This window comes from Rutilus rutilus (assembly GCF_951802725.1).
Source record: "Rutilus rutilus genome assembly, chromosome: 11".
In the NCBI taxonomy this organism is placed as follows: domain Eukaryota; kingdom Metazoa; phylum Chordata; class Actinopteri; order Cypriniformes; family Leuciscidae; genus Rutilus; species Rutilus rutilus.
In genome coordinates, this window is record NC_140216.1 from 40,182,018 (window position 1) to 40,681,167 (window position 499,150).

Sequence of the window (499,150 nt, forward strand, 5' to 3'; positions counted from 1 at the left end):
TTGTCCTCTTTCAGAGACGGGTATTTTCTTCTTGCTGTGTACATTCTTAATATTTTTCAATCTCGTAATATTGTGCAGAAGAGAGAGGTCTGCATCTGAATCGCGCTGAGAAATTAAACTTCTCTCTTCTGCAGAATATTTCGTTTTGAGATTAATGACGCGTGTCGCCCTAGCTGTCTCTAGACGCGTTTCCACCGCAGGAACTTTCCTCAGGAGCTAGGGAGTCAGTTTGGACTGGTAATCTGTGTGTTTATACTGTAGGAACTGCTGTCAATATTTCCCCTCCGAAAGTACCTGTTGCGAGGAAGTAGGGGAAAACCTAGAAGAAAGCAACAAAGCAACTTCAAGCGATGACAATACTTTCAGCCAAACAATGAGCTGCCAAATATCACGTGATTTCCTCATCGTTTCCCGTCGTGACTCGTGAGGTTCGGAAAGCAGGTTTCGAGCAGGCAAGATGTACTTTTTTGTTTTTTTAAGTTGTGTTTTTCCTTTCTTGCGTCACAGTAATGATTAATCTACAGATTATTTACTGCTGAAACACATCTTAAAGTTAGCCTTGTCAGAGTTTTTCAGTAAACAAGATAATCGTGTTTAAGTGTCAGGAGTTCCAGTCAGGACGAAAGAAACACTTGTTACTTCTGTCGCGCTGTTAATGTGGTGACTTTCTGTTGCAGAATTTATTAAAACATGTTTATGTCATATTATACCCACAGAATATGCCAAGAGTGAGGGTCAGAAAGACAAACAGAGGTCTGATTCAGCCAGACATTCATGAGAGGGCATTTCTGGACATAGGGCCTATCTGTCTTAGGGAGAAGATTTGTATATTCTTTAAATAGATTGTTCATTTTTATCCTACATTTACATTTATGTAGAATTACATTTATTTTTTCCACTGTCTGTAAACCTGCTGCAACATGTAAAAATCCCATAGGATCTTATTTTATCCTAATCATGTCATAAACAATCTCCCTCTAACCTTTTTATTATTATTACTATTTATTTATTTATTTATTATTTTTTTGGTGCCAGATTTTTATTAGCCAGCAGATATGATATTTTTTGTAAATATCTGAGTGGACGGTATGCCACCGAGATGGTGGGAAAGTACCGGCTCACCTCCTTCATTGAATGAAACAACACATTATCTGTTCGCAGACCTCAAGCCTCCAGCATGTCCCGTTCCACTGGCTTCAACAGAACAAATGTGTCCTCTTTTTATTTTTTAACAACCTGCATACAGTTCTTGCCTGCTACCCTTTTGACGCAAAGGACTTTTAGAATGTGGATGAAACAGGTAAAGTTTACAATTCATTAAAACTTAAAAAAAGTTACAATGATTCAGTGGTTTAAAACACAAGGGACAAATCTATTGTTATATCAAATTGAATAAACTATAGACTTTGATGATAAATACATACTGTAGCTTGTACAGATAAATACAGATTATAAAACTATGAGGTGAATAAATATGTAGTTATATAAAAACACTGTCATGCACACACACACTCACCTAGCTATAATAAAAACATACAAATAAACAAAAAAAATATTAATACAGATATAGAGATAATAAAACAATAATGCAAATAAATAACTATATACAAACACTAACAATACACACATCTAGGTATTAATGTTGTCAAAAGTACTGACTTCGGTACCACGTCGATACTGAAATATTACAAATGTGAGGCTTTGAGCGCTGTTGAGCGGAATCATAAACACCTCTGATTGGCCGTTGTGTTCATGAGTTTATCGGATATGTCTGTGATTGACTACAATGATTCAAAACACTTTCAAACGCTCCTGTGCATTGATCATTGTAGCCAATCACAGACATATCCGATAAACTCATGAACACAATGGCCAATCAGAGGTGTTTATGAGGCTCAACAGCACTCAAAGCCTCACATTTTTTAAATTTCAGTACTTTTGACAACACTACTAGGTATATAAACACTTACAAATGTTCATGAAAGCTCATCAAAGTTTATATTTCAATTTCAGGTACAACGACGGTCCAGGTGCCAGATAAAATGATCGCCACCAAGGGGAAGCGCCAGGTCGGTGCAGTGACCTCTGGGGAGACCTTTCGCACCGGTATTTAACTAGAACTATTTCCTAGAACTATTGGCGGAAGTTTCCGTATTTTGGTGCGTTCGCACCTCAGGAACTAGTAAAGATTTTAGTCCTAGGAACTCCTTTTGGAGGAACTAATTTACTCCTACTTCAGAGTCGATCTAAACCAGCACTCTATGAACTATCCGTGACGTTTGTAAGACTTGAGAAATTAGATAAATGGCAGGCAGTCTACTTGAGGCCCTGAGAGGACAAAGGACCTCTCTGGAAATTAACTTTTGAACTCCCCCTTGTGCACTATCGAGACGAAAGTCTCACCTCCGAGTAGGGCTGCACGATATTGGAAAAAAAATTACATTGCGATATTTTTTTCCCAACGATATATATCGCGATATTGCGAGCCATCAATCCAGGCTAAAGTCAATAATTACCATTCCATGTTATTAATAATTTCACAAATAAGCAAGCTTCATTACAAGTGACAAAAAGGCCACTTAATATTTTATTCCAGAAACATATTTCTCTCAGAATTCGGTGAACGTTCTACACAGGACCTAACGTTCTTCAGGTTCTAGGACCCGAAAAATTATGTTTTCTGTGCTGATTCAGTGACGCCTTCATGTAAACGGCACCTAGAACCAGCAAAAGTAATGATTAATAATATGTAAAATATTACAATGAGACATTTTAATTGTTTATTAATAAACAAGTGTTTTCTGTAAAGATGAAGTTGACAATACTGACTCGCGATCTTCGCAGCAGTGATCGGGTGAAATGCACTTTTCATACAGATTTTTTTTTTTTAATGGTTCTTCTGTAGATAATAGTTATATTTCTATTTTTTTATTATTATTGTTATTTTTAGGTGTGTGAGGCGAGTAGGCTACCTTTTATGCTGAGTTTCGGTTCATGGATGATAGCTTAATCTCCAGTTCAGGCGCTGGCTGCTAAATTTAATTTTTAGGCTATTTATTAAATCCAGGAAATTGGATAATGAAATACTGATTAAAATTAAGATACAATTCATACAAAACGAAATTCGTTTTAAAGAAAGGCTTTGTGCTTTCTGTTTGAGGTCTCTGTGAAAGTTTTAAAGCAGTCTCTTAGTGCCGCTTTCATAACGGTCGCGTGACGCGTCCGTAATGTCACGTAACATTGTTATATCCTCATAAATGCGAACACGAAACGACTTTTTTAAAAAAGATAACCATCCACAACTTAATAACACTCCGGCAAAGTAGCCTACCTCTTTTTGGTCAACATCCTCCTTTTTGTAGACGAAATAGGCTAGTCCCAAATAGCTGATTTTTACTTTTTTGCGGTGGATCCTCTTCGTCGCGCATTTCCAGTGAATGTTGGCTGTGAGCGGTGAGCGCGGCACAGCGAACCAATCACTGTGCAGGCACGCGGAACGCGTATGTCACCACAGCAAAAAGCCATACAACAAACTCGTGTTTAGCCTACTGTGTGCTACCCTGGTGCTACCGTTCTCTTACACTGCTACTAACGTTACCCTTCACATCGCATGTTCCGGCGATGTGACTATCGCTCATTCGCACATCGCGATGTCGATGTTAAAACAGAATATCGTTCAGCCCTACCTCCAAGTCATCCTAATCTACATCTCTTTCCCTCTTCCCTCACTCTCTCTATCTCTTATGCTCAGATCACCTGAATTCACCCAAGAAAATATAAAGTTTAATGTGAATGATTATCACAGAGTATTGTACATGTTTGGTATAATTTGAAATGTCTCAGTACGACTGGTACAAATGTCTCTTTTCCAAATAAGTAAAACAAAAGTTAATAAGGTTTTAAGAGTTTAGAGATAACTGGCACACAAAGGCTCAATCCCAATTCACCCCTTGCCCCTACCCCTTGGCCCTACTCCTCTGTTTTGCGTGTTCCTGTGAAGGGGTAGGGTTGTCTCAATTCTCTTTTGGTTGGAGGGGGAGGGGTAGGGGTAGGGGTAGGGGGAAGGGCCAGATAGCCCTTGAAACGAAGATTTTTCGGGACCACACTTCAAACGAAGGGGTATGAGAATTGTACCTGCATACACCGGCTACAGAGGCAACATGACTGCCAATGATCATTTTCTTTGTCACATTCAATCTTGTGTTCATATTTACGGTCATGTTCTTCAAAGAAACGGTTGTAAAAAAAAATGCTAAAGTTCGTTAACAATATGACGCGTGTAAAAAGCAAAAGTTTGAAACGAAGTGGACGCGCGAATGAGGCGAATTCGCATCCACCGCGCCACGCTAAATGCCTCATTTGCGCTGCAAGACCTCCAGACGCGAGTAAATACGTCTTACGGTGCGTGTCCACTGGCGTGGAGCGAGCGGAGCGGAGCGAGCGTTTTCAATTCATTCCTATGGAAGTCGAGCTTCACGCTCACGCAGTGCATTTTGGGATTGCCAGCAGACCGGAGAAAGCATTGAGAGCGACCGAGAGTGTCAAAAAGGTTGGGCAGTTCTCGATTTAAGCAAATATCAAGCGAAAAATGCATTCGGCATCCAATTGTTGTGAGGTTCGGGATGTGACGTCTGTCTTGAGAGTTTAAACATATGCAAATTGTGCCGGAGTTTATGGTGGATTTAGTGCGTAAATCATTTTGTTTACAAATTAGACGCTTTGCAGCTGTTATTTATGTTAAATGTTTCATTTTGGATGTGTTTATTGTGATTATATTAGCTGGGTTTATAAATAATATATTATTAATAAAATTTAAAGGATATCTTTGCTTGGTGCATTTGGAAACAAAGCTGGTCTATTTCTAAATGTAATCACATGCATCGCTGATGATTATACTGTGTGTGTGTTGTAAAAAACTTAGATTAAACACACTCGCAACAGACACACCCCAAAGCGGAGGCGTTATAGCGTTGCCAGCGGCACTGAGCAGAGTTTTGCCGCTGTAGTGGACGGTGCGGTAAACAACTTGATTTACGCACTAAATCCAGCATAAACTCAGTCACAATTTGCATATTTTTAAAATCTCAAGACAGACGTCACATCCCGAACCTCACAGCAATTGGCTGCCGACCGCGTTTTTCGCTTGATATTTGCATAAAGTGCCCAACCTTTTTAAACCAACCTTGTTGACAGTTGCTCTCAACGCTTTCTCCGGTCCGCTGGCAATCCCAAAATGCACTGCGCGAGCGTGAAGCTCGACTTCCATAGGAATGAATTGAAAACGCTCGCTCCGTGCCAGTGGACACGCACTGTTAACATAGAAATCACTCGCGCCAGACGCTCTATTCACGTTTGTTGTGAACGCAGCATTATGCGTCGAAGATATCGTCATCTCCGTTGTTTTCTGCGAACTTAAGAAGAAAAATGCAAAAAATAGCTCTAACTCACGCAAGACTACAGCTGACGACGGCATCTTGGAAGTTTGTGATAAACATTGGCGCATCTCCTGTGACGTAGGCGCTAGCAACGACGTATAATGAAACTGTGTAGTAGTGGTGTCCTAGCCTGGTAATACCAGACTCTGTTACTTCGCTTTGCTTCGTAGAGAGAGTCTGGAGTTCCGTAATAGAAAAAGGTTTTCTTTACCGCCTGGGGGCGCTAGTCTGAAGCATAAAATCATTGGTTTCCCGTAAGCCAATCACATAACGTTTGGTCATGACGTATGCTATGCGCCGTTTCAGCCGCATCGAATTTCCACTGTGTGATGCTAAAACTATACTAAAAACTAAACCATCGAGCTAAATATGGAGTGAACATGGCTGTGAACGACTTTTGCAGGTTATGTGAAGTAAATCTTGGCATCCACGGTACAATCAGTGCCTCTAAAACAATATTTGATAGTAGAGAGAATCAAGAAAATATTTGTAGCCAACTGTCAAAGTTAGGATTAGTTCTGTCAAACACAGCTCTTAGTTCTTCTCGAGTCTGTCGGAAATGCTGCAACTTAATTACAAGATTACAGCATGACATGACACACACAGAGAGAGAGATGTAAGCAGGCATAAATTAAACATACCTTCTTTCACGATAGATCTTAGTTCACCCATCTTGGAAAAACATTATCGGAAAGGGGAGTCACCTTTGGACGCAACACCGGCCTTTGGTCTCCCCAGTTTCTCGCTGACGATTGGTAATAGTTGATAAATTAAACTTTTCCCTAACCCTGTCGGGAGTAGGGCCTCAACATCACCTCCATTCAAAATGTTGAACAAACACTCTTCTTGTTCTGTCTTTAGTTTGCTAATGCCGGGAATATTCTCCACAACAGAGCGAATTGCATCCCGTGTCTCCATATCCGCGGTCATATCCTGAACTACAATCTAAACTAGGCGCTTAGCGTCTACGTCACAGCTCTTAGCCCGCCCTCTGTTCGTTGATTGGCCGGCTGTTTTCAGGCCGGAGGAAAACTGAGAGATAGGTCACGGTCTCAGACTGAGTACAGGAGCGAAATGAAATAGAGCGGAAGTACGAAGTCTGACGTAGTCAGGCTAGTGGTGTCCCATTTCTTAGGGGAATATTTTCACCCCTACGCCTTGACACTCTGTTTCAAGGGGCAAGGGTAAGGGGTAGGCGAAGGGTTAGGGGTAGACGAAGGGGTATAAAATAGAATTGGGATTGGGCCAAAGGAAGGTAGTCTCTAGACAAATGGTCTCATACCTCTTAACTCTGAATGCAAATATCCATTGTTAGCAGATGTTTCCATGTGAAAGAGGTTCTGTCTATATAATTGAATGCAGCAAAAGGTTCAGGGACTTTTTGTTACTCAAGTTGGCCCATGATGCTAAGAGTGACCAAAAACTGGTATGTCTGGCTTTGCCATTTCTTTATGCATGCTGCTACCATGTGGACAGAGGATGAGCAATAACACTGTGTCTTAACTACACGCGACGCTTGATAAAAGGTATCTTTTCCATGTTAATCAGAGTTTTTGTCCTAACTGGCGACACACGACGAATCTATTTTAGAAACGGTTTCTATTTTTCTGCGACGTCGCGCTGGAACAACAAACACAAAGTGTGGCAATGATAATCTCAGGTACTGTTTATGTGCTTTATTTAATGTTAAAAGCGTGTAATGTGACTTTGAATATCATTTAGTGCTCCAGCTTTGTTGCTGTAAAAGCAACAGTGGATAATTCACCTCAGATCTTGAAATTAAACAAATGGAAAGAACGTTCTTCAAACTGTGAACAAACAAGTGAATTGTTTGACAAAGATTGTTTTAGTAACTCAGTAGCCTATGTATTTGAATAATGTTAAAATGGTGTAATATTTGTGAATTTGATTATGTAGCCTACTTATCCACTTTTGCGAGTGCTGTCGGGATTTCTCTCTGGTGCCGTGAGACTCCGCCCACACACTGTTATGTTTGGCTGACTCCGCCCACACACTGTTCTGATTGGCTGTGGGTTTTGATTGATTTTTACTCATCTCTCAGTCGTGTCACGTCTAGTGTGGACAGTCAAATTATTTGTCGCTGGAATCTTATTGCATCGCGTCTGGTTAGGACACAGTGTAAGTGTCTGTAAATTTATAAAAATGTTGACAGCAATTTTTCTCACACTGAATGTTGCAGGTCAACGGCGATTCCCACGGACTCTCCGGTGAGAGCAGATCTGGAGGAGGAGCAACAGAAGAGGATCCAGAAGAATACTGGAAATAACAGTCATACTGTGTAGGAAATAAACATTAAATACAATTATGTGAATAAATTTGGAAGGTTTTGTGGAAATTAAACCAACCTGGGTTGGGAGAAATATAGATGGTTGTAAATGTGTACAGCAGCTGATTTTGTATATAAACTGCTTTGCTTGGAAAATTTCTTGATATTACAGTTGGTTAGTTTGCTAACTAAGCATATCTGATGCAAACCACGTCTGAGGAGAACTTTACATGGAAAGGCGTGTTGTATGATGCCATTTCCTATAAATGTTTTCGCAACCAGAAAAACGGAAAAAAGCAGCAGGTAGAAAAGCTATAAAGGAAGTGAGAACAGCATTTGTGGATCAAGTCTGTGTACTATTCACATCTGTTGAGACAAAATGGAAAAAATTATTTTCTTCTGTGTAATTTGGTTTGTAAATATGCAAACCTCTTCCAGTGGTAAATTATCAAACTTTAATTCTTTACATAATGTCATTATTTTAAACCTTTATAGTAATTATTATAAACATCTCCAGATTTATCAGTACGGGGATCTTCTGATGTGAGAGTTCGAATGGGAGAAAACATCATTCTGAACTGCAGCATGAGAAACAGAGATGAAGTCGCCTGGTATCATCTCAGATCTGAAGAGCTCGTTCTGCTGATTTCTGCTGAGAAGCACAAAACCGGGAGAAGACTTCTGATCAACTACAATCAAAACCGAACACGTATGAAAATAACAGCAGACAGTTGGGTCACTAGAGTCTCTTTAACTATTTCTGGAGTAACAGAATCAGATTCAGGACTTTATTTCTATGGAATAAAGTCTGACACTCCAGAGATGCACTTCAACAAACCCATCAGACTGGAGATTGAAGGTAACAGATTTCAGTTTTTCTCATCATTGGGAGTAAGATGAGCCACTCAAGGTTTGGGACATAGCTGTTTGTTATTGAGAGCAACACATGTGTAGAAGTAGTTTGTATCCTAAATACATACATATACACACACACACATAATATAAAATAATATATGTGTGTGTACTGTGTATGTTTATATGTATATACTGTACAAATACACACATTCATTGCACAACTCCATTATTTGAGTGAAAGTATAGACACTTCTGGTGAAATATATTATTATGTAATATATATTATGTATTACAAGTAATACAAGTTAAATTTGATGATCATTCATAATGTCTTAATATTAGGCTAATTCAAAAGCAAAACAAGTGAAAAAAAAAACTAGATATTAGGGAGTGATAAGCGTCCTCTGAGACTACCTACTGTTTACAATGGTAATTAATTGTTTTTTTTAAGTGTGTTTTCCTACATCTTGAAACTTTTAGTTCTATAAATGGGGATTTGATGGATAAAAAAAAAATTTTTGGTCACCACATTAAAAATAACATTTAAATATGATATGATGTAGTATTTGTAAGCGTTTGACTATTTCTGTCACAATACCATAGTTACTGTTAGGTAGTGTAACTACATTAAATCCATAGGGAATGTTGCTGATTTGTAGACTTAAAGCCTTCTATAACTTGTTCATTCATGGCTCAATGTCTCTCCTGGTTTCCACGTCAGTGATGTTTGATCTGATATCTGTGTTTATAATAGAGAACTCTGTATGTTTCTCATTGGATCTCGCAGCGACTTTATTAATTCTGTGGTTACATTTTACATTTACATTTAGTCATTTAGCAGACGCTTTTATCCAAAGCGACTTACAAATTAGGACTAAATTAAGCGAGTCATCGTGAAGAGGCAAAAACAGCGCAACAAGTGCTCAAGATACGAAGTTCAGGCATTATTCAGAGTAGCATAAGCCTGATAAGTGAGGTTTTAGAGGGAAAGGGACGTTTTTTTTTTTTTTTTTTAATGCGGTTAAGTGCTCACGGAAGAGATGGGTTTTCAGCCGTCCTTTGAATGATGTCAGGGATTCTGCGTTCCGGATGAGGGTGGAAAGAGCATCACCAGCAGGGAACTGTGAATGAGAATGTTCTGGAAAGTGATTTTGTGGCTTTCTGTGATGGAACCACGAGCTGTCGCTCGTTGACCGATTGTAGGCTCCTGGTAGGGATGTAGACTCGTAGGAGTGAGTGTGTGTGTGTGTGTGTGTGTGTGTGTGTGTGTGAGTGTGTGTGTGTGTGAGTGTGTGTGTGGACAGAGAGAGAGCAGAGGATCTGTAGACACTGTGATCTACAGCACATCGAGGATGAGTGTGTGTGTGTGTGTGTGTGTGAGTGAGGCTTCTGGTAGGGATGTAGACTCGTAGGAGTGGGTGAAAGTAGGAGGGAGCTGAGCCTGTGATAGATCTGTAAGCAAGCGTCAATGCCTTGAACTTGATGCGGGCAGCGCGTGGTAGCCAGTGCAGAGAGATGAACAGAGGAGTGACGTGGGCCCTCTTGGGCTCGTTGAAGACAAGACGAACTGCAGCATTCTGGATCATCTGTAGGGGTTTAGTTGCACATGATGGAAGTCCAGCCAGAAGAGCATTGCAGTAGTCAAGCCTAGAAATGACCAGGGCCTGGACGAGAAGTTGTGTTGCATGCTCAGTTAGGAAAGGCCTGATCTTCCTGATGCTGTGCAGTGCAAACCTGCATGATCGAGCTGTCTTTGAAATGTGATCTGTGAAGGGTTAAAGTCTACCATACGACTATCTTGAACTCATTTAATACCTGTTTAAAAGTTACAAAGCTCTTTTCAAAGTCACTATCATACTAGAAAAGAAAGGTTTCTACTGTGTTTATTTGACAAGATTCTAAAACATATACAGTGGTGTGAAAAAGTGTTTGCCCCCTTGGTAAATATGATCAAATATGGCTGTAAAAAATAAATCTGCATTTTTAATCCTTTTGATATTTTATTTAAAATATGTGCAAAAATCTAACCTTTCATTGAAGTGAAATAATTGAAAGTGGGGGGAAAAATTATGAAATAAATGTTTTTCTCCAAAACATGTTGGGAACAATTGTTTGCCCCCTTTTATTAAATACTTTTTGCAACTTCTTTTTTCCAAGATAACAGCTCTGAGTTTTCTCCTATAATGCCTGATGAGTTTGGAGAACACCTGACAAGAGATCAGAGACCATTCCTCCATACAGAATCTCTCCATCCTGTTCTCCGTTATCTGACCATAGAACCCCATCCCGTTTGAAGTTCCAGTAGTGTCAGTTACTTTTCAAATGTTCTATGGTCAGATGAAACAAAAACATTCGCTTTTTTGGCAGCAAACACTTAAGATGGGTTTGGTGCACACAGGGATAAAAAAAGTACCCCATGTGTAAAATGAAATACTCTGCTGTATCTTTAATGCTGTGGGCCTAATTTTCTACCATAGGTCCTGGACATCTTGTTCAGATACATGGCATCACGGATTCGATCAAATACCAACAGATAAAAAATCTAAACCTTACAGCCTGTGCTAGAAATCTTATAACGGAGCTTCGCGCCCTCCGTGCCACTTCCCGCCGAAACGGGTGTGGCCTAGCCTTATAAAAGGAGCTCGAAAAGGCTGATTCACTGATTTTTCAATGCCGAAGCGAACCAGAGTGAATCACATGCACGGTAGGGAACGCAGTACTCGTTCCCTCTTCTAGAGAGAACCGAGGTTACGTTAGTAACCGAGTACGTTCTCTTACGAGAGGTCTCTCGTACTGCGTTTGTAAAAACGCAATGGGGACCCATTGTAAGACGCCGTGCATGCAGGGATCAACACTACTAGAACTGGAAGCGAAGTCCAGGATACAGAGTGCACAATCACCATAGGGACTCACAGAGAGCCCGGGAGAGAGGATGGGGAATCCCTCTATCCATATATACAGTGAGGAAAATAAGTATTTGAACACCCTGCTATTTTGCAAGTTCTCCCACTTAGAAATCATGGAGGGGTCTGAAATTGTCATTGTAGGTGCATGTCCACTGTGAGAGACATAATCTAAAAAAAAAATCCAGAAATCACAATGTATGATTTTTTAACTATTTATTTGTATGATACAGCTGCAAATAAGTATTTGAACACCTGAGAAAATCAATGTTAATATTTGGTACAGTAGCCTTTGTTTGCAATTACAGAGGTCAAACGTTTCCTGTAGTTTTTCACCAGGTTTGCACACACTGCAGGAGGGATTTTGGCCCACTCCTCCACACAGATCTTCTCTAGATCAGTCAGGTTTCTGGGCTGTCGCTGAGAAACACGGAGTTTGAGCTCCCTCCAAAGATTCTCTATTGGGTTTAGGTCTGGAGACTGGCTAGGCCACGCCAGAACCTTGATATGCTTCTTACAGAGCCACTCCTTGGTTATCCTGGCTGTGTGCTTCGGGTCATTGTCATGTTGGAAGACCCAGCCTCGACCTATCTTCAATGCTCTAACTGAGGGAAGGAGGTTGTTCCCCAAAATCTCGCAAAACATGGCCCCGGTCATCCTCTCCTTAATACAGTGCAGTCGCCCTGTCCCATGTGCAGAAAAACACCCTCAAAGCATGATGCTACCACCCCCATGCTTCACAGTAGGGATGGTGTTCTTGGGATGGTACTCATCATTCTTCTTCCTCCAAACACGTTTAGTGGAATTATGACCAAAAAGTTCTATTTTGGTCTCATCTGACCACATGACTTTCTCCCATGACTCCTCTGGATCATCCAAATGGTCATTGGCAAACTTAAGACGGCCAAGACATTCCTTGACATGTGCTGGTTTAAGCAGGGGAACCTTCCGTGCCATGCATGATTTCAAACCATGACGTCTTAGTGTATTACCAACAGTAACCTTGGAAACGGTGGTCCCAGCTCTTTTCAGGTCATTGACCAGCTCCTCCCGTGTAGTTCTGGGCTGATTTCTCACCTTTCTTAGGATCATTGAGACCCCACGAGGTGAGATCTTGCATGGAGCCCCAGTCCGAGGGAGATTGACAGTCATGTTTAGCTTCTTCCATTTTCTAATGATTGCTCCAACAGTGGACCTTTTTTCACCAAGCTGCTTGGCAATTTCCCCGTAGCCCTTTCCAGCCTTGTGGAGGTGTACAATTTTGTCTCTAGTGTCTTTGGACAGCTCTTTGGTCTTGGCCATGTTAGTAGTTGGATTCTTACTGATTGTATGGGGTGGACAGGTGTCTTTATGCAGCTAACGACCTCAAACAGGTGCATCTAATTTAGGATAATAAATGGAGTGGAGGTGGACATTTTAAAGGCAGACTAACAGGTCTTTGAGGGTCAGAATTCTAGCTGATAGACAGGTGTTCAAATACTTATTTGCAGCTGTATCATACAAATAAATAGTTAAAAAATCATATATTGTGATTTCTGGATATTTTTTTTTAGATTATGTCTCTCACAGTGGACATGCACCTACGATGACAATTTCAGACCCCTCCATGATTTCCAAGTGGGAGAACTTGCAAAATAGCAGGGTGTTCAAATACTTATTTTCCTCACTGTAGCAGCGTCACAGACGCAATATATGACATCACATAGACAAGGCGGAGAGCCTGAACTAATGCGGAAATGTGGGTCTTACGCAATACTGCCCATTCAGTACAACAGTCGGCAGCGCGCAGCGCTTTCGATCTCAGCGTTTCCGGATCAGAGAGAACTGATTCGCTCAAACCGACAATAGCTTAGCCTGCAAGGCGGGAACCTCAAGGTTATAAAACCTTATAAATGTAGACGGCGAGGCCCAACCTGCCGCCATACATATGTCCTGTAAGGAAATCCCACTAGACCAAGCCCACGACGAGGCGACGCCTCTCGTGGAGTGCGCTCTAACACCCAATGGGCACTGTGAGCCCTTGGCGGTGTATGCCAGCGCTATGGCATCAACTATCCATCTGGATAGAGTCTGTTTCGAAACAGCCGCTCCCTTGGAACATCCACTGAACGAGACAAATAGCTGCTCAGTCTGTCTGAAAACAGACGAGCGAGACACATAAGCTCTTAGCGCTCTAACTGGGCAAAGAGAGCTTGCGTCCCCTTCCTCGCCCGACACCGGCAGGGCAGACAGGGAAATGACCTGAGCCCGAAACGGCGTGTTGAGGGATTTTGGGACGTAACCGTGCCTAGGTTTGAGTATGACTCTGGAGTCACTTGGCCCGAACTCTAAGCACGCCGCGCTCACCGAGAGCGCGTGCAGGTCACCCACGCGCTTCACTGAAGCGAGAGCCAGCAAAAACACTGTCTTGAAAGACAGATGCCTGAGGCTAATTGTTTGGGTAGGCTCGAAAGGATCACCTTTCATGGCTTCCAAAACAGTAGAAAGGTCCCACATAGGGACCGAGGGAGGTCTGGGAGGATTAAGCCTCCTAGCTCCCCTGAGGAAGCGGATGACTAAATCGTTTCTTCCCAACGACTGACCGAGCGTTGTCTTAGAGAACGGCGCGATAGCCGCCACATAGACTTTGAGCGTGGAAGGGGCTCTGCCCTTATCCAACAGCTCCTGTAGGAAGGAGAGAACCTCCGTCACCCCACAGTCGAAGGGTGAAAAACCCCGAGCTGTGCACCAGCTGGAGAACACCGACCACTTCGAGGCATAGAGCCGTCTGGTAGACGGAGCCCTAGCCTCAGTGATAGTATTTAGCACTCCCACTGAGAGGTCAGCGGGTACCCGTTGAGCGCCCACACGTGGAGGGACCACAACTCCGGGTGAGGATGCCAAATCGAACCCCTGGCCTGAGAGAGGAGGTCCCTCCTCAATGGCACTGGCCAAGGGGCAGTATCTGCTAACTGCATCAGAACTGGGAACCATGGTTGGTTCCTCCAGAACGGTGCTACAAGCAGTACTGAACATTTTGTTTCCCTGATCCGTTCTATCACCTGAGACAGGAGAGAGACGGGGGGAAAAGCGTAGAGCGGACAGCGCGGCCACGTGAGGGACAGCGCTCTTTCGCTCTTGGAAAAGAACACGGGGCAGTGAGCGTTTTCGTGAGACGCGAACAGGTCCACTTACGCTTTGCCAAATCTCTCCCACAACAGCTGGACTGTTTGCGGGTGTAGAGACCATTCGCCCGTCGGAATGTTGTTCCTGGACAGTCTGTCTGGTCCCAGGTTGTGTAGCCCGGGCACATGCACTGCTCTCAACAAGCGCAGGTTGCGCTGGGCCCATAACAGGAGGCGTTCTGCCAACCTGTATAGGTTCGGGACCTGAGACAGCCCTGGCGATTTATGTAGGACACCACAGACATATTGTCCGATTGGACTAAGACGTGGTGGCCCTCTATTAGGGGACGAAAACGCGACAGCGCATTTCCAGGCAGTTGATATGTAGGAGCTTCTCCCGTTCTGACCACTTGCCGAAGAACGGTCTGCCCTCGAGCAGCGCTCCCCATCCCGAGGTGGAGGCGTCCGTCTACACCACTTTCACTCTCGAGGAAATCCCCAGGCTTACACCTGATTAATACCAGTCGCTCGCTTTCCAAGGTTCCAGAGCTGCGACGCAGCTCTGATTGACCCTGAGACGAAGCTGACCGGACGTCCACGCTCTGCGCGGTACTCGCGCTTTCAACCAGAACTGCAGGGGGCACATACGGAGCAGACCCAGCTGAAGAACTGATGATGCTGAGGCCATAAGGCCGAGCATCCTTTGAAAACCCTTGAGCGGGACGATCGCGCCGCAGCGAAAAGGGCTCGCTGCACGCTGAATGCTCAGCACGCACTGTGAAGACAGCCGCGCTATCATAGACCGCGAGTCCAGAACTGTGCCCAGAAATGATATCGTTTGACTGGGGTTCAGACAGCTCTTCGCCCAATTGACTCTGAGACCAAGATTCTCGAGGTGATCGAGTAAAATGGTCCTGTGCTCCACGAGCTCTGATCGCGATTGAGCCAGAATCAGCCAGTCGTCCAAATAATTCAGCACTCGCATGCCTCGAAGCCTGAGGGGCGCGAGCGCTGCGTCCATGCACCTCGTAAATGTACGGGGTGCTAGGGACAAGCCGAACGGCAGGACTGTGTACTGGTATGCCTGTCCCTCGCAGGCGAATTTCAAAAAACACCTGTGACGTGACGCTATCTGTATTTGAAAATACGCGTCCTTCAGATCTATTGACATAAACCAGTCCCCTCGGCGAATATGCGCAAGGATTTTTCTGGTTGTGAGCATTTTGAAACTGCGTTTCGTCAATGCTTTGTTTAGCTGTCTTAGATCCAGTATGGGTCTGAAACCCCCGTCTTTTTTGGGAACCAGGAAGTATCTGCTGTACTGCCCCCCTTCGCTCTGAGCCTGAGATAAAGGCTCTATAGCCCCTTTGCTCATCAGTTCTGATATCTCGGTACGAAGTAGGTGTGCTACTTCTGAATTTACTTTCGTCTCGACGCGTGCTGTAAAGCGGCTAGGACGTCGATAGAACTGTAGCGAGTAGCCTTTCTTTATAATGTCTAGCACCCAATCCGAAACCCCTGGAAGCGCTGCCCATGCATCTGCGTGGTTGGCTAAGGGTTGGATGCGAAGCGCGCTCTGGTCGCTGGGCGACCGAAGCGCTTCGGTGTGCAGTAACATAGGTGTGATGCCCGTGACATTCGAGGCGTGGAGCGCACTGATTACAGCCGGCGGGACACTCGCCCTCGACCCCGCTATGGTGCTTAACCGATTGAGGGAGGGCTGAGCGAGTTCCGTAGGACTCATGAAGTCTGTGGGTAAATGTGGGCGCAGCGGGGCGGGCACATTTACTGCATTGAGCGCACTGTCTGTCTGAACAGAGCGAGCGCACACAGGTTTCGTTTTTACAGAAACCGCGCGACATGCATAACATGGTGTTTGAGCTATGTTGGGTGCGCGTTCGACCTGGGTCGAACTTATGAGCGCGAGCTCTGTGTGAAGGGCTGTGCTTGTGTGTAGGGATGGGCACTGGGAAGTGGGCATCAGCTCTACATTTATAGCACCATCGGCCGTGGCCGGGCTCATGATGTCTGTGGGTAAATGTGGGCGCAGCGGGGCAGGCACATTTACTGCATTGAGCGCGCTGTCTGTCTGAACAGAGTGAGCGCACACAGGTTTCGTTTTTACAGAAACCGTGCGACATGCATAACATAGTGTTTGTGGGCACTGGGCAGTGGGCACGTTTGCTATGTTTGGTGCGCGTTCGACCTGGGTCGAGTTTGAGAGCGCGAGCCCTGTGTGAAGGGCTGTGCTTGTGTGTAGGGATGGGCACTGTGAAGTGGGCATCGGCTCTACATTTATAGCACCATCGGCCGTGGCCGGGACACCAGAAAATACACTCTTCACAGGATTTATCTGGGTAGTCGTAAAAACGGCTTTTGTGTGCAGGCAAGCGGGCAGCTGTACGGGCTTGCGCATTGCAGAATAGGCTGAGACAGTCGCAGTTCCTGGAACTGAAACAGCGGTGCACTTTGGTGAGAGTACGGCCGCAGGGGGACTCAAACACCGGCGCTTTCCTAGGCATGCTAGGATGTCTTCGGGGCTTCCGGTTTCACCGTGACCTTCTGCCGCGGTCCACGCGGAGCGTCATTGCGATGAAGCAGCGGGAGGCGGTCGCTGTGGCTGAGAGCTCCGAGCGGTCGGTTTAGCACGACCCGACGCAGAGCCGGAGCGCTTCGGGAGGAAGTGCTTGAAGGCTTGAGACGCTTTCTGAGCCTCGGCGAATCTCTCCACAAACTCGTTGACGGAGGATCCAAAGAGGCCGGCAGAAGATAGCGGGGCGTCGAGGAACGCGGTGCATTCAGACTCGTACATCTCCGAGAGCGTCAGCCAAAGATGTCTCTCAGCTACAGTAGCAGAAGCCATGCACCGTCCAATGGCCTGTGCAGCAGACTTAGTAGCGCGAAGGGTGAGGTCCGAAGCGCTACGCAGGTCCGTGAGGCAGATAGCGTCAGGTCCCATCTCGTCCAACTTACGGAGGAGATCACCCTGAAAAATCTGCAGCGTGGCCATCGTATGTAGTGCAGACGCAGCCTGCTCAGCGGCGGAGAAAATACGCGCAAGCAGTGTTGACGTCGTGCGGCAGGCTTTGGATGGCAATACCGGTTTCGTCCGCCGTCCAGCAGAGGGTGGGCAAAGATGGGTTGCTATCGCCTGTTCCACCGGCGGAAGTGAGTGGTAGCCTCTGTTTTTAGCATCGTCCAGAGTGGAGAATGCTGGTGACACAGACGAACGGGTTCGTGCTGAGAGGGGAGCGCCCCAAGCTTTTGCAACTTCTTTATGAAGCTCAGGAAGAAATGGAGCGGGCTTGGACTCAGGCGAAGAGCGCTCACCAGGAAGGAAGCAACCATCCAGCCGGGTATGAGAAGGGAGTTCCGGAGCAGACCACTCGAGGCCGAGGCTCGCCGCGGCCAACGTGAGTACGCGCATCAGTTCCCTCTCGATGTTAGCTCTCTTGCCAGGTTTACGAGCAGGAGGCGCGAGATCCTCAGAGCTCGCCCAATCCTCGCTGCCCGAGGCTAGCAGAGAACACGTGTCATCCTCCCCCGATGCGGCTTTAGCATCATCTTCCTCGAATGAAGCGGCGGCAGACTGCGGCCGCTGTGCATCATGAAGTGATTCGGGCGAAGCCGGAGAAGCAGGCGGGCGAACCGGCGAGCTTGGTCGGGCTGGAGAAGACTCAGGGGCCCGCTGAGAGCGACACTTTTTACGGCGCGGCAGTGTAGCGGGAGGTGCAGGCTCGGAGAAAAATGCCAGGCGAGTCCTAAGAGTCACCATAGGCAATATCTCGCAGTGAGGGCAGCCGCCGTCGGCGAGCGCGAGCGCTGCGTGATCTTCACCCAGGCAGGAGACGCAGATGACATGGAGGTCTCCCTCGCTGAGTGAGGCTCGGCACGAGCCGCATGAAGGCATCTTTAGAAAGACGCTAGCTCTTTTAGTAGTGCGTGTCGCAGGGCGAACACACACACACACACACACACACACACACAAAGAACAGTAAGAAGGCTTTAAAGGATATATGCGCCGGATAGCGCAGCTGGAACGGCAGTCGAAGGCGGCATGGGCCAGCAGCTTCTGAGTGGCTCGTCCCGCTGAAGTGCTTTCTCAGACGGCGCGGCTTCTTCCGTGATCCAGCGATGCGAGAGCTTCGCTGAAGAGTTGAAAAATCAGTGAATCAGCCTTTTCGAGCTCCTTTTATAAGGCTAGGCCACACCCGTTTCGGCGGGAGGTGGCACAGAGGGCGCGAAGCGCCCTCATTGGTCTGACGTCACCTCAGACCTCGCTCGATAGGCTAATGCAGTTGCTGCAGAGCAGCCAATGAGCGAGTGAGCCGTCTCGCCTTTGGCTGTGTGCTGCTGCAACGCGCCTTACAACAATGCAAAATTATAGGATAATTTTTTGGCTTCAGTATTTCGTGGAAAAGAGTTTTTCCCCATTGCGTTTTTACAAACGCAGTACGAGAGACCTCTCGTAAGAGAACTCAGAGCTGTTATCTTGGAAAAAAAGAAGTTGCAAAAAGTATTTAATAAAAGGGGGCAAACAATTGTTCCCAACGTGTTTTGGAGAAAAATTTTTTTTTCATAATGTTATTTTCCCCCCACTTTCAATCATTTCACTTCAATGAAAGGTTAGATTTTTGCACATATTTTAAATAAAATATCAAAAGGATTAAAAATGCAGATTTATTTTTTACAGCCATATTTGATCATATTTACCAAGGGGGCAAACACTTTTTCACACCACTGTATCTGAAAGGACTTCAGGTAACATTATTAGCTGAATATATTTTTGCTTGTTAACTAATGTCATTGTCAAACTTTGCCATCAAATGATCAGTGTTCAAAAAATGCTGGGAAATCATTGAACTTCATGTTACCCTACATGTGCGATTACTGATAGGCTATCTGCAAAAAAAAAAAACAATAAAAAAACAATCACGTTTTAACAAGAAAAAAAAAATCATCCACTGACTTTCAAAGTTAATTGACTTTCAAAGAGTTAAAAGTATGATATTTGTCTATCAAATATAGAGAAGTTAAAGGGATAGTTCGCCCAAAAATGATATTTAAGCCATGATTTACTCACCCTCAAGCCGTTCGAGATGCATATGTCAATCATTTTTCAGACGAACACATTTTCAGTTATTTTAGAAAATGTCTTAGATCTTTCAGTGGTTATAATGTGAAGTTATGGGGTCCACTGCTTCAAGTCCCAAAAATGTGCATGCATCCTTCACAAAAGTAATCCATCCGGCTCCTGTACGGCGAGAAATCATTAAAAGTTTTCTGTCTTCTGTTAGAACGGTGTTGTGTTAGCGGCCGCTAAGTTAATACCTAATGATCTTTTCGACGGAAGTGAATCATTCAAAACTAACTTTAGCTGGACAATAACTTTATTCTAGAGCTGCTGTAAAGCCTAAACAATCTCTGTTACTGTAATCTCCTATTATCACTGTAAAGCTGCTTTGAAATCGTCCATATTGTTAAAAGCGCTGTATAAATGAAGGGGACTGGACTTGACTTGACTTGACTACAGGTGGAGCAGTTCTGGCAGGTCACGAAGGCCTTCTGAGGGTAATCCGTGCGGTTTTGTCGTAAAATTATATATATTTAAAACTTTATAAACGAAAATAACTGGCTTCCGGTAGCTGTCGACGCGCATTCATGGAGATGGATGCTGGCGTATGACGTAGGACGTAGCGTAGGAAGCGTCGTGACGTAGAACGAACGTAGAGTTTTGTTTTGCTCTGCTCTCTGGCTGCACTGTCACGTTCGTTCTACGTCACGACGCTTCCTACGCTACGTCCTACGTCATACGCCAGCATCCATATCTGTGAACGCGCGTCGACCGCGACCGGAAGCCAGTTATTTTTGTTTATAAAGTTTTAAATATGTATATTTTTACGACAAAAATATTTTCCAGCAGGATTTGCACCTGCCCACACTGCCAAAAGAACCAAAACCTGGTTCAATGACCATGGGATTACTGTGTAATTACTGTGTGATTTCATGTAATATTCTAATTTTCTGAGATTTTGATTTTGTGGTTTTCACAAGCAGTAAGCCATAATCATCAAAATTATAACAAATAAAGGCTTGAGATATCTCACTTTGCATGTAATGAGTCTATATAATAGACTTTCACTTTTTTAATGGAATTACTGAAATAAATCAACATTTTGATGATATTCTAATTTTATGACCAGCTTAAGAACACAAACCTTGAAACAGGGTCCAAGGTGCAAGCGTTGAGCAATTTATAAAAACTTTATCATCTCCGCGTAAACTTCAATAACGTGACTCAGTGAGAACGCTGACGGCGTGCACATGCGTATTACATGTTCAGTCTATAGGTATGCGTGTGGATAGTGTCAATATGTATTGTGGATAATTCACCCAAAATAAAAATTTCAGTGTGAGAAAAAATTCAAGTTTACAGAGTTTTAGTGTCAGTACTACATTAAACTACTATATATAATGTTGAATATAATGTATACAAATTTAATTGGTGAATATTTGTGGGTCCTGAATCTGAAAATTATAAATGTCTGTCACCAGTAAAAAGTGGCCGTCATTATCATAAATATATCTAGTCAAGCATATTCATCTAAAATAATTCAGTATTTTCATCTTTAGAATCATGAATATTGTTATTCTGGCGTCTTTATTGTCCTGAGCTTTGGGTTTTTCAGCACAAGTTCAAGAAAATTCATTTTCACACACAATGTAATATCAAATTAGCATTCTAATCAACAGAAAGTGTTTTGTAAACCTTTTTTATCAAATGTCTTGTAGTATCACAATAATATGGTATTGTGAGTTCAGTATCGTGATATGTATCATGAATCGTGACATGAGGGGATCGTTACACCCCTAATCATTTGTGAAAATTCAGTTATTTGTTTTGTGCACTAATAAACATCTGTTAAAAAACTTTAAGACTTTCAGAAACATTGTTTAAATAGATTTCTGTGTTTTTAATAAAGTGACATATATTTGTCTTTCTTAAACAGAACTGCCAAAAGAAGAGGACATCACAGGTAACATCTTGGCTGTTTAATTGATTATGTGTAAATCCAGCTCTACTTCTAACACTGTCTGTTGTATGAATGTGAGTAACTCTTGTGTCTCTGTAGATGGAGTGAGAGATAGAAAGAGTGAGAGAAATGAGATTTTCTCAATGTTTCGATTTTTGTTTTGCACCCTCAGATTCCAGTTGTTTCAAATAGATGTATCTTCTCAGCCAAATATTGTTCTATCCTAACAAACCATAAGTCAGTGGAAAGCTTATTTATTCAGCATTCAGATGATGTATAAATCTCAATTAAAAATAAATAAATTACCCATGTGACTGGTTTTGTGGTCCAGGGTCACAAATATATATACATATATATATATATATATATATATATATATATATATATATATATAAAGAAAAAAAGAGTTCATGTAGATTAAAGATTAAACTGGGAAGGGTCATAGCACTTGCATATTGTTGTCCTAATGTTAGTTTCACTGCTTCTGTTGTTCTCATTTGTAAGTCGCTTTGGATAAAAGCGTCTGCTAAATTAATAAATGTAAATATATAAATGCGCTAAATAAATGCCTCATTCATTCAGTCATTTGTGTAAATTCAGTCATTTGTTTCGTGCACTATAAACATCTGTTTATTGTTTATTTTTTTAAGACTTTCAGAAACATTATGTTAAAATAGATTTCTGTGTTTTTAATAAAGTGACATATATTTGTCTTTCTTAAACAGAACTGCCAAAAACAGTGGACGTCACAGGTAACATCTTGGTTGTTTAATTGATTTTTGTGGAAATCTGGATCACGTCACCAGTCTCGAGTCGCACGGCTATATCTGTGACAATATCCAACAATACATTATATGGGTCAAAATTGTAGATTTTTCTTTAATGCCAAAAATCAAAAATGCCAAAAAAACATCAAAAATGTTCCATGAAGATATTTAGTAAATTTCCTACCGTAAATATATAAAACATTTATTTTTGTGTGAATGCAGCAAAATCGCCAACATAAATGAACAACTTTAAAGGAGATTTTCTCAATGTTTAGATTTTTTTGCTCCCTCAGATTCCAGATTTACATATAGTTGTTTCTCGACCCAATATTGTCCTATCCTAACAAACCATACATCAATGGAAACTTATTTATTCAGCTTTCAGATGATGTATAAATCTCTCAATTAAAAAAAAAAAAAAAAAAAAACAGACCCATGTGTGGTTTTGTGGTCCAGGGTCACACATATATACAGGTGCTGGTCATATAATTAGAATATCATCAAAAAGTTGATTTATTTCAGTAATTCTGTTAAAAAAGTGAAACTTGTATATTATATAGACTCATTACATGCAAAGTGAGATATCTCAAGCCTTTATTTGTTATAATTTTGATGATTATGGCTTACAGCTTGTGAAAACCACAAAATCAAAATCTCAGAAAATTAGAATATTACATGAAATCACACAGTAATCACACAGTGATACCATGGTCATTGAACCAGGTTTTGGTTATTTTGGCAGTGTGGGCAGGTGCAAATCCTGCTGGAAAATGAAGGAAGCATGAAGTGCTCTGGACATGTCCTGGTAGACGGCTGCGTTGACTCTGGATTTAATAAAGCACAGTGGACCAAAGTCCTCTTTTCTGATGAGAGCAAATTTTGCATCTCATTTGGAAACCAAGGTCCCAGAGTCTGGAGGAAGAATGGAGAGGCACACAATCCAAGATGCTTGAAGTCCAGTGTGAAGTTTCCATAGTCTGTGTTGGTTTGGGGAGCCATGTCATCGGCTGGTGTTGGTCCACTGTGCTGTCCACTCAACGCAGCCGTCTACCAGGACATTTTCAGAGCACTTCATGCTTCCTTCAGCAGACAAGCTTTATGGAGATGCTTCCTTCATTTTCCAGCAGGATTTGCACCTGCCCACACTGCCAAAATAACCAAAACCTGGTTCAATGACCATGGTATCACTGTGTAATTACTGTGTGATTTCATGTAATATTCTAATTTTCTGAGATTTTGATTTTGTGGTTTTCACAAGCTGTAAGCCATAATCATCAAAATTATAACAAATAAACGCTTGAGATATCTCACTTTGCATGTAATGAGTCTATATAATATACAAGTTTCACTTTTTTAATGGAATTACTGAAATAAATCAACTTTTTGATGATATTCTAATTATATGACCAGCACCTGTATATATAAGAAAAAAGAGTGCATGTACTTTTTTGTAGATTAAAGATTAAACTGGGAATGACAATAGCACTTGCATATTGTTGTCCTAATGTTAGTTTCACTGCTTCTCTTGTTCTCATTTGTAAGTCACTTTGGATAAAAGCGTCTGCTAAATGAATAAATGTAAATGTAAATATGTAAATGCGCTATATAAATGCCTCATTCATTCATTCATTTGTGTAAATTCAGTTATTTGTTTTGTGCACTAATAAACATGTTTACATTTTTTTAAGACTTTCAGAAACATTGTTTAAACAGATTTCTGTGTTTTTAATAAAGTGACATATTTGTCTTTCTTAAACAGAACTGCCAAAAACAGTGGACATCACAGGTAACATCTTGGTTGTTTAATTGATTATGTGGAAATCCAGCTCTACTTCTAACACTGTCTGGTTGTGTATGAATGTGAGTAACTCTTCTGTCTCTGTAGATGGAGTGATGGTGACGGAGCGTGTGTTGATGTTCGCTGTTGTTGGACTGGCTGTGTGTGTGTTTCTTCTGACTATAGTCGTTGCAGGAGTGATCAGTTACCATTGTGGACAGCAGAAAGGGTGGAGAGATGCGAAACAAGAAGCTCTGATGAATCAAAAAAACCCTAACCCTTATTTGAAAATCTGAGCTTTGCACTGCCAGTAAAATCAGAGCATGGAAGGAAACACTCATTAAAACAGACAGCCGTGTTTCAGATGACTTCATCTGTTCACAAGATTTCACTATCAGTGTTGAAAATCTGAGATGTGTCAAATGTTGCCTTTTTCAGCAACAGTGAAAGCAATCATTAATAGTTGTGGTGATTTAAAAAAAATAATAATAATTTGTGGTTCATTTGTGTGTCAATGATATTTAGTTCAATATGAAAGCACTGCGTCACTGACTTTAATGCAATATTTATTCATTCAACATAAACAATATTCAAGCTTAGAGTTCAAGCAGTGTGCAGTTTTTACATGTACAGAATAAGCTCAAAAAAGATCAGCAGACTCTCTTGAAAATCATTAGACTGCATCTTTAGACATTATATGTTTATCTAGACTGATGAGCATTCATTTGCACACATAAGCTGAGTTTGAGAAAATAGAAATACAAACTGTTTTATGGCAAATAAATCTTGTTTAAAAATGTCAACAGAAATGTGTTTTGATCAAATAAACAGCTGTAAAACCAAGACATTTGATGTGTTTGTGCATTTTCTGTCAGGAAACGTTATCATTACTAATGCTAAACCTCCTTACACACGTTTAAAGACAATGTCAGATCTGCCATCACACTCTCAGAGACACAAAAAAGGTTAATCTTTTATTTGTTTACATTTATTCATTTAGCAGACGCTTTCCAAAGCGACTTACAAATGAGGTTTGTGGAGCATTCAACACCCAATTGGCTATGGTGATGATGTTTTAAAAGAATCTCAACCAGAAAAAATAGTTTGTTTGTTTTTAAAAGATTCTCAACCACAATTCATAAAAATAAACCTACCCATACTTGTTGAATTTGTCATTTTGGCTGTCAATATAGATATATATAGGCCAAGTAAATATAAAAAAAATATGTCCTTGGAAGGGCACAGAACTTCTCAATCAAAGTCAAGTCAAGTTTATTTATATAGCGCTTTTCAAAATACAGATTGTATCAAAGCAGCTTCACAGTATTAAATTAAAATAATACATCAATGTTTGTTTCTAGTGGAAAACGTCCACGTTTGGTAATGCTGATCAATAGTATTGTTGATTGATTGATTAATTAAATTAAATATCCCAAATATCCCCAACTGAGCAAGCCAAAGGCAACAGTGGCAAGGAACCGAAAAACTCCATCAGGTGACCTAATGGAGAAAAAAAAACCTTGGGAGAACCCAGGCTCAGTCGGGGGCCAGTTCTCCTCTGGCGTTTATGAACTAGAGGTCGGATTTAACTGTAAGATTAAAAGTATTATATAAATGCCTGGCTGAAGAGATGCGTCTTTAATCTAGTTTTAAACTGGAAGAGCGAGTCCGAGCAACGAACAGTATCAGGAAGGCTATTCCAGAGTTTTGGAGCTAAATGTGAAAATGCTCTCCCTCCTTTGGTTGATCTATGACCAAAAGCCTCGAATTTAGTGATCTTAAAGAGTGCAATGGATTATAGGGCGAAAGAAGATCCGTTAAATAGACTGGAGCTAAGCCGTTTAGGGCTTTATAAGTCAGTAGCAATACCTTATTATTAATACGGAACTTTATAGGTAACCAATGTAGTGATGATAAAACCGGTGTTATATGATCATATTTTCTTGATCTAGTAAGAACTCTAGCAGCTGCATTTTGGACTAACTGTAGCTTGTTTATTGAGGATGCAGGACAACCAGCTAATAAAGCATTACAGTAATCTAGTCTCGAGGTCATGAATGCATGAACTAACTTTTCTGCATCAGAAACAGATAGCATATTACGTAGCTTAGCAATGTTTCTAAGGTGGAAAAAGGCTGTTTTTGTAACATACGAAATATGATTTACAAAAGACAGGTTACAATCGAGTATAACACCCAGGTCTTTTACTGTAGAGGATAAAGTAATAGGACATCCTACGATGTCAAAGTTGTATTGTGAGAGGTTCTGTGGGCGTTTTTTTGAACCGATAAGTAGTACCTCTGTCTTGTCTGGATTTAATAAAAGAAAATTACGCGTCATCCAATCTTTTATATCTTTAACACACTAAGTAAATTTGGATACTTTAGCGTTTTCATCCGGCCGTGATGAAATATAGATGAGTGTCATCAGCATAACAATGGAAACTAATTCCATGTTTTCTTGTAATATTTCCAAGTGGCATCATATATATTGAGAATAACAGAGGGCCTAACACAGATCCCTGCGGCACTCCATAGTTTACTGGAGTTATAATCGATTATGACAAAATGGTAGCGGTCAGATAAGTATGATCTGAACCAGCTTAATGCTTGTCCTTGAACACCAGTATAATTTTGTAGTCGATCTAAGAGTATTGTATGATCTACAGTATCGAACGCAGCACTAAGATCAATAAAACTAGTATTGAGATACAGCCTTGGTCAGAAGCTAAGGTGAGTTAAGTAACACTATAAGTGATTTCTCTGATGATCAAAACATACTACTTATAGATGAGGTCTTATACTATCTTATACAGTGAGGTTTTTATTGCCCTGGGAGCCTTATGGCCTAAAACATAAAAGTGGGCTCTTCCTTGGTTCGATTGCTGTTCAGTGCACAGAGCATGCCTTCAAGGAACATCTCTAATGTTCATTTTCAACCACAACGTCCTATATAGCCTATGGGAAAATACATACAGTTCAGTTTGAATTTAGAGCTACATTCATGGAGCAAATCCTAACCCATTATGCAATATAGTAACCATTGTGTCACCAAACTTGGCTGTGACTACTGAGGTAAGAAAAGGGAAATATTACTACAGCAGGAAAGGCAAACAATAAACTACTATCAACAAATTGCACAAACTAAGTAGCTACAACATTTACTTTAGTTGGACCTTGCTTTGTATACATCAATACAATTGAAATAATTATCGCTTAATTTGACCAACATTTTAAAGCATTGAAACAACTGTTAAAGCAACTGAAGCTTAACATTTATGATAAAGTATGAAAGTTGTGTATATCAAAATTATTTTCAGTTGAGTGTAAAGCAACATTTAAAGCATGCAGCATGCAACTCCTTATGTTGTCTTGAGCTATCAGCCTATAATTTAAAAGCTATTTTAATAATATACAGACAACTTTGGGAGACAGAATAAATACACAAGAATATATTTCTAAATATTTATTTAAACATGCAATAATACACAAAAGCTTAATCTCAGTCATTCATCATGAGAAACCAAGAGTTTAGGACAAAATGCGGTCTGAGGCGCTCACGTTAAATATTTTTTGTTCCACTTGCTTGTATTGATCGCCCCGTCCACGCTATGGTCTCGTGAATATTCATGGTAGCTCCACCCATTGGACCCAAATATTTCAGGAACCGAATATATTGTAAAACCGGTGATGAGCCCAAAACATAAATCCGATCTGCTGATCCACAATGTAACAAAATGCCATGGTACTCTTGAATCGCTGACTGAGTTGTTTTGTCCCAGACGTGACTTGAAGATAATAAAGATAATAAGGTTGGAAAAACAAATTAAAATAGGAAACAAATTAAAATAGGACTTATTAAAACTAAATTAAAACAAGCTAATTTATTAAAACCCGGAGAGCAGCGGCAGACACAGGCCTACACGCACAGCGTACACTCTCCCGAAAGTCCTCGTTACATTATTAAAATTGCACCGTAATGTCACTCTTTACATTGTCATCTTCTGTCTGGTCTTGGCGCTGGCTATGCAGAACTGCGGATCATAGGCTACCACACAAGTCTTGAGACTAGTACAGTTATAGGCATCTAAAGATTTATATGCCCTCAGTTTCTCTTTACCCTCGGTTTCTCTATCAGGTCGGTGTAGACGTCAGGCCACTCAACCGGAGGAATCGTTAACGTTAATCCTGTCAGATCGTCCATCCATTGACTGAGCGTGTAGGCCTATGCCGGTGTCTAACCGAAAAGTGATGGTCTGCCGAAAATTTATTGCATTATTTATTGCAATAAGTAGAGGCTTCAATCATTTGTTGTAAGTAGAATACTGCATTTTATGGGTTGTTTTCGACATTTAAAGGTATTTTAACAGATAAAAAGGGCTGGATTGGTTGGTACACATGGTAAAATAATGCAGAGTCATAAGGATAATTGCAAAAGAGATCATTATGTTATACAGCTCAGAAGTCATGTTAGGCTACAGTCCGTTTTCCAAATACAAACACGTATTCCATCGGCAACAACAGGCTTCTGTTATTTCCTATAATCATGTAAATGTCATACCTGATTAAGCTATAAACTGCAAACACTTATTTGGCCACAATTGTTATTATTATGTTAAAAGAAACATTAAAGTATCACACAGACATACCTTTGCTATTACCACGGACATAAACTGATGGTTATTTGCACGTTATGTCTGTTTGATACAGCTGTAGACGTAAAGAGACTGGGCGCAATCAATTTTCGGCGGACGATCACTTTTCGCCACGACACCTGATCAGCCAATCTGGGATGTCCGTTAAAGGGATAGTTCACTTTGAAATTAAATTTTGGTATGTTTTAGCTTACCTCAAGGGCATCCAAGATGTAGGTGTCTTTTTTTTCCTCAGTAGTTTCAATTTTGATATTTTAGGTCAAACCGTTCTTGTCTGTCAGTCATATAATGCAGGTCTGCGGTCACTGTCTCAAAACAGCATGCACAAGTCCAAATTAAAACAATTCCCCGTTGTCCAAATGAAACAATTCCCCATCGTAAGTACACTTTGATGGCCTAAGACACGAAACGAGCGGTTTGTGTGAGAAAACGAACAGTATTTATATAGTTTTTGCCTCTTGAACAAAGCCGCGTCCAACTGATCTGACGGCGCGGGCGGGTATAGATATATACACTGATGTCGCCTTGGCTAATGAACTGCAATAGCGAAGGCGACATCTAGTGCTAGTGTTTCTATACCCGCACGCGGGCGGATATAGATATAGAAACACTAGATGTCGCCTTCGCTATTGCAGTTCATTAGCCAAGGCGACATCAGTGTATATATCTATACCCGCCCGCGCCGTCAGATCAGTTGGACGCGGCTTTGTTCAAGAGGCAAAAACTATATAAATACTGTTCGTTTTCTCACACAAACCGCTCGTTTCGTGTCTTAGGCCATCAAAGTGTACTTACGATGGGGAATTGTTTCATTTGGACAACGGGGAATTGTTTTAATTTGGACTTGTGCATGCTGTTTTGAGACAGTGACCGCAGACCTGCATTATATGACTGACAGACAAGAACGGTTTGACCTAAAATATCAAAATTGAAACTACTGAGGAAAAAAAGACACCTACATCTTGGATGCCCTTCAGGTAAGCTAAAACATACCAAAATTTAATTTCAAAGTGAACTATCCCTTTAAAATGATCTTTTGCAAATAACAATCGAGGTCCTGGACAGTGAGTGACCTTGCACATTAAGATAAAATCGGATTTTCTCCAGTCATTATTAAAAAACAAGCTAAGAAAACTTGCAAACTAACGTTAGTAAAGCGGCCAGAGGGATTGTTCTGCCTCCAGCTAAGCCCCGCCCACACAAAAACATCACCATGTTTACCAACTGAAAAAGGGGCGTGAGTGTCAAGCAGGAGCGTCGCGTGAGCAGTAGTGAAGCATTTGCATGTCTAGTGTGTTTTCACAAAAACTGGAGTAGGCTATGTCAGAAAAGAAAATGAAGACTCAAAAAATATTTAAAGAAAATGTACCCATTTAAACTGGTTTTTATTATTCAGTTTGGGTAAAAGTACATGGTGTTTTATAAAGAAAATAAATATTTGTGTGTGCTGTAAAGTGGTTAGAAAAAATGAAATCGGAACCGGCTAAAATCTGTATCGGCAGGTCAAACTCAATGAAAAATCGGAATCGGCTAAGAAAATTGTAAATTTGTGCATCTCTATAATCTTTCTGTTTGGCTGGTATCACACCATCACATAATCTGATGTTCATAGATGTTTTATTTATTTATTTCTACATTTGCCGTAGTATTGCCGATGGGTTCAATAACGCATCCTGCAAAAGGGGGGCCTTGGGCAGAACCTAGTGGTATTTGGGGGGCCTTGTCATGGAAAAGTTTGGGAACCCCTGGATTAGACTATTTTAGCATGACAGAAATATGACATGGGGGGTAAAAATGGTGCCAACCAACCGTGCTCTCCCCTATAAATGTGGAGGTGGTTACAGTAACACAGTTTGTAATTCTTCAAACCTGATCTCATGCTTTCATTATTATAAGTAATGAAATGTATAGGCTACGTAATGTTTTCACTGTCATATGACTATATTGGAGATGAATTGCTACAGTCTCGGTGAGTGTGAAAGTTTGCTAAACCCAGCAGTGATACAGATAGTGGACAATCAAAGAACGTGCCATGTGAACTCTGTGATTTTGAAGACTGAACACACAACTGCATTCAGAACTAGGCTATTATGTAAGTTTTCATATTTTTAAATACAACGCCAGCTTGTGAGTTTTTGTGTTCTTATATAGGCCTACCCCAATAGTTTTGTCTTGTTTTTGGGAAACTCAGTAGATACAATTATGACAATGATGTGGTTGTTTTTTTTTATAGTGGGGTTATTAATATAATTCTTAAAATGTTTTAGCATGATATTACTCCGAATGGTTGTTAGTAGGAAAAATAACTAACTTGTTGCTTGTGTAGCCTATTTATAAAATATAAATTTATAATGACCTGTCAATCATCTTGTCAAAGATAAAATCCTCCACATTTAATTTAATTTCCTACCGTATATCGAGAGAAATGCAGAATCTTGTTGATCTGCAGACACGTGTCTTTCATACACGAGTAGACTCCTCATATTATATAATGATGCATTTAAAAGTTAGTGGCCAAACGGATCTTTATAAAAGTCCAAATTGTTATAGCAGATTAAATATAACACGGATAACATTAAATCAATATTTTTCTATCAGGTTTAACTTTGATTATTCACTCAAACCTTTATCTAAACCGCTCACCGTCGCGCATATCCGCCATGTTTTGCATTTTTTTTAAACACTTGTTACTCGTGTTTGTATTTCCTTCTCTAAAGCGCATTGGGTTGTGGGCAATGTTAGCTGTTATAGTGAGCACGGATCCACACTTCGAAAATCCACCGAAATAGTAGATAATCGACTTCTGGTAGGCTACACTCCTTTCAACATAGATGCTTTGGGATACACTTATTTTAATCTCTCACACTGTTTAGGATGGATGGTATGGACATTGAGACGTCAGGGCTAGTCTCTCTTGGGCACTGTCGCCTATGACTGTCGCTCGCTTGCGGCGTTCGCTTCGTTTGTGTCCCGGTGTGGTGGTGGTGAAGTGCTGAGTCCCATCCCAGCTACACCCATTAGGTCCACAGAGGTGGAGCTGGACGTCATTGGGCTCTGGTATATTTTTAAAGGAATAATTTTGTGAAGGTAATGTTACGTGACTAACCCATGAATATTTCCTTACAGCAGGAATAACTAACTACTAACGTTAACATTACTGTTAGGAAATGTGTCGGGGCTGTTGTTGGTTGATTAACAGTGTTGATTTTTGTTTCCGAAAGCGGAGCAAACATGAATATTTATTAAATTTTTCAGACATGCGCGACTGCGTGTGCAACTGAGAAATGATTTGTTCACGTCAACAGAACGTTTGATGGATGGATTATTTCATAAAGATAACTAGCCTATAGTTTCAGCGTCGCGCTTATTTCTAGACTACAATTGTTTAGGCTACCTTGTAACTTTTTAAAATTATTATGCACGTTTTGTGCAGTTGTAAAAAAAAAAAATGCATGTTAGTTTTATTTAGTAGTGTCCTGTAGTGATGGGAGAAAAGAAGCTTTTCAAAGTTTCGAATCAATTGAACCAATTGGTTCGCAAAATGATTCACTGTTCGAATCCCCACACGCTGGCGACTCCTGCTGGTCAAACAGTGTAAATACAGCAAACTCAGACCAAACATGCAGAAAAACAGCTTACAAACACATAGCTCAGTAAAATATCAACATCAACTGCCATTAACTTATCATCTAATAAGATTAAATATCAAGTGTCTGTATAATATATGTTCTTCTATTAATGTTCAGGGCTTGTTTTGTTTGTTCCATGGCTCAGAGGTATGGAAGGCATTTTCTGCCAAATTTAAATAAATAAATTAAATGATTAAAATTAAAATTAAAACCAGTTTAACGATTTCATTACAGAAAACTGTACGCAAAATATGTGACAAAATTGAGAATGAAATGAAATGATTTCATTTGCACGGTGACAGTGCATCATCCCTGTCAAATTGAAAAATAAAATGCAATTGGTGATTTCACATTTCATTTTCACTACAGTCTCGAGGCAAGACTGCCGATATTAAAATGAAAAGCCAAACGTGAAAAAGAAACTACAAATACAGTTTTTACAAAGCTCTTTATTAATGCTCACGCAATAATAGTGACACAATTCAAATTCAAATGTAAATTTTCGTTTTCATTTTAATTCCTCTTTTATTTCATAGTTTTCATTTTCGTTTTCATTTTCAAAGACAACCTGCATGCAAATTCTATGTTAATGAGTGGGTGTGGCTTGGAACGGCGCTAGTGGCACACCTTCTGTAAAGCGAAGTCGTCGTCGTCGTCCCGATGTTCGACGCTGAAGCTGCACCTCTGCCCGCTGCAAGAAGCGTCGCCCCCAGAGGCTGCCGGTGTAATGTGCCGGAACCTTCCCTGCGAGCCTTGCCTTCCCCTTCTCCGCACTCCCTCCCGGATGCACAGATGCCGGCTGCCGCCCTCACTGTCGATGCCTCGGGAGATAAAGCGGACAAGGACGCCATTAATGACAGCTGTTCCCTCTTGGCTTCAGGAGGCGAGGATTGGTCTGGTTCCAACCCAGACCCCGCCCCTTCGCTCCAGGAGTCCAGTGGGTCTAGGGCCAGCGTGGAGGCTGAGCTTATTCGCCTCCTCACTAAGGCAGTCGGTCAACTCGGCCTCGAGTGGTCCCCGCCTCAAGAGCCTGCAACCAACAGGCTTGACGGGTGCTTTCTACCTGGCTGCCTCCAAGTGCCCGCATGAAGATCGGCTCCCTTCCTGCCAGAGCTCCACAACGAGTTTACTAAATCGTGGAATGCTCCATTCTCCGGGAGACTTCACTCCTCTATCTCCTCGACGCTCTCCCAAGTGGACGGCGCTAGTGAGAAAGGATACAAGTCCATTCCCCCCGTGTAAGAGGCGGTAGCAGCGCACCTCAGTCTGCCCTCCGCTGGATGGCGCACTAATGCTGCCCTCCCGTCTAAAGCCTGCCGGGCTACTTCAGCTTTCATTCGCCGCCCTGCACTCGATGGCCGTGCTCCAGATCCTTCAGGCCGATCTCCTCCGTGAATGGGACGAGAAAGGTGCGAATCAGTCCATCGTGACGGATTTAAAAAGCGCGACAGACCTCTCTCTTCGCACTACAAAATCCGTGGCCCAGGCCATTGGACGATGCATGGCCTTGCTCATCGTTACAGAGAGGCATCTCTGGCTGACACTCACGGACATGAGGGAAGCTGAGCGGGCTGTGTTTCTAAACGCCCCGCTCTCTCCGACCGGCCTCTTTGGCCCAGCCGTGAGTGGGATTGTGGACTGTTTCTCTGAGGTACAGAAGACCACTCAGGCCATGAAGCTCTTCTTACCTCGACGCTCGAGCTCTGCCGTGGACCGCTCTCAGAAGCAGCCGCCTGCCCCTTAGCTCTACTCAGCAGTCCTCTCAGCCTCCGCCTCTGCAACAACACCAAGGCGCTCGCCAGAGATCGTGGTCGTCAAGCCGCCGCAGGCCACCTCCCTCTCAGGGACCCTGGACTAGGATTGCGCTGACACCTGAGCCAGCGAAGTCCTCCTAGCATCAAGGAGGGAAAGGTGGTTGAATCCCGCTGCGGCCGGACCACCATCAAAACATCTCGCTCTGTCAGTTCCCTTAGAATAGGCAACTGCAGATGTGTATTTTGCAGTCAACGAGCGCATCGCGCAACGCGCTCACCTGCACACAAACGCCGTTTTTACGGCGACCCAGAGAAATCTCATAAAGAGCACAATATCTGGTTATCCAGCTCATGCCGATGGTGTTTTAAGTGTAGAAAATGTGCCCGCTTCCCAGTGTTCACCCCTACACATAAGCACGGTTCCCCCGGTGTCATTCACTCATGCAGAGCCCACTCTCATGAAGCTGGCATATGCCGCTCAAGTGTTAAATGTAGGATATGTGCCCATAAAACAGTGCCCACACCTACTCAATGCCCACTCTGTTACACCTCTATCCCAGGGAACAGAAAATATAAAGCCGGCACACACCGGCTATGTCGTAAGACCTGTGGCTGCCCGCGAGCACTCACGCTTACTGATAAACACACCACGCCCAGCGCTACACACGGGCCCCGGGTTTTTTCCCATGAAGTGTTCCCTGTCCAGGCTTACCGGGAAATTTCATTTAAAATGGCCAGCCGCCGTTTTCAGCGCGCCGCTGTATACAAGCACCGAGAGCGCGCTCACAGCGCCAATACCTCAGACTCAGGTTCACGAGCCCACACTGTGCGGCGATCGGGACTGAGAGACCATTCTTCCCCTAGCTACACACGCAGAAGCGTGGGAAGCTATTCCGGGAGTGTCAGAGTGGGTGCTAAATACAGTGAAGCAGGGCTATTTGCTGCAATTCGCTTGCCGCCCTCCGCGCTTTCGAGCCCGGACCGAGACGAAAGTAAATCAAGAAGTAGAACACCTACTTCGAGCAGAAATAGCAAAGCTGCTATGCAAAGGGGCTGTAGAACCAGTACCACTTTCTCAGAGCGAGTCAGGCTTCTACAGCCGCTTTTTCCTCATTCCAAAGAAGGATGGGGCTCTCAGACCCATCTTAGATCTGAGACACTTGAACAAAGCCCTCATGAGGCGACCGTTAAAAATGATTACGACCAGACAAATCCTCGCGCAAATTCCCCCAAGGGACTGGTTTATATCTCTCAATCTGAAAAACGCATATTTTCAGATCCAGATAATACCCCGTCACAGGCCATTCTTGAGATTCGCCTTCGACGGTCAGGTATATCAATACACCGTCCTCCCGTTTGGCCTGTCCCTAGCACCCCGTACATTTACGAAGTGCATGGTCGCAGCTTTCGCTCCCCTGAGAAGTCAGGGCATGCGAATATTGAATTACTTGGATTGGCTGATTCTAATTAATATCTCACAGAACGCTGCTTGGGTCTCACGGTCAACTGGACCAAGAGATTCTCATCTCTTTTCTGGGGATAGATCTGGACTCTGTGTCTATGACGGCCGGCCTGTCGACACAGCGCACGCCGCCGCATTTGACACTTGGCCGCTTCATTCCAGACAGGCAGCCTTGTCCCCCTGAAAACTTTTCAGAGAATGCTATGCTGCATGGCCTCAGCTGCAGCGGTGCTTCAGCTGGGTTTGCTACGTATGCGCCCGCTACAGAGCTGGCTGAGTGCACAAGTACCACACCGAGCTTGGGCTTTCGGCGGTCTGCATATCAGAGTGACTCAGAGCTGCGTCTCAGCTCTGGAGCCCTGGATAGCGGCCGAGTGGTACCAGTCGGGGGTGACGATGGGAGCTATCTCGTAGCGAAAGGTTATCTCTACAGACGCCTCCAACCTAGGTTGGGGCGCCCTTTTCGAGGGCAGACCGGTCTATGGCCAGTGGTCAGACCAGGAAAAGTGCCTTCACATAAACTGTCTGGAGATGATGGCGGTCGAGAACACGCTGAGGCACTTCCTCCCACACCTACGGGGCCACCACGTGCTGGTCCGCACGGACAATATGTCAGTGGTAGCCTACGTGAACCGCCAGGGCGGTGTCAGATCCAAAAATCTCAATGCTCTGGCGGAACGCCTCCTCGTTTGGACTCAGCACTCCCTGCTCTTGCTAAGAGCCGCACATGTGCCTGGATGCCTAAACAACGGTCCAGACAGACTGTCCAGGGACAATGCTCCCCTGGGAGAATGGTCCCTGCATCCTCAGGCAGTCCAGCTGCTGTGGCGCCATTTCGGCAAAGCGAAAGTCAACCTGTTTGCATCGAAAGACAACGCTCGTTGTCCACGGTTCTTTTCAAAGAACGAGGACGCGCTGGCCCAAGCGTGGCCCAGTTGCCCGCTGTACGCTTTTCCCCCAATCTCGCTGTTACCACAGGTAATCAGGAGAATCAGGGAGGCGGGCCATTCTGTGCTCCTGAGCCGCACAGAAATGACTTAACTGATTGTTTTATTCATCTCTGTTCAAAACTTAGGATGTTGCAAATCTGTGGATACCAATCAGACAACCGTGCTGCCATTTTGAATTTTGTCATTAATTGCAATATCTTTTAAACAATTTGACATATCTTCACAAAAATTGGTAGGGATAATCGACACCATGTCCTGAAGGTGCCTGAGAAGTTTAAACATAGCGCCACCTATTGCTCCAGAGATATACAGGTTTTTTTTTTATGGAAAAATTAGATATTCCGAGATATTCGTCTCCGAATGTGACCTTGCCTGTATTTGTTGCCATATGCTAGTTAGCTTAGCATGCCAATCAAATAGCATGCTAATCAGAGACTATTCTTTCTAATATAGCAAGAGGCTATAGATTTGAAAATTGATTAATCAAATTCAATATGTAGCAAACATTAAACCATGTGAATTGTGCAATGTTCAAAAGATTTCTTTTTAAAAAACTCCAAACAAGCCCCAAAAATAAAATAGCCATAAGGGCTGGCTGTTATATATATTTATTATTATTATTATTATTATTATTATTACTCACACAGACACGCGCACACACACACACTCTCTCTTTCTGACACACACACATGTCCATTGTGCTTTCATATGAGGGGAGAAATGAGGATAAAAAGATTATAGTTTGATGTTTATTATTGTATTTGTTTTAAAGTGGAATTATTTTAAATAAAATGAAAGTGAGTGTATAATGTAGTCTGTATCTGTCACTTACAAACCTTCTGTTTTCTCATCAGGATGAATCTTCTTCTTCTGCTGCTGTTATGCTTTATCATTTATAGTGGTCAGTCTCATTTTGGTATATGTGTTATTACCGGTAAGTGTAATATTTTTCAATTTTTTTATTTTATTTTTTCATTATTTGTATTATTCTGTTGTTGCCACTCATTGATTTGGTGGGTATTTGTGGATTGATGGTGTAAATTTCCCATCATATTACATCAATAACACACTGAGATCACTGGGTTTTTTCTGGTCATTGATTAATAAACGTTGTTCACTAAAACTGCTCTGACACATCTCTAGGTTTATACTGTCATCAACATTTGAAACATTTGTAATGTGCCACTTCTAGTATTTTTGGTTACTTTTTGCCTTTATTTATTTTATTTTTTAATACAGTTCACTAAAATAACTGTACTAGAATATTTAAGATCATATTGATTCAAGAAAATAGAGACAAACACCATCTATTTTTCTGTTTAATACTTTGTATTGAGTGAATATTGCTGTGTGTGTATTTGCAGGATCCTCCACTAAAGCTGTGTCAGGAATAAAGGGAGGAAACGTCACTCTATCATGTGGATCTGAGGACAGAGAGATTGTGGAGATCAGATTATACAGTGTTTCAGATATCATCCCTGTGTGTGAGAAGAGAAACTGCAGTGGTCGAGTGTTTAAAGAAGGATCATGTGACGTCGTCATCAAGGATCTGATCTACAGTGATGCTGGGAAATACTTTATATATGTTTATTACAATAATAATCAGACAGAAGTGGAGCGACAGATCCTGGAGTATCATCTTCATATTCGTGGTAAAGTCAAAACTGATCAAACCATCATCACGTGTTTCTGGATTTCCTCTAATAGTGTTAGTATTGTTGTGAATTTATTAGAATAGAAATCTTTAATTAATTATTTTTAATAATAACAGAAACAGTTTATATTGTCATTTATAAGGTTGTTCAGCTTTAAGAAAAGCCTACCCATAATGCAGTGTAGTGGGCGAGAGTGCACAGAAAGAAAAAAGAGAGAAAAGTAATGAGATCTGATTCAATGTGTGTGTCCGCTGTATCCATGTGTAATCCTGTTCATAAACCTTAGGAAACTGTTTTATTTTAATTCAAGTCGTCAGTGGTCATTACTGCTCGCTGAGAAGAAAACACACGACAGGAATTGCATGCAGGACTAGATACAGCACAAACAATGAATGGGACAAGTTTAATATTCAGATTGGATTGTTTTTTTCCAATGGCTGATTTTATCTAATTAATAAATGTTTACATCTGTTCCCTCAGTCCTATATGTGATTATGGCCTTGATTAAATGACACTAATAATAATGATTAAGGATAAAGTGTCTTTCTGTTTTTCCTCAGATGAGATCTCTGTGAAGAAAGGAGGGGATCTGAAGTTGGATGTTCTGTTTTACAATGCTGATAAAGTGGATATAAACTCTAGTGAAGGCTGGACAGAGGTGTGGAAGAGAGGTCACGGGGTCAACAGTGATCGACTGACTGATCGTGATGGAAATCTGACCATTAATGAGTTTACAGCCAATGACACTGGAACATACAGAGTTCTGGATTATGAAGGAGAAAGCTTGATCACAGTCTCAGTCACAGGTGAGAGAAGATCAGTGGATGAGGAGAAATATTATGTTTAATCAGTAAATTAATCCTAAACTGCACGACTAACCTTTCAATATTCTGTACAGAATCTGTTCTAGACTGGAAGGGAAATCTGATCGACACAGATGAAGACAAAATTGACGACACTAAACATCGAAGTGAGTAAAACATGAGACATGAGAGCTTTACAGGAGTTCTTAAACAGTGAATTTAATATATATATATATATATATATATATATATATATATATATATATATATAAAAAATATATATTTTCCCTTCACCTGTAGATCACTGGATGCTGCTGGTTGGACTGACTGTGTTTCTGGTTCTGGTGGTTCTGACTGCTTTCATAATATACAGACGTCGGCACAGAGATTCAGAGATTACTTGAGGGGGGTAGGGGACTGAGTTCAGGGATCAGAAGACGTTCTGCCAAGGGTCTGTGGATCGTGATGAAACTAGTACCATAGTTTTTGAGTTCAGTCTCTCGAGGTTTCTCGTTCAGTCATCATGGTTCACGATTATAGATTGGCGAGTACAGAAAATCCTAAAAACCGTAAACTTTCGTGAATTCTACACATCTAAGGATGGCGAAAACGACATCTCCCATCGTCCCACTCTCCTTCATAGCGTCATCAAGCTGCGTCTTTGTTATTGTTATGAAAATGTGATCGCTGGTGGCGAAAAAATTACATATTGTAGCTTTAAGAGCTGGAAAGACCATCTATTTTTTATTAGATCAGATAGCGTTTTAAGCTGTCATATGGTCATGTTATAATGTGCCCCTCACTTGTTACAGTGTAACCCACATGGGGCATGTTGTCACATTTCACTTCCATTCTTTTGGGGTATATCAAGATAAAAGTATACACTGTATTAATAAAACAAAACCACATAATTATACTAGACGTGTGAAAATGATGTGGGGAAAAATAAATACTCTGAATAAATTCTCTAGTAGATTTACACAAACTGAGAAAGTCAAAAAGCGTTAAGTTGTGCCCCGCTCTCCCCTACAGAAAGATAATACAAATATAATTTCACTCACCAAGCCTATCACTTGATGCAAATATCCACGAATTCTCTCCCTTTCAGTATTAAGCTGGCTACGTGTGTGATGTTTTAAAGGAACACTTCGACTTTTTGTGACTTTAGCTTATTCACCGTATCCCCCAGAGTTAGATAAGTCCATATAAACCGTGAAAGGAACGCTGGCGCACGTTGGCTGCCACTTCTCCGTCCGGCTTTTTTATGTTTTTATTTACTTTTAAACAGTAATAATTTTATTATTACAAGTTCACTTCATCCTCTTTGCCACCCTAGAACTGGAAAACACAACGGAATCGCAACTGAAAATGCATGAATGAATAATAACAAGAAGTGGATATTCTGTCCAGGAAATCTCTAGTAAGGCAAACACCAGAGCAAGCAACAAGAGCCCGATTCACCTGCGACCATCGACCAGATGAACAACACTCTGATCGCAAGGAAAAGGATATACATAACTTACTTGCTGGAATCGGACTGGAACTGGGCGCCCGGGCCCCGGCATCTGAGTGCAAGCTAGCGCCAGCTCTGCTCCACTGCTGACTTCCGTCCACTCAACAACCACCTCTGTCTGGACTGCATTAACTTCTTCCAAGAAACTGGACTACTTCGCCGTCCTCCACACAGAGGCTCTGGTCGTATGTTCAATTACAACTTTTCAACCCCAAGCTCTATCCCATCCATCTGGTCCAATTCGCGCACTGCAACTACCTCACAACGTCATCACAACAAACGGCACGTGCACCTATTTAATCTCTGCCCCCTTCCCTGGTCCTCTCAACCCATCACGAAGCAACGTCACCTGAAACTGGCTTTGCTCTATACCCGCTCACTCAACAATAAAAGTCTCATTTTAAATGAATTCATAACTGACAATAACCTGGATTTCCTCTGTATCACTGAAACTTGGCACAAACCTCTGGACTATTTCTCACTCAACGAAACCACACCCACAGGATATACTTACATGGACATACCTCGACCTGAGGAGCGGGGAGGTGGTTTCGCTGCAGTGTACAGAAAGCATATCAAAACATCCACCATCTCCATCCCTGCTGCTCAGTCCTTTGAACACATCACTTTCAAATTCTCTGGTCCCACTCCTCTGGTCACTGCCATAATCTACCGCCCTCCCAAACCAAATCCTTCCTTTCTCTCTGACTTTTCTGACTTTTTAACTCAGTTATCTGCCATCTCACCTTCTGTTCTGCTTCTGGGAGATTTCAACATTCACATCGACACTAACTGCAAATCTGCCACTGAATTCCTGGAACTGCTACAGTGCTTCAACTTCACCCAACATGTCAACTTTCCTACCCACAGCCGTGGTCACATCCTGAATCTGGTCTGTTCTACTGGTCTCACTATACCTCACCTCTCCAGCTTCAACCTCAACATCTCTGACCATCTGGCAATCACCATGAACATTGATCTCCCTATTTCGACCAAGAATCCATCTCCACTCCTGCCCTTTCAGCCTCTCTTGTCAGCAAATTATCCTCTTCCCCCCCACCGCTGACTGACAACCCCTCCGACCCCATCAACTACTACAATGAAACACTCTCCTCCTGTCTCGATCATCTGGCTCCCATCAAAACCAAAACTGTCTCATTCACTCACTATGCTCCCTGGTACACTCCTGATCTGCACAAAATGAAATCCCGTAAGCGTCAGCTTGAAAGACTCCTTAGGTTTAACTGTTTATCTACAAGCCTACACAGATTACCTTCAGCAGTATAAGGAAGCTCTTAACACTACCCGGTCCACTTACTACTCGCACCTCATACACTCTGGTTCCACCAACCCCAAGGCTCTCTTCTCCACAGTAAATACATTTCTCAAACCCAGTGACAATACCACCAACTCATTCACAACTGATAAATGCAACTCTTTTCTTTCATGCTTTCAGACCAAAATTGACCCTATTTACAACAACCTGTCCCACTCCATCATTTGTTCCTCCCCCCTTCACCTCTCAGTCCCTGTCTCAGTTCTCCCCTGTGTCGGCAGGGGAACTGTCCAAAATCGTAACAGGAATGAAAACATCTACATGTGTCCTGGACCCCATTCCATCCAACCTTATCAAGGACTGTCTACCTGCTATCTCCACACTCATCACAGAAATCATTAACTCCTCTCTCAGCTCTGGCTCAATCCCCCCTTTACTCAAACTGGCTGCTGTCACCCCCATCCTCAAAAAACCCGGACTCAACCCTGACATCATGTCAAACTTTTGGCCCATCTCCAATCTCCCCTTTCTGTCTAAGATACTGGAACGCACTGTCGCCAAACAATTTAAAACTCACCTCTGCTCAAATGACCTTTTTGAACCATTTCAATCTGGTTTCCGATCACAACACAGCACTGAAACAGCCCTCCTCAAAGTCACCAACGACATCCCTCTCTCTGCAGACGCTGCATGGTCACCTCACCATCCTCATCCTCCTTGATCTAACTGCAACTGCAAACAATAAGAGGATGTAATAATATTTTAAGCAATATTATATCTAATACGCAGAAATAAGATTCTAGTGTTGACAGATCTGAGTACTGATTAACCAATTCTTCAATTGAGCCGTAAATAAAACATAAGTGTCTAGATCTCTTATAGTTGTTGGAATAGTGTTCCATTCTTGTGCAGCTTTAACAGAAAAAGCAGATTGACTAAATTTACTTTGTCTAAGTGGTATGATACAGTCTTGCATTCTTCTCTCCCGCCTTGAATCTTCCCTCAGTATCACCGGCACTGCCCTCTCCTGGCTCCAATCTTATCTCACTGACAGACAACAATTCATCCACATCAACAACTGCACCTCCTCCACTGCTCCGCTGCCCCAAGGTGTCCCACAGGGTTTGGTGCTTGGTCCTCTCCTCTTTATACTATACCTGCTTCCCCTTGGCAATATCATTCGCCACCATGGTCTCAACTTTCACTGCTATGCCGATGATGTTCAGCTCTACATCTCCACTAAATCCATCGCCTCTGCCACCCACTCCACTATTACCAACTGCCTCACTGACATTAAATCCTGGATGCACACCAATTTCCTTCAACTCAACTGCGAAAAAACTCAACTGTCTCCATCCCTTCACAGTCGCAACCTCGGAGTCATCTTTGACAATAACCTCTCCTTTGAACACCACATAAAACAAATCACCAGAACTGCCTTCTTTCACCTCAAAAACATCGCCCAACTCCATCCATCACTCTCTTTCTCTGCTGCAGAAACCCTCATCCACGCCTTCATCACCTCCAGAATGGACTATTGCAACAGCATCCTGTACGGCATAACATCCAAAACCTTAAATAAACTCCAATAAATCCAGAACCCTGCTCTCGTCTGCTCACCCACACCCGCACCTGTGACCACATCACCCCTGTCCTCAGGAACCTCCACTGGCTCCGGGTCCCACAACGAATTCAATTCAAAATCCTTCTCCTCACACACAAAGCCCTCCATAACCAGGCCCCTTCCTACCTCAGTGACCTGCTCCAGCACCACAACCCATCTTGTAGCCTCCGCTCATCTGATGCCAACCTCCTGACTCTACCTCCCAGGACCAAACACCGAACCTGTGGTGACAGAGCCTTTTCTGTTGCTGCCCCCTCCCTCTGGAACTCTCTCCCCAAACAAATCTGTGACTGCACTGACCTTCCAACATTCAAATCACTGACAAAAACTCACCTTTTTAAAATTGCTTTTAATGTTTAGCTTAGTCCAGTGTGTTTTTTATTGCATTTATTTTATTTTATTTTTATTTTATTTTATTTGTAAATGGCTACAGCTAGCAAACTAATCCCAATAAGTGACAAAATAACGCCAAACTTTTTCCTATTTACATGTTGTGATTTGTATAGTCACAGTGTGTACAAATAACAAGGTCATATGAGACACAGCCATTTTTTAAACGTTTAAATACTGGGAACTATTTGCTCAGAAGGCGAAGCACTGCTACTTCTGCGGAGTGATTAGCGCAGCACCCGAGACGCCCCGTGGTGAGGAGCAGAGAGTTCGCTCAGAGTTGGAGTAATAGAGTCAGCAATTACTAGATAGTAAATGCAAAGTTTACAATCATGGGTGTTCGCTGTATTGTAAAGAGCTGCGACAATAAACAGGGGAGACCAGGTAATACCATGATGTTTCCTAGAATTCCAACCAAAAACACTGACCTGATGAATCAATGGCTACTTGCTCTGGATATTGATCCAAACACACCTGTATACATCATCAAGGACTATCGCGTTTGCTCAGAACATTTCACTGAGGATGACTATTTTGAAAAAATATGGAATTTGCCACACGGACCATGAAACGTGTGCTGAAGGATACGGCCATCTCATTGATAGTAAAGACAGGACAAAGTGGATCGGCTGCGGTAAGTGTTCCGTTATGTTTTTAGATGACTAGCCTACTGTTACAGTGCCATTAGCTAGATGTAATGTAACCTTAGTGACACTTTTACATGAATAGGGTGCTCACTACTATTACAGTTGTTCCCGGGCTTCATGTATCCCCTGTAATGTTAGTATTGTGTTGTCACAAACGCGCTCTATCGCCCCAGTAACAAATAAGCGGCGCTAAATGTAACTTTCAGGACTGTACCCTTCAACTTGCTAATGAATTGGATGGGGGGATGGGCAGTTTTCATTTTTGAGAAACAGTGACCTTGTTTGTGAAATAGTAGGCTACTCCCGTTCTGATTCTCCCCTCGACCTCAGTCTGTTCGGCATCTTGTCTATATCAGCTTCCAAAGTTTGTAACTCCTCGTCTGTATTCTGGCTCAAAACGATATGGTTCTGGATTTTGGTTTGATACCAAATAAAAATCCTCTGACAATTCCTCGAAGTCAGCCATGATCACGAATCACGTTCGCTACTAGCTAGTTAGTCACGTTGGTTTTGTTGACGGAACGACGCTTCTCGGGTGCTGCGCTAATCACTCCGCAGAAGTAGCAGTGCTTCGCCTTCTGAGAAAATAGTTCCCAGTATTTAAACGTTTAAAAAATGTCTGTGTCTCATATGACCTTGTTATTTGTGTCAGACAGAGTTACGGCACGCACGGAGATGAAAAGGGTATGTATGGACTTATCTAACTCTGGGGGATACGGTGAATAAGCTAAAGTCCCAAAAAGTCGAAGTGTTCCTTTAAGTTGCGTTGTACGCAAATAACGTAGTGCAGCGTTCTCAGCACGTACGTACTCAGTGTAATTGCCTATTGATTTGATTTGATTTGATTTATTTATGGATTGAAAGACATACATAATCCAAAGGATAACATGTAAAAGTGTAAACACTTATTTCCAACATGGTCCTTGGTGGTAAAACAATTCACACAAACAAAGACCTATTATAAGTCAAAGACAAAAACATTTACACAAATCATCCGGATTTCAACAACATCCTAAAAACAGGCAATCATAAATCACTCAGTGCTAGTTAAAAAGATCAGCTACTCTATTCCATAAAAGGGCCTTAACCTGGTATCTAAAAGTCCCTCTGGTATTTACCATTTTGAGGGAAATTGGCAAATTATTCCACAACATGATACCTGTATAAAAAAAAGAACTTCCAGCTGCATTGTTGACTCTGGGCACTTTACAAGAACGGATACTGGCCCTAGTATTATGGTAATGCTGTGTATGAACCATTTTTATATTGGACAGTAAATATTTGGGAGCAGAACCATTTATAACATTATACATATGATTCAGCTTTAACTGCTCCACTCTAACCTGTACTGGCAACAGACCTACTCTTTTAAAAGCATCTCTGCCAATATGAGTCCTAGGGGGTGCATTTAACAGATAGCGGATAACATTATTTTGCATCACTTGCAGTCTGTTTTTAAGTTTAACTGATAATCCACAGTACCAAGCTGAGCATGCATAATCGAAATGACATTGAATCAACGATACAACCAGTAATTTCTTGATAGAAAAATCTAAAAGCCTTGTTCTGCGATACAAAAATTTCAATTTACCTGCACACTTGGATAGTATTTTGTCAGCAATAGATGAACAGGTTAATGACTGGTCTAATGTTAACCCCAAGTATGTAACACTTTTCTGAGACACTATTTCAGTGCCATTACATTTGATCTTAAGCAATTTTATTTTAGACAACTTTTTTTTTGTTCCAAATAAAATGGACTCAGTTTTTCCCAGATGTATTGAAAGCCTGTTGTCTATAAGCCACTTTCTGACACTATTTAATTCGTTACCCAGAGTCTTCTCAATCTCGCTGATGTCATCCCCAGACTATTCACTAAGCTAAGTACTCCAGTTGAGCGATCATCGCTTGCACACATTCATGTGCAGTGTTTGTGCAAGATAAAGTTTGTGACAAAGTATGTTTTCCTTCTACGTGGTATATTGTTAATAACACAGATTGTCACACTGTATCCCAACTGCACTAAGTTAGACCATGTTTGTGGTGTAGTTGCTGTTTAGCGATCTTTCTAAGTGTAATTTGATCCTGCTTAACGAGTGGATTATCCCGCTAGCATCACTGCTCATATTGTTCATGTTTACTAGTTATTACCAGAGAATGTCTAATATGGCGAGAAGTTTCACTCTCAGTACACTTCCAGCTTCTGAACTGGTTGCAGTTCCTCTCTGATTCCACATGAGGGCACTCACAGGACGAGTTCAGAATGAATGGAGGTCTATGGCGCTATACCCCTCAAAATCCACTTTTCTCAGGATATAATTTTTTGTCTAGTAATTTGAATGTTGTATTCGAAAGAAAATGCAAAGAAATTACACATTGCTGGGTGTTAGATTTTTTAGAGTCACTTATTTGCTTTAAAAAGTCTTTTAAAGTGTCAATGACGTCATACACATGTACGACCAGAGATACTGCTTCACGGCAATCCTTCACTCACTCTGGTGTGTTCGCGCTCTGCACTTTCTTTTCACTCGAGGCATCGACAACACAGCTGACACAGGTAAACACACGTGCTAGAAGAGTTTTTGTTTTGTTTGTTTCTGGTCTCGCTTCGGATGACACGATGCCATCAAGAGGGATCTCTGGTCGTAATCAGTCCTTCACTGACCAATCAGCGTTCATTAGCAGAATGCTAGTGTGTTATGGGCAACAACAACTCAACCTGTAAGAAATCGAAAGGACATAAGTACTCATTCATTCAACTTTCGACCTATAACCCATGTTAAACTTGCAAAATCTACAATCAGATCTGAGATTTCTCAACGGCAATCGGGTAAAAGAGACAAATTTAGCCATCTAGCCCCATAGACTCCCATTCATTTTGCACTCATGGCGATCGCCCCCAGTGGAACTCTGGTGGTACTACAACCAAAATTCGGTACAACAGGGCTTAATAGGAAGTGGGCAGGCTCTCCGTAGACAGGCTCTGTTATTACCTTGAAATGCGGTTCTCCGTGGGATAATATCCTTCACTGGTTTTCATTTATTACTGCCTGTATTAATGAGACAGTCCAATTTCTAATCCATATTTTGGTGTTTTTGTCAATTTTGTCATGGTTTTGTCAACTATGCAGTTTGTTATTGCAGACTCATACTAATATATTTCATGTATCAATGCACTTTACAGAGATGTTTATATTTGAGTTTGCAAACTGTTAAGTTGTTGAATATATTTAGACAATGAGTATTTATTACTGTTATTTATTGTGCAATAAACGTCTAAACTCTATCTGATGACTCCGACTCCCTGACCAGAGTTCTACAGCGGTCAATAATATAATCCACCAGTTTTCAGTGGGGCAATCCCCAACAAGGCCTATAAACATTTAGATTAAATTATGCAATTCTCATTCATGGAGTTAAACATTTAAATTACATGAAATCATTACTGAGAAGACAGTAAACAAGAAGTGAAAACATTATAACCTTCTACAAATCCACGTGAGACACACACACACACACACACACACACACACACACACACACACACACACACTAAAAGCAATCCACAAATGCACAAAGCAATCCACACATGCTTATAAAGCTTATAAATCATGAATCAGGGTCTTCTAATAGTTTTAATTAGTTCAAATTAAAGGTAGGCTACCAACTTTGATGTCATTCACCTATCGGTCTGTGCAACGCCAGTTCAAGTCGAACAAGCCTTAAGTTATGACTTAATAAAATCTGAAAAAATCGCGTTGTAATCTAAACAAGCCGTTTGTTGTAGTTCTTGGAAAGGTGATTCTGTTAGATAAACATTTAATATTATTAACTAAATTTTTATGATCAAACAGCAACGTTGCAGACTAAAAGTTGAAAAAGTGAAAAAGCATAGGCCTAGAACCTCTTTAAGGCACTTACATTTAAATTATGAATATAATAGGTTGCGCTGCATTGAACTGTTTGTTGCAATGTGAGAGATTATTGTTGCAGTATAAAATATTCCCATTCCACTGTGTCTGGATTTCTTAAAGCAGGAAGGGTCACTGTAGTTTACATAGCCTACATGCTCCCACTGTTTTAAAGCACTGCACTGGGGCCTGTTTCAATAAGGAGGTTCAACCAACTCTGAGTTAAAACTTGAACTCTGAGTTGACTTACCCTGAGATGGGAAACTCTGAGTTTTTGGTTTCAGAACAGCTGAAATGAGTTAGTTCAATCAACTCTGAGTTGACCTACTCTGAGTTAACCGCGTGCACCACAACTATAAAAAGCCATTATCAATGGAGCACAGATATTATGAGTCACCATGGCAACAGCGCCAGACAACAAGAGGTCTGCATATTTCTCACCAGCAGAACTGGATGAGCTTCTGCAAGCATATGGAGAGTATGAACATTATTTCATTTATAAGTTATAAGTTTACATTTTAATTACTGTTATACGGTGATGGGTGTAATTAATTACCAAGTAATCTATATAGTGTAATTTAATTAAAGGGATTACTCTTAATTATTCTGTAATTTAAAATTAAATATGATGTAATTGTATTAGACTATAGAACAATTCTGTATAGGCTATTTAACATACATTTTTAAAAGGTATATTTTTAATGTAACCTTCTCCCTCTACACACTTTGGTCAATTCAAGAATAATTCATGCAAGTGGTTGAGGTTGACATGGCATTTAGTAATAAAATCCCATGTCATAAAATCTAAAGATAGTCATTATTACATTAATCTAATTACACAGTTGAAGATGTCATTTGTTGTTAGTAATACAAGTAACTTGCCCAACTGTTATAATATCAGAGGTAAAACTGGAAGAACAGTATGTTATTCAACCTAATTTTAATTGTCATGTAGGTGCAATCCTGCAGGCATTAAAAGAACATGGCAGCAGCTGGAAAATTAAATATAAAAACATAATTAATTCAAGTAAGGCTTGAGCATATCATGGGTGTAGGCTACCTGACTTTACAAACATTTGACATATTAAATAACTAAATAGCATCCAGTGTCTAGCAGTGCAGCAGCATTTTCGGCTGAGGTAATTTATTTTTTTATATTTCCATATATTTTACTTTGGGTTGGGTTTTTGTTGATCTCAATAGATTCTGGTGGTAATATCTGTCTTTTGGAGCCTCCTGTCCCAACAGAACCCCAGGCAGTCGTAAGTCGCCTACTCAATACACCAGAAATTATGACAAATAGTGTTATAAAGTGTCCTCAACCAAATGCTCATCACATGGGGATAAAGAGTTTCTGCTGCCACAGAGAGGCCTACAGAGGTAATGTTAATATTATGTGTCTACACATCAAACAATCTACACATTCAGATTTTTTCACATTTTATGTGGAGTAGCCTATAGAATTTAAGTTAAAATCTAAGTATAAACAGGTATTCTTATGTCTCCCCAGAGTGTGGAAGAACAGCAGGAGGACAGTCCATCAGCTTCTGGTGCACAGATGAACAGTTCAGTGATTTTCAGTAAATGCCACAGTTTAATTCTGTAGAATTTGTTTAGAACTACATTATGTAACTCTAATCTACTACTGTATTTTCAGCTGCCAGTTAAGGAGTTATATAGACTTCATTTTATTAAAAAACAACAACAACAAAAAAACAGCAGTAAAAATAGCAATCTTTTATTTATTAATAAAATATTAATTTTATTAATAAAAAGGTACTGAAAGAATGAATGAGGTGTTTAAACACTGCTTCCTCTTTGAAAAATGGGAGGAGACTGAAAGAAACTCTGGGTTTACCGAAGAAAACCTGCTCCCGACCAGGTTAGGTTCACAGAGTAAGTTACCATGGTAACTGACTCTGAGTATAAGGTATAAGTTACCTATCTTTCAGAAACGGGCTTGACTTACTCTGCTTTCTCAGGTTTGACATCCCATTCTGAAACAGAAAACCCAGAGTTTCCCTCATTTAAGGGTTAACATACTCAGAGTTTTCACTTAACCTCCTTTCTGAAACAGGCCCCTGGTCCCAGTTCAAAACACTTTAAGCACTACCCTCTCCCCAAGCACCAGTAATTCTGAAGAACACTTCTTACAATGTTCATTAAGCACATTAATTAAACCTGCATAAGCCTTGCCCACCTGGGCTACAATACATTGTTGCAGTAGGCTAGATTTACGATAATCGTGTGTGTGTGTGTGTGTGTGTGTGTGTGTGTTTGTGTACGCACCTGCATTTATTTACTTCCTCTATTCCTTAGGAATACAATTTTTTTACTAACAGGAAAAATGTCCACATCCACAATACAAAATGGTATGGAACAGATTGTTGTCATGTATTTAATATATTGATTCATTAATTAATTAATCTATCTATTCATTCATTTTTGCTTCTAAGATTAATGCGTTGGTCGGTTGTGAATCATTTTGCGACACAGAGCTTTCCCTCACTTTCACCAGAGGTCCTCGTCGAGCTCTGATTTTAAAAGCTTAGAGTAATGAACTATTTTCCTATAAAGCTTCACTTAGCCATCTCTAGGTAATTGAATGTGTGTTCTCTTTGCTCTTTGCTTGAAGTGAGGCGATCTGGACGGAGGATGCCAGAAGTATAACAAGGGGTGAGTATAGCAGACAGGTATTCAGTGCGTCATTGCGGTAAAGACGAGACCAGACAATGATGGGAAGTAGTGATGTTACATATGAGGCTAACGAAGCCTCACTTTCTTTCCAGTCACGTGAATGCTTCACTTTGCATGTCTGAATGTTTGAACCCAGACCACAACTCTACAGGTTTTTGTAAGTTTAAGTCTTTTTACTAACACTTATATATATAAGCCTATAGCCTATGCTTCATGATATATTCTGACATGTAAACAGCATAGAAACCATAAAATAATTAGACCACCGTTGCATCAAGCAACTCTGTTGGTATTTTTATAATTAGTATTATGCTAGGCTATTAATATAATTGTTACATTTAATTTATTGCCACACTTTGTTGTTTGTGAATTATATTATCAGAAAACTGAACATTTTGCATTGTCAGGCTTTTATTTGTACATAATGGATAAAACAACGGAGTTTATGGCTGTTATAAATTTGTCCTGCCACAAAATGGCGCTGTTTTAGACATTCCTGATGCTTCATATTTTTCCCGGGAACAATCATGGGGAAGCCTCAGTGCTTCATGAAGCTTCATTTGTTCATCCCTATACTGTATAGCGATATCTCACAAACACCAATGAAAGCTTATTTCTTGTCACAATTTAGCTGTAAATACATACTGTTCTTAAGGGCAGCATCTTCATTCAACGTCTTCATATGCATTTACTTAAAATTCAAGATTTTAAGTTGTATGTGTATATATATATATATATATATATATATATATATATATATATATATAGTGCTATGCATAAGTTTAGACACCCATGCTAAAGTTGACTAAAAAGGAATAAAAAATAATCTTTTGGAAATTGAACTTAATGCCTTAATTGGCAATTGGCATGGTTTTATTTCAGTTAGCCTAATAGCTGGTTTGATTTGCATTAAGAGATGATCTTATGGAAAGTACCCCATGCCGATCTCTAGGTATGCTTTGATCAGAACTCTGAACAACACATTTATCATTGAAGACATCTGTTAACATTTTTTATTAAATCAGCCTTTATGTGACAGAGAAGAGATTTACATTTACATTTTATTTAGAAATTTAGCATGTACATAATGCCCTTTAGATAAATATATAAAGTCTAAAGATTTAATCAGACACAATGTTAATTTTTTATCATGAGTCCTGCTGGTCTAATGATATTAAAGCATATGTTTGCTTGAATTAACTGTGATAAAGGACATTGGCATGTAAAAACTGCAGTTGCTCTAACTCGTAATGCTTTATCACTGAATCAATAAAGACAGTGGCAACAGCAGTGCTTTGATATTTAACTAAATGTTATTGGCAAGCACACACAAACCTGAATAATCACCACAACCATAAATTATTTTTATTTAAAGGGATAGTTGAAACTTAAGGGAGAGTTCACCCCAAATGAAAATTCTGTCATCATTTATTCACCCTCAAAACGAATACTAGGAAAATAAATAGTCAATGGGGTACATCAGCTGTCTAGTTACCAACATTCTTTAAAATATATTCTGTTGTGTTCAGCAGAAGAAAGAAACTCACACAGGTTTGGAACAACTTGAGGGTGAATAAATGATGACAGAATTTTCATTTGGGGTTAACTATCCCTTTTAGTAAAAAAAACCCCCTGAAAACTGGTAACATTAGCCACAATATCTCAGTTTCTCTGAAGTGAAAGAGGGATCTGGCCAGCTGGAAAAGCATCTGAGACACAGTTATCTATTTTAATTCATGTTACCCTACAGCAATGCTGATTTTACTGGTAGGGATTTATTGAGATAGATTGAGAAATAAAGCACAGAAATATGCCATTTAGGTGATTTTTGATGAATCAGAGCTCCATGTTTTGCTGCGGCCCATCCTTTCTGCCAGCCGTGATAGTTGGTTACGGTAGCTTGTGACATCAGAAAAAAGAAAAAAAAGGATTTCAAAGCCTGTGATTTCTTTGGTTCACTGCAGTTTTAAGGGGAAAATACTCAGCAATGGCACATGAATACAGTGTTTCCTCTAGGATTTTCTTCCTATGTCCACCCATGGGTGATTTCCACAGGCCACTCCCCCTTCAGCCTGGTGTTTAAACCTCCCCACCCAGCAATCACAGCACTTTCTGAGGAAATTAAAAATTAAAACAACCAACCATCTCCGTCAAAACAAATTGCGAAAGACATTTATTTACAAAGATTTAAACTGACACAGTAAGAAAAGCTATATTCATAAACTATGTAAAAAAAAATACCATTATAAATTAGGTTAGAGCATGATACAGCAGCAAAAGTAAAAAAAATAGATAAATAAAACATGAGTGCAAAATAGTTATAAGAGATCCTCTTATAAAACGTTTCCTTCGTGGCATCCCGAGGCCTGCAGTTCCAGCTTGGGATCTGGCTCTTGTTCAAGAAGGTTTATCTGTCACTCTCTTCCAGCCTCTTGATTCAGTCTCAGAAAAGTTTCTGACCCTCAAAACTGTGTTCCTTCTAGCCATCTCCTCACTAAAAAGAGCCGGAGATCTTCAGGCCCTATCAGTATCTCCTTCATGTCTTGAGTTTGCATCCGGGATGCAAAAGCAGCAATAACCATCGTTGTGATCATCGTTTTTATGATCGTTCTACACAGTCACGAACGAGTACTCCAATACTTGATCGTTCTTGCTCATCGCTACTTTGTAGGAATCTGGTTGCTTGTTCCTGTTCAGATGTTGACGAGTTATCTTGATAAATATAATCAGAGCCATCAGAGCCAACAGAGCCACAATCCAAACCCAAGCAGCTGGAAGGGGAAAGAAACTATTATTAAACGCTTTTACAAATGTTGTAACGGTCTCAGTGTCTCTGGTTTTACTTACAGTGTTGTTCGGTGTCATCAGTTCTGTGATCATCTGTGCTGTTCAGATCATTTCCCTCTGATCCTGTGCCAGATTCTGAAGAGGATATTGAAAGCTTAGTCACACAGTTTAGTCAAGTCAACTTTAATGAAACAGCGCTTTTTACAATACAGAATGTTTCAAAGCAGCTTTACCAGGATAACAGGAAAACAATGCAAAAAGGTTGTAGGAGTAGGATCAGAGTGTGTGTGTGTGTTTAAGTCTTGTTTTATTGTATTTTATGTTTGTATGTTGATTTATCGGTGCACATCATTATAGTTTTAATAATCTTGAATCAGAATAACTTCATCTTGCAGCATTTCTTCTCTAGTATTAATTAGTATTAATTTTCTGTTCAAATTATGAAAAATAAACCTCACCTGTCCGCTTTATATGTAATATTTCCAAACATCCATTGAATTTCTCTCACCTGTGACATTCACAGTGACCAGGACTCCTCCTGTTGAGTTCAGGACTCTGTAAATCCCAGCATCACTTGAGTTGAACTCTCTGATGACCAGGCGACCATTGCTGTCGTCCAGTCGATCATTCAGGAGACCTCGTCCTCTCCTCCACATCTCTGAGCAAACTGTGCCTTTACAGCGCTCAACTGCATCAGCTTCCAGGGGAAGATCATCAAACGTCAACTCTTCGCCTTTCCGTACTGTTACGTTAACTGAAGAGAAATGAAATGAGAGAATAGTTGCGACATGATTAAAAGAAGATATAACATGCATACAAAAATGAAAGCAACAAAAAGCCCAAATCAATATTTAAAATCAGTTCTGATCTCACCAAGGACATGGATTTCATAACGGCGGTAGGAAATTGGATGACTGTTGCCATAAGTAATTAAAGTGTATTTGCCAGCATCAGTGGTCTTCAGGTCTTTAATAATGAGGTCTCCTTGATCACTCTCATTCACCCGGCCCTTGAATTGTTCGTTCTGTTGACCACCATAAGCGACTTTGGATCCAAATATTAGGCGAATGGATACATTCTCTCCGATGATAAAATTAAAAGGCAGGGAAACACTTCCATCTTTTTGTCCGTGGAGAGTTAGAGAAGCAGCACCTAAAAACACTGTTGAATTACTATACAATATTGATACTGACGTGGTTTTTAATGTCCAATTTACAAATAATTTCTCTTTACATTACACACACTCACCAGACAAATGTAACACCAGCAAACTGAAGAGACACCTGATACAAATAAAATAAAAACGGTGGTTATATATGTGTAATGTTTGGGACTCGAAGTGAAAAGAAGTAAACAAAGTTGTCAACACTTTACTTTTTCACTTACTGCTGTATTGCAGTCTATGAACACTTACACAGACATAATGAAATGGTCCTCAAATATCACCTAAAGTAAAGAATATTTACAGTGCAGAACGCATAACTCAAAAAACAGAACAGCTTATTTAAAAGGTAAAAACACAGACCACAACAACTCTCAACTCCATTCCAACTCTACACCACATAAGATGAAGCTGCACACAGACTTCATTGGACCTTGTGTCTGTCTTCATTGTGCTGTATTTAAAATTAAGAGTGAACAAGATTTCCTTACTTTTTTTATTTTTTATTTTATTTGCCTCACTTTGTGAACCACTACTGAACAACTTCCCATTCCCATTACACATTAAGGCTTCTCTCACCACATGCACAAAAGTCTTACTGAACATCATCTTTGGTATTAAAAGTACTTTAGAAGTTATGCAGATAAATATGAACGGAGGTGGGAGCTTGTAATGTCACATGCTCCTTGACTTTTTAATTAAAACCAATTATAGTCACTCCAACAGAGGTTACCAGTAACTCATAGATCTCAGCTACAGATCAGGGCTGCGTTTCCCAAATCCTCCTTTACTCTGCGTCGTTCTTAAGTTACACCTTCAGCTGAACCTTATCATTACTACGTGTTTCCCGAAACGTTCCTAGTTAAGTACACCTTCTGTAAGTCATACGTTTGTTAGGTTGGTCTGGACCAATCTTAGCTTTATCTTATCACTGTTGTTTTACGGTGTGTACTTTACTCTTAACACCTTTTACCTATTTATTTATTATTCTCAGGTAAGGTAAAGAAAGTCAAATCTGACCTAAACCGTAAGCATTCAAAAGGTACTTACAATTTGGTCAGAAGACTCCCCTGTGGTATGTTCGCATTAAAAGTCTTCCAGCATCATAAATCTAAGTCTCAGTAGGCAGATTTTGTAATCAATTAAATTTATTTTAATTGGTTACTTTTCTTTTATAATAAACAAAAATATAAAGGCGAATAAAACTTCATCGTTTAAGTATAAAATACAATAATCACATCTTGAATCAAAGGTGTAGTAAGCTCTGGGCTTCTTACATTTACATTTACATTTATTCATTTAGCTGACGCTTTTATCCAAAGCGACTTACAATTGCTATATATGTCAGAGGTCGCACGCCTCTGGAGCAACTAGGGGTTAAGTGTCTTGCTCAGGGACACATTGGTGTCTCACAGTGGATTCGAACCCGGGTCTCTCACACCAAAGGCATGTGTCTTATCCATTGCGCCACACCACCCCTCTTCTTCTCTTCTGCTTGGGGTTTCTTGTCCTCAGCTCTGGGCTTCTAGGCGTCGGGGGCACACTCGCGTATCAGTATCCCCCGGGCAAATCAGTTCTTCAGTCTTTTATACTTCTGTTGTTTACAACAGGCGTTGGGTTGTCACTCCTCCAAAGTTTCCCAGATCCTTCTCCAGGCAGGTGCAAGCGGCCCACCTCTTCATGTCCTTGAACTACAGTAAACTCAGCTAAGATGGCTGAGTTTATTTAAAGTTCTAGGAGTCTAGCGCACACACATAATCGCACTTTTCTGCTCCTCTTAACATGGGTTGGCACAGTCACATATACATACATAACCAATTACTGTACATCTATGCCAAAACAATATAAGCCATCTTTTACAAACAAAATAAATAACAACATTGAATGCAATGCATTATATCCAATACATTGGCTAAATAGGTGTAACAAATAGGCATCTACAATAAACGAGGAGGCAGGTAATTGCATTTTCTTGATATTATACAACACTGTTGACCGTCTATAGGAATATAATTCTGAAGTTGTAATTCACCCTGTGTTCAATTATTCTAATTCAAGTGTTTTCATGCAAAGAATAACATTGTCATTACACTGATTGTTGATAGCTTTATAATGATATTATCCACAGGTACATCAGCTGGCAAACCATTAGCCAGTAAAGGCTTATGCGTCTATTTACAGTTTCATTTTATTCGCTTTGGTACTATTTTCACAAGTAACTAAGGCATACATTTTTAGTGCTAATATCACAACAGATCATCAAACGTGCACTTTATTTCAAACATCATGTTTTCAATTGTTTTAGTACAATACTCAAAATGAAAAGTATCCTTTTCACAACACAAAATAACTTTCATCTATATTAATGTTTCATTCACAGTGGCTGCCTTTCATAATGCCATTACTATCAAACTTTTGATTTGCATCTTTCTTGTTCAGTTTAATATATTTGTCTATTATTTAATCCAATTGATCTTAATGGTTAATCAATGAATCATTTGGTAGTAGGGTTGCCAACCGTTCCGTATAATACGGAATCGTCCCGTATTTGACACATAAAAGCCTTGTTCCGTATTGAACTGATACGGAACACTTTGTTCTGTATTTTTGAAAATCAATTCAGTGCAAATCCACGACAGACACATGTCAGACTATGAACGAAGACATTTGTAGGCTATGATAAGAAAAAAAAAACAGACGGTGCGGTATATATTAATTTGTCCCCCTGTTTGTCTATGATCAGCGTAGCGTTTTTAACATCATCAGAGAATGCCCTTTTAATTGGTCGTTTCAGTCATTGACTACGTTTACATGCAGCCAATATCCGGGTTATGGTCGGGTTAAGGTCACTATTTGGGTTTCTGAAACATTCGGAATAACCCGTTTACATGCGTGAGCAGAGAGAGTTACTCCTGTATACATGGAATTTGTAATCAGTTGGGAATATCCCGATGTAAACGGCGACGCACGGTTAGCGTCAGGACGTACGGACAACCTTAAGACGCAATATGCGTCATTTCCAATTCTTCTTCCTGTATCCAAAGACAATAACAACAGCAGCAGCACCCGGATAATGAATAGTTCGTGGCAGATAGCGATCGCCTTTGTTTGCGCTTTCCTCCTCGCTCCAAAAGTGTGGTGCTGTGCTGCGTCTCGCCATGTTAACCTCTACTTCTTGTTTACTTCCGGTATACTGCACGCGGGTTTCTGTATGCGCCGTCTCTACTCAAAAGACCAAGATTCCTTGCGAATAGAACATGCGCAGAACACAAATCAATGTTCCTTTTGATGGGGATATGCCGATACGCGTTTACATGACCAAATATTCGGGTTAGAAAAGGGGTACCCCAGGGGTAATATCCGGGTTTTTAAAAACCGGGATATGAGCATATCCGGGTTTTTGCCGGTGTTTACATGGCCGTGCGCGACCGGGTTATTGCTAATATCCCGGTTTTGAACGGGTTATTGGCTGCATGTAAACGTAGTCAGTGTGAGTCACGTATCGTAGCAACGATGACGACAAGTGACAACAGCGGGAAATGTAAAAATGACTACCTCCGAGCAGCCGGCGAAAAAGAAAAGAGCATAAAAATATACATACGGTGTTGTATTGCTTGAATGCAGTATTTGAGTGCAATATTTTATATTTTCTTTATTATCTGTTTTTTTATGTATTATTGTTTTGCACTGGAAAGAAAGTTAACTATAATGGAAGTATAATTATATAAAGATATTTGCACTACACTTCCTTAAAATGTTGTCTAATTAAATTAAACATATTATTTTTGCACTGAAAAGAACATTCTAGAAGTCTAATTCTATTGAATAAGTTTGCACAAGGCTACAGAAAACTGTTGTGTTTATTTTTCTTCAAATGCAGTCTAAGCTGATGAGTTTTGAATGTTATATGTTGTATTTGTTTAAGTTAAAAATAAAACGCATTATAAACTAAACAAATCCATGGTTCATTGTTGGCAAAATGATCATGATAGCCTTTATATTTCACATCTATGTGGTTCAGTCTTGTGCGTTATATTGATTAGGCCTACTTTGCTATTCTACAAATATATAGGTCTAATAAGTTGTATTATAATATGCTATAATGTATGAAATATATTTATCTAAATGTATCAATTAGTTTCCATAATATTCAACAGAAGTCATCATTTCAGGGGTTATTTTTCATAATTTTCTTCCAGGGGGGCATGCCATTATTGATAGTAATGGCATTATGAAAGGCAGGATCAGAATCAAAGCAAATAATTCTGTCTCTTTAATTAGCCTTTCGTCGAGCCCCGCCCCCCTTAGTTACTGTTGCTACGTCCGACAAACAAATGGTCAAACACGACCAGCGCGACAGATTGCCATGACGGGAAGAGGTATACCCGTGCGTGTCAGTGACCTTTTTTGGAGCAATACCTCCGCGATATCCTCCAGATCGAGGCAAAAGGGTATACAGTATGCAGTGGAGGGATATATTCAAAATATAAAAATACGCAATGAAGGAGACACGACTACTATCGAGGCTAATGCTTACCGGTCTCAAGCGAAATCTGAGAAACCCCATGACAATCGCAAAAAAATCTCGAATACCCACGCAATCGACATAAACACACTTGCAGACGGCATCTTGGTAGTTTGTGATCAACCAACATCCGTAGGCATCGTAGACCTCTTCTTCTGTCTTGATTTTCTCCAATTTGTTGCAGACAATCGCAGTTATCTGAGCTGTTAGCTATATTTTGCTCATTTTTATTAGCAAATTTGATTTTTATTTTTTTATCCCAGTTCAGCCCTGCTAATGTTATGTGCTTTGTTCTTGGGGAAGGGAAAAACTAACGTTAGAGTTGCCAAATGTCCCGTATTTTGGGCATAATTTATTTGTCATAATTAATAATGCATAATTTAAATCTCCCTTGTCCTGTTTTTTTTACTGCAAAGCTGATCTAACCACTGACTGATACAGCAGCAGTGCTGATCACGACACCTGTTATCATCCTATCAATAATAATAATATATAATATATTATGATATAATATATTATGATATAATATATCATTATTTAGGGACAAATCATTGTTTGATTTACCACTCCGAGCGGGACTTTCAATGTCAGCATTTTGATTTCGGCAAATCAGTTTAGGCGAATGCAAACAACGTGATTATTGATTCCAACAAAATATTCCGCAAAAAAACATGCAACCTACCTGAGGGAATAATACGCTGATTTACTGCTCAATAAATATTTCTGATTGTTCTCAATGTAGAAAACTGTTTTTTTTTTTTTTTTTTTTCAGGATTCTTTGATGAATAGAAAGTTTCAGAGTTTTCTGAAATGGAAAGCTTTTCTGTAAGCAATAAGGTACTCGAGGCAAGTGCTGTATCGTGAATAAGTAACGGCTGAAGGGCTTCGCGTCGTGCCTGCAACCCCTTCAGCCGTTACTTATTCAAGATACAGCACTTGCCTCGAGTACCTTATTGCTTTTATAAAACGGTTGCCACACAATACAAATATTAAAGCCAAAAAATGTATCTATGCAACTTTCATGAAGTAAAATAACTAAAAGCATTCCTTCCGCTGGAAAAAATAGTCCCTGACCGTGAACAGCAACAGAAGTTACATACATTATTTCGCCAATAGATGGCGGCAAAGTCTGTCTTATGAATGAGTCAGTCGGTAGAGAAGACTTTTATATTGAAAAGACTCAAACTTGTTTTCACGGAGAAGGAAGATGCAACTGACAGATGACAGGGAAACCCCCTTACTGTTAAAAGGACAAGATATGCAGCGGACATTCAAACGGAATATTTTATTATGAATATAGGACTGACCTGAAGGAAAGTGCAATGTCTACTGTGAATGCAGGTAACTTATGGGTAACTGTGAATACAGGTACACTCGCTTTTTCGATCTCTCACAATATAGTGTGGGGAATTGTGTTATTTTAGGAACGGTTCATATAGATTTTTGCAACTGGTGTTTTTTTACTTGCTAGGACCCCACTGAATACAAAACAACCTGTTTCCAAATTTTTTCTTCATTTTTAGTGCCAAAATTCAAGATTGCAGACAATATATGCAGAAAAATCACAGAAAATAAAATATATAATCTTTTCACTTCTTTAAAGGCTTTAAAATGATAAACTTTTTGATGAATGTATTCCTAATAAGGCAGAGAAGTGAGACACAAAATATTTATTGGATCATTTACCAAAAAATTGGGCGAAAAAAAAGTGGAAAAAATGAAAAAAAAAATCTGCATTTATGGGCCATCAACGGGTACCCGCTGATCTCCCAGCGGGAGTGCTAAACACAATTACACAGGCCAGAGCGCCCTCTACTAGACGGCTCTACACCTCCGAGTGGTCAGTGTTTTCCGGCTGGTGCTTGGTTCAAAACATAGATCCACAACGCTGTAGCGTTACGGAGATTCTCTCCTTCCTACAAGAGCTTTTGGACGAGGGCAGGTCCCCCTCCACGCTCAAAGTATACGTGGCGGCCATAGCAGCGTTTACTAAACCTATGCGTGGCCAGTCACTGGGAAGGAATGATCTCATCATCCGCTTCCTGAGAGGAGCTAGGAGACTAAACCCTCCCCGGCCCCTCTGGTTCCGGTCTGGGACCTCTCCATGGTCCTGGATGCCATGAAGGGCAAACCCTTTGAACCACTTCAGTCCGTGGATCTGCGGCATCTTTCGTTAAGACCGCTTTCCTCGTGGCTCTCGGCTCAGTTATGCGAGTGGGTAACCTTCACGCGCTCTCTGTGAGTGCTGCGTGCATTGAGTTTGGGCCCAATGACTCCAAAGTCATCCTCAAACCAAGACACGGTTATGTCCCCAAAGTGCTTTCCACTCCGTTCAGATCCAAGTCCTTTCACTGTCGGCTCTCCCAAGGTCTGATGGTGAGGGCGATGTGAATTTTTCTCTGCCCTGTCAGGGCATTGAGAATATACGTTGAACGGTCTGCTGCTTCAGGCAGTCAGAACAGCTCTTGTTTCTTTTGGTGGCCGTACTAAAGGGCTAGCCATGTCGAAACAGAGCCTGTCCAGGTGGATAGTGGACACTATCGCTCTAGCTTAATATGTCTGAGGGCCTTCAATGTCCTCTGGGCATCAGAGCTCATTCCACCAGAGGCATGGCCTCCTCGTGGGCCTGGTCCAGTGGAGTTTCACTCCAAGATATTTGTATGGTGGCAGGTTGGGCCTCTCCGTCTACATTTATGAGGTTTTACAACCTAGAAGTTCCAGCCTTACAGGCTAAGCTGTTGTCAGTCTAAACGAAATATCCACTGCTCTGCTCGACTCAGCGCCGCGCAGACTGTATATTATACTCGTGCTGCCAGCACGAGACTAAGACCAACAAATCAGGTTGACTTAGGTCCCTCCTGACTGTAATTCTACATTCACATCTGTCCCTCTGGCTCAGATGTCTACTGACTGACAAAAAAGTTATTAGATCATTCTATTATGCGGTTCAGGCCGACTGATGTCGATCCTGACTGCTATACTGTGCTAAGCACCCATCCCTTTAACTCTGGGATGGTTATGTTATATTCTTAGGCCCACATCCCGTTGGCCTAGATGTTACCCACTATCATGTGTACCCCGGGCACATGCTCTTGGGAATATATGTGTGGACGACACTAGCACGCACAGCGTTTTACATTGGGTACCCGTAGCGTAAGATAGCTTACACAACACGAGAGTACTCTCGTAAGAGAACGCACTCGGTTACTAACGTAACCTCGGTTCTCTCTAGATGAGGGAACGAGTGTTGCGTAACCCTGCCGTGCTTGTGCTACTTTCTGGTTTCGCTTCAGTATGAAAAACCAAAGAACATCCTATCAGGACTCAGCTTATATAGACATAGCCACGCCCATTCTGGCCTGACGTGACGTGCACGGGCTCATTGGTGCTTACGTCACGAGCAGTCCCTCGATAGGTTGCAGCAGTCGCTGCAGAGCAACCAATAGGCGCGCGAGCTATCTCGCCTAGGTCTGCTTATGCAGCAATGCGTTTTAAATTAATGCAAAATTAAGGATAATTTTTGGCTTCAGTATTCTCGAGAAAGCCAATAAATAGCATAATGGTGGTTACACCCATCATTGGTTGATAATCATGATAATTCATGTTACCCATGGTCATATTTATTACCCAAGTCAATCAGTTAATTAGAAAATGTATTTATATAATGATATACCTAACATATATCCATTTGAAATGTTTAAAAAGGCGATTATGTGCAATTTTTGGTGATATATCCGCCATCTTGGATTTTGGGCCTGTGCAGCCCGGGAAAAAATCGGAAACAGGTAGTTTTGCAAACTATAGGGCCTGAAGAAGTCAAAAAACATAATTTGCAAAAATCTATATGAAATGTTCCAAACACTTTATTTTGCTACATATGGCCCTGCACTAATACTCCACTAGCTTCAATGGACAATATCAATGAGATCGCACATGTGTTTAAGTTGCTAAGAGTGGTTGCTAGGGGTGTTGTAGTGATACATGGAACCATTGGGTGAAGCGGTCATAGCCGTGTTTTATCGTGAATAAAGAACAGCTATTGACCAATCAGAATCAAGGATTGAAACTAACCGTTTTATAAAACGTTATAAATGTCTATACTGTCACTTTTGATCAATTGAATGCATCCTTGCCTATTACTTTTCTTAATTTCTTAAAAAATCTTACTGACCCCAAATTACTTTTACCGTTTTTTTGTGGCAAGCTTTATGCGTGCGGTCGTGCACTAGAGTGCGGCTATATTACGTAAACGCTCATTATCCTGTAGGCTATATAGCCTATTTAAGTATTTCAATTAATATAAAGGGCCGATTTGTCCACTAATGGCTTAAATGAATAACTATAGTCAACTAGACAATGTTTTTTTTTTGTCGGAGGCAGCCCTTTCCACATATTTACAAACGCCCTGGGCGCACCGCTTCACCATCTTGCTTGGAGAATGTTTGTCGGACCTGCTCACATAGTAACGGTTGCTATGATGTGTGATCGGACAATGGCCGTTTTGGGGGAGGGGCCGGCGAGAGGTCAATTATGCATTTACTACATTTAACAACTCAAGCCTTCACTACACCAGTGTGCTCATCATTTACACACAGAATATGATCACAGAGTAAAAGGGACCCACCAGTGGAGCATCTTCCCTCTCTCCGTGGATGTGTCCTGGAGGAACGCTTTCTCTTTTTGTCCTTTCTTCTACCCTGACTGACTCGATAGCGTCGCCCTATGATAGACCCCACTTCTGTTCTTCTGCTCCAAATCCTGCATTCTGTGAATACAAACAAAAAATACAATAACATGGAGTAGTAAAAAAAATCAACAACATGATCATATAAGCCAGGGATGGGCAACTTCGGTCCTGGAGGGCCACTGTCCTACAGAGTTTAGCTTCAACCCTAATCAAACACACCTGAACAAGCTAATCAAGGTCCTCAGGATTACTAGAAAATTACAGGCAGGTGATTTTTTCAGGGTTGGAGCTAAACTCTGTAGGACAGTGGCCCTGCATGACCGAAGTTGCCCATCCCTGATATAAGCATTAGAATTTTCCTTCATCTTCGATCTTTTTAGTATTTACAAGTTCACACTTACATATAATTTGAAGGGATAAAGTTTAATGCGTATTTGGCGTGCTGTCCGGAGGGAGGGCTCCGAGCTCGGAGTTCGGCCCGAACCCAGAGTACTCCCCCCGTATGTAAGTGTTTAGGACTAGAAGCGTGGAGAAGGGGTGGTGGAGGGATGCTGCAAAAACTGTCAATGGAATGAGGTGAGACTGCTGAGTATATATACACCTCTTATCAATGATTGCTGAGTGCTCTCCACTTGTGTTAATTATCTGAACGTGCTCCTCCCGAACCTTGTTAATAAAAAATCATACTGTGAAAAAAATGCATTAGTCCTTGTTGACAATTGATCTAGATTGCCCTAAACATTTGTCATCTTGTGTCTGATAAGCTATATTGCGCAATTCTAATTATAATAGGGTTCATTCAATTCATTATTTTGTTGTAGTATGTAGTTTGGGCAGTCGGAAACAGAGTTTTCAGTTTTCCAATTGTGATTAAAATGTATTGCTCAATGTAAAAATAATATTATTATTATTGTAAGTAATATCATACAACCAAGATATTTCTTCATCCATGTGTTAATATCAAACATAAAGTTATGTCGTGCAGTGTCTTATGTGACAAAAAGTAAAAATGTTTTATTGTAAATTACTATTAAAAATTGGGGTAGGTTTCATGGGGCCCTTTAAAAGAAGAGTTTAATTGTGAACAAACAAGTTATGTCTACATTAATTCTCAAGGACTAACAAACATCTGGAGAGCATTTCATTCCCCATTGATTGCAAATTAATATTGTGATAAATATCTATATTGTATGAGAACTTTCTATTCATCAAATAATCCTGAAAAAAAGGTACACAACTGTTTTCAACATTGATAATAATAATAAATGTTTCTTGAGCACCAAATCATCATATTAGGATGATTTCTGAAGACTGGAGTAATGATGCTAAAAATTCAGCTTTGCCAACACAGAAATAAATTGCATTTTTTAAATATATTCAAATAGAAAAGGTATTTTAAATTGTAAAAATATTTAACAATATTACTGTTTATGCCAGTGGTGTAGTCTACGTGATACGCAGGTATACGCCGTATACCCACTAGAAAAGGCCAAGGATTTCCGTATACCCACTTAAAAAATCGTGAGGATACGTAACAACTTCGTTTTGTGTCAGAACTTTCACTTTCATTCAAAAATTCACCCCGTCAGTGTTTGTGAAGTGACACCGAATCGCGGAATCCAGTCACAAATGGAGCTTGCTAAGCAGAACATCACGGAATTTTGCTATTTTTGAATAAATAAATCAAAAGTAGGGCTGTACAATGAATCAAATCTCGATATGGACTAACGTCTGTGAATATTAAAGTTAAAAGAGACTGCAATTGTTCTACGCGTCTCTGGGAATGAGCGCTCAATGTGTGCTCCACTATACGCACACACACACACACACACACACACACACACACACACTGAAGCACGCGTGACTCACGCTCGTGGTTTTTTCAGCGTTTCACTGTATTGAGACATGATGTAGGATAGGATACACATGTGCACTTTCATCGCAGAGCTATATTACAGTATACCCACTACAAAAAACTAGACTACACCACTGGTTTATGCTGTATTTTGGATCAAATAATATTTTTTTCTGACGCGTTCGTGTAATTTACGAGAGCTTATTTCGTCCATTAGATCGATAATCTGTAAAACCCATATTTACTCACCCATAGACTCTCCACATTAAGAAATCAGGACAGAAGTGGTTGAAAGTGTACAAAAGAGACGGATTAAAAGATTAAAACACCAGGTGTAAACGGGAGTGTGTCCCTCGTTTACTCGTGCAGATCGACCAAAACGCATCTGAATACCAGATGTAATAAACAGGGTAGATGTCGATGCGTCCGATTGCTAAGGCACAAATACAGTAGGCTACTGTATGTGAAAAGTAGCCTAAAGACCAGAGTATTAGCATAGACAGTATTAGTATTAGTGGAGAATAAAATCTGATGCTCCTCTTCATTTCTTCACACTTCCTTTAATGCTCGTCTTCTACTTCCTACAAATTTTAGGTGTAGGCAGAGAATGTCTAATATAGCGAGAAGTTTCACTCTCAAAAACTTCCGGCTTCTGAACTGGCTGCAGTTCCACTCTGGCTCCACATGAGGGCGCTCACAGGACGAGTGCAGAATGAATGGAGGTCTATGGCGCTACAGCCATCAAAATCCACTCTTCTCAGGATATATTTTTTTTGTCTAGTAATTTGAATATTGTATTCGAAAGGAGATGCAAAGAAATTACACATTGCTGGGTGTTAGATTTTTTAGAGTCACTTATTTGCTTTAAAAAGTACGTCCAGAGATACTGCTATATGTCAATCCTTCAGTCACTCTGGTGCTTTCGCGCTCTGCACTTTCTTTTCTCTCGAGGCATCAACAACACAGCTGACACAGGTAAACACACAACACACAGCTGACACAGGTAAATACACGTGCTAGAAGAGTTTTTGTGATGGTTGTGCGTGAAAATCCCAGTAACTGAGCTGATTGTAAAATACTCAGACCGGCCCGCCTGGCACCAACAACCATGCCACGCTCAAAATTGCTTAAATCACCTTTCTTTCCCATTCTGACATTCAGTTTGGAGTTCAGGAGATTGTCTTGACCAGGACCACACCCCTAAATGCATTGAAGCAACTGCCATGTGATTGGTTGATTAGATAATTGCATTAATGAGAAATTTAACAGGTGTTCAATAATCCTTTAGGTGAGTGTATATGTATACATAGTATATTATTAGTGTTAGTAGCCTATATTGATTTCTGACCATGAGTAAAGTCCTTTTAGTGTCAGTGATAGTCAGTTTCTTATAACCCCATTTTTGTGGTATACTTGTATCATCATTATGCAGTCAGACAGGAAATCATTATTCTGCATTGCATGACAATGGTGTGAAAGTGTGGTGGAACTTAAGATCTGACATTGGCTTTAAACAGTGTTTGAACAGGTTTCGCTTTGGTAATGACTCGTTAAAGCATAATTTCTGTATACTGCTGTTTATTTGATCATAACTCTCAACAACACATTTATCATTGAAGATCGGTTGACATTTTTATTAAATCAAGGTTTATGTGACAGAAGAGATTTACATTTATATCTTATCTTGAAAACAGCTTATATGTATATTAATGCTCCCCTACATAAATATATGAAGTCTAAAGGTATAGTCAGACACAATGTTCATTTTTACCACAAGTCCTGCTTGTCTAATGATATTAAAGCTTTTGTTTGCTTGTATTATATAGAAGCCATTACAAGAACATTGGCTCATTATTGTCCAGCACAAATGAACCACACAAACCTGAATAATCACCACAACCATTAATGATTTCTTAAAGGGATAGTTCACCCCAAAATGCAAATTCTGTCATCATTTACTCACCCTCAAGCTGTTCCAAACCTGTATGAGTAAATGATGAAATTTAATGATCCCTTTAAGTTTCAATTGACTGAAAACTGGTAACATTAGCCACAATATCTCATTTTCTCTGAAGTGAAAGTAAGATCTGGCCAGCTGGAAAAGCATCTGAACCACAGTTATCTATTTTAATACGTGTTTCCCTACAGCAAAGCTGATTTTACTGGTAGGAATTAATTGAGATAGATTGTGAAATAAAGCACAGAAATCTGTCATTTAGGTGATTTTTGATGAATTGAGCTCCATGTTTCGCTGCGGCCCATCCTTTCTGCCAGCCGTGATAGTGAACGATTCATAAATAATAATGATAAATGTGTCATATAGCTGATTTGTAGCTCATTATAGAAGCACGTTTCGCTGCTTTCCATCCTTTCTGCTGTCCACGATGGTAAATGATTCCTCCGGCGACGACTGTGGCCAGAAAAAACACAAACATAGCCAGTCCAACACCGCCGAACATCAACACACTCTCCGTCACCGTCACCTCGTCTACAGAGACAGAAAAGCGTTTTGCAGAATGAAGACAGAAATTTCCGCCACTAAATTCCGAGTTACAGTTGTAATCAAAATTATTCAACCGCCATTGCAAATCAGGGTATTGGCAACATTAACAGACTTTCAGCTGTTTGTAATTAACAAATCAAACAAAAGTAATTGAAATAGCTCAAAACAACATTTGGTTTAAGCGGTTTCCACAAATTCAAAGGAAATGGCACTTTTAATGACTTCTGCAGTCTCAAAAGTATTCACTAATCAAGGGCTTCATTAGTTGCATCAGGTGTGCTTGAGCTAGAACACATGCAATATCTGAACTGGCGAGGTTTGTTGAGTGTCACGTTTGATTGCATGTTAGAAATATGGCAAAAGATTGGTCCAAAAAGTTGAGAGAAGATATAATCTGCCTTCACAAACAAGGAACAGGATAAAATAAGATAGCAAATGCACTAAATGTTCCTTGAGACACAGTTGGAAGCATAGTTTTCAAGTTCAGAGTTAAAGGAACAGTGTTTACACCTGGATGGGGCAGAAAAAGGAAGCTATCAACGATTTCTGAGAAGGCAGGTTCAGAACAACCCTTGAGTGACTGCAAAAGACCTGCAGCAAGACTTGATGGAAACAGGAACTGAGGTTTCAGTACTAAACGCATGCCAGAACTCCGAGACTACACCACTACTGACCCATAAGCACAATAAAAGTGCTCAAAATCATATAAATAAACCACAGAAGTTTTGGGATTCTGTTCTGTGGAGCGATTGAAACAAATCTGGAACTTTAAGGCCCTATGGATCAGTAGTATGTCTGGAGGAAGAAGAAGGAGAATATGCTGAAATGAACACTGTCTACAGTTAAACATGATGGGGCTTGTGGTGCTCTGCGGCTGATTTACATTCTCTATCACTGGAAACCTGCTGTGTGTGGAATGCAAGATGGATTCATTGAAGTATCAGGAAATCCTAGGAGAAAACATCATGCCGTCAGTGAGGAAGCTGAAGCTTGGGCCTTCCAACAGGACAACAAACCCAAGCATACCTCAAATTCCACCAAGGCTTACTTTCAGAAGAAGTCCTGGAAGATACAATGGCATCACAGTCTCCTGACTCGAACCCCATAGAAAATCTCTGGTGGGATTTAAAGAAGGCGCAAACCCACGAATATCACTGAACTGCAGGCCTTTGCTCACGAGGAACGGGCTCAGATTGCTCAGAAACGCTGCCAGAAGCTGCTGTCTGGTTACACTCGTTTGAAGGTCAGCGAAAGGCTGTTCTAATAAGTACTAAAGATCCATGAAAGGGTTGAATAATTTTGATTTCAAGTGTACATGCTTTGGCAAATCAGTCCTTTTTTTTGGTGTGTGTGTGTGAGAAAATCAAGAATAACATCCGCTCTTACCGATCTCCACATCCTCTGGCGGCTCTGTGACAGAATTATCTTTGTCCTCTCTGTCTGTCAGCTTGTCTGAAAATTATTTAATGTATTGATCACTGTATCAGTGCTACAATTTTCTACATGTCCTAATCATTTGTTAACAAACAAGTATTCATTACTTCAATGAGCTCATTGTTTTTACCTTAAATTATTACATTGTTTAATAATTTTTGGCCAACTGTGATTCTGAAATACATAACTTAGACAGATCACTGTAAATTGCAATATGGCATTTTCTGTAAAGCTGCTTTGAAACTGTGTGTATTGTGAAAAGTGCTATACAAATAAATGTGAATTGAAAGCAAAGAGAAGTTTTAAAAAAATAAATATTATTATAGTTTCAATATTACTATAACAGCAGCTCTTTCCTCAACAAGAATCATTCAAACACTGCACTTACACACTCCACTCTAATACTTAGTGAAAGAGGTTTGATCAGATCACTAGCAGCACTAGTACTTTATTAAATTAGCAGTAGACAAATATCTCAACATTGAAAGCATTATGAAGATTTGAGTGAGAATGAAAAATCACAGCACTAACCCTCAATCTCCAGTCTGATGGGTTTCTGGAAGTGCATCTCTGAAGACAACACAGATTTTGTTCCACAGAAATAAAGTCCTGAATCAGACTCTGTTACTCCATTAATAACTAGCATGACTGTAGTGATATCTATATCTGCATCAACTTTCAGACGACTTTTGTTGAGATTGTGCGTAACTAGAAGTTTTCTTCCGGCTGTATTGCTTGTTTTTGCAGATATTATTTGGGTTAGTTGTTGAGAATACTGATGAAACCAGGCGATCTCATATCTGTCGCTCATGTTGCAGTTCAGACTGATCCTGTCCTTCAGCTCGACTCTGAACAGAGTCACTTCATCTTCAGGAACAACTGGAGAAAATGATAAACCAATTCTCTGAAATAGTTTTGATACAAACAACTGTTGTATGTGAGGTTAAAATGGTGAGTTAAGTGCAAGATTAAAGAATATTCTTACCACTGGTAATTATTTGCAAATTCCAGGAAGAAAAAACACAGAACAAAATGAATTTCTCCATTTTGTATGTTGACCTGTGTCGATCAAACGTTTGGTTTCATAACAATGCAGAGACATAAACCACAAAGTGTTTCCACTTCCTTTCATAAATGAGTGCTGTGTTTTGTTACAGCTGTTTTTATCACGTATGCTTCAAACCTTTATGTGCAATACCATAATGAAAATACATATTTAATTAGATGTGGTCTGTGTGTGTTGTAGTCAAATATGAGAAACTATTTATCAGCTTCATCAAATCTAAATGATAAATGAGGCTCAACTCAAAGCTTCTTTCATATTTGGCAAATTTTATAAACCCTTAATATGAAATAAAAATGTAAACATACAAAACAAACATTTGTCACATCAATAGGGTTTTCATCACAGATTAAGTTATTATTACAGTACAATGACCTGATGCATAGTTCAGGTAAGAAAACAGCTTAACTTACACAAGTACCTTAAGTTAAATTTGTGCAGTAAATAAATTAATCAAATATATACATAGTTTTATTCAGAATAGTAAAGCTACAGCAGTGCAAAAAGTGATAGTGCAACATGAGCATATAGATATAAAAGACATAAAAATAGCTTTAGAAAAAAATAAATAACATGCTTTCACACTTGGTCCGAAACAATTTGACCCCCCGCCTCCGCTGGATTGTGTTTAGTGTATTCACATTTTTTGGGTCAGAAGTGTGATATGTTTGCATGAACACATAGACAGACGCTTCTCCTGCTGCTGGTAATGTTAACGCTGGAGACGGTGGCAGAATCTATAGCATTGCTTGCCTCGCTTTTGTACTTGGGATTTGAACCTTTGATTTGTTTCTAAGGCTCAACACAGAATGGCACAGAACTCGAGCTGCCGTGAAGGAGCTGCCACAATGACATCTAATTAAAAACGATGGAGAAATATAAAACTATTCATTTAAAGTTGTTGATATATAGCCTAATATATAAGGGTGTAACAGTATATTGTGTCACAATATATCACAATACAAAAATGCAACAATATGTATGGTGTATAGTTCACCCAAAATAAAAATTACTGTGTGAGAAAAAATGCCCGTTTTCAGAGTTTTAGTGTCAGAACAACATTAAACTAATATATATAGTGTTGAATATAATGTATAATAATGCAATGGGGGAATATTTGTGTGTCCTGATAATGCCAAATTCCATACGTGGACCATGTTTTTAATTTTTAAGCGGACTGGGGTTCGGTTCATCGAAACGAGCTGAACTCTGAGGTCAAATGAACAAGTGTGTTCACTGAAAGTGCTAGTGTGCAAGAGTTTACAGTAGACCTCACTAAGAAGAACACCACTTAATACTCTTCAGAAAAGTCGAGTAGTTCTGTAGCGAATCTTGTGCTGGTCTGAGGTCTGAAAATGGCATAGCATTATGGCACCATTCCTTTGGCAGGAATTTAAAAAACAAAAACAAAACAGCAGAAAATCATCAGGATCAGGAGTTTGTTGGAGAAGTTCCTATCAGCACCACCTGGGACTGAAAATAAACACAGGCAAAAAAAAAAAAAAACACATCTTTGAATGAATTCCTGCATAAATGTTGGGAGAAAACATTAAAAAAAAAACACAATTGTGTGTATCTCAAGAATTGAGCCTTCTTTAGTTTACTTACCCACAAGCCTCCCTTCTGTTGGTTTCTCTGTGTCAATCCTCCCTTCTGGTACTGTGTCACACACTGTGGAAAATTTAAGAGGGTGAGCCATACAATTATTCATTCAGAATGATAATAGAACTACATTTTTAAAATAACTTTAAAGGAATAGTTCACCCAAAAAAAAATGAAATTCTGTGAATATTCAATCCCAGTAAAGCTATTCCGGTTCTCACACGTCATGTGACTGTTTTAAAAATGTGACTGAATGTGATTTGAAAGCAATAACTGAGAGAAAGATTGTCAGTCAATATTGACCTTCTGTTCCTCACACAAAGCTATCATCATATGACTTTAGGCTAATGAGGATACAGCTCACCTGTTACATGGACTTTAATAATACATGGTGTTTTGTCCAATATTGGCATTTTAAAAAAATCGGCCTCCACTTTAATTGAATAGAAAAGTTGTTTAAGCTGCCCATTCTTACCAGGCTGTACACCCTTTTTGTCGTAGAGCAGCTTAGGTACTTGCGCATTATCATGAGTATATATTTGTAGTGAGTACGTTGTGTCCGTCTGGAAACAACCTGGCACTGAACAGTGTCCTCCATCATACAAACTGGAGAATGTTTTATCCAGAACTGGGTTTGAATGGTGTTCTACAAGAACATGAACGCTCTTGAGTTGCTTTAGCTCAGGTTCTCCATCACAAGACAGAGAACACCGGCAATCGCTGGATCTCTTCTGAAGAGCATACGGACCTGAGGATAGAAACAATGCAATATTAATATACATATGTTGATATTTCTTTTTCTTTTTATTAAGTAGTAAAACAAAAGTAAAAACATCACAGAAATAAAATACTCACCTGCAAAATAAACAATGATCAACAGCGCCGTGATTAGTCCAACTGCTGTGAATTACAAAAAGATTGATTATGTGGTTTATCAGAATACTTGTCAATTAAAGTACAGATCTGAAAAAGTGATCAGTTTTCCTAAAGCCGTGTTTACACCTGGTGTTAAGAGGCGTTTTGGTCGATCGGATCACAGGGTGTAAACAGGGTCTAAAACATTTTGAGCTTGTCCACTTTCAACCCCTTCCAGAGGGAGTTGAAAACGCATTCGACCGGATTGCTTTCGTAGTGTAAACGCTCATGCGGTCGAATGTGTTCAAACAGCCACAAAAGACCGTCTTCTCTCCGTCTACTGACCTAATGAGTAACATTATGGGAAGAGCTCTAGTCAGACGGGATATAAACTTTATCAGCTGAAGACCCAAGTTTGGTTTGAAGAGGAAAAAACGTACCAAGCACAATGTTCTCTCACCATTCCTGATTTCTAACACACACTCACAGCGTTCGGCTGATCTTGTGGCTGTCAGAGCAGAAACTAAAGCTGATGCTCTCTGTGTGTTTTTCCGTCGTCTCCCGTCACGTTTATATTTAAATTATGTTTTGTTCATTAGATCGAAAACCCATTCATTTACCCGCCCATAGACCCTCCTCTTGAATAAATCAGGACAGAAGTGGTTTGAAAGTGGACAAAAGAGATTAAAACACCAGGTGTAAACGGGAATGTGTCTCTCATCTACTTGTGATCTGATCGACCAAAACGCATCTGAATACCAGGAGTAAATAGAGCCTGAGAGCAAAAAACACTATACCTAATCATAGAGCTAACTCTAAACCCAGCACTTTTACATTTCTTATGCACCATTCACAAACTCCAACTTGTTATTGAGAAAGAATGAAAAAATCAGCTGGTTATAAACTTTTCTTCTGAATAGATTTTTTTTTTTTTTTTTTTTTTGCTCAAATTTGAAATAAATGAGACTGCAATTAAAGCCTCAGATGAGGGTTCATCAAATCCTCATGGATTCATCAAATTGAAGGTTTTAAAAATTGGATCCATCTTCAACCAATGCTCTCATTGCATTAATAATCCATGTATTTCTAAACTAATATTTATCTAAAAAGTAAACTGTAAGAAAAAAGTCTGTAGAAAAACAGATAATGTCCTGGCAGAGAATCACCAAATTTCTGATAAGTTTACAGAAATTTCCTTAATAATGCAATAATGCAATGCATGATTCAAAACACAGGTAGAACACCAGCGAAAAAATCTATATGGAAAATTCCTTCTTATTAACACAGAGTGTGCTGATAAAAAAACATATTATTCTGAGCAACAAAAAAAACAAAACAATGCTGACTCGCAGTTTGACTAGAATTTTGTTGGTTGCATCAGTTTTTGACATTTTGTTGCTAAATGGAAATAAACATATATAGGAACCGAACATACAACCTGGCTGTGATTTCAATATCTACATCTATATAAATATCTATACAAATAAATATGGACTTACATATTTTACAAGCTTTTGCAAATGTTGGCATGTTGACCGTGTAGCACGTATGTGAATAAGGAAACAAAAATTGTTCTTCCTCTGCTTAGTTCCTGTTTACTTCTTCTCTCTTAAGCCTTCATTACTGCCACCATATTGACTGGAGTGTGAAACACTGAAAGGATGAGGAAATAGGAGGTAAGAATAAACCACATAAAAATATTGCTTATAATTTATCCTTGCATACATGAAGTTCTTCAACCCTTCCATCAAAACCTATTTCTTTTTAGATGTTTTAATACTGATCTTTATACTTTTGTCTGTCCAGATTCACTAGTAAACTAAAGGTACACAGCTCTTCAGTAAATATGATTCGCCTAGTTTCATGTCATGACCTCTTAAAATACGGTGTGGTTCACTTATAACTGGCATTGTGAATATACAAATCTCGGTAGTTCCATTAATTTTCACATTTTCAATAAACAAATATGATGGCTATTATTGTATGGTCAGCTAATGACCCTTTTAGCTTGCTTTATTGTATTTTAAACATGCAGTTTTTACATTGATTTTATTTTATACGGTAATGTTGGATGGCTATAATTAATTACTAAAATTGAGGAAAAAATTCAATTTAAGAGAGACATCAGTATCATGATGTATATATATATATATATATATATATATATATAATAATGTTGAATGGCTATAATTAATGGTTTAAATTAAGAAAACAAGTTTCCACAAACTCAGGTAATCCAATAGCAGGAAGGCAACATAACAGCATGTATGTGATACACGAACAATACCGGACAACTGGGCTGCGTTCAGCCCCGACAAAACGTTGCACAATGTTTTTTAAACAGAAACGGTGATGCGTTGAACACACTGTTCTGATGACGCAAGAGTTGCAGCTATGGCAGCTGAGAAGGCCATTCTTTGTGTTCTTTGTGAAGAATTTTCAGAGCCTGATGAAGTCGGTATAAATATGTGTTTAATACTACAAAATATGCCCGGTGTTACAGTTACTGCATTTGCCGCCCAGAACAAAAGAGAACATCCCAATCGAGTGATGGGATTTGTGGAAACTGAAATGGAAGCACACATCTTACCTAATTCAGACTAAAACACATCTATTTAGCCTCACGTACTGACTTTATTTGTAGGTCATACTGTTTTAATACCCTGTATTTTCTTTCTCATTTTTAGGAAAAGCACTTAATTACCATTGTTTATTTCTATACCAATACACTTGCAATGAAGCTAAAAATATAAACAACTACATCATTATGTTGATTTCCTATATTTTTTTACAATAAAACTTTCGACAAACATGTCTTCTAATATCCTCAGTTGTTGCGTATACCGAGCTGCATCGAACACATTTGTACATTACTTTCCTTGAACCCATTGTGCGAGTTCACTTTAATACCGCGTGCTTTATATACATGTTGCTGCTGATTGGACTGCAGTTCTGACACACCCACCAAACAAGAGAAAACGTATCTCAAACCCCGTTGCACACCGGTGCACGCCGTTTCCAGGAAACATGACGTTCAACCCGGAAACCGTAGCAAAACGTTGTGCACCATTTTGAACTTGAACGTGCCCCTGAAGAAACTTAAATACATGGTGATGATAACAAAATAATGAACAGCTGTGATGATTAGTGTTTGTCTCCATGGTAACTGATGAATGGCGGGAAACTAGAACAACGGAACACATGTGACTAATGAAAACAAACAGAGAGTCCATGATAACTAAACAAACTGAACATAATGGTGACAACAATCGTCTCCCAAAAGAAAGAATTGACTCTGAACCGGCTTTACGAGTTGTTTTAGTGTTTTTGTTTCGCAAACAACTGGACCAGCCCTCCTCAAACACATCATTTTACTGACGACTGCTTCTCAAATCTCGGAGTTCAACGCAACCTGTAATTATGAATAATTATTGATGTATATATTTTCTACTGGGTGTTCAAAACTTAGTTTTCAGGCTTTTTCGGTTTTGGTAATGAACTTAAACCCTAACCTGGACACTCTTCTAACATCCAGCAACTCTGAATGTCTCACTGTGTCATTTTTATGATATTTTCCTGATTTTGTAACCTGTAACTGTGCTTACCCATGGCATTGTTTTTGTTCTTAGAAGTTATATAATGATTTAAAAAACTGGTACAGGAAACGTTTAAATGTTAAAAGTTTAAAACAAGACATTGCTTTGTAAATGACGTGGAAAGACTTTGTGGTCTCTGCATTGTGGTCAAATGATTAAATTTAAATGTTGACATGCTTTAAACTCTGAATACAGAAGCTGAATGAAGAATGAAACCTCTGCTGGGTTTTGTTTTCGCATCAGTCACGTGACCCGTGCGGCTCTAACAACTGATCAGAGATCAGATTTCACTACATCATCATGTCACATGATCATAGAGCTGTCAATGGAAACAGGCATTCCTTCAAAACAAAAGTCAGATTTAATATCCAGTAAAATCCAGTTCATATGCAATTAATTCAAAATGAACCCTACCATGCAATATTTTGTTAATCTTCTGCTCATTCAGCTTTGAAAGAATAACCAGTAGAGAACAATAATAACTAATAATTTACTCGTCATTAGTTGGAGGCACCAAACTAGTTTCTGGAAAACCTCCTGTGTGCCATTCTTTAGTTTTGTTTTTACTGAAATGCCACATCTCACTAATGCCACATCTCACTAAACCTGCTGTGGCTTATGAAGACACCCAGAACACTCCTGCTAAATATTTACAATGTAAGTTTTCATGTTTCTTTTTAAAATATAAATCCAGCTTGTGTGTTTTTATGTTATTAAATGAACAGTTGTTTCTTTTTGTGAAAAACTAAACCTGCTAATGATGCTAATGAGAAAATTAATTAACATATTAATGCAGAATATATCCATTACTGTGATTATGACCATTATTGTTGTTTGTGTTTTGGGACTTTTGTTTTGAAAGATAGTTTTGAGTATTACACGAGAATCAAGTCACACTCTCAGGACAAACAGTACAAAAGCTGTCAGTGCAGTGCATCCTTTCTACCTTATTATTATCCCTCTATTAATTATTAAAAGTGTATACCGCACCACTGACAGCTTTTGTACCTTTTTTTTCTGAGAATTATAGTTTGATGTTTCTTATTGGGCATTTTTATCATGTAACATCCTCACGTTAAATATTCAGAAGAAATGAAAGTGAAAGTGATTTTCTTTAATCTCAGGTAAGCATCTTATCTTATCTTTATGAATCTGTGACATCACAGCTCTTCTGTTTTTTCATCAGGTTTAAACTCTTCAATCTTCTGCTGCTGATGTGCCTTTTCAATTACAGCGGTCAGTATTCAGTCATTTCTGTTAATACATTTTAAACATTTTTGATTGATCATTCACTGTCTGTCACATGCCTGTCCTGTCTTGTAGCACATGTGAGCTGTGTCCCAATGTTGAAGGCTGCATCCTTCGAAGGACGCAGACTTCAAGGATGCAGCCTATGCGTCCTCTGAAGGACGCACCATGTAGCCTTCCTAGGATTTCCTAATTGTGCAACCAGGTGTTCCCGATCACTGCTCCTGGCGCCAAGCAACGGTGCGAGAGGACAGCTGCTATCCTGATCATTCATTTTGATAACTGAGTAAACAGCTATGGAGCCAGAATTGGCTATATTGTCATTTTTATGTTTTATCCGGCGCTGCCGGATCATGTATTTTCGGTTTAGCCCTGTTTGAATACAAAACCCAATTTAATATAAAAAGTCCAGTATTTCTCGCGCTCGTCATCTGCAGCTGTCACGGTCGCCAGGCGACAAGAACAATCCTCCGTAGGCTAGACCGGTCCGAACGCTTCAGATGCGCCCTTTGATATGGGACGCTGCTGTAGTTAGCAACAATTTGTTAATATTGTGACAATAAGCCTACATCTTGTTACTTTAATTTTCGGAACTGCATATTTCGTTAAGTATTCACTTACAAATGTGAAGTAACCTACTGAAGTACTTTTTTCCCTCACATCACAATATGATTACATTAAACTACACAAAAGTATATAATGTAACAACCAGATATTACTGTATATTGAAAATATACAGAAGTAAAATGCAACACAGCCTACGCAGTAATGCAGTAGTAGCCTAATATAAATGCAGTAGTTATTAAAAGTACTTTTTTCAGAAAGCCGTCGATTGAATCAGCCCTGCAAACCTGTTGGTAGACAACTTAGTGGATAGTGGAAATATGCACTTTAACACTCTGGAGACCATCCCAGATGGAGGCATTACCAGGGGCAGCCCATCCCGGTCCAGCAGCTCAGCTCAATAGAGTCTACATTTTTTTCTTATTTTATGTATTGTAAAATAAATGTTTATGTTGATTTTGATAAGTTTAACGTATTTTGTAAATAGTTGGAAAAAGTACTTTAATGTAGCCTAAAGAACAAATGATTTTCATTTACCAATTTTATTTGAAAAAATAAAAAGGTATAAAATTTGTTTCATGCAGAAAGTATTACTGTCATTACAAAAATAAACAATGTCCAGAACAATTCATTCTCTTTTATTTACACAATTAAAGTTGCATAAAAATAAATGTACATAATTTTTCTTTAAAAAAATAAAAGTGAAAAAAGTTAAACAAGAATATGTAGAAAATATATATATTTTTCAATCATTCTCTCAAGAAGAGAAAACAGTCTGTCCATCCTCTCCCTTCTTTCCTGTGCACTCCTCGCCTCTGCCTCCCTCTGTAGTTGCATTTCTTCTCTGATCAAGTCCAAAAAGTCGTCCTGTCTCGCCGCCTTTGTGCTGCTGCTGCTGCTGCCCCTGGCTCCTCCTCACCGTGGGCACCCACTGCTGAACTCGCCCCTGGTGTGTCCTCAGGGATTGAGGCGATGAGGACAGGGGGGTTGGTACAATGCCTCTGTCCCAACATCTCATCCATGAGGACAAACCAGGGCCAAGTTGCAGCAGTGGGTTTCCCACTCACACCCTCTCCTGTCCCAGGACACTTGCAATCCTAAAGGCAGAGCAAATGAACCATGGCTTGTTAACAACAACAGGACAATACATTTCAGCAAAGATGTGTGTATTACTTTTCTTTATATATATATATATATATATATATATATATATATATATATATATATATATATATATATATATATAGACCCATTTTTTCCTGAATTGTTCTAAAAAAGCAGAAAAGGGTACTTAACACAGAGGAGCAATCTTAAGTGCATTGTTAACACTGCAAAATATGACACATCAAGACATGCATACAAAATACTTAAGAAATCATATTTCTGTATACTAAAATTTGATTAAACCACATACCTTGCATGACAGCACTACAAAAACACATAAAAGTGAAACCCCATTGCCTTATCTACTGCTTTTCTTATTGTTTTGGGCTTTATTGGGTGAGTGATATTTCTTATAATACACAAGTGCAAATATTACAAAAAGATCGTTAAACTAATAACGTTATTACCACAAGTTTTGCCTAAAACTACCTGATAAATGAAGCCACGCAATGGTGACGAAGGAGTTAAGAAGAAGTTTATAAGAAAATTTAACTCTGGTTTCGCTAGCTATTTGAGTAAATGAAAACATAATACTTACATTTAAATGTGAATTTGCTGTCCACCACCTATTTCTAGTCTCGTCCGCCTTTAAAAATAAATAAATAAATGCTGTCTTCAACGGCACGCAATGACTTATGGGGTAGAATAGGCCGCTAAGTGTCCATTTATGTATCCTTCTTTTCACGGGGAAACGAAGGGTGCATTTGGCGTCGCTTTTGAATCAGGGAAGCCTTCGTCGCGGCGCGATGACGCAACCGGCCTTCGAATACGGCCTTTGAAGGATGGAGAATTGAATTGGGACAGCCTTCATGGAGCCGCGGTGACGCAATCGGCCTTCAAATGCGACCTTCCAAGGATGCAGCCTTTGAATTGGGACGTCCTTCGTCGCGCCGCGGTGACGCAATCGGCCTTCAAATACGGCCATCCGGCCTTCAAATACGGCCTTCGAAGGATGCAGCCTTCACTTTGGGACACAGCTGTGGTGTTTTGTGTTCCTGTCTCTGTCTTGATCCCAACCCTCCTTGTTATCTCATTATTGGTTTCATTTGCCCCACCTGTTGTTCCCTCATCACCTGCTTGATTTGTCCCTTTTATAAGTTCCTTTGTGTTTGCAGTCTGTGTTAGTGATGGCAAAATGAGGCTTCCTGAACCACTGAGACCTCGCAGTCCATTGCTTCAGCCAAAGGTTCATTACTCGAAGCTTCATTCAGCATTGCTCACTAGTGACACCTAGCTACTGTGCAAAGAAATAGCAGACAAATTAATTCATTCTGAACCAGTGTTCAGAGCCACGCCCCCCCTCCCTCCCTCCCTCTATAAATTTTTTTTTTTCTTTAATAAAAAATGTATATTTTATAAAATACTTTTAGAAATACAAATATTTATTTGTAATGTAAATATACAAATAATTATTTATATTTATTTGTATATTTTTATTTAAATGTATATTTTATAAAAATATTTTTATAAATACAAATATTTATTTATTTATTTTGTAGGCTACTCACTGTTGATGTCTGTAACCTTTCATTTGCAATAATAAAAAGACATGATCAGACATTTGTCCATTACTGTGTATATTATAAAATATGTATCTTTCTCTGTCTGAATTTACTTGTACAGAGTCACACACACAGTTTATTAATTATTCATAAATTGTTTGGATAGTGACAGTATGAACAACAACAGTGACACTGTGTTGAGTGCAGTGCTTATGTTTGAGGGAGTGTAATAAAGTCAATTTATTCATTTAGCAGATTATAGATAACAGATTATCAAAGTAAACTGCAACAGAATAGTCCGGAAGGAAGGATTACAATAGATTTTTTATTGAGAAACAGAATTATTTCAAGTGTGTTGGGGTTTAGACGATTCCTCTTCTTGGACAAAATCTCTCTAGCCTTGGAAAATATCCTTTCACAAGGAACAGGGGATGCAGGGGAACGTAAAAATGGCAGTGGTACAAATGAGGACACTGATGCTTCTGTTGAGCCCAGACAGGGAAGGATTCCCTCTTTCTTGCTTGTCCATTACCAGGAAAAAGAAGAGTCACAAAAAGCAAACACATCCAAAAAGGCAATCCAAATCAAAAAGCAGTCCAGTCCAGATGCAAAAATCCAGAGCAATCCAAATAATCTTATCTAATTAATATAACAAGACTATAATATAGCTAGGCCTACTATAATAATAATATAGGCTACTATAACTATTCTAACCTGATAATGTAATAATATACAGCCCTCACATATGACACAACAGTTATCATCTAACTCTCTGACTCTCTGACACTACTACAACTGCTTCTACTACTCCTGCAACACCCACAAGGAGGCGCGAGTTTCGAACCGCCTTTTATCCGGAAGCGACACTCAGACCGAACCGATGACGTATCCACACAAACCGAGGCCTCGTTTGTCATTAGTCACGTGATTTTCACGTTAACAACACAAGCCTCGAATCGCGGCTTCATCTGGCACGCCCACTTTTTCTCGACACACGCTCCGACGCCTCGGTTCAAATGTCCCATCACTAGTCTGTGTTGGATCGTTGTCTTGTATACGTCTCCTGTTTTCCCGTGACCCTTTGGTATGTTTGTTTTTGAAGTTGTTGTTTTGGTTTATATTATTTTTTTGTTTTACTTTGTTTCTTTTATTAAATAAATCATTATTCTTTTGCATTTGAGTCCTCACTTAGTTTTCACGTGACACTGTCAGGTACAGTTATTCTAGTTGATTGTTTCTCTGCTGAGTTCAGTTATTTGTTCAGGAATTCACTACATCTGCACTGACACATCTAATACAGCTTTATGCTACTGTCATCAACATTTGAAGTGTTAAAATGTGGCATAGCTACTATTGTTGGCGCATTAATACTTTCATTCATATATGAAGTGTATATACAGTAGTCAACATTTGAAGTGGTTCAAAACCTTTCATCAAAGTTATTACATGAATTTTTAACAATACCTGTGCTTCTCTCAGGACAACTTTTTTGATCCACTTCAAATTGTGTGTGTGTGTGTGGATATTAATAAATATTACTGTCTGTATTTGCAGGAACTGCTACTAAACTTGTGTCAGGAATAAAGGGAGGCAACGTCACCCTGTCGTGTGAATCTGAGGACAGAGACGTTGTTTATATTGATTTAAGCAGGTTAAAAAGCATCCTTTCTTGTCAGAATGAAGAATGTGAGAGTAAGAGTGAAAATGGACGAGTATTTAAAGAAGGATCATGTGACATGATCATCAAGGATCTGAGATTCAGTGACGCTGGGAAATACATTCTGAGAGTCCATTACACTAATGATCAGACAGAGCTGGAGCGACAAACACTGGAGTATCAACTCTGCATTCATGGTAAAGTCAAAACTATTCAAACCACCAGCATGTGCTTTCTGGTTTTCCTTTAATAATTTTGTTAGTATTGCACACAGGCCTGTAACCAGCAGACACGCTGAATGGGACACTAATATGATTAGTTAATCCAATATATGCTTCACAGTGCTGGATTTTTCAATTATTACATTTGGTCCCCAATCCTAAATCTCTCTCTCTCTCTCTCTCTCTCTCTCTCTCTCTCTCTCTCTCTCTCTCTCTCTCTCTCTCTCTCTCTCTATATATATATATATATATATATATATGCGCGTATGGCCTTGACTGATTGACACCATTATAATAATGATGAATGTCTCTGTTTCTCCTCAGATGAGATCTCTGTAAAGAAAGGTGAGGAGCTGAAGTTGGATGTTCTGTTGATCAATGCTGATAAAGTTGTGCACTGGGCCAAAAGAAGCACAGGGCGAAAGGAGGATTGGAGCAGAAGTCACGGGGTCAGGAGAGATCGAATGACTATTAGAGATAGAAACCTGATTATTAATAATTTTACAGTCACTGACACTGGAACATATGAGGTTCTGGACTCTGAAGGAGAAATCTTGATCATGATGACAGTCACAGGTGAGAGAAGATCAGTGGATGAGGAGAAATATTATGTTTAAAGCATTTGAACTGGTGAAGTTACATCATGATTTGAACATCAGATTGATGCTAAACTGAATGAGTAACCTTTCAATCTCCTCTACAGAATCTAGTACAGAATCAAAGGACGGATTCAACTACATAAATGATGACAAAACAAGAACATAGTAAGTAAAATAAGAGGCATTGAGAGCTTTACAAAATCGTAAAAAATTGAGTTAAAAAATAAATAAATGTGCTCTCTTCCCAGCTTCCCCACTTCCACCTGAAGCATATTGGATTTTCCCAGTTGAACTGTCTGTGCCCTTAATCGCTAACAGTGAAGTACTCAATTTCAAAGGACCACGAGAGTGATTCAAAAGCGTACAGCAACGTCTGCTCTCAGATGTAAATATTAACGATGACGGTGATTTCAAACCAATTCGAGCCCTGATTCAGACCCTGACAATGTTAACGAACCAGAGGATCGTGCTGAACAGATTTCACAGTTTCAGAGTGGTATTTTTTTTTTTTTTTTTTTTTTTTTTTATTATAGATATAATGTTATCCACCATTTAATCATATTTGCTGGAAAACTATGGTAATATAAAAAGTAATTGATCACAGAATCATGAATAATTTTCCAAAGGGGCGATGAACAGTCTTACAAAAGCACCAGTAAACACTACATCAATACTGGTATGTTAGTTAGCAGAGACAAAGCTTTTCATCATAGCTATCATAGCAACTGCATTAAAATTATAATTGGAACTCTTAATAAAAAACACAAATGCAAATAATAAGACATACTTCCAAGTTGTGATCCATAAACAGATTGTCCCGACAATGTGGGAATGGCTCCGTCTTTCAGGAGAAGCTTTTGTGCATATAGTAGTGATGTATGTCTCGAGACCGGTCTTGGTCTCGAGACCGGTCTCGAGACCACTTTTACGTGGTCTCGGTCTTGTCACGGCCTTGACGGTCTTTGGTCTCGGTCTTGTCTTGGTCTCGGACCTCTCGGTCTTGTCTAGGTCTCGCTGTCTCAGACCGACATAGTGGTCGGGGATTTAGCAATACAATAGGCTACTACAATATCCACGACGACACAACGTTCGATAATGCAACATTATTATCCGCAACGGAACGGATTGAAGCGCGCGTCCGAGTGAAGACAGTGCGGCGTGTGCGCCCAATATACGAGAAAACACTTTATCCGCGCCGCTGATCGCAGCGGCAACGAGCACTTTGATCACTTGATTTAAAAAAAAACATATCAGTGACATGATGGGTTTTAACTTCATTCAGGAGATTTTGGGTAACTGCACAACTGACAGATGACTTTGAGCGCACCGCCAACGGTGTGTGTGTGTGTGTGTGTGTGTGTAACCATAGCGACAAAACGACCAACTTTAGGATCCTGCACTTAAGCCTATAATTTCGTTTTTAAACATTTTATTATGTATTTAAAAGTTGCAGAATGGATTAATTTGGAGACTCCGAAATCAGCAGAGATAGGCAGGCATTTGCTTAGATGAATTTGTGTCTTTGATATCTCTCTCTCTCTCTCTCTCTGTGTGTGTGTGTGTGTGTGTGTGTGTGTGGGTGTTGTTTGATTATGTATTGTATTTAAGATGGTGTTAGACTAAATGGTCTTTTAAATATCATCTGCATATCTCCGTTGTGTTGACTAAACATTAGGCCTAATCCAAGTTTATAATTGCGTATCTTTAATTTGATGTTACGATTTCATCTACACATTAAGTATCATTTCAATTGGTTACATATTTCTCATTCTTTAGACCGTTGTTGGAGGAGCAAGATGGTGTTGGAGGTGTTTGATGTTTTGTCAGATGAACCAGTCAGTACCAGTCATGTCAGTCCTCAACAGTACACAAAAGTTAAGGGAGTCTCAATCCTCTAATAGTGCAGTAACAGCCGTCATGCAATTGCTACACATAGTTGATCTCACCCTGCAAAAACATTTACAGTGAGTTCACAGTCACACACATGACATGGTCTGTCTCTGTATTGTTCTGCCTGTGTAGTTGAAGTAATACCATCTAATATGTATTGAATGTAAACTGCGGCTGAACCCTAGTATGCTGCTGTTCTTGAATTCATATTGCTTAGCTTCAACACTAGTCTATTTTTTTTCCCTCCGGTCTCGACTTGGTCTTGGTCTCGACTTGGTCTTGGTCTTGACTTGGTCTGTCTTGGTCTTGGTCTTGTCTTGGTCTCGATACCCTCTGGTCTTGGTAGTGTCTTGGTCTCGGTTTAGGTGGTCTTGACTACAAGTCTAGCATATAGCCTGCATTAAACTCTCTTCTGGAAGCTGTTCTCCGTAAAATGTGCAGCGCACAGACAAATGTTACAGTTATAATGTTCAGGAACAGAGTTAAAAATAAATGTAACCTCTCAAAGTTCGTCAGCCTTTGGACAAACATTTTCCGGGGTGTAAAAAACAGCGACAATACTCTTCATCTTCTGTAATGCAGCTCAACCAGGCCTCGCCAACTTCATGTGTATTCTTTGGAGATTATTTAAATGAGGAACATTATGACTTCATAAGTCTGGAAAAAAATGCATTGTAGTCCAAACTAGTCATTTGTTGTAGTTCTTGAATAGTGAATGCTGTTAAATAAAATATCTCCCTTTGTAGTGAGCTTTGAGCTTAGTAAACTTGCAGATCTGTTTATGCTCAAACAGCAACATTACACACTAAAGAAAGTTGAAAAAGTGAAGAAGCATAATAGGTATACTAGCTGCTTTAAAAATATTTTTTTTGAGCAGCTAGTATTACCCCCTGGACTTTAGCTCGTGACAGTCCGTGCATTAATGCACTCCTAGATAGAAGATGGGGTGAAAAGGAAAATAAAATGTTGCCCTCTCAGCCAACATTGTTATACATGTTGTTTAGCATTGTTGCCTTGTCACATCACTTGATTTAATAAAATAAAATGTTGAGCTCATTTTAAAAAGCATAAAAGCTTTTTTTCTTAACAATAAGCTTTTGAATATTTATAATGTTTTAATAAAATGTTTTTTAAAGAATGATTTTGGTACAGATGAGGGTGCCATTGTGCAGCTGCATCTCCTGCAAACACCATTTTTGAGTTCCTGATTAAAACAATGTGTTTTGAGAAAAAAAAAGAAAAAAAAATTTAATATGTGTATATCTGTTGTAAAACACTAGTTTAGCGACATGTGAGATTCTTTCTATTTTCTGGTTTGTAGTTAGTTTATTCAGGGCGTCTTTGATGCTAAAGATCTTTTGTTTAATTTTGGGTTTTTGGTGAATGTTGATTTTAGTTAGATTAGAAATTGTTTTTGTTTATATAGAGTAAGATTGGTTTGTTTTGTTTCTTTCTTTGATTTGGCACGGTCTAGTTCTTTTCTCTCTTCCTCGTTCTATTGTGAACCTTTTCCTTGGTTAAGATTTGTATGTAAGTTGTACATTTATGTAAGTAAGTATCTTGTGGTATTCCTCTTTTCTTCTCGTATCTCACTGTAATAAATTATCACTTTACCTAAATTTGACTGGTTTGTGTGAGATTGTTTTCCACTACACGTTCAGTGTTTTGATGTTGCATTCCTTATTCTCCCTCGACGTGAGAGGTTTGTAACAGTTGGTTTAGTCAATCTTTAGAGTAAACTCAACTTAAATATTTAAGGTTAATTTTATTCATTCAGTTTGAATTTGGGTAACAAAGCTAACTAAGTTGTTAAACTCTTAACAACTATATCGTTGCTTAAATGGTTTAAGTTAATCAAACTCAGAGTAATAAAGTTACATAAGACTAAGCAAAACCTATTGGCACAAAATAATGACAGAACAGGAGGGTATTCTTAAGTATTTATCAAAATACAACATTCACTTCACAAAATGTTCAACTTAAAGCATAAAACAAAATCAGAATAGTTGACATGCGTGCTTCAGACGTGATCACACGGACACGTTCCCAAAGCATCATCGACGCAACGCGAGTTTCCTCGAAAGGGAACACATTATAGTGAGACGAAGAAATCGCTCAAACCTCCTCACATCGCAATAATTGCATAATTTCGTGGAAAATTAATAGAAATTATCTGAAATGTGACGTAAACATGATATTTAGTCAATTTTTCTTCATTTCATGATATATACGTTGCCAATCTCCATGCATGCTTCGACTCACAGACCTGTGACATATTGTGTGAAATCACCCAAATATTTCTTACGCAATCTACATACAAAGAAAAGTCACGCAAGAAATGCTTCTCGTCTTCAGTCACATAGGCATTCATAGTTAGATTACAATAATTACAGAATCTCTCTGTCAATTGAATATTACTCCATCTACCGGTTTCTATGGCTAAACAGTGCCCTGAGCATCTGAACAAGAACAAAGATCGTAGAATATAGTTGTTTTATGCATTCTTGTAATCACAAATAAATGGAAGCAGGTGCAACTGTGTTGTCTTTTTATATGAAATGAGTCATTGCAGGCTGTATATTTCATCAACTGTGTTTGTTTGGTGTGCTACCCGAAATCTATGCATTCACCACAGACTCTACACCAGCATCAACTCTTCTTCGTTTGGATCACCTTTGTGGATTATATTTTTTCCCCCTTTTTTCCCAACTTTTTCAACCATTTTTGTCTGAGTGAGTTATTCGCTACGACGAGACTGTGGTCGCGACTGAACTGACTTTGAACTGAATTTTTGTACACAGACTGTGCACTGATTGATCTTTGGATTACAGGTTCCTTATATTCATTACACCCACATTATCTATATTCCCATATTAACAGTTTGTGTTTCTGTGTGGACATTTTATGGACCAAGTTGATAGTGAAGGACTCTTTGGAGCTGTTTTTGGTGAATGTGGCGTATGCCTTCATTTGTATTTTGTATTTTTAATTGTAATTTTTTTATTGGTATGCATTTGTTTCGAACTGTTGTTTGGCAAATATACTTGGATGTGGTTCCCCCTTATTTTTTATGTTTCATTTTGTCTTTAATTTGAAGTGTTAAAAAAACAGAAAGCTGGAATTTTCCATCAATGGCGGGGAAAGAGTTAATAGAGAGTCATGAACAAAATATTACAATAGTAGATTACCACAAATTAAAGAGGTAAAAGTAATGGTATAAGTTATAGAATAGAACAGAGATAATAGAATTGAGACAAGAATTAATATAGTTAATTTGACAGATAAACCTCACATAGAAAGATCTAGTTAGTTATTTCTATCTCTCCATCCAGACATTAATGCTGTACCTCAGATAAGTTGATTTCACTGGTTTGTCCAGAACGGTCACTCTTCATGGACACACAGCTGGACTCTGAGTTTCATCTCTGACGGCTGAATCGACTTATAATAGAATACGGTAAATCATTCATATACAAGATTTAATGTGGAGTTGGCAATAGATTAAAGACAGCATATGGAATGTATATTCTGCAATTCTAAATGAAAATGAAAACATGATTAACCATTTTATTACAGAAAGTTGTCCATAGATTATGAATTCAAATTTAAAAAATAGATTTTCATTTTACATTTAAAAGTGGTGATGTATCATTGCTTTTAAATTTAAAAGAAATAAAAGGCAATAGATGATTTAATTGTCTACTATGTTACTAAAAATCAAAGGAATTTGAATATGTTTGGTGGGCTGAATTACTCAAATTAAAGGTGGGGTATGTGATTCTCTTTTTTGTCCATTTTTTCATAATCACTTGAAATCCTATTCCTAACCCACTTACAGCTACTGAGTTAGAAGCACTAAAATGAAAATTAAGCAATTTAATCATCTGTGGAATGGGCAGGACTCGAAAAACTCCAGCCAATCATTTCCAAGACCACCTAGAATCATTGGACAGTAAGTTCGTCAAACAAACGGTCGTACCATACCCCCCTCCCCCATCCATGTCCATGTTCTTCGAATGGGTGGAGTCAGGGCCAGCGTTGGAGGAAAGAAGGTAGGACCATTTGAGTTGTGTATTTTCAAAATCTGCCGGCCGTTTTGCAAATCCCATACCCTACCTTTAAATCATTAAATAAATATTATAAATGGAGATGTTTGTAGTAGAGCGTTTGCAGTATAAATGTCACTTCTGTAGAAACAAAAGTCAAGTCACCTTTATTTATATATTGCTTTTTACAATACAGATGTTTTCAAAGCAGCTTTACAGTGATAACTGTCACTGAACTAAACTGTTACAACTAAAATATTGCAACAAAGTTTGTTCCTGCTGTACAACAGATCTAGAAGAAAATAGTGTCATAGTCCAGCTTAAGTAAGTTCAGTATTGATTCGTTTCTATTAAAATAGAAAGTTATTACTTTAGTTCATTTATCTATACAGCCGCTCTGGAGAAAACGTGATGTCATCGTCCAGCTCAGTTCAGTTCTCATATAATGATGTCAATGCAGATCAATAATATTGTTGAATATTAAGTGTATCCAAACTAAGCTAGCCAGAGGCGACAGTGGCAGGAACTCAAACTCCATCAGTGACAGTCTGGCTCAGTCGCTCAGTTCTCCTCTGACCAACGAACAAACAGTGTATGATTATGATTCAGGCATTACAGGTCAGAGGTCAGATTGGATCTGAACATTCAGAATATGTATCCAGTTCATCTGGTTGAAGGTTTCCTGGTTTGACTTTGGATGAAGGATTGGATAATTCTGTAAGTTACACAAACACACGTGTGTGTGATGATCACTGTGGGTTTGTGTCTGTTGATTCAGTTGAATGTGATTGTGTCTGTAGAGGCTCTTTATTCTCCATCAGCTGATCCAGAGAAGGTCAGACTAACATCTAAAACCTGTGACTAAAACACAGACAGTCAAATGTGTGTGACATTATTTCATTATCCACTTTAGAACAACTAAAAGAAACTACTTAGATGATTAAGTGAGAGATTATAATATAATACTGAGATACACGATTGTTAAAGCTGTTTTTAAACATTCAAATTTTGATTTTGCTTCTAAGTCACCATGAATGATGACCCTTGACCCTTATCTATACACGATTGTTAAATCTTATCTATAACCCTGTCCTCTTTCTATGTCACTGGGTCAGTTTTATTTATGATAAAGAATCTAGTGATAAATATTTACCATTATCTTTTATTGCAATTGACATTGACAATGATAAAAGCAACATATTGAATTGTTTGAAATAAAAAGAAACTTGAAGATATTTGATTGTTGCTATAAACTATTATAAAAAAATAAATGAATTAAACTCTTATTAAACATGTTTATAGTGTATAATTCACCATCACAATGAAAGTAAACTAAGAAACTAAATTAACTTTAAATTAAAATATGAACAGTTTTAATCATCACTACTTACAGAAGCGTATCCAGTTTATAATGTGGATCGTCCTTCAGATCAGAGAGCAGCTTCACACCTGAGTGTCTTAGTTTATTTCCAATTAGATCCAGTTTTCTCAGGTGTGAGGGGTTTGATCTCAGAGCTGAAGTCAGAGCAGCACAGCCTTCATCTGTAACACCACAATCCCTCAACCTGTAGAGAACAATGACACTCTTCAGTCTCTCAGTTCAGGAAACACTGATATAAATGATAAGATATATATGAATTTCTCCTTTCTCCTCAACAGATATGTATTTGAAAGCAGTTGTCACATCTTCACATCATCCAATCATGCTTATACTGTAACTATCAAAAACATTCAAAAGTAAAATGACCTCAGAAGCTTTGGAAAGAATCCACTGAAGATTAAACACCCTTTTCAGTTACTTGATGGTAAACCTTTCTATGTATATATTATTTTTGTATATCATTGATTATTCACCACAGGAGAGAAAAAGACAACGTTGAGACTTTTATACAATCTTACCACAGTATCTCCAGTTTACAGTGAGGATCCTTCAGTAGTTTAGAAAGCTGCTTGACTCCAGAATCCCCTACTTTATTCAATGACAGACTCAGTTCTCTCAGGTGTGAGGGGTTTGATCTCAGAGCTGAAGTCAGAGCAGCACAACCTTCATCTGTAACACCACAACCCCTCAACCTGTAGAGAACAATGACACTCTTCAGTCTCTCAGTTCAGGATCTACAGCTCAGATCAGCAGGAACTTCACAATCAGACACTTAACCCCCTGAGATTGGCTATCGCGCCATCGCGATATGTTTGCTTTTTTTGCAAAAGAGACTCAAAATACTCTGTTGACTTTGATCTTGCATACAAGTTTCATACATCAATCGATCCTGTTAAGTGTGTATTTTTTGTGTATAATCACAATAAAAACAAAGTGTTGTGCTTTTTGCCAAATAAAGAACAATAAACATAATGCGAGTTCTGCCTTCTCTCTGTCAGTGAAGTCAATTTTGAAACACATCCGAAAATGAACTGCAACTGAGCGAATACTCAGTCAAACAGGCATACAGACACACAGGCATGAAGCTTGAATTCTCTTCTTTTAAATTAAGTAATTTATATAAAAAACAAATATTCTCAGTTTATGTAATATGTATGAAAAGAGAGAAATGTCAGTCGTTCTCATCTCAGCTCATTATGTTTTAATGTGACCCCGCCCACGGAAAGCGTGCGCTATTCAAACGCAAATGATCTGAGGCGATCCATGCAAATGTGTCAACGCCCACATCAGCTGGATAACACACACCGCGAGTAATCAGAGTCATGTACTTTACGACGCTCTGAGGAATAATACTATCTTAATAATAATCCAGGAAATTTTACATCAGAAGTGCTGGAAGTTTCATTTCGAGGAGCAACGGATCGAGCTGAGGAATAGGTCAGTTCTATATTTGCTTTGTTCTAATCGCAAGTGTCTGTACATGCAAAAAGACTGTTTAAATATGAATCGCGTTTCTGTGTGTGAATGAATGAACAGCTTTTACCAAACTATATTGCTATACTGAGATGAGTAAAAAACGACAAAAAAATCTGATAGATTGTAAAGTTTTTACTGTAAAATACTGCCACATCAACTAAGCTTATAATGTTGCCAATTTCTGCTCATATGTTAAATATATATATACTATGTTTTGTCAAAAATAAAGTCATCAACTAAGATGTTATTATAGTGTTTGTTCCAATGTAGGTTATATTCAAACTAATGAATCCTTAACTTTGAAATACGTATGATAAAACGAATACTCTAGTTTTTACAAAGAAAGATTACACTGGAAATATTGTTACAATTTTAATTGTTGTTGTAATTGTATAACCTTTTTAATAAAATAGCAATATATATATTAGTCAGGTCCGAATCTTCAAGATTGTGTAACCCTGTAGGCATTTTTGAGGAAAAGTTGTTATACCACATTTTTAGAAAGTTCAATGTCTCCTGAATAAGGATCCACCGTATAACATTGAAATAAGGGTCCCATTTTCTTGTAATTGTTATTGAAACAATAGGTGCATTATTCACAGCCGAAACACTACAGGTGGATAGGGTAAAATTTTTAAGTTATAGATATCACCATAAAACCTTTCCAGTTTTTCACTTACATAGAGACAGACATTTTTTGTATTACAAGTTTTCTGAAATGTCATGTTTACATATGCAAATGAGGCATACCAGTATATACAGTATATATATATATATATATATATATATATATATATATATATATATATATATATATAATTCGAGGGGCAGGCATACCAGTACGCGGTTCTCCCTTTCGGGCTAGCCCTGTCTCCTCGCGTCTTCACGAAGGTTGTCGAGGCAGCCCTTGTTCCTCTCGACGACTGGCTGATCCTAGCTCACTCTCGAGACAAGGTTTGCGAACACAGGGACCTAGTGCTCCGGCACCTAGCTTGTCTGGGCCTTCGGGTCAACTGGGAGAAGAGCAAACTCTGCTCCGTGCAGAGGATCTCTTTTCTCGGTATGGAAATCGACTCGGTCGCCATGTGCATGCAGCTTACGAGCGAGCGCGCAGTCACTGCTAACTTGTCTTCGTCAGTTCGAGGGCAAGAGTGCGGTTCCACTGAAACTATTTCAGAGGCTCCTGGGGCATATGGCATCCGCAGCCGCAGTAACGTCGCTCGGTTTGCTTCATATGAGACCGCTTAATGATCAAGTCCCGAGGTGGGCATGGCAACACGGCACGCTCCGAGTCCCAGTGACTTCGACCTGCCATCAGACCTTCACCCCGTGGACGAACCTCAGTTTTCTATGGGCTGGAGAGCCGATCTGTCTCGGTTTCGGCCTCTCGCTGGAGAATGGAGACTCCATTCCCAGTCGGTTCAGCTGATTTGGGATCAGTTCGGGGACGCACAGGTAGATCTGTTTAGATCTGTGCCGCCATTGCCACACATCATGATGCAGTTGATGTTGATGTCCATTGGAAAGCACGACCTGATCATCAGTTTCCTGAGAGGAGCGAGGAGACTGAATCCTCCTCGCCCTCCTCTCGTTCCCTCTTGGGACCTCTCAGTGGTTTTAACTGCTCTGCAGAGTGCTCCCTTTGAGCCTCTGCAATCAGTGGAGCTTAAGTTCCTGTCAATGAAGACAGTGCTCCTGGTTGCATTGTCCTCCATCAAGAGGGTAGGGGACCTGCAGGCATTTTCGGTTTGAAGAAGCGTGCCTGGAATTTGGACCGGCTAACTCTTAGGTGATCCTGAGACCCCGGCCTGGATATGTGCCCAAGGTTCCCACCACACCCTTTCGAGACCAGGTGGTGAACCTGCAAGCGCTGCCCTCGGAGAAGGCAGACCCAGCCTTGGCACTGCTCTGTCCAGTACGCACCCTCCATGCTTACGTAGACAGAACGCAGTGTTTCAGGACTTCAGACCAGCTCTTTGTCTGTCATGGTGGGAAGCTGAAGGGAAAGGCTCTCTCCAAGCAAAGGTTGTCTCACTGGATAGTGGACGCCATTGCTTTGGCTTACCAGCAGCAAGGTCGACCATGCCCCCTTGGTGTGACGGCCCACTCCACCCGGAGTGTGGCATCCTCTTGGGCTCTAGCGCATGGCGCCTCGCTAACAGAGATCGGTAGAGCTGCAGGCTGGGCAACACCTAACACGGCCTCTGGGCGACCCCCACGTGTGTAGTCCACTGTAGTCCTCTCTGAGCATGTGTCTTTCCCTCGGCAAGCCACCTTGCCACCCCTGGGTTTGAAATATTCCACCTGCGGCTGGACACCCCAGTGATTCTCAATATGCAGCCCCCTGGGGTCATGTGTATTCCAAGTTCCCCCCTTCGGGCTGGGCATAATTACATATTTCCACTGATATATGCTTCCCAGTGTACCTTGGTACCTTGGCATCTTGGCATAATTCCAGCAGCCATTAAAAACTGTCCCTTTCATGTTAATGTTGTTTTTTCATTGTTTACATGTTTAAATATTCTGAGAATGCATAGTTTAGTTATAATGTTTAATGTTTAAACTGCAATAAATGCATTAAAACGTTTTTTTTTTTTTTTGGGAGCCATTTTGTTTTTATTGTTTATGCCAAAACAGTGATGTTTACAACTTGTTATACGGCAGAAATGGATTCAGCACCTAAAAATCATATAGAAACAACACTTGAAGTATTTTTCCTCAAAAATGCCTACTGCATCTTATCTTTAAACTTTATTTCAGACCCAGAGGGATCCATAATACAATACAAAACACATACATAGTAATACACACACAAAAAGTAAAACAAGAAAGTGCAACAAATAAAATAAACCTTCTACAGTGTTCAGTGTCTAACATACAGACATGTACACCAATGGTTCCACAGTCTGGACGAAAATCTTACAGAACTTCGTCTAGGGTTAGCCAACACAGCAATTAGGTCATTTTTTGACTCAGACACCCTACCCATAAATCTATACATTAAGTTACGCAAGACTGCAGCACAGGTAGGTACCCCAGCACTAACAAACATATGGCTTGCACTGGAGTCTCTTGGAACTCTTAGCAGCCTCATGCTGTCATTATAAGCCACTGTGAGCTTTCTAATGCTACCTTGCTTATAACGGCACCACAGATAAGCAGTGTACAATGGTGTACAGTATGTTCTTATCCAGGGCTATTTATCTATTTTGGGACTCGACTATATATATATATATATGGGCCATTCTACAGAATTGGTGCAAAGTCAGAGTTGGAAACATCTTGAATTTTTTTTGTTTTTTCCCACAAATTTTGCATGTATGCAAATTGTATAATATCCAAGGTACGCTTTTCTAGTAATTGTGCAGTTAATTCTCATATTGTATTTTCAGAAAATGCTGGAATATTTTCCTTCTCCCCAAATTTGTCACTACCGAAACACAATATTAAATAATTTATTAAGAAGGCTTATAATGACCTATTAAGATTTTGTTTACATCTACCTTATAAATATATTGTTTTCTATTTTTAAAAAATATTTTTACTGGTGAAATCAATAAAGATTATAATTTTAATAATATTTTAAGTGTGATTTATGAGATTTGTTGTATTTTGAACCCAATCTTTCTTTGTAGAAGGCATAAAGTTTATCGTACTGATTTCAAAGTTAAGGATTCATTAGTTTGAATATGCATTGAACCAAACACTATCATAACATCTTAGTTGACAATTCAATATACTTTATTTTTGACAAAACATCCCATGTTACGGTAGTGACTGCACATTTTTGGTAGTGACAGTAATGTTTTGGTAGTGACCACAATAATTAGTTTGCCATGGCTGAATCAGACTGTCCACATTTTATGTTAATATAAATAAATAACTATGATGCACATATGCAGTCAGTACATATAGCAGACACACATCTGACAGTAAATATCTTATAAGAACACCTAGAGCTATTCTATACTTTGGGTCTTGGGGTGCAAGTGAGAAGAGGTATGCTCATAGATTTTTCTTCCCAAAAAAACAACAACTTACAATGTAGACTCAGAACCACTTTGTTTTATTTGCACATTTTCAACATTTTGTTTATGAGTCATTCAGATAAATCTCCAGAACCACTGAACTGTGTGTGTGTGTGTGTGTGTGTGTGTGTACATAAAACATTAATTTCAGAATAATTTTCCTCATTCAGATAAATCTCCAGAACCACTGAACTGTGTGTGTGTGTGTGTGTGTGTGTGTGTGTGTGTGTGTACTGGTGTCTGATCACCCTCACTGGAAGTACTAGGTGGTGTGGAAGCCCTGCAAAATGTCTCCACCTCTTTTTGTCTTTTCACCATCATCCTGTGTCTTTTCCTCCATGCTTTTCTGACATCTCTTTGCTCCCTGTCAGGTAATTCACTGATACTCTTCAACTTTCCTTCTTCCCTTCGTTTCTTATTTCTTTCTCTTTCTTTCCTTAAGTATTCCTCGTACTTCACTGGGTCTTCCCTCAACCTTTGTTTGTATTCTCTCTGTCTCTCTGTTGTAGTTTTTCTATTTTTTTTAGGCATGTTGGTGTTTTATGTCATTCTCCCTGTCAAGTTAATCATATAAATTAACATTACTGACAACAACCTTACACCTAAGCTAGTATCATGGACTGCAACCTTAAGTAATTGTAACCTCATTACATTACAGAATTTTAACAGAATATTGCATACTAAAACACTACTAAAACATACTACAGTAGTAATTATTTGCATAACTGTACTAAAATGTAGTTTATTCCTCCAAATAAAGGATTATGTGTTCCCTTTTGTCACTACCAAAACAATGTCACAACCGAAACTTCAAGAAAATGTTTCGGTTGTGACTGTTTTGGTAGTGACAATTTTAGATACTTTTGAGCCTAGCTCGAAGATGCTAATCAGCACATGGTTAGCAATCACTGGTCAGAACAGTTGAACACATATAACAACTAAATTTTATGGAATAACATCCCAAAAAAAATTCTCAATAGCAGAAAAAATTAGTTTGGTAGTGACATTCCTTAAAGTTACACACAGATTTTTAGACTTTAGAACACATTTACCTCAAAATGATGGGATCAATCTACTCACCATATAGCACATGAGAGAGAGGGACACAGGAATATTTCCTGATCAAAAATGTAGGAGTGTGGTTAAAATCAGTCTCAGCCAATGGACTACAACATTCACTGTTTTGGTAGTGACATGAAAATGCGGGACATGTTTTTTTTGATAAAGTTTCATGATTTAAAAATAAAATATAAAATAAATATTTTTTTTAACTTCATTTTTTTTAAAAAAACAAAAATATTTTTTTTTAAAACAAGAATGGAAAAATTTGCAAAATTTTTTTCAATATCATTTTCACAAGTTGAAATTTAGGGGTTAGGGTTTGGGACAGCCACCTCCTAATTGAAAGTAGCCCATAAATTATGATTTTATATATATAAAGCTTACTGATATCTTAAATATTATTGTGGGTTTCAATAGATAATTGAAGGATCTTAGTAAACATCTAAGATTTTAATAATTAAATGCTTTTCAAATGTGTTTTTTGGATGAGGGACAGCAGTTTGCACCAATTCTGTAGAATGGCCCATATATATATATATATATATATATATATATATATATATATATATATATATATACAAATATAGATGTAAACAAAATCTTAAAAGGTCAATAAACCTTCTCTTTAAATAATTTTTATTGTGTTTTATTAGTGACACATTTGGGTAGAGAATATATTCCAAATCTGAAAATACAGTATGAGAACAATTAACTGCACAATTACTAGAAATGTTTACCTTGGATATTCTACAATTTGCAAGCACAATTTGTGGAAAAAAACAACAACTGTGTTTCCAACTGTGAACAAATATATATATATATATATATTCTTTCTTGTGGCTCAGTGACAGACCTGAATGAAAGGCTCATTATGCGGGTTGTTGTCTTCTCAGTAGTGAACTACTCATTATTAATGATGGTGTAGGATTATTCACGCCTCTACGCATATTGCCTTTCCAAACAAAAAGTGTCTTACAAAATTTAAATCAATGTATTGTTTTATGTGAATGATTAGGCAGGATGATTTTGAGATCATTTTGAAGAAAAAACTCTCGGCGACAAAATGCATTATTCAGAAGTCTTGTGGACACATATTTAGTATGTGTTTTGTGGCCTTATTTCAGAAACTTACATTTTTAGTTTTTTCAATAACCATGCATAAACATTATTCTCTCAAAAATATAAACATGTACATACATGTTGCTCACATATTATGGTAGCCCTGTTTGTGCTAAATAGAGTGTAATTATACCTTTGCCATTAATATGTTTATAAGCAACTGAAAAAAGCACAAATGTCAGGGCATGTCAAAACATCTCAAGGACCCCAAAAACACCTTAGACCCCAGAGGGTTAATCCACGGCACCATTAACAGGTCCAGTCTAAGGTTCAGACCCGCATCTACAAACTACTTGAGCGGGATAGTTTCCTTATCATAAAAATTACAAGAATATTCAATAACACTTTATATAATAGTGTCCTTGTTACATATGTTACATGAACTTACCATAGTAGTAACAGTAAATTATGCATAATTACATGTAACTAATCCTCAACCAAATCCTACCCTAACCCTATAGTAAGCACATGTAGTTGCTTAATATTACTCAGTACTTAAATATATAATTACACTGTAGCAATGACACCTTAAAATAAAGTGTAACGGAATATTCATTTTTTTATGCAAGTACCCAAAAATTATCAACATATCTGTATATGAACACGGCTGTCACATCTTTACATAATCCAGTCATGTTTAATCTATCATTAAAAATGAAAATGAAAGCAACATTCCCATTAGTAATTTCACAATAGATTTTTTTTTTTTTTTTGTATGGCAATCATTATTTACCATTAAAATAGAGGACTATGTTGGGACATTTTATACAATCTTACCTCAGTATCTCCAGTTTACAGTGAGGATCCTGCAGTAGATCAGAAAGCTGCTTGACTCCTGAATCTCCTACTTTATTAAATGACAGATCCAGTTGTCTCAGGTGTGAGGGGTTTGATCTCAGAGCTGAGGTCAGAGCAGCACAATCTCCATCTGTAACACCACAATCCCTCAACCTGTAGAGAACAATGACACTCTTCAGTCTCTCAGTTCAGGAAACATCAGACCTGCCAACCTGTATGCATTTTGCGTAGCGGATACACATTTTGACTTCAAAGTACGATGGTACGATTTGTTACTCTATGCAAAAACCTGGTGACGCCTCTGCATGCATAGTCCTCAAATCAAGCAACAGCAAAAGAAGAAGAGTTCGACCAATCATAGCACTGGGTTCATTCCCCAAATAGCAAGCGGGGATGATTGACAGATGCGTAAGGCCTATCATTAAAAAGAGACTGAAAATCGACACCAATAAAGAATCCCGCTCGATCCCCCTTCCACTCCAGTGGCTGCCGTCTAACTGATTTCATAAATGAGGACAGTAGGCTACAGTTGTCACGGTACTTCTGACTCCTGAAGGTAAACGGCCTGTGCTCGATGTGGAAAGTTGAAATATTGTATTGAGTTAACTTAATCCTATGAATTCGATGATCATATGGATCGCATGGATTATCTTAAAATACTCCGTTATTCATGGTCACTCAGATAAGAGGAAGACATCATTCAGCCATGCAAATAATAAAATTCTCAAGTAATGCTGAACAATAAATCTTAATAAATTTGAAATCGCTATAGCTTAGTGATTATGAAAGTGCTGTGATTTGTGGATTACCGATGCGCGAGTCTGGAGAAACAGGCGTTTATTTATTCATTCTCAGTGTTGAGAAACGTAGCCTTCACGTGTTACGTTATTGTGTTAATAATAACTAAAGTACCTAATTAAGTTACATATTTATTTTGTATGAAAACTAGCGCGTTAGTTACTTGCGTTAAAAAGTACCGTTGTATCAGTGCTGCGCGAGCTCTCTCACAAACACGGACGCGCGCACACAGAGAAAGAAGATAACTGTAAAATGAAAATTGACGGGCTAAGTTTAAATTTTGTTCTTGCTTGTTTTTTTTTCTGTCAAAATGTCAGAAAGTATTTTGTATTATCGATCTGTGTTTTTAAAATTCGTTGATGACGGACGTTTTACTGTTAACACAGCCCTCGTTATAAGTCTGATTCGTCTAGAATAAGTGATTCGTTATGCTATTATTGGACTCCTGTCTATTCATTGTCAACTGTTTTCTATAAATATGTTTGTATTGGCTAACATTTATCCAGCTAATGCGTGTCCTGTTTAAAATGTGCAATGTTCAAACGCAAAGGCAGCATGTCACAAATAGAAGCCCTTTTCCCTGTGGTATTTAGTATCATATTTTGATATTGGAATAATAAATTAAGTAGCCTATCCTAATTGTGGATAGCCTAAATATTTTTACTGTTTTCTAGGGGTTTCTTAATTTTAGACTAGATGACTATGCAATGCAATATAATGCATGTGTGTCGCCGACCTCCTCCTCGCACAACCCCCCCCCGCGCGATGGTACGCAAAAAAAAAATTCAAGGTTGGCAGGTATGAAACACTGATATAAATGATGAGATATATATGAATTTCTCCTTTCTCCTCAACAAATTTGTGTTGAGAATAGTCGAAAGAATATAATGAAGATTGAACTTCCTTTTCAGTTACTTGATGGTAAACTTTTTTTGTATAAATTATTTTTGTATATCATTCATTATTCACCACAGGAGAGAAACAGACAATGTTGAGACTTTTATACAATCTTACCACAGTATCTCCAGTTTACAGTGAGGATCCTGCAGTAGATCAGAAAGCTGCTTGACTCCAGAATCTCCTACTTTATTCAATGACAGATCCAGTTGTCTCAGGTGTGAGGGGTTTGATCTCAGAGCTGAAGTCAGAGCAGCACAACCTTCATCTGTTACACCACAATCCCTCAACCTGTAGAGAACAATGACACTCTTCAGCTCTCAGTTCAGGAAACACTGATATAAATGATAAGATATATATGAATTTCTCCTTTCTCCTCAACAGATTTGCATATGAAAGCAGTTGTCACTTCTTCACGTCATCCAATCATGCTTATAACTATCAAAAACTATCAAAAGTAAAATGACCTCAGAAGCTTTGGAAAGAATATAATGAAGATTGAACTTCCTTTTCAGTTACTTGATGGTAAACTTTTTTGTATATATTACTTTTGTATATCATTCATTATTCACCACAGGAGAGAAACAGACGACGTTGAGACTTTTATACAATCTTACCACAGTATCTCCAGTTTACAGTGAGGATCCTGCAGTAGATCAGAAAGCTGCTTGACTCCTGAATCTCCTACTTTATTCTCAGACAGATGCAGTTCTCTCAGGTGTGAGGGGTTTGATCTCAGAGCTGAAGTCAGAGCAGCACAACCTTTATCTGTAACACCACAATCACTCAACCTGTAGAGAACAATGACACTCTTCAGTCTCTCAGTTCAGGAAACACTGATATAAATGAGTTTCTCCTATTACAGTATTGCTATGGTTAGAAATCACATGTTAAAATAATACATATGATCATGTTTTATCAGTGTAATGATTGTTGTCAGAGTGACTTACTGAACTGATCTGGATTCTTTAACCACAGACAGCAGCTTCTGAAGAACTTCAACTGCTGTATTTCGTGCTCCAATAAACTGTTTTAGCTCAAAAACATCCATCTGCTGCTCTGATGTCAGCAACACATAAACCACAGCTGACCACTGTGAGGAGGAGAGTTTGGTTTCTCCTATTTTTCCAGAATTCAGATAATGTTGGATCTCCTGCATCAGAGAATCATCACCCAGTTCATTCAGACAGTGGAAGAGATTGATGGATCTCTCTGGAGAGCGATTCTCCCAGATCTCCTGTTTGATCTTCTGAACTGTTTCCTCTTTGTTGTAGGAGCAGCTTCCAGTCTGTGTTAGTAGTTCTCGTACGAGAGTCTGATTGGACTCCAATGAGAGCCCCAGAAGGAAACGCAGGAAAAGGTCCAGATGTCCATTCTTACTCTGTAAAGCCTCATCCACAGCTCTCTGATGCAGCTCAGATAATGAGTGATATTTCTTCTGGTTTAATATTTTAGAAAAGAAACTTTGTATGGTTGTGTCAAACACTTTTCTGTTCTCATTTGTAAAGTAAATGTGTGCATATAGAGCTGCTAGATGTTCCTGGATGCTCAGATGAACAAAGCAGAAGACTTTCCCCTGATACAAGCCCAACTCCTCTCTGAAGATCTGAGTGCACAATCCTGAGTACACTGATGCTTCTGTCACATCAATGCCACACTCTCTCAGGTCTTCCTCATAGAAGATCAGGTTGCCTTTCACAAGCTGCTGGAAAGCCAGTTTCCCCAGTTTGAGAATCATGTCTTCATCTTTCACTTTCTTCTCATAGTCCTTCTCATGTTTGATGTTGGTCTGAATGATCAGGAAGTGTGTGTACATCTGAGTGAGAGTCTTGGGAATCTCTCCTCTCTCTGCTTCACTCAACATCTCCTCTAGAACAGCGGCTGAGATCCAGCAGAACACTGGGATGTGGCACATGATGTGGAGGCTCCTCGAGGACTTCAGGTGTGTGATGATTGTATTGGCCAGACTCTGATCACTGATTCTCTTCCTGAAGTATTCCTCCTTCTGTGGCTCATTGAAGCCTCGTACCTCTGTCACTCGATGGAAACACTCAGAGGGGACGAGATCCGCTGCTGCTGGTCTGGAGGTGATCCAGATGAGAGCAGAGGGAAGCAGATTCCCCTCAATGAGGTTCATCAGCAGCTCGTCCACTGAGGCTGATTCACATATATTACACAGTTTCACTTTGCTCTTAAAGTTCAGAGACAGACGACACTCATCCAGACCATCAAAGATGAACAACACTTTATATTCACCACTGGATATTTCCATTTCTTTAGTTTCAGGTAAAAAGACATGAAGAAGATCTGAAAGACTGAGTGTTTTGTCCTTCATCAAGTTGAGCTCTCTGAAAGGAAGGGGAAATATGAGCTGGACGTCCTGATTCTCTTTCCCTTCAGCCCAGTCCACAATGAACTTCTGCACAGAGACTGTTTTCCCAATGCCAGCGACTCCCTTTGTCAGCACAGTTCTGATAGGTTTGTCTTGTCCAGGTAAAGGTCTAAAGATGTCATTGCATTTGATTGGTGTGTCCTCTGTTGCTGCTCTCCTGGATTGTGTCTCAATCTGTCTCACCTCATGCTCATTATTGATCTCTCCATTTTCACTCTCTGTGATGTAGAGCTCTGTGTAGATCTCATTCAGGAGTGTTGGGTTTCCCTGCTTTGCTGTTCCTTCATGCAGACACTGAAACTTCTTCAGCAGATTTGATTTAAATCTGCTTTGGACCAGTGAAAGATTGACAGATTACAAGATAAAGAGATAAGTTTTAGTAAAATAACAACACTCTCTAATTAAATAATTAGACAATATCAAACAAGCAACAGTGTTGTTGGTCTATATATCAGTAAAACAGTTTTTTTGGCCATTTGCACAAGCCTCTAGGAATTGGATATTGATATAAATTTCATTATTTGATTCTGTTCTCAATTCAAATAAATCTGGAAATATTTGAGATACATGTACATTTTGTAGGGAAAAACCTCTCATCTAATGCAGTAAACTATACAGTTGACCTGCTTCACTTGGATCATTACTATAATATTAAATTAGCAACAGTATCCAAATTATTGAATTCAGACATAATAAATTAACATTCAATTTAATCTGAAGTCTTTGAAATACTTTGATAATTAACTCTTAATTATAATAAACAACAATAATTAACTCTTTTAAATAGAAAAGAAATGTGACCTGATTCATAATTTTCCCACTTTGTCACAAACACATTTTAGTTTGAGTTTCTTACTTTTCTATTTATTTTTAATTATTTTATCATATTACTATATTTTTAATTAACAATATAACTGAAGCAGACTTAAACATACATTAAATAATAAAAACATCCAAAATAGGCTATCTATCTATCTATCTATCTATCTATCTATCTATCTATCTATCTATCTATCTATCTATCTATCTATCTATCTATCTATCTATCTATCTATCTATCTATCTATCTATCAAATGTTGTACCTCAGATCTGTTGATATGTGTTTTCCTTTAAATGTTATTGGCTGCCCCACAGACGCATCACTCCGCATGGACACACAGCTGGACTCCGGTGGGTTTGATTTCTGTCTGTAACTTTGGCTTCAATAGAACAGACGATTTAAAAATAAAAGATATGACAGAATAGACAAGAATTCAGATTGCTAATTTTACATGTAGATAAACTTTATATAGACTATCTATCTATCTATCTATCTATCTATCTATCTATCTATCTATCTATCTATCTATCAAATGTTGTACTTCAGATCAGTTGATGTGTGTTTTCCTTTAAATGTTATTGGCCGCCCCATAGACGCGTCACTCCTCATGGACACACAGCTGGACTCCGGTGGGTTTGATTTCTGTCTGCAGCTTTGGCTTCAATAGAACAGACGATTTAAAAATAACAGAGATGACATCATAGACAAGAATTCATATTGCTAATTTTACATTTAGATAAACTTTATATAGACTATCTATATATCTATCTATCTATCTATCTATCTATCTATCTATCTATCTATCTATCTATCTATTTATCTATCAAATGTTGTACCTCAGATCTGTTGATGTGTGTTTTCCCTTAAATGTTATTGGATGCCCCATAGACGCGTCACTCCTCATGGACACAAAGCTGGACTCCGATGGGTTTGATTTCTGTCTGCAACTTTGGCTTCAAAAGAAAACAGACAAGAGTTAATTTTGGAATTTTTTTTTTTTTACATCCAGATGCAGAAAAGCTTCAGAAATGTTGAAGAGAGATTACAGTGAACAAGGATCATTTCACCTGTTTATTGACATAGATGTGTGCTCTTTTAATATGAAAGTGTATAAAGACCCTGTGTGAGACGAGACCCTCAGGGTACCAACTATATCTAGAGGCGGAAAATAACTAATTACAAATACAGTAACTTAACCAAGCTCAGCGCTTTTCAAAGTTCTCTGTCTGTCCGTCAAACATCAGGACTGAAGCTCTGGATCAGCTGTGAGAGGAGACCTGATCCTGTGCTCGACTCCTGCTATTGCAGTGCTTTATAATAGTGTGAGTCACTGAGTTATACATGCTTACACAATATCATCACCTATTCCTGTATTTTGATAATAAGTGGATATTTGCCAAATTATGCCATACATGCATTATTTGTGTGTGTCTGTGGTCTCTCTGTCTGTCTAAACAAAAATGTTGATGTGTGTTTTCCCTTAAATTTCATTGGCACTCTGATAGACGCGTCACTCTTCATGGACACACAGCTGGACTCCGGTGAGATTGATCTGTCACCCTTAAATTGACTTCAATACAAAAGAGATAATGAGATTTAACATGAAAATAAATCCCACATGAGAAGGTTGTCTATTAAGACAGTGTGTTGAAGAGTGATGAGACTGTCCAAGGATAATGTCATATATCCTCTAGCTGTCTACTGTATCTGTGTGTCTTCGGACAGTGTTTAAAGTCCCTGTCAACCGGAAGTTGCAAACGACTTTTCTCCAGTGCTGTGACGTATTTCCCAGTGAAAAGGAATATTGAACAGAGGGCAGGGTTTTACTCTAGTGCTCCTCCTCTCCATCTCTCGCTCATTACAGACTAACGGTTTGAGGGGAGTGGTTAAGCGTTTCTCAACCCAAGCCGTCAAGCATACGTCATCAGGGAAGGTCCTCCAATGCAGAGAGGAGGGGCATTTTCAGATTTTGATTAAAGATTACGAAGCCAAAACATTTTTTTTCGTGTTTTAACTTGCACGGATTAATTGTTCACCACAAGACTAGTAATATGCGCTAACAAAGTAAATAGGGTCCATTTTGATTTCAGTTGGACTTTAAAGACCCTGAGTGGCTCCAACTACTGTATATCCCGGCACCAGAATATGATAGAGACAACAGATCACGGAAAGACTTTAGAATTCTGATCCGTCATTAATGAATAACTACACAGGAACAAATGAGTAATGAACTATTAATATTCTAGTAACTATTAACTAGCAAGAAACTCTGATTAACGAATTAGTAAGTAATAGCGCTTAGTTGAATGTGGTAGTTCACTATTAGCTAATCAGTAACTACTATTTTTTTCCATACCTCACTGAAGACTAAGAACTACTATATACAGGTTCATAATTAATGTGAATAATGCATAATATATAATTAATTCTAAAGTGAATGTCATGATTACCCACTAGTAATGAATCAAGTGTCACTACATCGTTAAAAAGGAAATACTATTTATTTGGATCAGTATTCTAAAGTGAAAAACATGATAACTATCTAGTAATGACTGAAGTCACTTGTACGCTTTTGCACGTTTTTTTGTACGGTTTTGGATAGCAATAACTCAAGTGTTACTACATCCTTCTAAAGGAACTACTAATTATTTGGATCAGTATTCTCAAGTGAAGATCATGGGAACACACTAGTAATGACTAAATTATTACCAAATCCATCAGAAGGAATTACTATACAGAACCTTTTAAAAAAACCTCAAAAGTGTACAAGTGACTTCAGTCATTACTAGATAGTTTTCCACTTCAGAATACTGATCCAAATAAATAGTAGTTCCTTCTTAAGGATGTTTTATATGCTTACTATAATGTTAATAGTACGTTACTCATTTGTTCCTGTGTGATTATTCATTAATGACGGATCAGTATTCTAAAGTGTTACCCAGATCACTATACCAACCCTGGCAAACACACACAACACCTGGAGTTGTGTACAAGATTGAAGTACCTGAATCCTGGAGAAGAATCTCCATGTCTGAATGTGTGTGTGTCGTCCATGATTCATTCAGTCTTCATGGAGCTGCTCGAGTAAGAGATCAGAAACACTCATTCACACACACCCAAATACAATACATTACAAAATTATTTGCAACTTTGACAAGTTGCTTGATTATGTATGCTATGAAGAAAACAATAATAATAAAAAATAAAGTCTCATATTTCTACTCTCTTTCCATCATGACATTTCCCCCCACTATGTTATTGGTTAAAAAAAAAGCTGTGATGATGAATTGCAAGAATATGATAAACACTTTTTTTTAAATAAAATATTATATCTGGTGTGTTAGTATAAAACTCACAACCTGGTGGAAAAAATATGAAGAATTTACAGGACAATAAAATAATTTGAGAAAAGAAAAAAGAAAAAAGAAAAAGATCATTATACTTCTGGTTTATAAGTTGATTTGGGATCATGTAAATGAATGTTAAAATTACAACACTTGTTTAATGTTTAATTAAACAGTTTAAAATCATTAACAGAAGAAATTCAAACAATGTAAACTGATTTCCATGTTTGCTATTTCTAGAAACCCTCCTCATCTGATGTTATTCTGGTATTGAGGCAGGTTGTAACAGAACTCTTTATACTGGACATTAGTTTTCACAGACAGTTATAATCAAACTATATGTCCAACAAAGACAGTAAGGATTTGAATAATAAGATCAAGAACTTCATATTACATTAAGAACTTTAACTATGTTACTTTAAGTATTTCATGGTTGCTCAAGGTAATGGAAGGCTTTATGCGTCTCACCTGAAGACTCTCCTTGATCAGAATCAAAGGTTATAGACACAGATTCTCAAATCCCTGCATAAGCGACTGTAAACATCACGAGTTGATAAAAATGTGGAAGTTGGGAAATCTAGTATCACTTTCATTCTCCCAGTAAATCATGGTTGCCAGATCTGCTCGAACTCATATCATCCGTTTCATACACAGGTCAGTTGAGAAAGGCTAGTAATGCACCAGTTCAGACAATGTAAAAATGTAAAAACTTTCTTCTTTTTTTTTTCATACACAGTTCATACACATGAAATTGTGTCTGTTCGAATCGAAAAGCATAAGCTCTGCAATATCTGTCTTAAAATCAGCTCTTGTATCTCCTCTCTGTATGATTCACAGACTCTAGTTTTCATTCCAAAGTGCAAGAGAAATATTATTTATAATTCGGCCCGAGAGAACTTGTAAAATCGACGTTTACATATAAACTTGTGCATTTTTAAGCTCAAAATGTCAAACAAAACATTTTGTGTGCATGAGTTCTTATTCTTATTCAACATGATATTTGAAATAAAATCATTCTTTTTTTTTCTTCCCATTATGGATAAAAAAAATGAGAAAGGAATGGATGCAAAACTACATGGACCAAATGGAGATTGATGAATATTAGAGTAATGAAGGTATTATAAGTTTAAGATAATGTATTTTAATTAAAGAACGAATAAGATCTGCTCATACCAAGTCAAAACTTAAAGGTTATTAATAATAACATTACAATTACAAAATACCAAGACATTGTTTTATCTCAGTAGCAAATTGAGTTGCTATTTTTGACATGAATCTAGTTCTTACTGTAGTGATCTGATGGCAGATAAAGATGGTGATTTGAGGGATCAGTCGTTCTTATACAGTATATGAACTTGCGACACTTGCCACAATGCATATTTTCTATGACTTTTCACAATTATTTTTTTAAAAACCAGAATAGATGCTGCATGTTAGATGTACTTCAAGAGTATAAAGTATAATGTATAAATAAATGTAAATACATCAATCTTGTGGTTCAGATGATGAATCCAGTGTGTTTGTGGACATGAAGCAGTAATACTGAAGTCCAGCATCTGATCTCTAAAGAGCTTCATGGGTAAAGATGGTGCTAGATTACTGTTAAACAGCCTTCAGGTCTGAGATCAGAACTGTGCAAAATACACACATGCTTTCATTTAGATTTGGCACAGCAGGTTTGAGCTCATATCGGTCTCAGATGGTGATGGATTCATCATCTAGTGTCAAAGCTGCTCAGATCCTGGAGGAAATATTAGCAGAGCCCTTTTCTCCTCTTCTTTACTGGAAAGATCTGCAGATGAAAAATACACACATTTGTGTAGAAGTTCTTTTTTAAATTGCTAGCTCAAGAAAATAGTTGATCTAACATATCTAATATTTATCACATGGGATTGTAGTAATGGGAGTAATGGGAGAATATTTGTACTGTATTTTATTTTTTATTTTATTCTAAACTGTTTTATTTATTCTTATATCTTTTTATTATTTTAATTTCTTCTATGTAAAGCACTTTGAATTGCCACTGTGTATGAAATGTGCTATATAAATAACCTTGCCTTGCCTCACCTCTTTTCTCATGTGAAACTGTGAGTGTTCTGAACACGACATAGAGACAGTGCAGTCGAGCGATAGTGTCCCCCTGAACCATGTCATCCAGGCATATCGAGCCCCGGGACAAAACATCATCTACAGAAAGAGAAAACATCCCAACATCACTATCAGCATCAGAGAAGCTCAGAGCCGCAGTAGTCAGCTGATGACACATGGTGGCGCTGTTCTACAACAAAACACATCAGCATTAAAATCCACAGTGGAGGACAGAAACACTGGAGCTGACAGCCAGTCCAGCATTAAAGAAATATTATGTTTCACTCAGATATTTTTCAGCAGCTTCAACTCTGTTTCAGAGCTCATGTTTGCAGGAACAGACCAATGATGAACTGGGGTGTGTTTCCCGTACAACTGATGAACTGGGGTGTGTTTCCCGTACAACGACGTAACTCGCTGGTTCACTACCATAGTATGATGCATCGTTGAAGAAATCAACTAGCTTGTCACAACTGTTTCCCGAAACCGTATTGTTGCAAATTGGTCATTCAACCCATAGAGATGCCATGCCGATAATGCAGCCGTGAATGACAAACTCTTCCTGATTTCTCTTCCAGCTTTACTTCTTCTTATATCATTTGTGTTTGTCAACAACCTTTGTTACATTGCCGCCACCAACTCGACTGGAGTGTGAAGCACTGAAAGGATCAGGAAATAGATAGAAACAGCCCATAATATTACTTATAATGTCCCCATGCATAAGCAGTTAAACTTGTCTATCTAAACCTTTTTCTTTGAAATGTTTTAACACTAATCTATAATTTTGCCTGTCCAGATTCTCCAGAATCAGTTTTTAGTAAATTAAAGGTAGGTTATAGTTACACAGCTCTTCAGTTTTGTTCTAATTCATTTTTTTATATTATGTTTTATAGTGTAAAAGACCTTCTCAGCACAATCAAAATATATACATCTTCCTGTTGCAGAGTTTCTTATTGTCAATAAAGTATCATTTAATCCACAATGTCTTACATGATGACAAGTAATAAAAGTATTTTCATTCACATTTTTAACAGCTTTCAATACTGTTTTTGCATCAAGCAAATGTAATTTGTCCAATTTCATGTCATGACCTCTTTAACCCTTTCATGCATAGAGGTCAGTGATGCGCGGGTCAATGTATAAACAACCCGCACCCGACCAACGTTTTCAACTAACCCGCCCACAACTCGGACCGCAAAAAAAAAAGAAGACAATACTGTACCCGACCCGCTTCCTGACCCGCATTTTTTAAAAGTAGTAAATGCTCATCGTAGCGTCATTGGGCCATAGACGTAGGAAGTTATCAAATGTGTAAATAGCATCGCAAGAAGTACACATGACAAAGCCAGCACTTTGGTCATCATCTTTCATTATTTCGGCAAATGTCTCCCACACTTTGCTCTTTCTATTTGTGTATTTGCGGAGCTTCCACTCCCCAGTCTTCACCTTTTCTCTTGCTGCCTCCATCTTGTCTCTACCTGCAGACTGAGCTTGTGCGTCATCTTCACGACAGTTATTCAGCCAATAAATTGTAGGCCTATGTATTTCATAGAAAATTGTGTCTAGTAGGCCATTATATAAATTACAAAGGTTTAATTGGCTTCTTTATTTCAAACGACCCAACCGACCGCGACCTGAATATCATTAAAACATTTTTTGGATGACTCGTAACCGCGGGTAACCGCTCATTTTGGATCAACCCGCGCATCACTGATAGAGGTCACTACAGTGGACAGCTATTAAAAAAGCATTTTTTTGAATTTGCACGGGTTTTGTTTGCGTAGTTGCACATCAACCTCTTCAGTGGACCCTGGTGCATCATCCTATACACTGCAACCAATCCTGTCTTCACGAAAGTCACAGAGGGGGCCCTTGTTCCCATGAGAGAACAGGGCGTTCGCATTCTCAACTATCTCGATGACTGACTCATACTAGCACACTCTCGAGATCAGTTATGCGAACACAGGGACCTCATGCTCAGGCACCTCAGCCAGCTGGGTATTCAGGTCAACTAGGAAAAGAGCAAACTCACCTCCGTGCAGAGGATCTCTTTTCTCGGTATGAAGTTGGATTCGGTCGCACAGACAGCACGCCTCACAGAGCAACGCACTCAGTTGATGCTGAACTGCTTGAACACGTTCAAAGGCAGGAAGGCGGTCCCACTGAAATTCTTTCAGAGGCTCCTGGGGCATACGGCAGTGGCAGCAGCGGTAACTCCGCTCGGGCTCCTTCATATGAGACCGCTTCAGCACTGGCTTCACGGCCGAGTCCCGAGATGGGCGTGGCATCACGGGACTCACCGGGTGGCAATCACACCGGAGTGCCGCCAGACCTTCAGTCCATGGTCAGACCCCTCGTTCCTCCGGGCAGGAGTCCCTCTGGAACAGGTGTCCAGGCATGCTGTGGTATTCATAGATGCCACTGCCTGGGGTGCCACGTACAACGGGGTATGCAGTGTCAGGGGTGTGGACGGGCCCCCAACTGCATTGGCACATCAACTGCCTCGAGTTGCTTGCAGTACGTCTCGCTCTGAGCCGCTTAAAAAGGCCACTTCAGGGCACAGACGTGCTGGTCCGTACAGACAACACTGCGACCGTTGCGTACATCAACCGACAAGGTGGTCTACGCTCCCGTCGCATGTCACAACTCCTACGAGACGTGCGAACGCCCTGAAGTGGAACCTGTTTGTTGAGTGGTGTTCCTCTCACAGAGAGGACCCCCGAAGATGTTCGATAGGGTCAGTGCTCTCTTGCAGCAAGGGTTGGAGCGAAGGCTGTCTCCCTCCATCCTCAAAGTACATGCTGCCGCTATTTCAGCATATCATGACCACATAGATGGTAAAACAGTTGGAAAGCACGACCTGGTCGTCAGGTTCCTTAGGGGGGCGAGTAGATTGGCCTCTCTAGCGAGATTCCTATTCGCCGTTCACCATGACGTACGTCTCCGTTCCCTCCCTCAGGGAACGAGGGTTACCATATGTAACCGAGACGTTTGTGTTTCTGTGTGGACATTTTATGGACTAAGTTGATAGTGAAGGACTCTTTGGAGCTGTTTTTTGGTGATTGTGGCGTAGGCCTATTGTTGATTTCTGGTGTGGTTGTATTTTTCATAAAAAAAAAAAAAATTGGTATGCATTTGTTTTGAACTGTTGTTTGGCAAATATACTTGGATGTGGTTCCCCCTTATTTTTTTGTGTTTCATTTTGTCTTTAATTTGAAGTGTTACAACAGAAAGCTGGAAATTTCCATCAATGGCGGGGGAAAGAGTTAATATAGAGTCATGAACAAAATATTACAATAATAGATTACCACAAATTAAAGAGTTAAAAGTACTTATAGAATAGAACATGAATAATAGATAATAGAATTGAGACAAGCATTAATATAGTTAATTTGACAGATAAACCTCACATAGAAAGATCTAGTTAGTTCTTTCTATCTCTCTATCCAGACATTAATGCTGTACCTCATCTCTGACTGCTGAATCGACTTATAATAGAATACAGTTAATCATTCATATAGAAGATTTAATGTGGAGTTGGCAATAGATTAAAGACAGCATATGGAATTTATATTCTGCAACTGAAAATGAAAATATGATTAACCATTTTATTACTGAAAGGTGTCCATAGATTATGAATTCAAATTTAGAAAATAGATTTTCATTTAACATTTAAAAGTGGTGATGTATCATTGCTTTTAAATAAAAAAGAAAAGAAAAGACAATAGATGATTTAATTGTGAATGTTACTATAATCAAAGGCATTTGAATATGTTTGGTGGGCTGAATTACTCAAATTAAATCATTAAATAAATATTATATATGGAGATGTTTGTAGTAGAGCGTTTACAGTATAAATGTCTGTGGCGAGCACGACGAGGTCGAGGGCCGTGGGAGGACGGCGCGAGGCCGGTGGCGCGATTGATAATGAGCGACACGTGCGCGACGCACCGGTCTCGCATCTCTCACGGAGGAGCGGAAGCATAAAGGAGGAGCGACGACAGTGAAGAGCGAGAGAGGACAGGCCTGATTTTTAGTTCATGTTTTGTTTCTGTTTGTGTTGCCAGCAGTCGTCCGTGAGGGGCTGCTGGCTTTTACTTTTATTTTTGTATTTGTGTATTTATTTATTAAATACGTTTGAATGTCCGCCGGTTCCCGCCTCCTTCTTCCCATAACATCTGAACCTCGTTACACTGGTGCCGAAACCCGGGAAGAAGGAGGGACACGCTGTCGGAGAGCCCTCGCTGCTGGGGGGGATCGCGGTGCTGAGGAGGTCGGGCAGCACGAGGGAGCGATGGCCGCCGATTGCTGCCCGAGGCGATGGTGCTGGAGCGATGGAAGAACTGGGGGGACGGAGCTCGAGCTCGCTGCCGTGCTCCTGGGTCGAGGAGGGGTGGCTGCCGTCCGAGAGGGAGCGGAGGAGTCCCGTTTGCCGTGGGCCGGAGCCTGTTGCCGTCGGCCATGATGGGGGCGGAGCAGGGAACGGGAGACTCGCTGCCGGCTGCCCTCAACCGGAGGAGCCATCGCCGTCCGCCAGGAGGCGGAGGAGCGTCGAGCTGTTCCCCAACGGATGTCCAGTACCATCGCATGGCACCGCGAGTGACTCTCAGCTGGTTGAGGACCGAGCGGCAGTGTGTCCGGGAACCGGATCAAGAATTTTTTTTTATTTATTTATTTTTCCTCTCTCCCCTCTCTCGTCTCTGTCGCTCCTCGTGCTTCCGTCTCCTTTTCCCTCACCTCGTCTATCCATACCTCCAGCCCAGGTACCGCAGCCGCCGTGATCGGTCCCCCCGGGGAGGGGGGGAGGGGGAGTAAGCGCAGTCTCGTGGGTGCCCCCCGGCCTGCGAGGGGCGATGGGGGTATGTGGCGAGCACGACGAGGTCGAGGGCCGTGGGAGGACGGCGCGAGGCCGGTGGCGCGATTGATAATGAGCGACACGTGCGCGACGCACCGGTCTCGCATCTCTCACGGAGGAGCGGAAGCATAAAGGAGGAGCGACGACAGTGAAGAGCGAGAGAGGACAGGCCTGTGTTTTAGTTGATGTTTTGTTTTTGGTTTATGTTGCCAGCAGTCGTCCGTGAGGGGCTGCTGGCTTTTATTTTTATTTTGTATTTGTGTCATTTTATTCATTAAATATTGTTGAATGTTCGCCGGTTCCCGCCTCCTTCTTCCCGTAACAACATACCTCGTTACAATGTCACTTCTGTAAAAACAAAAGTCAAGTCACCTTTATTTATACAGCGCTTTTTACAATACAGATGTTTTCAAAGCAGCTTTACAGAGATAACAGGAAAATAATGCAACAAAGTTTGTTCCTGCTGTACAACAGATCTAGAAGAAAATAGTGTCATAGTCCAGCTTAAGTAAGTTCAGTGTTGATTAATTTCTGTTGTAAAAAAGTTATTAATTTGGTTAATTTATCTATATAGCCGCTCTGGAGAAAACCATGATGTCATCGTCCAGCTCATTTCAGTTCTTGTATAATGGTGACAATGCAGGCAGATCAATAATATTGTTGAATATTAAGTGTCTCCAACTAAGCAAGCCAGAGGCAACAGTGGCAGGAACTCAAACTCCATCAGTGACAGAATGGAGAAGAAAACCTTGGCAGAAACCAGACTCAGTCGCTCAGTTCTCCTCTGACCAACGAACGGACAGTGTATGATTATGATTCAGGCATTACAGGTCAGAGTCAGATTGGATCTGAACATTCAGAATATTTATCCAGTTCCATCTGGTTGAAGGTTTCCTTGTTTGACCTTGGATGAAGGATTGGATCATTCTGTAAAGTTACACACATATGTGTGTGTGATGATCACTGTGGGTTTGTGTCTGTTGATTCTGTTGAATGTGATTGTGTCTGTAGAGGCTCTTTATTCACCATCAGCTGATCCAGAGAAGGTCAGACTAACATCTAAAACCTGTAAGTAAAACACAGACAGTCAAATATGTGCGACATCATTGCATTATCCACTTTAGAACAACTAAAAGAAACTACTTAGATGATTAAGAGAGAGATTATAATATAATACTGAGATACACGATTGTTAAAGCTTATCTATAACCCTGTATGTCTGTCCTCTTTCTGTGTCACTGGGTCAGTTTTATTTATTTTAGAAACTAGTGATCAATATTTACCATTATCTTTTATTGCAATTGACATTCTCTCAAAATACATAATTTAGGGATAAAAAATACAATGATAAAAACAAAATATTGAATTGTTTGAAATAAAAGGAACTTGAAGATATTTGATTGTTGCTATACACTATATATATAAAAAAATGAATTAAACTCTTATTAAACATGTTTATAGTGAGTAATTCACCATCACAATGAAAGTAAACTAAGAAACTAAATTAACTTTCAATTAAAATATGAACAGTTTTAATCATCACTACTCACTCAAGCGTCTCCAGTTTATAATGTGGATCCTCCTTCAGATCAGAGAGCAGCTTGACTCCAAAATCTCCTACTTTATTCCTTGACAGATCCAGTTTTCTCAGGTGTGAGGGGTTTGATCTCAGAGCTGAAGTCAGAGCAGCACAACCTTCATCTGTAACACCACAATCCCATAACCTGTAGAGAACAATGACACTCTTCAGTCTCTCAGTTCAGAAAACACTGATATAAATGATATGATATATATGAATTTCTCCTTTCTGCTCAACAGATTTGTATATGAAAGCAGTTGTCACTTCTTCACATCATCCAATCATGCTTATAACTATCAAAAACTATCAAAAGTAAAATGACCTCAGAATTTTTGGAAAGAATCTTCTGAAGATTAAACATCCTTTTCAGTTACTTGATGGTAAACCTTTTTTGTATATATTATTTTTGTATATCATTCATTATTCACCACAGGAGAGAAACAGACAACGTTGAGACTTTTATAAAATCTTACCTGAGTATCTCCAGTTTACAGTGAAGATCCTGCAGTAGATCAGAAAGCTGCTTGACTCCTGAATCTCCTACTTTATTCCATGACAGATCCAGTTCTCTCAGGTGTGAGGGGTTTGATCTCAGAGCTGAAGTTAGAGCAGCACAAACTTCATCTGTAACACCACAATCACTCAACCTGTAGAGAACAATGACAATCTTCAGTCTCTCAGTTCAGGATCTACAGCTCAGATAAGCAGGAACTTCACAATCAGACACTTAATCCACGGCACCATTAACAGGTCCAGACTAAGGTTCAGACCCGCTTCTACAAACTGCTTGAGCGGGTTAGTTTCCATATCATAAAAATGACAAGAATATTCGATAACACTTTATTTAACAGCGTCCTTGTTACATATGTTACATAAACTTGCCATAGTAATAACAGTAAATTATGCATAATTACATGCAACTAACCCTCAACCAAATCCTAATCCTACACTAACCCTATAGTGAGTACATGTAGTTGCTTAATATTACTCAGTCCTTAAATATATAATTACACTGTAACAATGACACCTTAAAATAAAGTGTAACCGAATATTCATTTTTTAAGCAAGTACCCAAAAATCATCAACATATCTGTATATGAACACGGTTGTCACATCTTTACATCATCCAGTCATGTTTAATCTATCATTAATATTGTAAAATAATGTCAGACACATTGGAAAGAATCTAACGAAATTAAAAACAATATTCCCATTAGTAATTTCACAGTAGATTTATTATTATTATTTAAAAAAAAATTGTATGGCAATCATTATTTACCATTAAATAGAGGACTATGTTGGGACATTTTATACAATCTTATTCACCACAGGAGAGAAACAGACAACGTTGAGTCTTTTATAAAACTTACCACAGTATCTCCAGTTTACAGTGAGGATCCTGCAGTAGATCAGAAAGCTGCTTGACTCCAGAATCTCCTACTTTATTCCATGACAGATCCAGTTTTCTCAGGTGTGAGGGGTTTGATCTCAGAGCTGAAGTCAGAGCGGCACAACCTTCATCTGTAACACCACAATCCCACAACCTGTAGAGAACAATGACACTCTTTAGTTTCTTAGTTCAGGAAACACTGATATAAATGATAAGATATATGAATTTCTCCATTCTTCTCAACAGATTTGTATATGAAAGCAGTTGTCACCTCTTCACATAATCCAAGCATGCTTATAACTATTGTTGTGGAAAAAATGCAATTGTCCTGTTACAAGTATGCCTTTTTGTAAACTAGTTAACCTGTAAATAATAAAACTATATTTAATTAAAACTAAGAAGCTCATCTGCCAAAAGTCTTTGCTTTCTAATAAACTGAACTGAACAGACCATGAGGAAGTCTTCTGACCTATAGATTGTGAGTATGAAAATTCAGATGCTTATGATTTAGGACAGATTTGAGGTACTTTACCTAACCTGAGAATAATCAAAATAAGGTTAAAGGTGTCTAGAAATAGCACCATAAAACACTATCAAAAACTATCAAAAGTAAAATGACCTCAGAAGCTTTGGAAAGAATCTAATAAAGATTAAACATCCTTTTCAGTTACTTGATGGTAAACTTTTTTTGTATATTTTATTTTTGTATAGCATTCATTATTCACCACAGGAGAGAAAAAGACAACGTTGAGAGTATTAAATCATGTTTGATTCAAATTCAGAGCACTTATTTATTCTTACGGAGCCTGGTTGATTTAGTTTATCCCTATGTTAATTAATGTATTAATTATCAAACATGTGCTAACATGTAGTTAAGGCTTCTGTTATTCATGTATGAATCCTTATGACCTCTGTTGTAGATAATATTGCTCTTCATTGGTTCATTATTAGTTCATATATTCGCTAATCATGAGTTCATGTTGAAATAACTATTAATTCAGGTATTAGTATATAATTATTCATGTACTGTTATTGTAAAGGGTTACTTAAGATATATATATGAGTTTCTCCTATTACATTATTGCTTTGGTTAGAAAACACATGCTAAAATCATAAATATGATCCTGTTTTATCAGTGTAATGATTGTTGTCAGAGTGACTTACTGAACTGATCTGGATTCTTTAACCACAGGCAGCAGCTTCTGAAGAACTTCATCTGCTCTATTATTGGCTCCAATAAACTGTTTTAGATCAAAAACATCCATCTTCTGCTCTGATGTCAGCAACACATAAACCAGAGCTGACCACTGTGAAGAGGAGAGTTTGGTTCCTCTTATTTTTCCAGATGTCAGATAATCTTGGATCTCCTGCATCAGTGAATCATCACCCAGTTCATTCAGACAGTGGAACAGATTGATGGATCTCTCTGGAGAGCGATTCTCCCTGATCTTCTGTTTGATGTTCTGAACTGTTTCCTCTTTGTTGTAGGAGCAGCTTCCAGTCTGTGTCAGTAGTTCTCGTAAGAGAGTCCGATTGGACTCCAATGAGAGACCCAGAAGGAAACGCAGGAAAAGGTCCAGATGTCCATTCTTACTCGGTAAAGCCTCATCCACAGCTCTCTGATGCAGCTCAGATAATGAATGATATTTCTTCTGGTTTGGGATTTTAGTAAAGAAACTTTGTTTGGTTTTGTCAAACACATTTCTGTTCTCATTTGTAAAGTAAATGTGTGCATATACAGCTGCTAAATGTTCCTGGATGCTCAGATGAACAAAGCAGAAGACTTTCCCCTGATACAAGCCCAACTCCTCTCTGAAGATCTGAGTGCACAATCCCGAGTACACTGATGCTTCTGTCACATCAATGCCACACTCTCTCAGGTCTTCCTCATAGAAGATCAGGTTGCCTTTCACAAGCTGCCGATAAGCCAGTTTCCCCAGTTTGAGAATCATGTCTTCATCTTTTAGTCTCTTCTCATAGTCCTTCTCATGTTTGATGTTGGTCTGAATGAGCAGGAAGTGTGTGTACATCTGAGTGAGAGTCTTGGGAATCTCTCCTCTCTCTGCTTCACTCAACATCTCCTCTAGAACAGTGGCTGAGATCCAGCAGAACACTGGGATGTGGCACATGATGTGGAGGCTCCTCGAGGACTTCAGGTGTGTGATGATTGTATTGGCCAGACTCTGATCACTGATTCTCTTCCTGAAGTATTCCTCCTTCTGTGGCTCATTGAAGCCTCGTACCTCTGTCACGCGATGGACACACTGAGAGGGGACGAGATCCGCTGCTGCTGGTCTGGAGGTGATCCAGATGAGAGCAGAGGGAAGCAGATTCCCCTCAATGAGGTTCATCAGCAGCTCGTCCACTGAGGCTGATTCAGATATATCACACAGTTTCACTTTACTCTTAAAGTTCAGAGACAGACGACACTCATCCAGACCATCAAAGATGAACAACACTTTATATTCACCACTGGATATTTCCAAATCTTTTGTTTCAGGGAAAAAGACATGGAGAAGATCTGAAAGACTGAGTGTTTTGTCCTTCATCAAGTTGATCTCTCTGAAAGGAAGTGGAAATATGAGCTGGACGTCCTGATTCTCTTTCCCTTCAGCCCAGTCCACAATGAACTTCTGCACAGAGACTGTTTTTCCAATGCCAGCGACTCCCTTTGTCAGCACAGTTCTGATGGGTTTGTCTTGTCCAGGTAAAGGTCTAAAGATGTCATTGCATTTGATTGGCGTGTCCTCTGTTTCTGCTCTCCTGGATTGTGTCTCAATCTGTCTCACCTCATGCTCATTATTGATCTCTCCACTTTCACTCTCTGTGATGTAGAGCTCTGTGTAGATCTCATTCAGGAGTGTTGGGTTTCCCTGCTTTGCTGTTCCTTCATACAGACACTGAAACTTCTTCAGCAGATCTGATTTAAATGTGCTTTGGACCAGTTGAGAATCATGACTAAAAGAATAAATGATTAGATAACAACATAAAGTAGTAAAAGTGATAGTAAAATATCTTTATGACAGAAATGTTGTACCTCAGATTAGATGACATGTGTCTTCCCCTAAATGTTCCTTGTGTGTCCATAGACTGTTCACTTATTATAGACAAACATGGACAGAACAGAGACAATACAACAGAGTAGAGAAAACAGAAACAAGAATTCATATAGAGTCATTCTGTGTCGCCTCAACCAGAGGTACCTGGACAAACATAATTCTGAGTTATTTTCCTGGTGAAATAAATAATAAATGAAGAAGAAAGTAAATATTCATCCATGACATTGGCTGGGTTATTTTTTATTTTGTAGAGGGAGGTCAAAACTACACAGAGATTCGTAGATCATCTATTAGTAAAATGTCACTTCGATCCTTGTTGCATAATATGACATTGAGACTTTTAAGCACATTTCATGTTTTTATCTATCTTTCTATCTATCTATCTATCTATTTATCTATCTATCTATCTATCTATCTATCTATCTATCTATCTATCTATCTATCTATCTATCAAATGTTGTACCTCAGATCAGTTGATGTGTGTTTTCCCTCAAATTTCATTGGCTGATCCATAGACGCATCACTCTTCATGGACACACAGCTGGACTCCAGTGAGTTTGATCTGTCACCCTTAAACTGACTTAAATTAAACAAAGGTATTAAAATAGAGATAATACAATAGGGTAGTCAATAGAATATAGGGTAACACTTTTTAGTTACACGTTACTACATATAATTACTATAGTAATAACACTAAATTATGCTAAATTACAAGTAACTAATCCAAAACCAAACACTAACATTACTCTATAGTAAGTTGTCTTTAATATGATAAAGACAACATATGGAAGGCATATTTTGATAAGATTATACGAATGAAAATGAAAACCTAAATAACCATTTAATTATTGAAAAGAGTCCACAAGTTGTAATTGTAATGAATCATCAGAATCAGTCAGGTCCATTTGCAACAGGTTTATTTATAGAATAGTCGACAGGAAAAGGTCAGGCACGGGCAGAATAGACAGAGCAGGGCAGGCAAAGACGAGGTGATAGTCCAGGCAAGGGTTCAGAGGCAGGCAAAACAGAATCCAGATACAAGGCAGAGGGTCAATAGGCAGGCGGCAGGCAACGAGAAGATCAGATCAGATGGGGTCAAACACAGGTAGGCAGAAACAAGGGAGAAACGCTCAGAAATGTTCACAACAGCAAAACAAGACTTTGCACTGGTTGTAATGTGAGCGTGGTTTTTATGTGTGTATGGAACGAGATGCAGGTGTGTGAGTGATCATTGATGGCAGGTGGATGCGGGATTAGTCCAGGAATGATGTACTATGGGAGATGCAGTTCGTAAGGGAAAGTCAGTATTCGGGTGACGGCGCCCTCTGCGTCAGAGAGGGAGGTCATGGAGTCGGTGATCCTGACAGTAATATCATTCTATTTTATAAAGCCATTTAATTAATTTATTTTCTAATTCAGTACTTTGCACTGTTTTCATTTTGCATTCAGCAACATTTGGCAATACAAATGTAGAAATATTTGTCATGACAATAAAAGACCTTATAACTGAAAACTTAAAAGGTCAGATAGAGTAAATAAAGTAATGCTAATAATCAGACGATCTGAAAGAACATCTTAAAGTGCTGGAGACACAGACTCGAGTCAGAAGACTCACAGTCACTCATATTGTGACAGGCGAACACACACTTTACTGCTAGAACACGCTAAACATTCATCTATAAGACGAGCAGCTTCTCATCGTCTGTCAAAAACTGTAGTGAATGTGTTTAATTTGGAATAGCTCTGTCTGACCTTACGACAGCAGTTACTTAACCAACTGTCTGTCCGTCAAACATCAGGACTGAAGCTCTGGATCAGCTGTGAGAGGAGACCTGATCCTGTGCTCGACTCCTGCTATTGCAGCGCTTTATAATAGTGTGAGTCACTGAGTTATACATGCTTACACAATATCATCACCTATTTCTGTATTTTGATAGTAAGTGGATGTTTGCCAAATTATGCCATACATGCATTATTTGTGTGTGTGTCTGTGGTCTCTCTGTCTGTCTAAACAAAAATGTTGTACCTCAGATCAGTTGATGTGTGTTTTCCCTTAAAGTTTATTGGCTCCATCATAGACGCGTCACTCTTCATGGACACACAGCTGGACTCCGGTGAGATTGATCTGTCACCCTTAAACTGACTTTAATAGAATACAGATAATAGAGACAAGAATCAACTTGGCTGATTTAACATGAAAATAAATCCCACATGAGAAGGTTGTCTATTACAGTTTTTCTCCATTGGTTTGGCTCATTTCTTGAAACAGAAATGACATTCTCAAAACTCTAAGATCATTTGGCAAAACAGTCTTACAGTTCAGCACAACACTATAGCTCACTTGCAAAAGCCCATATCTCTCCCAAAACTGTTCACTCATGCTTCAAATCTAAATTCCTTTCCCATATAAAGAGTCAGTGCCACGAAAATGGCAGATATCCTTCTCAATTGCTTTGGCTCATTTCTTGAAACAGACCGGACGTTCTCAACACTCTTAGTGCTTTTGCCAAAATAATGTGGATGGTTCGGCACAACACCATGGCTTCGTCCCTTTGGCATTGTGTAAGCACTGCGAGTCAAAATGTTTAGATGTTTTGTCACTATGGCAGAGGACCATTGATATATCCCTCATGTCCACCTTTCAGTCTTAGCCCAGTCCTTCATTGACAATAGTTACTGTACTGTTTTTTGTCTAGCTAACAGAATACAATTGTGTATAAAACTGAAAAAAAAAAGAAATAGGATTTTAGAGTAAGAGTAGCCTCCAAGGTCTGACATCACACACTGCACTCATACTGCCAAGGAAATTGTAACCATTATCATTCACACACATAAAGTAACTTCCATACATCAGAGTAAAAAGAAAATGCATACAGCATAATATACTGTAATATAAACACACAAACAAAAAACAATGAAAATGATATGCAGCGCTGTAAATAAAGCTGGAGTTTCACAACTAACAGTTCTTCACTGGCCACTGTCCTCACCCTCCTGGCCATATCACACGCTGCTGTCTGTCTGGCCACAGATTCTCGTCCACATCACAGCGTATATTCTCCCTTGCGATGCAACGAGGGAAGAAACGGCATGCATGTCGCAACCATCCCCTACACTGATCTCCTGTAATATTCGCACACGCAGCGTCCATTGCATGGAGCAGGGACCTCTGATCTTGAGCCCGATGCTCATACACTCTCCACCTCCAAGCGGAGAAATATTCCTCAATAGGATTGAGGAAAGGAGAGTAAGGTGGTAGGAACACCATGACCATCCTTGGATGAGTAGTGAACCAGGCTCTGATGAGCGGGCCACGGTGGAAATTCACATTGTCCCATACAATGACATATTGTGGTAGGTGAGGCCCAACGAGACCTCTCTCATTTTCAGGGATAAAATCAATATGAAGGCGGTCCAAGAAGATGAGGAGCTTCTGTGTATTGTATGGGCCAAGACTGGGGATGTGAGGGGCCACACCATTCTCAGATATGGCAGCACACATAGTTATATTGCCCCCTCGCTGGCCTGGGACATCCACCGTGGCCCGGTGGCCAATAATATTATATGATATATATATATATATATATCATGTGATGACTTATACAATGAAATGACGCTGACACGTTTTGGAGCGAACAACCATTAGACTGGGAATCAACAATCAGTTTAGATCAACAAGATCTATACACTTGGAAATTGTGCTAAATGTAGGCTACCTGCTACATGTACGTAGACATTTGCAATTTGATGAAATGAATGAGAAATTCAATTCTGTTGTGAACAATTGCCAAGTGGTTTGGAGGTTTGTCCATGTTGTTTTGAGAATGTCATTTCTGTTTCAAGAAATGAGCCAAACCAATGGAGAAAAACTGTAAGACAGTGTGTTGAAGAGTGATGAGACTGTCCAAGGATAATGTCATATATCATCTAGCTGTCTACTGTATCTGTGTGTCTTTGGACAGTGTTTAAAGAACCTGAGTGGCTCCAACTACTGTATATCCCGGCACCAGAATATGATAGAGACAACAGATCACTATACCAACCCTGGCAAACACACACAACACCCTGTTATGTGCAGAAAATGAGTCTTCTATAACATTAAGATCATATGAAGATTGAAGTACCTGAATCCTGGAGAAGAATCTCCATGTCTGAATGTGTGTGTGTCGTCCATGATTCATTCAGTCTTCATGGATATGCTCGAGTAAGAGATCAGAAACACTCAAATACAATACATTACAAAATTATTTGCAACTTCCCAACATTATTTTCTCTCATGAATGATGTTAAAATGTTACAATGGGACTTGCAAGAATTTGATAAACACTTTTTATATACATATAAAATATTACATCTTGTGTATTAGTATAAAACTAACAACCTGGTGGAAAAAATATGAAGAATTTGCAGGACAATAAAATAACAAATTAATAAAAAAAGAGCATTATACTTCTAATTTAGGGATCATGTAAATGAATGTTAAAATGACAAAACTTGCAGGTTCACTAGTTTAATCCTTTTCAAAAGATTGTGCTGAATTTCCATTAGCAAATGTCACTTCCCCCGCTCATGTTAACATTTTAGCATCATTATATGTCTATAAGCAATAGAAATATCATGGCTGAGCAGACAATGTACTTATACTGAAGCCAGAAATGCTGCAATAAATGGAGTTATAAGCTCACAAACTGTTCAAGTGGCTATAGCATGCAATATTTGTTCAATATTTTTTAAAACTTATTTAATTTTCAAAAAGGTTTCCTTTTGTTTACATTTTCTTTAAATGTGTAATTAAACTGCTTAAATCATTCACAGAACAAATTCAAACAATGTAATCTGATGTCCATGTTTGCTCATGTGATGTTATTCTGGTATTGAGGCAGGTTGTAACAGAACTCTTTATACTGGACATTAATTTACACAGACAGTTATAATCAAACTATATGTCCAACAAAGACAGTAAGGATATGAATAACAAGATCAAGAACTTCATATTATGTTATGAACTTTAAATAGGCTATGTTACTTTAAGTATTTCTGGTTACTTCAGGTAATGCAGAAGTCACTTCAAGCGTCTCACCTTAAGACTTACCTTAATCAAAATCTAAGGTTATAGACACAGATTCTCAAAAAGTTCCTGACTTTCCATCAAGATCATGTAAATCCATAAACGACTGTAAATATCACTATTAGACACTTTAATGCTCTTTTTCCCCGATTCAAATAATATTAATTCCGAGAGTAAAATGGAGTCTGTAAAAATGTGGAAATACTTTCACTTTCATTCGGAAGCTTTGAGAGTGAGAACGGCTTGACTTTTAAAGGGAGCAAGAGGGGAACAACCGCGCCGTCAACATGCTGGGACAGGAGCTCTGCAATATCTGTCTTAAAATCAGCTCTTGTATCTCCTCTCTGTGTGACTCACAGACATGATTCTAGTTTACATTCCAAAGTACGGGAGAAATATTATTTATAATTTGGCCCAAGAAAACTTTGACATGTTTATGTAAACTTTTTTTTTTTTAAATGTGCATTTTTAAATGTTTAATAAAAGTGTAAAACATCAAACCAAAATGAGAAAATTCATATTTTATTTGCAGCATTTTCTATGTACAGTTCTAATGCTATTTTCTTATTCAATGTGACATTTAAAATACAATCATTCTTTTTTTCATTTTTCCCTTTATGGTTAAAAAAAGGAACGGATGCAAAACCACGTGGACCAAATGCAGATTGATGAATATTGGAGTGATGAAGGAATTATGAGTTTAAGATAATGCATCTTAATTAATGAACGAATAAGATCTGCTCATACCAAGTCAAAACTTAAATGTTATTAATAATAACATTTCAATTACAAAATACCAAGACATTGTTAAATCTCAGTAGCAAATTGAGTTGCTATTTTCATTCTTACTGTAGTTCTTACTGTAGTGATTTGATGACAGATAAAGATGGTGATTTGAGGATCAATCGTTCTTATATATGAACTTGTGACACTTGCCACAATTAATATTTTCTATAACTTTTCAAATTAAATTTTTTTTAAACCAAAATAGGTGTTGCATGTTAGATGTACATCAAGAGTATAATGTATAATGTATAAATAAATGTAAATGTTTTCCATCTTGTGGTTCTGATGATGAATCCAGTGTGTTTGTGGACATGAAGCAGTAATACTGTAGTCCAGCATCTGATCTCTAAAGAGCTTCATGGGTAAAGATGGCGCTAGATTACTGTTAAACAGCCTTCAGGTCTGAGATCAGAACTGTGCAAAATACACACATACTTTCATTTAGATTTAGCAGAGCAGGTTTGAGCTCATATCGGTCTCAGATGGTGATGGATTCATCATCTAGTGTCAAAGCTGCTCAGATCCTGGAGAAAATATTAGCGGAGCCCTTTTCTGCTCTTCTTTACTGGAAAGATCTGCAGATGAAAAACACACACATTTGTGTATAAGTCTTTTTTAATCACTGGATATAGTTTTCATGCTAACTCAAGAAAATAGTTGATCTAACATATCTAATATTTATCACATGGGATTGTAGTAATGGGAGTAATGGGAGAATATTTGTGTAAAGTGTGTAATATCTGTACTGTACTGTATTTTATTTTATTGTTTATTCTAAACTGTTTTAATTATTCTTATTTCTATTTATTATTTTAATTTCTTCTATGTAAAGCACATTGAATTGCCATTGTGTATGAAATGTGCTATATAAATAAACTTGCCTTGCCTCACCTCTTTTCTCATGTGAAACTGTGAGTGTTCTGAACACGACATAGAGACAGTGCAGTCGAGCGATAGTGTCCCCCTGAACCATGTCATCCAGGCATATCGAGCCCCGGGACAAAACATCATCTACAGAAAGAGAAAACATCCCAACATCACTATCAGCATCAGAGAAGCTCAGAGCCGCAGTAGTCAGCTGATGTCACATGGTGGCGCTGTTCTACAACAAAACACATCAGCATTAAAATACACAGTGGAGGACAGAAACACTGGAGCTGACGGCCAGTCCAGCATTAAAGAAATATTATGTTTCACTCAGATATTTTTCAGCAGCTTCAACTCTGTTTGAGAGCTCAAAATTGCAGGAACAGACCAATGATGAACTGGGGTGTGTTTCCCGTTCAACGACGTAACTCACTGGTTCACTACCATAGTATGAAGCATCGTTGAAAAAATCAACTAGCTAGTCACGACTGTTTCCCGAAACCGTATTGTCGCAAATTGGTCGTTCAACCCATAGAGGTGCCATGCCGATAATGCAGCCATGAATGACAAACTCTTCCTGCTTTACTTCTTCTTATATAATTTGTGTTTGTCAACAACCTTTGTTGCATTACCGCCACCGTCTCGACTGGAGTGTGAAGCACTGAAAGGATCAGGAAATAAATAGAAACAGCCCATAATATTACTTATAATGTCCCCATGCATACATAAAGCACTTCCACTTGTCTATCTAAACCTTTTTCTTTGAAATGTTTTAATACTAATCTATAATCTTGCCTGTCCAGATTCTCCAGAATCAGTTTTTAGTAAATTAAAGGTAGGCTATAGTTACACAGCTCTTCAGTTTTGTTCTAATTCATTTTTTATATTATGTTTTATAGTGTAAAAGACCTTCTCAGCACAAAATATATACATCTTCCTGTTGCAGAGTTTCCTATTGTCAATAAAGTATCATTTAAGCCACAATGTCTTACATGATGACAAGGAATAAAAGTATTTTCATTCATATTTTTTTAACAGCTTTAAAAAAAAAAAAATGTATAAAGCAAATGTACTTCGTCTAATTTTATGTCATGACCTCTTGAACCCTTTCATGCATAGAGGTCACTACAGTGGATAGCTATTAAAAAAGCATTTTCTGGAATTTGCACGGGTTTTGTTTGCGTAGTTGCACATCATCCTCTTCAGTGGACCCTGGTGCATCATCCTATACACTGCAACCAAGCAAGCCGTTGTGTGTCGATTTTTTCCCCCTCCAAACCAAGATGGCCAATGGTCAGTCAGAAATGCCAAGTTGCTCCGGAATATCCACCCATTCCTTCTATCCTAGGAGACTCTTGTAGGTAAAAAAAAAATATTGCAGCATCAAGCAATATCTAATGAGTCCTAACACAGTTAAACTTTACTTGATAGATCAAAAAGTAATCTGATTATGTAATGCACATTACTTGTAATTAATTATTTTACTCGTAACATAAAAAAGTAATCTGATTATGTAATGCACGTTACTTGTAATGCATTACTTTACTCGTAACATAAAAAAATCTGATTATGTAATGCACGTTACTTGTAATTACTTTACTTGTTAGATCAAAAAGTAATCTGATTTCGTAATGCATGCTACTTGTAATGTGTTTCTTTACTCGTAACATCAAAAAGTAATCTGATTATGTAATGCACGTTACTTGTAATGCATTACTTGTAACATCAAAAAAATAATCTGAATGGGTTATGCATGTTACTTGTAATGCGTTACCCCCAACACTGCTCATTTCAGATGAGATTGATATAAACGTATCGCTAGATTTTCTCAGAGGAGGGCTATGCTAGAAATGTGTGCTTCTTGAACATATTCAGAATTATCAGCTAATAAGGGTAAATTAACATACTCTGGTACACTGGAGGAGCATCTGAGTGGTTTCCACAGTTTGACAGGCTGTAGAAATGTCTGATGGAATCACGTCCTCATGTTCTGATATCAAGATACATGAAGTTCAACTTGTTTATCTTTTTAATAATGTATTTTGAAATGGAATTTGGTAATATTGTAGTTTTGTTACTTTTTGTGCTATTTATCTTAAAAATGTAGAAGCAGCACAATGTCTGGTGGACTTTACAGTCGTATTGTTATGTATTACATGTTTAGGATAAGTCTTTTTTATTACCTCACTGTGACTGTGAAGTTTCTGATTATCAGATATGTGTGAATGTGAGCAGTTATGTCTTATGAGGGCAGATATTGTCATTTTTGCACTGTTTGCGAATTGAAGGAATATGCAATTAAGCAGTAAGCACTGTAAAATTAATTTAATATTTACTATAAAGTATGCAGTTGTTCCATTCTATTGTCTGTATATTTAAATGTGTAACTTAAATAAATAAACCTTTCTTGCTTTAAAAGTTTTGAGAATCTTTCCTTTCATCACAGATGTTGTTAAAAGCCAAAAAGGTGCAGTGCTGTAAAACCCGATAAGTTACGGTAACTCAAACCATTTGAGGAAACTGATTGCCTTAAACCATTTAAGTTATATATATTTTTTTAACCATTTAAGAGTACTGTAAACTCATATACATTGAGTTAAATTCACTTATATTTTAGTGTTGATGTTACGTCCAATGTTATCATATGTCTGGGGTTGGTGTTTCTCAAATTTTTTCGCTTCATTCTTTGAGAACTTAGTAAATAGAGTATGATAATGCAATAATGTCGCACACATTTACTGTCTGTGTTTTACTTACAGGTTTTAGATGTTAGTCTGACCTTCTCTGAATCAGCTGATGGAGAATAAAGAGACACTACAGACACAATCACATTCAACAGAATCAACAGACACAAACCCACAGTGATCATCACACACGCATGTGTGTGTAACTTATGCTGGGTACACACCAAAAGATAATCGGGCTGATTTTGGGCCGATTTCCCCCCTTCCGACAATCCTAGCTATGTCCCGATTATCTTGATGGTTAACAGATTATCTTATCAGATTTTCCCTTGGTGTGAGGTGTGTTAAGAGTGTCCGAACCTGCTCGGAAGAACGTCGGAGCCGCTCCGATCGCGAATCGTAAATATTAAACATGTTTAATATTTACGATCAGAAATCCTGATGTGTGGGGGGAACCCCGAGGACAAACGCGCGCACGCTCTGGAGATTATCACGTGAAACAAAACAATATCCAATCAGAAAGCGAGATGATGGAAGACACGGTCATTCTCTCTCTCTCACACACACACACACACACACACACACACTTGCAGGAAGCTTAATGTTAAGATTTAGTATTCATAAGTATAAATTTCGAGGAAACAAGCCTTTGTTTTTCATTTTAAGTGCAGAAATTTTACAATACCTAAACACAATTGGGTTTGAAAAATAAGAAAGCTGCAAAGTGCGTTTCAATCTGTAAACATTTTCAAATTTTTGTTTAACTTTTAAGTTTGTCACTGTTTATGTATATGTCTTTTTATGTTTGTTTATCGGCTTTACTCTTTGTACCCCCCTGACTGTAATTGTAATTCTTCAATAATAATCAAGAAAAAAAAGAAAAAAAAAAAAAGAAAAAAAAAGAAGAAGCTGAGTGTTAAGGGATCAGTGAGGTTCTATAGAGGGATTAAATAACTTTTTCTAAAGAGACAATAAATCCAATAAAGAATAAATAAAGACAATAAAGAATGAATATATTTCTGTATAAAAGGTTATATATAATGGTAGGTAGCCTACAATGGTTTTTTCACGTGAATTTTCTGTGAAAATCATTCCAAACACTATCGCAATTTCTTCCTGCATGTTGTCCGTCATGCTTATTCTGAAGTCTCACGATATTTTGCGAGATTCCCTGTGTTCATATTCGAGACTCTGGTTGAAAATCTGTTTGTGTGTGGTGTGCTGTCTTTGTCACATCATGGCACACCACACACTATAGGAGCAAAACGCTTAAATCTAGGATTTTTTGTCCTCATGTTTGTGGTCTGTCACATTTTGAAAATCTTATAAGACGTAAAAAATCTTTTGGTGTGTACCCAGCATTACAGAATGATAAGAATGCCGTTTTTCTGTTCTGGTTGATAGACCTGTTATTAAACGGGGAAGATAAAAGAACAGGTGAGACTTGTAACGGTCACCAGCTGGAGTCCCCTTGAGAGCCACCAGAGGGCACTCCACAACAGACTATTGTCATTCCCTCACAAACTACATTTCCCATAACTCTCTGCCTGGACTCATCATCCCTGATTACATCCACCTGTGTCTCATTACCTTGTTTAACTCACCCTATTATAGCCTGGTTTTCACATTCATTCCCTGCGGAGTCTTGTACCATGTTCCTGGTTTTCCCGTTCCTGTCTCACCCTCTGGATTTGTTTGTTTGTTTGATTGGACTGCTTTACTGTGCTCTGACCTTTTGCCTGTCTTTTACTACGATTGTGGATTACCCTTTCATTAAAACACTGCATTTGGATCCTCAACCTTTGTGTCTCGGAGCAGTTCGTTACATGTGCCACACTGATTGGTCAATTGTGTATAGAACACTAGTTTAGCGACACGTGAGATTCTTTGTATTTTCTGGTTTGTAGTGTTATTTAGGGCAGTGGTGCCCAACCCTGCTCCTGCCGATCGACTGTCTTGCGAAGTTCATCTCCGAACCCTAATCAAACACACCTGCCTTTAATTTTCAACGATCCTGAAGACGTTAATTGGTTGCTTCAGGTGTGTTTGATTAGGGTTGGAAATAAACTGTAGCGACTGACCGAATCCTGATTGTTTTTCTCATGCTGAACAAATATGACCACATATATGTTCAAAGTGTGAAAGCCTTAAATGATGTGGCTTGGTGCCGCGATGTCTAACAAGTGTCTGCAAGCAGGCCGCTTGTTAAATTTTTTTTTACGACGCATCGATTAATCAACAAACAGGCCCCTGTTGTTATCAAACTATCACCGTGCTGCGCAAGAACAACTCCATACTGTGTCTAACGTTTGTTCTTTGTGAACTGAAGGCAAATTACAAAGACTCCATTCAGTGTCTAGGACTAACTGCTTCCCTCATCAATTTTATGACTCCTCAGGCTGATAAGTGAAGTTGCATACAAAACTACCTTTGTCTCTGAGACTGCCATTTTTAAATTAAACCCCCAACCCCTCACATGGTACGCGTACCACGGGATGCAACAGATACCTCACACACATACACACACACACAATCACGCACACACACACACACATGCAGAAACCCACTACACAAGAGACTTTTACCCATAACGTCACTTTTCGATGTACTACATATATCCCTCTTGTGTTAAGACGTGTTTATAAACCATAGGAAAGCATATATATGTCCTATTGTAACATTAATCGAACTGCAAATGCCTATACTAATGCATAATAATGTATCTTTGCATGGCTACAACGTCTATATTCTATTTTTGATACCTGTGTGATCCTCTCGACCTGATGGAGTTGAATTTCGATAACCAATTACAGTAATTTGTAGCATTTGACACATTTCATATGTCTTGAGCAAATCTTCTCAAATTCGATCTCACTCATGACTCATTCGAGTGGGCGTGTCTAACAGGACAAAGAAAAATCTTCCGCTCGGAATGCTCTAAGATGATTCGTCCTCCACGCAAAAGGAGGCGTACACGGGACACTGATAAAAGTCCGAACCTTCAGTTTCCAAACTCTCTCTCTTCTCCCTCCTTCGGAAAACTTTGGAAACCCAAGTCCGGACCGGCTTCAGCCTGATTCTCTTCTCTTTTATTTCTTTGTATGTTTTCTATAGTCTAGTTTCGTTTTCCTATTCGCCTCTGTTCATTCACGAGCTGAATGAACTTAGTCTGAATCATTCTCGGTAACGTTACGTTCAAATGAACCTTCAAATCTTCCCGCTACACAATTCCGGAAGAAACCAGGACACACAGCTCACCTCTAAAAGGGACACACAGATCCCTTTTTCTCAGCTCCACAAAAGAGTGCCTCAAACTGCAAGTATCTGACATATTTTAAAGCTGAGTCTAGGTGTCTCTCAAAAGGGTTCTTTGTTGGTAATAAGTTGCCAGTCTCTTCTTCAATTCTCTCTCATTCTCTCTCTCATCCTTTTCTGTCATTCTATCTTTATCTAAGTCTGATAATTTTATTCTCCCTCTCACTGTTATTCGTTATCTTGTATTGTTTAACTGTATTTTATGTACATAGACATATAATCTGTGTATTTTGTGTAGTTTGATGTATTCTTAGTTCATTTATTAAAACCCAATATATCTGCGATATTCTGTCTATATTTCCCACATTACGAGTCCCTGAAATGTTGGATCTAGCTACAAGCTTTACAATTTGATTACGGTTTTAGTAACCTAAATTTATAAGGACAGGAGAATAGTTTTCATGGCCAGAAAACTGATCTTCCTGGAATTATAAGAAGTGATAACTTTTATGAGAAGTTGATAAGTTAATCTTATGGTCGTTTGCTGGACAAACAACTGTTCGATAATTACATTAATTTCCAGAGAAGGATATCAGGATAATTGATCTGAAGAATGGAATATTGATATATTCAATTTATCTATTTTTCAGCTTCAATAATTTTTATGTAACTGTAATATGCAATATATATTAATCATATTCCTGATTAATTATTAAAATTCCCTGTATATCATTTGAGCTAATGCGTTTACGTTACAAAACTGTGTAGGACAGTCGATCGGCAGGAGCAGGGTTGGGCACCCCTGATTTAGGGTGTCTTCGATGCTGAAGATCTTTTCTTTTGTTTTAATTTTGGGTTTTTGGTGAATGTTGATTTTAGTTAGATTAGAAAATGTTTTTGTTTATATATAGTAAGATTGGTTTGTTTTGTTTCTTTCTTTGATTTGGCACGGTCTAGTTATTTTCTCTTTTCCTCGTTCTATTGTGAACCTTTTCCTTGGTTAAGATTTGTATGTAAGTTGTACATTTATGTAAATAAGTATCTTGGGGTATTCCTCTTTTCATCTCGTATCTCACTGTAATAAATTATCACTTTACCTACAAGTTTGTGTGAGATTGTTTTCCACTACATGTTCAGTGTTTTGATGTTGCATTCCTTATTCTCCCTAGACGTGAGAGGTTTGTAACAGTTGGTTTAGTCAATCTTTAGAGTAAACTCAACTTAGATATTTAAGGTTAATTTTATTCATTCAGTTTGAATTCGGGTAACAAAGCTAACTAATTCTTAACAACTATATCGTTGCTTAAATGGTTTGAGGAAACCAATTGCCTTAAATGGTTTAAGTTAATCAAACTCAGAGTAATAAAGTTACACAAGACTAAGCAAAACCTATTGGCACAAAATAATGACAGAACAGGAGGGTATTCTTAAGTATTTATCGAAATACAACATTCATTTCACAAAATATTCAACTTAAAGCATAAAACAAAATCAGAATAGTTGACATGCGTGCTTCAGACGCGATCACGCGGACGCGTTCCCAAAGCATCATCGACGCAACCCGAGTTTCCTCAAAAGGGAACACATTATAGTGAGACGAAGAGATCGCTCAAATCTCCTCACATCCCAAAAATTGCATAATTTCGTGGAAAATGAATAGAAATGTGACTTAAATATGATATTTTGTCAATTTTTCTTAATTCCATGATATATACGATGCCAATCTCCATGCATGCTTCGACTCACAGACCTGTGACACATCAATACAAACATCACCAACTAGTGTGAGATCACCCAAATATTTCGCAATTGCGCGTGGAAACAAGCGCGGAATTGAGAGGAGCGTTCGTTACCTTGCACGTAGAGAGCACTCTTAAGAGCTAAGATCGATCGTTATCGGGAGACTCAGCCCAGAGCGTTTTCCCAACGGCGGAGCTAATGTTAGTTGATAGATTACGAACACATCTTCCTTTTTTAGGAATGACTTAAGTGCAGTTCTTTGCTCTTTTCTCAAAGAAAAACTTAACTCTAAGTCCTCCAGAGTCATGGCCAAAGCCGATTTGAAAGACTGTTCTCCAGCAGCAGCCGCCATTCTTTGTTTTCAAGTAGCAGGGAACCATCGAAACTCTGTCGTCATTATGTTAAGCCCGCCCCGCCTACTCTATACACAATGTGATTGGCCTGACCCAATTTAGGTTTTTACAGCTCTAAAGTCAACGGAAAGCTGGAAATTTCCATCAATGGCGGGTGAAATAGTTAATAGAGAGTCATGAAAAAAAATATTACAATAATAGATTACCACAAATGAAAGAAGTAATAGAATAGAACAGAGATAATAGAATTGAGACAAGCATTAATATAGTTAATTTGACAGATAAACCTCACATTGAAAGATCTAGTTAGGTCTTTCTATCTCTCCATCCAGACATTAATGCTGTACCTCAGATCAGTTGATTTCACTGGTTTGTCCAGAATGGCCACTCTTCATGGACATACAGCTGGACTCTGAGTTTCATCTCTGACGGCTGAATCAACTTATAATAGAATACATTTAATCATTCATATACAAGATTTAATGGGGAGTTGGCTATAGATTAAAGACAGCATTTGGAATGTAAATTCTGCAACTGAAAATGAAAACATGATTAACCATTTTATTACTGAAAGGTGTCCATAGATTATGAATTCAAATTTAAAAAAATAGATTTTCATTAAACATTTAAAAGTGGTGATGCATCATTGCTTTTAAATAAAAAATAAATAAAAGACAATAGATGATTTAATTGTGAATGTTACTATAATCAAAGGCATTTGAATATGTTTGGTGGGCTGAATGAAATCATTAATTAAATATTATATATGGAGATGTTTGTAGTAGAGCGTTTGCAGTATACATGTCAAAACAAAACAAAACAAACAAAAGTCAAGTCACCTTTATTTATTTTTTTTTTTACAATACAGATGTTTTCAAAGCAGCTTTACAGAGATAAGAGGAAAATAAAGTTTGTTTCTGCTGTACAGCAGATCTAGAAGAAAATACTGTCATAGTCCAGCTTAAGTAAGTTCAGTGTTGATTCATTTCTGTTGTAAAAAACAGTTATTAATTTAGCTAATTTATTTATACAGCCACTCTGGAGAAAACGGTGATGTCATCGTCCAGCTCAGTTCAGTTCTCATATAATGGTGTCAATGCAGATCAATAATATTGTTGAATATTAAGTGTCTCCAACTAAGCAAGCCAGAGGCGACAGTGCAGGAACTCAAACTCCATCAGTGATAGAATGGAGAAGAAAACCTTGGCAGAAACCAGACTCAGTCACTCAGTTCTCCTTATGATTCAGGCATTACAGGTCAGAGGTCAGATTGGATCTGAACATTCAGAATATTTATCCAGTTCATCTGGTTGAAGGTTTCCTGGTTTGACTTTGGATGAAGGATTGGATCATTCTGTAAGTTACACAAATACACGTGTGTGTGTGATGATCACTGTGGGTTTGTGTCTGTTGATTCTGTTGAATGTGATTGTGTCTGTAGAGGCTCTTTATTCTCCATCAGCTGATCCAGAGAAGGTCAGACTAACATTTATAACCTGTAACTAAAACACAGTCAAATGTGTGCGACATTATTGCATTATCAACTTTAGAACAACTAAAATAAACTACTTAAATGATTAAGTGAGAGATTATAATATAATACTGTGATACACGATTGTTAAAGCTGTTTTTAAACATTCAGATTTTGATTTTAAGTCACCGTGAATGATGACCCTTGACCCTTATCTATAATCCTGTATGACTCTTTCTGTGTCATTGGCTCAGTTTTATTTATGATAAAGAAACTAGCGATAAATATTTACCATTATCTTTTATTGCAATTGACATTCTCTCAAAATACATAATTTAGCAATAAAAAGATAATAATAAAAGCAAAAAAAAAGAAACTTGAAGATATTTAATTGTTACTATAAACTATTATAAAATAAATAAATGAATCAAACTCTTATTAAACATGTATAAAATGTGTAATTCACCATCACAAGGAAAGTAAACTAAGAGGAAACTAAATTAACTTTCAATTAAAATATGAACAGTTCTCAATCATCACTACTCACTCAAGCGTCTCCAGTTTATAATGTGGATCCTCCTTCAGATCAGAGAGCAGCTTCACATCTGAGTCTCTTAGATTATTTCCATACAGATTCAGTTCTCTCAGGTGTGAGGGGTTTGATCTCAGAGCTGAAGTCAGAGCAGCACAGCCTTCATCTGTAACACCACAATTACTCAACCTGTAGAGAACAATGACACTCTTCAGTCTCTCAGTTCAGGATAACCAGCGATGATAACCCTAACCCTTTAATACTGTAAAATGATGTCAGACACATTGGAAAGAATGTGCTTGAAAATAAAAGTAACATTCCCATTAGTAAATTCACAATATTTTTTTTTGTATGGCATTCATTATTTACTGTACCTTTAAAATAGAGGAGTACATTTTATACAAACGTACCACAGTATTTCCAGTTTACAGTGAGGATCCTGCAGTAGATCAGAAAGCTGCTTGACTCCAGAATATCCTACTTTATTCCTTGACAGACTCAGTTCTCTCAGGTGTGAGGGGTTTGATCTGAGAGCTGAAGTCAGAGCAGCACAACCTTCATCTGTAACACCACAATCCCACAACCTGTAGAGAACAATGAAACTCTTCAGTCTCTCAGTTCAGGATCTACAGCTCAGATCAGCAGGAACTTCACAATCAAAAACTTAAGGTTCAGACCCACTGCTGGTATTTCAAAGAGGGGAAGCTAATTTTGGCCTACATCATAAAAATTGTCCATTTATTTATACGTAAATTCTACGTTCCTTTTCAAGAAAATGCTCTGTGACCCTGTCGTACCAACTAGGTGTTTAGAGTTAGCTATAATTGTATAAATGTAACAATATAATAAAGGTATAAATAATAATATAATAAAGTATAATAATACTACTACTAATAATATATTTTGTAATTATATTAATAATATTTTTTTAATTGTTACTAATAATAATATGACAAATATAATAAGTAATAATATAATAAAGGTATAAATGTATAATTGTGTGAAATGTATTATGAAAATTGGCTAGCAATTTCGACAAGCAAATACCAAGAAATAGGTTGCAGCAGTTTGTCTTTCAACTACACTTGCAAAATCCGCGATGGGACTGAGCTTGAATAGCTTCAGCATCAGCGACTTTTTATTGTATGAAATCGCTGTCAATCAAAAGGAGATGCAACCTTTAAACAAACCCTCCAATCATCACGCAGAAGCCCGGTGTCCAGGCCAGCCCACTCCCCATTCACTCCAGAGACGCTGAGCGTCCAGGGGCGGGACATAATCGCAGCATTTATCCAATGACCGTCTAGTTTCAAAGCACTGAATAAAACTGTTCAAAGCAGGCCCATTGAAGTCAATGGAAGCTGGTGTAAGGATGGACTTTTACTAAGACTGAATTCAAGAATTTGAACCTGCAATAAAACAAATTAAACCCACTAATCTTTAGAAGAGATCTATGGGACAGAGAGCACAACACAACTTCTCCAATCTCATCTCTTCCCCCCATGCTGAGTTCCTGACCCCTCACACTATCTTCTCCCCTCCAGGTCTCATTCAGTCATGCAAAACACACACACCTACTGTCTCCAGTTGTTTTATGAGAGGTCAAAATAAATACTTCTGGTGCGAATGGTAAAGAAGTTTAATTCCCGCAGCAGCAGAACAGTCAGAAAAAAGAAAACAATGCCTGTTCTTCTGATGTGGGAAGATGCCCCAATAAAGATAATAGATAACCATTTGTGTTTATCCCCCAAACTCAGGCGTGACCACTTTGGGCACGAGAAAGGGTCCAGCAAAAGCTGAATAAACAGTTGGGTGCTAGATGTTTATTGTTCTTTTGTTCCACTTGGGTATTTAAAGGGAATTGGCAAATCACTCAAGGAAGCATCTGTAAACAGAACTTCCCACACTGTTGCTGTGTGTCTCTATTGCCAGGTATGCTGACTCTTTGAAACTATTTTTGATATTGCATTTTGAATGATGTCTCTATTATATGCTGATCAGTTGTGTATTATGTATTCTTTTTAATTCTTTTTATTTGATGCTTAATTCTGCCTGGCAAAAATAAATGTTAACCTTGATTTATTCTGCATTCTTCTGAAATCATTCTTTCCAGTAGATTAAAAGTGTAGTCTGGTGTTTCCGCAAATCTTTGTCCAGGATAGATCAAACTGAAGGCACTTTGAATGGACCATGGGGCACATCTTAGGAAGACCTTCTGATTTCTGACTATTCCCTGACTTAACATGTTGTACTCTGCAACTATTATAAAAAATTACACCTATGGGTCTGTAGTGAGTGGCTGCGTAGGGTAAAATAATTGCACTGCATCCTCTGAATATTTCAGAACTGGCTAGTTTGTGATCGTGAGTGCACATTCGCGACGTGGCGTCTCAAAGTGACACTAGGTCCATAATGAACGAATATTTGAAATGATGAGATGCCCAGAATAATCTTTGGTCTAAATTAAATCACAACTAATCCGAGGATCAGCTGTTAAGATATATAAAAAAAAAAAAAAAAAAAAAACAGTCACTTAAATTTGGAGTCAGATTAAATTATTCATGGAGTCAGAGTTAAAATTGGAAATCAACTGTTTAATAAATTAAAATGATTTTTCCAGAAGCGCCCGAAAAGACATACACGCTGAATTCCCTTCGAACCAAGACACCGGACACCGTCTTTGGGCTGGTGATTGGAGCTTACACTGGGCTTCAACAGGGAAATGCACTGTGACGCTACGGGAATGTATGAGAAGGAAATCCCGTCAACCGACCTGCTGTATGTAGCTGATTCTGAATGAACTCGTCTTTGAGATGAACGTTTTCTAACGCATTTTTAGTCAATAAAATGTTAACACAATAGTATATATTTGACCATAAATTTTTTGACATTATAGGCGAAGCCGAGCTTCCCTTGCAGTCTTAAAGAAATCCCCACTGGTGTATGGTGACCAGTAAATGATACCAGCAGTTACGAGTCTACAGAAACTTGCTCACATAATAGCGAGTAGTGATTCTACAAGGGTTTGCAGCAACCTCGGTCTGGCGTCTGTGTGTATGGTGACCAGAAAATGGTACCAGCAGTTACGAGTCTACAGAAACTTGCTCACATAATAGCGAGTAGTGATTCTACACAGGTTTGCAGCAACAAACAAAACTGGTGAGAGTGTGCACAGCTATTAGTCATCCACACCGTTTAAATTGATTGTTACGGGGCATATAGCTTTAATTAATCTAGGCTGGTGTCCAAAGAAAAATTAGGATTGCCTTTCGTCTGTCACTAGCCACTGTTTTTCCTGGGTTTAATCAGTCTGTTTTACTTTTTATTTCTTTGGATGTGCATGTGTTTGTGTGGTTGTCTTGGGGATCTGCTACCACCGTTCTGTAATGATCTGGACTTAGGTGGGCCTAGGATGGAGTCCTGCTAGTGGTAGCTTGTTAATTTAAATGTTTTGTTTGTTTTGTTTTTTTGTTTTCTTTATCTGTTTGGCAATCATTATACTCCAATATACGGCCTATAGGCATTGTGCAATCTCCTTTGGGGACAGTGACTATTTTGCAATGTTCACTAGTGTGAAGTGTGAAATGCTGTGCTAGTGTATGTATGCACGGCCGATTTGGTTTGAAGTTTCTCTTGCAGTGTTGGAGTGTGTGTATGTGAACAGTATCTATTTATTCGACTTTATTCACTGTAGTCTAGGTATTGTTAGACTTATATCCTGTAACTCATTTACTATGAGACTTTTATTCACTGTGATTTATTTACTGTAGAATTGTTCACTGTTACCTACGGGGAACATTTGTCTGCTCTGATTGCCAATCAGTGCATTATTGTGTCTAGTGTTTAATAAAATGATATTTGAGTACATCAGTCCCATTTCTGTTCCTTAATTGGATACAACCTGCCTAAATAGTTTAAAGGGGAGCGCTGTTTGGGTTTTCTAGTTTAGATATTCAAATTGTGTGCGTAGGAGCGCCCCCTAGGGGTCACACGTGTTACATATGTTACATAAACTTACCATAGTGATAACAGTAAATTATGCATAATTACATGCAACTAACCCTCAACCAAATCCTAATCCTACCCTAACCCTATAAGTACATGTAGTTGCTTAATATTACTCAGTATTTAAATATATAATTACACTGTAACAATGACATCTTAAAATAAAGTGTAACTGAATATTCATTTTTTTATGCAAATACCCCAAAATCATCAACATATTATGAACACGGCTGTCACATCTTTACATCATCCAGTCATGTTTAATCTATCATTAATATCAGGGTTTCTCAAACTCTGTCCTGGAGGGCCACTGTCCTGCACAGTTTAGCTCCAACCCTGATCAAACAGGGCTGGACAGTGGCGCTCCAGGACCGAGTTTGAGAAACCCTGATTAATATTGTAAAATGATGTCAGACACATTGGAAAGAATCTAAAGAAAATAAAAGCAACATTCCCATTAGTAATTCCATAGTAGAATTTTTTTTTTTTTTTTTTTGTATGGCAGTCATTATTTACCATTAAAATAGAGGACTATGTTGGGACATTTTATACAATCTTACCTGAGTATCTCCAGTTTACAGTGAGGATCCTGCAGTAGATCAGAAAGCTGCTTGACTCCAGAATCTCCTACTTTATTCTCAGACAGATCCAGTTCTCTCAGGTGTGAGGGGTTTGATCTCAGAGCTGAAGTCAGAGCAGCACAACCTTCATCTGTAACACCACAATCACTCAACCTGTAGAGAACAATGACACTCTTCAGTCTCTCAGTTCAGGAAACACTGATATAAATGATAAGATTCACTAGATACCACATGTCCTAAACAAACAGTTTCCCAAATCAGGATTTTTCAAAGACAGTGGTCAACAGCATGTGGCAAATCACACTGGGTATAATTCTCCTTCTGCTACTTCCCCTTTTAAATCTACACATGGAGTGCTACTATGACCCCTAGTGTCTAGGATGAACATAGCCCCCAGAAAAAGATAGCCTGCCTTGTAACAGGCTGTGACTGTACTTTTTTTTAATGAAAATACTTTTCATATTATATTCAGAATTTGGTATAAAAAACATACAAAACAATGGTGGGCAGTTCTTATCTTTATGTTTAATAAGCACATTGCATTATCTTCGTGAAAAATGTAACCTTCAATTTACACTTTAAGGCCATTTCGCGACTTCAGTCTATATATTGTTTAGTTTATGTTGTTTAAAAGGATATCATATAGACCAGTGGTTCTCAAACTTTTTAGAGTGACATGCTTAAGGCTTTTAACATCTTTTTGCGTACCTCCTCTCTGCAGTCACACCTTTTTCAGTAAGGGACAATATTTTTTAGGGCTGGGAGAAAAAAATCGATATCGTATCGGCACCCAAATATCGTGCTAATATTGAATCCGGAGATAGGTGTATCGTCCCAGCTCTAATATTTTTCCAGTGCATTTTCTACCTTTACAGATACCTTTAGAAAATAAATAATGCTTTAGATAAATACAAATTTCAATAGAGAAATATGCAATGATGGTAAAAACAAAGTGATGCTTTTACATTTTAAATTAAAACTGCCAGTAGGTGGTGGCAAGTCCCATGTGCATACTATCCGCCCTATCTGCCCTAAATAGTATTGACAATTACTAATGTCACATACTATTTAGGATGGATAGTATGTACATTGGGACGCAGGCACTGTCTTTATGAGTGAGTCATCGAGTCATTCATTCATTCAGTAACAAAGTAAGTGACTGTAATTATGAATAAATCATTGAATCATTGATTCAAAGCCACGGATTGGTTCACCAACACTGCTGCGGATTTCGGAGCTATTATTTTGTTGCAAAAAATACTGACAATACTGTGTTTAAAATGAACATCACTTAATATTGACTGCACATCATATTTTTGACATTATTGATACTGCTTTCAATCGTAATGCAATAGAAACAAACACAAAAAAACCTGCCTAGTGCCTACCTACAGCACTGACGGTGGACTTGCGGTCAGGAATAGAGCAGCTGCGGACGAATGTTTTTTTTTTTTTTTTTGAGCGCTGCTGACCTATTCTTTCACGCGCACACACAATATGACATCACACTCTGCGCATATGTTTTACAACATAATTTAACATATAAATAGTCCTAACACATTTTTGGACCTTTAACCCATTAATGGACCCATTAACACCTGAACGCCCCCCTTTGGAACGTCCAATTTCCAGTTTTTGTGCGGCACATCTGTTTCCTCGCTTCCCTGGGCTAACTAACGATATCAATCGCGAAGGATTATACAGAGTTGACAGAAAAATGTTACACATGCCGTAGCAGATGAATACAACTAAGAACTAAAGCTCCGCCTCACCCAGTACCGGACCTGGTTGAAAACACTCATGCATCTAGCTGGCAGAGTGCTAAAACCGCCCTAAACACGGTCGAGCTGGACTAATTTATCTATGGAGGTATTTTGTCATGTCAGATGTATTAATAATGCCATCAGAATGCAACCAAAGCAAGATAGCAATAAGTAGATGGCTATAAATAATTGTAAATCATACAAAATAAATGCCATGATCATGCCATGATGACTAGATTTTATACAGGGGTTACTATAATGATTTTGTTTCTCCTTGGAATTTTTATTGAGACTTCGTAGCCCAGCCACTTTTCTGGTATCGGGTGGTCTTCTGTAGGTCTTGTGTTCACGAGGTTTCTTATAGAATTGGCTGATCGATTGCTGATCTATTGCTCCTGTCTGCCTCGCTGCCTGCTGTGAGTGTGTTTGCCTCGGTGCTGTAAGCTCCATCTTAGCCTCGTATTTCCTTGTTTTGAACCATCATTTACTACAATTTCTAGTTGTTTATACTACTACTAAATACAGCTTACCCAACATCTCAGATTAACCTGACATCGCTAGCTTCCGTTACTACTAGCACAACACGCTAGTAATTCGCTAGCCTGTTAACTCGCCACCTGTGCGCTCAGCTATTTTTATTTATTTATTTTTCTCTCGCTTGCCCGTGCCTTTAAGTTCATAAAAAGCTCAGGTGAGTAAGAATCACTCAACAAACACGGTGAGTAATGTCTTGTCCTGTTATTGTCACCTGCACTTCATGTCACATGTTTAGCATAGCCTTCTCTGTTGGCAATATAGGATTTATATGTGATAAATGCAAGGAGACAGTTAGGCTGACAGAGAAGATTTCAGAACTAGAAACACGCATCCAAACTTTAATTGAGGATAGTAAGAGTGCTAGAGCTTCAGATACTATTTTGGATGCGCCTAGCATAGTGAACTCTTTACATGATGTGGTTCCAGCTGAAGTAGAGCCCATGCAGCCGGGCAAATGGGTGACAGTGAGGGATCGCTCTAGTCGCGGATCAAAAAAACACTCTTCCGTTCCGATTACCATAACAAATCGATTTGCCCCGCTCAGTGAAACACCCACTGAGAGTTCTGTTGATTGTGCCCTAGTTATTGGCGATTCTATTACACGGAAGTGAAAATAGAGACACCAACCACCATAGTCACATGTTTGCCGGGAGCCAGACTGCCTGACATCAAAGCAAATTTAGAAGTGCTGGCTAATGCTAATCATAAATTCTCTAAGATCATTATTCACGTCGGCACTAATGATGTTCGACTCCGGCAGTCGGAGATCACCAAAATTAATATTAAAGAGGTGTGTGAACTCGCAAGTACGATGTCAGGCACTGTAATTTGCTCTGGCCCCCTTCCTGTTCGCAGGAGTGATGAGATAGTCAGTAGATTGTGTTCTCTTAACGGTTGGCTGTCTAAGTGGTGTCCGCAAAATAATATAGAATTTATAGACAATTGGAAAAGTTTTTGGGGCAAACCTGACCTGTTGAAAAGAGATGGTATTCATCCCTCCTGGGATGGTGCTGCTCTTATCTCTAGTAATATGGCACATAGTCTTAGAGCTCAAACATGACAATCTGGGGCTCAGGTCAGGAAGCAGACAGACTGGCTTAACCGACCGTCTGCTAGCGGCACCGAGGTCAGATAAATCCCATCAGATAGAGCCTCTTTCACCTAGCTATCATCATATAGAGACTGTGTCTGTTCCCCGAATTTGGAAATCCAAAAAACGTTTTAACCCATCTATGGTTAAAAATTTAATTGATGTTCAACAAATAAAAAACAGCTATAATACAGATGAGCAAATGCTAAAGCTTGGGTTGCTGAATATTCGATCGCTTACTTCAAAAGCACTCATTGTTAATGATATGATTTCAGATAATAATATAGATGTGCTGTGTTTGACAGAAACCTGGCTAAAACCAAACGATTACATTACTTTAAATGAGTCCACCCCGCAAGATTACTGTTATAAACATGAGCCTTGTCTGAAACGCAAAGGGGGAGGAGTTGCTGTAATTTATAGTAATATTTTCAAAACCACTAAGAAATCAAGTTTTAAATATAATTCTTTTGAAGTGTTAGTACTTAATGTAAAAATATATAGTATAAATCAGGGCCGGAGTGGGGCCACTTTTCAGCCCGGGAGTTTCAGGCCCAAGACCGGCCCACTTTTTCCATGGTGGAATTCCAAATTAGCACTTTTTCTAAATTGGATAAATGAAGCAACAGTTCAGCTCTTACTGTTGTGTAGTTTGTATTAATACCATGGGTTAACATATAATGTAAACGTTAAATAATAATTCACTTAGACTTTATAAGAAGCAATTGCGACTTTTGCACACAATTCTGACTTTATATTTCACAATTCTGACTTTATAACGCGACTTTATATCACAATTCTGACTCTATATCTTGCAGTTGTGACTTTATAAGCAACTGCAACTTTATTTCACGCAGTTCTGACTTTATTTCTTGCAATTCTGACTTTATAAGAAGCAATTGCGACTTTATTTCACACAATTCTGACTTTATATCTCGCAATTCTGACTTTATAACACACAATTGCGACTTTATTTCACACAATTCTGACTATATATCTTGCAGTTCTGACTTTATAAGCAATTGCGACTTTATTTCACGCAGTTCTGACTTTATATCTTGCAATTCTGACTTTATAAGCAGCAATTGCGACTATTTCACGCAGTTCTGACTTTATATCTTGCAATTCTGACTTTATAAGCAGCAATTGCGACTATTTCACACAATTCTGAATTTATATCTCGCAATTCTGACTTTATAACACACAATTGCGACTTTATATCACGCAATTCTGACTTTATATCTCGCAATTCTGACTTTATAACACGCAATTGCGACTTTATTTCACGCAATTTTGACTTCATATGTCGCAATTCTGAGAAATAAAGTCACAATTCCGAGGTGTAAACTCGCAATTGTGAGATAAAAAGTTGCAATTATCTTTTAAAATGTTTTATTCTGTGGCGAAAACAAAGCTTCCAAACCTCCTGGCCTCTTCCTCCCATCCATCCTCCCTGACGCGTTACTGCAGGGCCGGCCCAGCTATCGGTAGGCCCCGGCGGTGCCGCGGTAGCCTACCTGAGAAAACGTTTTGGAAAAGACGGACTACGGACCCAACCAACTCTATGGGGAGGGGAGAACTCCCTCACATGGTACAACCCATGCAGAGGCTGCGCACTGCGGTGTCAGAATGCGAAACGTGTGTAGCCTATGTAACTAACGTGACATTGAAATGTGAAAAAAAAAAAAAAAAAAAAAAAAAATCCTCGACCGGCCCAAAAGTGAAGCGGCCCACCGGGAATTCGCCCGATTCTCCCGATTACCCACTCCGGGCCTGGTATAAATGATAAATCACGCTTGAGATTTATGCTGGCTACTGTATACAGGCCACCAGGGCACCATAAAGATTTCATCAAAGAATTTGCGGACTTTCTATCAGAATTAATTGTAGGGTAAATGCCTCTGGGTTAATGCGAATTAGCTCAAGGATATAGGGAATTTTAGAAATATTAATAATCATAACTCATGGTCATAATTCATAAATCGCATATGCATTTACTTTATCAATTATAGGAAATGTAACTGGTCTTGTCATCCGTTATTCGTCCAGTGAATAAATGTAAGACTATCACAGTTAAGAAGAAGTATTCCTGTTTACAAAACTCCAAGAAAGTTTATCTTCTGGCCACGAAGATAAAGCCTTTTTGGGTTTATAAATTAAAACTACTCAAGGTAGTCTATAGCCTAACATAGAGCCTGTAGCTTTATAGATCTTTTCAATTTCATTGACTTCATAAAAAGCGGGTTTTCAAACACAGAGACAGTTAAAAGTATAAATGGGTTTATTAATAAAATGGCACACGCTAGAGATTATAAGCTACAAATATAAACGTACGTAAAATGCAAACAATAAAACAAACAAACATTTAAACAAACATGACGTGATCGGAATGAATGAAAGAAAGAAAGAAAGAAAGAAAGAAAGAAAGAAAGAAAGAAAGAAATATAGAGATAAGAGATAGAGGGTAACTTAATTCACAGACCTAAAAGCTAGACACCAGGAATCAGCTGGTAGAGAGATCAAAAGATACTTGCAAGTCTGTTCTCTGTTCAGGTGAGGCTGAGACAGCATCTTCCGGTGTCGCGGGAAGCTTGAACGGCTCACTGAATTTAACGTTACCGAGAAAATTCAGATCGTTTCCCTTTTGGAGGGGAAAGGCACGTATGAGCTTAGTTGCAAAGACCGGCAGCTTCTACATGACGCGAGGGCATGCGTCCCCGAGGCCAAAGCAAGGCCTGTCCCGCTGGTTCCGCTGGGAGGAGGAGAGCTGCACGTGGAGGTCAGAGCGATCGAAGAGAGAAGAGAGCCATCGATGAGAGAAGAGAGAGAGGAAACTGAAGGTTTGGACTTTTATCAGTGTCCCAGGTACCGTCCCCTTCTTCGTGGGGGACGAATCAGATGTCGAGATTTTTCCTGGCGGGAAGATCCCTTTGTTTGTCTGAAACAGTCTCCTGGCTCGGGTTACAGTGTCGATTGACTTAAACCTTTCGGTTCCAGAAATATGAAGTGTGTAAACAATATATATTACTGCATTCTGCTATTGGAATTTGACTCTGTTAGATTGAGAGAATTTCAGAGATATCAAACGCATCACATGAAGGTTGTAGAAATGCAACGTTACAGGAGATATCCAGAATTACACACATTTAAAGTTGTGATTACCACATGACAAAATCATAGACACCCCAATATGACATGGTCATAACAAAAGGCACCTCAGAAATATATCAACATTTTGGTAATGTCTTATGTGGGAAAGTCAATGAAAAATCTGTGTGTGTGTGGTGCGTTTGGGATGTGACTCGCTTGGAATGTTTGCCTTTTCCTGGGTCGTAAAGTTTTATGGTCTGGGGTAGGGTTACAAACCATGATTCTATTTGAGACCCTAAATTGGGAGAAACATCCTTTCGATAAACACTTACAATTCAAAACTACACGCTAGAAAACCAAACCTCTATTATTAGGTAAAACTAATCACACATGCATATAGGAATGTACATACATTAGAAAATAAAATAAAAGTTATTTCTGTTATTCTTAGTTATGCACAAAGGGTGTTTGTATGTGTGTGTGGAATGTCACGAGGCTGTAAAGTCGGGGGATACGAGTCACATGGGTGTACCAGCCAAACTGGCGCTGGCAAATTGGTCCTCGTGGGGCAATTATTAACCAGCAAGGACAAAGACGATGTGTTTTGCCATCACATGATCTACTTAATGCGAAAAGCAGATGTCATTGTTGCTACATAATATTGACTGCAGATAAAGTACTAATTGTTGGTGATTTTAATATACACATAGATAATGAAAAAGATGCATTGGGATTGGCATTTAAAGACATTGTAAACTCTATTGGAGTTAGACAACACGTGTCAGGACCTACTCGTTGTCGTAATCATACTCTAGATCTAATATTATCACATGGAATAGATGTTGATGCCGTTGAAATTCTGTAGCAGAGCGATGACATCTCAGATCATTATCTAGTCTCGTGTAAATTACATTTAGCCAAGGCTGCAAAGCCGACTCCGTGTTTCAAATATGTTAGACCTATCACTTCTGCCACTAAAGATTGCTTTATCAATAATCTTCCTGATCAGTTTCATCATCTCAGCATCCCAGATGGCTTAGAAGAACTCGATATTGCAACATATACTTTTAACTCTCTCTTTTCCAGCACTTTAGACACAGTTGCTCCGTTGTGCTTAAAGAAGATTAAAGAAAATAGTCCAACGCCGTGGTACAACGAGCACACTCGGGCCCTTAAGAGAGCAGCCAGAAAAATGGAGCGAAACTGGAAGAAAACAAAACTAGAGGTATTTCGCATTTCGTGGAAAGAGAGCTCGATTGCTTACAGAGAGGCCTTAAAAGCTGCTAGATCTGCTTATTTTTCAAACCTATTAGAAGAAAATAAACATAATCCTAGGTATTTATTTGAAACGGTGGCTAAACTAACGAAAAAGAAAGCTTCAACCCCAGAAGTTTCCAAGCAACACAGCAGTAATGACTTTATGAACTTCTTCACTTATAAGATTGATAATATCAGGGAGAAAATTATAACTATGCAACCGTCTACTACAGTATCGCATCAGGCAGTGCATTGTAGTCTCCCTGAGGAAAAATTTGATTCGTTCGTTATTATAGAAGAGGAAGAATTTACTATACTCATTAAATCATCTAAATCTACAACATGTATGTTAGACCCTATACCGACTAAGCTACTGAAAGAGATGCTTCCAGAGGTCATAGATCCTCTTCTTAATATCATTAATTCATCTTTGTCTCTAGGATACGTACCAAAAACCTTTAAGCTGGCTTTGATTAAACCGCTTGTTAAAAAAAACGCAACTTGATCCTACAGAATTAGTCAATTACAGGCCGATCTCGAATCTACCTTTTCTGTCAAAGATATTAGAAAAAGCAGTGTCTTCACAACTGTGTTCCTTTCTTGAAAGAAATTATATCTGCAAAGATTTCCAGTCAGGATTTAGACCGTACCATAGTACCGAGACTGCTCTCGTTAGAGTCACAAATGATTTGCTCTTATCATCCGATCGTGGTTGTGTCTCGCTATTAGTGTTACTCGATCTTAGTGCTGCATTTGACACTATCGACCACAACATTCTTTTAAATAGACTCGAAAATTATGTTGGCATTAGTGGAATTGCACTAGCATGGTTATATCATACTTATCTGACCGTTATCAGTTTGTAGCAGTAAATTAAGAGATGTCTTATCGATCACAAGTTCAGTATGGCGTACCACAAGGCTCAGTACTAGGACCGCTGCTGTTCACTCTGTACATGCTACCATTAGGAGATATCATTAGGAAGCATGGCATTAGCTTTCACTGTTATGCCGACGATATTCAGCTGTATATTTCTTCAAAACCTAACGAAACTTACCAATTCACAAAATTAACGGAATGCATTGCTGATATAAAAAATTGGATGACTAGTAATTTCCTACTACTTAATTCTGAAAAAACAGAGATTCTAATTATTGGACAAAAAACTTCCTCACGTAATAACCTAGAATACTGTCTAACACTTGATGGCTGCTCTGTTAAGTCTTCGTTGTCGGTTAGGAACCTGGGTGTGCTCTTTGATACCAATCTTTCATTTGAAAGTCACGTGTCTAGTATCTGTAAAACCGCATTTTTCCATCTTAAAAATATATCTAGATTACGCCATATGCTCTCATTGACAAATGCGGAACAATTAGTTCATGCGTTAATGACCTCAAGGCTAGATTATTGTAATGCTCTACTGGGTGGTTGTCCTGCACGCTTAATAAACTACAGCTAGTTCAAAACGCAGCAGCTCGAGTTCTTACCAGAACTAAGAAGTATGACCATATTAGCACAGTTCTGTCAACACTGCACTGGCTGCCTATTAAACATCGCATCAATTTTAAAATATTGCTGATTACTTACAAAGCACTAAATGGTTTAGCTCCGCAGTACTTGAGCGAGGTCTTAACGCATTATAGTCCTTCACGTCTATTGCGATCTCAAAATTCTGGCCAGTTGATAATACCTAGAATATCAAAATCGACTGCTGGCGGCAGATCCTTCTCCTATTTAGCACCAAAACTTTGGATAATGGAATTGATAAAATAAAATAAAATTCTGTATCAAAAATTATAAGGAAACGCCAGTACTTTGTTTAGGCTTGGTTTGTAGGGAATTCCAAACCTGCGCACATATATTCAAATGCACATAACTACAGAACCAATTCTTAATGCGCATGTGACTGCCATCAGCGTTTCTCACTGGTTCGCGTTTAAAGTCTGTGTAGAGAGAATGGTGTCATCTTAGCGGCCCCAAATTTAATAACAAATGATCGTTGCGACGGAAGCGAATCAATCAAAACTAACTTTAGCTGGAAAATAACTTTATTAAAGAACCGCTATAAAGCCAAAACAATCTCTGTTACCTTAAATTATACGTTTATCTCTGTAAAGCTGCTTTAAAACAATCTACATTGTTAAAAGCGCTTTATAAATGAAGATGACTTGACTTGACTTGACTTGACTTCACGAAATGAAAAGAACAAACATACGGTCGTTTCGGTGGTTTCTTCAAATGTAAAGCTTTTAACCACAGGCGAAGGGAGGCCGGCGAGACACTGGCTGCGTGGCGTGTCCGTTTTTATTTCAACTCCCATGTTAACAGGTTAGAGCTTGCACACTGCCTGCGTGACACGCGCGTCTCAGGTGCGGCTCGATCCACGCGGAAAACACATGCATGCTAGAAATAGAATCGATGCCTATTTTTCACACGACGCAAGCGTTTTGGAAGCGTTTCCAGGCAAAATAGAATAGGAAAATATGTTTGTATGTCATTTTGACATGAATACATATTAATAAATGACATTTTGATGTTTGAAAGTTTAGGTTTTGACATGAATGCAGATAGCCTATAAATGTAATTAAATATTTTTTTTTTTCGATTTTCAAATATTGCACCTGTCAGTACAGAACGAAAAATTCTGTAGCCTATTTTGCCATCAATACTGCCGACGTTGTCTTTGCTGCTATATATTTATGTTTAACATTAAGTATAGGCCTTCCACAACTCTCTCCCCATATGTAGAATATATCACCAATGAGGCTTATCATATGTCACCTAGCAGCAGCAGCACCGCATCAGACACGTTTCTGGTGTGCAAAGACCTTTTTTTTTTTTACAGTCTATGGCAAAGACATAGAAAACGCCACGCAACAGAAACGGCACGCAGCCAGTGTGTCGCTGGCCTCATTCTTCGGCGGGGGGTAAAGGTCGTAGGGCGCCTGATGATTAAAATGTCAATGATTTTGATGATTAAAACACTCCTGCTCCAAGTAGATCTTTCTTTTGTACCCGTTATTATGATAACCTCTAACTGCACAAACAATCCCGGTCTTCCTCGAAGCCATACCGATGAGTTAGTTGTTACGAACACTTGTTTGATTAACCGCTACGGTGAAAAGTGAGTTAGCTCGCCAGTGACCGGAAGTGCCTGACCGGAAGTCTCGCACAAAATACCGTCAACTGGCTGCGTCCATATTTCCGTAAAAAATAAGGTGAATAATGTCACAACAATTGAAAGTTCGCAAAGACCCGCCCCCTTTAGTTACTGTTGCTATGTCCAACAAGCCACACCGCTCTCACGCCACATCATGTTCTCACGCAGTGAAAAATACATGGCGGAGCAGACAACACACTGACAACGCACTGACAGACAGGACAGACCAGGCTACTTTTGATGTAAAACACAAAGTCTCACCCTTCAAATTTGGTCATTTTTGAAAGAAATTTAAACAATAAATACTGTTTAATGTGTCTGACAGATCGCTCTAGCCTCAGTTAAAGCTGCTCGTGAACCGATCATCTCTTCCTTCTAGTTAATTTATAGCATCAAATAAACACGAATGAACATCAGAAAGATGTTGTTTTAACCACGGAAAGATGTCAGTACACGCCATTATTCGAGTTCAAATCCGCTTTGTCGGACAAAAATGGAGGATGGCGGATTATGATTGGTCAGATCACCTGTCAATCAAATTCCCTGCGAAAGGTCAATTCCCCACGGTAGAGAAAATGACTGAAATTTCACTACATCTTTTTATGAGTAACAATTAATCTTAGTTTGGTGTTTATTTTTCATGGACTCTCAGGATTCATTGAAATAAAAACAAGATAACTTGCCTGAATTAGGTCCTGAATTAAACAGCCATTCACCATGCAGTTGATGATGTCCAGTTTGCCGCTTTGTTCACGGTCATTTCACGATCAATTCACGGTCGATGCTGCGTTCATCTCTCTCTCTCTCTCTCTCTCTCTCTCTCTCTCTCTCTCTCTCTCTCTCAAAACAAAACATTTTACACAATTTACACAGATTTTACGGATTTATGCAGTTTACACGGGTCATCCAACTGAATTGGAATTGGAATTTTATTTTCTTGGGCGGGCCGCCCATGTAAACCTTATGAATGGGATACCCTGTATATTATTTTTGTAGAGAAACAAGCAACGTTGAGACTTAAATAATTAAATGAGTATTAAATCATGTTTAATTCAAATTCAGAGTACTTATTTATTCTTACGGAGCCTGGTTGATTTAATTTACCCCTATATGTTAATTAATGTATTAATAATCAAACATGTACTAACATGTTGTTAAGGCTTCTGTTATTCATGTGTGAATCCTTATTACTCTCTATTACTCTCTATAGCTCTACATTGGTTTATGATTAGTTCATATCTTCGCAAATCATGAGTTCATGTTGAAATAACTATTAATTCAGAGATTAGTACATGATTACAATAATATACTGTTATTGTAAAGGGTTACCTGAGATATATATGAATTTCTCATTTTACAGTATTGCTTTGGTACGGGAAACTTGTGCTAAACTCATAAATATGATCATGTTTTATCAGTGTAATGATTGTTGTCAGAGTGACTTACTGAACTGATCTGGATTCTTTAAACACAGGCATCAGCTTCTGAAGAACTTCATCTGCTGTATTTCGTGGTCCAATAAACTGTTTTAGATCAAAAACATCCATCTTCTGCTCTGATGTCAGCAACACATAAACCAGAGCTGACCACTGCGAAGAGGAAAGTTTGTTTTTTCTTATTTCTCCAGATTTCAGATAACGTTGGATCTCCTGCATCAGTGAATCATCACCCAGTTCATTCAGACAGTGGAACAGATTGATGGATCTCTCTGGAGAGCGATTCTCCCAGATCTCCTGTTTGATGTACTGAAGTGTTTCCTCTTTGTTGTAGGAGCAGCTTCCAGTCTGTGTCAGTAGTTCTCGTAAGAGAGCCTGATTGGACTCCAATGAAAGACCCAGAAGGAAACGCAGGAAAAGGTCCAGATGTCCATTCTTACTCTGTAAAGCCTCATCCACAGCTTTCTGATGCAGCTCAGATAATGAAGGATATTTCATCTGGTTTAAGATTTTAGAAAATAAACTTTGTTTGGTTTTGTCAAACACATTTCTGTTCTCATTTGTAAAGTGAATGTGTGCATATAGAGCTGCTAGATGTTCCTGGATGCTCAGATGAACAAAGCAGAAGACTTTCCCCTGATACAAGCCCAACTCCTCTCTGAAGATCTGAGTGCACAATCCTGAGTACACTGATGCTTCTGTCACATCAATGCCACACTCGCTCAGGTCTTCCTCATAGAAGATCAGGTTGCCTTTCACAAGCTGCTGGAAAGCCAGTTTCCCCAGTTTGAGAATCATGTCTTCATCTTTCACTCTCTTCTCATAGTCCTTCTCATGTTTGATGTTGGTCTGAATGATCAGGAAGTGTGTGTACATCTGAGTGAGAGTCTTGGGAATCTCTCCTCTCTCTGCTTCACTCAACATCTCCTCTAGAACAGTGGCTGAGATCCAGCAGAACACTGGGATGTGGCACATGATGTGGAGGCTCCTCGAGGACTTCAGGTGTGTGATGATTGTATTGGCCAGACTCTGATCACTGATTCTCTTCCTGAAGTATTCCTCCTTCTGTGGCTCATGGAAGCCTCGTACCTCTGTCACTCGATGGACACACTCAGAGGGGACGAGATCCACTGCTGCTGGTCTGGAGGTGATCCAGATGAGAGCAGATGGAAGCAGATTCCCCTCAATGAGGTTCATCAGCAGCTCGTCCACTGAGGCTGATTCAGATATATCACACAGTTTCACTTCACTCTTAAAGTTCAGAGACAGACGACACTCATCCAGACCGTCAAAGATGAACAACACTTTATATTCATCACTGGATATTTCCATTTCTGTTGTTTCAGGGAAAAAGACATGAAGAAGATCTGAAAGACTGAGTGTTTTGTCCTTCATCAAGTTGATCTCTCTGAAAGGAAGTGGAAATATGAGCTGGACGTCCTGATTCTCTTTCCCTTCAGCCCAGTCCACAATGAACTTATGCACAGAGACTGTTTTCCCAATGCCAGCGACTCCCTTTGTCAGCACAGTTCTGATGGGTTTGTCTTGTCCAGGTAAAGGTCTAAAGATGTCACTGCATTTGATTGGTGTGTCCTCTGTTGCTGCTCTCCTGGATTGTGTCTCAATCTGTCTCACCTCATGCTCATAATTGATCTCTCCACTTTCACTCTCTGTGATGTAGAGCTCTGTGTAGATCTCATTCAGGAGTGTTGGGTTTCCCTGCTTTGCTGTTCCTTCATACAGACACTGAAACTTCTTCAGCAGATCTGATTTAAATGTGCTTTGGACAAGCTGAGAATCACGACTAAGAGAATAAATGATTAGATAACAACATAAAGTAGTAAAAGTGATAGTAAAATATATTTTTGACAGAAATGTTGTACCTCAGATTAGATGACATGTGTCTTCCCCTAAATGTTCCTCGAGTGTCCATAGACTGTTCACTTATTATAGACAAACATGGACAGAACAGAGACAATACAACAGAGTCAAGAAAACAGAGACAAGAATTTATATAGAGTCATTTTGTGTTGCCTCAACCAGAGGTCCCTGGACAAACATGTTAATTTTGAGTTATTTTCCTGGTGAAATAAATAATAAATGAAGAAGAAACTAAATATTCATCCATGACATTGGCTGGGTTAAGGCTGAATCCCAATTCTCTGTCTTACCCCTTCCCCTTACCCCTTCCCCTTAGTTTTGCACGTTCACGTGAGAGTAAGGGCTATCCCAATTCTCATTTTGATCAAGGGGTAGGGCTAAGGGGAAGGGGTAGATACCCCTTAAAACCAAGAATTTTCGCGAGCTTACTTGAAACCAAGGGGTACCCAGAATGCACTGCGCAACCGGCAACAAAGGCGGGCATACCATCAAGAAAGTCTCATTTTCGGCTTAAATGATTGATTGAAAAATTATGACAGTCGTGTTTTGTACTCTACACAGTCATGTACATATATATTTGCAACCATGTTGTTAACTGAAACGTTTTTAAACGTTTTTAAAAATCGCTGGTCTGCTACGCTAGGCTATGCTAACGATACATTGCTGGTTTGCACAATCAGTCCCGCATTTCTCTGACTAATGTCCGGGATTCGGCTTTTGTTTTCTACAGTCGCCTTTCATTATGTGTAACGTTTCATTATTTGATACTGACACGTATGTGCCAGCTTTGCAGGTCATGTATTCAGCTTCAAACGGATCCCGACTGATACGAAAACACAGGAATTTAAGCAATGCTAAAACGCACATAAACCGATCACTTGTTTAGCGTTCATGTACGTTAAACACTACATTCAGATTCACCGATTTGAATGAATTCAGTCCGGTTGAAACAACACTCTGTGCATAATGAATAGCGACGGCAGAAAGCAAAAGCCGAATCCCGGACATTTTGGGTGATCCCGAAATCCAGGCGACATGTCCAGGAAAAAGATACGTGCTTTACATATTGTAACGCGTTGTGTTAGGAGGGAAACAAAATAAGGATAGCTCGCAGCTGAAGTATTAGGCCAGACAGACTCACGCAGGCGATTATTCACTCACAATTTATTGACAAATCAAACTCCTGCAACTGTCTGCCACACGCTCCACCTTGACTTCCACAGTGTAACTCAATAAAACAAAGCAAGAATAATGAGCATCAACACAGAAATGACCCACATACATGGGGTTGTTCGAGTCGCACGGCACAATACCATTACAGCCCGTTCAACAGAGAGCGCGCAGCTATTAAAGGGGCCATACTTATTTCCACTCGTTACAATATACTGTCCTGTATCACACAGGGACGCCGGAGTATGATGTATGATGACGTAACCAAGTGGCGTCTCATTTCATAGGGGTATGTTTTCAACCCTAGCGCTTACCACTCGGTTTCGAGGGACAAGGGCTAGGGGTAAGACGAAGGGGTAGGGGTAGGGGAAGGGGTAAGACAGAGAATTGGGATTCAGCCTAACTCAAGAAGTCTTAAAGATATCTTAAAATCCTTTTAGGTTTCTGTTCTTAAAAAAAAAAAAATTGTTTTGGCATCTTCCCTTTTAAGGCTCTATATGGTTCAATCCCAGAGATCTATCAAATGTTGTACCTCAGATCAGTTGATGTGTGTTTCCCCTCAAATTTCATTGGCTGATCCATAGACGCGTCACTCTTCATGGACACACAGCTGGACTCCGGTGAATTTGATCTGTCACCCTTAAACTGACTTAAATTAAACAAAGGTATTAAAATAGAGATAATACAATAGGGTAGTCAATAGAATATAGGGTAACACTTTTTAGTTACACATTACTATATGCAATTACTATAGTAATAACACTAAATTATGCTAAATTACAAGTAACTAATCCAAAACCAAACACAAACATTACTCTATAGTAAGTTGTCTTTAATATGATAAAGACAACGTATGGAAGGCATATTTTGATAAGATTATACGAATGAAAATGAAAACCTAAATAATCATTTAATTATTGAAAAGGGTCCACAAGTTGTAATTGTAATGAATCATCAGAATCAGTCAGGTCCATTTGCAACAGGTTTATTTATAGAATAGTCGACAGGAAAAGGTCAGGCACGGGTAGAATAGACAGAGCAGGGCAGGCAAAGACGAGGTGATAGTCCAGGCAAGGGTTCAGAGGCAGGCAAAACAGAATCCAGATACAAGGCAGAGGGTCAATAGGCAGGCGGCAGGCAACGAGAAGATCAGATCAGATGGTAACAAGCGCCACTTTAATTTACAGCCCGCAGGAGTTACACTTACCCTGTAACTACACAGAACAAGGGGGTAACAAGCGCCACTTTAATTTACAGCCCGCAGGAGTTACACTTACCCTGTAACTACACAGAACAAGGGGGTAACAAGCGCCACTTTAATTTACAGCCCGCAGGAGTTACACTTACCCTGTAACTACACAGAACAAGGGGGTAACAAGCGCCACTTTAATTTACAGCCCGCGGGAGTTACACTTACCCTGTAACTACACAGAACAAGGGGGTAACAAGCGCCACTTTAATTTACAGCCCGCGGGAGTTACACTTACCCTGTAACTACACAGAACAAGGGGGTAACAAGCGCCACTTTAATTTACAGCCCGCAGGAGTTACACTTACCCTGTAACTACACAGAACAAGGGGGTAACAAGCGCCACTTTAATTTACAGCCCGCAGGAGTTACACTTACCCTGTAACTACACAGAACAAGGGGGTAACAAGCGCCACTTTAATTTACAGCCCGCAGGAGTTACACTTACCCTGTAACTACACAGAACAAGGGGGTAACAAGCTCCACTTTAATTTACAGCCCGGAGGAGTTACACTTACCCTGTAACTACACAGAACAAGGGGGTAACAAGCGCCACTTTAATTTACAGCCCGCGGGAGTTACACTTACCCTGTAACTACACAGAACAAGGGGGTAACAAGCGCCACTTTAATTTACAGCCCGCAGGAGTTACACTTACCCTGTAACTACACAGAACAAGGGGGTAACAAGCGGCACTTTAATTTACAGCCCACAGGAGTTACACTTACCCTGTAACTACACAGAACAAGGGGGTAACAAGCGGCACTTTAATTTACAGCCCGTAGGAGTTACACTTACCCTGTAACTACACAGAACAAGGGGGTAACAAGCTCCACTTTAATTTACAGCCCACAGGAGTTACACTTACCCTGTAACTACACAGAACAAGGGGGTAACAAGCGGCACTTTAATTTACAGCCCGCAGGAGTTACACTTACCCTGTAACTACACAGAACAAGGGGGTAACAAGCGCCACTTTAATTTACAGCCCGCAGGAGTTACACTTACCCTGTAACTACACAGAACAAGGGGGTAACAAGCGCCACTTTAATTTACAGCCCACAGGAGTTACACTTACCCTGTAACTACACAGAACAAGGGGGTAACAAGCTCCACTTTAATTTACAGCCCGCAGGAGTTACACTTACCCTGTAACTACACAGAACAAGGGGGTAACAAGCGCCACTTTAATTTACAGCCCACAGGAGTTACACTTACCCTGTAACTACACAGAACAAGGGGGTAACAAGCTCCACTTTAATTTACAGCCCGCAGGAGTTACACTTACCCTGTAACTACACAGAACAAGGGGGTAACAAGCGCCACTTTAATTTACAGCCCGCAGGAGTTACACTTACCCTGTAACTACACAGAACAAGGGGGTAACAAGCTCCACTTTAATTTACAGCCCGCAGGAGTTACACTTACCCTGTAACTACACAGAACAAGGGGGTAACAAGCGCCACTTTAATTTACAGCCCGCAGGAGTTACACTTACCCTGTAACTACACAGAACAAGGGGGTAACAAGCTCCACTTTAATTTACAGCCCACAGGAGTTACACTTACCCTGTAAATTCACAGTTGAAACGGGTAACAAACACTACTTACTATGTAACAATACGAAACAACACTATTTGCACAGTAATTACAGAGAAAGGTAGGCTACTCTTATAAAAAAAATATATATAATTTAATTACACAGTATATTTGCCCTGACATTTAAGTGTCATTGCAATACAATGTGATAAGGTAAGTACTACATGGTACGTTCTAAATTAAAGTCATAGCAGAAATTTTTTTTTTAGGGCTAAACGTTAAGTAGTTTAGTAAGAAAAGCCAATAAATAGCATTGCCAATGTTTTTCGAAATCAGCTGTTTATAAAATTGTTTCAGATTAAATTTTGATCATACTGTGCTTACATACAGCCATATATATATATATATATATATATATATTAATTTACAACCCACAGATGTCAAAATTACCCTGTAACTACATTGCTCAAGAACATATTTTTCCAGAAATGTGATAAAAACTTTTATATACAACAGACGTACAATTTTCGCCTGGAATATATTAACAGAATAAGTACCTGTTAGTTTTAAAATAATTACATTATAAAAAATTTGCTTGTATATCTGGTTGTACCCCTTTATTACCCAAAACTTAACATATTGTTCCCTTATACCTACACGGAGGTACACTATAATTACAGAAACGTACACCGTAATTTCGGTTTACTTACGAAGTTCTTTGCAGGTTGTATATCTGCTTGTTACCCCTTTATTACCCAAAACTTAACGTATTGTTCCCTTATACCTACACAGAAGTACACTATAATTACAGAAACGTACACCGTAATTTCGGTTTACTTACGCAGTTGTTTGCGGGTCGTAATATAAAGTGTTACCGAAGGTTGTCTATTAAGACAGTATGTTGTAGAGTGATGAGACTGTCCAAGGATAATGTCATATATCATCTAGCTGTCTACTGTATCTGTGTGTCTCTGGACAGTGTTTAAAGAACCTGAGTGGCTCCAACCACTGTATATCCCACACCAGAATATGATAGAGACAACAGATCACTATACCAACCCTGGCAAACACACACAACACCCTGTTATGTGCAGAAAATGAATCTTCTATAACATTAAGATCATCAGAAGATTGAAGTACCTGAATCCTGGAGAAGAATCTCCATGTCTGAATGTGTGTGTGTCGTCCATGATTCATCCAGTCTTCATGAAGCTGCTCGGGTAAGAGATCAGAAACACTCATTCACACACACTCAAATACAATACATTACAAAATTATTTGCACATTTCCAATGTTATTTTTAAACCATCTTGATTATGTTTATTATGAAGAAATTTATAAATAACACTGTTATTTTCTCTCATGAATGATGTTAAAATATTACAATGGGACTTGCAAGAATTTGATGGAGAGACATATAAAATATTACATCTTGTGTACTAGTATAAAAATAACAACCTGGTGGAAAAAAATATGAAGAATTTGCAGGACAATAAAATAACAAATTAATTAAAAAAGAGCATTATGCTTCTGATTTAGGGATCATGTAAATGAATGTTAAAATGACAAAACTTGCAGGTTCACTAGTTTAATCCTTTTCAAAAGATTGTGCTGAATTTCAATTGGCAAATGTCACTTCCCCCATCCATGTTAACATTTTAGCATCATTATATGTCTATAAGCAATAGAAATATCATGGCTGAGCGGACAATGTACATCTACTGAAGCCAGAAATGCTGCAATAAATGGAGTTATAAGCTCACAAACTGTTCAAGTGGCCATAGCGAGCAATATTTGTTCAATATCTTTTTTTTTAAACTTATTTAATTTTCAAAAAGGTTTCCTTTTGTTTACATTTTCTTTAAATGCTTAATTAAACTGCTTAAATCATTCACAGAATAAATTCAAACAATGTAATCTGATGTCCATGTTTGCTCATCTGATGTTATTCTGGTATTGAGGCAGGTTGTAACAGAACTCTTTATACTGGACATTAATTTACATAGACAGTTATAATCAAACTATATGTCCAACAAAGACAGTAAGGATATGAATAACAAGATCAAGAACTTCATATTATGTTATGAACTGTAAGTACTGTATGTTACTTTAAGTATTTCTGGTTACTTCAGGTAATGCAGAAGTCACTTCAAGCGTCTCACCTGAAGACTTACCTTAATCAAAATCTAAGGTTATAGACACAGATTCTCAAAAAGTTCCTGACTTTCCATCAAGATCATGTAAATCCCTGCATAAGCAACTGTAAATATCACTATTATACACTTTAATGCTCTTTAAAAAAAATAAATAAATTTAACAACTCTCATATTAATTCCGAGAGTAAAATGGAGTCTGTAAAATGTGGAAATATTTTCACTTTCATTCGTACGCTTTGAGAGTGAGAACGGCTTGACTTTTAAAGGGAGCAAGAGGGGAACAACCGCGCCCTCAACATGTTGGGACAGGAGCTCTGCAATATCTGTCTTAAAATCAGCTCTTGTATCTCCTCTCTGTTCTGCCCAAGAAAACTTTGACATGTTTATATGTAAACTTTTTTTTTTTTTTTTAAATGTGCATTTTTAAATGTTTAATAAAAGTGCAAAACATCAAACCAAAGTTAGAAAATTCATATTTTATTTTCAGCATTTTCTATGTACAGTTCTAATGCTAATGTTCTTTTTCAATGTGACATTTAAAATACAATCATTCTTTATTTAATCTTTCCCTTTATGGTTAAAAAAAGGAACGGACGCAAAACCACATGGACCAAATGGAGATTGATGAATATATGAAGGCATTATGAGTTTAAGATAATGCATCTTAATTAATGAACGAATAAGATCTGGTCATACCAAGTCAAAACTTAAATGTTATTAATAATAACATTTCAATTACAAAATACCAAGACATTGTTAAATCTCAGTAGCAAATTGAGTTGCTATTTTCATTCTTACTGTAGTTCTTACTGTAGTGATTTGATGACAGATAAAGATGGTGATTTGAGGATCAATCGTTCTTATATATGAACTTGTGACACTTGCCACAATTAATATTTTCTATAACTTTTCACATTTTATTTTTTTTAAACCAAAATAGGTGTTGCATGTTAGATGTACATCAAGAGTATAATGTATAATGTATAAATAAATGTAAATGTTTTCCATCTTGTAGTTATGATGGTGAATCCAGTGTGTTTGTGTAATACTGTAGTCCAGCATCTGATCTCTAAAGAGCTTCATGGGTAAAGATGGCGCTAGATTACTGTTAAACAGCCTTCAGGTCTGAGATCAGAACTGTGCAAAATACACGCATGCTTTCATTTAGATTTGGCACAGCAGGTTTTAGCTCATATCGGTCTCAGATGGTGATGGATTCATCATCTAGTGTCAAAGCTGCTCAGATCCTGGAGAAAATATTAGCGGAGCCCTTTTCTGCTCTTCTTTACTGGAAAGATCTGCAGATGAAAAACACACACATTTGTGCAAGTCTTTTTTAATCACTGGATATAGTTTTCATGCTAGCTCAAGAAAATAGTTTATCTATCATATCTAATATTAATCACATGAGATTGTAGTAATGGGAGAATATTTGTGTAAAGTGTGTAATATCTGTACTGTACTGTATTTTATTTTATTTTTTATTCTAAACTGTTTTAATTATTCTTATTTCTTTTTATTATTTTAATTTCTTCTTTGTAAAGCACTTTGAATTGCCACTGTGTATGAAATGTGCTATATAAATAACCTTGCCTTGCCTCGCCTCTTTTCTCATGTGAAACTGTGAGGTGTTCTGAACACGACATAGAGACAGTGCAGTCGAGCGATAGTGTCCCCCTGAACCATGTCATCCAGGCATATCGAGCCCCGGGACAAAACATCATCTACAGAAAGAGAAAATATCCCAACATCACTATCAGCATCAGAGAAGCTCAGAGCCGCAGTAGTCAGCTGATGTCACATGGTGGCGCTGTTCTACAACAAAACACATCAGCATTAAAATACACAGAGGAGGACAGAAACACTGGAGCTGACAGCCAGTACAGCATTAAAGAAATATTATGTTTCACTCAGATATTTTTCAGCAGCTTCAACTCTGTTTGAGAGCTCAAGATTGCAGGAACAGGCCAATGATGAACTGGGCTGTGTTTCCCGTACAACGACGTAACTCGCTGGTTCACTACCATAGTATGATGCATCGTTGAAGAAATCAACTAGCTAGTCACGACTGTTTCCCGAAACCGTATTGTCGCAAATTGGTCGTTCAACCCATAGAGGTGCCATGCCGATAATGCAGCCGTGAATGACAAACTCTTCCTGCTTTACTTCTTCTTATATAATATGTGGTTGTCAACAACCTTTGTTGCATTACCGCCACCATCTCGACTGGAGTGTGAAGCACTGAAAGGATCAGGAAATAGATAGAAACAGCCCATAATATTACTTATAATGTCCCCATGCATACATAAAGCACTTCCACTTGTCTATCTAAACATTTTTCTTTGAAATGTTTTAACACTAATCTATAATTTTGCCTGTCCAGATTCTCCAGAATCAGTTTTTAGTAAATTAAAGGTAGGCTATAGTTACACAGCTCTTCAGCTTTGTTCTAATTCATTTTTTATATTGTGTTTTATAGTGTAAAAGACCTTCTCATCACAATCAAAGTATATACATCTTCCTGTTGCAGAGTTTCCTATTGTCAATAAAGTATAATTTAAGCCACAAAGTCTTACATGATGACAAGTAATAAAAGTGTTTTCATTCACATTTTTTACAGTTTTCAATACTGTTTTTGCATCAAGCAAATGTAATTAGTCTAATTTCATGTCATGACCTCTTTAACCCTTTCATGCAAAGAGGTCACTACAGTGGGCATCATCCTATACACTGCAACCAAGCAAGCCGTTGTGTGTCGATTTTTTCCCCCTCCAAACCAAGATGGCCAATGGTCAGTCAGAAATGCCAAGTTGCTCCGGAATATCCACCCATTCCTTCTATCCTAGGCAGGGGCGTAGTTTGTGGGGGGGTTGGGGGGAGATACCCCCCCCCCCCTCCAATATTTAAATCTATGCATTACAACCCCCCCAATATTTATACCATGATCACAATATCAGGAGGCATACCCAAACTTCAACCCCCCCCCAATGTTCAAATCAAATCTACACCCTTGATCCTAGGAGACTCTTGTAGGTAAAAAAAATTTATTGCAGCATCAAGCAATATCTAATGAGTCCTAACACATTAAACTTTGCTTGTGAGATCAAAAAGTAATCTGATTATGTAATGCACATTACTTGTAATTAATTACTTTACTTGTTAGATCAAAAAGTAAGCTGATTTCGTAATGCATGTTACTTGTAATGTGTTTCTTTACTCGTAACATCAAAAAGTAAGCTGATTTCGTAATGCATATTACTTGTAATGCATTACTTTACTCGTAACATTAAAAATAATCTGATTACGTAATGCATGTTACTTGTAACACATTACTTTACTTGTAACATCAAAAAAGTAATCTGAATGCGTTATGCATGTTACTTGTAATGCGTTACCCCCAAAACTGCTCTGCGTTTTTTTTTTTTATAAAAAAATATTTTTTTCTGTATGCCATTTTTGGCTTTCGGGCGCACGTACACTTTTAGTATGGTTCCTACACACAGTTTTAAAAATGAGACCCCAGGCCTTTGCTCACGAGGAACGAGCTCAGATTCCTCAGAAACGCTGCCAGAAGCTGCTGTCTGGTTATACATCTCGTTTGCAGCAGGTCAGAACAGCGAAAGGCTGAACTAAGTACTAAAGATCCATGAAGGGGTTGAATAATTTTGATTTCAAGTGTACATGCTTTGGCAAATCAGTCCTTTTTTTTTTTTAGAGTCATGAGAAAATCAAGAATAACATCCGCTCTTACCGATCTCCACATCCTCTGGCGGCTCTGTGACAGAATTATCTTTGTCCTCTCTGTCTGTCAGCTTGTCTGAAAATGATTTAATGTATTGATCACTGTATCAATGCTACAATTTTCTATATGTCATAATCATTTGTTAACAAACAAGTATTCATTACTTCAATGAGCTCATTGTTTTTACCTTAAATTATTACATTGTTTAACAATTTTTGGCCAACTGTGATTCTGAAATACATAACTTAGACAGATCACTGTAAATTGCAATATGGCATTTTCTGTAAAGCTGCTTTGACACTGTGTGTATTGTGAAAAGTGCTATACAAATAAATGTGAATTGAAAGCAAAGAGAAGTTAATCAAAAAATAAATATTATTATAGTTTCAATATTACTATAACAGCAGCTCTTTCCTCAACAAGAATCATTCAAACACTGCACTTACACACTCCACTCTAATACTTAGTGAATGAGGTTTGATCAGATCACTAGCAGCACTGGTACTAAATTAAATTAGCAGTAGACAAATATCTCAACATTGAAAGCATTATGAAGATTTGAGTGAGAATGAAAAATCACAGCACTAACCCTCAATCTCCAGTCTGATGGGTTTCTGGAAGCGCATCTCTGAAGACAACACAGATTTTGTTCCACAGAAATAAAGTCCTGAATCTGACTCTGTTACTCCATTAATAACTAGCGTGACTGTAGTGATCTCTATATCTGCATCAACTTTCAGACGACTTTTGTTGAGATTGTGCGTAACTAGAAGTTTTCTTCCGGCTGCATGGCTTGTTTTTGCAGATATTATTTGGGTTAGTTGTTGAGAATACTGATGAAACCAGGCGATCTCATATCTGTGGGTCATGTTGCAGTTCAGACTGATTCTGTCCTTCAGCTCGACTCTGAACAGAGTCACTTCATCTTCAGGAACATCTGGAAAAAATGATAAACCAATTATCTGAAATAGTTTTGATACAAACAACTGTTGTATGTGAGGTTAAAATGGTGAGTTAAGTGCAAGATTAAAGGATATTCTTACCACTGGTAATTATTTGCAAATTCCAGGAAGAAAAAACACAGAACAAAATGAATTTCTCCATTTTGTATGTTGACCTGTGTCGATCAAACGTTTGGTTTCATAACAATGCAGAGACTTAAACCACACAGTGTTTCCACTTCCTTTCATAAATGAGTGCTGTGTTTTGTTACAGCTTTTATCACGTATGCTTCAAACTTTTATGTGCAATACCATAATGAAAATACATATTTTATTGGATGAGGTGTGTGTGTGTGTGTAGTCAAATATGAGAAACTATTTATCAGCTTCATCAAATCTAAATGATAAATGAGGCTCAACTCAAAGCTTCTTTCATATTTGGCAAATTTTATAAACCCTTAATTTGAAATCAAAATTTAAACATACAAAACAAACATTTGTCACATCAATAGGGTTTTCATCACAGATTAAGTTATTATTACAGTACAATGACCTGATGCATAGTTAAAGCAAGAAAACAACTTAACTTACACAAGTACCTTAAGTTAAATTTGTGCAGTAAATGAATTATTCAAATATATACATAGTTTTATTCAGAATAGTAAAGCTACAGCAGTGCAAAAAGTGAATGTGCAACATGAGCAGATATAAAAGACATAAAAATAGCTTTAGACAAAACATACAGTTGCTTTCACACTTGGTCCGAAACAGTTTGATCCCCCCTGCCTCCGCTGGATTGTGTTTAGTGTATTCACATTTTTGGGGTCAGAAGTGTGATATATTTGCATGAACACATAGACAGACGCTTCTCCTGCTGCTAATGTTAATGCTGGAGACGGTGGCAGAATCTATAGCATTGCTTGCCCCGCTTTTGTACTTGGGATTTGAACCTTTTATTTGTTTCTAAGCCTCAACACAGAATGGCACTTGCATCTCGAGCTGCCGTGAAGGAGCTGCCACAATGACATCTAATTAAAAACGATGGAGAAATATAAAACTATTCATTTAAAGTTGTTGATATATAATATATAGGGGTGTAACAATATACTGTGTCACGATATATCGCAATACAAAAATGCAACAATATGTATTGTGGATAGTGACAATATGTATAGTGTATATTCACCCAAAATAAAAATTACTGTGTGAGAAAAAATTTAAGTTTACCGAGTTTTAGTGTCAATACTACATTAAACTACTATATATAGTGTTGAATATAATGTATAATAATGAAATGCGGGAATATTTGTGTGTCCTGATAATGCCATTTGTCTGATGTTACCAGTAAAAAGTGGCTTACTTTATTTTAAATATATCTAGTCAGTGAAAGAGTTCATATTCATCTAAAATAATTCAGTATTTTCATCTTCAGAATCATGAATATTGTTATTCTGGTGTCTCTATTGTCCTGTGCTTTGGGTTTGCAGCACAAGTCCAAGGCTGTTCATTTACACAATGTAATATCAAATTTAGCATTTTAATCAATAGTACATTTTTTGTTAACCTTTTATCATATGTCTTAGAGTATCGCAATAATAATATATCGTGAGTTCAGTATAGTGATAGCCTATGTATCAAATCGTGACGTGAGGGTATTGTTACACCCCTAATAATATATATAATATTTATTGCTATATCCAATTTTGAATGTGTTCAGAATATCAGCAGGAAATCATACCGGAGTTGACATGATCCATACGTGGACCATGTTTTTAATTTTTAAGCGGACTGGTGTTCGGTTCATCAAAACGAGCTGGATTCTGAGGTCAAATGAACCAGTGTGTGTGCACTGAAAGTGTTAGTGTGCAAGAGTTTAGACCTCACTAAGAAGAACACTACTCCAGTTAACACTCTTCAGAAAAGTCCAGTAGTGAGTTCTGTAGTGAATCTTGTGCTGGTCTGAGGTCTGAAATGAGGTCTAAAAAAGGCACCATTTCTTTGGCAGGAATTTAAAAAACAAAAACAAAACAGCAGAAAATCATCAGGATCAGGAGTTTGTTGGAGAAGTTCCTATCAGCACCACCTGGGATTGAAATAAACACAGGCAGAAAAAAAAAACATCTTTGCATGAATTCCCGGATCAAATTCCTGCTTATTTCTCAATGTTAGGAAAAAACATTTATATTTAATAAATAAAACTTATGTGTGTAGCTTAAGAATCGAGGCTTCGTTAGTTTACTTACTCCTCAGGTTTTTCTCTGTACACTCTGTGGAAAATTTGAAAGGGTGAGCCATACAATTATTAATTCAGTATGATAATAGAAATACATTTTTTAAATAACTTTAAAGGAATAGTTCACCAACAAAAAAAAACTTTAAGTATTCAATCTCAGTCAAGCTTTTCAAAATGACTGGTTCTCGCACATCATGCGACTGTTTTAAAAATGTGCATTTTTTAAAATATTGGATATATTAAAAACATTTTTAAATACCGTCCCTCTTTTTCTGTGTCATAGAAGAAACAAATATGACTTTACTGGAATGGGGATAGGAGGCAAATTGTTTTTGATTGAACTAATTCTTTAAAAAAAATAAAATTATGACCTTACCAGGCTTTGAATTTTTATTTTCGTAGAGTTGCTCAGGCACTGGATTATTTTCATCAGCATATATTCTTAATGCGAACTGTGTGCCCTGTAAACATTTCAGCACGACCACAGAACAGCGTCCGTCTTCTTTCAATAAACTAGAGACCTCATATACTTCATCATGAACTTCCTCTGACTGATGTTCTACACGAACATGAACACTCTTGAGTTGCTTCAGGTGCTCCAGTGCTCCATCACAAGACAGAGAACACTGGCAATCACTGGATCTCTTCTGTAGAGGAGCAGCACCTGAGGATAGAAACAATAATATATTAATATATGTTTTCTTTAAAAAAAAATCCTGACATTAAAAACATTGCAGGAATATAGTTCAAGTTAGTACTCACTTACAAATATAAGAATCTTCGGCACCAAGAACACCATTATTGTCACAAAAAATAGTCCACCTGATGTGAAATACAAAATGTCTGATTATATGATAGTTCATTTCTACTTGTCCAATAAAAAATGTTATGCTTTTGATATTTCTTTCCTTTAGTGTTATAGCTGTTATAGTTATAAGCACAAAGTCCATGCGATTTTATATATAATTAAATCAAATCCTGATATAATATACATTTTTATAATGAACCAAGCATAATTGCAACTGAGCTTCACTGTCAGGGTTCAGTCAGCATTTTCATTTATGGAAAACAACATAACTTTTTTTTTTTTTTTATATAAAAAAAAAAAAAAAAAAAAAAAACCCAAATAAAAATATCAACTATTATTTATGATGTAACTTAATCCATAACGAACTGTAATAATTATTGCAATGTCTTCAAATCTAATTATATAGTTTTAAATTATAATCCGAAGGAGAAACATACATTATCAACACATTTACTGTAGCTATTTCAGAATGTTACGAATATTAGACCTGTAAGTCCTGCATCAATTCGGTCTTCCACATATTTTGTAGCTTATTGGCAAATTAATTTAAAACATAATCAGTGGATACCACAATGCTGGCATCTTATCTCTGCGTTTGACAGCGCATTTTGCAAATCAGAGGCTGTTCTTTCAGTAAATCGTGCAGCAACTGAGATTAGCATGCTAACTGAGAACGTGCTAACTGAGATTTAGCATGTGCGGATTTGGTCGATCTGCAAAAGTAATTTCCACAAAAAGCTTATTGCAAGCTTATTAAAGCATAATTATTAGAGGTAACTCCAAGCCAGTTTACCTTTATTATATTCCTTATTCACCATTTATATTTTGTAATTTCAAACATCAACAAGAAATCTGGCTGATTATAAACTTTCTTCTGCATAGATTTTTTTTGTTGTTGTTGTTGAAATAAATTAAATTGCAATTAAACCCTTTAGAAATTTAAAAATTTAAAATAATGCTGACTCACTCAGTACCATTTGTTATTTGACTTTGTAATGTTTGTTGGTTTGCAAGTTACATTTTGTTGCTACACAGATAAAACACGTATTCCACTTAGGAACCGAATACACAAACTGAGTAAATAAAGACTTACATATTAAATTCTTTCTGCGAAGTGCCATGCTGATAATGCAGCCGTGAATGACAAACTCTTCCTGCTTTACTTCTTCTTATATCATTTGTGCTTATCAACAACCTTTGTTGCATCACCGCCACCGTCTCGACTGGAGTGTGAAGCACTGAAAGGATCAGGAAATAAATAGAAACAACCCATAATATTACTTATTATGTTCCCATGCATAAGCACTTAAAACCCCTTCTCAGTCACCCCCAATTTTGGCAAGTGCTGCATACATGAAATGCCCAAAATAAAAAGGTTACTGCTCATAAGTAATTCTGAATAGAAACATAACACACTTACATTTAGAAAGCCAACACTTGAGAGTTTATAGTTCAAGACTCAAAATTAACCAGACTGTTATTAATATTGAGATATATAAGCTCAAACATATTTTGAACTAAAATAATCTGGGATCACCAGTGATCCCTGACTGGTAAGGGGTTTTAAACTTGTCTATCTAAACCTGTTTCTTTGAAATGTTTTAATACTAATCTATAATTTTGCCTGTCCAGATTCTCGTGAATATTTTTTTTAGTAAACTAAAGGTAGGCTATAGTTACACAGCACTTCAGCTTTATTTCACAGCTAATTCATTTTTATATTATGTTTTATAGTGTAAAAGACCTTCTCAGCACAATCAAAATATATACATCTTCCTGTTGCAGAGTTTCCTATTGTCAATTTTCCTATTGCCTATTGTCAACTTTGTCAATAAAGTATAATTTAAGCCACAAGCTATTACATGATGACAATAATAAAAGGTTATTTGTAATTTGTCTAGTTTCATGTCATGACCTCTTTACGGTGTGGTTCACTTATAACTTGCATTGTGAATGCAAAACTCGCTAGGTTAATTTATTTCACATTGTCAAATCGAAAAATATGATGGGTTGTAGTTGATGGTAATTTTAGGGTCAGCTAATGACCCTTTAACTTGTGTTTGTTTGCTTTATTGTATTTTTAAAAAGGTGCAGTGATTTAAATTACTCTTGAAATGTTTAAATGAGATCATATTATTTACTAACAGTTCGTAAATGAATATAATGAGCATTTAATGTCATATACTGTATCTTTATACAAAATAAACATTCAATAAATCATAATGAAAAATGTCATCCATGGCACAGTTTTAACATGAACTAAAATATTGATTGAAATATCTGATGCCTTCATGCATCCTTTTTTATCAACTCTTGTATGTGGGTAAGTTTAATAAAAAACGCAATATTTTAAAGTGCCCCTATTGTGTTTTTTCAAATATTTCCTTTCATGCAGTGTGTAATATAGATGTTTGTGAATGTAAACGTTCGGCAAAGTTGTAAAGTTGAAAGTGCACGAGTGTCACGATCAGGTTCAGATGAAGATGATGAAAAAGGTGCAAACAAGTTTCTTTAATAAATCAAACTCCAATTAGGTTATCCAATAGCAGGAATGCAATGTAACAGAATGTTATACACGAACAATACCAGGGGCCTGTTTCAGAAAGGAGGTTCAACCAACTCTGAGTTAAAACTTGAATGCCAGATAACTGAAAAGTGCAAATTGCACAAGGAGGAACTTAAATACATGGTGATGATGACAAAATAACGAACAGCTGTGATGATTAGTGTTTGTGTCCATGGTAACTGATGAATGGCGGGAAACTAGAACAAAAGATGAAAACAAACAGAGTCCATGATAACTAAACAAACTGAACATATTGGTGACAACGATCAATAAAGTTATCGTCTCCCAAAAGAAAGAATTGACTCTGAACCGGCTTTACGAGTTGTTTTTGTTTCGAATCCCACTGCGTTACCGTTCTACATCACCAGAAACACATTTGCATAATGTCCGCCTATGTTGTACGTTGTCTGTCCACAAACAACTGGACCAGCCCTCAAACACATCATTTTACTGACGACTGCTTCAAAACTCGGAGTTCAACGAGTTGATGTATATATTTTCTACCGGGTGTTCAAAACGTAGTTTTCAGGGTGCTAAAGCCCTGCTTTTTCGGTTTTGGTAATGAACTTAAACCCTAACCTGGACACTCTTCTTACATCCAGCAACTCTGAATGTCTCACTGTGTCATTTTTATGATATTTTCCTGATTTTGTAACCTGTAACTGTGCTTACCCATGGCATTGGTTTTGTTCTTAGCAATTATATAATGATTTAAAAAACTGGCACAGGAAACAGGAAGATAACAACAAGAAAACTAAAAGTTTAAAACAAGACATTGCTTTGTAAATGACGTGGAAAGACTTTGTGGTCTCTGCATTGTGGTCAAATGATTAAATTTAAATGTTGACATGCTTTAAACTCTGAATACAGAAGCTGAATGAAGAATGAAACCTCTGCTGGGTTTTGTTTTTGCATCAGTCACGTGACCCGTGCGGCTCTAACAACTGATCAGAGATCAGATTTCACTACATCATCATGTCACATGATCATAGAGCTGTCAATGGAAACAGACATTCCTTCAAAACAAAAGTCAGATTTAATATCCAGTTAAATATTCAGTTCATATGCAATTAATTCAAAATGACCAGTCACTGAATACCATGCAATATTTTGTTAATCTTCTGCTCAATCTGCTTATAACCAGTAGAGAACAATAATAACCAATGATGTATTAATCATTAGTGGGAGGCACCAAACTAGTGTCTGGACAACCACCTGTGTGCCATTCTTTAGTTTTGTTTTTACTGAAATGCCACATCTTACTAATGCCACATCTCACTAAACCTGCTGTGGCTTATGAAGACACCCAGAACACTCCTGCTAAATATTTACAATGTAAGTTTTCATGTTTCTTTTTAAAATATAAATTCAGCTTGTGTGTTTATATGTTATTAAATGAACAGTTGTTTCTTTTTTGTGGAAAACTAAACCTGCTAATGGTGCTAATAAGAAAATCCATCAACATCTTAATGCAGAATATATCCATTACTGTGATTATGACCATTATTGTTGTTTGTGTTTTGGGACTTTAGTTTTGAAAGATAGTTTTGAGTATTACAGGAGAATCAAGTCACACTCTCAGGACAAACGGTACAAAAGCTGTCAGTGCAGTGTATCCTTTCTACCTTATTTACCCTCTATTAATTATTGTACCGCACATCTGACAGCTTTTGTACCTTTTTTTCTGAGAATTATAGTTTGATGTTTTTCATTGGGCATTTTTATCATGTAACATCCTCATGTTAAATATTTAGAAGAAATGAAAGTGAAAGTGATTTTTAATCTCAGGAAAGCATCTTATCTTATCTTTATGAATCTGTGACGTCACAGCTCTTCTGTTTTCTCATCAGGTTTAAACTCTTCAATCTTCTGCTGCTGATGTGCCTTTGCAATTACAGCGGTCAGTATTCAGTCGTTTCTGTTAATACATTTTAACTATTTTTGATTGATCATTCACTGTCAGGTAAAGTTATTCTAGTTGATTGTTTCTCTGCTGAGTTCAGTTATTTGTTCAGGAATTCACTACATCTGCGCTGACACATCTAACACAGCTTTATGCTATTGTCATCAACATTTGAAGTGTTAAAATGTGGCACAGCTACTATTGTTGGCTCATTAATACTTTCATTCATATATGCAGTGTATGTACAGTAGTCAACATTTGAAGTGGATCAAAACCTTTCATTAAAGTTATTAAAGTTAATACATGAATTTTAAACAATACCTGTTCTTGTCTTAGGACAACTTTGATTAACTTTTTTGATCCATTTCAAATATTGACTACTGTGTATGTATATGTAAGGGATAATGTAGAGCGAGGCGGTTGTTATAGCGAATACTACCCCGACAGGCTGATCAGGACCCCAACGCAAAGCGGAGCTTGAATCAGCCTGTCGGGGTTGTATTCGCTAACAACCGCCTCGCTCTACATTATCCTGCTTATTACATGGCTACCTACCAAATAAATCAATAATTTGACACAAAATATTGATTTAATAGGAGTTTATTGATTTAAAAACAATTGTACTGCTTCCGCTGAAGAAAATAGTCCGTTCCGTCTCTATGATTAGAATCCTGCGTCCATAGCAACGCTCTGTTTATCATGGCACACCATAAACACACCGTTTATACTTAGCAGCGGTCTGATATCAAGAAATAACACACCACATTCTACATTAGAATTCAACCAAGCCATGTAATATATATATATATATATACAGTATATATATATATATATATATATATATATATATATATATATATACACAGTATTAGTATTGATACTTTATTTAATAAATATTACTGTCTGTATTTGCAGGAACCGCCACTATTCTTGTGTCAGGAAAAAAGGGAGGCAACGTCACCCTGTCGTGTGAATCTGAGGACAGAGACATTGTTTATATTGATTTAAGCAGGTTAAAAAGCATCATTTCTTGTCAGAATGAAAAATGTGTGAGTAAGAGTGAAAATGGACGAGTATTTAAAGAAGGATCATGTAACATGATCATCAAGGATCTGAGATTCAGTGACGCTGGGAAATACTTTCTGAGAGTCCATTACACTAATGATCAGACAGAGCTGGAGCGACAAACCCTGGAGTATCAACTCTGCATTCATGGTAAAGTCAAAACTGATCAATCCATCAGCATGTGCTTTCTGGTTTTCCTTTAATAATTGTGTTAGTATTGCACACAGGCCTGTAACCAGCAGACACGCTGAATGGGACACTAATATTCAGATTAGTTAATCCAATATATGCTTCACAGTGGTGGATTTTTAAATTATTACATTCGGTCCCCAATCCTAAATATTAATGTATGCGTATGGCCTTGACCGATTGACACATTTATAATAATGATTAATGTCTCTGTTTCTCCTCAGATGAGATCTCTGTAAAGAAAGGTGAGGAGCTGAAGTTGGATGTTCTGTTGATCAACGCTGATAAAGTTGTGCACTGGGCCAAAAGAAGCACAGGGCGAAAGGAGGATTGGAGCAGAAGCCACGGGGTCAGGAGAGATCGAATGACTATTAGAGACAGAAACCTGATTATTAATAATTTTACAGTCACTGACACTGGAACATATGAGGTTCTGGACTCTGAAGGAGAAATATTGATCATGGTGACAGTCACAGGTGAGAGAAGATCAGTGGATGAGCAGAAATATAATGTTTAAAGCATTTAAACAGGTGAAGTTACATCATGATTTGAACGACGATTGATGCTAAACTGAATGACTAACCTTTTTTAATCTCTTCTCCAGAATCTAGTACAGAATCAAAGGACGGATTGGACTACATAAATGATGACAAAACAAGAACATAGTAAGTAAAATAAGAGGCATTGAGAGCTTCACAAAATCGTTAAACATTGAGTTCAAAGATAAATAAATGTGCTCTCTTCCCAGCTTCCCCACTTCCACCTGAAGCATATTGGAAATAAATGTAACCTCTCTAAGTTTGTAAGCCTTTGGACAAACGTTTTCCGGGGTGTAAAAAACAACAATAATACTTCATCTTCTCTAATGCAGCTCAACCAGGCCTCGCCAACTTGTTTGGGTGGGGATTATTTAAATAAGGAACATTATGACTTCATAAGATCCGGAAAAAAACATGCTGTAGTCCAAACGAGCCATTTGTTGTAGTTCTTGAAAAGTGGATTCTGTTACATAAAATATCTCCCTTTGTAGTGGAGCTTTGTAACCTTGCAGATCTGTTTACTCAAACAGCAACATTACACACTAAAGAAAGTTGAAAAAGTAAAAAAGCATAATAGGTATACTAGCTGCTTTTAAAAATATTATTTTTGAGCAGCTAGTATTACCCCCTGGGCTTCAGCTCGTGGCCGTCCGTGCATTAATGCTCTCCTAGATAGAAGATGGGGTGAAAAGGAAAATAACATTTTGCCCTCTCAGCCAACATTGTTATACATGTTGTTTAGCATTCTTGCCTTGTCACATCACTTGATTTAATAAAATAAAATTTTGAGCTCATTTTAAAAAGCATAAAAGCTTTTTTTCTTAACAATAAGCTTTTGACTATTTATAATCTTTTAATAAAAGAACATTTTTAAAGAATGATTTTTGCACAATGGCTCTGCACAGAAGAGGGCGCCATTGTGTCGCTGCATATCCTGCAAACAACACATTTTTGAGTACCTGATTAAAACAATGTGTACTGAGAAAAAAAAAAACACTATACATTTTTAAAGGAACTGGTTACTTTATAAATGCAATAACCATTTTTGGATACATTAATATTTTTTAATTATGTATTTTGAAATGGAATTTGGTAAAATTGTAGTTTTGTTACTTTTTGTGCTATTTATCGTAAAAATTTTGAAGCAGCACAATGTCTGGTGGACTTTACAGTCGTATTGTTATGCCAAATGAATTATAACGTGTTTAGGATAAGTCTTTTTTATTACCTCACCGTGACTGTGAAGTTGCTGATTATCAGATATGTGTGAATGTGAGCAGTTATGTCTTATGAGGGCAGATATGGTAATTTTTGCACTGTTTGTGAATTGAAGGAATATGCAATTAAGCAGTAAGTTAAATTAAATTGATTTAATATTTACTATAAAGTATGCAGTTGTTCCATTCTATTGTCTGTATATTTAAATGTGTAACTTAATAAATAACCTTTCCTGCTTTAAAAGTTTTGAGAATCTTTCCTTTCATCACAGATGTTGTTAAAAGCCAAAAAGGTGCAGCACTGTAAAACCCGATAAGTTACGGTAACTCAAACCATTTGAGGAAACTGATTGCCTTAAACCATTTTAATTTTTTTTTTAACCATTTAAGAGTACTGTAAACTCATATACATTGAGTTAAATTCACTTATATTTTCGTGTTGATGTTACATCCAATGTTATCATATGTCTGGGGTTGTTGTTTCTCTAATTTTTCCCCTTCATTCTTTGAGAACTTAGTAAATAGAGTATGATAATGCAATAATGTCGCACACATTTGACTGTCTGTGTTTTACTTACAGGTTCTAGATGTTAGCCTGACCTTCTCTGGATCAGCTGATGGTGAATAAAGAGCCGTAGTGGCAATGGTAGAGACAATCACATTCAACAGAATCAACAGACACAAACCCACAGTGATCATCACACACACGTGTGTGTGTAACTTACAGAATGATAAGAATGTCATTTTTCTGTTCTAGTTGATAGACCTGTTATTAAACAGGGAAGAGAAAAGAACAGATGAGACTTGTAACGGTCACCAGCTGGAGTGCCCTTGAGAGCCACCGGAGGGCACTCCACAACAGACTATTGTCATTCCCTCACAAACTACATTTCCCATAACTCTCTGCCTGGACTCATCATCCCTGATTGCATCCACCTGTGTCTCATTGTTTAACTCGCCCTATTATAGCCTGGTTTTCACATTCATTCCCGGCGAAGTCTTGTGCGTGTAACACTGCATTCCTGAGCATTTCCACTGTTTTCCATGTTCCTGGTTTTCCCGTTCCTGTCTCACCCTCTGGTAGTGATGGTGAAATGAAGCTTTGTGAAGCACTGGGGCTTTCCCCCTCGAATGTATCGTAAAATGGTTCATTACTCAAAGCTTTTCAACACGTTGCACACTAACGACATCTTGTGGTCAAAAGGTGGAAAAGCTGCCTATCTGTCCCAGCAGACCTCCCCCCCTCCTCCCCAAAATCACTTTGTGCTTTGTAAACCACAAAGCAATACAATAAATTATCATAATTCATGTGTTAGTGTTGATGTAGTTCTTATACAATGTATGAACAAACTACTGTATGAATTAATTTATGAAAAAATACTAATAATTGGGACTAATTCACTTGTACAGAAACAGTTCTTATGAATCTGCTTTGATCTAGAAAAGCAGCCTTATTCACATTAACTTTAGCCTCAGTCCTAATCCTATGAGTTCATAGGCAAGGCTCATGTAGGCATATATAATCAAAATAAAAGAGAATTGTGTTGAATGGTGAAGTGCTTGTGAACTGGGGAGCTGACATCTTATTTTGTGGGTAATTTAATAAATTAAAGTTTTTTTTTATTAAGGAACAGGACTTAAACAGTGTGAGGGCTAAGTCTATTTCTTTTTTTATTTACTTCTACCGAAGGGCATGACACTCGAAACCTGCTCAGGGTTCGCACTATTTTTGAATATGAATATGAAGCAGTCACTTGACTGTGTGTGGAAACGAAGCTTCGGACGTCACAGATCACGTGGTTATAGCAAAACAAATCAAGCTCCGATTCAGTGCTTCAATGTGTGATGTTTTTTTTTTTTTTTTTGATACAAGCTTCGAAGCCTCGGTGCTGAACGTCACATCACTATGGATTATCCTTTCATTAAAACACTGCATTTGGATCCTCAACCTTCGTGTCTCGGAGCAGTTCGTTACATCACGTGATATACATGTGCCACACTGATTTGTCAATTGTGTATAAACACTAGTTTAGCGACGTGAGATTCTTTGTATTTTCTGGTTTGTAGTAAGAGTAGGGCAAGGCAAGGCAAGGCAAGTTTATTTATATAGCACATTTCATACACAATGGCAATTCAAAGTGCTTTACATAGAAGAAATTAAAAAAAATAAAAGAAATAAGAATAATTAAAACAGTTTAGAAAAATAAAATAAAATACAGTACAAACAGTCGGACGAACAGTGGCACAGTGCTCATTCAGTAAATGCATAGCTAAACAGAAGTGTTTTGAGTCTGGATTTGAAAGTGACTACAGTAGGAGCACATCTGATCTCCTCTGGAAGCTGGTTCCAGCTGCGGCTGGCATAATAGCTAAAAGCGGACTCACCATGCTTAGATTGAACCCTTGGTATTTCTAGCTGATATGATCCTAGTGATCTGAGTGATCTGTTGGGTTTATATTCAGTGAGCATATCTGCAATGTATTGAGGTCCTAGGCCATTGAATGATTTATATACCAGTAATAATACTTTAAAATCAATCCTAAATCTAACTGGGAGCCAGTGGAAAGACCTGAGGACTGGTGTGATATGTTCATATTTTCTGGTTCTGCTCAGAATCTGTGAAACAAAGATTGTGAAATTTTTCATCCCAATGAAAAAGTTGTCTCTGACTCCAGAAAAGATTGAAATTGTCAATGAAGTTTACTCCTTTTATATTGCAGTTTTTTTGCAGCTATGTATTTAGCCCAAGCAACCGTGAAAACCTGTTTGTTCCTCTTGCTGGGAGAGGTCCACTGATGAATGTTTGAATGTTTGAAAGTCTTTTAAGTGTTTCAAAAAGTTCATTGAAATCCTTCTTAAGGAGTTCTGACTGCTCTTTATGAATATCATTCTTCCCCACATGTATGATGAGTCGATTTGCAGTCTTATGTTTCATCAGAATGTTCTGAAGTTCCCTGTTTGGGAAGAGTAGTTTATTTAGGGCGTCTTCGATGCTGAAGATCTTTTCTTTTGTTTTAATTTAGTTTTTTTTGGTGAATGTTGATTTTAGTTAGATTAGAAATTGTGGTAACACTTTATAATAATGGTCCGTCATTAATAAGTAACTATGCAGGAAGTAATGAAGGACTAATGAGTAGTTCTACATTAACACCTCAGCTACTACTATTAACTAATATGGAAACAATATTAACTAATCAGTAAGTAATATCGAATTTAGGACTAAGATAGTTCCTTATTAGGTAATCAATAATTACTGAATGAGATTGGCATCATTAAGAACTAATAAGTAATTATGACAACTTATAAAGAATTACTAATTAATTACTAATCACAACATTATCGTGTCTGAGACGTTAGCAATTTTTTTTTTTTTACCTTCAACGTGGTCAAAATTCATCACTACTTACTCAAGTGTTACCTAGTCCCTCTTCAAGGACTTCTTGTGATCTGGACCATTATTTTAAAGTGAAAAACATGTTTTTCACTTTAAAATAATGGTCCAGATCACTAGAAGTTCCTGTATAGTGACTAGGTAACACTTGATAAATAGTGATGTATTTTATGAATATTTTCATAGTAAAAATGATGACTGAACGTCTCAGACACACGATAATGTTCTTTATAATTTGTCAGTTATGTTCTTTATAATTTGTCAGTTAGTTAATAGTTATTAATGAAGCTAATCTCATTAAGTTATTATTGATTACCTAATAAGGAATAATCTCCTAAATTTTATATTACTTACTGATTAGTTAAGCTTGTTTCTTTATTAGTTAATAGTAGTAGTTGAAGTGTTAATGTAGAACTACTCATTAGTCCTTCATTACTTCCTGCATAGTTACTTATTATTGACGGACCATTATTATAAAGTGTTACCAAAATTGTTTTTGTTTATATATAGTAAGATTGGTTTGTTTTGTTTCTTTCTTTGATTTGGCACGGTCTAGTTCTTTTCTCTTTTCCTTGTTCTATTGTGAACCTTTTCCTTGGTTAAGATTTTTATGTAAGTTGTACATTATGTAAGTAAGTATCTTGGGGTATTCCTCTTTTCATCTCGTATCTCACTGTAATAAATGATCACTTTACCTAAATTTGACTGGTTTGTGTGAGATTGTTTTCCACTACGCGTTCAGTGTTTTGATGTTGTATTCCTTATTCTCCCTCGACGTAAGAGGTTTGTAACAGTTGGTTTAGTCAATCTTTAGAGTAAACTCAACTTAAATATTTAAGGTTAATTTTATTCATTCAGTTTGAATTCGGGTAACAAAGCTAACTAAGTCTTAACAACTATATCTTGCTTAAATGGTTTGAGGAAACCGATTGCCTTAAATGGTTTAAGTTAATCAAACTCGGAGTAATAAAGTTACATAAGACTAAGCAAAACCTATTGGCACAAAATAATGACAGAACAGGAGGGTATTCTTAAGTATTTATCGAAATACAACATTCACTTCACAAAATATTGAACTTAAAGCATAAAACAAAATCAGAATATTTGACATGCGTGCTTCAGACGCGATCACGCGGTGGCATTCCCAAAGCATCATCAACGCAATGCGAGTTTACTCTTAAAGGGAACACATTATAGTGAGATGAAGAGATCGCTCAAACCTCCTCACATCGCAATAATTGCATAATTTCATGGAAAATGAATAGAAATGCTCTGAAATGTGACGTAAACATGATATTTTGTAAATTTTTCTTCATTCCATGATATGTACGATGCCAATCTCCATGCATGCTTCGACTCACAGACCTGTGACACATCAATACAAACATCACTAACTAGAGTGAGATCACCCAAATATTTCTTACACTAAACAGTGCCCTGAGCATCTGAACAAGAACAAAGATCGTAGAATATAGTTGTTTTATTCATTCTTGTAATCACAAATAAATGGAAGCAGGCGCAACTGTGTTGCATCTTTATGTGAAATGAGTCATTGTAGGCCATATATTTCATCAAATGTGTTTGTTTGGTGTGCTACCCGAAATCTATGCATTCACCACAGACTTTACACCAGCATCAACTCTTCTTCGTTTGTGTTACATCGTTAAACGATGAGCGTGCACGGCTTGAGTGATGACACTGACACGAGCATTTTCACATGGCAGCTTTTACTGACTCGTTCACTATACAGGTGACACACACACTCCGTTTTTCTGCGCATGAGCAATACAACAGGGAACCAGTATGGAGTGTCGTAAGGACAAAACATACAACTCTTAGAATGCAATACACAACATACTCCTCCACTTTTACTTTTAACGTCAACCTCAACAAAATAAATGCTTATGACATCATACATACGGTTGTCTTTAGTTTAGGAACATCATTTTTTAATTTTTTTATAAACACTTTATAAAACCGTTTTAACACTAGGGAAAGAGGGTAGACTGCCTCATTTCCCTGGCTGAATCTTGGGGATTATTCTGCCCCAACATCATGGGTTAGCCACTAAACTAGAGGTCTAATATCTGTGGTAGTTTTCGCACTCTAGTCGGATAACGATGAAGAACAGGCCCAGGTGGTGTTTCTAGTAGAGTGTCTGTAACAGTCACTGGAGAAGATGTATTCTCAGAGGAAACGCTTACCCAAGGTTCACTTGAAAATGATGTGGGTAAGATTTCTGGTACCATATCCCGACCAGAGTTGATGTGAGATGTGTGTTGTTGTTGTGTCTCCAAATCACATGGATCATCACTGGAGATTGTCGAGGACAACAACTGGTCAACATGTCTCCTCCATGTCAGATTTTCCTTTGTTTCAACGATGTACGAAACGGGGCCGGTTTGTGCAAGAACGGTTGCGGATACCCATTTTGCTCCTTTTCCATAATTACGAGCAAGTACGCTGTCACCTCTGTTTAAACTCCTGAACTTTGCTTTGGATCGCCTCTCCACTTGCATTCGCTGTTGTGACAATACAACCTGTTTGGTTCCTGTTGGTCTCAGAAGATCCAGTCTGCTGCGTAATTGTCGTTTCAGCAATGCTATAGCTGGGGAGACTTTTGTGGCTGCATGAGGTGTGTTTCTATAAGACAATAGAAATGTGTTCAGTCTTTGGTTTAGGGAGCCCTTACCCTGAGATGTCTTTAAAGCCTTCTTCAAGGTCTGAACGAATAAGGAGCAGACCTGATGTGCTGAATTCCATTTACGCTCAGAAAGGACTGGAACTCTTCAGACACCAGCTGGGGGCCATTATCACTTACAAGCTGTTGTGGTATTCCCAAACTGACTGAAAACAGTTCTAAGCTCCTCAATGGTTTTCTCAGAGGATGTGTTATGCATGACTGCAACCTCAGGCCATTTGCTGTGAGCGTCCACAATCACTAGAAACATGTGGTTCTCCAGTGGTCCTGCGAAGTCTATATGTATTCTTTGCCATGGCACCTCTGGAAAATCCCATGGATGTAAAGGGGCTGTCTGTGGCATGTTCCTTACACTCTGGCACTCTGAACAACCATTTGCTTCCTCTTCAATTTATGAATCTAAGCCAGGCCACCAGAAGTAGCTGCGTGCCATCTCTTTCATCCTCACTATTCCCAAATGACCAGCGTGAAGTTCTTTCAGCAAAAGGCTCCTCAGGGGCGGGGGTATAATGACAGGATAACCCCAAAGTAAGCAACCAGACTGAACTGTCAACTCATTCCGTCGAATCAGATAAGGTTTGAATTTGTCTTCAGTCTTTCTTCTTCCTCCATGAGATATCAAGGCCAGAACTTCTGACAAAACTGGGTCAGTTCTCGTGAATCTTTTCACTTGGGCAGCAGTTACAGGAGCACTTTGCACTTCTTTGAAGTAAAAGATGTCGACTTGAGGGCATTCTGGTTTTGTGTCTGGCAGAGGCAGCCTGGACAGTCCATCTGCGTTGCAATGCTGCTCAGACCTCCTGTATTTGATGTCCTATTGATAAGCCGACAGCAACAGAGCCCAACGCTGCATGCGATTCGCTGCCAGAGAGGGAATGCCAGTTTGGGGACCAAAGATAGAGGTAAGTGGTCTGTGGTCTGTGAGCAGGGTAAATCTGCGTCCAAACAGGTACTGGTGAAATTTCTTTACACCAAATACGATTGCTAAAGCTTCTCGCTCAATTTGAGCGTAATTACTCTCTGCTGAGTTCAGAGTCCTTGATGCAAAGGTGATTATCCTTTCTTCACCGGATGGCATTACATGTGAAAGTATCGCACCAACACCGTACGGTGAAGCATCACATGCCAACTGTATCGTTAGTGCAGGGTTGTAATGTGTGAGGACCTCCGATTGTGTTAATGTGCATTTCACATCCCTGAATGCCTTCTCACATTTGTCAGACCATTTCCATTGTTTGGACTTGTTTAACAGTTCATGTAGTGGACGAAGTCTACTGGAAAGGTTTGGCATGAACTTTGCATAGTATGTTAACAATCCTAGGAATGTTCGCAGCTGGCTTACGTTATTTGGAGATGGCGCATCCACAATAGCTTTTAACTTTGATGGTGCTTTGTGAATACCAGCGCTGTCAATTACGTGTCCTAGATACTCGATGGTGGGCTGGAAGAAGTCACATTTGTCTTTCTTCACCCGAAGGCCATACTCTTTTAGTCTTTGTAGTGTTGCATTCAGGTTCCCGAGATGATCCTCATCATCTTTTCCTGTGAATAACAGATCATGGAAATAACATTGTACTCCATTCAATCCGCTCAGAATCTGGTCCATGGCACGCTGGAACAACGCTGGAGCCGAAGTTATGCCGAAAGGAAGCCTCTGATATCTGTACAGGCCCTTGTGTGTCACGATGGTCAGCAGCTCTTGGGAAGCAGGACTGACCTGCATTTGGAGGTAAGCTTGACATAAGTCTATCTTGCTGAATTTCTGTCCGCCTGCTAATCCAGCAAAAAGATCTTCAATTAGTGGCAAGGAGTATTGTTCTACAGTTAAAACTGGATTGACAGTAACCTTGAAATCGCCACAAATTCTGACTGATCCATCCGTCTTCAATACGGGAACAATTGGTGTGGCCCACTCGCTTACACTCCTTTTCTTCAGTGTGCCAGTTTCCTCCAGACGGTCTAGTTCAGTTTCTACCTTAGGCTTTGTCGCGTAAGGAACGGGGCAAGCTTTTAAGCACTTAGGATTATTATCAGCCTTAATGGCCAGCTTTACAGTGATGTCTTTCATGTTTCCCAATTCATCTCCAAACACCTCTGCATGCTTCCTCAGGATGTGCTGTAGGCTGGTAGACTCTTTCGCCACTAAATGTACTTCCTGCCACTTTAGCTTTATTTTCTCTAGCCATGATCAGCCCATTAGAGCTGTGTGGCTACTGCCTTTTACAATATACAGTGGTAAGTTTATCTTCTGTTTGTTTAGCTCTACAGTCACATCCACGACTCCCGAAAGAGGAACAAGCTCACCTGTGCATGTTTTCAAGGTCAGCTTCGCTTCCTTGAGACAGAGGTATGGACACTTCTCTTGGTAAGTTGACTTCGCCATGAGCGATACAGCGGCTCCTGTGTCCACTTGCATGGGAACAGCCTTTCCATCTAGCAGTGGCGTCACCCAGTAGCCATCAGAATTTGTAGAACACAGACATTACATTTGAATATTCCTTTTCATCAGATTCATCCTCTTGTTGTTTCCCTGTATATTCCACCTGATTTATGTTTGTCTTTTTGAATTTTCTGACATAGCTTTTCTTAAACTCCACAGGTTTAGCTGGATTTACTTTCTCATTTTGCTTTTTGTTTTGGCATACATGCTCAATATGCCCTTTTTTTCACAGTTTCTGCCGTCTTTGTCTTTGAACCAGCATTCCTGTGCCAGATTACCACTCTTTCCACAGCAGTGACATGCTTTCTTACCATCATGTTTCATTCTTTCACTGTACACTTTGTGGACTTGACTGGATGTGCTTAACTCTTGTGCATCTTTTGCAGCCATTTCCATGGATACACTGATTTCCATAGCTCACTCTAGAGTTAGATTACTTTCGCATAGGAGTTGCTTTTGAATGGTCTCACTACGCAATCCGCACACGAATCTGTCTCGTATAGTCACTCAGTGTTGTGCCGAACTCACAGTGTTCTGACAGACTCTTCAGTACAGCAACAAATTGTGCGACCGATTCTCCCTCTAACTGATTGCGTTTATGAAAGCGGAATCTTTCAGTGATGATGAGGAGTTTTGGTGCATAATGTTCCTGGAGCATTGTTACAATGTCCTTGAATGAGCTATTACCAGGCTTATTAGGCTGGACCAGGCTACGCAGTAGATTATGTCTTACTGCCCATTACACTGAGAAAAGTTGGTACTAGAACCTCATCTTTTATCCCCTTAGCTTTGACAAAATAATCAAACCGCTCTGTATACGAGCTTCACTGCTCGACAGTTTCGTCATATGGTCTGATTTGCCCCACAAGACCCACCATTTTGGTCTGTTTGTCAGTGTACTTTACCACTCACTCTTCTTTTGTAGCTGTCTCTTTTCCCTCCCGTGCCGTTTTGCGTTGTCTTCGTGATGTGCAGCTATCGTTTTCTTTTTCTGATTGCGCAATTTTCCCCACGCTATGAGCTTTGCACTGAGGCACATGCGTTTTGTCTGTTAGCTTCCGATGACGGACGGCGCCGCGGTTAACGAGCCGATGTCATCTGAATAGCACGTACTTTTACAAGTATCGCGGAGAGAGAAGAGAGTGTTTATCCTCATCGCCAGTTTTGTTACATCGTTAAACGATGAGCGTGCACTGCTTGAGTGATGACACTGACACGAGCATTTTCACATGGCAGCTTTTACTGACTCGTTCACTATACAGGTGACACACACACTCCATTGTTCTGCGCATGAGCAATACAACAGGGAACCAGTACGGAGTGTTGAAAGGACAAAACATGCAATTCTTAGAATGTGATACACAACAGTTTGGATCACCCTTGTGAATTATATTTTTTCCCCCTTTTGTTCAACTTTTTCAACTATTTTTGTCTGAGTTATTCGCTACGACGAGACTGTGGTTGCAACTGAACTGACTTTGAACTGAATTTTTTTTGTACAGACTGTGCACTGATTGATCTTTGGATTACAAGTTCCTTATATTCATTACACCCACATTATATATATTCCCATATTATCAGTTTGTGTTTCTGTGTGGACATTTTATGGACTAAGTTGATAGTGAAGGACTCTTTGGAGCTGTTGTTTGGTGATTGTAGCGTAGGCCTATTGTTGATTTCTGGTGTGGTTGTATTTTTCATTTAAAAAAAAATTGGTATGCATTTGTTTTGAACTGTTGTTTGGCAAATATAATTGGATGTGGTTCCCACTTAGTTTTTGTGTTTCATTTTGTCTTTAATCTGAAGTGTTACAACGGAAAGGTGGAAATTTCCATCGATGGTGGGGAGAGTCATGAACAAAATACTACAATAATAGATTACCACAAATAAAAGTTGTTGGTATGAGTAATAGAATAGAACAGAGATAATAGAATTGAGACAAGCATTAAAATAATTAATTTGACGGATAAAACTCACATAGAAAGATTTTTTCCATCCAGACATTAATGATGTACCTCAGATCAGTTGATTTCACTGGTTTGTCCAGAATGGTCACTCCTCATGGACACACAGCTGTGAGTTTCATCTCTGACTGCTAAATCGACTTATAATAGAATACAGTTAATCATTCATATAGAAGATTTAACCCTCAGACGGTCCTCGGTCATTTCTGACCGAAATATTTTCTGTTTTGAATTTCTAAAAATCACAGCTTCATCGGAATGTTATGAAACTTGGTGACTTTTATGGCATTAGGTATGTGAATACAAAAAAAAATTGAGGTCATGATCCGAGCATGCTAAGTGGTCGTAAAAAAAATAGTGACGATTTTGGTCTTCGGTCAAAAATGACCGACCCATAGGAAATGAATGGGAAATTGACCAAAAAAAAAAATTTATCCGAAATTTTGTGTGTACAATCTACAAATCGGCCTCAATCCTAAAAAAAAGTACACCGCTGTAAAGGGGTGACACTCTACAACATCAAGAGTACAAAAAAGACACACCCACCCACACACACACACATACACACACTTTTATACACATAAACACCAATAAATTTTGATTACAAAAAATCTGTTTTGAATTTTTAAAAATCACAGCTTCATTGGAATGTTACGAAACTTGGTGACTTGTTTGGCATTAGGTATGTGCACACACAAAAAAATTGAGGTCATGATTCGAGCATGCTAAGTGGTTGTAAAAAAAATAGTCACACTTGTGGTCTTCGGTCAAAAATGACCCCCATAGAAAATGAATGGGAAATTGAAAAAAATAAATAAAAATAAATAAAAAAAATTAATATTATTTTACAAAAAGTGTTATAATTGAATGAATTGCATTTTTTGTTACAAATTCTGTACAAAAAAAAGTAAATGTGTCCATAAACAGCTGGGGAATTCACATGCCTCTCCATAGAGAACTGTAGATGCCATCTAGTGGTTACACCATGCTTCTACGCTTTCTCTCCATACTCTCACCTGCTTCAAACATTTTTTTTTTGAAGGCCTAGACCAGGGGTGCCCAATCCTGCTCCTGGCGATCGACTGTCCTGCACAGTTCATCTCCAACCCTAATCAAACACACCTGCCTTTAATTTTCAAGTGATCCTGACGTGCTCTGAAGACCTTAATTGGTTGCTTCAGGTGTGTTTGATTAGGGTTGGAGATGAACTGTGCAGGACAGTCGATCGCCAGGAGCAGGATTGGGCACCCCTGGCCTAGACTCTATATTAAACTAAAATACTGTATAATTAAAAAATATATATATACATATATTTATATAAATCTTTTAGTTATTTTCAATGGCAAAAATAGACCATAAATATTGCATAAATATTAATAAATTCAATAAAATTATCTCAAAATACAAAATTAAAAAGAATAAATATTATAGAACAAAAATAAATTGCATTGGTTTTACTGGGATGGAGGAAGTTTCATTTTTAGGCCTCCGGTCACTTCTGACCGGGAAGGCCCAGGATGTGACTCCGAAACGAAGACCGTCTGAGGGTTAAAGTAGAGTTGGCAATAGATTAAAGACAGAATGTATATTCTCTAATTCTAAATGAAAACGAAAACATGATTAACCATTTTATTAGTGAAAGGTGTCCATAGATTATGAATTCAAATTTAAAAAATAGATTTTCATTAAACATTTAAAAGTGGCGATTTATCATTGCTTTTAAATAGAAAAGAAATAAAAGACGATAGATGATGAATGTGAATGTAACTATAATCAAAGGCATTTGAATATGTTCTGTGGGCTGAATTACTCAAATTAAGTCATTAAATAAATATTATACATGGAGATGTAGTAGAGCGTTTGCAGTATAAATGTCACTTCTGTAGAAACAAAAGTCAAGTCACCTTTATTTATATAGCGCTTTTTACAATACAGATGTTTTCAAAGCAGATTTACTGTGATTACAGGAAAATAATGCAACAAAGTTTGTTTCGGCTGTACAGCAGATCTAGAAGAAAATAGTCTCATAGTCCAGCTTAAGTAAGTTCAGTGTTGATTCATTTCTGTTGTAAAAAAGTTAGTACTTTAGTTCATTTATCTATACAGCCGCTCTGGAGAAAACCGTGATGTCATCGTCCAGCTCAGTTCAGTTCTCATATAATGGTGTCAATGCAGATCAATAATATTGTTGAATATTAAGTGTCTCCAACTAAGCAAGCCAGAGGTGACAGTGGCAGGAACTCAAACTCCATCAGAGACAGAATGGAGAAGAAAACCTTGGCAGAAACCAGACTCAGTCGCTGAGTTATCCTCTGACCAACGAACAAACAGTGTATGATTATGATTCAGGCATTACAGGTCAGAGGTCAGATTGGATCTGAACATTCAGAATATTTATCCAGTTCCATCTCGTTGAAGGTTTCCTTGTTTGACTTGGATGAAGGTGTGTGTGATGATCACTGTGGGTTTGTGTCTGTTGATTCTGTTGAATGTGATTGTGTCTGTAGTGGCTCTTTATTCTCCATCAGCTGATCCAGAGAAGGTCAGAGACTAACATCTTAACCTGTAACTAAAACACAGACAATCAAATGTGTGAGACATTATTGCATTGTCAACTTTAGAACAACTAAAAGAAACTACTTAGATGATTAAGTGAGAGATCATAATATAATACTGTGATACACGATAGTTAAAGCTGTTTTTAAACATTCAGATTTTGCTTTTGTTTCTAAGTCACCATGAATGATGACCCTTGACCCTTATTTATAATCATGTATGAAGGTCCTCTTTCTGTCACTGGGTCAGTTTTATTTATGATAAAGAAACTAGTGATAAATATTTACCATTATATTTTATTGCAATTGAAATTCTCTCAAAATACATCATTTAGGAATAGAAAGACAACGATAAAAGCAAAATATTAAATTGTTTGAAATAAAATGAAACTTGAAGATATTTAATTGTTGCTATAAACTATTATAAAAATAAATAAATGAATCAAACTCTTATTAAACATGTTTATAGTGTGTAATTCACCATCACAAGGAAAGTAAACTAAGAAGAAACAAAAATAACTTTCAATTAAAATATGAACAGTTTTAATCATCACTACTCACTCAAGCGTCTCCAGTTTATAATGAGGATCCTCCTTCAGATCAGAGAGCAGCTTCACATCTGAGTCGCTTAGATTATTCCATGACAGATTCAGTTCTCTCAGGTGTGAGGGGTTTGATCTCAGAGCTGAAGTCAGAGCAGCACAACCTTCATCTGTAACACCACAATACTTCAACCTGTAGAGAACAATGACACTCTTCAGTCTCTCAGTTCAGAGACCCGCTTCTACAAACTGCTTGAGTTAACTGGTTAGTTTCCATTTGATAAAAATTGCAAGAATATAAATTTTTTAGGCAAGTACCCAAAAATCATCAACATATCTGTATATTAACACAGCTGTCACATCTTTACATCATCCAGTCATGTTTAATCTATCATTAATATTGTAAACTGATGTCAGACACATTGGAAAAAATCTAATGAAAATAAAAGTAAAAGCAACATTCCCATTAGTAATTTCAGTTTTTTTTTTTTTTTTTTTTTAAATGGCAATCATTATTTACCATTAAAATAGAGGACTATATTGGGACATTTTATACAATCTTACCACAGTTTCTCCAGTTTACAGTGAGGATCCTTCAGTAGATCAGAAAGCTGCTTGACTCCTGAATCTCCTACTTTATTCCATGACAGATCCAGTTTTCTCAGGTGTGAGGGGTTTGATCTCAGAGTTGAAGTTAGAGCAGCACAACCTTCATCTGTAACACCACAATCACACAACCTGTAGAGAACAATGACACTCTTCAGTCTCTCAGTTCAGGATCTACAGCTCAGATAAGCAGAACTTCACAATCAGAGACTTAATCTACGGCACCATTAACAGGTCCAGTCTAAGGTTCAGACCCGCTTCTACAAACTGTTTGAGCGGGTTAATTTCCATTTGATAAAAATTGCAAGAATATTCGATAACACTATTTAACAGTGTCCTTGTTACATATGTTACATAAACTTACCATAGTAATAACAGTAAATTATGCATAATTACATGCAACTAACCCTCAACCAAATCATAATCCTACTCTAACCCTATAGTAAGTGCATGTAGTTGTTTAATATAACTCAGTACTTAAATATATAACTACACTGTAACAATGACACCTTAAAATAATGTGTAACCGAACATTATTATTTTTTTATTCAAGTACCCCCCAAAAAATCAACATATCTGTATATGAACCCGGTTGTCACATCTTTACATCATCAAGTCATGTTTAATCTGTCATTAATATTGTAAAATAACGTCAGGCACATTGGAGAGAATGTAATGAAAATAAAATCAACATTCCCATTTGTCAGGGTGTGGTGCATGCAGAAAAAGGCGAAGAGGCACAGAGCTCCAATTCAAACGTTTTATTACAATAATACAATGCTTAACAGAGGCAGGCAGGAAGGAACACACATACTCTAAATACAACTTACAACGGATGATGAACAAGGCAAAACACAGGGCTTAAATACATGGGGAAACAATCTTATTCACCACAGTAGAGAGACAACGTTGAGACTTTTATAAAATCTTACCACAGTATCTCCAGTTTACAATGAGGATCCTGCAGTATATCAGAAAGCTGCTTGACTCCTGAATTTCCAGCTTTATTCCTTGACAGATCCAGTTGTCTCAGGTGTGAGGGGTTTGATGTCAGAGCTGAAGTCAGAGCAACATAACCTTCATCTGTAACACCACAATCCCTCAACCTGTAGAGAACAATGACACTCTTCAGTCTCTCAGTTCAGAAAACACTGATATAAATAAGATATATATGAATTTCTCCTTTCTCTTCAATAGATTTGTATATGAAAGCAGTTGTTAACTCTTCACATCATCCAATCATGCTTATGTAACCCCTCTCACCCGGGCCCTTCACACCCCGCTCTGTGCGGGTCTCGGGTCTCCGGCATGAGAGTCAGGCGCTCTAACAAGGAGGCTAAAGACTGCAGCCCCTAGCGTCTGTCGCTAGAGCGCCTACTGAGATCAGAGGAGTGAGGTTTACTCGCACAGCAACTACTAGCTGGCATCCGTTACACTTATAACTATTGTTGTGGAAAATATGCAATTGTCCTTTTACAAGTAGGCCTTTTTGTATACTAGTTAACCTGTAAATAATAAAAATATATTTAATTGAAACTAAGCTCGCCTACCAAAAGTCTTTGATTTCTAAAAAACTGAACAGACCATGAAGAAGTCTTCTGACCTATAGATTGTGAGTATGAAAATTCAGATGCTTATGATTTTGTCAGGGTTCTGTCACTTCTGTCTAGATCATTTCTTGGTTTTGTGACAGAGCTCTGACACTCCTGTTTTTGTCCCGTCTTTGTCTGAGCGTGCGGTTTCGAGCGTGCTTGAGCAGTGCACTCATTTGTCTACGTGACTTGTTACATGTGCGGAGCGTGATGTTTGGATCCCGGCACGTCGGTCTAGTTTGGTTTCGGTTCTGTGTCGGGATTCAGACATCCATGCATCCAGGATAAGCCTTTGCTCATTCTCGTGTGCTCCGTCTTGTCACATGAGCGTACGGTTTCGAGTTTGCTCGGACCGTACACTCTTCTGTCCACGTATGTTGTTGTGTCCTGTGTAGCATACGGTTTGTGTTTACATCGGCCGTGTGCTTTCATGCCATGTTTTGTCTTGTGCTGTATAGCACGCAGCTTGTGTTTATCACTAGCTGTGTGCTTTCATGTTGTTATGTTTTGTGTGAACACGTGGCATATGAGTGTTCTCATTAGCTGCGTGTTCATGTCTCATTTTGTGTGAGCACATGGCTGGTGATTTATTTTAATGGCCATGTGCTTGTGTTTTTGTCATGTTTGTTGTAAGCACATGGCTTTTCATGTACAGTGAGGAAAATAAGTATTTGAACACCCTGCTATTTTGCAAGTTCTCCCACTTGGAAATCATGGAGGGGTCTGAAATTGTCATCGTAGGTGCATGTCCACTGTGAGAGACATAATCTAAAAAAAAAAAAAATCCAGAAATCACAATATATGGTTTTTAACTATTTATTTGTATGATACAGCTGCAAATAAGTATTTGAACACCTGTCTATCAGCTAGAATTCTGACCCTCAAAGACCTGTTAGTCTGCCTTTAAAATGTCCACCTCCACTCCATTTATTATCCTAAATTAGATGCACCTGTTTGAGGTCGTTAGCTGCATAAAGACACCTGTCCACCCCATACAATCAGTAAGAATCCAACTACTAACATGGCCAAGACTAAAGAGCTGTCCAAAGACACTAGAGACAAAATTGTACACCTCCACAAGGCTGGAAAGGGCTACGGGGAAATTGCCAAGCAGCTTGGTGAAAAAAGGTGCACTGTTGGAGCAATCATTAGAAAATGGAAGAAGCTAAACATGACTGTCAATCTCCCTCGGACTGGGGCTCCATGCAAGATCTCACCTTGTGGGGTCTCAATGATCCTAAGAAAGGTGAGAAATCAGCCCAGAACTACACGGGAGGAGCTGGTCAATGACCTGAAAAGAGCTGGGACCACCGTTTCCAAGGTTACTGTTGGTAATACACTAAGACGTCATGGTTTGAAATCATGCATGGCACGGAAGGTTCCCCTGCTTAAACCAGCACATGTCAAGGCCCATCTTAAGTTTGCCAATGACCATTTGGATGATCCAGAGGAGTCATGGGAGAAAGTCATGTGGTCAGATGAGACCAAAATATAACTTTTTGGTCATAATTCCACTAAACGTGTTTGGCGGAAGAAGAATGATGAGTACCGTCCCAAGAACACCATCCCTACTGTGAAACATGGGGGTGGTAGCATCATGCTTTGGGGGTATTTTTCTGCACATGGGACAGGGCGACTGCACTGTATTAAGGAGAGGATGACCGGGGCCATGTATTGCGAGATTTTGGGGAACAACCTCCTTCCCTCAGTTAGAGCATTGAAGATGGGTCGAGGCTGGGTCTTCCAACATGACAATGACCCAAAGCACACAGCCAGGATAACCAAGGAGTGGCTCTGTAAGAAGCATATCAAGGTTCTGGCGTGGCCTAGCCAGTCTCCAGACCTAAACCCAATAGAGAATCTTTGGAGGGAGCTCAAACTCCGTGTTTCTCAGTGACAGCCCAGAAACCTGACTGATCTAGAGAAGATCTGTGTGGAGGAGTGGGCCAAAATCCCTCCTGCAGTGTGTGCAAACCTGGTGAAAAACTACAGGAAACGTTTGACCTCTGTAATTGCAAACAAAGGCTACTGTACCAAATATTAACATTGATTTTCTCAGGTGTTCAAATACTTATTTGCAGCTGTATCATACAAATAAATAGTTAAAAAATCATACATAGTGATTTCTGTTTTTTTCTTTTTAGATTATGTCTCTCACAGTGGACATGCACCTACGATGACAATTTCAGACCCCTCCATGATTTCTAAGTGGGAGAACTTGCAAAATAGCAGGGTGTTCAAATACTTATTTTCCTCACTGTATGTTTCCTTGTGCCATGTGCTCTCCTGTCGATTGTCTATCCCCACCCATCTTGTTACCTTATTATTAATTAATTTGCTCCACCTGTCCTCCCTTGGTGCCTGCCTTGTTTGCTCTCCTTATTTATTCTCCCTGTGTTTGCAGTCCTGTGCTGGTTTTTTTGTCGTATGATTGTGTGATCCTCCTGTACTCAAGTCAAGTCAAGTCTTCCCGCTCGGGGTAGTTTTTGTTTGCATTTGCTTTATTTTTACTTTTAATAAAAGCCCTATTCTTCTGTTCTGCCGCTCCTCCGATCTGGAATGCCCTCCCCGACCATCTGAGGCCACATCAAACTATTGAGACTTTTAAAACAGGGCTAAAAACATTTCTTTTTAGGAGAACTTATGACTTTTAACTACTATGTCCATTTGTATTGATGTTTTTACCATCCTTTTATGATCTTAACGGTAGCACTTTGAGATTTGCTCCAAATGTAAAGTGCATTACAAATATAATCTATTATTATTATTATTATTATTATTATTCCGCGATTGAGTCCTCGCCTCATCTCCTCAACCCCAAAACCTTAACAGATTTAGGACAGATTTTACGCACTTTAACCTGAGAATAATCAAAATAAGGTTAAAGGTGTCTAGAAAAACTCACCATAAAACATTATCAAAAACTATCAAAAGTAAAATGACCTCAGAAGCTTTGGAAAGACTCTAATTAAGATTAAACATCCTTTTCAGTTACTTGATGGTAAATCTTTTTTGTATATATTATTTTTGTATATCCTTGATTATTCACCAGAGGAGAAAAACAGACGACGTTGAGACGTTTATAAAATCTTACTTGAGTATCTCCAGTTTACAGAGAGGATCCTGCAGTAGATCAGAAAGCTGCTTGACTCCAGAATCTCCAACTTTATTCTCAGTCAGATCCAGTTCTCTCAGGTGTGAGGGGTTTGATCTCAGAGCTGAAGTCAGAGCAGCACAACCTTCATCTGTAACACCACAATCCCTCAACCTGTAGAGAACAATGACACTCTTCAGTCTCTCAGTTCAGGAAAGACTGATATAAATAAGATATATATGAATTTCTCCTTTCTCTTCAACAGATTTGTATATGAAAGCAGTTGTTAACTCTTCACATCATCCAATCATGCTTATAACTATTGTTGTGGAAAATATGCAATTGTAAACTACCTGTAAATAATAAAAATATACTTAATTGAAACTAAAGCTCGCCTACCAAAAGTCTTTGATTTATAAAAAAAACTGAACTGAACAGACCACAAAGAAGTCTTCTGACCTATAGATTGTGAGTATGCAAATTCAGATACTTATGATTTTGTCAGGGTTCTGTCACTTCTGTCTAGTTAATTTCTTGGTTTTGTGACAGAGCTCTGACACTCCTGTTTTTGTCCCGTCTTTGTCTGAGTGTGCGGTTTCGAGCGTGCTTTAGCTGTGCACTCACTTGTCTATGCGACTTGTTACATGTGCGGAGCGTGATGTTTGGATCCCGGCACGTCGGTCTAGTTTGATTTAGATTCTGTGTCGGGATTCAGACATCCATGCTCCGCGTCTTTTTTTTTTGGGAGCGCACAGGATAAGCCATCGCTCGTTCTCGTGTGCTCCGTCTTGTCACGTGAGCGTGCGGTTTCGAGTTCGCTCAGACCATACGCTCTTCTGTCCACGTGTGTTGTTGTGTCCTGTGTAGCACGCGGTTCGTGTTTACATCGGCCGCGTGCTTTCATGCCATGTTTTGTCTTGTGCTGTGTAGCTTCGCAGCTTGTGTTTATAAACGTTACAAAACCTTAACAGATTTAGGACAGATTTTACATACTTTAACCTGAGAATAATCAAAAATAAGGTTAAAGGTGTCTAGAAAAACTCACCATAAAACACAATCAAAAGTAAAATGACCTCAGAAGCTTTGTAAAGAATATAATGAAGATTAAACATCCTTTTGGTACCATCCTTGATGGTAAACCTTTTTTGTATATATTATTTTTGTATATCCTTGATTATTCACCACAGGAGAAAAACAGACGACGTTGAGACTTTTATAAAATCTTACTCGAGTATCTCCAGTTTACAGTGAGAATCCTGCAGTAGATCAGAAAGCTGCTCGACTCCAGAATCTCCTACTGTATTCCCTGACAGATCCAGTTCTCTCAGGTGTGATGGGTTTGATCTCAGAGCTGAAGTCAGAGCAGAACAACCTTCATCTGTAACACCACAATCCCACAACCTGTAGAGAACAATGACACTCTTCAGTCTCTCAGTTCAGGAAACACTGATATAGATAAGATATATATGAATTTCTCCTCAACAGACTTGTATATGAAAGCAGTTGTCACGTCTTCACATAATCCAATTATGCTTATAACTATTGTTGTGAAAAATGCAATTGTCCTGTTACAAGGATGCCTTTTTGTAAACTAGTTAACCTGTAAATAACAGAACTATATTTAATTGAAACTAAGAAGCTCGCCTGCTAAAAGTTTTTGATTTCTAAAGACACTGAACTGAACAGACCACGAAGAAGTCTTCTGACCTATAGATTGTGAGTATGCAAATTCAGATGCTTATGATTTAGGAAAGATTTGACATACTTTACCTAACCTGTGAATAATCAAAATAAGGTTAAAGGTGTCTAGAAATACGCACCATAAAACACTATCAAAAACTATCAAAAGTATAATGACCTCAGAAGAATCTAATGAAGATTAACATCCTTTTCAGTTACTTGATGATAAACATTATTTTTGTATATCATTCATTATTCACCACAGGAGAGAAACAGACAACATTGAGAGTATTAAATCACATTTGATTCAAATTCAGATTACTTATTTATTCTTACGGAGCCTGGTTGGTTTAGTTTACCCCTATATGTTAATTAATGCATTAATTATTAAACATGTACTAACATGTAGTTAAGGCTTCTGTTATTCATGTATGAATCCTTATGACTGCTGTCGTAGTTAAGTATAGCTCTACAATGGTTCATGATTAGTTCATATCTTCGCTAATCATGAGTTCATGTTGAAATAACTATTAATACAGGTATTAATATATGATTATTCATGTACTGTTATTGTAAAGGGTTACCTAAGATATATTTGAGTTTCTCCTATTACAGTATTGCTTTTGTACAAAAGCACATTCCAAAAATAATAAATATGATCAAGTTTTATCAGTGTAAGGATGTTATCAGAGTGACTTACTGAACTGATCTGGATTCTTTAACCACAGGCAGCAGCTTCTGAAGAACTTCATCTGCTGTATTTTGTGCTCCAATAAACTGTTTTAGATTAAAAACATCCATATTCTGCTCTGATGTCAGCAACACATAAACCAGAGCTGACCACTGTGAAGAGGAGAGTTTGGTTCCTCCTATTTCTCCAGATTTCAGATAATCTTGGATCTCCTGCATCAGAGAATCATCACCCAGTTCATTCAGACAGTGGAACAGATTGATGGATCTCTCTGGAGAGCGATTCGCCCCGATTATCTGTTTGATGTTCTGAACTGTTTCCTCTTTGTTGTAGGAGAATCTTCCAGTCTGTGTCAGTAGTTCTCGTAAGAGAGTCTGATTGGACTCAAATGAGAGACCCAGAAGGAAACGCAGGAAAAGGTCCAGATGTCCATTCTTACTCTGTAAAGCCTCATCCACAGCTCTCTGATGCAGATCAGATAATGAATGGTATTTCTTCTGGTTTATGATTTTAGAAAATAAACCTTGTTTGGTTTTGTCAAACACATTTCTGTTCTTATATGTAAAGTGAATGTGTGCATATAGAGCTGCTAGATGTTCCTGGATGCTCAGATGAACAAAGCAGAAGACTTTCCCCTGATACAAGCCCAACTCCTCTCTGAAGATCTGAGTGCACAATCCTGAGTACACTGATGCTTCTGTCACATCAATGCCACACTCTCTCAGGTCCTCCTCATAGAAGATCAGGTTGCCTTTCACAAGCTGTCGATAAGCCAGTTTCCCCAGTTTGAGAATCATGTCTTCGTCTTTCACTCTCTTCTTATAGTCCTTATCATGTTTGATGTTGGTCTGAATGATCATGAAGTGTGTGTACATCTGAGTGAGAGTCTTGGGAATCTCTCCTCTCTCTGCTTCACTCAACATCTCCTCTAGAACAGTGGCTGAGATCCAGCAGAACACTGGGATGTGGCACATGATGTGGAGGCTCCTCGAGGACTTCAGGTGTGTGATAATTGTATTGGCCAGACTCTGATCACTGATTCTCTTCCTGAAGTATTCCTCCTTCTGTGGCTCATTGAAGCCTCGTACCTCTGTCACTCGATGGACACACTCAGACGGGACGAGATCCGCTGCTGCTGGTCTGGAGGTGATCCAGATGAGAGCAGAGGGAAGCAGATTCCCCTCAATGAGGTTCATTAGCAGCTCGTCCACTGAGGCTGATTCAGATATATTACACAGTTTCACTTTGCTCTTAAAGTTCAGAGACAGACGACACTCATCTAGACCATCAAAGATGAACAACACTTTATATTCAGCACTGGATATTTCTATTTCTTTTGTTTCAGGGAAAAACACATGAAGAAGATCTGAAAGACTGAGTGTGTTGTCCTTCATCAAGTTGATCTCTCTGAAAGGAAGTGGAAATATGAGCTGGACGTCCTGATTCTCTTTCCCTTCAGCCCAGTCCACAATGAACTTCTGCACAGAGACTGTTTTTCCAATGCCAGCGACTCCCTTTGTCAGCACAGTTCTGATGGGTTTGTCTTGTCCAGGTAAAGGTCTAAAGATGTCATTGCATTTGATTGGTGTGTCCTCTGTTTCTGCTCTCCTGGATTGTGTCTCAATCTGTCTCACCTCATGCTCATTATTGATCTCTCCACTTTCACTCTCTGTGATGTAGAGCTCTGTGTAGATCTCATTCAGGAGAATTGGGTTTCCCTGCTTTGCTGTTCCTTCATACAGACACTGAAACTTCTTCAGCAGATTTGATTTAAATGTGCTTTGGACCAGTTGAGAATCATGACTAAAAGAATAAATGATTTGATTAAAACATTGAAGAAGTAAAAGTGATAGTAAAATATTTTTATGTGTAGACAGAAATGTTGTACCTCGGATTAGATGACATGTGTCTTCCCCTAAATGTTCCTCGAGTGTCCATAGACTGTTCACTAATTATGGACAACCACGGACAGAACAGAGACAATACAACAGAGTCGAGAAAACAGAGACAAGAGTTCATATTAGGGATGGGACGAGTACTGATTTCACTATAAACCAGGATAAAATGCACTGACGTTTGGTAATATCATTTCAAATTTAACCCTCTGGGGACCAAGGTGTTTTTGGAGCCCTTGAGATGTTCTGACATGCCTTGAAATTTGTGCTTTTTTCAGTTATTTATAAACATGTTAATGGCAAAGGTGTAAAATCACTCTATATAGCACAAACAGGGCTACCAAAATATGCGGGCAACGTGTATGTAGATGTTTGTATTTTTAAGAGAATAATGTTTATGCGTGGTTATTGGAAAAAATTAAAATGAAAGTGGCTGAATTAAGACCACAAAACACATATTAAATATGTGTCCACAAGACTTTTGTCTAATTGATGTTGTACCTTTGAGTACTGGCTTCAAAATTTTGTGAAAATAGTCTTGCTTTATTGTTAACAAAAAAAAATACATTGATTTAAATGGTGTAAAACAGGTTTTGCTTGGAAAGCCAATATGCGAGGGGGGCGTGAAGGAGTAGTTTACACCTGGGTTGTCCCACCCACTCTGCATAATGACTCTGAATAGTCATTCATTCAGGTGTGACACTGACTGAGCCACAATGCAAGGACAATGTATTTAGAAGAATACTTATATTGACCATTTAAGATTTCGCTTACATCTATCTTGTAAATATGTTTAGCTATTTTACTAAAAATGTTACAATTACAACAATAATTACAATTTCAACAATATTTCAAGTGTACTCTTTCTTTGTAAAAAAAAAAAAGAAAGAAAAAAAAGATTATAGGCCTACATTTTATCATATGTATTCATTAGTTTGAATATAGCCAACATTGGAACATCTAACATCTTAGTCTATGACTTTATTTTTGACAAAAATAGTGTGACTAACGCCTGACTAACGTTGTTTTATTGAAATATCAGGGCATATAAATGTTAATTTACGTTGCTTATACAAATACATTTTATTTCAACATATTCCAGTCGATTTTTACTCATCTCAGTAGGCTATGGCAAAGCAGTTTATTCTTTCACACACAGACACGCGATTCATATTTAGGCTAAACACTCTTTACAAATATGTACCCTTCATTCATCTCACAGAAACGCGAGTCATATTATAGAAATGCGATTCATCTTTTTGCGGTTTATAGGCCTACACTAACGTTATTCCATAACGTTATTCCACACTTGAGAAAAGAAAACAGCCTACCTCACTCCTCAGCGCGATCTGCTGCTCATATCAGGAAATATTTCTCCTCATCAGCACTGTGGAAACTTTTCTCCATAAAGGCTATAATGTCTCACTCACGCTTTGTTTACAGCTGATGTGGGGGCGTTTCACAGACTGAAATGGTTCTCAGAATTTGCGTTTGAATAGCGCGCGCTCTCCGGGGAGTGGTCAAATTACTGTGAATCATCTCGTAATGAGCTCGACTGGAGTCGCTCTCTTTGTATACAGATTACAGAAACTAAGAATATTTGTTTTTTATATAAATGACTTCATTTAAAAGATGCGATCTCAAGCTTTATGCCCGTGGGTCTGTTTGCCTGTTTGACTGAATTTTCGCGGAGTTATAGATCATTTCGAACGCGTTTCAAACGGGAGTTTACTGACAGAGAGAAGGCAGAAATCGCATCATCTTAATTTTTCTTTATTTGTCAAAAAGCAAAACACTTTATTTTTATTGTGAGTATACAGAAAAGAAATAGAAACTGAACAGGATCGATTGATGTATTACACGAAAATGAAAGATCAAAATTAACAGAGCATTTAGTGTTTATTTTCATTGCTAAAAAAAAAAAATGAGCAAAACACGCGGGCGCGTTTTTGGTCCCCAGAGGGTTAACTATCATTAAAACCGTGTTTGATTATCACGATTTTAATAACTCGCTGTAATTCCTGTCCGGCCAGCAACAGTCTGATGCAGGCGCAGCATGCAATATATCTTTATTCGAGAAGGGATGGTGGCATAAGGCAATGACCGTTGCTTGGGAGATTTTTCAGCCTTTTTAGAGGACCAAATCTGAGGTGTGGTCATATTTTGGCTTTTACAAAAGTCCTGAGGGAAACTTAAATTGAGGATGGTCACTCTGTCTGCAGAACATGCACAAAAAAGTCGCTGCAATAGAAACACTTCAAATCTGTAGAGTCGTCTTGTGTGACCATCACCCACTGTTGTATAGCGAACGCAGGGCAAGTTAACTTTGACCTCAATACCAAAACTACGTCTGGGAAATAATTGGGCACAAAATATTGTTTTAAGTTGAAATATTTTCATCTTACTCTCACTTGAAATAAACGTGAAGCTTCCGCAAAGAAAAGTTTGCAGCAAGTGGCTTTGAGCCAAAAACTAACAAGTTCAAACAAGACTATTAAGAGTGACATTCAATGGATAATAATGTATATTCATTGTACACTTATTACACCGTTTTTATTTTTTTTAACCACATAATTACGGGGACTTGCGTGTTTAAAATTTATTTTGTACAGTCTACAAAACAATCGTCCAGACAAGATGATAACAACATTATCAAACTCTGTAAACAATAAATCAACTCTGATTTCATTTTCAGTACAATCAAAAATGGAGACGCAAGACGGCAAGTTGTTGAATGAAATGAGAAACGTCAGTTGTGATACATGGATGTGCGCTGTCTGTGTTATGCGTTGCTATTGACGACGGTCATTATAAGGAAGGATATGCCACAGAATAGAATCTTGTTTTAAAAAGTGCATGTTTAAAAATAATCCTGCTTGTTTTATTTGTTGTTTGTTGATTTTCAAATATAAAATGTTTTGAAATGTTTGAAATATGCATCATCAGCATATTTTGTCTGAAGAGCAGTCCTGGGACATCATCAGCACGGCAATGCAGCACAGCATCTCCTTCCGCTTTTTCAGAGAACAGGGTTACAGTCAAGTAACCCGGAACGTTCCCTTTCAAAAGCTACAATCGATGCTGCGCTGCTTAGCGCATTGGGAACGAGAATATCCACGCCGCCGTGCTTGACGGTGTCTGGACTCCTTACGGTTGTGTAGGTGTGCCCACAAGAACGCAAGAAAGCCCTAGACATAAGCTTGTGACGTTGACTCAAGGACGTGAGAGCCCGGAGTGGCATGAACATCCAAGCTATAAAATCTTCTGAATGTGTGCGGAGAGGACCAACCTACCGCATCACAAACAAATTGCAAGGGGGCACCTTTTGCCAAGGCAGCAGAGGAGGCGACCCCTCTGGTGTAGTGAGCCCTTAGACCTGTTGGTGAAGCTTGGCCACACGCCTCATAGGCAAGAGAAATAGCATCCCTGACCCAATGTGACATGGTCTGTTTGGTGGCGGCAGCACACCTGATTCAACTCATCAGCTCATTATCACATGGGTTAATGAGCTGATGAGTTGAATCAGGTGTGTTTGATTAGGGAGACAAAGAAAACGTGCAGTGTTGGGGGTCCTCCAGGAGCAGGGTTGAGAACCACTGCCTTAGGCAGGTAGTCAGGATGAGGATGCAAAATCACTTTCACCATTCCTGGGGCAAAGTCTAAGCAGGATGGTGATATTGATAGAGCCTGCATATCCCAGATTCTTTTTAGAGAGGTTATAGCCATAATAAAAAACATCTTTAGGGTCAGAAGTTTTTCAGAAGCTGACTCTAGAGGTTCAAAGGGAGTCTCAACCAGACCCTCGAGGACTATAGCTAAGTCCCATGAAGGGATCTTGGTTCTTACGGGAGGCCTCAGTCGTCTGGCCCCATGAATGAAGCGAGTGAGCAGAGGATGTCTCCCGAGTGGCACCCCGTCAACCAAGGTGTGGCAAGTTGAAAGAGCAGCCACATCAAACTTGAGAGTAGCGGGGCATGTGCCTGTTAATTTCTCCTGCAGGAATTCCAGAACTGAAGCAATCTGACAGTTGACCGGATCTGCATGATTTATGACATACCACCTTTCAAAGACACCCCATTTGTTGCCATAACTCTTTCTAGTGGAGGAGGCCCTAGCACTTAGAATGGTCTCAATAATGGCAGGCGAAAGCCCAGTGTCCCTCAGTTGGTACCCATCAGGGGCAAAACATGAAGGTTCCACAGGTTGGGCCTGGGATGGACTATTGTGCCCTCCGCCTGGGACAGAAGGTCCCTCCTCTCTGGAATTTCCCATGGCGAGCCGTCGAGGAGAGATATTATCTCCGAGAACCATACTCTGTTTGGCCAACAGTATCGCTATCAATAAGAGGCAAGACCCTTGTTGGCGAACTCTGGCTAGAACTCTCGGGAGCAGAGATACTGGAGGAAATACATACAGGCACATTCTGAGCCATGTGTGCGCCATCGCATCCAGACCTAGGGGGGCTGGGTGACTCAGAGATAAGTAGAGGGGACATTGCGCTGTCTGTTGGGAGGCGAAAAGGTCCACCTCCGCTTCGTAAAATCTGGTCCAGATCTGTTTTACTACTTCTGGGTGGACTTTCCATTCCCCCATCTGTAGTTTCTGTCTGGACAGTAAATCCACTCCCACATTCAGATACCCCGGAATGTAAACTGCCCTGAGTGACAGGAACTTTTCTTGGGCCCAGAGAAAAATCTGCCTCGCTATTCTTTTCAGATTGCGTGAGTGCAGACCTCTCTGGTGATTTTTGTAAGAGACTGCCGCTGTGTTGTCCACCTGCACTCGGACATGAAAGCCTCTCAACTGGGGAGAAAGTATTTCAGGGCCAGAAATACAGCAATCAACTCGAGGCAGTTGATGTGCCAATCGAGCTGATGACCCGATTCCCCTTGAGCTGGACGACCACTTAAGACCGCTCCCCAGCCCATCGGGGAGGCGTCTGTTGTTAGCAATCTGCGACGACAAGGCGCCCCTAGAGTGGGATTCAAGGAGAGGAACCGGGGTCTGAGCCACAGAGATAGTGTACTAAGCCCTCAACTAGTGTTGTCACGATACCAAAATTATTGTTTCGATACCGATACCAAGTCAAGTATTGCGATTTCGATACTTTTTCAATACTTTTCCTGAAAAGGGAAAAACACTCTCAAATATCATTGCTGTGCTTTATTTTAAAACCGGGACAACATTCTAATCATATAACACACTAATAAATGAACATATGAACAGCAGATATTAAACATTTGAACAAAATATGAAATATCAAAATATAAAAAATAAATTAGAGCAATGACATTCAAGGTAAAATATATATATATATATATATATATATATATATATAAATTTAGCAGCATTATCTCAGTTATCATAAGAAACATAAGAGTTACCAGTAGCCTAATAACTTCATCTTGATTCTGAACTTTGAATAAAAATATTAACAGCGATTATATTAAACAATGATTAATATTGGTAACATATGATCATTGGTGGTGATATATTTGACATATGAAGAGAGAGTTGTGGAAGGCCTATAGGCTACTTCATGTTAAACATAAATATATAGCAGCAAAGACAACGTCGGCAGTGTTGACGGCAAAATAGGCTACAGAATATTTTGTTCTGTATTGAGAGGTGCAATATTTGAAAATCGATAATATATTTTTTATTACATTTATATTGTATTTATGTCAAAACCTATACTTTCAAACATCAAAATGTCATTTATTAATATGTATTCGTGTCAAAATGACATAGTAACATCTTTTCCTATTCTATTTTGCCTAGAAACGCTTCCAACACGCTTGCTTCCAATCCCTTTGAGGATTGGCCCTTGGATGAAATCCCCTGGCTTTTAGCCACAACTGAAACGGTCTCATGTGCAACAGCCCCAAAGGAATTACCGTGGATGCTGAGGCCATGAAACCTAACATTCTTTGGTACTGATGAACAGTGCGATCTTGGCCTAGCCTGACTTTGCTCATGGTTAGCCGAATGGTCTCGATTAGAGCGGGAGACAATTGTGCCCGCATTGTGATTGAATCCCAAACGATCCCGAGATAAGTCATTCTCTGGGCAGGAGAAAGAACACTTTTCTTGGTGTTGAGTCTCAACCCTAGAGAAACTAGATGAGCTAGATGATAGAACAACCCGAAATTGGTATGCTTTGCCCCCGAAAGCGAACCTAAGGAACTTCCTGTGTTGTGGCAATATTTCTATGTGAAAATATGCGTCCTTCAGATCGATCGTGACAAACCAATCGTGATGATGAATTTGTGACAGTACTTGCATCGCCTCCGGTCTCACGGAAGTGGAGACCACGCCGTTGAAACGCGGAGGACAATGAATAAATTGGATTCTGAATCCTGTATGTACTGTGCTTAATACCCATGCCAGACTCTCTGAGAGTGGTATCAATTTTGATACTTCCTTTTGAGGGGATGTTAGATGTTCCTTGTCCTGGATGATAGCAGGAAGCAACGGAACATCTAACAATTCGCTGGAAACCGCAAAGCATCAGAGGTGACGGGGATGGAGAGGTTTCGTGGAGGTAACGAGAAGGGCCGGTCAGATGAAATACATGCCCCGTCCCTCGGGGGGCTACCCCCACCAGAATGGGCGCCAGACCATCAAGACTTCAGGTCTGGCTTGGGAGGTTGCTGAGCTTGACGAGCCTGTCTCCAGTTTTTACTAGGGGGAGCATGGCTCCTCCTCATGTTTCTTAACCTCCCTGAACTTGGTGTTGACCGAGTCGCCAAACAGGCCAGAGGGAGAAACCGGGGAGTCCAGTAGAAAGACACGGTCCTTATCCTTTATCCCCGTGAGGTTGAGCCTGACCTGCAGCTCGGTAAGCTTTACCCATGAGCGAAGATGTTATTCTACACGGCTTCAAGGGGAGGGTAGGTTTTTTAAGCGAAGATGCAGACCCAGGGGAGAGATAGCTTGTGAGCGTCTCTTCAACCTGGGGCATCTCCGCATACCCTCGCGCCTTCCCACCCACTATAGTCGAAAAAGTCGACGTCGAGGGCACAAAGTTAGACAGCTCTTAATGGAGGTCATCGAAGAAGGAGAGAGACTGATGTTGAGGTCTCTCCCCCCTGCCACTGGACAAAAACCTATCCTCAAGCTTACTGCGTTTGGGGGTCTCTTGTTCGCGAGGCCAGTCAAGCTGCAATCTGGCCACCGCAAGAGTAACCACCTCGAGTAGTTCCTCGACAGATTGCGCAAGGAACGCTCAGAGGTTGGCTGCTCGAAGTCCGTAGACCCAAGAGAGTCATTATCGTCTCCTGCGTGAGCCGAAGAAGCACCGGGGTGCGCTTTGCGATCACGCGAGGGAAAGTGTGAATCTGGTGAACAAGCAAGCGAAAGGGACGGACCCGTCTCTTGCTCGTCAACCAAATCCATTCGGGAGCCCCGCGATGATAATGCGGGTGTGGACTGAAAGTAGCCAAGACGAGTAGGAATCATTTTAACTGTGAACTGTTCACAATGCTCACACTCTCCCGACTCCAATGCAGCGGCCGCATGCTCCTCCCCCAAACACAAAGCAGTAAGCGTGTGTATCCAGTTCTGACATAGGACGAGAACATGGAGGGACACAGCACTTAGCTTGCTGACTCATTTCTCTTTTTGACTTTTTGAAACTCTTTTAAGATCGTTAAGAGATGAGAAAGAGACAATCTGCACACTGACAGGTATAAAGCTAAATAACTCCTAACCAAGATCTGTAGCAGAGAAAGAAAATAGATGCTTGCACACCAACACAGAGAGATCTCTGAAGACAAAAGACCTGACAATGCACCTGTGGCTCATCTAATTATAGCCTTGTGTCGCGGGTGCACGCCGATGACGTCACTGACCGAGACTATATTACTTCTATATTTACACACTATATTCACAGCAGGTCACGATTAAAGACGTTTTCAATGCACTAAGCAGCGCAGCATCGATTGTAGCTTTTGAAAGGGAACTCTGTATTTTAGCACAAGTATATTTTGCAGCTGAAAATTAGTATTAAAAAATTAAATAATTTAATTAGATGGACGATGATCAGAAACGTTTAACTTGAGTGTTTAAGTTGTAAGGGGGAATTAATAAAATGGTCAGAAATGGCCCTGTCTGTATTTAATGTTTTAATCATTTAATTGAAGTGTTCGTCTGTTGTCTGTGTGAAGACACAAGAGATCGTTCTGACACTGATAACAGCGGCAACACACACTCGGCATGAGATCAAAAACACCACATTCCAGCACTAGAATGAAATTAACACAAACTAACGAAATGAATACTCTTGCTAGTCAACTGGAGATGTTTTGTTTGTATTAGGTACATCCGTGCTGCGAGATGTTTCAAAAAGTGAAATATCGACCCTGGCAAAGAGTGGTGGGCACATGGGCACATGCCCACATGTCCAACTCGCAAATTACGCTTATGTTTGTTGCATTATATGCCAAACGGTGACAGTTTAAAATTGGGACTCTGAAGCAGTGTATTTAAGTTTTTTTATCTCTGTAACTCAAGAAGTTCTAAAGATATCCTTTTAGATTTCAGTTCTTAGCAATATTTTCTTTTGATATATTTTTTATATTTTTTCAGGGCCTATGTGGTTCAATTCAATAAATTTTTCTTGTTTTCTTATATTACAATAAATGCATAGAACAAACCTGTCTGAGAGCCAAATTTTTTTTATTTTTCCAAGGTTTGCATGCATGTAACTCGAGAAGATCTATCTATCTATAAAATGTTGTACATCAGATCAGATGATGTGTGTTTTCCCTCGAATTTCTCTGGCCGATCCATAGACTCGTCACTCTTCATGGACACACAGCTGGGGCCTGTTTCAGAAAGGAGGTTCAACCAACTCTGAGTTAAAACTTGAACTCTGAGTTGACTTACCCTGAGATGGGAAACTAGTTTTTCGGTTACAGAACAGCTGAAATTAGTTAGTTCAATCAACTCTGAGTTGACTGACTCTGAGTTAAGTGAGTGCACAACAACTATAAAAAGCCATTATCAATGGAGCGCAGATATTATGAGTCACCATGGCAACAGCGCCAGCCAAAAAGAGGTCTGCATATGCAACGTGATCTCATGAGAATACGTGTGTATTTTTACGTAAAGTGTGAGCTTCTGCAAGCATACGGAGAGTACGAACACATTATTATTTTTTAAATATCGGCTGCAGCAGCAAAGGACAGAGATTTAGCTAGGGAGAAAATAGTTGCTCGAGTCAGTGCGTAAGTTTAAGTTTTAAGTTTTAATTACTGTTATACAGTGATGGGTGTAATTAATTACCAAGTAATCTAAATACTGTAATTTAATTAAAGAGATTACTCTTAATTCTTCTGTAATTTAAAGTAAAATCTGATATAATTGCATTAGAATATAGAACAATTCTGTATATTTAACAAACATTTTTAAAGGGCATATTTGTAATGTAACCTTCTCCCTCTACACACTTTGGTCAATTCAAGAATAATTCATGCAATTGTATATTGTTTATTTGAAAGCATTAAAAGTGCAGTTTCTTGTCTCTCCTTGTATTGTTCAAGTGGTTGAGGTTGATATGGGATTTAGTAATAAGTAGACCAATACTTTCTAAAGATAATCATTATTACATTAATCTAATTACACTGTTGAAGATGTCATTTGTGGTTAGTAATACAAGTAACTTACCCAACTGTTATAATATCTGAGGTGAAACTGGAAGAACAGTGTGTTATTCAACCTAGTTTTAATTTTCATGTAGGTGCAATCCTGCAGGTATTAAAAGAACATGGCAGCAGCTGAAAATTAAATATAAAAACAATTCAATCAAGTAAGGCTTGAGCATATCATGGGTGTAGGCTACCTGACTTTACAAACATTTGACATACTAAATAACTAAAGCATCCAGTGCCTAGTAGTGCAGTAGCATTTTTGGCTAAGGGGATTCCTGGAGGGACTTCAGAGCCAGTCACTCCCGAATATCCAAGGGCTATATATATATATATATATATATATATATATTTTTTTTTTTTTTTTATTAAAAGGATTTCTATATTTTATCCACTCAATAGTCTACAATATAATAGTCATGTAAACGTAGCGTAATTATAATAATAAAACATAGTGGGATATTCAGTGATATTGGCTGTGCAATATCGACTTTTGTGATTGGCCGATACCGGCAGACTGGAGCCAATGGAAATGCTTCTCCTTCGGTGCGCGTCTTATTCCTCTGAGAACTTCAAAGCAGACCGCTTGAGGTAAATTATCTGGAATGATTAGTATATTAATTGATTTACGATGCCTAGTATGTGAGAGTGTTATGTCTGTAGCGTTAATGATCCGTTCTGAGCTCATGGTTAGCATAAAGGTGCTTGCTGGTGATGCTGAGTGTTTTTTATGCGTGTCATGTTATCCTTTATTTATTAACTGTTATGAGTTTATTTTGCACCGATTCTTTTCTTTTCTTTTCTTTTTTTAATTGAAATTTTCAAAATTTCAGAGTTTGATATCAAGTTCTTGACAATTCTTTTACACATTTTCACATTTGGTAAGTATAACTTGAAACAACAATAATTTGAAAAAAGAAAAGAAACAAACAAAAGATAAAGGGCATCACAAACATTAAATTAATTTAGCAGTGATACAGATCTTTGGGCTTTTTGATTTTTTAAAAACTTTACAGACTCAAAATACATTTTTAAAGGCAGCTTTAAAATGAGCAAAGTTGGGTTTTGAGTTACTCCATTTAGTTTGATGAATATGAAATTTTCCTAATAATAGAAACAAATCGATAACATAAATTTTTCTTTTAGAAAAGTCAAGTTCATTTGAATGAAGCAAGACAGATGACAAATTTAAGACTAGATTGCATTTCATTTTAACACTTAGAAATTGAGACATCTCATACCAAAAGGTTTAAGAACAGGGACATTAAAAAAATAAGTGCACAATAGACTCTCTTTCACAATTACAAAAACAGCAGTTGTAATCAATATCCAGATGAAACCATTCTAATGTGTCTTTCACAGGATATATTCTGTGAGCAATTTTATTTTTTTTGCACCGATTCACTGATAGTGTGAGGATGTATGACGTCACGAGTATGTACTAGTTGAGTGAAGTTGGATGTACATACATCTAATGAATGAAATTGGAGTGTTTAATCATTGACAAAGCTTAAAAAAAAGGTGTTTTGACTGTTGAGTATGGGGCGAAAAGAGCAGGAGAGACGGAAGAGAAAGCAGGCAACAGCTCATTGTCGCAGAATATTGAACATATGTTAAAAAAAACCTGGCAAATGGGTGAGGTTGTTATATTTACAACATAACCTATAACATTTGATAGCTAACAGCCGTCAACCCCACTGGAGCAGAAGGTAGCTGAGGTTGTTCCTGTTATACAGTGAATTTTCTATCTAAGGTCTATAAACCACAAAATGATGCTAGGCTAAACTGCTTCTAATCATACATATAAATCATGTGAAACTATGGTTATTTTTTTGTTATTAATATCTTTTTTTTTTTTTTTTTTTTTTTTATGTACCTTCTTTGTCTTCCAAAAAGTATGAAGCCAAAAAGGTCCAATTTTTGAAAAAAAGAACCCCCCCTTTAAATAGGCTGCCTACGGACCTGCATAGTTATTTTTTATATAGGCTATTTTTCATATTTCCATTTATTTTACTTTGGGTAGGGTTTTTTGTTTTTTGTTGGTCTTTTGGAGCCTCCTGTCCAAACAGAACCCCAGGCAGTTGTAAGTGGCCTACTCAATACACCAGAAATTGTGATAAATAGTGCTATAAAGTAGTGATCGACCGATGTATCGGTTTACCGATATTTTTACCGATATTTAAGCATTTTCCCATAATCGGGTATCGGTTTTGTAATATCGGATTCGCCGATAAACGGCGCCATCTTGTGGCCGTTTTGAGAATTCCGCCATTGCAGCCCGTGTCTGAGGAGATCAGTCAACAACAACTCTGTGCACAGGTAAAACATATGTTCTGCTTGCTTTGCTTTAATTTTTCAACTTTATTTAACATAACAGACATGCAGAAATGAGATTTGAGACATGAATGCCTGATATAGCCTAGTTTATTTATGCAGCTTGGTTCTAAAAAATTGAGACGAACTCATGGAGTCACTAGCGTAATCCGTCATGTCCTGCCCCAATAAAGACGTAACTTTACATGAATTAAATAAAACAGACATGAATGAGTGCATGTTGAAAATAAAAGCACTGAATTTAATTCTCTATCAGTTGTATTTGCTCACCATTAGTCTCGAGAAAAAAGTTCGTTCATATTGCTGAGCACTCACTGGGTTGATGATCAGGATGCTCACGGCCACTGAATGAAACTTTTGACAAGATTATCTTGTTTAAACATCCTAGATTATATTATTTACTACATAGCAATTATTTCGCTAATAACGTTACACATCTAAATATACCGCTTTGTGGAAATTAATTATTTATTATCTCCACGCGCGATCGCGGTTGAGTTCTGTGTAAAATAAATGCATAGATAAACAGCACTTTGTCAGTTGGCATTTGCCATTTCATGATCTAGATCATGAAATGTCAACTGACAAAGTGCTGTTTATATAGTCTCGAAAAAAAAAAGTTTGTTCATATTGCTGCGCACTCACTGGGTTGATGACCAGGAATGCTCAAGCACGGCTACTGCATGAAACTTTTGACAAGATTATCTCGTTTAAACAACCTAAATTATATTATCATTTACTGCATAACCATTATTTCGCTAATACAAATCTAAATAAATACCGCTCTGTGGAAATTAATTATTTATTATCTCCACGCGCGATCGCGGTTGAGTAAGTTATATAGTTCTGTGTAAACGCATAGATAAACAGCACTTTGTCAGAAAGGATTTCATGATCTAGACCGACAAAAACATTATTAATAATTAATAACATACTAGTTAGAAAAAAGCAAATATGCTGTTTTGTTTGTTACTTTCCTGATAATGTTATATTCCAGCTAATATTATTCAGTGAATTAATATTACCCAGTGAATTATTCCTCACTCTTTAAACCTATTAAATGGCACATATAAACCTTCTAAAACTGTTTAAAATGAATTACATTTCAATACAAAATACAATACAAAAAATACCTCCAACATGTGGAACCACTTAAAGATACATCACTCAACTATCTTTGAATATAATTATGTTAGAATAATTTTTGTGCTTTATTTTTTACCTCATCAAAGCTTTTATTTTTAAACAAAGACACTTAGTAACAATGCACTTTATTTTTTGGACTCAGACCCCTCTATTTATTTGTGTATAAATATAAAGTTTTTTATGTATGCAAGGAGGGAGTGATTGTTATAAATAAAATTGTTTGTTCAGTTCATTTGTGTTGTAATAATTGTGTCAAAAACAGAAGTATAACAGTAAATAAATATCGGTTCTGCATATCGGTAATCGGCACATAAACATGCAAATAATCGGTATCGGTATCGGTTATAAAAAATCAATATCGGTCGATCACTACTATAAAGTGTACTCAACCAAATGCTCATCTTCACAGGACGATGGGGATAAAGAGTTTCTGCTGCCACAGAGAGGCCTACAGAGGTAATGTTAATATTATGTGTCTACACATCAAACAATCAACACATTCAGATTTTTTCACATTTTTATGTGGAGTAGCCTATAGAATATAAGTTTAAATCTAAGTATAAACGGGTATTCTTATCTCTCCCCCCGCCCCCAGAGTGTGGAAGAACAGCAGGAGGACGGTCCATCAACTTCTGTTGCACAGATGAACACAGTTCAGTGATTTCCAGTAAATGCCACAGTTTAATTCTGTAGAATTTGTTTAGAACTGCATTATGTAACTCTAATCTACTAGTGTTTTTCAGCTGCCAGTTAATGAGTTATATAGACTTCATCGTATAAAAAAAAAAAAAAAAACAGCAGTAAAAACAGCAATGAATACATTTACTGAAAGAATGAATGAGGTGTTTAAACACCGCTTCCTCTTTAAAAAAGGGGAGGAGACTGAAAGAAACTCTGGGTTTACCGAAGAAAACCTGCTCCCGACCAGGTTAGGTTCACAGAGTAAGTTACCATGGTAACTGACTCTGAGTATAAGTTACCTCTCTTTCAGAAACTGGCTTGACTTACCCAGCTTTCTCAGGTTTGACATACCTCCCATTCTGAAACAGAAAACCCAGGACCCTGGACTCCGGTGAGATTGATCGGTCACCCTTAAACTGACTTTAATAGAATAGAAACAAAAGAACAAAGACAAGAATTCTTAATTATATTATGTAGATAAACCTCACATAGAGAATCAATCCATCCATCTTTTACCATTGCTTTTTAATCTGTTGTTGTGTTTGTGTTTCCCAATAAGTGATGTAGTTGTGTTTAGTTTGGTTGAGTTTGTCAGTATTGTTCTGGTCCAGATTATCAGTGTTTTGTGGGTCAGTAGATGTTAGTGAAACATCAGGACTGAAGCTCTGGATCAGCTGTGAGAGGAGACCTGATCCTGTGCTCGACTCCTGCTATTGCAGCGCTTTATAATAGTGTGAGTCACTGAGTTATACATGCTTACACAATATCATCACCTATTTCTGTATTTTGATAAGTGGATATTTGCCAAATGATGCCATACATGCATTATTTGTGTGTGTCTGTGGTCTCTCTGTCTGTCTAAACAAAAATGTTGTACCTCAAATCAGTTGATGTGTGTTTTCCCTCAAATCTCAATGGCTCTATCATAGACTGGTCACTCTTCATGGATACACAGCTGGACTCCGGAGAGATTGATCTGTCACCCTCACTTTGACTTTAATACAACAACAGAATAGAAATAGAGTTATTCTCTACCAGAACCAATATGGTTGATTTTACATGAAAATAAATTCCACATGAGAATGTTGCCTTTTAACTCTTTCCCCGCCAGCTTTTTTTTTTTTTAAGTTACCAGCCACCTCCAGCGATTTAGACCATTTTCACAACATTGTCATGGACCCCAGAATATTTTTTTGTATGAATATCTGAACATGCAATATATCAGAAGAAAGAACAGACCCTCCCCTTTAAAACAAAACAAAACAAACAAAAAAACAGTTTTATTCTAGCTTCATACATTCTTTTATCCACACCTAAGTAACATTAGGCAGTTTTTATTTATATGCTGTTTAATGTTGATGATGATCGCGCAATTTTGCATAAGCATATGATTACATATGAGATTGCTTGTTTTTTCACCTTTGTCGCATGTGGTTTGATCAGGAGATTTAAAGGTGCTGTAAGTGATGCGACGCGTTTTTTAGGCCAAAACATTTTTTGTCACATACAGCAAACATCTCCTCACTATCCGCTAGCTGCCTGTCCCCTGAACACACTGTAAAAAAGCGCGGTCTCTCTAGACACCACAGGCTCCACAAACGGCAACAAAAACAAACTGGGCTCACCCGCACCATGAAACATAATAAACAGTGTTTCAGCCAATAACCGACAAGAAGTATTGAAGGGCGGGGTTTGGGTGGTTAGTGCGCGTGCACGTGAAGGGGGTGTGTGGAGGAGAGAGAAGCATGAAGAGGGAAGTTTGAATTATGGCCGACACACGACCAAAGAGACGACGTTCCGATGAACAAATTGCAAAGAAGAGGGACAAGGATAAGGAACAAGGATAAGGAACGCGTGAAGTCCCGAATTTACATCGGAAAAACCTTCGAAAGGTGGCGAGAACTCCGCCGGCAGAACGGCTTCCAATCCGACATAGTTGCTCTGTTTTTGCAGAACAGGTAAATCCATTTTTCTTTCTAAATTGACGTTCATGTTCACCAAACCAACACAAGGTCAGCGTTCAGCAGTCAGCGTTAACTTTGGTGAATACAACATGTATGTTTCTAGCAGCGATTAATCTCTATTGTAAATGATCAAGCAAATTCACAGTATAGGGCGACAATGTGTGTGAACGATTGTTTTCATCCACTGTTTGACGTGTTTGAATGTTCATTTATAGGCTATTGACAACTTTGACAAAATTTGTTTACGCCGCCGCCGTTGTTTATGCTCACTCGACACTGGGAAACGCGAAGCTAACGTTATCTTGCTATTATTGTGTCCTTGTATGGGAGCTATAGTTATAACCTCAGGTGGCGAAACGATTAAAGTAATGTTTCTCTTTTTCTGCATTCTGTTCTGCAATATATAAAAGCATTTATCTAACTTGGCAACATTACACATTGAATGAAGTATCAGTAAAACTTAACTTTGTTTGTAGTGACTATTTTGACTTTCCTTTATGTCGGAAGGGAGGGGAGGAGGGAGGGTCTAGCTAGCTTCCGTTTTGTTTGACAACAATTCGAATGTCAACAAGAAGTAACGTCTCCCGGGATCGCTTACAGCACCTTTAATACTCTTACAGGAGATGTGTAATAGCACCCCCTACCATATAACCGTATAACAGTGAAAACACGGAAAGCTGGAAAATTCTGTCAATGGCGGTTAAAGAGTTAAAAGGGACTTATAAAGCAAAACTCACCTTTACATGGTGTTTGAACATAAATGCGTGTCGGCAGTGTGTGTACACACAGAGGAGGACTTACCATTAGGCAAAGGGAAGGACTGCTTTGAGCCCCCAAAAGTCAGGCGCCCCTAAAAATGATTTTTATATACAAGATGCGTATTAATACTGTTATAACCTGTTGAAATGAGAGTACCGTAACTGTACTGGGGTGAAAATTATGATATGGCAAGTGTAAGGCCATGTCCACACTAATACGTTTTCGTTTGAAAACGTACATTTTTCTCTCCGTTTTGGCCTTTCGTCCACACTGAGACAGTGTTTTTATTAATGAAAACTAAGCTTTTTTTGAAAACGCACTCCAAAGCGGATACATTTGAAAACGCCGTTTTCGGGTTGTAGTGTGGACTGTGAAGCCGGTGGCATTTAAAAACGATGACGTAAATTTTGTCATGTGACGCATATTGTACCAATAGATATTCATGTTTATACCTGTATTGTGCCTGTTATGTGCTATTCACTTTCACACTGTTGCTAAAAATATGCTAAAAACAGTCCTGCAAAGATGACAGAATTTACTCACATTTGCTGTCCTGCGGCAATATATGAGAGCAGTCGCGTTTTAGACCAAACATATGGTGACTGCGTGCGACCTGGACAGGTGAATTTAGCGTTTTCAGGCGTTTTTCAAAAGCTTCTCATCCACACTGAAACGTCCGAAAACACTAGTGTGGATGGAGAACATTTATAAACGAAAACGGCGTTTTCAAATGTATCCGGATTAATGTAGATGTAGTCTAAGCCACACCACACTGCTCAGACAGTTCCATGTGTCATAGCCTACTGTTGCTATTTCAGGGTATAAAACAAGAATAAAAGCCATTATAATGTACATGAAGATGTAGAAAGATTGGACACCGCTGCGCATCAGCAAGCATCATAACAGAGAAAGGAACCTCAAGGATTATCCAGGTAAATGTGTGCAATTGTATAGGGCCCCATTCCTATATTTTACCTAAATCCGCCCCTGTGTACACAACCACCCTATAATGGTAAAAATCCATCCACTCCTCTTTTTTGAATCTCCATAAATCATAATCTGTGTCTCAGAAAAGGCCATTTGCAGATGCTACTTTTTGTAATGTCACAAAATGCCTAGGCCCCGCCCACTAATGCTGATAGACCCCGCCCTCAGTGACCTGAAAACAGTCCGCCATTTTCTACGTGCTGGAGCAGCTGTAGTGATTAGAAAAATGTCCCAGTTCCCTACTAAGAAAGCCAGGTGTGTGGTGTTGGATGTAAGAGTGAGCATCAGACTCTTCATTTACTCCTGGCAACTGAGCCACTGAAGACACAGTGGATTCATTTTGATTATGATGGGAATCTGCCCCTCAAGTTACCTAAAATCATTAATGTCTGCACTAACCATATTACACAAAAAGTTTTTTTCTTAAATTTTTGAGGGCCTATGTGGTTCAATTCAATAAATGTATCTTGTTTTCCTCTATTAAAATAAATGCATAGAAAAAACCTGTCTGAGAGCCAAACAATTATCTTTTCCAAAGTTTGCATGCATGTAACTCGAGAATTTCTATCTATGAAATGTTGTACCTCAGATCAGTTGATGTGTGTTTTCCCTTAAAGTTATTTGGATGCCCCATAGACCGGTCACTCCTCATGGACACACAGCTGGGCTCCGGTGAGTTTGAGTTCTGTCTGCAACTTTGGCTACAATAGAACAGACGATTTAAAAATAACAGATATGACAGAATAGACAAGAATTCATATTGCTAATTTTACATGTACATAAACTTAATAGACTATCTATCTATCCATCTAGCCATCTACAATATCTATCAAATGTTGTACCTCAGATCAGTTGATGTGTGTTTTCCTTTAAAGTTCATTGGCTGTATCATAGACCCGTCACTCTTCATGGACACACAGCTGGGCTCCGGTGAGATTGATCTGTCACCCTTAAACTGACTTTAACAGAATAGAGACAAGAATCAACTTGGCTGATTTAACATGAAAATAAATCCCACATGAGAAGGTTGTCTAAGACAGTGTGTTGAAGAGTGATGAGACTGTCCAAGGATAATGTCATATATCATCTAGCTGTCTACTGTATCTGTGTGTCTTTGGACAGTGTTTAAAGACCCTGAGTGTCTCCAACTACTGTATATCCCGCACTAGAATATGATAGAGACAACAGATCACTATACCAACCCTGGCAAACACACACAACACCCTGTTATGTGCAGAAAATGAGTTTTCTATAACATTAAGATCATATGAAGATTGAAGTACCTGAATCCTGGAGAAGAATCTCCATGTCTGAATGTGTGTGTGTCGTCCATGATTCATTCAGTCTTCATGGAGCTGCTCGAGTAAGAGATCAGACACACTCATTCACACACACTCAAATACAATACATTTCATTTGACATTTTCTTCAATGTGTTTATGGAGACAAAACTAATCAGATTTATGATTTATAATCATTAATTATTAGACACTATCAACATTTCATTCCTGGTTTAATGTGATTTTCAATCTTGTTAATGAATGTTCAGAACTGGTATCATCTGAATCAGCAGATTCTCTTCTTCAGTCAGATCTGTAACGTTTGCTCCAGTATTTCATCTGTGTGTGTTTAAAACAGAAATATCTCGGCTGAACAGACTGGGAAGTTTGTAACACTAGAGTTTAATGTTCTTCCACTGAAGTCTCAACTATTGTACAAATGGGACAGTTTACTGTAAACCCACATTTAATACATCTGTGAAACTGACTAACCAACACAGATATTTGTTTAAGATCTTTTCCAACTGTAGCAAAACGTGGCTCGTCTAATAGCGACTACGCCACCCGGAATTACCAGCAGGGCCGGATTAACCATTAGGGCAACTGGTCACTTGCCCAGGGGCACAAGACATCGAGGGGCCCTGACAGGGGAGGAGCTCAGTCAGATCCAGGTAAATAAAAATGTAACAATTTTCGTTTAACAACATTTACGTTAAACAATTAAACGTCAAAAACAATTAAAACTCTCTCGTAATAATATTAATAAGAACATGCTAATTCGTCTCTTCAGTTACGTCACGCCAGCGCCCAGTTGGCTAGTAATTTTCTTTTTCGCGCAATATTCGGATTTTAACTAGCAGCGCCCTTGTTATGTTATTACAAAAATGGCTGAACCGCAATCTATGATGCATTTGATAAAGAAAAACGTCTTGACAAAGATGACTGGACGCCGTAACAACTTGACAGTTTTGTTGTTTGAAAAGAAAACTAACAGATAGGCTAAGTTTATGACGATGTGAACATTCAATTCAAAACCCAGACGGACATTTGTTCTATGTAATCTAGCAAAGATATCAATAGTAAGATTAGTTTTAACATTATGTGACCATTGTATATCGACATGAAATATTCATTCAAAATCATTTGTGCATTAATGCTGCATAATTGTGAGAATGCTTTGACGCGTTTCCACAGCGCACGATGCTTACGGGAACGTCTGCCAATTACACCAACTAATGAAACATGGAAACTGGTGAATAGAATGAGAATCATACCTGCATTACTTTTATTTTGTGTAATTTACATCGTAACGGCGTTGCATGCTCGTAGTTTCTTTTGCACTTGATCAGTGAGGTGATACAGCGCGCGCCGCCACATTTGCGCGTGCAATTGAGTGTGCGGTACGAGAACAGGATAACGCGCCCGCAATATTCGCGACCGATTGGTCCACTCAGATATGATTATCCCACCCTCTACTACTTGGCTTCCCAGCCCACCTCTGGGTTTCTATAAATGTGGCAACTGTGCGCAATGCTCTAATTCGACCAATGCGAAAGACTTTTCACATCCCCGCACTGGTAAGAAATATTCTATTTCTTCATTCATCAACTGTAACAGTACTCCCGTAGTATACCTTCTAAAGTGTCCCTGTGGACTGGTGTACATAGGTCAAACAAAACGTCAACTTAAACTAAGGATAGCTGAACACAAAACAGCAATTCGTACCCAGAACTTAACATATGCCATGGCGAGGCACTATAAGCAGGCTAATCATGGTTCCCCTGCATCATTGAAGTTTTGGGGAATCGAGAAAATCACACCCCCACCCAGAGGTGGTGATATTATCAATAAACTTCTATGCAGGGAAGCGTTCTGGATACATACACTTAACACTCGAGAACCTTTAGGTCTAAATGAAGAATTGAGTTTAACATGCTTTCTCTAAACACTTAAGCATATTAAAATACAGTACCTAAGATGAATATACTTTTATTCCCATTGTATTGTGAACTTTATTTTTATTTTTATTTTATTTTTTATCTGTATGTGGGTACTTGGCCTATGTGTGAGTGTGACACCTTGGTTTAGAGGGGTGTATTTTTGGGTGACCAACGCCCCCTTTATCACACCTGTTGATGATCTTTATTAATGGCTTTATTGCTCATTCTCTCCAAGGACTCTGATGAAGATGTAACTTTACATCGAAACGTTAGTCATTTATTGTTATGCACCTTAAATAAATAAATATTTTTAATTAGTAGACATCTGTGCTGCACCGGCGATTCCTTTTGACTACTCTATAGGTACTCAAGATTAGCATGAGATTGACTGAAACTGAGTGTTTCACCCCCCCTTTAAAAATGGCCAGATTTTCATCCTAGGTCTTAAATTTCAATTTAGTCAGGTCTAAAAAAGTGTTTACCCTCGTTCATTTCCAGAAACGCTGGCCGCAGAAAGTTATTACAAAGTAGCAAAAAAGTATGGAGTTGTAGCCTACAAAGCGGAGCGCTAGATCAGGGGTCTCCAACGCGTCGCTCGCGTGCTACCAATTGCTCGTGGCTTGATATGAGCTAGCTCGCCAGAGGCCGTTCACATATCGCGTCTTTTGCGCACTCAAGTTTGTTCAAATGTAGGTGCGCGGTAAGCGCGCTCATAATTGAAGCGACGCGCACATTTTTTTACCAGGCGCAACGAGATGAAAAAAATCTAAACTTTTCAGAATGCCGCAGGTTATGTGACAGGAACCAACCAATCACCCCTTTCCATAACAACATTGAAAGCTCAGTCAACATGAAGGATGGGGGTGCACCCAAACACTACTAATAAATATAAGCTATAATGTGTAAATGTCAGTAATTTATCTTTTTTGACTCATTCTTTTTATAAAAAAATATTTAAAGGCTGAAATATGAGGTTTATCTTTGTATAAAAACCTTTTTTGTCAAAACTTTATTTGAACTATACATGTTAGTAGATAAAACCTGGCCATCATTTTTAATTGTATTTTAATGTTTACGTAAACAAAAAGTGCATATTGATGCTAATCAATTTGTTATATGCTGTTTTTCGACATAAAACTTGTTGAATTGACTTCATTCTGTAGTATTAGTACTTTTTGAACAGGATTCTGTGATAACCGTGATAATTTTGTTCACTTTAATCATCTCATCATTTCCTCTCTAGTTATGATCAATTATGATCAACTAAACCAACAATCAACAATAATTGTGTTTTTACAGTATAATATGCAAAAGTAAAATTTTCTATTAAAAAATATCTACCTCTCCCTCTAGATAGATAGATAGATAGATAGATACTTTAATGATCCCGAGGTAACTATCTATCTAACTTGGATAATGCGTCGTGTAGGTCTTAAATTTTAATCTTTATGGTCTTAAAATGTCTTAAAAAGGTCTTAAATTTGACTTACTGAAACCTGCAGAAACCCTGAATGTTTACTTTGTTAATAAATAAAGCTCTTTAAACATATCCATTGGTCTGTCGTTCTTTAATATTGTGTAGTTATAAACTCTTTAGACTGTTAATGATTAGTGCTTTTTTTAAAAAAGTTTGTGGGTAAGAATCGTGTAAAAAAAAAATCCCTTATTTTGGGGATGGATTCCGGGAAATCTCCCTTATTTTCCATGTTCAATGTTGACAGCTATGCCCGGAAATCATAAAAAAAAAAAAAAAAAAACCTTTTAGGCCCACTCGAGCCTAAAACAGATCGCCTGAGCAGCAGACGAGATGGGATCACAGCAGTAATTAGAAAGTTCTGATTCCCCAAAGCAGCAAACGTGGCTCAAAGAGCGAGAGTTGCTGACAGCAAGTTGTTAAGGGCTGCTTAACCTTGTTTTAACGCGAGCAGAGAGAAACACAAATATTTATAAACAATCTAATTAAAACCAATTACAGATTAAAACGAAAAACCATAGACAATGTACTCACCCTGATTTAATATCGGCGCGCACACACACACGTAATCACAGGCACACAGAAGTCATACGATGAGTCCTTTAGCGAGTCAATCAACAACAGCTGACCTGACGCGACTATTAGGAGGTGCCCCTCCGATGGAAGCCTCAAAGGCACGCCACACTAAAGCGCATTGTAGATCACTCAAACAAACAAACTTCCCGAAAGGTTACAACAGTAAGTTACCACATTAAACTTACCTAAATGTGGATGTCACCCCAAAAACACGCACAGCCTCGATGGCCTAGTGTCACACTAAACAAATAAAGAAATAATGCAACAAAATCAAAACAACCAGCTGCACAGCTGAAACACAAACATCTGCAGTCTCTTGGAATGAAGAAAAGGGACGGGCTTTCCACAATGACGCATCCCAGGAGGGCCCAGTGGCCAACAGCGGTTCGAAAATACACGGTCTAGCCAGCCGCCCCAAAAAAAAAAAAAAAAACCGTGTGCGCCTATTACTATGAATACGGTCATTTCAGTAGCGGCAGAGAGAGCACGCGCTCGAGTTGCCCAGATCTATCTATCTATCTATCTATCTATCTATCTATCTATCTATCTATCTATCTATCTATCTATCTATCTATCTATCTATCTATCTACCTATCTATTTTCTTTTCTTTTTATCTATTTTCTTTTATTTCTTTTTTCTATCTATCTATTTTATTTTAATAATTTTTTCTATCTATTTTCTTTTATTTCTTTTTTCTATATCTTTCTATCTATTTTCTTTTCTTTCATTTTCTATCTATTTTCTTTTCTTTCTTTTTTCTATCTATCTTTCTATCTATTTTCTTTTCTTTCTTTTTTTCTATCTATCTATCTATTTTCTTTTCTTTCTTTCTTTTTTCTATCTATCTATTTTCTTTTCTTTTCTTTATTTTTATATCTTTCTTTCTTTCTATCTATTTTCTTTTCTTTCTTTTTTCTATCTTTCTTTCTTTCTTTCTTTCTTTCTTTCTATTTTCTTTATTTTTTTCTATCTATATATTTTCTTTTCATTTCTTTATTTTTTCTATCTTTCTTTCTTTCTATCTATTTTCTTTTCTTTATTTTTTCTATCTATTTTCTTTTCTTTATTTTTTCTATCTTTCTGTCTTTCTATCTATTTTCTTTATTTTTTCTATCTATCTTTCTAGCATTTTCTTTTCTTTATTTTTTCTATCTATTTTCTTTTCATTTCTTTATTTTTTCTATCTTTCTTTTCTATCTATCTATTTTCTTTTCTTTATTTTTTCTATCTATTTTCTTTTCTTTATTTTTTCTATCTTTCTTTCTTTCTATCTATATTATTTTCTTTATTTTTTCTATCTATCTTTCTTTCTTTCTATCTACACTGCTCAAAAAAATTAAAGGAACACTTTGAAAACACATCAGATCTCAATGGGGAAAAATATCATGCTGGATATCTATACTAATATGGACTGGGTAATGTGTTATGAACGAAAGGATGCCACATCGTTTAATGGAAATGAAAATGATCAACCTACAGAGGATTGAATTCAAAGACACCCCAGAAATCTAAGTGAAAAAATGATGCAGCAGGGTTGTCAATTTTGCTGAAATTTCATTGCAGCAACTCAAAATGGTACTCAGTAGTTTGTATGGCCCCCACGTGCTTGTATGCATGCCTGACAACGTCGGGGCATGCTCCTAATGAGACGACGGATGGTGTCCTGGGGTATTTCCTCCCAGATCTGGACCAGCGCATCACTGAGCTCCTGGACAGTCTGAGGTGCAACCAGGTGATGTCAGATGTACCGAAACACAATGTCCCAGAGGTGTTCTATTGGATGTAGGTCAGGTGAGCGTGGTGGCCCTTCAATGGTATCATTCCTTCATCCTCCAGGAACTGCCTGCATGCTCTCGCCACATGAGGCCGGGCATTGTTGTGCACCAGGAGGAACCCAGGACCCACTGCACCAGCATAGGGTCTGACAATGGATCCAAGGATTTCATCCCGATACCTAATGGCAGTCAGGGTGCCATTGTCTAGCCTGCAGAGGTCTGTGCGTCCCTCCATGGATATGCCTCCCCGGACCATCACTGACCCACCACCAAACCGGTCATGCTGAACGATGTTACAGGCAGCATAACATTCTCCACGGCTTCTCCAGACCCTTTCCTGTTTGTCACGTGCTCAGTGTGAACCTGCTCTCATTTGTGAAAACCACAGGGCACCAGTGGCAGACCTGCCAATTCTGGTGTTCAATGGGAAATGCCAATCGAGCTCCCTGGTGCTGGGCAGTGAGCACGGGGCCCACTAGAGGACGTCGGGCCCTCAGGCCACCCTCATGAAGTCTGTTTCTGATTGTTTGGTCAGAGACATTCACACCAGTGGCCTGCTGGAGGTCATTTTGTAGGGTTTGGCAGTGCTCATCATGTTCCTCCTCGCACAAAGGAGCAGATACTGGTCCTGCTGATGGGTTAAGGACCTTCTACGGCCCTGTCCAGCTCTCCTAGAGTAGCTGTCTGTCTTCCTGGAATCTCCTCCATGCTCGTGAGACTGTGCTGGGAGACACAGCAAACCTTCTGGCAATGGCACGTATTGATGAGCCATCCTGAAGGAGCTGGACTGCCTGCGCAACCTCTGTAGGGTCCAGGTATCACCTCATGCTACCAGTAGTGACACTGACCCTAGCCAAATGCAAAACTGGTGAAAAACAGTCCGAAAAGATGAGTAGGGAAAAAATGTCAGTGGCCTCCACCTGTAAAACCATTCCTGTTTTGGGGGTTGTCTCACTGTTGCCCATCTAGTGCACCTGCTGTTAATGTCATTAACACTAAAGGAGCTGAAACTGATTACCAACCCCCTCTGTTACTTAACTGACCAGATCAATATCCCAGGAGTTTAACTGACTTGATGCTATTCTCTGATTAAAAAGTGTTCCCTTTATTTTTTTGAGCAGTGTATTTTCTTTTCTTTATTTTTTCTATCTATCTATCTATCTATCTATCTATCTATCTATCTATCTATCTATCTATCTATCTATCTATCTATCTATCTATCTATCTATCTATCTATCTATCTATCTATCTATCTATCTAAGACAATATAGCAAGATGCCCTGTGTTGAGATTTTTTGTATATAACTCTGTTATCCTTTTATTTACACGCGTGTACACTTTGATAGTTGTCTATTTCTTTAACTTATGTTTTGTTTTTTTTCTTTACAGGTAACACCTCAAGACATTTTGTATGTAGAGGTTTACAGCATAATTATTTGCAAAAAGCAGATAAAATAAAGTATACACTCTTTCTAAATGCCTCTTTTCATTTTTTACAGCATTAAAATGACAGTTTCTCTTGAATTCAATGTCCCATACAGTATACACACCTCATCTGTGTCACGATCACTGTCACTGTCACTGTCAATGTCATTGTCATCTGTTAGTCTCCTTTTGCACTACAGTTCCCAGCATCCTCCTTGTCCCACACCTGCAAGTCTTTCATCATTACCCGCACCTGCCAGTCATCATCGTTATCGTCATTGACTTCTTTATCTTCTGTGTATTTAGTTCCTGCTTGTTTTCAGTTCATTGTCGGTGGTTGTTCGTGTTAAATCACACTGTTTCGCACCTAGTTTACTATTGTTGTTAGAAATAAAGTTTCTTCTTATTTTGTTACCCGCTGCCTTCATCGTCCTCTTTGAGAACCCAGCATGACAATCTGAAACAATTTTAGTGCAGTATTTTGTAGATATATCACATTTTACTACTTTAGTTGCCTATTAAGTCCCCATTTCTAATAAGTAGAAAAAAGTAAATGCCAGTTCTCATAAGGGACGTCCCATACAGTATGCACACCTCATATCAAACCATTTTACTGCATTTTGGAGATATATGCCATTATTCTACTTTAAACACCTATAAAGACCTCATTTCTAATAAGTAGAAAAAAACAACGGTCAAGTTTAACACAGGATGTCCCATACAGTATACACACCTCATATCAAACCATTTTACTGTAGTGTTTTGGAGATATGTCACATGATTCTACTTTAAAGACCTATAAAGACCTCATTTCTAATAAGTAGAAAAAAACAATGGTCAAGTTTAACACAGGACGTCCCATACAGCATACAAACCTCATATCAAACCATTTTACAGCGTTTTGGAGATATGTCATATTAAGTGACTTCAGAGGCCTATAAAGACCTCATTTCTAATAAGTAGAAAAAAACAATGTTCAGGTTTAACACAGGACGTCCCATACAGTATACAAACCTCATATCAAACCATTTTACTGTAGCGTTTTGGAGATATGTCACATTAAGTGACTTCAGAGGCCTATAAAGACCCCATTTCTAATAAGTAGAAAAAAACAATGTTCAGGTTTAACACAGGACGTCCCATACAGTATACAAACCTCATATCAAACCATTTTACTGTAGCGTTTTGGAGATATGTCACATTAAGTGACTTCAGAGGCCTATAAAGACCTCATTTCTAATAAGTAGAAAAAAACAATGTTCAGGTTTAACACTGGACGTCCCATACAGTATACAAACCTCATATCAAACCATTTTACTGTAGCATTTTGGAGATATGTCACATGATTCTACTTTAAAGAGCTATAAAGACCTCATTTCTAATAAGTAAAAAAAAAAAAATGGTCAGGTTTAACACAGGACGTCCCATACAGCATACAAACCTCATATCAAACCATTTTACTGTAGCGTTTTGGAGATATGTCACATTAAGTGACTTCAGAGGCCTATAAAGACCTCATTTCTAATAAGTAGAAAAAAACAATGTTCAGGTTTAACACAGGACGTCCCATACAGTATACAAACCTCATATCAAACCATTTTACTGTAGCGTTTTGGAGATATGTCACATGATTCTACTTTAAAGAGCTATAAAGACCACATTTCTAATAAGTAGAAAAAAATAATGTTCAGGTTTAACACAGGACGTCCCATACAGTATACAAACCTCATATCAAACCATTTTACTGTAGCATTTTGGAGATATGTCACATGACTCTACTTTAAAGACCTATAAAGACCTCATTTCTAATAAGTAGAAAAAAATAATGGTCAGGTTTAACACAGGACGTCCCATACAGTATACAAAACTCATATCAAACCATTTTACTGTAGCGTTTTGGAGATATGTCACATGATTCTACTTTAAAGAGCTATAAAGACCTCATTTCTAATAAGTAGAAAAAAATAATGGGCAGGTTTAACACAGGACGTCCCATACAGTATACAAAACTCATATCAAACCATTTTACTGTAGCGTTTTGGAGATATGTCACATGATTCTACTTTAAAGAGCTATAAAGACCACATTTCTAATAAGTAGAAAAAAATAATGTTCAGGTTTAACACAGGACGTCCCATACAGCATACAAACCTCATATCAAACCATTTTACTGTAGCGTTTTGGAGATATGTCACATGATTCTACTTTAAAGACCTATAAAGACCTAATTTCTAATAAGTAGAAAAAAATAATGGTTGAAAAAATATTTTTGGAAAAACATGTAGGTGAATTTTGGTGAGGGTGGGTGCATTGCATTAGATTCCCATCTTTTAGTCTTTAAAACAGCATCATGAGGTGACAAAAAGAGCGGTAAGTTGGTAACCTTTTTATATAATTAATTGATGCTTTAACTGCAGCTACTTTGATAGATATTTCTTCATTAACTATTGTTTTAATGTTGCCATTGTTTACAATAAATATTTCATTATTGTACATTTCAGAAGATACTGTTTTAAACAGTTTGGGAAGGTACGTAACATTTTCATCATAGGCTATTCGGTAGTTATATTACTATTTGACATTTGAATTGGCAATAAATATTTTTTTATTTATTAAAAAAAATTAGGAATTAAAACATTTTTTGTTTACTTTTCTCTACACAGAGTCGCAAAATTACGCTCACTTTGCAAGACATACAGAACGTTATACACGGCTGTGCTATGGAAGAAAGTGCGTATCATTCTGATGGCACCTGGGCAACAATTTGCACGTCTCTGCAGGTTTCCAAATTCATTATCAAACAGGATACGACTAAGGAACAATTTTTTTTGCACACTTGAATTTAATATTGTTACCAAAATATAAATGATAATGTAATTTGTCAACAATAACAAAAATGTTGTAAATAAAAATTGTTATAAATAAAAAATAAAATAATTGTTTGTCTCTGGTTGAACTTGCCCATTGTATAAGGAGCCTCCTGAAGGCAGTGCAGATAAGAGAGATGTGTTGGAGGCAGAGTCTCCGACCCCCAAGGTTGTTGTTGTAATGCAGAGTTATATTATATTATATTATATTATATTATATTATATTATATTATATTATATTATATTATACTACTTAAATTCTACTTAAAAGTTTTCTGTGCATGTCGGGTGTTGTGCCCTAATAACTTTTGATGTTTTTTGTGTTTCCTCTGTATATCTAAGCCTTCTACCCTGCAGTCCTTTCATAACTCTGGAAAGCAACAGAGAGTCTGAGAGCAGAGATGTGCTGGAGGCAGAGTCTCTGTCGCCCAAGGTTGTTGCTTTGTTAAATGCACCTAAAATTGTAGATTCAGTCCATTTTCAGCAAATAATTGTCCCTATGTTTTTCCTTGTTGTTTCTTTTTTGGTTTTAATATTTTTATAATTTTAGGTTTATTATTTTCAGACATCAAAATTGTAGCATTTTGATGTGTGAGACTTAAGAACACAATATGACAATGCAATTCCTTTAACATTGGTCGATCGCACACTGTTGTGGTCCAACAATGTTTACTCATTTCTATTCACTGTGCATCTAAGTGTTCTCCTCTGGGAAGTCAACAATGTTTACTCATTTCTATCCACTGTGCATAAGTGTTCTCCTCTGGGAAGTCAACAATGTTTACTCATTTCTATCCACTGTGCATCTAAGTGTTCTCCTCTGGGAAGTTCTGATGCTGCACTTGACACCAACATTGACTATGAGGCCAAGGACCTTGTGGAGGTTGAGTCTTCTTCATCCAAGGTAAAGCCTTTTTTAAGCAACTCATCAACTTTGATATGCAGGGAGTTTTCACCTGGTGAATAAGAATGTTGTCATTTGTGTGATCATTTAAAACTTAACCTTTTAACCATCCAGAAGTATACTCTGGCCAGCCAAGTACCATCTAAAAGCAACACAAATAGTAAAATCATAGAACTTGTTAGAAGCTACACATCACAGAATAAGCTTTGCAATAATGGCCAATTTAATGTACTGTGATGATGCTTTTCCACAGTTATGAACACCAGAAATCTTATAAAATAAAGTTTTTTATATTTTCATTTTTAAAATCTGTAATTCACATTTAAAACGCTTTACTTTGTGTTATATTACCTTGGCTATTAATTACCTGAAAAAGATAAGAAATGAATGCTGCAGTAAGGGTGTTTGTAATATAGGGCTTAAGGGTGTGATGGCAAATTTGACATCTTTCTTTCTTCTGACCAAGGTAATCAATCTCTCTTTGTATTTTTTTCCTCCGTTGGAAAGTATTGGAAAGCTGTCGGATATTTTTTTATTTTGCTATTATAGCAAATGCAAAAACATTAATTATATTTGCTATGTTTTTAGCAAACTGTAGAATTCAAGTCTGAACTTGTCCTGATAACGAAAACAGTTCTGAAAGAAACACACACAGAATCAGTTGTTCTTTAAACAACATAAAACACTATAAAAAGTGTTTTATCTCTCATAAAGACACTTAATTCCATGTAATAACACTAAAACCACAAAACAAAAAGCATTACTAAATATATTTATTGAAAGTATGAAGTGTGTTTTTGTAATTTGAAAACACCCAAAAAATGTGGTTCATGTACTAACATACTGTTATGGGTGTGAGAGATAGAGGACCAAAAAGCAAGATTCACAATAATACAGTCTTTAATGAAAATGAGAAGCGAATCACTGAATCAATAAGGAACAAAAATCTTCTCAGGATTCTCGGGTAACAGTCAAACAGAAAACTTCGCTCGTAGAAATAGAACATAAACTACAGGTAGCAAATAACTTATTGCTGGAACTCTTGATGCGCAGCAATGCGTTAGGCGAAGTTGGGGTCCCAGTGGAGACTGCAGTGAGAGGCGAAGCCCACAGAGAGAGAGTACCGTAGACTGGACACCGCGTCTGGGCAGGAACTCAGTGTCTGAATTAGCAGGGCAGAGTTCAGTGAGCGTGTAAGAGAAAGGGTAAATATTCCGGCTCGAGGAGAGGCTTCCACATGAATCACACAGGACAGGACAGGACAGGACAGGACAGGACAGGACAGGACAGGACAGGACTCGATTCGATTCGATTCGACAGGAGAGATAAGAGAAGCGACATCTGCATTGATGGCTTGGAATAAACTGACAAAGAAACAGAGAAAGAGAGGGTTAGAAATAGTAGGAAGCATCAGGGGAAAAGGAGAAACAGGTGAGGGGATAGAGCGGTTAAGGTAAATGGGAACAGCTGAAACTGATGAGGCTAAAGTGATGGTGTAGTGAATGAGAGTGAAGTGTGGCCACAAGAGGGAGACAGAGAAGAGAGGAACCCGGATCATGACACATACAACTAAATCAACATGATTTAATGATGTTTACCAAAAAAAGTTACAATTTTAACTATGTTCTACATCAATATGAAGTTCCTTCATTCGTAGGACTTGCTGGAAAACAGTATTTACACTGAACTACAGTTAATATATTTAACAACTTTTTTCTTTCATTTAGCTCACTGAGAGACAAGATTCCAGCCAAGCATCACAATCATCTTCTGAAAATAGTGGTCCAGATAGCCTCTTTTTTCGGAATAAGCTGCCGACAGGCCCATGTTTTTTTTTTTGGACACTAAGGAGTGGAGCGACCTGAGAAAACGACCCGGTTGGACACGAGTTTAAAGATCTGCAGTGGACAAATATAATCTCAAAAGGAGTACAATCTGTCCATCCAGACTGCAGCATTGCTTTTAAAAGGCACACCGTGAAGAATAAAATGTCCAAAAGAAACGGGCCTTTATTTAATTGCCTGGGATACTACACATTTTCAGATTGCCCAGTTTGTGTAGAGGTCACTGTGAGGGAGGAGAGTACGCTCAAGGCCTGGGTGACCTTTCAGGGAGAGGAGGTCTGTCACAGTATGGAAGAATTAAAAAGAAGAAAGACATTTTTGGAAAACAACTTGAATCAGTGCTTCCAAGGGCCTTACATTTGCAGTGTCTGGACAAAATCCAACCTGAAGTCTTTGAATCAGGATGCAGAGACCAGGCACCTACAGCTGCAGTCCTCAAAAACATAGCCTACATGACACGAAAGAAATGCAGAGGGCATGACAACGAAATACTAAATCTTCTCAAAATGGTGGAGGACAAAACAGATGAAGACAATGAAGTTCTCCAAAAGGTGCTCTTGCACCCCAAAGGAGTCATGTTGTGGTCCAAAAACACAATCAGACTGTTCCATCAACGATGCAGGGATGATATTGTGTATATTGACGCCACAGGAAGCATTGTGCAAAAAGCACGAGGGAAATCAGCACCTTTTTATGTGTAAAAAATTATGCATGTTACAACATAGCTACAATTACTTCCGCCTGTGTATTGAAGGTCTGTAATGTTACTTTACGTTACAAAGAGAACCAAAAACTCTAAGACAATTTTAACATATTAAATGTACGCATGACAATTTATCAACTTTTGTTTTCTTCTGAGAGGTATTCATGGTTTTTGTCTGTAATACATGTTAAACTTACATTTATTGTGTTTGTCAGTTCCCCCAAACACTACAGGCTGTCCATGCATCTTTTTGGCCTCCTGACAAGTGCTGCCACACTGATGGAAATGGATGACATCATTAAAAGCATGGCAGTCGTGTTCTCAAGTCCTCAGTGTGGTGACAACGTGGAAAAACACTTCCAAAACCTTCAGAACAGGTTGCAAACAATTGGCTTTTATGAAAGCAGTGACCATGCAGAAAATGCAGAAAATGACTTTGAGGTTTGTCTGATTTGTGCAGAGTACAGCTGTATGTTTCTGGTTAACTTTAATGTAGTTATAACATACTTATATCATGGTGTATGATGCTAGCTTGACGCTGCAATTATGTTAGGGCACTGTTGCTAATTTGAGTGACACAGCATGAAGTGTCATGTAGCATCGGCTTTAAGTGATGACATATGGGCCTCAAAAATCGTCACTCATGATTTCAAATCGCATCAAGTACTGATACAGTATATCTTTCCCTCCTTTTATGGAACCACACTTAATAATCCAGATGTTTGTTTACTTAAATACAAACTTAAAGTATCTGTTCATTTGCAGATCACCATGGGACCCACAACATTTCAAAGTAATTTTGCGGAAATAGTGGCAAACGCACCTGTAGATGAAAAGGGGGAGCCAAATGAGTATCATTCACCAATGCCTAACCTTGTCAAATATTTCCTACCTCAGGCAGTTTTGTGGTCTGGTCTCATGCTGGGTAAGTGACAACTTATTTTTGAGGATTGCTTGGGGTGAGGTTGTGGGGTTTGAACAATGGCAAATATTTGACATTGTTACAGCCATAACTTTAAAATAAATATCATCTTAAATCGACATATAATTACCTCATTGTAGTGAAATAAAATATGATATGGCATAATTTGATCCATTAATTTGTTTTCACTGTGGTAAATATGTTGTGGGTATTCATCATAATACAATTTAAGGTCTAAATTAGTTACTTTAATATACAGTGAGGAAAATAAGTATTTGAACACCCTGCTATTTTGCAAGTTCTCCCACTTAGAAATCATGGAGGGGTCTGAAATTGTCATCGTAGGTGCATGTCCACTGTGAGAGACGTAATCTAAAAAAAAAATCCAGAAATCACAATGTATGATTTTTTAACTATTTATTTGTATGATACAGCTGCAAATAAGTATTTGAACACCTGAGAAAATCAATGTTAATATTTGGTACAGTAGCCTTTGTTTGCAATTACAGAGGTCAAACGTTTCCTGTAGTTTTTCACCAGGTTTGCACACACTGCAGGAGGGATTTTGGCCCACTCCTCCACACAGATCTTCTCTAGATCAGTCAGGTTTCTGGGCTGTCGCTGAGAAACACGGAGTTTGAGCTCCCTCCAAAGATTCTCTATTGGGTTTAGGTCTGGAGACTGGCTAGGCCACGCCGGAACCTTGATATGCTTCTTACAGAGCCACTCCTTGGTTATCCTGGCTGTGTGCTTCGGGTCATTGTCATGTTGGAAGACCCAGCCTCGACCCATCTTCAATGCTCCAACTGAGGGAAGGAGGTTGTTCCCCAAAATCTCGCAATACATGGCCCCGGTCATCCTCTCCTTAATACAGTGCAGTCGCCTTGTCCCATGTGCAGAAAAACACCCCCAAAGCATGATGCTACCACCCCCATGCTTCACAGTAGGGATGGTGTTCTTGGGATGGTACTCATCATTCTTCTTCCTCCAAACACGTTTAATGGAATTATGACCAAAAAGTTCTATTTTGGTCTCATCTGACCACATGACTTTCTCCCATGACTCCTCTGGATCATCCAAATGGTCATTGGCAAACTTAAGACGGGCCTTGACATGTGCTGGTTTAAGCAGGGGAACCATCTGTGCCATGCATGATTTCAAACCATGATGTCTTAGTGTATTTACCAACAGTAACCTTGGAAACGGTGGTCCCAGCTCTTTTCAGGTCATTGACCAGCTCCTTCCGTGTAGTTCTGGGCTGATTTCTCACCTTTCTTAGGATCATTGAGACCCCACGAGGTGAGATCTTGCATGGAGCCCCAGTCCGAGGGAGATTGACAGTCATGTTTAGCTTCTTCCATTTTCTAATGATTGCTCCAACAGTGGACTTTTTTTCACCAAGCTGCTTGGCAATTTCCCCGTAGCCCTTTCCAGCCTTGTGGAGGTGTACAATTTTGTCTCTAGTGTCTTTGGACAGCTCTTTGGTCTTGGCCATGTTAGTAGTTGGATTCTTACTGATTGTATGGGGTGGACAGGTGTCTTTATGCAGCTAACGACCTCAAACAGGTGCATCTAATTTAGGATAATAAATGGAGTGGAGGTGGACATTTTAAAGGCAGACTAACAGGTCTTTGAGGGTCAGAATTCTAGCTGATAGACAGGTGTTCAAATACTTATTTGCAGCTGTATCATACAAATAAATAGTTAAAAAATCATATATTGTGATTTCTGGATTTTTTTTTTTAGATTATGTCTCTCACAGTGGACATGCACCTACGATGAAAATTTCAGACCCCTCCATGATTTCCAAGTGGGAGAACTTGCAAAATAGCAGGGTGTTCAAATACTTATTTTCCTCACTGTAGGTGATCTTGGCTGCCATGGAAAAGGACCAGCCTACAAACATTTGTCCAAGATTTTTATGCGTTGCAATCAGTCAGGCACACAGGTACATGTTTGATAATATCTTACACAGTGAATACATATCTTGTCCAAAATGACGTGCATAATATGTGCACTCTCAGTAATTATTTTATCCAATAATGTAGAACTACACTGAGGACAACAAGACACAGGGTATAATGGAGAAAAGCCAATGGGATCTGAAAAAAATTCGATTCCAGAGACGTCGTCTCACAAGGCTTGATGACTTTGTGCAGATTTATCAAAAGACTCATTTGCTCTCTTAATGGAGTTCTCTGACTCAAATGCAAGAGAAAAGTACGTTTATTGAAATTTGTACCTTAAGTATAAGTACTTACCTGCACTTACTTATTTCTTAAGTAATCCTTCCAATGAATCTGCTTTATTTAAGACATACAGGATAAATGTTGAACGCTGGAGAGAAAGGAAGCCTTCCAAGAAAGGCATCTATGTGTCGCCAATAAAGAAGGGTTTCCCATTCAAGACAACCAAAGTGGTATTGGAGTATCATATAAAATATTATCACACTTCATTGTTCCTTACAATTTTAAATAAAAACATGGCTACTGTTTATATTATACGTTATAACATTTAAAATGTATTCCTATTTATTTAATAATATTCCGAATCCAGATTTGAAATATAAATGCACTAATAAATTAATGATTTTTGAAGCCACAAATCAAATTTTAGTGTATGTGATGTGAGAAATATATCTTCCTGTATGTGATGTGAATGGTTTAGGCTCCAGTCAAAGGACGCAAAACGGGTTTGGAGGGACCGGAGACAGTGTCAGACACCAGCTCGACTGGACCTAAGTCAGATAAGGTATGACTTCAATGTCATACTGAAGGTCATGGTGTAAAGAGTTTTTCCAGTGTATCCAGTGAGCTAAATCTTCCGGTATGTGATGTGAATGGTTTAGGCTCCAGTCAAAGGACGCAAAACGGGTTTGGAGGGACCGAAGACAGTGTCAGACACCAGCTCGACTGGACCCAAGTCAGATAAGGTTTGACTTCAATGTCATACTGAAGGTCATGGTGTAAAGAGTTTTTACAGTGTATCCAGTGAGCTAAATCTTCCTGTTTGTGATGTGAATGGTTTAGGCTCCAGTCAAAGGATGCAAAACGGGTTTGGAGGGACCGGAGACAGTGGCAGACACCAGCTCGACTGGACCCAAGTCAGATAAGGTATGACTTCAATGAGAATTAACACTTTTTTAAGGTGAATAATTGATCTATCTATCTATCTATCTATCTATCTATCTATCTATCTATCTATCTATCTATCTATCTATCTATCTATCTATCTATCTATCTATCACACTTTGAAAAAACACATATCTGTTCCACAGGAACCTTTAAGGAGCACTGACATCCCAAAAAAACCAGGGAGTACAACAACGTCTGTAAATAAGAACTATGGACCATGCTGGCAAGGAGCAGACCCCTCACAAAAAAAATCAGCAGCAAGACTACAAAGGCCTCCACAGGTCCCAAAACGTAGCAAAATGACTGCTGTTCTTCATCCGTACCACTGGCTTAGCTGTGATGAGATAGATTTCGCATCATACTTGCAAGTGAGTACCCTCACATTCATGGCTTTCAGTCAAGTGTTTTATTTTGTGTTTTACATAATGGAGGGATTGTGGGTACTCCAAGCAGCCCATTTGTACAAATTTTACACACTGGGGACAACCATTGGGTAACTGCTAGCAACCTGTTTTGCCGGAACAATCATGTTTGCATTTATGATAGTCTTTCGACAGTGCTGAACAACAAAGACAAACAAATGTTGTCATGGTTACTTAGGCCAAAGGAAGACCAATTTATGGTTATTTATCCTGCTGTCCAACATCAGTCGAATTGTAGTAACTGTGGTCTGTTTGCAATTGCTTTTGCATTTGCATTGTGCTGCAACCTGAGGCCAGAAAACTGCAAGTTCCACGAGGGCCGGTTGAGGACAGAACTTCTAACTTCCTTCAGGAAAGGCCAAATCCATTTTAAAACAGAGCCAAGAGTTGGTGCTGCAAATTCAGGACAAACACATGTGAATGTGTACTGCATATGCAGGACTGCACACTGCAGTGAAGTAATGGTTGAATGTTCTTTGTGCAAGGGGTGGTATCATCCTAACTGTGTGAAGATACCGCAAACTGCCATTACTGGGGATGATGACTGGAAATGCCACAATTGTACTGGCTAAATCAAAACAAAGAAATTACTTTTTTTTTTATTCAATTTAGGAAGTTAAATTCATGCATTCAGCCCCGACAAAACGTTGCACAACGTTTTTTAAACAGAAACGGCGTTAAACACACTGTTCTGATGACGCAAGAGTTGCAACTATGGCAGCTGAGAAGGCCATTCTTTGTGTTCTTTATGAAGAATTTTTGGAGCCTGATGAAGTCGGTATAAATATTAGGCTAATGTTTACAGTTTTTCTCGATTGCTTAAACACTATAACCAGGCTTTTGAACTAAAATTTCAAAACCATAACGCCATTTATCAAAAAGCACACCCATTTCACTAAACTATAAACACTATTCCCTGTTTTGACACATGAGTCAGATTTGTTGAACTGTCACTGCAAAACTCTACACACAAATCCCTTCATTTCTCATTGCTTAGACCATGTTGTCATTTAGAAAGCACTAGCATTCAATATTGTTCACTCAAGTCAGCACAGCTTCAGCTCAGTTAGCACACAAATACCCAGGTGGAAACACTAAGAGTCAAAATTTAACACACATCAACCAGATCCTTCAATAGATATATAAAAGGGCCCAAATCAGTTTATTGTGTTTTGGAACAATGGATCCAGAAAGACATGAAGGAAGAGGGATAAGAATGAGGAGGAGGAAGGGCAAGGACAAGAAGACAAGCCGTCTCAGATGAAATTCAAGCCACTCTAGTTGCCCATGTCTTTGTCAATGGTATGACTATGAGGGAGGCTGGCCTACGAGTAAGGCCAAATTTGAGTCGCTTTACCGTCGCCTCGAGAACCTTCAGGGAGGTGTGGTGGAAAACAAAATTCTATCACTGAATAAGAGACAAACATTTCCAATAGTCTTTGATGAGGTTTATTTTCTTGCAAGAAAAGGCCAGCAGTCGTACAGTCACACAGAGCGGCTGCAGAGTGTGACAGTGAAGGCATCCTTTCTCCTTTATAGTCTTGACTCCCAGAATGTTATCTTTCTAGGCAAATTATGGTATTTCAACTAGGGATGGGGCCGATCCGATCCAGTATCGGTATCGGGACCCGATACCAGCGTAATTCACGTATCGGATTTTCCCGATCCAACCTGCTGAAATATCCGATATCCATGAGTCATGTCTGCGCTCGCTTTAACGTCTGCTGAAATGACTCCAAAGTCCAAAAGTGATTCCGCCGGCGAGTCTGCTAGCTGGCTGCAAACTGAGGAATGGATTTCCTGAACGGAGGCGCGGCTCAATGAGACACAGAGTTATGAGACACGCTCCCGCTCAGGAAATCCATTCCACGTGTTGCGGCTAGCAACAACGTCCGCTGTGTGGAAATACTTCACACTGGAAACACCGCAGAGCAAGACAGCAAAATGCAATGTTTGCAAAGCTGTAATTCAGAGCCCTTTAAAGCTCCCTCGCGTCGTACAACACAACGAACGCAATCAAACATTTAAAAAAGCACCACGTTACTGTGCGTTCACACCAAACGCGAATAGCGCGTCAAATTCGCGTCTACCGCGTCTCGATGGACGCTTGAATATTTTGAATCCATTCGCGCGACCAGAGAAAAACTTACGTGCGTAAAAACCAAAAGTTTGAAGCGAAATCGACGCGCGTCTGAGGCGAAATTCGCTTGTCTGTTTGCACGATGCTGATGCTGATCGAGCATTCATCGAGAGAGTTACCGCATCGGAGCGAGGATCACCCTTCAGATAGTGTGTGTGTAAGATGTTTACACTTGCACTTTTCTTATATTTCAAGACGCAAGTATTTGACATTTTGGGAATGTAATAAATATTGACATGACAATCAATTTGAAACCCTTACAGTTGCATATTTGTTTTCAGAATGGGATTTTTTTCTGTTAACAGGATTTCCTGTTTTTCTGACTTCCTTTTCTGACCTTATACTTACCTCAAGTTGCCTTTTGGGACATACATGCATACATACGTACATAACATATCATTCATACTTGCCTGTTGAGAGAAGTTTATTTCAGCATCATATAAAATAAACAATAATGATAATAATAATATTAAATCAAACACAGCTCTGGTATCGGAATAGTATCGGTATCGGCCGATATCCAAATTCAGGTATCGGGATCGGATCGGAAGTGAAAAAATGTGGATCGGTGCATCCTGGCGCGGATTAATGCACAGGCTTGCCTAGGCTGCAGCCTAGGGGCCCCACGTGTGCAGGGGGCCTCGGATTGGCCAGACAATTTTTTTTATATATTTACTTAAGCGCGAACCAGGCAGGGAACGGCGCCAGGATTCCAGTTTGGATGGGCCAGACCAATTGTGAACGTTAAATTAAAAATGTTATCCAATCATTGTTTAACCTAATAAAAATTACTAATATACTGTTAAATTATCTGTGAGTATACATAATAGCTTGATGCTCTTTAAATATTTTGTTGCATTGTAAAAAAGTTCGGTGCATAGGACGGACCTATCCGCGATCGCTCTCCATGGTTCTGACCAAAGAAGAGCGCTTTGAATCTCCATTACGCATCATACCTGGGCTGCGTTTCCTGATAATGTTGTCTCTTAGCGCGCTACGAAGACTCTTAACTTAACTAAAGGTATACAACCACTAAAGGTACACCATTGCTAGGCGTCTTCAGGGCTTTCATCCACTCGCGAGGCAGAGGCGCTGGTGCCCTCCTAGCAACGGCGCTTGCCGCGCTAGCACCCTGGGGTGGCAGAGACGAAGATGTGCTAGGTGATGTGGATCTAAGCTCTCCTTCATCTCCTGGTTGCAGCGATGACTCCGAGACTGTAGGTGCGCGTTTAAGGTAGCCTATACCTAAACAACGACTGTTGCAACAGGGGTGAGGGCTGGGTTGGAAAATATGTGACGTCATTGTTTTTTAATTTAATTAATGTTGATTATGAAAGTACGGAAGAGTATTAGGGCCAAGCAATAATAAAAAAATAAAACCATCTCGAGATTAAAGTCTTTATAATGCAAGATTAAAGTCGTTAAATTTCGAGAAAAAAGTCGAAATACAATCTTGAGAATAAACTCATTACATTTCGAGAATAAAGTCGTTGTGTTTCGAGAAAAAAAGTCGAAATGAAATGTAGAGAATAACGCATTCGACCAGAGTTCATTGCATACGAGGCTGAATCCAGTTACTTATTCGTTTGTTAGGCTACTTATTGACGCGCGGACCTCCCTTTAAATGACGTGACGCTTCCTTAAGCACCCTGTGTGTATGGCATTGCTCGCACCAAGCTCTGTTAGAAATGAATGAAGAAATTCTGCATTTCTCAGCCATATGTAAGGGCGCGTTAAATCCGACTAAAGGGAGTAATAGAGCATATTGATCTAGTGGAAACCGAAATATTGGCACAAATTTCTGTAGGCTACCGTTTTTTTTTTTATTTTTTTTTTTTATGGACCGTTAAAGTTTTAAATGGGACAAACAAATTCAGAGTCGCCTTATTGCGCCATCATCCCTATAGTTGTGCATTTTCTAGGCCGCATCAGAGGGTGCGTTAAAGTGGACATTATCCCATTATAGAAGAGCTGTTGTCTAACGAAATCCAAATTTTAAGCAGTCTTTACTGTGGAATTATTGTTTTATGAAGCTTTGAACTTGACACATTACACAATGCGCAAAGAGCAGTCTTGCATTTTCTGCATAATTCATGGCGCTGTTTCTCACCCGCCTATAGGGTGCATTAAAGTGGACATTATTCCATGAAAGTACAGCTCCTCCTCTAGCCGACCTAGACGGCTTTGTTACTGAAAGAAAGTCTAAAATATAGCTTGACTAAGTGATCCAACTCTTCCATGTCCTCTATCAGTAGGCTATGCAATGAACACTGATCGAATGCGTTATTCTCTACATTTCATTTCGACTTTTTTTCTCGAAACACAACCACTTTATTCTCGAAATTTAATGAGTTTATTCTCAAGATTGTATTTCGAGTTTTTTTTCTCTCGAAATTTAAAGATTTTTTTTTCGAAACACAACGACTTTATTCTCGACATTTAATGAGTTTATTCTAAAGATTGTATTTCGACTTTTTTTCTCGAAATTTAACGAGTTTAATCTCGCATTATGACTTTAATCTCGAGATGGTTTTATTTTTTTATTATTGCTTGGCCCTAATCCTCTTCTGTATGAAAGTGAGCATGCAGCATGAGAGAGATATGATACATCATGAGATGCCCAATATGTCTGGAGACATGGGTAAAACATTTTGACCACTTCATTAAGTTTTGTTTTGTAGTCTCTTTTTTAAAAGATTTTCGTTTTGTATAAATTGTATCTTAATTTTGATCAATGTTTTATCATCCAATTGCCTGTATTTAATAAATAAGAAGCAAATATATAACAGACAATGTAATAAGGCGCCGACACACGATCACTTGCATTGCACGTGAACTGGAGGGCGCCGAAACTCAGCTTGTGCCTCACAGATTTGAGAAATATAGGCTATCTATTATAGAAAGCTTGAAATGTCTACTTTTAAACAAAAATATTCAAAACAATTAGGCTACTCTCTGAATATGTAATCCATATGAAATGTGCCTTTCTCTCTGGCGTTCATGGCGAGACCGCATCGTCAACTTCATCTTTGCAGCGACACAGAAAACACCAGTTTATTAATAAATAATTAAATGTCTCCTTGCTATTTTAGACACATTCATAATCATTACTTTTACCGGTTCTTTGTGGCAAGCTTTATGCATGCGGTTGTGCGCTTGAGTGCAGCTATATATTAGGCCTACGTAAACGCTCATTATAGCCTAAGTAATTAAATTAATATAAAGGGGCGAATTTTCCACGAAGGCTTAAATGAACAACTTCTAGTCGACTAGAAAAAAATTTAGTCTGAGGCAGCCCTTATTCCACATATTTTCGAACCAGTCTCAGGCCATTCTGGGTTGAGCGAGCGACCCTGCGGAATGAGCGAGCGGAGCGGGATATTCAGAAATGCGCTCTCCGCTCAAGAGCTCTGATCGGAACAAACCCGAACCTCACTGTCTGCCGAACTTGCGCAGAAACATCAAAATAGACATAACCAGCTTTTTAAAATTGTTTTTAAAACTAAATATTTACACTATTTTAGCACAAATTATGAGCTTTTGTCGATTTTTATAATTTCTGCCAAAATTAGAATATAGCCTATTTAAAGTTTTTTTTTTTTTGAAGGAAATTTTTGGATGGGCCTGTTGAAAAGTGGGTGGGCCTAAGCCCGTCAGGCCCACCCATAACGCCGTGCCTGGCGCAAACAAAAAACCTCTAACAATTACACCTCTGTTTATTATGTTAGTTTTGGTTGTACTGCCAGTGTTTCTTGATCATAATTAAATGGTTGATTCTAAGCACTGGGCCTTGTTTGTATTTGTGGTTTGTTTGTAATGTTAAATTTTTCATTTTACCTACGTGGTGTGGTGGTAATTGTCTTACTGTTGTGGTCCACCACTTGAAGGAATGTAAAGAAAACACTGTAGTGTTGGCTGTCTCAATGTGTGTGTATGCCAGTTCACTGTAGTTGCGTATGGCCATGTATGGCACTAAATACATTTTTAGTGGGGGGGCCTCACACAAAGAGCAGCCTAGGGGCCCCTGACCACCTTAATCCGCCCCTGGGTGCATCCCTAATTTCAACCATATGTGGAACATTCTTAGACGTGTCAGTCATATTGTATCCTTGAGTGGAGGCCCTCCTGTCACGACCAACACTCTTTACCATTCCAATAAAATTCGAATTCCATATTAGAATATGGTTTGTGTGTGCTCTTTTACTGTCATATGATGGTCACACACATCTTACTGTAAGTAAATGTATAAAAAAAAAATTAGAGGAGAGAGTAAAAAAAAAAAAAAGAGTAAAACAGTAAAAAAAAAAAAATTGTGTGTATGTGTGTTTTCTGTGTATGAATAAAAATGTGCCAATGTATCCACTGGTTGTGTCTTTTGTGTTCATCATGTGAAAAGGTTTGTGATGGGGGAACCACAAGCAACATAACTTACCAGTTTTGGAAATGTTGTTTTGAATTTATTGCACCAGTGTGCTAGACTATGTTGTAGTGTGTGTGATTCTGAGGGCTTGTGTGTCCTGTTTGAGGGCAAAGTTTGGTTTTTCAGCAAGAGTGAATGGTTTTGAGTGTAGAGCTTCATTTTGACCTGAAAATAGGATGTTTGGGGAATTGGGTGAGACTTTATGGATTTGTGTTTATAGTTTTGAGAATACGAGGCATAGTTTCAAGAAATGTGTTTAAGCAATCGAGAAAAACTGTAATACTACAAAATATGCCGATGTTACAGTTACTGAACTTGTCGCCCAGAACAAAAGAGAACATCCCAATCGAGTGAAGGGATTGCTGAAACTGAAATGGAAGCACACATCTTACCTAATTCAGACTAAAACACATCTATTTAGCCTCACATACTGACTTTATTTGTAGTTCATACTGTTTTAATACCCTGTATTTTCTTTCTCATTTTTAGGAAAAGCACTTAATTACCATTGTTTATTTCTATACCAAATGTCATACACTTGCAATGAAGCTAAAAATATAAACAACTACATCATTATGTTGATATCCTATATTTTTACAATAAAACTTACAACAAACATGTCTTCTAATATCCTCAGTTGTTGCGTATACCGAGCTGCATCGAACACATTTGTAAATTACTTTCCTTGAACCCATTGTGCGAGTTCACTTTAATACCGCATGCTTTATATACATGTTGCTGCTGATTGGACTGCAGTTCTGACACACCCACCAAACAAGAGAAAACGTATCTCAAACCCCGTAGCACACCGGTGCACGCCGTTTCCAGGAAACATGACGCTCAACCCGGAAACCGTAGCAAAACGTTGTGCACCGTTTTGAACTTGAACTTGCCCCTGCTGATACAGATTTTAGCCGATTCTGATTTCATTTTTTCTAACCACTTTACAGCACACACAAATATTTATTTTCTTTAGTCTATATATTTTTTTTTATAAAACACCACTTTTACCCAAACTGATTAATAAAAACAAGTTTAAATGGGTAAATTTTCTATAAATATTTTTGAGTCTTCATTTTCTTTTCTGACTTAGCCTACTCCAGTTCTTGTTAAAACACACTATACATGCAAATGATGTGCATCTTAGGTACTTTTTGTGTGATATTTATTTTGTCCATCAAAAGTGTGCTTTCACTTTAATTGAGCGTGAGCAGCGCAGCAAAAATAGACTCGGCGTCGAAACCCTCCGTTTCACTACTGCACGCGACACTCCTGCTTGACGCTCACGCGCTGCTCCTGCTCGCGGTGTGAATGCACTCAAGACGCGTGTATGGCGAGTGCATATAGCGCCATTTCTAAGACTAATCTGCACATTTTTGAGCTAAAGCCCTGAGGGACGTTGTTTTGTGTATCGCTGTCATGACGACAGCACAGAGTTTTTTTTTATGAATGGGAGCGGCTGACGTGCATAATTCATATTAAAGGTATGGACTCATTTTTTCATTTCATAACTCCTGACACATATTAAGACATAACTGTCACTATGAGTTTCTCAGAATACAACAGTGGTCAAATACTGAAACTTGAGTCTCATATCCTTTTAATGATGTATAGTTTGTCATGTCAGGGTATAACATTAAATCTGATAGTAACTTTGAACTAAATAAATAAAAAAACGCTTCAGTGCGTGGGCGCATTGGCAACGGTTAACAGGTTAAGTAAAAAATCGGAACACTTATTAATTCTGAAAGGAGAAGCTTATAGGCCTACCAACAAACCTGACACATTTTTTTAGAAATGGCAAAAAATACATTCGTCTTATATTTTTCAAATATTTATAACACAAAAATTCATAGGGCATTATCTGTTATATCGATATTTTGTGTTATTCAGCACTTAGATGGAAATGTGCTTAGTTAAACCAATACGACCTGGATTCTTTTCCTTGTTTAATAACTCCTTATGAGCATAAAAATTGGATTAAATGATCCGTGCTGAATTGGTCTGGTCTGACTCAGTTCATCATTGATTGGGAGAGAACGACACACGACATCACAATGTCTCCTAAGCGATTGAGGTGTGTTGTTGATGGATGTAAGAATGAACATAGCAGTCTTCATTTACTCCCGTTGTTACTCAAGGATGGATCTGTACTGTTTGTGATCAAGCTTACACTCTCCGGAGCAACAGGCCTAACGTGACTGGACACGGAAGAAATGAAAGTGCGAGCGCGCTCTTTATGACAGCTCTTCGAGTCATTTTACAGATATAAGGTTTAACAGTTTATTTAGCACCCACTGAAAAGGTGTGTATATTTGTTTACTGTTAGTTGTAATCAGTGTTTTGTGCACTTCGCTGTGTATGTTGTTGATAATGAAAGGGAGAGAGAGAGAGAGTTTATGGATAAGACTTTAATGCGCACTTCTTATACTATGTTTATTCAGCTCTTACAGAGATTCTCTGGAGTAAAACTAACGCTCATCTTTTGTGTGATGTACAATAAACTTCACTGAACTCGTCAGTATATTTTGGTCATAAATTCGGACGGGTTTTGCTACAGCAGGCTTGTATTAGTGGATAAAAGCAGATGACAAATAAGTTATAACCATAATTAAACTGAACTATACCTGTTCTATGTCCATACAGCATATATTCTCTGGCTCTGTGGGCATTAATGTCCGACTCCGAGTCGAAATGAACACCGCAACTGAGAGTTTCTGTTCTGATATTATCAGATGAGATTGTCCTGGCTCTGTAGCGCGAGTTCATGAAGCTCCGCCCCCTGTGTCGTGCAGCAGCAGTTAATTTGCATTTAAAGGGCACACACTAAAACAGCACGTTTTTCTGAGCCCCCAAAAATTACAATTTAAACATGCTGTAAAAAATGATCTGTTGTTTATTTTGAGCTAAAACGTCACATACATACGCTGGGGACATCAGAGACTTAATTTACATCTTGTGAAAAGAGTCATAATAGGTGCCCTTTAACTTTTGAGTGTTGCAGAATTAAATGGATTAAATGGATGTAAAATTATTATTATGTCACATGTGACATTGTATTTAATGTGACAGAAAAAAAAGACAGTGACACCTTCTTCTTCTTCTTCTTGTTCGTCCATCAAAGATGATGATGACCATGGCACGTTTGTCATTTTGTTGGATTTTGATGAGTGCGCAGATGGCTGAAGAGGCCAATCCGAGCCCGGAATTCCCTGTGGCACACTGGACAGGTCAGGGAGGATGTAGAGCTCTGAGGTGCAGCCACATGTCCTTCCTTGGTAGATTTGCGCTGCTGCCTCTTCAAGATAGCACAGGAGCTTCTCCTGCTCTCACAGAGGACTGCACCGTCCTGGACTTTTCTTCTCCAGGCAGGTCGGTCCTGTGCTAGGGATTCCCAGCTTTTCAGGTCGAGTCCAAAGCTCTTCAAGGAAGCTTTGAGGGTGTCCTTGTAGCGCTTTTTGGGGCCACCTTGTGCTCGCTTGCCATTTTTCAGCTCGCCAAAGAAGACTTGTTTTTGAAGTCTCACGTAGGGCATTCTGGTCACGTGGCCAGTCCATCTGAGCTGTTCCTTCGCAAGCATGGTGTAGATGCTGGGGATATTTGCCTTGCTGAGGACTTCCGTGTCAGGGATTCTGTCTTGCCACTTGATCCTCAGCAGTTTCCTCAGACAGCTCAAGTGGATATGATTCAATTTTTAGACTGTCCAGGCTTCGCACCCATACAGAAGAGTTGGTAAGACAACAGCCCGGTAGACCTTCAGTTTTGTCTCCTGTTTGATGCCAGTCCTTTCCCATACCGAGTCACGTAGAAGTCCAAAGGCTGCGCTGGCCTTGACAATCCTGATGTTAACTTCATCATCTATGTGCACAGCACGAGACAGTGTACTACCAAGGTAAATAAACTTGTCAGCGGCTGAAAGCTTTTTCCCATTCACAAAGTGTAGGGTTTCCCAGGAGCAGGTTGGTATAGGACTTCAGTCTTCTTTGTGCTGATTGTTAGGCCGAAGTTGTTGCAAGCTGAGGAGAGGTGGTCCATACTGTCCTGTAGATCTTTATTTGAGCCAGCAGCCAGAGCACAGTCATCAGCAAACAAAAGTTCTCGAACAGTGACTTCCTCCACTCTAGTTTTGGCTTGCATCCTCCGCAGATTGAATAGCCCACCGTCAAAACGGTAAATGAAGTTAATCCCAGTGTTGTAATTCTGGAATGAGTTTTGCAGCATGGCAGAAAACACCGTGCTGAAGAGCGTTGGCGCTAAAACGCAGCCTTGCTTCACCCCGTTTGTGATTGGGAACGGATCAGAGAGTTCTTGCTGGTCTCTGACGCTGGCCATCATACCATCATGGAGATTGCACACAATGCCAATGAACTTGTCTGGACACCCATACTTGGCCATGATTTTCCATAGGCCTTCCCGGCTGACTGTGTCGAATGCTTTTGTTAGATCAATGAAAGCCATATATAGATCAACATTTAGTTCTTGGCATTTCTCCTGTAACTGCCGAGCAGTAAATACCATGTCAGTGGTTCCGTGGTCTTTTCTGAAACCACACTGACTCACAGGTAGCAAACCCTGGTCTAGATGGACAATTAGGCGGTTCAGAAGGATTCTTGCCAAGATTTTGCCAGCGACTGATAGTATGGAGATGCCTCTATGGTTGTCGCAGTCCTGCCGATTGCCTTTCCTTTTATATAGATTGATTATAGTAGTATCCTTGAACTCCTTGGGAACGGCTTCTAATTTCCACATAACCTGGAAGAGGTCGGTCAGTTTCTCGACTAAGCGAGGCCCTCCAGCCTTGTAGATTTCTGCTGGAATGGCATCGGACCCTGGAGCTTTGCCTGCTGAGAGAAGTGTTATGGCTTTGCTGATTTCCTCAGTGGATGGTAGAACAGCCAAGGACTGGTTTATTTCAACTTGAGGCAATCTCGCAATTGCCTCATTTATGCATGATGGCCGATTAAGGACCGCGCTGTAGTGTTCGACCCACCTTTCAAGTATTTTGTCCTTCTCCGTAAGGAGTGTTGTTCCATCTAAGTTCAGGAGAGATGAAGTTCCTTAATGTTGCGGACCATAGACCTGCTTGAGTGCATAATAGAGGCACTTGGTGTTATTACTGTCAGCGTAGGATTGAATCTCCTCAGCTTTTGCGCACAGCCAGGCGTCTTGCATGACTCTGAGTCTCTGCTGAACAATCCTGCGAATGTTGAGGAAGGCAATTTTCTTTAAACTTGAGCTGCTGTCATTCAGATATGGACAGTGAAACCAGTGACACAATGAATCACCAATGACATGCATAAGACCAAAGATCATTATTCTTCAACTATAATTAAGTAGATGAGACTAAATTGTTACATTTGGCATATAATCTAAATTAATAGCTTTGAATAAAGTTTATCTATAAATGGGAGTCACTGGTGTTACCCATAAGAAAGGTGACACCAGTGACAATTTTCATGAAAATTTCATTTTACAAAATGGCTGCTGCAAGGTATCAAACCACATGTTGTCAATCATGGTATACTAACTAAATTAAGTAGTTTAATCCATTTGTATTCTAGTTTTTTTTTTACAATTACCTAACAATAAAGTAGGTCATACCAGTGAATTCAACTAAAAGCTTCATATGAAATCATGACATAAATGAGAAGATTTCTGATAACTGAAAAGAAACAGTGGATCTACCATGGGCTTTTCGAATAGATATTCAGAAAATTGGAAGAAGGAAGTCAAGTGATGTCATCAGTGTGATTTTTATATCAAAATAAGAGATTTTTGTTTAATGGTAACACCAGTGACACAACTCCAGGGTACCACTACTTTCATTATATATTTTATAATATTTATTCTGCATTTTGTTTTTTTATATCATTTACATAATATATTTGATAGTTATGTATACATTATTGTATTTTAAATGGTGTAAAAACCTGTTATTGACCTCAAAATAAAGCATTTTCCCTCTGTGCATGACTGTGGGGACGAGCACTTCTGTGGTGCTTGGAACTCTATATAATTAATTAAAATCAAATATTGCCATATTGATGGCTCAAGGTGGTGTAATTGTTCAAAATGTAAAGAAATTGTAACCCTAAAGTATTTTTTTAAGTGTAATATTTCTGTAAAGGCTAGGAACAGAAAAATGGACATTTCCATAGAATGACCCTTTTACAATACAGAAATTTTCAAAGCAGCTTTACAGTGATAACAGGAACATAAGGCAACAAAGTTTGTTTCGGCTGTACAACAGATCTAGAAGAAAATAGTGTCATAGTCCAGCTTAAGAAAGTTCAGTGTTGATTCATTTCTGTTGTAAAAAAGTTATTATTTTAGTTCATTTATCTATACAGCCGCTCTGGAGAAAACAGTTATGTCATCGTCCAGCTCAGTTCAGTACTCATATAATGGTGTCAATGCAGATTTATAATATTGTTGAATATTAAGTGTCTCCAACTAAGCAAGCCAGAGGCGACAGTGGCAGGAACTCAAACTCCATCGATGACAGAATGGAGAAGAAAACCTTGGCAGAAACCAGACTCAGTCGCTCAGTTCTCCTCTGACCAACGAAAGGTGTATGATTATGATTCAGGCATTACAGGTCAGAGGTCAGATTGGATCCGAACATTCAGAATATTTATCCAGTTTCAACTGGAAGGTTTCCTTGTTTGACTTTGGATGAAGGATTGGATCATTCTGTAAAGTTACACAAATACATGTGTGTGTGATGATCACTGTGGGTTTGTGTCTGTTGATTCTGTTGAATGTGATTGTGTCTGTAGTGGCTCTTTATTCTCCATCAGCTGATCCAGAGAAGGTCAGACTAACATCTAAAACCTGTAAGTAAAACACAGACAGTCAAATGTGTGCGACATGATTGCATTATCAACTTTAGAACAACTAAAAGAAACTACTTAAATGATTAAGTGAGAGATTATAATATAACACTGTGATACGTGATTGTTAAAGCTGTTTTTAAACATTCAGATTTTGATTTTGCTTCTAAGTCATCGTGAATGATGACCCTTGACCCTTATCTATAATCCTGTATGACTGTCCTCTTTCTGTGTCACTGGGTCAGTTTTATTGATGATAAAGAAACTAGTGATACATATTTACTAGTGCTGCACGATTAATCGTATCGCAATCGCAATCGCAATCGCGATGTCAAGCCTACGCGATTATATGACGCAAATGCTGCGATTTTATATTAATAAACAAATAAGCGCTATTAACGCAGCATCTGTTAATTTTTGGCATCCTTTGGCTAGTGTTACATGATCCCGCTCTTATTCATGCAAATGCTTTTAAACCATTCATGCGCGATAAGACAAAAAAGAACGCGCTGTCAGTGAATGTCCTCCTGACACACACACACACACACGACCCACAGATAGACGCGCGCCACTATCGTACAGACAGCGCGCCAGTAGTTATCTTTCGCTGTAGAACGAACAACACACATGTATGCCAAAATGAACGCACTGCCTGTGAAGGTCCTGACTGTGACACACAGAAAGACTAATATCGTGCGTGCGCACAAAACAGCATGCCAGAATACAGTTCTCTTTCGAGCTTGAACGAACAATAACACACACAATTAGGCCAAAATGTCTTTTTGTTGAGTATCTTCATAACATAAGAGTAGTCTTATGATGAACGTGAAGCGTTGTGAACTTGTGACTCGTCAGAGAATGAGGCGCGTGTCACGTGAGATCCGCGTCTCTGACAGCAGCTGGTCTTAAAGGGACAGTACACAGTAGCTACTAATTATATCTGTAGCTAAAGTTAATCAAGGAAAAAAAGGAAACAGAGAAAAACACTCACTGCTCTTGTCACAAACATCAGCGTCCACTCTGAAACCAGTCACTTCTCTATATAAACAGGCAATTAACCTGTTAAGCGTTGCCAGTGCGTCGGCGCACTGAAGCGTTATTTATTTATTTAATTCAAAATTACTATCAGATTTTATGTTATACCTTGACAAACTATACATAATTAAAAAGATATAATACTCAAGTTTCAGTATTTGACCACTATTGTATTCTGAGAAACTCATAGTGACAGTTATGTCTTAATTTGTGTCAGGAGTTATGAAATGAAAAAAATGAGTCGATACCTTTAATATGAATTATGCGCGTCAGCCGCTTTCATTCATAAAAAACTCCGTGCTGTCGTCATGACAGCGATAAACAAAACAACGTGCCTCAGGGCTTTAGCTCAAAAATGTGCAGATTTGGAGAAATATTGATAGATTCTCATAGATTTACATCATATTTCTATAGACAGGAATAATATTTATTGAATTTATACCCAAATGCGTCGATGTAATCTTTATGAGCGTTTGGTACTTTGATACTGTGTTTTTTAATTCATACCAATAGCCTGAGGGCGCTATATGCACAATTATAGTCCATATTTGGAACATGAAGAAGAGCCATGATCATGTGACATTCCAGGACGTTAAAAATAAAGTCATTTGACATGGTCTTGAAAAACATTGAACTATATCCAGAGTTTTGGACTTATTATCTTCAGATTTTAAACATAAAATGTTTAGACATGTGGCTTTAGCTATAATGCATTTCTAGATTGCTACAGTGCCAACTTCAATTTTATTTTCATGAGGATGTTTCATAAAAAATAATTTCTAATAACTTTACAAAACTTTGAAGCTATTTATAATAATTTTTTTCATTATGACAATAATTAATTCTACATTTACAATAAACTGCCAGGTGTCAGCTTTCAAATGAGATCATACTTGTGCTTTTAGTACAAAGGGTTCATGAACTGTATGTGTTTCAGTTTGGGTATGTCATTTCTGGGGATTTTTCAAAAGTGGGGTTGCAGCTTAACAGGTTAAGATATTCGACAATAAACCGAGATGGCATCATTGTGATATCATACAAAAGCACAAGCTTTTTACTTTTGAAAATTTTAATATTTTGAAAATGACTTTTAAATGTTTGAACAACTGTGTGTCCCCACTGTTCTCTGGCCTCATGGAGAGGCGTCAGGGCTCTCTTAGACCTGCCACCAGAGCCTCAGTTGGTGGGGATTGTGTGCTCCTAAAGTTTAGAAAATCTTTTGGACAGTCTAGCTTCTCCTTCAGAGGGGCTACACTGTGGAACTCTCTCCCCACTGGATTCAAACTGCAGAATAATATTAACATCTTTACCAGAGAGCTCAAACAGAGGCTTAAATCGGGCCAAAGTTGTTCCCATGTGTAAAATGTGCCTTGTCTTGTTTAACAATGTGTTTTTATTTGTTGTAAAAGCCCCCTATGGACAGGTGTTGAAAATTAGCACATGTGCTATAACACTTTAAACAATGCACCTGATTAGTCCAATGTTATTGCTATTTCCATTTTAAATAAATAATAAATAATAAAAATAAAGACTAAAGAACTTTTTTTCTTTAAGCAGATTATCACTAATCTGTGTGTGCATTTATTTTCCTTGAGAACCAAGCAAGTTGACTCATGAAACCATTTGTTTATTATATCGCATTCGCTATCGCAATATTGACCTCTATTACCGCAATATGACATTTTCCCCAAATCGTGCAGCCCTAATATTTACCATTATCTTTTATTGCAATTGACATTCTCTCAAAATACATAATTTAGCAATAAAAAGATAATAATAAAAGCAAAATATTGAATTGTTTGAAATAAAAAGAAACTTGAAGATATTTAATTGTTGCTATAAACTATTATTGAAAAATAAATGAATCAAACTCTTATTAAACATGTATAAAGTGTGTAATTCACCATAACAAGGAAAGTAAACTAAGAGGAAACAAAATTAACTTTCAATTCAAATATGAACAGTTTTAATAATCACTACTCACTCAACCGTGTCCAGTTTATAATGTGGATCCTCCTTCAGATCAAAGAGTGGCATCACAACTGAGTCTCTTAGTTTATTTCCATACAGATTCAGTTTTCTCAGGTGTGAGGGGTTTGATCTCAGAGCTGAAGTCAGAGCAGCACAGCCTTCATCTGTAACACCACAATCCATCAACCTGTAGAGAACAATGACACTCTTCAGTCTCTCAGTTCAGGATCACCAGCGGTGAAGTATCCCTTTAATACTGTAAAATGATGTCAGACACATTGGAAAAACTGTGCTTGAAAATAAAAGCAACATTCCCATTAGTAATTTCACAATATTTTTTTTTGTATGGCAATCATTATTTACTGTACCATTATAATAGAGGAGTACATTTTATACAAACTTACATCAGTATCTCCAGTTTACAGTGAGGATCCTGCAGTAGATCAGAAAGCTGCTTGACTCCAGAATCTCCTACTTTATTCACAGACAGATCCAGTTTTCTCAGGTGTGAGGGGTTTGATCTCAGAGCTGAAGTCAGAGCAGCACAACCTTCATCTGTAACAACACAATCCCTCAACCTGTAGAGAACAATGACACTCTTCAGTCTCTCAGTTCAGGAAACACTGATATAAATGATAAGATATATATGAATTTCTCCTTTCTCCTCAACGGATTTGTATAAGCAGTTGTAATCTCTTCACATCATCCAATCATGTTTATAACTATCAAAAACTATCAAAAGTAAAATGACCTCAGAAGCTTTGGAAAGAATCCACTGAAGATTAAACATATTTTCAGTTACTTGATGGTAAACATTTTTTGTATATATTATTTTTGTATATCATTGATTATTCACCACAGGAGAAAAACAGACGACGTTGAGACTTTTATAAAAACTTACTCGAGTATCTCCAGTTTACAGTGAAGATCCTGCAGTAGATCAGAAAGCTGCTTGACTCCAGAATCTCCTACTTTATTCCATGACAGATCCAGTTCTCTCAGGTGTGAGGGGTTTGATCTCAGAGCTGAAGTCAGAGCAGCACAACCTTCATCTGTAACACCACACCATCTCAACCTGTAGAGAACAATGACACTCTTCAGTCTCTCAGTTCAGGAAACACTGATATAAATGATAAGATATATATGAATTTCTCCATTCTCCTCAACAGATTTGTATATGAAAGCAGTTGTCACCTCTTCACATCATCCAATCATATAACTATTGTTGTGGAAAATATGCAATTGTCCTGTTACAAGTATGCCTTTTTGTAAACTAGTTAACCTGTAAATAATAAAACTATATTTAATTGAAACTAAGAAGCTTGCCTGCCAAAAGTATTTGTTTTCTAAAAAACTGAACTGAACATATCATGAAGAAGTCTTCTGACCTATAGATTGTGAGAATGAAAATTCAGATGCTTATGATTTAGGACAGATTTGACGTATTTTACCTAAACTGAGAATAATCAAAATAAGGTTAAAGGTGTCTAGAAATACGCACCATAAAACACTATCAAAAGTAAAATGACCTCAGAAACTTTGGAAAGAATCCACTGAAGATTAAACATAATTTTCAGTTACTTGATGGTAAACATTTTTTGTATATATTATTTTTGTATATCATTGATTATTCACCACAGGAGAAAAACAGACGACGTCGAGACTTTTATAAAATCTTACATGAGTTTCTCCAGTTTACAGTGAAGATCCTGCAGTAGATCAGAAAGCTGCTTGACTCCAGAATCTCCTACTTCATTCAATGTCAGATCCAGTTGTCTCAGGTGTGAGGGGTTTGATCTCAGAGCTGAAGTCAGAGCAGCACAACCTTCATCTGTAACACCACAATCACTCAACCTGTAGAGAACAATGACACTCTTCAGTCTCTCAGTTCAGGATCTACAGCTCAGATCAGAAGGAATTTCATAATCAGAGACTTAATCCACGGCACCATGGTCCAGTCTAAGGTTCAGACCCGCTTCTACAAACTGCTTGAGCGGGTTAGTTTCCATATCATAAGAATTGCAAGAATATTCGATAACACTTTATTTAACAGTGTCCTTTTTACATATGTTACATAAACTTACCATAGTAATAACAGTAAATTATGCATAATTACATGCAACTAACCCTCAACCAAATCCTAATCCTACACTTACCCTATAGTAAGTACATGTAGTTGCTTAATATCACTTAGTACTTAAATATATAATTACACTGTTTTTTTTTTTTATGCAAGTACCCAAAAATCATTAACATATCTGTATATGAACATGGCTGTCACATCTTTACATCATCCAGTCATGTTTAAGCTATCATTAATATTGTAAAAATTATGTCAGATACATTGGAAAGAATCTAATGAAAATAAAAGCAACATTCCCATGAGTAATATCACAGTAGTTTTTTTTTTTTTTTTTTTTATGGCAGTCATTATTTACCATTAAATTAGAGGACTATGTTGGGACATTTTATACAATCTTACCACAGTTTCTCCAGTTTACAGTGAGGATCCTGCAGTAGATCAGAAAGCTGTTTGACTCCAGAATCTCCAACTTTATTCAATGACAGATCCAGTTTTCTCAGGTGTGAGGGGTTTGATCTCAGAGCTGAAGTCAGAGCAGCACAATCTTCATCTGTAACACCACAATCCCGCAACCTGTAGAGAACAATGACACTCTTCAGTCTCTCAGTTCAGGATCTACAGCTCAGATAAGCAGAACTTCACAATCAGAGACTTAATCCACAGCACTATTAACAGGTCCAGTCTAAGGTTCAGACCCGCTTCTACAAACTGCTTGAGCGGGTTAGTTTCCATTTGATAAAAATTGCAAGAACATTCAATAACACTTTATTTAACAGTGTTCTTGTTACATATGTTACATGAACTTACCATAGTAATAACAGTAAATTATGCATAATTACATACAACTAACCCTCAACCAAATCCTAATCCTACCCTAACCCTATAGTGAGTACATGTAGTTGCTTAATATTACTCAGTACTTAAATATATAATTACACTGTAACAATGACACCTTAAAACAATGTGTAACCAACTTTTTTTATTTTTATGCAAGTACCCAAAAATCATCAACATATCTGTATATGAACACGGTTGACACATCTTTACATCATCCAGTCATGTTTAATTTATCATTAAAATTGTAAAATTATGTCAGACACATTGGAAAGAATCTAATGAAAATAAAAGCAACATTCCGATGAGTAATATCACAGTATTTTTTTTTTTTTTTTTTGTATGGCAATCATTTGTGACCCGTCACGGAAACCAGGGACACAAGTCGGCAGCACAACTTTCGAGCAAAATGAGAAAGAAGCTTTTTTTTCAAAATTTGTGATTTTCGTTTTTTTGCAGAATCTGTTAGTTGAGATCACGAATAAGCCTCTCCATGTTTGAGATAGCAGTATTGGTATATTTAAAAGCGTACATTTTGATTTTGAAATCGGCTTGTTTTTCGGAGATTCTAGCACGCAGTAGGGGCGTGTCATTGTCGGTGTGTATTTCCATACTGAATAAGCCGGCGTGGCTACTTATTATGCAGCGCTCTGGCCGGCTCTATCTGATTTCAAAATTCAATGAAGATGGACGCCAATAACATTACGATGTCCAGCAATCGATTTAAATAGTAGGTTACATGGGGTTTAATTTGTCGTTTAATGAGATGTAGCCTAATACATGTTGTCAGTGCCAATATATAGATCCGCCAACTTATCTAACATGTATCTTAATGGTCCAGTGGTAGAGCTTTCGCCAGCCGTGTCAAAGGGTTTGAGTTCGAATCCGCCCTTGTATAGATATATATATATTTTTTTCGTATAGTTTTTTTCTCTCATCAAAACGATTATGTTCAGCAGTGGTTGTATATCAAGCAGGGACACACAAACGTTTGCATTATGCTTTGTGATATTAAACAGAACGAATAGAGAGTATCCGCAACGGATTGAAGCGCTCGTCGAGTGAAGACAATGGGGTGTGTGCGCGAGCCACACGAGAAAACACTGCATCTGCGCCACTGATCGCCGCGGCAACGAGCACTTTGATCACTTGATTTAAAAAAACACATTTCAGCTAGTATCTTATTTAAAAAACGAACGAAATGAATGCTATAGCCTACTAATAGCCTACTCATACTATATACATATCACATAGCACATCCTGTTTTTGATTGGAACATTGTCTAGAGTTTATCTTATTTTTTATTCAGTGTACACAAGAGTTGCCTATACAGTTTTATCGGTAGATGCTAAGAGACATTTATTTATATATTACCTGCAAACTTTATTTTTTATTTTTTATTTGATGGCACATTTTCCTGGCCTTTCTGCTCCCCCCGTGCTTACAGCTTTACAGGGGGGGTATGGCTTATCTAAATGAGATGTAAATGAGCCCTATTGTCACTCCCAGCAGGAGAGAGGTGAGAATCTTTAGACGCTGTTTTCTCCCCTTTGTGCGTTTGTGAGTGCCTACCTTTAAATGGCCATAACTTCTCCAAATATGATCAGATTTCCATGTGTTACACATCGTTGGAAAGCTTGGAGACTACACTTTCAGAATCTGTGAATAACTCAAAATGCCCCAGAACCGACTTGTGTCCCTACTTTCCGTGACTGGTCACATTTACCATTAAAATAGAGGACTATGTTGGGACATTCTATACAAACTTACCACAGTTTCTCCAGTTTACAGTGAGGATTCTGCAGTAGATCAGAAAGCTGCTTGACTCCAGAATCTCCTACTTTATTCTCAGATAGACTCAGTTCTCTCAGGTGTGAGGGGTTTGATCTCAGAGCTGAAGTCAGAGCAGCACAACATTCATCTGTAACACCACAACATCTCAACCTGTAGAGAACAATGACACTCTTCAGTCTCTCAGTTCAGGATCTACAGCTCAGATAAGCAGGAACTTCACAATCAGAGACGTAATCCACGGCACCATTAACCACCTGGGGTCTGAGTTTTTTTCTGACCCTGGAGGTGCCCTCTGACATTTGTGCTTATTTCTGTTACTTGTGACATTTTCATGGCTAAAGTCTGATTACACTGTATTTAGCATAAACTCTGCTACAATAATATGTCAGCAGCATGTATATAAAAGTTTGTAGTTTTGAGATAATGACGTTTATGCATGGTTTGGGAAAAAAACGTAAAAAATTGTCACTGAAATAAGGTCATGAAACCCATACTGATTATTTCTTCACAAGACTTTTGAAAATTGTATCACGTAGCCTAGAATATTTGCTCCAAAACTTCCTGAAAATCATCCTGACAACTCATTCAGATAAGACAATATATTGTTTTAAAATTTGTAAGACGTGTTTTGTGTAAGAAAGCTTTATGCGAGTAGGCGTAAACACATCCTGAATCACACCTGAGAAAGACAAAGACCCTCCAATGGCCCTATTAGGAGCTATCAGGCCCTATCATTCTGAGCAACCTTGCACAAAGAATGTGGAGATTTAACCCTCTGAGGTCGAAAAACGCGCCGGCGCGTTTTGCTGGGTTTTCTTTACATTGTAGCACTTTAAACTTAAATTACTCCGTCATTTATGGTCATACAGAAAAAAGAAATATGAAAAAAGAATCTGTGATATTTCTACTTTTGTATGTGTCCACTTACAATTAATGCGTTTGAATGTATCATATTTTGGATCGTTTGAAAAGCAAAACGCACCAAACGGCTTCATGTTTTTACTATTATCTAATTTCATATCATCATAACGAATGGAAACATTTGAAGTAACATGATAATCAATATATTTTTCTCTAGCTTAGTTGTTACTGAAATCTTTTGGAAGATTTATATGCTGCTATAGGTTATTGTTATTATTTTATGCAGCACTGCGCATAGCCTATGCCTACAAGGCACAACAAACCTGGTGTTCATTATATTATATATTATTGGAAACATTTGTGTGTGTGTGTGTGTGTATTCTGTGAATTTTAAAAAGCAATTTTAACCAGAAAAATCTAAAATGTATTCCCAAAATCGTGCAGGCCTTTCTCTTGATATCAGTATGTTCACCTTTTTTTTCTTTCAGGGCCCAGATGCCACTGAGTCCTGTTGACTTCAACATTCACATTAGTCTCTGTACATGAACATGGTAAAGTGAAAATCAAACACCTTGGAAATGAAAGGTATGTACAATGTTTTTAGGAATGGCACAAAGGTCTCTTTCTTTGGATCATTGTTTTCAATGAGTGCTTTTTTGTCATTTGTTGTGTATATTTGGATTATGTTGTGTTGTAAATAAATCCAAACAGTCTAAAAGCCATTCTTTTTTAAATCTCCTCATTCTTTGTGCAAGGTTGGTCAGAATGGCAGGGCTTGATAGCTCCTAATAGGGCCATTAGGGGAGGGTCTTTGTCTTTCTCAGGTGTGAAAAGCGTACATATTAATGAGGTGATCCGCTTTATCACACAAGCTTTATCACACAAAAATAAAAAATTTAAATCAATATATTGTCTTATCTGAATGAGCAGTCAGGGTGATTTTCACATAGTTTTAGAGCAAATATTCTAGGCTACGTCATACAATTTTCAAAAGTCTTGTGAAGAAATAATCAGTATGGGTTTCATGGCCTTATTTCAGTGAGAATTTTTTTTTGTATTTTCACAAACCACGCATAAATGTCATTATCTAAAAACTACAAACTTTTACACACATGCTGCTGATATATTATTGTAGCAGAGTTTGTGCTGAATACAGTGTAATCAGACTTTAGCCATGAAAATGTCACAAGTAACAGAAATAACCACAAATGTCAGAGCATGTCAGAACACCTCCAGGCCCAGAAAACAGCTCAGACCCCAGAGGGTTAAAAAAATAATGGCTTTTTGATTGTTTGGATTTATTTACAACACAACATAATCCAAAGATACACAACAAAGGACAAAAAGCACATTATTGAACACAATGATCCAAAGACAGAGACCTTTGTGCCATTCCTAAAAACACTGTACATACCTTTCATTTCCAAGGTGTTTGATTTTCACTTTACCATGTTCATGTACAGAGAGACTCATGTGAATGTTGAATTCAGCAGGACTCAGTGGCATCTGGGCCCTGAAAAAAAAAAAAAAAAAAAAAAAAAAAAAAACTGTGAACATGCTGATATCAAGAGAAACTATAGGGCTGCACGATTTTGGGAATAGATTTTAGATTTTTTTCTGGTTAAAATTGCTTTTTAAAATTCACAGAATACATACACACACACACACACACACACAAATGTTTCCAACAATATACAATGAACACCAGGTTTGTTGTGCCTTGTAGGCATAGGCTACGTGCAGTGCTGCATAAAATAATAATAATAATAACCTATAGCAGCCTATAAATCTTTCAAAAGGAACACTTCAGTAACAACTACGCTAGAGAAAAATATATTGATTATCATATGTTACTTCAAATGTTTCCATTCGTTATGATGTTATGAAATGAGATTGGAGTAAAAACATGAAGCCTAATGTTTGGTGCGTTTTGCTTTTCAAACGCACAGCGCGTTTTGAATATGAAACATTCAAACGCACAGCGCGCTCCAAAATATGAAAAATTCAAATGCACAGCGCGCTCCAAAATATGAAACATTCAAACGCACAGCATGCTCCAAAATATGAAACATTATGGTTACCATATTATACATATCTACGTTTGAGCAGATATCCACAAACACAGTATTTAACAGTAAACACGGGTCCAAATATTATAATATTCACCATATATCTAGTCACAGTTCAACTGCAATGTGAAGTTTATGCAACAATAACATTAACTAATATAATTACCTTACCTTACCTTACCTTACATCTTTCTTGTCTTCAAATCACGTTCTTCTTCTTCTGAGGTAAATCCAATGTAAGCTCACGGCGTATCTTCCAAAATCGACGAAAAGCAGAGATTGATGAAGTTTGGTGCTTTGTTTTTGAGGTAACGAGCGCGTTCGCGTTCCATGTGAAGATTTGCATGTCAATCTCTTTTGCGCGCGTGGGCGTGGTCAAATAAAAATAATGAGCAAGGGTTTGAGAAACTGGACATCTTGTTGGTTTTATACAAATTACTTAAAACAGTATCGTATCTGCTTATCGTACTTACGTATCAACAGTTGGTATGTTCTTTTCTAAAGGACATAGACCTGATACAAAGCAGGACATTTTTATTTCAGGACATAGATTACAGGTTGTTTCAGAATGTAAATATCTAGGGGTACATCTGGACTCCTATCTTGGTTTTAAAACCCATATAAAAAAAAGTTTGCAAAAAGATTAAATTTAACTTGGTTAATTTTAGGTTTATTAGAAATTGTCTATCAAATGAAGCAGCAAAGATATATTTCCACTCCATGATTCTTTCTCATGTCACATATTGTTTGATAAGTTGGTCAAATACACATTTGATAGTCCTAAAACCATTAGAATCACTATACAAACAAGCACTTACAATTTTAGATAAAAAACAATTTAGTTTTCATCATTGTCACATTTTAAATAAGTATAACTTGTTTAACTGGGAAAATCTAATTCATTTAAAAAATGTATGTTTAGTTCATAAGATTATGCATGGTTTGGCTCCTCCTCCTTTGGCTGATTTTATTCAATTTAAATCTATTGAAAACAGAATTACAAGAGGTGCAATTAGAGCGGACTGTATAATACCACGTAGGAAAACATCGTTTGGTCAAGCTGTTTTCTCATACAGAGCTTCACATCAGTGGAATACTGTACCTCACTCAATTAGAGAGTGCTCATCATTTAACTCTTTTAAGCTTAATTTTAAGAAATGGCTTCTTCATAACCAGCAATGTGAACATTAATGCTGCTCCTCTATTATTATTATTAATCTTGTTATTAATTGTATTATAGACTTGATAAGTCATATTTAACTCATAACAATATATATATATATATTTTTTTTTGTGTGTGTATATGTATATTGTCTCTTTATGTAATATGTTTAATTGTATTTTAGAGAGTTGTTTACAAGTTCTAGTTTTATGATTGTGGTAGTGTATTGTAATGTTTAACCCTTTTTTCTAGTTTAGAGCCTAATAACATCGGGCAAAGGGACTACCAATGAAAACTAGCCTTCGGGCTAATTTGGGTACATTTATATTTATGAATGTTAATTAATGTACACTGTCCCTTTTCTAAATAAATAAATAAATAAATAAATAAACAGAGAATATTTGTTTTCAGTTTGAATCCGATCATTTAAAAGTACACACTTAAATGTTTATAAAGGTATATGGCTCATAAATGTGTGACAAGTATTCGCTGAGTTTTGTTTCACTTTATAGACGTGCTCAAGAAAAAAAAGTTCACAGAGACGGAGAGGCAGAAAGCACACCCTGTTTATTTTCTTTATTTTACAAAAGCACAATGTTTTGATTTGATCGTAAGTGGACACATACAAAAGTAGACATCTCACAGATTCTTTTTTCATATTTCTTTTTTCTGTATGACCATAAATGACGGAGTAATTTAAGTTTATTGTGCTACAATGTGAAGAAAATCCAGCAAAACACGCCGACGCGTTTGCCGACCTCAGAGGGTTAACATGTCCAGTCTAAGGTTCAGACCCGCTTCTACACACTGCTTGATCGGGTTAGTGTCCATATCATAAAAATTACAAGAATATTCGATAACACCTTATTTAACAGCATCCTTGTTACATTATGTTACATAAACTTACCATAGTAATAACAGTAAAGTATGCATAATTACATGCAACTAACCCTCAACCAAATCCTAATCCTACCCTTACCCTATAGTGAGTACATGTAGTTGCTTAATATTACTCAGTACTTAAATATATAATTACACTGTAACAATGACACCTAAAATAAAGTGTAACCGAATATTTATTTTTTTATGCTAGTACCCAAAAATCATCAACATATCTGTATATGAACACGGCTGTCACATCTTTACATCATCCATTCATGTTTAATCTATCATTAATATTGTACAATTATGTCAGACACGTTGGAAAGAATCTAACGAAAATAAAATCAATATTCCCATTAGTAATTTTATAGTAGATTTATTTATTTATTTATTTTTGTATGGCAATCATTATTTACCATTAAAATAGAGGACTATGTTGGGACATTTTATACAATGTTATTTAACCACAGGAGAGAAACAGACAACATTGAGACTTTTATAAAATCTTACCTGAGTATCTCCAGTTTACAGTGAGGATCCTGCAGTAGATCAGAGAGCAGCTTAACTCCAGAATCTCCTACTTTATTCCATGACAGATTCAGATCTCTCAGGTTTGAGGGGTTTGATCTCAGAGCTGAAGTCAGAGAAGCACAACCTTCATCTGTAACACCACAATCCCTCAGCCTGTAGAGAACAATGACACTCTTCAGTCTCTCAGTTCAGGAAACACTGAAATAAATGATAAGATATTTATATATATATATATTTATAATTATAATTATAATTAATATATAATTTCTCCTTTCTCCTCAACAAATTTGTTTATGAAAGCAGTTGTCACCTCTTCACATCATCCAATCACGCTTATAATTATTGTTGTGGAAAATATGCAATTGTCCTGTTACAAGTATGCCTTTTTGTAAACTAGTTAACCTGTAAATAATAAAACTATATTTAATTAAAACTAAGAAGCTTGTCTGACAAAAGTCTTCTAATAAACTGAACTGAACAGACCATGAAGAAGTCTTCTGACCTATAGATTGTGAGTATGAAAATTCAGATGTTTATGATTTAGGACAGATTTGACGTACTTTCCCTAACCTGAGTATAATCAAAATAAGTTTAAAGGTGTCTAGAAATACGCACCAAAAAACAATATCAAAAACTATCAAAAGTAAAATGACCTCAGAAGCTTTGGAAAGAATCTAATGAAGATTAAACATCCTTTTCAGTTACTTGATGGTAAACTTTTTTGTACATCATTGATTATTCACCACAGGAGAGAAACAGACAACATTGAGACTTTTATAAAATCTTACCACAGTATCTCCAGTTTACAGTGAGGATCCTGCAGTAGATCAGAAAGCTGCTTGACTCCAGAATCTCCTACTTTATTCTCAGACAGATCCAGTTCTCTCAGGTGTGAGGGGTTTGATCTCAGAGCTGAAGTCAGAGCAGCACAGCCTTTATATGTTACACCACAATCCCACAACCTGTAGAGAACAATGACACTCTTCAGTCTCTCAGTTCAGGAAACACTGATATAAATGATAAGATATATATGAATTTCTCCATTCTTCTCAACAGATTTGTATATGAAAGCAGTTGTCACCTCTTCACATTGTTCATGTATTGTTATTGTAAAGGGTTACTTAAGATATATATGAGTTTCTCCTATAACACTATTGCTTTGGCTAGAAAACAAATGCTAAAATCATAAATATGATCCTGTTTTATCAGTGTAATGATTGTTGTCAGTGTGACTTACTGAACTGATCTGGATTCTTTAACCACAGGCTGCAGCTTCTGAAGAACTTCACCTGCTGTATTTTGGGCTCCAATAAACTGATCTAGATCAAAAACATCCATCTTCTGCTCTGATGTCAGCAACACATAAACCAGAGCTGACCACTGTGAAGAGGAGAGTTTGGTTCCTCCTATTTTTCCAGATTTCAGATAATCTTGGATCTCCTGCATCAGAGAATCATCACCCAGTTCATTCAGACAGTGGAACAGATTGATGGATCTCTCTGGAGAGTGATTCTCCCCGATCTTCTGTTTGATGTTCTGAACTGTTTCCTCTTTGTTGTAGGAGCAGCTTCCAGTCTGTGTCAGTAGTTCTCGTAAGAGAGCCTGATCGGACTCCAATGAGAGACCCAGAAGGAAACGCAGGAAAAGGTCCAGATGTCCATTCTTACTCTGTAAAGCCTCATCCACAGCTCTCTGATGCAGCTTAGATAATGAGTGATATTTCATCTGGTTTAAGATTTTAGAAAATAAACCTTGTTTGGTTTTGTCAAACACATTTCTGTTCTCATTTGTAAAGTGAATGTGTGCATATAGAGCTGCTAGATGTTCCTGGATGCTCAGATGAACAAAGCAGAAGACTTTCCCCTGATACAAGCCCAACTCCTCTCTGAAGATCTGAGTGCACAATCCTGAGAACACTGATGCTTCTGTCACATCAATGCCACACTCTCTCAGGTCTTCCTCATAGAAGATCAGGTTGCCTTTCACAAGCTGCTGGAAAGCCAGTTTCCCCAGTTTGAGAATCATGTCTTCATCTTTCACTCTCTTCTCATAGTCCTTCTCATGTTTGATGTTGGTCTGAATGATCAGGAAGTGTGTGTACATTTGAGTGAGAGTCTTGGGAATCTCTCCTCTCTCTGCTTCACTCAACATCTCCTCTAGAACAGTGGCTGAGATCCAGCAGAACACTGGGATGTGGCACATGATGTGGAGGCTCCTCGAGGACTTCAGGTGTGTGATGATTGTATTGGCCAGACTCTGATCACTGATTCTCTTCCTGAAGTATTCCTCCTTCTGTGGCTCATTGAAGCCTCGTACCTCTGTCACTCGATGGACACACTCAGAGGGAACGAGATCCGCTGCTGCTGGTCTGGATGTGATCCAGATGAGAGCAGAGGGAAGCAGATTCCCCTCAATGAGGTTCATCAGCAGCTCTTCCACTGAGGCTGATTCAGATATATTACACAGTTTCGTTTCGCTCTTAAAGTTCAGAGACAGACGACACTCATCCAGACCATCAAAGATGAACAACACTTTATATTCATCACTGGATATTTCCATTTCTTTTGTTTCAGGGAAAAAGACATGAAGAAGATCTGAAAGACTGAGTATTTTGTCCTTCATCAAGTTGAGCTCTCTGAAAGGAAGTGGAAATATGAGCTGGACGTCCTGATTCTCTTTCCCTTCAGCCCAGTCCACAATGAACTTCTGCACAGAGACTGTTTTTCCAATGCCAGCGACTCCCTTTGTCAGCACAGTTCTGATGGGTTTGTCTTGTCCAGGTAAAGGTCTAAAGATGTCATTGCATTTGATCGATGTGTCCTCTGTTGCTGCTCTCCTGGATTGTGTCTCAATCTGTCTCACCTCATGCTCATTATTGATCTCTCCACTTTCACTCTCTGTGATGTAGAGCTCTGTGTAGATCTCATTCAGGAGTGTTGGGTTTCCCTGCTTTGCTGTTCCTTCATACACACACTGAAACTTCTTCAGCAGATTTGATTTACATGTGTTTTGGACAAGTTGAGAATCATGACTAAAATAATAAATAATTAGATTAAAACATAAATTGAAGAAGTAAAATTGAAAGTAAAATATATTTATGTCTAGACATATATGTTGTACCTCAGATTAGATGACATGTGTCTTCCTGTAAATGTTCCTCGAGTGTCCATAGACTGTTCACTAATTATGGACAAAGACGGACAGAACAGAGACAATACAGCAGAGTTGAGAAAACAGAGACAAGAATTCATATAGTACTCATATAGAGCCAGATAGAGCGGTGCCAATGAGCGCCTCAACGCTCCTGTTAACACTTTAACATAACACTGTATTTTAGCACAAGTACATTTTGCAGCTGAATATTAGTATATAAAATAAATATTTTTTAATAAGATAGACGATGATTAGAAACATTTAAGTTGAGTGTTTAAGTTGTAAGGGGGAATTAATAAAATGGTCAGAAATGGTCCTGTCTGTATTTAATGTTTTAATCATTTAATTGAAGTGTTCGTCTGTTGTCACAAGAGATCGTTCTGACACTGATAACAGTGGTAACGAATACTCAGCATGAGTTCAAAAACACCACATTCCAGCACCAGAATGAAATTAACACAAACTATTGAAATTAATACTCTTGCAAGTCAACTGGAGATGTTTCGTGTGTATTAGGTACATCCGTGCTGCGAGATGTATCAAAAAGTGGTGGGGACAATATCGACCCTGGCAAAGAGTGGTGGGCACTTGTCCCACATGTCCAACTCGCAAATTACACTTATGTTTGTTGCACTATATGCCAAACGGTGTCAGTTTAAAAATGGGACTCTGAAGAAACTGTCATGTGTATTATCCCAAAGTATGCATGTCTGTAACTCAAGAAGTCTTAAAGATATCCTTTTAGATTTCAGTTAGCAAAATGTTCTTTTGTTATCTTTTTTGATATTTTTCAGGGCCTATGTGGTTCAATTCAATAAATGTATCTTGTTTTCCTCTATTAAAATAAATGCGTAGAACAAACCTGTCTGAGAGCCAAAAAAAAAAATTTTTCCAAAGTGTGCATGCATGTAACTCGAGAAGATCTATCTATCTATGAAATGTTGTACATCAGATCAGTCAATGTACGGAGCCCCTAAAGCAGTGGTTCTCAATTCCAGTCCTCGTGACCCACTGCTCTGCACATTTTGTATGTCTCTCTTATCTGACACACTCAGTTCAGTTCATGGAGTCTCTCCTAATGAGCTGATGATCTGGTTCAGGTGTGTTAAATAAGGGAGACATACAAAATGTGCAGAGCAGTGGGTCACGAGGACTGGAATTGAGAACCACTGCCCTAAAGGGACGTGATGGTGGAATTTTTTTTAGGTTGGGAGAAAAAAAAAATTTCAACTCTTTTGCGTTCCCTCGCAAAACTTTTGCGTTCCCCTGTGAAACTTTGCGTTTCCTCGCAAAACTTTTGTGTTCCCTCGCAAAGATATTTGCGTTCCCACGCAAAACCTGTTTTGAGCTCGGACAGACACTTCCTGTTTAATGTCCCGCTGGCAGTGTTTCAGAGCTCTGTACGTTAATGGAGCGTTTCATAGTGTTTGAACTTGGACTCAAATATAAAGAAATGCGGTCAGTGCTTAACTCAAGGAGTTCAGTGAAGTTGGCAATATTCACGTAGGCTATTCGAACTTTCCTATTCTTGAGCTAAACGTTGTTAAAACACAAAGGACACCTATTTACAATCACAAACTAGACAACGAGCTACAACCCATTTCTCATCAAAACGAGTGTTATAATATTAATTTGTCTCTAAAGACGAATGAGAGACAAGTCCAAATAAGGGGCCGTCTGCAAAGTGCAAATCCCAAAATCCTTCTGCACATTTTATATTCCTATTAAACATATTCAGTAGCTTCACTGTAACGCACTGTACTGTCACCAAATTCAGTTCACACATCACTGCTCTCCTGCTGGTTATACTACATTACTTAGTTTGATTTAAAAAAAAAAGCATAATTTTTATGATTATTTATATGAAATAAAATCAATAACTTCACCCTTTTTAGAAAAAAAATAAAGTGTAATGCCATCAAATTCAGTAAGCAAATATAATGCAACAGCTGCGTACAGTAGGCCTACCAATATAATTTGTGTAAAGAATAGGCCTACTTATTTTTTAGTGTTGTAGGCCTATAACCAACATTAGAGCAGTGATGTGTGAACTAAATTTGGTGTGTTACAGTGAAGTTATTGAATATTTTTCATAATATAAAATGTGCAAAAGCAGTGTAGTATGACCAGCGGGTCACCATTGATGTGTAAACTGAATTGGGTGGCACTACAGTTTGTAACATTGAAGTTAATGACTATTTTTGTATTTTTGACTATGAGGTGATGCTGTAGTCGGTTTTTGGGTTATATTGCACTTTGCAGACGGTCCCTTTGAACTTGTCTCTCAGCGCCTGCTAATAGAGATCCATAGCCTATATTATAAAAGCTTGTTTTGATGAGAAATGGGTTGTAGCTCGTTGTCTAGGTTACTGCGATTGTAAATAGGAGTCGTTTGTGTTTTAACAACGTTTAGCTCAAGAATAGGGAAGTTCGAATAGCCTATGTGAATATTGCCAGCTTCACTGAACTCCTTAAGTTAAGCACTGACCGCATTTCTTTATATTTGAGTCCAAGTTCAAACACTATGAAATGCTCCATTAACGTACAGAGCTCTGAAACACTGCCAGCGGGACATTAAACAGAGGTGTCTATCCGAGCTCAAAACAGGTTTTGCGTGGGAACGCAAATATCTTTGCGAGGGAACGCAAAAGTTTTGCGTGGGAACGCAAAGTTTCTCGGGGAAACGCAAAAGTTTTGCGTGGGAACGCAAATATCTTTGCAAGGGAACGCAAAAGTTTTGCGTGTGAACGCAAATATTCTCGGGGAAACGCAAAAGTTTTGCGTGGGAACGCAAATATCTTTGCGAGGGAACACAAAAGGTTTGCGTGGGAACGCAAATATCTTTGAGAGGGAACGGAAAGTTTCTCAGGGGAACGCAAAAGGTTTGCGAGGGAAGCAAAAGATTTGAAAAAAAAAAATTCTACCATCCTAAAAATTTTTCCACCACCACGTCCCTTTGGTGCTCCGTAGTCAATAGCCGCTTTCCGACCGGAGGAACCTTTTCACAGTTCCTAGAACTATTGGCTAAAGTACCCGGATGTCGGCGTGTTCGCACCGCAGGAACAAGGAACGATTTTAGTTCTAGGAACTCCATTTGTAGGAACTAATTTAGGTCCTACTTCAGAGTCGGTCTAAACCAGCACTATAGGAACTACCCGTGACGTTAGTGTACGCTGATGACCGAACGCACGCGGAACACCAGCACCCGCCATTTTTAACACAGCTATTAAACACACAGATTATAGCCTATATATTTACTCCAGAAACTAACTATACAAACATGGAAAACAGTGATAGATGGGTCTCTAAACCTTTATGCTGAAGAGAAAATCCAACGCAACTTTGAGGAGACCAAGCCAAACATGATTATGTTTATCTGCCCAGCTAGCAACACTGGACATCAACCACACGGCATAACGTTAGGCTAATAACCTTTTTTTTCATATACTGTCTACTTTCTATAACAGTTCTATCTAATAAGATATTAAACAGTACTGTTAGACAGATCGCTAACTAATAAACACAGAGAATGCGAGCATTGTTTGCTCTGGCGTTCTCAGCGCCGCCAAAATAACGGTCCGTTGTGCCGTCAAAATAAAATTCGCCGTGCTTGCGTCACTCCCTTACCCCTCTACCAGTTCCTATGGCCACTTGGCCAGTGCGAACGCAAACAGCGAAACCGAGTTTGGGGGAGAGTAGTTCATAGAACTGTTTAGAAGTGGACAGTTCCTAGAACTAAGTTCCTATAACTGCTTGGTCGGAAAGCGGCTAATGTGTGTTTTCCCTCAAATCTCACTGGCTCTCCCATAGACGTGTCACTCTTCATAGACACACAGCTGAGCTCCGGTGAGATTGATCTGTCACCCTTAAACTGACTTTAATAGAACAGAGATAACAGAATAGAGACAATAATCAACTTGGCTGATTTAACATGAAAATAAATCCCACATGAGAAGGTTGTCTATTTAGACAGTATGTTGAAGAGTGATGAGACTGTCCAAGGATAATGTCATATATCATCTAGCTGTCTACTGTATCTGTGTGTCTTTGGACAGTGTTTAAAGACCCTGAGTGTCTCCAACTACTGTATATCCCGGCACCAGAATATGATAGAGACAACAGATCACTATACCAACCCTGGCAAACACACACAACACCCTGTCATGTGCAGAAAATGAGTCTTCTATAACATTAAGATCATATGAAGATTGAAGTACCTGAATCCTGGAGAAGAATCTCCATGTCTGAATGTGTGTGTGTCGTCCATGATTCATTCAGTCTTCATGGAGCTGCTCGAGAAAGAGATCAGAAACACTCATTCACACACACTCAAATACAATACATTTCATTTTACATTTTTTTCAGTGTTTATGGAGACAAAACAAATCAGATTTATGATTTATAATCATTAATTATTAGACATTATCAACATTTCATTCCTGCTGAATGTTCAGAACTGGTATATGATATGTCTGCTAACGCTAGAGTTCAATGATCTTCCACTGAAGCCTCAGATATTGTACAAATGGGACAGTTTACTGTAAGCCCACGTTTAATACATATGTGAAACAAACTGACTAACATACACAGATATTTGTTCAAGAACATTTCCAACTATTTTAAAATAAAATGTTTCCTATTGGTTTAGTTTAAGTAAATGTTCATTAAATGACATTCATTTACACAGAAAATTAGATCAAAGTTTAAGAACAGCAAAACAACAACAACAAAAAACAGTTAAAACAAACACTACAGATGTTAAAGAGAAAAGTGTTAGGCCTACAACATTGTGGTTTCTAGACACTTTGGCTTTTAGTAATGAAACCGAAAATTAGACCTACATAAAAAGTGTACAAGTGTATTTTAACATATAGGGTCTAGGCTATATGTCTATGTCCAATAATTTATAAGTGGGGAAAAAAATGGATATTAAGAATTTCACGTGTAATGTAGGCCTACTTTGGTTACTTACGTTATTGAGAAAGTAATTTTCATGCGCCACACCGGACCACTCGCTCTGAATATAGTTTTTAAACACCTCGAGGCTCGAGTTTTCCATCAACAGCACGTTAAATCAAACTTATAAACATCACTTGTTACCTGGATTATCCGTTGTTCTTACTTAAAGATTCTTAAACCCGGGTGAAAAATGGCGCTTGTAAATAAAACACACTGGAAAGTACTTTCACTTTCGTTTTCGCAATACAATTTGTTCGATCAACTTTACTAAACCGACGTTTGGCATTTGTATAACTCTTCAAAGAAAAAAAAAACGCTGTATGTCAGTAGATATATATGAAGAGTCGAAACGCATTTCAATATAACGGAAAAAGCACTAGAGTGGCGCGCATGCGCTGTGCGCGAGATAACTCACTGGTAACCACAGCAACCGTTCAGCGCAATATTGAAAACATCACATTCATTTTTTTCTCACTTTTTATAATACTGATAATTTAAATTGCGCTGCACACTTTGTGTTGAAACCTGTAAAATTACTTGGAAAAAAGCGACATAGAAACTCCTAATGTCAGAAATGTGTTGGACAGAAAGCAGTAATAGACGTAGCATGAAAAGGACAGATGTCTTTACATCCTAGAGCCCTTTCATTTATAATTATGGATTTATGTTTCCAGATGAGATCTGATGGGAATATTATATATTACACTACACTACATTATTGTGTTTGTCACTTGTACCTGTTAACAGTAAATTAACAGCACTTGCAAAAACCATCAACAACCATTCAAAGGTCTCTTTTAATGTCATTTTAAACATCAAAAGTATAAAGAAAATTAACTCTTGTTAATGCTATCATATTGCATGCTATCATTTAGATTTGGCACAGCAGGTTTTAGCTCATATCGGTCTGATGGTGATGGATCATCTACTGTCAAAGCTGATCAGATCCTGGAGAAAATTTTAGCGGAGCCCTTTTCTGCTCTTCTTTACTGGAAAGATCTAGTAAAAAAAATACACACATTTGTGTAGAAGTATTTTTTTAATCACTGGATATAGTTTTCATGCTAGCTCAATCAAATAGTTATCTAACATTTAAAATTAATCACATAGGATTGTAAGTAATGTGAGAATGTGTGTGTAAAGTGTGTAATCTGCTCTTTTCTCATGTGAAACTGTGAGGTGTTCTGAACACGACATAGAGACAGTGCAGTCGAGCGATAGTGAACAGATAGTGTCCCCCTGAACCATGTCATCCAGGCAGGTTCACTACCTGATCCCTAAAAGGAACCTTGGGCACGTATCCAGGCCGGGGTCTCAGGACAACATGAGAGTTAGCCGGCCCGGATTCTAGGCACAATTCGTCGACCGAAAATGCTTGCAAGTCCCCCACCCTCTTGATGGACGCCAGATGGACGCCAGAGCAGTCAGAATAAGCCGGTGGGGCGGGCTGGGGAGCGCTAGACAGGCCCCCAGAAACCAAACCAGTGAGGTCATATGAACCACAGATGTACCCGCAGTGAAGCAGCGAGGTGGAACGCATCGACCCGACTCGGGAGACTCGCTGGCGGGGGTCTGAGTGTGCGGTGTGACACTGACCTGGTTCCACAGATGGGCAGAGGGTGCGAGCGTGGCTTTCAACTCTGAATCTGATTCATCAGCACACACCATTACAATGAGAAGCTCAGCATCATCTTCATTTCCAAAGCATTGAATGGCATGGATGCACTTTTTTGATGGATGGATGTGCTTTGATGGACTTCCACCCATTTACTCCCATTATAAAGCTTGGAAGAGCCAGGACATTTTTTTTTTTATATAACTCCGATTGTATTTGTCTGAAAGAAGAAAGTCATGTACACCTATGAGGACTTGATGGTGAGTAACTCATGGGCTAATTTTCATTTTTGGGTGAACTATGCCTTTAAGAGATCTTAACATTTCCTGTAATTCTTTCTGCACACCATTTAATTTAGTTCCTTGGTCTGTTCTAATAGTTGTAACTGGACCTCTTCTGGCTATGAATCTCCTTATATCATTTATACAGGAGTCTTGCTACTTCAAGATGCACAGCACGTGGCACAAGGCAAGTAAAGTTTACTCCATAACATTGTTTGACTTCACCAAGGCCAAAGTTATCAATTCCTGTGTTTGTAAAGGCTGGCAGATATGGGGTTATACGGTCATGAGGTAAATCTTTTGTTGACCTGCTTTTCCTCCGGCACATCTACAAAAGGTACAGTGGTGAATTATACTTCTTGCCAGATTGTTTGCGCTGGGTAACCGGTAGTGTTGGGGTAATTTGGTCAGCATGTAATTTCTTTCTAAGTGGCCATTATTCTGGTGAATATGTTTTAAAATTAGTCTGGCGATATGAGAATGTTTAGGCAGAATGGTCGGGTTTTTTAGTTCCATTGGCATTGGTGCTGAACTTTATACATATATTATTTGTATAGTGAATTATTAGCAGATAATTAAAAGATTTTTCATTAATTAAAAGCATCTCCCAGAAGCTGTTCATAGAGCTTAATTTGTGAGTTCATGATCATAAATATCCAGGTTTCATACAAGTTAAGCTCTATGAACAGCTTCTGGGAGATGCTTTTAATTAATGAAAAATCTTTACCATATTTCATAAATCCATACAAATGTAACGGAAAAGAAATTAATTATGAATTGTGCCAAAATGTTTGTTGATGCTGTAAAATAATTTGAATATCTTCACTATTATTAAAGACAATAAGGAAAGTATTCACAGTATAGTGAGCTTGTATACATGCCAAACTGAGAAAGGCAGTTCATGATTTCAGTGTAGTTTATACTGACTCTGGTCTACATTAGTTTGCATTGACACTTGGATAATGTAGACCAGAGTCAGTATAAACTACACTGAAATCATGAACTGCCTTTCTCAGTTTGGCATGTATACAAGCTCACTATACTGTGAATACTTTCCTTATTGTCTTTAATAATAGTTGATGGATTTATTAGAAACAGTAATTATTTTTTTATGAATTATGATTGGATATCTTTCAGTTACGAAACCACGTTTTTATCTAGGTAACTTAAACTAAATGCTGATACAGTCAACAAATGGCATGAGATGCAGTCTAAATATAGATTAAATACAAATATATAGTGCAAATAGAATGCAAATTACAAGGAACCTCCATCCAGACGTTTTATCTTTTTTCTTTTACATTTACAGAAGCCGTCATGCAGCAGAAGTGGGCAACAGTGTGTAAGTGTATTTGTGTTACTCTCATCCTTTTCTGAAGATCTCCTCCTCCTCACTCTTCCTCAACCTGCACACACAGTTCCTCCTTTGATTGGGCTAAGAGCAACCAATCGTCGAGGTAATTTAGGATGCAAACTCCCTTTCACCTCATACGGATAAGATCTGCATCCATGCATTTTGTAAAAGTGTGTGTCCATTGATGAATACCAATTCGTTTCAACGTTAACATTCTGGCCGTTTCACCCGAATGCTGTTCAGACATCTTAAAGGCCCCCTGAAATCAAAATATAAGTTTTTTTAGCTCTTAGTATGAATATGTTAGCCTGAAGGTTATGAATAAGCTGGTGTGTTCCAAAACAATGACAAAATTCACACTTAGGAGATATAAGCATTCAAAACTTAGTCTCTCACTTCTGCTAAAATTGATCACGGATCTTTATGACGTCACCGCTTCTCATCACATCTTCTGTCCAATCAAATGCTCTCTAGAATCTAAAGCTCCGCCCCCTCTGCTATAAACACCACCTGGCCGAAGCGAGTGTGGCTGTACCTGACTGTGTGTTCGGCAGTAAACGCATGCTCATGCTCATCAGTTCCATCAGTTAACTGTTGGAGTTACTGGAGTAACATTTACTCTGGGATATTGTTTATTTCGAGTCGGAGTGACTGTCAGGCACGTCCAAAAGCGAGAAACTAGGGCTGTGCAATTAATTGAATTTCGATTTCGATTTCGATTTTGGCTCCCAACGATCACCAAAATATTACAATCGAAATAAAAACAATTATTTTGTCATGTTCTGTTTTGCAGGAACATATATATATTGGAGTCTTGTGTTCTGAATGACACGCGCACGCGCACATCCGCCCTTCCCGAAGCCATAAACTCTCTCAGCTTGATTGTTTAAACTGATAAGACGTAAAGAAGTTAAAATAATCAACTTCAGTTACGATGCAATGCTGACCCGATTGTGCAAGTGACAATTCCATCATGTCCCGACTCCTAAACGCGAGAGTGTAGTTTCAACGCTTGCCTTGTCCTATCCAACCCATTTTGAGAGACAGAGAGAGAGAAGACGCAGCACCGCTGAAAACTCACGCGGTTTGTGAAATTGCGTCTTGGAGAAAGTTTTAAAATGATTGATTTGATTTTATAATCTGTGTGGATTAATTTAGGCTAGCCTACTCATGCAATCTACTTGCTAAAGTAGCGATTGTACTTGCAATGTATGCGGGGGAATTTCCCTCAATATAAGTGATGATTTTAAAAGTGATGATAATATAATAATATAGTATATATTATATAGTAGACAATATAAGTATATATAAAAGTGATGATAATATAAGTATGATTTTTTCCATAATCGAGCAGCCCTATGAGAAACTTTAGTAAACTGGATCAGCACTGACTCTGTTTTGAGCGATTCAGTTTGATTTGATGAAGTAGTTTGACCGGTTCACAAAAAAAGAACCTGTTCAAAAGAACAATTCGTTCACGAACTGGACATCACTACCGGTGTCACGTCACGGAGCAATATGGGTTGAAGATGTGTGTTCGGTTGCTCAAACGCTCAAGTTTTCTTTCCGTTTTCAGAATGAAATGGCTAGAATTTATTCACACCTAACGTTACGATTGAATCCAACGTCTCAGCGCTCTGATTCGTTTCCCTGGTGCTACTTGCAGTCTGTGAGATAAACTAAACGCTATTGAGGAGCCATTCAATATGTCCTGCCTTAGCTTCCTATTTAAGTGGAAATTACATCAACGCATCAAACAAAGCTGCGCGTTTCAAGGCACTTCAGTAGGCCTTTAAGTCTAGGACGGGCCTGAAGCCGCCATCCTTCTCGCGGATGAGCAAGTAACGGCTGTAAAAGTCTGTCTCGCTGTAGGCTGTGGGGACTTCTTCTAGCAGAACCTGCACTCCGGTTCGAGGACCTGAGAATTGGAGTCTGAGACCATAGTGTAAGTCACACCCCTGAAGCGGGGGAGTCTGCGAGAGAAATGAAAGCTTAAGCTTAAGTTCTGTCAGGAAGACTCAATTACTCCGTCACTTATTACCTTCATTACTATCCATTCACGTCTTTATACTTTTTGTATAAAAGATCGGTACCTACGCATGTTTGAGTTCGCAGATGCCGACACGACAACAACTTCCACCCTCCCCACCACCACCAGGATGGTCCTGTCCTTACCTCCCAGGGGGGCCGGCTGCGCCCCTGCCTTCGTCTTCAGGCAGGAGATGCAGATCCGCTACCCTCGGATTACGAACTATGGACGGGGCCTACTTTATAATAATGCTTGCTGAGCTGTCAATAAATGTATGCTTCGTTACATCATTTTATCTCCCGAGTCTTTCTGGTAGAACTGAAGCGACTAGCACCGTTTTATTGTCTCCAAGACCCATTTTGACTTGACTGGAACAGCTTGACTTGACAGCATCCTTGATCTCCAAGGTTTACCATAGGTGGCGCTTTGAGCTCCACTAAACCACTGCTGATAATACGACTGATCGCCTTGGCCGTTGTCTTTATAGTGCACTGGGGTGTTTCCCGTACAACAACGTAACTCGCTGCTTCACTACCATTGTACGATGTATCATTGAAGAAATCAACTAGCTAGTCACGACTGTTTCCTGAAACCATATTGTCGCAAAGTGGTCGCTCAACCACGTTGGTTAATGATGTCATGCATGTGGTGGAGTAATAACTACTGTTAATGAAACAGTTTGAGATCAAATTTACGCTAGATGTTTTGATATAAATTACAGACATGCATCTGAGGACTATTTCTCATTTTTCTCAGTTATTTTGCTTTATTTCCAGATTCAATCATAGGCTCGTTCTTACACTAGAGCTCGTTGGCACATGCGCTCTTCAAAAACTGTACTTTAAATCTCTTGACAAACTAAAAGATGTAAATTACATTTTTATGTATTCTAAATAAAAGACACAGGTTGTACTGAATGTCAGCTTGCTTATTTTGCTCAAGATAAGGATTTATTGAGTCCACATGTCATGTCGAGAGCTGTCGCTCCAAACACACAACTCTGCGATGCTGTTTGCGAATGTTCGTTGGAACGATGGTTTTGGGAAACACAGACTCGTTGAACTGCTGATAACGACGGAACTTGCGACCATAGTTGGCTAACAATGCTTTCGGGAAACACACCCCAGAGCGAGGTCAGTTGCACAGTGAAGCTCCATGAAAGCAGCAGAAAACCCTTCATAAGGTACACATTTATACCTAAAGAGTGCTTATCAATACCTAAATGGTAGCACCTTTCCAAAGGGTACCGTCCCAGTGACAGCTTTTGTACCTTTTTTCTGAAAGTGTGGACAACCTTTGACCCAAACATGGGTTGAAACAACCCAGCATTGTTTAGAGTGTAGTGTGGAGTCCTGCGTGAGTCTGGCCACTGCTCCCCTGTATCTCAAGCTGCCAATGTCATTGACGCAAACACTTTCTTTGAGCATAAAAGGAGACCAAACCGCTCGTACCAGAGGAAGACGCTGGTTTTTGCAGTATACACACACACACACACTACTTTATTTGCCCTTCTAGAGTCAGCATGGCATATTGTTATCCCCCTTACCTCTTATTTTGTGGTTTTAGTTGCATCAACATAACGCAGTCAGACAGGAAATCATTATTCTGCGTTGCATGACAATAAGAAACCTTTTCTCTGAAAGTGAGAGAACAGATTTAACATCTCTGAATTTAGTTATGATGAAGAGGTTTAACTTTGGTAATGATGATGTTTTCTGGCAGAAAATGCACATATAATAACATAATTTCTTGGTTTTATTTCTGTTTATTTGATCAGATCTCACAACAACACATTTTTTCATTGAATTCATTTGTTGGCATTTTTATTAAATCAAGCTTTATGTGCCACAGAAGAGATTTACATTTATATTTTCTCTTGAAAACAGCTTATATGTACATATTAATGCTCATCTAGAAAAAAATATAATATGTCTAAAGATATAGCTTTTGTTTGCATTAATTTGTGAAATAGAGCAAAAAACAGATGTGCTTAAAGTGGTCATTGGATGCAAAATGTTGGATGTTTGCATATAAATGTGTCTCTGCAGTGTGTGGACACAACCACCACACAATGAAAAATTCACTCCTTTTTGTTTCATCCTCAAAAAGCCAAAACATTCTCAATAATCAAGCCGTTTGGATTTTCTGCTCCGCCCACGACTGCTGACAGACTGTCCCGTATTAGTATATTTCCCGTATTAGCATATTTCCCGTATTAGCATATGTCCTCCCTCAGACATGTATACTACGGAGCCCCTAAAGCAGGGATAGACAACTCCGGTCCTGGAGGGCCACTGTCCTGCAGAGTTTAGCTTCAGCCCTGATAAAAACTCACCTGCCTGTATCTATTTAGTAATTCTGAAAACACTGATTGCCTTGTTCAGGTGTGTTTAATTAGGGTTGGAGCTAAACTCTGCAGGACAGTGGCCCTCCAGGACCGGAGTTGTCTATCCCTGCCCTAAAGGGACATGGGGGTGGAAAAAATTTAGGATGGGATAAAAAAATGTTTTTTATTTTTTTGCGTTCCCACGCAAAACCTGTTGTGAGCTCGGACAGACACCTCCTGTTTAATGTCCCGCTGGCAGTGCTTCAGAGCTACATACGTTAATGTAGTGTTTCAGTGTTTGAACTTGGACTCAAATATAAAGGAAGTTTTGCGAATATAAACAAATAAACAAAGTTTTGCGTGGGAACACAAAAGATTTGGGGAAAAAAATGATCCCATAACACATTTTTTCCACCAACACGTCCCTTTAGGGCAATGATCTCAAACTCAATTCCTGGAGGGCCACAGCTCTGCACAGTTTAGCTCCAACTCACACCTGCAAGGAAGTTTCTAGTAATCCTGAAGACCTTGATTAGCTGGATCAGGTGTTTGATTAGGGTTGGAGCAAAACTGTGCAGAGCTGTGGCCCTCCAGGAATTGAGTTTGAGATCACTGCTTTAGGGGCTCCGTAGTGTACTGTTCACCAAGGCATCACTTTACGTGTTGCTCATTATCATTTAAAGAGACATGCACTGAAACAGGTCACTGTGAACAGAGCTGTTTTTGAGGAGGTAAAAATTGTGTTGTTTTACACAACCATTGAGGAGTTTTAACCAAGGTATGTTACAAACTTTACATGAAGAGCCTCAAGAATCACACCAACTTGTAGAAAATGGGCATCCGATGACCCCTTTAAAGGGATACTTCAGGATTTGGCATTAAGCTTTGTATTAGTAGAAAATATGTAGTATTTTTGATTTACCTTGCTTTCCACCCTCATATCCCCCTGAGACGAGAGATTTACGTATTTTTTGTCTGGAAAAAATCCTCTGATGACTCAAAAATTGTAATTTTGCGTCATCTGAGGATTTTTTGGCCAGAGGCGAGAGACTACAGCCAGTAGTAGGGGCTGTCCCACATGTTTTCAGCCCGCCCATAGGGGGATCTCACTCACAGTATGTACACATAGTGTCAGCCATCTTTCTTTGGAAGCTAAGCTAACAGGCTCTTGTTCTGCGGAGAAAGCTTAGTATTAGGAGAAAGCTGAGTAGTAGGGGTTACCATCCTCTTTTTCCCGGACATGTCCGGCCGTCGAGATCGTCCAAAATGTCCGGGATTCGGCTTTTGCTTTCTGCAGTCGCCAATCATTGTTTACATGCACACCTTTTGTTTCAATCTAACTGAATTCATTCCGATTGGTGAATCTGAATGTAGTGTTTACATGAACGCTAAACAAGTGATCGGTTGATGTGCGTTTTAACATTGCTAAGAAAATTCCCGCTCCTCCGTGAGAGATACAAGACTGGTGCGTCTCACACGCTCATCAGTAATCACGCCACCGGCCTCACGCCATTCTCCCGCGGCCCTCGTCCTGCTCGCCACAGTAAACATAATGAATGAATGGCGACTGTAGAACGCAAAAGCCGAATCCCGGACATTTTGGGCGAACTCGAAATCCCGGGCAGACTCGTCACGGAAACTCACTAGTAGCCTAGCCTTGTTGTTTACTGCGCTCTCTTACCGGTAGGCGTGGCTTGGGAGTGGCCTCCTAGGGCAGCGAAGCAAGTGCATTCTGGGAGTTGTTGCCTTTCATCCACATAAGCCAAAAATACATTTTCTGGCTTTTCTCAGTCTAGAAAGCTCCAAATTCAAAAATAATTTCACATTTCTTCTACATAAATGACCCATTTTAAATACACATTCATCTTTCCAGAGGTGAAGTATCCCTTTAACTATATTATATGATATAAAAATAAGACTCATACAGGGGTATTTTGATCTCATATCTTGAATTCTAGGGTCATTCTGACTGTTATTAGATTATTATAGGCCCTCAGGAGAGATTATTACAGGCCCTCAGGAGAGATTATTATCGTCCCTCAGGAGATTATTATCGTCCCTCAGGAGAGAGTATTACAGGCCCTCAGGAGAAATTATTACAGGCCCTCAGGAGAGATTATTATAGTCCCTCAGGAGAGATTATTATAGACCCTCAGGAGAGATTATTACAGGCCCTCAGGAGAGATTATTACGGGCCCTCAGGAGAGATTATTATCGTCCCTCAGGAGAGATTTATTATAGGCCCTCAGGAGAGATTATTACAGGCCCTCAGGAGAGATTATTACGGGCCCTCAGGAGAGATTATTATCATCCCTCAGGAGAGATTTATTATAGGCCTGGTTCCTCTGCATTCTGATCCGACGGCAGCGAGTAAAGTCTATTCAGACACTGGGGTTTCTTGATGACAAAAAAGACAATCACACCCACCAGAACCAGCAGAATCACAGGCAGTCCAACACACCAGAACCAATGCACTGCAGCTGGAAGGAGGAAGGTGGGAAGAGAACTTTTAAAATGCTTTTTTAATCTCACTGCTTAAAGGGTAACTCTCGCCAAAATGCAACTTATGGTCTTTTTGTTAATCTACCCGAGGCAAACTTTCGTTTGAAAGCATAATTAGAATGGAAATGCCACTTTTAAGTTTGACCGTATTTTAATTTTCAGTCAAATTGCCTTGTGAATGGGAGTGAATGGGGCACTTCTATGATCACATCAAAAATCGCTATTTTTAAAACACTAAGGCGGCTTGACACAACATGAAACTTTGCTGGAAGTATCACCAGAGGCTCTACACATGAACTCCAGCGTTGAGAACATTGTTTGTGTACAGAGCAGGGCCGGCTCTGTAAATCTGGGGGCCCTAAGCAGGATAATTTTGGGGTCCTGCCTTGCAGTGAATAACGGAGTATTGCCACCGCAAACCAGCAACTGTATACAATCTAACCCTTACACATTTCATCTGTACCTCTTTAACATGATTGCCCACAATTATTTTACTGCTTATTAAAGTACACTCACTGAAACAGTAAAAGTAAAGTTTCTATTTTTATTCAAATTTCTACATCTACTTTATTACTGTCTGAATGCTTTGTAAATTTTAAAAGAGCACTAACTGTTTTTGTCCACTAGGCAGCTTAAAACCTTTAGTATTAAAAAATCTTCAATAAAGTTGTTGCATATAGGCCTACTACAGGTGTTGCTGGAGTCTCGATCTTTGAACTTCTTTTCCCTTTTCCACACTTTAAAAAGAGGGAGAAGTTGGACCAGTAATTTCTTTGCTTCCTTCTAAAGTGATTTAAACATTGATGTATCAAATAGATTAAAAATTCTACAAAAGATTCTAGTTTGAGTTGGTACTTATTTTTTATATATTTCCAACTACAAAAACACTACTTCAGCGACCAATCATTAGCCAAATGTGTAGGCTATATAAAATGTTTAGTTATAAAATATAAATCTAGGCTAATAAAACCTCTAGGTAACACTTTTTACATTTTACAGTGTCATTACACGTTACATGTAGTTCATATAAAAAGAATTCTACAGTAAAAACTGCTTAAAATGTGGATTTCGTTGTAGTGCCTCTACTACAATGGGATAATGTCCACTTTAACGCACCCTATGAGGTTGCCGAGAAACAGCGCCGCGAATTGTGCAGAAAAAGCAATAGGCCGCTCTTTGTGCATTGTGTAATGTGCCAAGTTAAAAAATTCATACAAAAAGAATTCTACAGTAAAAACTTCTTAAAATTTGGATTTCGTTAGCTCTACTATAATGGGATATTTTCCACTTTAACGCACCCTCCCGAGGCTGCTGTGAAATAGCACCACAAATTGTGCAGAAAATGCAATAGCTCTTTGTGCATTGTGTAATGTCAAGTTCAAAAATTCTTAACAAAATAATTCTACAGTAAAAACATCTTAAAATTTGGATTTAATTAGAGAAGCAGCTCTACTATAATGGGCTTATGCTCACTTTAACGCACCCTCCGAGGCTGCCGTGAAATAGCACCGCGAATTGGGTTGAAGGCGCAATAAGCGGCTCTTTGTGCATTGTGTAATGTCAAGTTCAAAAATTCATTACAAAATAATTCTACAGTAAAAACTTCTTAAAATTTGGATTTCATTAGAGTAGTAGCTCTACTATAATGGGATAATGTCCAATTTAAAGCACCCTCCCGAGGCTGCTGTGAAATAGCATCGCGAATTGTGCAGAAAATGCAATAGGCGGCTCTTTGTGCATTGTGTAATGTGCCAAGTTCAAAAATGCATTTTTTTTCCTTTTTTCTGCACCCGATGGATGGACCCGTTTAATTTTTGCGGTCAAATTTCCAAGTCCAGGGAAGACAACGATTTTACACGGTTGGTTGACTGTTAAACCGCGGCGACACCGGCGAGTACCATCTGTAGTTAGGGGGCCCCCTAGTGGCGGCGGGGCCCTAAGCAGCTGCTTAGTTCGCTTATAGGGAGAGCCGGCTCTGGTACAGAGAGTTTACTAAAAAGTTTACCTACTCTCCGTCAGTGAAGTCAATTCTGAAACGCGTCCGAAAATGAACTGTAACTCAGCGAATACTCAGTCAAACAGGCATATAAAAAAACAAATATTCACAGTTTATATAATATGTATGTAAAGAGAGAGATGTCAGTCGTTCTCATCTCAGCTAATTAAGTTGTAATGTGACTCCGCCTACGGAGACCGCGCGCTATTCAAACGCAAATGTGAGGCGATCCATACAAACCTGTGAAACGCCCACATCCGCTGGATAAGGCCGGTGAAACACTGGATGCGTGGCGTAAGCGTCTCAGCTGCGTGGCGTGTCCGTTTTTATTTCGGCTCCCATGTTAACAGTTTAGATTTTGCACACTGCCTGTGTGAGACGTGCGTGCGTCTCAGGCGCGGCACGAGCCACGTGGAAAACGCGTGCATGCTAGAAATAGAACCGACACCTATTTTTCACGCGACACGCAAGCGTCTTGGAAGCGTTTCCATGCAAAATTGAATAGGAAAATCTGTTTATATGTCATTTTGACACGAATACATATTAATAAATGTCCTTTTGATGTTTAAAAGTGTCTAGGTTTTGACATAAATGCAAATATAAATGTAATTTTACAAAATATTATCGATTTTCAAATACTGCTGTATTGAATGAACAGCTTTTAGCAAACTCTATTGCTATACTGAGATGAGGAATATATACTGTATGTGTTTTGTCAAAAATAAAGTCATCAACTAACTAATGAATCCTTTACTTTGAAATACGTATGATAAAATGTATACTTTAGTTTTGAAAGACGTTGACTAGTTTTGAATAGATTATAAAGTATGTATGTGTATGTATATATATATATATATATATATATGTGTGTGTGTGTGTATATATGTATATATATATATGAAATTTTCTTCTAGAATGATCATTTTTATGAAGCTTGTATATTTAAGTTAGCTATAGGTGACACACCTGAATGAATGGCTCATTAAGTATGCAGGGACATTATCTCATCAGGTGTGAACTACTAAATATGCATGATGCTGTTGGAGCGTTTACGCCCCATCCGCATATTGGCTTTCCAAACTAAAAGTGTTTCAAAAAACTCTAGGTGACGACATCCATTAGTCAAAAGTCTTATTGCCACATATTTAGTATGTGTTTTGTGGCCTTATTTCAGAAACTTTAATTTTTAGTTTTTTCGATAACCATGCATAAACATTATTCTCTCAAAAATGAAAACATGTACATACATGTGGCTCACATATTATGGTAGTCCTGTTTGTGCTATATAGAGTGAATTTGCACCTTTGCCATTAATATGTTTATAAGCAACTGAAAAAAGTACAAATGTCAGGGCATGTCAGAACATCTCAAGGACCCCAAAAACACCCCAGACCCCAGAGGGTTAATACACTCACCTAAAGGATTATTAGGAACACCATACTAATACTGTGTTTGACCCCCTTTCGCCTTCAGAACTGCCTTAATTCTACGTGGCATTGATTCAACAAGGTGCTGAAAGCATTCTTTAGAAATGTTGGCCCATATTGATAGGATAGCATCTTGCAGTTGATGGAGATTTGTGGGATGCACATTCAGGGCACGAAGCTCCCGTTCCACCACATCCCAAAGATGCTCTATTGGGTTGAGATCTGGTGACTGTGGGGGCCATTTTAGTACAGTGAACTCATTGTCATGTTCAAGAAACCAATTTGAAATGATTCGAGCTTTGTGACATGGTGCATTATCCTAGCTTGAATCAGTCGGCCCATTCTCCTCTGACCTCTAGCATCAACAAGGCATTTTCGCCCACAGGACTGCCGCATACTGGATGTTTTTCCCTTTTCACACCATTCTTTGTAAACCCTAGAAATGGTTGTGCGTGAAAATCCCAGTAACTGAGCAGATTGTGAAATACTCAGACCGGCCCGTCTGGCACCAACAACCATGCCATGCTCAAAATTGCTTAAATCACCTTTCTTTCCCATTCTGACATTCAGTTTGGAGTTCAGGAGATTGTCTCGACCAGGACCACACCCCTAAATGCATTGAAGCAACTGCCATGTGATTGGTTGATTAGATAATTGCATTAATGAGAAATTGAACAGGTGTTCCTAATAATCCTTTAGGTGAGTGTATGTTCTTATTTATTAAAAAAATATATATATTTTTACCCTTACAAAAAATAAGTTTATTCAAGTGTTCTATTAGTATGCTTTTAAAATTAAAATAAGAAAGAATACTTTCAGTCTACAATTTATATACTTCTCAAAAATATACTTAATGTACTTCTCAGAAATATCCTTAAAATTTCACTTAAGTGTACTTGACTTATACTGAGAGAAAAGTCCAAGTATATTTGGCCTGTTCTTGTACTCAATCTTTTGATCGAGATATACTTAAAAGTATAATTAAGTATTCAAAGTATACTTGGCTTGTAGTTGTGTTAACTCTTTTTATCGAGTAGCCTATTAAATATACTTTTTTTTTTACATAGTTTTTCATATACAGTCTTATGAAACTTACATTGTTTGAAAATATTGATTAGAATATTGATATCAAACAGATATGTTTCTAATTCTGCGTATCTGAATTTTTGTGTAGGCTAGTCCACTGGTAGTGTATAGGAATTTACTCTAATTCTACTTTTCCCCACCATTGACTGAATTTTCCAGCTATCCATGTTTTCACTGTTATATGGTAGGGGGCGCTATGACACATCTTCTAGTACAGAATCTCCGGATCAAAACACAGGAGAAGAAGCTGAAACAAGTGATAAAGGGGGGGGACGCTGCGGAAGCCCAGCCTGCCTGAGGAAGGCCTGGAACACACATATGTACTAACCCATTGGGGTAGTAAAACATATGGCAGTCCCTGAGGTAGTCCCAATCCGAGGGAAGTGGGAGCGTACTCAACAGGGACGACAGAACGAGTCTGTCAAGGGGAAGACACGGCTGAACTGCACGTGGCATCATGAGTCACCGTAGAGACCACTGGAAAAACACCCAGTCTACTAGCAACTCCTACTAGAGGTAGTAGACCTAGCGCCAGGTGGTCCGCCACGCCTGGCACCGAAAGGGTGATGGAGGAACTCACGAGGCTCATCGACGTAGGGCGCCATACGGAGCAAAAGACGCACGTATCCGGCAGAGTGGCGTAGCAAGCCGAGCAAGCGCAGAGTGGCGTAGCAAGCCGACACAACCTATTCCCTCGCACCACTGGCCATAGCGAGTACTCGGGAGGAAACAGGTTCTACACATATGCTATAAAACCTAGCGAACGTGTTAGCTGTCGCCCAGCCCACAGCTCTACAGATGTCTGTCAGCGAGGCGCCTTGAGCCAAAGCCCAGGAAGCGGCAACACCTCTAGTAGAGTGAGCGCGCAACCTGGGAGGACAAGGCTCACCCAGAGACTCATACGCTCGGGTGATAGCATCCACTAACCAGTGGGCTAACCTCTGCTTGGAGACAGCCTTCCCCTTCTGCTGGCCTCAATAACAGACAAAGAGCTGATCTGAGGTTCTGAAGCTTTGCGTTCTGTCAATATAAACCCGCAGGGCGCGGACGGGACAGAGAAAAGCTAGGGCTGGGTCTGCCTCCTCCTGGGGCAGCGCTTGCAGGTTCACTACCCGGTCCGCGAAGGGAGTGGTAGGAACCTTGGGCACATATCCGAGCCGGAGTCTCAATACAACATGAGAAAGGCCTGGCCCGAACTCTAGGCACGTTTCGTCGACCGAAAAAGCCTGCAGATCCCCGACCCTCTTGAAAGAAGCCAATGCCAACAGGAGCGCTGTCTTAATGGACAGGATATTCAACTCAACTGTTGACAAGGGCTCAAAGGGAGGACTTTGAAGAGCTCTAAGAACCAGAGCTAGGTCCCAAGAGGGTACAGAGTGCAAAACACGAGGTGGATTTAACCTCCTAGCACCCTTAAGGAATCTGATGACCAGGTCGTGCTTCCCCAAGGACTTACCTTCTACTGCATCGTGATGCGCTGCTATTGCAGCGACATACACTTTCAGGGTGGAGGGAGACAGCCTTCGCTCCAACCCATCTTGCAGGAAGGAAAGCATGACTCTGATCGGGCAAGTTCGGGGGTCCTCCTGACAGGAGGAACACCAATCGACGAACAGGTTCCACTTCAACGCATAGAGGCGCCTCGTAGAGGGGGCTCTAGCGGAAGTGATGGTATCTACCACTGCCTGAGGCAGGCCATCTAGAACCTCCGCGTCCCGTCCAGGGACCAGACATGGAGTTTCCAGAGGTCTGGACGCGGGTGCCATAGAGTGCCCTGTCTCTGAGAAAGCAGGTCCTTCCTCAGAGGAATCGGCCAAGGAGGGGCTGTCGCGAGGAGCATGAGTTCCGTGAACCAAGTCCTGGTGGGCCAATAAGGTGCCACTAGAAGGACCTGCTCCTCGTCCTCCCTGACCTTGCACAGGGTCTGTGCAAGAAGGCTCACTGGGGGAAACGCATACTTGCGTAGGTCCCGAGGCCAGCTGTGAGCCAGGGCGTCCGTGCCGAGGGTCCCCTCAGTCAGGGAGTAAAACCACTGGCAATGGGTCGTGTCTGGAGAGGCAAACAGGTCTACCTGTGCGACTCCGAAGACACTCCAAATCAGCTGGACCGTCTGGGGATGGAGTCGCCATTCTCCTGGCAGGGCAGGCAACCGTGAGAGCTCGTCTGCCACACGGTTGAGCTCCCCTGGAACATGAACGGCACGAAGCGACCTCAGATGCTTCTGACTCCATAGGAGGAGGTGGGAGGCGAGTCGCGAAATACGACGGGAGCGTAGACCACCTTGATGGTTGATGTACGCAACGGTCGCAGTGCTGTCCGTACGGACCAGTACATGCTTGTGTCTGAGAAATCCCTTGAGGCGACACAAAGCTAGACGTACTGCTTGCAACTCTAGGCAGTTGATGTGCCAATGCAGCTGGGGCCCCGTCCACAGACCCGAAACTGCACGCCCGTTGTATGTGGCCCCCCAACCCATGGCAGAGGCATCTGTGAAAACCACAGCATGCCTGGAAACCTGGACTAAGGGCACTCTGGCCCTTAGAAACACAGGGTCCGACCATGGGAAGAAGGTTTGGCGGCAGCGCAGGGTAACTTTGACCCGGAGTGTACTGCTCTGCCACGCCCACCTCGGGACTCGATCGTGAAGCCAGCGCTGAAGCGGTCTCATATGTAACAGGCCGAGCAGCGTTACTGCGGCTGTGGCTGCCATATGCCCCAGGAGCCTCTGAAATTGTTTCAGTGGAACCGCTGTCCTGCCTCGAAAGGACTTGAGGCAGGTGAGCACTGACTGGACGCGCTCCTCTGTGAGGCGCGCAGTCTGGGCGACCGAGTCCAGTTCCATACCGAGATAAGAGATTCTCTGCACGGGGCAGAGTTTACTCTTGTCCCAGTTGACCTGAAGCCCCAACCGAATGAGGTGCCGGAGCACCATGTCCCTGGGATCGCACAACACATCTCGCGAGTGAGCTAGAATAAGCCAGTCATTGAGATAGTTGAGAATGCGAACGCCTTGTTCTCTCATGGGAACAATGGCCGCCTCCGCGACTTTCGTGAAGACACGAGGCGACAGGGCCAGCCCGAAGGGTAGGACTTTGTACTGATATGCTCGACCCTCGAACGCAAACCATAGAAACGGTCTGTGTCGAGGAAGAATCGAGACGTGAAAGTACGCGTCCTTCAGGTCAATCGCTGCAAACCAATCCTGGGGACGGATGCATTCGAAAATGCGCTTCTGCGTGAGCATTTTGAACGGGAGTTTGTACAGGGCCCGATTCAAAACTCGCAGGTCCAGGATTGGCTGTAACCCACCGCCTTTCTTGGGTACAATGAAGTAGGAAGAACCTCATCTCGGCAGGAGGGACCGGCTCGAACGCGTCCTTCGCCAGCAGGACATCGATCTCTTCCACAAGACGGGGCACCCACTGACCGCACATGGGTGAAGTGGACACCCCTGAACTTGGGAGGCCGGCATGCAAACTGAATTGCATAGCCGAACTGGATGGTGCGGATGAGCCATCGGGACGGACCCGGAAGCGCTAGCCAGGCTTCCAGATACCGTCTCAACAAACCCACCCGAACCACCGGCGTACCCGCGGAGGGGCAGCGAGGTGGAAGACAGGGACCCGGCTCTGGTGGCATTGTAGCGACCGAGAGCGGGGTCTGGGTGTTTTAACTTGACACCAACCTGCTTCCACCTGTGGGCAGACAGCAGAGAAGGCCCGTGGGTATTCTGCTGCGGGCTGCCCGGTGGCGAGGGGAGGGGGAGAGACAAGGAACGAGGCCCTGACTCCTCGTGACCTGGTCTCTGTGCCTCCGGGCCCAGCTGCAGACAGGAGCGACGCAGCCGAGGCTGCGTCACTGCTATCCGCGAGCTGGGGAGAGGGGAATGGGAGTGGCGCCGTTCGGGGGCGGCGCGCACTGCCATTCTGACCCTCTCGGACGTAGGAGACTGGTCTTACTGGTCTGCCAGACTCGACCGTGAGGGGAAACGAGGAGCGAGGCCCGGGGGTGTCGAGTCCTGGCTTCCGCCTCCTCACCCAGCGAGAGACGAGAGTGACAAGGCCGTAGCCCTCACTGTCATCTGAGCACTGGGGCCCGTGAGTGACCAAGAGGAAGTGGACTGCTCAAACTTTGGGTACCACTGACTGCGGCGGAACAGAAATGAAATTCTCCACCCGGCCCTCCCCCGGGGGAAGGAGTGGTGATGACACGCACTCCCGAAGAGCAGACATCACATACTCCGGATCGCTCCTCTCAGGGTCGTTTCCCTTCCCTTAGCTGGGGGGAAACGAACTCCGAGCGGGCTGGTTTTGAGGCGCTTCTGGAACACCAGTGTGGACATCGTCTGACCGAGGGCCAGCGCTGTGACTAATCACGGTCAGTCACTAAGCGCAGCTCTACCCCGAATCAGAACTACCCATGTGCACTGAATGTGCAGGGGTAGTGAGAGAGGAAAAACTTCTGCAGATTTAGGCATGTTTGGCTTGCCATATTGGCACCAAAATGCTTCCATACTGCCAAAAATGTTCACACGCATCTAGGCACTTTAGACCCAGGAATTGTGGCTGTCAAGTCTGAATCTTCAGCACGAGAACACACCATACAGTAGGAACTCAGCATCATTTTCAGAGTATAACAGCCCTCTCTCCGATGTAGCGATCGACATCTGTCCTCCCCTGGGGCCCCGAATGAAATGCTTGGTCCCTCATGAGAAGGACCAAAATCCCATTCAAAGCCTCGATGGCACACGGCACGCTGAGCGGCTCAAGCCTTTACGAGAAAGGGGAGACGAACAACGTGCCGACGTGGTCATGCACTCATGAGAGAACATGAACCACCCATGAACGCAGTCAACACACTGATTAAGCATGTGAAACAGCGATCATGGCCGTCAACCAGGCATGCAAGACAGTGAACGTGGCCATCGCCTCGATGACACGGCACGCTGAGCGTTCAAGCTCTCAGGCAGGACGAACAACGTGCCGACGTGGTCATGCTCTCATGTAGAGAGCACAAACCACCCACGTACACAGTCTCAGCATGTTTGCGATGTGCTAGAGGAGTGAGTGGTTCGTGCTCACTGTAACCCTCAGATCACCAATGTTATTCGCCAAAGTAGCCCTCTTCTGGTGCACCAGAAGAGAAACTAGATCGGGAAATAAGCAAAGGGACTCACCTCATAGAGGCACGCGAGTCTTGATCTTGACCGCGCATCTTGAGCGCCGAATGACGCGCGCTGGGTTGCCGTGACAACCCACGCTGTCAACCGGCGCTCGACGGCACACGGCACGCTGAGCGGCTCGAGCCTTTAAAAAGGGGAGACGAACAACGTGCCGACATGGTCATGCACTCATGAGAGAACATGAACCACCCACAAACGTAGTCTCACACACTGATTAGGCATGTGAAACAATGAACATGGCCGTCAAATGAGGAAAGGAAACGATCGCATCCAGAAACACATGAGTGAAACGTCATCCTGAAAAGGACGCGATCTTCACTCGTGTTGCTCTTTCAGGAAGAAAGTACTCTCTTTATTGTGCTGAAGCACACAGGGACCCAACGCGGCAACACAGCGGGGAAACTGCAAGCCCGCTGTGCGCACTCAACCGTTTACCAGCTGTGAAAACAGCTTTTGAATTAACAATGTGTAGACGCAGCCGGCAGACAGGAAATCGCGCGGTCGCTGAAACGCCGTCACGCCAACACAGAGAGATCCCTTCCCGAAACAGCAGACTCGTAGAGCGTAAGATAGATACAATCTTAAAGCTCATTCACTCAGAGAGGACACAATCGGTCGGCTCCGAAGGTAAAAGCACTATGCATGCCTTGCTTCCGCCTTTTATACCCGCGCTGGTAGGTGGGCTGCGGAATGCAAATCCTGCATGCCAATTTTCATTGGCTCGTTTTAATTCACTCGTAGGCAATTGGTCTCCCTAGCGTGATCCCAATTCGTCAGGGAACTCCCCCGACGACACGTCGGAGTTCCCAGGACGAAGGGGAACTAAAAATTCTGGTGGACCACGACGTGGTCACCCGGTAAGTTGGGCCACTGCCTACCGGAGTATGTATATCCTGATGACATCGCTATAGGCTATCATTTGATGGTACTACCAAGGGTATCACTGGTTGTTCCCTCATCATAGGTCACACAATCACTATTCAATTCATACGTTAATCTAAGTTTTTGTTAAAGAGACTCAAGAAGGAATAATATGGTTGAAATCTATAAAGTTAAATAGTTCACCCAAAAATGAAAATTCTGTCATCATTTACTCTCCCTCAAGTTGTTCCAAACCTGTATGATTTCCTTTGAGAACATGGATCCATCATGCCTTGTTACCACTGTGCAGGCTGGTGGTGGTGGTGTAATGGTGTGGGGGATGTTTTCTTGGCACACTTTAGGCCCCTTAGTGCCAATTGGGCATCGTTTAAATGTCATGGCCTACCTGAGGATTGTTTCTGACCATGTCCATCCCTTTATGACCACCATGTACCCATCCTCTGATGGCTACTTCCAGCAGGATAATGCACCATGTCACAAACCTCGAATCATTTCAAATTGGTTTCTTGAACATGACAATGAGTTCACTGTACTAAAATGGCCCCCACAGTCACCAGATCTCAACCCAATAGAGCATCTTTGGGATGTGGTGTGTGGTAGATTTTTTCTCTGAACCTAACTATCTGGGGTGTCTCCAAATGGACACCCAACTCTGTACCTGGGTCTCGTCTCCTGGTGACATCCCCACTTGGGTACCTGATACCTGAGTCTCGTCTCCTGGCGACACCCTCACTTGGGTATCTCATCTAGTCTCACTACCTGGGTCTCGTCTCCAAATCGACGTCCCCACTTGGGTAGATTTTTCCCTAAACTCAGTATTAACTTGTTCCCCTAAACTAACTTACTTCCTAAACTAGCTTCCTAAAGTAGCTTCCTGCGCAGGAATAAATTGACAAACAGACCTGCAAATGTCCTTTAAATGCTTTAATCACGGCCAGGAGATCTTCCCGAGCAGTTCTCAGGGAATCTCTCCCAAGAAGCAAGGCCGGAGGATCTCAGACAAATTCCATTGAGAATCCCACCGGAAAATACATATACAACAGTTTTAATAGTATAGAGGTATGGCTTAAATGTCAGGCTGCATTACATAATTTCCCCACTATTTGATTGGTTCTTCATATGCAAACCCCTCTGTTACTAGGTAAAGCAAACTCTGATCTTGTGATTACTTATCACAAGGTTTTAATGATGACTTAATTTGTTCTAACAGGCTGTCTAGTTTAACTTCCCCTTTTTGTTATTAATACACATAGACACATACACTCAAAGTCACAAGTTTTTCCCCAAAGAGTTTGAAAACATTAAAAGCATATGAATGTTGTTCCTGCAAGAAAAACAAATGTTAGTTGATTAATTAAAGTTGATTAATTAAAATCCACCACAGGTGGAACGGGAGCTTCGTGCCCTGGATGTGCATCCCATAAATCTCCATCAACTGCAAGATGCTATCCTATCAATATGGGCCAACATTTCTAAAGAATGCTTTCAGCACCTTGTTGAATCAATGCCACGTAGAATTAAGGCAGTTCTGAAGGCGAAAGGGGGTCAAACACAGTATTAGTATGGTGTTCCTAATAATCCTTTAGGTGAGTGTATATATTTATTATATCGTCACCTTCCTAAAATAATTGCCTAAGTCATTTTTTGACAAAAATTATTTTTTTGCATAAGTCATCTCCTCATGATGCTGGCCACCTCTGGTAAAATCCCCACATCCTCAGTTGAACAGATCATGCAGTTCTACCCCTGCAGTGTAATGGCCTATGTCAAGAGTGTGACTTAGGCCGTTTTATTTGGCCTAAGTCAAAAGATTTTACAAGCAATTTAAAAAATTTAAAAGGCAATTTTACAAGCTTTTCAAGATGGGAGCTGCATCAAGAAGACCGAACCTCTGAAGTTATTTTTCATTTTTTTTGTGTTTTCTGAGAAACCTGAAAAATGACTTAGGCAATTATTTTAGGAAGGTGACGATAAAAATGAAACTTTCTCCATCCCAGTAAAAACCAATGCAATTTATTTTTGTTCTATAATATTTATTATTTTTAATTTAGAATTTTGAGACAATTTGATTGAACTTATTAATATTTATGCAATATTTATAGTCCATTTTTTGCCATTGAAAATAATGATACATTTTTTTTTTTGATTTAAAAAAAAAAAAACAATTCTATGCAGTATTTTCGGGTAAAATAGAGACTAGGCTTTCAGAAAAAAAAAAAAATAAAAAAAAAATAATCAATTTATTAAACATAAAATTAAATAAAACATGTTATTGCATGGGTTTACCACTAGATGCCTGTATAGCTCTAAATGGAGATGTTTGTGAATTCTAGTTGTTTTTAGACCAAATTACTTACTTTTAAGATGTGGATTGAATGTATTTTTTTAGAAATTCTCAAATAATACTTTTTGCCAAGGTTTATAACACTTTATTAATTATTATTTTAATAATTTTAATAATTATTATATTAATTATATATACATATATTAATTATAATTATTAATTATGTTATGTTTTTCACTCTTGATGTTTTAGAGCTTCACCCCTTCATTGCTGAGCACTTTTTTTCTGCATCGTGGCTGATTTGTAGAGAATTTTTGTGTTTTTGTCAATTTCCCATTCATTTCCTATAGGGGTAATTTTGACCGAAGACCAAAATCATGACTAATTTTTTTACGACCACTTAGCATGCTCGGATCATGAACTCAATTTTTTTGTATGTTCACATACCTAATGCCAGAAAAGTCACCAAGTTTCATAATATTACGATGAAGCCGTGATTTTTAAAAATTCAAAACAGATTTTTGTAGTCTGAATTTATTGGTGTGTATGTGTATAAAAGTGTGTTTGTATGTGTGTGTGTGTGGGTGGGTGTGAATTTTTTGCACTCTTGATGTTGTAGAGTGTCACCCCTTTATTGCGGTGTACTTTTTTTTAGAATCGTGGCCGATTTGTAGATTGTACAGTCAAAAGTTCAGAGAATTTTTGCGTTTTTGTAAATTTCCCATTCATTTCCTATGGGTCGGTCATTTTTGACCGAAGACCACGAAAGGGACTATTTTTTTTACGGCCACTTAGCATGCTCGGATCATGACCTCAATTTTTTTTTGTATTCACATACCTAATCCCAGAAAAGTCACCAAGTATCATAACCTTCCGATGAAGCTGTGATTTTTAAAAATTCAAAACAGAAAATTATTCGGTCAGAAGTGACCGAAGACCATCAGAGGGATATATATATATATATATATATATTGTAACCATTACCCCTTTTGGACTTAAGTTATATATCAGAGTAGGGATGGCAAGGCTTGATATTAACTTAGGTATAGATAAAAAGACTAGTTTGCTTTGGTTTACCCAGATATATTTCTGGAGAATCAGACCCAAGCTTTAAGCTTATAATGTATTCACCAACCCAAAATCTCAAACGTTTATACTATACAGAAAATAAAATAAAAAATAATAATAAACAAGGTAGAAAACAAGAAAACATCAGTTACATCAGTCATCAAACAAGAAAAGTTAAGCATTTGGGGAATCTGGACTGGAAAAGTGAATGATTAAACTTAGCTGATTGTGAAGCCGACAATAATGGATGGGTAATGGATGAAATGTCCTTGCAAAAGTCAGCACTTTTAATTTGATAAATTCCAATGTTGCAGATAGAAAAAGTTTCCTCCTGTCTTCCACAAGTGCAATCCAAACCCTCTAGTGCTCACGTTAAATGTCCAAGCGTCATGATCCAAGCACCAAACCACAAGGCAGAAAGTTAGCTGAAGCAAGTACTTTCACCCATGAAAGAAAGCACAGGAATAAAAATGTCCATCTAAATAGACGACATGGTCACAATTAGCATGAATAGCCCAATGCTCAACACACTCCATATCATTGTTATACATTAAATACATGAACACTCTGGTTTTGGTAATATGTGTAAAAAAAAACATACTACTTACTGATTTACCAAAAAGGAAACACATTCCTCAATCATAGGACCTTATAAAGTCAAACGGAATAGCCCAAGAAAGCCATTGCTTCCTCTATCCACATGCTTGCCTACTTCTTCAGGTATAGTACCTAGCTGAATACTCATCTATAAAGATGATTAGCGCCCCCTAATGGTGTGGAGAAATATAACCGCTAAGGTAACAGAGTTAAAGGTGCTGTATGTAACTTTTTTTATAAAATGAATCCTTTTTTTATTGCCCGTCTGTGAAGGGGTTGTAATCACACATTACAATGATCCACTTTTCGCGTTTTGCTATTACCTCTGAAGGCCAGTATTCCTATTTTTATGTGAAGTCTCCGGGTCGGATTTTCTGCGAAATCCACCGGATGTGACGAGCATGCGCGCTCCCGAGCCTCTCCGTTTTATAGTCTATTGCGACGGCACTGCAGCTATTGCTAACGACATGGAGTCTGATAACACCAAAAAACGACCTGCCTCCAGCACAACACAGACTCCAACACAAACTCCCAAAAAAAACCAAAAAAAAAACCCAATTTTTTATCTGCTGAAGCTCATCAGGCCAAACGTCAATCGGATCGACTCAGGACGAAAACACGGATCAACATTGGCAGAGCGTTTGAATTATGGAGAGACCTCCGCTTAGTTTAAACAGACCCTGAGTTGGCTTTCATCCTTTTGGACAGGTAAGCTAACAATACTTCAAAGCATGTAAAATATATTGTGATTTTGTGCTTTAGTTGGCTCAAGTTAGACATCATTAGTTCGCCAGCTAACGCCGACCATTTGCTAACGTTATCTGATGTGAAAGACTACAGTTGTAACTTTATTGCTTTTCACGAGCACGAGCGCTGTTGTTGCAATCTGAAACATCACCGCTAGAGGCTGATGGATCCTACATACAGCACCTTTAAAGCTGTTACAATATATATATATATATATATATATATATATATATATATATATATATATATATATATATATTTAATGCATTAAAAATAACACAATTAACGCAGCACTTTTTTTTTGCCTCGTTTTAATGATTTCCTGTTGCGGCTGCTATTGAAAAGGCCGAAAATATGCCGTCCCGCCCCTAATAATAGCTTTGTATGACTATATTTTATTTTGATAATTAGTAAAAAAAAAAAAAAATCTGTTAAATTGATTATGTTGATTTATTATTGAAAAAGAATAATATATTGATATATTGATGTTTAATATTATTTTAATATAGGGCTATTTTCTGTTCCTTTTTGTAAAGGTGTTGTTTAATTTAATTAGGTGATTCTAAGTTTAAATATTGATGATTACAAGCTTGGGGGAAATGCAATTAATTGCAATTAATTACAGCAAATTGTGCAATTAATTAGTTACATTTTTTTTATCGATTCCCAGCCCTAATATATATATATATACAGTACCAGTCAAAAGTTTGGAAACACTACTATTTTTAATGCTTTTGCAAGAAGTCTCTTATGCTCATCAAGCCTGCAGTTAAAAAAAAAAAAAAAAAAAAACTTTAATATTATGCAATATTATTACAATTTAAAATAATGGTTCTCTTTTTTAATATACTTTAAAATGTAATTTATTTTTGTGATGCAAAGCTGGATTTTCATCAGCAAGTACTCCAGTCTTTGGTGTCTTATGATCCTTCAGAAATCATTCTAATATGATAATTTGATACTCAGTTATTATCAATGATGGAAACAGTTGTGCTGTTTAATATATATTTTTTGGAATACTTTTTCAGGATTCATTGATAAGTAAAACGTTAACAGCATTTATTCATAAAAACAGCATTTATTCAAAATAAAAACATTTCTAACAATATAAATCGTTACCATCACCTTTTATCAATTTAACGCATTCTTGTTGAATTAAAGTACTAATTTCTTTAAAAAAAAAATGTTATTGTTCCCAAACTTTTGAACAGTAGTGTATATTGTTACAAAAGATTTCTATTCTAAATAAATACAGTTCTTTTTAACTTTTTATTCATCAAATAATCCTGAAAAAAGGATCTCAGGTTATAAAAAAATATTAAGCAGCACAACTGTTTCCAACATTGATCATAAATCAGCATATTAGAATGATTTCTGAAGGATCATAAGACACCAAAGACTGGAGTACTTGCTGATGAAAATTCAGCTTTGCATCACAAAAATAAATTACATTTTAAAGTATATTAAAAAAGAGAACCATTATTTTAAATTGTAATAATATTTCATAATATTACTGTTTTTTTTATTATTATTTTTTACTGCAGGCTTGATGAGCATAAGAGACTTCTTTCAAAAGCATTAAAAATAGTAGTGTTTCCAAACTTTTGACTGGTACTGTATATATACAGTGCTATGCATAAGTTTAGACACCCATGCTAAAGTTGACTAAAAAGAGGAATAAAAAATCATCTTTTGGAAATTGAACTTAATGCCTTAATTAAAAAAATTAGGAAAAATCCAACCTTTAAGGACACCAATTTTTAAGCATCGTAGCTTAAGTAGCACTTGAAAATCTTCGTAGAACTACGAGTGCTCTGGAGTCAAAGCATGCAGATCAATAATATTGTTGAATATTAAGTGTCTCCAACTAAGCAAGCCAGAGGCGACAGTGGCAGGAACTCAAACTCCATCAGTGACAGAATGGAGAAGAAAACCTTGGCAGAAACCAGACTCAGTCGCTCAGTTCTCCTCTGACCAACGAACAAACAGTGTATGATTATGATTCAGGCATTACAGGTCAGAGGTCAGATTGGATCTGAACATTCAGAATATTTATCCAGTTCCATCTGGTTGAAAGTTTGCTTGTTTGACTTTGGATGAAGGATTGGATCATTCTGTAAAGTTACACAATGTGTGTGTGATGATCACTGGGGGTTTGTGTCTGTTGATTCTGTTGAATGTGATTGTGTCTGTAGAGGCTTTTTATTCACCATCAGCTGATCCAGAGAAGGTCAGACTAACATCTAGAACCTGTAAGTAATGCACAGACAGTAAAATGTGTGCGATATTATTGCATTATCAACTTTAGAACAACTAAAATAAACTACTTAGATGATTAAGTGAGAGATTATAATATAATACTGAGATACACTATTGTTAAAGCTTATCTATAATCCTGTATCCAAACTCTTATTAAACATGTTTATGAGTAATTCACCATCACAAGGAAGGTAAACTAAGAAGAAACCAAATTAACTTTAAATTGAAATATGAACAGTTTTAATCATCACTACTCACATAAGCATCTCCAGTTTATAATGTGGATCCTCCTTCAGATCAGAGAGCAGCTTCACATCTGAGTCTCTTAGATTATTTCCAGTCAGACTCAGTTCTCTCAGGTGTGAGGGGTTTGATCTCAGAGCTGAAGTCAGAGCAGCACAACCTTCATCTGTCACATCACAATCACACAACCTGTAGAGAACAATGGCACTCTTCATTCTCTCAGTTCGGAATCTACAGCTCAGATAAGCAGGAACTTCACAATCAGAGACTTAATCCACGGCACCATTAACAGGTCCAGTCTAAGGTTCAGACCCACTTCTACAAACTGCTTGAGCGGGTTAGTCTCCATTTGATAAAAATTGCAAGAATATTCATTTTTTAGGCAAGTACCCAAAAATCATCAGCATATCTGTATATGAACACGGCTGTCACATCTTTACATCATCCAGACATGTTTAATCTATCATTAATATTGTAAAATAATGTAAGACACATTGGAAAGAAACTAATGAAACTAAAATCATCATTCCTATTAGTAATTTCACAGTAGATTTTTTTTGTAAGGCAATCATTATTTACCATTAAAATAGAGGACTTTGTTGGGACATTTTATACAATCTTACCACAGTTTCTCCAGTTTACAGTGAGGATCCTGCAGTAGATGAGAAAGCTGCTTGACTCCAAATTCTCCTACTTTATTCCATGTCAGATCCAGTTCTCTCAGGTGTGAGGGGTTTGATCTCAGAGCTGAAGTCAGAGCAGCACAGCCTTTATATGTAACACCACAATCTATCAACCTGTAGAGAACAATGCCACTCTTCAGTCTCTCAGTTCAGGAAACACTGATATAAATGATATGATATATAGCAGTTTCTCCTTTCTCCTCAACAGATTTGTATATGAAAGCAGTTGTCACCTCTTCACATCATCCAATCATGCTTATAACTATTGTTGTGGGAAATATGCAATTGTCCTGTAACAAGTATGCCTTTTTGTAAACTAGTTAACCTGTAAATAATAAAACTATATTCAATTGAAACTAAGAAGCTCGTCTGCCAAAATTCTTTGATTTCTAAAAAACTGAACTGAACAGACCACGAAGAAGTCTTCTGACCAATAGATTGTGAGTATGAAAATTCAAATGCTTATGATTTAGGACAGATTTGATGTACTTTACCTAACCTGAGAATAATCAAAATAAGGTTAAAGGTGTCTAGAAATACGCACCATAAAACATTATAAAAAACTAAAGTAAAATGAGCTCAGAAGCTTTGGAAAGAATCTAATGAAGATCAAACATCCTTTTCAGTAACTTGATGGTAAACTTTTTTTTGTATTTATTATTTTTCTATATCATTCATTATTCACCACAGGAGAGAAACAGACAACGTTGAGACTTTTATAAAATCTTACTTAAGTATTTCCAGTTTACAGTGAGGATCCTGCAGTAGATCAGAAAGCTGCTTGACTCCAAAATCTCCTACTTTATTCCATGTCAGATCCAGTTTTCTCAGGTGTGAGGGGTTTGATCTCAGAGCTGAAGTCAGAGCAGCACAACCTTCATCTGTAACACCACAATCATACAACCTGTTGAGAACAATGACACTCTTCAGTCTCTCAGTTCAGGATCTACAGCTCAGATAAGCAGGAACTTCATAATCAGTGACTTAATCCACGGGGCACTATTAACAGGTCCAGTCTAAGGTTCAGACTCGTGTAGCCTTTTTGAAAATTCAGGGCTATAAAGAAAATTAAAAAATACACACTGGCAAAATAATAAGTTTTATATTTGTATTATTTTTTTTCCCTTTCTTTTTTTTTATTCTCTAAAAAAATGTTTGCTTAAAAGTTTTGTCAGTGTAAGCTTTGTAACAAGTGTGTATGTTAAGTTTGGTAAAAATGTGTTGAAATTGTATGCGCCTGCTCTTAACCAATGAGAGTATGTGCTGCTGGTGATTGAGAGAGAGAGAGATCGGGGAAGGATATAAGAGTGCGTGATCATTTGTTGTTGGATGAGCATTACGTTGGACAGAGACTAACCCCTCTCTGCGCTGTCCGAACTGAGTTGCTGACCAGTTTCGTAACGAAATTTCGAGCGGTGAACGGAGGACTGGATCGGAAATTTCGAGGGAGAGCGGAGGACTCGTTTGGGGCTCCTGGCGGAAATTCACCTACCCACCGCCTAATGGAGGACTGATTCATCAGGCATCGTCATTTTGAGATTGTTCCATTCTTATTTTTGTTTCGGTTTGAAGACATTCGGGACCTTGGACTGCCATCGTGCATTACACATGCATATGCAGTACAGTTGGAATGAGCTCTGTTGAATATCAAATCGTTTGGAGGAAAAGTGCACCAACGATTCATGGCAATTTCAAATGCACTGGTTTAGAGATTAAGTTTGGGGGTTCTCTCTTTTATTATTGAGGTATTGAGTGTTTAATATCTGTTTTGATATGTGAACGAGATTTGTAATGAGTGAACTGATTATCAAAGACTCGGTTTAGGGAAACAAATCAGTTTAAGAGTCATTTGATTACATTTAACCCTCTGGGGTCTGGGGTGTTTTTGGGGTCCTTGAGATGTTCTGACATGCCCTGACATTTGTGCTTTTTTCAGTTGCTTATAAACATATTAATGGCAAAGGTGTAAATTCACTCTATATAGCACAAAAAGGACTACCATAATATGTGAGCCACATGTATGTACATGTTTTCATTTTTGAGAGAATAATGTTTATGCATGGTTATCGAAAAAACTAAAAATGAAAGTTTCTGAAATAAGGCCACAAAACACATACTAAATATGTGGCAATAATACTTTTGACTAATGGATGTCGTCGCCTAGAGTTTTTTCTTCAAAATGATTTGAAAATCATCCTGCCTAATCATTCACATAAAACGATACATTGATTTAAGTTTTGTGAAACACTTTTAGTTTGGAAAGCCAATATGCGGATGGGGCGTAAACGCTCCAACAGCATCATACATATTTAGTAGTTCACACCTGATGAGACAATGTCCTTGCATACTTAATGAGCCATTCATTCAGGTGTGTCACCTATAGCTAACTTAAATATACAAGCTTCATAAAAATGATCATTCTTGAAGAAAATTTCAGATGGCATTTAGAGGCTTTTGCATCTGAACTCTTCATATACACACACACACACACACACACACACATATATATATATATATATATATATATATACATACTTATACACACACACATATATATATGCATACACATACATACTTTATAATCTATTCAAAACTAGTCAACGTCTTTCAAAACTAAAGTATACATTTTATCATACGTATTTCAAAGTAAAGGATTCATTAGTTAGTTGGTGACTTTATTTTTGACAAAACACATACAGTATATATTCCTCATCTCAGTATAGCAATAGAGTTTGCCAAAAGTTGTTCATTCAATACAGCAGTATTTGAAAATCGCTAATATTTTGTAAAATTACATTTATATTTGCATTTATGTCAAAACCTAGACACTTTTAAACATCAAAAGGACATTTATTAATATGTATTCGTGTCAAAATGACATATAAACAGATTTTCCTATTCAATTTTGCATGGAAACGCTTCCAAGACGCTTGCGTGTCGCGTGAAAAATAGGCGTCGGTTCTATTTCTAGCATGCACGCGTTATGCACGCGTTTTCCACGCGGCTCGTGCCGCGCCTGAGACGTGCGTCTCACACAGGCAGTGTGCAAACTCTAAACTGTTAACATGGGAGCCGAAATAAAAACGGACATGCCACACAGCTGAGACGCTTACGCCACGCATCCAGTGTGTCACTGGCCTTATCCAGCGGATGTGGCCATTTCACAGGTTTGTATGGATCGCCTCACATTTGCATTTGTATAGCGCGGCCTCCGTAGACGGAGTCACATTAAAACTTAATTAGCTGAGATGAGAACGACTGACATCTCTCTCTTTACATACATATTATATAAACTGTGAATATTAGTTTTTTATAAAAATTACTTCATTTAAAAGAAGAGAATTCAAGCTTCATGCCTGTGTGTCTGTATGCCTGTTTGACTGAGTATTCGCTGAGTTACAGTTCATTTTCGGACGCGTTTCAGAATTGACTTCACTGATGGAGAGTAGGCAGAACTCGCATCATCTTTATTTGGCGAAAAGCACAACACTTTGTTTTTATTATGAGCATACACAAAAACAAAATACACACTAAACAGGATCGATTGATGTATAACACAAGCATATAAGATAAAAATGAATATTTTTTTTTTATATTTTTTTTGCACTCATAAGGAAAAAAACGAGCCTATCGCGCCGGCGCGATAGCCGACCCCAGGGGGTTACGGAAATTTAAGTTATTTTGTTTTGAACGAGTACATTTAAGAGTCATATATGTTCAAATAGGTATTAATTGATATTAATAAGAGTAATTCACTTGTATTTGAGGTAACAGATTTTTTTTTTGGGGGGGGGGGGGGGGGGGGACTATTTTAAGTCACTGAAGTACTGAGTTTTGGGTAACTTAAAGTGTTGCACTATTTAAATGTGGTAACATTGTATTGTAGGTTTCCTGGAACCATGCAAGATTCCATCACTGTGTAAGTGAATTATTCTGTAGTTTCATATTAATGCCATTTGTTTCATTTTTATTTATTTATGTATTTATTTTAACCTATTAAAAAAACTATTTATTTATTAAAAACCTCAGGGTTTCTTAGTTAAAGATTAAGTAAAGTAAAGATTTTTTTTTATGGCAATCATTTTTTACCATTAAAATAGAGGAGTATATTGGGACCAGTGGGGATTTCTTTGAAACTGCAAGGAAAGCTCGGCTTCCCCTATAATTTGAAAAAAATGATGGTCAAATATGTACTATTGTGTTAACATTTTAATGACTAAAAATGCATTAGAACATGTTCATCTCGAAGACGAGTTCGTTCAGAATCAGCTTCAAATAGCAGGTCGGCTGACTCGATTTCCTTCTCGATTCCCGTAGCGTCACAGTGCATTTCCCTGTTGAAGCCTAGCATCCATTGACTTCAATGGGGCTGCTTTGAACAGTTTTTTTCAGTGCTTCGAAAATAGACGGTCATTGGATAAATGCTGCGACTATGACCCGCCCATGAGGAGTGGGCTTGCCTGGACTCCGGGCTTCTACGTGATGATTGGAGGGTCTGTCGAAAAAGACTGCATCTCCTTTTGATTGACAGCGATTTCATACTATAAAAAGTCGCTGCCACTGAAGCTATTAGAGCTCAGTCCCATCGCGGATTTTGCAAGTGTAGTCGAAAGACAAACTGCTGCAACCTATTTCTTGGTATTTGCTTGGCGAAACTGCTAGCCAATTTTCATCATACATTTCACACAATTATACATTTATACCTTTATTATATTATAACTTATTGTATTTTTTTATATTATTAGTAGTAATAATTAAAAAAATATTATTAAAATTATTAAAAAATATATTATCATTATATTAGTATTATTATACTTTATTATATTATTATTTATACCTTAATTATAGTATTACATTTATACAATTATAACTAGCTCTGCTGGCCATTGAGAGGACACTGGTCAAGTCACTGGAAAAGACGCCTAGTCACAGAGCATTTTCTTGAAAAGGAATGTAGGGCAGAATTTAAGTATACATAAATAGACAATTTTTTACGAAAATGAGCTTTCCCTCTTTGAAAGACCAGCAGCCACCACTGGTTGGGACATTTTATACAATCTTACCACAGTATCTCCAGTTTACAGTGAGGATCCTGCAGTAGATGAGAAAGCTGCTTGACTCCAGAATCTCCTACTTTATTCAATGTCAGATTCAGTTGTCTCAGGTGTGAGGGGTTTGATCTCAGAGCTGAAGTCAGAGCAGCACAACCTTCAACTGTAACACCACAAGAACTCAACCTGTAGAGAACAATGACACTCTTCAGTCTCTCAGTTCAGGAAACACTGATATAAATGATAAGATATATATGAATTTCTCCTTTCTCCTCATCAGATTTGTATATGAAAGCAGTTGTCACCTCTTCACATCATCCAATCATGCTTATAACTATTGTTGTGGAAAATATGCAATTGTCCTGTTACAAGTATGACTTTTTGTAAACTAGTTAACCTGTAAATAATAAAACTATATTTAAGCGAGACACGGCAGGCAAAAACATCTTCTTCTTTTTTTTTTTTTTTGTCAATTTTGAGATTTTTTGGATATTTGTCTTCAATAACATGTCTTCTTTCAGACTTGTGGTGAAAAAAAGTCCGAAATACACATTTAGGTCTTTATTTTACTACACTTTGTCTGTTTGCGTCTGTAGATTTCTCATAAAATCAACAAAAGTTGGCGTTCTTAATCAACATGCTGCTCCACGATCGCTGTCTGCACCCTGTAATCACATGCATCGCTGGAAAGCTCTCTCTCTCCTGGACAATGCTGTCGGATCCAAATATGGTCATTTCCTTTTTATCAGCAACCAATCGTGAAAGTAAAAGGGCTGAATGCGCAATCTTATTGGCTGATGATACATTTTTAAAGCCCGTTTTCTCAAAATGACTTTTCTTTCTTACTCCAAGTCCGAAATCTCCACTTCAGTAGCACCTATATACACCAAACTTTCCAGTCTTGTACCTAGTTATATTATGAAGACATTTACAGAGGGATTTGTAAATATATTATTCCTAGCCTGATTTATTTAACATTTTATTCCAAAAAACATGGCGAAAATCTTTTTTTTAAGGCTATTGACAGTATATTCTGATTTACAGGATAACAAAAGTAGATATCCATAAATCCCTCTGTAATTTTTTTCCCATCTAATATGTGAACAATGAAAAAATAATTTTTAACCTGGCTTTATCCAATACTCAGATTTAAATATATGCAAATTAGCGCATATTTAAATAGATATTGCATAATTTACATATTTAAACATTAAATTACAGAAAACTTGTAATACATTTTTTTTTCTCATCTTAATGTAGGTAATCAACTGAGAAAGTTTCATGGTGATATCTGCTAGTTAAAAATTTTACCCTATTCACCTGTAGTGTCTCGCCTTAATTGAAATTAAGAAGCTCGCCTGCCAAAAGTCTTTGATTTCTAAAATACTGAACAGACCACGAAGAAGTCTTCTGACCTTTAGATTGTGAGTATGAAAATTCAGATTCTTATGATTCAGGACAGATTTGATGTACTTTACCTAACCTGAGAATAATCAAAATAAGGTTAAAGGTGTCTAGAAATACGTACCATAAAACACTATCAAAAACTATCAAAAGAAAAATGAGCTCAGAAGCTTTGGAAAGAATCTAATGAAGATTAAACATCCTTTTCAGTTACTTGATGGTCAACTTTTTTTGTATATATTATTTTTGTATATCATTATTCACCACAGGAGAGAAACAGACAACGTTGAGACTTTTATCCACATAATTCCTGCACCCCATGGTGCTTTGCGCGAATTATGGGTGTGACTTCCGTTAAGCTGTAAACAATCAGTGAAATACTAGCTCTATGGACGCAATAATATATATTTTTAAACTGTGTACAATGACATTACATTATTCTACTCACCCTTCAACCATTGAACGTTAAAAGTACTTTTAAAAGTGTAAAAGCATCAACAAGGTACTTTCAACAGACCATGAATAACCCCAAAAGCGTGAATCTTTCCACAGCAAAATCGGATGGTTAAATATCACTGTGGTAATCTGTATAGGTTGCCTTAAAAAAATATACTGTATATATATATACATAGGATATATATTTACTTTAGCATTGCGTGATACTATTTCAAAGTGATTTCAGTCATTTTGACAAATAATAAATTATATTTACCTGTGAAAACAAACCTGGAAAGAGACGTAAGGATTTGGGGAGAAAAAAGAGAGATTCTTCGTGCATTCCAGTGAATTATCAATGGCATATATTGTAAATTAAATAGGGAGAACAGACCACAAATGTGCAGTAGCCTATATGTTGACCTTTTTCATACTATTACAGCGGAATGCAAAAGGAAAAAATAAAATAATCATGAGGAAAAGAATGCAGTGACTAAAAAGAGCTCTTGTCATAGATATTCTTGTTAGCCTATAACATGTCATGTCAAAATACCATGTGTTAGTTATTCTCATGTTATTCTTAAATAAAACATGAAAGAAAACTGATAGCTCATTGAGTCAAACTGACAGATAAGCTTTATTTGTAGGGCAACCTTGATTTGAAATGATTCGTTTCAGTCTTTTTGAATAGAAGTTGCCCAAACTGGAAGTGCCAACCATAATTCAAAACGCAGTAAGCTCGTCAGGAATAAGGTGGATAAAATCTTACCACATTTTCTCCAGTTTACAGTGTAGATCCTGCAGTAGATCAGAAAGCTGCTTGACTCCTAAATCTCCTACTTTATTCCATGACAGATCCAGTTCTCTCAGGTGTGAGGGGTTTGATATCAGAGCTGAAGACAGAGCAGCACAGCCTTTATATGTAACACCACAATCATACAACCTGTAGAGAACAATGACACTCTTCAGTCTCTCAGTTCAGGATCTACAGCTCAGATAAGCAGGAACTTCACAATCAGAGACTTAATCCATGGCACAGCAGGTTAGTTTCCATATCATAAAAATTGCAAGAATATTCGATAACACTTTATTTAACAGTGTCCTTGTTACATATGTTACATGCAGCTACCATAGTAATAACAGTAAATTATGCATAATTACATGCAACTAACCCTCAACCAAATCCTAATCCTATCCTTACCCTATAGTAAGTGCATGTAGTTGCTTAATATTACTCAGTACTTAAATATAATTACACTGTACCAGTGACACCTTAAAATAAAGTGTAACCGAATATAAATTTTTTTATGCAAGTACCCAAAAATAATCAACATATCTGTATATGAACACGGTTGTCACGTCTTTACATCATCCAGTCATGAAATGTTCGTGAAATGGTCACGTAATTTAATCTATTGATTCGTATACACCAGTGGTTGAGAACCTATGGCTCACGAGATCTCTCACCCTTTACAGACAAACAATCTATAAAAAAAATTAAGACACATCAACAGAGATCGGCTCTCTGCAGAAAAAGCAGCCAATTACAATTCCCTTGTTGTGCAGCCTACCGAAGTTAATGAAAAGTTTATGATAATAATAATATTCAAGTTGTACTGGCAAAAGTGCGTGTTCAGTGTTGTTCATGAGTGTCACGAGTCACCACAGCAATCAACTAACCGCTTACGTTTCTGTGGTAACCTACAGCTCCTGCACAGGGATTCAAGCAGCTGCAGCTTAAGGTAATGGCGAAAACCATTTTAGAACAGCAGCGAAAATTTAAAAGTCGGCTATATAAACTTTAATATATCCTTTTATTGAAACGGGTGCTTTGCTGTGCAAAGAGACATTTCGAAACATTTCACCTGCTGGTAACCTACTTTCACTTTTACCGCAGATACCCTTTATGTCCTATAAATGTGTCATATTTTTGATAATCCGTGCAGATTTCAGTTGACGATTCTGTTTGAAGTTATTAATAACAAAACATGAATGAATGAGAAAGAAAAGAGCAGGATGTGCTTTATATTGAAAAGAAATATTAAAAGCGCAATAAGTCGCGAAAGAGAACTGAATTCTACTGACAGGATGCTGTGCGCGCGCTCAAATGGGTCTTTGGTCAAAAAAGGTTCCCAAAAATTAATATTGTAAAATTATGTCAGACACATTGGAAAGAATCTAATGAAAATAAAATCAAAATTCCCATTAGTAATTTCACAGTAGATTTTTTTGAATGAAAATCATTATTTACCATATGAGACATTTTATACTAACTTACTTGAGTATCTCCAGTTTACAGTGAGGATCCTGCAGTAGATCAGAAAGCTGCTTGACTCCAGAATCTCCTACTTTATTCTCAGACAGATTCAGTTCTCTCAGGTGTGAGGGGTTTGATCTCAGAGCTGAAGTCAGAGCAGCACAACCTTCATCTGTAAAACCACAATCCCACAACCTGTAGATAACAATGAGTTTCTCCTTTTTACAGTATTGCTTAGGTATGAAAGCACATGCTAAAATCATAAATATGATCATGTTTTATCAGTGTAATGATTGTTGTCAGAGTGACTTACCTAACTGATCTGGATTCTTTAACCACAGGCAGCAGCTTCGGAAGAACTTCACCTGCTGTATTATTAGCTCCAATAAACTTTTTTAGATCAAAAACATCCATATTCTGCTCTGATGTCAGCAACACATAAACCACAGCTGACCACTGTGAAGAGGAGAGTTTGGTTCCTCTTATTTTCCCAGATTTCAGATAATCTTGGATCTCCTGCATCAGAGAATCATCACCCAGTTCATTCAGACAGTGGAACAGATTGATGGATCTCTCTGGAGAGCGATTCTCCCTGATCTTCTGTTTCATGTATTGAACTGTTCTCTCTTTGTTGTAGGAGCAGCATCCAGTCTGTGTCAGTAGTTCTCGTAAGAGAGTCTGATTGGACTTCAATGAGAGACTCAGAAGGAAACGCAGGAAAAGGTCCAGATGTCCATTCTTACTCTGTAAAGCCTCATCCACAGCTCTCTGATGCAGCTCAGATAATGAGTGATATTTCTTCTGGTTTAAGATTTTAGAAAATAAACTTTGTTTGGTTTTGTCAAACACATTTCTGTTCTCATTTGTAAAGTAAATGTGTGCATATAGAGCTGCTAGATGTTCCTGGATGCTCAGATGAACAAAGCAGAAGACTTTCCCCTGATACAAGCCCAACTCCTCTCTGAAGATCTGAGTGCACAATCCTGAGTACACTGATGCTTCTGTCACATCAATGCCACACTCTCTCAGGTCTTCCTCATAGAAGATCAGGTTGCCTTTCACAAGCTGCTGGAAAGCCAGTTTCCCCAGTTTGAGAATCATGTCTTCATCTTTCACTCTCTTCTCATAGTCCTTCTCATGTTTGATGTTGGTCTGAATGATCAGGAAGTGTGTGTACATCTGAGTGAGAGTCTTGGGAATCTCTCTTCTCTCTGCTTCACTCAACATCTTCTCTAGAACAGTGGCTGAGATCCAGCAGAACACTGGTATGTGGCACATGATGTGGAGGCTCCTTGAGGACTTCAGGTGTGTGATGATTGTATTGGCCAGACTCTGATCACTGATTCTCTTCCTGAAGTATTCCTCCTTCTGTGGCTCATTGAAGCCCCGTACCTCTGTCACTCGATGGACACACTCAGAGGGGACGAGATCCGCTGCTGCTGGTCTGGAGGTGATCCAGATCAGAGCAGAGGGAAGCAGATTCCCCTCGATGAGGTTCATCAGCAGCTCGTCCACTGAGGCTGATTCAGATATATTACACAGTTTCACTTCACTCTTAAAGTTCAGAGACACACGACACTCATCCAGACCATCAAAGATGAACAACACTTTATATTCATCACTGGATATTTCCATTTCTTTTGTTTCAGGGAAAAATATATAAAGAAGATCTGAAAGAGTGAGTGTTTTGTCCCTCATCAAGTTGATCTCTCTGAAAGGAAGTGGAAATATGAGCTGGACGTCCTGATTCTCTTTCCCTTCAGCCCAGTCCACAATGAACTTCTGCACAGAGACTGTTTTTCCAATGCCAGCGACTCCCTTTGTCAGCACAGTTCTGATGGGTTTGTCTTGTCCAGGTAAAGGTCTAAAGATGTCATTGCATTTGATTGGTGTGTCCTCTGTTTCTGCTCTCCTGGATTGTGTCTCAATCTGTCTCACCTCATGCTCATAATTGATCTCTCCACTTCCACTCTCTGTGATGTAGAGATCTGTGTAGATCTCATTCAGGAGTGTTGGGTTTCCCTGCTTTGCTGTTCCTTCATATAGACACTGAAACTTCTTCAGCAGATCTGATTTGAATCTGCTTTGGACCAGTGAAAGATTGACAGATTACAACATAAAGAGATACGTTTTAGTAAAATAACAACACTATCTAATTAAATAATTAGACAATATCACACAAGCAACAGTGCTGTTGGTCTATATATCAGTAAAACTGTTATTTGGCAGTTTTCACAAGCCTCTGGGAATTGGATATTGATATACATTTCATTATTTGATTGTTCTCAATTGAAAAATAAATCTGGAAATATTTGAGATACATGTACATTTAGTAGGGGGAAAAAAAACCTCTCAACTAATCCAGTAAACTATTGTCACGGTTTAGGTTTTGTTTCTTGTCATTGTCATGTTTCTGTGTCTTGTCATGTGAGTCCCTGTTTGTCATGTGATCCTGCCATGTGTCGTGGGTCCCTTGATAGGGCCATGGAAGGCACGCCTTAATGGTTCCCTGAACTGTTGTCTCCACCATGGCCGCCCCAAGGGTTGTCTCCGCCCTGGCCGCCTGAACTGTCTGGTCCTCCCTGGCCGCCTGAACTGTCTGGTCCACCCTGGCTGCCTGCACTGCCTGCTCCTCCCTGGCCTCCCGTCCTACCACAGTCTCCAGGCCTCCAGACCTCCAGGGGGGTTTGTTTCTTGTCAATAGTCATGTTTCTGTGTCTTGTCATGTGATCCTGCCATGTGTCTTGTCATTGGTTAATCGTCTGATCATTGTTCACAGGTGTTTCTTATCTTGTAATTAGTCTATGTATTTAAGCCCTCATGTTTGCCCTGTGTCCTTGTCGAGTATTGTTTGTTCTATGTCCCAGATCCGGTTTCTTGTTTTCTAGTCTTGGTTTTGTGTTCCTGGTTAGTTTAGAGTTTTCCATGCCTGGTCATGCTTTTGTTTTATGTTTGTTTTATGTTTGATAATTAAATTTGCATTTGGGTCCTCATCTCAACTTGCCTCCAGTGAATTTGTTACAACTATACAGTGGACCTGCTTCACTTGGATCATTACTATAATATTAACCCTCTGGGGTCTGAGCTGTTTTCTGGGCCCTGGAGGTGTTCTGACATGCTCTGACATCTGTGCTTATTTCTGTTACTTGTGACATTTTCATGGCTAAAGTCTAATTACACTGTATTCAGCACAAACTCTGCTACAATAATATATCAGCAGCATGTGTGTAAAACTTTGTTGTTTTGAGATAATGACATTTATGCGTGGTTTGTGAAAATACAAAAAGAAATTCTCACTGAAATAAGGTCATGAAACCCATACTGTTTATTTCTTCACAAGACTTTTGAAAATTGTATGACGTAGCCTAGAATATTTGCTCTAAAACTATGTGAAAATCACCCTGACTGCTCATTCAGATAAGACAATATATTGATTTAAAAAATTTACGACGTGTTTTGTGTGAAAAAGCTTTATGCGGGAGCTCATTAATATGTAAGCTTTTCACACCTGAGAAAGACAAAGACCCTCCCCTAACGGCCCTATTAGGAGCTTTCAGGCCCTATCATTCTGAGCAACCTTGCACAAAGAATGAGGAGATTTAAAAAAGAATGGCTGTTTGATTGTTTGGATTTATTTACAACACAACATAATCCAAAGATACAAAACAAATGACAAAAATGCACTTATTGAACACACTGATCCAAAGACAGAGACCTTTGTGCCATTCCTAAAAACATTGTACATACCTTTCATTTCCAAGGTGTTTGATTTTCACTTTACCATGTTCATGTACAGAGACTCATGTGAATGTTGAAGTCAGCAGGACTCAGTGGCATCTGGGCCCTGAGAGAAAAAAAAAAGTGAACATACTGATATCAAGAGAAAGGCCTGCACGATTTTGGGAATAAATTTTAGATTTTTCTGGTTAAAATTGCTTTTTAAAATTCACAGAATACACACACACACACATAAATGTTTCCAACAATATATAATATAATGAATACCAGGTTTGTTGTGCCTTGTAGGCATAGGCTATGCGCAGTGCTGCATAAAATAATAATAACAATAACCTATAGCAGCCAATAAATCTTCCAAAATATTTCAGTAACAACTAAGCTAGAGAAAAATATATTGATTATCATGTTACTTCAAATGTTTCCATTTGTTATGATGATACGAGTATAGTAAAAACATGAAGCCGTTTGGTGCTTTTCAAACGCGATCGCGATTCAAAATATGATACATTCAAACGTGATCGCGCTCAAATATAAAACATTATGGTTACCATATACATATCTACATTTGAGCAGATATCCACAAACACAGTAACAGTAAACACGGGTCTAAATATTATAATATTCAACATATATCTAGCAACAGTTCAACTGCAATGTGAAATTTATGCAACAATAACAAAATAATATGCAAGAATTTCTTACCTTACATCTTTCTTGTCTTCAAATCGCGTTCTTCTTCTTCTGAGATAGCCTAAATCCAATGTAAGCTCACGGCGCGTCTTTCAAACTCGACGAAAAGCAGAGACTTGTGAAGTGTTTTGGTGTTTTGTTTTTGAGGTAATGAGCGCGTTCGCGTTCCATGTGGAGATTTGCATGTCAATCTCTTTTGCGCGAGTGGGCGTTCAAATTAAAAATAATTAGGAAGCGTTAGCTGGACATCTTGTTGGTTTTATACAAATTACTTAAACAGAGAATATTTGTTTTCAGTTTAAATCCGATCATTTAAAAGTACACACTTAAATGTTTATAAAGGTATATGGCTCATAAATGTGTGACAAGTATTCGCTGAGTTTTGTTTCAGTTTATAGACGTGCTCAAGAAAAAAAAGTTCACCGCGACGGAGAGGCAGAACGCACACCCTGTTTATTTTCTTTATTTTACAAAAGCACAATGTTTTGATTTGATTGTAAGTGGACACATACAAAAGTATATAAACATATAAAAATATCACAGATTCTTTTTTATATTCCATGGTTGAAACACATTTCAGTAAGTTGTACCGTATATTTCAACATATATTCTTGTGTTCATGGTTCATTCATGCTATAACTAGCTATAAAGATATGATTGGTTCTTGCTGCGATTTAAATGAAGGGTTGATAAAGCATCTGATAAAGAATCTGTCACGCCACATTAAAGAGCGGCAAAACGTGTTTGTCACAATTATGTTCAGTCTTGTCTGCACCTGTTCTTGTTAGTCCCTGATTAGTTAACCTTCATCCACCTGTATTAAGTTACAGTAGTTCCCTCGTTTACCCTGTGTATATATCCCGTTCCCGTATATACTCCCGTTCAGTTCTGTCCTTGGTCGGTTATTGTTTGTGTCTATGGCCCCGTTCAGTCTTAATGCTCAATTCTGATTTTTTGCTCAGATCCGATTTTTTGATTGGCTGTTCACATTACCTTTTAAAATGTGACCTATATCTGATTGCAGTGTGAACTGTTTGAGGTTTCAAACTAACCCGCATGCGCAAAAGAACAATAACAATGACATCAGACGCAGCACTCGGTTGCACTAAAGTTCGGGAGGTTATGGAGGAAGTAAGCATATCCGCATTTATTTCAAAATGTTTGTGTAATGGAAGCCGTGACATTAATGAGCAGGTGCTGAGGAGGAGAAGAACGAAGAGAAAGAGAGCAAAATTGGCTATTTTTGCCTTTTGCGGGTTTATGGCTGCAAATTCACTACAGAGGTCTGTGTGGATGCGTAGTTTGACACTGCAACCACGTTCTCCTGTGTCCCCGTTCTTCCATTTCGTGTGCAATTTTTTCAAAATCGGAGCGGTTACGGTAGGATCCTTCTAGTTTAGCTTGAATTGAAGTATATCCCCATATACTAATTAGGTCTACCACCTCACTCTCCCTCCATTGACTCGCTCCATCACTGTTCTCCATATCTAGTCAAGTTTTTAATGTTAGGCTACTGTCTGTGTCTGTTGTGTCTAGGGCTCCGTCGCCGGCGCATAATTGTGACAAATGTCGACGTAGATTGACGTAAAAGTCGCATCAAGTCCGCCTTGGTTGTTCACACTGCAGCCGCATCAGATCGGATTTGAAAAAATCAGATCTGGGTTAGATTTGAGTGTTCACACTACCTCTGAAGAAGTCTGACCTGGTCACTTGACCCCAAAAAAATCAGATTTGGGCCACTTTTGCCTGCAGTGTGAAAGGGGCCTATGTTAAAACATGCTGTTGCATTCTGTTCACCTGCTTGTGTATATTATCTTTGTTACCGTTTGGAATTGAGCTTCGTCTGTCTGTTTCATCAACCAGCATGACAGTATTTCTAATTTGTGATTAAACTGAATGAATTTGAAAGCGTACACTTTGTTTTATAAAAAGTAACAAAAGTTAACGTACTGTGATTACTGAACTTTTAGTAAAGTTTATTCTCTAATCAACTTAAAAAATAATAGATTAAAATATCAATCTTGGTAACTGATCTTCAGATTGTTCAAATGAAGAATGCAATGCATAAGAAAATCTATATTTATAACCACCCCTAAAAATCATGCTGATATTCAGATCAACAGCAAGACTGCATGAGTGTTATAGTACTTGTAACAATACTTCAATAAACAAGAAGTTAACTTGTGTTAAAAGTGTTGGTAGTGAAGGGTTGTGGTCAGAATCCCTTGTCTCTTCACTATATCTATGTATCCTTTTGAGTTTTTTTTTTACATTATTCCTATAACAAGTACTAATCAAGTTATATAATCATTACTATATTCAATAAATGATTCGCATATAGTTTTAATCATATTTTGTTGTCAGCATTTCTACCAGTATATTTCTAAGTGCATTATGGTGTCTGTGACTAATCTTTAGTGCCCTGAACGAGGACCTTGAGAACAGGCTCTTTGTATTGGGAAAACAGCTAATAACTAATAGAAGAGTGCAAGCCTGAAGACTCATCAGATGACCCTATGTCTGTTTTCTGCTGACCAAGTTAAGGTTACAGGGGTCAACCTCTACGTTACTTACGTGATCTAGTTCACAGAATTGTATTTCTTTTATGTGTATTTCTCTAAGGAATAAAGTGAACATTATCTGTACTTCTTTCTGAGGAGGGAAGGTGTTATCAGTATGCAGACCTGCCAACCTGTACGCATTTTGCGTAGCGGATACGCATTTTGACTTCAAAGTACGCTGCTACGATTTGTCACTCTAAACTACGCAAAAACCTGGTGACGCCTCTGTGCACGCGCTGTCCTCAAATCAAGCTACAGCAAAAGAAGAAAAGTTCGACCAATCATAGCGCTGGGTTCATTCCCCAAATAGCAAGCGGGGATGATTGACAAATGCGTAAGGCCTATCATTAAAAAGAGACTGAAAATCGACACCAATAAAGATTCCCGCCCGATTCCCCTTCCACTCCCGCGGCCGCTGTCTGACTGATTTCATAAGCGAGGACAGTACAGTACGGTACTTCTGATTCCTGATTCTGAAGGTAAACGTCCTGGGCTCGATGTGGAAAGTTGCTTGTTGAGTTAAGTTAACTTAATCTTATGGATTCGATGATCACACAGATCGCATGGATTATCTTAAAATACTCCGTTAAGTTATTCATGGTCACTCAGAAAAGAGGAAGACATCATTCAGTCATGCAAATAATAAAATGCTCAAGTAATGCTGAACTATAAATCTTGAAAAGGGTTAACGTTAGTGATTATGAAAGTGCTGTGATTTGTGGATTAGCCTACTGATAAGTGCGAGTCTGGAGAAACAGGCGTTTATTTATTCATTCATTCTCAGTGTTGAGAAACGTAGCCTTCATGTTTTACGTTATTGTGTTAATTATAACTAAAGTACCTAATTATATTACATATTTATTTTGTATGAAAACTAGCACGTTAATTACTTATGGATTAAAAAGTACCGTTGTATCAGTGCTGCGCGAGCTCTCTCACAAACGCGACGCGCGTGCACAGAGAGTGATCATTGTAAAATGATAATTGACGGGCTAAGTTAAAATTTTGTTCTTGCTTGTTTTTTTTCTGTCAAAAATCATTTTGTATTATCCTTAATAATCTTTTAATGTGCTTTTAAAATTCGTTAAATGGCGGACGTTTTACTGTTAACACAGCCCTCATTATGTCGGATTCTTTTTAGAATAAGTGATTAGTTATTAGAGTTGAGCCGGATACTCGGCTGAAACGAGTATCCGGTACGGATAAAGCACTTTTGTCGAGTACGAGTATTATACGAGTAATACGAGTCAATATCTGTGCTCGGATTAAAAAAAAAAGAAAGTTATGTTGAGATTAGGGCTGGGCGATATATCGATATAAAGAATATATATATATATATATATATATATATATATATATATATATATATATATTTTAAATGCGATATGGAATTAGACCATATCGCATATATCGATATAGTTCAAATTTGCGCTGTGATCCTTGCTCCAAGCCAGCTGACCCGGAGCTCTCTGCACTGCTCCCCGCGCCCCTGCTCCTCCTATTCCACTTTGCGTGCGTGTTTAGAGCATGTTATGTTATAACATGAAATAAAGTCTTTCACCTCAGAAAAACTGACTTTCTTGTCCTGTCAGCCGTTATACTGTAGTCGTAGCGCACACACAATTGCACGCGCAAATGCGGCGGCGCGCGCTGTGTATCACCTCACTGTATATAAAGTGCAAAAGAAACTACGAGCATGCAACGCCGTTACGTTGTAAATTACACGAAATAAAATAAATAAATTACACAAAATATTCCATGTTTCATTAGCAGTTCTTGTTAGTATTGTGTATTCACCATGGTAACTGTCGTTTCCATATTAACCCCAAAATGCCACTATTTTTCTTTGTGTTATTTTTTATATTTTTAAATGACTGTAGTGGCTCATACCAACATTGTATTAACAAAAACTAGTTTGGGACTGCTATTTAATACCTTTAGCATAATGTTTATTTATTAGTAGGCTACTAGTCTTTACTATTAGCCATATTCTTACAATTTATGTTAAGTAAAGGGGGACAGTACTTGTGTGTGTGTGTTAACAAATTTTGAAAAAAAATAAAACATGAAAAATAAAAAATATTGGGATATATATATCGTATATCGCAATTCAGCCTAAATATATCGGGATATGACCTTTGGTCCATATCACCCAGCCCTAGTTGAGATGAAAACTGTTGTTCATTACATTTTACTTCATAATTGCAACCGCTTGTGTTGTATTCATTGTTGCAAAACTTGTTCTGTAGTTCGTTTGTTATCGTGATCAAACCCATTGATCTGAAGCTCAATGCTGATTCTGTCATGTAAATAGTTTTCTAATCAGCAATAAATATAACAATTTCTGATCAACCCATATCAATTGCATGCTTAAAATAACATACCGGTTAAAGCCCCGCCCATTTCAAGACAACCCGACCTACTTCCGGGTTAAATCCCGCCCACTTCCGCGTTAGGCCCCGCCCAGTCCGAGTACAGATACAGATACAGATAATTCATATGGTTAACAGATACAGATACAGATACAGATAATGCTGTACTCGCTCATCCCTATTGGTTATGCTATTATTGGACTCCTGTCTATTCTTGTCAACTGTTTTCTATAAATATGTTTGTATTGGCTAACATTTATTCAGCTAATGCGTGCATGTCCTGTTTAAAATGTGCAATGTTCAAATGCAAAGACAGCACGTCACAAATATAACCCCTTTTCCCTGTGGTATTTAGTATCATATTAGGATATTGGAAAATAAATTAATTAGCTAATCTTAATTGTACACAATGTTCCTATGTTTTTATCTTTTTTTTTATATACTGTGTTCTAGGGGTTTCTTAATTTTCTTAATAACTATTATCTTGATTAATGTCAACGCACCCTACTATCTATCTATAAGCATAAAATTGTTTAGACTTTATGTTCTCTTAGCCAATCAGAAGTAGCAAAGATGTAATGTATGCCCTTGGAAATGGTATAATTGGTGTAAGATTTTGTGTAAGGTAGAGTTGGCTTGCGACCTCCTCGTGAGACTTTGACGCTGGCTCTAGCAGGGGGGCAGCGTTTCATATTATTTTGAAGTTTCCCCGGGTGCCGCCATTGGCTAGCAGACCATCACCTGCTGTTAGCATCCCATTGACTCCCATTCATTTTGGCGTCACTTTGACAGCGAATAACTTTACATCTGAGGCGTTTAAAGACTCCATTTGCCCATTATTTATTTCCAAAGAAACACGAAAATGTATAAAAGGCTCCATTACCTTGTATCTTATGTTATGGCCCCGTAGAAGCAGTTTTTGTAAAAATAGGCTAACGATTGCGTCATACCCACGCGACTCTCTGTCGCACAGTAGAGAATTACCGTATGGACAGGAGGAGAAGCTCGCGCGCAATCGGGGGGACGTGGAGGCAAAATGGCAAAGTAATTAATCAGAATACTTAGCAAAGGTTTCTCCTGGTCCTATCTCATGGACACCTCCTACTCACACTCTCCATCTCTGCAAGATTCGGAAGGGAATGATTGAGATTTCGCTTGGCACAGCTGCTAGAAGACAGACGGGTTGCTCACGTCACATCTACGTCGTCAAGCTCAGTTTGAGTCTGCGCAGTACGCTCGACCATCAGGAAGTTAGTGCTTCTAATTGACTTCACTTGTCTCCGTTGAATCCAATGGGGTCGCTGTGTCCAGTTTATATACTGTCTATGGGCTCTACCAATTGAACTGCAAACTATTCTTCAGTAAATTTTTACTTATTTGATTGAACTTCACGACTCCTGGTCTTCTTTCATCATATCTGGTCCTGGGTCTTACAGCTGTTACCCCCTAACAGTTTGGTGGAGAATGCGGGCAATAATTCTTTGGTGACACCCCTGGCAAACCAAAAAACAGGGTAGGAAGATATTATTATATTATAGGTTATAGGGCTGTCTGAATTGAAGAGATTGTGAAGGGGAACGGAAGAGCTTCACTCCGACGAGGAGAGTGAAGATTAACCCCCTGGGGTCGACAATCGCGCCGGCGTGAATTGCTCGCTTTTTTTCTTATCAGTTCAAACGAGACTCAAAATACTCTGTTGACTTTGATATTACAAACAAGTTTCATACATCAGTCGATCCTGTTAAGTGTGTATTATTTTTGTGTATACTCACAATAAAAACAAAGTGTTGTGCTTTTTGCCAAATAAAGAAAAATAAACATGATGTGAGTTCTGCCTACTCTCTGTCAGTGAAGTCAATTCTGAAACGCGTCCGAACATGAACAATAACTCAGCGAATACTCAGTCAAACAGGCATACAGACACACAGGCATGCAGCTTGAATTCTCTTCTTTTGAATGAAGTAATTTATATAAAAAAAAAACAAATATTCTCAGTTTATGTAATATGTATGAAAAGAGAGAGAGATGTCAGTCGTTCTCATCTCAGCTCATTATTTTTAATGTGATCCCGCCCACGGAGAGCGCGCGCTATTCAAACGCAAATGACTGAGGCGATCCATGCAAACTGTGAACGCCCCCATATCAGCTCGAGAAAAGACATAAAGTTTAATCAGATCATTGTACTTGTTTACACCGTCTTCCAGCGCTGTGAGGAATAATACTATCGTAATAATAATAATGGAAAATGTACCTCAGAAGTGCTGGTATTTCGAAGAGCAACGGATCGCTATGGAATACTGTAGTAAGTTTTTTTCATTCTCAAGTGAATCGCGTTTCTGTGTGTGAATGAATGAACGGCAGAGATGCGCACTGTTTACTATAGCTCGCAAAAACACGGTTAAAATTTGAATCGCGTTTCTGTGTGTGAATGAAAGATCCGCTTTTAGCAAACTGTATTGCTATACTGAGATGAGTAAAAATCAACTGAAATATGTTGAAATAAAATGTATTTGTATAAGCAACATATTAAACTGCAAATTAACATTTATATTCCTTAGAATAAAAATGATAGACAAATGTTACAGACATATGAAAGACAACATTTCGTTGACTAGTTTTGGATAGAATATACATTTTTACTGTAAAATAGACTGTGACCTCAAATAAGCTTTTGTTTGCCAATTTTTGCTCATATGTTAAATATGGTATGTTTTGTCAAAAATAAAGTCATCAAATAATATGATATTATGTGTTTGTTCCAATGTAGCCTAGGCTATATTCAAAGTAATGAATCCTTAACTTTGAAATATGTATAATAAAATGTATAGGCCTACTTTAGTTTTTACAAAGAAAAATTACACTTGAATTGTTGTTGTAATTGTAACCTTTTTAATAAAAAAATATATTTACAAGGTAGATGTAAACAAACTATTAAAAAGGTAAATATAAGCATTTTCTTTAAATAATTTTTATTGTGTTTTATTAGTGACAAATTTGGGGAGAGGATACATATTCCAAAACTGAAAATACAGTATGAGAATTAACTGCACACTTGCTAGACATGTTTTCCTTGGATATTATTATACAATTTGCAAGCACAATTTGTGGATTTTTTTTTTTTTTTGATGCTTCCAACTGTGAACCAATTTGGTAGAATATACTGTATATCTATCTATCTATCTATCTATCTATCTATCTATCTATCTATATATATATATATATATATATATACTCACCTAAAGGATTATTAGGAACACCTGTTCAATTTCTCATTAATGCAATTATCTAATCAACCAATCACATGGCAGTTGCTTCAATGCATTTAGGGGTGTGGTCCTGGTCAAGACAATCTCCTGAACTCCAAACTGAATGTCAGAATGGGAAAGAAAGGTGATTTAAGCAATTTTGAGCGTGGCATGGTTGTTGGTGCCAGACAGGCCGGTCTGAGTATTTCACAATCTGCTCAGTTACTGGGATTTTCACGCACAACCATTTCTAGGGTTTACAAAGAATGGTGTGAAAAGGGAAAAACATCCAGTATGCGGCAGTCCTGTGGGCGAAAATGCCTTGTTGATGCTAGAGGTCAGAGGAGAATGGGCCGACTGATTCAAGCTGATAGATGAGCAACTTTGACTGAAATAACCACTCGTTACAACAGAGGTATGCAGCAAAGCATTTGTGAAGCCACAACACGCACAACCTTGAGGTGGATGGGCTACAACAGCAGAAGACCCCACCGGGTACCACTCATCTCCACTACAAATAGGAAAAAGAGGCTACAATTTGCACGAGCTCACCAAAATTGGACAGTTGAAGACTGGAAAAATGTTGCCTGGTCTGATGAGTCTCGATTTCTGTTGAGACATTCAGATGGTAGAGTCAGAATTTGGCGTAAACAGAATGAGAACATGGATCCATCATGCCTTGTTACCACTGTGCAGGCTGGTGGTGGTGGTGTAATGGTGTGGGGGATGTTTTCTTGGCACACTTTAGGCCCCTTAGTGCCAATTGGGCATCGTTTAAATGCCACGGCCTACCTGAGCATTGTTTGTCCATTGTCCATCCCTTTATGACCACCATGTACCCATCCTCTGATGGCTACTTCCAGCAGGATAATGCACCATGTCACAAACCTCGAATCATTTCAAATTGGTTTCTTGAACATGACAATGAGTTCACTGTACTAAAATGGCCCCCACAGTCACCAGATCTCAACCCAATAGAGCATCTTTGGGATGTGGTTGAACGGGAGCATCGTGCCCTGGATGTGCATCCCACAAATCTCCATCAACTGCAAGATGCTATCCTATCAATATGGGCCAACATTTCTAAAGAATGCTTTCAGCACCTTGTTGAATCAATGCCACGTAGAATTAAGGCAGTTCTGAAGGCGAAAGGGGGTCAAACACAGTATTAGTATGGTGTTCCTAATAATACTTTAGGTGAGTGTATATTGCTCTTGCATTCTATCTTGTGGCTCAGTGACACACCTGAATGAATGGCTCATTAAGTATGCAGGCCCCATTGTCTCCTCAGGTGCGAAACACTCAATATGCATGATGGTGTTGGATCGTTGACACCCACTCGCATATTGCCTTTCCAAACAGAAAGTGTCTTGCAAAATTTAAATCAATGTATTGTTTTATGTGAATGATTAGGCAGGATGATTTTCAGATCATTTTGAAGAAAAAACCCTAGGCGACAACATCCATTAGTCAAAAGTCTTGTGGACACATATTTAGTATGTGTTTTGTGGCCTTATTTCAGAAACTTTCATTTTTAGTTTTTTCAATAACCATGCATAAACATTATTCTTTCAAAAATACAAACATGTACATACATGTTGCTCACATATTATGGCAGCCCTGTTTGTGCTAAATAGAGTGTAATTACACCTTTGTCATTAATATGTTTATAAGCAACTGAAAAAAGCACAAATGTCAGGGCATGTCAGAACATCTCAAGGACCCCAAAAACACCTTAGACCCTAAGAGGAAGTCGCTGATAGCATTGTTAAGTTAACAAGAGCAGACAGCGCAAGCGAAGCGTGCTCTGTGGGGACCCGCTGGGCATTGTTGGTTTAGCAACACCCCAGCAGAGTACGTCCCTGAAGGTCTAGTGGCACCGCAAACCTACTCCATCTCTTCCATCTCAGGAAGTTAGGGACTAAGCTATTAGTTATAGGATCAAAATAGTAATAGAAACAGGGTTGTTTGCCAGGGATGCACCAGGAACGATCTCATTAAGTAAATTATGACCCAAATTGGCATGGATCTGAATATGTGACTTGGAATTCATGAGTGAAAAATACTTTGTGGTTCCCTAGTATAGAAGTCCAGAATTGTTGTTAAAGCGTATTTTTCAATTTGTTGCTAAACCGTATTTGCTGCTAAAAACATTCTCTGTGGTGAGTTTCAACTGTGACCAACAAAAATGACAGATCCAAGAAATATCTTAATTTGTTCTGACCAAAGTGATGAGACTGAAGAGGGTGTATGCTGTAAACAGCTCTGCTCTGATGCGCTCAAATCAAAGAAATACACAGAACTAATTAAGAAAATGGTCAGCCAGGGTTTTGATTCTGATTGGAAAGTTGCACAGCAAATTGACTGGCTGCAAACAAAAAAAGGGGCTGACAAAGTAAAATTTTTGGCTGTGTTTGCCTATTCATGGATTTGTAAAATGGGTGGCATACCCCTAACCCCTGAAAAGGCAATCCCTAACATGATTAATGGGTGGAATAGTCTAATTGCCCAACATGATAGGATGGCGAAAATCATTGGAAGTGAAATAGGGAGTGATCTGTGTAGTTTGAGTAAAGGGCTTGAGGTGCTGTGTAAAAAGGCAGAAAAGGCTGTGAAAAATTTGTTTTTCCTGCTCCCTCCGCCCTGGCTTTCTCTTCTCAGACTGTTCAGGTAGCTGCCGCTTCAGGCTCTGCTGGACAGATTGATAACCAGACTAGCGGACCATATGCTGAGTCACTCGGACTGTTGAACGTGGCTGTTGCAACTCCCCCTCCGTATAACATTTCAGAGATTCCTGCCGTGCAAGCAAAACAAACTGAATATAAATCGGGGGTCAAAAACCTTGACCTGACACCCATGGAAGCATTTAAGCACACCGGCACGGCATCCGCCGCCCCAATTCGACACACAAATTGGGCTGGGTTGAATATTGAAATGGGTGCCGGATGTGAGGATGGTCAATGGACCAGACTCACAGCCACTGAAAAAAAAATTGTTTGCTTGCAGGGTTGGACCTTTTAAGTTGTATAACCCAAACAAAAGTTTATGGGACAAGCTAGACGCTGTTGCTAGGCAACAAAATCTAGGAATGGCTGATATACAGTCATTGGTAGAGGGTTAGTTCCTGCCTGCAAATTGAGGGCTGTTCAGGCTGTGGTCTTTCACCCCAGAGTCCCTGCAAATTGGCCTGAGTTCTGTTTGGCTTATTCAGACTTAAGATGGGTGTGAAAGATCTTATGGGTCGGGGTTCTTTCCCGTGGACTAGTGTGACCTAGATCAAACAGAAAACAGGTGAAAGCCCGTTAGAATATGTGGATCGGTTTCGCATAGCTTATGAGACTTAATGTACTGCAAATAACAGTATTGAAGAGTTTGATTCTGCTATAGTGATAGAATCAGCCACAGGCGGGCTGAACAAGCAATACAAAGATATGTTGTTGGACAGCGCTGTTGATATCAAAACATGGGAAGATTTGCTTCGCTGGTGCACTGTAAGCTGGAGCCGTTTGCAAACACATGATGATGATAATGTGAGTGCGGGTAAAGCTGCTGCTGTTTCAGTGGAAGTGGAAACCCCTCCCCGCAATAATGTGACATGCTAATTGTGATGAGATAGGTCACACTTCCAGAAACTGTCCCAAGTCGGTTGCCAAATGCAGAAATTAAGGTAGAGAGGGCCATAATGCTAAAAATTGCCGTAGACAGAGAAATCAAAGAAACAGGAAAAAGGCAAGTTACAAAAATTATGCTTTTAAAAACAGCTCCAAAAATTAAGCTTCCCACCCTAACACCCTGTCTCAAGCTGAGCTTGCAAAGCTGAGACAGCTGATAGGTGAGGAATAGGGGTCAGCGGCCTCCAGTACCTGTAATTATGCTGACACCTGCCCATTCATAAACGCGTTGTTAGGAGGCCGGCAATGCATTGCTTTGATTGATTCGGGTGCGACAGTATCGATTACTGATCTTGATCTTGAGATCACTTCTGAAACTTTGTATATAGAAGGCCTAAATGGCAAAAAGGTGTATCATAAATCTGTCTCTGTTCCTCTAGACATTTCTGATTCTGAAAAAGTGTACTGGACTGAATTTTGGGAGGGGGAAAATACTGTAGGGACAATCATTTGTGTTGACATTCTAAAAGAACTTGAAGTTGATGTTTTGCTTTCTAAAGATAAGCTAGTGCTTGGCTGCAATGAAACAATTCGCTTATCTCAGTTTGGCTGAGTGGTCCTGAGTGGAAGTTTATAATTTCTAAATTCCCAGAGGTATGGGCCAAAGATAAATTTGATTGTGGTCTTGCACAGATCCAGCCACTGAGCATCCCAGGTCCTATGCATGTAGCCAAAAGACAATATCCTTTGAAAAATGAGGCTCGAGAGGGAGCTGACACTGTTGTAGATGAGTTAGGTAAACGTCACTGGTAAATCATCTTTCCATGCTCTTCTCCCACTAACTCTCCAATGTGGCCTGTCAGAAAGCCAGATGGGAGTTGGCGTTTGACAACTGATTATACATCTTGAATGCTGTTTCTGTGAAAATGTACCCTCTGGTGGCCAATCCCGCAACTATCCTGCATGAAATAGGAGCTGAACATTGTTATTTCACTGCTCTAGACATTTCTAATGGTTTTTGGACTTGTCCCCTAGCCAATGAGGACCAAGGAAAATTTGCTTTTACCAGCAGGGGTCACCAATGGACCTGGAGCCGGTTGCCACAAGGATTCTGCAACTCACCCACGCTATTTCATCAGGTACTAGCATCCTTCATCGATCCGGTAAGAAAACAAATAAAAAATTACGGATCTATTGTCCTGAAGTATGTGGATGACATTTTAATTGCTAGTCCAACTAAGTTCAAACATTTGACGGTTGTCCAAACTGTTTTGAATGCCCTCCAAAACGGGGGATTCAAAGTGAACTTGAAGAAAGCACAGCTACCCTTGCCTGAAGTTATTTATCTGGGAAAGATGTGGGGGTGCATGGCAGACGCATCTCCCCTGAACGAGTTAAAGCTATCATTGAACTCCCAAAGCCACACACTGTCACTGGTCTAAGGCAAGTAATGGGTCTTTTGAATTACTGCTGCCAGTATGTCTCTGAATACACTGAACTTTCTAAACCACTCACAGAGGCACTGAAAGAAGGAAAACCTGGGGCAGATCTGATTGACTGGACTGAGGCGATGGAGGAGGCTTTCGTGAGTATTAAAGAAATTCTTGCTTTCTCTCCATCATTGCGACATGCCGACGCAACCAGACCATTCCATCTGTGGACCTGGGTGGGAAACAAATCTTACTCCGCTGCCCTGGATCAAAAGGTTCCAGGAAGAAGTTCTTATGGAATGGTAGGATATTATTCTGCTCCTATTCCAGCTTCTATGGCAGGACAGCATCCATGCCTGATGATATGTGACTGTGCAGAGTGGGCAGTGAAAACTACAGAGAACATTCTGTAAAGGTGATTCTGCACACCAGACACCAGATTCTGAAACTGTTAACAAATACTCGTTTAGGCTCTATTTCTAACCAAAGAAGAGCTAAATGGGAGGCCACTCTGTTGAGTAAAAATGTGGACATACAAATTGACATTGAGACTGCTATAAATTCTGCCTCCTTGCTTCCAGACAAAGGAACTGCCCATAACTGTGCCCGGCTGATTGAAACTGACAGCCAAAGTCCTCTTCAAACTGAACCTCTTTTTGATACCATGAATTTATTTGTGGATGGTTCCAGCTTTCATGAGCAGGGAAAACACTTCACAGGCTGGGCTGTTGTAAATTAACATGGTGAAACTATTGAATGTGGTTCTCTTTCAGAAGGAAGGGCTCAAGTGGCAGAACTGGTTGCTTTAACCCGTGCATTGCAGCACAGCCAGGGGAGACAAGTCAATATATATACTGGCAGTCGTTATGCTTTAGGCACGGTTCATGACTTCGGCCCTGTGTGGAAATGCAGGGGATTTCTAACCACCGCTGGTCTCCCTATCTCTCATCAACAGCAGGTAAAAGAACTTATGGCTGCATGTGATCTTCCTACAGCAGGGGCTGTTATCAAAATCACAGGACATTCCACTGACAGTTCACCGGAGTCCAAAGGAAATCACACTGCAGACACTGCTTCCAGAGAGGCTGCAAAACTAACTGAGACATGCGTGAGTGTGATGCGTGACTTGCTCCACAGGAGAATGAGTCCTCTAGAGACATTTTTGAACTTTATGCAGATGATGATCCTGAAGAGAAAAATGCAGAAGGACTGTGGAAATTTAATGAACGTTTTGTTTGTCCTTTTTCTGCTCGAACTGAACTAATGTCTTTGTATCATGACATAATGCTGGTCCTAAAAAGTTACCTGCAATGATTTAAAAAACCTGGTGGTGGCCAAAGCTGAGGGCGTTTTGCAATGATTTTTGCAAAAGATGTTTAGTATGCCTTAAAGTGAATTCTTCCTCAAAGCTAAAAATTCCTTTAGGACATGTCCCTCGACCTCAAGGGCCGTGGACCAACCTTCAAATTGATTTCATAGGTCCCCTGCCCCCTAGTGGAGGTTTCACATACATTCTGATGATTGTTGATTTGTTTTCCAGATGGGTGGAGGCGTTTCCACTGAAAAACTGCACAGCAGACGCGACTGCAAAAATTTTGATGAATGAAGTTTTCCCCAGATGGGGTTTACCTTTTCACATTGATTCAGATCAGGGCACACATTTCACTGGGAAGATTATGAAAAATGTGATGAAATTGATGGGGGTGAAACACTTCCACATACCGTTTCGGCCTCAGTCTAGCAGTTCTGTTGAACGTTCGAATAGAACGATTAAAACTTCATTGAGAAAGAGACTTCTGGAGTGGGGAAAGGGATGGCACTCGGCTATCCCAACAATCCTTCTAAGTATGAGAGCCAGCCCGAACAAAACTACTCAGATCAGTCCTTTTGAGATAATGACAGGTTGTTACATGCGGCTGCCCTGGGATGCTCCTCTGCAACATGAGGGACCATCAGGGCCTTTGAAAGATGTTCTGCAAAATTATCTGAAAGCTTTGGATAACTGTTTACGAGACACAAGGGTTAGTGTCAGTATCCGACAAACAGATAGAGATAATACTGAGCAAAGAGACATGCCTGCGTTGCCTGAAATAGGTGACAGTGTAATGTTGCAAAGGGAGATAGTTTCTCCCCTATGTCCAAAATTTGATGGACCTTACCACAGGGCTATTCAATTGGCGGCCCGCTGGCCACATGCGGCCCGGAAGCAACCTCCAAATGGCCCAGCCCATGGTCCCACCAAAACGCACATTGCTACGTAATTTCATGAAGTAGTACAGACCACGTAGCCTAGCAACAGGCAAACAATGCAGAGCGTCCCGGTAGTAGCCTAGATTACTATCAATATGTCTCTCTCAACACTGAAACGTAAAATTGCCAATGAAAACCGTCAGTTTAACCCTGCCTGGACTGACAAATACTTGTTTATTTTACTGCCACATCCAAATGCCAAACCGATGTGTTTAATTTGTCATGAATGCTTTGCAGTACTTAAAGATTACAATGTACGGAGCTACCACGTTGAGAAACACCAGACTTTTCGCACCAATTTTCCCGAGGGATCTCAAGAGAGGGCAGCAAAAGATCCATCAAGATGGCAGCATGTCTCCACACGTCTACATTTCTGTCCTTGTGGTTTAATGTTTCTGTTAGTGTTACTGTCTTTTAATGGTGCTGTCTCGGAGATACTGGACCTGTTTTGAGTAAGCTAGGTTACTGTCTCTGATCTGTAAAATCGATAATTTTCTCGGCCAGGCGAACGTTGTAGCTGGCTTACAAACATTGTGCTGGGATTAATCTGCACTAGCCGCTTTCTGTATTCATCACTTACTCATAACTAAATGAGTCTATGAAGGATTCAGTTCGTCACACGTCCATCTGGGATTTAACTGAAGTGAAACTTACTTTCTCACCGCATTGGATGATCTGGGACGTACTGTCAGTGCGGAGCCTGCTCAACGGATCCAAATCGCCGAAAAGCTGTTTGAGTCTTATGAGTCTGAACTTCTTATGAGAAAGGGAAGTGCTTTTTCTTGCCTTCGTGACGTGTGCTTGAAATTTTATCCATACTCTGTATGACCCGGCTGGTCCTGATTTTAATCCACTTTTTTTTCACAGCATTGGTTCATTGGGATTGATTTCCTGTTTACATGTGACGTGACGCAACGTCATCTGTCACAGGAGGAGGTCGAAAAGCTGGACTGGATTACTAGAAATCGGCTAGGAATGGAATGTCTAATGGCGCTGCACTTTTTTGTGCTGTGCTTACTTTCCTTGAGCGGAACGTGTGGAAGCCTGCACAGGATTAACTACTCCAGTGCAGGTCTTTTAAATACTGTCACATTACGCTGGGGCACGAGCGCATCTGTTTGTGCGTCGGACTCGGACATTAAATGCCACTGTATAGTCTTATCTTCTGAGACTGTTAACTTGGCCCGTTTAATCAGTATTATGACCTTACAAGATAATTTCACTGTTTCTGAAAGCTGCCTTCGTAGCTTTGTACTAAATATAAGATCTAAGAATGAATCCACAAATCAATCACGCAAACTGAGGTGTTTAATTGTTCTGTTGCTATTGATATCAGGAAATGTGCAACCCAACCCAGGCCCTGACTCTGTTATAAGTTTTAATACCCCTGCTGATTTTAAATCTAGAGCTGGTCTTGGTTTTATTCATTTGAATGTTCGTAGTCTGATTGCAAAGATGGATATGATTCGCATTTGGGCATGTTCAACTGATGCTGATGTAATTGTTTTATCAGAAACCTGGCTAAGCAAGTCTGTCCTGAATGAAGATATCTGTATTGATGGATACAATGTATATAGGACCGACCGTCCCAGAAGGGGTGGGGGTGTTGCAGTATATATCAAACGTAAGTTTCGTGTAAATGTGCTTCTCTCTAAATCAGTGAGTAAGCAATTTGAATTTTTAGCTCTTGATCTTGAGGTCTCTAGGACTCTCCATATTACGGTAGTTAGTTGCTATAGGACTCCCTCAGCTGTAAAGGATGCTCTGCCTTCTTTAATGCAGCTTTTATCAGGACTGAATCCGAAAGAAATAGTAGTTATTGGAGATCTAAACTGGAACTGGTTACATCCAGTATCTGATGATTTTAAAGCGTACTGTAACTCACTAAATCTCTTTCAGCTTGTTGATAGTCCAACTAGACCTAATATGAAATGTCCGGATAAATCATTTTTAATTGATCTTATCCTAACCAATGTTCCTTACAAATACTCAGTAGCTTCTGTTTTCGCAAATGACGTTAGTGACCACTGCGTTGTTGCCACAGTCAGAAATACAAAAATTCCCAAAACCAAGCCAAGCATCATTGTTAAGCGTGACATGAAACATTTTACAGAGCAAGGGTTCTTTCATGACTTGTTTTATTTTGATTGGGATAAAATGCATCTCATTTCTGATGTCGAAAATGCCTGGAAATTTTTTTACGATGGTTTCAAGGAAATTGTTGATAAGCATGCTCCCCTCAGAAAGTATAGAGTAAAAGGCCGTAACAATGCATGGTTTACTGTAGATTTAGCCAACTCACTTCACGAACGTAATAAGGCCTGGGCAAAAGCCAGGAAAACAAACCTGGATTCTGATTGGCTACTCTTTAGGAGACTACGCAATTTGTGCACAGTGGCTATAAGAAAGGCCAAAGCAGACTATTTTTTAATGGAAACTTCAAATAATTTAAATAACCCGTTAAAATTTTGGAAAACAATTAAATCCTTGGTTGGAAACAAAACTTCCATTGAGTTGCCACCATGTGTTCTTAAGGACTCCCGTAAATAGCGTACCGCACGATATACGTCACCTTTTCTCATTAATATTCATTAAGCTAGCGACGGTTGCTAGGGGGGTCAAACTCGCGCGTGTCACTCATGCTAGACGCATGTAAACAGTTTACGGACGAGATGTCTACTGAGCTAAACCTGCTAACTCTGTCCGAGAATGATGTCCCCGGTGCCAAATTCACTGGTATAGAAGTAGAAGAACATACAAATATTCAATTGAAGAGATGGCTTGAGTGTAGAGGGCTGAAAAAGACGGGAAAAAGAGCCGACCTGATCCAGAGGTAGATTGTTATCGACAGAATTTCTCCCCCAAAAAACATCGCCTTACGCCACTGACAGTGACATTTTGCAGTTTCAACAAGCTATCTTTTACCACCCTATGTCCTGTCTGTCATATATACTATATGTCCTCTGGTTGTCTTACGTCTGACAGTTGTTGGGGGTAATTTATATTATTATTATTAATGTATTTATTTTTTGTTTAGCGATCGCTAATGCTACTTGGTCACAACCAACAACACTTAATTTTTAATTAATATCAAATCTAAATTCTCTCAATTATTTTACCCTCCCCCCTAAGGCTGTTTCCTTACTACAGAAAAAGTAGTTCACATTTATCCCTCTGGGTTTTTGGCTTCGGGAAACGAATAAAGAATACATCCTTCATATGTGGACGGTCAGTGTCTGGAGTCGTTTCTGCAAGTTCCATAGCAGCAGTGTTTACTCGGCATGTTCTTATTTGAGGGATAACCGGCAGAAAACAAGCAGTACTAGCATGAATCATAAGCGAGCGCGCTTCTATGTTGACCCCCTTCCGGTTTACGTTGCTGACGTCACGCGGCCTTGCGGTCTAAAAATAGCACTCGTGCGGCACGCTATTATCTGATAAGGCTGAAATGCTTGGTTGTTTTAATGAGCACTTTATTGCCTCGGGTTCCTTATTTGATTCAGTCAACTCTACATATCAGAATCGTTCTACAAGCCATACATATGGTCAAAGTAGACTCATTAATTCTTTTAATTTTAATCCATTTTTAGTTTCAGAAGTGCATAAAGCCCTCACACTTTTAGACATTAGAAAATCAGCTGGTCCTGATAAACTGGAGCCTTTTTTTCTACGGTTAGCATCCGATTTTATTGCTCCACCTTTGACCTATCTTTTTAATCTATCTTTAGACACAAATGAAATTCCACTTATATGGAAATCTGCATTTGTTCTTCCTTTGCTAAAAGGGGGTGACCCGTCAGATTTAAATAATTATAGACCCATCTCAAAACTGTCCGTCCTGGCCAAGGTTATGGAAACTATGGTAAATGAACAATTGAAAGAGTTTTTATCTACTAACAATATTTTGTCAAAATATCAATCAGGTTTTCGTAAAAAACACAGCACAACTACAGCAGCTTTAAAAGTAGTAAATGATTTTATTGATGCTTTAGACACAAAACAACACTGTGCAGCTCTTTTTATTGATCTATCTAAGGCTTTTGACACTGTGGATCACACAATTTTAAAACACAGACTTGTCAGTGTAGGGCTGTCAGATCAATCAGTTGGCTGGTTTGAAAACTATCTATCAGGTAGAACTCAGTGCGTACAGGCAGATGGTCTCACTTCCAGCCCTCTTAGTGTATCTAAGGGTGTGCCCCAGGGGTCAGTGCTGGGACCACTCTTATTTATACTATACATCAATATTCTCGATCAAAATGTTTCCAATGCAAATCTCCATTTTTATGCCGATGATACTGTGATTTACTGCTCTGCATCAACTCCAAACCAAGCTCTTTGCCAATTACAACGCACTTTTGATATTGTTCAACGTACCCTATCCGATTTAAAACTTGTTTTGAATGATAAGAAAACAAAACTAATGTTGTTTTCCAATGCAAAATCAAAGTCAAAGAACCTTGTACCTATTACTACTTCACGGGGTTCCAAGATTGAGTTTGTATCGCAGTACAAATATCTCGGTATATTAATTGATGATTCACTTTCTTTTAAACCTCACATTCAGCAGTTGGTGAAAAAACTGAAGCTGAGACTGGGATTTTATTTCAGAAATAGGTCATGTTTTTCTTTGAGGCAAGAAAGAGGCTTGTTGCTGCTACTTTCATGTCAGTGCTTGATTATGGTGATGTTATATACATGCATGCATCTCTTACAAGCTTAAAATTGCTGGACACGGTTTATCATGGAGTGCTTAGGTTTGTCACAAATTTTAGAACACTAACACATCACTGTTCTTTGTATGACCGGGTTGGTTGGTCTTCTCTGTCCGCTCGTAGACTTAACCATTGGTACGTTTTTATCTATAAAGCAATTCTTGGTTTGCTTCCCCCATACCTTCAATCTTACATTATAAAGAAAAACATAGGAAGATATTCTCTTCGTTCCGAGGACTTAATGCTTTTATCTGTCCCTCGTGTACGGACCGAATTAGGAAAAGGGGCGTTTAAGTATGCAGCCCCCTGTGCTTGGAATGAGCTACAAAATGTAGTAAAACTTCAGGAGCGGGTCTCACTTTTTAAGTTTAAAGCAATTTTAAATGAGTTGGAGGCTACCCAAACTACCTGTAAATGTTATGACTGATCATCCGGACGATCCCAGCGAGCATCGCTGTTGTTTTATTGCTTCAGTTAAATATTCGCAACTTTTCTACCTTCATGACCTTGAATTTCACTATTTTTTTACCAGGTTTATTTGTTATACGTTATATGTTAAATGTTGATGTATTTGTTTTATGTCTGCAACTTTGTTAATTGTGCTGCTGCCTGTCTTGGCCAGGACACTCTTGGAAAAGAGATTTTTAATCTCAATGAGTTTTCTTTCTGGTTAAATAAAGGTAATAATAATAATAATAATAAAAGTGCAGAGTTTGATTGCATCTTACAACCGGAGCAGTACTACCATGGTGTGGTCATTCACAGCCCAAGAGAGAGCTACCGCAGCATCCCTTCGTGTTTCCTGGATATTGGCAAAAAAGAAAAGGCCATTCACAAACTCTGAAACCGTGAAGGACTGTATGCTGGCCGTCGTGGATGAGGTGATAAATGACGATAAAATTAAAACGAGTGTGGCATCTGCTATAAAAAACATATCCCTGTCAGATACTTCCAACATTCGTAGGGTTGAAACTCTTGCTGCAGATGTGTATGAAACGCTGTTAGGAGACCTGATGAAAGCTGATAATATGTCTATAGCAGTAGATGTCCACAGACATTTACATTTACATTTAGTCATTTAGCAGACGCTTTTATCCAAAGCGACTTACAAATTAGGACTAAATTAAGCGAGTCATCATGAAGAGGCAAAACCAACGCAAGAAGTGCTCAAAATACGAAGTTCAGGCATTATTCAGAGTAGCATAAGCCCGATAAGTGAGGTTTTAAAGGGAAAGGAAAGTTTTTTTTTTTTTTTATGAGGTTAAGACAGACAAAACTGATACTGCTCAGATGTGCATATATGTCCGTTTTTTTTGACAGCAAATGCTTCAGAGAGGAGCTGCTCTGCCTACTGCCGTTAGAAGGACACACAACGGGCGATATAGTCTTTAGGAAAATTTCCGTTTTTTTTAAAGACAATGGTCTGGACATGATGCTTGTGTGCATGATTGTGACAGATGGGGCTCCATCCATGACAGGGAAAGTGAATGGTTTGGCAGCACGTTGGTCCGCTGTTGCACCTCAGTTGAGCTCCTTACACTGCATTGTGCATCAGGCGGTGTTGTGCGCAAAACTAAGCGGGTCGCTCAAAACGACAATGGACAACATGATGGCTACAATTAATTTTATTCGCTCCACATCAAGCCTCTAACACCGCTTGTTCCGCATGCTGCTGTCAGAAATGTCTGCTGAGCACCACGACCTGCTTTTGCATAATGACGTGAGGTGGCTGTCCAAAGGCAAAGCACTGGAGCGTTTCTGTGGTCTCAGAGAGGAGAGCATAACTTTCCTCCTCCGCAGCAAGCAAAAAAAGGTAGAAACGCACTCGAGTCGCATACTGGATGACAACTTCATGGCAGAAGCCTGCTTTCTGAGCGACATATTCAAACACCTGAATGATCTCAATTTGGCACAACAAGGCAGAGACAAAACTGTCATCGACCTTGTGGAACAGATGCACGCATTCCCAGTTAAACTGGACCTTTTCGCAACTGATTTGAGCACAGGCCAAATGCTGCATTTTCCGACACTCCGCAAATGCATCTCATCCCCCACACAAATCACGGATGTGATGACAGATTTCATTGCAAGGTTGAAAATTAACTTTGCTGGTCGATTGGATGGACTTGTTCTGCCCACAGAGATGGCCGTTTTTGTCAGAGACCTGTTCACTGTTGCAATAGAAGGGGACTTATCCGCCAGAGTAAAGCAAGTGGTTCCTTCCATTGACGAGGGGAAATTCACACTTGAACTTGTTGACACGCAGTCATCTGCAACCATGGCACAGGAGCTTTGCACTAACGGGCCTACAATGTTGTGGACTGATGTCAACGTACATCAGCTCTCTAACATTAAGAAAGTAGCGATTGTCATGCTCAGTATGTTTGGATCAACATACACATGTGAGTCAAGTTTTTCACACATGAACTCTATAAAAAGCAACTCTTGTTGCTCCCTGACTGACCGTACTCTCCACCAATGCCTTCGGATTGCATTGACAACTTACGAGCCTAAAGTCACTGCTTTCGTTCAAAACAAAAAATGTCACTTCTCCCACTAAATCAGCTGGGTAACTGTAGCCTACATCAATATAATGTTGGATGTGTAACAAAGCCATGCCTAATCACAAATGTGGTGATTTAAAATATGTTCCCTCAGTATGTGCAATATGTGCAGTAGTCATGTGTCATGTGCAGTAGTTCATGTGTTAGTTATAGCCTAGTTGTGAATACTGTGCACTTTTTATTTTATGCACTTTGAGATGTTCCTGGGTCAAATGTGAGCAAGATGTTTATTTTGTTCCAAAAGGAAACTTAACCCTTCGCACGTACGATCACACTGGTGTGATCAGTCTAGGCTGGTCCCTGGAGCGTACGATCACACCAGTGTGATTAGAACGGTCAGTGCATGACGTGATTAACTGCAAAATTCAAATCTGCTTTCACGCGCTGGCTGGCGCTGAGCCAGAGACAGGCGTGCTCAGAGCTGTCATATATCACAACTTTTCAGTGTTTTCAACCACATAATGTTTATTTTAGGTTTCAGACATATAAAGTACTAAAAAAACAATACATCTAGAGTTTGTAAAATACACACTAATGTCAAAGGAAGAGGTAATAATAATCCTTTCCATTACAATTAGTTTTATTCATATCAGATACACATTGTGTAAGTAACTTTAAAGTTTATTCTATTCTTCTCCCAGTTTACCTGCCACTTACTTTTATGTATGTCGGGAGAAGTGGATGAATTCACGTGTTGTAAATCCAACAGATCCGATTCTCTGAACTGCGTCTGCGGCACAAACTAAGATGGCGGCGCCCATCGCGAATACAGCTGAACTAACGCGATCGTTATAAAGGTGTCTAAACAACAAAACACTTCCACTTGCATATATTTGACAACCGGAATATCAGATATTTCATGCCATATCTAACAAATTTGTGAATATTTTGAATAAAAAAGGAAAAATGACATAAAAGCAGATCATCATTCATTCAGCTCTGTTGTTGCTGCGGTGTGTCACGTGACAAGCAATGACGCGTCACCATGGAAACCATAAAGTGACACATTCTAAATAACGGTCGCCTTGAAAAACTCACGCTGGGGAGTCAGCCAGAATATTTTAAACTTACGTGTGAAAGGGTTAATGTTATTGCTTATCTACTACTGTGCACTATTTTGTTTGATGCACTTTGTGATCAGATAGGTCAGATATGTAGTCTAGGTAGGCCTAGGCAAGAGGTGCCTAGGTCAGTTATTTTTATACATTTTTTTGTAAGTGGAAAAAGTAGGGGCTACCTCAGATTCTGTTGAGTTAGCTCTTTTATTGTATTTTTATGCACCTTTTGATGTGCAAACTGACCAAAGTTAAAAGAGAAACAATAAATAAACCTTAAATGTATTCAATAAATTTGTTTGTGTTGGTTTTAAAATGTGTCATTACGAGTTGCTTCACCACTGAAATAACTAGCCCAGCTAACCTTCTTGGTTTGAAAATCTGTCCCAACTGAATTTGTAATTGAATAGCCCTGCCTTACCAGGTTCTATTAACCACTAATACATCTGTTTTACTGGACAGAGGTGTTTTGGGTACAGTGTGGAGACATTGGTCACAGGTGAAACCACTCGAGAGGTGTTACAACCAAAACACTACCTCATAACAACATACTATCTCGTACATCTTTAATGTCTGTTGTGTGTGATTATCTAAATTCTGGAACCACTGTTTTATCATTTACAGATGGCTGAGCCAGACGACGTATTGAAACTGCTAATTCTTCAAGAAGAAGTGCATAATGAGAAGCGACAGAAAGTGAGATGGGCCTTCATCCGATTGGTGCTCCCACTCTCTTTCATAGCTCTAATTCTGATCACACTGTCCTTTATAATGTGGATACAGATTTCAATCTGGACCGGTCAATTCCATGCGTTTGCGACTCATTGGGATTGTGAGGAAATTGACAACCGTCCATCCTGGGTGCAATACCCATGTCTAAATTCAACTGAGGGTCTAAATTTAATTCTGACTATGTACCAGAAAGTAAACAACCGATGCTATCATTTGGACGGAAATGAGTCAGTGACCTATTGGCTCAGTCACTCGGTAGTACCCTCATTTTGCAGAAAGGTCGCTGGGTGAGAAATGGAGGTGTTTATATCTATGAACAAGATTTTAGTTCCATGAGTTGGATTCCTGATAGCATAGCACATGAAAACCAGACTGCCTGCTCAAAACGGATGAATATGGCTAATAGTTATTTGTTGAAACCCGTGAAAAATTAGATTAGAGCAAAGCGAAAGAAGCGTCAGACTGCAGCGTTAGGGGATTCCCACATTATTTTGGGTGGTAAATCAGTCAAACTTCCCCTTTATCCTAGTGCACCTGACCCCCGACACATAATGTTATATTATGTGCCTAAAGCTAAAAACGAATTGGGTTCCAACAAAGTGGTCAAAGATGTGGCACAAAGTTACATACATAGCAATATCGTTGTGAGAGAAGAACCAGGCTCAGACTTATACCAAAAGATCCTGAAGGATGAGGATTCGATGAGATGGAGAGTGTTAGTTCCAACAATGGTTCCTATGGTCAGATGGGACGTAGATAGGTCCTATGGTGCCATTTGTGACAGGTTCGGACGAATAGATAAGACTGATAAGAAAAATCTTGACCTTAATGGCAGTGGAAATGGTTTGCCTTTTGTCAATGCTTTGTCTCTCTCTTGGCCTAGGTATACTTGGTTTGATGATCCGTGGAAGGAGACAGCACATGTGGAGCGTTGTTTAGACAGAAACATTCAACAATGGTATGTTAAAACATTTCCTCCAGGTGATATTAAGAAATGTAAAGCTCTTTCTGAGAAAATCACAGGTGTAAAGGTGATGGAAGTACCCTCGGAAGTATGTAATTCCTCTTTTGTTAAGACAGGTTACACCTGGACTAGTTTGTATGACGTGTTGCATCAGTATGAGCTCGCTAGGAGTATTGCTAATAAAACTGCATTTGAAATGGAACACCTACATGATTACCTTGAAGAAAAATGTTACAGTCCTACTTCCATGGCTTACAATGTAACTGCATGGATGCATCTTTAGTTGCTTAAGTTGACTACTGAACTGATGTATACTAGAATGAAGACTCTTCTGGTACTGTTAAAATATGAGGAGTTGTTGTGGGATAACTATCAATCATTCCAGGTGAGGATGTGGCCTCAGTTAAGGGACGTTGCCATAGGGGATGAGTGGTTTGATAGGGAAAAACAATTTCGGCAGTTTTTGGGTCCAATCCTGTCGGTGCATGAAATTAGAGATCAAGAGTATAACATTTCCCCAAAGAACTGTGCTTAACATAGGTTGACGCACCCCATGGGTCCCATGTGGCGTCCAGTGGATAAGAGTAAAAATGTTAATGGAGTGGAGGGCTCCCTTTGTGTTACTGAATCTAAGCAAAGGACTGAATATTTTCCTCAGGTAAAGGCACAGCAAGCTCAGCAGAAATATATAACAGCTTTCCTTGAGCAAGTGAAGACAACTGATCCATTTGCAGGTTATGAGTATTTGAATTCTGTCTGGTTTAAGTCAAAGGGAACTCCTTTGCTGTCTGACTCAGAACTACCGTCTGCTATAGCCGTGGCTTTCGTTCTGGCTTTTTCGGTGGGTGCTATATTTAAGGATATGACAGAAACCGTAGAGGAGTATGTGGAAGAAGCTTGGGAGGAGTTTGTGACTGCATCGGAGGATATAGTCATGGGATTTGTTAAATATGTGTTGTATGCTTTTGGAGCACTTTTGGGAGTGCTAGTTCTTTGTCTTTGTATTTGGTTGTGTGTTCGTTTTTGCTTCTTCTATCTATGCAGGTCCTCTTGCAGAAACCTGAATCCTGCCGAGGAGGAAAGGAGACTAGCTGACGACCCACCTGAAGGACACACTGAATAGAGACAACATCGAAGCACTGTTGTGAGTGGAAGATGGGAGAACCTCTGAACGGGGACTTTTTAGTATCCAGCATGTCCGTGACGAGATGAAGAGACAAATGTGACCCGTCAGGGAAGCATGCGTTACCACTCCATCTTCCGTAGTGACCTCACTTGATAGACCAGACGTGGCGGTATTGGACCACACATCGGTCTAAAACGGGGGACTGAAGGGTTGGGGTCAGAATCCCTTGTCTCTTCACTATATCTATATATCCTTTTTTGTTTTTTTACATTATTCCTATAACAAGTACTAATCAAGTTATATAATCATTACTATATTCAATAAGTGATTCACAAATAGTTTTAATCATATTTTGTTGTCAGCATTTCTACCAGTATTATTATGCATTATGGTGTCTGTGACAAATCTTTAGCGCCCTGAACGAGGACCTTGAGAACAGTTGTATTGGGTAAAAATATCGTTGTATTGGGAAAACAGCTAATAACTAATAGAAGAGGGCAAGCCTGAAGACTCATCAGATGACCATATGTCTGTTTTCTGCTGACCAAGTTAAAGTTACAGGGGTCAACCTCTACGTTACTTACGTGATCTAGTTCACAGAATTGTACTTATTTTATGTGTATTTCTCTAAAGAATAAAATGAACATTATCTGTACTTCTTTCTGAGGAGGGGAGGTGTTATCAGTATGTTTTGGGTAGTCTGTCCTAATAATAATGAGCTCAGACTCTCTACAACCTTGGTAGAACTGTTATTCCCTTGTGCTTTTGTGTATGCGTTGAATGCTCTGTGCAGGTCTCGTGATATGTAGCAGCAGATCTCAAGACCCCTTTCGATGACCTCCGAGGTCATCATCGGACCTCCAGGGACTCGGATGACAATTATCTTGATTAATGTCAACGCACCCTACTATCTATCTATAACCGTAGAATTGTTTAGACTTTATGTTCTCTTAGCCAATCAGAAGTAGCAAAGATGTAATGTATGCCCTTGGAAATGGTATAATTGGTGTAAGATTTTGTGTAAGGTAGAGTTGGCTTGCGACCTCCGCGTGAGACTTTGACGCTGGCTGAACTGCAAACTATTCTTCAGTAAATTTTTACTTACAGACCCTTTCCAAAAAATTAGAATATCATGGAAAAGTTTATTTATTTCCATAATTCCATTCAAAACGTTAAACTTCCATAGATTATAGATTCAGGGCCCACAATTTAAACGATTTCAAGTATTTAGTTGTTTATTTGTACATAATTTGGGCTTCCAGCTCATAAAACCCACGAAAACAGGATTTCAAAAAATTTGAATATTACATGAAATCACACAGTAATTACACAGTGATACCATGGTCATTGAACCAGGTTTTGGTTCTTTTGGCAGTGTGGGCAGGTGAAAATCCTGCTGGATAATGAAGGAAGCATGAAGTGCTCTGAAAATGTCCTGGTAGACGGCTGCGTTGACTCTGGATTTAATAAAGCACAGTGGACCAAAGTCCTCTTTTCTGATGAGAGCAAATTTTGCATCTCATTTGGAAACCAAGGTCCCAGAGTCTGGAGGAAGAATGGAGAGGCACACAATCCAAGATGCTTGAAGTCCAGTGTGAAGTTTCCACAGTCTGTGTTGGTTTGGGGAGCCATGTCATTGACTGGTGTTGGTCCACTGTGCTGTCCACTCAACGCAGCCGTCTACCAGGACATTTTCAGAGCACTTCATGCTTCCTTCAGCAGACAAGCTTTATGGAGATGCTGACTTCATTTTCCAGCAGGATTTGCACTTGCCCACACTGCCAAAACAACCAAAACCCTGGTTCAATGACCATGGTATCACTGTGTGATTTCATGTAATATTCAAAAAAAATTAAATCCTGTTTTCGTGGGTTTTATGAGCTGGAAGCCCAAATTATGTACAAATAAACAACTAAATACTTGAAATAGTTTAAGTTGTGGGCCCTGAATCTATAATCTATGGAAGTTTAATGTTTTGAATGGAATTATGGAAATAAATAAACTTTTCCATGATATTCAAATGTTTTGGAAAGGGTCTGTATTTGATTGAACTTCACGACTTCTGGTCTTCTTTCATCATATCTGGTCCTGAGTATTACAGCTGTTACCCCCTAACAGTAGTTACTATTTACTTTATTCTTAATAATGGATAGACTGGGTACAGTGAGTTACTATCAGGATGAGTCTGTCTAGACAGAAATGTTGTACCTCATTTGAGTTGATTTTTGTCTTCTCTTAAATGTTATGTTGTCCATAGACCGGTCACTCTTCATGGACACACAGCTGGACTCTGGTGCCTGTGATCTCTGCTGGTGGAATCCACTTCAATAGAATACAGACAAGAATATATAGTTCATTTTACATGATAGATTGGTTCTCTATCTGAGGTTTATCTACATTTATCCATCCATCTGTCTATTCAGGTCTTGCACTCTCTACTAATGAGCTGATGAGCTGAAACAGGTGTTTTATATGAGGGAGACATAAGAAAATGTGTTGTGGTTGTGTTAGGGGCTCCAGAGAAGATCTGGGAAGAATTGATCTAGTCTCTCTAGACAAAAATGTTGTACCTCAGACCAGTTGATGTGTGTTTTCCTTTAAATGTTATTGGTTTGGGTTTGATTTCTGTCTGCAGCTTTGGCTTCAATAGAACAGACGATTTAAAAATAACAGATATGACATGGACAATAATTCATATTGCTAATTTTACATGTAGATAAACTTTATATAGACTATCTATCTATCTATCTATCTATCTATCTATCTATCAAATGTTGTACCTCAGATCAGTTGATGTGTGTTTTCCCTTAAATGTTATTGGCTGCCCCATAGACCGGTCACTCTTCATGGACACACAGCTGGACTCCGGTGGGTTTGATTTCTGTCTGCAGCTTTGGCTTCAATAGAAAACAGACTAGAGTTCATTTTGGGATTGTTTTTTTTTTACATCTAGATGCAGAAAAACTTGTTGAAGAGTGATTACAGTGTACAACGATCATTTCATCTGTTTATTGACATAGATGTGTGCTCTTTTATTAGGAAAGTGTATAAAGACCCTGTGTGAGACCAGACCCTCAGGGTACCAACTATATCTATAGGCGGAAAGTAACTAATGACAAATACAGTTACTTAACCAAGCTCAGTGTTTTTCAAAGTTCTCTGTCCGTCAAACATCAGGACTGAAGCTCTGGATCAGCTGTGAGAGGAGACCTGATCCTGTGCTCGACTCCTGCTATTGCAGCTCTTTATAATAGTGTGAGTTTTGGTAATAAGTGGATATTTGCAAAATTATGCCATACATGCATTATTTGTGTGTGTCTGTGGTCTCTCTGTCTGTCTAAACAACAGTTGATGTGTGTTTTCCCTCGAATTTCACTGGCTCTATCATAGACGCGTCACTCTTCATGGACACACAGCTGGACTCCGGTGAGTTTGATCTTTCACCCTTAAACTGACTTTAATAGAACAGAGATAACAGAATAGAGACAAGAATCAACTTGGCTGATTTAACATGGACATAAATCCCACATAAGAAAGTTGTCTATTAAGACAGTATGTTGAAGAGTGAAGACACTGTCCAAGGATAATGTCATATATCATCTAGCTGTCTACTGTATCTGTGTGTCTTTGGACAGTGTTTAAAGACCCTGAGTGGCTCCAACTACTGTATATCTCGGCACCAGAATATGATAGAGACAACAGATCACTATACCAACACTGGCAAACACACACAACACCCTGTTATGTGCAGAAAATGAGTCTTCTATAACATTAAGATCATATGAAGATTGAAGTACCTGAATCCTGGAGAAGAATCTCCATGTCTGAATGTGTGTGTGTCGTCCATGATTCATTCAGTCTTCATGAAGCTGCTCGGGTAAGAGATCAGAAACACTCATTCACACACACTCAAATACAATACATTTCATTTGACATTTTCTTCAGCGTGTTTATGGAGACAAAACCATTTAGATTTCTGATTTCTAATCAATAATTATCAACATTTAATGTGATTTTCAATCATGTAAATGAATGTTCAGAACTGCTATCATCTGAATCAGCAGATTCTCTTCTTCAGTTAGATCTGTCACGTTTGCATCAGTATTTCTGTGTGTGTTTAAAACAGAAATATCTCCGCTGAACAGACTGGGAAGTTTGTAACACTAGAGTTTAATGTTCTTCCACTGAAGCCTCAAATATTGTACAAATTGGACAGTTTATTGTAAGCCCACATGACATTTAATACATCTGTGAAACTGACTAACATACACAGATATTTGTTCAAGATCTTTTCCAACTATTTTAAAATAAAATGTTTCCTATTGGCTTAGTTTAATTAAATGTTCAATAAAAATGACATTACCTAAAGGGAGATTGTAACAACAGCACTCTTTGTAATTGAGATTCAATTACACAGAAAATGATATCAAAGTTTAAGAAACACAGCACACAAAAAATAAAAATAAAAAACAGTTAAAACAAACGCTACAGAAAAGTGTTAGGTACAACACTGTGGTTTCTAGAAACTTTGGCTTTTAGTAATGAAACCGAAAATTAGACCATAGTGTATTTTGACATAGGCCTATAGGGTCTAGGCTATATGTCTATTGATGAGTTAAAAAAAATGCATATTAAGAATTTCATGTGTAATGTACTTTAATATTTCATGATTACTTAACTTACGTTAGTGAGGAACTCATTTTCATGCGCCACACCGAACACTTTCTCTAAATATAGGAAGTTATTAAACACATCGAGTTCTCCATCAACAGCACGTAAAATCACAAATAAACATACAAACATCACTTGATAGTTGGATGATCAGTTGTTCTTATTTAAAGATTCTTAAACCCGGGTGTAAAATGCGGCTTGTAAATAAAACACACTTGAAAGTACTTTCACTTTAATTTTCGATCAACTTTACTAAACCGACGTTTGCCATTTGTATAACTCTTCAAAGAAAAAAAAAGCGCTGTATGTCAGTAGATATATGAAGAGTCGAAACGCATTTGTTTATACTTTTTGTTATCTCACAATAACGGAAATAGGGTAGAGTGACGCGCATGCGCTGTGTGCGAGAACTCACTGGTAACCACAGCAACCGTTCAGCGCAATTTTGAAAACATTACATTCATTTTTTTCTCACTATATATAACACTGATAATTCCAATTGCTGCACACTTCGTGTTGAAACCTGTGCAATTACTTGGAAAAAAGCGACATAGAAACTCCTAATGTCAGAAATGTGTTGGACAGAAAACAGTAATCCAGACTCATAGCAGAAAAGGACGTCAGATGTTTTTACATCCTAGAGCCCTTTTCATTTAAAATGATGGATTTATGTTTCCAGATGAGAATATTGTAGCAAGTCTAAAGACTGTTTATGTTCAATATCCGGTGCAATCTTGATGCATGTATTTTCTTTCATGTGTTATGTGTTCTGGTTTTGTGGGACTTTAAGGCGAGGGCTAGATGAACGAGCCAGCGCAGTTATGCAGGGGCGGGAATAGGCTATACAAGACAGAGTTCCGGAAGATTGGTGTTCGCTGTTCGGTTGAGATGTGACTCGGCAAGAGCATCAGCCACACAGGCAGGGTTCTCAAGTTTTATCAAAAGCTTGGAGTGAGATCACATGCGGTTAGGGGAGGAGCCCTAATGGAGCCCCGCCCCCGCCCGTCCGTCCCCGCCCCCCAATTTTACCCATTGTTCATAATTAACCATCACAAATTGAAATTATAACAATTGGTAAATCTGATAAATGACAGAGCAATTAATCACATCAAATATACTCTTTAATGTTATATTTCAAAATTACAAATATACAAAAATATAACAAATTGCTCCAAACAGTTTGGAAAAACAAATCTTTTTGCATTTTGAATGTGTCTAGTCGTAATGGTATAATGATTTATTGTGTGGTGGGACATTGTGAACAAATGACATAGTATTAAGGTGTGTGTGTGTGTGTGTGTGTGTGTGTGTGTGTGTGTGTGTAAGTGTGGCCTGGTAAACCTTACATTATGGGGACAAAATGTCCCCACAAGGATGGCAATATCCGAAATCCTTGTTCGTGTGGGGACATTTTTTGGTCCCCATGAGGAAAACGGCTTATAAATCAAAAAAGTTATGTTTTTTTGAAAATGTGAAATTGCAGTAAGTTTTCTGTGATGGGTAGGTTTAGGGGTAGGGTTAGTGTAAGGGAATAGAATATACAGTTTGTACAGTATAAAAATCATTATGTCTATGGAAAGTCCCCATAAAAAATTAAAACACTACATGTGTGTGTGTGTGTGTGTGTGTGTACACAAGAGTACACACTCCAGCTTATGAAATGTGTTTTGTGTTGTAAGTGTTTGTTGCACATTTTGACGCCTTGATAACATTTATATATTTAATGTTCTGGCCTAAAAATGTTAGACGAGCTTTCTTAATTCCAATTTACCTTCTCCATCACGACGTGTGTTCGCGTGATGTTGTTGGTTAATTAGTAACGAACGTACGGCGGCCGAGAATTTTCCGTCAACTTCCGTGTGTTCGCGCCATAGACTGTAAAAAATAGGTTCGCGCCTATGGTTCGCGCATCTATGTAACGAACGCAATCTGGCCGAGATACGTGCTGGCGGCAGGAAACTTCACTTTGTGTGCCTGCGCTCGTATACAACGTTATATATAAAGCTTGCAGGACAACTTGGTTGGCATTGCCTTTTCAGCGTGAGAAATACACGGTGTGGCGTGTGAGCGTGTGAACTGGTTGAATTGCGTGTGTCTCACGGCCAATGCGTGAGACTTGAGAACCCTGCACACAGGTGCTCACGTTAATAAAAGAGCCTTGGGACCAGGGTCGGCTCTAGGTTATTTGGTGCCCAAATAATAATAATTTTTATGCGACACACCGAAGCAGTTTGTTTATATATATGGATCTAACATGGCAGCAGACTAAGGTTGCTTACTGTCCCGAATTAGGCGGGACGTCCCGTATTTTGGGCCTAATTTATTTGTCCCGTACGTGCGTGACCTCCCGTGTCCCGTTTTTTGACAAGCTGATAAACCACTGACTGATACAACAGCAACAGCAGCAGTGCTGACCACGACACTTGAGAATGATCACCGACACCTGTCATCATCCAATCACAGCTTTTTTTAATCACTGTTTTGAGACAAATCATTGTTTGATTTGCGAACATCCTCTGCCGTCTGGTCGCTTCCGCTTCAAGCCGGACTCGTCTCGCGCTAACGGTAATTTCCTTTCACTGTCCACGTTTTGATTTCGGCTAATCAATTTTGGCGAATGCAAACAACGTGATTATTGTTCATGAGTCTAACATCCAGCCACGCAAGAAAACATGTAATCTTATCTACCTGAGGGAATAATATGCTCAAAAAACATTTCTGATTATTATTAATGTTTTAAAGCTTTTAGAAAGTAGGCCTACATAGAAAGCTTTTGTAACATTATCTTAACTGTCACTTTTGATTAATGTAATGCATCCTTGCTGAATAAAAGTAGGCAATTAGCTACTTTCTTTATTTTTTTCCCCAAAAAATAATCTAACCCCAAACTTTTGAACTGTAAGCCTAGTGTATAATGTTAAAAAAGCTTTCTATTTTAGATAAATGTTGTTATTTTGAACTATGGTTTGTTTGTAATGTGACTTTTTTCATGTCTGACATTAAAATTATTTTTAGAATTAAATACATAAATAGGTTCAGCAATACAAATGTGTTATGTCTGATAACCTTTTAAACACAAACTTAACTGCAGACACTGAAATGACGTACACTGTGTGATACAGTACAAATATTTTGAGTGTCCCTCATTTTCCTATAAATAACCACGATTGTCCCGCATTTTCCTTTTCTGAAGTTGGCAACCCTACAGCAGACGCAAAGTTACCTTTCGATGCAGCCTTAGATAGTGTTAAACCAGGAAAAGTTTAGAACTACAAAAAGTTTAGTTTTACCACTACCGTGGTAACTTGTCCATGTTCAACTTTTACCCCATCATTTAAAGCGCTAAAACCAGCTGTCAGATGTTTTCGCGCCACTCCCGGTTGCTGAGCAACGCGCGTGAGTTTGACAGCTGCCTGTCAGAGTGACTCAGTCGTTTTTTAGGATTGTATAATCTAGTAAAAGAAATGGACAAATACAAGCAGTGTGTGGACAGTGCACAGTAAAAGTGTACAGCGTGTGCGCAGCTTTCATAATACGATACATAATACGATACATACATTTAATTAATTTTTTATTTTTTTTTATTCTGCAATTTTGCGCCCCGTCCAGCAGATGGCGCCCCAGGCGGCCGCCTGTTTTGCCTGTCGGCAAAGCCGGCCCTGCTTGGGACTATAAAGTGAGTCTGTCATTTTCTCCGATCGCTACACTGGTGTCAGAAGTGTATGTTTATCAACCATAAACATATGTGGAAGCCTTATGAGTTCCTTCCTGTTGTATTCCATTTTTCCTACTTTTAGAAGAAAAATACATCTAAAAGCCCTGGTTTCTTTGAGTTCCTTGATGTATTTGTTTAAATCCAGTTAGTATACGAGATTGCGCTCGTTAGTGTCCCTGAAACGCGATGCGGAAGCAGACTAAAGAAAAGATTAAGTCCGAGCCAGAAGCAAGCCGAATGTTTCGTGAGGCTCTAGGCGCTTCGCCATGGGCTTCCGATCAATTCGCAACAGAGGAAGACTTTCTGGAATCACACAAGGCTCGTGTGAGGGAGGCTACTAGGAGAATGGCTGCAGACGCCGGGTTTTCGTTCCCGGAGCGGAGTACCGCCGAACTTTCATGAGTACAACAAACAAACATGGCGGCGCCCACGGAACCGCGCTGGTTGCCGATGTAAACAGACATGACGGCGCCCACAGAACCGCGCTGTCTTCGGACGTAAACAGACATGGTGGCGCCCACAGAACCGCGCTGGTTTCCGATGTAAACAGACATGGCGGCGCCCACAGAACCGCGCTGTCTTCGGACGTAAACAAACATGGCGGCGCCCACGGAGCTGCGCTGGTTTCCAACATGAATGAACATGGCGGTGCCCGCGCTGCCGCGGCTACAGTGGCAATAAAGACCCCCAAATTCTCAGGTAAAGCGGATTGGGAAGCTTTTCATGCACAGTTTGAACTGTTGGCTCATGCTGCAAACTGGCCAGAGGACCGCAAAGCTCTTGAATTGGCTATGTGTCTCACTGATGATGCTCTGAACTGTTTGTTACTGCTTATCCCTGAAGATAGACACAATTATAATGCACTTGTCGGGGCACTGAGACGGTGTTTTGGGCAATTTGAGCAGCCAGGGCTCCTGCGTTCTGAACTGAGTAATAGACACAGGCAGCCAGGAGAGCAACTGAGAGTCCTGGCTAATGATATTGAAAATTTGACTCGGCGAGCATATGCCCGCATGCCACCGTCAGTTCAAGGGGAGCTTGCAAGAGACCAATTCATACAGGCCCTTACCCCTGTGGAGCTCCGTAGACAGACACAACTAGCCCACCCTCAAACCTTGCAGGATGCCTTGGAGATGGCTTTGGAGAGGGAGATTGTTTGGGGAACGTGCGCGCCGGACGAGAGACAGCGCACATCTGTGTCAGTGAGGTCTACTGACGTGGGGGAGGGGCTAAGCGAAAGGCCAGCCTGGGTTTCTGAGATTACTGAATTAATTTGCGCTGTGGCGCTGCAACCTGATCAACGTCCCCGCACACGACCGAGGATTTGTTGGGGGTGTGGGCAGACTGGACATTTAGTTCGTCAGTGTCCTAAACTGGCCAGTAACCAGGGAAATGGGACGGGGTCCGCATGATTGGGGCCATGCAGACCCCCAACACTCATCCCTAATATGAGTCATCACCAGCAGGAGTCTCAAGAGATGGACAGAGGGAAAATGATCAAGGACTGTTGGGGAAGGGTGAATGTGAGCCAAAGGAGTCTGTGATTGTGGTGGGACGGACATGTGTTAGTGATTTTTGTCATGTGCCAATTTTGGTGGAGGGGGTTCCATGTTTAGCTTTGGTGGATACGGGATCAACTGTGACAGTTATAAGACCGGAGGTAGTTCCTGCCAATGCCAGTCTAGAACCCACCACTGTCCGTCTACGCACAGTGACAGGTGAACTGGCGCCAATGAAGGGTAAAGGCGTGGTGGGGCTGACTGTAGGGGGAAAGACATTACGTCATTCAGTGTGGGTGGCTGCAGTTCAGGACCCTTGTATTCTTGGTCTTGACTTCCTTAGAAGTGCAGGTTGCCAGTTAGACCTGAGAGATGGCCTGCTCCATTTTGAAGGGGGTCCTGAGGTTGTCATGTCCATTGAAAGGAACGTTGATATGTCTTTTACAGGTCTGCTGGATGCAGCAGCTGCACCTGAGGACCCTAGTTTGGAGCACCACACACTGCACTCGCGAACACACCCCAGCGCTGTCGTCAGTCCACCAGTCCACCTTACCCAACACCCCAGCTGACCTCTTCCCCGGGGTGGCCACACAGTCCCCTTTAGAGCCAGCCTCGAACCTCCCCAGCAGGTATGAGCAGGCAACCAGCATTCCATTTTGGGCTCTTGAGGAGGGGGAGGGGTTGGTTGCTTTGAAGGAGTTATGGCTGAAGAATTGTGAGGCCTTGGATGAGAGTCAGCGGGGGCAGTTTTGGGATTTGTTGGTTGATTTCCAACATTGTTTTGCATTTGGGGAAGGAGATTTGGGGCGAACACACCTGGTGCAGCACGAAATTGAGACTGGTGATGCCATGCCCATTAGGCTGCGGCCCCGGAGGCTCCCTTTTGCCTGCCAGGACGCTGCTGATAAGGCCTTGTTAGACATGCAGCGAGCGGGGATTATTAAGTCTGTCTCGCTGTGGGCTGTGGGTCTTTTTCTAGCAGAACCTGCACTCCGGTTCGAGGACCTGAGAATTGGAGTCTGAGACCATAGTGTAAGTCACACCCCTGAAGCGGGGGAGTCTGCGAGAGAATTGAAGCAACTAGCACCGTTTTATTGTCCAAGACCCATTTTGACTTGACTGGAACAGCTTGACTTGACAGCGTCCTTGATCTCCAAGGTTTACCATAGGTGGCGCTTTGAGCTCCACTAAACCACTGCTGATAATACGACTGATCGCCTTGGCCGTTGTCTTTATAGCGCACTGGGGTGTGTTTCCCGTACAACACCGTAGCTCGCTGCTTCACTACCATTGTACAATGTATCGTTGAAGAAATCAACTAGTCACGACTGTTTCCCGAAACCATAGTGTCGCAAAGTGGTCGTTCAACCACATTGGTTAATGATGTCACACATGTGGTGGAGTAATAACTACTGTTAATGAAACTGTTTGAGATCAAATTAATGCTAGATGTTTTGATATAAATTACAGATATGACATCTGAGGACTATTTCTCATTTTTCTCAGTTATTTCGCTTTATTTCCAGATTCAATCATAGGCTCGTTCTTACACTAGAGCTCGTTCACACATGCGCACTCTTCAAAAACTGTGCTTTAAATCTCTTGACAAACTAAAAGATGTAAATGACATTTGTATGTATTCTAAATAAAAGACACAGGTTGTACTGAATGTCAGCTTGCTTATTTTGCTCAAGGATTTATTGAGTCCACATGTCACGTTGAGAGCTGTCACTCCAAACACACAACTCTACGATGCTGTTTGTGAATGTTCGTTGGAACGATGGTTTCTGGAAACACGACTTGTTGAACTGCTGATAACGATGGCACTTGCGACCATAGTTGGCTAACGATGCTTTCGGGAAACACACCCCAGAGAAAACCCTTCATAAGGTACACATTTATACCTAAAGAGTGCTTATCAATACCTAAATGGTAGCACCTTTTTAAAGGGTACCGTCCCAGTGACAGCTTTTGAACCTTTTTTCTGAAAGTGTGGACAAACCATATTAAATTTGTAATAATTTACTGTTGGGTTTGTCCACCTTTGACCCAAACATGGGTTGAAACAACCCAGCATTGTTTAGAGTGTGATGTGGAGTCCTGCGTGAGTCTGGCCACTCCCCTGTATCTCAAGCTGCCAATGTCATTGGCACAAACCCTTTCTTTAAGCATAAAAGGAGACCGAACCGCTCGTACCAGAGGAAGGCGCTGGTTTCCGCAGTATACACACACACTACTTTATTTGCCCTTCTAGAGTCAGCATGGCATATTGTTATCATCCTTACCTCATATTTTGTGGTTTTAGTTGCATCAACGTAACGCAGTCAGACAGGAAATCATTATTCTGCATTGCATAACAATGATAAGAAACCTTTTCTCTGAAATCTGTTGACATTTTTATTAAATCAAGCTTTATGTGCCACAGAAGAGATTTACATTTATATTTTCTCTTGAAAACAGCTTATATGTACATATTAATGCTCCTCTAGAAAAATATAATATATCTAAAGATATAGCCAAACACAATGTTCATTTTTATCGCGAGTCCTGCTGGTCTGATGATATTAAAGCTTTTGTTTGCATTAAGAAACTGTTTGCTTTGAAAAAAAGGACATTGGCTCGTTCTCTACAAAACTCTAGCATGCATATTGTTCATTGATATTGAATTAAAAAACACTGCATTAAAGACAGCACGTTGACATTTAACTGAACATTTACTGAATAACACAAACCTGAATCATCACCACAGCCATTAAAGCCTGTTTAAGTTTCACTGGTGCTGAATAAAGGCGACCTTTACCACAACATCTCAGTTTCCCTAAGTTTTACGTTTCAGTTCTCAGTTCTTAAAGTGAAATCTGATAAACAGGAAAAGTATCTGAGGCAAAGTTGTCTGTTGTCATTTGTGTTTCCCGACAGCAATGCTTATTTTAGTGGCAGTGCAAAGGTCAGGATGTCAAAAAAAGCACATAAATGTGTCATATAGCTGATTTGTAGCTCATTATAGATGCACGTTTCGCTGCTCTCCATCCTTTCTGCTGTCCACGATGGTAAATAATTCCTCCTGCGATGACTGTAGTCAGAAAAAACACAAACACAGCCAGTCCAACACCACCGAACATCAACACACGCTCCGTCACCGTCACTCCATCTACAGAGACAGAAGAGTTACTCACATTCATATACAACATTTATTTAGTGCCAGATCTCCACAGAAGAGCAGTTACAACAAATAGAAAAATCAATTAAACAAGCAAAACTTTACCTGTGATTTCAACTTCTGTTTTTGTCTCTTCTATTACAAAAATACCTGTGAATATATGATATGTTTATCCACAAATATATGAACACACACACAAAAACCTGCTTCTGTAATTTGAACTTTAGTTTTTATGACGATTTTTTTAATTGCCTCAATTAACTGTAAAATGTGGGTTAGTTAAGCAATGTCTAGTGCTAAGTTTATATATCTACTCATGTACTGCTCTCAGTCACAAACCACTAAAACAAAAATCATGTTCAGATCTCATCTTGAGTGGCTCATCTTACCCACTCCCTCCTACATTGACTAGTTTGTGAAGATACGATGAGAAAACTGAAATCTGGTACCTTCAATCTCCAGTCTGATGGGTTTGTCGAAGAACATCTCTGGAGCGTCAGACTTTATTCCACAGAAATAAAGTCCTGAATCTGATTCTGTTACTCCAGAAATAGTTAAAGAGACTCTGGTGATCCAACTGTCTGCTGTTATTTCCATGCGATTGCTGTTTGGATTGTAGTTGATCAGGAGTTTTCTCCCGAGTTTGTCCTTCTCAGCAGAAATCAGCAGAACGAGCTCTTCAGATCTGAGGTGATACCAGGCGACTTCATATCTGTTTCTCATGCTGCAGTTCAGGGTGATGTCTTCTCCCATCAGAACTCTCACATCAGAAGATCCTCCAACTGACAAATCTGGAGAGACATTGATAAACACATTCTTTTAGACTATGTTAATGGCTATTGTATTTGAGGTTGATATGTTAATTTCATGAATGCTTGAAATAGAATATATTTACCACTGGATGTGATTTGCATAATCCAACAAGAAAATACACAGAAGAAAATGACTTTTTCCATTGTGTCTGTTGTTCATAAAGGTGTCGATCAAACTAAAGGTTTCAGATCAATGCAGAGACACTTAAACCACACAGTGTTTCCACTTCCGTCATAGAAATATAAAGCATTGAATAATAGTCTCTATCAGTTCAAGTGTTGCTACTTTAGTATACTTTTCCCCTAATGAGAAACATAATGAATGCTATTGTTGTTTTCATTGAACTGTACACATCTTTTAACATCTCAAAAATGTGTTATATGTGGTTTACTTTAGCAAAGTTGGTGAGCAAAACTTGGCTGTAAGTGTGTGTAGATTTGTGAGATTGTGATCATGAATATTACAGGTTTCATACAAGTTAAGCTCTATTCTGGGAGATTAATTCATTATTTTGACCAGATTACATAAAAGGTTCTTTACAAAAATGTACAAACACAAATGATGTCTCTTCTCGGTTTACATGTCATAACTGCATTACTGCATGTGTTTTCTGAAGTACTGAAGGAGGAAGTCTATCTTTCTGAGGTAATGTAAGACAGGAAGCTTACGCTGCAATTCTGAAAAGGTGAGAAACATCAGTGATGAAAGGAAAGATGCTCAAAACTGTTAAAGCAGGCACTTATTTATTAAGTTACACATTTAAATACAGACAGGAACAATAAACTGTATCAAGTGACCATATCAACAGTTCATTTTCCCTCTTATACCCTGAGCAAAGCAATACTGAGCAACAGAAAACCACTGAATGAAAACAAAAGGACCATAAATTTAAAAGTATCCCAACATTACTCAACATGATGAACTGATTCTGAGAGATACTGTAGACATTAGCATACTGAAATGATGAAGACATGACTAATTCACATTGTTTTAAAGGGATTACAGTACTGGAGAGCTGTATCACCATATTCACTAGATCTACAATAATCAACATTTCACAGATCACATACAGCTTGATCTGCAATATCCCTTCAAAGCAGAATAGAGCAAAAACCACAATATCTGTCCTCAGAAGACATGACTGCTCACATTTGGACATATGAGATGATTAAAAATTTCACAGTCACAGTGAGGTAATGAGGACAGCAGAAAACACACAATATTTTAACACAATATTTGGTTTATACAACAGGAGTGTAAAGTCACACACTGTGCTTCTCTCGGCTTCTGAGCAGCACATACGGCTCTGCATAATGTTTAGAGCGGCTAAAGTTCATTTTTATACCTGAAAATTAGTTTTTTTTCCTGAGTATGAATATCTTCTAAATTCCATTTCATATAAAAATAGGTCATTAAAATCCAACAAAATATTACAGTCAAAATGTTATCAAAAGTGGTTTACAACACATGTAAAAAATAATAATAATTTTGTTCATTTTTTCAAAAAGCATAGTTTGACATCTTAAAATCCCCTAGTGGTCAGTTAGAAGCAACAGTGGCAAGGAAAAAACTCTAAAGATGATTACCGGTAATATTGGAAAAACAGCTTGGCAGGAACACAGACTCAACTTTGGACGCGCTCTTCCTCATCTTTACACTTATTTAAAGACATTTATATAAAGAAAACATACTAAGTATTTTCTTCAAGACCTTCACTGTTAGGCACATATGATATCTTGATATTTTCGGGGATTTTGTTGATGCCGATAATATGACATTATTTGTCAGAGAGTGTTTGTGCTGGTTTGTCTTGACTGGTTAGGCCTGACTGACTCAGCTTTTATAATTCATATATCAAGCTGATATTTTCTCCCTTAAAATTGATTTCCAAGGGTTTTTCTTTTCTTTACATGGATATTTTCCTAACCTAGATGCATGCATCATCTTTTATGACAAATTATTTCATTTAATCAATAATTTCACTGATGAAATCAGTATCAAGAAAGCCCATCTTTGGCACAGAAGCTGCATCTGAAGAGGCATTTAGATTTACACTGGTATTTACACTGTTTAATGCTGTTTAATCGATCAAAATATTCATTCATCAACGAAACGTCACTGTGCTTCGGCCACAACAGTTCTGCTGTGAAACTTTCATTTGTGAAATAGAGCAAAAAACAGATGTGCTTAAAGGGGTCATCGAATGCAAAATTCACTTTTATATGGTGTTTGCATATACATGTGTCTCTGCAGTGTGTGGACACAACCACCACACAATGAAAATTCACTCCTTTTTCTTTAATCCTCAAAAAGCCTAAACCCTCTCAATAATCAGGCCGTTTGGATTTTCTGAGCACCATGACCACTATTATGTCCTGTATTAGCATATTTCCTGTATTAGCATATTTCCCATATTAGCATATGTCCACCCTCAGACATTTGTACACTACGGAGCCCCTAAACTTGGGACGTGGGGGTGGAAAAAATTTAGGATGGGATAAAAAGTCTTTTTTGCATTCCCACGCAAAACCTGTTGTGAGCTCCTCCTGTTTAATGTCCTGCTGGCAGTGTTTCAGAGCTACGTACGTTAATGTAGCGTTTCAGTGTTTGACCTCAAATATAAAGGAAGTTTTGCGTATATAAACAAATATGTAAGGGGGGGGGTGAGCAGTTGCTCATTATCATTTAAAGAGACATGCACTGAAACGGGTCGCTGTGAACAGAGCTGTTTTAGAGGAGGTAAAAGGGTGTTGTTTTACACAACCATTGAGGAGTTTTAACCAAAGTATGTTACAAACTTTACATGAACACCTTAAAGAATCACACCAACTTGTGGAAAATGGGCATCCGATGACCCCTTTAACTATATTATATACTATATATAAATATAAGACTCATACAGGGGTATTTTGATCCCCTGTCTTGAATTTCAGGGTCATTCTGACTGTATTCTGCTAGTCTACATCACACAGTGAAAGTGTGCACTATCAAGGCCTGTTTTTTCAAAATGAGTGACCCAATAATGTCTGATTCCACATCATTAAACAATAATAATGCAATAATTCTGATATTATTGTAGATTATATGGATCACACAGCTGCAGATATTCAGTATGTTGACAGAATCCTCTGTAAAACTGTTGACTCTGAAGGTGAATTACAAGTCTCTGGATGTTCTGGGCCACTTTACAGTTTAATCTCGCTCCACACGGGCCCTCATCATTACAGGCCCTCAAGAGAGATTATTATAGACCCTTAGGAGAGATTATTATAGGCCTGCATCCTGATCCGTCGGCGGCGAGTAAAGTCTATTCAGACACTGGGGTTTCTTGATGACAACAAAGACAATCACACCCACCAGAGCCAGCAGAATCACAGGCAGTCCAACACGCCAGAACCAATGCACTGCAGCTGGAAGGAGGAAGGTGGGAAGAGAACTTTTTTAATCTCACTGCATAAAGTGTAACTCTCGCCAAAATGCAACCTAGGGTCTTTTTGTTGATCTACCCGAGGAAAACTTTCAAACTTTCATTTGAAAGCATAATTAGGATGGAAACGCCACTTTTAAGTTTGACCGTATTTTCATTTTTGGTCAAATTGCCTTGTATAGATAGCATTAAAAATCGCTATTTTTAAAACACTAAGAAGGCTCGACACAACATGAAACTTTGCTGGAAGTATCACCAGGGGCTCTACACATGTAAACTCCAGCATTGAAAACTCACTGTAGCTGTGTGTCAGCCGGCATTTTGATAATCAAAAATAGCCGATTTCTGAATGTGAATGAACTGACTGTGAATTTTGTTTCTTATTTAAGCATCCTTTTTCAAATACAAGGTCAATATTGATTTTCACTAACGACAAAACAACAAATTATCCATGAATCTTTACTCTTCTCCCTGTTACGTTGCATTCGGAGATCGACTATTTTTGACTGACAGACTGCTGGCTTGTAGGGCTGCACGATATGAGGAAAAGCTGCGATGTGCGATAACATTGTTTAATATTGCGATGACGATATGACTTGCGATAAATATTCAAATGTGAATGTTAGCTATACTGTTCCCATGTCTTAGTGCTTTAATAGGTTCTTTGCGTGATAGGTCAAACGTTTATTACCTGCCTGGTTCAGATTACACGATTTTAGCGCGCTTTTGGCATGATCCGTTTGTCGTAGGGTTCATCTCGTATAGTGTGTCATAGTGGGCGACAACCTACGTCGCGTCTGCGATGCTTCACGACATCACGACAGAAAGACTAGCATGTTTCATTTTTTAACGGTCCTCCACGACGGGTTGAGTATGTGAGCGAGAGTGAGTGAGTGAGAGTGCGAGCAACAGTGAGCGAGTGTGTGTGTGTGTGAGCGAGTGAGCGAGGGACAGTGAGTGTGTGTGTGTGTGTGTGTGTGTGTGTGTGTGTGTGTGTGTGTGTGTGTGTGTGTGTGTGTGTGTGTGTGTGTGTGTGTGTGTGTGTGTGTGTGTGCGCGCGCGAGTGAATGTTTGCGAGTGAATGTGTGTGTGTGTGACGGCACGCGAATACTGGTCGGAAAGCAACGTGTAGTCTGACATGTTTCTTGTCAATGACAGGACAAGATTTTAGGAGTCAAAATCGTGTAATCTGACACCGTGACTATCATAACAGACACACAAATCTTGTAATCTAAACCAGGCGTTATTCATCGTGTCAGGCTGTCTGTTGCGATGTGTTCATCGCGCGAGTTCATATCGCGATGACGATGAAAATTCGATGTATCGTTCAGCCCTACTGGCTTGTTCAAAATCTTTCTTTGTAGTAAACTCTGTGCACACAAACACTGTTCTCAATGCTGGAGTTCATGTGTAGAGCCCCTGGTGATACTTTAAAAATAGCGATTTTTGATGCTATCATAGAAGTGCCCCATTCACTCCCATTCAAAAGGCAATTTGACAGAAAGCGAAAATATGGTCAAACTTAAAAGTGGTGTTTCCATCCTAATTATGCTTTTAAACTAATGTTTGCCTCGGGTAGATTAACAAAAAGACCCTAGGTTGCATTTTGGCGAGAGTTACCCTTTAAAGATTTCATAAAGCTCTCAATGCCTCCTGTTCTACTTACTATGTTCAGTGTCATCCGTGCGTTCTCCTGATGAGCCTGAGTGTGTTCTGGATTCTGTAGAGGAGATTGAAAGGTTAAGACCACGATATACTTCAAGCGAAATCGAAGAAACGAACTGATGTGACGTTATTTCGAACAAAATCAGGCCGAGTTTGAAACAGCTTGCCAAAGTGAACCTTCTGGAAAATTTCGCTTTGGCTGGTAAACACCTTGTACTACCATTGGTGCGTGGTGATTACGTAATGTATTCAGAAACCTTCAACATTTCTCATATTATAACAGTTTATTCGCTATAGTTTAGAAAATGGTAATAAAATATGACAAGAACTCAGAGTTAAACTGTGTCAGAACAAATTCATCTTGATAATGTCAGATAACTTTGAGCCAAACATGCTCAACAAAGTGTCTGAATCGTTTTTGGTCCCAAATCTGTATACATGTTACTGGTAGTCACTGTATGAAGAATGTTTGTGTATAATATGTCACAGTTTACTTTATTTATAGCTATCCTCACTTACATAAATTAACTATATTGTCCTGCACACACTAGTAAAAATCAAAAGTCTGAATAATTTTTGGTTTGACTGTGTGTTTGCGCCTTCTTTCACATGAAAATATTTTCTGGTTCATTTGACCCGTTCAGTGAGACGTCTGAAAACATGAACACACTGGAGAGCTGCTTTATAGTAGAAAATGAAGTTGTACTTCTAATGAAACGAGACAGACGCTGTTTTTCATGTTTATTATGGTAACGCTGCTTGATTTTAAGCAATCTATTGTGTGATATATAAATAAATGTGACATATACCGTTACTGGAGTGCCGTAGAGCTCGTGCAAACGTAACCATGTAGCAATGATCAGATGCTTTACTTATGCTTTATTAAAAATGCTTGTTGTTTTCTTAATTTTGTTGTGTGTTTATAGTTACTGAAAGGAAAGCGCGCAGCACATATTCATATATTCATATAAACGCTGCTCTCAGCAGTGTTGACGTCAGATGTTATATAACAGTATATCGCTCCTCACACATTAATAAACTTCGTTTGACCCCTAAACGAAGAACGAAAAAGAACTTCGCCATGAGAATATCAGGAACTTCAGTCATATAATTTACCATTTGCTGTTCAAATCGTGATGAATAAACCTCAGCTGTAAAATCAGCTCAAATATTTCTCCTCATCCACTGATCTTCTCTCACCTGTGACTGAGACTGTGATCAAGGTTTCTCCTTCATAATCCAGAACTCTGTATGTTCCAGTGTCATCGGCTGTAAACTCATTAATGATCAGATTTACATCTCGATCAGTCAGTCGATCACTGTTGACCCCGTGACCTCTCGTCCACACCTCTGTCCAGCCTTCACTAGAGTTTCTCTCCACTTTATCAGCGTTGGACAACAGAACATTCATCTTTACTTTCTCACCTTTCTTCACAGAGATCTCATCTGAGGAGAAACAGAAAGACACTTTATCCACAATTATTGTTATAATGGTGTCAATCAGTCAAGGCCATAAACACATACAGTATATAGATTTAAGTGGACCAAATGCAATCTATGGTATAATATTCCAATATTCCAATGCAAGATATTAGAAAACCCCATATTGGAGATGACTAATCTGAATAAGCGGTACGTGTCACATTCAGTGTCTCTGATTACAGGAATTCATGGAATACCAGCACAATCACTGAAGGAAAGCTGATGATTTGATCAGTTTTGACTTTACCATGAATTTGAAGATGGTATTCCCTGATTTGTGGCTCCGGAGAATTAGTGTAACGGACTCTCAGAATGTATTTTCCAGCGTCACTGTAGATCAGATCCTTGATGATGATGTCACATGATCCTTTTTTAAACACTCGTCCACTACAGTTTTTATTCTCACAGACAGGGATGTTTTTTGACTGACTGGTTAAAATAACATGAAAAATGTCTCTGGCCTCAATATCACAGGGCAGGGTGGCGTTTTCTCCTTTTTGTCCCGTCACATGTATAGAGATGTTTCCTACAGTGGTGGTTTCTGCAAATACAGACAGTATAAATTAATCATCTCACTTTCTTAGCTTGTTCACCTATTAAAACAGTATTTCTTATTGGCCTTTGCAAGCAAACAGACGAATGAACTGGAATGAACTGGATTAAGTCTGGATGTGGGATATGATAATGTAATATGCTGGGGAATTTCCACCATCAAGTCTCTTGGCAGAGTGACACGACAGAGACACAATCGACTACAATAACTCTACCTGGAACTGAAGATCAAGCATTGCAACAATGTACTGTATAAACAAATATGATACTGACCTCTATATTTGATAAAGCTAAACAGCAGAAGCAGATTCAGCCATCTGAACCTGATGAGAAACAGAAGAGCTGGTTTATGTCACAGATACAGGCTAATATCACAAACATATTTACAGGGATAAAACGCTTTCCTGAGCGGTAAAATATGAAACATTCACTTTCATTTTGTCTGAATATTTAACACATGCATCTTACATGATAAAAATGACTAGCCTAATAAGAAACATCAAACTACTGTATAACATGTATCTTCGCTTTAATAAATGATTCCTGTGTAATACTGAAAATGATTAATCAAACTCAATACACAAACAACACACTTTAGAAATTCAGAGATAATCTAATAATTATATTAATAACCCCACTAGGCTAATAACAATCATTATCATAATCACAGTAACGGATATGTTCATCATAAACCTGTCGACTCATTTCCGCATCAATAGCGCCATTAGACAACTAAGTTACTAATAACAAAAACCCACAGATATATATACGGATATTGTAAAACATGAAAACTTACATGATAAATCTGCTTGTGTCTTTTAATCAGGCGTCAAAACGGCATTAATTATTGCAAGATTAGCGAGCGGTGACAAGGAAAGAAAAATGAATGAAAACAATTTTGATAGTATCTCGTCTCCACACGAGCTGATTCTCGGGTCACATGACTTACAGTAAGTGAAAACACAACACAGCAGAAAAGGCATTCCTTCATTCAATGACGTCGCGGATTGCACTGACGTTATACGCTGCTTAGGCCTATATGTTTTCTGAATAGCCTAACGTAAAAAAAACGTGTTGTGGAGTGAGGGGACCTAAAATAGCCTAGACTATAGCAATGTTTTTTTAGTAAACATTTCACTTTATTTGCCTTTTTCTGGATGTTATGCTAAAATTAGACTTATGCCCTACATAGGTCCATTTCTTCTTTTTTTTTTCTGTCAAAAACACAATATTATATTTATTTACCATTCTGCAAACTTTTTTAAATATTCTGAAAAATTGCTTGAAAAGTAAGCCGTGTCTGTTTTGTCATTGCACGTTAGTGTTCAGCTATCCAAATATTTTAAAATAATAATATTTCCACATATCCACTGAGCTTCTCTCACCTGTGACTGTGATCAAGATTTCTTATTCATAGTCATATTGACTTCGAAACTTGTTTTCTTTATGTTTTACAGGTATGTAGAGTTGGGTGTCATCAGCATAACAGAGGTACAGTACGACACACCAAATTTACTCATAACTGATCCTAAGTGTAGCATGTATAATGAGAATATTTATCCCTGCCGAGGATAGCGCCTAAGCTAACTGAAAAACTTCTATTAGGCCTAGATAAGAATGACTGGTACCGTTTGAGTATCGTACCTGTGATACCAATCACACGTTCCAGAGATGAAAGAATCCTGTGTTCTACAAAGTCAAAAGCCAAGCTCAAGTCTATAATAGCACTAAAGCCATCATAGTGTCTTCAGCACCTGTAGTCATTAAAATATCATTAAAATTTTTTAAAAGAGCAGACTCAGTGTTGTGAAGTGTTCAGCCAGACTGAAACATATCAGAGACGGAATGAATGTGCAAGAAATTCAGCAACTGTATAAAGACAGATTTTTGGTGACTTTTAGATAGAAATTGCAGGTTGGAAATTGGTCTATAATTTGCATATACATAATGATTCGGTGGTGGAAACAGAATTCAGCGGAGAGTGAGGATCCAAATGCAGTTTATAATCAGTATAAATAGTATAATCCGAAGTCATAGTCCATACCAGTCTGTCAAGATTACCAGTGAGAGTGCCCATCATTACCACCAGAGGGCACTCCACCCCGGACTATTGTCATTCCCTAATGAAACTACATTTCCCATAACTCTCTGCCTGGATTATTATCTCTGATTGCATCCAAAGGTTGAGAATCCAAATGCAGTTTTTAATGGGAAAATCCAAGATCATAAACCGTATAACAGGCAGTGGTCAAAAGCACAGGGTAATCAGTCAGTGACAATGACAGGGCACAGGAACACAGACGAACAGGGAGATGATGCATTTAAATAGACAGGGTAATGATATGATTAACAAGACTGAAACCAGTAAACTAATATTGAGAAATTGTCTATAGAGACAGTGAGGGACGAGGAACAATAATAAGTATTTTTAAATTATGGCTTAACTGTACATTTTTTAGTCATAATTTCGACTTTTCAAATCATAATTCCAACTTTTTATTTCATATTTATGACTTTTAAAGTCATAATTTTTATGCATGATTTGTGATTAAAATTATGGTTCAAAAGCAGCAATAGTAGTTGCCAAAATGTACCATACAAAAAATACGATGACAATGTTTTGAGTGTTACTGGATTGCATAATGACGCCTGAATGTTTTACAGCTTACACCATATATTTAATAAAAGTGATATTATGCAAATGCACCAATTTAGAACTACAAGACACCAGAATATACAGATGGTAAATTAGAGAGTGAGATGGTAAATCACTGTAAGTGCTGAGTGCCACATGATGTGGCTCTGCGTAATGTTCAGAGCGACTGAAGTTTATTTTAAACAAGATTCAGTTTTATTTTTTAAGTAAATGCAACAGAAGTAAACTCTTGAAACATCCTCTATTTCACCATATTAGTATATATATATATATATATATATATATATATATATATATATATATATAATACAATATATAATACAAAAATGCATATATACATAAAAATGCATACCAACATATTACTTACAAATGCTGTTTAATTTGTATAGTTAAATACAAATACATACAGTTGTCAAAAAATCTCAACACAATGAAATCAATTTAAGGCTGGAATACACTGACTTTTAACCCAGTTTACAGTCTGAATGAGTGGACAGTGCACTGTAAAAAAAATCAACTTGCAAAATGTTCTTCAAACAAATGTAGAAAAGTAGCTTGAACAAAGTCAGTTTATTATCTTGCGTGAACTAAATAAGAATACTCTAAACATGTTGCTAACAAATGTTTTGTTGACCTTACTTAACCTTGACCTTAAGTTGACCTTACTTAAGTTAAAATGTTGTCCCAACTTATCTGGAGTTATACAATTTCATGTTTATCAATTTAACAAAAAAATGTGGTAACTATAATTAAAAAGATTATTATTGCTTTGCATTTACTGGCTTAATTAATGCTGCTGCTGTTACCACTGTAGTAATGTTCATTTCATGTAGTTTGCTTTGGAAATCAGACATGGAGATGAAAGATTAAGGATTGCAGCTGTTTGCAGCTAAATGCTAAACATTCTGTAGTTGCCTTGAAAATACATTTTAAGTCCATAAGACTACCTGTTATTTATTAGATGAACAAAAGTACAGGGTGGGCCATTTATATGGATACACCGTAATAACATGGGAATGGTTGGTGATATTAAAGTCCTGTTTGTGGCACATTAGTATATGCCATGGTCACCACCCATCTTGAGGAGTTTGCCCCCTCACATATACTAATGTGCCACAAACAGGACTTTAATATCACCAACCATTCCCATGTTATTACGGAGTATCCATATAAATGGCCCACCCTGTATTTAAGTTGACTTTAAGTGGAGCAGATTAGTTGAGTTAACTTCAAAAGTTGAATGTGATAGTTTGTCTTATTTGTTTTTAAGTTAGAAAATTAAAAAATGTAAAAACTTGACACAATGTCATAGTTGCTGAAGTCCGAGCCGGACTGCAGGATTGAGCTGAGAGATCTCACAGAAAATCTCATAGTGTATTTTTGACAGATGTTTTTAGCTTAATCAGGGAATAATTATATCCAGTTGGAGGAGATTTTGTGATAATTTTAGAATGCATTGTTTTCATGTCGTGTGTCTAGTAACGAGCTACATGTTTCTGCCTGAGTGTGTTGAGCTCGGAACAATGTACAAAGTCTAGTGTGTGATGTCCAGTTTTTTAACCCTTTAAGGCAGCAAGTGTATGATTCATAGTGTTTTAAAATATGACCTTCCTCAATCCATAGTCAAGTCACATATATTTCTAGAGCTTTTGACAGTACAGGTTGTTTCAAAGCAGTCACATCAATAATATTGTTGAATATTAAGCAGCTTCACAGTGATAAACAGGGAAATAAAGATCAAATAGAAATTTAACTTTATATTAAAAATGTATATATTAGAATTTATATTTAAAAAATCTTAAAAGAGTTCAAATTTTTTTATATATATATTATATATATTAAGATATAGAATATATATATATATATATATATATATATATATATATATATATATATATATATATAATGCTTTCAGTTGTGTTTTTACTATTAAAAACAGTTGTGTTTTTACTATTTACTAGAACTCTTTTTCTACTAAAAAAATATATTTCTGAGTTCAAGAACTAATGGTAAGCTTTCCGTTACTATCTTTTCAGGGTCTGAAAAGTAAATCCTGACAGTAGTTTTTTAAAGCCAAAAGAGAGTTGCGCTGGAGTAAGCTGTTAGTAAATCTGGCCCATAGAATCTTGGTGTATATATATATATATATATATATATATATATATATATATATATATGATGGAGAAATATGTTGACAGAATCTGTTTGACGCTCAAGGAAAATACCTCACCCGAGCAGTCCAGCAATCCTCAACACAATTTGAAGTGCCATAATCACTATATACCCAATAAATATAGTAGTAACAAAATACACTAACAGATTCTCTGACCAACTCCAACTTTCTCGGTCAGGATGGTGTGAAGCTGGAAAGAGAGCACACATTTTACATTTTTAAACTCACTGTATAAAATAAAAACTCTAAAACAGCCTATTACTTCACTGTTCTTCTGTGTTACCTTTGTGTTTTCCTGTTGAGATGGATTCTGTACAAGATATGAAAAGATTAGTCATACAGTTTAGCTTCAGTATGAAAGAGAAAAAATCCAAGCTCATGATGTATTATACATATTATTTCTGCTCATCCACTGATCTTCTCTCACCTGTGACTGAGACTGTGATCAAGATTTCTCCTTCATGATCCAGAACTCTGTATGTTCCAGTGTCATTGGCTGTAAACTCATTAATGATCAGATTTCCATCACGATCACTCAGTCGATCACTGTTGACCCCGTGACCTCTCGTCCACACCTCTGTCCAGCCTTCACTAGAGTTTCTCTCCACTTTATCAGCGTTGGACAACAGAACATCCAACTTCAGATCCTCTCCTTTCTGCACAGAGATCTCATCTGAGGAGAAACAGAAAGACATTAATAATTATAATAATGGTGTCAACCAATGCCATAAGCACAATTTACTAAGAAGACCAAATGTAATTATTTAAAAAATAAGCTACTGAAAAGCATACGGTAATCAACTAATCTGGATATTTGATGGGATGTGTGACATTTACTATCTTTGCTGGTTTGCATTGCTATCATTATCAGGACATCCAGAAAGCACATGCTGTTTGATCAGTTTTGACTTTACCCTGAATATGAAGATGATACTCCAGGGTTTGTCGCTCCACTTCTGTCTGGTCATTAGTGTAATAAACTCTCAGAATGTATTTCCCAGCGTCACTGAATCTCAGATCCTTGATGATGATGTCACATGATCCTTTTTTAAATACTCTGCTGTTTTCACTCTCACATTCTTCTTTCTCACAGACAAGGATGTTTTTTGACTGACTGCTTAAAACAATACGAGTAATCTCTCTGGCCTCAGATTCACATGTTAGTGTGACACTTTCTCCTTTTTTCCCCGTCACAGATACAGGAGTGCGAGTGGTTCCTGCAAATATAGACAGAATAAAATTCTTTCTACCTACAATTCCTACCTAACATCGAAATGAATTTTAGAAATCAAGAATTGTTACAATTTACAAAGAAAAATGATACTGACCGCAATGACTGATAAAGCAAAACAGCAACAACAGAAGATTCAAAAACCTGTTGAGAAACCAGAAGATTTATGTGACACACACACAGACAAACGTCACAAACACAGGGATAAACGCTTTCCTGAGCGGTAAATATTACTAAACATTCATTTTCAATTAGTCTAAATATGTGGATCTTACATGAGAAAAATGGCCAAAATTAAACATCAAACTTTAAACTGAATCGAATAACCACACTAATAAAAAACATCAGAATCATCATCATTATAATCACAATAATGGACACATTGACCCAGCTTAAAACTTACATGGTAAAAATTCGGTATGAGTCTAGTTTCCATGCGTCAAAACTTTGTAAACATGTTTAGCAATGTTTAAACGTTTAGCAACGAAAACGAAACCAAGAGCATCACACAGCTGAGCTCCAACAAGCAACATTCTGCGCCTCCTACTCAGAGTTGTCATGACAGAGCTGCCAAATCTCATGCATTCACCGCGAGACTCACGCGATTGATACTTTTCACACGCTCTCACACACATCCATTTTCTCACGCACAGAAAAATCGCGAAGCAAAGAGGACACGGAGACCGACAGACTAGACAGAGCAGGTTACTTAATGATATAAAAAAATCTCAGCTATCAGATTCTGTCAATTTCATTACGAAATTCAAACAATAAAATCTGTTTTGGCGATTGTAAATGTGACGCGACAGATCCCTAGTGGCACGTGACCCGATCATCTCTACTAGCTAATAGTAAATAAACACGAATGAACAATGTAGAAAGATACAGTACAACTTACCGAAATGTATATTCCTCATACATAATATCGACCAATCAATCAAACAAATGGGTCAATAAAACAGCTGGAGAACAATTATGTCACATATTTACCCCAGGAAAGAGCCATGATGAAAATGGAATGGCCAGGAAATGACCATAATAGGCTATAGCAGGTTAGTTGGCTAGAAAAAAAGAGCTATAGAGAGTATTTTGTTAAATATGTGTAGCCTACTATATTACATATTTATTATATTTTTACTTATATCATTAAATTAATTTGTTATTATAATAAAAAAACGCATTATATTTAATTTGAGTTATTTTTAACCTTAAATAATACTGCCAGCTGATAGGGCTCTCTGTGTTGTTTACAGCATTAGGTGAGTTGTTTTTTTCTTGAGAAAAATTAACGCCTATCTTGTGTACCTAATATTTATCCAAATGAGTCAATATTAAATCAAATCACAATAATTGAATTGAATTGAAATAATAATAAAAAAGCGTAGCAAAGCAGAAATTGTGCCATGTAAACATTGTAACATGTTGTCACTAAACCTAATCAAATTCAGTTTAGTTACTTATATGTTAGTGACAAACGCAATGCACTTATTGTGATGCAATTATTTATTTTTACATCCCCCCAATCCCCCTAACCATTGAATATGCAATAACTGCTATGCGACTACATATCTGTTTCTCATGCTGCAGTTCAGAATGATGTTTTCTCCCATCAGAAGATCTTCCAACAGACAAATCTGGAGAGACATTGCTAAACATTATTTTAGGCTATTTTTAATAATATTGTATTTGAGGTTGAAGCATTTCATAAATGCTTGAAATAGAATATATTTACCACTGGACATCAAAAATGTACAAACACAAATGCAAGTGCAAGAGTGGAATACAATTGAAAGAAAACAAAGACCATAAACCTAAAACTATCCCAACAATACTCAACATGAACTCTTCCACTATGTTGTAGGCATTATTGTAACAAAGCCAATAAAAATAAGGGTGATTTACAGGTTCTCTACTGGACCAAATATTTAATGTGGGCTCAATAACCAAGGAAACACTCAAGTACCCCAAATTAGTCAGATACAAATGTAACAATTTTATTTTTGTACAATCATATTATTAAAACCTAGGGGGAATGCAATCATGACAGGTACAATTAATGATAATCAGCAATAAGTTAGCTTAGAAAAGAATAAGATATCAACGAACAGGATAATATATTCAGCACAGGGTTTCAAAAGTTGTTTAATAAATACATTGAATCAGTTCATGTGATCACCAAACATGCATAATTTCATTGCACAGCAAACCTCAAAGCCATATAAATATCCATTAATACATCACTTAAATACCACACATGACAAATATCAAATCAGGACATACCATTGATACCACTCACGCTAAATACATAGACAAGAGACATATGAGAAATATAACCTGCTCTCCTACCCCTTTACTCACACACACGCTCGCTTACACAAATAGTGCCGGGACAGTAGTTGCACACATGAAATAAAGCCTCCCCGGTGAACATACATGTCAACAACCCGGTAAAAATAAGAGTGTACTGCTGGCTACCCAACGTGGGTTACAGTGTTCAGGGAAATCAAAGGCAGCCACCAAACTTAATAGGGGAAAACCATAGACTGTAAAAGAAAAAGAAGAAAAAAAACAGCAAAATATCCCTTCCAGTCTCTATACGTACAATCTGACCATTAATGAGTATAGTCTGAGCATGCATAATGTTTAGAGCAGATAAAGTAGATTTTTATACCTGTAAATTAGTTTTTTTCCAAAATATGAATATTCGGTAACCCTTTACGGTAACACTTTATTTTACGGTGCCCTTGATACAGAGTAATTACTTAATTAATTACTTAGTAATAGACTTTGTAATAACATGTAACAAAATGTACTTAACATGTAACTAAGTTATGGAACAGCCTATACTTACAGATTGTAATTACGCACATGTAATAGGCAGCTACTGTTACACATGTGTAACAAGCCGAGTCTGTTACATATTACATACACATTACTTGTATGTAACATAAAGTAAAGTGTATCAAGATTGTACTAAAGTGCACTTCCTGTGTATCTACAAATGGTATCCATCTGAATTAACCCACTAGTTCATAGCTTAAATACATGCATTAGCTTCCTAATTACATTGCAATTACAAAATATTACACAGGTATAAGCTACGTAAAATAAAGTGTATCAAGAATGTACTTAAGTGTACTTTGTGTATACATACCTTATCCATCTCTGCCTTACTTTGATTTAACTCACTAGTTCACAGCTTAAATGCATGCAGTAGTTTCCTAATTACATTGTAATTACATAATATTACACAGGGATAAGCTACGTAAAATAAAGTGTATCAAGAATGTACTTAAGTGTACTTTGTGTATACATACCCTATCTTTATCTTCCTTAGTTTGATTTAACTCACTAGTTCACAGCTTAAATGCATGCAGTAGTTTCCTTATTACATTGTAATTACATAATATTACACAGGTATAAGCTACGTAAAATAAAGTGTATCAAGAATGTACTTAAGTGTACTTCATGTGTATCTATAAACCTCATCCAACTCGGCTTGTTACACATGTGTAACAGTAGCTGCCTATTACATGTGTGTAATTACAATCTGTAAGTACAGGCTGTTCCATAACTTAGTTACATGTTAAGTACATTTTGTTACATGTTATTACAACGTCTATTACTAAGTACCTAATTAAGTAATTACTCTGTATCAAGGGCACCGTAAAATAAAGTGTTACCCACTTGGCTTGAAGGGGTGTGCATAAGACTGACATGACACCTTCATAATCATGACATAACACATGTCATGAATATGAAGGAGGTTTTAATGCATGTTTATGACAACTGTCATTAAGTGTCATTCACTCAATTATGTCGTTTTTAATGCAAAGATGACATTGTTTGAGATGTATTTGTCATGACAACTTGACATAAACCAAAACATCATGACCTGTCATAAATGTGTCATAAACATGACATAACAGATTAATCATCAAACTTAAGAAACTACTTAGCTTTATGGGTTAACATTACATTATATTTCTGACCACTTTTTTTTCAGTGGTACAAATTGAATTTGAAATTAAAATCTCATTTAGTGTCAATACTGTCAAATTATATTATAACTAATACTGGAATACTGAAAAAAAAGTGGAAATATATTCATGACACAGTTATAATGGCCTCATGACAGCCAATGTCAAAACCAACCACATGACAGTTTAATGTAATGTTAACCCATAAAGCTAAGTAGTTTCTTAAGTTTAATGAATCTCAAACAATGTCATCTTTGCATAAAAAATGTCATAATTGAGTGAATGACACTTAATGACAGTTGTCATAAACATGCATAAAACCTTATGTCTTATGTTATGTCATGATTATGAAGCTGTTATGTCAGTCTTATGCACACCCCTTCAAGTGAAGTGTTACTGAAGGGAGTGGATTGGAATCCACTGCTGCTTCAATGTATATGTAATGAGTGATTATAATCAAGGTATTAATCAATACTTTTCCTTCTAAATATCAAATGAGTTGAATGACTTCTCTGGAGATTTTACTTTGTTATAGAAGTTACCAGTGTGATTACTGAAATGTTCTTTTCATGTATTCATTAATGTCAGTATTTGATATTTGAATGCAGTAACATTGCTTGCCTATTTATCCCAGCTTCCAGAAATTAAATAGGGACTGGTTTTGTGTTTGAGAAAGGTCTTCAACATGTTAAAACACATAGGGGTCATTTAAGTCTATAGTTTAAGGTACCATTTGTCAGTTAAAGCCTATAGTTTCCATTTAGGATAAAGTGTCCTATCCTGAGAGAAAGAACTTGTTATCTTGATGTTTTGAGACGAGACTCCTGTTTATAGTTAGAGCCTGGCCAAATCCAACCTTGGAAAAGCTGTGTGCCGGGTGTGTGTGTTAGTCTTCTTGCTTACATGTTAAGGAACCACTGGCATTATTGGAGATTGACTGAGTTGTTGTTCGAGACATGCTGGCACCCAGCAACCCAAATCTGCGACCTGGAAGGTCATGACGTGCCTAACTTCAGGGTCCGAGTGTCAGCTGCATAATCTATGGAGATATGCTTCTGTCTATCTGTATATGTGTGGAAAATTACTATGTTTATCAATTTCTTGGCCAATAAGAATCATTCAGCCTGTAAGCAATGACATAGCTTAGACCTTGGAAATGGTATAAGTGCTGTGATCTTTGTAACTGTAAGCGGGGCGGCCTACGAACTCCTGTGTGAGTCTTGAAGCTGACTTCTGCTGATGAAACTGCAAACTATATTCAGTAAAACTTTTCTTCAATTTTTTATAATTCTGACTCTGGGTCTTCTTTCAAACATCTGGTCCTTGGGTCCTAAACTGTTAACCCCTAACATTACCGAATATTTACACCAAGTGAAACAATGCAACAACAAAAACAAAAAACAAAAAAAAAACCTTCAAAATTAGATTCCATATTAAAATACATCATTAAAACCCACCAAAATATTACTGTCAAAATATTATCAAAAGTAGTTAAAACATGTCAAAAGGTTTAAAAAAAAAAAAAAAAATCCACCAGTGATCAGTTAAAGGTAACCGCAGCTAGAAAGAAAAAAACTCTCTACAGAGGATTAATATGGGAAATCCTCGTGTTGACACTTATTTGAAGACATTTGTACAAAGCAATACTAAATATTTTTAAATACAAGCAATGCATAAAGTGCTGCATGCATAAACTTAATTATCTCTGTGTTCTTAGGGTGTAGGGATGGTTCCACATAAGAAAAAACAATCCAAAATAATTATGTTTTGCTGAGTGTTTTTGTGCTGGTTTAGGCTTGCCTGATTTACAGTGCTTTTTATATTCTTTATATTCTGCACAGAAAAATGTGATATTTTCTCCCTTAAATTGATTTGGTATTTTTATATTTATATGGGCATTTTGTCTAACCTTATTAGATAAATGCATTATCTTTTATGACAAACTCTTACATTTAATCAATAAATTAAGTTGGAATAACAAGACGCAGTCGGATGAAATCAGTATCAACAAAATCTATATTTGGCACAGAAGCTGAAGAGGCATATAGATGTATTTACACTGACTGTTCAATACTGTTAAATCATGCAAAATATTCATTCAGGAATGAAACAGCAACGGTTCTGCTGTGGAATGATTTTGGACTATTTTAATTTGTGAAATAGAGAAAAAACGCCTTGTTTGTTGACATTGTATAAACTCAACATCACACTTGCAATTGTGCTGATGTTTCTTAACTATATGATGATGTCAGCTTCACATTAATAGATTATACATATTTTACACCTGCGGCTGCAGTGTTTCCCGAAAGCTTCGTTAGCAAACTATGTTCTCAAGTTCAATTGTTATCAGCAGTTCAACGAGTCGGTGTTTCCCGAAACTATCTTTCCAACGAACATTCGCAAACAGCATCGCAGAGTTGTGTGTTTGAGCAAAAATGCTAATTAGTCCTCAGATGCATGTCTGTAATTTACTGCAAAACATCTAGCATTAATTCGATCTTAAACGGAGTCATTAAAATAAGTTATTACTCCACCAGGTGTTTGAACGACAGTATGGTTTCGGGAAACAGTCGTGACTCGCTAGTTGATTTCTTCAACGATGCATCGCTAGTTCAGCAGCGAGTTACAGTGTTGTTCTGGAAACACACCCCTGTGCAGTTCTGGTGGCTCTGAAGATGATTTAAAAGTAACCTGTGTTGTTGCTATATGTTCTGGGCCACGTTTACTGTTTAATTAAGCTCTGCACGGGCCCTCAGGAGAGATTATTACGGGCCCTCAGGTGCTCCTCTTCCCCTATGGACTGACCAGAAACCTTAATGCTGGTGTTTCTTGATGACAATAAAGACAGTCACACCCACTAAAACCAGCAGAAGCATGGTCAGTACAACACACAAGATCCAAAACGTTGCAGCTGGAAGGAGGAAGGTGGGAAGAGAACGCATTTTTTATGTTTTTTCTTTATTAAACTCACTGTTTAAAGGAACACTCCACCGGTTTTTTGAAATAGGACTTATTCACCGTCTTTCCTACATTTAGATAGGTAGGCAAACGCATTTTTGTCTCAGTTCATGCATTGTTTTAGTTTGGCACTGCCGCCTCTAGCTTAGCATAATGAATGGAATCCTTTGTTGCCAGCTAGCATGTTGTGAGTAAAAGTGATTAAAAAAAAAACACACACCTAATTACTTCTTGTGGCCTGCGTATTCACAACGAGTACAAATAGCAATGCAGATTAAGACTAGGCGATTTCCTAGGCAGATAGTGACATGGGACTATATTGGGGGGGAAGCACAGGCGAAGCACTGCTACTAGGGCGCAGAGATATCACACAACACCTGAAATCCCCCAACTTCCGTTAACATACCAGCGTGAATAGTAGCCGCTATTTTCCTACAGTAGACATAGTGAATGGCGATGAACATGGCTGATTTTGTGAGAGATGAAGAGGGTGACTTCTCAGACAGTCAAGATCCAGAACCATACCTCTATGAACCAGAGTTTTCAGAAGAGGAGCTGCGTGCTTTGGAATTAGAACGACAGGAGGAGGAGGTTGCGATCGCTCGCCGGTATGTTGACGGAAGTTATGGGATTTCATGTGTTGCGTGATATCTCTGCGCCCAAGTAGCAGTGCTTGTCCTGTGCTTCCCCCCAATATAGGAAATCACCTAGTGTTAATCTGCATCGCTATTTGTACTCGTTGTGAATACACAGGCCACAAGAAGTAATTCATTTTTTTTTTTTTTTTTTCACTTTTACTCACAACATGCTAGCTGGCAACAAAAGATTCCATTCATTATGCTAAGCTAAGCTAGCGGTAGCGCTTCCAAACTAAAACAATGCATGCACTGAGACAAAAAAGTGTTTGCCCACCTATCTAAATGTAGGAAAGATGGTGAATAAGCCCTATTTAAAAAAAACGGTGGAGTGTTCCTTTAAAGATTTTGTAAAGCTCTCAATGTCTCCTGTTTTACTTACTATGTCCAGTGTCTTTAGGTTTGTGATCATCTTTCTTCTTTGTTTCTGTACCAGATTCTGTAGAGCATATCAAAGGTTACTCAAACAGTTTAGCATTTGCTGTTCAAATCGTGATGAATAAACCTCAGCTGTAAAATGAAGCTCGAATATTTCTCCTCATCCACTGATCTTCTCTCACCTGTGACTGTGACTGTGATCAAGGTTTTATTATTAGAGTCCAGAACTCTGTATGTTCCAGTGTCATTGGCTGTAAACTCATTAATGGTCAGATTTCCATCACGATCAGTCAGTCGATCACTGTTGACCCCGTGACCTCTCGTCCACACCTCTGTCCAGCCTTCACTAGAGTTTCTCTCCACTTTATCAGCATTGGACAACAGAACATCCAACTTCAGCTGCTCTCCTTTCTTCACAGAGATCTCATCTGAGGAGGAACAGAAAGACACTTTATCCTCAATCAATGTTATAATGGTGTCAGTCAGGGCCATAAACACATATAGGATTAAGGGGAACAAATGCAATCTATGGTATTATATTCCAATATTCCAACGCAAGACATTTGAAAACCCCATATTGGAGACGATTGATCTGCATAAGCGGTACGTGTCACATTCATTGTCTCTGATTACAGGAATTCATGGAATACCAGCACAATCACTGAATGAAAGCTGATGGTTTGATCAGTTTTGACTTTACCATGAATTTGAAGATGGTATTCCCTGATTTGTCGCTCCAGCTTTGACTGATCATTAGTGTAATAGACTTTTAAAATGTATTTTCCAGCGTCACTGAAGATCAGATCCTTGATGATGATGTCACATGATCCTTTTTTAAACACTCGGCTATTTTCAGTCTTACATTCTTCACTCTCACAGACAAGGATGTGTTTTGACTGACTGTTGAAAATAACATGGAAAATGTCTCTGGCCTCAATATTACAGGGCAGGGTGGCGTTTTCTCCTTTTTGTCCCGTCACATGTATAAGGATATTTCCTACAGTGGTGGTTTCTGCAAATACAGAACATATAAATTAATTCAATACAAACTGAACAATGCACATGTTTTTGTATATTCTCAGTAATAAAGGTCATCATGAAATATTTTAGTACAGTTATTTAGTCACTTGTTCACGTATCCAAGTGGATTCAACAGTTATGAACTGATGATGGTGGAGTTTCTGCAATATTTAGCATCAGAAATGCCAGGAAAGATTAAGGTTGTTGATTAAAGCCATGATTTAAAATAAACAATTAAACGATCATCTCACTTTCTTCAGAGTTAGCTTGTTCAGCTATTAATGGGGACACATTATGCAAAATTCTTTATAAGGTGTTTGAACACTGAGGTGTGTCTGCAGTGTGTGAGAACAAACAGCCTAGTTGTAAAAATCCACTCACTCGTTTTTTTATAATCCCCATTAATAAAAAGCAGTCTCTTCAAACATACTGATTTCCCCTTTATTGCAATACAGTACGGAACACAAATGCAATAGCATGTTGTAGCAAGGTTAGTTGATAAGGGAAGAAGGGATAAGGGAATAAGATAAGGGAATCTGCAAACATTTAAACACTTTAATAATAAAATAAACAAACACAAAACGAACGTAAAGCGACAGCCTCCCACGAACGACTGCCGCACACATAAACACAACGTAAAGTCCAAGCCTTATCCCCTCTCATCCTTCACTGTCGTCGCTCCAGAACACCTGAACTCCTCCGTGACAAACTCGGAGTGTAGGTGACACTCATTAACAAAGCATTCAGCGCTAATTTTATATCTTTAAAAAAAAGTACCTGGATGATCTACTTCTTCCGGGGAGATTCTGAAGGCTGTATTTGATGGACACTTTATTATCCTATGAGGTCACGGGAGAGGATTTGGGAATGGAGCTGAAGGGGTGTAACTGACACTGGTCACATGATAATGACAACATGGCGGATGCAGTGGGATACGTCCAGATTATATTCATACTACACACACTCATATAATATAGAGCATACTTTTAGCAGTCGTCAAGTAATTACTTATTCAAAATAAGCACGGACTCGCGATGCAGAACATGTATATTTGTGTAATATACGGTGGGCTTACCAAACCATGTGTAGCCTATATTGTTCAGTTCAATTCAATTCAATTCAATTCACGTTTATTTGTTTAGCGCTTTTCACAATACACATTGTTTAAAAGCAGCTTTACAGAAATGCATGAGTCCACATTACAATTTAGAGTGATCTGTTATCAGAGGAGACTGTCTAAGTTATGTATTTCAGAAATGTACATATACAAATCACAGTTAGATAAAAATGTATTAATTTAAACAATGTAGTAATGGCAAGGCAATGTAGTATTTATGTGACACTGGACCACAGAACCATGTAACATGGGTAAATTTTCTGAAATTGAGATTTTGAGAAATTAAAAAGCTGAATAAATAAGCTTTTCAATGATGTGATGTGGCCCAAATGTGCCAAACTTGAAGAACCACATAACACAGTTTTGAAAGAAAATCCCACTTCTGACACCAGGAAACCGGTTATATGACATCCTGAAGGGGAGGAGTTGGATTATTAAGATTATTTAGATCCAAAGAAAGTGTTTTTTTTAAGGGGTAATGTAATTAGTAAAGAGACCTTTTCAGTGTATAGATTGTAAGGTTATCAATACATTGTTAACTATGAAATATATAGATAATAACAAATGAAGAGTTGTGATTGGTGAGTTTGAATAATTAAGGAGGAGATTCAAGCTATAAAAGAACAGATGAAATGTTTGGGAAAGGAGGAAAAAGGGGGTGTTTAGTTGGATCAGTAGCCAACTGTGAAATTCATTTTCCTTGAGTTTGTATTGTTTTCTTTTTTTTTCTTTGTTTTGTTGAGTTTGTTTGTTTGTTGTTTTGAGACATACTTTGAACAAATTACTTTTGTTCATTTGTTTCTTGCATTTTGCTTTGGACTTTGTTGCAGTTTTTTGAATCTGTGACACCTCTGAATAAATAAGAATTTTCCTTGGACATTTCTGAATTTGTTTAGTTTTTTCTACTGCTGGTTTAGCCAACACACTGGCCATCTTACAACAATTGATGTATGATTTGTTAGGATAGGACGAAATTTGGTCGAGATACAACTATTGAAAATCTGTAATCTGAGAGTGCAAAAAAATCTGAACATTGAGAAAATCTCCTTTAAAGTTATTAATTTATGTTCACGATTGTGCAGCATTCACTCACTAAAATACATGTTTTATATATTTATGGTAGGAAATGTACAAAATATCTTCATGGAACATGATCTTTACTTAATATCCTAATGATTTTAGACATAAAAGAAAACTCGATAATTGTTCTTCACAAATCTAATATTCCTGTGCGACTCGTGACTGGTTTTGTGATCCAGGGTCTTGTGTTGCTTGTAATGGTAGTTTGCATTTGTGGGAAGCTCTGATGCTTTAATGAGAGTGAAATAAAACAGAAACAAAAGTCTGAATCTGAATGCTGTGTCATCGGTTTCTCCTTGTCCCCCTCCGCTCCTCAGCTCAACACACACACTTTTGTAGGATTTTTCAAAACTATATTAAATCTGAGAAAACTGAGAAATCACTGCTGCCGAAACTTGAGGCCATTTCACTTCTTGCTAGTTCAGCATTTGAAGCAACTATTTAAAAAGATGAGTGAATCATTGTGCCATTATTACCCTGGTGAAAAAACATGTTAAGTATACTTGCAGCCAGACTAATTCAGTATACTTCGTGTGTTAATGATTAGTTAACTTGAAGTGTAATATTTTGAAACAACTAATTATATTTTAGTTGTAATTCAATTGTAGTAAAGCATAACTTTAAGTGTATTTAGTGTACTTGTGTATTAATTTGTGTAAAATGTTTAATAAAGTGCAAATAAATAAACAGAATTTTCACTTCAAGTATATTTTTCTAAAATATATTTTTTTAAATATACTAAAGTAGGCCTACCATTATTTTAAAGTGTGTTAAAAGTTGCATTGTGAAAATAGGTAAAAGCATAATGCTAATATACTTTTAATATATTTAAAGATGGTGAGAAAACATTGTATTTGCAATGTACTATTGAAAAGGGAATATAGGCTATTTTAAATACTTTTTTTCACTAGGGCAGGTTTACTTGTGTTGGAAAATCTTGTTTCAGATTTGTTCAGTGAGCATTCAAATGTATTCAGATGTGATGGAAATGTACGGGATGCTGTTGTTTTAGTTGATAAATGTAAGCATTATAAACCTTATGCAATTCAGAATACATATGGACCAAATAAGAATACAGTATAATGTTGCAAGTGGGCGTAGTTCAGCGAGGTCCACAACAGGGAACCACTTACGTCACCGACAAATACCAAGAAGCCTATATAAATCATAAATTACTTATTAGTTTTCTATCATATATTGTATGGCCTGTCTATAATCATTAAAGGAACACTCCACCATTTTTTCCATATTAAACTATGTTATTCCCTTAAACTAAGACGAGTTGATACATACCTCTCTTGTCTCAGTGCGTGCACTTCATCGCTCCGGCGCGCAGCGACACTTTGATAGCAATTAGCTTGCAAAGTTTGGTCCCTAATAAATGAACTAGGCTAAGCTAATTGCTATCAAAGTGTCGCTGCGAGGAGAACAGAGATTTGGTCCCAAATGAATGAACTGGGCTAAGCTAATTGCTATCAAAGTGTCGCCGCGCGCCAGAGCGATTGAGTGCACGCACTGAGACAAGAGAGGTATGTATCAACTCGTTTTAGTTAAGGGAATAACATAGTTTAATATGAAAAAACGGTGAAGTGTTCTTTTAAGATTTATCGCCCCATCAGTAATAGTGGAACTTTCCTATGGTACTGCACATGTGCAAGCAGTTTGACAATGGCACTTCCTTTCAGTTTAGGTTTTCAATCCAATCATGTGTTGACATGTGCTCTCGATCATATTAGAAAAGGAATAAACCATCCCTTTCAATCCAGTCAAAATTTCAGTTCGGTGTGTGCCGGTAAGTGTTATTTTATTTTACATTGAGAAAATACAAGAGTTCCAGGTTACAGACATTTTTACGCATTCATATTATAGTGTAATCACAAATATGGTTAATTAACTGCAAATAGTTTGTTTGTGAATTTATTTATTTATTTATTTTTGTGAATTCAATTGTATTTAATTTTACATTGAGAAAATAAAAGTTCCAGGTTACAGATTTTTTTTTTTTTTTTTTTAAACAGAATAGAAAAAAAGTATATATAGAAAAGGAGTGTTTTGAGTTCAAAGTTAGAGTGATGGGGCCCCATTACTGAATTCGCTCAGGGGCCAAAATCACTGGGCAGAGACAATTTATATAAGAGACATGCCACTTCCTCAATCCTCAATGCAACTATATAAGGAAAACCCGTAACGGCAAAGATGGCGGTTGTATGCACATGTCCCGCCCCTCCCGCTGGAAAGCCAATCATCTGCTTTTAACAGTCAGCAGCTGACCACTAAGGAGCGAATGTACAGTGACGTGACATAACTGCCATATTCAACCTGTGCTTTCGCGCTGTGGATGGCGCTGAGCCAAAGACGGACGCGCTCAGTGCTTGTCATAGGCTCTATCACAACTGTTCAGTGTTTTTAAACACATAATGTTTATTTTAGGTTTCAGACATTTAAATACATATAATTGTTTAAGTGCTTGGCACAACACCGGCATTCTGGATAGAGACGTAAATGAAGTTGGTGTCGTGAACCCTTGCGCATGCGTAGTAAAAGTATAACCTGTGGGGAAAAAGGCGTTTTAAAACTTATTTTAGGGCAAAGTCATCAAACTTTTTCAGCGATTTTTATCATATTTTACTGCTGTTTCTATACATGCAGTTTTTATGTCCCGGTGACCAGTGAAAGTGCAGTTCTGACTCTCTGCCCATTCATTTAGATAGGAGCCTGGTCTTGTTAGTCCGAAATAGCTGCCCGGAGGCGTTGCCAAGATGCCGGCCGAGTGGCACGACTTGCCTAAAAGGACTTTGGCTAAGTCCACCCCTGGTCATAACACCTGTTGTGTTGTTTGCAGTAATTGTGGAGAGACCGTCTGGGAAAGAGGAAGTAGAGAGAGAGGGACATGACTAGACTTGTCTAGCTGAAGCTGATCTGTGTTTATGGACTGAGGCTAGGTCTACATTAATCCAGATACATACGAACATGTGTTACCATTTATACAAATATTTACAAAATAAATGATACTGACCGCTATAATTTATAAAGCAAAACAGCACAGGCAGCAGACTCCACCATCTGAACCTGAGAAAACAGAAGAGCTGGTTTCCCGTGAACAGAAACACAGCTATAGCTATAGGTCTACTAAATAACACAAAAACACAGGCTGTATTCATATTTTTAAACATGAAAACTTACATGATAAAAGTTCTGTATGAGTCTTTTCCTCAGGCGTCAAAATAGACGATAAAGAGCAAGTGGAGACGAAAATAATACAAAACTGAAACCTAATTCATAGATCATTCATAGAGCGGTTCACCTGACCGATCTGAAAACCCCAACCCTCAAAAATATCACTTCTTTATTCAGCTTCTATACTCTAGAGTTTATATATATCCAGAGTTTAAAGACCCCGATGCTTTTCAGCGCTGCTCTCGTTGCCTTTTGTTTTTCGGTCTGTATTTTCACAGCGATCTTGCATCTGATTACATTACAATCCTCATGATAACTTTCGTTAACTTTAAATTAAGTAAACCCTCTTCAAACGCGAATTACTCCTGGACAGCGATGATATAGAGATATACAGAGCGATCGCAAACACAGAAGTTCAAAGTCAATATTCTAAAGATGGCGGCGGCCTCGTTTCTCTGACGCATAAGGTCTATATCATGTCAATGTTATTAGACTACAATGCAAGGGCGGATCTATAAAATGATTTATGAGAACTATGAGGGGTGGCAACACTGAAGTAGGGTTCCTGAAGTGAGCGCGTTTCTGTATTTGGTGGTGCTGTGAGTATTTGGAGCACATGTGTGTGTTGTGAAACTGATGAATATGTGTTCTTTGCATGTGTTTTTTTCTATTTGCATGTGTTTTCTTCAGTTGCAGCGCGTTGAGCTCTCTCGGCCACCATACGGTTTGGTTAAGCACTACTTTAAATGGTGGTGGGAGTTTCCGGTTAGAGAAAATGAGAGCATGTATTATTATTTCGGCATGTATGAAGTATTACAGGCATTTGCCCATAGCGATGTGTGGTCTACAATGAACACAGAAAACAAAATACAAGATAAATTTGCTAATGTTAACAGTATTACAGATAGCATAAAGACAATAGTCACTATACAAAACAGAAGTAACAGTAAATAGACAGTTTCTTACATCAAAGTTACGACACACATAAACATAAAAACAAAAACCTCATTTCATATACATAAAACATGCAACTGTTTAAAAACATTTACACACCATTAATTTACTTAATAAAATTGCTTAATATTGCTTAATTGCTTCGATTGCTTAGTAAAAATTTTAATTTACTACAAGACACCAAATTGTTAAACTTCATCTCAGTCTGGAGAAGATTCCGAGGCTGTGGCATATGTAAAAGAGGTTTTACCCAGCTCGGTTCTTGCAAAAGGCACACACAGATTGTGGATTGATTTAGATCGTAATGAGTAATTACCAGGCAATTTCTGTTTAATAAGACCGCAAAGATAAGAGGGCAGATAACCCATATGAGGTAGCATTACTTTGGTAAAGTGTATTCAAGTTGCATTCAAGTATTTAGAATCTAAATATATAGCATAAATAGGTGTGCAAATTTAGCTTACATATCTACATTATACTGCAGAACATACACAATAAAACAGAATCAAACTTCAACATTTGACATGACAGCATACAGCATGCAATTTACACGAAAATATAATTATTATTCAAATTATTATTTGAACTAATATAATTCAGCGATGACAGTAACTGAATACACTGAATATTAAAATTTGATCAGCATAGAATGTGAAACAGATTACTTACTTCTTAATCAATCACTCAAGTCATTCTCTCCGCCTGTGTGTATAGACTACCCTCTGATACTGGTTCAGAAATGCTTGACTCGTCTATGTTTATGCAAGCATTAATAAAGTTATATAGGCCTACATAAAGATACCTCCAGGGGGCGTTGTTGGGTTTTCAAACAGGTGGTAAATTAGAAAGCGAGCCGCTGTAAGTGTTGAGTACCACATTGTTCAGAGCGACTGAAAGTTTATTTTGAACAAGATCCTGGATCAGTTCAGTCTGATCACAACAGTTAGCAGCAGATTTCAGCTCATGCTCCTGCTTTATCAATCTGTGCTACAGCTTCACAGAGACTGTATATTTTCTAAGTAAATGCAACAGAAGTAAACCATTTAAACACCCTCTATTTTACCATATTAGAATATTAAATGTGATGAATATATATATATATATATATATATATATATATATATATATATATATATATATATATATATATATATATATATATCAAAGCAGCTTTACAGTGATGAACAGGAAAGTTTTCAGGTTTTTTATTTTTACTGTAAATACTTTCCTAACTCTTTAGAAACAATAGTTGATATTCAATAAAAACTATAATTCCAAGTTCAAGAAAGAGGATTGCTCACCCTTCAGTCTATAGTCCAAATATTTAATATAGGCCACTTGCAGAAACAAAAGAGCCTATTACTTGTTCTTCTGTGTTACCTGTGGAGCCAGATTCTGTACAAGACATGAACATATTAGTCATACAGTTTAGCTTCGGTTTGAAAGAGAAAAATCCACGCTCATGATGTATTAAATAATAATATCTCTCCTCATCTGATCTTCTCTCACCTGTGACTGAGACTGTGATCAAGGTTTCTCCTTCATAATCCAGAACTCTGTATGTTCCAGTGTCAGTGTCTGTAAACTCATTAATGATCAGAGTCTCGTCACTGACGGTCAGTCGATCACTGTTGACCCCGTGACCTCTCGTCCACACCTCTGTCCAGCCTTCACTAGAGTTTCTCTCCACTTTATCAGCATTGGTCAACAGAACATCCAACTTCAGATCCTCTCCTTTCTGCACAGAGATCTCATCTGAGGAGGAACAGAAAGACACTTTATCCTCGATCAATGTTATAATGGTGTCAGGCAAGGCCATAAACACATATTTAGGATTAAGGGGAACAAATGTAATAATTTCCACAAATCTGAATCTAAATCTTTGGTTTAATAAATCATTCCGATCTTAATCCTCAGACTTAAAATGAGCCGTCAAATTTAAAGGTCCAATAAACAGAAAGTTGTTGTAGTCGAGCACTTTTGTGAGTCAGCTCAAACTTTAGCATCCATCTTTTCACATGCAATAGAAAGTCACTCAGTGTGCATCTCACAACAGTTCCTATACGAGCGATTTATAGATTATCATGACAGAAAATGCTAATTGAAGATAGTTAACTCCATATCAGCAGGGCCGGAGTGGGGCCACTTTTCAGCCCGGGAGTTTCAGGCCCAAGACCGGCCCTCTTTTTCCATGGTGGAATTCCAAATTAGCACTTTTTCCAAATTGGATAAATGAAGCAACAGTTCAGCTCTTACTATTGTGTAGTTTTTATTAATACCATGGTTCAACAAATAATGTAAAGGTTAAATATTAATTCACTTAAGAATATTCAAAAATATTCCACTATTCCACAAGGATATGTTAATAAATGAACAAAAGCAGAAAGAAAGAAAGAAAGAAAGAAAGAAAGAAAGAAAGAAAGAAAGAAAGCATTTGAAATGTATCCCACTCTTCCACAAAGAGGCATTTTGAACTAATGTTTACAGTTTTATTTGTATTCAAAAATATTCAATATTTTTTAATAAAAAAAACGTGATGCCTACTCTCAGATAAATGAGGCCTATGATTAATCAGATGCAAATAGAAATATAAAACCAGTCCTAATTGAAAGAAAACAAGTTGACAAAAAGATTGAATCCAATATTGGGTGATAATATAGTATAATGAGAGATTTATAAGCTATTTTTGTAGGCTGGTCACAAGTGTGACTATGTGCCATTTTGTACAAAATAAAAGTTTTTTCAAAACAAATTTTCGGGGGACTGGCTTTTCTGCTGCCCAGAAGCTACAACAAAATAAGTAAGAGGTCATTTTACTGTATACACAGATCAAGCTTGAGTTTTGTTATCAATATTAAATTGCATAATATTTGCAAAGTCTATGAATCGCCATGTATTGGGTGATACAAAAAGGCTAATATTTTAATTACATTTTATATTTTGCTTGTAAATAGGTTGACAACGCTACAACAGTATTAGCCGAATAATTACGTTGCAGCGTTGCTAATGCTAATCAGTACTAGACCTATCTCTCTTTACCTGTTGCCACTTGTGTTTGTCCTCTTGAAAATAAATCTGTAAGCTTGGCACATTTGGCAACATCCTTCTCCAATGTCTTGATTTTTTTCAACCTGGCTTTTTCAGCCCCTCCTGGCCTCTTCCTCCCAGCCATCCTCCCTGACGCGTACCGTTACGGTAGGGCCGGCCCAGCTATCGGTAGGCGCCGGCGGTGCCGCGGTAGCCTACCTGAGAAAACGTTTTGGAAAAGACGGGCTATGGACCCAACCAACTCTATGGGAGGGGAGAACTCCCTCTCATGGTACAACCCATGCAGAGGCTGCGCGCTGTGGTGTCAGAATGCGGAACGTGTGTAGCCTAATGTAACTAACGTGACAAATGTGGAGAAAAAAAGAAAGAAAAAAAATCCTTCTGTCATTTTAGTGTGTGTTTGCGTGAGGTAATCGGAGCTGCTAACAGTACAGATCTACTTGTCAGTGCGACACTTCTGTCATGCCACACTTAACTTTATTCCTATGGGTGACGTCACATAAAGCGCCCGCAAAGCATCCCGGGAAGGCGGCACTGCATTTGGAAAAATGCTGTGCGTCAAAATCCTGGCCGATGCCCATCTTTATGCAAATTAATCCGTTGAACGCGACGCGACTATCCAATAGAAGTAGAGCACATGGAGTATGGGTGAATCATGAGCTGCTGGCTCAAAACCATGGCCAGGGCGGTAAACTTGAAGAGGTGTTGCGACTCCATGCTTCAGTTGTGTCGCAAAAGTGGATCCATACCGTAACATATACAACCTCTTGAAGCTCCGCCCTCTGTGCCGGGAGCAGCAGCTCATTCGCATTTAAAGGGCCAGAGACAAAGTGATGCGTTTTTGCTCACCCTCAAAAATTGACAACTTTAACATGCTATATAAAAAATATCTGTGGGGTATTTTGAGCTAAAACTTCACACACACACTCTGGGGACATCAGAGATTTATTTTACATCTTGTGAAAAATGGCATTATACCACCCCTAATAAAAACCTTCATCATTATTAAAGTAATGGACACATTCAGCTTTAAAAAAATTACTCATTTATGCATCAAGAGCAGGTTTCCACAAACAGAAACACAGTAGCCTATACTATAATAACACACAGGGTGAATTTATATTTAAAAGCATGAAAACTTCAGAGGTGGAAAGTCCAGGGGTCAGAAAGCAAAAGTCCTGCCATATGTTTATTCTACCCATGTTTATTGAACTTAGCCAGCTGATTTCACTAATTAGTTCTTATTAGCTAGTATCTCCTGGCTGAAAAACTGTGCTTATTAGCAAATCCAGGTGATTGGAACAAAATACTGAAGAGGAATTTTACTTTCTGAACCTGGACTTTACACCTCTGGAAGACTTACATGGTAAAACTTCTACATGAGTCTTATGATCAGTTGAAACCACTGCACGCTAAGCAAGGTTAACTAATGGTTTAAGTAAAAACTAAATTGAGTGTCCCACACAGGTGAACAGAGACACAGGTGGTGCTCACTGCAGTCAGATATGTCAAACTGGAGGATCTTGGCCTAGTTTAGCTCCACCAGTGGATCTAACTTTATTAGGATTAGGGATAGAGATTACGTTAGGGTTTGGTTAGACCTTCTAACTAGTTGTGTCCCATATTACGCACTATACAATATTCATTATAATAATAATATGTTTATTTTATATAGCCACTGCAAGACCATGGAGTGCTTTGAATTTGATAAGGAGTATCTTGTGTGAATACGAAAGCGAATGGGTAGCCAATGAAGTCTGCGTAAAATGGGAGTAATGTGGGAAGATTTCTTTGTATTTGTGTATGTTTATTATGTACTCAACCATCTAGTATGAGGTTTAAAAGTTTATTTTGTCATCCAGTAGTGGAGTTAATTAAGTGCCTCATGCACAAAGTGAAGTGCACTTTTTCTTGTCGAATTTTCAATGTGAACACACTATTTACACTATACAAAATGGCTTAGTATGCAAACTGGGATGCATCATAGGAGTTTGGTGCATCCTTCTAATGAGGAGTCTTATTGGACATTTGTTTTCTTTACTTGTTATTATTTTAAAGCAGATTGAGCTGTCAGAAGATTAATATATTACTAAATGATGTTCAGTGACTAACGTGTGGAAAGCAGGGCGGGGCCGAGAGCCGTGGGAACGGAGCGAGGCCGGTGGCGTAAGTGTTCATGAGTGTCTCGAGTCCTACGGAGGGGCTCCGGAAGGATAAAAGGAAGAGTGACAACAGTGTAGGATGAGAGAGGACCAGGCCTGGGACATTTATGTTGTGTTTTATTGTGTTTATATGAGGCAGTCATTTCGTTTTGTATAGTGTTTATTACGATATTAATATTTTAAGGATCGTTCACCGGTTCCCGCCTCCCTCTTCCCTGAACTTTGAATATTGCTATATAATATTGCTACATTGGTGCTGAAAGCAGGAAGGAGGAATTTGAAGCATCATGTGATTTAACAAAGCAATGAATATTATGTAAATCGATGTAAATGTCTTGGTTTTACTGCTGTTTATTTGATCAGACAATATATTTATAATAGAAGACCTGTTTAAATTTTTATTAAATCAAGCTTTATGTGCCACAGAAGAGATTAACATTTATATTTTCTCTTGAAAACAGCTTATACATACATATTAATGCTCCTCAATTGAATACGGGTCACCTCAATCATTTAAGACTGATCATGTTTCTCTGGTGCTAAGGACACCATTTACCACAATATCTCAGTTTCTCTGAAATGAAAGTAGATCAGACCAACAGGAAAAGCATCTGAGACCCAGTTGTGTATTTTTAATTTGTGGCAAACTTACAGCAATGCAATGCGCTGGGTTATATTGAGTTAGATTGTAAAATTAAGCTCACAAATGTGTCATTTAGCTGATCAGAGCTTCTTGTTTTGCTGCTCTCCATCCTTTCTGTTGTCCACAATGGTAAATGATTCCTCCTGCGACGACTGTAGTCAGAAAAAACACAAACACAGCCAGTCCAACACCACCGAACATCAACACACGCTCCGTCACCGTCACCTCGTCTACAGAGACACAAGAGTTACTCACATTCATACAACCAGACAGTTTTAACTCATAGACAGATTTAGTGGTGGGTTTCCATTAATTAAACAATCAAGATAACAACCAATGTGTTACCTGGGATTTCAACTTCTGCTTTTGGCTCTTCTGTTAAAAAAAGTCCTGTAATACAGTATATGATCAGTTTAACACACACATAAAAAAACATTGTTTAGTTGTTAGTTTTAAATGGGAGAGTGGATTAAAAATGAGCTTTTACTGTTTTTAAGTTGTGCTTTATGCAATATAAACAATGCATAATGACAGTTTGTGTGTCCAAACTTTTAATTGATAGTGTATGTTTGTGATCCGTAAATATAATCTGATATGCAAAAAAAAAAAGACAAGTGTATAAAATCTATTTAGCAAACATCTGCATTTTTCCCACCCATGCATTTCTCTCAAACAGCCAATACACTGATACGTTTGTGAAGATATAATGAGAAAAACTGAAATCTGGTACCTTCAATCTCCAGTCTGATGGGTTTGTCGAAGTGCATCTCTGGAGCGTCAGACTTTGTTCCACAGAAATAAAGTCCTGAATCTGATTCTGTTACTCCAGAAATAGTTAAAGAGACTCTGGTGACCCAACTGTCTGCTGTAATATTCACATGATTGCTGTTTGGATTGTAGTTGATCAGAAGTTTTCTCCAGGTTTCGTCCTTCTCAGCAGAAATCAGCAGAACGAGCTCTTCAGATCTGAGATGATACCAGGCGACTTCATATCTGTTTCTCATAATGCAGTTCAGAGTGATGTCTTCTCCCATCCGAACTCTCACATCAGAAGATCCTCCTGCCGACAAATCTGGAGAGACATTGATAAACACACAGATCCTTTTAGACTATGTTAATAGCTATTGTATTTGAGATTGATATGTTAAATTTCTTGAATGCTTGAAATAGAATATATTTACCATTGTATGTGATGTGCATAATCCAACAAAAAAAGACACAGAAGAAAATGACTGTCTCCATTGTGTCTGTCGCTCGTAAAGGTGTTGAACAAACTAAGGATTAAGATCAATGCAGAGACACTTAAACCACAAAGTGTTTCCACTTCCTTTAAAGAGCAAACTAAAGCTGTGAATAATAATCTCTATATCAGATCAAGTGTTACATCCTCACATCAAACCTAGACTGAAAAATCTTTGATTTCTCTATGGAATTTTTATTACTGAATGTGGTTTATTAGCTTGCATAGACACTTAGCTTACAAAATCATACATTTTCCAGGTGTCATTCAGTGAAGCTTTATGAACAGCTTACATACTTTTTATTACTTAAAGCTACACTAAAGAAAAAATTTTCCCTTAAAATAATGTTTCCAAAATCGTTTCAGTGATTCATTAACTCGTAACAGAGTGAAAGGCACTTCTGCATTCGCTTTGCAGCCCTATATCTGCTATAACCGCACTTTTCAAGTTTGCCAAACTGGGTCACGTTTCTGTAGTTCGAATGAGACATAAGAAACTACAAACTTGACTTGTTTTACGGCAAGCGTTACAATAGTCATTATTTAGTTTTTCTTCATTTCTGATGTCGCAATACATCATACTTTCATAAATTTATGCAACATACTCTACCTTGTCTGTGGACATCGTTCATTCCAAAGCCGGAGCTGGATAAACAGCGAGTGTGCGTGTAACAGTGAAATTAGTATGCAAATTATTTACGACAGTGGTAAGCATAGCGCAAAATACCTGTCCCAGACAGATGAATGCAATAACTTCTTGCAGTGCGTAGATCCAACAAAACTCAAAAATCTGAAAAAAAAAGATCTGCACGCGATTTAATTAAAGTGCCACAAATAAAGTGCAAAACAGTGCAAGGTGCGTAAAACGTTTTCGGGTTCAACCCTTCATCAGTGCCATGTGTTTCCAAGCACACCTGTGGTCATTTACAAACTTATTACCGTAATCAATGTAATATAGCCTACCGGAATCTAAATTTATCCCATCGAAAAACATGTGCATAAATAGTCTACTGTACATACAGTGCTATGCATAAGTTTAGACACCCATGCTAAAGTTGACTAAAAAGAGGAATAAAAAATCATCTTTTGGAAATTGAACTTAATGCCTTAATTAAAAAAATTAGGAAAAATCCAACCTTTAAGGACACCGATTTTCTTTGTGAATGAATAATGTATCATAAATAAATAAATGTTCTTCCTTAAAATACAGTGTGCATAAGTTTGGACACCCCTGTGTTAAATTCCCATAGAGGCAGGCAGATTTTTATTTTTAAGTATTTTTATTTTCCTGATAAAGTTCCCTTGGCCTTTGGAATTAAAATAGCCCCACATCATCACTTAGCCTTCATCATACCTAGAGATTGGCATGGGGTACTTTCCATAAGATCATCTCTCAATGCAAATCAAACTAGCTATTAGGCTAACTGAAATAAAACCATGCCAATCTCTAGGTACACTGTAAAAACATTCTAACCCTCCCAAATCAAAAATTTCAAGTGACCGATAACATCTAAATTTTTCAATTGGCCCAAGTAAAATTCTGTAAATTATAAAATTAAATGTACGAATTTAACATAGGGGTGTCCAAACTTATGCACCCTGTATTTTAACGAAGAACATTTATTTATTTACGATACATTATTCATTCACAAAGAAAATTGGTGTCCTTAAAGGTTGGATTTTTCCAAATTTTTTAAATTAAGGCATTACGTTCAATATCCAAAAGATGATTTTTTATTCCTCTTTTTAGTCAACTTTAGCATGGGTGTCTAAACTTATGCATAGCACTGTAAATATACATAGGCCAATGAAGACAAAAATTTCATCTTCTAATATAATTTCATTATTTAATATTATGTATCTGTATTATTATTCTTTATTAGTATTCATAATCAGTTGTATTTTCTTATGAAGTTTAAAATGCACGAGTTAGACTATAGATTGCATGGACACGTGTTTAAAGATCATATGTTTGACACAAGGAGGGGAGCTGGGAGAGTTATATTCTGTGTGCAATGCAACGTTCACTGAGATGTTCCAATGATGATGATACCTCAGATGTGAACAGTGGGTATGTTCTTTACAATGAAAGGAATGTTTAAACTGATGCAAATGTACCACTGATGTATACACAGACACAGAGGGATAGTGGATTGTACCACGTGTAAGCATTACGTATACATTCCATTTTTAAACATAAGCAATATGTTTTTCTACCTTACTTGGAAGTTGGAAGTCTCTCTGTGATGTAAGCTCAATCTTACTTTACTACGATAGAGAAACGCATAGACCTGGCATGATACGCAACCTTACTGGCCAGTGGCACCAATTTAGCATCAGCCAAGAAATAATCAGTTCTAGAGTATACATTATGAACATTGGAATGGTCACCTGCAATGAGTAAATTAGTTTGCAAGATGTCAGGGATCTGAGCGAAAACATGTTTAAAAAATGAGGGTGAGTCTGTGTTAGGACCATAAATATTAACCTGTGTTATGGGTAATGAATATAAATCTCCAATAACAATTATATCTCCTTATCTGCGATAGTTATCTTATGGATGAATGGTGTGCCCTTTCTGAAGTGTATGGCCACTCCTCTTGATCTGCTCACGTAGCATGATAAGTTTGACCAATCCATCTACATCTTAGTTTGATGTATTCATTTTTATTTAGGTGAAGAAAAATGATGTCACTAGATAACATCATTACATGTGCCAAAACTTTGCCCCTTTTAATGGGATGATTTAAACCTTTAACATTCCAAGTGACCACAGTAAGTTGTCTCCCCTTATCCCGCTGCGTTAAGTTATCCTGCGTGGTGTAGGCTCATACAGTATGTGAAGAAGCCCAATCAATGTAACATGTATATGGTCATATTCAGAATATAGTTGTCCCAGAGCAACCCTCCCTTTGACATGAGTATCAACGAACCTTCAGCACATCCAGCTTGCAAGGAAAACTCTTTTTATGTAGAAATATTGTTACAAAGGTCAATTTAATAATGATTTTGCGGGAGCTGCACGGGAGTGCGACGTACCGACCCATAACTCATTCTCAGCATAGCTATATACATGACAGAATAATACACTGTACTTTAGGGCTGTGCAGAAACTTGTGAACGATGCTCTTGCTGTCACTGTTTATGACGTCATTTTATCTTCTGGGAAACGTAAGGTGTATGGTCAGTGTCGGTCACAGTGCCTTTTAATAGATTGTTTTTGGTCCGGCAATTATTTATTTACAAATTAAGCACTGGGACATGGTGCCCCCTAAAATCTCTCTGGAACTCCTTGAAGGCCAGAAGTACTGCCATCATCTCTGGGTAGTTGATATGCCAGCTCTTTATTGGCTCCATCGAGGATCCGAAGGCCGGCCTGCCGTCCCATAGAGTGCCCCGACCCGTCTTGGAGGCGTCCGTCACGACTACTTTCTGAAGAGGTTGTCCTCAACCTTGAATGACGTCGCTAGTCTCTGAAGTTTCATGAATGTGAGGATGTGAGGGCTGAGGTCCAAGACTGAAGTCTGGGTCACACTCCTGAAGCAGAGGGGGTCTGCAAGCGAACTAATAACCCCATTTGATTATTTTTGTTTGATATTACTATGACATAAACTACAGCACTTGACTTAGACTTGAACTTGGCTATAACATAAACGTGAACCAACCGACTTGGACATAGACCTGACAAAACTCACCAACAGTGCTTACACTAACAGAGCTAGACAAATGACCCTAAAGCTTCAAAGAGTGTATCATGTGTGCAGCTTAATTTCTCATGAAGCTCTGTGCCGGAGCGCATGTTGTTTTCTCAGAAACACATGATCAATGAAAAACGAAGGCTCGCTTTCTTTCCAGTCATGTGAATGCTTCACTTTGCTTGTTGCAATGTTTGAATCCAGACCACTTGTCTACAGGTTTATGGAAGTTTAAGTTTCAGGTTAAACAAAGTTATATATAAGGAAATACAATATGAATGTGAAGAAATGTATTTATTTATAGACAAATTTACTTATTTACAGCACCATTTACTTGCAAAAGGACCAGGGAATCACATGACAAACAATAAAACATATGTGACAATATAAAATAAAAGACATGAAAACTTTTAACCAAACGTGACATAGATGGGAGATGGTATCAGCCTGAACTACACTGATAAAAATGATTCTGTGGTGAGCTAAATGCTACAGAAAAAAAAGGAAAATAATTTAAGTTAATCCTATATTATTACTCAATTCAAGCTTGTAGAAATGTAAGTGTAAATATCAACGATATAAAATTAGGCTAAGTAAAACCTACTCAACTTTTCTAATACTGATGTTCCCATCATGCACTGGTGCAAGAATTGTTAATAAGGTTTTTTAGCTGTATTAACACTGTTTTAAAATTGCTTTTGTTATTTTTTTCAGTGTACAGCATCAAAACCTAAATTCTGACTATATTTTGACAAAACAGAAAGAAATCTTCTTAATTAAAATCAAAAATAATCTGAAATGATTACTGACAGTAATGTATATGATGTCTATAGACATGATATGTCTATCTAGAGCAGTGGTTCTCAAACCTGTCCTGGAGGCACACCAACACTGCACGTTTTCGTTGTCTCCCTAATCAAACACACCTGATTCAACTCATCAGCTCATTATCACATGGGTTAATGAGCTGATGAGTTGAATCAGGTGTGTTTGATTAGGGAGACAACGAAAACGTGCAGTGTTGGGGTGCCTCCAGGACAGGTTTGAGAACCACTGATCTAGAGAATCATTAATATGCACATATACATTTTTTTCAAGGTAAAATGTAAATGCTATCTTTTTGTAGACCATCCATCTTGATTAAATAAATCAGAATCAGAAACATTTATTGCCAAGTAAAGAACAAACAAGGAATTTGTTATGGCCCATTAGTGCAACGATTTGTACATAAGTCATAAACAATACGAACAATACCTACGATAAATTACTAAAGAAATGGGTAACACTTTAAAATAAGGATCCTTCGTTAATGAATAACTACACAGGAACAAATGAGTAACACAATATTAACAATCTAGTAACTACAATTAACTAACAAGTAACTCTGATTAACGAATTAGTAAGTAATAGCACACAGATTTAAGTGGTAGTTCACTATTAACTAATCAATAACTACTATTTTTTAATACTTCCCAGAGAACTACTGAATTTTTTTTACAGATTTAAGTGGTAGTTCACTAATAACTAATCAATAACTACTATTTTTCAATACTTCCCAGAGAAATAATGAAAAAAATTCACAATTCATGCAAAACTAATTAATAACTAATGCAGGACAAATTACTAGCACTAGATTAACATTACTGCTAGATACTGTACACTAATTATTAATATGTAATAGCGTAGCAGACTTATGATTTGGGAAAGCTGTCAATAATTAGCCTATGCACTGCTGTCTTTTAGAGAACTATTCATAAACTAAATAATTTTTAAGAATTGTTTTTATAAATGCACTTGTCTGGAACACTTACCCTGTGGCTGATTTTCCGGCATTCCTCTGGACTGGCTTTGAATAACTAGACTCATCATGGTGAGTACTGGAACATACTGAGTCATCAGCCATCCAAATACCAGTTATTTTATTATTTAACCTACCTCTCAAAAATTGTTTTTATGTATGTCTCTTTGTTCATATGTAGATATGTATATATATATATATATATATATATATGTGTGTGTGTATATATATCCTGTGAATGATTAGATGATTCTACCCTTTCGGGTTGGCTCTTCATTAGTAACTACAGCATGGAATCATGATAACTAGTAATGACTCAAGTGTTAATGCATACTTTTATAGGACTTACAAATTATTTGGATCCGTATTCTAAAGTGAAGATCATGTTAACTAACTAGTAATGACTCAAGTGTTACTACATACTTCTATAGGAACTACTAATTATTTGGATCCGTATTCTAAAGTGAAGATCATGTTAACTAACTAGTAATGACTCAAGTGTTACTACATACCTCTATAGGAACTACTAATTATTTGGATCCGTATTCTAAAGTGAAGATCATGTTAACTAACTAGTAATGACTCAAGTGTTACTACATACCCCTATAGGAACTACTAATTATTTGGATCCGTATTCTAAAGTGAAGATCATGTTAACTAACTAGTAATGACTCAAGTGTTACTACATACCTCTATAGGAACTACTAATTATTTGGATCCGTATTCTAAAGTGAAGATCATGTTAACTAACTAGTAATGACTCAAGTGTTACTACATACCTCTATAGGAACTACTAATTATTTGGATCCGTATTCTAAAGTGAAGATCATGTTAACTAACTAGTAATGGCTCAAGTGTTAATGCATACTTCTAAAGAAATTTTCTAAAAGTATAGTATTTAAAAGTTCACAAACAATATCTCATACGCTTGAAATGACTTGTGTTTGGTTGCACAAATCATGACTAGAAAAATTTGTTTAAACATGAGGCATGAAAAAAGTAGCTTTTATAAACATATATTTTATAATTATTTATTAAGCGTCTGGTACCATTTCCATTTAATGCAACAACTTCACATATGTGATGCCTGAACTGGAAAAAACTATTTATTGTCTTCTAGCATACAATATTTAATTGCTGTAATGCCTTCTAATGTCTTTCAGAAGACGACCTAGAGGACCATATCTGTGCTTGTGTCCCAGCCAGTAAGTCCACTCAATAAAAGACAGATGTTCTTTTAGAAGCTGCTCTGTCCTGTTTCCCCTCAGTCGCCAAATTTGGCTTTTGTAGGTTAACCAAGCTCTTTCAATATGTTGCGTGTGTCCACCATGGTTTGGATCAACAAACCATCTGCTGTGGTTTACTGAGTAGTGAGTGTAACCAAGACTCGATAAAGCTCTGTAGGATCTCCACTCGTCGCTTAAAATGGTTGACCCTCTGCGAACATGTCTTCTAATGATGGGAAGCAGGTGATTTCTGGAGCGCCGTTCCACAAGCCGCAAAATTGGTCGTCTTCTTTGACCATTTATGGCCAGCATGCCAAAGACCCACTTCTTTCTCCTCCATGTCTGACCAGCTCTTCCTTGTCCATACTACAATTACAAAAACAACTTAAATAACTTCATATCTTAAACAAAAAACAAATGTATTAAGATATGCAAGTGCAATTTGCAGAAAAATTTCAAGAGTTACTCTGATCTCATCCATGTCTTTTTTTCTTCAGTGGAAAAGAAATGTAGGTTTTTGAGGAAAACATCTCAGTATTTTTCTACCTAGAATGGACAACTAACTATCCCAATGTTCAAAGAAGGTTCAAATGTCCGTCTCAATGCAGCTTCAGAGTCTCTACACAATCCCAGTCAAGAAATAAGGGCCTTATCTAGCAAAACACTTAGTCATTTTCTAAAAAATAGGAACATTTATATTTTAAGCACAATTGTTCATGTTGCGGTGGTCTGCAACACGCTGGAAATTATGAATTATGATGTAATTCTGTGTAAAAAAATACTGAAATGTTTTCCTCAAAAACCTAAATTTTCTAAAATTTTATTTTTTTCTTTTCCACTGAAGAAAGAAAGACATGGATATCTTGGATGACATCGGTGTGAATAAATTATCAGGAAATTATCATTTTGAGGTGAACTAATCCTTTAAGCTTTTTCTGTGAAACCGGGGGTAAAAACAAGTAAACGATTAGTATTTACAACTCCAAGACGACTCGCAGCAGTATCGTGTAATTAACTAGTTGAATAATCTTGCACATCCCTAGAAGCTTTAGAATTCTCTATTTGTGGCGCTACAGTTCATAGGTTTATTTCACAGATGCATCATTACCCAACTATTGTTGAATATATATATATATATATATATATATATAAAGCGCCAAAATGTTAAAATCTTATTTTTTTTTCGAAATACTTTTTTTCTTCTCAGTTTTTATTGTTTATATAAAATGAGACAAATATGGTATTATTTAAATCTCCAATCTTTTAAATAGCCGTTTAGAAAACACAATTAATAATTTTAATTCCCAGTTGCACAGGTGGGGCACATTGTTACTCAGCATTACAATGCGCCCCTATTAGAACTATTTCATACAATTCACATTTAATTTTTGTATTATTATTATTATTATTATATTTAGAAATCATGAAAAGGTGAATAAAGACTCTGAGTCAATATTTAGAAATTATTAACAGTTATTATGTTATGTAAATTATGAACTATGCTGTATAGTAATGACATTATTTTATATGAAAAAGTGGTAACACTTTACTTGAAGGGGTGTGCACTGTGTATAAGACTGACATGACACCTTATGAAAACTTGACATAAACCAATACATTATAACCTTTCAAAATGTGTCATAAACATGACAGCAGATTATTATAAAACTTAAGAAACCAATTAGCTTTAGGGGTTAACATTACATTAAACTGTCATGTGGTTGGTTTGACATTGTCATGAGGCCATTATAACTGTGTCATGAATATATAACTTATTTTTCCAGTATTCCAGTTATAAAATAATTTGACTGTATTCATGTAATCATTACACTTAAAGCCTTTTAAATGACAAATTAAATTGATATCACTTAAGTTGAGGTCAAGAAAAATATTCATGACACTATTATAAAATAATTTGACAATATTATCAACCCTTAATGATATTTTAATGACAATTTCAAAAGTAGTTTCTTAAGTTTGATGATTAATCTGCTTTGTTATGTTTATTACATTTATGACAGGTTATGTAGTTAAGTTGTCTTGACAAATACACTGACAGTGTAATACACTTATGATTTAATGTCAAGTTGTCTACAAAAACATCTCAAACAATGTAATTTGCATAAATAAATGTCATAAGAGCGAAATGACACTTAATGACAGTTGTCATAAACATGCATAAACCCTCCTTCATATTCATGTGTCATGTCAAGATTATGAAGGTGTCATGTCAGCCTAATGCACACCCCTTCAAGTAAAGTGTTACCGAAAAAGTTAATTGTATTTTATAAAAATAAAATAAAAGTAATTTGTCATTCATATATATATTTTTTTCAATTTAAAATAACTCTATTCTATTTGAATATATTTTAAAATGCAATTTTAATTATATTTAAATTATAAATAAGTTATGTGATCAAAGCTGAATTTTCAGCATCATTACTCCAGTCTTCACATGATCTTTCAGAAATAATTATAATATGATGATTTACTGCTCAAGAAAAATTTAATATTATTAATTTTCAAAACAGTTGTGTAAATAAAAATTCAGGACTAGTTGATGAATTAAAAGTTCAAATGAACAGCATTTATCTGAAATAGAAATGTTGTTGCAACATTATAAATGTATTTACTATCACTTTTGGTCAATATAATGGATCCTTGCTGAATAAAAGTATGATTTTTTTTATTTATTTCTTATGAATAAGTAAAATTTGAACTGACCCAAAACCTTTGAACATTAATAATAGTGTTACAAAAGCATCAGTGCTGTTCTTTTGAACGTTCGTTTTGTCAAATAATCATGAAAAATTGTTTCCACAAATGTTTTCAACACTGAAAACAATCATAAATGTTTCTTGATCATTAAATAATTTCAGAAGGATCGTGTGACACTGAAGACTGGAGTAATGATGCTGAAAAATCATCTTTGAGCACAGGAATAAATTACATTTTAATATGTAATCAAATAGAAAAGTAAATTTCTAAAATATTAAATTGTAAAAATGTCACAATATTACTGGTATTGCTGTATTTTGGATAAAAAAAAATAATGCATTGGTGAGCAGAAGAGACATAAAAAAATCGTACCATTCTAATTATTTTGGCCACCACTGTAGCCTATAAAAGTTGTTCCACCTTATTTGTCTTTACTTTAAAAACAGTTAAACAAATATCCCACCTTCCTTTTATGGCGGAAGTTGCTTTCATCGATCACAACAAATTCCGTTCTCCCTCCCATGAGTTGTCCTGTCTTCCTTTTGAACTTCTTCAAGGCTTTCCTGCAGACTAATCTCAGTTTACTGGTCATTTTAGAAAGGGTGGCAGAGCTTCCAGCAATGCCATCCTGGACCATGTCGACCTGCCGTAAGCGCATTCCTTGACAGAATCTGTCAGCAATTGTGAAATATTTGTGTGAAAGACAAGAAAATGACAGTTAGCCTAATGTTTTATTTGTTATTTAGCATGTAGCCTACTTACACCTACCTATACATAAAAGTCATCCATTTTTGTAAACTCGTTCTGGTCTTGTCAAAAATGGATCCTGATCTGCATGATTTTGTCACTTTTTCATTGTGTGCTCCTCGTTTAGGCCAACATACCCTTAAAATAATAATAAAAAAATACAGTAACACTTTGCATTTAGATTTTAATAAGTTAACTTGACAAAAAAGTATATATATATATATATATATTTACCATTTGTATCCATCTTTGCTGAGTGTCTTCCTCAATTTCATATTTCTTTTACATATTCTGCATTTTCTTGTAGAACGCATTAGTTTGTTTTTTTGAAGCCATTTAGTTAACTTTCTGTTTCCTTTTATGTCCTTGTGCTCACAGAGAGATACAATCTTTCTTGAAAGTTCCATTGTTGGACTCTTTGTAACCACGAAGGCGCCTATCCACGTGATTGTCTGGTGAAAATCTGGTTTATGCGTAGGCGTATGACGCATAAACCGTAAACGCCATCTGTCGTAAAATGTAGCCTACATAATTATTGATAAAAAAAAAAAATTACATCTTAAAACGGATGAAACATATTATGGAAGAATCATATTAAATAATTTAATTAGTCGTTAATAAGTAAGTAGCCTAATTCAAATTTGACCGGATGCGCTTATACTTACCAACCGTCTTGTTGAAGCAAAAACATAAAGATGGATTTTATAACTAGTAATAAAAACAAAAAAGGAAAATCAAAAAATATCATTAAAATGTTAAATGGTTTGAGAATGAGTGGTGTAAAGCCAGTGATTAATTTTATAACATGTTGGGAAAACGTAACTGAAGGGGAGGAATCATTTACGGCAATAGAGTTCGTCTGTAGGGACGGAAATTGCTTTTATAAGACGTTGGATCAACAGCGACCACCTGATTCGGCAGAAAGTTCAGCAGAAGAAAGCATGGCTGACCGACGAATTCCGCGAAAAAGGATACCACCCAATCGCCTAGTTGAGGAAGATGATAATACTGCCGGTAATTATGTATTTTACGTTCAACCAGAGACAGTTTATAAGGTTCAATGCATATTATCACACAATTAGCAGCATATGTGTGTAGTAGGCCTATAATTAGCATGTAAAATGCGGATCAATTTACGATAGTGATTAACGAGGCAATTTAAAGTTTATTAGCAAAAGTGGATCAATATTTCATTCGGCAATTTAATGCTGAATGCATTATACGTTATTTGAGGTAGGCCTAGTGGTAATGAAATGTAACGTATATGAAATTAAGGAAATTTCCTTAAATTCACCTTAAGGTGGTGTGAACTGCATATTTGATTGTGATCTAACATTTGATCTAAACCACAAAACCAAGCTGCACTATCCTAAACAGTAGTATTTGTTCACGATGCAAGTGGAAATTTTATATTTTGAGTCAAAGGCTTGTTAATATTTTGTTAAAGGTCATTAAAATACTACAATAAAGTGATCTCTTTTATAAAAGCTTTGTGTGTTATTCTTCTAATCTAAACTATTTGTTAATACTTGAGTCATTACTGTATTAACATGATCTTGACATTATAATTAATTATGCATTATCAAACACCTTGGCAATAGCATCGCCAGTATTGTTCTAGTTTACTCAAAAGACTAACATAGATATAAAATAGCTATTTAGATAGATAAAGTGCTAAATTGCAACAGTTTTACAGTGTTTTTTATTTATTTTATACATTCCACCAGGAGCATCAGCAACAGCACCAACTCAGCAGGTGTCCCAACAAAAAATGAAGGAAGAAAATGCTTTTCTAAAAGAAAAAATTAAGTTTCTTGAGGACAAATGCAAGGACATCGAAACTGAGAGAGATTTCCTACGTAGCAGTCTGACCAATGGTAAGCTACTCTAAAATAATCTATACCATAAGTTAACCCTGTTATAAGTTATATTTAATAATGTGTACTACAAGTACTGTTGGCTCTCATGAGAAATTGTTTGATGTTCCTTATTTTTAATTTGCTTTGAATAAATGTGTCTGCTAATAATTGCTACTGTACAGTATATGGTCACAGCACTTTCGCCTCTTGCACATTAGGAATATCTTTTGACATGTCAAGCCACTGGCATGGTAGAAATCTTCATCTTATACAAGTGTTTAAAAGGTGATATTAATTAACTTTTTACTTTGAAAAGTTTTCATAGTCTACATTATAACATATCCTGTCATAAAAGGGTACAGTGTATACAGTAGCCTATCTGTTCTTCTTGTTGTTTTAAAGAGATAGTCCAATTTTTTGTAAATAGGCTCATTTTACAACTCCCCCAGAGTTAAACATTTTTACCGTTTTCGAATCCATTCAGCCGATCTCCGGGTCTTTAGTAGAATGTCAGTAACCAGACATTTTATGGTCCCATTGACTTCCATAGTATATATTTTTCCTCAATCAAAATGTCAATGGGACCAGAAACTGTCTGGTTACTGACATTCTACTAAAGACCCGGAGATCAGCTGAATTGATTAGAAAATGGTAAAACTCCACTGTTTAACTCTGGGGAAGTTTTAAAATGAGCCTATTTACAAAAACAGTGGAGTATCCCTTTAAAGTTAGATCTTGTGGTGTTAATTGACAAAGGTAGCAGAATATTTACATTTATCAATGGAAACCAAAGCTGGTAAATGTGGAAGAAATAAAATGTAATCTTAATATGATTTGGTTTGTATCCCTTATCAGCCTTGTCAGCAAAGGAAGACATGATGGCAGCTTCCTCCAAATACAAATTTGATGATGCTGTATCACAGTCTTCCAGTACGGAAGATGACCTTCACACAGAAAGGGGGAAAAAGGCAAAGAGAAGAGGAAAAGCGCAGAGGAAGAAAAAACATTGCAAAGTTGACTCATCGTCCTCCTGTGTATCATCAACCTCATCCTCATCACAATCCTCTTCATCCCCAGCACCCCGCAAATCCAGCAAAAAAAGGGATACATCGAAGAAAAGGAATGCACACAAAAAGCAGAAATTCAGTAGAGGTGTGTATTTTAAATGTCCTTACAGTAATCGTTGTGTACAGTAGAGCTGTATGGTTCAGATTACTCACTGTTCTGGTTTTCATCACAGTTTTAGGGTCATGGTTTTGGTACAGTTCGGTATGTGCAATGTTCAGTAAAACATAGGCTTTTTATTGGAATTAAGTATAAATTGCTATTTATACACAATTGAGGCTTTTTATTCGTTAACTAAATTAATGCGAGATCTGAGTATTTAAGTGACTATATTCTGATTATAAATTAAGTATTACACTATTGATGCTGTTAAGAACATTGAAGATACCGACACATCAACAAGTGACATTTCACCGTAAGTTTTCCGGCTGGGTTATTCTTACAAACGTTCTGTGCATATGGTCAGTTGTCAACTAAAGACAAATAAAATAAGAACAAATATAATCAAACTACAAACAAGAGTAGGCTACAAATGAATACAACAGAGCATAGATGCAAATAAAATAGGTATAAATTAAATGAAGATGAAACATTATTGAAGTTACAAAAGTTATTCAGTCAAGAGTTGTTAGATTAACATTAAAGGTGCTATCAGTGATGTCACATGTTTTTTAGGCCAAAACATTTTTTTTTCACTTACCGCAAACATCTCCTCACTATCCGTTAGCTGCCTGTCCCCTGAACACACTGTAAAGAAATGCAGTTTCTGCAGATGCCTGTTACCCGAAAACGCAGCTAAAACAAACTGAGCAACAAACTGTTCGACCCGCAAGCACGAAACATAACAGACTGTTCCAGCCAATAATCGACAAGAATGATGTGTGGGTGGGTTTGGGGGGTTATTGCGCAGATGATGAGGAGGAGGGGCTAGCTAGCCTCTGTTTGATATTAATTCAAATATCAACAAGAGGTTGTGCAAACCGGGATCGCTGATAGCACCTTTAAAAACACAGAAGAAATTAGGTCATTTTAAGACATTGTCTTCTTTTCGTTGTCTTTCTCACTTAAAGGTGAACTAAGTAACTTTTTTACCTTAACTGATCAACTTCGGAGTCACTGGAATGGTTATATTACTTATTTTGGGTTGAATGGTGGTGGTTTCGCACCCCCCTGGTGCCCGTGAGCGGAAAAACAGCGTTTGCAACTTTGGGCCGGCGGCCCGCCGGCCTCTTCGTCTGGAAGTATCGTGTGATCCCAAGTCTCGCGAGGTAAAGAGTTGCTTTACTGCAAAAAGAAATCTGCTATAATGCTGTCATTGTTGCGCTCCCTCACGCTGTTCGAACCCAGGTGAAGAAGACGTTTTAAAGAATGTCCCATCTGCTTTGATGTCGTTGATCTACTAAGCCTCTAGTGTCTGAGAATAGCCAGCGAGTTTTTAACAGTTGTTGTCAAATATCTATTCCGAAGCTGCGGGGGGAGCTCTAGAGAGAAACCTCAGAGCAAAACGCGAGGATACAACAAAGAAATCCCGATCTTACTGAGGTCTGCTTTAAGACATAACCTTCTATGTTTGCTAGGATACTCGCTAAGATGTGCATGTTGATATCATTTTTGTGTGAATTTGTCCATTCAGGTGCAAGAATTTGCGCGCTTTGACGCAGCTCTCCATATGTGCCCTTTGTATGAGTTCACCCAAGCCTCATTGTCGTTGTTTAAATAGGCAAGATTCACTTTATTTTAAACACAGATGGCAATGTGTTTTAACCATATACTGTACATCACAAAAATATATTGAAATTTAATTTAAATTTACTGTTATGCTGAGTAAGTGTTCAATGTGTTCTGAGTTTGTCATATACCACAGAAAAAAATGCGCCGCGCTTCATGCGCTTTCTTCCCTGAATTGCATGGCGAACTGCTCAGTTCATGGAAAGCACCTTTCACTGCTGGAAGTGTTCTGGATGGTTCAGCCCCCTCGCTACTCTCGCAGGGGGAGCAGTGCTGGGTTACGATCCCCCCGGTCGAGCGGTCTGTCGCAGCGCAACTGTGTCCGGTGATGCCTCTTCGATGGCAGGACCCCCTCATGTCTGAATTGACGAGAATACTTTTGAATTGAATAGTCTAGGCCGTGTGCTCGTAGGAGACGCTTAGGAGTGTGAGTGTCATGGCGTGCGCGATCGGCCTATCAATGTCCACCCTAGTGGTCCAGGAGCACCATGGCTGGCTGGCTCAGCCTGGTTGAGTTGGAGGACTCATGTCCTGATTCCCGGACGTTCCCATATCCCAGGCTGGCCTATTCAGCAATGCGGTGGAATTCTGCGCCCAACAATTCTCGGCCGCCTGGCAGCACATGGAGTTGGTCTAACACATCTCACCCCGGTGGCATGCTGTTGCATCAACTTTGCCGCCGGAAGCTTCCCCTCTGCCTGCCCATCGCTGAGGGCGGCCCCCCACTGCCTCATTGCTCCCGCGAGGTCCCCGCAAACAGTCCGATTCTTCTAGACCTCCGCACAGAGCCAGCAGTCGTCTACGCCGCCTGGCATGTTTCTGTCGCTACCAAGCCAGGTGGCAGTTGTCAGACAAAGCGTCCCTGATACAGGCCAGCCAGAGAGGGCAGACCCAGCTCCCCGGTTGTCTCTCGTTCCACAGCTGGCATCTTTCAGTCCAGTGGAGCACTCTATATCCCGGCAGAGCAGGTTTTCCCATCTCTGGGCCACTAGAGTGTATGGCCGGTAAGGAGCGACCCTGTTCAACAGCCTCGTACCCCCCCCCCACCCCCCCACCCCCCCAGCTGACAACACGGCCCAGTCGAGGTCCCAGTCTCCTGCCTTCTCCTGCGCCCTTTGTTGTCCCGTGCAGAGAGGAAATGGCCTCTTGTCCCGCGCCTCGCTGCCCCACCCCTGGGACTCCTATAGTACCCTTAGTACCCCTTGCAAGATTCTCAGAGCTTGGAAACAGCTTCCTGTTGAGACCTGTTACACCAAATACGTGCCTTTGTGTGGTTTCAGCTAATCAAACTCAGGTCAAGCGGGTCATCCTGCATTATCCGCTTGGTCACTTTGTTCTCTCTCCCTGCAGGACAGTAGGAGTGTGGGCTTCTCCCCTGTCCTTCCTTAAGGTGTAGCTTCTAATCATTGCTAAGTCGCTCATCCCATCGTAGATGCTGTAGCACATTCTGATCGCCTGGTTCCTATGAGTTAATGAGTTCAAGAACTCCTCTGTACCCTCTGTGCTGGCTCAGTACTAGTAGTACCCGGAGCTAGCTTGAAGACTTCTGCAGGCAATGAGTCTAAATTCTTTTAATATAGGTTTAACCTCAAGTTGTTTCAAACCTGTATGAATTTCTTTCTTCAGCTAAGCACAAATGAAAGATATTTTAAAGAATGTCGGTAATCAGACAGTTGATGGACCCCATTGACTTCCTTAGTAGGAAAAAAAAAATACTATGGAAGTCAATGGGGTCCATCAACTGTCTGGTTACCAACATTCTTCAAAATATCTTTCTTTGTGTTCAGCAGAAGAAAGAAATTCATACAGGTTTGAAACAACTTGAGGGTGAGTAAATGACACAATTTTTGGGTGAACTCTCGCTTTAATAAAAGGCCTCAGGCCTCATTTACACTGCCAGTGAAATGTGACCCAATTGACCTATCGCCGGCCCCTCCCCCAAAACGGCCATTGTCCAATCACACATCATAGCAACCGTATAGCCCCTTTCACACAGCGCTTTGAACCCGGGAAATTGCCGGCAAATTGCCAGAGCGCCTTCTGTGTGAACGCAAACACGACCCGGGATTGATGCCGGGATCGATGCCGTGTTGGGGACCTAGTAACATTGCCGTGTTCAGTCCCGGAACGCGCGCTGTGTGAACAAAAGCCGTAATATTGCTGTGTCGTAGTGATGACGCTGAAGCCGGGATCGTTCGCAAGCTGTCAAACGGTACGTAAAGCGCAAGTTTATGATCGAATCAGAGAAAAAAATGCACAAGCGTGGTTTTCACAAGAGAGTTCGCAGCTCATAAGCAAACTTAAGAAGAGATTACAACTTTACAAGTCACATCGATGTCACGTGTCTTTACGGCATTTTTACGGGTTGTGTGTGAACGCACTCTCTGATTCCGGAAAATCACTGGCAGTGTGAATGAACCAAAATCAAACTAACCCGGGTCAAATCCCGGGTCACTTTATCCGTGTATTTTCCGGAATCTCTGTGTGAAAGGGGCAGGTCCGACAAACATTGACTCCAAGTAAGATGGTGAAGCAGTGTGCCCACGGCGTTTGTAAATAATATAATAATATATAGAGTTAATATTAACTGTAAACTAATTTGTGATCACCTTGGTAACATTTAAAAGTCATAACCAAATCCTCCCAGTATTAGGCCTATCTCTGCAGCGTCAGGGTCTGAACAAAAGCAGAGGACAATGTGTGTGCATTTATTGATAGATTTTTATGATATAGGCCTTAGGCATGGTAAGATTCACAGATTTGCATCGGTGCATCGGCATAAAAGCTAACGATCCGATGCATCGATTTAAATAAGTGTGCATCGGATAAGTTGGCATTTGTATCGCGATGCATCGTTTCAAACATATTTGCATCGGTAAAAAAACGATTCATTTTTATAAGCCTAGTAGATGCACGCTACATACTTTTACTATTTAGAAGTGATCAATCATTTGTGACCAATATTTTACTGCCGTAGCCTATGTAACTCCAGCGTTCACAACGAACGCGAATTGAGCGTCTGGAGCGAGTGGTTAACATGTTAAAAAGACGCCTTGATACGCGTCTGGTGGTCCTGTCTGGATAGACACGTTTAGCACAGGGGATTTCTCCTTATTCGCGCGAGTTCGACTATTGATTTCTCTCATTTCTCATCTATTGCTCAAGCGCGTCCTCTCATCACCACTGCTGCAGCTGCACGTGAATATGACGTATCACAACACTATGGAGTGCGAGGCGTGTCCGTGCGAGTCTCCTACTACCTTATTAAAGTAGAACAGTAAGCTAGGAAGTAAATTAATCTGGTTTACAGCAGCATTTGACTGCCAATATTAGTGTTATATATATATATATATATATATATATATATATATGCATTTGAATACAGTTATGAACGTTTTTTTATTATTATTGTTTGTTAAAGCAGCATCATCTTTCAGCTTAAAAAAAGAAGAAAAAAAGTTGGGGGGTTTTTTGTGTGAAAATCAAAATCTTTTGTTTGTGAAAGAGCCATGCAATAAAAGTCAGATGGCACTTAAGCTACTTTGATTTGCTGTATGTCTGATATTTATTTTAAAATAAATTAAAGTAAACTATCTATAATTGCATAGCATTATATTTTTCCCCATAGCATCATAATGCATTGAATCACATCGCGTTGAATCGAATCGAAATTGTATCACACCGCATCGTAATAGTAGTGAATTGCATCGCATCGGTAGCTGCTTATATGTATCTTTAATGTATCGTATCGTTGGCTATACATCGAGATGCGTATCGTATCGGTCTCAGTTATGGAGATGCACGTCCCTAATAGGCCTATATGCATCTGTGTAGTTCTTTGTTCGTCATAAATGCAGTTTGCATAACATGATATATTATAGTTTAGCATAATATATTAGTTTCACATTTTAAGTTGAATTCCTGAAATAAATGAACTTTTTGGTGATATTCAAATTTTTTGGAAAGGGTCTGTATGTTACAAAATGAACATGAACCACCGAAAACATGGATTTTTTTTGACAATATTCGATATTCTATAATTAAATCCTCAGTGACTCCTCCCAACCATATATATATATATATATATATATATATATATATAGCCTACCCTATAATTTAGTTTAGTTTTGTTTGTTTTTCAACAGTATTTTATTATAAAAAAAACAGAAGAGTTATAGCTTTGACTATTTATTTATTCTATATATTGATAATAATTTGCATAGTTAATATTGTTCTTTGGTGTTCAGTTTATACAGGTTTTTTGTGATAAAAAAAATAGTGATACAAACTGAATCGTGGGTTTGGTGTAGCCGATCGTTACAGTCCTAATATTAAACGCTGTTCACTGTGAATTTTAATCAATAGTGTAATATAGAGTTAATAGTGCATCATGCATTTTGTTTGGTATATAGACTATAGAGGTAGTTCTACATGCCCAGAAGAAATGCCGGCCGGATTTGAGGTACAGGTCATGGGGTTTCTCAGATTTTGCTTGAGACCGGTAAGCAGTAATTAGCCGCGAGTCGTGTCTCTACGGAAGCGTATTGCATTCACTTGAGAAAAAAAAATCTACTCTGTTTTTCTGAATTAATGAGTTAATTATCTCAGAATTACAAGATAATTTTTCCAGGAAAATTTTTTTTGCTCTGTTTTTCTGAATTAACAAGTTAATTATCTCAGAATTACGAGATATGAAAAATGTATCTTGTAATTCTGAGATAACAGAGCAAAAAAAAAATCTGGAAAAATTATCTTGTAATTCTGAGATAATTAACTCGTTAATTCAGAAAAACAGACCAAAAAATTTTTTTCCAAGAAAAATTATCTTGTAATTCTGAGATAATTAACCCGTTAATTCAGAAAAACAGAGTAGATTTTTTTCTCTCAAGTGAATGCAATACGCTTCCGTATGTCTCCTTCATTGCATATTTTTATATTTTGAATATTGCCCTCCACTGCATACTTTAAAGGGGACCTATTATACAAAATTCACTTTTGTATGGTGTTTGGACATAAATGTGTGTTGGCAGTGTATGTACACAACCACCCTACAGTGGTTACACCCTAAAAATCCACTCACTCATTTTTTTTAATCCACATAAATCATAAGCAGTGTCTCCAAACGACCCGTTTTCAGAATGTGGCTTTAGTGACATCACTAAAGCCACAGGCTCCGTCCACGAGTGTTGACTGACAGCCGTTATAGCTTAGACACGCCCTGATCAAGTTCACAGCGAGTTGTACACATCCACCTTAGCTGCACTGATGAGACGCGAGCTGCTTAGGCTCCGCCCCCTGTGCTGTGAACCGCATCTTATTTGCATTAAAGGAGCCACACTAAAAACGGTGCGTTTTCACAGAGACAGAAAATTAAAAATTTTAAACTGCTATAAAAATTTATCTGTAGGGTATTTTGAGCTAAAACTTCACATATACACTCTGGGGACCTCAGAGACTTATTTTACATCTTGTGAAAAGGGGCATAATAGGCCCCCTTTAACCTCTTTCGCCTCGATCTGGAGGATATCGCGGAGGTATTGCTCCAAAAAAGGTAACTGATTGCCTCTTCCCGTCATGACAATCTGTTGCGCTGGTCGTGCTTGACCAATTGTTTGTCGGAAGTAGCAACAGTAACTAAGGGGGGCGGGGCTCGGCAAAAGGCTAATTCCAATTTTTTTCTCATATGTGATACAGATCGGATGTGTTCTATGACAGTGTAAACAGAAAAAAAAAAGCATGCATTCGGATATTTCGAGATCGGTTTCAGGCCTCATTCATATGTGGAAATAAATCGGATATGTGCTGAGCGCAACTCCACTGTCAGTTGTGTAAGTATAGGAATTAGGCAGATTTTTTGTGTTAATTTCTATTTATTGACACTGTGCACAGGCTCTTTATTAAATGACAGTGAACAGCCCAATAATTCCTTTATTTTAAGGTTTAATTTAGATGATTTTGCGTAAAAGATTCATTGCATTACAATTGAAAGCAGCAGTATCATTAATGTCAAACATGTGATGTGCAGTTCTGATGCTGTATTAGCAAGTGTTTTCACTGATATGCTTGTGATTCGTGAAGTTTTGACGTGTTCGTCCATCGTGCAAGAAAATGAAACCCTTTAAGCATGCCCGCAATGGTTCATAGTATGTGAAGACCAAGGCCTAGTCCACACGGACACAGGTATTTTTATAACCGGAGTTTTTCCTCCTGCGTTTTAAAAAAAAATCCCGTCCACACATGCTCGGTTTAAAAGAAATCTCTGCCTACATGAAAATGCAAAAAACACGCTATCAAACGCTGTCAAGAGCATGCCACACCAGCAGGAGGCGATCGTTAAGCCACGTTGGCCAATCAGAAGCCTGAATCAGAAGCAAAAACCCCGGTTTTACACGACAACACTGCAACCGGCGTTTCTGAAAATCCTCACCCTGGCAGGGGTTTTCAAAAATGTGCGGTTTCAGTGACCTGATACTGCGTTTCCGTGTGGACGAACGGCCGAACCGCGTAAAAAAAGTCACGGTTATAAAAATACCCGTGTCCGTGTGGACAAGGCCTAAGACCTACAGTGTAAACGAGGCCTTAGTAACATGCTCAAGTCGTGCTTGCGATAGTGGTTGATCTTCTTGCAAAGGACTTGAATTGAAACAGTTAAAGTGATGCCATTGTTCGTTACTGTAATTGTCACGGTTGAGGTGGTAAAATCAAAGAGCACGACGAAGAGATATAACTGAGACTTTAATATAGAACTAGACTTAGAAAACATCACCAAACTTCACCATAATGTAAGCGATAGAAGACAAGGAACAGGGAGAAACAGGGGGCTTAAATACACATAACTGATCAGGGAGACACAGCTGGAGCAAATAACTCAATAACTAACAACCTAACAAATTACAAGAAGAGAGATAATACTGAAATAAAAATTACATTTTTTTTTTTGTACCCTGCATGTAAACCCAACCTTCAAAAGCAATTTAGGAATATTTAAAATAGCATAATTGGGGCACTGGTTATTGTTATTATTATTATGGTTATACTTCTTTTGATACTCTAATTTTCCAAAAGAAACGCCTCCAAGAGCCTACAACTACCAATCACAGCAAAGACATTTGAGTTGTAATTCCCATGTAGCAGAGTTCCGACTTTCAATTATTTATAAAATATAATACATTCAATTAGCATAACACACTAATGGTTTATTCTCTGTTCTTTGTCAGTCTTTCTTCCAGAGCAAGCAATCAAGAGGTACAAAAAAGTGCTGAACTACTTGAAAGCTGGGACAACAAAAACCCAGGCATACTTCAAGTGTGGCGTGGACAGAAAGACCATTGCTGATACTGCTGCAATTGCGGAGCTCGAAGCTTGTGACCTAGAGGCCTACAACAATTTGCGAGGCAACTTCCAAAGAGGACATAAACTGTCTGATTTTGCAGATCGGTGCAGAGAGTTATGCAGACAGGAGCCACTGCAAAGCACCATTGAAAACAAAAAGAAAGCTGGTTTGCTTATCGACTTCAATGAGAGACAAAAATAATGTTATAGTATTCTATGCTGTAGTATTGTAGTATTCTATGCTGTTTATGCATGTGTTTCTTTCTTTGTTTAATAAATAATATTCCATGCATGTTCTAGCCGAATAGCTATATACAGTCACCTTAACTGTAATTTTGTGTTACTTGACTACTGTTTAAAGTAAGCCATCATAAATATGGCCAAGTGTCACTGCTACTTAAGCTGTTGCTTGTTCAAGGCGTATTGTTAAAATCAGTCATGATGAATAAATATCATATGCAACCAAACACTGATGTAATTTTAAGGTTTTGGGGAAGTTGTAGATAGTAATTCCTATAGAAGTATGCATTAATACTTGATTCATTACTAGTTAGTTAACATGATCTTCACTTTAGAATACAGATCAAAATAATTAGTAGTTCCTATAGAGGTATGTAGTAACACTTGAGTCATTACTAGTTAGTTAACATGATCTTCACTTTAGAATACGGATCCAAATAATTAGTAGTTCCTATAGAGGTATGTAGTAACACTTGAGTAATTACTAGTTAGTTAACATGATCTTCACTTTAGAATACGGATCCAAATAATTAGTAGTTCCTATAGAGGTATGTAGTAACACTTGAGTCATTACTAGTTAGTTAACATGATCTTCACTTTAGAATACGGATCCAAATAATTAGTAGTTCCTATAGAGGTATGTAGTAACACTTGAGTCATTACTAGTTAGTTAACATGATCTTCACTTTAGAATACGGATCAAAATAATTAGTAGTTCTTATAGAGGTATGCATTAACACTTGAGTCATTACTAGTTATCATGATTCCATGCTGTAGTTACTAATCAAGAGCCAACCCGAAAGGGTAGAATCATCTAATCATTCACAGGATATATATACACACACACACATATATATATATATACATATCTACATATGAACAAAGAGACATACATAAAAACAATTTTTGAGAGGTAGGTTAAATAATAAAATAACTGGTATTTGGATGGCTGATGACTCAGTATGTTCCAGTACTCACCATGATGAGTCTAGTTATTCAAAGCCAGTCCAGAGGAATGCCGGAAAATCGGCCACAGGGTAAGTGTTCCAGACAAGTGCATTTATAAAAACAATTCTTAAAAATTATTTAGTTTATGAATAGTTCTCTAAAAGACAGCAGTGCATAGGCTAATTATTGACAGCTTTCCCAAATCATAAGTCTGCTACGCTATTACATATTAATAATTAGTGTACAGTATCTAGCAGTAATGTTAATCTAGTGCTAGTAATTTGTCCTGCATTAGTTATTAATTAGTTTTGCATGAATTGTGAATTTTTTTCATTATTTCTCTGGGAAGTATTGAAAAATAGTAGTTATTGATTAGTTATTAGTGAACTACCACTTAAATCTGTAAAAAAAATTCAGTAGTTCTCTGGGAAGTATTAAAAAATAGTAGTTATTGATTAGTTAATAGTGAACTACCACTTAAATCTGTGTGCTATTACTTACTAATTCGTTAATCAGAGTTACTTGTTAGTTAATTGTAGTTACTAGATTGTTAATATTGTGTTACTCATTTGTTCCTGTGTAGTTATTCATTAACGAAGGATCCTTATTTTAAAGTGTTACCAAGAAATGTAACAAAAAACTCAGATAAAATGTAAAACTATGCACATAAATGTCTTAAAAGTGAATTGTTGTGCTAAAAAAGTATAAGTAAAACAGTAGTGCTAAGACAGTAAAAATGTTAAATTAAAAAAACAATTGTCATGATTATACCATGGTAATAATATAGGACTTTTCCCAAACATTGTGCTTCTTCTGCAGTCTGAGCAGCAGATTTCAGTCCCGTTTGTGTCTGAATCTGTCACAGTGTGGTGGAGCTTTACCAAGCTTTATAATGCATAGTGTTACAAAGCAGAATCCCCTATTTAGCACACAAAGGCAACAGTGGCAAGACTCTCTAGTAGATGATGAAGACACTTTAGGACAAGACAAGAGTCTTCCTCAGGCCATAACACAGAAATTATTTAAACATACATATATTTTAACTAGGCCAATATTGCCCATGGTGGGGGAAAAATCAATGCAGAAACAGTCAGTAAACATAATACTGATGTAGGGATGCAGTCCAAATGCGTGTATGTACAGTGAGTTAAAAATATAGGCTACTGAAGAAATATGTAGACAGAATTTTCCGGCGATCTGTTGGCTCTGAAGACAAGTTACCAGGAACCGCTTTGCAGGTCTCATTGCATCTTTTTGAATGTAACAGCAAGCAGAATCAGAACGACCACAGCCAACACAAATGTCGCCACTGCCCCCAAATGAACCCAATGATCTACAGCAGGTAAGAAGAAGGGTGGAAGAGAGAACATTTCTTTGTTTTAAAAATGTTTTTTTCATTTTCAAACTCACTGTTAAAGATTTTGCCTCAATGTCTCTTGTTTTACTTACTACGTGTTTTGGTGTCATCAGTTTTGCTGTTCAGTTTTTCTCTTGAGCCCGATTCTGTTGAGGATATCAAAGGTTAGTCACACAGTTTAGCATCGAATTGCTGTTCAAATCATTGATGTATAAACCTCAGCTGTCCAAATATTTACAAAATAATATTTCTAAACATCTACTGATCTTCTCTCACCTGTGTCATTGAGTGTATAATTATTAATGGTCAGATTTCCATCTCTATCATTCCTTCGATCACTGTTGACCCCGTGGACTCTCTTCGAAACCTCCTTCCAGCCTCCATGTGCCCCCCTGCCAACCCTCCAGGACCTGTACTCTTCCAGAGTGAGGAAGAGAGCAGGTAAAATCATCACAGACTCCACTCACCCTGGACACCCCCTGTTTGAACTGTTACCGTCAGGACGGCGACACAGATCACTGGCCACAAGAACTTCCAGGCACAGGAACAGTTTCTTTCCACAGGCCATTTCCCTTCTGAACACTTAACATGCCCCCCAAAGCATATGCCTGTAAGTGCAATACTCCCACTGTCTAGTGCAATAAACTCAGGTGATATTTATATCTATATTATCCATACTACTCAAAATACTGTAAATATGTTTATAATCTGTAACATGCGCTAGACTCCCACTGTATAGTGTAATATTCTCTAATTCAGGTGATATTTATATTATTCATACTACTCAAAATACTGTAAATATGTTCATAATCTGTAAATGTTTATTCAGACTAAACCCAACTGTGACCCTACTTTTTTACTTTTATACTATTTTTATTTATTTTTTATATATTTTCATTCTTAGAATTTGTATTACTATGTTCTTGTTGTATTTGTATTTGTATATGTGCACTGGAAGCTTCAGTACCAAGAAAAATTCCTTGTGGGTGCAAGCACACTTGGCAATAAAGCTCTTTCTGATTCTGATTCTGATTCTGATTAGAGTTTCTCTCCACTTTATCAGCATTGGACAACAGATCATCTGAGGCGAAACAGAAAGACATTAATCATTATAATAATGGTGTCAGTCAATCAAGACATATTAAGGATTAAGAAGTTTAAATATATATATATTTTTTAAATCACATTCATTGTTTAATCAGGTTAGACTTTACCATGAACATGAAGATGGAACTTCAGCTCTTTTGGAGAATTTTTGTAATAAAATCTTAATGAGTATATCCCAGAGTCACTGAAGTTTAGACCCTTCAGGATGATGTCACATGCTCCTGTTTTACATACTCGGACACTTTCATGCTTATATTCCTCATTCACACAAGCAGCGATGTCAGAAAAGTGTGTTGATTTTCCCCGTCTGACATAACGAATATCAGAAATGTCTTCGGCCTGATATCCACAGTGCAGGGTGACGTTTCCTCCCCTTATTCCTTCCACATGTTTAAGGGGGGTTCCTACAGGGGTGGTTTCTGCAAACATAGATTAATTCAATATAAATCACCAATATGAAAATTAAATGTGACGTTTCTGTCTATTCTCAGTAATCAATGTTATCAGAATTATTCAGTTATATGTAACCGGGGCAGGAATAGCCTGATATTTGATTAATTCCCTTGGTGATTTGCCCTTATGTTTGCTTTGCGCTGTCCCCTTTAAGAGTGTGTGCATGCGCAGATGAGAGAGAGCGCGGCAGACAAAAAGAGAGCGCAGTTTGAGACAGAGTCACACAGAGGGAGAAATAGTCGATTAAACTGTTAAAGAGAGAACATTTCCAGTTTGATATTGACTTGTGAATCTGTGGTGATAACAGCCGTGTGATATTGTCGAGTGTATGGTTGATTTCGCTGCTTATACGAGTGTGGTGTTCCTGCACGTGAGAGATCTTCCGTGGGGAAAGGAAATACAGAGACGTTGGGGAAGATTGAGCGTGAGTTACTCTGTAATATGTTATAAAAAGTTGTTGAAAGGTTAAATAACACGGTTTATTTCATATATTAATGCAACTTTGAGTAATTATTGTTCTTTATGCCGTGTTAGAGGGGAGAACAGCCACACGTGATATTGCACGTGCACCAGCTGCCACGTGAGCTTTTTCTGTGCGCTTCAAAGTCTCAATAAGAGTGAGTTTTGATCATTTTATTCTCCTAAAGTGTTTATGTATAAGTTATAAAGAATATTTGTACCTTTGTTCGTGTATACTATTTTTCTTGTGTAGTTACTGTTTGACTTGAACAGAAGGGGTCAAACTGTGTATTGTAATGTATTAATGTGGTGAAATGTGCAGATTTCTCATGTATGCTGTTTTATTTCTTTCATTAGGCACATACAGGCCACTACCGTTGTTTTTGGCACTCATTTTATTTGTTTCTGAGATTATCAATGTGAAAACCACCTTTTTTTTATTTGTTTTGTTTTGTAAGACTCTTATTACTTTGTTTTCTGCACTCATTGGAGTCAGTTTGATAGTTTATTTTGTTATGCCAATTTCACTTATTAATTGGAATGGTTTCTAAAACTGCTTTTCTCTTGAACAAAAATATACATTAACGCTGTGTCTCATTTGAGGCTCAGTCAGGAATAAAAGAACCCGTTTTCTTTAGATGTTATGGCTGTGTCTTATTTCCTGACATAACGTTTGAACGGCCACATCTAATTTGGTACCAGGAGTGGGGTTTCCGTTTTTTTTTGTTTGGGGATTGGTTTATTTTTGTGATAAGAGTGCTAAAATAGTAGGGTGCAAACAACGGTAGTGGTTAAGAGCGGCTGAGTGCTATAAGGACCTGCAGAATATTGTGTGCCATCCTGAAAGGAGCTGCAGGAGGACCAAGGGCCAGCAAACCTGGACTGCTGCGTCGGAGGAGATTGTGAAGGACGGTGCTTATTGAACTGACTGTTTGAGAACTGAGACTTTCTGCAACTGTGAGTCATGGACGCTGAAGACATGGACGATGCATCCTCCCAGGGTGAGGACATTCAGGGTGCAGGTGCTGCAGCTCCGGAAATGGACATTGAGGGAGGTAACCCCATCTCGCAGCTACAGTCACAGATACTGGAGTTGGGACGTAGACATGATCAAGTAATGTCAACGCTTTCTAACATGACTAATGTACCTACTAGATCTTATGTGTATATCCCAAGAGAGAGACAAATTGTACCTTTCAGTGGGGATCTGGGTAAAGATTGCCAAAATGTGGATGAGTTCATTGAGGAACTTGAGAGAGTAATCAGAGTGAGGGGTTTAAATACAGAGGATCAGGTGGATTTTATCCTCTCCCACTTAAGGGGTTCCGCTCTAGATGAAGTCAGGTTGTGTATGGGAGGGAAGGATAAGTTACCTCAAGACATGTTCTCCTACTTGAGGGCAGCCTTCAGGGAAAAGCGAAGCACCCCCCAGTTGTTACATGCATTTTATGCACGGAAACAATTGGATGGTGAAGATTTCCGTGATTATTCACACGCCCTGTCCTTGCTGCTCAATGCTGCACTCCAGTAGTCACCCCATATTGTTCCGAACATGCAGCTGGCATTGCGAGATCAGTTTATAGAGGGGGTGAGGGATTCAATTCTCCGTAGGGAACTGCGTAAGGTGGTTAGAGAGCGACCTCACGCTACATTATTTGAAGTCCGTGAGGAGGCCCTTATGTGGTGTTTGGAAGAGAGACCCCGTGCAGCTAATCTTGCTAGAAACCGAAATCTAGTGGGTGTGGGGGAAAATGTAGAGCATGCGAGAATGTCTGCGACCGTACCAAGTGACTTGAGTGTAGCCCTGCAGGAAGTAATTAAGGTAATTACACAACAAGGGAAAGCAATCGGGGAACTTACCAATGCTGTCCGTGACCTCACGATCCAGAGGTCTGACCCAAGTGGGGAGAAACCTAGTAAGGCCAGGTTTAAGCCAAAATATACCCGTGATGGCCAACCCATTTGTTTGAGATGCGAGGGTGTTGGACACATAGCCCGACAATGCACGGTGCCACGCTTCCGTGAAAACCCTGTGCCAGCTACGCCAGAGTCTCAGAGTCTTCAGGGAAACTGTGCGCCTCCATTGCGAAGAGCCGAGCAATGAGAGGTGGCACTGATGGCTCAAACAGTGGCACCCTTACCAAAGAGCGATTCCTGGAGCGTGCAGTGGGCAAGTGCCCAGAAGTCGAAATTTACATTGGGGGGGTAGCTGTCAGGTGCCTATTGGACACTGGCAGCAATGTGAGTACTTTGACAGAGAGCTTCTTTAAAGAGCATCTTCATGGAGAAGATAAAGACATGCATTGTACGACCAAGTGGTTGAAGATCACCGCTGCCAATAGGTTGCCGCTTCCCTACCTTGGGTATGTCGAACTTGATATCCAGGTAATGGGTTTGACTATACCTGGGTGTGGGTTCCTGGTGATTCGTGACCAAGAGGAAGGGGCAACTGACTCAGCGCCCCCAGGCATACTTGGCATGAACATAGCGCAGCGCTGTAAACAGTTGATTCTGGCCGAGTTTGACAATGCTTTGGAAGGGACGTTGGATGCTGACTGGAGAGCCGCCTTTAACAAGGTGCAAGAGGCTATCCCAGTGGAGGCGACCTCTATGGTTCGGACAATAGGCACACATAAGCTGTATGTACCTGCAGGCTCAGTTGCTACAATTCAAGCTAAAACACACAAGGAACTGATTGGAAATAGGGGCTTAGGATTGTTTGAACCAGGTAATACATCATTGCCAGGTGGCCTGGTCCTGGTTCCTACCTTGGTGTCACCTGGTAGTCGAGTGTTCCCAGTGCAGGTAGTAAACTTGTCACCAGAGGATGTGTGGTTGCCGCCTAAGTTGAAACTCGGGATACTTACCCAGGGTCGTCGCTTTGAGGGTAGCTCCTGCGAGGTTACATTCCATCGTATCTCCGCGGATCATGAAGAAGTTACTGTCCACCAGAGATCAATGACAGGGGTTGGGAGTGACCTGCAGTGTCCATTGGAGAAGGTGCGGATAGGTGGTACCCCTACACAGCAGGCAGAGCTGAAGGCACTCCTGATGAAGTACTTGGATGTGTTCGCCACCTGTGACGAAGACCTTGGTTATGCTGACCTGGTAAAACATGAGATTCCCCTGAAAGATGACCTCCCTGTCTCACAGCCATACCGACGAATACCCCCAAACCAATTTGAGGAGGTAAAGGACCATATCTCCGGATTACTCAAGAAGGGTGTCATCCGAGAAAGCTCCAGTTCGTACGCTTCTCCGGTGGTGTTAGTTCGTAAGTCTGATGGGAGTCTCCGACTATGCGTGGATTACAGGAAGCTGAACTCTAAAACTAGACGTGACGCATTCCCATTGCCACGAATTGACGAGAGTCTGGATGCTTTGAGCAAGGCCAAGGTGTTCTCATCTATTGATCTTGCGAGTGGCTATCATCAGGTGGCAGTTCATGAGAAGGACCAGAACAAAACAGCCTTCATTACACCATTTGGGCTGTATGAGTACCAGCGGATGCCGTTTGGACTCTGTAATGCGCCTGCGACATTCCAGCGCCTCATGCAAAGCATAATGAGTGATCTGGTCTTTCAAATGGTACTTGTATACTTGGATGATTTGCTTATCTATTCAAGTACATTTGAGGGACACTTAGTGAGGCTCAAGACTGTGCTAAAAAGGTTGAGGGAGGCTGGTCTAAAGGTAAAGGTGGAAAAGTGCCATTTTCTGCAGTCCGAGGTAAAGTTCCTGGGGCATGTTGTATCAGCGCAGGGGGTGTCTACAGACCCAGACAAAGTGAGTGCAGTGAAGCAGTGGCCGATCCCTAACACTCTAAAGGAGCTGCGATCCTTTTTAGGGTTCTGCAGTTACTATCGAAGATTCATTGAGGGTTTCTCTAGAGTGGCAGGTCCGCTTCATGATGTGGTTAACACTTGTGTTCGCCAGGGGAGTGTGGTTCAGGCCAATAAGTTGTTCAAGGGCTCCTGGACAACAGAATGCCAACAGGCCTTTGAGCACCTCAAGGAGAAGCTTACCTGTGCGCCAACGTTGGGCTATGCGGACTTCACCCTACCGTTTGTGCTGGAGACTGACGCCAGTAACCTGGGATTAGGCGCTGTGCTATACCAGCAGCAAGGGGGAAGGAAAACCGTGATAGCATATGCAAGTCGGAGGTTGAGGGGTGCAGAGCGAAATGACAGGAACTACAGCAGTATGAAGCTGGAGCTCCTGGCACTCAAGTGGGCAGTGGGGGAGAAGTTCAGGAGTTACCTGCTGGGCTCGAAGTTTACTGTCTTAACAGATAACAACCCTCTGTGCCATCTCAACACGGCCAAGCTGGGTGCAATTGAACAGAGGTGGGTTGCACAGCTTGCAGTCTTCGATTTTGACGTGCAGTACCGTCCTGGTCGGTGTAACACTGCAGCCGATGCTCTCTCTAGAAGACCAGGGCTAGAGGGAATGGAGGTGGTAACTGAAGATTCAGAATACGACGGCTGTGTGGCTATTTGCAGCGGGCTCCGCACCGGGACGGCAGTGGAGGCTGATCTGTCAGGGCTAATGGAAGGGCCTAGAAATGGAGGGACAATACAGCTACAATCAGCCATGGTTGATCAAGGGAATGAAGAGGGACAACTCCTGGAGAATACCCCAACGCTACCTGGATACACGAAAGATGAGCTCCGTCAGTTCCAGGAGGAAGATCCGACCATCAGCACGCTGAAGTGTTTCTGGGATAGGAAGAGGAAACCCACAAATCATGAGAGAAAAGGCTTGTCTCGATCTGTGCTCTTGTTGCTTAAGCAGTGGGATAGAATTCAAGAGAGAGAGGGGCTGTTGTTTAGAGTCATTGACGATGTGTTCAATGGGGAATGCCGACAGTTGCTGCTCCCTGCATGTCTGGTCAAGCTGGTGTTGCAAAGTGTCCATGACCAGATGGGGCATCAGGGCATTGAGAGGACGCTGAGCCTGCTCAAGCAGCGTTGTTATTGGGTTGGGATGAGTGATGCTGTGGATAAGTGGGTGAAGGAGTGCCAGCGATGCGTGTTAGCCAAAATGCCGCAGCCGAAGATACAAGCACCTTGGGCCCCGTTCTTGGCGTCACATCCATTAGAGGTGGTTGCGATGGATTTCACCACACTAGAGCCTGCATCGGATGGGCGGGAGAATGTCTTAGTTGTAACCGATGTATTTACTAAGTTCAGCCAGGCGTTCCCCACCCGCAATCAGAAGGCAGACACTACAGCTAAGGTCCTTCTGAAGGAATGGTTCCTTAAGTATGGTGTGCCACAGCGTCTTCACTCAGACCAGGGGAGGAACTTTGAGAGTGCCGTTATTGCAGAACTCTGTAAGCTGTACGGGGTAAGGAAATCCCGCACTACGCCACATCACCCCCAGGGAAATGCGCAGTGTGAGAGATTTAACCGCACTCTGCACGATCTCTTGCGTTCATTACCACCTGAGAAGAAACGGAGATGGCCAGAGTACTTACCTGAGCTGGTGTACGCCTACAATGTGACTCCCCATTCTTCCACCGGTTACTCTCCATACTACATGCTGTTTGGGATGCAGCCACACTTACCAGTAGATGCCTTGCTGGGTCAGGAGACAGGAGGGGAGATAGAGCCTACCTGGTTGTCTGTCCATAAGGAACGGCTCCAGGATGCACACTCCAGAGCACGAGAGTATGCTGAAAGAAAGGCAGCGGACCGTGTTGCCCAGCGTGAGAATGTGGTGTATTGTCCAGAGGTAGCAGTGGGTCAGCAGGTGTATTTACGATATCGTCCTCCAGGAAGGAACAAGATCCAGGATGCCTGGGCTCCCACGGTGTATACGGTGGTTGAGGTGCATGGAACAACCTACACCGTGGAACCGGTGGGAGGTGGTCCTGCAAAAAGAGTGCATAGGTCAGACATCAGGCCCTGTCCAAGACCAGTCCCAGTGCCGATGCCTAGGAAAAGAGTGACACCTGTAAAAGTTCCTACCTTGGAGTTGGTAGAAGGGATGCCTACACTGGATGCAGAATGTGTGCTGGTGGAGGAAACCAGATGGACTAAGGAGGATCCAGTGGACAAAGTGCTTGGGAGGTTGCAGCACCCAGTGGTGCAGCCAGAGGATGATGCTGAAATAAGAGAATTGGAGGGCAATGATGGAGTGCAAGTAGATGATGAGGCGAGTATAGTAAGACAGCTCCCTCAGCCCAAAACAAAAAGAAAGGATTCAACATTGGATGTGGTGGTTACTAGGCCAGTTCCTGTTCCCCGAAAGCCCAGGGCAGAGAGTGCCCAGGTGGATGTACCCTGTCCTTCACCACGCAGGACCCAACGGTCTACTGCTGGGGTTCATAGCAATCCAAACAGGCTGCCTAAATCGGCTTGCAATTCTGTGTCTTTCAGTCCCGATGTTCTTTCCCAAGTGTTAGCTGGAATAGTTTTGTATACATCTGGAAAACTACAAGGAGTAGTGGATGATTAAAGCATGTTTGAAGTCATCGAGGACGTTGACTGTAGGCAGGGGAGAGTGTAACCGGGGCAGGAATAGCCTGATATTTGATTAATTCCCTTGGTGATTTGCCCTTATGTTTGCTTTGCGCTGTCCCCTTTAAGAGTGTGTGCATGCGCAGATGAGAGAGAGCGCGGCAGACAAAAAGAGAGCGCAGTTTGAGACAGAGTCACACAGAGGGAGAAATAGTCGATTAAACTGTTAAAGAGAGAACATTTCCAGTTTGATATTGACTTGTGAATCTGTGGTGATAACAGCCGTGTGATATTGTCGAGTGTATGGTTGATTTCGCTGCTTATACGAGTGTGGTGTTCCTGCACGTGAGAGATCTTCCGTGGGGAAAGGAAATACAGAGACGTTGGGGAAGATTGAGCGTGAGTTACTCTGTAATATGTTATAAAAAGTTGTTGAAAGGTTAAATAACACGGTTTATTTCATATATTAATGCAACTTTGAGTAATTATTGTTCTTTATGCCGTGTTAGAGGGGAGAACAGCCACACGTGATATTGCACGTGCACCAGCTGCCACGTGAGCTTTTTCTGTGCGCTTCAAAGTCTCAATAAGAGTGAGTTTTGATCATTTTATTCTCCTAAAGTGTTTATGTATAAGTTATAAAGAATATTTGTACCTTTGTTCGTGTATACTATTTTTCTTGTGTAGTTACTGTTTGACTTGAACAGAAGGGGTCAAACTGTGTATTGTAATGTATTAATGTGGTGAAATGTGCAGATTTCTCATGTATGCTGTTTTATTTCTTTCATTAGGCACATACAGGCCACTACCGTTGTTTTTGGCACTCATTTTATTTGTTTCTGAGATTATCAATGTGAAAACCACCTTTTTTTTATTTGTTTTGTTTTGTAAGACTCTTATTACTTTGTTTTCTGCACTCATTGGAGTCAGTTTGATAGTTTATTTTGTTATGCCAATTTCACTTATTAATTGGAATGGTTTCTAAAACTGCTTTTCTCTTGAACAAAAATATACATTAACGCTGTGTCTCATTTGAGGCTCAGTCAGGAATAAAAGAACCCGTTTTCTTTAGATGTTATGGCTGTGTCTTATTTCCTGACATAACGTTTGAACGGCCACATATAAATAGAGTTATAATAGAAATTTAAATAATGTTGCTTAAGCCACGTATTTTTTTATTTTTGTTTCACCAGTTTCCCCAATGTTTAGCGCCAGAAAGAAATGAAAAGATCAAGGTTGTTGTTTGGAGCCATGGTCTATTGCTGATGGAAATTAAATTATGCACTTTGCAAAAACATTGTAATTTTGCATCTAAATCCCAGTTTGGTTATTCTCGCTTTATTCTGTTCAGCTTATGAAACACGTTTGAGTCTTATTGGCCTTTCAGAGCTAACACACCAGCCTCATTCCTGACAATAACACTGCAGTTGAAGTGAATTCCTGAAAATCCTGCCCAAACAATGTTATTAATAAATGATCTGCATAAATAAGTCAGTGACATTATGATGTGTAATGATGTACCGTAATATTCATTCATCATCATATTCATCATACAAATTACAACAAAAGTCTCTTGGCTTTAGTGGTGCAACACAAAAACAATCTACTAAAATAACTCAACATAGAGCTGTAAATAAAAAAATATGATTTATCATCAAAAATGATACTGACCACCATGACTGATGAAGAAAAACAGCAGCAGCACCTTCAGCCTGTCGAGAGAACAGAAGGGCTCTTGAGTGACTTCACAAAATAAATGTATCTAGAGATTTTTTTTAGTCGAAAATTTTACAGACCACAATACAGCTAACTCTAAACTTTCCATTTCATTTTTTTTATTAACATGTGAATATTTAAAGCAACACCATGTCGTTTTTCAACCTTCATAATATATTTCCAAGACTCTTGTGATGGTACATCGACTTACAATAGGTTGAATGACACGTCTGCCACAGCCTGACGGGGTCTGTATCGCTTTTACTGGCACTACGTAACTTCGGGGTTCGGGTAGTAACCAGAGGACAAAAAGAACAAATTCAACTGCTTTACGGCATACCTCACTTTTTCTGGTGAAAGTGTCTTGCCTCAGGCTATTATGCAAATCGATTTTCCAACTTTGCAGATTCATCTACGGTAGCTTGATATTATAATATTGATGATATATGGCTATTACCTACCACACAAATATTGAATTGAATTAGCATTCTGTAAAACAGTAGCCAATAGGCTACTATAATGACGCTGGCTTGTAAACGTGAGCTACGCGATCTTTTGCCGTTTGAAAAAAAATAAAACCCATGAAATTATATTCATATGACATGCTGAAATAAATGCCACTGTACCTGGGACATTTCACACGCAACACAGGCAGTCTGCCCAAGACGTGAGAGGAGTTCTGCAGAGTTCGGGGGTATCGCTTGTCAACAAATGCACGTGTATCCCCTGGTGTAACCATGACAGATTTTACGACAGTAGTAGAAGACAATACTGTTTCCCAACTGTAGGGGGACCCCGAGAGCAAAGGTTGCATGGTGTTGCTTTAACACATGTAGATCTTACATGATAAAAATATGCAATCATAAACATCAAACTATAATCTGCATCTTTATACGTTTTCTAAATTATTCCAGTGTTTTAAAGCAATTAGCCCGTGAAGCTGTGGCTTACAGTGCATTAAGAACAGAAGTAAACCACGGCTTTACAGGTATATACCCTTTTATAAAACAGTTAGTCCATAAAAAATAAAAAATAAAAAATATATTTAGATGCAGTGGTGCAGTAATACTGATGTAATGAGTTCCATTTTCCTGTCTTCCTCAATGTTGAGGTGTTTTATATCTGTTTGCCTGGAGTTTCTTGAATTAAAGGATATTGTAATTGTTGTGTGCTTCCTTGCACAGCCATCTGTGACAGCCAATCAGAATCAAGGAACTATCTGTCAGTCAAACCATAAACACAAACAACAGGTTTTAGAAACTCAGTAACTTACCTGATTTAATTTTGTTTTCTTTATAATAGAAATATTAGTATGTTATATTTTATTTTTATTGTGTAATTCCTATGTATGTCTGCATTAATAATTCATTCATTACATTTATATAGCGCTTTTCTCGGCACTCAAAGCGCTTTACATAGAACGGGGGATCTCCTCAACCACCACCAATGTGCAGCATCCACTTGGATGATGCGACGGCAGCCATATTGCGCCAGAACGCCCACCACACACCAGCTTACTGGTGGAGAGGAGACAGTGATGAAGCCAATCAGTATATGGGGATGATTAGGAGGCCATGATGGACAGAGGCCAAGGGGCAAATTTGGCCAGGATGCCGGGGTTACACCCCTACTCTTTCGAAAGACATCCTGGGATTTTTAATGACCACAGAGAGTCAGGACCTCGGTTTTACGTCTCATCCGAAGGACGGTGTCAGTCTGTACTTTCTTCTGCACTGGAAGCTTTTGTCATCAAGACAAATTCCTTGTTTGTGTGTAAACTGATTCTGATTCTTACAATCTGAGTAATCAACATCTAGGCCCTAATTATAATCTAGTCAAATCAGCCTATATTATTTACCCCACTAATGAAATCAAAGGGATGGAAAGGCATAGCGCAAAATACCTGTCCCAGACAGATGAATGCAATCATTTATTGTGGTGCGTAGATCCAACAAAACTCAAAAATCAGAAAAAAAGATCCACACACGAAAATTGGCCATAAAGCTCACAAGATTAAACTATCCAGAGGCCACAAATAAAGTGCAAAACAGTGCAAGGTGCGCAAAACGTTTTCGGGTTCAACCCTTCATCAGTGCCGTGTGTTTCCAAGCACACCTGCGGTCATTTACAAACTTATTACTGTAATCAATGTAATATAGCCTACCGGAATCTAAATTTATCCCATCGAAAAATATGTACATAAATAGTCTGTACATAAATATACATAGGCCTATGAAGACAAAAATGTAATCTTTTAATATAATTTCATTATTTAATATTATGTATCTGTATTATTATTCTTTATTAGTATTCATAATCAGTTGTATTTTCTTATGAAGTTTAAAATGCACGAGTTAGACTATAGATTGCATGGACGTGTGTTTAAAGATCATATTTTTGACACAAGGAGGGGAGCTGGGAGAGTTATTCTGTGTGCAATGCAACGTTCACTGAGATGTTCCAATTATGATGATACCTCAGATGTGTACAGTGGGTATGCTCTTTACAATGAAAGGAATGTTTAAACTGATGCACATGTACCACTGATGTATACACAGAGGGATAGTGGATTGTACCACGTGTAAGCATTATGTATACATTCCATTTTTAAACATAAGCAATATGTTTTTCTACCTTACATGGATGTTGGAAGTCTCTCTGTGATGTAAGCTCAATCTTACTTTACTACGATAGAGAAACGCATAGATCTGGCATGAATAAAACATCTTCTCAAAGTTTCTCTCCTGACATATAAGAATAAAGATTTTTCTTGGCAAGATAATGGTGTCCGGTCCCGAGAATCAGATAACAACGGGGAAAAGGCTTCATTCCAAGTCTATCAAAACAACTGCATAATCTATTCAGAGCTTTGAAAGTTCTAAAAACCTGACTAATGAAAAACATCATCATAATCATCGTCGCTATAAATCACACGACTGGATAACAATAGCCATAAAAACATTTCCTTAGCATTGATAGCAGATTTAGTTTTCCACATTCAGAAAATAAAACTATTAGTATTATTAAGAATACAAAAACACACATTTTAAAACGTGAAAACTTACATTGTAAAAGTTCTACACGAGAGTCAAAGCTTCATTAATCACGGAAGGTTTAGCGATAGTTAAAGGTTTAAAGTGAAAGTAAAGTTACAGGTGCGCGGTTCCAGAGATTGGGAATCTGCCTCCAGCCCTTCAGATTTGGCTGTCACCGGTTTGCTGGTCAGACAGTCCACAATTCGCTATTCATCATTATTTGCTGCCTGGACAGTCCTGATAACAAGTCTAACTTTTTTCCCCATTCAGCTTTATATTTGAAGAGCCTCTTCTGCGTCCTGCTGATTCTGTCCTTGGCTCATGCTCGTGCATGATCGTGTCTTGAGATCACGGCAGAGTGTAATTGCCCAAAATAAAATAAAAATCTCGCTAATTTTATTTAAATATAGCCAAAATAGCTCCTTGTCGCAAAACATTAAAAAGTCGCAACAACAATGAGAAAGTCGCTACTATGGCGACAAAATCCCATTGGCAACACTGCGCAGCTACGGCTGCAGTAACGCGTCATGACCACCAGGTGGACGTCATGTTATTGTATTTTTTTCCTGAAGAAAATCAGGAAATTATTTTATTTAGCCTAATTCTCTTAATAATTAGATGCATCATCATAATACAGTCAATCAGCAAACATGATTGTTCATTGCACGACACTGATGTGAAACCATTTTTGTGTTGTTCTAAAAGCATGAAGGACATCATTGAACATAGTTGTGATTTCAAACATGTATTATTTCTTAGTTTTAATGCTGTTTATTTGATCAGAACAGAATGATGTTTTCTCCCATCTGAACTCTGAACAGATCAGAAGATCCTCGTACTTACAAATTTGGAGAGACTACTAGCTATTTGTGATTGATGTGTTAAATTCATGAATGTTTGAAATAGAATGTTTACCTGTATGTGATTTGCATAATCCAGCAAGAAAATTCACCCGTTCATTCAGATTATAACACTTCGAGTCTCGCACCGGCCGGGTATACGATCTCATAATCACAAACTCGTCAGTCTTGGTCATTAACAGAGGCGATTGACTACTACTTTTTAGATAACCGCACCATGTTAATTTCTAAAAGTATATTATGTAGTCCCCGTATCTGAACACACCTAATTAAGATAAGATTAGCCTACATCTAACCAGAGGTCACAACCATTACAATAGAAATAAGATGACCAATTTAACGTCCTCTATTGGTAACTTATATAGCTAATCATGCCGTGGTTTCCCACGTACACTTAGTAAGAATAACGCTATACAACAATCAGAGGTTGAGGCTCACTCTACTTAGATTGGTCTAACAACACTTTGTTGCTCTAAACGGAAACCCCATTATTAGCCTCTACAGTTCTAATATACATTGACTAATGCCGATGTGTTAGTCGGATCTCTAAAACTTCAATCAGTGTGCTCCTTTGCTCCACCTAAGCTGAATTTCAGTCTGTTTACTAACCTGGGCTGCGTTTCCCAAAACCTTCTTGACGCTACATCGTTCTTAAGTTAAGCTGTAGGCCTTATCCTTAATGGTCACCGTGATTTTGCCAAGTAAGACATGATCCTGGATCATAATATTTTGTTGATCCTGAAATAACATTCCTGTCCCAAAATTTAGTCCTTGCCCTATTCTTACCCCTAAACCTAACCCTACCCATAACTTTTCCCTAAAATCAGTTGGAGGAGATCAAACGTGTTTTATTTCTGCCTGAGTGTGTTGAGCTCGGAACAATGTACAAAGTCTAGTAGTGTGTGATGTCCAGTTTTTTAACCCTTTTTACAAAGGCAGCAAGTTTATGATTCATAGTGTTTTAAAATATGAATAGTTACTATTCAGATAATGCACTTTACATCAATTTTTATTTATTATTATTAACTATGCCAGGCCTGCTTAGCTTGTGCAAGCAAGGGAAGCTGAACTATATTTGTTTCCTAATGTACTAAAATGTGCCGTCTGGTAAAGTAATGCAACCAGGTGGTCGCACAAACTTCTTCCAGCAGCACAAGAATATGTATATAATTTGAGGTGGATTGTTGGTTTCAATTGTGATCTGAAGAAAGTGATAGAAAGAATTTCATACAGTATATTTCACATCTTTATTTAACCTTTGTGCACTGTGTCATGATTCCTGTCTTGTGTTTCACTTGTTTTGTGTGTACTTTTGTCATTTCCTGTTATAAGAGCCATTATGCTCTACTCAAATGTCTGCTGTAGTTCCACTGGAGAACACTGGGTGGAGTATGGGTTTAGGGTATATAGGTAATCAGAGAGCAAGAGACATCAGGTGTAATGGGGAAGCAAACAATTTTTGACTGTGAGGATCATGTAAGGACATGCTAACTGATGATTGCAATGTGTTTGAGCATCAGAACTGAGACAAATAAAGAAGATAAATGCAGTATTGGACTGGAAGTGTATTTGTTTGGAACCACGCACGCGTCAGATAGCCCTACAAACACATCTAAGTGACAAGAGGGTAATTTGTCGCTACACCTGTCTTGTGCTAAGTTTTGTAGTCTTATGTAGTTTTTCATGTTGATTAGTCTCCCCAGGTGTATCTTGTTTCCTCATTTCCTAGTTAAAGGGTTAGTTCACCCAAAAATGAAAATTCTGTCAGTAATTGCTCACCCTCATGTTGTTCCAACCCCGTAAGACCTCCGTTAATCTTCGGAACACAAATTAAGATATTTTTGATTAAATCTGAGAGCTGTCTCACTCCTCCATAGGCTTCTAAGACATTATAACTTGCTGGCCCAGGAAATGTATTAAAGACATCGTTAATATAGTCCAAGTGACTACAGTGGCTCAATCTTAAGTTTATAAAGCGACGAGAATACTTTTTGTGCAAAAAAAAAAAAAAAAAAAAAAGACTTTATTCCACTATTCATTTCCACTATTCATTTCCTTCTCTCCGTGTAGGAGGGAAGAGAACACAAATTATTTTTCTTTTATAATCTCACTGCTTAAAGAGTTTGTAAATCTCTCAATGTCTCCTGTTGTACTTACTACGTTGTTCTTTAGGTTTGAGATTATCATCAGTATCCAGTTTTCCCTTTGATCCTGATCTAGATTCTGTAGAGGAGAATGAAAGGTTACTCACTCACAGTTTAGCATCAATTTTCTGTTCAAATCCTGATTAAAAATCAGCTCAAATATCTCTGCTCATCCACTGATGTTCTCTCACCTGTGACTGAGACTGTGATCAAGGTTTCTCCTTCATAATCCAGAACTCTGTATGTTCCAGTGTCAGTGTCTGTAAACTCATTAATGATCAGATTTCCATCACTGTCATTCATTCGATCACTGTTGACCCCGTGACCTCTCATCCAGACCTTCTTCCACTCTGAGCTGATTGTGTTCTGATGCTCCACTTTATAAGCGTTGATCAACAGAACATCCAACTTCAGATCCTCTCCTTTCTGCACAGAGATCTCATCTGAGGAGGAACACACACATTCATCATTATTATAATGGCGTCAATCAATCAAGGCCATACACATATATTTAAGATTAAAGGAACTGAATGTAATAATTTAAAAACCAGCCACTGAAAAGCCTATATTGAAATCATCCAATCTGGATATTGAATAACTGTTACATTTAATGTGTTTAATATTAGCAATATTATTAATCTGTTAATATTATTAGGAAATCCAGAAAGCACATGATGATGGTTTGATCAGTTCTGACTTTACCATGAATATGAAGATGATACTCCTTGGTTTGTCGCTTCACTTCTGTCTGATCATTATTGTAATAAACATTCAGAATGTATTTCCCAGCGTCAGTCAGTTTCAGATCCTTGATGACGACGTCACATGATCCTTTTTTAAACACTCGGCTGTTTTCACTCTTACATTCTTCATTCTCACAATCAAGGATGTTTTTTGAAAGTCTGGTTAAAACGGTAACACTTTATATTACGACCCGCAAACAACTGCGTAAGTAAACCGAAATTACGGTGTACGTTTCTGTAATTATAGTGTACTTCCGTGTAGGTATAAGGGAACAATATGTTAAGTTTTGGGTAATAAAGGGGTAACAAGCAGATATACAACCTGCAAAGAAATTCGTAAGTAAACCGAAATTACGGTGTACGTTTCTGTAATTAGTGTACCTCCGTTTAGGTATAAGGGAACAATATGTTAAGTTTTGGGTAATAAAGGGGTACAACCAGATATACAAGCAAATTATTTATAATGTAATTATTTTAAAACTAACAGGTACTTATTCTGTTAATATATTCCAGGGAAAAATTGTACGTCTGTTGTATATAAAAGTTTTTATCACATTTCTGGCAAAATATGTTCTTGTGCAATGTAGTTACAGGGTCATTTTGACATCTGTGGGTTGTAAATTAAATATATATATATATATATGGCTGTATGTAAGCACAGTATGATCAAAATTTTATCTTAAACAATTTTATAAACAGCTGATTTCGAAAAACATTGGCAATGCTATTTATTGGTTTTTCTTACTAAACTACTTAACATTTAGCCAAAAAAAATATAGTTTCTGCTATGATTTTAATTTAGGACGTACCATGTAGTACTTACCTTATCACATTGTATTGCAATGACACTTAAATGTCAGGGCAAATATACTGTCTAATTAAAAGTTTTTTTGTTTTGTTACCCCCTTGTTCTGTGTAGTTACAGGGTAAGTGTAACTCCTGCGGGCTGTAAATTAAAGTGGCGCTTGTTACCCCCTTGTTACAGGGTAAGTGCAGTAAACGTACAATAAAGGATTCCATTTAATTTCTGACTTTTATTTTACAAAAAAAATTCAAAACACTTTTTCATCTTAATAAAACATTGTCTTTTCTACAGTATACTCAAACAACAAAGTAACACATTATATCCCCCCTTATATATTTGCTTCTCTTGCTTTTCTTCTTCTTTCTTTTCTTGCTCTTCTGTTTCTTAACTTCCACTGGGGACTCTGAAGTTGAGGAGTTGATGGAGTCCCATTGGTCTTGCTGCACTGCAAAAATATTAATATATATACATGCTCTTAGCAAGCTACACCTTCAATTTTAAGTTGTCGAACAATCCTCCACTCTAAAACATTTTGTGCCACCTGATATTACTGTAGTAACTGTAATTTTGAAGAAAACACATTTTGGTGAAGTTTGAGGCAGATCATGGGGGGGATTGTGATATTTTATAGTGATAATGACTGTAGTGCAGCAGAAAATGTTTAAAAAAGGCATAGTTGTTCTGACAGCAACAAAAAAACTAAAAAGCATGAAACACAAACCTGAGGGCTGTGGCAATAGTTCAATAGTTCGTGTCGGTAGGCTACACGATCCATTCCACCTGCACGATATTGCTAAAATCCCATTATACGCATGCGTAGAACGGATCGTGCAGGTGGAACGGATCGTGTGCCAGGTGGAACACGATCCGTTCCACCTGCATGATCCGTTTCACGCATGCGCGTAATTACGTACGTTAAATAACAAACGGGTTATTATGGACGTATTTTGTTATTCTGTGCCGTGATGAAGACAGATATATGGTATATATATATATATATATATATATATATATATATATATATATATATACATATACAAGTTTAATTACAACCCACAGATGTCAAAATTACCCTGTAAGTACATTGCACAAGAACATATTTTGCCAGAAATGTGATAAAAACGTTTATATACAACAGACGTACAATTTTTGCCTGGAATATATTAACAGAATAGGTACCTGTTAGTTTTAAAATAATTACATTATAAATAATTTGCTTGTATATCTGGTTGTACCCCTTTATTACCCACAACTTAACATATTGTTCCCTTATACCTACACGGAGGTACACTATAATTACAGAAACATACACCGTAATTTCAGTTTACTTACGAAGTTCTTTGCAGGTTGTATATCTGCTTGTTACCCCTTTATTAACTTAACATATTGTTCCCTTATACCTACACAGAAGTACACTATAATTACAGAAACGTACACCATAATTTTGGTTTACTTACGCAGTTGTTTGCGGGTCGTAATATAAAGTGTTACCAATACATTAAGTACTCTTGTCAACAGCACCTATAGACCAGAAACAGCCATTTCGAGATTCAAGTTTTATTTTAATAAATGACACATTTGTATAATAAAAACGAAGCTTTTGAGTTGATAATATATTATTGGTCCAGTTAAACAAGCTTTTTATTGAACAAACCGTACAATTTAATAAAATAACACAGATTATACAGAAACGTGATATTTAATGGTATTAGATGATTTGTTAAATGTATTTAATAGATTTTACTTTCAATAAAACATGTGTAATTGGTTGGTAAATGTGTTTTATGCATGTTTTGACTGAGTTTCACTGCATTTACACAGTTTGTGGAAGAGTTTCGTTCACAGTTTCTCCCGTCTCTAACCAAAAGTATCCCACAAAGATGAGCGTTTCAAGAAAAAAATAAATAATATTTGGCCATTATTTATAGTATGATTGCTCAATATTTTCTTCTACTGATTATTTTTTCGAAGCAGATTGAGCTGTCGAAAATAATACAGCATGATGTTCAGTGACTGACATGATGTAGTATATTATTTATTTTAAAATTGGCATATGAATTCATAAATGAACTTTAACACAGTGACTTTTATTTTGACACCTTAAAATAAAGTGTGACCCAGTTTTCTTTATTATAAATCTATTTTCTACAAATACTTTATTAGGCTTGTATGTTGCACTAATGGAAGTTATGCAGTAACTCTATGTAACTGTGGAAACTATACATTAATAAACACACTTTTGCAGGAACATGAAGGCGTAAGACATGAGCCCACATTGAGGGTTTTTTACTGCATAATAACTTGATAAACTATGGATGGCATTGCAGTTTTTAAGTACTCCAGCTCACCAAATACCTTATTTTACTCATAAATTGAAAAACATCTTTATTAATTGACAAATCACACAACAATAAAATACACAATAACAACACCAGTAAAAATCAGTAAATAAATAATGATAATAAATACTGGAGGGAAGCGCTGGTGAATCAGTCTTCTGGGTTTTGACGCCATAAACCGGTTAAATGAACATAACGGCACATTTAATGATCAGAAACTTCAGTGTTGTGAGTCTGAGCTTCACAGAGACGCGGTCGAGTTGTAAATGCAGCAAACGTAAACATTTAAACATCATCTTCATATTTCATCATAATATTACAAATAAGTTTATGACATGCTTGTTCACTGTTAATATACTGTGAATATGCAATACTTCATGCATTAGACATGGTCATCTTTCAGTTTCCAGCTGATCTTTATAGCTCACTTTAACCAGTGAACAAACAGGATCTCATGTAGGAGTGCAATCCAGATGTTGTAAATGCAGAAATGTTGACAGAATCCTGTTCAGATCTGTTGGTTCTGAAGGCAATGACATTACTAGATGTTCTGGAGAATCTGGACTACTGTACAATATTTTCCACTGGGATCCTTTGGTCATGATCCGCTTGAGAGGAATTATGTTCTGTTTTCCTGATCAAACATTTGTGTTTCTTGATGACAGCAAATATAATCAGAGCCAGCAGAACGCCAGAAGCACCGGCAGTCCAACAGACACAGTCCAGAACCTCATATCTGGAAAGTGGGAAGAGAAAACAGTGTTTAAAATGTTTTTTTCTTTTTTAATCTCACTGTTTAAAGATTGTGCAAATCTCTCACTGTCTCCTGTTTTACTTACTATGTTGTTCAGTGCCATTAGGTGTAGGATCATCATCTGTTCTCATTGAGCGTGTACCAGATTCTGTAGAGAATATCAGAGGTTACTCACAGTTTCACATTTACTGCTCAGATCATGATGAATAAACCTCAGCTGTAAAATCAACTCAAATATTTATCCTCATCCACTGATCTTCTCTCACCTGTGACTGAGACTGTGATCAAGGTTTCTCCTTCATAATCCAGAACTCTGTATGTTCCAGTGTCAGTGTCTGTAAACTCATTAATGGTCAGATTTCCATCACGATCAGTCAGTCGATCACTGTTGACCCCGTGACCTCTCGTCCACACCTCTGTCCAGCCTTCACTAGAGTTTCTCTCCACTTTATCAGCATTGATCAACAGAACATCCATCTTTACTTTCTCTCCTTTCTTCACAGAGATCTCATCTGAGGAGGAACAGAGACATTCATCATTATTATAATGGTGTCAATCAAGACCATAAGAAATATTAAGGATTAAAGGGAAAAAATTTAAACATTTAAGAATCAGCCATTGTTAAACCCATATTGGAGACGACTGATCTTATATATATTATGCGGGACGTGTCCCATTCAGTGTCTCTGCATGCAGACCAACACTATCACTGAAGGAAATCCAGAAACTCAGTTCGGACTTTACCATGAATATGAAGTTGGTACTTCCGCTCCACTTCTGTTTGAGAATGGATTCTCAGAATGTATTTCCCAGCGTCACTGTAGATCAGATCCTTGATGAAGACGTCACATGATCCTTCTTTAAACACTCGACCATTTTTACTCTTACATTTTCCTTTCTCACAAGCAAGGATGTTTTTAGAGAATCTGCTTAAAACTATATCTGAAATGTCTCTGTCCTCAAATTCACACGACAGGGTGGCGTTTCCTCCTTTCTTCCCCATCACAGATCGAGGGCTGGTTTCTGAAAACACACAGAAAAATATAATGTATTTTAAACACCATATGTGTCTAAAACCCAGCGGATTATTCTCACTTTATTCAAAGTTAAGACCTGATCCACTTTTAGGACAGTATTGTGTCTTATTGGCCTTTCAGAGCTTCATTCATGAACAGGGGAAGATCAGAAACTGCTCAAATACTGCAGTTGCAGTGAATTCCTGAATTATTCATTCTTTTTTTTTTTTTTTTTATTCATTCCTGTAATTCCTGAACTGTGTTTATCAATAGGTGAACTGAATGATGTCATGTCAGTGATGATGTAATAGATATGCTGGGTAATTTCCAAAAGCAAAGTCACTTGGTGCAAAAGAGAAACAATCGACTGGATGAACAGAGAACTGATAATCAAACATTGTTACAATTTAATATCAACAAAAATGATACTGACCGCTATATTTGATAAAGCAAAACAGCAGCAGCAGAAGTTTAGAAACCCTGATGTTAAAACAGAAGAGCTGGTTTATGTCACAGATACACACACACATTTATACAGGGATAAAACGCTTTCATGAATGGTGAAATATTACTAAACAATGACTGATAAAATGATAACATGATAAAAATGTCAAATAAGAAACATCAAACTATAACATTAATCTTTGGTTTTTATAAAATGATTCCTGTGTAATTCTGAAAATGATCAGTCAAACTCAAAACACGAACAACATGCTTTAGAAATTCACTAGCAATCTAATAATTATCTCTATAAATTAAGAAACATCATTATAATAGCAGTAATTGATTCAGCATGCCGATTTATTTCCGCGTCACAATATCAGGATTAAACTAACAGAAACACTATAACACAAAACAAGCTTTATATTTAAAAACTTACATGGTTCTGCAGGAACTGTATCTTCAGGCGTCGACAGTTGTAATCCAGCTCCTTCAGTGAGATACGAAACAAAAACAAGTAGCCTATCCCATTATCATCAGGAGAATCCCCCGGGAAATACCCATCATAAATTTAACCAGTTTGACATTGACCTGGAAATTCATGGTTTGTTTTCAATGAGAGAGCCACATCGCACAAACACACACACACACACACACACACACACACACGACCGCAAATTAAATGACTTATTGATTTGATACCACTTGCGATCTATTGTGTCTTTAAGGATCTAATATAATATAATGCAGTACAAATTGATTGTCCTGTACACACACTTATAAAGCTGATGGGGGGGGGTTGTGCACGCAAATTTCGTGCACACAAAAATGAAGCACTTCCTGAAATTGACATTTATATCAAAGATCAATCATTAATCTAATATATCAAGTATCCTTATAACAGCCCCTATAAACCAGGTCATCCGTTTCAGTTTCAAGTTTTTTTAATAACACATTTGTAAAGTAAAAACAAAGCTTTTTAATTGCATATATAAGCCATAGATGTATGATGTATAAATATGATACTAAATATATGATAAAAAAAAATAAAAGTTTGCATGTTTTTTGTAAACACAAACACACACACACACACACACACACACACACACACACACACACACACACACAGCAGATACTGGAAGCATTGTCATATTCTGGAATGATTGTCTCATGGTTAATTCTCATATATAAATATATTGATAGGGATTTCTGTTGTGCTGGTCGGCTGTATAGAGTTTCACACATATTCAATGAGCTCTACAATAAAGATTCAATAGAGCATGATCTGCAATATTCCTTCACTGACAAACAGCACAAAAACAGCAATTGCTGACCTCACAAGACAGTCATATTTGCACATATTTGATGATCTAAACCTTCACAGTCACACTCAGGTGATGAGGACGGATATTTTATATCTATTTGACACAGTAATGAACGATAAGCCATAAGTCCAACAACCATTGTGCTGCTCTTAGATTAGTAAGCTATATGTGACCCTGGACCAAAAAAAAAACAGTCACATGGGTTTTTTTTGTTTAATTGAGATTTATACATCACATGAAATCTGATAAAATAATCTTTCCAGTGATGAATAGTTTGTTCAGATAAGACAATATTTGGCTGATATACTTTTTAAAAATCTGGAAACTATAGGAGCAAAAAAATCTAAACATTGAGAAAATCTCCTTTAAAGTTGTCCATTTATGTTCACGATTGTGCTGCATTCACTCACAAAAATACACGTTTTATATATTTACAGTAGGAAATTTACTAAATATCTTCATGGAACATGATCTTTACTTTAATATCCTAATGATTTTTGGCATAAAAGAAAAATCGATAATTTTGACCCATACAATGTATTGTTGGATATTGCCACAAATAAACCCGTGTGACTCGAGACTGGTGACGTGATCCAGGGTCACGTATGACAAAAACAAAACTACAAATATGATCAAATTCCATATAAAATTAATGAATTAATGAATTAATTACAATTACAAATATTGTATCCAAAATCCAAATATTACGTCATCAAAAGTGTTTAAGACATTTATAAAGGAGCGAGTGTTTTTAATGGTATAGTGTTTTCTCAATACATATTTTTAATACAGCTTTACAAAGAATACCTGAAAATCCCATAGTAAACAGTCAAAGGGAACAGCAGTGAGATGTAACATGGGAAAGAAACAAATCTGATTACATTGCATACAAACTGTTGACAGCTGAATGGTTTGATGAGTATGAAAAATGCTGTTCATTTATAAACTATAGATATGTTGCTTGATGTCACCAACTGAACACTAATGGCAGCTGTTTAGGCAGAATATGTTGGTGCAACACCTCACTAACATACTTTATGTTGGCTTTTCCTTTGTTTCCTTTGCATTTTTTGGCATTTTGTTGATAACAATTATAAAACGTATAAAAAAAGTATATTGCTGAGTGTGTTTTTGTGCTGGTTTCAGCCTGTCTGACTCCCAAAGCTTTTCACACCGACAGGGGTGGGTGTTGTGAGGTTTTCGCGTGCAGCCATCATAGGCAGCCGTGCACGTGCGCTCACAACACCCTCCCCCTGTCGTTGATTGGTTGGAACACTATTTGTTTTGGTTTTGAGTGGTTGGTGAAACCAATTGTTTTTGTGTGCAGATCTCAGAGCCTAGGCTGCCTACAGAGACGCGGTTTTTGACGGCTTGCTTATGGGGCGGGCAGCTAGCGGATCGTTAGGAAAGATTAGATTAATGTGATCATTTATGTTTGGGCCTGAAATCGCTGATACAACCTTTAATTTACTTCCAGATAATTTATACTTTTATATGGGAATTTTTCTAATTATATGCATGCAACATCTTTTAAAGTTACAATAATTTTTTTCGCCGCTAGGGGGTCGCTAACCTCTTACAATAACTAAGGCGTTGATTGATGACGCATAAGCGGAATTATAGAACTTGTCGTCATGCCGAAGGATCTAATATACAAAGGCAATAAAGAAGCATTTGGTAAATTCACCTTACTTTAACAACATAAATCAATCAATTGCTCGAAACGGAGTGGGAAGAAGTCAGACCCACCCCGGTCTGTTACAGTTAAAGATACAGTTGTAGCTGCTTAATTATTGACGTTATCATAACTCTCAATTACAATTTTATATATACACTGTTATACTGTTAGTTAACTTTTCAAAACAATAAAGAAACGATGACACAAGAATTCTTGGATGCTCACTTTTTAATCCAGATCAACTGACTCCCTGTGTCTCTACTGTGTCTCCTTTTTCATCCCCTTAACCTCTACTCCCCTCTAGTGTTCAGTTCTTGTAACAGCAGTCTATGTAGACACAACATCCCCCCAATACGTAAGATATTTTCCTACCCATTTAATCTACCAGTAATTACCATGAAAACAAAATGTTTCATACCAACATTAAACAATGAACCCAAGGAAGTACAATTATTTGAACAGTAGCCTATTTTTTTTTTTCTCTTTACAGAATATTGCTTGGGCACTAAAACCCTTATCTTAATTATAACAGGAACAGAACGTATAGGCTATGCAATGTATAACTATACATTTATGTCTCGAAATCTTTGAGCCATGAGGGAGGGTTGCGCATTCTTGTTGGACGTTCCTCAGCCTGCGGAAAGTTATCAGCTTTATAGAAGGAGGTTTCCTCCGCAAGATCAGGTGCAGGATCAGGCATCTGAACAGCTCGTGCCAATTGTGAAGAATGCCATTTCCTTCCATCCTCTAGTAAGTAGGTATTCGGACCCACTTGTTTCTCAATTTCAACAGGATCAGAAAATTTGCAGTGTCCCTTCGGCACATGAAAGGGCTTGCGCACTCGCACCCTGTCCCCCTTTTGTAGGATAACCACTTGTGCGCCACGTTTTGCGTCAGTGTAGCGCTTCATCTGGGATTGCTTAAGAACAACTCGCTTGCGAACAGCCGCTGGCTGGAGAATGCTGGCAGGAGAATGAAGGGCAACGTTCAGTTTTGTTCTCATCTTCCGGCCATGGAGCAATTCAAATGGTGAAGCTCCCGTGGTGGCATGTGGAGTAGAGCGGTAAACTTGAAGAAAGTCTGTAACAGTACGCTTCCACGGCCTAGATTGTACTATAGCCGACTGTACACAGTCCTTAAGAACTCTGTTAAAACGTTCTATGGCACCATTCACCGCTGGATGATACACAGCCGTGCGAACTGCCGCAATACCTCTTTCTGGCAGAAAGGTTGTGAACGCATCCGACGTGAATTGTGGCCCATTGTCCGTAACTAACTCTACCGGGTAACCATGGCGACTGAAAACGCCATTGAGAAAGTCAATCACAACCCCCGTCGTCACAGACGATGTAAAGGCAACTTCTGGCCATTTGGAATAGTAATCAGTTAAGGTGATAGCGTACTTACAGTCCCAAACAGCAGTGTCAAACGGACCAACAATGTCCATGCCCAGTTTACTCCACGGTGTATCTGGAAAAGGTACCGGTTGGAGGGGGGCGGTAACAGTGCGAGCAGATTTATCCAGCCTTTGACACAACTCGCACGAGGAGACCTGAGTCTGGATCATCTTATCCATTCCAGGGAACCAGTACAGTTCGCGTAAGCGCTGCTTTGTCCGCACGATTCCCTGGTGACTTTCGTGCGCGAGAGCTATTACTGTATATCGCAATGTCACTGGAACTACTAGACGGGTGTCCCTGAACACCACATTTTCCTTGACACTCAGTTCATTCCTCACATTATAGTAGGGTTGAAGGTCGGTATGCACAGCTTTTACAGAAACAGGCCATCCTTTTTCGATTTGAGTGCACACAGCGGTCAGTTCAGGACACGAGGCTGCAGCAGTTTTGAACTCGGATGGTGAAATCGCAGTCAGGCAGTAGACAGTAAAGCGACAAGCTCTGGCTCATCATCAGTGTTAGAAGCAGAAGTGAGAGGAAGAGGTAACCGTGACAGGCAGTCAGCAACATGATTTGATGAGCCCGCTCGATACACAACGTCATAAGTGAAGCACAGAAGGCGAGCTGACCACCGAGCAATGCACATCCCGGCACGTCCAGCTCCCCGCGTAGACAGCAGTGTTGTCAGCGCCTGATGATCAGTGCGCAGAGTAAAACGTCTGCCCCAGAGGTATGTGCGCCACTTCTCGACGTCCCAAACACACGCTAAAGCCTCTTTCTCCACAGTTGAATAACGCCTTTCGGCTGAGGTTAAGGATTGTGACGCAAATGCTACTGTGCGTTCACTGTGATCTGGGTGCATCTGCGATAATATCGCTCCCAGACCATAATCTGATGCATCAGTGGACACAATGACTGGTAGTTCTGGGTTAAATAGAGCAAGTGCTGAACTGTCCAATAAGCATTTCTTAACATCCATGAAGCTCTGTTGGGCATCATCAGTCCATTCAAATTCAGTATCCTGGCACAGGCATGCACGCAACTGCTCGACGAGAGTGGCAAAATTAGGTATAAACTTATTATACCAGGACAACATACCCAGAAAGGAGCGCAAACTGGTGACATCAGTTGGGGCTGGGGCCTGCATTATTGCTTGCAAATGTTCTCCATCAGGTTGGATACCATCTCCATTCACCATGTGTCCGAGAAAGCGCAAACAGGACTGACGGAAATTACATTTTTTCTCATTCATTCGTAGACCAGCCTCGCTTAGACGTTTGAGCACACCATCCAAAGCAACGTCATGTTCTTGCTGCGTACGTCCGAAACAGATGATGTCATCTAAGTAATTCTGTACATTGGGAACACCTTTCAGTATTATTGACATCATTTTCTGGAATGCGGCCGGAGGTGATGCGAGACCATACGGAACACGGCAGAAACGAAACAGCCCGTCATGCGTTATAAACGCTGTAAGGTCACGGCTATCTGGATGAAGCGGAACCTGATGGTAAGCGTTTTCCAGATCAATGGTAGAAAAAACAGTTGCACCTGACATGGCAGCTAAGGTCTCATCCATGTGTGGCAGAGGGTAAGCATCCACTATAATAGCCTTATTGGGCTCCCGCAAATCAACACACATTCTAATTCCTCCCGTCTTCTTTTGTACTACAACAATCGGTGAGATCCACGGTCAAGCATCAATTTTCTCTATTACACCTGCGCTGAGAAGGCGGTTCAGTTCATCAGACACAGCAGCACGTACTGAGAAAGGAAGACGTCGCAGTTTTTGTCGCACCGGTACAGCGGAGGGTAACACCTTCACTTTATGCATGAACCCTTTCACACAGCCTGTCGCAGGTGCAGAAGAAGAAAGCTGCATCACCGGTGTCAGGGGAAGTGAAGCAGGTAAGTCGGAGACTCGTGCAGGAATGATTGTATTCCCTTCTATGCAGAGGTGTAGAGCAGATATCAAGTCCATCCCCATTAGAGCAGTTCCTGATTCCACAATAAAGAAGGTGGCAGAGCATGCAGCATTGTCTTTAATAACAGTAGCTGGCATACAGCCGAGCACATTAATAGGCGAGCGTGAGTACGTAACTAGTCGTGCGGTCGATGGCTGCAAATGTGTACCTTTGAAGTTTTTTTCATACACAGATCGAGGCAGAACTGATACTGAAGCGCCAGTATCCACGATCAGTTCCACATTTGCAAAGGACTTGGGCGTCTGAATGCCCACAGCACACTGGATTATATTGTGCATGCTGGATCCTTGAATTAACAGTAACGTGTACTCGGGTAATTCAACTTCTCTAACTGTGTGCGTAGGAGCCGAACGACACACGCGTGCAAAGTGTCCTTCTTTTTTACAGTTTGTACATATTGCTCTTGTAGCCGGGCACTCCTTTGCATTAGCCAAGTGACCACTAGAACCACAACGAAAACATGAGCGTGGATTGGCTTTTGAAAAGGTATTTGCGCTGAATGTGGTTCTTTGCTGTTTGCGCTGAATGGCATTTTGTTGAACTTGGACAGCTTCCACAGGAAAACGCTGTTCTCCGATGGCCTTTGCTTGTTCTGATGCAGACTCAATTTGGGTCGCAGTTGCAATAGCTTCTGCCAGTGTAAGGTCAGATCTTAAGAGCAGTCTCTCGCAGATTCGGGGATCTGACACATGCTCAATGAGTTGATCTCGAATCATGTCATTTGTATTAGGAAAATCACAAGTTGCAGCTAACTGTCTCAGTGCAGCAATATAATTCACTATAGACTCGTGAGCCCCTTGCACTCGTTTCCGGAAATTATGACGTTCTACCACGACATTTATGGCAGGGGTGAAATGTGTGCTCAATGCAGTGATAGCAGACTGTATCTCCAGTCTCTGGTAAAGTATAAAAAATCCTTTGCCCTTCGGTTCCTAAGCAATGAAGCAGCAAGGCTCTTTTCCTTTCCTCTGGCCAAGCATCACCTGTAGCTCCCACGACAAGGAGATAGTTGCGGAACATCCTGGTCCACGTTGTGAATGGAATGCTGGGCTCACCCGGGCAAGGCAGAAATAATTCTGGAAATGGAGCGTTCAGTGCAGCCATCGTCACGCAATATAGATGCAGACCACCTCGTCGCCAATTTGTTATACTGTCAGTTAACTTTTCAAAACAATAAAGAAACGATGGCACAAGAATTCTTGGATGCTCACTTTTCAATCCAGATCAACTGACTCCCTGTGTCTCTACTGTGTCTCCTTTTTCATCCCCTTAACCTCTACTCCCCTCTAGTGTTCAGTTCTTGTAACAGCAGTCTATGTAGACAGAACAGAACATGTTAACATCATGCGAATCGAAACTACGGTAAAGAAGGAAGTAGCACATCTACTTTGAGCCGAGATAGCAAAACTTTTGAGCAAAGGGGCCATAGAACCCTTATCTCAAGCTCAGAGCGAAGGGGGCCTGTACAGCAGATATTTCCTGGTACCGAAAAAAGACGGGGGTCTCAGACCCATTCTAGATCTAAGACGGCTGAACAGAGCGCTTTCAAAGCGCCCTTTCAGAATGATCACTACCAGACAAATCCTCTCGCAAATTCGCCAGGGGGACTGGTTTGCGTCGATAGATCTGAAAGACGCGTATTTCCAAATACAAATAGAGTCACGTCACAGGCGATTTTTGAGATTCGCCTTCGAGGGCCAGGCATATCAGTATACAGTCCTACCGTTCGGCCTGTCTTTAGCACCCCGTACGTTCACGAAGTGCATGGACGCGCGGCCCTCGCTCCCCTGAAAATTCGGGGGATGCGAGTTTTGAACTACTTGGACGATTGGCTAGTTCTGGCTCAGTCTCGTACAGAGCTCATAGAACACATGACCATTTTACTCGAGCACCTAGAGAAATTAGGTCTCAAAGTCAATTGGGCGAAGAGTTCGCTGTCTCCCAGTCAGAAAATATCTTTTCTGGGCACAGACCTGAACTCGCTGTCTATGACAGCTCAGTTATCGCCACAACGCAGACTGGCCGTTCAGCGCATGACGGAAAGCTTCCGCTGCGGCGCTGTGGTCCCGCTCAAACAGTTTCAAAGGATGCTGGGCCTCATGGCCGCAGCATCGCCAGTGCTTCAGCTGGACCTCCTTCGGATGCGCCCTCTACAGTTCTGGCTCCAAGCGCGTGTGACGCGCCGAGCGTGGACTTCCGGTCGTATTCGCCTCAAGGTCGATCAGAAATGCGTTTCAGCCCTGAAACCTTGGACGGCGACCGACTGGTACCGGTCAGGAGTAAGCCTGGGGACTTCCTCGAGTGTGAAGGTGGTGTCCACGGACGCCTCCACCTCGGGATGGGGAGCGCTGCTCGAGGGCAGACCGTTCTTTGGCCTATGGTCAGAACGGGTAAAGCTTCTACACATAAACTGCCTGGAAATGATGGCAGTCGACAAAGCACTCAGGCGCTTCTATCCCCAGATAGCAGGACACCACGTTTTAGTCTGTTTGGACAACATGGCGGTGGTGGCCTTTATAAATCACCAGGGAGGTGTCAGATCCTGAACCCTTCACAGGCTGACGGAACACCTCCTGGTCTGGGCCCAGCACAATTTGCGCTCGCTGAAAGCAGCCCATGTGCCTGGCCACTTGAATTTGGGACCAGACAGACTGTCCAGGAACAATGTTCCAGCAGGAGAATGGTCCCTACATCCACAGACAGTCCAATTGCTGTGGAAGAAGTTCGGCAAAGCGGAAGTAGACCTGTTTGCGTCTCAAGAAAACGCTCACTGCCCGATATACTTCAGAGCAGGAACGCGCTGGCTCACGTATGGCCCCGCTGCCCGCTCTATGCTTTTCCCCTCATTGCGCTCATACCTCAGGTAGTAGAGCGGATCAGGGAAAACGGATGCTCAGTGCTACTAGTAGCTCCGTTCTGGAAAAAACAGGTTTGGTTCCCAGTTCTGATGCAGCTAGCGAGCTCTGCCCCATGGCCAATACCTCTGAGGAGAGACCTCCTCACCCAAGCCAAGTGCTCGATTTGGCATCCTCGCCCGGAGCTTTGGGCCCTACACGTGTGGGCCATCAATGGGTACCCGCTCACCTCCCTACGGGAGTGCTAAACACGATCACGCAGGCTAGAGCTCCCTCTACGAGACGGCTCTATTCCTCGAAATGGTCTGTGTTTTCTAGCTGGTGCACAGCCCGTGGCGCGTCGCCCCAGGACTGTGGGGTGATGGACGTTCTTTCCTTCCTACAAGAGCTTCTGGAAAAGGGCAGAACCCAGGGCTCGAGACAAACGGCGTCCTATCGTCCTGGGGACGACAGAAAATGTGTTTAGGACGAACAGAAATATTCTCCAGGATGCCTACAGGACGAAAGACATTTTTGTATGTGTGTTCATTTATTACTATTAGGGTAATCTTACTTAGAAAATTTAAATACTAACTGACCAAGCGCTGACTACAACGGAGCGCGTCTTCTCATGCTGTTACTATAGTTACTATCACTGGCCGGCTACTCACCCGGAGACTTGTTTCGTGGTACATCTATCACATGGCTTATTTTCACAGACAAAAATGAGACGATAACTAAATAAAAACTAGTTTTTAATGACAAAAACCATGACGAAAATCTATTGACATTTTCGTCAACGAATAAAAACTAGCCAAAAATGTTAGATAGTGACGATTTGGGAAGCGATCCAGTCAGAACTGATGTCCTGCGTTTGTGGTAGATGCGCACATTTGTACTGTAACGTGCTGATCTACCCAGCGGCACACGGGTTGACATGCACTGCATGTCTCATAAAACGTTAAAAAATGTAAACGTCTGGGAGAATGAGTAGAGCAGACAGATATAGATCTGAATAAGAGTGACGACGCAAAAAAAGAGCTCTATTCGGTACGGTTTTCTGTGCGCGCACACCCGACCCGAAGCGTGCAGCCATGCACATAGACACCTATACAGCGCGTGAGTACTGAATTGAGCTCTCTTTCGTGTCTGAATGGACAAATACACACAACATTATGTCGAAATGTCCGTTTTGGAGAGTATTCACGTAAACTATGTTGGTTATGTCTTAAACAGTTTTGAGTGTATCGGATGTGCATCAGTGCAATTGGATCCGCATGTCATGGACATGATCCGATGTCTTAAAGTGACAGTGGGTAATAAACCTAATGCGGTCTTAGTCCTTAATATTGATCAAGCAACAAAAGAAAAAGAGAAAAACATTCACTGCTCGTTAATAGCTTTAATAATGATTCATTATATTTAATTCATACAAATAAGTATGTCTGCTGCTTGAAAGAATAAAGAATTGATATTGATGATATTTTCGAGATATGTAGGCTAGTCACCAGTATTTATTTGTTCTTTTTTTAATCCAACCAACTCAAAAACGTTTTGAGCTGTATGTATTTTTATCTTAATTTTCATATATGTAAAAAAAGAAAAAGGAAAAAAAATGATTTGTTCTGCATGAATACAAAAAAGCATTTAACTCCTGTTATTTTTTATTAAATCAGTTTTTTACCTGTTTACAGATAACTACTTTGAATGGAGCTAAATAAATATAATAATATATATCCTAAACATTTTAATGGTGTTTTTATTATGTGACTAACAGCTAACAACTATAGATGATAATAACAAAGTACAGAAACAACATGTTTATTTTGGGACGGTTGACATTCACTTTAGGACGGTTCAAATCGTTTTTCAGGACGGTTCCAGGACGGAGGTGAAAAAAGTTAGTCTGGAGCCCTGGCAGAACCCCTTCCACGCTCAAGGTTTATGTGGCAGCTATAACGGCGTTTACTAAACCAACGCTAGGCCAGTCACTTGGGAAGAACGATCTGGTCATTCGCTTCCTAAGGGGAGCGAAGAGGTTAAATCCTCCCAGACCTCCTTCAGTTCCCATATGGGACCTTTCCATGGTCTTGGAGGCCATGAAAGGTGCCCCATTTGAGCCAATCCAATCTGTGGATATCAAACACTTGTCCTTCAAGACAGCGTTTCTTTTGGCTCTCGCTTCAGTAAAGCGTGTGGGGGACTTACAAGCGCTTTCAGTAAGCGCGACATGTATGGAGTTTGGGCCAAATGACTCTATTGTCAGGCTCAAACCGAGACACGGGTATGTTCCTAAATCCCTCAACACACCGTTCAGGTCCCAGGTCATTTCCCTGTCGGCCTTACTGGTCCCTGACGAGGAGAAGGACGCCGCTTTGCTCTGCCCTGTCAGGGCATTAAGAGCCTATGTGTCTCGCTCGTCTGTTTTCAGACAGACAGAGCAGCTCTTTGTTTCGTTCTACGGGCGCTCTAAGGGGCTAGCTGTGACGAAACAGACCCTATCCAGGTGGATAGTTGATGCCATAGTGCTGGCATACACCTCTAAGGGCCTGCAATGTCCATTAGGTGTCAGAGCGCACTCCACAAGAGGCATGGCCTCTTCGTGGGCTTGGTCTAGTGGGATTTCTTTACATGATATCTGTATGGCGGCAGGCTGGGCCTCCCCGTCTACATTTATCAGGTTTTATAACCTGGAAGTTCCCGCTTTACAAGATAAGCTGCTTTCGGTCTATTAAGCCAGTACTATCTGCCCCGATATCGGCTCAGAATACTGGGAACTGCTCGAGCAATGCTCGCCGATCGATCATGCACCCTTGAGGGCAATTGTAAGACCCATAATCTTCATCAGATCAGGCCAAATTTCGCCCTGACTGTGTGGAACACTATTATCTTAAAGCACCCTGGTGGGATGCTACTTATTCAGGAAGGATGCTTTTAGCCTCTCTTCCTGGACTCTCTGTGAGTCCCTGATGGTCATGTACCATATGGACCCCGGGCACGTGCCCTTGGGACTTTGGTATTGGATCTCAGCACGCACGGCGTTTTACATTGTGTTCCCCAAGCATAAGTCTTACGCAGTACGAGAGAACCTCTCGTAAGAGAACGTACTCGGTTACTAACGTAACCTCGGTTCTCTCTAGAGAGGGAACGAGTACTGCGTACCCTTGCCGTGCCTGCAGTTCGCTCTGGTTCGCTCCGGCGATGAAAACCAGTGAACCAGCCTCTCGACGCTATATTTATAGCCCTAGGCCACGCCTATTTCGGCGGGACGCTATGCAAATGGGCGCGAAGCACCCCCATTGGTCAAGGCGTCAAGAGGGCCTTCTCGATAGGCTGCTGCAGTTGCCGCAGGGCAGCCAATAGGCGCGCAAGCTGCCTCCCCTATGTCTGTATGCTGCTGCAACGCGTTTTGCATTATATAAAAAATTAAGGACAATTTTTGGCTTCAATATCTCGCGGAAAGAGACTTTCCCCCAAGCGTAAGTCTTACGCAGTACTCGTTCCCTCTCTAGAGAGAACCGAGATTACGTAAGTAACCGAGTGCGTTTTATGTTACATTTTATGTTGTTAAATTAATGTTTATTGCATTTTTAAAATTTCATGTGTGTTACCGTGATGGTGTTTAATGTTTGTGTGAATGACACTGTGCAGCTTCTATTATATTAGTATTACATTTCTTGAGGAAGAGCTGTTTGTGATGAGCTTTGATTGATCATGTGACTCTCATCACTGCTGTGATTGGTGGTTATCAGTGTATTACAATGGTACAAAACAGATATTAATACTTCAATAGGATGTTAAATTCACATTATATCAGAGAATGAATTACGGTTTATTACTGTAAATTTTAAGTTAAGTCTGTAAAACCAATAATGTTTTTTTTTTTTACCGTAAAAATCACGGTTACATTTTTTACAGTGTGCTCAAATCATGAAAATCTCAGCTGTCCAAAAATAATATTTCTCCTCATCCACTGATCTTCTCTCACCTGTGACTGAGACTGTGATCAAGGTTTCTCCTTCATAATCCAGAATTCTGTATGTTCCAGTGTCAGTGACTGTAAACTTATTAATGGTCAGATTTCCATCATGATCAGTCAGTCGATCACTTTTGACCCCGTGACCTCTCGTCCACACCTCTGTCCAGCCTTCACTAGAGTTTCTCTCCACTTTATAAGCGCTGGACAACAGAACATTCATCTTTACTTTCTCGCCTTTCTTCACAGAGATCTCATCTGAGGAGGAACAGAGACATTCATCATTATTATAATGGTGTCAATCAAGACCATAAGAAATATTAAGGATTAAAGGGAAAAAATGTAAACATTTAAGAATCAGCCATTGTTAAACCCATATTGGAGACGACTGATCTTATATATTATGCGGGACGTGTCCCATTCAGTGTCTCTGCATGCAGACCAACACTATCACTGAAGGAAATCCAGAACACTAAATAAATAAAAATAAATAAAAATAAACACTCAATTTTGACTTTACCATGAATATGAAGATGGTACTTCCGCTCCACTTCTGTTTGAGAATGGATTCTCAGAATGTATTTCCCAGCGTCACTGTAGATCAGATCCTCGATGAAGACGTCACATGATCCTTCTTTAAACACTCGACCATTTTTACTCTTACATTTTCCTTTCTCACAAACAAGGATGTGTTTTGAGAATCTGCCTAAAACTATATCTGAAATGTCTCTGTCCTCAAATCCACACGACGGTGGCATTTCCTCCTTTCTTCCCCGTCACAGATCGAGGGCTGGTTTCTGCAAACACACAGAAAAATATAATGTATTTTAAACACCATATGTGTCTAAATCCCAGAGGATTATTCTCACTTTATTCACAGGTAAGACCTGATCCACTTTTAGGACAGTATTGTGTCTTATTGGCCTTTCAGAGCTTCATTCATGAACAGGGGAAGATCAGAAACTGCTAAAATACTGCAGTTGCAGTGAATTCCTGAACTTTATTAATAGATGAACTGAATGATGTCATGTCAGTGATGATGTAATAGATATGCTGGGTAATTTCCAAAAGCAAAGTCACTTGGTGTAAAAGAGAAATAATCGACTGGATGAACAGAGAACTGATAATCAAACATTGTTACAATTTAATATCAACAAAAATGATACTGACCGCTATATTTGATAAAGCAAAACAGCAGCAGCAGAAGTTTAGAAACCCTGAAGTTAAAACAGAAGAGCTGGTTTATGTCACAGATACACACACACATTTATACAGGGATAAAACGCTTTCATGAATGGTGAAATATTACTAAACAATGACTGATAAAATGATAACATGATAAAAATGTCAAATAAGAAACATCAAACTATAACCTGAATCTTTGGCTTTTATTAAATGATTCCTGTGTTATTCTGAAAATGATCAGTCAAACTCAATACACGAACAACAGGCTAAAGAAATTAACTAGCAATCTAATAATTATCTCTATAAATTAAGAAACATCATCATAACAGCAATTATTGATTCAGCATTATTTCCACGTCACTATATCAGGATTAAACAAACAGAAACACTAGAACACAACACAGCTGGATTTACATTTAAAAACTTACATGGTTCTGCAGGAATTGTATCATCAGGCGTCGACAGTTGTAATCCACAACACGGTTCAGTGAGAAATGAAACAAAAACACAACAAAGTAGCCTCCCATTATAGTGTGTCATCAGGTGAATCCCCGGGAAATCCCCATCATAATTTTAACCAGTTTGACATGGACACAGAAATCGCACAAACACACACAAAAAAGTTTAACACAAACACACACACACACGTCCGCAAATTATTGATTTGATACCACTTGCGATCTATTGTGTCTTTAAGGATCTAATGCAGTACAAATCGACTGTCCTGTACACACACTTATAAAGCTGATGCACGTGTCAGAGCTCTATGATGTTGTAGATATACGGTATGCTTCGTGACTTTTTATTTTTATACTCAGTCACTCACTGACGGCTTTGTCCCGGAGCATGTACTGTTTTTTCTTTCTAGTCACGTGATTGCTTCAAGTCAATGTTCATTTACTAAAAAAAAAATTTGGTTTATGTAAGCCTATAGCCTATATTTCATTATCATATCATGTATTCTGCCATAACTATATATATATATATATATATATATATATATATTTTTTTTTTTTAAACAACTCTGTTGGTATTATTATAATTATTATTATAATTATTGTTGTTGTTAAATTTAATTCATTGCCACACTTTAATATGTAAATTATATCATCAGAAAACTAAACACATTCAGCATTGTCAGATGGTCCTCACTGCAGAACATGAAATCCAGGGGGAGGAGTTGGATCCAGATCCAACTCCTCCCACCTTACACCTTACACCTTCCCACCTAAACCTACCAATCTCCACCCTCGATCCCTAAACCCAGCCCTAAACCTACCCATCTCCACCCCCTGATCTGGATCCAACTCCACCCCCTCGATCTCGTGTACTGCAGTGAGGTGCTACTGGTTGTCAGGCTTTTATTTGTGCTTAATGGATAAAAACAACAGAGTTTGTGTCTGTAATTGTACCTGCCACAAGATGGCGCTAGAGATTAGACAAGATTAGACATTCCTGATGCTTCGAGTCTTTCCTGCAAACAATCAGAGAAAAGCTTCAAAGATTTAAGAGGCTTCATTTCTCCATAGTGTAAAGTGAGCAAAAAACAAAACTGAACGTAACCCACAAATGAAGCACTTCCTGAAATTGAAATTTATATCAAAGATCAATCATTCATCTAATATATCAAGTAGGCCTTTCCTTTTCAACAGCACCCATCCGTTTCAGTTTCAAGTATTTTTAATAACATATTTGTATGGTAAAAACAAACCTTTTGAACTGCATATATGAGCCATAAAAGCCTGATGTGTGTTTTTTGTAAACACTCACACACACATACATCAGGCTTTTATGGCTCAGGAGGAGGAGGAGGACTGAGGACTGAGGACTCGTACGCAGCGTGACAGTGACAAGAGAAAGCTGATGACAGCGGGAAGAGTTTATGTGAAACAGAGAAAGCTGATGCAGCGGAAAGAGCTTGTGTGAACTGTCACTTAATTTAAAAATATATATTTTTTTTTTTATTTTTCACTTTTTGTGACAGTTCACACAGTATTGTCAATTTTCTGTGCTGTAGTAAAAAACCTGTGGTGAACGCGCAGTGGGCGCACCTTTTGTTTATTTTTATTTTACTTTGAATAAAAGCCGTACGAGTCCCAGTCACGCCGACCCTGTCTTCTTCCTTCACACACACTGAGCCTCATCACACTGGTGCCGAAACCCGGGAAGGAAGAAGAGGGCCACCGTCATGCAGTCACTGCCAGGATCGCCATTTGCGGATGTTATACAATCGCTCGTGAGTCTGCATCGAGAACATCATGAAGCACTGCTGGCCTTGAGGGAAGACCAGGAGCGACGGTTCCATGCCCTCGTCCAGTCCCAGCAGGCAGACCACGAGCAGATCCGGAGCTGGATTGACCGGGAGGTTCCTGCTACTAAATCTGACCAGCCTGCTCACGTTCCTCTCAATAAGATGGGTCTGCAGGATGAGCCAGAGGCGTTCCTTGACCTGTTTGAGAGGTCCGCTGAAGCATGTGGGTGGGCAAAAGCGGACTGGTCAGTGCGGCTAATTCCTCTGCTCTCCGGAGAGGCGCAGGTGGCCGCACAGCAGTTACCAGTCCAGAACCTATGAAGACCTGAAGCTCGCCATCCTTCGTGATGACGCAACAGCTCCGGGACTCATGGCTGATGGCTGGGGGAAGTGACGTGGACGCAATCATTGACACGGTGGTACTGGAGCAGTTTGTGGCGCGACTGCCGAAGAAGTCCGCACAGTGGGTCCAGTGCCAACGAACCAGGCCATCCAACTGGAGGAGGACCAGATGGTGATGTTACCCCGGAATCAGCGAACCCCTTCCAGCAGTTTCTCTATCTCTCTCTCCCTCTCTCTCTCTCTCTCTCTCTCCCTCTTCCCTTGTGTCTTTCCCCTCTCCCCCCTCTGAACCTGCCCTGCTTCGCAGGTCCCGAGGGGGTCTCCCACCCTGACCAGCACCCCGATGGAGGACTGACCCAGCGGCTGAGCTGTCCACCAGTTCCAGAGCTCTGACTAGGGGGGCGGGGCCGTCGTCTGTCACCTCCGCAGCACCTCCCGTTCCTCCGCTCTCTCCACGCCGGTTCCTTGACCCGCTTCCTGACACTAAGGCAGCGGGGAAGCCTGGGCCGGCCTGTTGGCGTTGCGGGGATCCAAGACATTTTATAGATCGGAGCCAGGTGATGGAGGTGGGGACAATGATCCGGGTCCCGGACGCGCCGCAGGCTGCCCCCGATCAAGCTGGTCTGTACCAGATACCTGTGAGTATCAAGGGGGTACGTATCAGGCTTTGGTGGATTCAGGATGTAACCAAACCTCTATTCATCAAAGCCTGATTCAACCGGGGGCATTGGATAAGAGCCGCATGGTTAACCCTCTAAGATTACTGGTATATAAATCATTCAATGGCTTAGGACCTCAATACATTGCAGATATGCTCACTGAATATAAACCCAACAGATCACTCAGATCATTAGGATCATATCAGCTTGAAATACCAAGGGTTCACTCTAAGCATGGCGAGTCCGCTTTTAGCTATTATGCCAGCCGCAGCTGGAACCAGCTTCCAGAGGAGATCAGATGTGCTCCTACAGTAGTCACATTCAAATCCAGACTCAAAACACATCTGTTTAACTATGCATTTACTGAATGAGCACTGTGCCAATGTTCATCCGACTGTTTGTACTGTATTTTATTTTTTATTTTTCTAAACTGTTTTAATTATTCTTATTTCTTTTTATTATTTTAATTTCTTCTATGTAAAGCACTTTGAATTGCCATTGTGTATGAAATGTGCTATATAAATAAACTTGCCTTGCCTTGCCTTGCCTTTGCCTTGCCTAAGATGTACAGCTTCTCAAAAGCTTCTTAAAGGGGTCATATAATGGTACATGCACTTTTACAAGTGGATTATACTGAAATGTGTGTTGGCAGTGCCTGTACACAACCATCATAAAATGATAAAAATCCATCCAGTGTTTTTTTTTTTAATCTTCTTATATGTTTTCCCCTCTCTCTAATCAAGCCGTTCGACCGTGTGACGTCACACGGTCGGACGCCCCTCCCACGACAGCCGCAGTTCAAACACAGACTCCGCCCTCGCTCGTGAGCGAGCTGTCAATCATAGTCCGCGCGTCTCGCTGGAGCACTGTCTCTGACTGTCTGTGAGCAGAATGGCTTCTAAGCGACTGTGGTGTTCTGTTCTTGGGTGTAATAACGAACACAGCATCATATTGATGTTCCTAAATCCGAACAGCTGAAGACGCAGTGGCTGAGTTTGTTTTCGAAGGGAATATTCCCCACGATCAACGTCAATGCTTTCATGTTTGCGCGAATCATTTCACACACCAGACTGCTTTACAAACGAGGGTCAGTATAAAGCTGGTTTTGCTAAAAGCTGCTTCTGGAAAAAGGATCCATACCAACTAATCGTGTTCCTGCTGCACCTCCAGAAGAACTGAAGTGAGTGTAACGTTTTATTAACCTTTATATTAATCTTTGCAAATCGCTTGCTGCACGCTTCACGGTGAATGCGGCTGTTTACACTCGGTACATTACGGCATGTTTTCTATGTATGACGTTCTCAATATAATTCATAATCCCACGTTTATAATGAACAACGCATTATGGTTTTTGTGTTATTATTAAAAACGGTGTCCGCACAGGACAGAGGGGCGGGGTGAGCAAAGCTCATTATCATTTAAAGACACATGCACTGAAACGGCGTGCTGAAAACAGAGCTGTTTTTGACCAGGTAAAATTAGTGTTTTCTTACAATACTAATGAGAATTTTTAATTAAAGTATATTACAAACTTTTAATTTAGACCATAAAAAATCATAATAGCTTGTACAAAAATGGCATTATATGACCCCTTTAATTATTTTTAATTTGACCACGCCCACGAGCGCAAAAGACATTCACATGCAAATCTCCACATGGAACGCGAACGCGCTCATTACCTCAAAAACAAAGCACGAAAAAACTTCACAAGTCTCTGCTTTTCGTCGAGTTTGAAAGCCGCACCGTGAGCTTACATTGGATTTACCCCAGAAGAAGAAGAACGCCATTTAAAGACAAGAAAGATGTAAGGTAAGAAATTCTTACATATTAGTTTGTTATTGTTGCATAAATTTCACATTGCAGTTGAACTGTATATGGTGAATATTATAATATTTAGACCCGTGTTACTGTTACTGTGTTTGTGGATATCTGCTCAAACGGAGATATGTATATGGTAACCATAATGTTTTATATTTGAGCGCGATCGCGTTTGAATGTATCATATTTTGGATCGTGATCGCTTTTGAAAAGCAAAACGCACCGAACGGCTTCATGTTTTTACTATTATCTCATTTCATATCATCATAACGAATGGAAACATTTGAAGTAACATGATAATCAATATATTTTTCTCTAGCTTAGTTGTTACTGAAATCTTTTGGAAGATTTATATACTGCTATAGGTTATTGTTATTATTTTATGCAGCACTGCGCATAACCTATGCCTACAAGGAACAACAAACCTGGTGTTCATTATATATTGTTGGAAACATTTGTGTGTGTGTGTGTGTGTATTCTGTGAATTTTAAAAAGCAATTTTAACCAGAAAAATCTAAAATTTATTCCCAGAATCGTGCAGGCCTTTCTCTTGATATCAGTATGTTCACTTTTTTTTTTTTTTTTTCAGGGCCCAGATGCCACTGAGTCCTGCCGACTTCAACATTCATATGAGTCTCTGTATATGAACATGGTAAAGTGAAAATCAAACACCTTGGAAATGAAAGGTATGTACAATGTTTTTAGGAATGGCAGAAAGGTCTCTGTCTTTGGAACATTGTTTTCAATAAGTGCTTTTTTGTCATTTGTTGTGTATCTTTGGATTATGTTGTATTGTAAATAAATCCAGACGATCTAAAAGCCATTCTTTTAGATCGTTTGATCTAAAAATCTAAAAATCTCCTCATTCTTTGTGCAAGGTTGCCCAGAATGACAGGGCCTGATAGCTCATGATAGGGCCGTTAGGGGAGGGTCTTTGTCTTTCTCAGGTGTGAAAAGCTTACATACTGTATTAATGACCTCCCGCATAAAGCTTTCTCACACAAAACACGTCGTAAAAATTTTAAATCAATATATTGTCTTATCTGAATGAGCAGTCAGGGTGATTTTCACTTAGTTTTAGAGCAAATATTCTAGGCTACGTGATACAATTTTCAAAAGTCTTGTGAAGAAATAATCAGTAGGGGTTTCATGGCCTTATTTCAGTGAATTTTTTTTTTTTTCACAAACCACGCATAAATGTCATTATCTCAAAACTACAAACTTTTACACACATGCTGCTGATATATTATTGTAGCAGAGTTTGTGCTGAATACAGTGTAATCAGACTTTAGCCATGAAAATGTCACAAGTAACAGAAATAACCACAAATGTCAGAGCATGTCAGAACACCTCCAGGGCCCAGAAAACAGCTCAGACCCCAGAGGGTTAAGGTTCGGTGTGTACACGGGGACGTGGTGAATTATCCCGTAATGTCAGTGGCTATTCAATTTCGCGTACAAAAGCATTAGGTAGAGGTGGCGGTTAGCCCGCACCTCAGTCATCCGCTGATTTTGGGCCAGACTTTAGCATATTATTGGGATGTTTATGTGCGGATGTCTCTTGGAAGAAAGAACAGCGGGGGAAGGGGGCGGTTGCTCAGCTGGGAGAAGCTGAGCCAGGACCAATGGGAGATGGGCCAGAGGAACGGAGTGCTCTTGAAAGGAGAATCCTCTCAGAGCATGTGATTTTCCTCTGGAACAATCCCAGAATGAAACGCTCAAACATGCCTTTGAACAGGTCTGTTCCATCGACGGGCAGCTTCTCCAACCAGATCGATCGCTTTCTTATCCTTATTTCGCTATTTTAAAAGAGAAGTTGTATCGAGTGACCCAAGACACTCAGTCAAAAGAAGATACAACCCAGTTGTTAATACCAAAAAGCTGTCGGGAAATGCTTTTCCAGGCGACTTATTGTACTCCAATGGTCAGACATTTGATACAAATAGCAACACTTCTCGTCTAATGACCCGATTTTTTTGGCCGGGCATTCACGAGAACGTGCGCAGGTGGTGCGCGTCTTGTCGGGAATGTCAGTTGGTAAATCCACTGGCCCAAAAGCACCATTGTGCCCTCTCCCTCTTATGCAGGTCCCCTTCGAACGAATTGGCATGGACCTCATCGGACCTCAACGATCAGCACAAGGGCATCTCTTTGCATTAGTTCTGGTGGATTATGCAATGTGATACCCAGAGGCAGTGCCGTTACGCTCTATTTCTGCGAAGAGCGTAGCGAGTGCACTGTTTCAGTTAATCTCCCGGGTGGGAATCCCGAAAGAGATTCTCACCGATCAAGGCACGGCGTTGATATCACGAATTATTGGCAAACTTTACGAATTGTTGAGGATTAAATTGATTCGCACCAGCGTCTATCACCCACAAACAGACGGGCTGGGGGAACGATTTAATCGCATGTTGAAAACCATGATTCGTAAGTTTGTTCAAGAAGACGCCAAAAATTGGGATAAATGGTTAGAATCCCTCTTGTTCTCTGTGCGCGAGGTCCCACAAGCCTCCACAGGGTTTCTCCTTTCGAGCTTATATGGGCTAACTATATATATAATGTTCTCTGAGGTCCAATTATAATTTGATCAAGATTTTTACATCAAAAACATCCTAATTTATAAAATAATAGGATATACATTTTTAAAATAGATTTTTTGAAGTGGTTCATTACTAATGTTTTTATTTTATTAGCTTTAGTTAATTTGCTTAGCTTATTTGTTTATTTGCCCTTTTAAGTTAGCTAGTCAGATTGTGCCACCCTCACCGCATATTTTGTGGTTTTCTGTGTATCATTATTATGAAGTCAGTCAGGAAACCATTATTGTGCTTTGCCCGACATTGATGTGAAACCTTTTCTCTTCTCTAAATTATCATGGCAGATCTGACATGACTATATTCAGTTATGTTTACAGTTGTGTTTTAACAGGTTTAACTTTGGTATGATCAGGTTTTTCTGCCAGAAAATGCACACAAAAACATATAATTATTAGTTTGCTGTTTATTTGTTCAGATCTCTCAGTAATACATTTATCATTGAAGACATCTGTTGCATTTTTATTTAATCATGAATTGCCAGATAATAGTTTGCATTTATATTTTCTCTTGAAAACAGATTTAAAGCTCATAGATAAATATATAATGTCTAAAGATAAACAACATGTTTGCTGTTCTTTTTGAGCTCACTCTTTACATGTAAAAACTGCAGTTATGTAAATCATACCACTTGAACTCTAATCTTTGAATATTGGTTATATATGCTGAACTAATAAACATTGCATTAAAGAAGTGATTTGATATTTAACTGAATATTATTGTCAAGCACAAATAAACCACACAAACCTGAATAATCACCACACCAGTAATGACTGGTTTGCTGTTTATAAAACTGACTAGGTTTACCACATCATCTCAGTTTCTCTGAAGTGGAAGTGAAATCAGGCCAACAGGAAAAGACATCTGAGGCACAATTTGCTATTTTAATTTGAGACAACTATAGCAGTGCTGATATAACTGGCAACGTGAAGCTCAGGGACAGGCCTATATTGAGTTAGATTGTAAAATAAAGCAGAAATAGATGTCATTCAGCTGATCTTTGGTCCATCAGAGCTCCATGTTTCGATGCTTTCAAGCCTTTCTGCCAACCGCGATAGTAAATGATTCCTCCTGCGATGACTGTAGTCAGAAGAAACACACACACAGCCAGTCCAACACCACCGAACATCAACACACGCTCCGTCACCGTCACCTCGTCTACAGAGACAGAAGAGTTATTCACATTCATACAAACAGACAGTATTAACTCATAACTTAGATTTAGTGCTGGATCTCCAGTCACTATGAAAAATTAACATCCAAGATAACGATCATGTACCTGTGATGTCTTTTGGCTCTTCTGTTACAAAAAGACCTGTAAAAATGATCAAACACACACAAAAAAACTGTTTTAGTTGTTAGTTGTATGGGAAAATGGATTAAGAAGAGCTTCTCTCCCACTATTCTGTCCAGGGCTTCATTTGAGCCGGAACACACCGGAACATGTTCCAGCACCTCCGACGTTGGATCCGGAACTTTTTTTATTGGATCCGGCACCTAATGTGTAAAATGAACTTATGTCTAAATGAAAAAAAAATTGAATTACTATTTGTGTAGTGTTCAATGTTGTTATCTGTCTTGTTAGTCTTTATTCCCCATTGAAGTTCCACAAAAATCTTGTGTTTGCATTTTCGATGCGTTCTGAGGTGAATTTTCAAGTGACACATGCGCTTGTTGTGCTGGTTGAGATTGCTGTTCGCCTCTTTTCACTCAGGGGAAAAACGTCAAAAAGACAACAAAGTTTGCTTAACTTTTTCAGATACGCTGACCAGTCAGATCCCAAACAAGCAAAAATTGTTTCTACCAATCAACAATGTGGAGACCACAGTGGACACAGCAGTAGTACGCCTACCATTAATGCTGCAAATGCACCACCTGTCATTAGCGGGGATGGCGATGACCCACACGGGGAAGGAGATGAAGATGACGACGAGACGGCTGATGGGCACTTTGAATCTGCGAGTGATTGTGATGGTGATGAAGCAGGTACATTTGTCGGGGACACTCAAATTGGGCAAATCTGGACGGATGCTCGGTTTACAGAGGAAAAAAAAAAGTTGTCCCTGGCTTACAATGGACAAAACTGGACTAGGCTGTGCCATTTGTAAAAAAAAATTGGGATCACTGGGTCCGGATAAAACTGCAGGTGTGAAACTGGCAAAAGAATGGATCTCAGGCTCAGTGACATCATCTCTGCCCGATTTAAGAAAAAAGCAAAGAGCCTTAAGGAAAAAGGATTTTGAGCAAGGAAGTCCTAAAGCACGTGTAATGGCATCAAATATTTGTGATAAAGCAAATGAAAATATATTGGTAAATGCAGTAATCAATATCCAAAGCGACCAGGTGCAAACGACTGCCAGAATTTTTCGCACCTCTTTCAAGGCCAAGTGTCACAGGCCAGCTCACGGCTTTGAAATAGACTGTCAGGAAATGAATGCTCCTGATATGGGGAGGATTCTCCATGTTCTCATATACAACAGCATCTTGCATTTATCATGTATTTACGAATGCAGTTGCCAGAGATGGAATCGCCCGAGAAGATATTCTTTGATTTTGTGGAGTTAGATGATTTTGGCGCAGAAGGCATTGGGCCCTATCTTGCACCCAGACAAATTGACTTTGTACACTGACGCATGTATCTTTCTATTTGCATCTGACGCACAGCGGACTTTTCCCTCCACAGACGCACGTCGGTAAATTAGGGAATGAACTTGCGCTCCCGGGGGCGGTTCAGCGAAAAGAGGAGGCGTGTTCCGGCGCAAACGTTCCCTGGTGCTATTTTGCAGTTTCAGAAAACAATTCCTCCACAGACCAGGAGAAACCTCGTCTAAAGTCAGCGGCGCGTTCACATGCTATTTTAAAGGGATACTCTACCGAAAAATGAAAATTCTGTCATCATATACTCACCCTCATGTTGTTTCAAACCTGTATGAATTTCTTTCTTCTGCTGAACAGAAAGGGAGATATTTAGAAGAATGTCAGTAACCAGACAGTTTTAGATACCATTGACTTCCATAGTAGGAAAAAAATATACTATGGAAGTCAATGAGACCAGAAACTGTCTGGTTACTGACATTCTTCTATATATCTTCCTTTCTGTTCAGCAGAAGAAAGAAATTCATACAGGTTTGAAACAACATGAGGGTGAGTATATGATGACAGAATTTTTATTTTTCGGTAGAGTATCCCTTTAAGAGCACATGCTTGGCCATAATGTAGCGTGCATACACTTTGCTTCTCTCATCTACACAGACGCAGCAATTGACATTTTTGCAAACCATACATAATTACAAGAAAAAATATTCCACACGAGGGAAATCATTGTTGTGTCCATGAAGATGTGAAAAAATAAGCATAAATCTAGCTTACACATTTACCCAAATTATCATACGCCTGTTTAACCGAAGCTAATTTGGATGTGTTTCTCCATCCCCAATGTCACTTCTCTGTGTTTTATGGCCCTGACGAGAACGTCGGTCTCCTCGGCTGTGAACCGATCCTGGTAAATCCGCCGTTGTAATAACAATCCGCCATAGAACAAGCACGCCTGGTCTTAAAGGGAATGTGAGATGATGCTCTGGTTTATTTCACGTTATGCCCAAACCACACCTATGAGTAATGAAGCTACTTCAGACCAACCCCTTTTAGATTTGCGTCGAAATCCGCCCACAAAGTTACTTGCATTTTGCGCTTGATACTTTCGTTTCAGATCGTTAAAATAGGGCCCGGTGTCTGCAAACTGTTGGATGCCTTAGATCACGCCAACTTAGACGAGGCCTTCCTCTCAAAAACAGTGATGCTTGTGTCAGATGTCAGTGACGCAAGAGTGGGGTGGCAAATCGACTTAAAACCCGCTTCCCAAACATAAAAAAATTAAAAATTACACTGCCTAGTACGTACGTAGCTTCTCTGACTAAAAAGACACAGCATTGATTAGGTTTTTTTAGTCAGAGGCAGTGTATCACGTAGGCAGTGTCATTTTTTTTTATCCGGTACCTCCAACCCCGTTTTGAATCGCCGGATCAATATAAATGGTGCATAAGGACATATCAGGGCCTTTAGCATTTTTCAATCAAGAAAAAAAAAACAATAATTCAGTGTGTCCAAACTTTTGATTAGCAGTGTGTTTGTGATTTAAAAACTTTCTCTGATATCCAATTTATACTGTATATATACATACTGACAACATGTAACCTAAAATGGTAAGATCTTAATTAACCATATGATGTGAAAACTGAAATCTGTTACCCTCAATCTCCAGTCTGATGGGTTTGCCGAAGTGCATCTCTGGAGCGGCAGACTTTAGTCCACAGAAATAAAGTCCTGAATCTGATTCTGTTACTCCAGAAATAGTTAAAAAGACTCTGGTGATCGATCTGTCTGCTGTTATTCCCAGACGAGTTCGGTTCTGATTGTATTTGATCAGGAGATTTCTCCAGGTTTTTTCTTTCTCAGCAGAAATCAGCAGAACGAGCTCTTCAGATCTGAGATGATACCAGGCGACTTCATATCTGTTTCTCATGCTGCAGTTCAGAGTGATGTCTTCTCCCATCTGAACTCTCACATCAGAAGATCCTCCTGCTGACAAATCTGGAGAGACATTTAAAAATCACATCCTTTTAGACTGTAAATAGCTATTGTGTTTGAGGTTGATATGTTAATTTCATGAATGTTTGAAATAGAATATATTTACCACTGGATGTGATTTGCATAATCCAACAAGAGAATACACAGAAGAAAAAGACTTTCTCCATTGTGTCTGTCGCTCGTAAACTGGGTGGATCAAACTAAGTTCAGCTCAATGCAGAGTCAAAAGTTTTGAATGAGTCTTTTGTTCTGGTGTCCAAACGTGTAAAACCACAGCTAAATCATAACTGGAAGTATATTCCACACAGATGAGTGATTTAGAAGTATGGAAATATGTCACTTCCCACTAAAGGTGGAGTCTAACTGGTTATTATTGTCCTCTACTGGTCATTCTTTCAGAGCAGATTGAGCTGTTGGAAGATTTACATTATATTGCATGGTGTTCAGTGACTGTAAAGATTCTATGATTGTTTTATTTAATCTATTGCATATGAAATACTTCTAATTTGAAGGAATGCCTGTTTCTCTGACAGGTCCATGATCATGTGACATACGGTGAAATCTGATCTCAGGTCAGCTGTTAGAATGAGTCACATGACTGCTCAATCCACAACCCAGCAGAAAAGTCATTCATTCATTCGTCTTGATTAGAGTTTAAAACATGTCGACGTTTAAACTGTATAATTACACCAGAGACACTTTAAACCACAAGTGTGTGTCCACTTCCCAGAGCAAACTAAAGCACTGAATGATAGTCTCTATATCAGCTCAGTTGTTCATCTCCACTTGGATTTATTGAATCAAACCACTCTGTGCAAACATGTTGTTATGTGGGAAGTGTTAGCTGTGTTGTGTTGCCTGTCGCTCACCTGTCACCTGAAGGAATCCATTTTAACACGGAGTCCCCTTTCCTTTTATAATTTAATAAACTTGACTTTTGATTGGCAGACGTTAGTCTTTGTGTCCTTCATGTTGCTTCCCTATAGAGCCAGAGTTTTCATTTTCATTTAAATTTAAAATATTGTGTGTATTTTAAAATTGTGAAAATTGTGAAAATTGTGGTTCAGTGTTGTATAGAAAATAATGAGAACATTTCACTAATAAAATCAAGAGATACATTTTCCTAATTTTGTTTTTAGGGAAACATACACAGTTTTGAGGCTGTTCCCAGCATGCTTTGCACATGGCTGGAAATGGAGAGTAAATATTGAAATTATGTGTTTTTGAGTAAGGGAAACATCTGTTAATGTTTAATGTTCAGTAATGTTTGACATTTGAAAGAGTTTCTATTATGTTAAAGGGCTTATGGTTAGGTTGTACATGTAATATAATGCAGCACGTTACTTTGTTCATGAGTAATAACTTTGCTAATAACGCAATAATAAGATGTGGAGCTAGCAGCAGACAGTGTATTAGATATACAATATAACTCTAAGTTAAATATATCATCTTTATTCACTCTAAACCGCATAGTTAAAATAAAAAAGCTAAATTCATTAAAAATATTAAATTCATTGTGTCATAGACTAATTAACAATTTATTCGGGTAGATTTCATTAAAGAAATCAAGCCTTTAAAAAATACTTTAAAAATATAATGTATAATATTATTATTATTATTTTTTAAGCAAATAGAACATACAATTTTTTACAGTGTAAAAAAAAAAAACAATTATGTATAATGCAGTGCAATGTTCATGTGTGTTGTAAAATAAATATATTTGGCAGATCCTCTGAAATCAAATTACAAGTGTTATTTGTATAGTTTATTTGATTGGAACCCTTCGGTATAAATGATGTTTTATGCTTTCAGACATTGGTCTATCTTGATAAGAGCCAGAAACAGCCAAAGCACAAACACTGAATCCCATATAGACGACAGCCGGAAGAGCTGGGAAACAAACTCTCTCTGTAAAGCTCTCAGTAACTCCTGTTTTACTCAATAGGTCGTTCAGTGTCAGTTCTGTCATCATGTGTTCTCCAGTTTTCCCTGATTCTGTAGATGAGATTGAAACTTTAGTCATAGTTTAGCTACCATCAGTTTGCTGTTTAAATCATGATGTCGGGGACTGGTGTTTAAAGTCTGCTGCATCTGTGAGTGTGTTCAGTCAGTCTCAGAATGATTCAGTTGTTAAGTGTGTATATCGCATTATAAAGGGTTAAATCTGCCCTGAGGGTAAATATCACAATACATATGCAGATAGCCTATAGGTAGGCCTATATAAAAGCTGATACAACACTGATGAGAATATGTCCTCCAAATAAGCTTTTTACAACACGAAACAATCTTTTACATGATAATAAATCTCCAATAAGAAACATCAAACTCTAATATAAATCTTTGCTTTAATAAATTGTTTCAGTGTAACAGTGACAATGAACGTCAAACATAAACAACACGCTTTAGATATTCAGTAATTAATGACCCCACTAATAAAGATCATCAGCATAATCATAATCACATTAAAATGGATGATTCATTTCAATGGACTATAAACACGTCGACTTATTTCCTTCTCTAACAGGTTTAGTTTCCCACACGCAGAAACACAGCTATTGGTATAATAACACAAAAACACATTTATTGTGTTTATAGTATTTATATTTAAAACATGAAAACTTGCTGAAGTTCTGAATCAGTCTTATTTAGGCTTTAGTAATGGGCGATTTCGAAACACTGCATCATGAAGCTTCGAAACCATTATGAATCTTGTGAATTGTTTCGAATCAGTGATTCGGAGCGCGTATCAAACTGGGAAAGTCACGTGATTTCAGTAAACGAGGCTTCATTAGTCATTACTGTTTCGAAATGTTTCTTAATTTCATCAGAGAATGTCTAATAAGGGCAGAACTTCCACTCTCAGTAAACTTCCGGCTTCTGAACTGGTTGCAGTTCCACTCTGGCTCCACATGAGGGCGCTCACAGGACGAGTGCAGAATGAATGGAGGTCTATGGCGCTATACACATCAAAATCCACTTTTCTCAGGATATAATTTTTTGTCTAGTAATTTGAATGTTGTATTTGAAAGGAGATGCAAAGAAATTACACACTGCTGGGTGTTAGAGTCACTTATTTGCTTTAAAAAGTCTTTTAAAATGTCAATGACGTACACACATACACATTGTACGACCAGAGATACTGCTTTACGGCAATCCTTCAGTCACTTTGGTGCTTTCGCGCTCTGCACTTTCTTTTCTCTTGAGGCATCGACAACACAGCTGACACAGGTAAACACACAACACAGCTGACACAGGTAAACACAACACAGCTGACTCAGCTGACACAGGCAAACACAGATGCTAGAAGAGTTTTTGTTTTGTTGTTTTAAAAGACCATCAAGCGGGATCTCTGGTCGTAATCAGTCCTTCACTGACCAATCAGCGTTCATTAGCAGAATGCTAGCGTGTTATGGGCAACAACAACTCAACCCGTAAGAAATCGAAAAGGACATAAGTACTCGTTCATTCAACTTTCGACCTATAACCCATGTTGAACTTGCAAAACCTACAATCAAATCTGAGATTTCTCAACGGCAATCGGGTGAAAGAGACACATTTAGCCGTCTAGCCCCATAGACTCCCATTCATTTTGCACTCATGGGCGATCGCCCCCAGTGGAGCTCTGGTGGAACTACAACCACAATTCAGTACAATAGGACTTAATAGGGAGTGGCCAAGCTCAGTGTTTCGCCACTGAGGGCGATGATGATCTCTGTCAACCATTGAACCAGTGTCTGTGGGGTTTAGCTGATCTCTCATCGGTTTTATACATTAGTATACATTTTAATTAGACATTACTAAAATTAAAAGTAATAATAGTAGTTTAGATAGATTTGTTAATTGCATTTGACAGATTTTACCATTGATAAAACATTTGCTATGTGTTTGTAAAAGCTGTTTTTCTGCACGTTTGGTTTGTGTTGCAGTTTCACTGTTCGACCAGCAGGAGTCGCCAGCGTGTGGCGCTTCGAAATAATAATAATATAATAATAACCTTTATTTTCTATAGTGCCTTTAAATGTACATCTCAAAGCGCTGTACAGAAACAATTAAACCAACAAAGATACAGCACACAAAGAGACATAATACATTGTAAAATAAACATAAAAGACAATAAATCAATTAAAAGCTAACCTAAAAAAAAAACTAGCTAATGAAGAAAAAGTCTCTCATTAATCTTAAACGAGTTGAGGGAACAGTTAAAAGACCAGTATCCGAAGAACGAAGATCACGTGTTGGAGTATGGAGTTAAAAGCTCAGTCAAGTATTGAGGTGCCAAACCATGCAGTGCCTTGTAAGTAAGCATCAAAATTTTGAAGTCCACCCTAAACCTAATAGGAAGCCAAAGACTCCAAAACGGGAGTAATATGGTCTCGTATATTAGTTCTAGTAAGGATTCCTGCAGCCGAATTTTGCAAAACCTGCATTCTGTTTAAGGTGGCTTTTGACACGCCAGCTAACAAGGCATTACAGTAATCGATACGGGAAAACACAAAAGTGTTTATCAATCTCTCAACAACAGTAAACGACTGCATTGGACGCAATCTGGCAATATTTCTAAGATGGAAGAATTAAATTTTAACAGTATTCAGGACATGTGGCTCAAACGTTAGATTGGCATCAAAAATTACTCCTAGATTCCTCAATTTTGTTTGAAACTCCACATTTGAGCCATCAAGAGTTAGAGTGACCGGCTTTGCTTTGCGTAGTTGGTGGGGTGAACCAACAAGTATAAACTCTGTCAAGTGTTTTTCTTCTTGGCTGTGCTTAACCCTCACTTGATAGGGAGGCACCAATCATGAACAATTAAACTGGGTTTCACTCAATAACCAGGCCTCTGTTGCATCTTTGTCCATTTATTTGTCTTCACTTTTTGCAGCCCAGATATTTACAGGTGAAAAACCTTAAAACCAGAAAACACCAACGATTTACCAATTTGCAAATTTTTTGTAAAAACAGACACACAGGGCTCAAAATGATTAATTATCAGAACTTGACCGAATGAGAGATGTACGTCATGCAACCACATATATTTAAGCTTTGTCAGCTTTGTATTATGTTTTGTGATCTGGTCACCTGATTATCATTGAATTTAACACTATTCCATTGGACATGGAATATCTCGTTTCTTTTCCCAAAACGATTCTTCCTTTGGTTCGCTTTTCTACTTTACCACAGTAAAAATGTGAATATACCTTTTTGCTTGCACATCAAATTCTATTTAACACAGTTTGTGCTTGTTATTGTCTGTGCACACACAGTTCCTTCTTTGATTGGGCTTAGAGCAACCAATTGTTGAGTTCATTTAGGATGCAAACTACCTATCGCCTCAAAGGGAAAAGATCTGCATCCATGCAATTCTTAAAAGTGTGTGTCCTTCAGATGCATTGATAAAAACCAATCCCCTGAGCAGATCTACTAGAGGATTTGTTTCCACATTCTGGTTGGCTGTTTCACCAGAGTGCTGTTTAGACATCTTAAGTCTCTATCCTTCTCGCGGATGAGGAAGTAACGGCTGTAAAAGTCTGTCTCGCTGTAGGCTGTGGCGACTTTTCTAGCAGAACCTGCACTCCGGTTCAGAGGAACTGAGAATTGGTGTCCGAAACAAATAGTGTAATTCACACCCCTGAAGCTGGGGAGTCTGCGAGAGAACTGAAGCGAGTAGCACCGTTTTATTGTCTCAAAACCTTTTGACTCGCCTGGAATGGCTTCCCAAGCCTGGCTCCGGGCGGCGAGGGGTTGATGCTTGCGGCTGAATAGGCCAGAGGAAAAGACAGTGTCTTGCCAGCATCCTTGATCTCCAAGTTTAACCATAGGTGGCTCTTTGAGAGTCAGCATATTGTTATCACCCTTACCTCTGTGGTTTTAGTTGCATCAACATAACACAGTCAGACAGGAAATCATTATTCTGCATTGCATAACAATGATGTAAAAACTTTTCTCTGAAAGTGAGAGAACAGATCTAACATCTCTGAATTTAGTTATGAAGAAGTTTAGCTTTGGTAATGATGATGTTTTCTGGCAGAAAATGCACGTATACATCTATAATTTCTTAGTTTTACTGCTATTTATTAGATAAGAACCAACAACACATTTTTTTATTGACCTCATCTGTTGACATTTTTATTAAATCAAGCTTTATGTGCCACAGAAGAGATTTACATTTATATTTTGTAAATATACCTGAGGGAGCAGCTTATATGTACATATTAATGCTCTTCTAGAAAAATATATAACAAGTCTAAAGATATAGCCAGACACAATGTTTATTTTTATCGCGAGTCCTGCTGGTCTGATGATATTAAAGCTTTTGTTTGCATTAAGAAGAAACTGTTTGCTTAAGGACATTGGCTCGTTCTCTACAAAACTCTAGCATGCATATTGTTCATTGATATTAAATTAACAAACAGCCAGCATTAAAGACAGCACTTTGAAATTTAACTGAACATTTACTGAATGACACAAAAAATGAAAAATCACCACAGCCATTAAAGACTGTTTAAGTTTCACTGGTGCTGAATAAAGGCGACCTTTACCACAACATCTCAGTTTCCCTAAGTTTTACGTTTCAGTTCTCAGTTCTTAAAGTGAAATCTGATAAACAGGAAAAGCATCTGAGCCACAATTGTCTGTTTTCATTTGTGTTTCCCGACAGCAATGCTTATTTTAGTGGCAGTGCAAAGGTCAGGATGTCAAATAAAGCACATAAATGTGTCATATAGCTGATTTGTAGCTCCTCATAGATGCACGTTTCGCTGCTCTCCATCCTTTCTGCTGTCCACGATGGTAAATGATTCCTCCTGCGATGACTGTAGTCAGAAAAAACACAAACACAGCCAGTCCAACACCACCGAACATCAACACACGCTCCGTCACCGTCACTCCATCTACAGAGACAGAAGAGTTACTCATATTCATATACAACATTTAGTGCCAGATCTCCACAGAAGAGCAGTTACAACAAATAGAAAAATCAATTAAACAAGCAAAACTTTACCTGTGATTTCAACTTCTGTTTTCGTCTCTTCTATTACAAAAATACCTGTGAATATAGGATATGTTTATCCATAAATATATGAACACACACACAACAACCTGCTTCTGTAATTTGATGTAAGTTTTTTCTGTAAGTTTTTATGACCATTTTTTAATTGCCTCAATTAACTGTAAAATGTGGGTTAGTTAAGCAATGTCTAGTGCTAAGTTTATATATCTACTCATGTACTGCTCTCAGTCACAAACCACTAAAACAAAAATCATGTTCAGATCTCATCTTGAGTGGCTCATCTTACCCACTCCCTCCTACATTGACTAGTTTGTGAAGATATGATGTGAAAACTGAAATCTGTTACCTTCAATCTCCAGTCTGATGGGTTTGTCGAAGAACATCTCTGGAGCGTCAGACTTTATTCCACAGAAATAAAGTCCTGAATCTGATTCTGTTACTCCAGAAATAGTTAAAGAGACTCTGGTGACCCAACTGTCTGCTGTTATTTCCATACGATTGCTGTTTGGATTGTAGTTGATCAGGAGTTTTCTCCCGGTTTTGTCCTTCTCTGCAGAAATCAGCAGAACGAGCTCTTCAGATCTGAGATGATACCAGGCGACTTCATATCTGTTTCTCATGCTGCAGTTCAGAGTGATGTCTTCTCCCATCTGAACTCTCACATCAGAAGATCCTCGTACTGACAAATAGATAAACACACATTCTGTTAGACCATGTTTATGGTTATTGTATTTGAGATTGATATGTTAATTTCATGAATGCTTGAAATATAGAATATTTACCACTGGATGTGATTTGCATAATCCAACAAGAAAATACACAGAAGAAAATGACTTCCTCCATTGTGTCTGTCACTCGTAAAGGTGTCAATCAAACAATAGGTTTCAGATCAATGCAGAGACACTTAAACCACACTGAGTTTCCACTTCCGTCAGAGGAATATAAAGCATTGAATAATAGTCTCTTATTAGATCAAGTGTTGCAACTTTTGTATTTGTACTTTTCCTCTTATAATAAACATTATGTATAATCTTGTTGTTTTCATTGCAACCTGTACACATCTTTTAACATCTCAAAAATGTGTTATATGTGGGTTACTTTAGCTTGCAAAAACACTTGGTGAGCAAAACTTGGCTATAAGTGTGTGTAGATTTGTGAGATCATGATCATAAATATTACAGGTTTCATACATTCTGGGAGATTAATTCATTATTTTGACCAGATTACATAAAAAGTTCTTTACAAAAATGTACAAACAGTCTCTTCTCAGTTTACATGTCATAACTGCATTACTGCATGTGTTTTCTGAAGTACTGAAGGAGGAAGTCTTTCTTTCTGAGGTAATGTAAGACAGGAAGCTACGCTGCAATTCTGAAAGGTGAAAAACATCAGTGATGAAAGGAAAGATGCTCAAAACTGTTAAAGCAGGCACTTATTTATTAAGTTACACATTTAAATACAGACGGGAACAATATACTGTATCAATTGACCATATCAACAGGTCATTTTCCCTCTTATACCCTGAGCAAAGCAATACTGAGCAACAGAAAACAGCTGAATGAAAACAAAAGGACCATAAATTTAAAAGTATCCCAACATTACTCAACATGATGAACTGATTCTGAGAGATACTGTAGACATTAGCATACTGAAATGATGAAGACATGACTAATTCACATTGTTTTAAAGGGATCACCGTAGTACTGGAGAGCTGTATCACTCACATTCACTAGATCTACAATAATCAACATTTCACACATACAGCTTGATCTGCAATATCCCTTCAAAGCAGAATAGAGCAAAAACCACAATATCTGTCCTCAGAAGACAAGACTGCTCACATTTGGACATATGAGATGATTAAAAACTTCACAGTCACAGTGAGGTAATGAGGACAGCAGAAAACACACAATATTAACACAATATTTGGTTTATACAAAAGGAGTGTAAAGTCACACACTGTGCTTCTCTTGGCTTCTGAGCAGCACATACGGCTCTGCATAATGTTTAGAGCGGCTAAAGTTCATTTTTATACCTGAAAATTTTTAGTTTTTCCTGAGTTTGAATATCTTTAAAATTTCATTTCATATAAAAATAGGTCATTAAAATCCAACAAAATATTACAGTCAAAATGTTATCAAAAGAGGTTTACAACACATGTAAAAAAAATAAATAATTTAGTTCATTTTTTCAAAAAGCAGTTTGACATCTTTAAATCCCCTAGTGGTCAGTTGGCAAGGAAAAAACTCTAAAGATGATTAATATTGGAAAAACAGCTTGGCAGGAACACAGACTCAACTTTGGACACGCTCTTCCTAATCTTTACACTCATTTAAAGACATTTATATAAAGAAAACATACTAAGTATTTTCTTCAAGACCTTCATAGGCACATGTGATATCTCGATATTTTCTGGGATTTTGTTGATAACGATAATATGACGTTATTTGTCGGAGAGTTTTTTTGCTGGTTTGTCTTGACTGGTTTAGGCCTGACTCAACTTTTATTCTTCATATATCAAGCTGATATTTTCTCCCTTAAAATTGATTTCCAAGGGTTTTTCTTTTCTTTACACGGATATTTTCCTAACCTAGATGCATGCATCATCTTTTATGACAAATTATTTCATTTAATCAATAATTTCAGTTAGAATATTAAGACACAATCGGATGAAATCAGTATCAAGAAAGCCCATCTTTGGCACAGAAGCTGCATCTGAAGAGGCATTTAGATTTACACTGGTATTTACACTGTTTAATGCTGTTAAATCGATCAAAATATTCATTCATCAACGAAACGTCACTGTGCTTCGGCCACAACAGTTCTGCTGTGAAACTTTCATTTGTGAAATAGAGCAAAAAACAGATGTGCTTAAAGTGGTCATCGGATGCAAAATTCACTTTTATATGGTGTTTGCATATACATGTGTCTCTGCAGTGTGTGGACACAACCACCACACAATGAAAAATTCACTTCTTTTTCTTTAATCCTCAAAAAGCCTAAACCCTCTCAATAATCAAGCCGTTTGGATTTTCTGAGCACCATGACCACTATTATGTCCTGTATTAGCATATTTCCTGTATTAGCATATTTCCCATATTAGCATATGTCCACCCTCAGACATTTGTACACTACGGAGCCCCTAAACTTGGGACATGGGGGTGGACATTTTTTTTTTGCATTCCCACGCAAAACCTGTTGTGAGCTCCTCCTGTTTAATGTCCCGCTGGCAGTGCTTCAGAGCTACGTACGTTAATGTAGCGTTTCAGTGTTTGAACTTGGACTCAAATATAAAGGAAGTTTTGCATATATAAACAAATATATAAGGGGGGGGGGGGGGGGGTGAGCAGTTGCTCATTATCATTTAAAGAGACATGCACTGAAACTGGTCGCTGTGAACAGAGCTGTTTTAGAGGAGGTAAAAGGGTGTTGTTTTACACAACCATTGAGGAGTTTTAACCAAAGTATGTTACAAACTTTACATGAACACCCTAAAGAATCACACCAAATTGTGGAAAATGGACATCCGATGACCTCTTTAACTATATTATAAGCCTGCATCCTGATCCGGCGGCGGCGAGTAAAGTCTATTCAGACACTGGGGTTTCTTGATGACAACAAAGACAATCACACCCACCAGAACCAGCAGAATCACAGGCAGTCCAACACGCCAGAACCAATACACTGCAGCTGGAAGGAGGAAGGTGGGAAGATAACTTTTTTAATGCTTTTTTAATCTCACTGCATAAAGTGTAACTCGCGCCAAAATGCAACCTAGGGTCTTTTTGTTGATCTACCCGAGGAAAACTTTCAAACTTTCGTTTGAAAGCATAATTAGGATGGAAACGCCACTTTTAAGTTTGACTGTATTTTCATTTTTGGTCAAATTGCCTTGTGAATGGGAGTGAATGGGGCACGACTATGATAGCATTAAAAATCGCTATTTTTAAAACATTACGAAGGCTCGACACAACATGAAACTTTGCTGGAACTATCACCAGGGGCTCTACACATGTAAACTCCAGCATTGAAAACTCACTGTAGCTGTATGTCCGCCAGCATTTTGACAGTCAAAAACAGCCGATTTCTGAATGTGAATGAACTGACTGTGAATTTTGTTTCTTATTTAAGCATCATTTTTCAAATACAAGGTCAATATTGATTTTCACTAACGACAAAACAACAAATTATCCGTGAATTTATATGGAACGAAGCTTTAGGAGCTTTCCATCTTTACTCTCCTCCCTGTTACGTTGCATTCGGAGATCGACTATTTTTGACTGACAAAATGCTGGCTTGTTCAAAATCTTTCTTTGTAGTAAACTCTGTGCACACAAACACTGTTCTCAATGCTGGAGTTCATGTGTAGAGCCCCTGGTGATACTTTAAAAATAGCGATTTTTGATGCGATCATAGAAGTGCCCCATTCACTTCCATTCAAAAGGCAATTTGACAGAAAGCGAAAATATGGTCAAACTTAAAAGTGGTGTTTCCATCCTAATTATGCTTTTAAACTAATGTTTGCCTCGGGTAGATTAACAAAAAGACCCTAGGTTGCATTTTGGCGAGAGTCACCTATTAAAGATTTCATAAAGCTCTCAATGCCTCCTGTTCTACTTACTATGTTCAGTGTCATCCGTGCGTTCTCCTGGTGAGCCGGAGTCTGATCTGGATTCTGTAGAGGAGATTGAAAGGTTAAGACCACGATATACTTCAAGCGAAATCGAAGAAACGAACTGATGTGACGTTATTTCGAACAAAATCAGGCCGAGTTCGAAACAGCTTGCCAAAGTGAACCTTCTGGAAAATTTCGCTTTGGCTGGTAAACACCTTGTACTACCATTGGTGCGTGGTGATTACGTAATGTATTCAGAAACCTTCAACATTTCTCACATTATCACAGTTTATTCGCTATAGTTTAGAAAATGGTAATAAAATATGACAAGAACTCAGAGTTAAACTGTGTCAGAACAAATTCATCTTGATAATGTCAGATAACTTTGAGCCAAACATGCTCAACAAAGTGTCTGAATCGTTTTTGGTCCCAAATCTGTATACATGTTACTGGTAGTCACTGTATGAAGAATGTTTGTGTATAATATGTCACAGTTTACTTTATTTATAGCTATCCTCACTTACATAAATTAACTATAGTGTCCTGCACCCACTAGTAAAAATCAAAAGTCTGAATAATTTTTGGTTTGACTGTGTGTTTGCGCCAGTGGTGTAGTCTAGTTTTTTGTAGTGAGTATACCCCCCCACACACACACACACACACACACACTCACTAATGCATACAGTATGCATCGACATGTAATTGAGAGCATTATGAAATACTAAGTGTTATCAACTTATTTATTTGTTATATGAATATGGTCCCTGAAGCACAGGTTTTATCAGTTGACAATTTTACACAATTTAAAAAAAAAAACATTATAGGCACTAATACAAATTTACTTTTAGAAATGGTGTTTTTGAAAAAAAAAAATATTTTAAAATACAATTTAAAATTTTACTGTGCAATTCCTTTCTAATTAATTTGAGTTAGACCGAACTTTTATTTTGGTGGGTTGTAGACATTTGAGTTTCTGTGTGTTTTAATAAACTATTGTTATTATTATTATTATTAGGCCTGAAGTATACTCTGTGCAATAGTAATATATTTCTGTTATAATTTCTTCATGTTATACAGAACTTTTATTTTGACAGGTAGTCGTAAAGACATAACAGTTTCTGTGTGTATATGAAACGAATGAATGACGATAGTTTTATCAAATGAAATGGTGAAATTCTCATCAAGTGACTCTCATAGCAGCTCTGCGATGAAATGCACATGTGTAGCTTACATCATGTCTCAATACAGTGAAACGCTGAAAACACCACGAGTCACGCGTGCTTCTCTGTGTGTGTGTGTGTGTGTGTGTGTGTGTGTGTGTGTGTGTGTGTAATGGAGCATACACTGAGCGCTAACGCGTAGAACAATTGCAGTCTCTTTAAGCTTTAATTTTCATAGACACTAGTCCATATCGAGATTTGATTCATTGTACAGCAGCTACTTTTGACATTCAAAAATAGCCTAATTCCGTGACGTTCTGCTTTATATAGCAAGTTCCATTTGTGACTGGATTCCGCGATTCGATCCGTCGCTTCGCAAACACAGACAGGGTGAATTTATGAATGAAAGTGTGAAAGTTCTGACACAAAACGAAGTTGATACATATCCTCACGCTTTTTTTAAGTGGGTATACGCAAATCCTTGGCCTTTTCTAGTGGGTATACGGCGTATACCTGCGTATCACGTAGACTACACCACTGGTTTGCGCCTTCTTTCACATGAAAATCTTTTCTGGCTCATTTGACCCGTTCAGTGAGACGTCTGAAAACATGGACACACTGGAGAGCTGCTTTATAGTAGAAAATGAAGTTGTACTTCTAATGAAACGAGACAGACGCTGTTTTTCATGTTTATTATGGTAACGCTGCTTGATTTTAAGCAATCTATTGTGTGATATATAAATAAATGTGACATATACCGTCACTGGAGTGCCGTAGAGCTTGTACAAACGTAACCATGTAGCAATGATCAGATGCAATACTTCTGCTTTATTAAAAATGCTTGTTGTTTTCTCAATTTTGTTGTGTGTTTATAGTTACTGAAAGGAAAGCGTGCAGCACATATTCATATATTCATATAAACGCTGCTCTCAGCAGTGTTGACGTCAGATGTTCGATAACAGTATATCGCTCCTCACGCATTAATAAACTTCGTTTGACCCCTAAACGAAGAACGAAAAAGAACTTCGCCGTGAGAATATCAGGAACTTCAGTCATATAATTTACCATTTGCTGTTTAAATCGTGATGAATAAACCTCAGCTGTAAAATCAGCTCATATATCTCTCCTCATCCACTGATCTTCTCTCACCTGTGACTGAGACTGTGATCAAGGTTTCTCCTTCAGAGTCCAGAACTCTGTATGTTCCAGTGTCATCGGCTGTAAACTCATTAATGGTCAGATTTCCATCTCGATCAGTCAGTCGATCACTGTTGACCCCGTGACCTCTCGTCCACACCTCTGTCCAGCCTTCACTAGAGTTTCTCTCCACTTTATCAGCGTTGATCAACAGAACATCCATCTTTACTTTCTCACCTTTCTTCACAGAAATATCATCTAAGGAGAAACAGAAAGACACTTTATCCTCAATCAATGTTATGATGGTGTCAATCAGTCAAGGCAATAAATAGATTTAAGTGGAACAAATGCAATCTATGGTATTATATTCCAATATTCCAATGCAAGACATTAGAAAACCTCATATTGGAGACGATTAATCTGAATAAGCGATATGTGTCACATTCAGTGTCTCTGATTACAGGAATTCATGGAATACCAGCACAATCACTGAAGGAAAGCTGATGATTTGATCAGTTTTGACTTTACCATGAATTTGAAGATGGTATTCCCTGATTTGTGGCTCCGGAGTATTAGTGTAACGGACTCTCAGAATGTATTTTCCAGCGTCACTGAAGATCAGATCCTTGATGATGATGTCACATGATCCTTTTTTAAACACTCGTCCACTACAGTTTTTATTCTCACAGACAGGGATGTTTTTTGACTGACTGGTTAAAATAACATGAAAAATGTCTCTGGCCTCAATATCACAGGGCAGGGTGGCGTTTTCTCCTTTTTGTCCCGTCACATGTATAGAGATGTTTCCTACAGTGGTGGTGTCTGCAAATACAGGCAATATAAATTAATCATCTCACTTTCTTCAGTTAGCTTGTTCACCTATTAAAACAGTATTTCTTATTGGCCTTTGCAAGCAAACAGACGAATGAACTGGAATGAACTGGATTAAGTCTGGTTGTGGGATATGATAATGTAATATGCTGGGGAATTTCCACCATCAACTAAAGTCTCTTGGCTGAGTGACACGACAGAGACACAATCGACAACAATAACTCTACCTGGAACTGAAGATCAAGCATTGCTACAATTTATAAACAAATATGATACTGACCTCTATATTTGATAAAGCTAAACAGCAGCAGAAGCAGATTCAACCTTCTGAACCTGATGAGAAACAGAAGAGCTGGTTTATGTCACAGATACAGACTAATAATCACAAACATATTTACAGGGATAAAACGCATTCCGGAGAGGTAAAATATTACTAAACATTCACTTTCATTTTGTCTGAATTTTTAACATGTGCATCTTACATGATAAAAATGACTAGCCTAATAAGAAACATCAAACTATAACATAACATGAATCTTTGCTTTAATAAATGATTCCTGTGTAATACGGAAAATGATTAGTCAAACTCAAAACACAAACAACATGCTTTAAAAATTCAGTGATAACCTAATAATTATATTAATAACTCCATAGGCTAATAACAACCATTATCACAGTAACAGATATGTTCGTAAACCTGACAATCATTTCCGCATCAATAGCGCGATTAGACAACTAAGTTACTATAACAAAAACAGACAGACGGGGTATTTTAAAACATGAAAACTTACATGATAAATCTGCTTGAGTCTTTTAATCAGGCGTCAAAACGTCATTAATTATGGCAAGATTAGCGAGCAGTGACAAGGAAAGAAAAATGAATGAAAACAAATCTGATAGTATCTCGTCATTCACGAGCTGATTTTCGGGTCACGTGACTTACAGTCAGTGAAAACAAACACAAGACAGCAGAAAAGGCATTCCTTCATTCAGTGACGTCGAGGATTGCGCTGGGATCCCTTGGGAGGAATATACCCAAATAAGAGAAAGAGCAGTTTCGGTTTCAGTTTAGCCTTAATGAATTCGTTTTGGCTTGACGTTATAGGCTACTTGTATTTTGAATAGCCTAACGTTAAATTTAAAGAACTTCTTGTGGAGTGAACTAAAATAGCCTAGGCTATAGCTAAGTTTTTTTTTTTTTTGTAAACATTTAACTTTTTCTGGATGTAATGCTAAAATTAGACTTATGCGCTACATAGGCCCAATTGTTTTTGTTTTGTTGTTTTTTTCTGTCAAAAACACAATATTATATTTATTTACTATGCTGCAAACTTTTTTTTAAATATTCTGAAAAATTGCTTGAAAAGTAAGCTGTGTCTGTTTTGTCATTGCGCGTTAGTGTTCAGCTATCCAAATGTTTAAAAATAATAATATTTCCACATATCCACTGAGCTTCTCTCACCTGTGACTGTGATCAAGATTTCTTCATCATAGTCATATTGATTTCGAAACTATTGTTTTCTTTATGTTTTACAGGTATGTAGAGTTGGATGTCATCAGCATAGCAGAGGTACGACACACTAAATTTACTCATAATTTATCCCAAGTGCAATACAATCCCAATACATGCGTATAATGAGAATATCTATCCCTGCCGAGGATAAATGAGCGCCTAAGCTAACTGAAAAACTTAGGCCTAGATAAGAATGACTGGAGCCATTTGAGTATCGTACCTGTGATACCAATCACACGTTCCAGCCGAGATACAAGAGTCATGTGTTCTACAAAGTCAAAAGCCAAGCTCAAGTCTATAATAGCACTAAAGCCATCATAGTGTCTTCAGTGCCTGTAGTTATTAAAATATCATTAAAACTTTTAAAAGAGCAGACTCAGTGTTGTGAAGGGTTCAGCCAGACTGAAAAAAGTCAGAGACGGAATCAGTGTGCAAGTAATTCAGCAACTGTATAAAGACAGATTTTTGGTGAATTTTAGATAGAAATTGCAGGTTGGAAATTGGTCTATAATTTGCATAATACATAATGATTCGGTGGTGGAAACACAGATTTCAGCGGAGAGTGAGGATCCAAATGCAGTTTATAATCAGTATAAATAGTATAATCCAAAGTCCAATAGTCTATACCAGTCTGTCACGATTACCAGTGAGAGTGCCCATCATTACCACCAGAGGGCACTCCACCCCGGACTATTGTCATTCCCTGATGAAACTACATTTCCCTTAACTCTCTGCCTGGACTTATTATTCATGATTGCATCCAAAGGTTGAGAATCCAAATACAGTTTTTAAAGGGAAAATCCAATATCATAAAGCGTATAACAGGCAGTGGTCAAAATCACAGGGTCAGTCCAAACAATGACAGAGACCAGGAACACAGACGAACAGGGAGATGATGCATTTAAATAGACATGGGTTATGATATGATTAACAAGACTGAAACCAGTAAATTAGAATATTAGAATTAGAATATATATATTTAAAAAAAAAACGCAAAAAAAATGCATACACAAAAAAAAAATGCATACCAACAAAAGTATTACTTACAAATGTTGTTTAATTTGTATAGTTAAATACAAATACATACAGTTGTCAAAAAATTAAGGCTGGAATACTGACCTGATTTACAGTCTGAATGAGTGGACTGTACACTGTAATTTTTTTTTTTTTTTTTAAATCAACATGCAAAATTTTCTTCAAACAAATGTAGAAAAGTAGCTTGAACAAAGTCAGTTTATTATCTTGCGTGACCTAAATAAGAATATGCTAAACAAGTTGCTAACAAATGTTTTGTTGACCTTACTTAACCTTGACCTTAAGTTGACCTTACTTAAAGGGGTGGTTTACTGCTTTTTTTCTTTGCATGATTGTGTTTATGGGGTGCAATATAACATGTTTTTTTTGTTTGTTTTTTTTAAGCCTTATTTTTCATAAATTTCACCTTTATTGTAAGCTGCTTTCTCCTCTGTCATTTGAACGACCGGTTAACTTCCTCAGTCTATGAAACCACTCCCTCAGAAACAGGCAATGGGCTCAGATTGGTTAGTTGGACCGGTGTGTTGTAATTGGCTAAACTGCGTAGTGCACGTTGTCGGAAACTTCACGCCCATTACCTTTACGGGCGAAAGATGTGCTCCGGTCAGATGTGAATAATGGTGTCAATACTGCCGTATCAGTTTGAGCCAGAATCAGACCCAGAAAGCGGCAATGAAGAGAGTCAAGCAGAACCTCCGCAAACACGGCTCTTACAAAACGTTTCTGAATAGTAAATTTTTCTATTATTATTATTCTATTCTATTCTACTATTATTATAAGAATTTCGATACTCTGTTACTTACTACTGCTGCTTGTTAGCTTTTGAGATACGGTTTTCTCCTGATTAAACATTTAATATACATGACTGAGTAATACCCGTTTTTTAAAGTTATTGTTTTATCGATTACATATAATTTTTTGAACTTTATACACGTTTGTCTACACACAAAATAGCATCGAACTAACTGGCTACTATAAACAAACAGCGTTGGTTTACGTTCTTGATCAAATCGAAAAATTACGTCATAAAGTAGCTATACATGGAAAATACATTTACAAAATTAGTACATAATTACAAATTCAGGTCCAAAATGTTTGTACGCGTTTGTCATAGACACACGAACTAAGTGGCTACTAAAGCCAGCGCTGGCATTTGTTTACGTCCTTGATAAAACTAAAACATTACGTCTGAAATTATACATCCAAATACATTTAAAATGATTAAGTCTTACTTACAGGTTGTGGCCCAACAACTGCTGCCTCTGGTTTTAAAGTTGGAACTGCTTCATGTTTTAGTAACAGTTTCTTGTTGAATCCGGCATTGAATTCGTGGAGATTAAAGAAGCTGTCTTCCGTAAAATGCGCAGCACAGAGAGCTAAATTACGATGGTAATTTTCAGGAACATAATCAAACATAAATTTTAGCCATTGTTGACGAACTATAGCGTCCGTAGGAAGCCCGAACACAGAAGACCTGACAGCTGGGTGAAAATAACACACTTTCGACGGCATGACTACAGCTCTCCACTATAACTCTTCCTCTTCGACAAAGCCGCAGAAATATGACCATGCCCCCTTTATTGCATATTCCGGAGGGAGGGTTGATGTGGGTTAGTTACGTATAAAACCCGGGAAGTATCTTGTTGTAGTCCCATTCGAGCAGGGGGGCAGCGTTTCATATTATGTTGAAGCTTCCCCGGGCGCCGCCATTGGCTATCAGACCATCACCTGCTGTTAGCATCCCATTGACTCCCATTCATTTTGGCGTCACTTTGACAGCGAATAACTTTACATCTGAGGCGTTTAAAGACTCCATTTGTCCATTATTTATTTCTAAAGAAACACAAAAATGTATAAAAGGCTCCATTACCTTGTATCTTACGTTACGGCCCTGTAGAAGCAGTTTTTGTAAAAATAGGCTAATGATTGCATCATACCAACGCGACTCTCTGTCGCACAGTAGAGAGATTACCGTATGGACAGGAGGAGAAGCTCGCGCGCAATCGGGAGGACGTGGAGGCAAAATAGCAAAGTAATTAATCAGAATACTTAGCAAAAGTTTCTCCTGCTCCTGCTCATGGACACCTCCTACTCACACTCTTTGTCTCTGCAAGTTTCGGAAGGGAATGATTCAGATTTATCTCGGCACAGCTACTAGAAGACAGACGGGTTGCTCACGTCACATCTACGTCGTCAAGCTCAGTGTGAGTCTGCGCAGTACGCTCGACCATCAGGAAGTGAGTGCTTCTAATTGACTTCACTTGCCTCCGTTGAATCCAATGGGGTCGCTGTGTCCAGTTTATATACTGTCTATGCATTCGAGTCGTTTTTGTAGGCATTAAACTTCCTGATTTTTAAAAGACGATATCTCTGCTTATGTTGAACTTTCAGCGCAGCAACTTTGCAGATACTGTTCATACACCAGCAGCAACAGTACACACTATTTCAAATGAAAAAAGTGAAATCGCAATCAACCACCCCTTTAAGTCCAAATGATGTCCAACTTTCCAATGGGGTTATGTGAACAAACAATTTTGAGTTCAACAATTTTGTGCCATTTCCCAGCATGCATTGCGGCATGAAAAAAAAAGTGGTAAACTATTGTTTTATTGCTTTGCATTTACTGGCTAAATTAATGCTGCGCCTGCTGTGGTTATCACTGTGGAAATGTTCATTTCATCTAGTTTGCTTTGAAAATCACAAGCACAAGGATTGCAGCTGTTTGCAGCTAAACAATCTGTAGTTGCCTTGACAAGAAATTTTAAGTTCAAAAGACTACCTGTTATTTATTAGATAAACAAAAGTATTTAAGTTGACTTTAATTGGAGAAAATTAGTTGAGTTAACTTAAAAAGCTGAATGTGATAGGTTGCCTTATTTGTTTTTAAGTTAATTTTTTAAGGGGGAAAAAAATTAAAAACATTACACAATGTCATAGTTGCTGAAGTGCGACTGCAGGATTGAGCTGAGAGATCTCACAGAAAATCTCATAGTGTATTATTTACAGATTTTTTAAGCTTAATCAGGGAATAATTATATCCAGTTGGAGGAGATCAAACGTGTTTTATATTTTGAGATAATTTTAGAACGCACTGTTTTCATTTGTTGTGTGTCTAGTAATGAGTTACATGTTTCTGCATGAGTGTGTTGAGCTCGGAACAATGTACAAAGTCTAGTAGTGTGTGATGTCCAGTTTTTAACCCTTTACAAAAGGCAGCAAGTGTATGATTCATAGTGTTTTAAAATATGTGAAGACGTGTAGTGGATTCCAACCTTCCTCAATCCAGTCAAGTCACATATATTTCTAGAGCTTTTGACAGAACAGATTGTTAGTTTCAAAGCAGTCAGATCAATAATTCTGTTGAATATTTATACAGATCAAATAGAAATAAATAAGAAACTTAAATAAGAAACTATATTAAATAAGTATATTAATAAATATATTTTTATATATATAAATGCTTTCCTAACTCTTTAGAAACTCTTTAGAAATAGTTAATATTCAATAAAAACTATAACTCTGAGTTCAACAAATAGGATTGCTCACCCTTCAGTCACTATAGTCCAAATCTTTAACTATAGGCCACTTTAAACAAATCGAATCTTGGTGTATTATATTGCCATTTTGTTATATTGTTATATATATTGTTATATTGACATTCAGATATTGGAGAAATATGTAGACAGAATCCTCTGGAGATCTGTTTAGGGCTCAAGGAAAATTACAAGTAACCTCATCAAAACCTTCCAGCAAACCTCAACACAGTTTGAACTGCCAAAATCACTATATATGCAATAACTATTGTAATCACAAAAACCCCATTCACTTTCTCTGGCCAACTCGAGAGTTTTCGATCAGGATGGGGTGAAGCTGGGAAGAGAGCACAAATTTTACATTTTTAAACTCACTGTTCAATTATTATTATTTTTTTTAACAGCCTCTTACTTTACTGTTCTTCTGTGTTACCTTTGTGTTCTCCTGTGGAGCCAGATTCTGTACAACATATGAAACGATTAGTCATACAGTTTAACTCCGTAAGAGAAAAACTCAAGCTCATGATGTATTAAATAATAATATCTCTCCTCATCCACTGATCTTCTCTCACCTGTGACTGAGACTGTGATCAAGGTTTCTCCTTCATAATCCAGAACTCTGTATGTTCCAGTGTCAGTGACTGTAAACTCATTAATGATCAGAGTCTCGTCACTGACGGTCAGTCGATCACTGTTGACCCCGTGACCTCTCGTCCACACCTCTGTCCAGCCTTCACTAGAGTTTCTCTCCACTTTATCAGCGTTGATCAACAGAACATCCAACTTCAGATCCTCTCCTTTCTGCACAGAGATCTCATCTGAGGAGGAACACAGACATTCATCCTTAATTATCATTATAATGGTGTCAATCAATCGAGGCCATAAACAACTATTTAGGATCAAAGGGACCAAATGTAACTGAAAAGCCTCTAGGAATCAACTAATCTAAATATTAGATATATTAGATATTTTGACCCTGCATGCAATACCAACATTATTCAAAATGTTTTTAACATAATCAGGAAATCCAGAAAGCACATGCTGATGGTTTGATCAGTTTTGACTTTACCATGAATATGAAGATGATACTCTGTGATTTGTCGCTCCAGCTTTGATTGATCATTAGTGTAACGGACTCTCAAAATGTATTTCCCAGCGTCACTCAGTTTCAGATCCTTGATGACGACGTCACATGATCCTTCTTTAAACACTCTGTCATTTTCAATCTTACATTCTTCAGTCTCACAAACAAGGATTTCATCTGCCTGATGGAATAAACTAATATGAGTAATGTCTCTGTCCTCAGATTCACATGGCAGGGTGACGTTGCCTCCTTTTGTCCCTGACACAGATTTAGTGGAGGTTCCTACAAACACAGACAGAATATAATCCATTCAATGCAGAGTATCAATACTAAAATAATCAATGTTCTGCCTATTCTCTGTAATCAATGGCAATGTCATCATTAAATATTCTCATTTTAGTCAAATAGATTTAAAAATATATAACTGAAGGTATTAAGGAGTCAACAATATTAGCTGTCCCACATTTTAACACTTCAAATGTTGATGACAATAGTATAAAGCTGTATCAGATGTGTCAGTGCAGATGTTGTGAATTATGTTCACAACAGAACAATGCTCATTGATAAATGAATTGCATAGAGAGGTAATCATGGCATGTGATGATCATGTAATATACTGAGAAATTCCCATCATTAATCCACGAATGTCAAGCAAAGACATTTGGTGCAAAAGAGAAACATTTGACTAAAATAACTCTACCTGGAACTGAAAATGGAAGATTGTTACAATTTATAAACAAAAATGATACTGACCGCTATATTTGATAAAGTAAAACAGCAGCAGCAGAAGCTTTGAAAACCTGATGATAAAAACAGAAGAGCTGGTTTATGTGACAGATACAGACACATTTATACAGGGATAAAACGCTTTCCAGAATTGTAAAATATTGCAAAACAATGAGAATAAGAAACATCAAACTATAATCGGAATCGTTTAATAAATTATTCCAGTGTAATACTGAAAATGATCAGTCAAACTCAATAAACAAATAGGCTTTAGAAACTCACTAACAATCTAATAAAATATGAATATTGTTATGATGAGGCAGGAATGAAGCGGAGAGCCAATCCATATGCAAGCATTACTTTAATAGAACTGTCACGGAACGCACGACAACGCCTCCTCCTGGTTTCACTAGGTCCCTCTCTCCGGCAAACTAGGACTGCATTTCCCATTATCCATCGTGCTCGTTATTCCCTCATCACCTCATTATGATTTCATCAGTTTCACCTGTGCACCCTCAGCTCCTCTTTATCTGGACTGTTCTCATTTGTGAAGTCTTGTTTTAGCAAACCTCTGTCTCAGTTTGTATCTCTTGCAGTGTTTTGACTTGATCTCGTGTATTTGAACTTGGACTCTGAACTCGTTTGTGAACCTTTGCTGCCTGCCTCTGACCTTTGCTTGTTTGACTACGATTCTGGATTGCCCCTGACATCTATTGAGTTTCTGTCTTCTTGTTCTCAGTTTGCTATCTTCTTTAATAAATATCTGCAAATGGATCCGACCGTCTCTGCCTCTCCGTCACAAGAACAAACAGGAAATCCAGGCAGACAATAAAACACAGAACTCAGGACAGGAACGTGGAAACATCTACAACAACCGACAAACAACAACTGAAGCACAGAGGTTTAAATACAAATGCAAACAAGATAACAAGGGGGCGTGGTAAATAAGAAACACCTGGGGAGACTAATCAATATAACAGGGAACTGCTAAACATGGGACAAGACAGAGGAACCCAGACATGAATCATTACAAATATAGTGTGGAGGGTGGCGTCTATAGTGGTCTATATATTACGGCACATAGTCAATGATAGACTCCATTTTTTTTAATAAAATTGCTATGCTTTCTGTGCTGCTCGGTATTTGTTTAATATTCACGTAAATGTGCTTCTTTGTCAGGTTTTCTCAAGGCTTGCGAATGAGGCAGGTTGATATGAAGGCAGATGGTATTGCTAAAAGTTCAGCAACACTCTCAAAGATGTAATCCCGTGTTAGAAGAGTGTGCAGACATGCAATGATGAGGCGATATGAAAATAAAATGGGACAACGACTTGGAGATGAAATGGAGTCTGTTGTCATCGATGAGAGCAACTTCTGCCATAAATGAAAGGTATTCTATAAGTATTAAGATGAAACTATCTTGTTTTGTTTGTTGCATTCTGCTACTAGAATGTGTATCAGCCCTAGCTTCCTATCTGCCGGCTCAAATGCAAATAGTATGCTCTATATTTGTGCTTGTGACTGGCCGCACATGACGCACTGCGCCAATATGAAAATAGGGCCCTTAGGGTCAGGCTATATGACTATTATGATATTGATGGTGAATTGAAGTGTCAGAAGTGGAGCTTCTCAGCACTTGGAGAGGGCATGGTTAACATACAAATCGACAATTTGGCGATTGAGGGGAAACCGAACTGCCAAGCTTTAGAAAGAGCATCTTGCAGTAATAGAATAGACCTACTGGCTTGGAAACAAGCATAAGAAAGGATTACTTGGTCGTTTATTGAAGGACATTCAGCACCAGTTTCCTAGTTAGCCAATAATTGTAATTCAATTTATAAAACTTCATACATTAAAAGGTGACTCCTTACCCTAAAAGAGATCAAGCTGTTTGTAAAACATTTTTTCTTTTCTTTTTTCTTCTTCTTTTTTTCTTTTTTTCATTTTTGTAAAACAGCTTTATGGTTTTGTAAAGAGTTTTCAGATATAAAGGCACTTAAAATTAAAGTTCATGGTGTATGTGAATTCCTTCTCAGCGCTTTCCAGCTGTTGATTTAACTGGTTTATACCGTTTAAGAATAAAGCAGTGAAGTTAAGATCAAAGTCCATTTGTTTCCACGGTACATTGTTTGCAAAGGCTTGAACTTTCATGTTCATATTCATGTCATTTCACAGTTATGCCACATTGTTCATCAGTGTTTCAAAGCACCAAGTCACTACTTTAGTTGAGGGGCCACACACATGATGAAGTCATTGATAGATAATGCTTAGTTAATGATGACTACTGTATTTGAATGCCAACAGAATTCGTATGTTATGAGCTGTGATTGGCCAATTTTGGGGTCTGTCCATTTACCTGCAGGCTATGAAGAAGACATGAACATGATGGATAACTCAGATCATAATTCAGAAAAACAGTTCTCACATTAATTGATATACTGTTCTAGCCTGTATGCATGCATTAGGTAATGTGGATTTGTGTACATTTCTTTAATAATTCGAAGAGTAGTCTTGCATGCATGAATTAATGTTTTTTTATGCATGAATTCATGATGATTCATGTACCATAACCGTAGCTTTATCCACAATGGGTGGTAAAGACAAAAACATTTTTGTGAACAAAGAAAACATCATGATCATCCGTAATAAATCATAATTCATGATGATGTACTCATCTTAGTTAATGTTTTAATTAAGGTGTTGTTCATCCATGAAGTCATAAATGAAAAACATTGAACTCGTGTTAGTTCCTGATGATTCATGAGATATTAATGCATGAATTCATGCATATTTCATGCATGAATTTATACAGGAATTCATAATTCATGTACCCTTACCGTAAAGTGTTACCCCATTTTGAATTGAAAACATAGGCCTGGGCTATATAAATCACGTAATATCCATGTATGTAATAGCCTAATTTTAGTACCCGTCAATGTGAGAGAACAAGAAACCTTAACGAAGCCGTTTTTTTTTTTTATCATATTGCGCACAATATTAATAATGCATGTGTAGCTATACACATTTGTGAATGCATTTATAAACTTGGTTAGCTTCCCTGGTAGCCCTCAGTAGCCTAAATTAACTTGTCTAAGAAAATGACTCATAAAACATATACTGTAAATATCAGTTGACCCTATGTTTACTTTCTACACTGACTTTATTACTTTATTACTTGAATAAACCATGTTTATTTGTTGTTACAACTGCATCTCAGGGCGTGCTTTAAGGGATTTTATGTGTATCGGGAGAGACTCCTCCTCTAACCTCAAAGGGTTAAAGATTTTTTTTTTTTTAAGATTAGCCTTCACAACAAATGAATTTAAATGGCAGTCTATGGTGACATTTAACTGGTGAGCACACAATTACAGATATCAAGAATTATTGTTTTTACCGAATATCAATAATTCATATTTCTGCAAGTGATGACGTCAATGTTGATATCAATAATTAACATTTTAACTAGTGAAAATATCAAGAATTCAATGAATAAAAGTCAAAACCGCTTGCCATACCAGCTCAGCTGCTGGTCCACACTAACAGCACAGAATCTGATTCATTTCATTATCACTAGCAGGTTTAGTTTTCGACAAACAAACAAAAATATTGGTATAATAACCCAAAAACACACAGGCTGGATTTATATTTAAAAACATGAAAACTTACATGGTAAAAGTTCTGTACGAGTCTTTTGTTCTGGTGTCAAAACTTGTGATGCACATCAGGTTTAGCAGGAATTCAATCTCAAACTGAAAGTATGTTCCACACAGATGAATGTTTTAGGAGAATAGAAATATGACACTTAGTAACTTAGTAACATAGTTACCCACCCAGTAAGGGAGGAGTCTGAATGGTCAATATTGTCCTACTAGTCATTCATTCAAAGCCGATTGAGCTGTCAGAAGATTAACATTATATTGTGTGGTGTTTCAGTGTTAAATATTTGTCCATTCAGTCTTCCCCTCAGATACATTAGCACATTGGATGGCATAATGATATACTCAAGAGCAAATAAATAAAGATTAGAGAGAAGGGATTAGATAAGTGAGTTAATAGGAATTAGCGATATGCATAGGCCCAGGCTATCAAGAGGAAATAGGCCTATGTTTTTCACTTATTCTGATTTTGATGTTTAAAAAAACAACAACATTATATAACACTCCATTTTAGCATTTACTCAAATCTCCCTTTTGAGTGTCGTGGCAAAGCATGCTGGGAAATAGTATTCCCGACACAGTTTCAGTTAAATTTAAGTTCGTCTAAATTAAAGTTCATAAAACTCAAAACAATGAAACAATTCAACTTAAAATGTGACAGTTTTGTGAACTCAAAAGAAAAAGAAACTTATAAAAACATAATTTGATGGAACTAATTTGTGTAATTTGAATTGGCTGCCCTCAAACCAATTAACTATTTTAAACGTTAGGGTTTACAGTGAAGCGCAGTCGCTATTTACATTGCATACGGTGTGTAAACTGTTGTGTTACCAAGGAAATGACTAACTTGTTTGAATGAAATCCAAAATCCGTACTGGCCGGCTCGGATCAGCTCGGAATGGAACGTTTAAGCAAGGAGAAGGGTTTGGCACGATGGTGGAAATGCGGCTAACGAGAAGTACGAAAGATACACCTTGAGTTACACTTGTCTTAGATTTCAATGGTAAAAATACAGACAACAAAACCTTTTCTTTTTTTTAAATGCATGACAGAAATGTAGGCCTATACACTTAATTATGTTCTTATTTATTTTAAACAATATATATTTGTATTCATAGTAAAATGTGGATGCGGATTATGGTAATACCATTTGGAACAACTTTTTTTTTGAAGAAGTACTTTTTAACTGTTCTCTAAGGTTGAGTTGAGAGTGTTCTCTAGGCTTGTTATGAAAAATATGATATCTGTACATTTGTTTGTTTCAAAATGACACTGATGTTTTCATTTGCTTGTTGGGGTAGGCTAATATTGCTTGTCAAATGACAACAAAGTTTCCCATTTGTATTAGCATAATTGCACAACAAGTTTTATAGTTATAAAATATTTAAAAACAAATTGCATTAATTATACATTAATTTCCCTGAATAAAATAAAGTATATTTAAAATACTCTATACTTTACAGATACAATACAGCTTATACAATACAGATTGTTTCAAAGCTTTACAGTGATAAACAGGAAAATAATGATCAGTGATGCAACCAAAATTCATTTTAAGCTAAATGTGTAACGTGTGTGTTCAATTTCTGTTTCCTGTGTTCTCTATAATTAGTTCAGTTTGTTCCCATAGTTACAATTGTGGATTATATTAAAGTCTGTTTTCCCTTCTACTTCTTTGTCATGCAGTTCCTACAACAACCATCCTGTGACAGTATGCAGTTCTTCAGAAGACAATAGTGTCATTATTCATATCAAGTTTTGTTCTCATCTGATCAGATGTCAGTGCAGTCAAATCCATAATATTTCTGAATGTTAAGTGTCTTTTAAACCTCAACTGAGCAAGACAAAGTTGACAGAGGCAAGAAAAACAAAAGAAAAAAGAAAATTGTACAAAGTATATATAATACACTCAAAAAAATGCTGTATAGAATAATTTATTTTGTTTCACTTACAAATTATAACTTGCACAACAAAAATAAAGTAAAAATGTGTAAAACAATTTCTGTTTGATTTACAAATTTGCATTACAAAAACAATGCACAGAAACAACTTTTTTTTTTTTTTTTGCATGTAAAATGTTTCTCCCAGCCTTAGGGGGCAGCTGTGTTCTATGAGTGTTTCATTGTGTGCGTGAGCCCTTCTTCACATGGGTGGAGCTGTTGTTTAATTCAGTTATTTTTCCTTGTGGAAAGGTAAGGAGGGTATTCGCTGGGATCTGAGATATCTATTTGATTTCTTTAAAGCCACACCGTGTAACTTTTCAACCTTCATAATATATTTCCAAGACCCTTGTGATGGTACATCGACAATAGGTTGAATGACCCGTCTGCCATAGCCTGATGGGGTCTGTATCGCTTTTACTGGCACTATGTAACTTCGGGGTTCGGGTAGTAACCCGAGCACAAGAACAACTACAAAATTCGACTGCTTTACGGCATACGTCACTTCCCCCACCACTTCCTCAAATCTGGACGTGAGAGGCCAACCAGCGTTTGTTTTCGGCTTTCGTGCGTATGTTTTTGTCATGGGGGCTGTTTACACCTGGCCACTTCATGCGTTTTCTCAGATCGGATAGCTATCCGATCGTGAAAAGACCAGGTGTAAATGCCCTCCGAAACGCATACACAATCATCATCATTAAAAGTAAAGAAATGAAATGATCTTACCAGGGCTGTTACTGCTCTCTCTTATTGCAGTCTTTGATTTTGAAATTTTAGCTGGTGATCAATAAAATGCAGCTCATATCTGCAGTGTTGTGCCTGAACGCGTTCATTGAACGATAGTTCATGAACTCGTTCATATTTTGGGCGAACGTGAACTGAACGTACCGTATTACTGCCTGATGAACGTTACTGTGAACGCCACGCTCTCTCAGTTTAACACTTCGTTCAATAGGATGCCAGATCCCAGCAAACACATTTACGTTGTGGCAACGTCTCTGGCACGTTGCATTTCTGCTATGGCAACGTCGCTGTATACGTGCTCGCAACATTGTAACAACGTAGAATTGTAAGACGTGACAGGGCTGTAGCAACGTTGATGCGCGACATTCAGCAACTGAGAGACGACGTTCTGACAATATTTTTATATGGTGTATTTTGTTAGATAATTATATACTTTTTATCGTTTATTGTTTATCTATATTATTTAATGGGGCTATCAACACCTGCAAGTGTAGCCTACACTTTAAAGAGTAAAAATGACAGAAGGTTTCGTTAATTCAACTTTATTAAAATTGCATATTATCAAATTGCACTTCCAAAAGTCATTTGTGAAAAAAAGAAATGAAAAAAAAAAAGAAATAAACGAATACACATTTATTTTAAGTATAATAAATAAAACATGAAAAGCAAAGGCAGATCAGAACATTTAATGAACAAAACCGGGTCTGTATGGCGGACAGTAGCCGAGCAGGTGTCACCGGGGAAACATATCCACAAATCCAGAGGAGCAAAGAAACGAATGAGACTAAATAGCGGAAAAATCAAACGAAAAACTAAACAGTGCGAGCGATGCTTCATTAATCACATTAGAAATTAAAGCTGTATTGTGTTTGATAGCTGAGGTAGGCTAAACGCAATACTCACGTATCCTTGCTCGATGATGAATGAGAACACAATGAGCCCAACAACAGGTGGTTGAAATTTAAAAGGCTGATTTTCCCGCTTCAGGGCAGTGACGAGTACATTATGTAGTCCAGTGGTCGTCCAGACACCCTAGGCACAACCTTAAGCAATGGCCCTGAACAATGGTTTAATGTCAACATTGTGACAACGCTGTAACAACTTCACCACACAACGTAGTTATAGCAACCTTTTGGCCATGTTGTTAAAACGTTGTTAGAAGGTTGGCTACGTTGTGCCAACGTTCTGTGTTTGCTGGGATTTCAATAGAACCTCTTCCAGGCGAAAACCCACCTAAAACCGGCCTTAATATGTAGCGGAAAAAACACCCAATCTGGCAACACCAGCCACCAGTGTAGACTGACTCTCTTGTTCGATCTCGTTCATCAAAATGAACAAATGTTTTTTCGAATGATTTCGTTCAAGGGGCTTTTAATGTTATACTATTAACTGGCAAATTCCCCGAACACATCCACCTACGCCATCTTGATCATATTCTGAATTAAGAAATCATTATAATGCAGTCAAAAATCGTTTACAGGGAACATATAATTACTTTACCTCGAGTCTTTCGTTCATTTGTCACGTGACAGATGCAATGTATGGATTGTTCATGAACGACTCATCACTTACGTTACAAATCAAAACAAAAAGCAGCAAGGAGGCGTCGTATGATCATTTAAACGAGTTTTATGACAAGGTCAGTGAGGATGGGAAAAATCTGACGCATAGCTTCAGTGTTAAAACTGATAAAATAATTGTCTGTGGTTCTTCTATGTGGGCTGTGGCAATAATTTTGAAAAATAATATCTTGCAGCAACATGGAAAAAAAGAACGAACTAGTTCATTTTTGGAACAGTGAACTTAGTTCAAAATTTTGAGTATATGAACTATGAACTGAACTAGTTCATTTTAAAATTTGTGAACTGAACTTTGAACTAGTTCATGTAGAAAGTGAACTTTCCCAACACTGCATATCTGTTGCTTTCGGTGACGTGCACTCCATTAAATCTGCATATAGCGCGAGAATTGAAGATCGGATTTAAATCCGTTTCGCAAAAACACATTTATGTGACCAGGTGTAAATGGAATCGTTTTGATAAATCAGATAGCTATCCGATCTGAGAAAACACATGAAGTGGCCACTAAATAAATCTCTTATTTGTAAACTTGTTTGCATTCTATGTTGTATGTTGTTGCGCTTGCTTGTAGTAGCCTATGTCATTTTTTTTCCATGCTGTTCATTCATCCATTGCTGATAATTAGACCCGTCCAATAATTTCCACATATGTCTAGCTAGCTTTCGATTATCAGAGCTGTTAACAGACTTGCTAACAAACACTCGTTTCTCTTACGTGTTTTTTGCGTTATGTTTTATTGCCTAGCTTGCCTCACGAACTAGTTTGCCAGCTGAACTCAGGTGTTGTGAGGTGTATTTATCACGTAGTCCTGAGGGATATCAGACGACGCTGTTGACGTTGATTCTTTCGATTATCATGAGAACAGTTTTCAATATCTCACATAATCATCAGGACATAAATAAGCCTAACGTCTTCGGAGTCTATCTGTGCCTGTTCCATGCCCGACGCAGGTACCGGTGTGCAGGGTGGGAGGTGGGGAGGTGGGGTATTTACGACAGTGCAAGTATTCCACAGCGACTCTAGGGGTCGCTGTTTGTCAAAAACACAATTTCTACACAGTGTGCCTTTAATTATACTGGCCATGCTATTTGATGAAATATTGTTGTTAAAGATGTTTACTAACATGTATACAATGTCTTGCATTGGAACATCCATTCATCATGATCAGTGTTTCTGTGCTGACATTGGTATGTCTTGTAGACGGCAAATATAATCCCAGCCAGAGCCAGAGCTCCACACACAGACAGTGGGAAGAAAGGAGGGAAGAGGACAGTTTTTTTTTTTTTATGTTTTTTCTTTTTCTTAATGTCTCCTGTTTTACTTACTACTGTATGTTGTTCATTAGGTTTGTGATTATCATCTGTTTACAGTTTTCCCTTTGATCCTGTTCTAGATTCTGTAGAGGAGATTGAAAGGATCCTCACACACAGTTTAGCATCAATTTTCAGTTCAAATCATGATGAATAGACCTCAGCTGTTCAAATGCTTTAAAAAATAATATTTCTGCTCATCCACTGAGTTTCCTTCACCCGTGACTGTGACTGAGATCAAGATGTTTCTTCATAATCCAGAACTCTGTATGTTCCAGTGTCAGTGACTGTAAACTCATTAATGATCAGAGTCTCGTCACTGACGGTCAGTCGATCACTGTTGACCCCGTGACCTCTCGTCCACACCTCTGTCCAGCCTTCACTAGAGTTTCTCTCCACTTTATGAACATCCAACTTCAGATCCTCTCCTTTTTTTACAGAAGTCTTCCCTGAGAGGAAGCAGAAAGACACTTATCCTCAATCATTATTATAATGGTGTCAATCAGTCAAGGCCATAAGAACAATATTTAGGATCAAGGGGACCCAATGTAATAAGTTTAAAAGTCATTGGAAAAAACATTTTGGAATCAAATAATCATTCTTCAGCGGTTCTTCAGGGTGGTTAAGGTGTTATATAGCACCACAGCCATACAAAGAACCCATTAGCCCCTGTAAGGTTCTTATATCCCTTTTCCACCAAGGCAGTGCTGGTGCTGGTTCAGAGCTAGAGTCTAGTTTCAAATCGGTTCTTTGTTTTTCGACACCCAAAGCACCAGCTCTGAACCAGGAAAAGTGGTTCTTAAGTAGCACCAAAACATTGCTGGGCTAGAGGTAAGAACCGCTTGTGCTTGTGTCAGGGGCTGGGGGTTACCGTGACCAAGACGAACAGAAACTTGTGACTGCCACTTTAAATAGCAGCTAATCGAGCTTATAGCAGCTTGATTGTAATCTCCATCTATGCAAGTTACGGCGAGCTGCACGATCGCGTTGGATTCGTCATGTTTGGATGCCGATGTAGGTTCGCAAAGCCATCCGCATCAATAGTAACGCAACGACCGCCATTGTTGATGGAAGGCTTGTTGGAGATGCACTGGACCGCTCGGAGCTGTGGAGGTGTTTGGAGGGCATACGACACTGCTTTTGGATCGCTCTCAAAGTGCTTTGATGTCATGCGCCGATCGGTCTGCGAGAAGCCGAACCATCTCGAACTAGCCTGGTGTATTTCAGTTTAGCGCTGCAGCGCTAGCGTTGCTGGTCAGCATTAGACGTATACAGTGACGTAAGATCTGGCTCTGTGACGGCTCTCTGGCCTGTGGAAAGGCAAACTGGTTCTTAGAAAGCTCGTCAGTCGAACCAACTCCGAACTGGCAATACCTCTGGCTCTGAACTAGCACCCGGTTCATGCTGGTGGAAAAGGGGTATTAGTCTCTTTCCTGAAGATAACGTGGCTCTGAACCTTTTTGCCCCCAAGCGGTCCTCAAAGAAAACTGCTTAAGTGAAAAAACAATATATGGCCCTTTTTTTTATGGTTCTACATAGCACCATTTGACAAAGGTGAACAAGCAAATGAACTACTTTTAGTGCTATTTAGCATAATTTTTGTTTAGAGTGTGAATATCAGGTGGGACGTGTCCCATTCAGTGTGTCTGCTGGTTACAGTCCTGCATACAATACCAACACAATTAATAAAGGAAAACCAGAAAGCACTGTTACGACCCTTGGCTCAAGCCTTTTTTAAATATTCGGCCACTACATTTTTCACTCTCACAAACAGAAATGTTTTTGTTTTGTTTTGTTTGTTTGTTTTTTGATAATTTGTTTAAAACAATATAAAAAAAAAAAAAAAAAAAAAAAACATCTCTGGCCTCGAATTCACATGGCAGGGTGGCGTTGCATAATATGTTTGTCCAGTAACAGATTGAGAGGTGTCTCCTACAGAGGGGGTTTCTACAAATAGACAGAAAAATATTCATTTAACACAAAGTATCAATGCTGAAAAATACATGTGGTGTTTTCTCAGTAATCAATGTCTCATACAATATAGAGTCATTTTAGCCAACTGGATTTTGCTCAAGTGTCACTACACATCCGAGTGTCTTTGACAACTGTGAACTGATGGTGAAGTTTCTCTAATATTTAGCAGAAATGGCTAGTTAATATTGAGGTTGCTGGTTCAAGTCACTCAACTCGTTATTATTGTTTAATTAGCTCATATGTAAAGAATTAGATAAGGCTTTTTATAACTTATTAACCATAAATAGTTCACTTTATATTCGGTCACGGAAAATAATTTGGTGCAAAAGAGAAACAAGTGACAAGAACAACTTGGAACTGTTTTATAAACAAAGATTAATATATTACACTGACTGCTATGAGAGATGAGACACAGCCGCAACAGCAGATGAAACCGGCTAAACCTGGTGATAAGACAGAAGAGCTGTTCTGTCACAGATACAGTCTAATAATCACAAAGATATTTATACAGAGATAAAACGCTTTCCTGTGGTAAAATACTATAACTGACCATAATACAGCCTAATCTAAACTTTCAGTTTTATTTACAGATTGAACGGATCTATCAGGATAAAAATGTCCAATCAGAAGCATCTAACTAAAATCTCAATCTTTGGTTAAATCATTCCGATCTTAATCCTCAGACTTAAAATAAGCTGTCAAATTTAAAGGTCTA

General features: G+C 38.6%; 23 protein-coding genes and 4 long non-coding RNA genes across 36 annotated transcripts; 5 read left to right on the forward strand and 22 right to left on the reverse strand.

Moving 5' to 3' along the window:
• Window positions 1-285: 285 nt before the first annotated feature.
• On the forward strand, window positions 286-25,000 carry LOC311300110 (uncharacterized protein). 5 transcript variants are annotated; one of them, XM_084424242.1, is made up of 9 exons: window positions 286-452; window positions 1,162-1,300; window positions 2,014-2,106; window positions 7,636-7,732; window positions 8,240-8,581; window positions 21,595-21,621; window positions 22,344-22,370; window positions 24,145-24,171; window positions 24,271-25,000. In XM_084424242.1, the coding sequence occupies exons 5-9, from the start codon at window positions 8,278-8,280 to the stop codon at window positions 24,456-24,458; spliced, it is 573 nt and encodes a 190-aa protein (XP_084280368.1). In that variant the 5' UTR covers window positions 286-452; window positions 1,162-1,300; window positions 2,014-2,106; window positions 7,636-7,732; window positions 8,240-8,277; the 3' UTR covers window positions 24,459-25,000. The 5 variants fall into 5 exon arrangements, with proteins under 5 accessions (XP_084280368.1, XP_084280370.1, XP_084280369.1 ...); XM_084424241.1 differs by having other exon boundaries at window positions 290-459; window positions 7,636-7,734; XM_084424243.1 differs by lacking the exon at window positions 22,344-22,370 and having other exon boundaries at window positions 289-452; window positions 7,636-7,734.
• A 6,534-nt stretch (window positions 25,001-31,534) lies between these two features.
• LOC311300270 (uncharacterized protein) lies at window positions 31,535-43,945 on the forward strand. Of its 3 annotated transcripts, XM_084424444.1 has the most exons (7): window positions 31,535-31,622; window positions 31,690-31,903; window positions 37,466-37,545; window positions 37,976-38,263; window positions 38,827-39,072; window positions 39,165-39,236; window positions 39,370-43,945. In XM_084424444.1, exons 3-7 carry the CDS (start codon window positions 37,467-37,469, stop codon window positions 39,471-39,473), a joined length of 789 nt encoding a protein of 262 aa, XP_084280570.1. In that variant the 5' UTR covers window positions 31,535-31,622; window positions 31,690-31,903; window position 37,466; the 3' UTR covers window positions 39,474-43,945. The 3 variants fall into 3 exon arrangements, with proteins under 3 accessions (XP_084280570.1, XP_084280572.1, XP_084280571.1); XM_084424446.1 differs by having other exon boundaries at window positions 31,553-31,903; window positions 37,466-37,512; XM_084424445.1 differs by lacking the exons at window positions 31,535-31,622; window positions 31,690-31,903 and having other exon boundaries at window positions 36,860-37,545.
• A 9,328-nt stretch (window positions 43,946-53,273) lies between these two features.
• On the reverse strand, window positions 53,274-66,741 carry LOC311299934 (uncharacterized protein). The gene is made up of 7 exons (XM_084423897.1): window positions 66,393-66,741; window positions 64,226-64,366; window positions 55,163-55,197; window positions 54,788-55,066; window positions 54,423-54,668; window positions 53,975-54,049; window positions 53,274-53,898 (listed from the first exon to the last, which is right to left on the reverse strand). The coding sequence occupies exons 2-7, from the start codon at window positions 64,234-64,236 to the stop codon at window positions 53,738-53,740; spliced, it is 807 nt and encodes a 268-aa protein (XP_084280023.1). The 5' UTR covers window positions 64,237-64,366; window positions 66,393-66,741; the 3' UTR covers window positions 53,274-53,737.
• Window positions 66,742-67,707: 966 nt separating this feature from the next.
• Window positions 67,708-71,200, reverse strand: LOC311299935 (uncharacterized protein). The gene is made up of 4 exons (XM_084423898.1): window positions 71,066-71,200; window positions 70,612-70,959; window positions 70,033-70,098; window positions 67,708-68,631 (listed from the first exon to the last, which is right to left on the reverse strand). The coding sequence occupies exons 1-4, from the start codon at window positions 71,124-71,126 to the stop codon at window positions 68,459-68,461; spliced, it is 648 nt and encodes a 215-aa protein (XP_084280024.1). The 5' UTR covers window positions 71,127-71,200; the 3' UTR covers window positions 67,708-68,458.
• A 192-nt stretch (window positions 71,201-71,392) lies between these two features.
• On the reverse strand, window positions 71,393-75,176 carry LOC311299342 (uncharacterized protein). Its single transcript, XM_084422859.1, has 5 exons — window positions 75,100-75,176; window positions 73,601-73,645; window positions 73,221-73,493; window positions 72,752-72,814; window positions 71,393-72,616 (listed from the first exon to the last, which is right to left on the reverse strand). Exons 1-5 carry the CDS (start codon window positions 75,128-75,130, stop codon window positions 72,537-72,539), a joined length of 492 nt encoding a protein of 163 aa, XP_084278985.1. The 5' UTR covers window positions 75,131-75,176; the 3' UTR covers window positions 71,393-72,536.
• A 2,602-nt stretch (window positions 75,177-77,778) lies between these two features.
• Window positions 77,779-85,375, forward strand: LOC311300333 (uncharacterized protein). 2 transcript variants are annotated; one of them, XM_084424573.1, is made up of 6 exons: window positions 77,779-77,853; window positions 78,383-78,432; window positions 83,229-83,528; window positions 83,877-84,128; window positions 84,256-84,316; window positions 84,400-85,375. In XM_084424573.1, coding segments are annotated over exons 1-6 (684 nt in total). In that variant the 5' UTR covers window positions 77,779-77,851; the 3' UTR covers window positions 84,419-85,375. The 2 variants fall into 2 exon arrangements, with proteins under 2 accessions (XP_084280699.1, XP_084280700.1); XM_084424574.1 differs by lacking the exons at window positions 77,779-77,853; window positions 78,383-78,432 and adding an exon at window positions 78,093-78,320 and having other exon boundaries at window positions 84,400-85,373.
• A 4,857-nt stretch (window positions 85,376-90,232) lies between these two features.
• Window positions 90,233-125,383, reverse strand: LOC311300172 (uncharacterized protein). The gene is made up of 24 exons (XM_084424305.1): window positions 125,299-125,383; window positions 123,201-123,317; window positions 121,638-121,754; window positions 121,153-121,212; window positions 119,280-121,073; window positions 118,096-118,269; window positions 117,199-117,372; window positions 116,697-116,870; window positions 115,485-115,494; window positions 114,427-114,901; window positions 112,643-112,716; window positions 110,261-110,481; window positions 108,672-108,683; window positions 107,864-107,890; window positions 105,696-105,812; window positions 105,401-105,517; window positions 105,122-105,238; window positions 102,597-104,366; window positions 102,264-102,437; window positions 101,764-101,937; window positions 99,931-100,104; window positions 91,987-92,160; window positions 91,479-91,652; window positions 90,233-90,948 (listed from the first exon to the last, which is right to left on the reverse strand). The coding sequence occupies exons 1-24, from the start codon at window positions 125,346-125,348 to the stop codon at window positions 90,936-90,938; spliced, it is 6,483 nt and encodes a 2,160-aa protein (XP_084280431.1). The 5' UTR covers window positions 125,349-125,383; the 3' UTR covers window positions 90,233-90,935.
• An 11,369-nt stretch (window positions 125,384-136,752) lies between these two features.
• LOC311300300 (NACHT, LRR and PYD domains-containing protein 12-like) lies at window positions 136,753-163,087 on the reverse strand. The gene is made up of 9 exons (XM_084424527.1): window positions 162,862-163,087; window positions 161,828-161,899; window positions 158,433-158,549; window positions 156,733-156,792; window positions 154,860-156,653; window positions 142,496-142,669; window positions 138,341-138,514; window positions 137,946-138,119; window positions 136,753-137,429 (listed from the first exon to the last, which is right to left on the reverse strand). Exons 2-9 carry the CDS (start codon window positions 161,875-161,877, stop codon window positions 137,417-137,419), a joined length of 2,556 nt encoding a protein of 851 aa, XP_084280653.1. The 5' UTR covers window positions 161,878-161,899; window positions 162,862-163,087; the 3' UTR covers window positions 136,753-137,416.
• A 543-nt stretch (window positions 163,088-163,630) lies between these two features.
• Window positions 163,631-167,715, reverse strand: LOC311300343 (uncharacterized protein). The gene is made up of 4 exons (XM_084424591.1): window positions 167,629-167,715; window positions 167,175-167,522; window positions 166,595-166,660; window positions 163,631-164,567 (listed from the first exon to the last, which is right to left on the reverse strand). Exons 1-4 carry the CDS (start codon window positions 167,687-167,689, stop codon window positions 164,455-164,457), a joined length of 588 nt encoding a protein of 195 aa, XP_084280717.1. The 5' UTR covers window positions 167,690-167,715; the 3' UTR covers window positions 163,631-164,454.
• Window positions 167,716-167,965: 250 nt separating this feature from the next.
• LOC311300356 (uncharacterized protein) lies at window positions 167,966-171,724 on the reverse strand. The gene is made up of 5 exons (XM_084424614.1): window positions 171,661-171,724; window positions 170,522-170,581; window positions 170,136-170,423; window positions 169,770-169,793; window positions 167,966-169,609 (listed from the first exon to the last, which is right to left on the reverse strand). The coding sequence occupies exons 1-5, from the start codon at window positions 171,686-171,688 to the stop codon at window positions 169,536-169,538; spliced, it is 474 nt and encodes a 157-aa protein (XP_084280740.1). The 5' UTR covers window positions 171,689-171,724; the 3' UTR covers window positions 167,966-169,535.
• A 2,685-nt stretch (window positions 171,725-174,409) lies between these two features.
• On the forward strand, window positions 174,410-179,361 carry LOC311300334 (uncharacterized protein). Of its 2 annotated transcripts, none has more exons than XM_084424576.1 (6): window positions 174,410-174,468; window positions 174,984-175,033; window positions 175,952-176,251; window positions 176,515-176,766; window positions 176,895-176,955; window positions 178,627-179,361. In XM_084424576.1, coding segments are annotated over exons 1-6 (666 nt in total). In that variant the 5' UTR covers window positions 174,410-174,466; the 3' UTR covers window positions 178,628-179,361. The 2 variants fall into 2 exon arrangements, with proteins under 2 accessions (XP_084280702.1, XP_084280701.1); XM_084424575.1 differs by lacking the exon at window positions 178,627-179,361 and adding an exon at window positions 177,039-178,609.
• A 10,797-nt stretch (window positions 179,362-190,158) lies between these two features.
• LOC311300278 (NACHT, LRR and PYD domains-containing protein 12-like) lies at window positions 190,159-346,501 on the reverse strand. The gene is made up of 18 exons (XM_084424466.1): window positions 346,157-346,501; window positions 345,271-345,342; window positions 344,254-344,370; window positions 343,682-343,795; window positions 310,734-312,503; window positions 310,442-310,615; window positions 308,933-309,106; window positions 306,337-306,510; window positions 302,004-302,177; window positions 301,214-301,387; window positions 259,072-259,245; window positions 256,867-257,040; window positions 198,160-198,333; window positions 196,933-197,106; window positions 193,179-193,352; window positions 192,205-192,378; window positions 191,660-191,833; window positions 190,159-191,112 (listed from the first exon to the last, which is right to left on the reverse strand). Exons 2-18 carry the CDS (start codon window positions 345,318-345,320, stop codon window positions 191,094-191,096), a joined length of 4,158 nt encoding a protein of 1,385 aa, XP_084280592.1. The 5' UTR covers window positions 345,321-345,342; window positions 346,157-346,501; the 3' UTR covers window positions 190,159-191,093.
• LOC311300311 (uncharacterized protein) lies at window positions 201,017-206,504 on the reverse strand. Its single transcript, XM_084424542.1, has 2 exons — window positions 201,192-206,504; window positions 201,017-201,106 (listed from the first exon to the last, which is right to left on the reverse strand). The coding sequence occupies exon 1, from the start codon at window positions 205,789-205,791 to the stop codon at window positions 204,721-204,723; it is 1,071 nt and encodes a 356-aa protein (XP_084280668.1). The 5' UTR covers window positions 205,792-206,504; the 3' UTR covers window positions 201,017-201,106; window positions 201,192-204,720.
• LOC311300355 (uncharacterized protein) lies at window positions 211,200-224,910 on the reverse strand. The gene is made up of 7 exons (XM_084424613.1): window positions 224,174-224,910; window positions 220,003-220,074; window positions 219,562-219,674; window positions 219,304-219,420; window positions 215,887-216,003; window positions 214,699-215,429; window positions 211,200-212,974 (listed from the first exon to the last, which is right to left on the reverse strand). Exons 2-6 carry the CDS (start codon window positions 220,057-220,059, stop codon window positions 215,333-215,335), a joined length of 501 nt encoding a protein of 166 aa, XP_084280739.1. The 5' UTR covers window positions 220,060-220,074; window positions 224,174-224,910; the 3' UTR covers window positions 211,200-212,974; window positions 214,699-215,332.
• Window positions 346,502-353,741: 7,240 nt separating the features above from the next.
• LOC311300341 (uncharacterized protein) lies at window positions 353,742-355,526 on the reverse strand. The gene is made up of 4 exons (XM_084424589.1): window positions 355,414-355,526; window positions 354,968-355,309; window positions 354,624-354,668; window positions 353,742-354,509 (listed from the first exon to the last, which is right to left on the reverse strand). The coding sequence occupies exons 1-4, from the start codon at window positions 355,472-355,474 to the stop codon at window positions 354,337-354,339; spliced, it is 621 nt and encodes a 206-aa protein (XP_084280715.1). The 5' UTR covers window positions 355,475-355,526; the 3' UTR covers window positions 353,742-354,336.
• A 531-nt stretch (window positions 355,527-356,057) lies between these two features.
• Window positions 356,058-363,409, reverse strand: LOC311300325 (uncharacterized protein). The gene is made up of 6 exons (XM_084424565.1): window positions 363,254-363,409; window positions 362,731-362,780; window positions 362,153-362,446; window positions 361,624-361,869; window positions 360,425-360,478; window positions 356,058-358,741 (listed from the first exon to the last, which is right to left on the reverse strand). Coding segments are annotated over exons 1-6 (789 nt in total). The 5' UTR covers window positions 363,256-363,409; the 3' UTR covers window positions 356,058-358,598.
• A 3,670-nt stretch (window positions 363,410-367,079) lies between these two features.
• On the reverse strand, window positions 367,080-369,046 carry LOC311300331 (uncharacterized protein). The gene is made up of 6 exons (XM_084424571.1): window positions 368,921-369,046; window positions 368,615-368,661; window positions 368,201-368,503; window positions 367,714-367,959; window positions 367,570-367,596; window positions 367,080-367,476 (listed from the first exon to the last, which is right to left on the reverse strand). Coding segments are annotated over exons 1-6 (762 nt in total). The 5' UTR covers window positions 368,923-369,046; the 3' UTR covers window positions 367,080-367,339.
• A 5,446-nt stretch (window positions 369,047-374,492) lies between these two features.
• LOC311300173 (uncharacterized protein) lies at window positions 374,493-386,988 on the reverse strand (the record flags this gene model as incomplete). The annotated part of the gene is made up of 9 exons (XM_084424306.1): window positions 374,493-375,408; window positions 376,473-376,529; window positions 376,651-376,896; window positions 377,169-377,480; window positions 378,266-378,327; window positions 382,730-382,754; window positions 385,197-385,211; window positions 385,326-385,571; window positions 386,856-386,988. The coding sequence occupies 9 exons, from the start codon at window positions 386,986-386,988 to the stop codon at window positions 375,311-375,313; spliced, it is 1,194 nt and encodes a 397-aa protein (XP_084280432.1). The 3' UTR covers window positions 374,493-375,310.
• A 2,708-nt stretch (window positions 386,989-389,696) lies between these two features.
• LOC311300378 lies at window positions 389,697-390,926 on the reverse strand. Its single transcript, XR_014629281.1, has 3 exons — window positions 390,851-390,926; window positions 390,400-390,741; window positions 389,697-390,059 (listed from the first exon to the last, which is right to left on the reverse strand). It is a non-coding gene; the product is annotated as an uncharacterized lncRNA (long non-coding RNA).
• A 22,995-nt stretch (window positions 390,927-413,921) lies between these two features.
• Window positions 413,922-429,157, reverse strand: LOC311300370. The gene is made up of 5 exons (XR_014629273.1): window positions 428,887-429,157; window positions 425,777-425,817; window positions 415,899-417,148; window positions 415,715-415,768; window positions 413,922-415,598 (listed from the first exon to the last, which is right to left on the reverse strand). It is a non-coding gene; the product is annotated as an uncharacterized lncRNA (long non-coding RNA).
• LOC311300375 lies at window positions 417,384-418,278 on the forward strand. The gene is made up of 2 exons (XR_014629278.1): window positions 417,384-417,606; window positions 417,717-418,278. It is a non-coding gene; the product is annotated as an uncharacterized lncRNA (long non-coding RNA).
• A 2,364-nt stretch (window positions 429,158-431,521) lies between the features above and the next one.
• LOC311300175 (uncharacterized protein) lies at window positions 431,522-434,306 on the reverse strand (the record flags this gene model as incomplete). The annotated part of the gene is made up of 3 exons (XM_084424308.1): window positions 431,522-431,939; window positions 432,052-432,303; window positions 434,219-434,306. 3 exons carry the CDS (start codon window positions 434,304-434,306, stop codon window positions 431,851-431,853), a joined length of 429 nt encoding a protein of 142 aa, XP_084280434.1. The 3' UTR covers window positions 431,522-431,850.
• Window positions 434,307-435,883: 1,577 nt separating this feature from the next.
• On the reverse strand, window positions 435,884-438,444 carry LOC311300332 (uncharacterized protein). The gene is made up of 6 exons (XM_084424572.1): window positions 438,398-438,444; window positions 437,951-437,997; window positions 437,246-437,524; window positions 436,768-437,013; window positions 436,587-436,649; window positions 435,884-436,483 (listed from the first exon to the last, which is right to left on the reverse strand). Coding segments are annotated over exons 1-6 (699 nt in total). The 5' UTR covers window positions 438,400-438,444; the 3' UTR covers window positions 435,884-436,421.
• Window positions 438,445-451,906: 13,462 nt separating this feature from the next.
• Window positions 451,907-452,834, reverse strand: LOC311300372. The gene is made up of 3 exons (XR_014629275.1): window positions 452,770-452,834; window positions 452,327-452,373; window positions 451,907-451,953 (listed from the first exon to the last, which is right to left on the reverse strand). It is a non-coding gene; the product is annotated as an uncharacterized lncRNA (long non-coding RNA).
• A 7,989-nt stretch (window positions 452,835-460,823) lies between these two features.
• LOC311300350 (uncharacterized protein) lies at window positions 460,824-464,880 on the reverse strand. Its single transcript, XM_084424605.1, has 4 exons — window positions 464,698-464,880; window positions 464,253-464,594; window positions 461,284-461,319; window positions 460,824-461,162 (listed from the first exon to the last, which is right to left on the reverse strand). The coding sequence occupies exons 1-4, from the start codon at window positions 464,756-464,758 to the stop codon at window positions 460,990-460,992; spliced, it is 612 nt and encodes a 203-aa protein (XP_084280731.1). The 5' UTR covers window positions 464,759-464,880; the 3' UTR covers window positions 460,824-460,989.
• A 5,771-nt stretch (window positions 464,881-470,651) lies between these two features.
• On the reverse strand, window positions 470,652-472,476 carry LOC311300349 (uncharacterized protein). The gene is made up of 4 exons (XM_084424604.1): window positions 472,380-472,476; window positions 471,944-472,276; window positions 471,589-471,633; window positions 470,652-471,478 (listed from the first exon to the last, which is right to left on the reverse strand). The coding sequence occupies exons 1-4, from the start codon at window positions 472,438-472,440 to the stop codon at window positions 471,306-471,308; spliced, it is 612 nt and encodes a 203-aa protein (XP_084280730.1). The 5' UTR covers window positions 472,441-472,476; the 3' UTR covers window positions 470,652-471,305.
• Window positions 472,477-473,024: 548 nt separating this feature from the next.
• On the reverse strand, window positions 473,025-480,302 carry LOC311300324 (uncharacterized protein). 2 transcript variants are annotated; one of them, XM_084424563.1, is made up of 6 exons: window positions 480,132-480,302; window positions 479,621-479,673; window positions 479,038-479,331; window positions 478,522-478,767; window positions 476,219-476,272; window positions 473,025-475,287 (listed from the first exon to the last, which is right to left on the reverse strand). In XM_084424563.1, coding segments are annotated over exons 1-6 (792 nt in total). In that variant the 5' UTR covers window positions 480,134-480,302; the 3' UTR covers window positions 473,025-475,144. The 2 variants fall into 2 exon arrangements, with proteins under 2 accessions (XP_084280689.1, XP_084280690.1); XM_084424564.1 differs by having other exon boundaries at window positions 479,038-479,316; window positions 480,132-480,261.
• Window positions 480,303-499,150: the final 18,848 nt, after the last annotated feature.

What these genes read in the sequence shown, in the direction of transcription:
- LOC311300110 (XM_084424242.1), top strand. Translation starts at nt 8,278, where the DNA reads ATGGGAGAAAACATCATTCTGAACTGCAGCATGAGAAACAGAGATGAA. An exon ending in CATCAGACTGGAGATTGAAG is followed by an intron (nt 8,582 to 21,594) that starts GTAACAGATTTC and finishes TTTCTTAAACAG; the next exon opens with AACTGCCAAAAGAAGAGGAC. An exon ending in AAAAACAGTGGACATCACAG is followed by an intron (nt 24,172 to 24,270) that starts GTAACATCTTGG and finishes CTGTCTCTGTAG; the next exon opens with ATGGAGTGATGGTGACGGAG.
- LOC311300270 (XM_084424444.1), top strand. Translation starts at nt 37,467, where the DNA reads ATGAATCTTCTTCTTCTGCTGCTGTTATGCTTTATCATTTATAGTGGT. An exon ending in GTATCATCTTCATATTCGTG is followed by an intron (nt 38,264 to 38,826) that starts GTAAAGTCAAAA and finishes GTTTTTCCTCAG; the next exon opens with ATGAGATCTCTGTGAAGAAA. An exon ending in GATCACAGTCTCAGTCACAG is followed by an intron (nt 39,073 to 39,164) that starts GTGAGAGAAGAT and finishes TATTCTGTACAG; the next exon opens with AATCTGTTCTAGACTGGAAG.
- LOC311299934 (XM_084423897.1), bottom strand. An exon ending in GGTCACTGTGAATGTCACAG is followed by an intron (nt 54,050 to 54,422) that starts GTGAGAGAAATT and finishes TATCCTCTTCAG; the next exon opens with AATCTGGCACAGGATCAGAG. An exon ending in TGATGACACCGAACAACACT is followed by an intron (nt 53,899 to 53,974) that starts GTAAGTAAAACC and finishes TTCCCCTTCCAG; the next exon opens with CTGCTTGGGTTTGGATTGTG.
- LOC311299935 (XM_084423898.1), bottom strand. Translation starts at nt 71,126, where the DNA reads ATGGAGAAATTCATTTTGTTCTGTGTTTTTTCTTCCTGGAATTTGCAA. An exon ending in TTTGCAAATAATTACCAGTG is followed by an intron (nt 70,960 to 71,065) that starts GTAAGAATATTC and finishes CATTTTCTCCAG; the next exon opens with TTGTTCCTGAAGATGAAGTG. An exon ending in CATCAGACTGGAGATTGAGG is followed by an intron (nt 70,099 to 70,611) that starts GTTAGTGCTGTG and finishes AATAATTTTCAG; the next exon opens with ACAAGCTGACAGACAGAGAG.
- LOC311299342 (XM_084422859.1), bottom strand. Translation starts at nt 75,130, where the DNA reads ATGCCAACATTTGCAAAAGCTTGTAAAATAT. An exon ending in TGCAAAAGCTTGTAAAATAT is followed by an intron (nt 73,646 to 75,099) that starts GTAAGTCCATAT and finishes TGTAATTCACAG; the next exon opens with CAGTTGGACTAATCACGGCG. An exon ending in CAAAAAGGGTGTACAGCCTG is followed by an intron (nt 72,815 to 73,220) that starts GTAAGAATGGGC and finishes AATTTTCCACAG; the next exon opens with TGTGTGACACAGTACCAGAA.
- LOC311300333 (XM_084424573.1), top strand. An exon ending in GTGCCTTTTCAATTACAGCG is followed by an intron (nt 78,433 to 83,228) that starts GTCAGTATTCAG and finishes CTGTATTTGCAG; the next exon opens with GAACTGCTACTAAACTTGTG. An exon ending in GTATCAACTCTGCATTCATG is followed by an intron (nt 83,529 to 83,876) that starts GTAAAGTCAAAA and finishes GTTTCTCCTCAG; the next exon opens with ATGAGATCTCTGTAAAGAAA.
- LOC311300172 (XM_084424305.1), bottom strand. Translation starts at nt 125,348, where the DNA reads ATGGACGACACACACACATTCAGACATGGAGATTCTTCTCCAGGATTC. An exon ending in CACATGTCATCTAATCTGAG is followed by an intron (nt 121,074 to 121,152) that starts GTACAACATTTC and finishes TTATTCTTTTAG; the next exon opens with TCATGATTCTCAACTGGTCC. An exon ending in TGTAAACTGGAGATACTGTG is followed by an intron (nt 91,653 to 91,986) that starts GTAAGATTGTAT and finishes TGTTCTCTACAG; the next exon opens with GTTGAGGGATTGTGGTGTTA.
- LOC311300300 (XM_084424527.1), bottom strand. Translation starts at nt 161,877, where the DNA reads ATGGACGACACACACACATTCAGACATGGAGATTCTTCTCCAGGATTC. An exon ending in GATTCTTCTCCAGGATTCAG is followed by an intron (nt 158,550 to 161,827) that starts GTACTTCAATCT and finishes GTTTAATTTAAG; the next exon opens with TCAGTTTAAGGGTGACAGAT. An exon ending in TGTAAACTGGAAATACTGTG is followed by an intron (nt 138,120 to 138,340) that starts GTACGTTTGTAT and finishes TGTTCTCTACAG; the next exon opens with GTTGAGTAATTGTGGTGTTA.
- LOC311300343 (XM_084424591.1), bottom strand. Translation starts at nt 167,689, where the DNA reads ATGGAGAAATTCATTTTGTTCTGTGTTTTTTCTTCCTGGAATTTGCAA. An exon ending in CATCAGACTGGAGATTGAGG is followed by an intron (nt 166,661 to 167,174) that starts GTTAGTGCTGTG and finishes AATCATTTTCAG; the next exon opens with ACAAGCTGACAGACAGAGAG. An exon ending in GCCAGAGGATGTGGAGATCG is followed by an intron (nt 164,568 to 166,594) that starts GTAAGAGCGGAT and finishes CTCTTTCTGTAG; the next exon opens with ATGATGTTTTGTCCCGGGGC.
- LOC311300356 (XM_084424614.1), bottom strand. Translation starts at nt 171,688, where the DNA reads ATGGCACTTCGCAGAAAGAATTTAATAT. An exon ending in TCGCAGAAAGAATTTAATAT is followed by an intron (nt 170,582 to 171,660) that starts GTAAGTCTTTAT and finishes ATTTCACATCAG; the next exon opens with GTGGACTATTTTTTGTGACA. An exon ending in TACAGAGAAAAACCTGAGGA is followed by an intron (nt 169,610 to 169,769) that starts GTAAGTAAACTA and finishes TTTCAATCCCAG; the next exon opens with GTGGTGCTGATAGGAACTTC.
- LOC311300334 (XM_084424575.1), top strand. An exon ending in GTGCCTTTGCAATTACAGCG is followed by an intron (nt 175,034 to 175,951) that starts GTCAGTATTCAG and finishes CTGTATTTGCAG; the next exon opens with GAACCGCCACTATTCTTGTG. An exon ending in GTATCAACTCTGCATTCATG is followed by an intron (nt 176,252 to 176,514) that starts GTAAAGTCAAAA and finishes GTTTCTCCTCAG; the next exon opens with ATGAGATCTCTGTAAAGAAA.
- LOC311300311 (XM_084424542.1), bottom strand. Translation starts at nt 205,791, where the DNA reads ATGGGGGAATGGAAAGTCCACCCAGAAGTAGTAAAACAGATCTGGACC.
- LOC311300355 (XM_084424613.1), bottom strand. Translation starts at nt 220,059, where the DNA reads ATGAATCATGGACGACACACACACATTCAGACATGGAGATTCTTCTCC. An exon ending in CACACATCAACTGATCTGAG is followed by an intron (nt 219,421 to 219,561) that starts GTACAACATTTG and finishes GTTCTATTGTAG; the next exon opens with CCAAAGTTGCAGACAGAACT. An exon ending in CACACATCAACTGATCTGAG is followed by an intron (nt 216,004 to 219,303) that starts GTACAACATTTC and finishes GTTGTATTAAAG; the next exon opens with TCAAAGTGAGGGTGACAGAT.
- LOC311300278 (XM_084424466.1), bottom strand. Translation starts at nt 345,320, where the DNA reads ATGGACGACACACACACATTCAGACATGGAGATTCTTCTCCAGGATTC. An exon ending in TGTAAACTGGAGAAAATGTG is followed by an intron (nt 306,511 to 308,932) that starts GTAAGATTTTAT and finishes TGTTCTCTACAG; the next exon opens with GTTGAGTTCTTGTGGTGTTA. An exon ending in TGTAAACTGGAGATACTCGA is followed by an intron (nt 197,107 to 198,159) that starts GTAAGATTTTAT and finishes TGTTCTCTACAG; the next exon opens with GTTGAGGGATTGTGGTGTTA.
- LOC311300341 (XM_084424589.1), bottom strand. Translation starts at nt 355,474, where the DNA reads ATGGAAAAAGTCATTTTCTTCTGTGTATTTTCTTGTTGGATTATGCAA. An exon ending in TATGCAAATCACATCCAGTG is followed by an intron (nt 355,310 to 355,413) that starts GTAAATATATTC and finishes ATGTCTCTCCAG; the next exon opens with ATTTGTCAGTTGGAGGATCT. An exon ending in CATCAGACTGGAGATTGAAG is followed by an intron (nt 354,669 to 354,967) that starts GTACCAGATTTC and finishes ATATATTCACAG; the next exon opens with GTATTTTTGTAATAGAAGAG.
- LOC311300325 (XM_084424565.1), bottom strand. An exon ending in ATACCATCTTCAAATTCATG is followed by an intron (nt 361,870 to 362,152) that starts GTAAAGTCAAAA and finishes GTTTCTCCTCAG; the next exon opens with ATGAGATCTCTGTGAAGAAA. An exon ending in CACGGATGACACTGAACATA is followed by an intron (nt 358,742 to 360,424) that starts GTAAGTAGAACA and finishes TCCTCCTTCCAG; the next exon opens with CTGCAGTGCATTGGTTCTGG.
- LOC311300331 (XM_084424571.1), bottom strand. An exon ending in TTGCTTTATCAGTCATTGCG is followed by an intron (nt 368,504 to 368,614) that starts GTCAGTATCATT and finishes CTATATTTGCAG; the next exon opens with GAACCACTCGCACTCCTGTA. An exon ending in CTCAACAGGAAAACACAAAG is followed by an intron (nt 367,477 to 367,569) that starts GTAACACAGAAG and finishes CTCTCTTTCCAG; the next exon opens with CTTCACACCATCCTGACCGA.
- LOC311300332 (XM_084424572.1), bottom strand. An exon ending in GTACCAACTTCATATTCATG is followed by an intron (nt 437,014 to 437,245) that starts GTAAAGTCCGAA and finishes GTTCCTCCTCAG; the next exon opens with ATGAGATCTCTGTGAAGAAA. An exon ending in TAATGGCACTGAACAACATA is followed by an intron (nt 436,484 to 436,586) that starts GTAAGTAAAACA and finishes CCCACTTTCCAG; the next exon opens with ATATGAGGTTCTGGACTGTG.
- LOC311300350 (XM_084424605.1), bottom strand. Translation starts at nt 464,758, where the DNA reads ATGGAGAAAGTCTTTTTCTTCTGTGTATTCTCTTGTTGGATTATGCAA. An exon ending in TATGCAAATCACATCCAGTG is followed by an intron (nt 464,595 to 464,697) that starts GTAAATATATTC and finishes ATGTCTCTCCAG; the next exon opens with ATTTGTCAGCAGGAGGATCT. An exon ending in CATCAGACTGGAGATTGAGG is followed by an intron (nt 461,320 to 464,252) that starts GTAACAGATTTC and finishes TCATTTTTACAG; the next exon opens with GTCTTTTTGTAACAGAAGAG.
- LOC311300349 (XM_084424604.1), bottom strand. Translation starts at nt 472,440, where the DNA reads ATGGAGGAAGTCATTTTCTTCTGTGTATTTTCTTGTTGGATTATGCAA. An exon ending in CATCAGACTGGAGATTGAAG is followed by an intron (nt 471,634 to 471,943) that starts GTAACAGATTTC and finishes CTATATTCACAG; the next exon opens with GTATTTTTGTAATAGAAGAG. An exon ending in AACAGAAGTTGAAATCACAG is followed by an intron (nt 471,479 to 471,588) that starts GTAAAGTTTTGC and finishes CTGTCTCTGTAG; the next exon opens with ATGGAGTGACGGTGACGGAG.
- LOC311300324 (XM_084424563.1), bottom strand. An exon ending in ATACCATCTTCAAATTCATG is followed by an intron (nt 478,768 to 479,037) that starts GTAAAGTCAAAA and finishes GTTTCTCCTTAG; the next exon opens with ATGATATTTCTGTGAAGAAA. An exon ending in CACGGATGACACTGAACATA is followed by an intron (nt 475,288 to 476,218) that starts GTAAGTAGAACA and finishes TCCTCCTTCCAG; the next exon opens with CTGCAGTGTATTGGTTCTGG.